This window comes from Hyperolius riggenbachi, chromosome 9 (genome assembly GCF_040937935.1).
Source record: "Hyperolius riggenbachi isolate aHypRig1 chromosome 9, aHypRig1.pri, whole genome shotgun sequence".
Classification (NCBI taxonomy): Eukaryota; Metazoa; Chordata; class Amphibia; order Anura; family Hyperoliidae; genus Hyperolius; species Hyperolius riggenbachi.
Window position 1 is genome coordinate 185,774,164 of NC_090654.1, and position 576,716 is coordinate 186,350,879.

At 45.2% G+C, this 576,716-nt stretch overlaps 2 protein-coding genes across 5 annotated transcripts; both read left to right on the top strand.

The window, feature by feature from the left end:
* Positions 1-116,901: 116,901 nt before the first annotated feature.
* SYNPR (synaptoporin) lies at positions 116,902-473,720 on the top strand. Of its 2 annotated transcripts, XM_068253787.1 has the most exons (6): positions 116,902-117,109; positions 117,221-117,286; positions 382,344-382,468; positions 420,185-420,383; positions 442,011-442,202; positions 470,140-473,720. In XM_068253787.1, exons 1-6 carry the CDS (start codon positions 117,092-117,094, stop codon positions 470,446-470,448), a joined length of 909 nt encoding a protein of 302 aa, XP_068109888.1. In that variant the 5' UTR covers positions 116,902-117,091; the 3' UTR covers positions 470,449-473,720. The 2 variants fall into 2 exon arrangements, with proteins under 2 accessions (XP_068109888.1, XP_068109889.1); XM_068253788.1 differs by lacking the exons at positions 116,902-117,109; positions 117,221-117,286 and adding an exon at positions 340,318-340,698.
* A 13,835-nt stretch (positions 473,721-487,555) lies between these two features.
* Positions 487,556-508,024, top strand: SNTN (sentan, cilia apical structure protein). Of its 3 annotated transcripts, none has more exons than XM_068251753.1 (5): positions 487,556-487,675; positions 488,117-488,167; positions 492,479-492,519; positions 496,416-496,555; positions 507,263-508,024. In XM_068251753.1, exons 2-5 carry the CDS (start codon positions 488,157-488,159, stop codon positions 507,419-507,421), a joined length of 351 nt encoding a protein of 116 aa, XP_068107854.1. In that variant the 5' UTR covers positions 487,556-487,675; positions 488,117-488,156; the 3' UTR covers positions 507,422-508,024. The 3 variants fall into 3 exon arrangements, with proteins under 3 accessions (XP_068107854.1, XP_068107855.1, XP_068107856.1); XM_068251754.1 differs by having other exon boundaries at positions 487,556-487,671; XM_068251755.1 differs by lacking the exon at positions 487,556-487,675 and having other exon boundaries at positions 488,077-488,167; positions 492,482-492,519.
* The last annotated feature ends 68,692 nt before the right edge of the window (positions 508,025-576,716 follow it).

A 576,716-nucleotide genomic window follows, 5' to 3' on the forward strand; every position in this document is an offset into this window, starting at 1 on the left:
ATGATATACTTTTCATATAGGGCACAAATACAGTATCTCTTTAAAATGCAAAAATAATAAAATTCAGTTATGGAATATGTCAGCCTATCTCTCCTCTTTGTCTGCCTCCTGCCGTGCTGTGGGCTTCTCTGGCAACAGCAAGCCAAATGGTCCTTTTCAGGCTAATGTTCACACTCCTGTGTGAGCTACCTGACTGAGGGAATTCTCTTTTGCCCAAGGTAATTAAAAACACGCTGTCGTTTGGCTTTTGCCCCTACACATACATTACTAATTGTAAAGTGAATCACAGTCAGTGCAGAAAACTGATAGTGATTGCGTTTGTTTACGTTTCATCCATGACAAGTACCACCAACTAACTGAGAAGATCTGAGTTCTTATATGGAACTGATATGCACTGTTAATATTAAAGATGGCGATGGATAATATAACCTTGAGTGTACAAAGTTACCTTAGTGAATATACTTTAAACAGCCTTTCTTAACCTTTAAAGAGTCAAGGGACCCCTAAAAAATGTTCATATCTCAGGGAACCCCAACATAAAAATCACAATTTTCGCCTCTTAGTTTTACCAATGGTTGCATTCTACAATCTACACATACAATTGTTGCTATAAATATCTTAATTTTGGACAACATATACGTTTTCATGAGTTTCCTCGCATATTCGACCCCGCATATGAAATGCAGTAATTCACTCACATATGAAATGCAGCAATTTCCATACATATGAAATGTGGCAATAACGCCACATATTAAATGCAGAAATCCCGCCACGTATGAAATGCAGCAATTTCTTCACATATACAATGCAGCAATCACCCCACATATGTGCAGTAATTCCCCCATTTTGAAATGCAGCAATTTCCTCACATATGAGGTGCAGCAATTACTCCACATATGAAATACAGCAATCCCCCCACATATAAAATGCAGCAATTTCCCCATATATAAAATGTACACCCAGTGCTCTCCATACCCCAAATAAAATGCAGAAATTCCCCCACATATGCAATGCTGCAATTTTCTCACATATGATATGCGTCAATCCCCTCTACATATGACATACAGCAATTCCCCCCCATATAATATACAGCAATTCCCCATATGTGAAATGCAGCAATTCTCCCCACACATGAAATGCTGAGGTGCAGCTATAACCCTCCATCGTTGATGCTCAGTGGCCTTTACCAATGTATCCCCCCTCCCCAATGCAGTGCATGTATATGTCCATAATCACTGGTGTCAGTGGGTAAAATGCATAAAAATACACCACCATGCAGCATATCTCCCCAATTCCCTCCCACACTGCGGCATATTTATTGCCCCACTCCCCACCCCAAAGTGCAGCCACCATCAATTTTGTCAGAAGTCACATTTTAGCCTGTAGAGCAGGTGAGCCGTGGCCACATTGGGACTCAGCTGTAGTGACAGGAGCCTGACTTCTCCCTCCCTCTCCTTCCATGCTCCCCCCTCCACTGCTACGTTATAGCCAGCAGGAAATCTCAGAGTCTTAGGAAGAACTTACCTCCTTCTGGGCTCCATGAAACGATCACTTGCCACTGAGCTCCTCTGTCTGCAACTTCGCTTACTCTCACTACTACCAGAAGTAGTGAGAGCAAGCGGCAATGCAGACAGAGGAGATTAGGGCAAGTGTTTGTTGCATGGAGCCTGGAAGGAGGTGAGTTGTCCCTAGTACTTAGAGACTTACAACTGTAATGAGACTTCTATAATGTAGCAGTGGAGGGGGCGTAGGAGAGGCCTCCCTCCCCACAGCTGAGTTCCAGTGTGACTACGGCTCCGCCCTCCATCACTGTGCTCCCCCTCACTCAAGGTGCAGGGCCTGGGGTGATTGCCCTACTCCACCCCCCCACAAGTTTCTCTCTTGGAAATACATTTCCTCCTCTAGTATTGCAGAGGATCTTTTCCGGACGACATACTGTTAAACCCTGTAAAGAAAACTGATGTTCTTCCAGTCTGGCAACTGATGATGTGAGGATATTACTATTGTCCCTGACGGTCACATGAATAGCACATAAATGGTTCTGAATATATGTCTTGATAGATTTGCTAGGTTGCGCCACATAGATTTTCAGACAAAAATATATTAATTCATGTAGTTCTATTTGTCTCACAGTTCATATAAGATCTGATGTGAAATCCATTTGTCAAATTTAATAATAGAATATAGATAACATTCTATTAGCGCTATTTTAGGTCCATTTCTGCTTGTACCTCTTTGCATAGACACCTTCTGCAGATTTGTGATTACACTTTTGATATTCCTTTATTTTAGGAGTTGAGATTTTATTTTGTATAAAAATCAGGTTACAAAGCATCGCAAAGGACAGTCAGTGTCTCGAGTGAAAAAGAATCGGTTTTTTTTTCGATTAAGAAAAATGAACAATTATTACCTTTTTCAATAAAAATCCGAATGGACATGTTGGTAAAATTTTTATATTTGATCTAACGGAATAATCAAACTAAATTATGTAATCAAACTTTTTTTTTAAATTGTACCATGTATGGGCACCATTAGTCTAGAACTGGTATGAAATTAGGGCTGGTGGAATCTAGTATTCTATCTTTCCATATTCCCCAGACCTTTCTGAATTTTTGGTGGGCAGCATTAATTTAAGTAGAGCAAAACTTTAAAGGAAGGAAACATAGGGTGGATAGTACATACCAAAAATACACATACAAGAACTTTGATCAAATATTGTATAAATTTTAATAGTATCAAATAACATACAAAAAGTCTTTAAAATTACCCAGACCTCAATACCTAAACTACCCTATAACTACTAATGGGAACTCACTACATACATCCATTCAGCATATCATACAGAACAACCCCCTGGCGATTGAATGAGGTGCACCTCAAAGTACATCAAAAATAGTTCATGTAGCTGCTTGTAAAAAGTTCCTCCATGATTACAGATTGAAGGCAGTCCTCCTCTAAGCAGTGACTATATAGCAAGCACATGCAGCAACAAAGTGTAACAACAAAGCAGCCTTGGTCACAGCAGGGGTCATGCAGGTTTCATGAATCTCCCCTCAATAGAGGATACAGCAAGCGGTTGAACAATTGCAGATAGCAGAGAAAGCATCACAACATCCGTGTCAGCTGAACATCAAAGCAGCATTGGTCACAGCATGAGTCATGCAAGTTTGGAGCTTGATTAATTGCAGCACATATAGCACATGAATCTCCTCTGGATAGAGGATGCAGCAAGCAGTAGTATAGTGACAGACAGCAAAAGCGTCACGACATCGATGTCAGCTGAGCATCATGGGCGCACTGTCAATGTGCATAGGCTGAGTATGTACCGTACAGGCATACATGCCTTCAGCCAGTAAACAACAGTTTCTCATTCAAAAATACCTTGGAGGTGACGTCCCAGTAATGGCTGCTGTGTGCTTGGTTGATCTCCAGAATCAAAAGTGTCCCCTAGCAATGGAACAATGATGCTGTGTGTGGCCCCTCAAGATCGCATGGGCGGGTGTGCATGGACGGAGTCCCAGTAGTCCGGGCAGCAGGAGAGTCGGGCAAACAAGCGGTGACGCCAACTATAGCCCCGACATGTTTCACGAGCTTCCTGCTCGTTTCCTCAGGGGGCGTGGCTCACCGCTCTATCTGCAGAGCAACATTAAATGGACCTAATAAACCAATCACTGGGCCGAGGGGCGGGGCCGCCCGACCACGCCCCCCATCCAATGGCGGAGGCACACGTCATTCCCCCAACACCATCCACCTCCTGTCGCAGCAAACCGGCGGCCAGAGAGGGAAAGGGGGAACAACGCGCGCCAGCCGCACAGCAGCCGCACGGAGTCCCGCCGCCCAGGCAACCCAGGACAAGGCGGAACTCCGCGCGTGCTTACGAAGGGGGGCTGAGGCCGCGCCGAACCGCCCAGCGACGCACGAAAAACGCACCACAAAGGTACAAAATGACATTCAAAAACTCACATCCTAAATATAAAGCCTGCAGCATAGGTGCAATATACAGATAAGCTATCAAAACTTGCTAGACTGCTAAACAAAATATACATGCTGCAGCTAGGACGGCTAAACTTACGCCTGAGTCTTCAAAAAAGCTAGATAGAGAACAATGTCCATTCATGGTGTCAGGGGAGCAAGTCACAGCCGGGAAAAAAGGCAGCCCAGGCAGAACGGAAGGATAAAGCTCCCAGACAAAGAAGGGCAGGGGGTGCCCACCGGACCCCAAATGAAAGGATCAAATCGGTAAAAAAGATGCAAAGCCCTCCATCTCATTTAAACCAGGGGGAATTTAAGTAGGTTGTTTTATATAGGGGTAGTGTCTTATTTATTGCCTTTGCCCATTTACCTAAAGTTGGAGGAGAGGTCTTTTTCCAAAATGTAAGTATTCTTTTTCTGGCTTGGAAGCATAACTAAGCTTCACAAATGTTTGCTTTTGTTTCCTAAGATTGGTTTCGCCTAACCTTCCCAGCAGTAGCAGACCTGGGACCAGTGGCAAGGAAGTCTGAAGTTGAGTTTTTATTATCTCTGGGATATCTTTCCAAAAGGGCATAATCAGGGGGAATGACCAAAATATGTGTATGAAACTTCCCAGATCCCTGAAGCATCACCAGCATTGCTCCGAATGGGTAACATCAACCCTATGCATGCGCTGGGGCATCAGGTATACTCTGGTCACTTGCCAATACTACCAGGATAGGGAACGCTTCTAGTACCTATACAGTAAGGAGTTCAAGGCAAGACTCCCTAACACTGCAGGGTGGCCTCTTCAGCTCGTCCCAGTGGCTGCAGCTCTTAAGCGCTTTGAGTCCGACAGGAGAAAAGCACTATACAAATGTTCGGATTATTATTATTATTATCTTGCCCCATTCCTCCCTATTCAGTTTGGGACATCCATAGATCATATTCATTTACACTAACTCATTGTATACATTTGACATTGCTTTTGGTAGATCTGTTCCAAGCTCTCCATCTTGCGTGCCAGGGGTTATGTACCGAATTGAGACATGAAGACCCCCCTCCCCTGAAATGCTGTTATTTATATATATATATATATATATATATATATATATATATATATATATATATATATATATATACAGTGCTGCTCATAATTATTCATACCCCTGGCAAATTTTGACTTAAAGTTACTTTTATTCAACCGGCAAGTAATTTTTTGCCGGGAAATGACAGGTGTCTCCCACAAGATAATATGTCGATGTACAAGAGGAATTATTGTGGGGGAAAAAATTCCTAGCTTTTATTTACATTTATTTATATTTGAGCAAAAAGTGTCCAGTCCATAATTATTCATACCCTCCACAAACTGTCACAATCTGTGGGAAAATCCAAGGTTCTATACCATTCCAAATAGTCCAAGCTGTTCAAAAGCATACTGATTACCCTGATTAATTGGGAACAGCTGCTTTTATCAACTCAACAAGGGAAAAAAGCAGCTCTCTGCAGTTGGTTTGTGGACAGTCATAGCTAAGACAAAGGAGCTCAGTGAGGACCTGTCGCTGCCCATTGTGGCTGCTCACAAGTCAGGAAAGGGCTACAAAGCCATTTCTAAATGTTTTCAAGTTCCAGTGGCTACTGTGCAAAGTATTATTAAAAAATACAAGATATTCTGCACTGATGAAAATCTCCTAGGATGTGGTCGGAAACCAAAGGTGACACCTGTGCTGGCCAGGAGGATAGTGAGAGAGGTGAAAAAGTATCCAAGGATCACCACCAATGTCATCCTGGTGAATCTGTGCTCTGCTGGTGGCAATGTCTCAAGGCAGAAAATCTAACAGACACTGCACACTGCTGGGTTCCACAGATGCAGACCAAGTAGGACGCCACTTATCCAGATAAGGCACACAAAATCCCACTTGGCCATTGAAAATGCTCATCTGGACAAAGAAAAAGACTTCTGGTCTTCTGTGTTATGGCCAGATGTAACAAAAATTGAATTGTTAGGTCACAATTAGTGGAAACCTAATGCTTTGGGGGTATTTTTCAGCCAAAGGACCAGGGAACCTAATCCCATTAAATGGCACCATGAAAAAAAGGCAATACCTGAGGATTCTCACAATACAATACAATACAATAACATTTCTATAGCGCTTTTCTCCCATAGGACTCAAAGCGCTTAGGCTCTCTCAGATTCAGTAATTAGTAGGATGAAGTATTCACACAACAAAAGTTATATTTCTGCAAATGCCAAACTGAACAGGTGGGTTTTCAGTCTGGATTTAAACACGTCCAGGGATGGAGCTGTCCTGATCTGTTGAGGTAAGGAGTTACAAAACGTAGGGGCAGCATGACAGAAGGCTCTGGGACCAAAAGTTTCCAAGTGGACTCTGGGTATGACTAGATTATTAGAACCTGTTGATCTGAGAATGCGGGGATTGCTACGCAGCTGCAACATATCTTTCATGTATCCAGGGCCTAAATTATTCAGGGATTTAAATGTCAGTAGGCCGATCTTGAATAGGACCCTCCATTCTATAGGTAGCCAGTGAAGGGAGTGCAGGACTGGCGTTATGTGGCAGTGACGGGGTTGGTTGGTTAGCAGTCTGGCAGCAGTATTCTGTATCAGCTGTAGTCGGTACAAGACCTTTTTTGGAAGGCCAGTGTAGAGAGCATTGCAGTAGTCCAGTCGGGATGTGATGAAGGCGTGGACTAAGGTTGGCAGATCTTCTGGGGGTATGAGGTGCTTGATTTTTGCAATGTTCTTCAGGTGAAAATAGGATGATTTCACCACAGCAGAGATTTGAGTTCTGAACTTTAAATCCCAATCAATTAGAACTCCCAGGCTACGCACATGATCAGAGCTGCGCAGATCCGTGCCTCCTATTCCCAGTGGTGAAGACTGCAAGTTAAGTTGTTTTGTTATCATGCTCTGCCCTCCTATCAGAAGGACTTCAGTTTTGTCTGCATTTAGTTTCAGCCAGTTGTCATTCATCCATTGCTGTAGTTCACGTAAGCAGGCGTTTATAGTTAGAGTTGGGTCTGTCACACCAGGCTTGAAGGAAAGATATAGTTGAGTGTCGTCTGCATAGCAGTGGTATGTCAGGCCATGTTTTTGGATTAGTTTTCCCAGCGGTAACATGTAAATCGTGAAAAGCAGGGGAGAGAGGATTGAGCCCTGGGGCACCCCATACCTAAGTGATACAGGGGTGGACAGGAAGGGCCCCATAGACACTTTTTGGGTTCTCAGCGACAACATCAGGCAGTCTGCAGAGAAACTTAGCCTTGGGCACCAGTGGACATTTCAGCATGACAATGACTCAAAACACACAGCAAAAGTGGTGAAGAAATGGTTAGCAGACAACATTAACGTTTTGGAGTGGCCCAGTCAGAGTCCTGACTTGAATCCAATTGAAAATATGTACAGGGAGCTGAAGATCAGGGTGATGGCAAGAAGACCCTCCAAGCTGAAAGATTTGGTGCTAATTGCTTAACCACTTGAGTACCACAGTCTTTCTACCCCTTAAGGACCAGAGCCTTTTTCTCCATTCTGACCACTGCAGCTTTCACGGTTTATTGCTCAGTCATACAACCTACCAACTTAATGAATTTTACCTCCTTTTCTTGTCACTAATACAGCTTTCTTTTGGTGCTATTTGATTGCTGCTGCGAGTTTTAGTTTTTATTATATTCATCAAAAAAGACATGAATTTTGTCAAAAAAATGACTTTTTTAACTTTCTGTGCTGACATTTTTCAAATAAAGTAAAATTTCCTATACATTTGAGCGCGAAAGTTATTCTGCTACATGTCTTTGATAAAAAAAAAAAACAACATTCAGTGTATATTTATTGGATTGGGTAAACGTTATAGCGTTTACAAACTATGGTGCCAGAAGTGAATTTTCCCATTTTGAAGTATCTTTGACTTTTCTGACCACCTGTCATGTTTCCTGAGGTGCTAAAATTCCAGGATAGTATAAATACTCCCCAAATGACCCCATTTTGGAAAGAAGACATCCCAAAGTATTCACTGAAAGGCATGGTGAGTTCATAGAAGATTTTATTTTTTGTCACAAGTTAGCGTAAAATGACACTTTGTGATAAAAAAAACAAATTTCCATTTCTTCTAACTTGCGACCAAAAAAAAAATGAAATCTGCCACGGACTCAAAAGTGCCACACATGTGGTATTGCCGAGCTCAGGAGAAGTAGTATAATGTGTTTTGGGGTGTATTTTTACACATATCCATGCTGGGTGGGAGAAATATCTCTGTAAATGACAATTTTTTTTTTACACACGATTGTCCATTTACAGAGATATTTCCCCCACTCAGCATGGGAATGTGTAAAAATACACCCCAAAACACATTATACTACTTGTCCTGAGTACGGCGATACCACATGTGTGGCACTTTTTTGCACCCTAACTGCGCTAAGGGGCCCAAAGTCCAATGAGTACCTTTAGGATTTAGGATAAGAAGACACCCCAAGGTATTCCGTTAGGAGTATGGTGAGTTCATAGAAGATTTTATTTTTTGTCACAAGCAAGCGGAAATTGATTTTAATTGTTTTTTTTTTTCACAAAGTGTCATTTACCGCTAACTTGTGACAAAATATAAAATCTTCTATGAACTCACCATACTCCTAACGGAATAACTTGGGGTGTCTTCTTTCTAAAATGGGGTCATTTGTGGGGTTCCTATACTGCCCTGGCTTTTTAGGGGCCCTAAACCGTGAGGAGTAGTCTTGAAACCAAATGTCGCAAAATGACCTGTGAAATCCTAAAGGTACTCATTGGACTTTGGGCCCCTTAGCGCACTTAGGGTGCAAAAAAGTGCCACACATGTGGTACCGCTGTACTCAGGAGAAGTAGTATAATGTGTTTTGTGGTGTATTTTTACACATACCCATGCTGGGTGGGAGAAATATCTCTGTAAATGACAATTTTTTTATTTTTTTTTACACACAATTGTCCATTTACAGAGAGATTTCTCCCACCCAGCATGGGTATGTGTAAAAATACACCCCAAAACACATTATACTACTTCTCCTGAGTACGGCGATACCACATGTGTGACACTTTTTTGCAGCCTAGGTGTGCTAAGGGGCCCAACGTCCTATTCACAGGTCATTTAGAGGCATTTGTTTTCTAGACTACTCCTCACGGTTTAGGGCCCTTAGAATGCCAGGGCAGTATAGGAACCCCACAAGTGACCCCATTTTAGAAAGAAGACACCCCAAGGTATTCCGTTAGGTGTATGGCAAGTTCATAGAAGATTTTATTTTTTGTCACAAGTTAGTGAAAAATGACACTTTGTGAAAAAAAACAAAAATCAATTTCCGCTACCTTTTGACAAAAAATAAAATCTTCTATGAACTCGTCATACACCTAACAGAATACCTTGGGGTGTCTTTTTTCTAAAAAGGGGTCACTTGTGGGGTTCCTATACTGCCCTGGCATTTTACAGGCCCCAAACCGTGAGTAGTCTGGAAACCAAATGTCTCAAAATGACTGTTCAGGGGTATAAGCATCTGCACATTTTGGTGACAGGTGGTCTATGAGGGGACGAATTTTGTGGAACCGGTCATAAGCAGGGTGGCCTTTTAGATGACAGGTTGTATTGGGCCTGATCTGATGGATAGGAGTGCTAGGGGGGTGACAGGAGGTGATTGATGGGTGTCTCAGGGGGTGGTTAGAGGGGAAAATAGATGCAATCAATGCACTGGGGAGGTGATCGGAAGGGGGTCTGAGGGGGATCTGAGGGTTTCGCCAAGTGATCAGGAGCCCACACGGGGCAAATTAGGGCCTGATCTGATGGGTAGGTGTGCTAGGGGGTGACAGGTGGTGACAGGAGGTGATTGATGGGTGTCTCAAGGTGTGATTAGTGGGGGGAATAGATGCAAGCAATGCACTGGCGAGGTGATCAGGGCTGGGGTCTGAGGGTGTGGGCGGTTGATTAGGTGCCCTAGGGGCAGATAGGGGTCTAATCTGATGGGTAGCAGTGACAGGTGGTGACGGGGTGATTGATGGGTAATTAGTGGGTGTTTAGAGGAGAGAACAGATGTAAACAATACACTTGGGAGGTGATCTGACGGCGGGTTTGCGGGCGATCTAATGGTGTGGGTGGGTGATCAGATTGCCTGCAAGGGGCAGGTTAGGGGCTGATTGATGGGTGGCGGTGACAGGGGGTGACACGGGATGATTGATGGGTGATAGGGGATTGGCAGGTGATTGACAGGTGATCAGTGGGTTATTACAGGGAAGAACAGATGTAATTAATGCACTGGTGAATTGATAAGGGAAGGTCTGAGGGCAATCTGAGCGTGTGGGCGGGTGATTGGGAGCCCGCAAGGGGCAGATTAGGGTCTGATCTGATAGGTAACAGTGACAGGTGGTGATTGATGGGTATTTAGTGGGTGTTTAGAGAAGAGAACAGATGTAAACAATACACTTGGGAGGTGATGTGACGGCGGGTTTGCGGGCGATCTAATGGTGTGGGTGGGTGATCAGATTGCCCGCAAGGGGCAGGTTAGGGGCTGATTGATGGGTGGCAGTGACAGGGGGTGATTGATGGGTGATTGACAGGTGATCAGGGGGGATAGATGCATACATTACACAGGGGGGGGGGGGGGGTCTGGGGAGAATCTGAGCTGAGCTGTGGGCGATCAGGGGGTGGGGGGGGGGGGCAGATCAGTGAGTTTGGGTGCAGACTAGGGTGGCTGCAGCCTGCCCTGGTGGTCCCTCGGACACTGGGACCACCAGGGCAGGAGGCATCCTGTATAATACACTTTGTATACATTACAAAGTGTATTATACACTTTGTAGCGGCGGTTAAAGGGACACTTAAGTCAAACAAAAAAAAAATGAGTTTTACTCACCTGGGGGCCCCAAAAGCCCCCTGCAGCTGTCCGGTGCCCTCGCCGTCTCCCTCCGATCCTCCTGGCCCCGCCGGCAGCCACTTCCTGTTTCGGTGACAGGAGCTGACAGGCTGGGGACCCGAGTGATTCTTCGCGTTCCTGGCCACAAAAGCGCCATCTATGCTGCTATAGCATATATCATATACCATATAGCAGCATAGAGGGTGCTAATGTGTCTGGGAACGCGAAGAATCACTCACGTCCCCAGCCTGTCAGTTCCTGTCACCGAAACAGAAAGTGGCTGCCGGCGGGGCCAGGAGGATCGGCGGGAGACGGCGAGGGCACCGGACAGCTGCAGGGGGCTATTGGAAGCCCTAGGTGAGTAAAACTCATTTTTTTTGTTTGACTTAAGTGTCCCTTTAACAACCCGCCGGCGCTTCCGAACGGCCGGCGGGTTGTCGTCGTGGGTGGGCGGAGCCAGTCGCCCAGGGAAGCGCGCGTCATCAATGACGCGATCGCTCCCCCGGCATGCCGAAAGAACGCAATGCCCTTGGGCGTATTGCGGTCCTTTCGGCATCCACTTTGCCGCCGCCCATCGGCTGTGGGCGGTCGGCAAGTGGTTAAGATGAATGGGCAAAAATTCCTGTGGAGACATGCAAAAATGATTGATTGCTGCAATAGCCAATAAAGCTTTTTTTTCTGTCTGCAATTTCTGCTAAGAATGAAAAATGAAAAAATGTATAAGGATCTGTCCTGAATTGAAAGCTTTGTTTCTTCTTTAAAAATTCAATGGTAAAGATGATTAGTTAGACCTGATTGATTTTAGAAGTATTTTAGGAAGTGATAATCCATTATTTTTTCTCAACTTCTGCTATTTTATTATTTTTTACTTGATTATAGGTTGCAGCAATGACACCAAGAAAACATACTGCTTTTGTGCGTGTCTTTATTTCAGGCTGTAAAACAACAAAATGTCAATATTTTCATAGGGTAATTTGTTTATAACTCTGGTCTAGGATTACCTTTAGTAAAAGAGGCCCTAGGAGTGTTTTTTCTTATAACATTTGCTTCCCTAACATTAGACTTTAGTGAATATGCATTTATGTGTTCCAGGCAGAGGCAAGCATGCATAAACATTTGGTGAACTGACTGATGATCTGCATATGCAGCATCAATTGCTCATGAATGCCTGACTGCTCATACTTTCCATCCCAAATGTTAATTTGTCTTCAGACTGCAGTTTCCTGTGTGGTGCTGGAGTAACAGTAACCAATGGAGATGCCGGAATTAACATGTACTTTATACCTTCTTCAGCATAGCTACTGAACATGAATGCATGGAGCAGAGCAGGCTGACACTAATTCAAACTGTAAGAACTTATGAATATGTTAAGTCAGCCTTCTCATCAATAATGCCTTCATATGTGCAGCACAGCCCCATTTCCCATGCAGCCCATCCACTGTATTCTTTCCTTGGTGAGCACTTCCTGTTCCAAAATGGAACTTTAAACCTGCATACATTTAAAAGTGCCGCAAGTTAAATTGGGTGCGAGATGTTGTCTATATGGTGGCAGATACCATTAATATGGTATGTAGAACCGTTATTTGGGTATATATAAAGCAAATGTGTTATGGTACATAGTATATAACCATTGTTATGATATATTTAATATCACAATTGAACTTTCGTGGCAGCGTATATTGCTGATAGATAGATAGATAGATAGATAGATAGATAGATAGATAGATAGATAGATACATAGATACATAGATAGATATACTAGCTGATTGCCTGACTTTGCCTGGGTATTGCTCCGCCCACTTTTTCTAACCCCCAACACACAATTACTCATTTGTAATTACCTAGTTTGTGAGCTTTGCGGACTTTGGCATCAATAATTTGCAATGAAATGAAACAAATCTGATTGGCTGTGGTTCCACCCCCTTTTCTGAATGTGAACCCCAGTTACCCAATGATCAACTGTACCAGGTTTGAGGCTTGTGCCATTAAAGGGAAGGTCCAAGCAAAATAAAAAAATGAGTTTCACTTACCTGGGGCTTCTACCAGCCCCATGCAGCCATCCTGTGCCCTCGTAGTCACTCCAGTCGCTCCAGTCCCCCGCTGGCAGCTTGCTGACTTCGGAGGTCGGCGAGCCGCATTGCGTACATTTTTACGCATTCCCGCTAGTGCAGGAACATTAACACATACATTTTTACGCATTGCTGGTTCAATGCGTACATTTTTACGCATTGAACCAGTAATGCGTAAAAATATATGTGTTAATGTTCCTGCACTAGCGGGAATGTGTAAAAATGTACGCAATGCGGCCCGCCGACCTCCGAGGTCGGCAAGCTGCCAGCGGGGGAATGGAGCAGCAGTGAGTGACTACGAGGGCACAGGATGGCTGCATGGGGCTGGTAGAAGCCCCAGGTAAGTGAAACTCATTTTTTTTATTCTGCTTGAACCTTCCCTTTAACAGTGCAAGAATGGCAGCAATTAAATAATCAATAGGTGAATTTTGATTGGCTTTTGTAGGCTCCACCCACTTTTCTGAATATTAAACCCAGTCACCCAGTGACTAACTGCGCAAAGTTTGAGAACCCTGCTATTAACAGTGTAAGAATGGCTGCAGTTTACATTTTCACAGGGAAATTTGTATTTGTCTCCACCCACTTTTTGGTTATGGTGATAAAAAGTATCCTATATGTTATTTCAGGTAATGTACTATGTGTGTGCCAAATTTCATTCAAATCCGTTCAGCCATTGTTGCATGATTGAGCAACAAACATCCAAACTCTTGCATTTATAATATTAGTGACACTTTCATTTGTTACCAGGAAGGCAAACTGATAAGACTGAAAAAAGACCCATTCAAATTGGTTATCCTGTTGAGTTAATAGGGTTGCAGAAAATGGCATCATCTGCATTTTCTCCATTAAAATCGTGTACGTTGCAAGGAATCTTACTGATTACCCTGGTCATCCTAAACACTGTTTAGTTTTTTTTTTGTTTTTTTTTTGGTATTATATTTTGTGGTTTTCTCTTTCAATCTGCTTTAAGATAATTGGTTAACTAAAAGCCCTTCTAGGCCTCCTATTATTACTTTGAGTATATTTCAAGCCATAGATTATACCAGATGATCAGAATGAATGATCCGAGTCAGCTCACTGATGAATGTTTTTATTCTTGAACAGGAAGGTACCTCTCCAGACTGCTGATTGATGAGCATTATATAATGCATATTAAACCCCATAAATGAATCATCTTATGCAATGCATTATGCACAGTACCCAGGTCTGGAACCATATGCGCTCAGTCTAATGCAGTATAATCAGGCTGTCGAATAGGCAAAGGAGGCAGGCACATGCCATTACCCATAGCAACCGTCACAGAGGCCTGAAGTGAGGATTGACAAGTTTAAAGAGGAACTGTAACCATCCCAATCAGTAGCTGTTCCCTTTTTACCATTAGAAATCTTTTCCTTTTCTCAAACAGATCATCAGGGGGATCTGTATGGCTGATATTGTGGTGAAATTCCTCCCGTAGTATGATGTCAGGACCTAGATCCTGACAGTTTCCTGTCTGTGAACGTTGTTCGTTGGGAAAATAACAGCTGTTTCAAACTGCCAAGCAACCAGTATCTCTCTCTGTGCTTATGTATATCTATAAAAAGCAACCCTTTAGTCTATTGCCATGTTAGTAGCTATGGTAATAAATAATGGCAGTTGGTGCTGTCTAGTTTTTTTCTTGTCTGCCAGTAATAAAGATGATGACATGCAGGCTCATTGTGGATCAAACAACATGAACAATTACATGGCAAATATCAATCATTTCTTGATATGTTTTCTATTTTTTGTATTGATGATAATAATGATGGCTGATACCACACGGAAAAGTAAAACGACTAACTGGTGAGGTAAATTACTGACTTCTGCAGTAAATACCTCAATAAATGCCAATTCACAAAGATTAGAGCAGGTGGTAAATCTAGTTCAGTATTTTACCTCCAGTCTGGAGCTGTTGGTAACTAACAAACAGCCATTTCCTAAAATGGAAAGACAAAGGAGCCAGCCAATAAGAGTAGCCACCCTATATAACTACTCACCCAATTGGTACCAATGTATTGCTGGATGGGGCATCAGAAAATAAACAGAACTCAAGGGCGCATTCATAGGGGTTTCCCCTGAAGCCCTTTAGACCTGATACAGAGAAGGGCTAGAGGAGGCATGCAGATCTAAATGGGCACTGGGGATTCCTTTCAATCTTTTAGGACAGATGCAGAAACTTGCAAAGGAACAGCTCATGTTTTAGATAGACCCATCGTACCAGAAGAATCATCACCATTCTGGACAGAAGTGGGAGAACACCACTGTAGCAGAATCCGCCTGACTGCCGGTCTTAGTGAATTAAAGTCATGTTTTTTGGTAAATTACCAAACGATTACCACATGTGTGAAATCTTAGTGAATTTGGAAAAGAAGTCTAAAATACCAAATGCAATATTTTACCAACCCATTATTTTTTTACCGAACAGGTCTTAGTGAATTGAAGCCTCTATGTTTGCTTCCCAATAAACAATCAAAATCGAACTTGGATCTCCAATCAAGAATGTCCTATTATTTGACTACAGCAGGTTGTTCAATACATTCTGCTATTCTAAGTATTACAGAATATTCTCTGTATGTCTGTATTTTATGAGCCATTTGCCCATTTGTCTATGTCCAATTTTTCACTGTACTGTCTCTTGTTCACCTAGTTCTCCTTACTATAGTTTTCAAATATTGGAAGATATGAGTCCACAATGGAAGCTGTAATAAATAGCAGCCAGTATCTTCTCCTATTTTCCCAAAAAGGCTTGGAGGTTGACAGATGGCTGGACTTCTAATAGCAGGGGATTCATGTCTCATGACTCCCATCAGAGCAGACCCAATCGGGTTCGGCTATTTATGTCTGAGCCCAAAGGGAAGTTTGTACTGCGCCCAGACAGGAGCAAGGATTAGTAAATAATATTGACTCACACTGTTCGGGGGTTGCCAGTGCTGGATCTCTGAGGCCAAAGAGGACTGGGGAAGTCTCATTAGGATCGGGAGGCTTCCCTCTCCCGAGGGATAATTTTTTCCCTTACAGGATTACTATAAAGCCCAACTCAAGGTACAAATGTTTTCCTAGCCCTACATAGGCACTCATGGCAGAGCTTATTTTTTCCTTATATAATTAAATAAATTACTCATAAGCCGGTTTTCAAACACATTTGGTCTGTCAGTGTGAAGCAGGCATAACGCTTACATTACCACTCTGGACATTTAAAAGCAGCCCTTTATTCCTCAAATGTAGAAATGTACTGTGATTTCTGCCCTTTGGGGATTAAAACCTGACTCTACATCAACTCCGTAATTTTTAATGGGACTTTTGGCATGGATCCGCCTCCAGCATGCCCCTATCCAGGTGTTAGACCAGTGGTCCTCATACTAAGGCCCGCGGCCCGAGTGTGGCCTGCCAATGCTTTTTCACCGGCCCCCCAAACACAAAATGTGTAATTTATAGATGCGGCCCACTGTACCTTTAAATATTGGCGGCACGCATATAGGATAGCTGTGCTAGCACCAATCATCCACATACTGTACTGTAGAAGGCAGCGAGCAGTAATTCGCTGGCTTCCAATACAATTCTGCATCAGGTGACACTGCTGTCCACTGCTTCACTGTCAGGTGCACAAAGACGTTCTTCTGCCGCCATATGACTGAATGGCTGCTGCTGGGAGTTCTCCCCGGGCATGATTAGGGAGGAAATCAATACCTAGATTCAATGTAATGTTTTTCAACATCATTTTATGTATGTTGCGGCCCCCCAGCAGTCTGAAGTATGTTGACCCGGCCCTTGACCGAAAAAGTTTGGGGACCTCTGTGTTAGACCCTTTGAACAAGTTTTCCATCACTTTTGGGGCCAGAAACAGTCTTTGTAGGTTTTTAAATTCGCCTGCTCATTGAAGTCTATGGAGATTGCCAGATACGCCTGTTCACCAACATTTGCGGAGGTTTGCTTCGTCGTTCGTGAATGGAAAATTTGATGTTCGCGACATCTCTACTTCATCCCAATCAGTAGCTGATACCCCCTTTCCCATGAGAAATCTATTCCTTTTCTTAAACGGATCATCAGCTCTGTATGGCTGATTTTGTGGTGAAACCCCTCCCACAATGTAATGTCAGCACCTCACAGCACTGGGGTCCTGACATCACACTGGGAGCCTTGTTGCATTGTGGAAATAACAGCTGTTTCCAACTGCCAAAAAGGCAAGCAGCATCTCCTTCTCGTGACATCACCTACCAGCAGTAATGTCACCATGTGATAAATGTCAGAATGTAAATCAGGGAGAAGAAATATTTTACAATGAGCAAACACTGACTAAATCATTTATACATAATTATTGTAAAAATTAAGCACTTTTTTTCACCGGAGTTCCTCTTTAAAGAACAAGCGACACCCATGCTAACCTAGAAATAAAAAACACATATATAAGTAAAAAACAACTAAAGCATATATTAGCGCTCACTATGCGTGGCTACCTTGATGACAGCCTAATAATAATCAACACTGCACGGATAAACCAGATACAGTTATTAAAGTCTAATAGACTATTCAAACACCCAGTTCATTTAGGTGGAGCGCTCCCTGCTCTCTGTGGAAAGCCAAGTATGAAATAGTAGATGGTGTGGGTTCAGCGCTCAAAAAACAGTCTCTGGTGCAAGGTCTTGTGATACAAAACACATATAGGGGGAGTATGCCAAGCAACACTCCCCCTCAAGCTGAATAGACTCACCGGATCCACTGGCCAGATTGGGCCCGCAATCGCTTTAGGGGTATAGGCCACCCCTCAGCCGGTCCTGCCGATCTCAGCTGGGCACTTGTACTCCTAGTCCAGCAGAGGGTCCACCCGATGTGGATAGTAATCCAGTGGTTTAAGCCTCAAGGAAAAAAAACGCTTAACATAGCGTAAAAGTATAAAGGGATTCCCATGTTTATTAAAAGAACATAAAAATGCCGAAAAATCAGCACTGTTTCCATACAAATATGCAATCCAGGTAAAAACGAGTAAGCTAATATATGGGGAGCACGCAGCTTTAGCTAGCGTGATGGCCGGTAACAGTTCCGCCTCAGCCCTTCCCCTACTGCAAGCCGCTCGTTAGTTTGGAAGCGTGTACCCGACGTCCACCGCGTCCGATGACGTCACACGCAGCGCCGCTCCGTAGCTCCGCCCAACGCGTTTCGTTACTATAGTAACTCATCAGGGGCTACGGAGCTTCGGAGGCGACGTATCTTTATACCATAATTAGTGTCATGCGCAGTAAATTTACCATGCGCAACCAAAGCTGCCCGCTCCCCTCACATACACCAAGTGTGTTAGGATAAAACAACATATTAATATACATCAATGAGTGTCAGTCAATTAATCGGCTGATAACTAATGTAGTATATGGACATAAAGTTTAGTTTTAAACATAATGCAACATAATAAAATATTATGGCCACTTGGTGGCAGTATACATTACATAAAACAGTATAAGCACAATACTAGGTAAGTTATGCCTAAGCCATACTCTGTCCTTAAGTTATGGCACAAACCATAAACCAGACAATTGGTATGTTAAAACAATTATCATACTCACAATCTCGGGGTGGTTGCAGCCTAGCTGGTACTGATGTAGCAATTTAGATCAATGTCAATATTCATGCCAGCCGGCTGCAAACACCCCATTCTATGTATCCACTGCGTCTCCAACCTGGACACCTCCCGAGTGTGATTAGAGCCCCTCCAGTTTGTTCTGACCCTCTGTAGCCCACACACCTTAAGACCAGTTAAACAATTACCATGATGGGAGGAAAAGTGTCTAGAGACACTATGTTGCTGGTATCCCTTCCCGATTTTATAAATATGTTCCCCCCACCTCTTATGTAGGGCCCTAGTGGTCCTACCAACATAGTGGAGGCCGCACCCACAGGTTAGGAGATAAACTGCATAAGTAGTTTTACAGGTTAAAAAGTCCTTAATTTTAAATGACCTACCACTAACTCCCGAGGTCACCTCAAAAGTCCTAGTAGTGAGCCCCTCAGAACATGCTCGACAGTCACGACAGGGATAAAATCCTGCGGTCTGCCAAGGGTTATTCAATGATCGGGGTGGATCCACGCAACTAGGTGCGAGAAAATCCTTCAGATTCCTGGCCCTTCTATATATGAAACTTGGTCGGTCAGGGATATGAGGTCCTAATGTGGGGTCTCGTTTTAAGACCCCCCAATGTTTTTTGAATATAGCCTCAATCTCTTTAGACTGTCGACTATATCCTGTCAGAAAGCTAACGTCCATACTGCGTTCCCCCTGTCTCCTAGGTATAAATGTGTCAGCTCTATCTATCCTAGCTACCAGGTCCCGTTGGGTGAACACCTCATCTGGATTATACCCTTTTTCTATGAACCTCCTTGCTATCATAGCTGACTGGGTCTCATAGTCAACAGGTCGGGAACAATTGCGCCTTAAGCGTAAAAATTGGCCTCTGGGTACCCCTTTAAGCCAATTGGGATGATGGCAACTCCCAACCGGAATGTACCCATTGCGGTCAGTACTCCTAAAATGAGTTTTGGTCCACAACACCTGTCCTTCCTTATGGATCTCTAAATCCAGGAAAACTACAGAGTCATAACTGCTCACAGCAGTGAGCTCTATGCCTAGCTCATTAATATTTAGTTGAGTGATAAAATTATCAAAATCAGCATTATTCCCCTCCCATAGTATCAGCAGGTCATCTATAAAACGGCCCATTTCAAGACTGGACTAGCCATAGGCCTACTAAGTACCTCCTCCTCCCACACAGCCATAAATATATTAGCAAAACTCGGGGCGTACCCTGCACCCATGGCACAACCGCGCCTTTGCACATAGTACGCCCCCGCATGCCAAAAGTAGTTGTGTGTCAAGGCGAAACGCAAGAGGGTCAGCACAAAGTCACATTGAGTTAACCTCATATCAGTTTTCTGTAGGTAACATTCCACAGCCCGCAGTCCGTGATCATGAGGGATGACAGTATAAAGGGATGACACATCCGCTGTACCAAGCAGAGTGCCCCCCGTAATATCAACCCCCTGAAGGACCTGCAGCGCATGCTTCGTGTCCCTAAGCAGATTGGGGATCAATGCCACAGCCGGCTGGAGCATATCATCCAGATATTGTCCCAGCCGGTGTGTAATAGACCCCATACCACTAATAATGGGTCTGCCCGGTGGTTGGGTCAGACTATTATGAATCTTGGGTGTCTGATATATGACAGGGATACGTGGTGCGCTAGGCAACAAATAATCATACTCCCTATCATTCAGAAACCCCTCACCCAATCCCACCTTCAGCAATTCCCTCAGTTCCTCCTTATAACGTCCTGTCGGATCTCCGGGTAGTTTTTTATAAGTTAGTTCATCCCCCACCAATCTGTTAAGCTCATCATTGTATTGCTCCTTAGTAAGGACTACAACTCCGCCCCCTTTATCAGCGGGGCGGATAACCAACTGCTTATCCTCTAGTAACTCTTTGGCCATCTCCTGTACATTATTTTTAGCTTTTGGTGCAGGGAGAACATTTAGGTCGTGGAGTACCATTTTTTTAAAAGTCTCAACTGTGCTACCCACCTCATTATCCGGAGGATTGAATAAGGATCGATTTCTTAAGTTAGTGTGTCTAAAGACATCTGGAGGGTTCACTCTGTTTGTAGGTCCTTCTTTCTTAAGGAAATATTTTTTTATATTTACTTTGCGCATATATTTATGAACATCTATATAAGTGTCAAATTTGTTCAAAGCGCATGGTGGCGCATATTTGAGGCCCTGATCAATGATTTTCAACTGTTGCGTGGAGAGGGGGCACCCGCTAATGTTAAATATTCCCTGTCCAACTAAATTCTTGGCTTTTTCCCTTCTCCCCCCTCTGCATCCTCGTCTGCGCTGCGCTTGTTTGAGCCTCTTGGGGAGGCTCCTCTGATAATCTCCTCGTCGTCCCTGAACCTGGGTCTCGGGTAGTTCCATGGAAAAGGGGACTCATCTTCTGGTTGACCTAAAACATCAAACCTATTATTAACTGGGATGGAATAGCTAGGTTTTGGGTGGATGTTAGGAGGGGGTCTCTCATAGGGATAGAAATTGCGAAGCTGAGTATCAGGCACTCTCCTACCATAGGAATGGACTGGTCTTCCTCTTTGGGGAGGTCTAGGATATGATGGTCCCGGCATATCACCGTAGCCAGGAGATCCCTGATGGTAGTATGGCTGAACACTAAGTGGGCCCCTTCCCTTGGGTTTAAGTGGTCTATTTGGAGTATGACGTGGTGGGTTATATTGGGGGTTTGGATGCTTAGGGGCCCTAGGGGTCCTGGGCCTAGGCTGTTTAGGAACAGCACCGCCCCCATTATTTGGGATCACACTCTCTTTTTCCTTTTGTCTCACCTGCCACTTATAAGCAAGATGATTCTTAAACATTTCACAGTCCTTCGCAAACTTTTTTTGTTTATCACTAATGAGAGTTTTTTCACTTTTTATAAGCTGGTCATGTAGATTTTTTGCTTTATTCTTAAATTCATCTGAGTTTTGGTAAGGTTCTAGCTGTTTTTTAAATTCCTCAATTTCACCGCCAAGTCTCTCCAACCTCTTGGCCTTACGTTTAATCATTATTTCTATGGCACCCAGGCCACATTTAGTAAGGTAATTTTCCAATTCCTCATCATTTTGTGAGTTACTCTCACCATCATTGATCTCAAGTTCCCATCTTATGGTTTGTGGGACAATGCCTTTATTATGATACCGTTTAAGGGTGGCAATGTCCCACCATGTGGTAAGCTCTTTCCCCATTGTGCTTTGTAGCTTTTTGAAGTTTTGGTCAAGCATACCTATAGTTTCTGTTTCTCTACCAAAGATGGCATCTAGATCAATATCCCTGTGGGATCTAAAGGCAAAAAGCTCCATAGTGTGCTGCTGGTATATCACAGTGAAATACAAAAAACAACTAAAGCATATATTAGTGCTCACTATGCGTGGCTACCTTGATGACAGCCTAATAATAATCAACACTGCACGGATAAACCAAAACTAAACTTTATGTCCATATACTACACTAGTTATCAGCCGATTAATTGACTGACACTCATTGATGTATATTAATATGTTGTTTAATCCTAACACACTTGGTTTATGTGAGGGGAGCGGGCAGCTTTGGTTGCGCATGGTAAATTTACTGCGCATGACACTAATTATGGTATAAAGATACGTCGCCTCCGAAGCTCCGTAGCCCCTGATGAGTTACTATAGTAACGAAACGCGTTGGGCGGAGCTACGGAGCGGCGCTGCGTGTGACGTCATCGGACGCGGTGGACGTCGGGTACACGCTTCCAAACTAATGAGCGGCTTGCAGTAGGGGAAGGGCTGAGGCAGAACTGTTACCGGCCATCACGCTAGCTAAAGCTGCGTGCTCCCCATATATCAGCTTACTCGTTTTTACCTGGATTGCATATTTGTATGGAAACAGTGCTGATTTTTCAGCATTTTTATGTTCTTTTAATAAACATGGGAATCCCTTTATACTTTTACGCTATGTTAAGCGTTTTTTTCCTTGAGGCTTAAACCACTGGATTACTATCCACATCGGGTGGACCCTCTGCTGGACTAGGAGTACAAGTGCCCAGCTGAGATCGGCAGGACCGGCTGAGGGGTGGCCTATACCCCTAAAGCGATTGCGGGCCCAATCTGGCCAGTGGATCCGGTGGGTCTATTCAGCTTGAGGGGGAGTGTTGCTTGGCATACTCCCCCTATATGTGTTTTGTATCACAAGACCTTGCACCAGAGACTGTTTTTTGAGCGCTGAACCCACACCATCTACTATTACATATATAAGTAGATAAATACTACTTCTACTTACATAACAGATGTATTGTGCTATCCACGTAACAATTCCTGTGAATTTTATAAAGGAAAAGTAGAGAATCCTACTCTAGGCAGTGACCATCTTGCCAAGCTTAATGCTGACATCATATCCTCCCTGACTCTTGTTCTCCCCCTGCCCCTCCCTCCCTTCTCTTGCTCATTGTGTGTTTATTAGCTGCCCTCCTCCCAGAGTCTTTTATTTACACATCCAATCACTGAGTCACCTCAGCCTTGCTTGTAAACACAAGTATAATAAATGGAAGAGGAGCAATATATTGTAGATAAAAAGAACTCCCAGCACTCAAAAGAACTCCCAGCATTCAACTTTTTGGCACTGTTTGGCACTAGGGCCAGTGCTCCTAAAGTATGTGATAACTCCAAACCATAACAGCAGAAAAAGTTTTGAATGCAGGATTATCATCTTTATCACTTAATACACTCAGACCAGTTGCTGTTGAAATTTTATTTTTATGGTGACAATACCGCTTTAAAGAGACACTGAAGCGAAAAAAAAATTATGATATTATGATTTGTATGTGTAGTACAGCTAAGAAATAAAACATTAAGATCAGATACATCAGTCTAATTGTTTCCAGTACAGGAAGAGTTAAGAAACTCCAGTTGTTATCTCTATGCAAACAAGCCATTAAGCTCTACTTTTCAAAGTCCTGGAGATGGCTGTTATCTGACTTTTATTATCTCAACTGTTATTGAACTATTTACTTTTTCTCTGCCAGAGGAGAGGTCATTAGTTCACAGACTGCTCTGAAAGAATCATTTTGAATGCTGAGTGTTGTGTAATCTGCACATATTATAGAATGATGCAATGTTGGAAAAAACACTATATACCTGAAAATAAAAATATGAGAATATTTTCTTTGCTGCTAATCTTCTAGTAATTATTCATAGTACACAACCAATTCACTATATCATATATATTTTTTCGCTTCAGTGTCTCTTTAAAGCTAATGGGAACTCGTTTTTTTTTTTTTTTTAAAGTCAGATACTCACCTAAGGAGAGGGAGGCTCTGGGTCCCATAGAGCATTCCCTCTCCTCTCCCGGTGCCCGCTGCTGTCCTGGCTCCCCCGTAGCGGTATTCGACTGTTTCGGTCAAATACCGCTGTCTCCCGGCCAATGGGAGGCTTCGGAAATGCTTCGGGAGCCCGAGTGCTCCTGAAGACGGGCCGCTCTACACTGCGCACTCGCGAGCGCCCTCTAAGACGCACTCGCGTGTGCGCCGCCTGTCTTCGAGAGGACTCGGCTCCCGAAGACTTCCGAAGTCCCCTCGGCGGGGGATGTGAACGGAGGAGCCAGCGCAACACCGGGGGCACCAGGAGAGGAGAGGGAAGGCTCATTAGGACCGAGCCTTCCCTCTCCTTAGGTGAGTATCTGCCTTTTTTTAATTTAAATAAGGGTTCCCATTAGCTTTAAAGACATCAACTACCAAAATTAAGAAGCATCTAACTACATAACTAAGAGCCTGTAAAGAACCAGGGAAATATCAGTTTCTGGAGGTGTGTTGTCTTGCTATGCTAGAGTCCTTGGTTTAATGCCAGAACACTATCTGCATGGAGTTTGCATGTTCTACCCACGTTGGCATGGGTTAGCTATTCTCTCACATCCTAAAGACAAAATGACAGGTAAAAAGGTTTCTTTTAAGACCATGGTAGGGATATCTAACTTTATCTGTGGTAGGAGCATTAGACTGTAAGCTCCTTTGAAGGACAGTTAGTGACATGAATTACTTAGTGCACACTGTAAAGTACCGTGTACTAACCAATGTAAGTGGTTGTTGTCATTTCTGTCAAAACTGCAAAATTTTGCAGAGGGGAACATCTTGATTGGAGCTGATTTGAACCTTTGTCTGGACCCTGTGCGTGACTCTTCTGCAGGGCACTCCTCACTGGCTTATCACAGACTGAATAGTATCAAACAAAAGCTACAAGAGATGAGATCGATAGATTGTTGGAGAATCTTTAATCCTAAAGAGCTGCTCCAACACTATGGAACTCCCTACCTCCCCCCATTAGGGCAGCCCCCTCCTTCAACATCTTCAAGAAGGCCCTCAAAACTCACCTTTTCACTCTGGCCTACCACCCCTCACTAGTGCTCTAAACCCACAGCTGAACTCTGGTTCCCTACTTTTCGTGTCCCTACCTCACCCTCTAGATTGAAGCCTTTGGGCAGGGTCCTCCTCCTTTTGTGTCCTACCTGATCATGCACCTCCATTACTGTGAACCCATGCTAAGCATTTGAGTGAACCTAACTTGCCTTATCTCCATGCTCCATCCAGTGACTGACTAAAGGTGCGTACACATGCACTACCAAATGTAATGACTGGTCCGCCAGACCCCACAACAGAAAAAGAAGTCCAGTAGCTCTACTGCAGAGTAAGTACCAGGGAGTCCACCAGTCAGCACCTGGATCCAGAAAGGTGCACAGGAAGCTCAGCAAATTGAAAAAGAGACCGGGTCTCTACCTGGATTTGTGCAATTATAGCAAATAATTTATTGTAACATAGCAGCTAGAAACACAACGTTTCGGCCGGAGGCCTTTGTGAGCGGATTGTTCAGAAACAGCCTTATCAGACCGCCCACAGCGTGTACACACGCGCATACTGTCGGCTAAAGACCACCCAGTGGGAGGGTCCGGTGGACCCGTCGTTACATTTAGTAGTGCAAGTGTGTACGCACCTTAACCTTTTAGGGACCAAGTACGTTGAATCAACGTCCAGCAGGTGGTGCTACCATTCTGACTGGATGTTGAGTCAACGTCCACGCTAACGAACCGTCCTGACACAATCGTCCGCACCGAAGAGGGGAGATTAAGCTGTCATATGGTAGCTAACATCTCCCCTCAGTGATCAGCAGCCATCGCGTATGGCTGCTGATTACGTGATCACTACGATCGCCGTGGGATCGTAGTGATCAATTTGACAGCTGCGTCGTTAGGGGGAAAAAAAGAGGATCCACTCACCTCCCTGCCGTTCCTGCGACGATCGTTGCCCCCACTGCTCTTGCCGGCATCTCTGCTCCTTCTGATGTCAGCACCGGGTCCCGGCTTGATGACGTTATCAAGCCGTGACCCGGAACTGAGCGGCAGTAGGAGCAAAGATGCCGGAGCGGAGGGGTCAACTGCGGCTTGTTGCTGGAGCCTGGAAGGTGAGTGATTGCTGCTGACAAGGGGGGGACACCTGGCCACACAGGGGGAAGACAGCCCAGCAAGACCCTGCAGGGATCCAGCTGCCTGACCCCCCCCCCCCAACAGCCCCCCCTCCCTTTCTGCAAAAATGCCTGTTCTTGAAGGGGGGTTAGGCGGCCGGTCCCGAAAGGGTTAAGCATTACCTTGTACTCATACTGTGCTGCGTGATCTGGTTTTTCTTGTATTCCTGTATTGTCGTATTGCTGTATGTAACCTCTAAATATTGTATGTAACCTAAACTAATATCCAGTGCTGCGTAATATGTTGGCACTTTATAAATACAATAAATAAATAAATGTTGATGTAATGTTATTACAGTACTTCTTATATGTCATGCTGGAATCAAACGAAAACTTTGAAGCTGAGTCACAGGATTTCACATTTTAGTAACAGAATGTCACCATCAGAAAAATAAATAATGTCAGCCACATCGAGTACAGCCAACCTGCAGTGTGTCATGTTGAAAGAGATTTACTGCCCTAATGTGGCGAACAAGAAGTATTACAAGTCCATCTTTTAATGCTAGTGAAAATATATTCAAGTTTTTCGTCAGTTTGTTCTTCGTACAAGTAAGAATATTTACAAAAAAAAGAAAAAGATTCATTTTACAAATATATATTTCATATAAGGTGTTGCTAAGTTTTCAAAGCTGGCTGCTTGCTGAGATTTCTAATTTAATAAAAGAAAATGGCATTGCCTTCATGCCTAAAGGTGCCTTCTGTAACACTGAAGGGAAACGTATTCCGAGAAATATGGAGCCTCCCAGCTGAACTTTTAAAAAATGGTTGTTGCTGGCTGCTGTTTAGGCTTCAGAACTATTTAGTCACTGAACTCAAATGACATGCAGCCAGTGGGAAACCTGATCTATGTATTTGTTCTGGGTACCTGACTCAGGAAGCATTAACAACAATATACAACCATCCACTTCAGCAGGAACTCTGGGCAACATGGCGTGTGTGTGCTAAAATGACAATAGCAGTTAGTTACTCTGATCTATTTCCTTATCATAGGACAGCAAGCAGGAAATCAGCTGCTAGGACTTAAAAGGAATCTAAAGCGAGTAAAATTATTTAAAATAAACATGACGTATCTACAAATGAATATTACATACTAACCTCACCGTCAGTTCCTCTCAGAAGCTCACCATTTTCTTCTTACAGTGATCCCTTCCAGTTCTGACAATATTTTGTCAGAACTGAATCATACCAGTTGCTGTCAGTTATATATCAGCAGCTGTCAGTTACAACTGAATGTGCAAGGTGATGTCCATGTTTCCCTATGGCTCAAGTGGGTGATATTACAGTTTAACAGTGTGCTGACCAGGAAGCTGTTATGGAGTAAAGACCATTTTTAAAATGAAGTACGGAGAATTCCATTTATCACAGTGTGAATCGAATGAGACGCAGGAGAGGAGAAAGAGATTGAGGAGCAGACTACACAGGAGGTAAGTATGACCTGTATATGGTTATTTTGACTATTTTCAGTTCAGGTTCTCTTTAAGCTACATACACACATCAGACAAAAATTGGTTGAAATGAATGCTGACTGACAAACACCGAACATTTATATTGCACTTTTCTCCTGGTGAACTCAAAGTGCCAGAGCTGCAGCCACTAGGACATGCTCTATAGGCAGTAGTAGTGTTAAGGAGACTTGCCCAAGGTCTCCTACTGAATAGGTGCTAACTTACTGAACAGACAGATCTGAAATTCGAACCAAGGTCTCCTATGTTACACTATCCAGCCACACTGACACCGACGATCGATCAACAAAGGTTAAAGGGGCACTATGGCGTAAAAAATTGAAAATATGTGAATACAGACAAATAAGAAGTACCTTTTTTCCAGAGTAAAATGCGCCATAAATTACTTTTCTCGTATGTTGCTGTTACTTACAGTAGGTAGTAGAAATCTGACAGAAGCGAGGTTTTGGACTAGTCCATTTCTTCGTAGGGGATTCTCAGCACTGCTTTTATCCTCTATAAAGATATTCCCTAAAAAGGATTTAAACAATAATGCTGACCAGCTTCCCTGCTCGCTACACAGTTTTTTGGCAGTTGGACGGAGCAACTGCCATTCACTAAGTGCTTTAGAAAATAAATAAATCCCTGAGAATCCCCTATCAAGAGATGCACTAGTCCAAAACCTGTCACTTCTGTCAGATTTCTGCTACCTACTGTAAGCGACAGCAACATAGCAGACAATTTATGGCTCATTTTACTCTAGAAAAAACGTAATTCTTATTTGCATATGTTTGCACATATTTTAAACTTTACAATTTTTCGCCATCGTGCCCCTTTAATGATCTCAAACGACCGAACTGTAGAAACACATGAATGATCAAAGAAAGAAGAAATTGACAGAAAATGTTGAAGTGACATCTGGGGTGCAATTAACAAATATAATCGATGATCGATATCTGTACAAACATGAACGATTATGAACGATAAACTACTGTGTGTGTGCAGTACTCAACAAGATCGTTATACATTGTTTAAGTAAGTGTACACACTCTCTTTAATGAATGATCATCGGTTGAGAAAATCCAACAGGATGGATAAGGACCAAATCTCGATATCGATAGTTTTCTGATGTCGTTGGGGATCAGTCGGTCATGTATGTTCTGAGATGATCGATCGAAATATTGTTAATTGGTCGTTTTGCTAGTCTTCCAAGCAATTTTTATCTAATGTGTGTACGCAGCTTTACCATTGTTAGCTGAAAGCTGAGCATTAAGTGTACCTGATGCTGATCTCGGGTTAAAAAATACATACGCTGTACTTTTACGTTGTTGAGCGCAGACCCCCCTGAAGAATGTTGGATGTCGGATTGAAGATCAGTGCCGCACTATTCTTCAGGCACAAAACCGCCTGTACTATGCCTGCTACTGCACAATCGCGGGCATGCTCTTAGGGGTGCTGCACAGTCATGCTTAGTGCCTGAAGAGGAGCGCAGCCTGGATCTTCCAGAGGGCCTTGGTGAGTGGCAGCAGCGGTCAGAGGGACCGCCGTAGACTGCGAGGTCCCCCGGCATCCTCCTGGCTCCCTCTGCCGGCTCCGTTACCGGCAACACTCCCGCTGAGTGTCGGGTCTTGACTTCTCGATCGGTGACGCTCCTGGTCATCACGCCAGCCGCTACGCGTCATCGTAGCAGCCGGCGTGACAATACTGTGCATGCGCGGTTCATAGTTAAAAAAACATGCATGCGCAGTACTGTAACGCTGGCCGCCAGGATGACACGTAGTAGCCGTCGTGATGATGAGGTGTGTCACCGATCAGGAAGTCAAGGCCCGACACTTAGCGGGAGTGACCCAGAATGGAGACAGGAGGATGCCGGGGGACCTCGCAGCCTACAGTGGGCTGGAGGGAGCCCCAGGTGAGTACCAGTTTTAAATTTACCCCACTGCTCAGGGTCCCTTTACACCCAATCTAAACAAAAGGCATGAAATTCCACAGCACGACTAGTCCAGTGAATATAGTGCTGCCCTGCAAAATACTGGTTTTCTCAACATTTGCTGCTTTAGTATTTATAAAGGCAATTTGCATATACTTCAGAATGTTACAAAGAGTCATCAGATGAATTGCAAAGTCCTTCTTTGCCATGCAAATTAACTGAATTCCTAAAAAAAAAAAAATTCCACTGCATTTGAGCCCTGCCACAAAAGGACCTGCTGAGTCTGACTGAGATGATTTGAGTGATCTTCTCATTAACACAGGTGAAAGTGTTGACAAGCACAAGGCTGGAGATGATTCTGTAATGCTGATTGAGTTAGAATAGCAGACTGGATGATTTAAATGGAAGGTGATGCTTGAAATCATTATTCTTCCTCTGTTAACCATGGTTACCTGCAAGGGAACACACGTAGTAATCATTGCGTTGCATAAAAAGGGCTACTCAGGCAACAAAAATTGATGCTACTAATATTGCACCTCAATCAACCATTTATTGGATCATCAAGAACTTGACAGATTCCATTGCTGTGAAGAGTGCTGCAGTCCAGAAAGTGACAGGACCATCTCTTGAAGGTGATTTAGCTTCAGGACTGGGGTGCCACCAGTGCAGAGCTAGCTCAGGAATGGCAGCAGGCAGGTGCGAGTGCATCTGCATGCACAGTGAGACAAATATTTTTGGAGGATGGCCTGGTGTCAAGAAGGGCAGCAAGAAAGCAATGTTTCTCAAAAAAGAACAAAAAAAAAACATAAGGGCAAGCTGATATTCTGCAAACAAGTACAGGGACTGGACTACTGAGGACTGGGGTAAAGTCATTTTCTTTGATGAGAAATGATTCCGAATGTTTGGGGCATCTGGAAAAATGATTGTGTGGAGAAGAACATGTGAGCACTGCCATCAGCCCTGCCTCCTGCCGACAGTAAAGCATCCTGAGACCATTTATGTTTGGAGCTGCTTCTCATTCAAGGGAAATGGGCTTACTCACGATTATGCCTAATAACATAGCTAGGAATAAAGAATGGTACCAAAACATCCTCTGACTACAACTTCTTCTAACCATCAGAGTTTGGTTAAGAACAATGCCGTTTCCAGCATGATGGAGCCCATGCCATAAGGCCAAAGTAGTAAAGAGGCTTGAGGAACAAAACAGTGATATTTCAGTCTATAGCCAATAGTGGTACAGGTGAGGACAGAGTCATATTATTTTTTGTGACCCATAAGGGGGTGAGGTTAGTGTTGGCATTGGATTGAAAATGTTAGTGTTATGGTGGGCATTAACAATACAATTCTCCAGACAGTTGATCATCCAACTCGATCATAATATCAATCAGAAATAGAGATGGCTCGAACCTCTGATTTTAGGTTCGCAAACCTCGAACGCGAACTTCGGCAAAAGTTCGGGTTCACGCGAACTTCGCGAACCGCAATAGACTTCAATGGGGAGGTGAACTTTGAAAACTAGAAACATTTATGCTGGCCACAAAAGTGATGGAAAAGATGTTTCAAGGGGTCTAACACCTGGAGGGGGGCATCGCAGAGTGGGATACATGCCAAAAGTCCCGGGGAAAAATCTGGATTTGACACACAGCAGCGTTTTAAGGGCAGAAATCACATTGCATGCTAAATTGGAGTCCTAAAGTGCTTTAAAACATCTTGCATGTGTATACATCAGTCAGGTAGTGTAATTAGTGTACTGTTTCACACTGACAGACCAAACTCACTGTGTAACGCACTGCAAACAGCTGTTTGTGTAATGACGTCCGTGTTGGACTGGTGCGCACCATGGCAAGAGTGCAGGCGATAGCGGTTTCCAAGCCCATATGGTTGCCGAGCTGAGGTAGCTCAATGACAGAACAACAGTGACTGTCCAGCTGATCGAATTTGGTCTGTCCACAATGAAGCAACAACCTTATTATCTTGGGTGTGCCCCTCCTCCCAGCACACTCATATAGCCGGCGGTCATTGCTTCATTGTGATATGCAAGCCCCTTCACCGCTGCAAGGTAACAATCACAAAAGGGAATTGACACATGTACATGCCTTTTTTTTGTTGCAGCTGCAGTGCAGCCATAAAATGTAGGCAGGCATGTACACACACCAGAAAAAATTGTTATTTGTTTTGTTAGGCCTTAGAAATTCAGGAATCCACCTAGAGTCCTGGACCCTGTTGGTGGTGGCAGAGAAGGCAGTCAAGTGGCCTGCAGGCAGAGATGCTGTGTGGGGACCAACTTAGTCTTGTGGTAAGGCAGTCACACGGCATGCAGGCAGAGATGCTGTGTGTGTGGGGACTGACTTGACTTAGTCTTCAGGCAGGCATCAGCCCTCCGGGATCCATGCCTCATTCATTTTAATATAGGCGAGGTACTGAACGCTTTTTTGACCTAGGCGACTTCTCTTCCCACTGACAATGCCTCCAGCTGTGCTGAAGGTCCTTGCTGACAGGACGCTTGAGGCAGTGCAAGACAGAAGTTGGATGGCAAATTGTGACAGCTCTGGCCACAGGTCAAGCCTGCGCACCCAGTAGTCTAGGGGTTCATCACTGCTCAGACTGTCGATTGTTCTTTCTCTACCATTGTTAAAGAAAGGGTATGGCCGGGGAATCAGGGTTCGATTCCAGTCCAGAGTGGGAGCCTGAGAAACGGCTACCACCACACATCCAAGGAAGGCAGCAGGCACACCACACAAGTCCCGACTCGGGGAGGTAGTGACGAAAAATAACAATACAGGACTCTTTCAAGGCCCTGTATAATGATGATTACACTTTGAAATCCTTCAACGGGAATCTGTTATGGAGGACAAGTCTGCCATTAATTCAACTGTGTGGTCATCTCTCTTTGGTACTTTGGTCACCATGGTGCACATGGTGACCACGGGTAATGGCCGGGGAATCAGGGTTCGATTCCGGTCTGGAGTGGGAGCCTGAGAAATGTACCTGCTCTGACCGTGCTTTGCAGACCAGGCATCTGTGATCAGATAGACCCTTGACCCAACGCTGTGTGCCAGAGATGACACCACTTGCCTTTAACGAGAATATGTTATGGAGGGCAAGTCTGACATTCATTCAAGTGAAAGGTATGCACTGACTCCCAGGTATAATACAATGTGCAGTGACAGATGCAGTGAAAGGTATTCAGTGACTGCTGGTATAACAATGTGCAGTCACACAGGTGCAGTGAACAGGTATGCAGTGACTGGTATCAATACAATGTGCAGCCGTCACACACACAGGTACCGTGAACAGGTATTGAGTGACTGGTATATAATATAACACTGTGTGCTGTCACGTAGTTGCACTGAACAGGTATGCAGTGACTGGTATCAATACAATGTGCAGCTGTCACACACACACAGGTACCATGAACAGGTATGCAGTGACTGGTATTACAAATGTGCAGCTGTCACACACGTGCAGTGAAAAGGTAGTCACTAGTGAGTAGTATTACAAATGTGCAGCTGTCACACACACAGGTACCGTGAACAGGTATGCAGTGACTGCTATATAATATAACACTGCGTGCTGTCACGCAGGTGCACTGAACAGGTATGCAGTGACTGGTATCAATACAATGTGCAGCTGACTGTCACACACACAGGTACCGTGAACAGGTATGAAGTGACTGGTATTATAAATGTGCAGCTGTCACACACGTGCAGTGAAAAGGTAGTCACTGAATGTGCTGGGCCTTGCACAGTATAGGAATTAGCAAGGGTCAGCTGCGACTGATTGACAGGGCTGTATATGCAAGTGTCAGTGGGCCACACAAAAGATCACAAGAACAACATTAGCTCTCAAAAGAGCTGTTGTGGGGTGCTTTTTAGCAATAAGTATCAGCAAGGAGCAAGCTAACAAGAGCCTAAATAAGCTTCCCCTATGTCTCTGCAGCAACCTCTCCCTTCTCTAATTACTGCACCCACACTGAGTGAGATAATGGCCGACACAGCTAAGAGGGGGGGGGGAGGGGCTCCAGGAGGGAGTGTAGCCTGATTGGCTGCCCTGTGTCTGCTGACTGTGATGTAGAGGGTCAAAGTTGAGCCTAATGATGTAGTATAGGGGGTGGGTCGAACTCGCATATAGTTCGCGGTTCACCGCGAACGCGAACCACCGATGTTCACGCGAATACGTTCGCATGTGAACCATTCGGGCCATCTCGGATCAGAAACGATAATTTAGGGTCACTATGCAATTCGATTAGATTAATGGAATTGATCCATTTTTCGATAGATGATTCCATCAATCTGATCAGATTGATTAGCAGCTTTCCTTCTGTAAGAGCCCGAACCAGCTGGAGCAATGAGTGTCAGAGTGCTTTGCTGTGCCAGTACTTTGCATGGAGCCCCAAGGATAGCAGCATTAGCAGGGTGGACACCTGTTAAAAATGGATATGTGGTGTGTGGCAGTAACAGATCCCTCTCTGATCAGATGTCAATCAGAGCAGGATCTATCTGTTGGGCATGTCGGGGGAAAGTTGGGAGAAAGTCTGCTAGTGTATGGCAGTCTTAAGGCAGGGGACAGGGGAAGGTTAGTGAGGCAGAGAGGATGGAAGGGTGATGTGGTGCAGACGTAAGGTAGACGTCTAAAATTCTGCCAACACAATTTTTGGCACCACAGGGACTCCACTTACCTTCAAATCTCTCGCTCACTTCACCTGTTCTCTCTCCTGTGTTGAAGGCAGGCCTAAGGCTGTTGATCCCCTTCCATACCCCCCATAGTGTTGCCAAATATTGCAGTGGGATGGGCAGGAATCAAAATACCACTGCAAAATGCTGCATGGAGATCCAGGTAGTGGGACCAGCTACATGGTAGTTTGTGGATGGAGCCAGCTGCTTTTTTGGCAGCACAACAATCTGAGCATAGCTGGCTGCACAGAGGGCTGGGGGTGAGGCCATTTCAATGGTGGACTTGGTTCAGCCGCCACCCTTTCAGCCCCCTATAATGCCACTGCACACCACATCAGATCAAAAAGCTCATGCAATTCCTATACTCTTTTACCAGGTGTCGGCAGTTTACGCAGGTGGCATGCGCATGATCTCAATCGTTTTCTGTTGACACAAGTGTGGCCCCTCCCTATCATTAGGTTGCACACACCTACCAGAGAGTTACTGAGTGTCACACCAGCCAAGCCCATCTCCTGTGTCCTGATTAGGAGAGGTAGGGAGTGGCAACTTGGCCGTGCCTCCACTCCCAAAAGGCAGGCCAAATCGGCAGCATTTGGAAAGAGACTCTTTACAGAGCTGCTATGGTCAGGGTACTGCCTGTTTTTCTAAAGATTAAAAGGAATCTGAAGTAAAAATAAACTTATGATATAATGACTTGTATGTGCAGTACAGCTAAGTAATAAAACATTAGCAGCAGATATATGAGTCTAATATTGTCTCTAGTACAGGAAAAGTCAAAGGAAACCAGAGCTGAGATAAACTAAAATTTTTATACATACTTTGGGCTTCCTCCAGCCCCTTGCACACGGATCGCTCTCAAGCCGCGGTCCTCATTCTTCTCCCTCTTCGGTACCCAGTCTCGTAACTTCAGCCAGTCACGGCCAGTCTGTGCAAAAGAAGTGCGCCCTCTACGTATCTCTCTGGCAGCTGCCGACTGGCTGAAGTTACGGGTCCCGGTACCGAAGAGGAAGAAGACTGAGGTCGGCGGCTTGGGAGCGATCAGTGCGCATGGGGCTGGAGGAAGCTCCAGGTATGTATAAAACTTTTAGTTTTATACATACCTGGTACACTTTAAGAAACTCCACTTGTTATCTATTCAAAAGAGCTTCACTGATCTCTCCAACTTTTAAAGTCACAGAAAGCTCTGTCTTCTGAACTTATTATTTATCTCAAGTGTCTGTCACTGTATTTTATTTTTTTCTGCAGAGGAAAGTTCAACAGATCACTAGCCTGCTCTGTAAAATCATTTAGAATGCTGAGTAGTGTGTAAACTGCAAATATTAGAGAATGATGCAATGTTATTAAAAAAAAAATGTAACTGAAAATAAAAGTATTAATTGCTTCTAATGTTCTATTAATTATCTGTACTACACAACCAATTCATTATATCATAATTTTTTCTTCACTTTAGTGTCACTTTAAGGGCTCCTTCATACCGGTGCAGTGCGGTATTTCCACCACACCCCACCGCTGGGCAATGAAAGTCTATGGAGACTTTCATACTTCCCCGGTACCATACGGTGCGACACGACAGAATTGACGTTTTCGCCGCACCCCCGACGCAAGTCCAAAACTGTGTTAACGAATCTGATCTGCATCGTCCCGGAAGTCATGTTAGTCTATGGTGACGCGTGGATTTTGAAACAATTTTAACAATACGCTTCCGCATACCCGGAGCAGGAAGTGATGGCAAGCGCGCATCATTTCATGCTTGGCCAGTGGCCAGACAGGGAACACCATGCAATAGCGCAGTGTTCCCTGAAGGCCTGTTTTTGACAGTGCGATGTGGTGCATCGAGTGCGACGCACTGCATCGCCATCTCTGGCTTACAGTGTGAAACCAGCCTAAAGTCTTTCCAAATAATTTGAAACACTTTAAAACATATTTTTACAGCATGAAGAGAAGCAGGACTCATTACTTTAATAAAAAAATGTACCTGGATTGGGAATTAAAGAATTTTAGTTACTTCCTATAAAACTGAATACGCTTCTGCAACATTGTCTTTTTAGATACATCTTTATGTAATGTCATGCTGATGTGGCTGTACTTCATGGATTTAAAGGACAACTGTAACAAGAGGGATATGGAGGCTGCCATATTTATTTCCTTTTAGACAATACCAATTGCCTGGCTATCCTGCTGATCCTCTGTCTCTAATACTTTTAGCCATAGACCCTGAACAAGCATGCAGCAGATCAGGTGTTTCTGACATTATTGTCAGATCTGACAAAAATTAGCTGCATGCTTGTTTCTGGTGTTATTCAGACACTACTGCAGCCAAATAAATCAGCAGTGCAGTCAGGCAACTGGTATTGTTTAAAAGGAAATAAATGTGGCAGCCTCCATATCCCTTTCCTTACAGTTGTCCTTTAACCACTTCATCTACATAAGTTTTTCCCCTTAAAAAAACAGAGCTATTTTGACCTGTCAACCCTCCTTCTATTAATTTGCCTATAACTTTATTACTACTTATCAGAACGAAACAATCCATATTTTGTTTTTTTCACTACCAATTAGGCTTTCTTTGGGGGGTACTTTTTCCTAAGAACTCTTTTATTCTAACTGCATTTTAACAGGGAAATTGGAAAAAAAAGGAAAAAAAACAATTATTTCTCAGTTTTTGGCCATTATAATTTTAAAATAATACATGCTATCGTAGTTAAAACCCACACATGTTATTTGTCCATTTGCCCCAGTTATTGTAACGTTTAAAATGTTTCCCCAGTACAATGTATTGCGTTGATCTCCCGGCTAATGATCAGAGGTGGTAACGAGTGCGGGAGGTGAGCGGGCGTGCGCGGCGGGGAGGATATGGGATTTTGCAGGGACGTAGTTACTCGTCCCAGAGGAGGGGAAGTGGTTAAGGAATGAATATGAAGAAAAAGTGTCATCTAGTGGCCATGTGTGGTAATGCATCTGTATGTTTATGGTTGAATTACAGTAAAAGTTTCCTCTCAGCTCCAATATATTTGCCACACCATTCTAACATCTATAACATTTAAGAGGAGAATCCTGCTTTTAAAAAATACCTTAAAGGACTTACGAGCCCAAAACCGGAAAAAAATGTGTTTACCTGTATGAATTTGTAACGCACGGAGGACGCCATCCGCGGCCTCCGTGCAGCTCCGCCGGGTCCCCGCTGCATTCGCTCCCCCCGGCCGAACCCCGACCCCACAGCCCGGGTCGGGCGCTCCTTCCTCCTCAAGTATGGCCGCCGGAGGAGGCCGCGGCTGCGCAGTCCGCACCGACGCGAGTGCGGCTGCGCAGCTCTGGGGCCTCCCTCCCCGATCCACGCTACGTAGCGTGCGGCGTAGCAGGAAGTGACGTCAGTGGAGCGCAGGCTCGGGCTGGAACGAGGAAGAGGTGAGTCCTCCCCGCCCGTTGCCTCTTACAATATAGCTGCAGCCAGCGACCTCACTTCTAAAGCTGGAGGGGAGCGGAGGACGGGGGACCCAGGCGAGGGAGGGGGGGGGTCCGACCCCCCTCCCCGCCGCTAGGCCCAATACCCCCTTCCTGCCCGCTATCCCCTCCAGCTCGGGCGGCCCCCCACACACACAGACGGGCGGCTGCCGCCCCTCCAGAAGTGCCGCCTGAGGCAAAAGTTTCACCCCGCCTCATGGGCGGGCCGGCCCTGACTACTTCAAAGGGAGCGATAATCTCGGTGCTGACACAGCTTGCTCTAATCTTTATGAATTGATTTATGGTGACATTTGTTAACATAGTCACCCCACCAGGAGGTAATTTATCCCTCTACTCCAGAATGTTAGCTTTTCATGTGGAAACAGCCTTTATGACTAAACACTTTGCTAAGTGCTCGGTAAAATCAGCTGTTTTAAGCATTTCCACATGCGGAAATGCTTTATGAATGATAGCCATTGTATTTATTTTTTCCACATTTTTTTCAGGATCAAAAGATGGAAGCACTCTGCAAAAGCGCTTACAAAATCGCCCACAAAAACGAGCGAACGTGTAGGAAATCGAAGGAAACCACTTAAAAAATGTGGGAAAAAAAAGCCCACCGCGGACGAACACGCGAGCCGAATGCAATGTGAACATGGCCTAAATGTTTGCAGTTACCGTGCTATTCACTGCTGCTATTTGGGAAACAACTCCACTACCACTGTTATTCGGCAATCGCGCTGCTACTGCCACTAACTAGAAATTACAACTGTTACCACTGCTCCCAAATTACCTTGTAGGCACCTCCTAGCCACAATTTACGTTGTAACCTTTGGCAGTACCCAAATTCACAGGTACGCCATGCACCCTATTTAACGGTTCCACTCCAACAAGTATATTTACCTAATTACGCATTAGCAAATATTATATTTATAATGTTATCTATAATAATTTCTAAGCTGGCCTCTGTGTGTCTGTAATTCCTTTCATCCCGCACAAATTTGCAGTTAGTAATATTCATAACAATAATAAAAGTTTAGTAGACTGACTAGGCTTTTCTGATATATATTTCCAGCAAAGCCTGTGATACTGAGCGAGAAGTAGAGCATGAAAATCATCTCCTTCAGATCATTGCTGGGTTCTGGTTTCTCCTTCTGTACTTCTCCTGCAAGGCAAATCTTAGAGGTCTTGATGAATATTTTGCTGTGTTATTAGGTTGAATGTGGAACAGTTAGATACAAAGACTGCTATTAAAGTAAAAATCTAATTTTTCTAGAGAAGCGCAATCCAGGTCAGCTTCGTATTACACACAAACAAGGACTGAGCATGCTATATTCAGGTAGGCCATGCAAGGTTTTGCTAAAACCTTTTTAAAGGAGTGATACATTAATAGTTGTGTCTTCTTGCTACTCTATTTTTCTGACCACGCCCAGTGTTAAAATGAGAACTTTTTCACCTTCAACACTCCACTCCCATAGAAATACAGCACTGTTTATGACACAGGTGCGAGTAAGATAGTCACTTTTGCAATCCATACCATAACTTTTTTTTTATTTCTGAGATAAGTTTTTATTATTATTTAGCACCTTTATGTGGCAGTCATGTGCAGGCTTCAGCTGAAGACGCGATCAGCAGAAGACAGCACTAGGGGAGCCGTGAGGGAGAGGTCTCTGATCGCCGCTGGGGCTGTGGATAAGGTGGGCCGTGATGCTGCTACTTACATTTATGCACAGAGAGAGGAGGAGACATTGGGGGGAGACACAGGGGGACAGAATGGGACACACAAGGGGAGCAAAGGATGACACAGGGGCCAGAAGGGGACACACAGAGGTGCAAAGGAGGACACAGGGGGCCAGAAGGGGACACACAGGGGGAGCAAAGGAGGACCCTGGGGGACAGAAGGGGACAACCAGGGGGAGCAAAGGAGGACACAGGGACAGAAGGGGGCACAAAGAGTGCAAAGTAGGGCATGGTGGACAGAAGGGGACACACGTGGAGCAAAGGAGGACACAGGAGAATGCAAAGGAGGACACAGGGGGGCACATAGGGGAGCAAAGAATTACATGGGGCAGAAGTGGACTCATGAGGGAGCAAAGGAGGACACGGGGACAGAAGGTGACACACAGTGGAGCAAATATAGACAAAATGAGAGCCCAATATAGTGTAGTAATTACTGTGATAGTAGGAGAAATAAAAAGAGTACAGTAGATATACTCACAAACCAGGGTTACCTCCAGGCAACCACTGTATAGGCAGGTGAGGAGATTTTCCCGTCCCCACTCAGGATTAAGAAGTCGCTCTCTGTATACAGGAAAAAAGGGGTAATCCCCCTCCACCAAGGGTGGTAGGATGTGCAATGTAGAAAGAACAGAGGCGCCAAAATAATACAATCACAATAATAAAAAGTTTAAAAAATGCTTGGGAGGCAGTGGTGGGCTTACCTCCTATAAGCAGACACTGGAAAATGTCTATTTCAAAAATAGATTTTTATTGGTACACTCCAAAGGGGCTGCAACACGTTTCGCAGGTGTAAACCCGCTTCCTCAGGCAATACAAATAGGAGTACACAACTGAAGACAAAGGTAGACAATAGTGTATGTAAGTACCTAATATCTCAGTAATATGCAGTGTAACAATATTAGTTAGTATTGTTACACTGCATACTACTGAGATAAGGTCCCCTGGGCCTTTTGCACTTTCCAATTTGTTACCATGATCACAATAACCATTGCTTTTATTCGTAGTTCTGTAGACTTAATATGCAAGACCATAATATTGTAACGAACAATATTCTGCCCAGTAGATGGCAGCCTTTAACTTACTCACTATATACAATGACACACAGACCCCTATGTAAACGTTACCGGCAGGTTATTACTATTCAACTAACCAGGCTCATTCCACAATATGGAAACACAACAGCTTGTAACATTATGTTTACATCACCTTTTAAAAAAAAAAAAATATTTTTCCTTTTAAATCTTTACTTCGTAATATAGATTAATCCCACTAGTGGAGCCGAGAATGTATATTGCCCTCTCACAAAATGGCCACACAGGAACTTCCTGTTCCTGCCCTCACAGCTAGACGGCTTCCCCTCAACTGATTTAGCCCACGTTACCTCCTGTGGCTACGCGTTGGTGGCGGACTACGTCACCACCACGTCCCGCGTAAAGACCTGCCCCTAGTGCGACGTAATGGTCGCACGGCTTCGATTTAGCTACATCATGGATGCAACATTACAGTCGCACCAGACACGGTGCACCTTTATGATGCGACCTAACGGCCGCATCTGCCTGGCGGGATTCCACTGGCCCGCCCTTCCTCCTGTTGGCTGCAGGGCCATACCACGGCACAGAGGTGCCAAGTGTATCCTGAACCTAACACCGGTAAGTCAACACTGCAACACTGCTACTCATTTACCTCAATACTAATATGCTTGATGTTTGTCCTTATACCACTCACCTGTTGCCCTATTGCCACTTTTGCACATACGTTTACCTCACCTATCATGCCATATAACTTTTATTCACCAGTTCTCCCCGCTTACCAACACCCCTCCCCTCCCCCACATAACCCCCCCCCCCCCCCAACAACCCCATAACCCCCCCGGTAATATAATCCACGTTTGTTATTTGCCTCCCCTCCTCTTATCTCCTATTGTTCATTTCACTATGTTATAACATTACGTTCACATAGCAAAGCTTTGAGTCATGCCCTTTCTAAGATCTTACACCTTTTTTCACTATCGTTTTTACAACGCCACCTTGTAATATGCGCAAATATGCCTTTATCATATGTTGGTCTTTTTTTATTGTATTAGGTACTTATTTACACTATTGTCTACCTTTGTCTTCAGTTGTGTACTCCTATTTGTATTGCCTGAGGAAGCGGGTTTACACCTGCAAAACGCGTTGCAGCCCCTTTGGAGTGTACCAATAAAAATCTATTTTTAAAATAGACATTTTCCAGTGTCTGCTTATAAGAGGTAAGCCCACCACTGCCTCCCAAGCATTTTTTAAACTTTTTATATTGTGATTTTATTCTTTTGGCGCCTCTGTTCTTTCTACATTGCACAGTGGAGCAAAGGAGGACACAGAGGGACAGAAGGGGACACACAGGGGGAGCAAAGGAGGACACAGGCTGACAGAAAGGGACACACAGGGGAGCAAAGGAGGACACAGGCAAACATTGGGGGACACATAGGGGAGCAAAAGAGGACACAGCGGTGCAGAAGGGGACACATGGGGAGCAAAGGAGGACACAGGTTGACAGTAGGGGACACATGGGGACAAAAGGGGACACATGGGGGACAGAAAAAGGACACATGGGGACACAGGAGGACGTATGGGAGACACAGGAGGACACAATAATAGGGGAGAACATCTACAAGATGCTCCTGGGCCATTGACGCACCAGGTTGTTATTATTATTATTAGTATTTATATAGCGGCAACATCTTACGCAGCGCTGTACAGAGTATATTGTCTTCTCACATAACTGTCCCTCCGAGGGGCTCACAATCTAATCCCTACCATAGTCTTATGTCTATGTATGAATTGTGTATTGTATGTATCATAGTCTAGGGCCAATTTAGGGGGAAGCCAATTAATCTATCTGTTTAGAGGTTTAGTATATTATTCCCCCTGGTTTTTGCCCTCTAAACCTAGGTGTGTCTTATATGCTGAAAGATACGATAAGTACCTTATAAAAGCTCTCTTCACATTGCATTAAAGCAAACCTATGGGGGGGAAAGAACAAAGTTACATACCATAGTAGAGGGAAGCCTCTGGATGATCCAAAGGCTTCTCTGATCCTCAATAATGCCACCGCTGCTTGCTGATACCCTCTTCTGCTTGGCAACCATGTTTCCTTCTGAGTATGAGTGTGGCTGCACTGCACAAAGACAGCCCACGCCTGTTGAGTAGCAAGGAGCTGCTTGTGCACAGAGGAAAAAGCCGTGCATAAGCGGGTCCATGCTACTGTGCAGGTGCAGGCTGTCCTTGTGCCTGTGCGGTGCAGTTACGTGTATGTGGAGGGTACACAGATCCATGTGAAGATACAGTGGGATGCGAAAGTTTGGCAACCTTGTTAATTGTCATAATTTTCTTGTATAAATCACTAGTTGTTACAATAAAAAATGTCAGTTAAATATATCATATAGGAGACACACACAGTGATATATGAGAAGTGAAATGACGTTTATTGGATTTACAGAAAGTGCACAATAATTGTTTAAATAAAATTAGGCAGGTTCATGTATTTGGGCACTGTTGCCATTTTATTTGTTCTAAAACCTTTAGAACTAATTATTGGAACTCAAATTGGCTTGGTAAGCTCAGTGGCCCCTGACCTACATTCACAGGTGAATCCAATTATGAGAAAGAGTATTTAAAGAGAACCCGAGGTGGGATTTAATTATGTTAGTGGGGCACAGAGGCTGGTTGTGCACACTAACACAAGCCTCTGTTGCCCCATGGTGTGCCTCCAGGACCCCCCTGCGCGCCGCTATACCCCCCGCAGTGCTAGCGACACACAGCGTGTCGCCAGCACAATGTTTACCTATGCCTGTCTGTTAGCGCCGCTCCCCCGCCTCCTCCGTATCGGCGCTGCCCGCCCGTGTCACTTCCCTCCAATCAGCGGGAGGGAAGGGACACTGGCGGGTAGCGCCGATACGGAGGAGGCGGGGGAGCGGCGCTAACAGACAGCGTGTCGCCAGCACAATGTTTACCTATGCCTGTCTGTTAGCGCCGCTCCCTCGCCTCCTCTGTATCGGCGCTACCCGCCCGCGTCCCTTCCCTCCCGCTGATTGGAGGGAAGTGACGCGGGCGCGTAGTGCCGATACGGAGGAGGTGGGGGAGCGGCGCTAACAGACATGCATAGGTAAACATTGTGCTGGCGACACGCTGTGTGTCGCTAGCACTGCGGAGGGTATAGCAGCGCGCAGGGGGGTCCTGGAGGCACACCATGGGGCAACAGAGGCTGGTGTTAGTGTGCACAAACAGCCTCTGTGCCCCACTAACATAATTAAATCCCACCTCGGGTTCTCTTTAAGGGGGTCAATTGTAAGTTTCCCTCTTCTTTTCATTTTCTCTGAAGAGTAGCAACATGGGGGTCTCAAAGCAACTCTCAAATGACCTGAAGACAAAGATTAGTTCATCATCATGGTATAGGGTAAGGATACAGAAAGCTGTCTCAGCGATTTCAGCTGTCTGTTTTCCACAGTTAGGAACATATTGAGGAAATGGAAGACCACTTGCTCAGTTAAAGTCAAGGATTGAACTGGCAGATTAAAAAAAAATCTTGGATAAACAGAAGCGACGAATGGTGAGAACAGTCAGAATCAACCCACAGACCAGCACCAAAGACCTACAACATGATCTTGCTGCAGATGGAGTCACTGTTCAACCAATCTGCGCACTTTACAAAAGGAGATGCTGTAAGATGCGAGAGTGATGCAGAGGAAGCCTTTTCTCTACCCACAGCACAAACAGAGCCGCTTGAGTTATGCTAAAGCACATTTAGACAAGCCAGCTTATTTTGGAATAAGGTGCTGTGGACTGATGAAACTAAAATTGAGTTATTTGGGCATAACAAGGGGAGTTATGCATGGAGTAAAAACAACATAGCATTCCAAGAAAAACACCTGCTACCAACAGTAATATATGATGGTGGTTCCATCATGCTGTGGGGCTGTGTGGCCAGTGCAGGGACTGGCAATCTTGTAAAAGTTGAGGCATGCATGAATTCCACTCAGTATCAGCAGATTTTGGAGACCAATGTTCAGGAATCAGTGACAAAACTGAAGCTGTCCCGGGACTGGATCTTTCAACCAGACAACGACCCTAAACACTGCTCAAAATCCACTAAGGCATTCATGCAGAGGAACAAGTACAAAGTTCTGGAATGGCCATCTCAGTCCCCAGACCAAAATATAACTGAAAATCTGTGGTGTGAGTAAAAAAGTGCTGTCCATGCTCAGAAGCCATCAAACCTGAATGAACTAGAGCTGTTTCATAAAGAGGAATGGTCCAAAATAACTTCAACCAGAATCCAGACTCTCATTGGAACCTACAGGAAGCCTTTAGAGGCTGTAATTTCTGCAAAAGGAGGATCTACTAAATATTGATTTCATTTCTTTTTTGTGGTGCCCAAATTTTTGTTCCTGCCTAATTTTGTTTAAACAATTATTGTACACTTTCTGTAAATCTAATAAACTTCATTTCACTTCTCAAATATCACTGTGTGTGTCTCCTATATTATATATTTAACTGACATTTTTTTATCGTAACAACCAACGATTTATACAGGAAAATCATGTTGATTAACAAGGTTGTCCAAACGTTTGCATCCCACTGTATTTCACAAGCCCTTGTTCAGAGGGTCCCGGCGCTGGATCGGTGCGGGAGAGTAGGACCTTATCTTTACCATACCATGGGCTCGATTCACAAAGCGGTGCAAAGTGTTTGCACGCTAGTGAAAAGCCCCTTATCACGCCTAAACTCACTTTAGGCGTGATAAGAAGAAACTCGCGCGAAGTTACCGCGCGTACGCGCGTAAGAGCGCGCGCAGCACCCGACGCTTCGCGCGAAGCTCCCATTAAACCCTATGGGACTTTGCGCGCGCACTCACGCGCGTACGCGCGAATGCGCGTACGCGCGGTAACTTCGCGCGAAGAGCAGGAAAAAGCGGTGATAACTCAGTGGTGAAAAGCTCATCACACCTAAGTCTTTTAGGCGTGATAACTGGGTTATCACCGCTTTGTGAATCGAGCCCCATATCTATACCATATCTAACTTTGAGATTTATTTTGCCTTCAGGTACCCTTTGAATGAACAAATTTCTGACTTGCTCATTCACCTACATTGTCCACTAAACTGTTAACATCTTCCAATGCTAAATTCATAACGTAAGAACGGAAGCAATGCAGTAGCTCAAACCCAGCTGCTGCTTATTAGGGTGACCTAATTAGAGGAGGTAACAAGATCACCTATTTTGTATCCTGTGGCTACAAGTATTCAGATGTGCTCATCACTGTAGATCAGTGGATGCAAGAGTCCAAAGAGCAAACGATGCACAAGCACCATCTTCAATGTAACAGTATTTTTTTATTTCAATCAAGGAATTGAGATCAGTTACAGTCAGTGACTGTTCATAATCCGTGATGAAAAAAAGAAGCTTCAATGAAAATAGCACCAGGCGTCTTTTGCTCCTTGGACACTTATAGTTTATATTTTGCAGCTACCTGATTAAAATATCTTCTTTCAATCTATAATAAAAAACTTGTTTCTGCAAAGCTAAAGTCAATGATAAAAATGTAGCCCACTGTCTAACATTATGACTTTAATCTGTTTCTTCAGTTTTAATTCTGTTTTAAAGCAGATGATTAGGGATGAACTACCCCATCTTCATGACGTTTCATGACTATAAAACAGGATATGCCCAAGTACGCTATTTTGTCTTTGTAACTTTCAAGTAGTTGAACATTTTGCCAACTGGAATTAATAGTCCCCAGTGAATATGGTACCAGAATGAAAGGATACTTTGTCAAGCTTATGCTGTTTTAGCATTAAATGCTATTACATTTCCTACTTTAGAACTGAAGTGATTAGACATTGTCCACAGCCAGAGCTGGGATAAGGTGCTCCAGCACCCAAAGCTGAGACACCCAAGTGCACCCCTCCATCCCTCCCACCCCAGCCGTCACACACTGATTGCTATTAGACTAAGAAGCCCCCCCCCCCCCCAACACTTTAATCTCTAGGTATCTGGCTTGCAGTTACTACCATGTATCCCCTTTTCTTATTTCTCTCTGCTCCAAACACAATAGGGGAATGATAGTTGAGTGAGTTGTGTGCTCCTTCCTACACTGGAGGCTCTCTCGCCTCTGCCTTGGCCCAGCCCTGTCCACAGCACTTTACAGAGTCAGATGTAAAGTCACTATCTCTTCTTCAGGGGTGCTCACAATCAAATCCCTACCATAATACCAGAAAATATACTGCGCTCCACTGGAAAATCTCACTATCAGGGGATCGCAGCAACGAAAGGTCACTTCCAGGGGCAAACGCAGGATTTTTAAGGGGGGGGTTCCTGAAAGGTCCAGAAGCACGTATGTCCCGAGTGCTTCCGAATACAGGTGGCTCCATACTGCCCATGCACAAAAGTGCGCTGGCGTATTACGGAGCTGCCTATCTTTGGAAGTACTCAAGGACACTAGTGTTTCTGAGGGCTTCTGGTAGCAGCAAATGTGAACGGGGTACAGCGCTGGAACAACTCCCCAAGTGAGGAACAGGAGATAGACTTAGTTTGGACAATTCAGTGGAATATGCTACATAGTGTCACATAGCGCAAGCGATACCCATATGATGCAGGGATATATGCATCTGCGGAAGATGGCGGCGCTACATAAATACTAAATAATAATATTTTGCCTCACCAGGATTGCACTTTTATTTAGCTTTCCTGTAAGACAAGAACACACAGTCAGCTCTAGGGGAAGAGGGAAACAAAGGTGAATGAGGGAGGGCTGGTGCACACCAAGAGTGCTTCTGAGCGTTTTTCAAATCAACAGTGATTTGAAAAGCGCTTGGCTAATGTTACCCTATGTGGGTGTTTCCACAGCAGTGTTGTGATTTTTTCAAAATCGCAGGTATACTGCATGTAGCATGTTTTTGAGCAATTCATTCAAAAATCGCTCTGAAAATCACTTCACAAAATCACACTCACAAATTGCTAGCGATTGCTATTGTCATTTTGGCGTTGCACTAGCCCAGAGAGAGGAGTGGAGAAATTGAGAATAGCCTGAGATGGAGCAGAGAACTTATCTGTATTGAAGTCCCACATCACACAGGCTACTTGTCTGTAATCGGACTCCTGTCCCTGTCAGTCTCTCACACAAGTCAGAAAGAAGCCCTCCTGGAGTCTAGGGACTGTCAAAAACTTTTCAGCTTGTTATCCACACCTTATCCACACATGCAGTCATTATAACAATGAGGAGAGACCAGACAGATGTTTGCCCACAGACCCTGAGTCCAGGCAAGCTCTGCATCATGCTGTGCATATTTACCAGCATGTCTGACACTTCTGTGCTGTGGAGAGTCCAGGACTCCATAATCAACATTCTCTCACTGCAGGCTGCATCTTCTTGTGAGGGAAGCTCGGCTGCCTCTCTCATTCTATTAGCTGGAGGGAGGCACCAGAAGTAAGAAGGGAGGGAGAATGAGGCTGTTTATATTATGCGGGCTTCCCTGGCTGAATACACAGCTCAGTGCAGGGGGGAGGTTCCAGACACCCGGAATAGCCCCCTGAGTTCGCCAGTGACTTCATCCCAATTGCATATGTCCGTCAGATCACTGCACTTGCTCATACCCAGAATCGCGTCTTGAATCACTGCACATCAAGCCTTTTAATGTCAGCCAAGGAGAAGACCCATATGTAAAAGCAGATTCCAGTTTAATACCTCATATACGCAGGATTACAGAGGTTGCACTCGCTCCAGCCGTGGACAAACAGAGCAGTACATTACCATCCACCTTCATTGCTTCCTGGTGTGACGTCAGCGCACACCTCCGACTCTGCCCAACGCTTTTTGTCACACTACGTGACTCATTCACGGGCTCCCTACCATAGTTATCAGGGTGCTGCTAAGGTTTGTCAGGTTCCAAGCAGCACATAATTTGTGTAATGTATGCCCCCTCCCAGACAGAGGCCACTTCTCCCTTAATAATCGGTAGCCAAAGTTGCCCCCTCCCCCCAGGTAGTTATGCAGTATAGGTAGGTAGCCAAAGGTGCATTTCCCCAGTATAGGTAGTTACCCCCAGTATAGGTAGCCAACAGGAAAGCTTCCAGAGTCCACCCTTCCACTGTCTTCCTCAGGGCTGCCATCAGTAATTTCTGCTGCCAAGCAAACCCCCCACCACACACACACTGTGTTTAGGGTTCGTGCTGCCCTAGGCACCTCAGATCTATGACGCCCCCTCCCCCTAAGGAAAGGACATTGCGGCAAATGTGAACGTGGTCACAAAATGCAGTGGGCATGGCCAATGAAAATGTCAAAATACACATGATGCAGCAGTGTTCCCAGAAAATATACATAATAAGGCAGCATTCCCACAACATACACATGATGGGGCAGCGTTTCCACAAAATAAACATGGTGCAGCAGCGTTTCCCCATAAAATACACATAATGTGGCAGTGTATCATCCCAAAAAACACAATGTGGCAGAGTATCTCCCCATATACACACAATGCAACAGCATATTCCCATAAATACAATGCGGCAACGTATCCTGCAAAATACACACAATGTGCCTCGCTTCTTCAGAGACCAGCGACCAAGAAGGTGCAACTTTCCTGGTGCCCGGATACTTTCCTTCTTTTTCCTATCCGGAGACACGGGCAAGCCACCCTACCCCCAGAAGGTATCCAATCTAGCAACTAGTGCCGATCTTGCTTTTTTTTCTTACATTTTGCATAGGTAGCTAGGCATAGGTAGGTGCCCCAGTATGGGTAGCCAGGCATAGGTAGGCGCTCAGTATAGGTAGCTAGGCATAGGTAGGTTCCCCAGTATAGGTAGTGAGGCATAGGTAGGTGTACCAGTATAATTAGCTAGGCATGGGTAGGTGCCCCAGTTAAGGTAGGCAGGCATGGGTAGGTGCCTCAGTATAGATAGCCAGGCATAGGTAGATGCCACAGCATAGGTAGTTAGGCATAGGGAGGTACCCCAGTATAGGTAGTTAGGCATAGGTAGGTGCACAAATATAGATAGCTAGACATAGGTAGGTGCCCCGGCATAGGTAGGTGGCACAGTATAGGTAGTTAGGCAAAGGTACGTGCCCCAGTATAGGTAGCTAGGCATAGGTAGGTGCCGAGTATAGGTAGCTAGGCAGAGGTAGGTTCCCCAGTATAGACAGCCAGGCATAGCTAGGTGCCCCAGTATAGATAGCCAGGCATAGGTAGGTGCCCCAGCATAGATAGTTAGGCATAGGTAGGTGGACTAGTATAGGTTGTTAGGCATAGGTATGTTCCCCAGTATAGGTAGTTAGGCATAGGTAGTAATCCCAGTATAGGTAGTTAGGCATAGGTAGGTGCCACAGTATAGGTAGTTAGGCATAGGTAGGTGCACAAATATAGATAGCTAGGCATAGGTAGGTGCCCCAGCATAGGTGGGTAGGCATAGGTAGGTGCCCCAGCATAGGTAGCTAGGCATAGGTAGGTGGCACAGTATAGGTAGCTAGGCATAGGTAGGTGCCCCAGCATAGGTGGGTAGGCATAGGTAAGTGGCTACATGCCCCAGTATTTATAGCCAGGCATAGGTAGGTGCCCCAGCATAGGTAGCTAGGCATAGGTAGGTGGCACAGTATAGGTAGTTAGGCATAGGTAGGTGCCCCAGTATAGGTAGCTAGGCAGAGGTAGGTTCCCCAGTATAGACAGCCAGGCATAGCTAGGTGCCCCAGTATAGTTGGCTAGGCATAGGTAGGTGCCCCAGTATAGGTAGCTAGGCATAGGTAGGTGCCCCGGTATAGGCAGCTAGGCATACGTTGGTGCCCCAGTATAGATAGCTAGGCATAGGTAGGTGCCCCAGTATAGGTAGCCAGGCGAGCGGGAAGTGGGGGCGCAGCAGCGGGTGGCCAGTAGGCGTATGATTGGGGATTGCCGGGTTCATGTGCCGTGTACTTACTTCTAGTTCCTACGTTCCATTTCATACTAAGAGATGGAACACAGGAACAGGAAGTATGTGGTGCATGGAACCCGGCAGCGTAAGTATCTCTTCATTATCCACGCTCTGCTTATGCCTCTGCATCAGCCCACCACTGCGACGCTGCGGGACGGACCCAGGTCCAGGTGCCCCATGCTAACTTTTTTTCAGGGGGTCACCATCCATTTTCATTACGCCCCTTATTCCTAACTGTTGCTCAGGGATCAAGTCCCAATCTCTGCAGGCAGTGATCCTCCTCGTAGGTTTGTATGAGGCTTAATTGTAAAGCCCTAAACTAGCATCACCCATATACTGTATGTGCCTGTAGATAGCATTTCATTCTCTCAAATTGTATTTTTACACTAAAATGAAGCGCCAAGCTATGTTACTTAGAGAGAATATACTTTCACAGTTTGAGCATGGTGTAAAGGAATGACACACTTTTAGCCTTCACACTGAGGAAAACGGAGACAATGTTACATAATTGCACTTGAATATATAAGATCTGCTATACTTACTGCATGCTGAGAATTTCACAGCTGCTTGACACACAGAAAGCTGTAAATAAAACAATCTGAAGCTCACAAGTGCCACCTAGTGGATAAAGTAAAATAATTAAGGGATGAGGAAAAAAAAAATTAAATTAGCCCTGCTGTGCTGCTGAATAGTAACAGGACACCGGAAGATGCATTGTTTTAAATATTACCACAATGTGGGATGTAAATATTATTTTAAGCAAACCTAGACTAAACATTAATCCACCTGAACTCATCACTTCTATTTCTGCATACCCAAATGACATCATTTTAACAGTGCATACTAATTATGTTATATGGGGTACATGGTAATTATGTTGTTTTGGGACATAAGATGCCACCCATTTATATAATGTGTGGGAAAGAATTCGTTAAAGTGGAACCAAGCTAAAAAACAAACAAAAAACATTTGACCCTATTGCACTCACAGTATTATAAATAAAAAATACAACAATACTACCTAGCCACTCATCCCACATTGTTTACATTTTTTGTTAAGTGGATTGCTGCAGCAAATTAAGGCTACCAACATTTTAAAAAATGGCACCACATGAAAAAAAAACACATCCAAAAGCCAAATGCATGTGATTTTTCTGCAATTTTGTTTGTTTGCGATTCGGGGAGCCTGTGTAGTAGTTGTCCCAGCATGCAACAAAATCCTGCCTTGGTGGTATGCCCTGGGGAGGAGAGGCTTCAGTCCTCAATTAGTTAAATGAAATCAAAGTTTGGGTCTATTTTATTTATGTTATTTGAGGAACATGCAACATAATTATACTACCTGATGCACAAGTTGCCAAAGGCCCAGTACACATGAACCATTATTTTCTTCTAATAAGATTGCCAGTGGATTGGAACTAAATTCTCCCGCAGATTGATTTGTACAACCATTAAACAGTTTCTTTTTTGGTAATTTCATATTGGAAATACTGTCAAATACTCATTGGTCATGTTCATTTTGTGCCATGTGTCAAGAACCAAGAAGTCATTTGGAAAAGGTCAGTTGCCATAATGTTTGCCAATGATTACCCCATGATTACACCTACTTATGTTATTTGGGGTGGACACCTTACCTAATTATGTTACTTGTGATGAGGTTCCCATGCATATGATAATGTAATTAGTGTAGTTAATTGCTGCTGGTTGCTGGTGGATACATGTACACATTTAATTCTCAGCCAACTCAGCCCAAGTTTAGTATAGCATGTCTATACAACATTGAGAATGTTTGGGGATGGAAGATTTGTGGTGCTTAGATCCACTTACCAGCTTGGTTGCTCATTGAATTCTTCAATTGGTTGGGTTTTAAGATCACAACCTTCCCAGGATGGTTGTTTTTCCTCCTATGCAATGTTTATGAAAGTCCCTGCTTGACACTGATGTGGTGCCTGAGCTCAGTGCTGTTGATAAACGTCTACTGGTGTGTAATATCGGGGGTTCCGCACTCGGCAACAAGGGAACGGAGGACAGGTGGGAAGCCTCCATAGGATCCATTGGCTTTCCTCTTCTTAGGTAAGTATGTCTTTTTGTAACCAGGGTTCACCTCGGGTACACTGTAAGCCCAGCAATAATGTTAAACTAATTTTAGGCATAATTAGAAAGTAATACATATGTAGCCAGGTTTTTATTACTGTCTGTTTTTTCTTTTGGAGATATCCCCTTCCTTCCTCTTATCTGGGACCCTTTCACTGGGATAAGAGGTGATGTGAAGCTTACCAATGGGTACACAAAGAGCTATAAAAGCCTGACATGTTTTTACTCCTCTTCATACGAGTATGTTACTGATGTTTGTGTGATTGTTTTAACCTGTTAAAAGTGAAAGATTTGAGTCATTGAACCAGATTTATCAAAGCACTACCGACAGTTTTTGCTTCTTAAACAGTTCTAACAAGCAGAGAGACTGTTCTGCATGATAATAAGAAACTTCTCAAATCTTACGTAATAGCGTCAGTTTAGCGTGGATAGAGATGGCCCGAACGGTTCGCCGGAGAACTTGTTCGCGCAAATTTAGCAGGTTCTAGTTTACTTAGCGAGTTCGACCCGACCCCTATACTACATCATTGGGCTAAACTTTGACCTTGTACATCATAGTCAGCAGACACATGGCAGCCAATCAGGCTGCACTCCCTCCCAGAGCCCTCCCCCCCCCCCCCCCCTTGTAAAAAGGCAGCAGTGTCGGCAATGTTCTCACTCTGTGTGCTGCTGTATTAGTGAGAGAAGGGAGAGACATTGGAGAGATAGGGAAAGGGATAGTTAGGTCTGTTAGCTTGCTCCTTGCTGATATTTGTTGATGAAAAGCACCCCAAAACTGCTCTTTTGAGAGCTAATGTTCTTCTGATGGTTTTTTTTGTGTGTGTGTGTGTGCTTGTGCCACTGACACTGCATATACAGCCCTGTCTGTCACAGCTGGCACATGCTAATTGCTGTATTGAGCCAGGCCCAGCACATTCATTGCATACCTTTCACTGCCTCTGTGTGACTGCACTTTGTATTATACCACCAGCAGTCAGGTCAAAAAAGTGTTCAGTACCTCACCTTTATCAAAATGAATGAGGCATGGATCCCGGAGGGCTACTGCCTGCCCGAAGACTAAGTCAGTCCCCACACACAGCATCTCTGTCTGCACGTCGTGTGACTGCCTGCCCCAAGACTAAGTCAGTCCCCACACAGCATCTCTGCCTGCCGGCCACTGCTGCCTGCCTCAAAACTAAGTCAGTCCCCACACAGCATCTCTGCCTGCCGGCCACTGCTGCCTGCCTCAAGACTAAGTCAATCCCCACACAGCATCTCTGCCTGCAGGCCACTTGACTGCCATCTCCGCCACCACCAACAGGGTCCAGGACTCCAGGTGGATTCCTGAATTTTTATGACCGCTGCTGCTAGCAGCGGCTGCTACCAAACATAATAATAATTTTTCTGATGCGTGTACATGCCTGCGTGTACATGCCTGCCTAATTTTTCTGGCTGCACTGCAGCTGCAACAACTAAACAAAAGGCATGTACATGTGTTTTCATGCAAATTCACATAGGTACCAATGTAACTTCAAACAGGCAGTGACATGGTTAAATTCGCATATACCCTCACCTATGCGAATTCGCATGCGAATTTGCGGCAAAAAAATTTGCATCCGCATGCTATTTCATGCTATTTCATCAGCGGTGGAATCCAGGCGATTCTGCACCGCAATAGTGGAAACGAGCCCTTAAAACCTACTAGTGTTTTGTCTCAGACACTCAGAGCCTGCTGACAGCAGATGTGTTGGTTACCTCAGCAACAGTAATTCCCCGCACATACTGCACTGTCTGAGTCTGAGAAGCCTTCCTAACAGTTTACAGTTTAAAGGAATCTGCACTAGCTTGTGATTTCTTAAGATGCCTGAGACAGTTCTGCACGGATTTCTAAAAACCTACAATATTTTGTCTCAGACACTCTTGATAAATGTCCTCCAGTGACTGCCCGCCTTGCAGTATCTGCCGTGTCTGCCAAGGCAGACTCTGCTGGGTTACCCCAACTAGGCACTGTGTAAACACTACACATCATCATCCTCCATCCATTGCAGCCACACACTGTTGGGATCAGTAGAGAGTTTCCCCAAGAGCAGACATGAAAAAAAAAACAGTGGGGAGCCTCTTGCTTCTGCGTGATCTAGTTAGTAGACGCTGAATGCTGACTGTTGATGGAAACATTTATGAATAGCCAGGCCAGCTGCAATTTACTGTCTTCACAGCTCTTAATACCCTCTTTCCCTGAGCGAGCTGAGCTCGTCCATACCGCCAAGGAGGTTAAAACAGCAAAGCGGCTGCTGATTTATAAAAAGGACTGAATAAATGCAAAGGCTGTGGGTTACTTAGGTAAGTATATTGGTGTAAGTGAGGTATAACCTCACCAACCAATCAGCTATGCACAAAAAAGCATATATTACACACTACCCCCACCAAAAACCCTTTTCAAGGGAAAAAGTGCTGCGTGCAAGAGTGCTAATAACATAGTGATAAGGTGCATAAATATAGCAACAAAACAACAAGTAAAATTCAGTTCACGGTAACAGCGTAATGGCTGTATAGTAGCAGCCATGAAAACACTTCCTCTCTCTAGCCCTTTTATACTGTGATTGCGGGGTATGAGAGGGAGGCTGGGTCCAGATTAGCCCCACCCACCTAATCCATAAAACTGATTGGATCAAGAGGCATTCACTCACTTATTTGTCCAATCAGATAGCTTCCTCAGTGGTTAGATATAAACCCATGAAACAACAAGTCTTTGGCCACCAGTATAGATAAAATAAAAGATCCAAATAATACCTTGCCATGTGTCATCAGAATCCCAAGTCGGCCAACTGAGAAGTATAGAAAGTATTGTGGCAGTAAAGATCGTATTTCCCAGGATCCGATTGGTCCCGGTATGGCCACATTTCCTATACAAGCCGGCAGCCAATCAGGAGGGGTATTAGAATAGAGTATCCCTCCGCTAAGCCATTCATAGGCGCCGTAATGGAAACACATCATGGGCTTGATTCACAAAGCGGTGCTAACTGTTAGCACGCCTGTGAAAACCCCCTTAGCACGTCTAAACGAGCTTTTCGCGCTAATTTGTTATGCGCGCAAAACTTTACGCGCGCACTGCACAGAGCGCAGGGTGCTCCGCGCGAAGTGCCCATTGAAGCCTATGGGACTTAGCGTGCGCATAGGACTTTGCGTGCGGTACTTAGCGCGCGATCTGATTGAGAAAACCGGTGCTAACCTACTTAGCACCCTGGTTAGCGCGCCTAAAGACTTTAGACGTGCGAAGTAGGTTAGCACCGCATAGTGAATCAAGCCCTATGTGTTCCATTCGCTGGTGTTCAGCGCTGGGGGCGGGATCGAATAGTGCAGAGTGACATATGCAGAGAGGGGGACGGAGCACAACAGCCAAGCCGTCCCCGTATAGTTCCGCCCTTCGTTCTAAAGGCGATTATCGTGTGCAGGCGCCCGTCTGGTGTAAACACAGCTAAGTGTTGCCAGGCAACCCATGAATCGTGCTAGCGATTATATACCCCATAGGAATTCTCTGTTGCTGGAGTACTTGGCTTGCTAGTAAAAGGAGAATGAATCTCCACAGGCAATCTTGAACATATAATAATAGTACAAGTATGTATGTATAAATCTCGGTGGTAAAACACTTGTTGTATGATTGTCCTTATTTTGCTAATATGTAACTACCAGGTTAGCTGCTCCCAGCCCATACTCCTGAGTTTCCTGTTTGCATGGTAAGTAATAGCAGTTATGCAAATGTTTTGCATCTGAATTGAATGCAAATTGTGCAGATAGTTTATTAGAGGTGCTGCACATGTGAGCTGTTAGTCATTTCAGATGCAGCCTGTTGTGGTATGTGCTGGCCCTCTCCCCGCTGTCCATTCAAATGTAAGTTACACATTTTTGCTTAGCTGCTCCCAGTGTTATACATATGTTATTTTTAACTTAGGTTAGGCCACTTGCCTGAAGGTCTACCTCACCATGGTGCAAGTGCCCAGTATATTATACTTTGCATGCAAACTATAGTGGAAGCCAAAGTTCCTCCATAGCATAATAAATGTAGCATTTGTTTTGGACGCAGGGCATGCATTTTCAGCCTAATAGAGGTGGTGCATGCCTTAGCAATTAACCAGTCAATTGCAGCATTTTTTTAGGGATGTGCAACCCAGTGGCGTACCTAGGGCATGTGGCACCCGGTGCTGGGTATTAACCACTTGAGGACCCACCCTTTACCCCCCCTTAAGGACCAGCGCTGGTTTGAGTGATCTGTGCTGGGTGGGCTCTGCAGCCCCCAGCACAGATCAGGGTGCAGGCAGGGAGATCAGATTGCCCCCCTTTTTTCCCCCCTATGGGGATGATGTGCTGGGGGGGTCTGATCTCTCCTGCCTGCTGTGGGTGGCGGGGGGGGCACCTCAAAGCCCCCCTCCGCGGCGAAATCCTCCCCCTCCCTCTCCTACCTGGCCCCCTCCTGGAGATCCGGCTGCACAGGACGCTATCCGTCCTGTGCAGCCAGTGACAGGCTGTCTCCTGTCACATGGCGGCGATCCCCGGCCGCTGATTGGCCGGGGATCGCCGATCTGCCTTACGGCGCTGCTGCGCAGCAGCGCCGTACAAATGTAAACAAAGCGGATTATTTCCGCTTGTGTTTACATCTAGCCTGCGAGCCGCCATCGGCGGCCCGCAGGCTATTCACGGAGCCCCCCGCCGTGATTTGACAGGAAGCAGCCGCTCGTACGAGCGGCTGCTTCCTGATTAATTAGGCTGCAGCTGGCGACGCAGTACTGCGTCGCTGGTCCTGCAGCTGCCACTTTGCCGACGCACGTTATGAGTGTGCGGTCGGCAAGTGGTTAAAAGACACCCCCCCCCTTAAAAAAATGGGCGTGGCCACAACCTGTGGCATGCTTCGCGGCAAAAATGGGCGTGGTCATGACCAGATGAGGGCGGAGCTAACTGTAATTTAAAGTATTAGCTAGTATAGTTGCCCCAGTATAGCTAGTATAATTGCCCCCAGTATAGCTAGTAGTTGCCCCCAGTATAGCTGCCCCCAGTTAAGCTAGTATAGTTGCCCCCAGTGAAACTAGTTGCCCCAATGAAGTTAGTATAGTTGCCCCCAGTATAGCTAGCTTAGTTGCCCCCAGTATAGCTAGTATAGTTGCCCCCAGTATAGCTAGTATAGTTACCCCCAGTATAGCTAGTATAGCTGCCCCCAGTATAGCTAGTATAGCTGCCCCCAGTATAGCTAGTTTAGTTGCCCCCCCAGTATAGCTAGTTTAGTTGCCCCAGTATAGCTGGTATAGTTGCCCCCAGTATAGCTGGCCTGGTATAGCTGCCCCCCAGTATAGCTAGTTAGTTTCCCCCAGTATAGCTAGTATAGCTGCCCCAGTATAGCTGGTATAGTTGCCCCCAGTATAGCTGGTATAGTTGCCCCCAGTATAGCTAGTTTAGTTGCCCCCAGTATAGCTAGTTTAGTTGCCCCCAGTATAGCTGCCCCCAGTATAGATGCCCCAGGAGGGGGAAGCAGCGCTAGAAGGAGGGGCAGTTGCGGCAGCGGTGGGGAGGGGGGAAATATCCCCCCCTCCCTCACCTGGGAACTCCTCCTTCTGCCTCTCTACCCCTCCATAGAGTTGCGGTGGCAACTGCGGGCTCGGCGGCGGGGAGACATGCGCAGAATTACTCACTACGCCACGTTCCAAGCGCCGACAGCGTCATGTCGTCACAGATCTCCGCCTTCAATGCCGCCCACTGTGCTTCCGCTAATCAGGATCTGTGACGACATGACGCTGCCGGCGCTTGGAACGCGGAAGTGGTGAATAATTCTGTGCATGTCTCCCCGCCGCCGAGCCCGCACTTGCCACCGCTACTCTATGGAGGGGTAGAGAGGCAGAAGGAGGGGTCCCAGGCGAGGGAGGGGGGGGATATTTCCCCCCTCTCCTCCGCTGCCGCCACTGCCCCTCCTTCTAGCGCTGCTTCCCCCCTCCTGCTCTGCTGCTGTGGGGGGGTCGTGGCCACACACCCCTAGCAGTCTGTCACCCGGTGCGCCACGCCCCCCTGCGCACTACAGTAGGAATGCCACTGGTGCATCCCCCCCTTCCCCTTTTGCCTTATTTTGCTAGTATGTTACTACCAGGTTAGCTGCTCCCAGCCCGTACTCCTGAGTTTCCTGTTTGCATGGTAAGTAATAGTAGTTATGCATATGTTTTGCATTTGAATTGAATGCGAATTGTGCAGATAGAGGTGCGGCACATGTAAGCTGTTGGTCATTTCAGATGCAGCTTGTTGTGGTATGCGCTGGCCTTCTCCTTGCTGTAAATGTATGAACAGCACCGCTGTCCCACCCATGAGGCGGAGTCAGGCAGCTTCCTCAGGCAGTGGAAGTGTGGGGGGCGGCAACCGCCTGGCCATGGGTGGGGCCCGAGCTGGAGGAGGTAGCAGCCAGGCAGCCGGGTAGCAGCGGCACAGCAGTGGGGAGGTGGGTCAGACCCCCCCTCCCTCATCTGGGGCTCCCCTGTCCACAGATGTCAAGGCTTATCCTCTTTATATAGGCCTTGACACCCCAGAGCAGATTGTTAGGCAAATATACAGTTCAGTCTCTAGTCCTGACTACACCTGCATTGTATAAGACCCTGGGAGGCCTATTATGTAAAAGTCACAATACACAGGAATCATTCACTGAAAGCTGGCCCTGAGAATCTGCAGGGGCTGCAATGCACACAGATGATACAACATACCAATAAACTGGATCCAGCACCAGCCGTACTGTAGTAATATAGTGGTTTGCTTACAGTTCCTTCAGATGAGGAAGAATGGAGCAGCCGTGTGAAGTGGTCTGTAACATTCCTCATCAGATAGGATGCAGTCACTGGTCACTGTGGAGAAAAGATTTCACCTCACAAACAGCACCACTCTCTGTATAGCAGAGCTGGGACAAGGTCCTGCAGCACTCAAGGCTGAGACACCAAAGTGCGCCCCCTCAAACCCTCCCACCCCAGCCGTCACACACTGATTGCTATTAGATTAATGCTAGGTACACACCATACAATTTTTTGTTAGATACTTCTGTTAGATTTACCTACAACATGGAAAAAAGCTATCTGGCAGGTAAATCTAAGAGAAAAACAGAAAATTGTATGGTGTGTACCTAGCATTAGAGACGCCCCCAGGGCCCCCAGCACCTTAATCTCTATTCATCTGGCTTGCAGTCACTGCTATGTATCCCCTTTTCATATTTCTCTTTGCTTCAAACACAATAGGGGAATGATAGCTGAGTGAGTTGTACGCCCCCTCCTACGCTGCGCCCTGAGGCTGGAGCCTCTCTCGCCTCTGCCTCGGCCCGGCCCTGCTGTACAGCTCTGTGTAATCCACTCAGTACATCTCCTTCAGGCTCTCTCCAGCCTTTCCCTGCTACAGGCTCACTCTACCCAGTTATCTCCACAGTTCTCTCACACAGAACTTCTAGCACATTCCTTTTTTTCCCTCTGAGCTAAGACTTTTTCTCATTGTTTACAAATCTCCACAGTATAAATGCTGCTCTCCTATTCTCCGATTGGTGACAGGAATTCTCCACCTACATGTAGGAGGGAAACTGAAAGCACAGCAATGTATTGAGCAATTAACTGTTTCAAAGCTGAATTTCATAGAACCACAAGTCCCAGCAATATGATTACACAGAGAATATTCTTTGTACAGGTACTGAATAGCCATGTTGGCAGGATGGCTACACAGGTACAGATTGTGTTTGCACATTTTTATCTATCCCCAGCACAGTACAGATGAAAGCAACAAATCCCCCAGAAGCAACTTTGTTCTGATTTGTGCCTCAGGGGGAAAAAATCCTTCCTGATTCCTGTGCAACATTCAGTGTTCATCACACTGGCTATCACCCCAGATCATGCAGGAATACTTTCTTTTCTGGAAATCTTCATCTTTCCACTTTTCTTATCTTGCTCGCTCAGGCTTCTGGAATTTTCTATCCATCTTGTTCTTTATTTGCTTGCTGGGGCAACGGCCTGGGAAGCTAATATATATTTTTGTTGTCTTGCACCTGCTGACATAGTAAGGAAAGCTGCACTGCTGGGTAGGGGTGATAGTTACCATACTGGGAGCTGTGTTGAGTGAAGTAGAGAGTAGCAATGCTGAGGAGAAGAAGCTATACTGGGAAACCTGAAGGTAATGATGGAAGCAGAGAGAGTTATGTCATGTAATCTCTCTCACTATGGGGTCACTTTGAGCCACCTGCACATCTTAGTTGCTCTACACTGGCTTGATTTTTCAAGCAGTGCTGCCTTCTATATTCTATCTCTAGTCTTTATCTTTGTTCCCAAGCTGGGAGTGCTTTTTTGGAATCTTCTTACTTTTTATGTGTATGCCCTCAGTGGCTGGATACCATAATGGTAAGGCATCTGCCTCTGACACAGGAGTTCAAATTTTGGCTCTTCCTGTTCAGTAAGCCAGCATTTCTCCTAAACATCCTGCAGTTTGGATTAGTATTGCATTGCTGTTCTGGTGGCAATTTGAGGCTGCTTTCATACATTTATGTTCTAAGTTCACTTCTTATTTAACTAAATAATTGTTGCTCTCTGAAATAATGGCAGAGGATCTATATTCTTCCTAGCTGGAGGAAGATTATTCGGACCTGGCTGTGTTGTTGATTCTTGGCACCTAGCGGTAACACTTCATCATCCCTCTAATTTTTACCTCTCTGTAGTGATTAGAGGCAGCCCTTTACTGGGAATAACAGCTTTAGAGCGTTCTGCAAGACGCCAGAATTTTACAGTCACACTGCACGACCTTGCCAGAAGGAAGGACACTCCGTATAATCCCGGCTGACCCATTTTTCACAAGCGCTCTTTTCCTTCCTTTGCTTTTCCTAATGTACGTTTAGCTTTGCGTTAGTCTTCGAGCTCCCATGTTAAAATGTCAGTGATTTGATTAGCGCTCTTTTCGTACGGGGGAGCGGCACGGCCCCGTCTTCAGGATGACTCTTTGCACGTTTAAACAGCTTCCTATCTTTTGCTTTCCTAATTAGAGCATCTTGAATATTCATTAAGTACGGTCTTGATTAAATGCAGATACTGGATGATTAAGCACCAGTGGATAATTTTGGGAAAGAACTACTTGGCATGATTATTTTTTTTCATTCTTTAAGATGTTATGTGTACAATTAAGTGGCAGGAATTAATAAAATAAATACATAGAAGTACGATTAGCAGGCAGGAATTCATGTGATAAATATGGATCAGCGTGCAGACGTGAAGGTGGGATGCTGCTTCCTGCTAAGAAGTGTACATTGGCAGAACAAATCCCAGGTAAGGGCCATTACAGGTAAAACGTGGATCTGCTTGAGGAAGTGCAACGTGAATTCATTGCACATTTCATTTTGCATCGGTATGCATTTTCCTTTTTTTTACACATAGGGGCATAAAAAGACAGATCCTATGCAAACACTGAAATTGTACAACCCCCCCCCCCCCCCAAAAAAAAAGTAAGAGCCTCCTTCCCCTCTAAAAACAGCATCCTTTCTCATGTACATGTCTTGTGATTGCCTGTGTTTATTGGCTCGGGATATCGCTGAAGTTACTTTTTTGGAAATATCTCTTTCTATTTCACCTCTGTTCTATTTTCTAACACTAAGCCAAGTGCACCCTATGCGTACATATGTACGTGTTGTTGGTAAGATGGGCGCCGGGAAAGCCGAAGGACGGCTCTCCCTACTGCTGCAAAACTCCCCGGTGGCGTTAAATACTATTCACCGTATGAGTTGTTACAACTTGGAGAAGGATGTAATTCGGGGTACAACAACAACCGAAAGAGTTCCGAATTACCCTTACGTGCCCCGCAACGCATTATATTTCTGGTATGGGGAGCCCGGTTTTCACCTGCTTCGCTCCCTACATACATAAATTAAGTAGCCATGTTCCCCAGATAACAGAATGAATCTGAGGTCTGAGTGAGGAGAGGCACGGGGTCAGGCATGGTGGCGCAGAACAGAAGCAGACATGGCGCCCATGATGCCTTCAACCCTCTACATACGCAATTTGAGTAAAAAAAAATGCGTGCAGTAGTATGTTTAAATATGGGATGCAAATGTGATATGAGCACACCACAGTGCAAACTCTACAATGCATTTCATTAGTAAATTGCATACATGTGTATTTGCTAGATATGTGTGTGCTTATGGAAATGCATGTAGGGTAAAAATTCCCTGAAGCAAAAAAAAAAAAAAATTGTCGTGTTCAACGTTAACAAAAACTTCCCTTCCATCCCAAAGTGAATTGAACATTTTGCAAATGTTTTTCTTTGCTTCCCTACCAATAGCATAAGGCAGGTACGTTATCTAGTTAGGGTTGGTCCTTACAGTATCTCACACCACTCGGTAAGCAAGAAGGCACTTCACGCATCTAAACTTCAACTCCAGACTGGGTTGAGCTCTTAAAGAAGAACTGTAGTAAAAATAATATAATTCATAAAATTGTTTATTTTTAACAATATTCATTTATAGATGATTTAGTCATTGTTTGCTCATTGTAAAATCTTTCCTCTGCCTGATTTATATTTTGAGATTTATCTCAGGGGATGATATCTTTAGTTCTGCCTGGTGATCCGTGCAGAATGTTTGTTACTGACTGAGAGTTCTGTGCACACAGGGACATATTGCTTGCTTGGCAGTTGGAAAAAGCCATTATTTCACACAATGCAATGAGGTTCACAGACATCAAACTGTCAGGACCATGGGCATGATGTCACACTGTGGGAGGAGTTTCACCACAATATCAGACACACAATTCTCCTGATTATCTATTCATGAAAAAGTAAAGAGAAGAGGGTATCAGCATCTGATTGGGGTGACGTTCAATCCGGGGTTAAAGTATGTAAAACAGGCAAACCGTGAGCCCAATATGGTGAAGTACGTCTTGGAATAGGGAGGAAAAATGGATAGTAAGTAATTTAGCAATTTATACTCACAAACCAGGGTTACTGAAAAGGCAACCACTGTAAATGCAGGTGGGGAGATTAGTCCACTCAGGACTAAGATGTCGCTCTCTGTAGATCGGAAGAAAAGGGTATAAACACCCCTCCACCTTGGGGTGGACACAGATATGGTAAAAGGTGAACAGAGGCCCTGACAGAGACGCCAGGTGCATACTAGACCCCTTGCTGTGTGATACTCCGTCTATTGCCTGAGGAAGCAGGTATGTACCTGTGAAACGCGTTGCCTGTTGTATCGGAGTATGTGAATAAAATTTTTTCTTGCTTGAATATTGACAGCTCTTGTGTCTGTTTGGGGAGGTTGAGTCCACCACCGCCTCCTAAACTTTTTAACAATTTTAGCATATTTTATACTTTTGGCACCTCTGTTCACCTTCTACCAATCCTGGGTTAAAGTTTCCCCTTTAATTTTTAAATAAAGGGAACTCATACATAGGGATGCTCAATGAGGCACAAATATTTCTGTGTTCAAGCTGGATTATGTTCATTTTTATGCAAATATATGCAGCTTGAAAATGGATCAGTCAAGTCCCACCCAGGTTTTGATTGGCCAATTTTTTAAGATGCATTTATTTGCCTAAAAATATACATTAATTTGCACAAACTCGGAAATATTTGCATATCATTGATCATCCCTACTCATACACTGTAACTCTCCTTTTCCCATGCTGCTACAGCCCATTATTTTAAATGGTATAAGTGTGAGAGTGTGCTGCTCCCAGTTGCACCCGTTTCGAGAATTCAAGTTGAGATCCATGAAAGAGAATCTGTACTCTCCGATTTGTACAATAAAAAACATACGAATCGAGTCACTGTGATCTCCTGGATGCCTCTTTGCCGTTTCCGCCATCCCTTGTCGCAATCTTGGATTTTAATCGCCAGTTTTAGGCAGTGTTTACAAACAAAAAACATGGCTGCTAAAGAGGAAGTGATGTTTGTGTATATATATATATATATATATATATATATATATATATATATATATATATATATATGTGTGTGTGTGTGTATATATATATATATATATATATATATATATATATATATATATATACACTGTATATATACACACACGCACACTAATATGTGTGTGTATGTATATATATCTGTATGTATATATATATATATATCTCATGTTACAGTATACTACTAGTTTTTATTACATAGTGAATTATCTGCATACCAGTATGGGATTCTCACAGTTTCTCAACATGTAACAGGCAGCTCCCTTCCCCCTCAGCCTCACAAACTGCATCAGAAACTGAGAGCAGAGACTGAGAAATAAACAAAGCACACAGAGCCTGCAGGGGCGGGACTAACTTGTATTCATTACAACAGAGGCAGCCCATTCCTCCCTGGGTCAAAAAAGCTTGACAAAAGAAAAGAAGATTAGATATATTACAGAGACAGTGAAACTAGAAAAGGCTGCAGTAATTCAGACCAGATTAGAACAGGTATAGGAACTTATAGGATAGAAGAAATAAGGCTGAACATTGTGTTACAGAGTCTCTTTAAGTGTCTGCTTGCTTGCTGAGTGGTGTAAGATGTGCACAGACCAACTGGAATATGGAAACCATGATTATTGGTGAGTTGGCTTAGTTCAAGATCACTGACTGTTTTTTTTGGGAGTGAATTAATATTCCCTTCTTTTTATTCTCATTGTCCAAAGTTATAAAGTAATTACCCTTACTATTAAAGGGTGCTACACTTACTAAAGGGAGCACATTTACTACCAAAAGAGACCACACATACTGTATGTCTATTATTATTATTATTGATTTATAAAACTCTAACATACGGTATTCTGTGGCGCTGTACAAAGATAGAAAAACAAAAATGGCGTACATAAAAAATACAGACAATGGTATACACCAAATACGGACACTGGTACAAAATACAGAATTGGGAACTACCGTGACAAATGTAACATGATGAATAAAATGTATAACAGATTGCAAGTTACAAAATGAATAACAATTTCCAAGACACAAAAGGATGAGAGAGCCCTGCCCTTGTGAGCTTACAACCTAAAGGAATGGGGGAGGGTATGGGTAATATACAGTATACATACAGGCAGTGTGTTTTTAGGTTATCTAGTGAGGAGTACAACTTGATCAGAGTTTAAAAGAGGAATGGCCTAAGTTAGCTCATATGCTTGTTGGAAAAAGTGAGTTTTGAGAGAGCGTTTAAAGATTTCAAAGGTTGGTGAATGATGGATGTGTTGTGGAAAGGCATTCCAGAGGAAGGGTGAAGCACCTGAGAAGTCTTGTATGCGTGAAAGGGAGCAGGTGATTCCTGAATGGGAGGTGGACAAAAGAAGGTTGTGTGCTGGAACCCTTGAATTACCCTTACGTGCTCCATGCAGTATAACATTACTGCTACAGCTGCGCCTAGTTTCAGCGCTCGGCACTAAGCGTCGTGTGCCAAAACCACCTGCTCTGGAATAATTCACAGCCTAACTGATGTCTTACTGGCCTAACATGAGGATACCTGGGTCTTGCCAATTGCCCACTTTGTGTGAGGCTGAGGGGGAGCACAATACTGAAAATATAGCACATAAAGGGATAACTGTGCACCTATCTCTTTAAGAGCTTTTATTCAGTCATTCAGCCATGAATACAACAGTTTTGGCAAGTAGCAAAGGTACATCAAACCTGAGTGAAGAGGATCTGCTTTTGAGCGGGGAAAGGTGACCAGGGGATGAACAGGACAGCACTACAGCCGTTTCATGCCAAACCGGCGCTTGCTCTCGTGCAAATGTCCTTAGAGAGGCAGCGCCGTGCGGCTTCCTTCATAGGACCTTTAAGCCGCGCCCCCGGCGCTGTCTCATTGGCTGGAGTGTGCGCAGGGAAAGGTTGGAGGTGAGGGGGCGGGGACTCGCCATCCAGCGGCGAGAGATTCGCATTGAAATTTGTATAGCAGTGCTAGGATGCGTGCTGTGCGCACAAAAAGTTTTGGGATATGTGCTGAGTGCGTACAGAAATTTGGGATAGATGCGGAAAGCATTTGGAAGTACAATGTAAAACACAAACTGTTATAACTACTTAAAGTGAACACAAACTAAAAATACAAGATTTCAGAAATAAAATCTATTTTCTAAATTATAATAATAAATAGCAGCCTTTTTTCAGCTGCATGATGATAAATATGAAATATTTTACATTTATTGGCGAAACCCCTCCCTTCCTTTCATATTGCCGGCAAATAATCCGGCAAACTGGTGGAGTAGATGGTGTCCAGCAAAGGAGGCATTGCTAATGGCTGCCACCTGTATAACCCTAGTTATGGAAAGAGGAGGGTGAAAAGCATGCACTGAAATGCTCATAGGCTTGAAGGAGTGTTTATTTATATTTGTATGTGTCAGAGTGGTGCAAAAAAATGTTTGGTTTGGGTCTGCTTTAAAGCATGATCCAAAACACAGTAGTTGCATAATATGACATCTTTAAAAACACACACGTGATCTTAGTGTTTACATAACATTGTGCATAAATTAGTGCACCCATAACCGCTAGCATTGTTGCATAGCATAGCTTCTACTGATACCATTTATTATTCAAAGTCATTCTTTTATTATCCTTATGGTTAAAATAATAAGAAAACCCCAAACGACACCTCCAAGTTGACCCATTAAAAAAAGGGGGGAGGCTAGGGGTAACAATGTGAATTAGATAGCCTATTGGGGTGCATTCACCCTATAGGACACCACCATATCTCCCCTCCCCATGCATCTTGCTGAGAAAGGGAAACCCAAAACATTTTAATAAACTCTGGGAAGGCTGATTGGCCCTCCATTTAAATAGATGAGGGGCCTAGGGACAGTTTATGTCCATGCCCGAGGACTACTCAAAGGGCCTATAGCACATTCCTAGACTTGAAGAAAGTTAAAAAGGGAGAAACTGAAGCCAGGAAATATGACAAACGTTCCCTTGAGGAGGCTCAGGACAGGGCCAGAAAAGTGGACAGGTCCTCCCTCCTCTCTAGGAACTCCAGCCACCAAAAGAAAAAGAGAAGTAATAATACTTTTACCTTTACTTTCGATTAAACACCTATGTCCAAAAAATTGACCCAAATCATCAAGAAAAATTGGGGGATAATAGCGAGAGACCCTACCCTTAAGAAGGTCTTCCCTGATCCTCCTAGAGTTGTTTACAGGAGAGCCCCTACGTTAGTAGACACTCTCACCCGAAGTGAATATTGCTCGCCCCCCCGCTACCAATTGGTTGTCGGGCAGACGCCCAAAGGGCAATCACAAATGTGGTAAATGCAGTTTCTGTAGTAATATGTGGGAGGGCATGAATTATCGATTGGGCAGTCTCCAGTGGGAAGTGAGAGCATTCATTACGTGTTAAACTAAGTTTGTTCCCTATGTTCTTTTTTGCCCCTGCCTTTTCTACTATGTAGGCAAAACCACCCACCCCCCTGAAAGAAAGTGTAGGGGAGCACTTTAAGTCCATAAAATCGGGCAGTGGTTGCCCTAGATTGATTGAACATGCAGGAGAGGCCCAAGGCGGCAGGGCAAGATGCTTGAAATTTGCAGGTCTCCTGCATGTTGCCCCGTCCCGGAGGGGGGGGGGGGTGACCGTGATCGGGAATTGACCAGACGGGAATCAAGAGTCATCTTGCGTGCCGAAGCCATGGGGCCTTGGGCCTAAATGATAGGTTAGAGTTGTCCTGCTTCCTTGATCCCTAGTAACCTCTCTTCCTTCTAGGCTTTAACACATCATGTGCACCTTTTCTGGACACTTCTGGCTCGTGACACTCTCCCCAACTTGGGACCTGTTTGTCCTGTCCTGGCCCCTTGGTTTTGGTCTTCCTTCCAGTGGCGTAGCTAAGGTGCTGTGGGCCCTGATGCAAGTTTTACAGTGGGGCCCCCCAAGCACTCTATACATAACAATTGCCACTGCGCACCAAAACCTGCCAATGGCAACTACAGTGTCAGAGGTGCAAGAAGGGAATGGGGAACAGTTTGTTAATGATTACCACTATTCAAAGTATCTATAGAAGTGATAATTATGAGCACAGGACCAATAGAGAGCTAATACTGTAGTTGAGGGAGGGCCCTTCGGGGCCCCTCTGGCCCAAGGGCCCCGATGCGGTCGCTACCTCTGCACCCCCTATTGCTACGCCCCTGCTTCCTTCTATCCATGTATCTGCAGCTGGGCAAGCTGGTTCTCCTTTTTTGCCTTCGAGTAATTGGTGTAATATACACCGCCAGTCCCTATTTGAAGGGACTGTGACCCAGATGCACGGGGGGATTCTGTGGACGGGTTCTGACGTCCACACCCCCTCATCCTATCTGTGACGTCTTGGGCGCTTGGACCTGATGTCGCAGATTAGGGTCAGTAGACACATAATTTTGGTTGTGGATGAAGGGTAGGGCGATTCCCGTTGCCAATGTAGCCCCTTCCTATGACTGGAGTTAAATCTGGCAAACAGCTGTAGATCCTGGTGCTCTTTATCTGGGTAATTTTATAGTTCCAGAGTTGTTCTCCTTTTGGATTCTATCCTCACCGGCTTAATGTTATCCTCTAATTACCCATGTGGCCCCTTGTGATTCGTAGGAGGGGCCTCTCCCTTTGTTCCTTCTTCCATTGCACTACCTCGGTGGGTGCGTTTCAGTTTCTCCCTTTTTAACTTTCTTCAGGTCTAGGAATGTGCTATAGGCTCTTTGAGTATTCCTCGGGCATGGACATAAACTGTCCCTAGGCCCCTCATCTATTTAAATGGAGGGCCAATCAGCCTTCCCGGAGTGTATAAAAATGTTTTGGGTTTCCCTTCCTCAGCAAGATGCATGGGGAGGGGAGATATGGTGGTGTCCTATAGGGTAAATGCACCCCAATAGGCTATCTGATTCACATTGTTACCCCTAGCCTCCCCCCTTTTTTTAATGGGTCAACTTGGAGGTGTCGTTTGGGGTTTTCTTATTATTTTAACCATAAGGATAATAAAGGAATGACTTTGAATAATAAATGGTATCAGCAGAAGCTATGCTATGCAACAATGCTAGCGTTTATGGGTGCACTAATTTATGCACAATGTTATGTAAACACTAAGATCACATGTGTGTTTTTAAAGATGTCATATTATGCAATTACTGTGTTTTGGATCACGCTTTATGTAGTTATAACAGTTTGTGTTTTACATTGTACTTCCAAATGCTTTCCGCATCTATCCCAAATTTCTGTACGCACTCAGCACGTATCCCAAAACTTTTTGTGCGCACAGCACGCATCCTAGCACTGCTATACAAATTTCAATGCAAATCTCTCACCGCTGGAAGGCGAGTCCCCGCCCCCTCACCTCCAACCTTTCCCTGCACACACTCCAGCCAATGAGACAGCGCCGGGGGGCGCTGCTTGAAGGTCCTATGAAGAAAGCCGCACGGCGCTGCCTCTCTAAGGACATTTGCACGTGAGAAAGCGCCGATTTGGCGTGAAATGGCTGTAGTGCTGTCCTGTTCATCCCCTGGTCACCTTTCCCTGCTCACCAGCACATCTTCTTCACTCAGGTTTGATGTACCTTTGCTACTTGCCAAAACTGTTGTATTCATGGCTGAATGACTGAATAAAAGCGACAGGTGCACAGTTATCCCTTTATGTGCTATATGTCCTTTAGTTGTGCCCTGCACTGTTTGTACTTGATGCATGTCTCACAGCTTGATATCTACAGCCAATTTAGAGGAATGTGTAAGGTGAAGATTTTGCCATTACGCTGAGTGCAGGCTTGCCCAATAAGGCCCATCCTCTCAGGAACCAGCTGAGTGCCGGGTGAAATTTTCTACTCCAGTCAGTGTACTAACAATACTGAAAATAGCACTAATGGGAGCCAGTATAGTGAAGAGGAGCACTAAAAGAAGTTGGCACTATTGGGGGACATTATACTAAAATGAGAAGCAAGCTCTAAAACAGTTTTTTCTCATAATAGTGATAAGTAACTAGAAAGCTACAGTGCCACTTGCCATGACTAGAAATGAGAAAAACAGTACAATTAGAGAAAAGGACAAAAAAACAGTTCCATGATTATAAAAATTCCCTCACATATGAGTGATTATTTAGGCTATTCCAGATAAGTTTTGCAGAAGGCAAACAAATATGGGTTGAATGAGGCTAATTTCACACCAGGACGTTGCATTAGAGGTCGCATAACGTCCCCCTAACTCAACGCCTGGTGGTGCTGGATCTGGACGTCAGAGTGAGCCGCGTTGTGCAGCTCACTCTGGCGTCAGTGATGCCGTGATGCGCACTCTTGTGTGCATGCGGCATCACGTGGTCCCGCCGGCCAATCGCCGCACAGAGCGGCTGCTCCAGGAAGTAAACACTGCACGTCATAACGTGCAGTGCATATTAATTAGCCATGTGCCTGGCCGCTCTCCGCTCCTCCCCAACATTACTGAGCATGTGCAAGCAGTCTAACGCGGCTCAGCCGCGTCCAAAGTACTGCATGCAGTACGTTGTCTTGTGACGCAGCGTTGCAATGTAACGCAACGTCCGCACTGTGAACAGCCCCATTGATTTTTCATTACTGTGCGGTGGGCTGCGTTACAGGCTGCTCTAACGTGCGCCTGTAACGTCCCACTGTGAAACCAGCCTAAAAGATTTAAACACTTTAAAATTAGATGGTATAGGTAACATATCTTCAAATAAAAGTCCACATACCATGAGTGAAAACAAAAAATATATGAAAGCACTACAGATGATGCATTTTGCAGGTGTGTCTTCTAACTTCTGCAGGTTCTTTTGCAGGCCAATAAACCTTCTGATTCGATAATTGAATCAGATTGGAAGAGAATTGGTGCAGCAACATAGCCGCGCAATTAATCTTTCTAATCTTTCAGCCCAAATCGGTGGAATTAATCAATCAGGAATGGCATGACATATCGGTTGCAAGGGCTTAATTGGGTGCACAATGGTAATGGCGTTCGATATCGTGATGACCAAAAGACCCCAAGTCGGTATCCCCTCAAGTGTCCTCCTCATGCCCGTGTGCCGTGTCAAAGGCTCACCTCTCAGCCGGCTTGACTCCTGGCCTCCTCCAGTGTCGGGCATTACCACAAATGCCTGTGACCCTGGCGCATGTTGTGAAGTCACTACAGATGCTCATGGTGATACTTAACACCAAAGGAGGCCATGAGTCAGGGGCGTAGTAATAGCCATAGCAGCCATATCAGTTGCTATGGGGCCCTGGAGCACAGGGGGCCCAGGTGGTACTTAATGTATTCACAATTAACCTTACTTTGTTTCTCCAGCTTCTGATTTTGTCATACTTATAGGGTGGGGCAGGTGGCATTGCTCATGAATGGCTACATCTGGGGGCCCCATGAGAGTTTTGCTATGGGGCCCCATGATCTGTAGCTACGCCACTGCCAGGAGTCATGCCCGCAAAGAAGTGAGCCTTTAACACTGAGCACGGGGGGTTGCATACACCCCCGTAAGCATTTCCAATAGATTTCATGCTGAAATCTATTGGAAATCACTGTGTAGAGTGTGTTCAGGCAATAGATTTCTCTCTCTCTCTCTCTCACTATCAGATTCAATCAGAGAGATCCAACGAATGGATGCTCTGGCCTTACATGTACTGTAATGTATGGCCAGCTTAAAGGATACCTTAACCCATAAAATAAATTAAAAACAGAAGAAGCAGGCATATGTGTGGTGGGCTCTCCGTTCCTTTCCTCCGTTCTCTTTGCCCTCCGTTTTTGTGCACCGACCCTCCAAAGCTACGTCCAGGTCAGGAGGGTCAGTGATTACTGTGCAGGCCCTGCCCAGTGATGCGCGCTCTTTTCCCACAGCGGGGAGCGCTCTGCGCATGCGCACTACATCATTGTGATGTAGTGCGCATGAGCAGAGTGCTCCCAGCTGTGGGCACACGATCAAGGACGCCTGCCACCAGGCAGCGCCTGTGTAGTCTTCACCGACCCTCCGGACCAGAAAATAGCTGCAGAGGGTCGGTGCTCAAAAACAGAGGGAGATGGAGGAGAACGGAGGAGTGGTGAGGAAAGCATGAGGAGAGTCCACCACACATGCCTGCTCCCCCCGTTTTTAAATATACCTCAGTTTTTTGTTGTGTTATTTTTGTCTCAGGAGTGCAACTGTCTGAACAAGCAGAGAGACCCAATAACACCTGCGTGAGGACTGGGTTATACTCTATATACTGGCTGTCTGAAGGACAAACTGCGTTTGTGAGTAAAAACTTCTCAAACGTCATCTATCCATCCCACTCATATTTGCTTGTAAATCTTTTGATACAAGACCCCTTGGCCCTTTTTCATATCTCACAGCACATTTGCCATTGGTTCTCTTTAAACCAAAAGCCTTCGTTATCATTTAAAGTTGTTTACAGCAGTAGGATTACTATGAACAGCTGCAAACAGCGCAAAGCACAGAAACATGCATTTCACAGTACAGCAGTGAACTGTATTATGGACAATATTAACCCTTCCGCCATGAGCAATAGCCAGCAACTGAGCTACAGGGACTCCACCTTTCTATAGGAAGTGAACACTTCATTAGCTTTTCCTTCTGCCTGATATCTCCTCACGCTAATTACATTGCCCCAGAGAGGCATGATGATTCTGCTATCTCAAACTCACAGATGGCACATTAGAATGGGCCTTGTCATTTAATTTTGATGGAAATGAATGGACAAAATAAATTGCAGCCTTATGTTCTAAATTACAGTATGGAGTTAGGAAATATAATGTACGGTGAAATGCCCGTTGCTGTGCTTGCCAAAATACTTCTGCAGCCAGAGATGGCAGCCATATTGAGGAATAAACCAATGCCCACAGCAAGGCACTACATCATTTTACTGGACGCTCGTGAAAACAGATATGCAAATATGTCAAGTAGGAACTGATCTCTGCCAAACCCTCCCAACAATGTCATCAACTTAAAAGTTAGGTTAAACTTTTACATTAAACTATAACATTAAACCTAAAAATATCTTACCTCTCACCAACACAAATAGCAGCCTGCGATTGGCAATTGGGCGTCAGCTCCCTTAGTGGGCAAATCGCACTCAACAATTAACCCCCTTGCCGGTCCAATTCCCGCGGCAAGGGGGCAGCAGAGCAGTTCTTTTTATTTATTTATTTATTTATTTTAAATCATGTAGCGAGCTCAGGGCATCTCCGCAGCCACTCTGATCGCCTCCGGCGTTCAGAGTAAGCAGGAAATCCCGTTCAGAACGGGATTTCCTGCTGGGCTTCCCCAGTCGCCATGGTGACGGGGCGGGATGACGTCGGGACGTCAGAGGGAATCCCGATCCACCCCTCACTGATTGGCCAGGCTGCGCAAGGGGTCTGGAGGGGTAGGGGCGGCGCGACGGGTAGCGGCGGATCGGCGGGTAGCGGCGGCGATCGGATGTTACAAGCAGCTAGCAAAGTGCTAGCTGCATGTAACAAAAAAATTATGCAAATCGGCCCAGCGGGGCCTGAGAAATCCTCCTGTGCAGGTTATCCCGAGCTCATCGCAGGTTACCCCGAGCTGAGCTCGGGATAACCGGCAAGGAGGTTAATGTAAGGATCTGTGCAGCCATATTGATTTAAATAGCATTCAATGTGCATTTTTAACAATTATTATGAATATGTCCCCCCATACATAGGCAAACGCAGGGGGGGGATTACAGCTGCCCAGAATCCCTCCTCAGACTGGTGCAGTGTCTGGAGACAGGCACAAGTTGAGACACCAGAATATGTGCAGGCATCCCACAGCTCACTGCTCTGCCCCCTCTCTTTCCCTGCTACAGCTGACTTTAAATGTAGCAGCAGCATGTGTACAGAGCATGGAGCAGCAGCGTGTGTACAGAGTATGGAGCAGCAGCATGTGTGCAGAGCATGGAGCAGCAGTGTGTGTACAGAGCATGGAGCAGTTCTAGGGAACTTAACAGAGTCAGGTATGAGCACAGCCCTGTGCCCTGCTGTGTGAATGCTTCACTTTCCCCTTCATTACCAATGTCAGCTGTCCTCATTATTATCTGTATCCAAACTACTCCTGACTGATCCCATTGTCGGTCGGTCGGACGAGAAGTTGCATTATGTGTACCCAGCATGATGTCCTACCATATTATTATACTATATTGTGCATGGCTGAGGGAGAACGTTCAGGAATCCCCCCCCCCCTTGAAAATCCTGAGTTTGCCCCTGCATATGTGAGAAAGTGACAATAAACCAGATACTATACCAGTATTTTATTATGGTAAGTATAACTGCGCTCCACAATACCAGGAGATTAGGAAAACATTTTGAAAAAATCTCTCACGTTCCCTTTAATTAAAGGGCGGGGTGTGCCTGCTGAGACCACAATCAGTCCAATATCGTACAATTTCCAGAAAAGCAAGCAGCGCTCTTGACATTACAGTCTCTCAGGATAAGCAATCCACTTCATAATAGGCAGATGAATCCTCAAAGTTACTGTAACATCACCCTAGCAAATGAATGCAAATATATGCACACAGTGTCTTATTCCGCAGTATTAAATCACACCACACTAACCACTGCACTAGGAAAGGTGTGCCCACACCCTCAATCGGAAGCGAGACCGAGTCACACTCACCAGATTGATGCTTGTATGACAGCAGATCAACCCTCCAAGATCTGGTCATGCAATACGTATAACATCAGGGATTCTAGAGATAATGCTCCAAATAATATAAAATTTTTAATAAAAAATATCACTAAAAAACCAATGTTATGCTTACGTTCCAGAAGAATACATTAGGCAGGCATATCATATAAGGCGGTCCTCTTCCAGGCTCCACCCTACATGCTTTGCCATGAAATGACTCATCAGGTGCACAGAGACAAACTTTAGGTGGCCACTAATGATCCAATCTTTTTCATCCAATTTTACCAAATCTATGTAGTATAAGGGAAAATTAGTGAATGTATTGAATGAATAATTTGGGCAATTCCCTTATATTACATAGAAATGGTAAAACTGGATGAAAAAGATTGGATCATTAGTGACCACCATTAGGACACATATATATACTCGTGATCTCAATGGATGTCCACCCCCTCCCCTCATTTTCACAGCTTAACATGCAATGATGGTCATCCACTCACTTCAAATTTTCTTTGGTATTGAGGCTTTACAGTTTTCTAGGAGCTGATTGTTTTCTTTTAGGCTACTTACACACTAAGAAGTTGCGTTTTAGGGGACGTTATGGTCGCATAACGTGCCCCTAACGCAACGCATGGTGGTGCGGGAGAGGAAGTTAGAGTGAGCCGCGTTAGGCGACTCTATCTGCATAAGGTCTCCCAGAGTGGCACTGATTGGCCGGCGGGACCACCTGATGCGAAGCGAGACACTCCGCATCACGTGGTCCCGCTGGCCAATCAGCGGCCGCCAGTGCAGTGCATATTAAGTAGCCATGTGCGCGGCTACTGTAGCAGCATCTCCCCGCCTCCTCTCCGCCCCCCACTGAGCATGTGCAAACAGTCTAACGCGGCTAAGCCGCGTAGAACGCACAGCATGCTGCTCTTTCACTACAACGTGCAGTGTTACATGTAACGCAACATGGGCAGTGTGAACAGCCCACTTGTGTTACATTGCTGTGCCGTACGTTGGGGGAGCGTTACAGGTTGCACTAACGTGCACCTGTAACGTCCCACTGTGAAAGCAGCCTTATATTGTAGAAAACACAGACAGATGCAGTAAGGGAAAGAAGTAAAGATTTATTTGATCCCCTGCTGATTATGTTAGTTTGCTCTCTGACCAAGAATTGACAAGTCTATACAGCAATAACAACAAAACAACCCTCAAAAACCCAGTGTTCCAAAGTCAGACCTTGATGTGCATTGCAATGAGTAATATGAGTGATTGATGGGCTATCAAAAGATGACTTAGTGCTTGGTGGCAAAAAAACTTGTTGCCAATCACAGAGGTTAGACATTTCTTGTAGAATAGTTGGTAAACAGAGGCACCAGATGAGGATAAAATAGTTAGACTGTTTAAAAATGAGGTAGTGGTGGACTTACCTCCCACAAACAGACTCAAAAGCCAACTTAAAATGACCAAGAAATGAAGAAAGCTGCAGTTTTTTACTTACCCGGGGCTTCCTCCAGCCCCATAAGCATGGCTGTGTCCCTCGCCGTCCTCCTATGTCCCGTTCAGCTGCGGTAAGCCCCGGTAAGCGGCTCAGTGACGTCAGCGGCGGACCTTCTGTGCATGTGCGGACCATCTGCGCAAGCGCAGAAGGCCCCGGCTAACGTCACTCAGTCAGACTGAGTCTGACTGAGCCGCTTGCCGGGAATTGACTGCGGCTAAACGGAGGATTTCGGGTGGACTGCGGAAGGACTGCGGGAGGATGGCGAGGGACGCATCCATACTTATGGGGCTGGAGGAAGCCCCAGCTAAGTGAAAAACGGCAGGTTTCTTAATCTGTGGGTCACTTTAAACTGAATATTCATTTTATTCAAGAAAACGCTGATATATTGATCCCATTTCGTGGGCAATATCTAACTTCATCAGGCAGTACTGGGAGCTTAACAAAAGTCCAGCCAGGTATGAGCGCCTCCATCATGCTCATATCTGGTTGGACTTTTGTTGAGCCCCCAGTTTTATTTTATCCTCATCTGGTGCCTCTGTTTACCAACTATTCTTCACATGTGTCCACCCTTGGGGGGGTACCTCATTTCTTCATATCTACAGTGGTAACCCACCTTTTGTGAGTATATTACTACACCAAATTCACCACCACTTTTATTGAATCGACATATTGCACTATTGGGGCTCTCGATCTCTTTTGTCTTTCTAGACATTTCTTGTAGTTTGCACACATCTCAGGAGGGATTTTGGACTGCTCCTCTTTGCAGATCCCCTCCATGTCAGTATGGTTTCAAGGCTTATGTTTTGCAACTCGAACCTTCAGCTCCCTCCACAGATGTTCTATTGGATAAAGGTCTAGAGACTGGCTAGGCCACTCCAGGATCTTCATATGCTTCTTCTAGAGTCATCCCTTGGTTGCGTTGGTGGTGTGTTTTGGGTCATTGTTATGCTGGAATATTCATCCATGACCCATTTTCAAAAAACTGGCTGAGGGAAGAAGGTGCTCACCCAAGTGTTCTGTCCCCTTAGCAAAAAACACCCCCAAAGCATAATGTGTCCACCTCCATGTTTGATGATGTGGATGGTGTTCTTGGGGTCATAAGCAGTATTCCTCCAAGTTGAGTTGATGCCACAGAGTTCAATTTTGGTCTCATTTGACCACAGCTGGTCCTGTACATGTGCTGTCCTGAGAAGGAGGACTTTGCGTGCTCTGCGAGATATAAGTCCTTCACAGCGTAGTGTGTTACCAACTTTTTTCTTGATGACCATGGTCCCAGCTGCCCTGAGATCATTGACAAGTCCTTCACATGTAGTTCTGGGCTGCTTCATCACTGTTCTCATGATCATTGCAACTTCATGAGGTGAGATCTTGCATGGAGCCCAGACCATAATAGACTGACAGTTATTTTGTGTTTCTTCCATTTGCTAATTATCAATTCAACTGTTATCACTTCCTCACTAAGCTGCTTGGCAATAGTTTTGTAGCCCAGCCCAGTCCTTGTGCAGGTCTACAATCTTGTCCCTGACATCCTTGGACAGCTCTTTGGTCTTGGTGGTGGCTCATTGTGGCTAGTTTGGAATCTATTTGATTGATTGCTTATGTGGACAGGTGTTTTTCATACAGGTCCTGTAACAAAGTGGGATTAAGAGCACTCCCTTACTGGGGGTGTGGCTTGGCTCTTGAAGGAGATAGCTGTCTGAATCTTGAGCTCCTGACCCAGGCAGAGCTTCATTTCCAGACAAGTTACTCTGTCTCAAAGATGTTTTAGTGGCAGGACAGCATAAAACCAGAAATAGCTAAGGACCCTGACAACTGACAGTTCATTCCCATTTTGGGCATTGTTGCAACTTCAGAGCTTTGTGACTTCTATTGCTTGAGGAGGGCAGATATCCAGGCCACTGACAGCATTTGAGATAAAAGCTACTGGAATAGTCCAACATAGACATGCAGTCTCTTGGACATATGACCACCTGCTTGGCTTTGGCTCCCCGCCCCCGGTTAAACTTCCCTTTCAGGAAAAATGGAATAAAGTTTTAAGTATGTATACCTTTGATGGATGAGCAGCTTGGTGGCAGCTTGTTCCATTATTGGGCACAGAAGATCTTCTCAATGTCACTTTCATTCACTCCGAAATTGTTTGTGCTTCACCTTAGTGCTTTCTCCTCTAGATCTTATAAGAGGTGTATTTTCATTCATCTTGTTAATGCTGTGAAAGCTCTATTCCCTTCACTCTAAAAAACTAACAAGATCCCCACCATGGCTCAGTGGTAGGATAGAATGAATAAAATTGCTGACATGTAGTAGATCATTTTGGCAGAAATGGGCCCTCTGGTATGAGGTCCGAGACTCTGAACAGGGCAGCCATAGGGGAGGGGGGGGGGGGGGGCGGTTCATACTGACACTGCAGTGAGGGGCCCTGGGCTTCTGGACCCCCCCCCAAAGTGCTGGAAGGGCCGCATGTGCTGGCTGTGGGCCTGTGGCTCACTAACCAGCACACTACATTCCAGCAGAGAGAAGAGTGACATCAGTGCTTGAACGTGGGAAACAGATGAGTGAGCCCGCTACAGCCGACTTTCTATATTGCGGCTCCACCTATATCTGGCTACAGGCTACCTATACTGGGGCTGGAACCACCTATACCTGGCTACCTATACTGGGGCTGGAACCACCTATACCTAGCTACCTATACTGGGGCACCACCTATACTTAGCTACCTATACTGAGGGCACCACCTGTACTTGGCTACCTATACTGGGGCACCACCTATACTTGGTATCTTATACTGGCGCGCCTATAGCTTGCTACCTATACTGGGGGCACCTGTACCTGACTAACCTATACCGGGGCACCACCTATATTTGAATACCTATATTGGGGGCACCTGTACCTTGCTGGCCTATACTGGGGCACCAGCTATACCAGGCTACCTATACTGGGGCATCTACACCAGGCTACCTATACTGGGGAACCACCTATAGCTGGCTACTTATACTGGGGGAAACTATACCTGGCTACCTATACTGGGGGCACCTATGCCTGGATACCTGGAAAAGAGGGGGACAAAAGAGAACGGATAAATGATAAGAACGGACCTACAAGTCTCTATCTCATTTGTTAACCGGGGACTACTTGTATTTTTCTAGTATTTGGCTCCACCCACAACATGCCATTGACACTCCCACTTTTTGCTGCATCACGCTGTGCATGCCACTTTCTTCAGTGTCGGAGCCATGCACATTTTTCGCCGCAGTGCACTTCACGCACAGACACGGGGGTGGGGGGGGGCTAGTGGGCGGGCACAGCAACCAGTGGGTGGGCCCAGGGAGGGGGCCCAGGCCTAATGATGTGTGAGGGGGCCCAAAATTTCTGATGGCAGCCCTGACTCTAAAGACGATAAAGAGGTGACGCAATAGAAAGTCCCACTCACATGCGATAGATTGATCACTGAGCATTGCTGAAAAGCAATGTGCCACCCCCAAACACTTCTATGTTTTACGGGTAGAGTGGTGCCAAGCAGTTGCATGGCAGTCAATGGCAGCAGATTGAATATTAAATATATTGCTACCATTAACTCCCATAGTGGGAATTCCTCCTCTGCTCCACCCTCCCACAGCTCCTCAGACGCTCTCCGTGCTTCAGAGGTGTGCAGTTGCTCTCATGCTGCTGGGGGACGCTAGCAACTAAGTGCTTGGCAAGGCAGTTGGGTGTCATCTAAAAGTAATCACTGCATGTGCATCTAAGATCCCTTTTACATGGATTGCTGAACTTCTGTGCACTTGTTGAGAAGTTCAGTCTCCCAGCTTCTGTCCACGAGCGCCTTCCTGCTCCAGCTGAATGACAGCATTTGTAACACCATGTGAGTCTTCATTTGACATGTGGTGGTGTTACCTGGTGGCAAAAAATGTGACTTGTTGCATCTAAGTGGGGCCACCTTTCCACCGTACCAAGAGCCTTGCCAGTGCACCGGAGCACCTAAAATATGGTGATGAATTCACTACCTTAAGCCCCCCCCCCCCTTCCCTGTGGAAAAAGGGACCTAGATGTGTCACAAGGCAGCTTTCTATTGCTGTTTTAATGCAGCGAAATTCAACTGCTGCTACACGTGGTTATAACACGGACAATTGGCTGCATTAAATGAAGTCTGCCACAAAAAAAAGGATTTTTTAAATAGCATAAAAATTTTATAGTGAACTGTGCTATTTAATTAAAAAATTAGCTAACTAGTCGTCATAAAATTGAGTAAGAATGACTTAATGTACTGTAATATTGATGTTTGATGGACTTAGGGAGATACTAAGTAAATAGGGAGAATTTCACACTTATAATATGCCATAACTTTTCAGTTGGTATAGCCCAGCCCAGCCCTGGATTTAGTGACACAGTTGACACAGTCGTTAACAGCAACCACAGCCTATGGATTCAGGAAGTGATCTGCGGGAGATCATAACAAAGAGAGAGAGGACCCCATAGGCTGAATTAGGCAAGCACCAGACAGCCACACAGACTGGGAAGCAATGTGCCTGCTGGATGTTGCCATGGTAACGCGTCCTCAGTTGAGCTACAGGGATTGGGCACAAGAAGATCTGCATTGGAGTACTGTGAGTGATCACATATTGGTGTTCATTTTTAGCACAGTGGACAATTATATCAAATCCAAGATTTCCTCTATTCTCCGCCCCCGACAATATATGTAGTATATCAAAGAGTCCAAACAATGAGGTTTATTGGAGCCGAGGTTTATTGTGATACCTGTTTAAATAGGTATCACATTTATTCTTGCACTAGCAGACCTAAGTCCATTTAAAAATGGGCTCTTGGCCACCTTCACAACCCCCTCCTGCCCCTGTCCGGCGCCACCGGCCACAACTCAACACGTATGCACGGGCCCCCGCGTTTGCTCCCCCCGCTTTGCCCGCACACATCCACGCGCATGCACGGTGCACACACACGCTTGACCCCCTGGCCCCATCCTCCTCTGGCCCCGTCCCAACGGCCGCCCAAACTGCACAACATGCACAGTAGCGCAGAAGCATGGGATTGGAGGGAACGCAGAGACACAGGCAAATTATTATAGAGGATATTTTTTTAATTCATGCTAATTGTAACATAAGGCCCGTTTTACATTTAATCAGTTGCTCTTAATTATAACTGAAAGAAAACTGAATATCAAAGTAATGTCCATGTTTTCCTATGGCACAGTTCCCACTATACGCGTTTTCACGGAAATCTTTTTCACAATGCATTGCTATGGAAAAAACTCATACTAACGCACACTTATGCATACCAACACATTAAGTGTAAAAGGGCCCTAACATTCAGATTTAGTCTCAATAACCACAAATGGCCTCACAGTGAGGCATTGCTTCCTCAGAGGCACGCAAGGTATATATAATCTGTTAAAAAGGACACAAAACAAATAAACCCATTTAAAAAAACATACCTACAAGTGACGGATATATCAGGATTCAAATTGAGAAATTCTTGCCAATTCCATACCTTAAGTCAACTCAATTCCTTACTCAATTCGGCCTGGAACCCACTAGGATAACTTTTCTTAGCGCTTTGTGATTTGCAAAGCTCTTGCTATTGTAATGCTATGGGTGTGATCCCACTAGAGTGATGTGATTTTATGGAAAAAAAAACCATAGCATTGCATTAGCAAGAGCTTTTTCAAATCACTAGTGCTTAGAAAAGGCTTCTAGTGGGTTTGAGCCCTAATACTGCATGTATGTTATATTAGTATTGCGAATGCTGATCTGAGTACCTATTAATAAGAGTATGGATATTAGTATGAACACTGGTGGTGACTAGGTGTTGGTATATGTTTTGACACATTATAGATATTTTTTTTATTATCCTAAGGCTACTATATAGTTTGCTTTAATTGAAGACTATACAAGAATAACCCTATTTAATCAGTAATAACTGTGTTGGCTCCAATAAACTCATCTGTATGGACTGTGATATATTGCACAGGGAACAGCTAGCTGAGAAGATAACCACTTGTTTAGGCTTTTAGCAGTGCACAGTGCAAGTAGAGTTGGGAGGCTTCACAGTCCAAGCTCATGTTTGCTTAGCCCAGACTAGCTTGAAAAATCCCAAACTGGACATGTGTGGATTAATGGCTTGCTTATATTATGACTTTGTATTGCTGGTAGACATTTATGAAGAGTGCAGCAGGAGCCACTTTCAGATCTGATGCGGAGATGAAAATGTTGATCTGAAGCTGCGCTCAGGGATCACCCATTTGCTCGGGGACCACTTCTCTTCCACACAAGACTGCAGCAGCAGACACCGGCGGCCCAGCGGGGAGGATTAGCAGAAGCCAACACATTGCTGTGCATTCTTCGCTCAGCTTTATGTTGATGATGAATGCCAAAAAACACATTCTACTTGATGAAAGAAACAATTTGACCTTTATGCGGTTTTCTAAAGATCATATCTCCCTGACACATTCTGAAGCTTTAATCGTCGTACTCCATGTTCTAGTGGCGGGATAGAAAGCTGCGCTAATCCACATCTCGGAGATGCTCAACCTTTTATCATATTCCTGCAGGCAGCACAAAGTGGATACTTATCACATAAAAAGTTTAATTATAGGCGCGCGCTTCTTCCCTTTGTGCAGCCAAGGTCCTCGTCCCGCTGTTGACAAAGAAGGAAATGCGTTGTCATTTGTAAGCACATCAGCAGCGGCCTATATCCTCTCCTATCGGTCTATCCAATTTTTTTTCCCTCAAGCCCAGGCTAATTGCCTAGAGATTAAGTGGCGTTTATACCATTTAAGTACATCTACAACGGAGGTTTTCAGCTGAACGTTCAAAAGACGAAGCCACATAAAAGAGATCTAACTTTTAGCATATTACAGATTAGCATGGAGGAACAGCACTTGGCTTGCGTTAATTCTAAGCCTATTAAACAGAGGAACAGTTTAATCTGAGAGGGCCAATAAATCTGCAGGTGGCTATAAATCTGAGATGATCTTCTTGGGCACTGATCACTGTTTGGTAGTGGCAAAGTAATGTTAATAATTTCATGTTATGCATCATTTTGGTAACACACATATGGTACTGTAACAATTTTGCATTTGTGACACCTGAGCTGGAGAACTCCACAGGATTTCTATGGCTTGGCAGTTGATTACAAATAAAATTTGTAAGGACCTTTTCCCACTGCTATGCTTTGATCTGCTTTTCAGAGCACATGCAATTTGTTGACTTCAAGGCAGAGCAGGATCATCCACCAGGCAACCTAGACAAGTGCTTGGGGCCTAGTGGATGTCAAGGGGCCCTTCACCACCTTCTTTGACTTCTCTCCACTTTAGCTTGCCAAAAGGACCAAAAGGGGACCCCTAATCTACTATTTTGCTCAGGGCCCTATTACAGTTTAATCCACCTCTGCTGCAAGGGCACTTGCTTTATCAAAAAAATCACAGTGCTCCTTTTCTACTGCAAGGCGATGGGTTTCAAGTCAAATCACAGTACATTGCTAGGAGCTTCTGGTGCGATTGTCAATCAGTGCAATCGAAAGAGAATTTTAATCGCACCATAATCGGATCAAAAATGCAGAACAAGTGCTAGGGGGAAATTATTGCCTCCTACCCTCTGCACTTGCAAATAGCAGTGGAAAAAGGCCCTAACTTAAACACTTCATACATTTTTTAGTTTTCAGTATTAACTCCCCAATCACCAGTCATTCTTTGGATAACTGTTGGTAGGTTAACAACTGCATACCAGAAACATCCCACAAGACCTGTTTTAGAAATGCTACAGATTACCCAGCAAGCTTATGGTGAACCGAAACTCCTAGGAGTACTTTTACTAAAAACACTATGCAAAACAGAAATGTGTGTTCTTGAAGAAAACCTGAACTGAAAATTAAAGTCAAAATAAGCATACACAAGTCATGCGTACCTTCCATGTAGTTTACTCCTCAGTGTCTTTCTCCTGTCCCACGTCCTGTTTGTTCACTGTGATCAAGGGAATTTTCCGTCCTCCATTTTGAAAATGGTCATTACCCCATAACAGCTTTCTGGTCAGCACACAGTTAAACTGTAACATCGCCCACTTGAGCCATAGGGAAACATGGACATTTACCTGGTACATCAGTTTTCCTCTCAGCTATAACTGACAGCAACTGATATTTTATTGACAGCAACTGATATATTTCAGATCTGACAAAATATTGTCCGAACTGGAAGGGATTATTGTCAGAAGAAAATGGTGAGCTTCTGAGAGGAACTGATGGCAAGGTAACTATGCAATGTTCATTTGAAGTTACCTCATGTGTTTATTTTAAATATTTTTACTCAGTACAGGTTCTCTTTAAAGAGGAGCTGTCACCCATACGATCTCAGAAAAAAACACATATATAAGTAAATAAACACTTGCTCTACTTACAAAACATATGTATTGCACTGTCCACGTGTATGTACAGTACCCTACCTACATAGAACTATGGTAAGTTGTGTTATTTTTTTCTTTTTCTCACTGTAAAGCTTCATACACATGTGCGAGTATGCTGTCCGTAGGTATTGAGACTCGACCCCTCAGGTGACAATTCAGGGTCAAGTGCTTTACAGATGCTTCACTAGCCTGGAGAGTAGCAGTCCCTCTTTTTCTGTGGAGGTGGGAGGAGGGACGACCCGTGGCACATGATGGAGTATTTTCCAGCAGGTGGGGTGAGTAGGAGAACCATGTGTTCAGGGAACATAACTAAACATCTGGATCTGTGCAATGTTAAGGGACTCCTGTACACAGGCTAAATTCTCAGCCAATGCGGGTGAGTCACACATTTAATTAGGCACAGCTCAAATTAATTGATGGTTCTGTTTTGAATTGGGAAGGGTGTGGTTCATCAAGTAGAGCAACTTTCTCAGTCCACCCTAAACACTAGCATGGATATGCTTTGCCCTTCTCAAATGTATATAAGTTTAATTCCTGAGACACTTGGTAAAACCTTTACAATTTAAAGTGACAATACAAATTTTTTGACAATTGAAAAAATGAACAGCATGGGGACCTCCCTCCCAACCACTGCTAACCCCTTGTCCCCCATGCAGGTTGGCATTCCCCAGGCAATGTAAAGCCTGCCAGCCAGTGCAGTTTCTAGGCTAAAATGCACCCAGGGCGAGGGTGTAAAAATTGCACCCCCCCCCCCACGAGCAAGGTATGGGTGCCCGCAGTATAGGTTAGCCAGGTCTAGTTGCACTTAGTATAGGTCCCCCCCCCAGTATAGGTAGCCAAGAATAGGTACCCCAGTATAGGTAGCCAGGCATAGGTGAGCCAGTATAGTTGCCCCCGCTATAGGTTAGCCAGGTAGGTGCCTCCAGTATAGGTAGCCAGTATAGTTGCCCCCAGTATAGGTTAGATAGGCAGGCGCCCCCAGTATAAGTTAGATAGGTAGGTGCCCCAGTACAGGTTATTTAGGTAGGTGCCTGCAATATAGGTAGCCAGTATAGTGGCCACCTGTATAGGCTAGCTAGGTAGGTGCCCCCAATACAGGTTAAATAAGTGCCCCCAGTATAGGTTAGATAGGTAGCTGCCCCCCAGTGTAGGTTAGATTAGGTAGCTGCCTCCCAGTGTAGGTTAGATAGGTAGCTGCCCCCCAGCGTAGGTTAGATTAGGTAGGTGCCCCCCCAGCGTAGGTTAGATTAGGTAGGTGCCCCCCCAGTATAGATTAGATAGGTAGTTGCCCCCCAGTGTAGGTTAGATAGGTAGCTGCCCCCCAGTGTAGGTTAGATAGGTAGCTGCCCCCCAGTGTAGGTTAGATAGATAGCTGCCCCCCAGTGTAGGTTAGATAGGTAGCTGCCCCCCAGTGTAGGTTAGATAGGTAGCTGCCCCCCAGTGAAGGTTAGATAGGTAGCTGCCCCCCAGTGAAGGTTAGATAGGTAGCTGCCCCCCAGTGAAGGTTAGATAGGTAGCTGCCCCCCAGTGAAGGTTAGATAGGTAGCTGCCCCCCAGTGAAGGTTAGATAGGTAGCTGCCCCCCAGTGAAGGTTAGATAGGTAGCTGCACCCCAGTGTAGGTTAGATTAGGTAGGTGCCCCCCAGTATAGGTTAGATTAGGTAGGTGCCCCCCAGTGTATGTTAGATTAGGTAGGTGCCCCCCAGCGTAGATTAGATTAGGTAGATGCCCCCCAGTATAGGTTAGATAGGTAGCTGCCCCCTAGTATAGGTTAGATTAGATAGGTGCCCCCCAGCCCCCCAGCGTAGGTTAGATTAGGTAGCTGCCCCCAGCGTAGGTTAGATTAGGTAGGTGCCCCCAGCGTAGGTTAGATTAGGTAGGTGCCCCCAGGATAGGTTAGATAGCTAGCTGTCCCCTATAGTGGAGGGGGGAGCCGGAGCCGCAGGGAGGGCAGCCCTACCTCTCCCTCCCTCTCCCGGGCGCCCTCCGTGCTCCCCCCTCAGATGCAGAGCGAGCAGCCGGGAAGCGCTGTTTGCAACTCACCTGCCTGGCTCCAAGCGCTGCTCTCTCGCCGCTGGTCTGTCTCTTCTCTCTGCATACATGCTGATACACGCGGCTTCCGGCTAAACAGGAAGCCGCGTGTATCCGCAGTATGCAGAGAGAGGAGACAGACCAGCGGCGAGAGAGCAGAGCTTGGAGCCAGGCAGGTGAGTTGCAAACAGCGCTTCCCGGCTGTTCGCTCTGCATCTGAGGGGGGAGCACGGAGGGCGCCCGGGAGAGGGAGGGAGAGGTCGGGCTGCCCTCCCCGCGGCTCCGGCTTCCCCCTCCATTATAGCGACCCCCTCCTAACAGCGCCCCGGGAGGCGGCACGCCCCGCACGGGGGTAGAAACGGCCCTGCTGCCAGCGTTGGTAGTGCTCGGGAGGAGGGGCTCTATCCTGTCCCTTGTTTCAATCTGTAAAGAAAATGTATGCACAGTAACACAGATCATTGTTCTTCCTGCTTTGTAGTGTTTCTGTTCCACAGTGATTGTGTTTTACCAATGCCGTAAGGGCCTGTTCAGACTGTCAGCGTTTGTAGAACGCGTATAAATTCAAAGAAACGCAAGTTGAAAAACGCATGCGTTTTTCTTGCGTTCGAATGCGTTTCCTATTGCGTTTTGCACACACGTGACCCAGGAAAAAAAAAGAATTATGGGAACCGCAGAGGGAAACGTAGGCTAAAAAACGCAATAGTACGCGTTTTTGATATGCGTCCATAGACTTTCATTGCGTCCGTTTCTATGCGTGATGCACAGAACTGCGTGCAGCAATGCGGAAGAGAAATGTATGCATCTCATACGCACACATGTGAACTAGCACATTCAAAAGCATTACGAGCCGTTTCTATGCGTTTTTGGTACCCGTACGTGTTCCCTGAAAACGGCTAGGAACGCGCATAGTCTGAACAGGCCCTTACTGTTATGCCAAAGCTATGGATTACTTATAGTGATTCACCCAACAATTTATTTAATCTCAGAATTAATCCAACATAAATGCTAACTGAAATGCCTAAGATAACCACTAGAATGGGAATTTAGAAACATGTAAAATGCCAAAACAAGCAAATTAAGTATAAAATCTGTATCTAAAGCTACCCTCCCCTCTCACCCCCCCCCCCCCCCTCCCCTCCATCCCAACTAAAATAATTGTTTTTAAAGGAACATAAAGCAGGAATGCAGTGTGCCACTTTGAACAAATTGGTAAGGCCAAACACATTTAGGCATAGTGAACCAAAAAAATAATAATAATAAACATGAAATGCGGCAAACGTTACATCAAATGCAAAAAACATTACATCCAATACATGAAATGCAGAAAACATTACATCCGATACATGAAATGCGGCAAACGTTACATTTAATACATGAAATGAGGCAAATGTTACATCCGATACATGAAATGCGGCAAATATTACATACGATATATGAAATGTGGGTTAACTTTTCATCCAATACATGAAATGCAGCAAGCGTTACATCTGATATATGAAATGCCGCAACTGTTACCCCGAGACATTAAATGCAGCCCAGACATAATACATGCATTATTATTATTATTATTATTATCTATTGTATTTATAAAGCGCCAACATATTACGCAGCACTGCACAATAGATTAATGGGTTAAAATACAAGGTAGCACATACAAGGAACTCACAACAAAACCAGATTATGCAAATGTAATTGCTAACAGTAGTTCAGTGTCTTTGGACAAAATAGAGTCTGTTTTATTCCGCAACAAGGGTGTCTGGCAACAGCTACATCTGACACATGACATTTTCAAATGGTACCTCTGACACATGAAATGTAGACATTCATTACCACCGACATATGAAATATGGCAGATGTTACCTCCACATGAAACGCAACAAATGTTACCCCTGGCAAACATTACCTATGACTCAGGAAATGCAGTAAATGGTACATAAGATACATGAAATGCGGGAAATATTACATCCGATACATGAAAAGCGGCAAACACTACATCCAGTACATGAAATGCGGCAAATGTTATATACCATATATGAAATGCAGCAAGCATTACATCTGATACATGAAATGCAGCAAACGTTACCCTAACACATGCAATGCAGCAAACATTACCTCCTACACTTAAAGAGACTCCGTAACAAAAATTGCATCCTGTTTTTTATCATCCTACAAGTTCCAAAAGCTATTCTAATCTGGTCTGGCTTACTGCAGCACTTTTTACTATCACAGTCTCTGTAATAAATCAATGTATCTTTCCCCTGTCAGACTTGTCGGCCTGTGTCTGGAAGGCTGCCAAGTTCTTCAGTGTTGTGGTTCTGCTATGAACTCCCCCTTCCAGGCCCCTCTATGCACACTGCCTGTGTATTATTTATTTAGGGCAGCTTCTCTCTTCTCTCTTATCTTTTACAAGCTGGATAAATCGTCCTCTGAGCTGGCTGGGCTTTCACATACTGAAGAATTACAGACAAGGGCAAAGCTGTTTGCAGGAAGAAACGAGCAGCCTGAAACTTCAGTGCTTGAGAACAGGGGGAAAGAAACACACAAATGATCTCTTGAGATTCAAAAGGAAGGCTGTATACAGCCTGCTTGTGTATGGATGTATTTTCTATGTGTGGACATACTGTACATCAACCTACTTCCTGTTTTGGTGGCCATTTTGTTTATTTATAAACAAACTTTTTAAAACTGTTTTTAACCACTTTTAATGCGGCGAGGAGCGGCAAAATTGTGTCAGAGGTTAATAGGAGATGTCCCCTAACGCACTGGTATGTTTACTTTTGTGCGATTTTAACAATACAGATTCTCTTTAATATGCGGCAAACCTTACATCCGATATATTAAATGCTGCAAACATTACATCTGAAATGTGGCAAAAGTTATTCCAGACATAATACATGCATTACACTCTCCTCCCACATATGGAATATAACACTGCAGAGACAACACACACATGCACACCAGACACAACACATAGACACACACACACTGCAGACATGACACACACACACACACTGCAGCCGCAACACGCACACACACTCACACACGCACACACGATGCAAAGGGAGATAACACACACACATGACACACACACCACAACACAGCTCTTTTTTTTTAGTTATGTACCATGCAGCTTTGTGGTTTGGCTGGCATGTGTAGCAAGCTGGCATGTGCTGCAGCGGCCAGCGGTGCCCAGAAACCTCATGGCCAGGCAGTGGTTGAAGCTACAAAAACGCACCCCTGTGGCTGCCTTCAAATTTTTGGAAGCTGCACCACTCACCAAATTTCATATTTTTAACAAGACACATGCATTGCACAGTGGAAACATAGCCCAAGAGTTCTACATTATTGAAATTCTTATTCTCCGAGCCTGAGAACTATGTGGACACAAATAACTCTTGTTTTATTAAAATGGATAAAGAAATGTGTTAAATTGAGTTTGTAGATGTAAATGATACTTCTAGGAGTTCTACTTTAAACAAGTCTCCTTGAATATCAAATATAATCAATGTTTATATTGCTTGTACTAATCCTGCTGTCATGTGATAAAGCAGGACTGATCATCCGTCTTTTTAGAACAGCCTCCATTCCACAACAGAAGCTGTCTTTGCCTTTGAACCTCTAAAACCAGTTAGCCTTTCTCAGTTCTTCTTTCTAGGCATTAACTTGTCAATGGAGCCTGGTAGTAAGAAGATCAGCTTGCTTCTACTGGTCTGGGATAAGCTGATTTTGAGGCGCTGACAGAGAAAAAGCAATATCTCAAAATTTGTTTCATTTAAAGAACTAAAGAGGCACATTAAAACTCAACAAAGCCAGTATACCACTGTTAGAAGTGAAGCAGAAATGGAATGTTTCAAAAGGCAGGTAGTTGTAAATTCTGATTTTAAGTCTTGGGTAGGAGTTCCTACTAGGGTAAGAATGGTACTAAGGATGTAACAAAGAATTACAATAATAATACTATATACCAAATATACACCCCAAAAAATAATTTTATATATATATATAATATTCAATGAAGACCTGGTATCTGATTGTTGTTGGGTCTTGCCACTTTTTGTAACCTTGACACACAGTCAGTCAATGACCAAGTTTGTGAGCTTTGGTCCCTTGGCATCAAAAATGTGAGAATGGATATTTACATTTGCCAATTGAAATCAAGCAAACAAATCTGACTGGCTGTGTGTGGCTCCGCCCCTTTTTCTGAATTTGAATCACAGTCACCCAGTGACCGACTGTAGCAGGTCTGAGGCCTCTGCCATTAACCTTCCTGGCGGTAACCCCGAACGTAGTTCAGGGTAAGCTGCGCAGGAGGCTTTCTCAGGCCCTGCTGGGCCGATTTGCATAATTTTTTTTTTTGCTTCACGTAGCTAGCACTTTGCTAGCACACCACACACTGCTACACGCAGCTAGCACTGTGCACACCGATCACCGCCGCTCCACGCCGATTCGCCGCTTCCTGCCGCGCCGACCCCCCCCCCCCCCCCCCGACCCAGGGGCGAGCCTGGGCGGGTGCAAGGCACCCAGGCGCCTGCCTCTGAGAGGCGCTGCCTGGCCGCTGCTCTCCCCCTGACAGTGGCCGCCGCTCTCCCCCTCGCTCGCTTTCTACAGCCGCCGGCGCCGCCGCGTCAGACCTCGATCAGGCGGGCGGGCGCTAGGACCTAGCACGCCGCACTGATATGCAGAAGTGACATCACTTCCGCATATAGAGCGGGTGCGTCCAGCGCCCTCTTACTGGTCGGGTCGCCCGCTGATTGAGGTCTGAAGCTGCGGCAAGGTGAGGGGGGAGCGGCGGCAGCGGCTAGAGGGGAGGGGAGCGCTCCTGTCACTAACTACCTAAACGGGTATACCCCCTGGCTACCTAGACTGGGCACATATATCCCCTGGCTACCTAGACTGGGCACATATACCCCCTGGCTACCTAGACTGGGCACATATACCCCCTGGCTACCTAGACTGGGCACATATACCCCCTGGCTACCTAGACTGGGCACATATACCCCCTGGCTACCTAGACTGGGCACATATGCCCCCTGGCTACCTAGACTGGGCACATATACCCCCTGGCTACCTAGACTGGGCACATATACCCTCTGGCTACCTAGACTGGGCACATATACCCCCTGGCTACCTAGACTGGGCACATATACCCCCTGGCTACCTAGACTGGGCACATATACCCCCTGGCTACATATGCTGGGCACATATACCCCCTGGCTACATATGCTGGGCACATATACCCCCTGGCTACATATGCTGGGCACATATACCCCCTGGCTACATATGCTGGCATATATATACCCCCTGACTACCTAGACTGGGCACATATATCCCCTGGCTACCTAGACTGGGCACATATACCCCCTGGCTACCTAGACTGGGCACATATACCCCATGGCTACCTAGACTGGGCACATATACCTCCTGGCTACCTAGACTGGGCACATATACCCCCTGGCTACCTAGACTGGGCACATATACCCCCTGGCTACCTAGACTGGGCACATATACCCCCTGGCTACCTAGACTGGGCACATATGCCCCCTGGCTACCTAGACTGGGCACATATACCCCCTGGCTACCTAGACTGGGCACATATACCCTCTGGCTACCTAGACTGGGCACATATACCCCCTGGCTACCTAGACTGGGCACATATACCCCCTGGCTACCTAGACTGGGCACATATACCCCCTGGCTACATATGCTGGGCACATATACCCCCTGGCTACATATGCTGGGCACATATACCCCCTGGCTACATATGCTGGGCACATATACCCCCTGGCTACATATGCTGGGCACATATACCCCCTGGCTACATATGCTGGGCACATATACCCCCTGGCTACATATGCTGGGCATATATATACCCCCTGGCTACCTAGACTGGGCACATATACCCCCTGGCTACCTAGACTGGGCACATATACCCCCTGGCTACCTATGCTGGGCACATATACCCCCTGGCTACCTATGCTGGGCACATATACCCCCTGGCTACCTATGCTGGGCACATATACCCCCTGGCTACCTATGCTGGGCACATATACCCCCTGGCTACCTATGCTGGGCACATATACCCCCTGGCTACCTATGCTGGGCACATATACCCCCTGGCTACCTATGCTGGGCACATATACCCCCTGGCTACCTATGCTGGGCACATATACCCCCTGGCTACCTATGCTGGGCACATATACCCCCTGGCTACCTATGCTGGGCACATATACCCCCTGGCTACCTATGCTGGGCACATATACCCCCTGGCTACCTATGCTGGGCACATATACCCCCTGGCTACCTAGGCTGGGCACATATACCCCCTGGCTACCTAGGCTGGGCACATATACCCCCTGGCTACCTAGGCTGGACACATATACCCCCTGGCTACCTAGGCTGGGCACATATACCCCCTGGCTACCTATGCTGGGCACATATACCCCCTGGCTACCTATGCTGGGCACATATACCCCCTGGCTACCTATGCTGGGCACATATACCCCCTGGCTACCTATGCTGGGACATATACCCCTGCCTACCTATGCTGGGGACATATACCCCTGCCTACATATACTGGGCACATATATCCCTGGCTATATATTCTGGGGACACTGGCTGTTTGTCATTATGTGCATTTGCTGGTGAAAAGCTGTCTTATTATGTGCATTTGCTGGTGAAAAGCTGTCTCTTATTATTTGCATTTGCTGGTGAAAAGCTGTCTCTTGTTATGTGCATTTACTGGTGAAAAGCGGTCTCTTGTTATGTGCATTTACTGGTGAAAAGCGGTCTCTTGTTATGTGCATTTACTGGTGAAAAGCGGTCTCTTGTTATGTGCATTTACTGGTGAAAAGCGGTCTCTTTTTATGTGCATTTACTGGTGAAAAGCGGTCTCTTGTTATGTGCATTTAGTGGGAAAATTTTGTCAGTAAAAATCTTTTGTCAGTAAATTTTTAGGTATTTGTCAGTAAAAAATAACGTGAAAGGGTGGTAACACTGGCAGGCTGCGTGGCGCAACGGGAAAGATACAGGCAGCCCACCTTGGGCTTGTCAGGGGGGAGGAGCCGACGTCAGCGAGGGAGAGCAGGCAGCCATAAATACGCAGTGTGTGACTGCGTCGCACTCGCAGAGCCTCTCAGCCTGAGTCAGTCCAGAGACTAGCAGACTCGCAGGCAGCCAAAGCCAGCCAGGAGCAAGCCCATGGAAGAGGGGTAGGAATGGGGTATCACATGCATGCGTAAAGAGGTGGAAGGTGTGGGTGTGATTAGGCAGGACATGGGTGTGGTTATGTGGTTGGGCGCGGTTAATTTAACCACTCCCATAGGTGCCAGAGAAAATCTTGCACCCAGGTGCCAGGCACCCCAGGCTCACCCCTGCCCCGACCCCATGCGCTGCCTGGCCAATCAGTGCCAGGCAGCGCTGAGGGGTGGATCGGGGCTCCCTTTGAAGTCGATGACGTCATCCTCCCCATCGCCATGGCGACGGGGGAAGCCCTAATGGAAATCCCTGCTGATGCCTGCTGATTGTGATGTAGAGGGTCAAAGTTGACCCTAATGGTGCACCACTATGGGGATGAAATGAACTTCCAGTAAAGTTCGCGGTTCTCCGTAATCGCAAACCACCGGAAGTTCACCTGGAACCGTTCGCCGGCGAACTGTTCGGGCCATCTCTATTATCTGGGGGTTTAATTCTTAAAGGGGACTCCCAGATGCCACCATGAACACCCCCCCCCCCCCCCCCCGGGGCACCGGAGGTGGGGAAGAGTCCCTTGTCCATGGATATGACAAAGGCTCTGGGGGAAAGGAGAGGCTTGGCCGCCACTCTCTGCCAGAGCTTCCACATACCATGAACCTGTAAGGAGGCGCGGAGGAGCAGCCGCCTCTGATCAGCGTGAGGCGGCTGCTCCCACTGAAGGCATGGCGGAATGCGGAGAAACCGCCGCGTCTGACGCGGCGGTTAGTACACGTGACCCTATCTTCACTGGATCCCAGCGCGGGGAGGCCGCCGCCCGTACGGCTAGCAGTGCGGCCAACCCCGCGCATGGGGCACCAGAGGGCTTGCCGCACAGTGATGTAGCTGGAACTCGTAGTCCCTCTAGATTTAGAGTGACGCGCGCGCGCGCACTCAGGCAGGATTTATATTACAGGCAGAAGTAAGTCAGCTGACCAGGCTAGTCAGCTGACTCTGGCCCCACTCCTCATTGGTCCAGCACTTAGGGAGGTGCTGGGAAGTTCTTGCATACATATACTGCTGGCTGGTCATTTCTCGGGTGTCTGGCGTTGCGATCACATACGTGGGAGCACCCAGATCCGTAGTCAGATCCGCAAGTGTGCCGGGACCAGCTGGAGCTGTAATCCAACACTTAGCTAGTTTCTGTTGATAGCTAAAGTACTAGTTTGATTGTGATTATCTGTTTTGACCTTTTGCCTGCCTGACTATCCTCCTGAACTCTGATCTTGTACCTCGATATATCTGATACCCTGTTGCCGAACCCTGCCTGCACTTAGACTCTGCCTTTGCCTCCTGATCTTGTACTTTATCTGTCCGTGTGTGTACGACCTGGCTTGTCCGACCTCGAGAACCGACCTTACTGTTAGAGGCGGTTCCCCGTTCTGTTAGTGACCCTTCCTCCTGAGGGTTACTTTCAGACAATCCTTCCTACTGTCAGCCTGACTCCTCCCGTCTTGGACAGTCCAGGTCTGCGGAAGGAATCCGTGCAGTACTCCTGACTGCGCTGAGGCTTTGTCCTCAAAGTGTTACTGTTACACCAATACACTACATTCTACTCAGGTGAACAGAGGTTAGCTGGTATATCGGATTATCGGTGATACTGCAGATCACTTATAATCTGGTATACATCTATATTCCCAGTGATACTGCAGATCACCGGTAATCAGATCCTCTCTGTGCTTCACCGATCGTTACAGAACCATGTGGGCTAGTATAGCTCAGGGTGCCCCACATGACCAGTGCTCTACATTCTGGCTATCCCAGCCTGCATGGAGGACAAGGGGTTAAAGAGGATCAGGAGGGCGAACCTCACCTCATTTTTTTATATTTCCCACACTCTGAACATATATATAAAAAATAAAAAAATATACATTTATATACAGGATCTTCTCAAAAAATTAGCATATTGTGATAAAGTTCATTATTTTCTGTAATGTACTGATAAACATTAGACTTTCATATATTTTAGATTCAAATACACACAACTGAAGTAGTTCAAGCCTTTTATTGTTTTAATATTGATGATTTTGGCATACAGCTCATGAAAACCCAAAATTCCTATCTCAAAAAATTAGCATATTTCATCCGACCAATAAAAGAAAAGTGTTTTTAAAACAAAAAAAGCCAATCTTAAAATAATTATGTTCAGTTAAGCACTCAATACTTGGTCGGAAATCCTTTTGCAGAAATGACTGCTTCAATGCGGCGTGGCATGGAGGCAATCAGCCTGTGGCACTGCTCAGGTGTTATGGAGGCCCAGGATGCTTCAATAGCAGCCTTAAGCTCATCCAGAGTGTAGGGTTTTGCATCTCTCAACTTTCTCTTCACAATATCCCACAGATTCTCTATGGGGTTCAGGTCAGGAGAGTTCGCAGGCCAATTGAGCACAGTAATACCATGGTCAGTAAACCATTTACCAGTGGTTTTGGCACTGTGAGCAGGTGCCAGGTCGTGCTGAAAAATGAAATCTTCATCTCCATAAAGCTGTCTGTGTGTGACAGGTGCACATTGTAATACCCATACTGCATATACCTACCTACCTGTTGTTCACAGTGCACCCACCTACCTACGTGAGTTGAGCGCAGGCAGTGTCACTGTGCCTGTCCGCTACCAGTCTGTGTGTGACAGGTGCACATTGTAATACCCATCACTGCATATACCTACCTGTTGTGTTCAGTGCACCTACCTCATCACTGTATATACCTACCTGTTGTGTTCAGTTCACCCACACACCTACGTGAGTGCACGCAGTGTGATATACCACTCCGTGCATACCTGTTAACTGCACCTTTGTGACTTCACATTGTATTAGTCAAGTCAGTGCATACCTTTCACTTCATCCCCCCCGATATGGACAAAACTGACAAAACAGGCAGAGGTAGAGGCAGACCCAGAGGAAGACCACCTGGCAGGTCTGTGCGAGGTCGTGGTGATATGATTTCGTGCGGCCCTGGACCAAAGTACAGTGCTCAGAAGAAGGCACATCCCATCAACTCCCAAGATTGTCAGGACGTGGTTGACTATTTAACACAGAACACCTCATCTTCCGCAGCCACCAGCGCTACTCCAAGTACGACATCCGCTACATTTGACAGTTCGCAGGAGTTATTTGGTGGGGAAATCACTGATGCACAGCCATTATTGTTACAACAAGATGAAGGCGCTAAGCAAGTTACATTACCTCATATGTCTGAGTTAGGCGACACTATGGACGTAACGTGTGCGAGGGGGATGATGAAGTACCTGCTGTTGGTGCAGTTTTGGAGGTGTCTGAGGCAAAAGAAGCTGGGCAGGATGATTATGATGATGATGATGATACGGATCCCACTTATGTTCCCAATAGGGGAGATGAACAGGGGTACAGTTCAGAGGGGGAGTCAGAGAGAAGTATGAGGAGAGGAGTTCCTGAAAGAAGCAGGGGAAGCTTGTCGTCAGAAACAGCGTGTGGCAGTGTCCGGTGTCATGTATCGCCACCTATGGACAGCCAGCCAACATGCCCTTCAATGTTAGCTGCTGATGCCACCAAAGTGCAATCACCCCAGGGGGGCTCAACTGTTTCGACATTTTTTAGTGTGTCTGCCTCAGATCAGAGTAATGCCATCTGTTCTCTCTGCCTCCAAAAATTGAGCCGTGGAAAGGCCCACACCCATGTAGGGACAAGTGCCTTACGAAGTCACTTGGAGAAAAGGCACAAACTGCAATAGATCAAAGATGATGTAGAGAAGGCAGCGGGTTGGCAATACTGTGCGGGGGCAACAAAGTGGTGGTGATCCTCAAACCCCTGCCCGCCCTTTAGGAGGAGCATACGGAGGGGCAGAGGAAAAAACAAAGCCAAGAAAAAAGAACAAACGTCTATCATGGGAGGACAAGAAGGACCGCAAACGGAGGAGGAATTAAAAATGGAGGCGAGACACCCCAAGCTTTGGAGATACTGAACCTTTCTGACCAAAATTTACCAGAGGGTACAGAAACGTTGCTTCAGAGGGGTTTAAACTTCTCCCTAGCTACAGATTTTGACTTCGCCAAATTTAAAATTGAACTTTATAAAAATGTCAGACGACTAAACATCAAATGGCATTTCGCCAAAAGGGAGGCGGCACCGTTGAGAGACGGTGCCACATGGGGAACCGCTCGAGTAAGCCCGTTAGGTTTTAGCCCAAACATATCATGGGACGGCCAGGATATGGTTAATCTAGAGATCTTAAAAGAACTAGACAATACGTCAAATGATACTCAGGAGGGTGTAGGTATAAGGGAGGGACCCATTTTTGGCGATGCCTCTACTTTTAGACCATGTAAGTCCGTAACTCCGTTCCATGTTCAACCCGGATCTTGCCTGGACGTTTTCCAGAAAATGGTGGAGAGAGACTTAACCATTTACCGCCATCCTAACGTATTAAAACGTCATGCTTACCGCTATTAACAGCAACATGACGTTTTAATACGTCGCGCATTCCCGCCGCTGCTACCGCCGTGTGTCCGCCGCTACCGCCGCCATTACCGTCGGGATCCCGTGCTGGGTGATTGGGGAAGAGGACCGAACAGTCCTCTACCCAATCGCAGTGCCTGGAGTGAATGGACGTGACCGCGAACAGCGGCTACGTCCATTCACATAAACAGGAAATGTAACAGTTTAATAAAGTGTAAAAAAAAAAAAATGAACACGGCCTATGAGTGTTCACTAGCGCCATCTTGTGGCCAAAAAGTATATTACACCTACAAAATACATCCATTTTCAAGTATATACACATCATTAATAAAATTACACTTCCAACCCTCCCACCCAAAAAAAACACTTGTAAAAAAAAAAATCAGCTTAAAAAAAATAAATAAATAGTTGCCTTAGGGACTCAGCTTTTTTTATTCTATATTTTATGGGGGAAAATTAATTTTAATTTATTACATAGGGGCTTGTAATTATGGCCAGAACAAACAGAAAAATAACCACTTATATTTCAAAATAATATACTGTCGCCATACATTGTGGTAGGGACATAATCTAAACGGTTTAATTATCGGGACCACTGGGAAAATAAAACGTGTTTGTTTTATCCACAGGAGAATGTTTAATTTTAAAACTATAAAGGCTGAACACTGAGAAATAATGATTTTTTTTCTTTTTTTTCTGTTTTTCTCATTAAAATGCATTTAGAATAAAAAAATTCTTAGCAAAATGTACTATCCACAGAAAGCCTAATTGGTGGCGAAAAAAACGAGGTATAGATCATTTTCTTGTGATAAGTAGTAATAAAGTTATTAGGGAATAAAAGGGAGGAGCGCTGACAACTGAAAATTGCTCTGGTCCGTTAGGATAAAAACCCTTGGGGGTGAACTGGTTAAAGGCGGAAATCTACCCAAGGGCCATTAAGAATATATCTGAAAAAGAGGCTCAAGCCCTTAAATGGCTGCGCTCAAGACCCGATTTACTAATTAAAAGGGCAGATAAAGGAGGGGCAATTGTAGTGATGACTGCAGAACAATACAAAAGTGAAGCCCTCAGACAGTTGCAAGACAGGAGCGTCTACCAGCCCCTGACCGAGGATCCCACTATCCGCTATCAAAACTCCCTAAGGTCCCTTCTGAAAAAAGGAGTAGAACAGGGAATACTCACCTCCACGCTAGCCAACGGGCTGTTGCCCACTTGTCCAATAAAGCCAGTTTGGTATCATATCCCGAAGGTTCACAAGTCCCGGACTAGTCCTCCGGGTCGGCCCATTGTCTCGGGCATTGGGTCGACAACGGAGAGACTGTCCAGGTACCTGGACCATGTCCTCAGACCACTTATGGAGGAGATCCCCTCCCACCTTTCCGACACGGTCGACGTTTTAAGTGGCCTAGAGCCTAGGTTCTCAACATGTGGTACGGGTACCCCAGGGGGTACTTCTGATGGTTCCAGGGGTACTCGGGCTTGATATACTTAACCAACAATAACACATTTAGAGTTTTAGAAAATGATAAATCTTATTTAAACAACACCAAATTAGTATTTCGCTAATTAAAAGCTATAGTAAATGCTTGGGAATTGTTTAGACCCAATTATCATGTAATACGATTAAATATATATTTGTCAAGGGGTACTTGTGATAATGTTTACTATGCTAGGGGGTACTTGGTGAGTACGGGATTTTAAAAGAGGTACATACCAATAAAATGTTGAGAAACACTGGCCTAGAGGACCTTACTTGGCATAAAGGTGACCTACTGGCGACGATTGACGTTGAAAGTTTGTACAGCCGCATACCCCATGATCTGGGGGTGCAGGCTGTAAGGCTCTTTTTGAACAGAACTGACAGAAATGAGGCATGGAAGACATATATTTGTGAGTGTCTCATGTTTGTTTTGACACATAATGCCTTCCTGTTTGACAGAAAATGGTACCACCAGGTTTCTGGAACCGCCATGGGCACAGCAGTCTCCTGCACCTATGCCAATCTATTTTTGGCATGGTGGGAGGAGCTGCATATCCACTCCATGCGCAATCCGTTCAGGCGGCAACTCAGGATGTGGTCCAGGTACGTGGACGACGTCCTTGTATTCTGGTCCGGGACTTGTGAATCATTCTTTGACTTTCTGGGTTACATCAACCAAAATGAATGTAATATGATCTTTACAGCCACCACCAGCTATGAAAAGGTGGCGTTCTTGGATCTGGAATTGGAAGTGGAAAATCACAGGTTAATACCAAGGGGCTATAGGAAGCCCACCGCATCCGATTCTCTGCTACACAGATCAAGTTTCCATCCTGAACACGTAACCAAGGCGTTACCCTATGGCCAGTTCCTCAGGCTTCGCTGAAACAACGCAAACGACGTGGAGTTCCGTCGTCAATCTGAGGAACTAGGGTCTAGGTTAACTGCCAGAGGTTACGAGAAGGAGTTAATCCAGAGAGCCTTCAAGAAGGCCCTTTCCCAAGACAGATGGACCCTCCTCCAGAGAAGGACGGTCAAAAAGAAATACGAGAAGAAAACAACCCCCTTTACTTTTGAATATACCGCCATGTCGGATGTCATAAGGGATTCCGTAACCAAGCATTGGGACATTCTAACAAAAGATGCTAGTCTCAGACCATTGGTAGAGGAGGGACCTTTGCTTTCATTCAAAAAATCCCCAACCATTGGATCCCTTATCAGTAGAAGCGAGTTCAGCTCCCCTGATGGGAGTGGCTGGTTGCGCAGGGGTCAACCACAGGGCAACCACAGATGTGGTCGATGTAAGTCATGTAAACAAATGGCGACAGGTACAGATATGCAAGTAGGTCCAATTCGACGACGCGTGCGCACATTTGTGACGTGCAAGACCAGGTTTGCGGTTTATGCACTGTGGTGCCCCTGTGGCAGATTCTATATCGGAGAGACCACCAGGACTCTGGGAGAAAGATTCCGGGAGCATTACAATTCTATAGGCTCCGGAAAGGGATCACCCAGAGTGGTGGAACATATGAGAGACAATCACAGGGGTGATCCTAATGCCCTCACTTTTGCAGGCTTAATACAAGTTCCACCGCCCACTAGAGGGGGCGATCGAGAAAAAAGACTGAAACGTGAAGAGGTCCTATTAATTCTTCGGACCAATGCAATGGGCCCTTTAGGCCTAAATGACTACACGGATCTGTCATGTTTTCTAGACCCCTAAACTGAATGACTCTCTCTTGCCTCAAAACGCCAATTAGAGTTTTTGTATTTCCCCAGACCTATTTCACCTGTAATTGAATATATCCATATGCTGATACAGTAACTGTCCATTTTTTTAGCTTCCCACACCTCCCCTTGCCTTTCCTAGGGATTGGATTGACCCCTTGTTTGACCCCCTCGGGGGTCAATTCATCGGGCAACCAATCCTATTATTGATTTTAACCAACTCCGCTCTTTAGTCTAGGTAAATCTAGTGATGCACTATTATTCACCATGACACAGTCGCCCCTTTTGGGCGACAGTCCCGCTGCAGGGACAGGACTTTACAATGTGGAATAAGGGTACTATACACTTTTACCATGCTATTTGGTACTCTCACCTTTCCTTGTCACCTTTTTCATGCCTTTTACCCTCGTTTTTCTCACTATCCTACCCTGAAACCACATGCTTTCTCATTTTGCAACACTAGATGGTGCCAGATCGGCCCAACTAGTGTTAGAGGCGCGTGACTAAGCGTGATGCACGCTACACTGATCAATGGATTCAGTGTATTCACGTTGCCATTACGTCAGACGCTGCTGATGCGCAATGCGCTCCAGCCGTCTGTAGACTTGAGAAGGAAGTTGAGGGGCGGGGCAGAGGAGCGGGACATCACCGCTGTGCGCGCCTGGTTACAAATACCGGCAGTCCGTCTCTCCCCGCTTAGCAGCCTCCGTAGATGCACAGACGTGCGCGAAACGGCCGTCAGGCTTAACCTCACCCGGCACCCACCGCACCATAAGGTATCCCACCTGATACGCAATGTAATTTATATCACAGCTACAGCAACTTGTACTTTTGTATGCTTTTTGTACTGCAACTTTTTATACTCATTAAACACAGCCTATAGCAGTGCCGGTATCTGTTTGCTTTGCCTCCTCTGCCACAAACTGCAATGGGAAGAGCACCTGAGCAAAAGCAGCACACAAAAGAAAAGCCACCCTCCTTCTCCTCTTCCTCCTTCAGGTGCAGCATCTTCAGCCGCTTTTTCCCTTGCACCTTTACAGCTACCCTCCTCCACTCCACCTCTGCCCTTGAGCGGTTCCTGCTCCTCTGCCCACAGCAGCCAGGTGTCCGTGAAGGAAATCTTTGAGCGGAAGAAGCCAATTTCTGCCAGTCACCCCCTTGCCCGGCGTCTGACAGCTGGCTTGGCGGAACTGTTAGTTCGCCAGCTGTTACCATACCAGCTGGTGGACTCTGAGGCCTTCCGTAAATTTGTTGCCATTGGGACACCGCAATGGAAGATACCAGGCCGCAATTATTTCTCTAAAAAGGCGATACCCAAACTGTACCGTGAAGTGGAGAGGCAAGTGGTGTCATCTCTGGCACACAGCGTTGGGTCAAGGGTCCACCTGACCACGGATGCCTGGTCTGCCAAGCACGGTCAGGGCCACTACATTACTTACACAGCCCATTGGGTCAACCTGGTGACCGATGGCAAGCAGGGAGTACATCACTGTGCAGCGGACCAACTTGTGACGGATTGTAGGCAGGCCTCCTGCCACCTCCTCTCCTTCTCCTGCTACATCCTCTTCGCTATCATCCTCCTCCTCCTCCTTGGCTGAATGGCAGTTCAACTCTACTGGTGCTGCGATCTCCTCTCCAGCTACACAGCCCCATCTCCCCAGGGCCTATGCTGCATGCCAGGTACGACGGTGTCACGCCATCTTAGACATGTCTTGCCTCAAAGCAGAGAGTCACACTGGACCAGCTCTCCTGGCTGCTCTTAAAGGACTTCCGAGGCCAAATGTTCCCCCAAAAAATAAAAAAGTTAGATACCTGTATAACTTTGGTGGACACGGAGGACACCGTCCGCGCCCTCCGTGCCACTCAACCGAGTGCCCGCCTCTCAATATCCCCCCGAATGGCTCACAACCCCACGGCCAGGGTCAGGCTCTGCTGTCTGTATAAAGATGGCCGCCAGCGCTGGCCGCGGCTGCGCACTCCGCATGGCCGCTACTGCGGCTTCGCAGCTCTAGGGCCAACCCCCCGATCCACGCAACAGGCTAATTCCTGTAGCATGGATCGGGGGGTTGGCCCTAGAGCTGTGCAGCCGCAGTAGCGGCCATGCGGAGTGCGCAGCCGCGGCCAGAGCCGGTGGCCATCTTTATGCAGGCAGCAGAGCTCGACCCTGGCTGTGGGGTCGTGAGCCATTCGGGGGCATATTGAGAGGCGGGCACCCGGCGGAATGGCACGGAGGCGTGGACGGCATCCTCCGTGTCCACCAAAGTTATACCAGTATCTAATTTTTTTTTATTTTTGGGGGGAACATTTGGCCTCGGAAGTCCTTTAACAAACAGGTGGATCAGTGGCTGACCCCGCACCAGCTGGAGATCTGCAATGTGATGTGTGGCAGCAATCAATTTCCGCATTGAATTTGGGAAAGCTGACACAGAGCCGGGACAAGGTCCTCCAGCACCCAAGGCTGAGACACCAAAGTGCGCCCCTCCATCCCTGCCACCCCAGCCATCACACATTGATTGCTATTAGACTAAGAGGTGCCACAGGGCCCACAATTTACCTAACACCTTAATCTTTAGTTATCTGGCTTGCACTTGTCACTGCCATGTATCCCCTTTTCTTATTTCTTTCTGCTTCAAACACAATTAGGAATGACAGCTCAATGAATTCTGTGCCCCCTCCTACACTGCGCCCTGAGGCTGGAGCCTCTCCAGCCTATGCCTCGGCCCGGCCCTGAGCTGACACATGTACCCTGCATGGCACATGTGCTGAATCTAGTCATTCAAAGATTTATGTCAAAGAACCCAGGCTTAGAGGACGTCCTGAAGCAGGCCAGGAAATTGTGTGGGCATTTCAGGCGGTCTTACACGGCCATGGCATGCTTTGCGGACATTCAGCGGAGAAACAACTTGCCGGTGAGACGCTTGATATGTGATAACCCGACTCGCTGAAATTCGACCCTGGTCATGTTCTCTCGCCTGCTAGAATAGGAGAAAGCTGTCACCCAGTACCTGTACAATTACAGTAAAAGGACACAATCTGGGGAGATGGGGATGTTCTGACCCAACAACTGGACACTGATGCGAAATGCCTGCAAGCTCATGCGGCTGTTTGAGGAGGTGACCAACCTGGTGAGTCGCAGTGAAGGCACCATCAGCGACTTGGTCCCGTGCGCTTACTTCCTGGAGCGTGCTGTGCATAGAGTGGTGGATCAAGCTGTGGAGGAGTGTGAAGAGGAACAGTTACGGGAGGAACAGTTGTGGGAGCAATTTTCAACAGAACCAGATGTTTCCTCAACACCTGCGGCAGCACAGAGGGGGGAGGAGGAGGAAGAGTCGTGTGGGGAAGAGGAGTCAGACTCAGATGATGAGGAAGGTGCTTCTTTGGAGGAGGAGGAGGCGGCGGCAGAAGAACAACCGCAGCAGGCGTCGCAGGGGGCTTGAGCTGCTCGACTGTCCCGTGGTATTGTTCGTGGCTGGGGGGAGGAGGAGGACTTACCTGACGTCACTGAGGAAGAGCAAGAGGAGATGGATAGTACATCTGGATCCAACTTTGTGCAGATGGCATCTTTCATGCTGTCCAGCCTGTTGACGGACCCCCGTATAAAAAACTCAAGGGGAATGAGCTGTACTGGGTGGCCACACTACTAGACCCTCGGTATAGGCACAAACTGACTGACATGTTACCAACTCAGCTGAAGGCAGAAAGGATGCAGCACTTGCAGAACAAGCTGGCAACTATGCTTTACAATGCGTTTAAGGGTGATGACTAGGGCTGCACGGTTTTTCGGTTTAAAACCGAAACCGCGGTTCGTGGCAAGACGATCTGCTGATCGTCAGTACCATCGGTTTTTTCGGTCTGCTGTTTAATACTTTGCTTCTGGCCCCGCTGTGCGCGGATTGGCCAGAAGCAGTGAATATGTATGAGAGTTAATGAGCGGGGGGGCGGATCCACTCCAGCGAGCGGCCGGGCACATACAGCATTACCAATCACTGGCTAGCATGGAATGACGGCAGCGGTAGGCGGAGCTGTATGCTCTGTACAGCTCCGCCTACCACTGCCGTCATTCCATCGCTAGCCAGTGATAGGTAATGCTGTATGATGTGCCTGGCCGCTCGCTCTAGTGGATCCGCCCCCCGCTCATTAACGCTCATACATATTCACTGCTTCTAGCCCGCTGTGCGCGGATTGGCCAGAAGCAGTGAATATGTATGAGTGTTAATGAGCGGGGGGCGGATCCACTTGAGCGAGCGGCCAGGCACATCATACAGCATTACCTATCACTGGCTAGCGATGGAATGACGGCAGTGGTAGGCGGAGCTGTACAGAGCATACAGCTCCACCTACCGCTGCCGTCATTTAATCGCTAGCCAGTGATTGGTAATGCTGCATGTGCCCGGCCGCTTGCTGGAGTGGATCCGCCCCCCCTTCCCCGCTCATTAACTCTCATACATATTCACTGCTTCTGGCCAATCCGCGCACAGCGGGGCCAGAAGCAAAGTATTACGGACAGGACCGGGCAGTGCGGACCAACCTCTCCCTCCCCCCCCCCCCCCCCCAGCATTTGAAAAAAAAATCGGGGAAAAATCGAAATTGCAATTTCTGAGAGAAAAATCGCAATTTCGATTTTTCCCTAAAATCGTGCAGCCCTAGTGATGACCCAGCACAACACAATAAAGGTACCACTGCCAGTAATCTTTCTACCATTTCCATGCAGGCAAGGACAGGACGCTCCAGCGATCTCATGGTGATGTCGGACATGCGGACATTCTTTAGTCCTTCACTTAGCGCTTCCGGATCCACCCTCGACAAACTACCTGGCCTTAAGTGTGGATGTAGACACTGTGAGCAGCGATGAACCCTTTGACTACTGGGTGCGCAGGCTTGACCTATGGCCAGAGCTGCCATCCAACTTCTGTCTTGCCCTGCCTCCAGCGTCCTGTTAGAAAGGACCTTCACCGCAGCTGGAGGCATTGTCACTGAGAAGACAAGTCGCCTAAGTCAAAAAAGTGTTTAGTACCTCACCTTTATCAAAATGAATGAGGCATGGATCCCAGAGGGCTACTGCCCGCCCGAAGACTAAGTCACAGTATCTCTGCCTGCACGCTGTGTGACTGGCTGCCTGCCCCAAGACTAAGTCGCTCCCCACACAGCACCTCTGCCCGCAGGACGCTTGATTGCCTTCTCTGCCACCACCAACAGGGTCCAGGACTCCAGGCGGATTTCTGAATTTTTAAGCAGCGGCCGCTATAATAATTTTTCTGGTGCATGTACATGCCTGCCTAATTTTTCTGGCTGCAGTGCAGCTGCAACAACAAAACAACAAAGCAACAACAAAACAAAAGGCATGTACACGTGCCCGTTCCCCTTCGGTGAAGGGGCTTGCGTATCACAATGAAGCAATGACCGCCGGCTTTACGAGTGTCTCAGGGGGTGGCACACCAAAGATAACAAGGTCGTTGCTTAATTGTGGACAGACCAAATTTGATCAGCTATACTGTCACTGTTCTGTCATTCAGCGACCATATGGGCTGGAAAGCCGCCATCACCTGCACTCTCGTCATGGTGCGCACCAGTCCAGCACGGCCGTCACTACACAAACAGCTGTTTGCAGTCACTGCATACCTTTTACTGCATCTTTGACTGCACATTGTATTACACCTGACAGTCAGTGCATACCTTTCACTTGAATGGATGGCAGACTTGCCCTCCATAACAGATTCTCGTTAAAGGATTTAAAGTTGATTCATCTCATATACAGCAGGGCCTCGAAAGTCCTCCTGTATTGTTATTTTTCGTCACTACCTCGGGACGTGCATGCCATGCCTGATTCCATGCATGCCTTCCTTGGATGTGTGGTAGCTGTTTCTCAGGCTCCAACTCCGGACCGGAATCGAACCCTGATTCCCTGGCCATTACCCGTGGTCACAATCATAGCCGGCCTTCATGATCGCGCGCAACGCGAAAATACGCGCGAAAATGGACGTGCTATCACTTAGCACTCTTTTGTGAATCAAGCCCAATGTGATTTCTGACCTTAAAACGCTGCTTTGCGTCAAATCCAGATTTTTTCCCAGGACTTTTGGCATCTATCCCACTCCACCATGCCCCCCTCCAGGTGTTAGACCCCTTAAAACATCTTTTCCATCACTTTTGTGGCCAGCATAAATGTTTCTAGTTTTCAAAGTTCGACTCCCCATTGAAGTCTATTGCAGTTCACGAAAGTTCACGCTTCTTTGTCAAGCTTTGTCGACCCAGGGAGAAATGGGCTTAGATGTGGCTCTCAGGCCTATACTCATCTGACTGCGAATGTCTTTAGGTCAAGGTTAGTCCGGGTCTGGCTCCGGGTAGTGTCCTGGGCCGACCGCCGCTGTCCTTACTGTTTGGCCGCCGGGTCCCCTTAGCTTCCGGGGGACTGCTACGGCCTTTTTCTGCGCTGGTCTGGGCTCCCACCCTGCTCCGCACCGTTCGCTCCTGCTCAAGTCTTCTCACTCCTTCCACGTTCTCCAACTGACTCCAACTAGTTCCCGCTGGTCACTCCCTTCTAGACTCTGCCCCTGCGTCTACGCTGTATGTCTCTGGTAGGCTGCGCGAGGCTCGGGTAAGTCCCAGAAAATCCCCTAATTTGCATACTGTGGTCACTTGGTAGCAGTCTATGTGGCCTTACCTTCGCTTACTGGCCCTTGCGCCGCTTAGGTTCCAGCAGCATGGAACTTAGTCTTAAAGGTGCCACACACATATGGGAATGCTTAATAATCTGTAACCCTCTTTTTTTTGGGGGGGGGGTTACACAGGTTTTGGATTAGTCCATCTCTTCATAGGGTATTCTCAGCAAGGCTTTTATTCTTTATAAAGATGTTCCCTAAAAAGCATTTAAACAATGATCCTGGCCAGCTTCCCTGCTCATTACACAGTTTTTTGGCAGTTGGACAGAGCACCTGTCATTCACTAAGTGCTTATGAAAATAAAAAAAATCCCTGAAAATCCCCCATAAAGAGATGGACTAGTCCAAAACCTGTCACTTCTGTCAGATTTCTAATACCTGCTGTAAGTGACAGCAACTTCTTATTTGTATATGTTTGCACATATTTTAAATTTTACAACTTTTTGCCATAGAGTCCCTTTAACAATAAAATGTTTAAGAAGTAAGAATCCATGGAATTCCATAGAGTGACTAAAATTAGAAGGGTGTGAAACAAGTAGAGAATGCGGTGTAGAAGTGTCATACGCACAGCCTGCATTCTACCTATCCAAGAGATAGTAGGGGAGCCCCAGGTTTAGTTTATTCAACATAGGCTTATATTTAGGTCTGCGGGGTCAGCAGAAATCTTCAAGCCTAGATATGTAATGAACTTGTTTTGGAGAGTGAGACCAAGTTTGGTGGATAGATTAATTGCTTGTGATTGGGGAAAATTTGCAAATAGGACCTGATTTGTTAATGTTAAGGCATACCGAGGACTACTTTTGATTTTTATTTAACAGCTACTCTACAGTTATAGCCTAAGTTTAAATGCATCTCTTTTGTACATAAAACATACAGAGGTACACTGATGCATAAAGTACATCTGAGATGGGGCCACATAAAAAAAATGTATACATACCTGGGGCTTCCCCCAGCCCCCTCCAGGCTGATCGCTCCCACGTCGTCCTCCTCCGACTCCCCGTTCATCCACAACTGGCCCTGGAAAATTCCCCAGTCAGGGCCAGTCGGCGCAGTTCGGTCAGTCGTGCTCCCTATCTTGCTCCCGTTGCTGGGAGTGTTCTGCACTTGTGCAGTAGTACTGGGCAGTCACAGAACACTCCCAGTGACAGGAACGCAGTGAGAGCGCTTGCGTGGTAAGGCCGTGCATGCGCAGTCAGGCTGCGCATGCGCAGTTGGTCCCAGATCGGACTTTCCACGGCTAATTGCGGACGAGCGGGGAGTCTGTTTAATAAGATTCACTGGGACCCTATATCAGCTGGGTTCCAGTGCATAGCTCTGATTCCTTGCAGAAAATGGCCTTGGCCTTTTCTATATCAGATATAGAAAAGACAGAGGCCCTTTTGTGCAAGGTGACAGGCTACATGCTGGAACCTGGTTGATATACAGACGACATGCTGAGGCATTCATGTTGGCAATGAAAGGCCAAGATGGCCGAAAGAGTAGAGTGTCAGCTTCCTGGCCAGGAACATTTTGTTCCCAAAAGCAGATGCCATCTTAATATACAGGGAGTGCAGAATTATTAGGCAAGTTGTATTTTTGAGGAATAATTTTATTATTGAACAACAACCATGTTCTCAATGAACCCAAAAAACTCAATAATATAAAAGCTGAATATTTTTGAAAGTAGTTTTTAGTTTGTTTTTAGTTTTAGCTATTTTAGGGGGATATCTGTGTTTGCAGGTGACTATTACTGGGCATAATTATTAGGCAACTTAACAAAAAACAAATATATACCCATTTTAATTATTTATTGTTACCAGTGAAACCAATACAACATCTCAACATTCACAAATATACATTTCTGACATTCAAAAACAAAACAAAAACAAATCAGTGACCAATATAGCCACCTTTCTTTGCAAGGACACTCAAAAGCCTGCCATCCATGGATTCTGTCAGTGTTTTGATCTGTTCACCATCAACATTGCGTCCAGCAGCAACCACAGCCTCCCAGACACTGTTCAGAGAGGTGTACTGTTTTCCTTCCTTGTAAATCTAACATTTTATGATGGACCACAGGTTCTCAATGGGGTTCAGATTAGGTGAACAAGGAGGCCATGTCATTAGTTTTTCTTCTTTCATACTCTTTCTTGGCAGCCACGCTGTGGAGTATTTGGACACGTGTGATGGAGCATTGTCCTGCATGAAAATCATGTTTTTCTTAAAGGATGCAGATTTCTTCCTGTACCACTGCTTGAAGAAGGTGTCTTCCAGAAACTGGCAGTAGGACTGGGAGTTGAGCTTGACTCCATCCTCAACCCGAAAAGGCCCCACAAGCTCATCTTTGATGATACCAGCCCAAACCAGTACTCCACCTCCACCTTGCTGGCGTCTGAGTCGGACTGGAGCTCTCTGCCCTTTACTAATCCAGCCACGGGCCCATCCATCTGGCCCATCAAGACTCACTCTCATTTCATCAGTCCATAAAACCTTAGAAAAATCAGTCTTGAGATATTTCTTGGCCCAGTCTTGACGTTTCAGCTTGTGTGTCTTGTTCAGTGGTGGTCGTCTTTCAGCCTTTCTTACCTTGGCCATGTCTCTGAGTATTGCACACCTTGTGCTTTTGGGCACTACAATGATGTTGCAGCTCTGAAATATGGCCAAACATCTTGGCAGCTGCATGCTTGACTTTTCTCAGTTCATGGGCAGTTATTTTGCGCCTTGGTTTTTCCACACGCTTCTTGCGACCCTGTTGACTATTTTGAATGAAACACTTGATTGTTCGATGATCACGCTTCAGAAGCTTTGCAATTTTAAGAGTGCTGCATCCCTCTGCAAGATATCTCACTATTCTTGACGTTTCTGAGCCTGTCAAGTCCTTCTTTTGACCCATTTTGCCAAAGGAAAGGAAGTTGCCTAATAATTATGCACACCTGATATAGGGTGTTGATGTCATTAGACCACACCCCTTCTCATTACAGAGATGCACATCACCTAATATGCTTAATTGGTAGTAGGCTTTCGAGCCTATACAGCTTGGAGTAAGACAACATGCATAAAGAGGATGATGTGGTCAAAATACTCATTTGCCTAATAATTCTGCACTCCCTGTAGCTTTAAAATTCCTAAGCTTTGGTAGTGATGAGATGTATTGTGTGTTACATATTTTCAATCAATAAGATTATGAGCTTGCAACTTGAAGAAGAAGCATGTCGCTTCGAAACAGCGGGCTGTAGTTGCCTTCAACTCTATTTTTGCTACATGATTTTACTGAATAAATAAAAGAGCTATCTTTTTCACTGTAGCGGTGCTGCTGATATCTTCTTTTTGCTACTTTTGAACTTGCTGAGCAACAAGTTCTAATCAGCTAAAGCACGCTTGTCTCCATTCAGAGTGCCGGGTCAAACTACTTGTTTGCAATCAATAAGATCATTATATGCAAATTAGAGGAGTCGAAGAGTGGGAGTCGGTGGAATCTCCACCCAGAGGAAAGCCCAGCAGAGGCTTTACTTCCTCCGCCAACTGAAGAAGTTCGGCATGTCACGGAAACTCCTGGCGAACGTCTATACCGCAACCATCGAATCCGTCCTCTGTTCTTCCATCACTGTCTGGTATGCTGGCTCCACCGAAGACGACAGACGCAAATTACAGAGGGTCATCAGGTCAGCGGAAAGAATCATCGGGGACACACTCCCTGCTCTAGACTCCCTCTATAATGCCAGACTACGCTCCAGAGCTTTGAAGATCGCCAAGGATCCCTCCCACCCTGTCCACCAGTTTTTCAACCAGCACCCCTTGGGTCGGAAGTACCGGTCCATCTCCACAAAGACCACGAGACACAAAACAGCTTCTTCCCCTCAGCTGTAATTTCACTAAACTCTATAAACTCTGCACATGCTCTGCCCCTGTAGGCCCCCCATGTTGACTTCGTGCCTGCAAACCACATGGCAGATGTATTTGGAAAAGTATTATGTATGTTTTTGAGATGAAGTGTTGTCTACTATGTTCTATGCTCTGTTTGTCTCTTATGTTTCTATACATATGCCCTGTATTCATGTGCCAAGCCCAATTCTGGGCACGACCCAGTCGTGCTTGGCGAAATAAATGCGATTCTGATTCTATTTCTGAATCAGAAACTGAGGAGTTTGAGCTGAACTTTAATATTTTTTTCCCAACTCCACAACCCTGGGCCTTACAGCTCTGGGCCACCCTGCGGTTGCAGGGGCTGCTCCCCTCTAGTTACGCCCCTGTATGGACTGCTTGATATGTGTCAAAAACAGGCACGTGAAAACAATCATTAAAAATGTAGTGTAAAAGCCCTTATTGTATCCTGCTTGGCTCTCCTCTGCACATCATTTTCTCCAGTCTCGTATTATTGGTGTGGCTTAACCATCTAAGCCTTCTAGACGTAGAGGCTACGTCTAGAAGGCCATGTGCGCTCCTGCGGCCGATCGCGCACGTGTATGCGTTCTTTAGTCCAGGGATCAATGAATCGGGACAAGGTGCCCGATCATTGACCCCTTTCCCCAGCAGAAAAAGCGACTGCTTCTCTCGGAAGCCTCGATCTTTCTGCCTCGTTCATCCCCCCTACGTCCTTCTAAGCGTACATGATACGCTTAGAGTGACGTCATGTAAACAAACTCATGGTTGCCATCTTGTGGCCAAATAGTAAAACTACATCTACATGTAAAAAAAAAATAAACAAATATTTACATTAAACAAATACTATTTACATCCCACTCTCCCAAAAATATTCAAATAAAATGTTTAATAAAAAAAACAAAAACATTATAATAAAAAAGTAAATATTTACCTAAAAGTCTAAACTTTTTAAATATCTGTGTAAAGATGAAATATTTCTATTTTTTTATTATAAGCTTGTAAATAGTGATGGATGCAAAACAGAAAAAATACACTTTTATTTCCAAATAAAATATGGTGTAATACCTGGGACTATTAGGCAAATACAATACGTGGGTTTTAATTATGGAGGCATGTATTATTTTAAAACTATAATGGCCGAAAACGGAGAAATAATGAATTTTTTCCGTTTTTTTTTCTTATTCTTCCTGTTAAAATGCATTTACAGTAAAGTAGCTCTTAGAAAAATGTACCACCCAAAGAAAGCCTAATTAGTGGCGGACAAAACAAGACATAGATTAATTCATTGTGATAAGTAGTGATAAAGCTATTGGCAAATGAATGGGAGGTGAAAATTGCTCGGATGCATAAAGTGAAACACGACTGAAGGCTGAAGTGGTTAAAGGACTTACGAGGCCAGAAAAAAAATGCAGTTTTACTTACGTGGAGCTTCTTCCGGCCCCTAGAAGTCATTTGGGTGTTTCGGCGCAGCTCCAGTCCTCTCTGGGGTTCTACTGGCAGCCTGTAAGGATTGCCGACTCTCAATGAATAGGCGCCGTCTGTGCATGCATGGGCACGTGCAAGCGCCCGAACCTGTATGCGCCCACGTCATCTACTGTTCAGGTGCAGTACAATCCCGACGCTGTGGGTGCATACACGTGCGGGTGCTCGCACGCACCTGCGCATATGCAGAAGGCACTGACCCATCGGGGATCAGTGATCCTTACAGGCTACCAGGGGGACCCCAGAGAGGACCGGAGCTGCGCCGAGGGACCCAAATGACTTCTAGGGGCTGGAAGAATCTCCACGTATGTAAAACTGCTTTTTTTCATTGCCTTGTGAGTCCTTTTAAGCAATACAGTGTGTGATTTTTCAAGTGTCATTTTATTTTAACTATCTAAAACCATATCAGTTGATCTATCCAATGTATGTTATGTATAGATGTACAGTATATAGCAATACATATGATAAGTTAGCCTGATATCATTAACTCCTGTACAAATCAACAGATGGGAATAAGCCTATTTTCTGGACTAATTAGAGGAAAAAAACATGCAATAAAGAGGTTAGCTGCATCCACAAATACAGTATGTCGCACAACCTTAAAAACACACCTTTTATTGAATGCATAAAATGATAAAATAGTCTGAATAACACCATATATAAATGTGTCAAAAAATATCATGCAGCCATTCAAGGCCTGTATCACATGATAGCTAGGACCATACTGTGGTACATTATTACTCAAGAGTCAGAGGATGTCAGCAAAGTTTAATAAATCAACAGTATGAATGGTTATTATTATGTAGGTGGTATACGTCAGTACAGCTTTCAGTCAGAAATTGAGTGCACTACAGACATCAATCCAAAAACAATAGCTGGTGAATTAGTCCAGGGATAATCAATGAGAAACCACCAAGAGCTGACTCAGCATGTCATGCCCGTCTTGATCATGCAAATATTGGAACGTGTCAAAATCTTTAAACACATACATTTTTTTTCTAAGATTCATGTTTAACCACTAAAGGACCGCTGATGGTATTAAAACTTCCTGTTTGCCCCTGTTAACGACAAATGGACATTTTAATACGTCGCATACTCCTGCCATATGCACCCGCCGAGTCTGACACATCTTTCATATGGTGAGCGAGAACATGTGTTCCTGAGCCAATCAAAGTGGCTGCAAGGAAAAGGTCATGGCTTCAATGAGAAGCCAATGATCTTTTCTATAACAACACACAGAATAGTGTGTGTGGGGACATCTAGTGGCAAAAAATTACACATTTTACACTATATTTTACACTATATAAATTAAATAAAATACGTTAAATTAAACCCTCCTTCACCCTATAGTTATCAAAAGAAAAAAAGAAAAACTGACAGCATTTAAAAAAAACATAACTAGTTACGTTAGGGAGTCAGTTTTTTTTTTTTTTTACTATATATGTCATGAGGCTATATTACTGTTATTTGGGCAAATGAAAGCTTGTAATTATTGATTGGGTACAAAAAAAATTAATTTTAATTTAATAACCAGGACAAATGGGAAAATGTGTGGGTTTTACTTGCAGTAGCATTGTTTATTTTAAAACTATAGAGGATGGAATTGAAGAAATTGTGTATTTTTTCATTCTTACCTTGTTTTCCCTTTAAAATGAATAGAAAGTAAACAAAGAAAAAAAATAGCACTCCCAAAAAGTCTCATTTGTGGTGGAAAAAAACAAGGTATAGATCATTTAGGAGTGCTAAGTAGTGATAAAGTAATTGGTGAATGAAAGGAAGGAGCACTGACAGGTGAAAATTGCTCTAGTCTGTAAGGGTACATAGCTCTCAACTGTCTCTCTTTGGGAACCAACTCCCTCTGTCCCTCTTTGTTCCCATTTTGTCCCTTTGTGTAAATATATGTATTTTTCTCCTGAATTACTCTAAGCTTTATTCCCATGAATTAAATTGAAATATTTCTTATTTTCAAATGTTTAAACTAAAGAGAACTATTGATGATAGAAAGGACCAATGTGGATAAAATTTTGGTTCTGAATACTTTGTGATATGCATGGCGAGGGATGTGGTTCGAGGAGTGTTACGGGCCTGTCTTAAGGGGCCCATACACCTAACGATTTTCCCGCCGATATACAGCCGATCCGATCACAGTGATCAAATCGGCTGTGAAATCGCCGCGCACACCGCTGACAGAACGACCGATTTCTGTCCGAAATTGATCGTTCCCGTCGATTCCCGTTGATCCGTCCGTGCGGAAGATTTTTCTCGATCGCGGGCGGGTCGGGTGTGCGTCGATAGCAGCATTCGAATGCCCGACGACCGACGCAATACAGCGGGTGTACATTACCTGCTCCGCCGGAGCGAGTCCCCTGGTCCGCTGTCAGTAGAGCGCCCTCTACTGTTTAAACTTCCCCTGGACAGGAAGTTCAGTAGCTGCAGGAACGGTCCAGAGCGGAGAAGAAGACAGCGGACCAATGTACTAGCGCCGGCCGGAACAGGTAATGTATGCGGGGGGGGTCGGCAGCAGCGGCAGCTCCACAGATTGTGATTCACAATCTGTTTGCAGTAAGGTGGCCATAATACGATCCCTCTCTGATCAGATTCGATCAGAGAGGGATCTATCTGTTGGTCGAATCTGATGGCAAATCGACCAGTGTATGGCCACCTTTAAAGTATCCCTTTTTCTTATCTCAAAAAGTTGGGAGGTATGAGGGTAAAAACTCCATAGTGGTGACCTGGTTTTAAAGCACATCCCAAAGTTAGTTCAGTATGTTTTGTCAAACTTCACACAAAGTCACTTTGGATGATTTCTTGTATATAGAATATATCTGTCCACGTTTGGGAGCTTACCCAGCGTGGCTTCTATATGGTTGTGTACAGTCCTGCTGCCTTATAAATTCTGCTTGGACAGACAAGATCAGTATACCGTATATTGGGCAGAGCTTCAGATTGTGTGTGTTAGTACAGAGTATGTATACGCTTTTAGAAAGGTAATTTTACTAACAATACATTAAAAAAACGGGTTATCAATGACCTATGCAGTATCCTGTTTTAACATAAGTGGAGTTACACTTTACATCTGTCTCGTGTTACCAATTTTCTATAAGCTGGAGATAAATATTCAACATGGATGCGTCAAAAGTGTATATCACATTTTTATGTTTATCTGAGCACTGACAGGCTCAGTAAAAAGAAACATGTCAGTTTATCTAATGAATACAATGTTGCATGCCCATATGCTCTTTTGATGAGGACAGATTGCTTTTGAGCTTATGAATTATTTGCGGCCCAAATACTAACTGCCCTCGCGATTTTTCCTTTTCCCAAATACTGAGGAGGATGGCTTTCCATTCCTCCAGCTTCCCAGCTGACACAGCTTACTCTAGGACCCAGAGGGATGTCTGAATTTCTCCATTCACTCTCGCTGTCTTGCTGGCTGTGTTGGAATAAAAGTGTGCTATGAGCACTGCCTTTCTGTGCCTGTATTGTTGAAGCCGCTGAGTGGGTGCCATTGTAATAGGAACATTTAAACTTATTTCCCGGGAGTTGAGAGAGAATGGACATATTTGACCAGGTAAGGGTCCATCTTTCACTATCGCTAGCTGTTGGTGCTTCCCTGTGTCTTTAGAATGCAAAGTGTGTTTAAATAGCAACTAATTGTGCATATTTTCCTCCATTTCTAAAGCTTATGGCATCGGGGTCTTTCCGAATAGTAAAGGAGCCTCTGACTTTCCTTCGGATCTTGGAATGGGTGAGTTTATCCGTAAAACATCCCCCCTTTTATGTATATTTAGATCCCTGTAGCCCCCTTGAACCACAGGGGGTTATTTTTGAGCTCTGCTTCTGCTGTCACAATTGCTTAGTGTTTCGTTCTCTTCTGTAAGGTGAAGCACAAAGTGACATCTTCTATAGACACAGGTTGTTTACCATGAGCAGGAGTCTGAGAGCTGTCATCCATTGTAGCTGTATGGATTGTGTACATCTAAGTACGAGCTGTTTTTGTTAGCATGTGTGCCTACTTTACGCTGCTTTGTCGATTGGGAAAATAGCTCCCGTTCTTTTGATGTGTGTTAGGATAGATGACTTAAGCTACTTTTATGTCGAGCAAAACTGACACTTTCTGCTCGGAATAGGCTGTGACAATACAGAAGGAGAAATTGGCTTTGGAGATGCCATGCATTGCAATGTATACATCTATACATGACGTCATCCCAGTTGAGCTTTCTCTGACAGCACAGACAGGTGTCTTTGGGGGGGAACAAATTTTATAGGGTGAGGGGCTGGTGTGGGGGACACCAAAGATGCTGCAGAACCTTTTTTAACCTCTTTGGTTACATGAAATAGACATTGGTCAGACTGTGGGAAATATTCATCAGACCACTAAACAATATTTTTCCCCCCAACATAAAACGTATGCTGTGCTTACAATTAAACATAGGCTACATCATTCACAGGCACATCAGAGGCCTATTTAATTACATTAAAAAAAAAAGTATTAAACCCTTGTTAACAGACCGTTAATGTTTCAGCGGAGCCGCCCAATGCCTACCGCGGTCAGCTTGTTTTCCTGTTCAGCGGTGAAATGCGCGGTTACCATCGTGGCTAATAGCAGGTTGTCTTCCTGTGCAGCACTTAGTAAACGCGTCAAATTATAATTGGTGTATTTGTTAAACACACTCTATCGGGTAGCATAGCACCTGTGCGACTGGACTCTCATAGTAGCTGGCATTCAGTGAATTTAGTCCTCCATTTAGTTCCAGGACAGTCACATGATAGGTTCAGCTTCACTGGTCAGCTTCCAAGAGAGCCTAACTAAACAGGGTTTATACTTTCTGACTAGTGTTAGGAAGAGATGTTAAATGTGATGCAAATAATTCAGGCTTGCATTCAAATTTAATAAAAATTGTATGTAGCCTATTGGGCCAGTCAAGATGGCAGGAAGTGCCTTTGATTGGTCTAATTTCAAGCTGCATACAATGCGAAAATTGAAGGCAGGTGGAATTATAATCCTCTGATTGGCCATTTATACTGATGACTGGATTGTTTTGCCACAATCGTGTTTTGCGGTGGATTAGATTTTCAGTGAAAATCCCATCCCAGTGAATTGACTCATAAATAACACTTTATAAGTTCACAATGTGCTTTGCTCTGGGAGCCTGCACTGTGTCCTATTATGCAGGCTCCTCCCACGGACTTAACTACAAATCATGGGACATGCCAGCAAAACTTTGATGGTGCCCTGCTTCTTCTTGGTGACCCTTACAGCCTGGGAGCCCATCTTGCAAGGGTCATAAAAAAAGTTTGCCCATTATGCTCTTCACACCCATAACAAGTGTAGCCACAAAAACTCCTGTTCTGAAGAATGAAAGCCTTTATTGGAGGAAGGGAAGATTAGTAGTAGTTAGTAGTCCTGGCTCCCTCTCCCCATAAAGGGGCCATTAGTGACAATAGTGACAATTCTCCAGGCAGTGATGTTTTTTATACCCTCAAAGGCATATAATTTACTAGAGTTTTAGCTCTCTTGGAAATGTATGAAAAGTTAGGGGCTGAGGGAATTTTTTTCTGGACCAGTTAGTGCACACTTCTCCTCAATGGCCTCAATTCACTAAGATTTATCAAACACTTTATCAAACGTTTGATAATTTACCTCATGAGTAAAATCTAATTTTGAATTCACTAAGGTGTTATAGATTTATGGAAATTTTTATAGATAAAATGTTCAATAAATCTATAATACCTTAGTGAATTCAAAATTAGATTTTGAATTAGGTAAATTATCAAACGTTTGATAAAGTGTTTGATATAGCTTAGTGAATTGAGGCCAATGTGTCCTAGGAATGCATACTGTTCCTCTATCTTGTCATTGTTCAGCTAAAATGCCTGTCCCTGTCAAGCCTAGCTAAGCTCTTCAGGCTTCATAGTTCACATACAACCCCCCTTGCCAGTACGTGCTGCCCGCGTGAGTTGGACGCTGGGTGGTGCCACTAGTACCAATATTGGTCATTTACATTAACGATATTTTATTATGCACTTACCCACAACCTATTCTTCCAGGAACCATCCTTTCCTAGTGCCTAAAACCAAACGCCCCCCCCCCCCCACACACACACACACACACACCTAATGTCCAACACCAATCCCCCCTTCCAAGTGCTAAACACTAACCAACCCCCCCCCCCCTACACACACACACACACACACACCTCCCCCGGCACCAAACAATTGCTATTTTCAGCCAATCATCTATAAACTAGACAATCAGCTTCTCTTTCACTTGCCTAGGTAGTATTTGGTTTAGTAGTACTGCATTGGGCACCCAACTCACCTTCTGGTCGATGGATTACCGCTACTATGTATTGGCGTTGGTGATTGCTGATCCCCAAATGACCTGATCCACTCTTTGCTGTATGGAATGATGATAAGGGCAACTGCACCTTTCATGTAGTTAATTTGACAGAGCTTCTTTTGAGCAAGTGTGAGGTAGAGGGTGAAATGATGACATCATCATACTCTGTTGTGCTCCACAACAAGTAGCTGTCTGGTGTAACTTTAACAGAGAGGAAAGCAACTTGTGTGTTTGTGGGTAAGTCTTGTCTGAGAGTGTGAGACCAGTCATTACAGACAGCTGGTGAGAGGACAGTAACTGGGATTATCTGAGCAGAATCAGATCAGGGTTGGGAACAGAACTTTTACATTTTTGCATCCGTTTCAATCGGTATTGTACCTTGCTATGGGAATGAAACACTCACTGTGGAATATCTAAGGATTTGGCCAGGGCTTGCTAGGGGTTTATCCATAATCTAATCACACAAGCAGAAAAATAAGCATTTCCAACCAACATGTGTTTCTGTCACGACTACAGGAAAGCATAATTTGAACTATCTAAGAAATTAAAGTTCAATGCTGACTTAGGCGGAAAAGTAATTTTTAATAATACGTTAGAGTTACAGCACCTGGGAACTTGTTCAATGTGGCTGCATTTGATGAGGCCTGAGCCGAAGGTGAGCAACCTGAGAAAACTAGGCCAGACAGCAATCTCAGATGAGAATCTAACATGTGGATGCCAAATCTCTAAGCAACATCAACAAACTTGCAGCTACCCTGCCCACCGTCACTCTATTGTACGCCACTCTTTTATTCCTCCTCCCCTCTCCATTGAACAGTACAGCTGAGAGCTGTGTATTCACAGTGATTGTGTCTCAAACTGTCACCCTAACAATGGATGCACGATCATTGAAGGTGTCAGTCATTATGCTTGGTTACGCACTTTAAGCCTTAAAACTAAAACGGGTGAGAAATGGGGTATTTTTTATTTATTTATTTATTTATTTATTTTCACTTTAAAATTCACAGGAAATAAATTTAATCTTTAAAAATAAAATACCGTCCAGAGACAGTCTAATTTGTTTTGTAAAATGCATACATATATTACTTAGGTGTCATAAGTAGTGATAAAGATATTGCTGAATTAATAAGGACATAGCTGAAATGTCAAAATTGCTCTAGTCAATAAGGTGAAAACCTCTGGCTGTGATGTTTGTTGAGCATTTAGCTTTATTTGTTTTTGAGTCACAGGCCTGCAACAAGCAGGCAGCCAATGGAGTCAAACCAGAGTCAAAGCATCTCATCTGCATGCTCATTCTGGGCCAGTGATCTAAAGCTAAAGAGGCAGAACATCAGCACAGAAGTCAGGCAACTAGCATTGTTTATTAGAAAATGAAGATGGCAGCCTCTGCATTTTTTCATTCCAGATTCCTTTTAAAGCAAACCTGAGGTACAGAACATTTCAGGTTTTATACTTACCTGGGGCTTCCTACAGCCACCTGTAGTCCATCTGGTCCCTCAAATTTCATCCAGTCTCCTCTTGATGCACCGCTTTGAGGCTTGCGATCCAGCTAGGCCTGTCCTGGCCGCATGCGCCCCTTCAACGGGCTCTTGTGGCCAGGATTGTAATGCACAAACGCAGGTACAGTCTTGGTGAGCTGCGCATTCTCAGAATGGTCTACTTCTGGTCAGTCAGGGTATTTATCGTGCTGGAGAGCGGATGGGACCGAACAGAATCCGAGCAACCAGGTGGACTACAGGGTAAGGAGAACATCCCAGGTAAGTATAAAATCTGAGGTGTTCTTCATCTCAGGTACACTTTAAGTAGCACAGTAGTGGCATACACTTGCACAGATAGGGATTTCTCAATGTAGTGCAAATTAGCATGCTGTTTGTCCAAAATCAGAAGGTTTACCGCCTCTATTTAAGCACCTTAGCATACCTTTAGTTATTTGCTTACAACATCATTCAGACCTGGAGAATTCCACCTGACTAGACTAGATTGAGTCATCATCCTGGAAATGAGTGGACATAACAATTCACAATGAGATCAAGCATACAGTACATAAAGTCCATAGATGCACAGGTGTATAGCTATAGTTGCAGAAACAAATATTAATTACAAATGTTTTTTCTGCATTTGGCATCTAAGGCTGCTTTCACAGTGCGACGTTAAAGTCGCATGTTATAGAAAGTAATAACGCAGACTAACGCACAGTAGCACAAAGTATGTGTTACAGTCACAGTGCTCATGTTGCGTTGTGTGTAACATGTAGCAATATTTAGAAAGTGCTGCATGCTGTGCGTTGTCTGCATTATTAGCTACGTTGGACTGTTTGCACATGCTCAGTAATGTTTTAATTTTTTTTAAAAAATGTGACGCATGCGCCGTTTTCGTTCTATCAGTATGCGACGAAAAGTACGCATCAAGAGACGCATAACCCAGTTCAAACTAACGTCCAACTTCAAAACTAACATGCGATGCGTTAGGGGCAAGTTATGCGACCTTAACGTCGCATCAAACGCAACGTCTTAGTGTGAAAGAGCCCTTAATCTGATCAGGGCCAGATATATACTGTTTATCCCTCTAGGCTTGTCCTTTCCCCTCGTACATGTGCCCCTCCCCACCCCCTTAACCATATCTCTATCTACTGAAGCCCCCTACTGTGTTCTACAGTCTGTCTCCCATGTCCAGCTACCATTTGTAACACCTACCCCTCAATTATATGTGTATCCAGGGCCAGTTCTAGCTACATTGGGACCAAAAGTAACTTGGGGGGCCACTGATGCCCCCCCTTCCAACCAAATCATGCCAGGGCCCCTAAAGCAGCTGCTATGCCTGATCCAATACCACCCCCTCAATTCTCACAATATCATTAGGTGTTCATCATATGGCCCCTAAAAACATTTTTGGGGCTCTCATTATTCACCTCCTCCTTTTCCTATACAGAGTAAGCACACAGCATCCCCTCTGTCATGGGGTAACATAGCTGTAGGGGAACCTTGGGGGCCCCCACAGACTCTAGGAACCTGGGGAAATTGCCCCCTTTGCCTCTATGGAAGCCCCAGCCCTGTGTGTATCCTCTCATGCATGTGTAGCAGTCCCCTTCCCATTCCATGTGCATCCCCCTCTTCCAAATGCAGCCTCCATGGGCAGAAATTGCTTCTACCACAGGCAGGAACTCCTTTCTTCTGTTTTCAGGCCCCCATACTTTCTGCGGCCTCACATTTGCAGCCCACCTTTTCCATTTGTATCCTGCAGTAGCTTTCTCTTCTGTATCCAGTATCTCCCCTTGGGCACCAGCTTTTCCTAGATTATGGGCTGTGTGGCCTTTGAAGGAATGTGGCCAAGTCTAATTGCATGGCTTATAGGTTACCATAGCCACTGATTTAGGTAATGTAACATTAAAATAGCTGCAGGTTGTCTGTACTGTCATATTTTGAGGAGTATAAGAGAGAAGTGGAATACACAAATAATGCTATGCCAGGTTATAATGCATGGAGAAGAAAGGGGACAGTAAAAAAAGGAAAGACAGTAAGTCAAGACAGAAAGAAAAAGGTGCAGAGGAATGTGGAGAAAACAAAAAGGCAAGAGGCATACAGATACACCAAGATGGAGCAAGATGCAGAAGAAAGAGAGTCAGTGAGGTGGGCAGGTAGAGGGATCTGGAAGAGCAAGAGAGGTGGGGGAGAGAGGGGTGGCAGAGAGGAACAAGACAGGTGAAATGGAAGAGAGGTAGTGGAGATAACAATAAAGAAGAGTGAGGAAAAAAAAGAGTAGCAGAGATCAAGAGAGACATGGCAGGGCAGAGAAAAAAAGTGGGGGGAAGGGGGTGGTAAAGAGTAAGAGAGAAAGCAAGATAGAGGTAATGGTGGACTCAGGTGGAGAGCATACAATGGGCTTGATTCACAAAGCGGTGATAACTCAGTTATCACGCCTAAAAGACTTTAGGGGCTTGATTCACAAAGCGGTGATAACTCAGTTATCACGCCTAAAAGACTTTAGGCGTGATAACCTTTGCACCACTGAGTTATCACCGATTTGTGCTGCTCTTCGCGCGAAGATACCGCGCGTACGCGCGTACGTGCGCGCGCAAAGTCCCATAGGGCTTAATGGGAGCTTCGCGCGAAGCGCCGGGTGCTGCGCGCGCGCCTGCGCGCTTGCGCGCGGAAAACTTTGCGCGTGGAAAATTCGCGCGAGTTTCTTCTTATCACGCCTAAACTGAGTTTAGGCGTGATAAAGAGCTTTTCACAGGCGTGCAAACACTTTGCACCGCTTTGTGAATCAAGCCCCAGGCGTGATAACCTTTGCACCACTGAGTTATCACCGATTTGTGCTGCTCTTCGCGCGAAGCTACCGCGCGTACGCGCATAAGCGCGCGCGCGCAAAGTCCCATAGGGCTTAATGGGAGCTTCGCGCGAAGCGCCGGAAAATTCGCGCGAGTTTCTTCTTATCACGCCTAAACTGAGTTTAGGCGTGATAAAGGGCTTTTCACAGGCGTGCAAACACTTTGCACCGCTTTGTGAATCAAGCCCAATGAGTGCTGAAGAGAGAGAGAGAGAGGGAATGGTAGAGAGCATGCAATGAGTGCCGGAGAGAGAGAGAGAGAGAGAGAGAGAGAGGGGGGGGGGGATGGTAGAGAGAATGCAAGGAATGCGGGAGAGAGAGAGAGAGAGGGAATGTTGGAGAGCATGCAAGCAGTGACTGAGAAGAAGAGAGGGGGGATGGTGGAGAACATGCAAGGAGTTATGGAGAGGAGGAGAGAGGGAATGGTGGAGAGCATGCAAGGAGTGCTGGAGAGGGAGAGAGAGTGGATGGTGGAGAGCATGCAAGGAGTGCTGGAGAGGGAGAGAGAGAGGGAATGGTGGAGAGCATGCAAGGAGTGCTGGAGAGGAGAGAGAGGGGGTGGTGGAGAGCATGCAAGGAGTGCTGGAGAGGAAGAGAGAGGGGATGGTGGAGAGCATGCAAGGAGTGCTGGAGAGAAAGAGAGAGGGGGATGGTGGAGAGCATGCAAGGAGTGCTGGAGAGGAGAGAGATGGGATGGTGGAGAGCATGCAAGGAGTGCTGGAGAGGAAGAGAGAGGGGATGGTGGAAAGCATGCAAGGAGTGCTGGAGAGGAAGAGAGAGGGGGATGGTGGAGAGCATGCAAGGAGTGCTGGAGAGGGAGAAAGAGGGGATGGTGGAAAGCATGCAAGGAGTTCTGGAGAGGAGGAGAGAGAGGATGGTGGAGAGCATGCAAGGAGTGCTGGAGAGGGAGAGACAGGGGATAGTGGAGAGCATGCAAGGAGTGCTGGAGAGGGAGAGAGATGGGATGGTGGAGAGCATGCAAGGAGTACTGGAGAGGAAGAGAGAGGGAATGGTGGAGAGCATGCAAGGAGAACTGGAGAGGAGGAGAGAGGGAATGGTGGAGAGCATGCAAGGAGTGCTGGAGAGGAAGAGAGAGGGGATGGTGGAGAGCATGCAAGGAGTGCTGGAGAGGGGGAGAGAGGGAATGGTGGAGAGCATGCAAGGAGTGCTAGAGAGGAAGAGAGAGGGGATGGTGGAGAGCATGCAAGGAGTGCTGGAGAGGAAGAGAGAGGGGATGGTGGAGAGCATGCAAGGAGTGCTGAAGAGGAAGAGAGAGGGGGAATGGGGGAGAGTATGCAAGGAGTACTGGAGAGGGGGAGAGAGGAAATAGTGGAGAGCATGCAAGGAGTGCTGGAGAGGAAGAGAGAGGGGATGGTGGAAAGCATGCAAGGAGTGCTGGAGAGGAAGAGAGAGGGGATGGTGGAGAGCATGCAAGGAGTGCTGGAGAGGAAGAGAGAGGGGATGGTGGAGAGCATGCAAGGAGTGCTGGAGAGGAAGAGAGAGGGGATGGTGGAGAGCATGCAAGGAGTGCTGGAGAGGGAGAAAGAGGGGATGGTGGAAAGCATGCAAGGAGTTCTGGAGAGGAGGAGAGAGAGGATGGTGGAGAGCATGCAAGGAGTGCTGGAGAGGGAGAGACAGGGGATAGTGGAGAGCATGCAAGGAGTGCTGGAGAGGGAGAGAGAGGGGATGGTGGAGAGCATGCAAGGAGTGCTGGAGAGGAAGAGAGAGGGGATGGTGGAGAGCATGCAAGGAGTGCTGAAGAGGAAGAGAGAGGGGGAATGGGGGAGAGTATGCAAGGAGTACTGGAGAGGGAGAGAGAGGAAATAGTGGAGAGCATGCAAGGAGTGCTGGAGAGGAAGAGAGAGGGGATGGTGGAAAGCATGCAAGGAGTGCTGGAGAGGAAGAGAGAGGGGATGGTGGAGAGCATGCAAGGAGTGCTGGAGAGGAAGAGAGAGGGGATGGTGGAGAGCATGCAAGGAGTGCTGGAGAGGAAGAGAGAGGGGATGGTGGAGAGCATGCAAGAAGTGCTGGAGAGGAAGAGAGAGAGGGAATGGTGGAGAGCATGCAAGGAGTGCTGGAGAGGAAGAGAGAGGGGATGGTGGAGAGCATGCAAGGAGAGCTGGAGAGGAAGAGAGATAGAATGGTGGAGAACATGCGGCTTCTAGGGTCGCCTAGTTGCCGCGTCTTCATGTTCCCTTGCGGGGACGAGAAATGCCATTCGCAACGGGACCTGATGATCGCCCAAACGAGACGTCACAGGACGAGGTGGCTTCCGGCTGCCAGAAGCCGCCTGCCGTCCATGTGAACCGGCCCTAAATTAGTGCAGGTTTCCATGTCTTACTGCATGGTTACGGTAATTCCTTACTACTACTGTTGGATGGCTAGCTGCGGTGCAGTTTGTTGGGTAAACCTGATGGGTGAACTGCTTGTGTTGTGTTGCAGTTCGCTGGCCCACACTGGCGGATCAGTTAAAAACGGCACCAGCGCCGAAAGTGTGAAAATGGCGCCACATTAATTTGCATTATAAAATGATATTTGTCGTTTTAGGAGTTAGAAAATAGCGCTTCACTAAAAACAATATTTATTGTTTTATGACTTACATTTCAAAACGATATTTATCGTTTTATGGGTTGAATATGGGTTTTGTTCCCAGTGTGTGTGTGTGTACACAGGTGCACTCTAATTAGTCATTAGCACTCATCAGGCAATGTCTATGGGCAACTGACTGCACTCAGACCAAAGAGGGCTAAATAATTACGCACACCCCACTTTGCAATTATTTATTTGTAAAAAAATGTTTGGAATCATGTATGATTTTCGGTCCACTACTCACGTGTACACCACTTTGTATTGGTCTTTCACGTGTAATTCCAATAAAATTGATTCATGTTTGTGGCAGTAATATGACAAAATGTGGAAAACTTCAAGGGGGCCGAATACCTTTGCTTGCCCCTGTATATACATATATATATATATATATATATATATATATATATATATATATATATATATATATATATGTATGTATATATATATATATATATATATGTATATGTATATATATATATATATATATATATATATACAGTGGCTTGCAAAAGTATTCGGCCCCCTTGAAGTTTTCTACATTTTGTCACATTACTGGCACAAACATGAATCAATTTTATTGGAATTTCACGTGAAAGACCAATACGAAGTGGTGTACACGTGAGAAGTGGAACGAAAATCATACATGATTCCAAACATTTTTTTACAAATCAATAACTGCAAAGTGGGGTGTGCGTAATTATTCAGCCCCCTTTGGTCTGAGTGCAGTCAGTTGACCATAGACATTGCCTGATGAGTGCTAATGACTAATAGAGTGCACCTGTGTGTACAAATACAGCTGCTCTGTGACGGCCTCATAGCTTGTCTAAGAGAATTTTGGGAGCAACAACACCATGAAGTCCAGAGAACACACCAGACAGGTCATGGATAAAGCTATTGAGAAATTTAAAGCAGGCTTAGGCTACAAAAAGATTTCCACAGCCTTGAACATCCCACAGAGCACTGTTCAAGCGATCATTCAGAAATGGAAGGAGTATGGCAAAACTGTAAACCTACCAAGACAAGGCCCGTCCACCTAAACTCACAGGCCGAACAAGGAGAGAGCTGATCAGAAATGCAGTCAAGAGGCCCATGGTGACTCTGGACGAGCTGCAGAGATCTACAGCTCAGGTGGAGGAATCTGTTCATTTTACAACTATTAGTCATGCACTGCACAAAGTTGGCTCTTATGGAAGAGTGACAAGAAGAAAGCCATTGTTAACAGAAAAGCATAAGAAGCCCAGTTTGCAGTTTGCCACAAGCCATGTGGGGGACACAGCAAACATGTGGAAGAAGGTGCTCTGGTCGGATGAGACCAAAATGGAAATTTTTGACCAAAATGCAAAATGCTATGTGTGGCAGAAAACTAACACTGCACATCACTCTGAACACACCATCCCCACTGTCAAATATGGTGGTGGCAGCATCATGCTCTGAGGTTGCTTCTCTTCAGCAGGGACAGGGAAGCTGGTCAGAGTTGATAGGAAGATGGATGGAGCCAAATACAGTGCAATCTTGGAAGAAAACCTATAGGAGTCTGCAAAAGACTTGAGACTGGGGTGGAGGTTCACCTTCCAGCAGGACAACGACCCTAAACATAAAGCGTTGTCCAGTCTCAAGTCTTTTGAAGCACTTGGGACTTGGCCATGGAATCATACTGGCTGAGTGCTTATTAGCACTTGGGAATGGCCAAGGACTCAAACCAGCTGAGTGCTTGTAAGTACTTGGGGCTGGCCATGGAATCATATCTGCGCATGGCCGCAGTTGCACACAGATGTGGTTTGACATGCATGGTGTTACAAACACTGCCATTCAGCTGCATTTTTACTTATACACAAATGGTGCTAGTGGACAGCAGCCAGGATGCTGAACTGCCCAGCAAGTGTGCTGTACCCCCTCTCCTCTGAAACAGTCCTTGCTGTTATGCAGATCCAGGTTAGTTGTACAGGACTTATGACAACTGCACCATCAAAATGACTATAGAATCTAGATCATAGTATAGATGATCAAATCAGGTGATAATCATCTGTAAAGGTATTGTGAAATCTGCTCTTACAGACATTAAGGTGCCCATTAATAGTACAATTTTGCTGTTGATTGATCGTTTCTGATCATTACGGTAATCGAACGGAAACTATCTGTTGTGCCCAATAACAGGCGTATTCCCACTGGCCAATTTGATCAGATTAATGGAATTGATTTGTTTTTCCATACAACTATCCCTCTCCTCCTCTGTTCATGTCACATGTGCATACATAATAAAAGGGAGCCTGGAAATTTGGGCACCCAGGAAACCTGATCGTAGAATATCGGTAAAATTTACCAATATTCTACCATTAAAGTGTAAAGGAGCATCGTAAAATATCGATACCAATATTTTATCACAGATAAACCTAACCGTACTCTCATACACAACCCTCCCCGCTGATGCCCAACCCTAACCGCCTGTCTGATGCCTGACCCCCCCACATCCACCCGCACAGACAAACTACCTGACACCTAACCCTAACTGCCCCCACCCCGCACAAAAACCCTTCCTGATGACTAACCTGCTATGGGTGGGCAAGGGGGGACATATGTCCCCGGCCGCTGCACTATGAGGGCGCTCAGCATGACCATTGCACCCCCACGTGCATAAGAGGTGGCTCGCTGGATGCCCGAAGTGCCCCTACTCCTCTCCCTCCCTCTGCAGAAGCGTTAACAGCAGCAGAATAAGGCTATCTAAAGGGGGCACATCTGGCTATCTAAACAGGGTGAAGGTGGGCACATCTGGCTAACGAAAGGGGCACACATTTGGCTATTTAAAGGGGGGCACGTCTGGCTATCTGAATGGGGTGAGGGGGCACATATAGCTATCTAAATAACTTTTGACTCCACCCATGACCACGTTTTGATGTGTGGCCACGCCTATTTTGTCCAGAGGGGGGTGCAAAAACTGTCTTTGTCCCTGGGCGCTGAAAACCTTAGCTACACCTCTGCTCCCACACCTAACTTTAACCCGCCCCCTCCACCCACGCTTATCCTTAACCAACCCCCACCACCAATTGCTGTGACCCCCGCACCACCAGTCGCCGCATAAGATCTGTGTTTGTAAGTTACAAACACAGATCTTATGCTGTAACGTCTCCAGTGTGTTCAGTACATGTACATTCTTAACATGCAAAGAAGTAGTGTACACTCCTAGGATTGTTGTCATCCAAAACAATTATTTGGGATTGTTTTGGGTGAAGGTGTAGGAAGGATTGTTGTACAGACATACTTTGGGCCTGATTCACAAAGCAGTGCAAACTTTTTCGCGGACTTTTGCGCGCGCAATTTGCCGCGATTCGCGCAATCACGGACTTTTGCGCGTGCAATTTGCCGCGATTCGCGCGAATCACGGCAAAAGTCCGCGATCGCACGAATCGCGGCAAATTGCGCGCGCAAAAGTCCGCGAAAAAGTTTGCACCGCTTTGTGAATCAGGCCCTATGAGTCCGCATTGCAGTTATTGAAGGGGAAGCCACGTATGTGTGTGTGTTTCCCTGTGCTCCCACTAGATTTTTACTTAAACGATTGTTAGGCAACCAAAATCCAGTGTGTGTACATAGCTTAACTCAGTGGAAACCTCTTGTTATTGCGTGATGACAGACTCCAGCCATTTCTGCTAGCTATGTGCTGGCTATGTGCAAGGTCTGTACACTATGAGGTAAAAACCACATTGGGCTCAATTCTGGTTGCTGTGCGAGGCGAAGTAATCAGCAGTCGAGAAAATACCTCACACGTTATTTTTTTTTTCTTAGTTTAATTCTGGTACATTTTCCCGCCTGCTGCTTATGGTAGCTAAATTACCGACATGCAGGGGGAAAACAGTGAGGTATTTTACTGACTGCTGGAAGAAGCCCCGGCCAGCCCGCCTCCTGAGGATCCCAGAGCTGAGGAGGGGGGCACAGCGCAGGAAGGGGGGAAATTGTGCAGAGCAGCGGGGAGGGGGGGAAGCCTCCCCCCCTCCCTCACCTTAGGGCCCCCCCCTTCCGCGCTCCCCCCTCCCTCCAAAAGTACAGCCAGCCAGCGGCAGCAGTGACTCAGCGAGGAATCACTTACCGGCAGGATCAGAGCAATAGCGTTGCGTGCCGCTGGGCTGGTCTCCGTCTCCTCCACTGACCTATCATGCTCTCGCAGGAAGTACTGCGACAATTTCCCCCCTTCCTGCGCTGTGCCCCCCCCTCCTCAGCTCTGGGACCCCCACTAACTGGGGATATCTGTAGCCAATCACGTTGCATTTGTGGGGAAATCTGCTGCCAATCTCGTTGTATTTGTGGGGAAATCTGCCAATCTCGTTACATTTGTGGGGAAATCTGCCAATCTCATTACATTTGTGGGGAAATCTGCCAATCTCGTTACATTTGTGGGGAAATCTGCTGCCAATCTTGTCGCATTTGTGGGGGAATCTGCTGCCAATCTCGTTGCATTTGTGGGGAAATCTGCCAATCTCGTTACATTTGTGGGGAAGTCTACCAATCTCGTTACATTTGTGGGGAAATCTGCTGCCAATCTTGTCGCATTTGTGGGGAAATCTGCTGCCAATCTCGTTGCATTTGTGGGGAAATCTGCCAATCTCGTTACATTTGTGGGGAAATCTGCTGCCAATCTTGTCGCTTTTGTGGGAAAATCTGCTGCCAATCTCGTTGGATTTGTGGGGAAATCTGCCAATCTCGTTACATTTGTGGGGAAATCTGCCAATCTCGTTACATTTGTGGGGAAATCTGCTGCCAATCTTGTTGCATCTGTGGGGAAATCTGCTGCCAATCTCATTGCATTTGTGGAGAAATCTGCCAATCTCGTTACATTTGTGGGGAAATCTGCCAATCTCGTTACATTTATGGGGAAATCTGCTGCCAATCTTGTTGCATTTGTGGGGAAATCTGCTGCCAATCTCATTGCATTTGTGAGGAAATCTGCTGCCAATCTCGCTAACATTTGTGGGGAAATCTGCCAATCTCGTTACATTTTAGGGAAATCTGCCAATCTCGTTACATTTGTGGGGAAATCTGCTGCCAATCTCGTTGCATTTTTAGGGGAAATCTGCTGCCAATCTCGTTGCATTTGTGGGGAAATCTGCTGCCAATCTCGTTACATTTGTGGGGAAATCTGCTGCCAATCTTGTCGCATTTGTGGGAAAATCTGCTGCCAATCTCGTTGCATTTGTGGGGAAATCTGCTGCCAATCTTGTCGCATTTGTGGGGAAATCATAAGATTGCATTTGTGGGGAAATCTGATGCCAATCTCGTCGCATTTGTGGGGAAATCTGCTGCCAATAAGATTGTATTTGTGGGGATATCTGCTGCCAATCTGATTGCATTTTTTGGAGAATCTGCTATCACTCTAAATGCATTTTGTGGTGAAACTGCTGCAAATGTTTTTTTTTTTTGTGGGGGTAGGGGGCGGCCGGCCCTCCACCTTGTGGTCTGGAAAAAAAACGGCCCTCCGAGCCCGCAAAAGTTGGACAGCACTGTGTTAGAGGATGGGGGTCAAGGGGGTGGTAGGTCAGAACACTTTTAGAGGCTGGGGTCGGGAGGGGGGGGGGGTGGGGTGGAACAAAAAACAAGCTGAAAAGGCTCCATGTTATGTGACAGATAACACAATTCTGTCACAGCACTGCATTTATCATATGGTAGAGGTAGGTCTAATTATGTGAGGTAAAAGACATGCAAACACGCACCTTATTTCACTTCAGAATTCAAGTGTGAGGTATTTTACTACTAAATACCACACATTTATAGTAGAAAATTACCACATGAATTACCTCATGAAATTACATGAGGTAAAACTTTACTTAAAACTACCAGAATTCAAAAGTTGATTTCCCTCATGAGGTAAACCCAATTTCATGAGGTAACTATTTACTAAACGCTACCAGAATTGAGCCCATTGCCTCTGCAAGGCTGGATTTATACAGTTAGAGCCCTTAGGCCAACTTTCTTGTTGCTTTTCCTCATGTGCAGCAGTGCGCCCCCCCCCCCCCCCCAGCATGTGCAGCCTCACAATTCCATGTGTACGATTCATGTACAAGAGCATTCTTTCATGCACAGCTCTCTTGGGCAACAGTACCCCTTTTCCATATGTTGCTCCACATTTTTAGGCTACATTTTCAATACCCCTCGTTTATGACCAGCCACCCCTTTGGGCTGCAGGTGCCCGAAAGTCCTGGCCTTTGTGGCCTTTCCAGAAATCCAGCACTGTGGCTCTAGCTCATCAATTGTCTGTCACAGAAGGAGTATTGCCATAGTATGAATTAAATAAATCATCTAGAATACCGGTACTTTAAAAAGTCTGCAATAAGGGCTCATTCAATGTGAGGTTCTGTTAGTTCCGACACATTGCACATTGTGCACAATCCACATAATAACAGGAAAATCCCTCAACTTTCATGTTACCATTCACAGTACAGAGAGTGTTCTTGCACATTGCAATGTAATGCATTTTATCAGTGCACACAATTTCCTGTCTGGTGTATAACATTGTGGGTGATGGTGCATTATTACAATATACATTATTGCGCATGCATAGCTCCCAACTGTCCCTCTTTTGGAGGGACAGTCTCACTTTGGGAGCCCTGTCCCTCTGTCCCAATTTCCTCCTCATTTGTCTCTCTTTAAGAACTTTGTCCCTCTTTCTATGTAAATATATGTATTTCTCTACTGAAAATGTGTGTGATTTGCTCCAAATGTTGTTCCCATCTTTTAAATGGATATATTTCTTGTTTTAAAGTGTTAATATGAAGGAAAATTAACCAGAATAGAAAGGACCAGTGTGGTTTGAATAAAAAAACAACATATTTTTATTATGAAATCTTTATGGTATGTGTGACTAGGGGTGTGGTAGGGGTGTGATCAGGGGCGTGGTTTAAGTGTCCCTCTTTCTCATCTCAAAACGTTGGGAGGTACTGTATGCGCATGCTGTACATTGGAAAAAGCTTGTACGAAACTGCAGTCGTGCATGCGTTGTGTAGTGGGAAACTGGGAATTAGCCCTTTGTGCTGTCCTCTGTGGTTAAGAAATAATTTGGAAAAATATCTTTACTTGATTAGGCTCTGATTCATAGATGAAGTCATAGTAAGCATAGAGTGTTTATGTCAATGGGGCAGTGGCGTAGAAATAGGGGGTTCAGAGGTTGAGACCACATTGGGGCCCTTGGGCCATAAGGGGCCCTCAGGGGCCCACCCTCAACAACAGTATTAGCTCTTTATTGGTCCTGTGCTGGTAATAATCACTTCTATAAATGCTTCGAATAGTAGTAATTATTAATAAACTGTTCCCTATCCCCTTTTTCCACCTCTGACACTGTGGATGTCCTTAATTGGTTTTGGTGTGCCGTATCAATTGTTATTTTTAGAGTGCTTGGGGGGCCCCAATGTAAAGCTTGCACTGGGGCCCATATCCTCTTAGCTACGCCACTGGGCCGAGGGCTTATTTCCTGAGGCAGGTTCAAAGAAGCCTGTAGTAAAATTGAAACGGATGTTGTGACCAACCAATCAGAAGTAATTATTTAAATTAAACAATTGACTGCACTGTGCAGCAGCATCACTTTTGCTGCAGATAGATAAATAGGCAAATATTGCACCTAATTATAGATGGGTGTGAGTGGAGCTGAGGATTTGGGATCCTCGTCAGATTTGCCTTGCTTATAATTACGATGCAGCAGCGTGTCTATTACAGCGGAACAATGAAGAAGAGCTGTAATTGGCTGGCTGAACAATGTCACTGTTTATTTTTCTGATCTTTATCTGTGGTGATATCTGCAGGTCACATGACTTCCATTGCCAGTAGGGCTGAAGTCCTGCAGAACGCAGCTGAACGGAAAGTTCAGAGCACGTCATATGGCATTAATCAGACTTTCTTAGCTAGGGACATACTAGATATCTACAGGGTGGTGAGCAGAAATAGAGCAAAGCCTTGTATGCGAAGAAAGATGCATTTTCTCCAAACAAGATATAATAATTATAATAATACATGGTCTCATATTTTATATTTGGTTATATTATTTTAACCTTATCTCAGTGTTGTAGTGTTATGAACTACATTTATGCTAATGTTGTTCCAGAAACAGGATATTGTGCCATGGCAGCCATCAGTGAACACTTTGAAGTAAGGATTAAATGTACACTTACAAAACTCTAAAGAGGAACTGTAGTCAAAAGAACACTAAATAAAGTGCTTATTTTTTTTTTTTTTTCATTATTATATAAATTATTTAGCTTGTTGTAAAATCTTTCCTCTCCCTGATTTACTTTCTGAAAATGATCACAGGTGGCAACATCTTTAGTACTGGTAGGGGATCTCTGTGGAAAGTTAATTTACTGAGAGTTCTGTAGCCAGTAGAAAATATAGCTCCTCTCCCAGAATGCTCAGGGTGGGGGATGAATTCCATATAATAAACAGCCTAACCCTAGACTAAGCCCTAGTAGAAGGGTAGAACTATATAACAATATACATCTATATATCGCTATAGGAAGTGTTTATTATGCTGAAACCAGGATATTTAAAGGGACTCTGAGAAGTGCAGTAACTATGGAAAGATGCATACCATTTTGAAGCTCTCTTTCTCCGCTTTCCAACGCCACACAAACCGCCTTTTAGTTTTCGATATTTTCATGATCGAAATCGCGGCAAAACTAAAAGGCGTAGGGCGGCGGTTTATGTGTGCCGTTGGAAAGAGGAGAAAGAGAGCTACAAAATAGTATGCATCTTTCCATAGTTACTTGTATTACAGAGACCGACTTTTCCAGCTCCATTCAGCTGCCGACTTTGGGGAAAAGTCGTCCTGTGTAACACAAGTAACTATGGAAAGATGCATACTATTTTGAAGCTCTCTTTCTCCTCTTTCCAACGACACATAAACCGCCGCCCTATGCCTTTTAGTTTTCTATATATTATCGCGATTGAAATCGATGTGGCTGCAATTTCGATCACGAAAATAGCGAAAACTAGAAGGCATAGGGCGGCGGTTTATATATCGTTGGAAAGAGGAGAAAGAGGTCTTTAAAATGGCATCTATAGTTTCTGCACTGCTTGGAGTCCCTTTAATGTAAAAGTGGGGTTCTTCGATAATCTATTGCATTTCATTATACATCGTTACAGTTCCCCTTTAACCACTTGAGGAATCAGCCTTTACCCCCCCTTAAGGACCAGCGTGTTATTTTATGATCTGTGCGGGGTGGGCTCTGCAGCCCCCAGCACAGATTAGGTTGCAGGCAGAGCGATCAGATCGCCCCCCTTTTTTCCCCCCTATGGGGATGATGTGCAGGGGGGGTCTGATCTCTCCTGCCTGCCTGGGTGTTGCGGGGGCACCCTTAAAGCCCCCCTCCGTGGCGAAATTCCCCCCCTCCCTCTCCTCCCTCTCACCCCTGGTGATCGGGCTGCACAGGACGCTATCCGTCCTGTGCAGCCTTTGACAGGCTGTCCTCTGTCACATGGCGGCGATACCCTGCTGCTGATTGGCCGGGGATTGCCGATCTGCCTTACGACGCTGCTGTAGCAGCAGCGCCGTTCAATGTAAACAAAGGAAACAAGCGTCTCCTGCGTTTACATTTAGTCTCTTAGATCAGCGGCTCGCAGGCTATTAACGGAGACCCGCTCCGTGATCTAACAGGAAACGGCCGCTCGCTGATTAATTAGGGAGGCACCTGGCGACGCAGATGTTCGTCGCTGGTCCTCCAGCTACCACTTTGCCGCCGCACAGTATGAGTGTGCGGTCGGCAAGTGGTTAATTGCAGTGATTTTGACTCTCCTTAGCCCAGAGGTGCCCAAAACTTTTTAGTCCGATGGCCATATTGGTGTATTTGAGACTGCTAGGGGGCAAGACTAGAAAAAGTAAATAAAATTTTTGCTGATTGCTCTTCTCACCAGATGTCAAAATCTCCATTAAACACTGCTACTTGCACAGTGGTGGCTGATAGCCAGTGGCTGCTGCTGGCATAATGGCGGCTGATAACTAGTGGCTGCTGCTGGCATGGTGGCGGCTGCTGATCAGTTCTTGTTACTGCTGCAGGCACAGTGGTGACTGCTAATCAGTGCCTTTTACTCTTTCTAGCACAGTGGCGGCTGCCAATGGGTGGCTCTTTTTATTGCTCTTATTACTGCTGGCACAATGGCAGCTGCTAATCAGGGCTATTATTGCTGCAGGCACAGTGGTGGCTGTTAATCAGTGGCTGTTACTGCTGCTGTTGGCATAGTGGCGGCTGCTAATAAAAGGTGTTTAGTGCTACTGGCCCAGTGGTGGCTGCTAATCAGTGCCTTTAAAGAGAATCTGTACTCTAATATTTTTACAGCAGAAAGCATACCATTCTATTGATTATGTTCTCCTGGGCCCCTCTATGCTGTTTCTGCCACTCTCTGCTGCAAACCTGGCTTGTAATTGCCAGTTTTAGGCACTGTTTACAAACAAACTAACCAGCTTGTGATAGGCTCACATAAGCAGAGTGTGTGAGTCATACAGAGCCTGCAGGGGGCCTGGTGTATAGCTTCTGCCAATGACAAGCAGTGCAGCACATTCCACACATTCCAGCCTCTGCTGACAGAGCTGACAGAAGAAAACAGATTAGATCATATAACAAGAGATAACACAGCTACTGTGCAATTAGGAAAGGCAGCAGTAAGCCAGAGCACATTAGAACAGGCAAAGGAACTTATAGGATAGAAGAATTAAGGCTGAAAATTTTGTTACAGAGTCTCTTTAAGTGCTGATAGCTCAGTGGCTGCTGAGGATGGCGTAGTGGCAGCTGATGCTGGTGCAGTGACTGTTTTGTTTTTTGTTTTTCACATTATTTTGCTAATCCACAAGGAAGCAAAGACAGGCTAAGGCAAACTTTGTTGAAAGTGTACTGATTCATAACTAGAAATGCAAAACTCCTGCTATTCTTTTTACCACTGATCCTAAATTGCAAGATTGGCCAATAACTGTCCTGGAATAACCTCCTTACATAAACACCTTACATCTCTTGCCTGACCAGGAATCCTTAGGGACAACTCTCTCCGCGTTTAATTTAAAACAAAATGATATTGCCATCCTATCTTCTTCTGAAGTATTAGGCCCACTTGTACTCTACCAGCTCCATCTGTTTCTTCCAAAGCTGTTTATAATCTTTCTATATGGCTTTTACAATGCCTTACACAGTGGAGTAGCAATAGGGGTGCAGAGATAGCGACCGCATCGGGGCCCTTGGGCTAGAGGGGCCCACCCCCACAGTATTAGCTCTTTATTGGTCCTGTGCCGATAATATTCACTTCTATAGTTGATTTGAATAGTAGTGATCATTAACACACAGTTTCCCATAGCTTTCTTGCATCTCTGACGCTGTAGTTGTCCTTGGCAGGTTTTGGTGTGTTGTATTAATTGTTATCTTTAGCATGCTTGGGGGGCCCCAATGCTAAACTTGCACTGGGGCCCACAGCTTCTTAGCTACGCCCCTGGCCCTACAGATGGTTGGGACAGGACCCTTCTCCTTTCTGCTGCTCCTGGTGCCAGCTCCTGGAACCTGTCCCATTCAAAACAATATACTGCATCATTTGTATTGTTCTGGACACCGGGAAGATGCACAGTCTACAGTATTGTGATCTCAATTAATCAAGGTAGTACTAACTTGCACTGCAATGAAATAAGGAACATAGGAGACAACAAAAGCTTACTTAATGTTTCCACTATTCAATTGAAATAGACCCATTCATTTCTGAACACTGGTGTCCAGGACTCATCCACTGCCAGTATGGGAAATAGATCAACTGTTCAAGCAAAACCAAGTTCTTTGTTGTACCTTCTTTCTGCCAAGGGTTTTGCTTGTGCACCATTGTCTCTGACAATTTACTCTTAAATGACAGTTATTACATTTGTATAAAAGTTCACATCTACTGCTTCTGCCATATCTCCTTTAATAAATGAGCAGCCAATGCAGTTGTCAACAAACATCTTCTAAAAACGAATCTCTTGTACTTTATGAGGTCTACAAAGAAGCCTCAGCCTCTTTACAGTCAGTGTCAGGTTAATGTTAAATGCATTTGTCCCCCTGGGCTGAGGTAAGAGCTGAGGTAAGAAACCCAACTGAGGAAAGCCACCGCCTCCTCTTCCCCACAAGTGTGTGCCCTGCCTGACCACTGCTCTTCAGACACTCTATTGTTACACAAATCAAATGTGTCTGTGGTCTTCTGCTTCTTCTTGACTGCTGTGGCATCTTTATGCTTCCCCCAACCTCCTGCATGCGGTCAGAGCTCCAATCTACCTCTGCTCTGTCCACATTTGTAGCTGTTTTTGCTCTGTCTCTGCTCTTTTTTTGTTTTGTTATTATTAATTTCATTTATAAAGTCTTTCTGTGTGCTCTAACATTCAGGCTATATCCTCAGATGCTCTTATGGCCTCCTAGTGGCCATGTTGGTTCACCCAGATGTCATGTGGAACTTCCAGGCATCTGTACAAGGCGGCATCTTGACTCTCCTTCCCAGAACCCTCTGTCCCTTCACTTATGAGATGTGCATGACACTTTAATATTATGGAATGTCAGGCAATGATCAGTTGTCACCTGTGGTGCTTGCAGCATTGCCTGCCACTGGATGCCTATGTGCACTTATCTGATAAGTGGGATGCTACCTCAAAACATTACCGGGGGCTGTTGGAGTTATTTACCAGAAAATAGTTTTATTGATAAGTGGATGCATTAGGATTTGGCAATTGATGGGAATTTTCACCAGAACAAAACAAAAAACTGTGTTAGTCAAAACACACTTGTATCTGGAACCCCATTCTTGATACCTGGTGCTGGCACCAAATCCACTGCCAACCCATACATAGCCATACCTTGGCACCAGAAGCTGACCCCCTCTTTTTAGTTTGTAGGATTGGGTCATCCATTCATTGCACGGTAAAGGATTTGATTTGTTGCTATTGACAGTGTTCTTGTGCAGTATCTTTTCTAAATGTCCTCTATCACAAAAGGCCTTAACTTGGGTAATTATAAGAAATCCTCTTCAAGTTGTGGGAATGGGCTGCCTTGGGAATGTCTACTTGAGTAATATCACAATATATAGGATACAAACATGAAATTGCTGACTCTAGAGTCTTCCTCAGCCTGTCTCTTCAAAAGTAGCCCTTTCAAAATGGCAAGGTAAGCTTAAAGTGAGAAGAATATAACTGCAGCCATCTTTATAGGGTTTTTTTAAGCTAGTTGCCTGGCTGGCACATTGATTTTAGCGGTATGTCTGAGTCACACACCTAGAACAATCATGCAGCTAGTGGAGTCAGAACACCTGATCTGCATACTTGTTCTGTATCTATGACTTGGAAAGCTTTAGAGGGAAAAAATCAGCACTAAAGCTTGACAATAAGTATTTTTAGAATCAAGTGTGAATATTCATTTCACTTTTCTTTAGAACACAAAGGATCTGATTTACTAAGGTTCACTAGAAAACTGTGGGGAACTTAAAAAAAAGGTTCAAAACACAATCTTGCAGTACAAAAAGTATAATTGTAATGGATTGCGGAGACATCGCCACGCGGCCTGACAGCGGGGCGGCTGTCTCCGCGTTCAGGCCGACGGTTTCCGCACAGCAGCGTACGTCTGGTGTGTCTGAGCCTAGTAGTGCACACAGATGGAGAGCTATGCGCGCATGCGCTAGGAGTCAGGACCTTTATGCCAATAGGAGAGGGATCAGCTGATCAGGACGATCAGCTGATCCCAGCGTAGTAGATGATTGGCTAAGTGGGGCTGGGCGGCGCTGAGGAGCGCTGCTCTATATATACTTCTTGCCTGTCAGTTGCTGGTTGTCTGCCGTTGCGAATACTTACGTGTGAGCACTCAGACCAGTCAGATCCCACAGTGTGTTAGAACCAGGAGGATCTGGGAATTTACACTTAGCCAGAATACGTTTGTGTTATATGTTAGACCAGTTCCAGGGTGTTGAGACCACGGACCTCACACCCAAGCTTAGGGATACTGTGTCATTGCTGTGTTATACTTTAGACCAGTTCCAGGGTGTTGAGACCACGGACCTCACACCCAAGCTTAGGGAAACTGTGTCATTGCTGTGTTATATGTTAGACCAGTTCCAGGGTGTTGAGACCACGGACCTCACACCCAAGTTTAGGGATACTGTGTCATTGCTGACTATTTGCTCTGTTGACCTTTCTCTCGCTTTCTGATTCGGTACCTCTGCATATCTGTCTACCTGTTGCCAGACCCTGCCTGTACCGGTTACCGAATCAGTCTTCTGTCTCTGTACCTCATCTGCTCGTGTGTTGCCGACCTGGCCTGCCCGACTATTCTAACTGTCACTCTCCCTGAGTGCTCAGTCTATCAGTATTAGCAGTGACACCATTCCATCAGGTGTCAGCTGCAACCAGGACTCCCGCTCCTCAGAGAGTCCGGCCTGTTAGCAGCCAGTGGTCCCTCCCTCTGGCTGCAGTACAGTTCACCATCTAATACTGTTATCCCTGGTTACCAGGTCCTCACTATCAAGGGATAGTTTCTGCACTGCCCGGGGTCACCTGTCCCTCAGGTGGCTCTTGGCCGAGTCTCTTATATCTCCCGCTCCTCGGGAGATAGCCTCCAGTTCATCCAATACATTTAACTCATTAGGTGTCCAGAGGTTAGTCATACTTGTATTATTGGTGATTCTGCAGATCATCCATAATCGAGTATACATCTGTATTGCTGATAATTCTGCAGATCATCAACAATTAGATTCTCTCTGTGTGCTGACACCGATCGTTACAATAATCAAAAGCTTTATTGACAAAATACTAAATATTACAAATATTTTTCCATTCGTGTAGGTGGTCCTCATGAACATCAAAAATAGTATTGTCATTAAACCAATATGTATGGTCTGGCTTAAAGGGAACCTTAACTGAACGGGGGGTAAAGAGTTTCACTTACCTGGGGCTCCCCCGCTGTCACTTAGTTTCGTTTTTGACGACTCACCAGTCGGTCGGCCGCCATGCGTATTATTGGACACATTCCCTACTGCAATTAGCGCTGTTACAACAATATGCGTTGCAACATTCCGCACGCGTAGATCCGCAACAGCGAAAACGAAACTAAGTGACAGCGGGGGACCGGAGGATTCCAGAGCGGCTCCGAGGGCACAGGACTGCTGCAGGGGGCTCGTAAAAGCCCCAGGTAATTGAAACTCTTTACCCCCCGTTCAGTTAAGGTTCCCTTTAACGTGATTCATTCAGAATTGGCTGAACATTTATTTGTTTTAGGCAATGACACACATTCGTTTCGGGTTTTCATTTCAACCCTTCATCAGGCCACAGTGCACATAAAGAGAATTCCAGGGAGCCCAGTCTACATCAAAAGCCAGTACTACACAATGTTAGAAAGGCATCTGCACCAACCAGACGCACACACAACTATCCCATCGGCAGGTCAATAAGAACATGCAGCTATACAGGGAGTGTATAGCCGCATGTGCTCATTGACCTGCTGATGGGATAGTTGTGTGTGCGTATGGTTGGTGCAGATGCCTTTCTAACATTGTGTAGTACTGGCTTTTGATGTAGACTGGGCTCCCTGGAATTCTCTTTATGTATACTGTGGCCTGATGAAGGGTTGAAATGAAAACCCAAAACGAACGTGTGTCGTTGCCTAAAACAAATAAATGTTCAGCCAAATCTGAATGATCTATATGAATCACGTTAAGCCAGACCATACCTTTATTGGTTTCATGACAGTACTATTTTTGATGCTCATGAGGTCATGAGGACCACCTACATGAATGGAAAAACATTTTTAATATTTTGTATTTTGTCAATAAAGCTTTTGATTATACTTTTTGTACTGCAAGATTGTGTTTTGACCCTTTTTTGAAAGACAATAGTTCTCTCTAAAATAAATGAATATATACAGCGGGTGTGGTGGATCACCCATAGGAGGACTTTCTTTTTTGCCTTTTTTAATTGTGAAAAGGGTTTCCCCAAATATTTATTATCGGGGCTGCCAGACAACCTGGCAGCAGTCCAGCTTGCCCAGCAGAAAGTCAGACCAACCAGCACAGAAGCCAGGTAACGCTGCCTAGTTATGTAAGTGACACTGCCTATTTATGTGATATGCTGTACTTTTTTTTTATTAATGGAGAGGGGGGCTTCATCCAACATGTTGCTGGGCAGGCCTACTTAGACCGCTAAGTTGTAAATGCAGCTCCACACATGAACACACCACATTCTGGTGCATGACCACACCCATTTTTCAGCTGAAGTGCCCCCGGTTCCTTAGGATCCTAGCAACGCCCCTTCCCAAGACTGCTAGCCGAAGTTTATATCTTTTTTTTTTTAAGATAAATTCACCAATACAATTTGCAAAACGTATTAGACCGAGAGCCATATCAGCATTCTTGAGACTGCTAGGGGGCCAAACTAGCAAAATTGAATCGATTTTTTGCTGATTGTTCCTCTCGCCAAATGCCCAAACCTCTGTAAGTTACTGCTGCTTGCACAATGGTGGCTACACGGGGCTGCTGCTAATCAGTGACTGTTACTGCTGATGGAATAGTGGCGGCATCTAATCAGTGGCTGCTGCTGGCACAGTGGCAGCTGATAACCAGTGGCTGCTTCTGGCATAGTAATCAGTGGCTCTTACTGCTGCTGGCATAATGTTGGCTGCTAATTGGTCACTAGCCACGTCATTACAACTGTAGATGCATGCAGCGCCGCAGCAACAGACTGCCTGCAGGCCACATGCAATTGAAAGCTAGGCAGACCTGCAAGGGGCCACTAGAAAATAATCGGCTGGCCTCAGATGGCCTGCAGGCCGGACTTTGGACACCCCTGCATTACATGCAATGCATTATGCTCTACTCATCGTGCATAAGACTACGCACATTGTTCTGCTAAAGGCTGTTTATTGCATACACCCCATTATCTGAGGGCTAGTTTTCTTTAGCAACGCACACCTTCTTCTACGTCTTTTTCCTCACTCTCCCATGTTAGCTCAGTATTCGCGTTTACTAGTTGTAGTGTATTGGAACCTTTCCCTTAGTCATCTCTGCTTAGCCACCATGTCACCCAAAGTAGACATTAAGAATGAGCTGCCATTTCACGAAAAATCTAATTTAGTAGGGAAAATGTCCTTTTTGCTCTCTCAGAATTCCTGTTAAAAATATATCTTGCACTTAACATAGCAAAGTATTTCAAGCAGAATGTGATACATTTTCTAGTAAAGTGAAGCTTGGTTGAAATTGAAACCTTATTCTTGGCTGGAAACAGCAGATGGTGGTAACAGGCATCACCTCAGGCAGGAATATACCACTCTCAGCCTATTCAGCTTGACACCCAACCATCCTCCTACAGCCTAAACCATCCTTTAAGTGACAGGTAAGTTCCCGATGGGGCTGGCTGCAATGTTTTTGCCCTGTTATAAAGGCACACAAGGCATCTCTTCTGGTTATCTGGCTTCACTTACATCTGTTTTCATGTAAATGTTGCAACAACTGACTGACTCCTGAAACAATCTCCTCTCAAAGTCATTCATGTATGAGTGCGTTACTGCGTGCTGATCATCAGCTACGATGAGTCAGTGGGAATTCTGTCTGTTCAAAGCTGCACTGAGGTGTGATATGTGCGAATATCAACAGCTTGGTGATCTGACCGGCTGTAACCTCGGATACTTCCCTTATACTGAATTCACGTGAACTGAGCCAAATGTATATGCATCATTGGCAGCACGTTAAATGTATACTGCCAATTAAAGCCCATGCCAGGCAGAGATCTAAACATACCTCCTCATAATTTAGTAACGAGTGCCTAAATGCAACCTTTTGTGTCAGCTCATGCTTTTCTAAATGTTGTAGCATGAAATGAAAGGAACTGAATGAGCTAACAGCAGGCTCTGTGAGCATAGCTGCTGTTTGGCTTAAAGTGGACCCACATTAAAAATACAAGATTTCAGAAATAAAATCTATTTTCTAAATTATAATAATAAATAGCAGCCTTTTTTCAGCTGCATGATGACAAATATAAAATATTTTACATTTATTGGAGGAACCCCTCCCTTCCTTTCATATTGCCTGGACAGAACCCGGGAGACTGGTGGAGGAGATAAAAAAAACAAAAACAAAACACAGGCTGCTACTGATGATGTCACAGGGGAGGTGATCTCAGCTTGTGTAAGATTTCACATAGACGACGCCCCTGTGAGGGAGGGTAGCTGATGACAAACACACCCATGAGCTAAAACTTCCTACTAAGCACAGAAGTAATGGCTGCCACCTGTATAACCATAGTTGTCAAAAGAGAAGGGTGAAAAGCATGCACTGAAATGCTCATAGGCTTGAAGGAGTGTTTATTTATCTTTGTATGTGTCAGAGTGGTGCAACTAAATATTTTGAATACAAAAATGTTTGGTTTGGGTCCACTTTAAGCTATGTTCACACGTGATAATTGTCGACTGAAACTGCTCTTCTGTTGTGAGCCAATCGTTGTTCCTCCCCCCCACTTAACAACAGAATGCATCACTAGCCTGAAGGCTAACAATGTGTCTGTACAGCATTGGTCCCCAAACTGTGCCCAAGGGATTGTTTCCTGATCCCTGATGAGCAAATTGTTGCATGCGTATAAATAGCTTTAACATGATTTTTTTTTTTTCAAAACACCAAGGGGATGGGGCAAAATCAAATCAAAGGTTAGATTTTGCAGCTCTGGAAGTTCTTGCTGAAGGAAGTGGTGATGTAAGGGAGTCTGACCAGGTATGGTAAAAGTAAAGTTGACATTGCGCTTTGAAGATAATTCTTTAGCAAGTTGAGAAAGGTCATTTTATACAAATATTGTAGACATATCACACAAATACAGCAAAATGCATACACACAAACACACACATTTTACATACATATACTCACTCACTGCAGACTGCCAGAATCTGAATGTCACTATTGCACACAAGAGGGTGCCTCAGACTCTTTGCCTGGGCAGCCTGTGCTCAGAAACTGCCCTGCATAATGCATTAAAGGAATACTGTAGGGGGGTCGGGGGGAAATTAGTAGAACTTACCTAGGGCTTCTAATGGTCCTCTCCAGACATCTTGTGCCCGCACAGCCACTCACCGATGCTCCGGTCCCCGCCTCCGGTTCACTTCTGGAATTTCAGACTGTAAAGTCTGAAAACCACTGCGCCTGCATTGCCGTGTCCTCGCTTCCACTGATGTCACCAGGAGCGCACTGCGCAGGCCCAGTATGGTCTGTACCTGCGCAGTACGCTCCTGGTGACATCAGCGGGAGCGAGGACACACCAACCCAAATCCGATCGGGATTTGATTTGAATCAATTCGATTTGCCATTGTTTTGCAATGGCAAATCGAATTGAATAAAATCGAATCCCGATCGGACATGTCAGATTTAATCGGATCGTAAATAGAATCGTAATCGAATCACGCAAAGAATCATATCATGTAGATTGGGCTTTAGACCCCCCCCCCATTTGGTGCCTAAGACTCCCCAGGTGGTGTCTAAAGCTAAGACTCTCCTGGTGGTGCCTAACCCTAAGACCCTCTCCCCCCCCCCCCCCCCCACTTGTGATGCCTAATCCTAACCTCCCCTGCACCCTCGAATCAAAGATCTCGGCTATAAAAGTGCGCCCTTTTGTAGCAGAATCAAAAACCTTGTAGACTAAAACCTTGTAGCTGAATAAAAAATATGGGCTACAAAGGGGCACCCTACTGTAGCCGAAAACCGTGTAGCTGAATAAAAATATGGGCTACAAAGAGGTTCCCTAATGTAGCATAAAACCTTGTAGCCGAATAAAAATATGGGCTACAAAGGGGTGCTCTTTTTTGTAGCCGAAAACCTTGTAGCCGAATAAAAAATATGGACTACAAAGGGGCGCCCTACTGTAGCCGGAAAAAAATATGGGCTACAAAAGGGCACCCACTTGTAGCCTATATCAAAACTCGGGAGCCCTTTTCACCACCTTGTAGCCCATATTTGCAGAAATAACATTGATTTCTATGGAGTAGCCCTTTTCATACAGGCAGCTCAGGAGCCCTTTCCAACGGATCCCCCACTTTTATCATGTTAAAAAACCATGTGAATTTGTATTGGCCGAGGTGGAGCCCCACACTCACTGGCTCTTACCTCTTAGCAACCAATCTGCAAGGTCGTTTTTTACGGCTTTTATTTCTTTTTACAGTATAAACTGCTTATAGTAAACTCCAAGGTACCACGAAAAGTGGTTTACTATATCAGAAGTTTACTATATCAGAAATCGTCTAAATGAACTTTCTTTGCTGCGTGGGACCAACTCTGTCCTCCCAGTACAAGCACTTGCACATATGGTAAAATACAAGGTTAAAGAGGAACTCCAGCCTAAACAAACATACTGTCATTAAGTTACATTAGTTATGATAATTAAAATAGATAGGTAATATAATCTCTTACCCACACTGTTTTAAAAGAACAGGCAAATGTTTGATTTCATGATGGCAGCCATCTTTTTGGTTGAAAGGAGGTGACGGAGCATGACATACAGTTCCAACTGTCCTGTGTCCTGAGCACCTCTCCCAGTTGATAGGCAATGTGAACAACAACATTGGAAATTCCATCATGCTCTGCACAGCATCAGGGAAAAAAGCCCGGGCTTTTTTTTTTTCTTTGATGGGTGGAGCTTAGCTAAAAATGCAGCTAAAAATGATGTTTTGGTAAGAAAAACAAAGTTCTGATGCTGTGAAACTGTTAAAGAAACACCAAGCCTTTTCAGTTCTGCTGAGTAGATTTTTAGTTTGGAGGTTCACTTTAAGTATACCTTAGGGCTGCATAGCCAGGCTGGACATATTGTTGGTACAGTATGCAGGGCTCTATAAAAATTGCAGCTGTCACTGTCACTTGCTTCCTGTAAGTGGCTCTGATACCTCCACAGGCGGGACTTGCAGCATGTGTCCTACAAAACTTTCTGCCCACACTTGAGCTAATCATGAAGCCTCTCTTCAAAATGCAGCCGATCATGATAAACCACTCGCATCTGTAATGTGAGTGGCTCCGAAACCTCCGTGGGTGGGACTTAGCACTCACCTTTCCACTCACTGCTCTCCTTTGTTTTGCAGCTAGTATGCCCACTCTAAACTGTACTACAAGTGAAAGCCACCTGTACTGCGCTCCACGTGCTACCAAGAGTGTCATCGCTAGCAAGGGGAGTGCATACAATCCCGTGGGAGTACTGTGACGATAATTGTATTTGTTATTGGAAGGTGGAAGTGGTAACGCAGCATTCTTTTGTTTACATTCACGTTAATCCTCATTTTTCCAAGGCTGTTTATTTGTACAGTACTGTATATTCAGTGCTGGTGCCATTCTTCTTGTCTTACAAATGTTATCTGGCATCCACTTAATTGCAACCAGCCTGCAGAGAGCTAGAGACCATCATTTTCACACTGACATATGATGCATGTGCCGCCCACTTTTTACTACAGTATATCCAGAGTAAGCGTCACGTAGGGGCCAAAACGACTTGTTTACTGTAACAGAAATTGTATTATATCCTGGTTTACTATATCAGGAGTTGCTCCCATAGACTTATAATGAAGATTGGCTGGGATCTGGAGAGGTGGTTTACTATACCAGAATGTTTACTATGCTTACCATACCTGAGTTTACTATAACAAGATTATACTGTATTTCCTTTTCTTAACCTTCTGCCGCCCGCGTCACGCCAGTAGGCGTGGCCGCGGCGGCAGCCCCAGGACCGCCTAACGCAATTGGCATAAAGTCCTGGGGCTCTGTTTTGCATGAGATCACGCGCATGGTGCGCGCGCATCTCATGCTCGGAGGGCGGAGCTCCGCCCCACCTTCAGTCTCCGAGCGGCTATTGCCGCTCGGGAGACTGTTAGACGGCGATCACGCCGTCTATTTACTAGGTACAGCGCTGCGATGAGCAGCAGCACTGCACTGGGGACAGTCGTGTGACACGGCTGTCCCCATGGGGGACAAGAGAGCGATCGGCTCTCATAGGCAGAAGCCTATGACAGCCGATCGCCATAATTGGCTGGCTGTGGGGAGGGAGGGAGGGAGGGAGGGAGGGAGGGAAGAAATTTAAAGAAACAGGGGTTTTTCAAGAAAAAAAACAAACAATAATATTTATTTAAAAAAAAAATAAACATGGGGGGAGCGATCAGACCCCACCAACAGAGAGCTCTGTTGGTGGGGAGAAAAGGGGGAGGGGTGGGGATCACTTCTGTGCTGAGTTGTGCGGCCCTGCAGCTTGGCCTTAAAGCTGCAGTGGCACATTTTGCTAAAAATGGCCTGGTCACTAGGGGGGTTTAGCCCTGCAGTCCTCAAGTGGTTAATGAAAATGTATGTTTTTTCTTTGATTGTTTCAACTTCCATATTGGACATTTTCGCTTTTGATTAAAACCAACTCTTCGTTTTCGTTGTAAACTTTTTTTTTTTGCTTTATTGACTTTTCACATAAGGTTATTTTTTAACCACGTCACAACTGAGGGGTTTTACCCCTTGAGCACCAGAGCAATTTTCACCTTTCAGCGCTCCTTCCATTCATTAGTCTATAACTTTATCATTACTTATCACAATGAAATGAACTATATCTGTTTTTTTCCCCACCAATTAGGCTTTCTTTAGGTGGGACATTATGCCAAGAATTATTTTATTCTAAATGTGTTTTAATGGAAAAATAGGAAAAAATGTATTATTTTTCAGTTTTCGGCCTTAATAGTTTTTAAATAATGCATGCTACTGTAATTAAAACCCATGATATTTATTTGTCCAATTGTCCCGGTTATAAAACCGTTTAAATTATGTCCCTATCACAATGTTTGGCGCCAATATTTTATTTGGAAATAAAGGTGCATTTTTTTCAGTTTTGCGTCCATCCCTAATTACAAGCCCATAGTTTACAAAGTAACAGTGTTATACCCTCTTGACATAAATATTTAAAAACTTCGGTCCCTAAGGTAACTATTTATGTATTTTTTTTTTATTGTAATTTTTTTTTTTAATTACAAAAAAAAAAAAAATTGGGGAGTGTGGGAGGTAATGAGTTAATTTTTAATGTATAACTAATGTATTTGTATATGAAACATGCTTTAGGGTGTAGTTTTACTATTTGGCCACAAGATGGCCACAGTAAGTTTTTGTTTATGCAACCTGCAAGCGTACAGGAAGTACGCTTGCAGGAAGTTTAGGGAGGCTGGGCAACTTTTTTTTTCACAATGATCGCGCTGCTTCTCGTAGAAGCAGCTGATCATTGCGGGGGGCTTAGATCAACGAACAGGAAAGGTTTTTCCCGTTCATTGATCTCCGGGCGAGCGGGTGGCAACGTGCATGAGCGCGGGGGCGCGCGTACGAGCGAGCGGGAGCGCGGTCAGCGGCAGGAGCGGCGTCAGGTGCGGATTTCTCCATCCCTTGGTGGTAACGGTGAAAAAAGGGACGCAGAAATCCACACCGCTGGGGGTAAAGTGGTTAAGGAACCAGTTATGAAGATCCTAATTTTAAGTTTGAAAGAAAAGTGACATTTCATCCTCATTAGCCAGTCAATGCCTTGATAAAGCAAACATAAATTATCAACCTTTGTCCCCTTTTCGATACTTTGCATATATGAACTGCGAACACAAGTGTCTGTGCACATTTCATCGCCAAATAGCCTCCTGCAATTTAAAAGCCACCAATGCTACTTCAGTAGGGCAGAGTTCCAACCAGGGTACAACTTGTGAAGTTGCTTTCCTTAATTAAAGGACCGCTGAAGTGAGAGGGATATGGAGGCTGCCATATTTATTTCCTTTTAAACAAAACCAGTTGCCTGGTGACCCGATGATCTATCATGCACCAGTAGTACCTGAATCACACACCAGAAACAAGCTTGTGGCAAATCCAGTCAAACATCTAATCTGCATGCTTGTTCAGGGTCTATGGCTAAACATATTAGAGGCAGAGGATCAGCAGGACAGCCAGGCAATTTGCATTGTTTAAAAGGAAATACATATGGAAGTCTCCATATCCCTCTCACTTTAGGTGTCTTTAATGATGTCTGCAGAGCTTGGGCCTTCATTACTTCTTGCACTCTTTGGCCTGGCATAGGCCTGCTGCATATCATCTCTAGCATTGCTTGAGTAGATATGGGTAGGCAGGACAACACAGGCAACATACTGTAAGTATCCTTCTATTTGTCTTTCCTTCTGTCTAATTTTTCAATCGGTCCTTTTTTCCCAGTACTTCCTCTCAATCTCTTTCTCCCACTCTCTCACTTTGCCTTCAACAACTCTCCACTCTCACTTTCTCATATACTCACTATCTCGCTCCCCTCTCTATGTCTCATGTTTATGTGATTATAGCATCCACAATACCATTCTTCCTTTTGTCTTTCCTTGCTAACTTCCTCCCTTATGTTCCATCTTCCATCAGTCCATCTCTCCCTTCTCCATTCAGATGTACTTCTTTAGACCTTTTTCCTCCCTCACTTTCTGTATCCCCACTGTTTCCCTCCATTATTTCTCTCTTCCTCTGTATTTCTCTTCCTCCCATAGTCCCCTCTTTACTGCCCAAACCATCCACCACCACCCTCCACGTCTTCCTCCTGTTCCCCCACTACGCTCTCTCTTTATCTTTCTCTCTGTCTGTATCTAAATGATGTGATTACAGCATCCACAGATCTGTGCAGCTCCAGCTCTCCTCTGACCAGAGCAGAGCGAACAGCCTGTGAAAATATCAACAGACTAATTATTGCATCTAAATGTTCAAAAATTACTGAAAGACGCCGGTTTCTCCAGGGAGGATTAATCTATGTATGCTCTATTTCAGAAGTCTTCTGCAAAAAAATGAAAAGCTTATCACCTTGGAAACATATGGCTCTGGCACATGCTGGCTTTATTGTAAAGGCAAAAACTTGCTCTGGATCTGTAGACTATTTTCTGTGCCCAGGGACTAAGGGGTTTTTATTATTATTATTAACTGTGTCTTTGGGAATCCATGATGCATAGTTACTGTACATAGTTAGGTTGAGGGAAAAGATGAGGAATGGTCGGAAATGTTGATTTGTGATTCAGCTTAAATTCTGATTTCCACCAATGCCAATTAGCGATTCTGAGGATTTCCGTTTTCCAATTTCTGAGAAGTCTTTTTTTTAATTGATAATTTTTTGCACTCTCGGGCCGAATACTTCCAAGCTGACTCTGTATTCCCTGATTTGTGCAGTGCTTCTGAGTTCTGTGATTGGGCTTAAATTACCGAGTTGCGGTAATGCGGTCTTTCCGCAGCAATGCCATGTCCGATTCTGATTTCCAAGGAGTCTTTTTTTTTTTGGTCACATTTCGCATCCCTGGTCATTTTCACAGTTCAGCTCAGTTCTGATTACTTTGGCAATAACTTTATCAATAACTATCACCACTAAATGATCTACAGTGATGTGAAAAACTATTTGCCCCCTTCCTGATTTCTTATTATTTTGCATGTTTGTCACACTTAAATGTTTCTGCTCATCAAAAACCATTAAATATTAGTCAAAGATAACATAATTGAACACAAAATGCAGTTTTAAATTATGGTTTTTATTATCTAGTGAGAAAAAAAACTCCAAATCTACATGGCCCTGTGTGAAAAAGTGATTTCCCCCCTTGTTAAAAAATAACTGTGGTTTATCACACCTGAGTTCAATTTCTGTAGTCACCCCAGGCCTGATTACTGCCACACCTGTTTCAATCAAGAAATCACTTAAATAGGAGCTATCTGACACAGAGAAGTAGACCAAAAGCACCTCAAAAGCTAGACATCATGCCAAGATCCAAAGAAATTCAGGACAAATGAGAACAAAAGTAATTGAGATCTATCAGTCTGGTAAAGGTTATAAAGCCATTTCTAATGCTTTGGGACTCCAGCGAACCACAGTGAGAGCCATTATCCACAAATGGCAAAAACATGGAACAGTGATGAACCTTCCCAGGAGTGGCCGGCCGACCAAAATTACCCCAAGAGCGCAGAGAAAACTCATCCGAGAGGCCACAAAAGACCACAGGACAACATCTAAAGAACTGCAGGCCTCACTTGCCTCAATTAAGGTCAGTGTTCACGACTCCACCATAAGAAAAAGACTGGGCAAAAATGGCCTGCATGGCAGATATCCAAGGCGCAAACCACTTTTAATCAAAAAGAACATTAAAGCTAGTCTTAATTTTGCTAAAAAAAAAAAAAACATCTCAACGATTGCCAAGACTTTTGGGAAAATACCTTGTGGACCGACGAGACAAAAGTTGAACTTTTTGGAAGGTGCGTGTCCCGTTACATCTGGCGTAGAAGTAACACAGCATTTCAGCAAAAGAACATCATACCAACGGTAAAATATGGTGGTGGTAGTGTGATGGTCTGGGGTTGTTTTGCCGCTTCAGGACCTGGAAGGCTTGCTATGATAGATGGAACCATGAATTCTACTGTCTACCAAAAAATCCTGAAGGAGAATGTCCACCTCTGAATGGCTGAAGAAAAACAAAATCAAGACTTAGGAGTGGCCTACTCAAAGTCCTGACCTGAATCCTATTGATATGTTGTGGCATGACCTTAAAGAGTAACTGTCAGGCAAAAACAAGTAATTTTTATCTATGTTCCCCTGTGTTAAACAGTGTGGAAGGAAGCCAAATATCAATACTGAAGTAAAAAAAAACTCTCTTTCTTTATTGTGGGCTGAATAGCAGCCTTCCTTATCTCCAGGCTGTTTAGGAGGCCGCAGCAGACTGAAAAAGCCACAGTCAGCCTGAAAAGCAGTATGGGAAGGTCTTACTTCCTCTCTACTGCCCTCCCTGCACCACCCCTTCATTTCCCTATCCAGCCCTGCTGCAGCCTCATTAGCTGGTCCCTCTCGACTCCTTCCCTCCCCATCCAGACGCTCTGAGTGACAGCTGCAGGCTGCCCCCCACACCCCCCCCCCCCCCCGCGAGTGACACCCGCGATCGTCGGCACCATTCCCCCAAAAGTGACACCCGCGATCGTCGGCAAACCCGCGAGTGACACTCGCGATCGTTGGCAAAGCCGCGAGTGACACCCGTGATCGTCCGCACCAATTCCCGCCTCCCCCCTCTCCGCGAGTAACACCCGCGAACGACGGCAAGAGTGACACCCGCAAAACGATCGCCCGCAAACCGACCGACATCGCAATCGCCCGCAAACCGACCGACATCGCAATCGCCCGCAAACCGACCGACATCGCAATCACCTGCAGACCGACATCGCAATCGCCCGCAAAACGACCGACATCGCCATCAACTGCAAACCGACCGACATCGCAATCGCCCGCAAAACGACCGACATCACAATCGCCCGCAAAACGACCGACATCGCAAGCAAAACGACAGACATCGCAATCGCTCGCAAAACGACTGACATCGCAATCGCAAGCAAAACGACCAACATCGCAATCGCAAGCAAAACGACTGACATCGCAATCGCAAGCAAAACAACTGACATCGCAATCGCAAGCAAAACGATCGACATCGCAATCGCTCGCAAAACAACTGACTTCGCAATCGGACGCAAAACGACTGACTTTGCAATCGCAAACAAAATGACCAACATTGCAATCGCACAAAGGACCGACATCGCAATCGTCCGCAAAACGACTGACATCGCAATTGCAAGCAAAATGACCGACATCGCAATCACCCGCAAAACGACCGACATCGCAACCGCCCGCAAATTGAATGACATCGCAATCATCCGCAACCCCCCGCGACTGACAACGCAATCGCTCGCACAGCTCCCCCCACCCCAACTGACAGCGAGATTGCACGCAACCGAGACATGATCGCTCCCCGCTGAGTGCCTAATACACACGATGCGTTTTCCCGCTCGATCCGCGGGTCGATTAGATTATTTCCAACATGCTTGAATCGGATTTCGATCATTCCTGCCGTCGATTTGGCATAATTAACATGTTGGAAATAATCGAATCGATCCCGATTGACCCGTGGGAAAACGCATCTTGTGTACCGAGCATAAGACCAGAGACTGGTAGGAGTGTCTGAGGGCTGGGACTTGGGAGGGCTAATGTAGAATTAATCAGCAAGCAGGGTAAGGGAGGATATGACATCACAATTGGCTTCAGACAAGACAGACAAACATGGAACCTGCCATGAGCTGTCAGGAGCATCATTCTCTGCATATACTACATAAAAATTCTGTGAAATCCAAACGTGGACAGTGAAATGCATATGTAATGTAAGTACAGCCATGGCCGGATTTCTGGCAAGGCCACATAGGCCATGGCCTAGGGCACCAGATAAACAAGGGGCGGCCTGCAGACAGTGGGCATTATTTGCAGGGCATTATTTGCAAGTGTCCAAACAAATGAAAGTGGTCAGGATAACTGCACTATTAGTACCAGCTGGCATCTGCCTGTGCTGTGCTACAGGCAGCTGCAGTCCGTTAACCAAACGTTTGTGAACAGTGTGTGACTAGCAAAAAGCCAGACCTTGACCAATGACATAGCAACAGCTGCAGGCAGTTACAGAAGGCCGGGTCTCACGCACCTGGTGTGGGGGATGAAAGGACCAGGGGCAGCACCAGCAAATAGTACAGAATACAGAAGGCAGCCTCTCACAGTACCCATTTCTTAATTATTGATTGGCCAGCACTGTTACCCTGAAAACAGCAGTGGGTACAGGACTCACTTTTACGTGTTGCTGACCCCACCCAATGTCCAATTGTGAGCCACTTTTGACTATGTGTGTGTGGTGGAAGGCTCCCACCACGCCCATCACCTGTAGATCGCTTGATTGACCAGTTCCCCCGTGTGACATGATTGATTCACTTCACGTTGCCATGGAGACCTCGGCACTAGCCCCAATAGTGGACACCATCGGCCCAAAATTTTTTGGATTGGTGTGTGTGGAGAGAGGTGGTAGGATACGGTTTTGGTTGGGGCGGCTGGTAATAGTCAGCCTTGGGCGGTAAGAAGTACAAATCCGGCCCTGAGTACAGCCAGTATTTAGCTACTGATATATGTGTTTTTTGTCTCTGAGACCCTATACCTAACAGCTCCTCTTTAAAAAGGCGGTTCATGCCAGAAAACCCTCAAATAAAGCTGAATTACAACAATTCTGCAAAGATGAGTGGGCCAAAATTCCCCCAGAGCGCTGTAAAAGACTCGTTGCAAGTTATCGCAAACGCTTGATTGCAGTTATTGCTGCTAAGGGTGGCCCAACCAGTTATTAGGTTCAGGGGGCAATTTCTTTTTCACACAGGGCCATGTAGGTTTTGAGTTTTTTGTCTCACTAAATAATAAAAAACATCATTTAAAACTGCATTTTGTGTTCAATTATGTTATCTTTGACTAATAGTTAACGGTTTTTGATGAGCAGAAACATTTAAGTGTGACAAACCTGCAAAAGAATAAGAAATCAGGAAAGGGCAAATAGTTTTTCACATCACTGTATATATTGTTTTTTTCAGGACAAATTGGGCTTTTTGTGGATGATAGTTTTTTTCAGTAATTACCTTATTGTCTATGCATTTTAAAATAAAATTGGGAAAAAAGTGAAAAAATACACAATTTGTACACTTTCATACATAATAGCTTTAATGTAAACAGCCCTATTGTATATTAAACCCACACATTTTAGTTGTCTATCTCTCCTGTTTATTTAAACTGTTCTTTTGTTTTTATAATTTATTAGTAACATATTGTATACACTACCTAATTATTACATGTGTATGACCTAAAATGTTTGTTTTTCATTAGGCTTGGTATTGAATTCCCTAGGGGAAGGAGAGTGCTTTGCTTTCATTCTGTAAGGGCCCTTTTCCACTTGCAATCGCTAGCGTTCACGCTGAACGCTAGCGATTGCTGAATCGCAATTACCGGCAATTCCCCGACGTTCGCCGCCGCGATTTTGCTATGCTATGCACTGCATAGCAAAATCGCGGCAAATATCGCTCCGCCGCGCGTTCGCGTTCCTGACAAAAACGAATCGCGGTAGTGGAAATGACCTACCGCGATTCCTATGTTAAAAAGCAAACCGTAGCGATTATAAAATCGCTAGCGTTTTGCGTTTTTGCGATTCAGCCAGCGCAAACGCGCTGGTGGAAAAGGGCCCTTACAACTGTATAGCATTGTTATCAGCTCAGAGATAACTAAACAGTGTTATCTAGGATTGTGAAGGGAAGAGAGTGCAGAGACTTCAGTAACCCATAGGTAGCCATACACTGGTCAAATTGCCATCAGATTCGACCAACAGATAGATCCCTCTCTGATCGAATCTGATCAGAGAGGGATCGTATGGCTGCCTTTACTGCAAACAGATTGTGAACCGATTTCAGCCTGAAACCGTTCACAATCTGTGGTGGTGGTGGTGCTGCCGCTGCCCCCGCCCGCATACATTACCTGCTCCGCTGGCGCGGCTCCCCAGGTCTCCGCTGTCTTCTCTGCTCTGGTCTGGTCTCCGAGTCCGGTATGCTTCACTTCCTCCTGTCCCGGCAGGAAGTTTAAACAGTAGAGCGCCCTCTACTGTTTAAACTTCCTGTCCCGGCAGGAAGTTCAGTGAAGCATGCCGGACCCGGAGACCAGACCATAGCGGAGAAGACAGCAGAGACCTGGGGAGTCGCGCCAGTGGAGCAGGTAACGTATTGCCGCTCTATTGGGTCGGTCGTCGGGCCACTCGAACGCCGCTAACAACGCGCTCCCTACCCGCGGGCGATCGACTGTAATTTCCCGCACAGAGTGATCGACGGGATCGATCTATTTCGGGACGAAATAGATCGAAATTTAGCGTGTAGCGTGAACGATGTGATCGGCGGGGAATCGGCCTAGTGTATGGCCAGCTTTACACTTAAGGTGCGTACACACGCACTACAAAAGGCAACGACGGGTCTGCCAGACCCTCCCGCTGGGCGGTCTTTTAGCTGACAGTAGCGCGTGTGTACGTGCTGTCGGTGGACTGATAAGGCTGTTTCTGAACAATCATTCAGAAACAGTCTTATCAGTCTGCCAACAGCGTGTACACACGCGCTACTGTCGGCTAAAAGCCTGCCCAGCAGGAGGGTGCGGCAGACCCGTCGTTGCATTTTGTAGTGCGTGTGTACGCACCGTTACACGATTTCCCGCCGATAGACAGCAGATTCGATCACTGTGATCGAATCTGCTGTGAAATTGATGCACAAACGCTGACCGATCGACCGTTTTCCATCCGAAATCGATCCCGTCGATCTGTCCGCACAGAAAACTTCACTCAATCGCCGGTGGGTCAGGAGTGCGTCAATAGCGTTGTTCGAATGTCCGACGCTAGCGCCAATACATTACCTGTTCCACCGGCGCGTGTCCCCGCTGTCCCTTCTCCGCATTGGACTCCGGCTGGCTTCACTTACTTCCTGTTGGGGGGAGTTTAAACAGTAGAGCGCCCTCTACTGTTTAAACTCCCCCCGACAGGAAGTAAAGTGAAGCTGAAGCCCAGAGCAGAGAAGAGACAGCAGAGACCGGGGGACTCGCGCCCACCGGATCAGGTAATGTATGCTGGAGGCGGCGGCAACTCCACAGATTGTGAATCGATTTCATAGTGAAATCGATTCAAAATCTGTTTGCAGTGTAGGCAGCCAATAGATCCCCCTTTGATCAGATTAGATCACAGAGGGATCTATCTGCTGGTCGATCTGGTTGCAATCGACCAGTGTATGGCTGCCTTTATTTTAACGTCATGAAGCTTCAACTGGTTAACATTCTCTAGTTAAATACTTCCTAGTTAATTCTGCATTCTTTAATTGGTCCAATGCTTCTGGGTTCTGTGATTGGGCTAAAATTACCGAGTTGCGGTAAATATCGCACTTCCAATCGGAAATCCAAATGAGCATCCCTAGAAAAGATGCCATTACAGTTCACCAAAAAAGAAAAAAAAACACCCTCAGAAACCCTAGCTGATTTAGAAGAAGGCAAATTATCCTTGAAAATCTTGGAACAATTTAAATCATACCTGTCACTAGAGTTCTTTAGAGGCTGCCATCTTGACTTTCCTTGGTAGCAGTGCTGTTTTTTTAATAATAGTTTGATGCATTATAAAAGGGAAAAAAATCCTTTACATGACAATGCAATAAAAATCCTTGATGTACATTCTGCTGGGGCTGAAGAGCAAGGCGAGTGAAACACCTACCTTAGGCCTTGCTATCTGAGGAGGCCTCACTCTCCTGTGTGGTGATTGGGTAGATATACAGTAGTACCACCTTTGCAGTAACATGGCTGCAACTGTTTTGAGCACACAGCGACCTCCACTCTCCATCTTTTCTGTGTGCCAAATGCTCTCTCTCACCCTCGGTCTCTGAGCGCAGCTTCTCTCGCACATCCAGTCCCCACCAACTTTGTTATTCAAAATTTATGGCATGGACTGTTGTGTTGTAACAGCCGCTTTATAATGCAGTATGCCGCAATGCAATGCACCACGTATGCGACGTTCGAAGTGTGGCAGTAGCATTCCGGTAGGGTAAAGCACTGCATGCAGTGCGGTAGAGTTAAAGGCACGTGTTGACAGATATAGTGAAGCATACAGTAAACACAATGCAATGTCCCACTGTGATCGTGGTCTAAGGGCTAGTTTTGCTGGATATTTCTTCAGGTGGTCTGTGGCATCCTGGTGGCTGACAATTGAATCTTTCCACTAATACACCATGCAGTCCAATGGAATTGTTTAAAAAAATAAAAGCATTACACAGTCATTTGCCTGTTGACTGCAGTTCACTAACACTGCGCATGCTACATGCTACATCTTTTATATGGGTGAGGGGCTGATCCGCAGCAATTTTGCAAACTTATCCCTTTAATTTTTGGCACGCATCAGAACTATATGCTTGTCAATAGTATTTACCAGTCAGTGCTTGGGGTACATGTAATGGGCTGCAAATGTAATGAAGGCTCATGCAAAGGGCAACAAATTGTGTGGGGCGACGACACCACTTTTCAGACAATATTCCTATATGTAGGTATGTTCAAAGGAATTACTGCTACTCTTTGGCTAAGAACTCATTATACACTGTGTACAGTCAGATAAATATTATCCTCTGTTAATTATCTCTTGTTTTATATATCTTGCGGAGATGAGAAGGTTTCAGTCTTTGGCTTATTTCATGTCATTTTTTTCCCCTTTTGGTCTGTGTACGCTGAATTGTGGCTGTCACATTTGTTTAAGGTTAAATGGAAAAGCCTTTGAGAAAAATGTATTAATAGGGCATTGAAACAGAGGGATGTGACAGCCTCCCTACAGATGCTGTGTGTAGCGTAATACAAAACAGAATCACCTCGCTGTTTGAACTCTGACTGATTCTAACACTGTCTGTTAGTTAATTACTTTTGTGAAGGCATGTCAGCTTACATTAGTGATGTTTAGCAAAGAGAATGTTGCGGGACAGCAGCCTTCAATCTGATCTAGGTCTGAACATCAGGTTTATTTTGCTGAATAAAGAGGGCGCACTCAGACCAATTTTTTTACAGTTGTCCTGGATTTATTTAAAACCAAAAGAATCCTGCTTCAGGTGTCTGCACACAACTGCTATTTCACTAATATTTCATCAGTAACGAATCCTCATTCTGAGCTGATATTCTGAGATGACACAGAGGAAGACTGTTACCTAAGAGCCACTGATTTACATGCAATTCAGGCCAGGTATTCAGGAGGCTGAACTAAGGTGCTCATACATAGAGATGGCCCGAACGGTTCGCTCAGTGGATAGTTTGCGCGAATTTTCGCTGTTCGCGTCCGTGGCGAATAGCGAACTTTTATGCGCGTTCGCTCCACCTCCTATACTTGTCATTGGGCTAAACTTTGACCCTCTACATCACAGTCAGCAGACACATGGCAGCCAATCAGGCTGCACTCCATCCCGGTCCCCCGCCCTCCTTATAAAAGGCAGCAGCGTCGGCCATGTTCTCACTCTGTCTGCTGCCTGCTTAGTGAGAGAAGGGAGAGACATTGCTGCAGAGATAGGGAAAGCGTTAGTTAGGCCGTTGTTAGCTTGCTCCTCGCTGAAATTTGTGATGTGTTTTTTTTTGTGTGTGTGACACAGACGCATAGATACAGCCCTGTCACAGCTGGCTCTTGCTTGCTGACACACTGTATTACCACCAATGCATTTCTTCCTACTCTATTTGTGTGATTTAACTTACTAAAGCATAGCTCTCTTTGTGGGTGACACTGCATAGATACAGCCCACAGACAGTTGCTGGCTGCTTGGTATTTGTAGTCCCACTTACTGCCTGCACACTGTATTAGACCAGTGCATAGCTTTTCACTGCATCTGTGTGCCAGCACACTGTATTAGGCCAGTGCATATCTTTCCACTGCATCTGTGTGACAGCACACTGTATTAGACCAGTGGATGTATTTCCACTGCATCTGTGTGACTGCACACTGTATTAGACCAGTGTATATCTTTCCACTGCATCTGTGTGACAGCACACTATTAGACCAGTGCATATATTTCCACTGCATCTGTGTGACAGCACACTGTATTAGACCAGTGCATATATTTCCACTGCATCTGTGTGACTGCACACTGTAGTAGACCAGTGCATATATTTCCGCTGCATCTGTGTGATTGACCTTACTAAAGCGTAGCTCTCTTTGTGGGTGACACACTGCATACAGTCCACAGAGAGACAGGGACAGTTAGCTAGGTTGTTCTTTATTGCTGAATGCACCCCAAAACAAAAGTACTTTTGAGGCCCCATATTGTTCTGTTCCTATTTTTTTGTTTTTGTGTGTGTGAGACCCTGCATACAGGCCAGGCCACAGTCATCGCTGGGCCTTGCAGTTCTACTATCCTCTTCTATCTATTGCCAGCCAGAACACTGTCTATCATCTTAAGCTATGCTTAACTTCCAACTGTATCTGTTATTGATATCTGTGTGGGTTACACACTGCATACAGGCCACAGTCAGTTGCTGGGCCTTGTAGTTCTACTATACTCTTCTAACTATTGCATGCCAGCACACTGTGTATCATAAGCAGTGCTTAGCTTGCAACTGTATTTGTGAAAGTACCATAGGGTATCTTTCTGTGTGTGTTAAAGTACACAGCCCTGTGATACACACACAGCTGCTGTGTATTCGACACTGATAGGGCGCCTCTTTGTGATTACACACACCCCTCCCCCGTCCCGCCAATATGGAAAAAATATCAGGCAGAGGCAGGCCACCCCTCAGGTCTGCTTGAGGTCGTGCTGGCGTGATTTTGTGCGGCCCTCGACCAAAGTACAGTGTTCATAAGGCACTTACCCTCAACCCCCAAGATTGTCAGGAAGGACGTAGTTGACTATATAACACAGAACCCCTCATCTTCCTCAGCTTCTACATTGAACATATCTTCCTCCTCCTGCTCTGATGTGGGCACACCACTTAACACTCAGCCGGCAGCCACCACCGCTACTACTAGCACCACAGCCGCTCCCCTTGAGCTGTCGGAGCAGGTATTCACACATGTTTGTGGGAAATTGACTGTGGGAAATTAACTGATTCACTACCATTATTGTTAGATGAAGGCACTGAGGATGTTACACCACCTCATATGTCTGAGTTAGGCGTCACTATGAACGTAAGGTGTGAGGATGATGAAGTACCTGTTTGTGCAGTTTTGGAGGTGTCTGATACAAGCAAAGCTGTGGAGGAGGAGGATGATGATCCTGCCATGGATGTCACGTGGGTTTCCAATAGACATGATGAACAGGGGGACAGTTCAGAGGGGGAGTCAGAGAGGAGGAGACGAGTTGTTGTAAGAAGCAGGGGAGCTCGTCGGAAACAGCTCGTGGCAGTGGCCAGCAGCATGTATCGCCACCTAGGGACAGCCAGCCAACACGCCCCTCAATGCCAGCTGCTGCCGCCAACACCTAAATGCCGTCACCCCAGAGATCAGCAGTATGGCATTTTTTTTGTGCCTCTGCCGCAGATTACAGCGATGCTATCTGTACTATCTGCCTCCAAAAACTGAGTCATGGGAAACGCAACGCCCACGTAGGGACAAGTGCCTTACGAAGGCACTTAATGTCCTATCACAAACACCAATGGGATGAGCACATGCGGAAAAGCAGCACACAAACGCAAAACCACCCTCCACCTCCTCTTCCTCCTCCAGGTGCAGCATCTTCAGCCGCTTTATCCTCTGTTGCCCTTGCACCTTCACAGACACCCTCCTCCACTCCTTCTCTCACCTTGAGCAGTTCCTGTTCCTCAGCCCTGAGCAGCCAGGTCTCCATTAAGGAAATCTTTGAACCTAGCAAAGCTGTGGAGGAGGATGATGATGATGATGTCTGCCAGTCACCCCTCTTACTCTGCGTTAAATGCATAATTTTCCCAGGGACTTTTGCCATGTATCGCACTCCGCCATGCCCCCTCCAGGTGTTTGACTCCCTGAAACCACGTTTCCATCACTTTTGTGGCCAGAAACAATTTCGTCGTTTTTAAGATACACCTGCCCATTGAAGTCTATTATGGTTCGCCCAATTCGTGTGTTCGCAAACTTTTTTGTGAGTTCGCAAACACACAAACGGAAGTTTGGGCCATCTCTACTCGTACAAAATTTGCAGCACTGATGTAAATATGTATGTCATGAGTGTATATTACTGTTATTTTTAATGTATGGGCTTGTAATTAGTGATGGATGCAAAACTGAAAAAATGCACCTATATTTTCATATAAAATGTTGTCGTCATACATTTTACTAAGGAAATATTTTAAATGATGCAATAACCGAGACAAATGGGCAAATAATATGTGTGGCTTTTATCCACAGTAGAACGTTTTATTTTAAAACTATAATGGCCAAAAACTGAGAAATAATGCATTTTTTCCATTTTTTCCCTTATTAATTGGTGGCGAAAAAAACTAAATAGAGATCGTTTTGTTGTGATTAGTAGTGATAAAGTTATTGGTGAAAGACAGGGAGGAGCACTGACAGGTAAAAATTGCTCTGGTCCTAAAGGGAAAAAAACCCTCAGTGGTCACAAGGTTAAGATTGCCATAGCAACTGTTTATTTAGAAATTGGCCTACTTGGGAAGAAGATATCACCTTACACTATTATATATTTATTAAATATTTAAGTTCTTCTTCTAATGAAACAGCCCATGAGTGCGGTGTTCGCGTTTAGTTAGCGTTTGTTATTTTCTTTATCATTCTCATTGTATTATTTGCTGTGCCTTTGCTCCTCTTGTGTTCTGTTCTAGTCTGTCTTGTGTCATTTCTGGCGATGTCTTTCTCGCAATCGCGTTCCTACTTTTGTTTCTGCTGATGTGTGTTCACCGTCGCAGGGTCGCGACTAGATTGGTGAACACACATTCGTCCTGTCCCTGTGCTCTTTCTCTTTATGGGCTGTTCAGCCCCGCATTGTCTTGATCTGTACAATCCCCATCTGGCATCTGTGGCTGTGCAGCGATTGTACTCGTCTGCACTCCACAGCGCCATCTGCCGGTGGGAATTGCCCTCTGCTGGTGCATTGCACCTAGCCTGGGGTCACCTAATTATACGCTTGTGGAAGGTTTTCGCTGTGTCAGTGCGCATCTCGTGCGCTGACCACGAAAACGATTCTGCAAACGTTACAAGAGGTTTTAGGTACTGGGCTACTGCAGATATTGATGGCTCCTGGGTCCTCTTCAGAGTGGCAGGGTCATGCTGTGAACCAGGGTGCAAAAGATGGGATGCAGGTGCCAGGCTGCTGCATGAGCCAGAGTCATGTGGGCAGCTCCAGCTGATGGCCCACATAACTCAGCTACTATGTTCCTGGGTCCCAACAGCGGCGGTGAAGGCAACATCCAGGCAGCTGTGAGAGAGTCAGGAGGCGGAAACATGTGGGCAGCTCAGCTGTCGATGTTCCTGGGTAGTGGCGGTGAAGGCAACTAACAGGCAGCTGTGAGGAAGTCAGGAGGCGGAAACACGTGGGCAGCTCAGCTGTCGATGTTCCTGGGTAGCGGCGGTGAAGGCAACTAACAGGCAGCTGTGAGGAAGTCAAAAGGCAGAAACACGTGGGCAGCTCAGCTGTCGATGTTCCTGGGTAGCAGCGGTGAAGGCAACTAACAGGCAGCTGTGAAGAAGTCAGGAGGCGGAGACACGTGGGCAGCAGCGGTGAAATCAATATCCGGGTGGCGGTGGTGAAATCAGTATCCGGGCAGCGGCGGTGATGGCAGCATCTGATGAGGCATGAGAGGCAGGAGCCAGAGTCCCATGTGGGCAGCTCAGCTGCCGATGTTCCGGTGTCCGGGCAGCGGCGGTCATGTCAGCATCGGATGTGGCTTGCGAGGCAGAAGGAAGAATCCCACATGGGCAGCTCACAGCGGTGGCGGGCAGCGGCGGTAGTGAAGAATGGGACACAGGACCTGGAGTCACGTAGGCAGCGCAGCTCAGATGTTCCGGGGTCCAGGCAGCGGCAGTAGTGAAGAATGGGACACAGGACCTGGAGTCACGTGGGCAGCTCACCTCAGATGTTCCGGGGTCCGGGCAGCGGCGGTAGTGAAGATGGGACACAGGACCTGGAGTCACGTGGGCAGCCCCAGCTGATGGCCCACGTGACTTACCGGGTCAGCGGCGGTGAAAGCATGGAGCTGAAAAAACAGCGCCAAAGCCCTTGCAGAGTGCACATGGAAGCAAGGTGGAGTATTCGGAGCCCGCAGCTGGATAGGTGAGAGCTGCCGGTACGTTCTGCACTTGCTTGTGGGGGACATCTGACCGTGCATTCGGACTATAAGACGCACTGACTTTTCTACCCCACTTTTGGGGGAGAAAAAGTGCGTCTTATAGTCCGAAAAATACGATAATTAGTGCAGCCCGCTATACCAAGGTTACACACGCGTTGCTAAGGTAGTGCGTGTAATGCAAGCAGCATAATATGCATTACCTTCACAATGAACACATTACCAAGGTAACCCAGGTGGCACAGCACATGCTATGTAATAGTAAAATTGTTGTGTGCACACACCAATTTTATGGATATTTAGTGACTATGACTTAATGTCACTCAACTAAGCCATTGTCATCCTATAAATACATCCACGGGACTGCCTAGTGGAGCAATGTTTTCTATACAAAAATAATGAACTAATGGGTATACTGACCTGTTAGAGTCACTATAAATGTGGTACCCTTAGCAACACAGTGGTATGCCAGTGTGCCCATATACTTGTTTGAACATTGAACTAACCAGTTTAGTTGAAAAAGCCCTTGCAATGAAATTGTAATAAAATGTAACTTTTATTCCAAGACACAAATAGGTTCATGGTCCCGAACAGACGTATATAGGGTTAACTATGAACTGTATCAATTCCTACCTATACCCATACTAGCATAGATTGTGAGCCACAGGCGTAAATTGTGTTGGCACGCGCCTACAAACTGACAGCCACTCCAGTCTGTAGTAGTCAGCAGCACAAATAGACCAGGGGTGAATCAAGTCACAATGCTCATCCACAGTCTCTCATATATCTTAAACTATAAAATCTACATCTGGACCCTGGTGCATAATGCATGAACCAGACATGTTTTAATCTGCAAAATGAAGACTTTGTGAAGAGCGTAAATTGTATGAACAGTGCAGTCAAAACCACACACATATATACTGTATATACATAACTATATGCAGCGCTTATCTGGACTAAGTGAACTCCAGCATGAACTCCTTATAGAATTTTTTTAAATTTAACTATGCATTTTTTTAAGAATCCTGCAGTTTTATTTTTGTATAAACATTTACAAAGTAGATTTAATTTTTTATTGTCTCTGCTCAATTACAGTGTTTTAAGAGTCCCATAGTGAAAATACATGAACTATTGAACTTTTATCTATCCCTTGCAGTCGGAAGCCCAGTTATCTGCTTCGGAAAGTGTTTTATAGCTGGCTAGGTTCCGACTGGGGACAAACTGTCAGTTGCATAGCTAAAATATTAACTCTTTCAGGCAGGGAAAAAAGAAAAGGAGCACAGCATAGATGTCTGTCTTGCCACTGTACAGTATATATACAAGTCTATCTCATTCCGTCACTTGTCCTCTCGGGTACACTTTTAAGGTGGCCACACACCATACAATTTTTTAAATATCTGTTCAATTTAAGAATTGCAATCAATTTTTCTGACTGATTGTAACATTTAAAAAATCTGACCAATGTACCACACACCTATGTTCAATTTTTCCCTAATTATGATAAAAATGATTGGAAACTCTGAGAAAATTGATTGGGTGTGTATATTAATAAATTGACAATCTAACACACACCATACAATCTTTAGAGAAATTTATGGGGGCCAGCAGAGTGCATGGGGGACCTGGGGGGAGACAGTATAGCAACAGAGGTTGGGCATTATATGCAGACCCAGCCTCTGTGTGCTAATAGGATTCTTAGAACCCACCTTGGGTTCTCTTTAAGAAATACAATTAAAAAAGAGCAAACAGAGCACAATCTGCTAAACATAAAATAAATATGTACCATAGCTAAAATTCCATATTACATTAGCCAAGGCATTTGCATATTATTATTAATAGTCTACAGCAGAGTTTCCCAACCCTGTCCTCATGGCCCATCAACAGTACATGTTTTGCAGGAAACCACAAACATTCACAGGTGAGGTAATTAGCATCCCAGCAGAGCTGATTACCTACCTCTGTGGATTTCCACAAAACATGCACTGTTGGTGGGACTTGAGGACAGGGTTGGGGAAGACTGGTCTACAGTATTATATTAATATTATATAGTATTATACTCATTTTACTGCAGATAATATTGGGTTAACATTTTACATTGCCTCAGTAAACGGGTAGAAAGGTGTTTCCTGAGTGGAGTATGAATTATTTCTCGGGGTAAAATGTTGTAGTTCAGCACATTACAATACACCGTATACAAGTCTAGGTGAAAATGATCTCTGCAGAAATACAAAAGGAGGAAATTGAAAGATGTTTGGAAGAATTAGCTAGAGAGTGAAACAAAAGGGAAACTGATAGGGAGAAAAGTAAAGTGAATATATGATGCCGTTTGACCGCTCATGTAGAAAGTGTTCAGGAGTAGACTGGGAGGAAGGCAAGGAAGGTGCTGGCCTGGTAGTACATGCAGAGATAGATGGATATCTTACAGCTTACACATTAGACTTTCTCACCAGAAGCCGTTGTTGCACAGTGAGTTGAGTGTTTAATGTGGCCACGTTGAAACTCTGCTACTTACCGTGTTATGAAATTGTATTCATTGGAAAAGCAGCAAAAGCCGCTTTTCACAGTTATAAGGGGGAAAGGATATCATAAAATTGTGTTAACATTAATAAAAATAGAAAAATGTGAGGTAACTTACCTCAATGAAGACAAATACATGTAATTGATGGATCTTAACCCATTCAGGTTCCGTCGTTTTCACGTGAGAAATGTTCACTTCCCATTCATTAGCCTATAACTTTATCACTACTTATCACAATGCACTGATCTATATCTTGTTTTTTCCGCCACCAATTAGGCTTTCTTTGGGGGGTACATTTTGCTAAGAGCCACTTTACTGTAAATGCATTTTAACAGGAAGAATAAGAAAAAAATGGAAAATTTCATTATTTCTCAGTTTTCAGCCATTATAGTTTCAAAATAATACATGCCTCCATAATTAAAACTCACGTATTGTATTTGCCCATATGTCCCGGTTATTACACCGTTAAAATTATGTCCCTATCACAATGTATGGCGACAATATTTTATTTGGAAATAAAGGTGCATTTTTTCCATTTTGCATCTATCACTATTTACAAGTTTAAAATAAAAAAAATATAGAAATATTTCATCTTTACATTGATATTTAAAAAGTTTAGACCCTTAGGTAAATATTTACATGTTTTTTTTTATTGTAATGTTTTTTTTTTTTTATACTAAAAATTTTATTAGGGTACTTTTGGGAGGGTGGGAGGTAAACAATAGATTTATAATGTAAATGTGTGTTAATTCTGTTTTTTTTTTTTTTTTTCAGATGTAGTATTACTTTTTGGCCACAAGATGGCGGCCATGAGTTTGTTTACATTACGTCACTCTAAGCGTAGCACGCGCTTAGAGTGACACATCGGGAAGGGAACGGCCAGAAAAGGCGCAGCTTCCGAGAGAAGCTGTCGCTTTTTCAGCGGGGGAGAGGAATCAATGATCGGGCTCCGTAGCCCGATACATTGATTCCTTGGCTACCGAATCCGCGGCCGGGAGTGCGCGTGCACGCGCACGATCGGCCGCGGGGGCGCGCGGCAGCGCGCATGGTTCTTGGACGTAGAAACTACGTCCAGGAACCAAAATAGGTTAATATGCACTGGCAACGCGTTTCGGGGGTCTATGCCCACTTCCTTAGGCCAAATACAGCACCATTTGGCACTTTATCCGACCTGAGGAAGTGGGCATAGACCCATGAAACGCATTGCCAGTGAATATAAAATTTAATCAATTACATTAATTTATCTTCATTGAGGTAAGCTACCTCACCTTTTTCTATTTTATTTGTTTTTAACACAATTTTATGATACCTTGGGCTTCTCCTTTTTCCCTTTATACTTTTCACCTTTCTCTGGAGGGTGTTCTATTAGGTCCATCGATGGCTCTGCCGCCTCTGGAACTAGCTAGCTATTTTTCTCAATAGTGCGACCACATCGAGCTGGCCTGGATACCCGAGTGGAGTCGGGTTTGTTCATCTCCACCTGCCTGCAGTGGTTGATTGCCCATCTGCAACCTCCATTTGTGAGTACCAAATGTTACTCTTTTACCAATCACTACTCTCTGTGACATACTGCATCATCGGGCCTCCCGTTGTCTCTGTATTTTTTTCTCCAGGGTGCTCTGATATCATCCTCCATACCTGCTTTTCACAGTTAAGATCCTTACTTCTACTTCCATAACATAAGGTCATAGGAATGCCTGACTAGCTTTATCTCAGCTGACTGTGTGTACATACTGACATTGTAAAGTGAACTGAGTTATGCTGGGTACACATCGACGTGTAATCTGACAGGAAGTTGCATCCTGTGTACATGTCCAACCTGCTCCCGATAACTTAGGGAAATCAATCCCATTATCGAACAGGACCAGATTGAACGTGACGGAAATAATTGTCTGACTGCCTTCTATCAGACGGGATATTGCATTGTATGTTCCCAGCACTAGCTTTCACATTCCAGACTAGCAACACCCACATAGTGAACTGGGGAAGTAGAATGGGAATAGTAGAAATCTGACAGAAGTGACAGGTTTTGGACTAGTCCATCTCTTTATAGGGGATTGTCAGGGATATATTTTCAAAAGCACTTAGTGAATGGCAGTTGCTCTATTCAACTGCCAAAAAACTGTGTAGGGAGCAGGGACGCTGGCCGGCATCATTGTTTACATTTTTTTTAGGGAATATCTTCATAAAGAATTAAAGCCTTGCTAAGAATCCCCTATGAAGAGATGGACTAGTTCAAAACCTGTCAATTCTGTCAGATTTCTACTGCCTACTGTAAGTGACAGCAACATAGGAGAAAAGTAATGTATGGCTCATTTTACTCTGGAAAAAAATGTACTTCTTATTTGTATAGGTTTGCACATATTTAAAATTTTACAGTTTTTCGCTTTAGTGCCCCTTTAAATACTCCCTAAGCTGCTTTTTTTCTTTACTCCTTTATTATGTGACAGGTGAGCTGTGTGCATTATACAGTAGACCTCTATCAGACCATATGCTTCCTGTGAATTAGGCCTAAGCATTTTTCAGTGTGGTGTATCTACTGACAGCAGAGTTTTGCCATGTCACTTAATTACACACTGAAGATGATAATTAATGGAATTAGCATAAGGCATGTAGCTACATAAAAAGCGACTGATAGGCCACATCTGATAGCAAATATTTATTGCCTACTTCAAAGGAATCCTGGAAATCAGATCGGGATTGCAATTAACTTCTCTCGTAGTAATTTTACACTAAAGTCATTTTGAAATGTTAACTGCTTGAGTGCGATGCATGATACAAGCATATTTTTCAGCAGCCTGGCAAAACAATGCATGGTTAATGGAATATAAGGACACGAACGTCCTTCAAGACATACACCAAATAGCAGCACTTCTTGTCATTACAGGAACACAAAAATAAACTTTTGTGAATTGGAAGAGGTACCCAGTGCCACATTAAATAATTCAAATTTTAAGGAGGAGGTAAACATGATGGCAGCTTAGTTCTGTGAATGCAGTCTCAACCATCCAAGTCCCTCTTTGCTTTTAAAATCAACTATTTGAATAGAGAGGTTGAGCACAAGCTTCCCCAGCATCTCTTAAAGCATACCTCCCAACTTTTTGAGATGAGAAAGAGGGGCATTTACGCCACGCCCCTGCCACACCCCTGACCACGCCTCCATCACACCCCTAGTCACGCATAGCATAAAGATTTCATAAGAAAAATATGTTGTTTTGTAATTCAAACCACACTGGTCCTTTTCTATCCTGGTTCATTTGCCTTCATGTTAACATTTTAAAATTAGTAATATATCAATTTAAAGCATGGAATAAAGTTTAGAGTCAATCAAACACATTTTGTAGTAGAGAAATATAGATATTTACATAGAAAGTGGGACAAAGTCCTTACAAAGGGACAAATGAGGAGGAAAGAGGGACAGAGGAACAGGGCTCCCAAAGAGGGACTGTCCCTCCAAAAGAGGGACAGTTGGGAGCTATGCTTAAAGTGTAACTGTCGGGCATAAAATCAAAAATAATTTATTTATTGTTATCTGGAAAACAAGTAATAAGGATGCTAACCAGGCAATCCAAAAGTTAAAATTACTGTTCTTGTTGATAAATGATCATTCCCCAGTTTACCTGACTCTTATTTGGTACACACAAAGGAAGTTGCAGGGCATGCTGGGTTGTCCTTTTTTGCTTCTCTACTTACCCTTAGGGCCCGTTTCCACTTGTGCGAATCTGCATGCGTTTTCTGCATGCAGATTCGCATAACCAATACAAGTGGATGGGCCTGTTTCCACTTGTCAGAAATCCTGTGCGGTTTTGTGTGCAGGAAAAATCTGCACGGCAAAGCCATCAGAATTTGCACACCGCTCTGCGGTGTGCGATTCGCATACAATGTATTTAATAGGAAATTTGCATGTGTTTTCGAATGCGAATTTTACAGCGAATTTTACCGCAAATTCGCAGGCGTTTTTGCATAAGATCAATGCAAGAGCACACAGGCACTGACATGGTTAAATTCGTATACTTACTAATACATGCAAAAACGCAGGCGTATTCGCGGTAAAATTTGAACCCGCGTGCGAATTCATTTTGAGTTTTCCACGACTAATTTGCACCGCACAAGTGGAAACGGACCCTTAGACTTAACTAATGCAGCCTGATTGGATGAAGCCTCTTTCCCTCCTGTTTTCCCCTCCCACACCTCTGTTCCTCTCTGATTGGCCAATATTTCTCATGCTGAGACAATGCACTTTTTATAGTGAAGGGTGGACAATGCATACACAATCAGGCAGAGGAGACTAAGGGAGGAAATTACATCAGGATTGGCTTCAAAATATCCACAGTTTAAATGGGAAATGCTAAGAAGGATTTTATCTTTCTTACTGTAGAAAAAAAACTAAAATCAAAACATGGACAGTGCAATACATCTGTTATGTAAGTAGAGCAAGTATTTATCTACCTATGTATGTGTTTTTTCCCCTGAGATAGTATGGCTGACAGCTCCTCTTTAAAGGGGACATGAACTCTTGCACAGGACAGAAGGAAAACATATAGAAATTCACCCTCTATGTTTAGCCTGTCTAATTCCCCTTCATCTGTGTCTAAGCACAAGTAATTTGATCCCTCACCTGTGTCAAGGCAGAGACCTAATTTGTAAGCAATGTTAACAATATGTCTGCTTCAACGAAAGCAGGAAGTAGACAAACTGCAGATTTATTGCAGGATTTGTATCAGCTGTAACAAAGATTTTTTTTTCTTAGTTATATACTGTAGGTTATTATGTTGTTGCTTATCTTTTGGAGCAGAGAGGAAGTTCTGAGATCAGGTCCACTTTAACCCCAGACCCAGGCTAATCTATGCAGGCACCACACACCCATTCTTGGCATGCAATAATGACAGGGTGCAGCTCTACATGAGGCCCCAGCTTTATAGGACTGACTAGCCACAAATGGCCTACCTCACCCAAGCCTGTCATCATTCCAGGAACACTTGGAAGCATCTAAGGGAAGAAGTTTTCTTCTGCAGCAGAGGCACCTGCTCTCTTGAAATACTGCTAGTAAGTGGCATTCTTAAAGGGAAAGGTCAATTTGCACAGACAACCTTTTATCTCCCAAAACTGCATTTTGAGGGATGAATAGCAGACTTTTAGCAAAGTTCTGTTGGCCACTTCTCCCCAGCACTCCCCAGCGCACTTAAAGGGGAGCTTCAGCCTAAACAAACATACTGTCATTAAGTTACATTAGTTATGTTAATTAAAATAGGTAGGTAATATAATCTCTTACCCACCCTGTTTTAAAAGAACAGGAAAATGTTTGTGATTTCATGGGGGCAGCCATCTTTTTCATGGGTCAGCCATCTTTTTGGTTGAGAGGAGGTGACAGGGAGCGTGATACACAGTTCCAACTGTCCTGTGTCCTGATCACCCCTCCCAGCGGCACGCACTAGGCTTCAAATCTCAAATTAAAAAATAATAATAATAATAATTTGCGCCAAAACAGCAGAGCGAGCACAACTACATCAGAAATACCATCATGCTTTGCACAGCATCAGGGGAAAAATGCCCGGGCAGTTTTCTTCTGTGCAGCTAAAAATGAGGCTTAGGTAAGAAAAACAAAGTTCTGATGGTGTGAAACTGCAACCCTTTTCAGTGCTGCTGAGTAGATTTTTAGTCTGGAGGTTCACTTTAAAGTGTCCCAATACTTTCATTTAAAATTATGTGAATCCAGGGCTACCATCATGCTGTATGGGCCCGAGAAGAGTCTGAGGCCTGAACAGCTGGCAATTATGGTCCCATGACATGGCCCCTTTAAGCTGCAGGAGCTGTGCGGTCTATTGCTGCCGCCTGCTGTCCTCCCATTCTTGCCCTGCCACATGATTGGAAAACACAGGATAATGGCAGACAACAAGCTGCACTGTGGCTCTGTCCCTGTGCACTGTGGCCCCACTCCCCGCATGTGGCGCCTCCTGCAAATCTTTTATGGATTATGGAGGAGGTGATTGTCGGCCTAGCTACTTGAATAGACCCCACCACCCAAAGGTGCATGCAAGGGTTGGGAAGGGAGGACAGAAGGAAAGAAGCCTGCCTGCACCATGCTACCATTCCATTCATCTCCATGAAGTCCATCAGATCTGCCCACTGCTAATCAGGGAAGGTAAGAGCTGTAAACCTCTGCTGTCTTGGCTCCAGGTCACCTTTCCCTGTTGCCACTGCTGCTCAGCCCCTCCCACTGTCATCATTGCTTGTCACTGCCTCCCCTGTCATTGCTGTTCATCACCTCCTTCCACTGTCGTCACTGCTCGTCACCACTTTCCGATGTTTTCACCACTTCCTGTTGTCTTTGCTGCTTGTCACCTCTTCCACTTGTCATTTCTTCTCGTCACCCCTACCACTGTCATCCCTGACTGTTGCCCCTTCCACTGTTATTGCTGCTTTTCACCCCTGTCGTCACTGCTTATCACCCCCTTCCCGTTGTCGCCACTGCTTGTCACCCCTTTTTCCAGCCGTCAGCCTATTTCCATGCTGATGTGAAGCCGCAGCCGAATTGCTATAGCCCTGACATGCATGGCTATACGGATTCAGATGCGTGCTATGAAAAACTTCTGCATGGCGTCCAGAGTTGCACCCAGACTTAGGGGTTAAATAACTGATTTGCAATGTGAAAGAATAACACGCCTTGCATTAAAGCCACTGGAACTAGGGGTTAAAGTTGGCATGTTATGCATAAAACCATGCATTATGGCAAAATATTGGTTTGTGCATCAGTCCAACATATCTGCTTATAGTTTAAAACTCTATTATATATATAGCAGAGCAGAAGTGAAATGATGACAGGAAAGTAGAGTTTGCAGCATTTTGCTTCGTAGATCAGTTGCTTGAAGAGGCAAATGGAGGGTGATATTATAGAAACCCTTAGGTTAGGTATTTCATAGAGAGCCTGTGCAACCTCCGTTTGAAAACCTGTCATGCATAAGAAACATGAATATATTTCCCTGTTAGCAGCTTGCCTACTGTGCTAGAGAATTGCACTTGCAGTGCTAATAATGAAGGATTAATCATCAGAAAGCCGCTTTCCACATGTTTGTTCTATTAGTCTGCATTTTATGCTGCGGAGCGTCTCACGTGAGGCCCGCTGACGGCTCTTTTGCAGCAGTTTCCTGCTTTCTGGCCTGTTTCAGCACCCAGCAGGTGCATTGTTTTAAGCACACAGAGATGTGCAATTATCACTCAATTATCCTGCGATGATGGAGCCACTTGCTTGAGAGCCAAATCAGAGGAAACCATTAGGAAGGCCGATGACTACTAATTACGTCTTCTGCTGTTAAAAATAGCTATCGATCTTCAAATGTTGGCAGGGATTTAAAGAGAAACTACAGCATGTTTTTCATGAGTCACCGTACTTGTCTGGTTCACAACTATTGGTGTATTATTATTATTTTTATGTTATAATTATCATGTATATAGCACTGATACCATCGGCATCACTTTGCAGAGTACTTAGTCAAGTCACTATCTGACCCTCAGAGGAGCTCACGAAAAAATCTCTTCAATAGACATAGAAGAACATAGGGCATAAGGTGATCTAGCATATTCTAAGGTGGCAACTAGGGGTGTAACTAGAGGGGAGCAGTCCTCGCTACTGCAGGGGGCCCAGAGCTGTGGGGACCCCAACTAGGCTCATTCCCTAAGATACACACGTATATTCTCCAGATTAAGTGTTGTTATGGCCGCACTTGTTATGGTGCATGGGAATTCTGATGGCCACACTTGTTTTATGACCCCTAGCAGATGGCCCTTCAGGCTGAAGGTAGTCGGGGAAAGGGGTGAATGCTGGAGCAGCCCATCAATGTTTTGCAGGGGCTTCCATGATTGATAGGCCTGCCTGATGCAATAAAAGTAGTCTGGCAGTAATGGAAGCATAGAATTTGCACAGCGACACTACAAAGATAGGCACAGCATCTTCTGTTGGCATCAGGGATAAATGGTGCATAGGGTCCCATTCAAATCATCAAGCATTTCCCCCAAAATATCTGCTGAGCCATGGCAAAGACTCAGCCAATGCTGATATGAACCCATGAATTCTTCTGGACTCATCGCTGCCTGAGGTGAGTGCACATTATGGGGCTGGTATGAGTGAGCAGGGCCAGACCGGGAGCAGCTGCCTCCTGACAAACAGCAAACCCCCTACCACTTACGCACACTTTTATTGGTCCCAATACTCAAAATATTTAAAGATGCTTATTAATGGCGCAATTTTACTAAACTATCAACCTTTCCGATTAATTGGATTGGATAGTGTTCATAGTGCTAATCAACTACAAACGACCAATTTGTAAATCCTTTTATCAATCTGTTTTGTGGATCGATTCAATCTGAAATGATCAGAAGGGTTATACATTTTTTTCCATTTATGGGCCAAATCTATGCTTTGGATAGGTTGTGTGAGAGAACGGCTGATTCCGCGTCCGGCGCGGCGGTTTGCACGCGGGAGCGTACGTCTGGTAATCTGAAAGAACGCGGAAAGGCCGCTGCATGTATGGACAGCAAGGCGGCTGGTTCCACGTCCAGCGCAGCGGGTTGCACGCAGCAGCATGCATCTGGTGTGGCTGAGTCTGTTAGTGCACATAGGTTCAGGAATACGCGTGCGCGCGCTGAGAGGCAGAACTTTTATGATGGCCAAGGAGGGATCAGCTGACCAGGCTGGTCAGCTGACCTCAGAGCTGGTAACCATTGGTTCATCACTTAGGGGTGGCGCCAGAGAGCGCTGCTCTATATATAGTTGCTGCTGGCCACTCACAAGTTGTCTGCCGTTGCGAACACTACGTGGAAGCACTCAGACCTTAGTCAGATCCAACAGTGTGTTTGAACCAGGAGGACCTGGGAATTCACACTGAGCCAGATTACTTCTATTGTTATCATTCTGTTATACTTCATACTAGTTCCAGGGTGTAGAGACCACGGACCTCACCCCCAAGACTAGGGAACTATTGTTATTAATCTGTTATACTTCAGACTAGTTCCAGGGTGTAGAGACCACGGACCTCACACCCAAGACTAGGGAACTATTGTTATCATTCTGTTATACATCAGACTAGTTCCAGGGTGTAGAGACCACGGACTTCACACCCAAGACTAGGGAACTTGTGTTATCATCCTGTTAAACATCAGACTAGTTCCAGGGTGTAGAGACCACGGACCTCACACCCAAGACTAGGGAACTTGTGTTATCATTCTGTTATACATCAGACTAGTTCCAGGGTGTAGAGACCACGGACCTCACACCCAAGACTAGGCATTGTTTGATATCTGTTATGACCTGTTGCTTTCCTGACTATTCCTCTGCTCTCTGATTCGGTACCACGCATATCTGATATTCCGTTGCCAAACCCTGCCTGCCTTGGATACCGAATCAGTTTTCTGTCTTTGTAGTTTTCTGTCCGTGTGTTGACGACCTGGCTTGCCCGACCTCGAGAGCTCTCTCCCCTTAAGAGATAGTCTCCAGATCCGTCAGTGACACCCACCTGCGGGTGTCACTCATTCTCTGGTCCTTCCTACCTCCAGCCTGACTCCACCCCTTGGAGAGTCTCAGGCTGCTGGAAGGTTTCTGTACTCTCTAAGAGCAGTATTGCCCATACTGCCTAAGATCACCTGCTCATCAGGTGCGTTACTCAAAGTCATACTGTTACACCAAACACTCACGATTATATACAGGTGTCCAGAGGTTAGTACTATATCTGTATTATTGGTGATTCTGCAGATCATCCATAATCAGGTATATATCTGCATTCTTGGTGATACTGCAGATCACCAATAATCAGATTCTCTCTGAGTGCTGACACCGATCGTTACAGAACGGCAGACCAAACCCAAATGGACGCACTCAAAGTCGTCTGAATGCACTCACCACCTCGGTGAAGAATTTCATCCAAGTGCTGGACAATCATCAGACCCAGATCAATGCCTTGTCTGGGTCTGCGCAAGTCCTACAGACGGCTGTGGATACAGTGCGATCTCCTCCAGGGACAGACTTACGTATGCCTGTGCCCGAAAGGTTTTCTGGCCACAGATTTGACTTTCAGAACTTTAGGAATCGAGTGTTATCGTACTTTGAGTTGAGACCTAATTTTTCAGGAACCGTAGCACAAAGAATTACGTTTATTAAGACTCTATTGTCAGGAGATTCCCAGACCTGGGCATATAATCTCCAGCCAGGGAATGAGGCTTTAGCCTCGGTTGAGGCATTTTTTAAAGCTATGGCTATAATTTATGATGATCCGGACATTGCCTCTACCGCTGAGCGGAAGCTCAAGACTTTACGGCAGGGCAGGGATCCGGTTGAAGTTTACGCAGCTGAGTTCAGAAAATGGGCAGTTTCAGCTAGATGGGGCTCATTCGCACTTCTAGACTGTTTTTTGTCAGGGCTGTCAGACGCGGTCTCAGAGCTAATGTTGGGTCATCCTGAGCCGAAGTCTATCGATGAGGCTATTACGTTAGCAGTCAGGGTTGATCGTCGCCTACGTTACCAAATACAGACTCGGGGTAGGAACAACGTGAGATATGTGTCCTACGCTGCGCCTCCATCTGTGTCATCTCCACCCGTTTCCCCTCCACCGGAACCAATGCAGATTGGTCGGTCGAGATTGTCCCGGGTGGAACGGAGGAGCAGGGAGACAGAGCAGCTTTGTCTATACCGTGCAGAGTGGGGTCATAGAGTGCAGAATTGACTAAAAAAGTCGGGAAACGATGCCGCCTAGGTGTAGTTGGAGGTAATACCTTAGGCGCGCAGTCGTTACCTCTAGATGATAAACGTTTGCTTCTTCCTTGTACCGTAGCTTGGAAAGATAGGACTGAGACCACTGAGGCCTTCATTGATTCTGGCTCAGCAGCCAACTTTATGGATTACGAGTTTGCTTAGAAATTGGGGATTCCAATTTCCCCGTTGAAACAACAGATTCTGGTCACGGCAGTGGATGATTCCCCCCTGCAGAGTAACCACCCTCTGTCTCAGACTCCAGAGTTAAGGGTCACGGTGGGGGTGTTACATAAAGAGAATTTACAGTTTCTGGTTTTGCGAATGACAACCTCCACGATCATTCTTGGTATGCCATGGTTACAACTTCACTCGCCTCAGATCAATTGGGCTACAGGTCAGCTAACGAGCTGGTCTACCCATTGCTATCATCATTGTCTAGCGGAGGTAACCTTAGGTAAAACCAAGGTTCGCATGGAGGGATTGCCAAATCAGTATGCAGAATTTGCGGACGTGTTTTGTCCCAAGTCTGCAGATAAACTTCCTCCACACCGTCCTTTTGATTGCCCCATTGATCTCAGGTCTGGTTGTATGCCCCCTAGAGGTCATCTCTATAATTTATCTGGGCCAGAGAAGTTAGCCATGCAAGAATACATCCGAGAAAATTTAGCTAAGGGTTTCATTCGTCCTTCTTGGTCCCCAGCAGGGGCAGGTTTCTTTTTTGTGAAAAAGAAGGATGGAGGCCTCCGCCCATGCATTGATTATCGGGGCTTAAATAAAATTACAGTAAAAAATCGTTATCCTCTGTCCTTAATAGACGATTTGTTTACCCTGGTCACCAATGCTAAGATTTTCTCGAAGCTGGATTTGAGGTGTGCATACAACCTTGTGCGTATCAGGGACGGTGATGAATGGAAGACGGCCTTTAACACACCCGACGGGCATTACGAGTACCTAGTGATGCCCTTCGGGTTGTGTAACGCCCCGGCCGTCTTCCAAGAGTTGATTAACGGGGTCTTCAGAGAGGTATTGGGCAAATTTGTCTTGGTGTACTTAGACGACATACTAATTTTCTCATCCAACCTCTCAGAACACAGGAAACATGTTAAGTTTGTGTTACAGAAGTTAAGACAAAACATGCTGTACGCTAAATTGGAAAAGTGCATTTTCGAAGTGACCTCTGTCGCCTTTCTAGGGTACATAATTTCGACCTCTGGCCTCTCTATGGACCCTGGAAAAGTCTCAGCTGTCTTGGAGTGGCCTCAGCCTGTGGGATTGAAGGCTCTCCAGAGATTCCTGGGGTTCGCCAACTACTACAGGAGGTTCATAAAGGGGTACTCCACGGTGATTTCACCTCTCACCAGTCTCACCAAGAAAGGGGCAGATACTCACCATTGGTCCCCTGAGGCCCATGCTGCTTTCTTCACTCTGAAGAAACTGTTCTGTTCTGCTGCCATACTGAGACATGTTGACGTCACCTTTCCCTTTATCGTGGAGGTAGATGCCTCAGATGTAGGGGTAGGGGCTGTGCTGTCTCAGCGTTCTGGTTTGCAGGGAAAACTGCATCCTTGTGCCTATTTCTCCCGTAGGTTTTCACCCGCAGAGAAAAACTACGATATAGGCAATAGGGAACTTCTAGCCATCAAATTGGCCTTTGAGGAATGGCGACATTGGCTAGAAGGAGCAGAACATACCATTACTGTTTACACTGACCACAAAAATCTGGAGTACATTGAGGGCGCTAAGAGACTTAGCCCCCGACAGGCCCGGTGGTCATTGTTTTTCTCAAGATTCAGATTTGTAATCACGTATACCCCTGGTAGTAAGAACATCAAGGCTGATGCCTTATCCAGGTGTTTTGAACCTGAGACAACAGTCACAACACAGCCCTCAGACCCAGAGACCATTGTCCCTCAGAAAATGGTTCTGGCAGCTACTGAGACCTGGAAAGACTGGACAGTCACGTTGGGTCCGTTCCAACAAGATGTACTAGAGGGGAAGCCTGAGGGGGTCATGTTTGTACCATTGCCTTTTCGCCTACAAATATTGCAGCTGTTCCATTCCCACAAGAATGCTGGGCATCCTGGGGCCACCAGAACCCAGAATCTCATTGCGAGATGTGCTTGGTGGCCGTCATTGGCAACAGACTGCAAGGAGTATGTGAGAGAATGTGCAGTGTGTGCTAGGAGTAAACCTTCCCGTCAGGCACCTGTTGGAACATTACAGCCTTTACCAGTTCCGGGTGAACCATGGACTCATTTGTCCATGGATTTTGTGGGCGAACTCCCCAGGTCTGAGGGCTAGTGATGGGCGAACACCTGGATGTTCGGGTTCGGGAAAGTTCGCCGAACATGGCCGAGATGTTCGGCATGTTCGGGCCGAACCCCGAACTTCCCGAACATCCCTATTTTGGGGGCCCTATGGGGTCGCAGGCATAAGGGGGGAGCATGCCCCGATCGCGGGGGGGGTCGGAAATTCCCCCCACCCCCTCCGCTAGCGCTCCCCCCTCTGCCCGCTTCCCCATTCAAAAGTTTCAAGAAGTACCTGTATAGCGGATGGCCTGGCAGTGGGCGGCACTGTGGAGTGAGGAGGAGGAGGAGTCCGGAGAGTGACGAGTTGAGGGAGGCCGGGCAGCGGGTGTGAGGTCAGAGAAAGGGCGGAACTTCCGCCCTTTCTCTGACCTCACGCCCGCTGCCCGGCCTCCCTCAACTCGTCACTCTCCGGACTCCTCCTCCTCCTCACTCCACAGTGCCGCCCACTGCCAGGCCATCCGCTATACAGGTACTTCTTGAAACTTTTGAATGGGGAAGCGGGCAGAGGGGGGAGCGCTAGCGGAGGGGGTGGGGGGAATTTCCGACCCCCCCCCCGCGATCGGGGCATGCTCCCCCCTTATGCCTGCGACCCCATAGGGGGGACGTATTGCGGCCTGTTCGGCCGAACAGGGCCCTGTTCGCCCGAACAGGGGCCCTGTTCGGCCCTGTTCGGGGGCATACAGAAGTTCGGGGCGAACCCGAACTTAAAAGGCCGAACACCATGAGGTGTTCGGCCGAACTCGAACATCACCCGAACAGGGTGATGTTCTGCAGAACCCGAACAGTGGCGAACACTGTTCGCCCAACACTACTGAGGGCATGACGGTCATTTGGGTGGTAGTCGATCGATTCAGTAAGATGGCCCATTTTGTCCCCCTGAAAGGACTCCCCTCGGCCCAGGAATTGGCCGATCTCTTTATCCAGCATATTTTCCGGATGCATGGCATTCCGGAAAATATAGTGTCAGATCGGGGAGTCCAATTTGTTTCCAAGTTTTGGAGGGCATTCTGCCATCAGTTAGACATGGAGCTTTCTTTTTCATCAGGCTACCACCCACAGACCAATGGCCAGACCAAAAGAACCAATCAGTCCCTAGAACAGTTTCTGAGGTGTTATGTGCCCGATGCACAGGCCGACTGGGTCAAATTTTTGCCGTTTGTAGAATTTGCACACAACAATCTGAAGAGTTTCTCCTCAGGATTTTCCCCATTTCAGGTGGTGACGGGAAGGTTACCTAAGTTCACCCCATTGCCAGTGGCTTCTACTCCGTTTCCAGCCCTGGAGAATTGGCAGAGGTCTTTGAAACAGATTTGGGGAATGGTTAAACAAAATCTGAGGAGGACTTTTCAGAACCAGAAGAAACAGGCTGACAGGAGACGTTCCATAGAATGGGAATTTCTTCCAGGAGACTTGGTCTGGGTGTCCACACGACATTTGGCTTTAAAAAAACTGTCACCCAAGTTAGGTCCCAGATTTGTGGGTCCTTTTCCGGTGACCAGGAAAATCAATAATGTCACTTATGCCATTGATCTCCCTACCAGCATGCGAGGTGTGAGATCATTTCATGTGTCCTTGCTCAAGCCGGCAGTGCACGTGGATTCCGCTACCCCCCCCCCCCTCCCTGTATTGATTGATGACCAACCTGAGTATGAAATTGAGAAGATTCTGGACTCACGGCTTGTGCAGAACTCCGTGCAGTATTTGGTTCACTGGAAGGGGTATGGCATAGAGGAGAGAACTTGGGTGCCAGACTGTCATATGCACGCAGAGGAATTAAAAAAGGAATTACATAACTTGCATCCTGGAAAGCCTGGTGGGAAGTGTCCGGAGTCCACTCCTCAGGGGGGGGGGGTACTGTGAGAGAACGCGGAAAAGCCGCCGCGTGTGCTGACAACAAGGCGGCTGATACCGCGTCCAGCGCGGCGGTTTGCACGCGGAAGCGTGCGTCTGGTAATCTGAAAGAACGCGGAAAGGCCGCCGCATGTATGGACAGCAAGGCGGCTGGTTCCGCGTCCAGCGCGGCGGGTTGCACTCAGCAGCGTGCATCAGGTGTGACTGAGTCTGTTAGTGCACATAGGTTCAGGAATACGTGCGCTCGCTGAGAGGCAGAACTTTTATGATGGCCAAGGAGGGATCAGCTGACCAGGCTGGTCAGCTGACCTCAGAGCTGGTAACCATTGGTTCATCACTTAGGGGTGGCACCAGAGAGCGCTGCTCTATATATAGTTGCTGCTAGCCACTCACAAGTTGTCTGCCGTTGCGAACACTACGTGGAAGCACTCAGACCTTAGTCAGATCCAACAGTGTGTTTGAACCAGGAGGACCTGGGAATTCACACTGAGCCAGATTACTTCTATTGTTATCATTCTGTTATACTTCAGACTAGTTCCAGGGTGTAGAGACCACAGACCTCACACCCAAGACTAGGGAACTATTGTTATCATTCTGTTATATATCAGACTAGTTCCAGGATGTAGAGACCACGGACCTCACACCCAAGACTAGGGAACTTGTGTTATCATTCTGTTATACATCAGACTAGTTCCAGGGTGTAGAGACCACGGACCTCACACCCAAGACTAGGCATTGTTTGATATCTGTTATGACCTGTTGCTTTCCTGACTATTCCTCTGCTCTCTGATTCGGTACCACGCATATCTGATATTCCGTTGCCAAACTCTGCCTGCCTTGGATACCGAATCAGTTTTCTGTCTTTGTACTTTGTCTGTCCGTGTGTTGCCGACCTGGCTTGCCCGACCTCGAGAGCTATCTCTCCCCTTAAGAGATAGTCTCTAGATCTGTCAGTGACACCCACCTGCGAGTGTCACTCATTCTCTGGTCCTTCCTACCTCCAGCCTGACTCCACCCCTTGGAGAGTCTCAGGCTGCTGGAAGGTTTCTGTACTCTCTAAGAGCAGTATTGCCCATACTGCCTAAGATCACCTGCTCATCAGGTGCGTTACTCAAAGTCATACTGTTACACCAAACACTCGCGATTATATACAGTTGACCAGAGGTTAGTACTATATCTGTATTATTGGTGATTCTGCAGATCATCCATAATCAGGTATATATCTGCATTCTTGGTGATACTGCAGATCACCAATAATCAGATTCTTTCTGCGTGCTGACACCAATCGTTACAGGTTGAAGCTGGGTGGAGGGCGGAGTTGGAATTGAAAAGCGGCTGACAGTGATGATGAGTGACAGCTCAGGTCACAGACCATAAGCTGCCTACAACTGCTGCCCTTTCATCCCCTGAGTCCCACACACTTGCCGACTGCTGCAGTTCACATGTTTGGCAGCTTGACTGCATGAGAGTGCCAGCCCACCCCTTGCTCCCTGGTGCCCCAGGCCATGGCCTTTGTGGCCTTACCTATGTGAGTGAGCCTGCAGTGCTACTAATGGGGACTGTCTCTTCTAAGGAGGCAGGAAATTTGAAGTTTGGGTGTTGCCATAGATGCCCATACTCATATCGTCTAAACTGAAAATTGGGCAACTGATATTTCTTGTTTTTTGTGTCGGGTTAGTGGGGACATTTAAGGTTAGGCATCTGTGGGGTTGGTTAAGGTTATGTGTCGGGGGTATTAAGTTTAGGCATCAGTGGGGGAGTGGTTAGGGTTAGGCATTGACAGGGGGAGTGGTTAAGGTTAGGCATCGGGGAGGGGGGGGGGGGGTTAGTTAATGTTTAGGTTCCTTTTACACTATTTCAGGTGCTGTCAGTTGTAACTGAAAGAAAAACTGATGAGGTGCAGCCCAGTGTCCATGTTTTCCCTGAAAAATGGAAGCTTTCTCACAATGCACTGGTATGGAGGGAAAGAAAAGCATTAAAACGTAACACAACACATAGCAATGCATAAGTTTAAAAGGGCCCTTAGGCAGTGCCAGGTGGTGGTTAATGTTAGACAGTGACGGGGGGTGGTTAGGGTTAGGCAGTGAGGGGGGTGGTTAGGGTTAGGCAGTGAGGGGGGGTGGTTAGGGTTAGGCATCGGTAGAATGAGGCTTTTGTGTGAGAACAGGGTTAGGCTTAGCTATAATAAAATGTTGGTCGCCTTTATCAATATTTTATTATCGTAATTTGCACTGCAAAATAGTACGGTATCGGTAAAAGAAATCAGTGAATTTGCCGATATTCTACTAGCGGCTATTTCAGGCACCCAAATTTCTGGATGCCCTTTTTGCATGCAAACCTAAAAAAATAGCCATATTAACTGTTTGAGGTTGATTTACCATATTTATCGTTTTCATTCTTTTAGGAGTTTTTAGTACATAGAGTAGTAGATAGACAGAGGCAAAATATGACTACAGATTATTCAAGCCCTAACATAAATACGGTCTGTCTCCTACTGATGGCTTCCGCGTCCCCGAGTGACAAGCACTGACATCAGTCAGCAGAAGACCTGCAATAATTGCACCATATGAAGTACATGAAGGCTGCAGGCTCCACTCCAGACAACAGATACATAAAACATTCCTCATAGCACTAAATTAACTCTTCCATGGGCTTCCAGCCAGGATAGGCCAGAATAAGAAATGACTTTAGGTAAAATGGGACCCAGGCCAAAAATAAATGCAGGGCCCTCTCTATTTTAAAACCATTCTGATAGTAAAGGACTATTTCATGCAAGCAGACGTTTAGGCTGATAAGCACAAAGAAACCTTATGTTAAAACAGACTAAAAGAGAAACTGTAGTGAAAATAATGAATACAATTGCTTATTGTTTACAATATTAATATGTAGATTTTATTAGTCAGTGTTTACCCATTGTAAAATCTTTCCTCTCCCTGATTCACATTCTGAAATTTATCACTGCTGGTGACATTTTTAGGCCTGGCAGGCGATCTGTATGGAATGTTCGTTACTGAGAGTTGTATGCACAGAGGGAGATGCTGCTTGCTTGGCAGCTGGAAAAATCCATTATTTACCACAATGCAACGAGGGTCACAGACGGCAAACTGTCAGGACCATGGTCATAACATCACACTCTGGGAGGGGTTTTACCACAATATCAGCAATACAGACCCCTCTGATGATCTATTCGAGAAAAGGTAAAAATTTCTCATGGAAAAGGGGGTATCAGCTACTGATTGGGATGAAGTTCAATCCTTGATTACAGTTCCTCTTTAAACAGCCATTACAAAAGGAATCAAAAAGTCATTTTGTGTGCGACACATATAACATATGTAACCATCCCTATAGGACAAATGCAGCTATAATGCCCTCAGTACATCAAGAATAACCATAAGGTGCAGCCAGAATGTATACACTGCAGCCATAATGCCACATTCCAAGGCATGCCATCAGAGAGAAATGGACTCAAGGCAGGAGAGGTTGAGAGGGAACCTGCTAAAGGAGCCCAGCATTTATTCTAGACTTCCCATGCTTTCCTGCTGACCCTGGCATTTGCATGAGGGTTGTAGGAGTGTCCCTGCCAGGTCCTCCTCTGATCCAGGGGCTTGGTCATAGCTGTAGCCTTCACAATCCCTGACCTGGGTTCTTCCAAAGAGTTTAAAGCCCTCAGCCATGCCTGGTTTGCCTCTATAAAAATGTCAGCCCGGCCCCTTGCCAGAAGTACTGCTTTGCATATTGTTGATTAGCAGACCCCCTTCACCCCTGACCGTGTGGTTCACACCTGTCTGCTGCGTGGTCCTGGTCCATGCTTGCCGGCTGTTCCATCTTCTTCACTTATGTGTTTCTGGGTGCCTGTGTGGTAAGACAGTTTTACAGATACCATTTTTTTTTCACCACAGATTTAAAGCGGACCCAAACCAAACACCTACAAAGATACATAAATACTCCTTCAAGCCTATGAGCATTTCAGTGCATGCTTTTCACCCTTCTCTTTTCATAACTAGGGTTATACAGGTGGCAGCCATTAGCAATTCCTCCTTTGCTGGACACCATCTACTCCTACTCCACTGCCGGATTCTGTCCCGGCAATATAAAACGAAGGGAGGGGTTCCTCAAATAAATGTAAAATATTTTATATTTGTCATCATGCAGCTGAAAAAGGCTGCTATTTATTATTATAATTTAGAAAATAGATTTTATTTCTGAAATCTTGTATTTTTACCCACTTCTGTGCCAGGGGGTGGTTTTGCTGATTGGTGCTGCGTGGGCTCTGCAGCCCGCAGCACCGATCAGCTAGCAGCCAGGGCGATCAGACTTCCCCCCTTTTTTCCCCACTAGGGGGATGTCCTGCTGGGGGGGTCTGATCGCCGCCGGCTGCTTGCGCTTGCGGGGGGGGGCTCTTCAAAGCCCCCCTCCGCAGCGCTTCCTGGCCTCCTTCCCCTTCCTTCCCTCTCTCTCCCTCTGAGCGGCGCAGGACGGAGTTCCGTCCTGCGCCGGATAGGATAGGCTTCAGCCTATCAGGTGCCGGCGGTCCCCGGCCAATCAGAGGCCGGGGATCGCCGATCTCCTCTACAGCGCTGCTGCACAGCAGCGCCGTATATATGTAAACACCGGGGAAGATCTTCCCCGTGTGTTTACATTTACCCTGCGAGCCGCGATCGGCGGCTCGCAGGGTGTTCACGGAGACACGCTCCGTGAACTGACATGGAACGTTTCCATGCAATCCACTTCAGGATTCAGGGGCGTAGTTAAGCATACGCCGAATCCTGAAGTGGTTAATTTGGGTCCACTTTAAAGAGGAACTGTAGTGAAAAAAAAAAAAGAAAAAGTTAACCTACCAGGAAACCAATGCAGTGTGAAAGTAGACGAGAAGAGAAGTGCATTCTTCAAAAAGGATCGAGGAGTCAGGCAGGGCTGCAGTCTGTGCCCAGCACTCTTTAACATATACATTGACGAGGGACAGACATTAGGTGTGGTGTGACCACTAGAGTCCCCTCGTAAGCCTCTGCATTACATCACACATGCACCAGGGGACACCGAAGTGAGGAGGACGCCAGGGAGAAACAGAGACCCAGCTGTCTGAAGCGATCGACCCAATCAAGCGATTTTGGCCAGAAATTGCGATTTTCCCAGAGTCCGAATCCTGGCCATTTACCTTTTCAGCATCAACAATAAGAATCCCTAACACTGCAGGGTGGCCTACTGCAAAGCTCTATGCAAATGCTAGCAATATTATTATTTAAAAATAACATTTACCCTCAAAGGGGTTTTAAGGGGGGGAATAACCGAATAAGAGAAAAAAATGTAAATTCAAATATGCCAATATATCAAGAATTACAAAATGTTCATGTTAACTTTAAATATGCCAATATATCAACAAATACAACATGGTAATGTTAACTTTAAATGTGCCAATATATCAAGAAAAACTAAATGTTAATGTTAGTCCCAGTACAGTGAAGGGGGTTAGACAGGTGATGAGGGCAAGGTAAGGTAAGCCTAGGTGTAGCAGTATGAGAAACTAGATGTCATAGGGGCACAAAGGGAGACAATATTGGCTCTGTGCTTGATAACCCTTTCAATAAGGAGGTTTAAAGGGATAAAAGTCTGGCCACACACAAGATATCGTATACCCTAATGTAGATGTAAAGTAGCGGGACCTCCCTCCTCCAACCCCCTATCAGCCACTTGGACTGCTGCTGTGTCTATAGGCAATTAGGCATGTCTATGGTTGTCACTGTATGACAGGTACACTTTGAGGAATGCATTTTCTGACAACTTCCTATTCTCTAGACAGAGCCACAGCCCCTCACCAGGCTTTTTTCCCTCCAGATCTGCTTGTGTATTCCGTAACAGGCTGATCGGCGCCTGCTGCAGATCAAACCGTCTCCCAGCATCATGCGCCTGCCTCCAGCACTTCTGCAAAACAATTCCTCTAATTGCATTTAGTGTATTTTTTGTTACAGTTGCAGATGTTCATTTTGAAAGAAGTATCAAACTATCAATTTATGCCAGATTGGAGCAAGATGCCGGCAGAGGCGGCTTTTCTTTTTTTTTCGGGATGTAATGTGATGTTAAAGGAACAGAATATCTTTTCTCTGGCAATTGTTAGATTTTCAGCATATCTGTTTGTAACTTATATGGTGTTTTGTATTAAAAATGTATTATTTTTTTATTATGTTTACATATAATATAAAAATGTCAATGCAGCCTCTCACCGCATTACTATTTATGATTAATAGACCATTACCGATTTTGTTCTGCTGAAGACAAATGAGAATCTCCTGACTATGTATTGTCACCTTTGACACACATCTGTATAAGGATGCTCCTTTGGCTCCTTTGGCAATAAGAAATCCGTGGAAATACCACATTACCCTAACTCAGTCGTTTTAGCCTAATCACAAAACTCTAAAGCATTGGTCCAATCACAGAGTGTAGAATTTTTCTGCAAACATCGGATTACTGCAGTCATTTTGGACCAATCACAAAACTCAGATGCTACCGAGTATTCCCAAGTCTTGTGTTTGGCCTAAAATTTCCGTGGTATTCCATTTACCGCAGTAAAATTCTGCATTCTCTGATTGGCCCAATGCTTCCGAGTCAATTTGTAAGTATTTGGCCAATCAGAGAATGCAAAAAAGACTCATCGGTAATCAGAAATCCAAGTAATCGGCATTGGTGGAAATTAGTTTTTTTGATCACCGACTATCCCTACGATTGGTACAGCCGGACTAACACAAGTGTGGGTCTACCTTTCTCTCTGTGCAAATGGCTGTGTCACCCCAGTGTTTGATCTGACTGTAATATGCCCATCGGGTCTGATGATCTGTGTTTTGGGTACATTCAGGAGAGAAACAGATGCAACTAGCACCCACCCAGGCCTGATGTGCACCAAACAGATCACAGATATATGAATAACTGGGTTTGCAGGAAGTAGGGAAAGGCAGATGTCAGATAAGCAGACGGACTCTAAGCAGTGCTTGTGTTCAGTATACAGGCTGTTGTTCGTAATAATTTTGTCTAAAAAAGCAGAGGATTCTTAAATTAATCTCACTGGGTAACAAAATAAGTAATGTGCTATATTTGCAATAATGAATAGAAGTCATTTTGAGTTGATATTGGTATATTTACGGGACACATGTCCTTTAAAGCAGAACCCATGGCATTATGCCAAGTAACTTGTTGTGTAAAATTTGTTTGATTTACAGGATCTCTAGCCTTTTTTTTTCTCCCATAGTTCAAATTACCCCACTGCTGCAATGGGGATGATCATCAAAGGGACACCATATAGCTTAGTTGTTTGTGTCACATTCACTTTGAAACTGCAAGGTAAGCTGAATGCTCACCTGAAGATGGATTGGGGAACATCACAGCGACGCCTCCCAATCGATGAGTGTTCCCTGATCCATCTTCCTTCCTGCGGGAACACGCAACGTCACGTGACTGCACACGACGGGCACAAACGGGAGGTCAAATGATCATGGCACTTTAGAGTGGGTGTGGTCAAGGATCTTAAAATCATTCAGTTAATTGCATAAATGTACCCATTGCACACAAAAAAAAATCACCAATCGGCAAACAAATCGTGCAAAAAGACACAATGTTGGTACAAACTTGTAGAGTTGCTGAAGCGTTGGGAAGCTTATGATCAGGTTACCAGTTTATATTTTACGGCTCTGATGCCCTGGTCACAAATGTGTCACTTCTCTTTCCAATGTAACCTTAAAGGAGTTATCAGGCAAATTGTGTAAAATTAGCTTTACTCACCTGGGGCTTTCTCCAGCCCCTTGCTGCCGACTTTCCCACGCCTATCCCTCTGCTCCCCGCCGTTTTCCCGGTCTCCGTGGTCGGTATTCAGGCCGACCGCGGGGTCGGTATTTAGGCCGACCGCAGGTTCGGCCTTACTGCGGCTACGCTAAGCGCCGCGGCCCACGTGGCCATGATTGACAGCGGCGCTTCGTGTAGCCGCAGTAAGGCAGAACCTGCGGTCGGCCTGAATACCGACCACGGAGACCGGGACAGCGGCGGGGAACAGAGCGGTCGGCGTGGGACAGTCGGCAGCAAGGGGCTGGAGAAAGCCCCATGTGAGTAAAGCTAATTTTACACGATTTGCCTGATAACTCCTTTAAAGGGATACTGTAGGGGGGTCGGGGGAAAATGAGTTGAAGTTACCTGGGGCTTCTAATGGTCCCCCGCAGGCATCCTGTGCCCATGCAGCCACTCACCGATGCTCCGGCCCCGCCTCCTGTTCACTTCTGGAATTTCAGACTTTAAAGTCTGAAAACCACTGCGCCTGCGTTGCCGTGTTCTCGAGCCCGCTGATGTCACCAGGAGCATACTGTGCAGGCCCAGTGTGGTCTGTGTCTGCGCAGTACGCTCCTGGTGACATCAGCGGGATTAAGGACATGGCAACGCAGGCGCAGTGGTTTTCAGACTTTAAAGTCTGAAATTCCAGAAGTGAACCGGAGGCGGGGCCGAAGCATCGGTGAGTGATTGCGTGGGCACAGGACGTCTGCGGGGGACCGTTAGAAGCCCTGGGTAAGTTCAACTCATTTTCCCCCGACCCCCCTACAGTATCCGTTATGGATTACCACAAATCACATCCTTACACATCCATCACTGATTAACTGATCACCTGCTGCTCCATGACTTCTGTTACATAGGAACAACCCTGCCTGGATGAGAAGATAGCATTGCATGGGCGTAACAATAGACCCTGCAAGGGATGCATCTGCAGGGGTGCCCAGAAGCCTCAGGGGGCCCTGTGGGGGGGGGGGGAGAAGTTTTTCCTTGGTTTGAGTGACTGACAACTAAGGGCACAGAGAGAAAAAGCTTTCTGCTCTCTGCACAATTGTTCTAATGACTGCGTCTGCTGGAATCATACAAAGTTTTGCAGACAAAGATTTGTAGACAGTTCCTATTCAGTGTGCATTGTGATCCTTTTGTGTACAGCGCTGTTCTACTCCCGCCTTTCTACCCACTCCCAAAGTGCTGCATACTGTAGTGATGCTTGAGGAGTCTGGGTCCAGAGAGAAAAAGCTTTCTATTCTCTGCACAATTTTTCTAATGACTGCATCTGCTTAGCCACTGATAAGGAATCATACAAAGTTTTGCGGATTAAGATTTGTAGACAGTCCCTATTCAGTGTGCAGCAGGCTCTTGTTTACAGCACCCAGCCCCAACCTCACCACCCCTCCCTAAGTGCTCTGTACTGTAGTGATGCTGAAGAAGTCTGCAGAGCCAGTTCTGCTCCATCAGAGATGGACAGAGTAGGTGTAACAAGTTGAGGCTGGGAGCACAGTCTGTCGATTTTCTGTTCTGTTCTCTGTTCAGTTTATCTGTTCAGAAAGCATGGGGGGGGGGGGGGGTAGAAAGGGGCCCCATCAAAAGTTTAGCAGTGATTTCTAGTTACGCCCCTGTAGCATTGGATTTGAGTAGGACACAAAACATAGTTACATGGTTTGGTTGGAGGAAGAAACCCTTTCATTCGACCAGAAAAAAAATTGTACCCACACATATCCCAGTTGATCCAGAAGCAGGGAAAAAGAAACTTTTCCATTGGGGGTTTTACCAGTGAGATAGAGATGACTTTTGTGTTTTCTCTCTTCAAGTTTCTTTGCTTTTACCCTGGCATTGCTTTCACTAGCAACAAATGCAAAACAACAAAATTACAGTGTTGTAAACAGAAATGTCTCTTGCTTTACTACTATAGTAGATACATCTGTAGTGTTAGGCGCTAGGCCCACTGCCAGCGGTTTATCAATTTCGGAAACCACTCATGATTTCCTTATAACCGAAGTCCCAGGATTTCAGACACTGTTCCAGCAGGGATCACGATTTGTCCCTGCGGCCATTGAATGCGATCACTCACTCCAGGATTGCTCAAAAAATGTTGTAGCAACAACACTGCAAATGGAACCACCCCCATAGGGTACGACTGTTGCAGCGCTTTGCTGATTGCTGGCGGTCTGAAAGCACTGCAGGAAATGCTGTAGTGGCTCCCAGCCCTTAAAAAAGACAAACTTCCTATTCAGGAATTAATCATTCATGTATCAATAATGAATCCCCTCGCATCACTTTGGGTGTATTCTATTATCACTATAAAGCATAGTTAAATAACAACAATAACAACAACAATAACAATAATATTTATATAGCGCTTTTCTCCCTGGGGACTCAAAGCGCTGCGACCCTGCATTATGCAGTCTCAAAGGCTCGGGAAAAGAGGTGAGTTTTTAGCCTTTTTTTAAAGCTGTCCAGAGAAGTAGCCTCTCGTACTGATTGTGGAAGTGAGTTCCATAGAGTAGGGGCTGCGTAGGAAAAGGCCCGAGCACCAAATGTTAAGTGTATCCTGGGAATAACCAGCTTCATCTTGTTGGCAGAGCGGAGGGTGCGTGAAGGGGCATAAAGTTCCAATAGATCCGCTATGTATTTGGGTCCCATGTGGTGTAGAGCCTTGAATGTCAGCAGGCAGATCTTAAAATTGATTCTCCATTTTACTGGCAACCAGTGAAGAGTTTGCAGTACTGGGGTGATGTGTGAGCTGCGGGGGGCATTGGCTAGGAGTCTGGCTGCAGCATTCTGTACTAGCTGTAAGGGGCGCAGAGCCTTATCTGTAGATCCGATGAACAGGGCGTTGCAGTAGTCTAGGCGGGAGGATACAAATGCATGAACCAGGGCAGGTAGGTCTTCAGCTGGGATAAGGTGTTTGATTTTCGCTATATTTCTTAGATGGAAGAAGGAAGACTTGACGACAGCTGATACCTGCTGTCTGAGTTTTAGATTTCCATCCAGGATCACCCCAAGGTTTCGCACAGAGTCTTTATACTGTACAGTATCTCCCCCAATTGCTAGTTTGAGGTGGTGAGCGTTTTGAACTTTATCCATCATGTGTGGACCACCTACCACCAACACCTCTGTTTTGTCAGAGTTCAGCCTCAGCCAGCTGGTGTTCATCCAATTTTGTAAATCCACTAGACACGCATTTATGGATGCTGATGGGTCTTGGGTGCCAGGCTTGAAGGACAGATACAGTTGTGTGTCATCTGCATAACAATGGTATCCTAGGCCATAGTTCTGGATTATTTTGCCCAGTGGGAGCATGTAGGCTGCAAAGAGTAATGGTGATAGTACAGAACCCTGTGGAACTCCATAGGCAAGTGGCACTGGATTAGAGTAGTGTGTGCCCAGACATACTTGCTGTGTCCTGCCAGATAGGAAGGTCTGAAACCATCTAAGAACAGTACCCCTTAGGCCACAGTAATTCTTCAGTCGCTGGATAAGAATTTCATGATCCACAGTATCAAATGCTGCTGACAAGTCAAGAAGAATCAGAACTGAGCAATCACCCTTGTCCCTTGCAGTAAGTAGATCATTCATTACTCGGACTAATGCTGTTTCAGTGCTGTGCCTTTTCCTGAATCCTGACTGAAAAGTATCAAAGATGTTGTTATCTGTAAGCCTGGCTTCTAGCTGGTTGGCGACTGCTTTCTCGATAACTTTTGATAGGAATGGTAAGTTTGCCACAGGTCTGTAGTTGGTTACAGAATCAGGATCTAGTGATGGTTTCTTCAGGAGGGGTTTTATGATTGCTTTCTTTAGTTCTTCTGGGAAAAGACCACTTTGCAAGGAGCACTGAGTGATTTTGTGAAGTGCTGGCCTGATCAGCTCTGGGCACTGCATTAAGGATCCAGTTGGGCCAGGATCCAGGTCGCAGGTAGTGGGGCGGAGACTTTGAATGAGAATTCCAAAATCTTCTACACTCAGAGTGTCAAAGACTTGCCATGGTGGTACGGTAGTAGGCATATGCAACGTCCAGTGGTCAATTGATGTAGTTGGTGTAATGCTGGCACGGATGGTAGACACCTTGTTTGTGAAGAAGGCAGAGAATTCTTCACACTTTTCCCTGGAGTATGTGGTTGGGGCTTTTAGGCAGGAAGGATTGCAGAGTGATTCCACTGTGTGGAAGAGTTGAGCAGCTCTGTTGTTGGCTGTAGATATTTTGTGCGAGATAAAGTCTGATTTTTTCTTGGTTATTGCTTGTTGGTATTGTCTGAGGTGTTGAACTAGGCTAGATTTGTGCTCCTCAGACCCTGATTTACGCCACTGTCTTTCTAGTCTGCGCCCTTTCTTTTTTAGATCCATGATGGTTTTGTCAAACCAATTAGCTTTCTGCTTTTTGGTTGCTGATTTGGTGCGCCATGGGGCAATACTGTCAAGTGTTTCATATATCGTGGTGTTGTACTGGGTTACTAGAGTGTTTGGGTCCATTTGACTGTGGAGCAGATTTGTAAAATCCAGGTTGGCAGTTATCCTCTCCGGTGTTAATTTACTCAGGGGACGGGTTTTGATTGTTTCTTTAGGGAGCTGCTTGATAGGGTGATGTTCAATAGTAAACTGTATTATGTGATGGTCTGACCACACCACTGGGGTTACTGTTATGTTACTAATGTCCATTCCAAGGTGGAACAGTAAGTCTAGCGTATGCCCTCCTCTGTGGGTAGCTGATTTTACAACTTGTTTGAAGCCTAGTCCACCCATGAGATTTATTAGTTCATTTGCATCTTGTGATTGAGTGTTATCAGCCCGGACGTTGAAGTCACCAAGGATGATCCATCTCGGATAAGACAGAGTCAGCATGGCCAGAAGTTCTGGGAATTCCTGTAGGAAAGGGTCAGCATCTCCGTAGTTATTCTGAAAAAAGACATCTGTCCATCAAGTTGAACCAGAAAAATAAAGCTGCAGTCAAAACAAGAATTCTTCATAAATGGAAAACTTGCCGGTCAAGCCTGTGGGTACAGCTAGAACATGAAACCTAACTTAATATTTCCATACTGTAGGCCCTGGATCAGGCATAGTAAATTAGCAAAAATGAGTAATGCATAATGTGTTGTATATTGCATGTCTGTACTTTTTACAATAAATACATTGCTGTGGAGAGAGTTTCCAGCTTCAAATTTTTGGGAGTCACCATCGCAGAGAACCTGTCCTGGGCTGACAATGCTTTAGCTCTAACTGGCAAAGCACAACAACGCCTCTACTTTCTGAGAAAACTAAGGAGCGCTAACCTCCCACAGAAGCTGCTGGTTAATTTCTACAATGCACTATAGAAAGCGTTCTGACCAATTGCATGACGGCCTGGTACAACAGCTGCACGAAGGCTACTAGAGAAGCCCTGCAGCGAGTTGTTAAAACAGCAGAAGCCATTATTGGCACTGAACTACCATCACTGGAACTTTTGTATAATACTCGCAGCTTGAGAAGGGCCAAAAACATTATCAAAGACAACACTCACCCTGGAAATGCCTTGTTTGAGCTCCTTCCATCAGGTAAACGTTTTAGATCAACCCGCACACACACAAACAGACTGAAAGACAGCTTTTTCCCATCCACTATAAACTTGATAAACTCTGAATCCTCTCTGAAATAATTAACACTGTGTACAAATTGTTTAAACATCTGTAATACCTGGCATACTTGTATAATTTCTTCTCTTCCTTGTTACTATCACTATGTTCCCTATATGCACCGTGGGGTTGTCATGAAAAGTAATTTCGTTGTGTTACACAATGACAATAAAGTGAATTGAATTGATTTGAATTAAAAATTACCTGGTTGACTCTCATTATTCCATTTCCTTCTGAGACCACAGAGGCCATGATGTCATTACATGATGTAGTCAGGGAAGGAGGCACAAGCTAATCTCCCCTTGTGAGCACAGAACATCTGTCTCTTCCCACCTCCTCCCACTGCTGGTAAGAGCCAGTGCTGCAGATACAGCTTTATCCTGTCAAATATCTTATCGATATCTGCCATAACTGATTATCAACTACTTAAAGGACCAGCCTAAAAGTCATCATTATCAAGATTTGCCAGCAGTGGGCGTGTAGCTCACTATAAACAGAATATTTATAGGTTAACAGGTTTACCTCTGGAAGAAATACGCAACCCTCATCAGTTGAAGTTTATAAAATTATATTGATATATAAAAAAATAGATAAAGCATATATACAGGAATATATATCTCTCCAGTTGTTGTCCAACATAAAATATACATTTTCAAAGTTCCTTTAGTGAAACAATTCCATATCAATATAGCAACTCTTCTTCTGTAGATTTTATCCTCCATCGATAATTGTTATCTCGAGATTGTACAGTGTATGGTACACACAAATATAGCTTTATCCTTAAAAAATGGTATATAGAGTTCTATTCTTGTATAAAGAACTTTAAGTGGATATACCGGTATCTTCATCAAGTAAAGGTAGGTAGTTGCCCCTAAGCTTGCAATTGCATTTAAAAGAAAACATCCAAGCTGCCAAAAAAAAAATCCACTTACCTGGGGCTTCCTCCAGCCTGTGGTAGCTGTGCCCTCGCCGCAGCTCCGGTGGCTCCCGGTCTTTTCCTCGCCAGGTCAGGTTCCGGGTCGGCTTCTTCTGCTCTTCACCGCGTGGGTCCCGTGCCCTCTCCAACGTCATCAGGACCGTACTGTGCAGGCTTAGTAGTTCTGTGCCTGCGTAGTACCGTCTTGGTGACGTCGGAGAGACCTCGTGATCCGTGCGGTGGAGTGCAGAAGAAGCTGACCCGGAACCCGACCTGGAGAGGAAAAGACCGGGAGCCACAGGAGCTGCGGCGAGGGTACAGGACGGCTGCCACGGGCTGGAGGAAGCCCCAGGTAAGTGGATCTTTTTTTTTTTTTTTGGGCAGCTGGGACCATTACTTAAAATAGTAATGCTTACCGAAGCACTCACATCTCAGAGTTCTTCTGAAGATGAAGGTATCCGTACTAGGCATGCACTAGCCCATTATAAATCCGTCTATACTCGGACGTTTTTAAGGCCAAGAGTACTTCTGAAGGCAGCCCGAGGAAGGCTGAAACAGGTTGAATCACTTCACCGCGACAGAGAAAGGATCGGGAAGGCTCTATGGGATCCAAAGCCTTACCTCTACATAGGTAAGTAACAATATTTTTGCATCACTTCAGGTGTATTTTAACACCAAGGCGTTTATTATTGCCATATTTTCCCATCAAGTTTCTACAATAGCTGCAGGTGCAAATTCACGTTAAAAAATATCACGGTATTTTGTTAAAGGTGTAGCGTTGTGACAACCATTTCACCCCTCAAAATCCAAAGTAATTTTCAGCAGTGCGTCCATACATACATTTGCAGTAGAAAAACACATACCGGTAAATTTACATAGATCTGTACATCAGTCCTAAAAGAGGGACAAATGAAGAAAAGAGAGGGACAGTGGGATTTGTTTACCAAAGAGGGACTGTCCTTTTAAAAATGGGACAGTTGGGAGCTATGTATTATAATGTTGTTAAAATTTACCTCACCATTTCAATCCGCAGCTGAGCGAGGATTTTTGGAACTGACAGGAGCCCAAGTTGCATTGCTTTACTAATATGAAATTTGTACCCAGTGTTGCACAAATTCTCAGTACAGCTTCTCATTTCTACATACGGTAAGTATTTAGCATCACAGAGCAGGGACAATTGTTGCTGGTTTTACACACCTGACTGACTGAGCTACTGACAGGAAGTGCTGACACTCCCAGTCTTGAGTTTGCTTGAAAAAGTGTAGGATATATAAGCATCTAAAGTCAAATATACATGGTAAGCAATGGCAAATATGTGCCATTAAACTTAAAAATATGTAAAGCTCAACTGATGGGGTTGCTTATTTCTAGACAACATTGGAATTTCACTTCCATACAACTCATCCCTCCAACAGACGGCTGCCATTTTGCCTTCTGACATGAAATGTGAAAGGTGCTCATTAGCCAGGGAAAGCGTTCTCAGGGAATGCATTAGGCATTTCTGTTATTGTCTGACATGGTTTTCCTAGGCACTCTGCCTTCCATTAGGAGCTGGCACTGTGACACCATTGATTAAGTCGCTTGTGTCACCTCTGTTAAAAGCTTTCCATTAGTAGCTCAATAAGAGTGGCTTCATTTCTCGCTGCCATTCCTGATACATTCGGATGCAGTTTGGAAGCAGGATAGACTAGCTTTACCATGTGTTTATACTGAAGAGAGTCTGATCTGTTGTAGGCATGTAGCCAGTAAGGGCTCAGGAAAGCAAGCCTGTGTGCTAGACTCAGATCAGGAGCTTGCTAAGAAATAAAGCAAGGATAAGGAAGATGGTCTCCAAGAAGGTCCTTCACCATGCAAGACTTATTTCAGCTTGCATATGAACATGTAAAACATGCACAGGGCCGGTGCTGCTATTAAGGCAAAAGGGGCACTAGATTGCTGCAGCCCCCCCACTGATGGAGCCCCTCAGGTGTTCTCCCCCTGACTGCTCTAAAGTCCCCGGGGGCCCTTGCAGAATTTGTGGCTGCATTGTAATAATTCCTTATTTACAAAAGTTTGGAAAAGTTATTAAGTGCAGGTTGTGCCAACTGCACAATGTGCTTAGCTGTCAGTGTAAGTAACAGTATAATTGCCATACACTCCCTGCGCACTGAACATTTACCAAAGTTTTGTGAATATAGCCAGTGATGCTCATCTGAGCTAGGATATCCGAGTTACTCGGATATCCTAGCTCTTTTTTCACTATTCGAGCTCGAATACCGAGCTCGAATAGTATTAACTATCCGGGCTGTGCTATCAGATCGCACTCGGATAGCAAGCAGCTATCCGGAGATATCCTAGGCTATCCGAGCTCGGATAGCGTCACGACAGACGTCACCTCGAGTCCTCACAAGCGAATCAGAGGGCTCCAAGCCCTCTGACTGTAGCCAATCACAGAGGGGGAGCCTGGCCAAGCCCCCCTCTATAAATAGCGGACGCCATCTTGCCTCACTCGTCCTGCTTGCGACTTACTGACTGATTGTACTGAGACACTGCTCCAGTGCTTTTTGTCTGTGTGCAAGTGCATTGCTATTGTTCTAAACATAGCGTTTTTACACTCCAACACTTGATCTTCAACTGTATTGCTTTGTATTGTAGATAGATTGTATTTTAGGCAGTTTAGGTTGTGTGATTAGGGACTAGGGAGGGAGAGTCTGTCACTGGTGCAGCTGCTGCAGGCCTGCAGCCAGCAGCTAGGCCCTGTGCCTGCCCTGCTCTGTGCTCTTGCTCTAGTCTCTAGTTACCTCACCTCACCTGTGCTCTCACCTGTCCTTACTGTACTACTTCTGTGTTAGATAGATATTGTACTATTTTATAGTTAGCAAGGCCCAGCTTTACTGCTATACCTGTCCTGCTGTATCTGCTCTCTGTAATATAGTCACACCTGTTGTATTATTTAGCTAGATTCTTCTATTGTTTAGTTAGTAGTACTGTAGTGTACTGTACTCTAGTCTGTGTATAGGTACCGTCCGTCACCGTGTTACCTAGGGTCTTTGTGTGCGCAGTGCATGTCTGTGCTGTCCGCACCCTCTTGTTAGTGCTACACCCGTCCTATTGTTTATATATTACTTCTATTGTGTATTTGCTGACTTGTACTGTAGTCTGTGTATAGGGACACCGTCAGTCAGCGTCAGCTAGGGTCTTTGTGTGCGCAGTGCACACTCTCTCGTTAGTGCTACACCGATCTCTGCTGTAGAGAACACCTGTCCGTCACCTCACACACCCACCACCACCAGTCCCACCCCATTAAAGTACCCCACTTGTCCCACCCGCCTTTACATACATACGTTTTTTTTTCATTTGTATAATATTAAAAATATACAATGTCTGGCACTGGCAGCCGCGGTCTGGGCAGGGGCAGCAAGGGCATCGCCAAGAGAGGAGGTCGTGGGCGTGGCAGCCGCGCCACCACCACCATGTGCAGTTCTGCGTCTGCACCAGTGGCTATTCCGCCATTAGCCACTGGCCGTGGACGCCTTGGCCGCCCAACAGCTGGGAGTCACACTGCAGAGACACAGCAGCAGCAGCAGCGTGTGGCCCAGATGTTCCTCCACCGCCAGGTCGTAGCCGTCCTATTGAGGAGAAGGACGCAGACGCTGTGGTGGAACTGATGGTGGATGAGCAGGCCACCATTAGCTCTGGAACCGAGTCCTCCTCCCCCGCCACCACTCCTGTTCGCAAGAGCAGCAGCAGCCGCCCAGCACTGCCTGGGAAGCAGGAGGAGGAGTGCAGTTCTCCAGCCCCAGCGGGCGACACCAGCACCCTTTCACTCAGCACCTTCTTATCCCCAAGCACAGCGGGGCTATGGAGTGCTGTTGCGGCAGAATTGGCAATGGAGGAGGAAGAAATGCTGATGGGCACTTTGGGGGATGATGCTTTGGACAGTCAGACAGTGGTGACTGTTCATCCGCCCATGCATGCAGAAGGGAAGTTTGGGGGATCCCAGCAGGACATGTTTGTGGAGGGGGAGGATGATGATGACATTGTGAAGGACAAAGACTGGTTGCCAGGTCCTAGGAGTGGGGATGTCATCAGCTCTGAGGAGGAGGAGGAGGATACGTCTGCGGGGCTTGCTAGAAGGATCAGCATCGCAGGCATGGGCAGGATCACAAGTGGGCGTGGTATGCAGGCCACACAGCGTGCTGATCAGGAGACGAGTTCTGCCAGTGCCACCACCAGCCACACCAAGAACCCCCCCCCAACCACCACAGGGAGACCAGCGGCAGCAGCACCTTCCAGCCGAAGGGGCAACTTCGCCTCCCCAATATGGAATTTTTTCACCCTTCCATATTTGGAGTGCAAGTATGCCACCTGCAACCAGTGCCGCAAGCAGCTCAGCAGAGGGAAGGAGCCCTCTGCGTTTGGCACCACCTCTCTGGTCAACCACCTTGCAGGGAAACACTTTCACGAGCATGAGGAGTTCGTGAAGTTGAAGGAAGCTGGCAGTGGCAGACCCGCCACCACTGCGAAGCCGTCGGCAGCAGGAGTGTGTCAGCAACGCACTGCTCCTCCTCCTCTCTGCAACTCCTGTCGCCGACACTGAGGCCTGTTCTGGCAGACAGTCCTCAGTGGCCTCCTCTGCTCCCTCCACTGCTTCCCGTGCCAGCAAAAGACCTCGCCAGACCCTGCTCAGCGACACCTTCCAGGGGGTGGTCAGGGTTCTGCCTCCCAGCAGCCGTCGCGTGCGCCAACTCCTGCCTTATTCCCTTGTGCAGGAGGGGAGCGACATGCGTGCGCTCCTGATGTGTGCAGCCCCCGATTGGCCAATCCCCAGCCGACATTATTTCGCACGCACGGCCATCCCTGCACTTCACCACTCTGTGATGGCCAATGTCGGGAGAGGGCTGGAGCACGCGGTGGGTCAACGGGTCCACGTCACCATGGACTCGTGGAGCAGCCGGTTTGGGACAGGCCGCTATCTGTCCTTCACCGCGCATTGGGTCAGCTTGGTGGAAGGGGGTGAGGAGGGGGGAGCAGCATCAGGCACTGTCAGAGCAGCAGCAGCACCAACAACGCAGTGGGTTGTGCCACCATGCAAGGTCAGCGGAACAGCAGCAGGTTCCTCTGATCCGCTTCCATCCTCTGCCACACCAGCCCAAACCCCCTGCCTCAGCAGCAGCGTGAAGCCCCGCCACTGCCAAGTGCTGCTGGAATTGGTCAGCCTGGGGAAGACCAAACTGACGGCGAACCACGTCCTGGCCAAACTCCGAGAGCAGGAGAGGAATTGGCTGACCCCCAGAGGCCTCAGAGTCGGAGAGGTGGTGTCAGACAATGGGGCAAACCTGGTTGCTGCCATCAGCAGGGGAGACCTGACCCACATCCCCTGCCTGGCGCACGTCCTGAACCTGGTAGTCCAAAAGTTCCTGCGGACCTACCAGGGGATGGACCGACTCCTTGAGGTGGCAAGGAAGGTTGTGCGTCACTCCCGGCACTCGCCTGCAGCCGTGGCGAGCCTGGAAGAGGTGCAGAAGGAGCTGCACCTGCCACAGCACCGGCTCATGCTCGATGTTCCAACTCGCTGGAACTCCACTCTGGCGATGTTGGAGCGTCTGGTTGAACAGAGGCAGGCTGTCAGCCAGTACGTTGCACGACCAACAGTTGCCTCCCTCACTGCAACTGGGCGTGCCGCCACCAACCTCCCATCCATCATCTCCACGGAGGACTGGGGGCACATGCAGCAGGTGTGCTCAGTCCTGGCACCCTTCCTGCAGGCCACCAACATGGTGAGCAGGGACCATGCAATGGTGTGCGAGTGGGTCCCCTTGGTGTGTGTGCTGGACAGGGCCCTGTATGCACTGGTGGAAGAGGGAGCGGCAGCCTTGGACCAGCAGGAGCTGCAGGCAGCTTCACAGGCCACCTCTGAGGAGGAGGGCTCGGAGTTGGTGGAGGTCCCTGACCTTGCTGCTGATGAGGAGGAGCAGCAGAGCGCAGCTGGACTGGTGCGGGGGTGGAGAGAGGATGAGGTGGAGGAAGCAGAGGAGGACAGCAATGTCGGCTCTGGGGCTGCCGATGATGTGCCAACAGACGTGGCCAGACTGTTCCCAATAGCAGCGCACATGCTGAGGTGCCTGCGCAAGGACCCAAGGGTGATCCAGATGAAGCAGAGGGAGGACATCTGGATCTGCATGATGCTGGACCCACGTCTGAAGGGGAAGCTCAGCCAGTTCCTGCCTGCAGGAGGAGACCGTACGCAACAAATGAGGGATTTGCAGCTGTCCCTTGTTGAGCGCTTGCAGGAAGCCTTCCCTGAGCCATCCACCCCCACTGTCCAGCCAGCACAGAGGCAGCAGCAGGTGCCTGCATCCACCAGCAGCAAGCGCTCGCGCACCACAGACCTGCTGTCTCTGACCCAAGAGCTCTACATGAGTGTAGAGCTGCCAAGGACTAGAGAGGAGGTGCCTGCAGCAGCATCCTTCTCCAGTCACAGGCAGCGCTTGACCCGCATGGTGGCTGACTACATGGGGTCCTTCAGCGGGCTTGACAGCGTGGCCCCTGTTGATCCCATGGAGTATTGGGTCAAGCACCTGCCGATCTGGAGCGAGCTTGCGCAGTATGCCCTGGAAGTGCTCTCCTGCCCCCCTTCCAGCGTACTGTCAGAGCGTTGCTTCAGTGCAGCCGGTGGAGTCGTCACTGAGAAGCGATCTCGTCTGTCTCACAAGTCTGTGGACAGACTGACGTTTCTCAAAATAAACCAGGCTTGGGTGGAAGGCGAATTCATGGCCCCTGTTGTCGGCGAGAGGGGTACATGAAGTGACGAATGGCACACACACATACACCTGCTGCTGCTGCTATATTTCCTCCTGCTGTCTGTGTCTCCACTGCCAGGGAACACATTACAAGGTGCTGCTGCCCAAGCGCCACCAGCTATTATGCTCAACAATAGCTGCAATAATTTAAAAAAAAAAATTGTAATTATTTTAGAGGTGTCCGGGTTGAAAACTGTGCTGTCCCAATTGTGTATTGGACACAATGTGGGCTTCACGAATGCTGTCTGGAACCTCATGCTGTGTATTTACGGCCCTGGAACCACCGCTAGGACCCAGGGCCTACTATGTCTCGCTGCCTGCCCTCCTGCCTGCTGCCAAATGCCAGTCTGCCACACACACTTATCCTCCTCAAGCTGCCTGCTGTTATATTTCCTCCTGCTGTCTGTGTCTCTTCTCCACTGCCAGGGAACACATTACAAGGAGCTGCTGCCCAAGCGCCACCAGCTATTACGCTCAACAATAGCTGCAATAATTAAAAAAAAACAAAAACATTTTTTAATTATTTTAGAGGTGTCCGGGTTGAAAACTGTGCTGTCCCAATTGTGTATTGGACACAATGTGGGCTTCACGACCGCTGTCTGGAACCTCATGCTGTGTATTTAAGGCCCTGGAACCATCGCTAGGAACCAGGGCCTACTATGTCTCGCTGCCTGCCCTCCTGCCTGCTGCCAAATGCCAGTCTGCCACACACACTTATCCTCCTCAAGCTGCCTGCTGTTATATTTCCTCCTGCTGTCTGTGTCTCCTTTCCACTGCCAGGGAACACATTACAAGGTGCTGCTGCCCAAGCGCCACCAGCTATTACGCTCAACAATAGCTGCAATAATTAAAAAAAAAATTGTAATTATTTTAGAGGTGTCCGGGTTGAAAACTGTGCTGTCCCAATTGTGTATTGGACACAATGTGGGCTTCACGACCGCTGTCTGGAACCTCATGCTGTGTATTTACGGCCCTGGAACCACCGCTAGGACCCAGGGCCTACTATGTCTCGCTGCCTGCCCTCCTGCCTGCTGCCAAATGCCAGTCTGCCACACACACTTATCCTCCTCAAGCTGCCTGCTGTTATATTTCCTCCTGCTGTCTGTGTCTCTTCTCCACTGCCAGGGAACACATTACAAGGTGCTGCTGCCCAAGCGCCACCAGCTATTACGCTCAACAATAGCTGCAATAATTTAAAAAAAAAATGTTTTAAATTATTTTAGAGGTGTCCGGGTTGAAAACTGTGCTGTCCCAATTGTGTATTGGACACAATGTGGGCTTCACGACCGCTGTCTGGAACCTCATGCTGTGTATTTAAGGCCCTGGAACCACCGCTAGGAACCAGGGCCTACTATGTCTCGTTGCCTGCCCTCCTGCCTGCTGCCAAATGCCAGTCTGCCACACACACTTATCCTCCTCAAGCTGCCTGCTGTTATATTTCCTCCTGCTGTCTGTGTCTCCTCTCCACTGCCAGGGAACACATTACAAAGTGCTGCTGCCCAAGCGCCACCAGCTATTACGCTCAACAATAGCTGCAATAATTTAAAAAAAAAAAAAAAATTGTAATTATTTTAGAGGTGTCCGAGTTGAACACTGTGCTGTCTCAATTGTGTATTGGACACAATGTGGGCGTCTATCCCACTCATCCATGCAAAAACTCAGATGTTAGACCCCTTGAAACATATTTTCCATGACTTTTGTGGCCAGCAGAAGTGCTTCTAGTTTTCAAAGTTCGCCTCCCCATTGAAGTCTATTGCGGTTCGTGAAAGTTCGCGCAAACCGAACTTTTGTGGACAAGAGGTCACTCAAAGTGCTTGAAGACACCATTGCCGAATTAGCCAGCATACAAAATGGAAAAAGTAGAAGTGAAAAGGTGAAATATAAAGTGGTAGTTATCAAAGGTGCAATTATCCTATTGATTGAAGGGTAAGAGCAGTAGTAGTACCTGGTGGATAAGCATGTGAACCCCTGTGGTGTGTGATGAGTAAAGATAGCAATGTGGGTAGATTGACACTACCTGCAGCGCAGTACACAACAGGAAGCAGAACTACTTACTGTTGCAGAAAACAGGAGTCAAAAGAACATGCATTGACCCTTTAACACGCCCTATAATAGAGTGACCAGACGTCACGGATTGCCCGGGACACGTCCCGGATTCGGGGTCCGCTGTCCCAGGCTTAATGAGGTCCCGGGAAACGTCCCGCTTTCAGCAGCGGGACGTCCCGGCCTCGGGACTCTGGCCACTCTCTCCTCAATGAACTGGCAGCGGCGTCTATAGACGCCATGCCAGTTCATTGCCCGCAGCCCCGCTCCAGCCTCCTCTTCCGGTGTCTGTTTCCGACACCAGCAGGCGAGCAGGGCTACGGCAAGATGGCTGCCGGAGCCCTGTACTGGAGACCTATTTGTGTCACTAGTACAGGGCTTCGGGCGCCATCTTGCCGTAGCCCTGTCAGCGCGGGAGACCAGAGCAGGAGGAACAAGACGGTCCCGGGACGGAGCAGCGCGCCAGAGGCCGGACACTTCTGCCAGGTGAGTAAATGCTTTCTTTTCCAGGTGAAATGTTTGCCCGCATTGTTTCTTTTCCAGGTGAAATGTTTGCCCGCATTGTTTCTTTTCCAGGTGAAATGTTTGCCCGCATTGTTTCTTTTCCAGGTGAAATGTTTGTCCGCATTGTTTCTTTTCCAGGTGAAATGTTTGCCCGCATTGTTTCTTTTCCAGGTGAAATGTTTGCCCGCATTGTTTCTTTTCTGGTGAAATGTTTGCCCGCATTGTTTCTTTTCTGGTGAAATGTTTGCCCGCATTGTTTCTTTTCTAGTGAAATGTTATTGTTTGCCCGCATTGTTTCTTTTCTGGCGAAATGTTTGCCTGCAGTGCGTTTCTTTTCTGGCGAAATGTTTGCCCGCAGTGCGTTTCTTTTCTGGCGAAATGTTTGCCGCATTGCGTTTCTTTTCTGGTGAAATGTTTGGCCGCAGTGCGTTTCTTTTCTGGTGAAATGTTTGCCCGCAGTGCGTTTCTTTTCTGGCGAAATGTTTGCCCGCATTGCGTTTCTTTTCTGGCGAAATGTTTGCCCGCAGTGCGTTTCTTTTCTGGCGAAATGTTTGCCCGCATTGCGTTTCTTTTCTGGTGAAATGTTTGGCCGCAGTGCGTTTCTTTTCTGGTGAAATGTTTGCCCGCAGTGCGTTTCTTTTCTGGTGAAATGTTTGGCCGCAGTGCGTTTCTTTTCTGGTGAAATGTTTGCCCGCAGTGCGTTTCTTTTCTGGTGAAATGTTTGCCCGCAGTGCGTTTATTTTGTACTGACATGTTGCCCGCATTGCGTTTATTTTGTACTGACATGTTTGCCCGCATTGCGTTTATTGTCTGGTGAAATGTTTGCCCGCATTGCGTTTATTTTGTACTAACATGTTGCCCGCATTGCGTTTATTTTGTACTGACATGTTTGCCCGCATTGCATTTATTTTATACTGACATGTTGCCTATTGCGTTTATTTTCTGGTGTCCGGGGTAACTGTTACTGCATTTATTATTTAATGGTTATAGATGGCTATGTTTGCTGCTTTGTGGTTACGGTATACTATTAGCATCACACAGTTTCTGCACACCCATGATACAAAGTCTCGTTTGTCCACATCATGGCGTAAACACTGCTTTCTTATGCCTCGCTGTTACATCATTACGTTAGCTCCGCCCATACAATGTCATGGCCACGCCCATTTTTTTGGCAGCCCCCCTCCCCCAGTCTTCGCCGCTGCGTGCTCCTCACTCCTTCCCACTTTTCGCCGCGGCGCGCTACACGCGCCGCCCCCCCCCCCCCCCCACGCCCTCCCCCCCGTCCCAGGTTGGACCCACAAAAATATGGTCACTCTACCTATAAGGGAAAGTCTCTCCTGCTGGAACTGGGTGGTGAGCCTGTTGCAGGGTAACCAACAAATATGAACTTGTTCAACCCAGCTCTGGTACTCAGAATTCGAGGCCGTATTTCCTTGGTTCTTTACAGAGAATATTAAACTGTTCCCATTACTGACTGTTCCTCAGCAGGGCTCATGATCAGATGTATGCTACTCAGACATTTCTAGATGTACAGCATGGTGTCCTGCAGATGTCTGACACTGTGCGATAAAGCAGCAGCTAATTATGATCATAATTCACAGACAGGAAGGACATGGGTATGAAGACACTGAAAGGAATAATCTGGGTATTTGTTCTATGGAAAATGCATGTGCTTCAACAGTAAAACAGCACACAGGACAGCGGCAAAGTGCACAGTTAAAAACATAAAGAATTTTACAGAAGTTAGTGTAATTAAGACACGATTGCTGGTTGGTTACTGTGAGACAGCCATGCTGAGTTTTTGAAAATGTATAGTCTATTCTAAGAGAATTGGCCAAGAGATGACAAGGTAAAAATCTTCTTTTGGGACACCACCTAGCTTATAAAAGATAATATGCCTCAAATCTTCCACAAAGCAGGTAATTTGGGCACCCCACAGAGCCTGGTGAGCTGGACGCCGTCAGAGATGGAGAATGTTAATTATGACTAGAGATGTAGTGAACGGTTCGCCGGCGAACGGTTCCAGGCAAACTCTGGGGGTTCACGTTAGCCTGGACCAAGCGAACTTTTGCGGAAGTTCAATTTGCCCCATAATGCACTATGAGGGTCAACTTTGACCCTCTGCATGACAGTCAGCAGGCACATTGTAGCCATTCAGGCTACACTAAGCCCTGGAGCCCCCCCCCCTTATATAAGGCAGGTTTGCCGGCCATTACACCCACTCGTGTGCCTGCTAGAGACAGACTAGGGACAGCTGCTGCAGACTTGTTCTCCTAGGGAAAGATTAGTTAGGCTCTTGGCTTGCTCCTGGCTGATTGTTATTGCTAAAATAGCACCCCTCAACAGCTCTTTTGAGAGCTCTAATGTTTTCCTGATGTGTTTTTTTTGTGTGTGTGTGTTGCTCACTGAATTATACAGCCCTATCTGTTGCAGCTGGACCTTGGTAATTGTTATTACTGTGCCAGCCAGGTCCTTCCTAACTATCTATACTGGGACACCTATCTATGCCTACCTAACTACTGGGGCACCTACTTACCTATACGGGGACACCTACCTACCTACCTATACTAGGGGACCTACCTATGCCTACCTACCTATACTGGGTCTCCTACCTATGCCTAGCTAACTACTGGGTCTCCTACTTATGTCTAGCTAACTACTGAGGCACCTACCTATGCCTACCTACCTATATTGGGACTTCTACCTATGCCTACCTACCTATACTGGGACTCCTACCTATGCCTAGCTAACTACTGGGACACCTACCTATGCCTAGCTAACTACTGGGACACCTACCTATGCCTAGCTAACTACTGGGACACCTACCTATGCCTACCTACCTATACTGGGTCTCCTACCTATGCCTAGCTAGCTACTGGGACACCTACCTATGCCTACCTACCTATACTGGGTCTCCTACCTATGCCTAGCTAACTACTGGGACACCTACCTATGCCTACCTACCTATACTGGGACTCCTACCTATGCCTACCTACCTATACTGGGACTCCTACCTATGCCTAGCTAACTACTGGGACACCTACCTATGCCTAGCTAACTACTGGGACACCTACCTATGCCTACCTACCTATACTGGGTCTCCTACCTATGCCTAGCTAACTACTGGGACACCTACCTATGCCTACCTACCTATACTGGGACTCCTACTTATGCCTACCTACCTATACTGGGACTCCTACCTATGCCTAGCTAACTACTGGGACACCTACCTATGCCTACCTACATACAAGAAGATAATAAGGTCGTTGCTTCATTGTGGACAGACCAAATTTGATCAGCTGGACAGTCACTGTTGTTCTATCATTGAGCTACCACAGCCCGGCGACCATATGGGCTTGAAAACCGGCACGGCCTACACTCTCTCGCCATGGTGCGCACCAGTCCAGCATGGCTGTCACTACGCAAACAGCTGTTTGCGGTGCGTTACACAGTGAGTTTGGTGCGTCACTCAGTGTGAAGCAGAACTCTAATTACACTCCCTGATTGATGTATACACATGCAAGATGTTTTTAAGCACTTTAGGCCTGCAATTTAGCATTCAATGTCATTTCTGCTCTTAAAACGCTGCTTTGCGTCACATCCAGATTTTTCCCCGGGACTTTGGGCATGTATCCCACTCCGCCATGCCCCCCTCCAGGTGTTAGACCCCTTGAAACATCTTTTCCATCACTTTTGTGGCCAGCATAATTTTTTCTATTTTTCAAACTTCGCATCCCCATTGAAGTCTATTGCGGTTCGCGAACTTTTCGGCGAACCGAACCTTCCGCGAAGGTTCGCGAACCGAAAATCGGAGGTTCGCGACATCTCTAATTATGACTACAGCAGTGTCCGGTGTGGGATTTGGGCACTGGCAATAGCCAAAGCACAACTTTACATTAAGAAGGGACTGTAGTGTTATGCGTAGGGTTTACAGTAGGGGCTAGATTTACGAGTAGCTAGGAGTAGAATTAGTGATGAAGCAGATAAAAGCCTTAGTAGAATGTCAGCAGTATTGCCTATTTCTATGAGCAGCTTCACCATGCCATCCAGCCATAGCTTTGACCTGAGCGACCCGAGTGGTCAGTCAGGGAGCTGGCTTTCAAGGGGGCACCTAGAGCACCTAGAGCTGGCTATCTAACAGAGGGAGGGCACCTACTCCTGGCTACCTATACTGAGGGCACCAACACCTGGCTACCTATACTGAAGGCAGTGACGCCTGGCTACCTATGGGGGGAGACCTACATCTGACTTCCTATACTGGGGGCACCTATGCTTGGCTACCTATATTGAGGGCACCTACACATGAGATCCTATACTGGGGGCATTTATACCTGGCTACCTACCTATACTGAGTCTGAGGGCGTTTTTTTTGGGGGGGGAGGGGGGGGGCGCACTGCAGCTATAACCTGTAGTGAAAATTTGTCGGTGCTCTGCTATCATTCCAAATTTGGCACCTAACTGTCCCATTAATTGTTATTCCTGAAAGTTTCTAGCCTTCATTTTTACAGTGGGATGCGAAAGTTTGGGCACCCTTGTTAATCGTCATGATTTTCCTGTATAAATTGTTGGTTGTTACGATAAAAAATGTCAGTTAAATATATCATATAGGAGACACACACAGTGATATTTGAGAAGTGAAATGAAGTTTATTGGATTTACAGAAAGTGCGCAATAATTGTTTAAACAAAATTAGGCAGGTTCATAAATTTAAGCACCACAAAAAATAAATAAAATCAATATTTTGTACATCCTCCTTTTGCAGAAATTACAGACTCTGAACGCTTCCTGTAGGTTCCAATGAGGGTCTGGATTCTGGTTGAAGGTATTTTGGACCATTCCTCTATACAAAACATCTCTAGTTCATTCAGGTTTGATGGCTTCCGAGCATGAACAGCTCTCTTTAACCACCCTGGCGTTCTGATTAAATCGCCAGGGTGGCTGCGGGAGGGTTTTTTTTAAATAAAAAAAAAACTATTTCATGCAGCCAACTGAAAGTTGGCTGCATGAAAGCCCACTAGAGGGCGCTCCGGAGGCGATCTTCCGATCGCCTCCGGCGCCCAGAATAAACAAGGAAGGCCGCAATGAGCGGCCTTCCTTGTTTTGCTTATATCGTCGCCATAGCGACGAGCGGAGTGACGTCATCGACGTCAGCCGACGTCCTGACGTCAGCCGCCTCCGATCCAGCCCTTAGCGCTGGCCGGAACTTTTTGTTCCGGCTACGCTGGGCTCAGGCGGCTGGGGGGACCCTCTTTCGCCGCTGCTCGCGGCGAATCGCCGCAGAGCGGCGGCGATCAGGCAGCACACGCGGCTGGCAAAGTGCCGGCTGCGTGTGCTGCTTTTTATTTCATTCAAATCGGCCCAGCAGGGCCTGAGCGGCAGCCGCTGGCGGTGTTGGACGAGCTGAGCTCGTCCAGACCGCTCAGGTTAACTCACACCACAAATTTTCAGTTATATTCAGGTCTGGGGACTGAGGTGGCCATTCCAGGACGTTGTACTTGTTCCTCTGCATGAATGCCTTAGTGGATTTTGAGCAGTGTTTAGAGTTGTTGTCTTGTTGAAAGATCCAGCCTTGGCGCAGCTTCAGCTTTTTCACTGATTCCTGGACATTGGTCTCCAGAATCTGCTGATACTGAGTGGAATCCATGCATCCCTCAACTTTGACAAGATTCCCAGTCCCTGCACTGGCTACATAGCTCCAAAGCATGATGGAACCACCCCCATATTTTACTGTAGGTAGCAAGTGTTTTTCTTGGAAAGCTGTGTTCTTTTTCCTCCATGCATAACCCCCCTTGTTTGCTTAAATAACTCATCAGTCCACAGCACCTTATTCCAAAATGAAGCTGGCTTGTCCAAATGTGCTTTAGCACACCTCAAGCATCTCTGTTTGTGCTGTGGGTTTCCTCTGCATCACTCTCGCATACAGCATCTCCTTGTGTAAAGTGTGCCGAATGGTTGAACGATGCACAGTGACTCCATCTGCAGCAAGATGATGTTGTAGGTCTTTGGTGCTGGTCTGTGGGTTGGCTCTGACTATTCTCACCATTCATCGCTTCTGTCTATCTGAGATTTTTCTTGGTCTGCGACTTTGAGCCTTAACTTGAACTGAGCCTGTGATCTTCTATTTCCTCAATATGTTCCTAACTGTGGAAACAGACAGCTGAAATCTCTGAGACAACTTTCTGTATCCTTCTTCTAAACCATGATGGTGAACAATCTTTGTCTTCAGGTCATTTATTATTTATTATTATTATTATTATTATTATTATTAAGTATTTATATAGCGCTGACATATTACGCAGCGCTGTACAGTGTATATATATATATATATATATATATATATATATATATATATATATATATATATAGTCTTGTCACTAACTGTCCCTCAAAGGATGTTATGAACCTCACAGACAGCAGAGCTGGTGACCACTCTGTGCAGCACATACAGGAGATGAGACAGCAAGTATCAGACAATGGTGTTTATTCAGCAAGTGCAAAAATATATACAACAGTGAATAATAATGCCACATACACACCACACAGGCTAATACTATCAGTGACAGGATTATATACGCTATATACAGATCCGAGAATGCAGTACCAAATCGTAATCGAGGGAAAGCCAAGACAAGCGCAAAATCACAAACCAGGAGAGCAATACAGTACAAAATCAGAATCCAGAGACACGGTAAATAACAGGCAAGAGGTCAGACCGGGAAATCAGGAACAAGCAATGGGACCAGGAGTTCAGGCAGCTAGCAGCAAGCAGAGGCCTATAGAAACTGAAGCTCTGGCAAAGTCTGTAGCAGGGTGGAGTCTTTAAATAGGCTTACTGCAGCCGACTGCATAACTGCAGAGAAAGTGCTGCTGAGGACATCTAGTGGTAAGTGTTGGATATGCCAGACAGTCCAAGATGCCATCCACAGGTAGGAGATGGAATTGCAGGTTTCCTAACATTACCCCCCCCCCCCCTTAAGGAGTGGCCTCAGGACGCTCCACACTGCAGTCAACTCTCCATGAATTAAACCATCCAGGAGTTCCAACAGGGACAATTTAACACCAGGGCAACTCAAGTTCAAACATGAAATCCCACCTCCAGGGTCCTCTGAGCCTTCCTGCAGTTCGCACCTAACAGCAGCCAAACAGGAAACCAGGACACCAGAAATAGTGGTTGCATAGAGGAGCAAATGACCATAAACTTTAATAAGGAGCGTAGTCCCTTGACCTGAACGACAGTGAACTGCATACTCAACCTTTTGAGTGCAAAAAGCATCAGCAACCCCATAGGAGTCTTTACCGATGCCTAAGGGCAAAGTAACTCTTCCCAGAAGAGAGAAAAACCCGAAACAGGTTCCCCTCACCCTCAGGGGGTCACAAACTCTGAGGTTACCATAGCAGCACAAGCTACAGGTCTCTGGGACATTTCTTAAGACATTAGCTCTCAGGCAAACCAAGAGGATCTGGGTCAGAACTGAGAATTCACCTGGCAGAGCTGATAGAGCAGGTAGCAGGAATGGCCTTTCTCCCATAAAGGGAACAGAAACCCCAGAGGACATGAACTCCAGAAGAACCAGAGAGACCCCAGTTACCTTAATCACAGGAGACTCCATGTGGTGGGAAGGCAGATGCTGAGCCTGAATTGGAGAGTCGGGAAATCTCAGGAGCTTGACAGGAGTCTGTGGAGGCCCGACAAAGGCAACGAGAGTCTGTGGAGGCCCGGCAGAGGCAACACGAGTCTGTGGAGGCCCGGCAGAGGCAACACGAGTCTGTGGAGGCCCGGCAGAGGCAACAAGAGTCTGTGGAGGCCCAGTAGAGGCAACAAGAGTCTGTGGAGGCCCGGCAGAGGCAACAAGAGTCTGTGGAGGCCCGGCAGAGGCAACAAGAGTTTGTGGAGGCCCGGCAGAGGCAACAAGAGTTTGTGGAGGCCCGGCAGAGGCAACAAGAGTCTGTGGAGACACAGCAAAGATGGCAGATTAAAATGTCTTTGAAGACTGTAGAGGTATGGCAGCTGAAGCCTGTGGAAGCTGAGCAGGAATGGCAGACGAAGGGTGTACAGGTATTACAAATGATGAAGACTGTGGAGGCTGTAGAGGTAAGGCAAATGACAAAGTCTTTGGAGGCTGTGGAGATATGGCAGATGACAAAGTCTTTGGAGGCTGTGGAGATATGGCAGATGACAAAGTCTTTGGAGGCTGTATGAGTATGTCAGATGATAAAGGCTGTGGAGACTGTACAGGTATGTCAGATACAGGTATGGCAGATGAAGGCTGTGGAGACTGTACAGGTATGGCAGATGATGAAGGCTGTGGAGACTGTACAGGTATGGCAGATGAAGGCTGTGGAGACTGTACAGGTATGGCAAATGATGAAGGCTGTGGAGACTGTACAGGTATGGCAAATGATGAAGGCTGTGGAGACTGTACAGGTATGGCAGATACAGGTATGGCAGATGATGAAGGCTGTGGAGACGGTACACGTATGATAAATGACAAAGTCTTTGGAGGCTGAAGAGATATGGCAGATGACAAAGTCTTTGGAGGCTGCAAGGCTGCAAACTGTATTGGAGGCTGGAAATCTGCATACTGTGTAAATAGTTGAAAATCTGAATGTTCTGCAGATGGCTGGAGGCCTGCAGGTGGCGAACATGGTTGTAAGTCTGCAGGTTCTGACACTGGCTGGGAGTCTGCAGCTTTTGACACTGGCTGGGAGTCTGCAACTTCTGACACTGGCTGGGAGTCTGCAGCTTCTGACACTGGCTGGGAGTCTGCAGCTTCTGACACTGGCTGGGAGTCTGCAACTTCAGACACTGGCTGGGAGTCTGCAGCTTCTGACACTGGCTGGGAGTCTGCAGCTTCTGACACTGGCTGGGAGTCTGCAGCTTCTGATACTGGCTGGAGATCTGCAGGTTCTGACACTGGCTGGAGATCTGCAGGTTCTGACACTGGCTGGAGATCTGCAGGTTCTGACACTGGCTGGAGATCTGCAGGTTCTGACACTGGCTGGAGATCTGCAGGTTCTGACACTGGCTGGAGATCTGCAGGTTCTGCAAGAAGCCAAGAGTTCATATGCTTTGCAAACATATTACAGTCTGCAGGCATAGCATGATAATTGCAGTCCATACGCTTTGCAGGATGATTACAGTTCATAAGATTTGCAAAAGTATCACAGTGTCCAGGCTTTGCAGGAAAATGACAGTCCATAAACTTCACAAAATTATAACAGTTTACAGGCATTGCAGGTCTGCAGGGGGATTGTACTCTGTAGGTATTGCAGGGATATTACAGTCCATAAACTTTGCAGGTAGATTGCAATCTGTAGGTTTAGCAGGAGGAGGATTGCAATCTGTAGGTTTAGCAGGAGGAGGATTGCAATCTGTAGGTTTAGCAGGAGGAGGATTGCAATCTGTAGGTTTAGCAGGAGGAGGATTGCAATCTGTAGGTTTTGCAGGAGGAGGATTGCAATCTGTAAGTTTTGCAGGAGGAGGATTGCAATCTGTAAGTTTTGCAGGAGGAGGATTGCAATCTGTAAGTTTTGCAGGAGGAGGATTGCAATCTGTAAGTTTTGCAGGAGGAGGATTGCAATCTGTAAGTTTTGCAGGAGGAGGATTGCAATCTGTAAGTTTTGCAGGAGGAGGATTGCAATCTGTAAGTTTTGCAGCAGGAGGATTGCAGGCTGTGCAGGAGGATTGCAGGCTGCAGGCTGTGCAGGAGGATTGCAGGCTGCAGGCTGTGCAGGACAGATGGAGGCAGTGGAATAGAATTTACGTTTGGATTTGGATTTATTGGTAGTTTTGGAAGGTGGTGCAGCAGAATGTTTCTTATTAGATGCAATAGATCTACATGATTTACTAACTGGTAAGCACTCTGCTGCTGAATGCCATGAACTCTTCATAGGAGCAGGAGAAGGTAGAGCAGTAAGAGAAGGTGAGTGGAAACAGGTAGAAGCAATTTTATGCCAGGTAGTAATTAAATCAGAGACATCCCTTTTCAGACACACTCCCTGGTTCACAAGAGACAAGGCTGAATCCACACACTCCAGAACTAGCTCTCTAGTTTGTTTGGCATAATGATCCCAAAAATATTCATAATCATCTATAAGCAAACAATTCAAACATTCAATTTGATCAGCTTGGAAGGGTGGTGCGTAATCATCCCTGACTGGCAGATTTGCTAGATATAACTCACTCAGGATGTTTAACAGAGGCTGGACTTCCTTCATAAATAACTTTTTACGCTGCAGAAGGTCATGTACTGAGCTAATGAGTTCTGACAAACATTCACTTGAGAAATTGGATAGGTAACCACGACAGTATACCTCATCCTTTTCAGCTAGAGACATAAAGTTATATATCTCAAAAACATCCATCCTTCTGAACTTTCTGTGAATCCACTCAATCCAGCAAACAAATGCTCAATCTAAAGTATGGCTGCAGTGGTCAGTAGGGCCAGAGCTTACTGTTAAGAACCTCACAGACAGCAGAGCTGGTGACCACTCTGTGCAGCACATACAGGAGATGAGACAGCAAGTATCAGACAATGGTGTTTATTCAGCAAGTGCAAAAATATATACAACAGTGAATAATAATGCCACATACACACCACACAGGCTAATACTATCAGTGACAGGACTATATACACTATATACAGATCCGAGAATGCAGTAACAAATCGTAATCGAGGGACAGTCAAGACAAGCACAAAATCACAAACCAGGAGAGCAATACAGTACAAAATCAGAATCCAGAGACACGGTAAATAACAGGCAAGAGGTCAGACCGGGAAATCAGGAACAAGCAAAGGGACCAGGAGTTCAGGCAGCTAGCAGCAAGCAGAGGCCTATAGAAACTGAGGCTCTGGCAAAGTCTGTAGCAGGGTGGAGTCTTTAAATAGGCTTACTGCAGCCGACTGCATAACTGCAGAGAAAGTGCTGCTGAGGACATCTAGTGGTAAGTGTTGGATATGCCAGACAGTCCAAGATGCCATCCACAGGTAGGAGATGGAATTGCAGGTTTCCTAACAAAGGAGCTCACAATCTAATCCCTACCATTGCCATATGTCTATATTATGTAGTGTAAGTACTGTAGTCTAGAGCCAATTTTTTCTAGAGCCAATTAACTTATCAGAATCAGAATCAGAATCAACTTTATTCGCCAAGTGCGACAGACGTCGCACCCGGAATTATTTGTGGACACATGGCCATTGGCAAAGTACAGGTAGTGCATTGATCAATAGATCGCATCAATATGGTACAGAATAAAAACTAAAGAACAACAATACAATTTACAATTTCAATTGACTAACAACAACCACAATAGCTCATAGTGTAGATAGGCAAGACAATTGTGCAAAGCAACATGATATGGTGGCATATAGTGCATTGGGGATATCTTACATGCAACACTCATCCGCTGGGCCAGCTAAGGAGGATTAGGGAATGTCATGGGATAGTGCACGAGTTGAGTAGGAGGACCGCTTGGGGGAAGAAGGTGTTTCTATGCCTGGTGGTTTTGGTGCGGATGGTCCTATAACGGCGGCCTAAGGGAAGGAGAACGAAGAAGCGGCTGCCCGGGTGTGAAGGGTCTTGGGTAATCCTGTTGGCCCTGGACATCAATCGAGATGTATAAAGGAGATCCAGAGGAGGCAGGGGTGACCCGATGATCTTCTCAGCCGCACTGATTACCCTCTGTAGTTTGTGCCTGTCCTTTGCATTTGCCCCAGAGTACCATACAATGATGGAGGAGCAGAGGACAGACTCAATGGTGGCAGTGTAGAAACTAGTCATTAGCTCCCGCGGCATTCCAAACTTTCTCAGCTGCCTGAGAAAGAATAGCCTCTGCTGGGCTTTCTTTTGAGTTACGGTGGAATTTACATCCCACTTCAAGTTGTTAGTGATGGTAGTTCCTAGGAACCGAGCGCTGTGTACCCTGGAGACCTCAGTACCATTGATGGAGATCGGACTGGGAGACGGAGCATTCCTTCTAAAGTCAACAATCAGTTCCACAGTTTTCGCCGTATTTAGTACGAGTTTGTTATCCTTGCACCACCCGAGGATCCGCTCGATCTCCTTGCGGTATTCATGCTCCCCGTTCTCGCCAATGAGCCCCAGGATGGTGGTGTCATCTGCAAACTTGATGACTTTGACAGATTCGGCGGATGAGGAACAGCCGTTTGTGTACAGGGAAAAGAGTATCGGCGACAGCACACACCCTTGAGGGGCACCTGTGTTGGTGATTCTTACACTGGAGGAGCAGCCGCCAATTCTCACTAGCTGTGACCTATTGGTAAGGAAATCCTTGATCCAGGTACACAGATTGAGGTCAACACCGAGTCGTGCTAAATTATCATACAGGATGATCGGACATATGGTGTTGAAAGCGGAGCTGAAGTCCAGGAGCAGGATTCTGGCGTAGGTGTTGGGATTATCTAGGTGTTCTGTGATGTGTGCTAGGCTGATGTTAATGGCATCCTCCACAGACCGGTTTGCCCTGTACGCAAACTGCAGGGGGTCCATTTTGGTGGTGGAGTGATCCTTCAGATAAGAGAGGACGAGTCTTTCGAAGGTCTTCATGATGATTGGAGTTAGGGCAACAGGTCTGTAGTTGTTAAGATCTGTGACTCCTGGCTTCTTGGGGACTGGTATGATGACGGCTTTTTTGAAGCAGGAGGGGACCCTGCCCAGCGACAGGGATTTACTGAAGATGGAGGTGAGGATCGGGGCTAGCTGAATTGCACAGGTTTTCAGGCAGGTGGGGGATATGCCGTCCGGGCCTGAAGCCTTCCTGGAGTTGAGCTTCTGGAGGTGCCGTAAGACTTCAGCCTCGGGGACTATTTCCAGTTCCAGGGGGGCAGCGACAGCTAGGCGGGATGAGGTGGGGAGAAGCTCCCTTGGTGAGGAATTGAGTGCTAGGTTCACGAGGTGGGTGGATTGGTGCTCGAACCTGCAATAGAATTTGTTGAGCTCCTCAGCTAGCGTAATGCTAGGAGGTGTATGTTGAGGAGGGGGCTTGAAGTTGGTGGCAGCCCTGAGGCCTTTCCAGACATCCCGTAAGTTGTTGGACTGCAGGTTCAGACTCAGTTTATCTGAATAGTCTCTCTTTGCCGCCTTTAGCTCTCAGTTCAAGATATTCCTGGCCTCCCTGAACTCCTCTAGGGTGCCAGATTTGTGTGCTTCCTCTTTGATCCTACGGAGTCGGCGTAGCCTGCCATTGAACCAGGGTTTGCTATTTGGGAAGACTTTGATGGTTGACGTTGGGATGCATGACTCCTCACAGAAACTGATATAGGAGGTGACGTTCTCTGTCCATTCATCCAGGCAGGGAGCCTCCAAGGCTGACCAGTCGGTGCTGTCGAAGCAGGCTTGTAGTTGACTCTTAGCCTCTTCCGTCCACTTTTTCACTGTCCTGACAGTCGGCTTGGAGGTCTCAAGGTGCCTTCTGTAGGTGGGGATCAGGTGGATTAGGCAGTGGTCAGAGTTACCTAGGGCAGCCCTGCGGGTAGCCTTGTACGCATCTTTGAGGACCGTGTAGCAATGGTCCAGGGTGTTCTGATTTCTGGTGGGGCAGGTGACGTGTTGCTTGTATCGGGGCAGCTCCTGGCGAAGGTTTGCACTATTAAAGTCCCCTAAGATGATGAAAAGGGAGTCCGGGAGGGACGTCTCCCACCGCGATATGATGTCGCTGAGTATACGCAGGGCATTCTTTGTGTCCGCATCCGGGGGAATGTATGGGTTTTTTTGGAATGTGGGAGGAAACCGGAGTGCCCGTGTAACGTACCTTAGGAGCTGGAGACCGATGTGCCGAGGGCAGCAACTCTTGCAACTTACTAGCCTAGTACCCTGGATTGGGAACATTGTTCCACAGCTAGTACGGGGCAGGAGCGCTAGCAGATCCAATGGTGTAACCAGGCAGGAACCGAAGCGCTCCCGCGTGCTGAGTCTGGAGGTGCAAGGACTCAGCTTCCAGGTGGGTTTCAAGACTTGATTCCAAGCAGGAGCAGATACTGAGGCGGATCCGTGAACAGGCAGAAGGTCGGCAACAAGACGGGTAATCAGACTGGCAAAGGTCGGCAACAGAGCGAGCAGTCGTACGAGTCGGTAGCAAGTCGGGAAGTCAGCCAGGCCAGGGTCAGCAACATGAGATCAGGAACAGGCAGATACAAAGATCACGCACGGGAACACACACCAAACTAGCTGCAATACTACAGCACTGAATGATGGCATTCTCCAGACTTAAATAGGCCGTTTGGCGGGAAAACGCGTACGTCCGCACGCAATGATGCATCAGGTGCACGCGACGGACGCACGCTATGACGCGTACGTCTGTACGCGATGACGCGGACAACCAGATGCAATCACGCCGAACAAACGCACGCATAAGCCCATAAATGATGCATGAACAGGCGGCCCTTCGGGCGCGCATGCGCACAGTATCACACCAGCGTCGCCGAGCGCCGATGTCTCAACTGCCACACACGGAGCCCAGTGTGCACCCTGCCCGGACCCGTGAGGGACCCACCAGCATGCACCAGGACGCCTGCAGCATCCGTAAGTGCCAGCCGCCTCGTCCAGACAGGTAAGTGACCGTGACAATACCCCCCCTCTAAGGAGCAGCCTCCGGATGCCCCCTTGGAGCTGGTTTACCAGGACATCTTTGATGAAATTCCTTAATCAGGCGATCAGCATGTAGGTTTGAGGCTGGCTCCCATGTGTTATTCTCTGGCCCATAGTCCTTCCACTTCAATAGGTATTGAATGCCTCTCCCTCTTCTTCTGGAGTCCATAATAGTTTCCACCTCAAACTCCTCTTCTCCATTAACTATGATAGGTGGAGGAGGGGCCATGATTCGGCCAGGAAAAGGATCCTTGAGAACAGGTTTCAATAGGGATACATGGAATACCGGGTGTACCTTCAAATGACTGGGTAATTCTAACTCATAGGCCACCTGGCCAATCTTCCTTTTGATGGGGAATGGACCGATGAATTTTGGTCCCAACTTCTTTGACGGGCAAGACAGTTTGAGATTAACTGATGATAACCAGACCAAGTCCCCTGGATCCATATCAGAGTCACCTCTCCTTTGATCGTCTGCCTTCTTCTTAAATGTTGCTTGGGCTAATGCCATAGATTTCTGTAAAACCGCATGATTCTGAAGTAATAATTTGATGAATTCTCCAGCAGCAGGAACAGGAGTCTCCGCAACCAAGTTTGGTAGGAATGATGGGTGAAAACCATAATTGGCAAAAAATGGAGACTGTTGTGTAGAGGAATGAACGGAGTTGTTGTAGGCAAATTCTGCTACTGGAAGAAGCTGAACCCAATTATCTTGAGAACATGAGGAAAAACATCTTAAATACTGTTCCAGCGTCTGGTTAGTCCGTTCTGTTTGGCCGTTGTTTTGTGGATGATAGGCTGAAGAAAGGCAAAGTTTAATGTTAAGCATCTTGCAGAGGGCCGCCCAAAACCTAGAAGTAAACTGTGCACCTCTATCCGAAGTGATGTCTGCTGGTATACCGTGAAGACGGACTATTTCCTTAATAAAAGCTGAAGCGGTTATTTGTGCTGTTGGAATCTCTTGCATTGGGACAAAGTGTGCCATCTTTGATAGTCTGTCAACCACCACAAAGATTGTGTTACAATTGCTTGATTTAGGTAACTCGGTGATAAAGTCCATGGATATGGAGTGCCACGGCCTTGGAGGAATGGGTAAAGGTTCCAGCAAACCCCAAGACTTGAGATGAGTTCCTTTTGAGTGGTTACAAACAGTACAGGTTGAGACATACATCCTACAATCCTTCCTAAGTCCTGGCCACCAAAAGTATCTCCGGAGTAAATCCAAGGTTTTAGAAAATCCGAAGTGTCCTGCTAATTGGTGGTCATGACAGAGTTGAAATACTTTTACTCGGGTTTCTTCAGGTACAAAGATTCTATCATTGTGGTACCAAAGACCCTGTTTCTGGACGAGATTAGATTTGACATCCTCTGAGATATCTGTTGGTGTTAGTTGTAACTGTTTTACAATGTCTGGTTGCATGATCAAAACATTTTTGTTGGACAATATTGTATCTGGACTGACCTGAGGCTGATCATCCGGGAACATACGAGAAAGGGCATCGGGTTTAGTATTCTTCGACCCAGGTCTATAGGTAATATGGAATGAAAATCTCGAGAAAAACAAAGCCCATCTGGCCTGTCTAGGATTCAGCCTTCTAGCTGAAGAGATTTAAGATATTCCAGGTTTCTGTGATCTGTAAATATGAGTATAGTATGCAAAGCACCTTCCAACAAATAACGCCATTCTTCTAATGCATCTTTGATGGCTAACAACTCCCTTTCACCGATATCATAGTTCCTTTCTGATTCAGACAGTTTCCTGGAAAAAAAAGACACAGGGTGAAGGAGAGCCTTGATTCCATGTCTCTGAGAAAGTATTGCACCAACTGCAGATTCAGAAGTGTCCACTTCCAAGATGAAGGGCAAGGCAGGATCAGGATGCTTTAGTACAGGTGCTGTGGTGAAATGTCTTTTTAATTCATCAAAGGCCACTTGGGCTTCTTGAGTCCAGGAGAAGCGATGATTTTGACGAGTAAGTCGTGTGATTGGAAGAATAGTAGTAGAAAAATTCTTAATAAATCTTCGATAAAAATTGGCAAAACCAATAAATCTTTGTACTGCTTTTTTATTGTCTGGAGCTGGCCAATCAACAACGGCTTGAATCTTCTGAGGGTCCATAACTAGTCCATTGGCGGAAATGATAAATCCCAGAAACTGAATCGACTTTCAAATTCACATTTTTCCACTTTCACATATAACTTATGTAGATGTAGACGTACGAGCACCTGACCAACCTGATGATGATGAATCTCCAGAGATGTAGAAAAAATAAGAATATCATCCAAGTAGACAATGATGAATTGATCGAGGAAATCCCTGAGTATATCGTTAATGAAATGTTGAAAAGTGGCTGGAGCGTTGCACAGACCAAACGGCATCACTAAATATTCAAAATGTCCGTAACGTGATCTGAAAGCCGTTTTCCACTCATCTCCTTCTCTCATCCTGACTAAATTATAGGCACCTCGAAGATCCAACTTTGTAAATATTGTGGCTTCCCATAATTTTTGGAATAGTTCTGGTACAAGTGGAAGGGGGTAGCGATTCTTAATCGTAACTTTATTCAAGGCCCGATAGTCAATACATGGTCTTAGTGTGCCATCTTTCTTTTGGACAAAAAATATCCAGCAGGAGAGACTGAAGGCCTAATAAATCCTTTCTTCAAGTTTTCCTGAATATATTGCTTCAGTACCTCCTGTTCGGGATCGGAGAGTGGAAACATCCTTCCAAAAGGTATGGTAGCTCCTTCTATTAGATCAATTGGGCAATCGTATGGTCGGTGTGGAGGAAGTTGATCAGCCCCTTTTTTGTCAAATACATCAAGATAGTCGTGATATTGTACTGGGACTTCATCTGCCAAGGTAGAGGTACAAAGTAACGGGCCAGATGCTTCTGAGGCTTGCTGAAAACAACAACTATTACAGTAGGTGGAGGTGAACTTGATTTCTTCTGTGGCCCAGTTGATAGCTGGATTGTGAGCCCGGAGCCAAGGTAGGCCCAGAATAATAGGATATACTGGGGAAGACACTAGATCAAATTTAAGCCATTCTTAATGATCTTCAGAGGTGGAGGTGAGTAATGGCAGAGTCTCAGTGTTTACAGGTCCAGAGCTGATGGAGGACCCATCTGCTAGGTGTATGTGTAATAACTCTTTTCGGGATTGCACTGGAATTTGATGAGTTGTGGCAAATGCTTTATCCATGAAGCAGCTGCAGGCTCCAGAGTCTGTTATGGCAGAAGTCTTAAGGGTTCTTCCGGGAAACTGAAAGAGAATAGAGATATTAAAATGAGTGTGAACCGTGGATGGGGTGTACTTGGGTGGAGTTTGAGCTTTCTGAAGATACTCCTTACCCGCTGGACGAACTGGACAATTTCTCAGAAAATGTCCCGGATTTCCGCAGTAAAAGCATAGATTTCCCTGACGTCTGCGGGTTCTCTCTTCATTGGTTAATGGGGCACGCATGACTCCGAGTTGCATGGGCTCAGGTTGATCATCAGTGGAAGCAGAGGTCGGAGAGGGTGACTGATTTACAGGAAGCCAAGAAGTACGGGCAGAGCAGGGCATTGATTTTTCCAGTTGACGTTCCCGAAAGCGTCGGTCTATCTGAATGGCAGTTGTAATCAACTCGTCCAAGGTAATGGGTACTCCCACTCGAGCCAGTTCATCTTTCAGATACTCTGATGATCCCAGGCGATATTGATGTTTCAGGGCTGACTCATTCCAGTCAGTATCTGATGCCCAACGTTTGAATTCAGTAGTGTACTCCTCCACTGGTTTACGGCCTTGTCTTAGGTTGCGGATGGCAATTTCAGCTGTAACACTACGCTGGGGGTCGTCGTACAAAACTGCCATAGAAGTAAAGAATTGCTCCATAGAACTTAAACACTGGTGTTTTTGCTCCATCAACCTGTGGGCCCATGACTGTGGCTCTTCCTGTAGTAAGGAGATGATGAATCCTACTTTTGTTTCTTCGTTAGAAAAGGTGCGAGGTTGTAGTGCAAAGTAGAGCTGACATGCATGGCGGAAGGAGCGGAATTTGGAACTGTCCCCTGTGAAGCGTTCTGGCGTAGGTACTCGAGGTTCCGGGTTTACTGCAGGGATCACGGGGACTGGCTCCACAGGAGCAGGTGCTGGAACTGCTGGAGGTGCAGGAGCAGGAAGTGACGGAGATTCCCCCGCACGCATTGTATTAATCTGGCCTTCAAGTTGAACATGACCAGCTTGTAGTTCCTTAATGGCCTCCGTTAGTGCGGTAATTTGTTTGCATAAGGTACTTAGTATGTTTGCTGCCTCAGCGGTCTCCATCTTTGGCTGTAGTATTTTTGTAACGTACCTTAGGAGCTGGAGACCGATGTGCCGAGGGCAGCAACTCTTGCAACTTACTAGCCTAGTACCCTAGATTGGGAACAGGGTTCCACAGCTAGTACTGGGCAGGAGCGCTGGCAGATCCAATGGTGTAACCAGGCAGGAACCGAAGCGCTCCCACGTGCTGAGTCTGGAGGTGCAAGGACTCAGCTTCCAGGCGGGTTTCAAGACTTGATTCAAAGCAGGAGCAGATACTGAGGCAGATCCGTGAACAGGCAGAAGGTCGGCAACAAGACGGGTAATCAGACGGGCAGAGGTCGGCAACAGAGCGGGCAGTCGTACGTAGCAGGAGTCGGTAGCAAGTCGGGAAGTCAGCCAGGCCAGGGTCAGCAACATGAGATCAGGAACAGGCAGATACAAAGATCACGCACGGGAACACACACCAAACTAGCTGCAATACTACAGCACTGAATGATGGCATTCTCCAGACTTAAATAGGCCGTTTGGCGGGAAAACGCGTACGTCCGCACGCAATGACGCATCAGGTGCACGCGATGACGCGACGGACGCATGCTATGACGCGTACATTCGTACGCGGTGACGCGGACAACCAGACGCAATCACGCCGAACAAACGCACGCATAAGCCCATAAATGATGCATGAACAGGCGGCCCTTCGGGCGCGCATGCGCACAGTATCACACCAGCGTCGCCGAGCGCCGATGTCTCAACTGCCACACACGGAGCCCAGTGTGCACCCTGCCAGGACCCGTGAGGGACCCACCAGCATGCACCAGGACACCTGCAGCATCCGTAAGTGCCAGCCACCTCGTCCAGACAGGTAAGTGACCGTGACAGCCCGGAGGAAACCCGCGCAGACACGGAGAGAACATACAAACTGTTTGCAGATAGTGCCCTGGCTGGGATTCGAACCAGGGACCCAGCGCTGCAAGGCGAGAGAGCTAACCACTACGCCACCGTGCTGTCCATTTAAGAGTTGTTTTGAGACCCCCATGTTGGTACTCCTCATAGAAAATTAAAAGAGGAGGGAAACTTACAATTGACCTCCTTAGAGTGAACCTCTGGACTAAAAATCTACTCAGCAGAACTGAAAAGGCTTGGTGTTTCTTTAACAGTTTCACAGCATCAGAACGTTGTTTTTCTTACCAAAGCATCATTTTTAGCTGAATTTTTAGCTAAGTTCCGCCCATCAAAGAAAACTGCCTGGGCTTTTTTCCCTGATGCTGTGCAAAGCATGATGGGATTTCCTATGTTATTCAGCACCAGGGAGGGGTGATCAGCACACAGGACAGTTGGAACTGTGTCTCATGCTCCTTGTCACCTCCTTTCAACCAAAAAGATGGCTACCCTCATGAAATCAAACATTTGCCTGTTCTTTAAAAACAGAGTGGGTAAGAGATTATATTACCTATCTATTTTATTTAACATAACTAATGTAACTTAATGACAGTATGTTTGTTTAGGCTGAAGTTCCTCTTTAAATAATCTTTCTCATAATTGGATTCACCTGTGTATGTAGGTCAGGGGCCACTGAGCTTACCAAGCCAATTTGAGTTCCAATAATTAGTTCTAAAGGTTTTGGAATCAATAAAATGACAACAGTGCCCAAATTTATGCACCTGCCTAATTTTAGTTAAACAATTATTGTGCACTTTCTGTAAATCCAATAAACTTCATTTCACTTCTCAAATATCACTGTGTGTGTCTCCTATATGATATATTTAACTGACATTTTTTACTGTAACAACCAAAGATTTATACAGGAAAATCACAATGATTAACAAGGTTGCCCAAACTTTTGCATCCCACTGTAAGTGTATTCAGGATAATGCACTCTTTCCATCCATTTTGTGGTTATTAGTATTTTTCTATTATACATATGTGATGTGTCACGGAGAGCCGAGCGTTTGGTGAGATGTATCATGACTTCAAAAAGGTTGGGAACCACTGTCCTAGGAGGTAACTCAGGAGAAAAGGTGATTTGCATATGGGCCTGTGTGTGTGTGTGTGTGCTTGCGTGCGTGCACATGCGAAGGGGGTGGGGCACCAAAATCAGGTTTTGCTCAGGGCGCTGTGAAACCTAGGACCAGACCTGCATCCAGCAATCAATACTATCTGTCCGGTCACTGGACTGCAGCGCGGCGGCAGCGTGCAGGAGCTGTGTGTGGCCTGTTAGTACAGGCACACGCTACACAAGGACTCTGAGTAGATTGCAGAAGCAGACCTTAAAGGGAAGGTTCAGGGAGGGGATTGAAAAAATAAAAAATACATTTCCACTTACCTGGGGCTTCCTCCAGCCCGTGGCAGGCAGGAGGTGCCCTCGCCGCCGCTCCGCAGGCTCCCGGTGGTCTCCGGTGCCCGACCCGACCTGGCCAGGCCGGCTGCCAGGTCGGGCTCTTCTGCGCTCCATTTCCTGGCACTTCTGCGTCCCAAGCCGGCGCGCTGACGTCATCGGACGTCCGCCGGGCTGTACTGCGCAGGCGCAGTAGTTCCCGGCGGACGTCCGATGATGGACAATCGTGATTGTTCAAATTGCAAATAACAATTTATTTTGGCACTCCGCAACGCGTTTCGCAGGTATAACCCGCCTCATCAGAGGTGCATTGCCACTATTGGACCTTTTTGAGCTTGCACTCCTTGCCTGATGAGGCGGGTTATACCTGCGAAATGCGTTGCGGAGTGCCAAAATAAATTGTTATTTGCGATTTGAACAATCTCGATTGTCCATCATTTCAGGAGGTAAGTCCACCTGTACTCCTCCTTTTTAGTTGTTTTTAGATCATTTTAACCTGCCTGGCGCCTCTGTCCAAATTTGCACTTTACAATAATTATGTATAAATGATTTAGTCCGTTTTTCCCATTGTACAATCTGTCTTCTCCCGGTTTTACATTCTGACATTTACCACATGGTGACATTTTTACTGCTGGCAGGTGATGTCAGTGGAAGGAGATGCCTGCTTTTTTGCCACAATGCAACAAGGCTCCCACAGTGTGATGCCAGAACCCTGGTCCTGACATCACACTGTGGGAAGGGTTCGCCACAATAACAGCCATACTGAGCCCCCTGATGATCCATGTGTGAAAAGGAAATGATTTCTCATGGGAAAGGGGGTATCAGCGACTGATAGGGATGAAGTTCAATTCTTGGTTACGGTTTCTCTTCAAAGTTGCATGCATCATCCCGGGCGAGAGGGACAAAGCTCTACTGCTGGGATACAGGCATATCAGCCATCACTTTAGGTGAGATAATCCTCAGTCGACCACGACCTTACTCCACTGAGTGCGCTCTTTTTCTCTTGTCTTTTTTACTGCCATTCTTAGTCAACTAACTTTACTTGCCAGCTAGGGCTCATTTGGACCTATGGCCATACCACAACATAAAACAAGTTCCAACAAGAATACAGCAAGTATTTTGCATATCTGACTCACACCCCCCCCCCCCCCCCCCCCACCCCTCACTAATTGTTCTGTTTGCAGCTGTCACCTAGAACAGCAAATTTCCCCAATGGGAGTGCCAAAAGCAATGTAAAAAAATAGAGCGAATTAGGATGACTACCTTGTTTCATTGTCATTTATGCCCCCAGTGAGACAATTTTACTTCAAAGATAGCAATAAAACCTAGTCTTTGGCTGCTTTAAAATAAACATATAATGTGTTTTAATCCATCTGGATTTTTTTTTTAAGTACTAAGAAATAAAATTTTCTTTCAATTAGCCTTTAAATAGTTTTTTCCCCCTATTGTGTAGCTTTTCCTGTTGGTTTGACTGCTCTAGTAAACATGTCTCTAACATTACAGAAACCAGAAACCAGCTCTGCTTAGTTACAGACAATTAAGACTCATTGCTCACTATAGACTTGTTTTTATCATGTAGCGGTAAAACAAGAAAGCTTTTTAGATACAAAACTTGCCAAATCAGTAGGCTGAATGCCAACAATGATGTATTCAATTTACTATACATTTTATAGTACCAACATGTTTTCCTCAGAGCTTTATAAAGTACCTTTAACAATTCTCAACATAACTTTCCTCCAGTAGAAATTGCAGTTTATTATCCCACTTGGGTTTTAGGAGGAATCCCATGTAATTTCAGGGATAACAAGTAATTCTCATACAGCTAGTGTCTCCGGCTGGGATTTGAACTTGGGATTCTAGAGTAACGCTATAAGGTAAGAGTGCTACCCACTTACTGTAGCTACCAGCCCACTTGTAGGGCTGCTCATTTGGAATTTCATGGAATTTAAATTCCCGCATTTCCGATCAGAAATCAACTCGGAAAACGGAAATTGGAAATAATATTTCCGAGGAAATACCGCATTACCACAGCTGGGTACTTTTAGCCCAATCACAGAATTCGGAAGCATTGGACCAATCAGAGAATGCAGATTCAACTCTGAAGAATTTGGCCAATCAGAGAATGCAAAAAATTACCAAAAAAGACTGCTCAGAAATCGGAATTTAGAAATTGGAACTCGGAAATCTGCAGAAACGGTAATCCGCATTGGTGAAAATTGGCATTTCTACGGAATCGGAAATCAGCATTTCCGACCATCCCTACCCACTTGTAATATTTCATATATATGTAATTAACCACCCTGGCGTTCATTGATTGCGCCAGGGTGGCGGCGCAGCAGTATTTTTTGCTTTTTTTTTTTTAAATCATGTAGCTAGCCTAGCGCTAGCTACATGATTCCCCACTCCCTGCGGCATCCCTCCCACCCCTCCGATCGCCGCCGGCGATCAAGCCCATCCGGAAATCCCGTTCTGAACGGGATTTCCTTTAGGGCTTCCCTGTCACCATGGCGACGAACGGAATGAAGTAATCGACGTTGTGACGTCACAGGGAGTCCCGATCCACCCCTCAGCGCTGCCTGGCACTGATTGGCCAGGCTGCGCACGGGGTCTCGGGGGGGGGGGGCCTGTTACGCGCTGGGTAGCGGCGCATCGGCGGTGAGCGGCGGTGATCGCGTACAACACGCAGCTAGCAAAGTGCTAGCTGCGTGTTTTAAAAAAAATTGTGCAAATCGGCCCAGTAGGGCCGGAGCGGTGCACAGCGGCAGTCATGGACGAACTGAGCTCGTCCATACCGCTAGAAGGTTAATGCACAACTCCAGGAAAAGAAAATTATTTAAATGTTGCATAGTTAGGAAAGGGCTAGTTTTTTTGGAGGATTTATTGCAATTTGAGTTATACTAGAGAGAATTTTACTCACTTCCTGTACCTGGGATCTCCATAGATTTACCACTTTACACACCCAGGGTTATGTAAAGAAATGGACCCTAAAGGCCTACTTGGAGCTCAGGTTTTACATGAACAGAACCACCCTAGCTGTCTGTTTAAGGCAACTCTTAATGAACCAGCATGAATCTGCTCAATGGTTTTCTTCCCCCTTCTTTTAGGGTAAAAAATGCTACCACTTTTGACCCTAAAATCCAGAAACAATCATACTGTAGGAGGGTTAAAGAGAGTCTGAAGCGAGAATAAATCTCGCTTCAGTAGGGGTGCTCGGAAAATTCAGCGGAATTATTAATTCCGTGATTCCGGACGGAATTAGATTAATTCCGATTCCAGTAGTCAAAACGGAATTCCTTTACCTCTCAAACGGAATTCCGCGGAAATTTTATAATTCCGGCGGAATTTTCCGCAATAACACCAAAACTCCTCCTCTGCCCCCCCCCCCCCCCCCCCCGAAAAAAAAATCTAGCAGCAGTTTCCCCACAAAATGCACTCAGATTGGCTGCAGATGTACCCACAATATGCTGTCAGATTGGCTGCAGATGGACCCACAATATGCTGTCAGATTGGCTGCAGATGGACCCACAAAATGCTGTCAGATTGGCTGCAGTTGGACCCACAAAATGCTGTCAGATTGGCTGCAGATGGACCCACAAAATGCTGTCAGATTGGCTGCAGATGGACCCACAAAATGCTGTCAGATTGGCTGCAGATGGACCCACAAAATGCACTTACATTGGCTGCAGATGTACCCACAAAATGTTGTCAGATTGGCTGCAGATGTACCCACAATATGCTGTCAGATTGGCTGCAGATGGACCCACAGAATGCTGTCAGATTGGCTGCAGTTGTACCCACAATATGCTGTCAGATTGGCTGCAGATGGACCCACAAAATGCTGTCAGATTGGCTGCAGATGGACCCACAGAATGCTGTCAGATTGGCTGCAGTTGTACCCACAATATGCTGTCAGATTGGCTGCAGATGTACCCACAAAATGCTGTCAGATTGGCTGCAGATGTACCCACAATATGCTGTCAGATTGGCTGCAGATGGACCCACAGAATGCTGTCAGATTGGCTGCAGTTGTACCCACAATATGCTGTCAGATTGGCTGCAGATGTACCCACTATATGCTGTCAGATTGGCTGCAGATGGACCCACAAAATGCACTCAGATTGGCTGCAGATGTACCCACAAAATGCTGTCAGATTGGCTGCAGATGTCCCCACAAAATGCACTTACATTGGCTGCAGATGTCCCCACAAAATGCACTTACATTGGCTGCAGATGTCTCCACAAAATGCACTTACATTGGCTGCAGATGTCCCCACAAAATGCACTTACATTGGCTGCAGATGTCCCCACAAAATGCACTTACATTGGCTGCAGATGTCCCCACAAAATGCACTTACATTGGCTGCAGATGTCCCCACAAAATGCACTTACATTGGCTGCAGATGTCCCCACAAATCGCTGTCAGATTGCCTGCTGTAATGTAATATTTCCAGCCCCGCTCCGCTCGTCTCGTCTCGTTCCCCCGTGCTGCCGCCGCCACACCTCAGATCAGCTGCGGGTAGGAGATAGCAACCAGCCACACCAGCGCTCGGCAGCCGCGCGGTGAATTTAAATGCAGGAAGTGACATCATCGGTCACGTCCCGCATTTAAAGTGGTTCCTATCTCCTGCTCGCCGCCGGTCTGAGAGTTGAGGCGGCGGCTGCACGGGGGAACTAGGGGAGATTAGCGGAGGGGGGCTGTAATTTATTACATTATATCAAAGGAATGGGGGAAAAGGTTTAAAAAAAAAAAAAAAAAGCTCTGGGGACACGGAGGCTAACACTGCCACAGCAGGGGGGCCGCAGCAGAAGGCCTGGCGGGCCGGATGCGGCCCGCGGGCCGCCAGTTGGACAGCACTGCTCTAGACCATGAACCACACTACATACTAAAGCTGGCCTAGCATAAAGCATACTACCATTATGATCAATTCGATAGTAAAAGTAGCATGATTAAGGATTTGTACTTTTTGAAAAGCATGCTTATATACCATAGGTGGGATTTAAGCTGTTTTGAAAATCTGCAATTCCGTACTGGATGATATAAGGGATGGATGGATGGAGGAGGAGGAGGAGAGAGAGAGAGAGAGAGAGATTTTAAAAATTTTCCGACGGAATTCCGTATACTGCGGAATTCCGCGGAACAGGTCTGGAATACCGCCGGAATTAAAAGGAAGCGGAATTTGGGATCGGCGGTATGCGGAATTACCACGGAACGGAAAAATTGCAATTCCGAGCATCCCTACGCTTCAGACCTCATAGATAGCAGGGGCACATGTGCCCCTGCTAAACCGCCGCTATCCCGCGGCTTAACGGGGGTCCCTTCACCCACAAATTCCCTTGTTTCAGCGGGTAAGCGCTTCCTGGTTGGGGCAGGGCTAACCGCTGCAGCCCTGCCCCACGCGCGTCTGTCAGCGTGTATCTCCGCCTCTCCCCCGCCCCTCTCAGTCTTCCTTCACTGAGAGGGGTGGGGGAGAGGCGGCGATGCGCCGCTGATAGACGCGACTGGAGGCAGGGCTGCAGCCGTTAGCCCTGCCTCCAGGAGCGACCAAGTCTGCGACCAAGTGTCGCAGTGGGGGGTTTGGGGGTGAAGGGACCCTTGTTTAGCGGCGCTATAGCGGCGGTTTAGCAGGGGTACATGTGCCCCTGCTAACTATGAGCTCTGAAGCGAGATTTATTCTCGCTTCAGAGTCTCTTTAAGTGACAAGACTACTCTGTACAGTGCTGTGGAAGACGGTGATATATAAGTACTAAATAATAGAAAGACAAAGATGCAGAACGCTACAAATGCCCTGACCTTACCGGTGGCTCCAGGGAAGCCCTCAACATGGCAACACACATAGATTCAGCAAAGAAGCCCAGAGCACACATAGTTACATAGTCACATAGTTATTTTGGTTGAAAAAAGACATACGTCCATCGAGTTCAACCAGTATAAAGTACAACACCAGCCTGCTCCCTCACATATCCCTGTTGATCCAGAGGAAGATGAAAAAACCCTTACAAGGCATGGTCCAATTAGCCCCTAAAGGGAAAAATTCCTTCCCGACTCCAGATGGCAATCAGATAAAATCCCTGGATCAACATCATTAGGCATTACCTAGTAATTGTAGCCATGGATGTCTTTTAACGCAAGGAAAGCATCTAAGCCCCCTTTAAATGCAGGTATAGAGTTTGCCATAACGACTTCCTGTGGCAATGCATTCCACATCTTAATCACTCTTACTGTAAAGAACCCTTTCCTAAATAAATGGCTAAAACGTTTTTCCTCCATGCGCAGATCATGTCCTCTAGTCCTTTGAGAAGGCCTAGGGACAAAAAGCTCATCCGCCAAGCTATTATATTGCCCTCTGATGTATTTATACATGTTAATTAGATCCCCTCTAAGGCGTCTTTTCTCTAGACTAAATAAACCCAGTTTATCTAACCTTTCTTGATAAGTGAGACCTTCCATCCCCCGTATCAATTTTGTTGCTCGTCTCTGCACCTGCTCTAAAACTGCAATATCTTTTTTGTAATGTGGTGCCCAGAACTGAATTCCATATTCCAGATGTGGCCTTACTAGAGAGTTAAACGGGCAATATTATGCTAGCATCTCGAGTTTTTATTTCCCTTTTAATGCATCCCAAAATTTTGTTAGCTTTAGCTACAGCGGCTTGGCATTTAGTACGATTATTTAACTTGTTGTCAATGAGTACTCCTAAGTCCTTCTCCAAGTTTGATGTCCCCAACTGTATCCCATTTATTTTGTATGGTGCTAGACCATTAGTACGTCCAAAATGCATGACTTTACATTTGTCAACATTGAATTTCATCTGCCATGTATGTGCCCATATAGCCATCCTATCCAGATCCTGTTGCAATATGACACTATCTTCCTGAGAGTTGATGATTCTGCACAATTTTGTATCATCTGCAAAAATAGCAACATTGCTCACTACTGCATCTACTAGGTCATTAATAAATAAGTTGAAGAGCACTGGACCCAGAACAGACCCCTGTGGGACCCCACTGCTAACAGTCTCCCATTTTGAGTACGATCCATTGACCACAACTCTTTGTTTTCTGTCCATTAGCCAGTTCCCTATCCATGAACACAGACTCTTCCCCAGTCCTTGCATCCTCAACTTTTGCACCAGACTTTTGTGGGGAACAGTGTCGAAGGCCTTTGCAAAGTCCAAGTATATCACATCTACAGCATTCCCAATATCCATATTAGCATTCACTACCTCATAAAAGCTGAGCATGTTAGTCAAACAGGACCTGTCTTTAGTAAACCCATGTTGATGCTGAGAAATAAGATTATTTTCTACTATGAAGTCATGTATAGTATCTCTTAGTAACCCCTCAAATAGTTTGCATACAACTGATGTTAAGCTTACAGGTCTATAATTTCCTGGATCTGATTTTTTTCCCTTCTTAAATAATGGGAAAACGTGGGCTGTACGCCAATCCACTGGGACTCCGCCAGTTGCAAGAGAGTCACAAAAGATAAGATAAAGTTATCTATAACTGAACTTAATTCCCTTAGGACCCGAGGATGCATGCCATCCGGGCCAGGTGCCTTGTCTATTTTTAATTTATTTAGTCTTGCCTTCACTTCTTCCTGCGTTAAGTATTTAATATTACAGTTAGAAGAGTGAGACTCTTCCGCCTCTGTAGTTTGCAACAGTGCTGTTTCTTTTGTGAAGACAGAAGCAAAGAAAGCATTTAATAACTCTGCCTTACCTTGGTCATCCACCATTGAGTTCCCACCCTCATCCTTTAGGAGTCCTATACAGTCAACCTTTCTTTTTTTAGAGTTAATGTACTTGTAAAACTTTTTTGGGTTTGATTTGATATCCTTAGCGATTTGTTTTTCAGCTTCAATCTTTGCCTGCCTAATTTCTTTTTTACAATTTTTATTGCACTCCTTATAATTGCTTAGTGCAGCCTCGGCCCCCTCCTGTTTTAAGACCTTATAGGCATTATTTTTCCTCTTCATTTTATCTTTAACCTTTCTACTCATCCATAGAGGCCGTTTTTATTCCTAGATATTTTGTTTCCATATGGGATATACATACTACAATATTGATTGAGTATAAGTTTAAAAGCTTGCCATTTCCCTTTAGTGTCTTCCCCTTGTAGTACATTATCCCAGTTCACCAAACTTAGTGCCTGCCTAATTTGATTGAACTTTGCTTTTCTAAAATTCATAGTTTTAGTAGTCCCGCTGCCCCGTGGCCTATCAGTCACCAGATCAAACGTTATCATGTTGTGATCACTATTTCCCAACTGTTCTTGAACCTGCACATTTGATACATTATCTGGTCTATTAGAAATGATCAGATCCAGTAACGCATTCCCCCTAGTTGGTTCAGTTACCATTTGAGTCAAGTAATTGTCCTGTAGTGCTGACAGAAATCTGCTTTTACCAGAATGGGTAGCCTCAATACTCCAGTCAATGTCTGGAAAGTTGAAGTCGCCCATAATTATGACCTAATTTTTACTTGCAGCTTTTTCAATCTGCTGTAGTAATCGCAGTTCTGCAGCTTCATTAATAAGAGGTGGCCTGTAGCATACCCCAATAAGCAATTGGCAACTTTTATTTCCACCATGAATATTTACCCACACCATGGGGAAGTAATAAAATCCAGGAACTTTTATCTAGCGCATCCAACATGCTAAATAAAAGTTCCTGGATTTTATTTTGCCATGGTGTGCTGTGGGCTTCTTTGCTGAATCTACTAAATAATACTAGAAAATCTTACATTGGGACTTTAGGGGCCTTAATTCATAAGTTATGCAGACACTCCTGTTCAAAGTGTCAAATGTTTGGTTGTGTTGTTCAGTGTAAGCTCTTGCTGCTTGCATGTTGCACCTAGCTAGTGCAGCAGAATACAGCTTCTTTGGATCTGATTCTGTTGCCTCTTTTAGATAGCCTATTCAGGTATTTGATTTGGTGTGCAGAATATGTGGTCTAATCTTATTTTACAACCCCTGCTCTAAGTGGCTCTGCTTACCATTGTACCCTGTTTTAGGGTTTAGTGTGTATTCCCAGGTAGAGATAACCTAATCCTTTGTGTGGTTAGCCCTATTTTTCAGTGCATGTGATGGGGTGTTACTCTGAGCATATCATTGTATAGTCGGTGTGTGTCTATCATAGTACCTCTGTCTAGTTGTCAGACAGACAGTACTAGCCAGTCAGGGTATTTCAATCTGGGGTATGAGTTATTAGTGTATATGTAATGTGGAGGATGGTCACAAATTATTTTAGTGTCCACCTACTCCATGGGTGTCCACAGACACATACACACATCACATCTGTTATCATTAAAACCTTTGAAAGCATGGTTTTGCCCCTCCTAAAACTCTCCATTGAGGCCCTGCTGGACACGTTCCAGTTTGCGTAAAGAGCGAACAGGTCCCCCGACGATGCCATAAACATCTGCCTGGAGCTTGCCAATGAACACCTAGATAGACCAAACTCCTACGCCAGGATCCTTGACTTTAGCTTGGCGTTTAGCACCATCAGCCCCCAAATACTACAAGATAACTTTACTGCCCTCAGGGTCCACCTCACCCTATGCCAGTGGATCACTGACTTTCTAAGTAACAGATGCCAGGCCATCAAGCTGGACACTATTATCTTGCAACCAAGGACTACCAACACAGGGGCCTCTTAAGGTTGTGTTCTGTCGCCGTTCTTATTCTCCCTATATACTAACAATTGCAGGTCCACGGTGAACTCTGTCAAAGTCATCAAGTTTGCTGATGACACCACCATAGTTGGCCTCATCTCCAGGAATGACGAGCAGGAATACCGAGACCAGGTTGACAGAATTTGCTGCTGGTGTAGGAAGAACTGCCTGGTCCTCAACACTGCAAAAACAGTAGAGATGATTGTTGACTTTAGAAGGCACGCTCTCACCCCACCTACAATCTGCATTGATGGTACGGTAGTGGAAAGCATTCCCTGTGCACACCTCCTTGGCACTTCAATCTCTAAGGACCTAACTTAAAAAAACAACATGACCTCCAACCAGAGGAAAGCCCAGCAAAGGCTATTTTTCCTACACCAACTAAAGAAGTTCGGTATGGCCCAGGAACTTCTGACTAGCTTCTACTTTGCCACAATTGAATCTGTCCTCTGCTCATCCATCCTGGTCTGGTATGCTGGCTCCTCCGCCAGCGTCAGACACAAGCTGCAGAGAGACATCAGATCAGCGGAGAGAACCATCGGGAATCCACTTCCCTCACAGGATCAACTCTACAACTCCAGACTGTGCTACAGAGCTCTGAGGATCGTTAATGATCTGTCTCACCCAGACTATCGCTTTTTCAGTCGGCTTCCCTTGGGCCGGAGATTTTGTTCCATCTACACTAGGACCCAGTCGTGCTTGGCAAAATAAAAGTCTCTGATTCTGATATCCCAACTAGTTTTAAAGTAATCCAGAAGGAAAAAATGTGCCACAAATGTGTACTTACCTCAGTAGAGGGAAGCCTCTGGATATTCCAAAGGCTTCCCCCACCCCCCTCACCTCCACCAATGCTAGGAGCCCCCAAACCTCCTCGACAAGGGCCTTGTCGAATAGTGCATGTGGCCACATTCCCAAAACAAGTGCGACCACACTGCACAGGCCATTGTCTCTGTTCCCCCCTTCATCCCAACAGAATGCACCACGACTTGGTTGTACAGGACTTTGTTCTGAATTTTAATCCAAAGGATCAAGTCCTAATCCCTGCAGGTGACATTTTGTGTTCATGTTTACCAACAGCAACAGCTATTCTATGCTCTTTAGAGATAATTGTATTATTCTGTACAACATTACATCAATTGCTACATGATCCCAACATTCAGTCTTTCTGCAGTAATAGTGCTATTGAATGTGGGAATCTCAGACATTCCAATGCAGTTTAGATTGATAATTTTCCACGTATTAGCTTTAGCCAGGTGTTTAATCACTTCATTATGGAAATCAGTTGATAGTCCCACTTTATCCTCCTACGGCATAAAGTTGAACAGAATCTGACCATAGAAAGGAAGACAATAACCCTATGTACTGGATTAAGCCCACTTGGCCCACATCATTGTTGTCATAGATCTATTATAGGAGAATATAATAAGCATTTCCCTTCACTACTATATCTGAACCTATATGTATACATAGTGCAAACTCTTGTAAAACTTAAGTCTTTTAAACTCTTAGAGGAACCTGATATTATTTCCCGTTTTAGTATTCTAGTAGCAGGTGAAAGATAATGTCCAACTAATCTACCTAATCATTTAAGATATCTAGACCAAACTGTACGCATATGTAGAATTCTATTATTCTTAGAGCTGTTAATCAAGCCATTGGTTTGTTATCCTCTAAAGGTGGTCACGCACCATACAATTAAAAAGATCCAATTTTACACCTATTCGATAAATATGATCGGTTGTCCCAAAAAATTGAAAGCTTTTCTTTGTTTTCGATCGAGAAATCCAATCGAAATTTCACATTTTTTTCCCTCATTTTTTGAGATTGGAAAATTCAGACCAATTTTATTAAGAATTGTATGGTGTGTCGATGGATTGTGAAATTGTATTCAACCAGAAAAAATGATATGTAACTATTCAGTACATACCAAACTTTATTTTGGCCTACATTTATATTGGTTATTACAAGATATTCACTGCATATGCAGCATTTCTCCCTTTTATCCTCCTGTACCTCAGTGCTTGCTCCACTAACCATCTCCTCAGTCTGTGCTATGATTCTCCTCTGCCAAAGTGAATTTAAATATTGTTAGGTTGTCTTTCTTACAAGAAATGACTTCTCCTGCTATAATTAGTAAGATTCGTCAGTGGGGTGATAAATCCATGCAATTAATCGCATTGGCACTGCTGAGGTCAAGAGAGAAGTTTTATCTTCCTTTGTGAGGATGAATTGGCAGCTGTCTTTCTGGGAATTTTGTTTTGCTTTCTTCTGGATCAGCAATATAAAAAGACTGTTACATTTACAACCTGGTCTGTTTAGTGTGTTTTCTGATATCGCGTGTGAATATTACACAGACCCTGAGCAATGGTGGACACTGCCCACAAATATCGCCCATAGAATAAATTACATTGTACACTTTTTTCACGTTCATTGTTGTTGCTTCATGCATAGGCTTTCCATCTAGTCATCGTGCCATACTGGTGCCAGATAGTGTCAAGATACAAGCAAACTTGCCTACATTTTAACACCTGTTTTTAACAGTGGAAAAGATCCCCAGGAACAGTCTACATTATGCAAGTCTGCCCTACCTCCTAACCAAGCAACAAGGCAACCTCCCAAATCAGATTTTTCATAAAGGATTGTTGCTGACCACTATTGTAATCTCCCAATTTCCACTATACCGACAACTTCTAAAAGGAGTCCCGTGGGGATAGCTGCTAAGCTGGGGCTCCTACCTACACGTGGACTTTCAGTTAAAGGGAACCAGAGACGAAGCATAGGTGAAAAATGGAAAAATATTTCATACATACCTGGGGCTTCCTCCAGCCCCATAAGCCTGGATCGCTCCCACGCCGCCATCCTCCCCTGCCTACTGGGTCCCGTCACTTCCGCCGGACGTGACCAGTTGTACGCATGCGCAGGTGCTCCCTCCGGCTTTGTACGCATGCGCCTGCGCAGTATGGAGGGAGCGCGCTGCGCTTGCGTCAACTGGCAGAAATTACGGGACCCGGTACCGGCGGACAGAGGCAGCGGAGGACGGCGGCGTGGGAGCGATCCAGGCTTATGGAGCTGGAGGAAGCCCCAGGTATGTATAAATCTATTTACTTTTCGTCTCTGGTTCTCTTTAAGGACCTAGTATTTCCACAAACTGGACTTCTTCCAAAACCTAAGTATGTATTTCTTCATGTTACCCTTTTTATTTTAATACTGTTGCTACAATTTTTATAATTGTTATTCATAATAATTTTTCTGTAGTATTCATAATTTGTAAAATAAACATTTTCGGGTATATACCGTATTTGAGTACCGCAGAACAAACCTTGCTTGTCTGAAGAGATGATACCAAAGAAAACCGTATTGCTTGATAAGATTAGGTTGTGTTAACCCTTTCTTTCTTAGCTCAGATTACCGTATTTGCTGCCGTATAAGGCGCACTTTTTCTCCCCAAAAAATGGGGAGAAAAAGTCCCCACGTCATATACGGCAAAGGCAGGGAATTCCCGACTTAATAACGCCCGCCGGTACCGAAACGCTGACCCGCCGCCGTCTGTGATTCCCTGCCTTTCTGTACCTGCTTTCCCCGTGCCTTCCTGAGTCTCCTGGCCCCCCTTGTGGAGTGTCAATAGTGGCGGCAACTTACCTTTGGCAGGCTCCCTCGCTGATCCTAGATCATTGTGCTACCCCCCGCTAGTCTCCTCTGCCTCCCCCCTGCTTATCTGGCCCCCCCGGGTGTAGGAATAAGTAGCGGTAGCTTACCTCCGCAGTGCGCCCGCGATGACTGCAGACATCCGTCTCCTCGGCACTTCTCGCTCTAGTGACTGGCTTGAACTGCGCGTCATCAGTTGAAGCCGGTCACTAGAGCGAGAAGTGCCGGGAAGACGGATGTCTTGGAAAAATGCATTCAATGGAAATTACTCCAGGCATTGAATTGCATTGGTTTCAGTGTCAATGTGAAAATTCGCATTGCAATTTTGCACTCAGTGGAAATGGGCCCATAGGAAAGAGCTCATATCCCTTTTTGGATATAGCTCTCTGTTTCATCAGCTTATAAGCAAACAGGAATGAGTCTGAAGAAGGCTGCACAGCTGAAAGCTTGCTTACTCTTATTCTTTTAAAGAAAACCTGCAACTAAAAAAAGTTCTCCTGTGGGTACTCACCTCGGGTGGGGGAAGCCTCCGGATCCTATCGAGGCTTCCCACGTCCTCCTGTGTCTCACAGCGGTCTCGCTGTGCCCCTCTGAACAGCGGGGATGTAAATATTTACCTTCCCGACTCCAGTGCAGTATCGGCTCTCAGCACGGAGATAGGCAGAAATAGCCGATCGCTGTCAGGCCGCTCTACTGCGCAGGCGCGGACCTGACAGACATATATCAGCTATTTCTGCCTATCTCCGTGCTGAGAGCTATCAACAGCGAAACAGCGCCACCCGCTGGAGCCAGGGAAGGTAAATACAGTGGCTTGCAAAAGTATTCAGCCCCCTTGAAATTTTCCACATTTTGTCACATTACTGCCAAAAACATGAATCAATTTTAATGGAATTTCACGTGAAAGACCAATACAAAGTGGTGTACACGTGAGAAGTGGAACAAAAATCATACATGATTCCAAACATTTTTTACAAATCTAGCAGTAGGAGAACAGAGGCGCCAGCAGGATAAAAGTGGATAAAAACTTTAAAATTTGCTGGGAGGAAGTGGTGGACTTACCTCCATAAAGCAGACACGAAAGACTGTCTGAATAGTAGTCACATTTATTAATTAGTACCCCAAAACAGTGCAACGCGTTTCGCAGGCCCAGCCCGCTTCATCAGGCAATAAAAATGGGGACAAGACAGAATTTCAGCAATAGCAGGTGTAGCGCCTCAGTCTTCACTGAGGCGCTACACCTGCTATTGCTGAAATTCTGTCTTGTCCCCATTTTTATTGCCTGATGAAGCGGGCTGGGCCTGCGAAACGCGTTGCACTGTTTTGGGGTACTAATTAATAAATGTGACTACTATTCAGACAGTCTTTCGTGTCTGCTTTATGGAGGTAAGTCCACCACTTCCTCCCAGCAAATTTTAAAGTTTTTATCCACTTTTATCCTGCTGGCGCCTCTGTTCTCCTACTGCTATACCGTGTCCATCCCTGGTGGAGGGGTGATCTACCCCCTTTCGCATCTACAGAGAGCGACTTCTTATCCCTGAGTGAGGACAGGTCTAATCTCCTCACCTGCCTATACAGTGGTTGCCTGTGTGGTAACCCATGTTTGTGAGTATAATTTTCTCACGATAACCTTTACTTTATTTATGCTTAACATACTACACTATATTGGGCTCTCGGTTTCTCTACTCTTTATTTTTTACAAATCAATAACTGCAAAGTGGGGTGTGCGTAATTATTCAGCCCCCTTTGGTCTGAGTGCAGTCAGTTGACCATAGACATTGCCTGATGAGTGCTAATGACTAAATAGAGTGCACCTGTGTGAAATCTAATGTCAGTACAAATACAGCTGCTCTGTGACGGCCTCAGAGGTTGTCTAAGAGAAGCTTGGGAGCAACAACACCATGAAGTCCAGAGAACACACCAGACAGGTCAGGAATAAAGTTATTGAGAAATTTAAAGCAGGCTTAGGCTACAAAAAGATTTCCAAAGCCTTGAACATCCCACGGAGCACTGTTCAAGCGATCATTCAGAAATGGAAGGAGTATGGCACAACTGTAAACCTACCAAGACATGGCCGTCCACCTAAATTCACAGGCCAAACAAGGAGAGTGCTAATCAGAAATGCAGTCAAGAGGCCCGTCTGGACAAGCTGCAGAGATCTACAGGTCAGGTGGGGGAATCTGTCCATAGGACAATGCACTGAACAAAGTTGGCTCTTATGGAAGAGTGGCAAGACGAAAGCCATTGTTAACAGAATAGCATAAGAAGTCCCGTTTGCAGTTTGCCACAAGCCATGTGGGGGACACAGCAAACGTGGAAGAAGGTGCTCTGGTCGGATGAGACCAAAATGGAACTTTTTGGCAAAAATGAAAAACGCTATGTGTGGCAGAATAGTAACACTGCACATCACTCTGAACACACCATCCCCACTGTCAAATATGGTGGTGGCAGCATCATGCTCTGGGGGTGCTTCTCTTCAGCAGGGACAAGGAAGCTGGTCAGAGTTGATGGGAAGATGGATGGAGCCAAATACAGGGCAATCTTGGAAGAAAACTTCTTGGAGTCTGCAAAAGACTTGAGACTGGGGCGGAGGTTCACCTTCCAGCAGGACAACGACCCTAAACATAAAGCCAGGGCAACAATGGAATGGTTTAAAGCAAAACATATCCATGTGTTAGAATGGCCCAGTCAAAGTCCAGATCTAAATCCAATCAAGAATCTGTGGCAAGATCTGAAAAACGCTGTTCACAAACGCTGTCCATCTAATCTGACTGAGCTGGAGCTGTTTTACAAAGAAGAATGGGCAAGGATTTCAGTCTCTAGTTGTGCAAAGCTGGTAGAGACATACCCTAAAAGACTGGCAGCTGTAATTGTACCAAAAGGTGGTTCTACAAAGTATTGACTCAGGGGGCTGAATAATTACGCACACCCCACTTTGCAGTTATTGATTTGTAAAAAATGTTTGGAATCATGTACGGTTTTCGTTCCACTTCTCACGTGTACACCACTTTGTATTGGTCTTTCAAGTGAAATTCCAATAAAATTGATTCATGTTTGTGCCAGAAATGTGACAAAATGTGGAAAACTTCAAGGGGGCCGAATACTTTTGCAAGCCACTGTATATCAAGCCTTTTCAGGCTTGTCGAGCCAGAATTGCGGGACGCTTAGGGGGAGCCAGTGCTGGACTGCCTGCAGCTACAGGGGAGGGGGAAGCCTCATTGGAACCCTGAGGCTTCCCCCTCCCGAGGTAAGTACCCTCCAGGGGATTATTTTTTTATTACAGAGTCTCAGTCTCTTTAAGTTAGCCAATAAATGATATCATCCTGATTCAAAAAGGCAATGCAAAAATTCCTGTGAAAATGCACATAATGCTTCCCAATGCACAATCGCAGTACACTGGGATCATTGTGCGGTTTTCCACAGTAAGGGAAAGAGAGCAGACACGGTTTCTTTTTATGGCACAACACGTGCAGTTCCCCTTTGCCGGCAGTCAGCTGTTCTCAACTGGCTGCTGGCCAAAAATGCTTTTTGTGCCGCGGGAAAACACTGCCATTTTCCTGCGGCCCAGTGGTGTAGCAATAGGGGTGTTAGAGGTCTCAACGACCACACTGAGGCCATGGGCCAGAGGGGCCCTATAGGACCCTGCCTCAACCACAGTATTAGTTTTTTATTTTCCTGTGCTTGTAATAATAACTTCTATAGATGCTTTGAATAGTAGTAATCATTAACAAGCAGTTCTTTATCCCCTTCTTGCACCTCTGACACTGTAGTTGCCATTGGCAGGTTTTGGTGCACCGTATAATTTGTTATGTATAGAGTGCTTGGGGGGCCCAATGTAAAACTTGCACCAGGACCCAGAGATCCTTAGCTACACCACTGCTGCAACCTCAAGTGTGATCCTAGCCTTAAAGGACATCTGAAGTGACAGTTGAGAGGGATATGGAGGCTGTCATATTTATTGCCTTTTAAGATATACCAGTAGCTTGGTAGTTCCGCTGATCCTCTGCCTCCAATACTTTTAGCCATGGACCCTGAACAAACATGCAGCAGATCAGGTGTTTCCAGGGGCGTAGCAATAGGGGGTGCAGAGGTAGCGACCGCATCGGGGCCCTTGGGCCAGAGGGGCCCCGAAGGGTCCACCATCTATCACAGTATTAGCTCTCTGTTGGTCCTGTGCTCATAATAATCACTTCTATAGATACTATGAATAGTGGTAATCAGTAACAAGCTGCTCCCCATCCCCTTCCTGCACCTCTGACACTGGGGTTGTCCTTGGCAAGTTTTGGTGCGCCGTATCAATTGTTATGTATAGAGTGCTTGGGGGGGCCCCATTGTAAAACTTGCATCGGGGCCCACAGCTCCTTAGCTACGCCACTGGGTGTTTCTGACATTATTGTCAGATCGGACAAATGTTTCTAGTGTGATTCAGACACTACTTATGCCAAATAGACCAGCAGGCCTGCCAAGCAACTGGTATAGCTTAAAAGGAAATACATATAGCAGCCTCCATATACCTCCCACTACAGTTGTCCTTTAACTAGGAATTCACAGAGGCTGTGCATGAACTACAGTATTAGTGCAGGACTTTGCTGCACAGTAGGAGAGAATTACTGACCTCAGGACATGACTGGGCATGCTTCATTAATCTTCTTAGTCTTCACATTAGTTTTGTTCAGTTACAGTGTAAATACATGCTTTAGTAAGCATAATACATACCTGACTCAAAACACTGAGCCTTTCAAGTTTCCAGCACAACCCCAGAAAGAACTTTTTTTCTTGTTTTTTTTTTGTTTGTGTTGTATAGAACTATTTTGTTAATTCTAGTTTGATATATTCCCCCTCTCTTCTTGTCTCAGGAATTTATAGGGCCTGAGCACTCGCTTCTGTCTGCTTTTCAGCATCTGTAACAGGAAATGATGAAGGGCTCCTGTGCTGCAGTGGGGGATATGGCTAGGAGCGAATACTCTTTTCTTTAGTAGCACAGGAAAGAAAGCCTTTGATGCCTGCTTGCTGTCTATGTCTCCATTGAGGAACATTTCACATCATCGCTACGAGTTAATAGTTGTGATGCACAAGAAACAACAAACCCCTAGAGCAGGGGCGTAACTAGAGGGGAGCAATCCTTGCGATTGCAGGGGGCCCAGAGGTGTGAGAGGGCCCAAACTACTAACCTTCCCTTACTCTGATAGTTCAGATCAGGACTTTTGTGGATACACATGTTATGGGTGTGAAGATCCTGATGGCCACATTTGTTTATGACCCTTGTATGATAATCCCCCATGTTGTTAGGATAACCAAGGGAGGCAAGGGATGGGTTGTAAAAATTAAGAGGGCTCCATCAACGTTTTGCTGGGGGGGAGCATGATTTGTAGTTATTTATTCCCCTGTCCTGGAGTAGTTGGATAGTGCACTGGTTATGGGTGCCATCTTTAACATAGGAAACCAGCATTCAAATCCTGGCTGGGGCCAATCCATGACCAGGAAGGAGTCCTTGGGTAAGACTCCAGAGTGGCCTTCTGAGAGTGCCCACGTCATTACTGCTCTCAAGAGAAAAGTTGCAAATGATTCTTGCTTGCATGCAAATGTATTTTAAAATGTATTTAGCGTGGAATTGAGCTAATCAGATATACTGTAAGCCAACTGTAATTGGCCCAGTTCAAAGTTGCATACAATTTGCATTAAATTGACATTATTTGTATCTCTCTGACAATCTCTACTCTAGATCAAGATTGATATTCCCAGCTCATAAACTGATTGGAATGGGATGAACTAGTCCATGTACTACAATACTCAAAAGATGTATTACTTTTTACTTGTGATGATTTGCTCAGCTGCCTGTGCAGGCAGGCAGCTTTTTGACCATTGTTTTGATTTGCATGCTGCAGGACTCTGGAAAGGAGAGCTTCTGTCAGTTTTGCAGCTTGTGCTTGCAGAGGAATTTGCATACGTTGTCATGCAAATTGCCTGGCCACATTCATTGGAGGCGTCTACTATAAGTACTATGTCTTTCCCACAATGCTTCGCTGTTCATAAGGTTTTAGTCCTGTGTAACACTCCTGCCGGGAGTGTCAGCAATGCTGTTTGTTTGAAAATCAGCTTAGAGTAATTCCTGAATCTGCGCTAGGCAGGTTTTCCCTAGTGCAGTTAGGATTGTTTATCTGTTTGATTGTTCCTTTGCCATTGTCCGGTCCCAGCGGTGGTCGACAGGAAATGGTTCTGATCTCTGTTCTTGGAGTATAGCTGGTGCAGCGGTTGCTACCAGCTATCTCTTCTGTTCTGTCTCCTGGGATCGCGCTAGCCACTTTTCGCTAGCGCTGTGGATCCTTCTGTTCTGTCTCATTGGATCGCGCTAGCCACTTTTCGCTAGCGCTGTGGATCCTTCTGTTCTGTTTCATTGGATCGCGCTAGCCACTTTTCGCTAGCGCTGTGGATCCTTCTGTTCTGTCTGTCTGAATCGCACTTGCCCTAGCGTTAGTGGTAGTGGATTCCTCTGGTCTGGATCTTGGACCTAACCTCGGCTGCGGTCGCTGCTGGTTACTCCTTCTGTTTGTCGTGTGCTTGGATCACACTGCTCTGACAGCAAGAGCAGTGGATCTTTCTGATACCTGGTTCGCACTGGCTCTGACGGTAAGAGCAGTGGTTCCTGTTTGATCGATTCTCGTTGTCTGTCTGTTTGCGTGCGCTTGCTGGTGCCTGCGGTGAGGCAACCGTGTAGCAAGCGCATTTGTGTGGTGTCTGTCTTGTGTCGGTTAGTTAGGCGTGCTTGTCTCTATTGTGCTTATCACGTGGAGACCGCGCATAACCGCGTGCACTGTTGCGAATGAGTGCGGTGTTCGCGGTTAGCTAGCGTTTGTTATTTTTCGTATCTCCTCATTGTATTATTTGCTGTGCCTTTGCTAACCTCGTATTCTATTCTGATCTGCCTTGTGTCACGTCTGGCGATCGCACCTCTCGCGATCGCGTTCCTACTTCATATCTGCTGTTGTGTGTGCGCGGTCGCGGGGTGGCGACTGGATTGGCGCACACACATACAATCTGTCCCTTTGCTCGTTCTCATTCGCAATCGCCTCTCTTGCAATTGCGTTCTGCGCTTCGTACAATTCCTGTCTGGCATTTGTGGAGGTACAGAGGATTGGTTCCTCTGCACTCCCCAGCGCCATCTGCCGACAGGAATTTTCCCTCTACGGGTGCGTAGCACCTTTTGCTGGGTGCCTGCAAATATACGCTTGTGGAGGATTTCCGCCGTGTCAGCGCACGCGTTGTGCGCTGATCACGGAGAAAGTTCCACAATCGTTACAGTATGAACAGCCCAACCCAAACCCCCAGTGTAGACGGAATTTCCGATTTGTACGATTTTGTCGAATATGGCTCTTGTACCTTTAAGAGATTTAAAAAACTTGAACCTGAATCAGCAGACGAATTTTTGTCTGAGTGTGCGAAACTGTTAGCGAACCCTGAATTCCAATGCACCCCAGTGTCTACCTGGGCCCCCCAAATGGTCTACATTCTGTTGGGGGGCGAAATGTCAATGTGGGGGTATGATGTGTTAGATCATACCACCCTGAGTCAAAGACCCCTGGAATTCTTGGCCTTTTTAATTCACAATTGGCTGAGATTACCTCAATTACCATACCCCCTTAATGAGTTGTTGTCATCAGCTCAATCAGCTGTTCCATCTACTCTTTCATCCAAAAAGCAGCCATCCAGAGCTACTAAGTCTAAACGTAAAAGATCTAGGAGAACTTCCCAGCGGAAAAATCCGTTGCCCATAGCAACTACAAATAAAGTGGTTATTTCTGTCAAGTCTGAAGTGTGCAAAACCATTCAGTATAACAATGATGTTGATCTGTTTCCTGTTTTTTTGCCTCAATCCAGAGCTTATGTGGATCCTGCTATAGGTAGGATCGCACACTATATTAAAGCAGTTAAAAAATCTGTTCTTGGTTCCTGAACTCCACCCCTATGGAGATTATTTGGATACTGGCCTGTTTGAACCCCATTTGCTTCCTGGGATATTGGGGCCTTGCTGGAAGAATTCGATTTTGATTGGAAAGCCTTTTGCGATTTTTACATCGTAAAAAGCGAAAATGTCTTGAATGCTTGTCTCGATTCTATGTACTTTCTGATTGATTCCGATGAATGTGACAAGGATGATGTGGATCTGGTGATCTATGTATGGCAAACGATTTTGGATGAGTTGCACACACACCAACCAATTGATTCCAATAAAGAGACATCGTTGTCGGATGATTGTTCCTGCCTTTCTGGGGTAAAGCATGAGAGTCTTGAGTTTGGGCTATCTGAAATGAATGAGTGTGCCGCTGTGGTTGATTCCTGTGCGAATCTTGAAGGATTCTCTCCTGACAGTGTGCAGTTTGAATCTGTGCGATCTGATGCCTGTTTCTCGGATGTTCCTGCAGATTGTGATCGGCAAGAGTCTGCCGGTTTCCTCAAGGATGTGTGGGATCCTTTGTCATTTAGAAACAGATCTTTGAGATCTTCCGTCTGTGACCCTGCTATGGGGAAAATTTCTCGACTATGCAGCGTCAAAAGTAAAATTTTTATGCCTAATAAAGTTTATCCTGTTGATGTCGCCATTTCTTCTGCAAATGAGTCTCTGTCTCACCCTGTTCACACCTGTAAGGGCCCGTTGCCTGGGGACAGTTGCTCCAGCGTTTCGGTCCTAGATGCCTTGCAGTCTGCTCCGCAGATTGCGGAGGTTTGCGCTATAGAAGCGTCAGTTTCACAACCTAAAGTGAATTTTGATTCGCAGGTTTTTCGTTCTGATTCCTCGGATTCGACATTGTTAGCCGAATCTAAGAGTGAGACAGCGCTTCGGTTTTGCGAATCTGATGCTGAACCTTCTTTGCCTTGTTCAGAGATGCTTTCTCTGAATCTGCCCTGTACCATGAATAAAAACATGATCTCCACTTGCACTGACATTTGTGAGTCCCTTTCTTGTTTTGAGGAAAATGCTGGTTCTGCACCCTGTACTCTGGATGAGTTAATATTGCCTTGTACAATGTCTCCTGCAGTGCCCCTAGAGGCTCGTCTAGGTATTGCTGCTATACTCACCTGTTTTTCTGCAGTTTTGGAGTTGCAAGCTAGTTTGACTGCTACGCAGAATTCGGGGTGCAGTGAGATTAAAGTTGGGGAGTCAGTGTGTGTTCTAGTAGATATCCCTGTACATTCCGCTCATGATGATGAGATCTAGTCTCAGTTTATAGTGGAACCTTCCCTGGGACATTTGCCCTGTCCACAAAATAAAGTTCCAGTTTTGCCCTGTAACATGGATAGTTCAGAATCCTTCTCAGAAAACTTGAAAAATTATGTTCCTGAAGTTTTGTCTGATGTTCTGGAGGTCTCCGAGTTCCTCCCAAAGGGAGCAGAACTTGTAGGAGATGTCTCCTGCCCCCCACGTCCTTCTGAGGTGTTGCCCACTTCAGTAGGCATTGCTGTTGTGCTGACTACCTTTGCAGCTCTGGTGGAGCTTCACTCATATGTAGTCAATGATGATATTGCAGTCACAGAAATTTCTGAATTTGAGTCCGAGTCTTCTTTTGAAAGTCCAGTGCTTGAGACCATTGCTCGTGATGATTCTCTGCCCGGTCCTGGTTTTGGTTTCCTCGTGTCGGACTCTGAGGTTGGCAGTTCCCCGACATGTCCTGAGGTTTCTCCTGTGCTGGTGTACCCCAGTGTGCTCTGTGACCCAGAAAGCCCAAGTGTGCCTCGGTTAAAAGCGTACTCAGATGCTTCCTCGGTGGAGACATGCTCTGATATGGCCTGCCTGCTTGCATGCCCAGAAGTGGTTCCCTGAAAGTCTTGATCTTGATGGGGGTCCTCGTAATTCTGAATCCGGAATTGTCATGGTGGTTCTTGGTAATTCTCCATGTGAGCCTGGTGATTGTTCTGCCCTCTTGGGATCTCTGTGGAGCTTCAAAAGGTTCTGGGAGATTCCGGGAGAAATTTTGCTTGGTACCCTGGATAAGATCAACGGTGGCTTTTGTGTTGTAAGGGACACTTCGAACAGGTATTGTGGCAGGTTTGGTATTTTTGGACGCTCCTGGGAAGGTGGTGGGTATTGTCTGGAGGGTGTCGATGGCTTCTTCTCTGGCGTTCACAGCCCTGATGGGTGTTATACTGAGACTGGTAGTACTGATGGGCATGTTTCGGTGGCTTCCGTTTCTGATGAGGTCGGTTTCGGGTGGACTGACTCTGGAATTGGACCTTGTCGGGCTGTCCTGACCTTCATGAGTCTTCAGTTTGAGTCTGTTGCTAATAGCAGTTTTGAGGGTCGTCTGGAATTCGACCGTGGAGGGGGGGGGGGGGTACTGTGATGATTTGCTCAGCTGCCTGTGCAGGCAGGCAGCTTTTTGACCATTGTTTTGATTTGCATGCTGCAGGACTCTGGAAAGAAGAACTTCTGTCAGTTTTGCAGCTTGTGCTTGCAGAGGAATTTGCATACGTTGTCATGCAAATTGCCTGGCCACATTCATTGGAGGCGTGTACTATAAGTACTATGTCTTTCCCACAATGCTTCGCTGTTCATAAGGATTTAGTCCTGTGTAACACTCCTGCCGGGAGTGTCAGCCATGCTCTTTGTTTGAAGATCAGCTTAGAGTAATTCCTGAATCTGCGCTAGGCAGGTTTTCCCTAGTGCAGTTAGGATTGTTTATCTGTTTGTTTGTTCCTTTGCCATTGTCCGGTCCCAGCGGTGGTCGACAGGAAATGGTTCTGATCTCTGTTCTTGGAGTATAGCTGGTGCAGCAGTTGCTACCAGCTATCTCTTCTGTTCTGTCTCCTGGGATCGCGCTAGCCACTTTTCGCTAGCGCTGTGGATCCTTCTGTTCTGTCTCATTGGATCGCGCTAGCCACTTTTCGCTAGCGCTGTGGATCCTTCTGTTCTGTTTCATTGGATCGCGCTAGCCACTTTTCGCTAGCGCTGTGGATCCTTCTGTTCTGTCTGTCTGAATCGCACTTGCCCTAGCGTTAGTGGTAGTGGATTCCTCTGGTCTGGATCTTGGACCTAACCTCGGCTGCGGTCGCTGCTGGTTACTCCTTCTGTTTGTCGTGTGCTTGGATCACACTGCTCTGACAGCAAGAGCAGTGGATCTTTCTGATACCTGGTTCGCACTGGCTCTGACGGTAAGAGCAGTGGTTCCTGTTTGATCGATTCTCGTTGTCTGTCTGTTTGCGTGCGCTTGCTGGTGCCTGCGGTGAGGCAACCGTGTAGCAAGCACGTTTGTGTGGTGTCTGTCTTGTGTCGGTTAGTTAGGCGTGCTTGTCTCTATTGTGCTTATCACGTGGAGACCGCGCATAACCGCGTGCACTGTTGCGAATGAGTGCGGTGTTCGCGGTTAGCTAGCGTTTGTTATTTTTCGTATCTCCTCATTGTATTATTTGCTGTGCCTTTGCTAACCTCGTATTCTATTCTGATCTGCCTTGTGTCACGTCTGGCGATCGCAACTCTCGCGATCGCGTTCCTACTTCATATCTGCTGTTGTGTGTGCGTGGTCGCGGGGTGGTGACTGGATTGGCGCACACACATACAATCTGTCCCTTTGCTCGTTCTGATTCGCAATCGCCTCTCTTGCGATTGCGTTCTGCGCTTCGTACAATTCCTGTCTGGCATTTGTGGAGGTACAGAGGATTGGTTCCTCTGCACTCCCCAGCGCCATCTGCCGACAGGAATTTTCCCTCTACGGGTGCGTAGCACCTTTTGCTGGGTGCCTGCAAATATACGCTTGTGGAGGATTTCCGCCGTGTCAGCGCACGCATTGTGCGATGATGACGGAGAAAGTTCCACAATCGTTACATTACTACTACATATAGATAACCTTTTATTTCAAGAACTAATATAAACAATTCAGGCAATACATAATAACATTTTGTACTGGTTTTGCATTGCTCAGTACAGTACAAAATCACCACTCAACAGCTCACTTAAAGCAGAGTTACAGTCTGGCATAATATGTGATAAAATATCGCAACCATATAGTTATCCTACCTGTCTTTGTCCTAAAGTAATGTCATTTGCATAAAAAACATGATTCCTCTCAAGTTACAGTACAGATATTATAGGAAGCCACCAAATTTCAAACAGTGTTGTAACAATAGATGAGAAGATGGGCTAGTCCAAAACCTGTCAGTTTTGTCAGATTTCTACTACTACTCTTAGAGAAATGCTCTTCTTATCTGTATATGTTTACGTATATTTTAAATTTTAAGATTTCCGCGACAGTTATCCTTTAAGTTTGAAGATGTCAGTCCTTTTTGTGGAAATGCAAAGTCCTGAGCAAAAATCCATATATTTGGAAGTCCAAGCTAAAACAGCTAACTCCATGACACTACAAAAGTTGTATGTTCAATGGAAAATGTGAGATTAAAGATGGCAACCAGGCCTGTCTCTTTGAAGACTCTGTCTGGGGGAGGGGGGGGGGGGAGCAATAGGAGTCCTGCCTCCCTGCTCCGGGCTGACCCTCCCCTACATTTCAAGGGGAAGAGTTGGTCATGAATGTATTATTCATCCATATTTAGAACATTGATTAATGCCCGCATACAATAATAGCATATTCATAACCCATGAAAAAATCTGCAACATAGTAACCTAATATTTTATAACCAGGGGCTTGTCTGTGTTCTGCCCAGTCGTGAAAGATGTCCACATGACGGGCATAGTACGGAGATCTACTTTCTATAGGGATAAGCGTTATGGTTTAGCTGGAATGAGAGCAAATATGAAATTGCTTCATATTATGTCCCGTGAAGCTAGCTATTTCCTATGGCTTTTTAGACAAGAAGTTGGTCCTCTGGGGCGGCAGGCTTCCACCTTTCTGTTTTGCCTTTTTGTTCTACACTTAGGTGCTAAGGCCAGGTGTGAACTATCCCAGAGACTTCTATCATCTGCCCATTGATATGTAAAGTGACGAGAAAGAAAAAACAACTGTCAACTGAAGCTTTCTCCCAGGCATAAAACCTCCAAGTGGCCTACACACTCAATCTCATAATTGGCAATCGGTGTAAAAACATGATTCTGCCGTGACAGGGCCCATTGTAAAACGTGCACTGTCCGGGTCTACTGCACATGCACAGAAGGTCTTTGCATGCGCAGAAGACCAAGACTGGACACGACTGAGCCAGTTACCGGGGCTGATCGTGGCTGAACCGCAGACCACGGGAGGACGGCAAGGGACTTACACGTGTTTATGGGGCAGGAGGAAGCTCCGGGTAAGTATCGATTCTTTACTTTTCAAGTTCTCTGGTACACTTTAAACACCTTCAAAAAAGCACTCAAAACTCCCCCCTTTTCAAGGAAGCCTATCCTGCCTCAACGAGCCTTAAATCTCTCTGCCAAGAATCTCTCCACACAGCCCCCCTCCTTTTGTGTCACCACCCCATCCCTCTAGTTTGTAAGCTTTTGGCCCTCTCTCCTTGTGTATCATACTTGATTGTGCTTGTGCACTCTACCCAGAGTAACATGAGCTTGTATTACTGGGACGCCCACTCCAGTGTATGATCTGGCATTGTGTTACTACCTGTAGTGTATACCTTATTGCTTATTACCTGTATTGTGTTGTCAGTCACCCCTGTTATCATTGCCTGTAATCTTATGTATTTTTACAGCACTGCGTAATATGTTGGCACTATATAAATCCGATAAATAATAATAATAATAATCCTTACATGCAACAAATATTTTATAGTGATTTAAGCATAAGTAAAGAGTTTAGATACATGAAAATATAAACATATTAAATGATGACACAATGATCATTTGGCATACTAAACTGACAATGCCAAACCTTAAACAGGCTTTCAGGAAATATATAGTTTAGGGAATCTTTAACTAAAATTCAGTCAGCAAGGGGTGTTTTATTGACACGTTAAAAAAAAAGGTAAAACTGAGATGGCCACCAGAGATGCAATATGGCAGAAGCAGTGAAAGAGTTAAAGATACTTTTTACAAGTCATAATGAAATTTGAAATGTATGCTGTAAAATTACTTAATTCCTACACAAACTGCAGTTATGATTATGTCCACTAGATGGTGGTCATGCATTATGCATGCTTCGATAACTACCGGCATATAGTCTGAAAAGACAAGGAGAATGATCCTGGATTATATTACAGTAATGTAAAGCAAGACTATTTCAAGCCACTATGGTACCCTGGTTCAGATAACAGTCATCTTGTCTCAAAAATTGAAAATTCAACAAAATAATTAAAATACCTAGAAATCAAAAATGAACTATCACTTAAAACTGTGTAAAACCACATATGCTGTATGTTAACAGGGTAGCGTGTGCTTTTACAGTGGCAGTGAGGCATACTTTCATTGTACTGTATGCCTCACTGTATGGTCGTACCACAAAACTAACAAGCAGTGCCAGATTTTGGCTACGTTTCACTGCGATCTGATCGCAATGCAACGGACTCGGTGTGAAAAAGTGTTTGAATTACCGTTGGAGGGTTTGGTTAACTTTGACACTTGTTGAGGTTCTCAAGTGCTGCATATGGCACCTGTCACAAAGTCCAACTTCTGAGCCACTGTAATAGAATGACATTTGCTCACCAAGAGAATGCCTATGAATACATTTGCACAAATGGTTGCAGCATGGCCAAGGCCAATGCTTCAGTTCTATGGTGATGTCTTATAACCACATCTTCCAAACTAGAGGTCTGCGCGGGTCTAATTTTTCAGACCCGCAGCCCCGCTACCCGCACCCAGCCCGCAACCCACTTTCTGGTGAATCTGGTACCCGCACCCGACCCACAACCCGATTAAATCAAAACTGGTACCCGAACCCAACCCCCATTTCGGGTAACCTGCGGGTACCCAACCTGATGCCCTGTGTGGTTCTAAATTTTCAGAGCCGCACCCGACCTGCAGCCCCACTACCTGCAGCTGACCCGTAACCCACTTTCTGGTAAATCTGGTACCCGCACCCGCAGACCAACTGCCCACACCCGACCAAATCAAAATGGGTACCTTAACTCGACCTGCATTTGGGGTAAAGAACGGGTAACTGACGTGATGCAGGCCTACACCCCAAACCTCCAGTAATATAAAACATATAGGGTGACAAGTAAAGGCGCCCTTTCTCAGGAACTTATGGGCCAGTTGCAGACAGAAAAGACTCTATCCTCAGTCTCCAACGATCCAACATGCAAAAATGCAGGGGACTCCCTCAGTTCCAAAAAAATAGATCCACTTTTATGATAAACGAAGTGCAAATGTACAGGTATAAACACTCACATTTGTGGGTCCTATTTCCCATATAAGCATAATATTCGCTTCCCACTTTAATGATACTAGGCACCTCACCAAATGGCACTCTCTACTATGTATGCCCGCTCTCAACCCCATCGGTTTTGGCCTTCTTCCGTCCTCAGGGGTATACCTTTGGAACTGAGGGAGCCCCCTGTATTTTTGGTTTATATCTCCCTGGTGTGAGTGTCTGCAGAGTACCACTAAGAGGAGAGGAGGGACGGCCCTATATCAATTGGGACCACTGGAAATTCAGCGCAGCAGTTTATTGCATGTTAAACCTCCAGTAATGTCAAAAAAGATAAGACCTGGCAAAAGGCTCACAAATGCCAAAGGAGAATACATATACATACTGTACATATATCGTATTTTTCAGACTATAGGGGCACAAACCCACAAGAAGCCTTTTCTAAGCGCTAGTGATTTGAAAAGCTCTTGCTAGTGCAATGCTATGGGGGGATATTTATAAAACCACATCACTCTTGTGGGATCACACCCATAGCATTACATTAGCAAGAGCTTTTCAAATCACAAAGCGCTCCTAGTGGGTTCCAGGCCTAAGACGCTCCAGACTATAAGACGCACCTAGGTTTAGAGGGAAAAAATCGGGGAAGAAAAAAGGCTACTAAACTTGGTGTGTCTATAGTGCAGGTACGTCTTATGGACCTTTTTACTACTACAGCACAGGCAAAGGGGATGCAGAGGAACCCGATTGACAAAAATATCGGAGGCTACCACAGGACAATGAAAGGGCCGGGGTGGATGGAGAGGGAACCCTCGGACCACATGGGGCTGGATGAAGCCCCAGGTAAGTATAAATAAGTATGAAATGTCTCAGGTTTCCTTTAAAGTTTCCAGCATGCAAAAAAATCACAAATTTAGTTTGATATAACTTTTTTACCTACTTTTTAGTACTTTTTTTAATTGCTAGTTTCTGAAAACTCAGGAGTACAGTCAAGTAGATAAGGGCCATAGAGACTACCACCCAAATCACAGTAAATAATATTGGTAAAAATGTGTCTGATCATGGCAATAGGCTCTACATGATTCCTCAGCACCTTGTCCTGGGACTGGGCATGTTTCCAGTGAGCTGTACTTTTGTCTGGTTGAGGAAAACCTGCTATTGACTCCTGCTGTCCTTATGATATCTGAAAGTGAGGCAAAGGGATAGTGATTGCATTTTAACCACTTCGCATCCAGACCTTGTTTTCCCCTTATTGACCAGAGCAGTTTTGACACTTTAGCGGTGTCCCTTTTTAATCAGCCATAACTTTATCCTTACTCATGACACCTAAATGATCTTGGTATCGGTTTTTTCAGGACAAACTAGACTTTCATTGGCGGGTATTTTATCCCTAGACCAAAAAAGTTTTCTATGCATTTTAATGGGAAAAAGAGGGGGAAAATGAAAAAAAATGCATTTTTTTCTCAGTTTTTATCAATTTCAGTTTAAAAATAAAAAGTACCACAGGAGATAAAAACATGTCACCAGTATTATGTCCCCCAGTATAGATAGCAAAATGTGTCCCAAGTATCAGACCCCCCCTTATAGCCAGATGTGTCCCCAATATCAGTCACCCCCAGTATAGCCCGATGTGTCCTCTGTGTTTGGCACCTCCCAGCATAGATAGATAGATGTTTCCCCAGGATTGCTGCCCCTCATGTGTCAATATGTGTCCCCAGGAATAGTGGTCCCCCATTATAGCCAGATGCGCCCTCAGGATTAGCGGGTGCACCCTGGATTAGGGCCCCCCACCATTATAGCCAGATCTGCCCCAGTATAAAATTATATACATAAAATAAAATTGTACCCCCTCTTACTTTATTGTCCCCCTCCCCAGCTGCACATTTTACCCCCCACCAGGGGTCCACGCACCGCCATAGGAGCCAGCCACATGCCCCACCCCCCACCCAGGCAGCCCCCTCGGTGGCCAGATCTGTTAAAAAAAAGGATTAGAAAGCAGCCTGACTCACCTTATCTCGTTCCAGCGATCAGCCTGCAGCCCAAGCCTCCGATCGCCGCTCTGCACGCAGCCCTGTGATGCCGGTTACCGGGTCCCGGCTTGATGACGTCATCAAGCCGGGACTCGGCTATTCAGCATCACAGGGCTGCGTGCAGAGCGGCGATCGGAGGCTCGGGCTGCAGGCTGATCGCTGGAACAGGAAAAGGTGAGTCAGGCTGCTTTCTAATCCTTTTGTTTTACAGATCTGGCTACCGAGGGGAGAGATGAAGGATCACCGCTGTTTGCTACAGCGGTGATCGTTCATCCGCGGGGGGGGTCACTAATTGGCTACAAGGGAACATTTTCCCTTTCACCAATTAGTATTGCAGCTGTTAGTGCCAGGAGGTGCGCTCTGAAGCGCACCTGTTCCTGCACAACAGGGCTGCAAGCAGGTCAGTATATCTACGTCGCTGTGGCTTGGAGAGAGCCACAGCTGACGTAGATATACTGTATCAAAGAAGAAAGTGGTTAAATTCACACATGACGCTAGCTTTGTAAACCTAGCAAGTAAGGACTGGTGCACACCTAGAGCGCTTCTTTGTGTTTTTTAAAACGCTAGCGCTTTGGAAAGTGCTTAGCTAATGTATTTGAATGGGATGGATCACACCAGAGCGCTGTGATTTTGTCCCAAACATAAATTAGGGTCCTGCAGCATTTCTGAGGCAATTCAGCCTCAATGTTAAGTATAGGACAGTGAAAAATTGCTCTAAAAAACGCGAAAATAGAGCGATTTTCCAAGCTTTTTTTTTTCTTTTTAAAGCTGTACGCTCTCAGCTCTACTGCACACCAAAAAAACCCAAACAAACAACTCTCCACCAAAACGCTACAAAATTCACTGGGAATACCTAGAAAATCGCTAGGCACATGCCTGAAATCGCTTTGAAAAATAGCTACAAAAAAGCTTGGTGTTTGCGATTACGCTACCATTTTTTGTGTACACCAGTCCTCCTCAAGTAGTTAAAAAAAGAAGAATAATGCCGAAAGTTTTTTGTACAATAGACTAAACAATGTGCATTGCAAAGATATGTTTACACAATGGGGTCGATTCATAAAAAAAAATCTGGTGGGGAAAATACAGCATTTGTTATTTTAGATTTTTGTGTGCTAATTCATAAACATTTTCACAGGTGCAGTAAAAGTTCAGTGAATTACCGAAACCCATTGACAAAAACCTGTTAGCAAGAGCAGGAGAGAGTTACAAGCTGTTCCCTGCAGTGAGGGCATTACAATAGAAGAGGCATCCCAGACATTCCTTTAGATGTACATGTTTTTTATACTGCCTCTGCTTGCTCTGAATATGTCTATTCATCTTTATTAACATTATATTTAACTGCCACAGCTTAGAAGAACTTCAAGAAACTTTACACATGCCATGCTTCAGTTATTTTCCCAACTAGCTCCAACACATCTTCAAAACAGGAGCCCAAGAGGTTAAACAGCCACACAGCCTAAGGTATTTAGGGGAAGCCTGTTTTGTTCCTTCCTCACTCTGCTTCTTCCTGAGGGGTTTAAAATCCTGTCCTGCTGGGGAAGGCTGCAGGTCCTATCAGATTCCATCATTCAGACTTGCAGGAGAACAAGGGCTGTTCTATTGGCTCCCTGCTCCTGTCAGTCACAGCTGCCTCTGCTTCTGCTTGTGAGTCTTGGCTCCCAGCATAGTCTCCACACTCTTTTCACCACTTCACAGCAGACAGTATCGCTTCGTGGATTTACCGCTTGTTGGTGGCTTTATGAATTGCCATTTACTGACATGTGTTGAGATGTTTACCGCACAAGTGGGTAATTTACCTCACTGCTATTTCAGCTTTTCATGCGGTAACAGCTTTTATGAATTGACATTTTCCTAAGTGCTCGGTAAAGTCAGCTGTTTTCTGCATTACCAAATGTGGTAATGCTTTGTGAATCGACCCCATTATGCATTAAAAAAAACTCAGTAATGAACTAGGCATTTAACATGTTGTCCTTGTCAGACCTTTATTATGCCCTTATACTAACTGCCTCATTTCATGAATATACATTTTTCCTCTTTGTAAATGCATTAGGTCCATTCAGTCCTGTCGATATGAGCGCAATTTACCAATCCACCACAAGAGGGCAGTGAACAACTATGCAGTATTAGTGCTTTCACTAAATGCATAGTGTGGGTATAGTCTGGCATAACTCAACTTTCAGAACTGCATCAAATACATCAGTATGTAACACAATATTCCATTTACACTAAGGGCAGGTTAGAAAATTAATCCTCAACAATCCTTGTTCTCAAAACCCATTAATTTACCATTATCCTTAACCTTTTCAGGATTGTTTTTTTAAATTATCATAGTCATGTGACTATGTCCTACCATATTACTATTACTATTTTTTTATTTATATAGTGCCAACATTTTCCATAGCACTGTACAAAGTACGAAACAAATAATGGTGAGCGTAGATACATGAGACGTTCAAAATGCTGTACAATCAGGACATCCAGCAATACAAGTACAGACACATAAATAGTTGATGTGATGTGTGGTTTGAGACATCGCCAATTCTGGCACATGCTTATATGGATAAGAAACACTTAATAGATATCTGCCCTTGCGAGCTTACATTCTAGAGCAGTGTTTCCCAACCCTGTCCTCAAGGCCCACCAACAGTGCATGTTTTGTGGAAATCCATAGAGGCGGATAATCAGCTCTGCTAAGACACTATTAACCCCACCGGTGCATGTTTGTGGTTTCCTGCAAAACATGTACTGTTGGTGGGCCTTGAGGACAGGGTTGGGGAACTATGTTCTAGAGGGTAGTGGTTTGGAGACATTAGGAAACGAGAAAAAGAGGTTAACAGATGAGGCAGTGAACCTCCAATGCTACTTGTAGCAAAGTATAGGCTTGTCTTATTTTGGAAGTATGTTTGAAGATTTCCAGGCTTGGAGCATGACAGACTTGCTGTGGGGGACAGGGTCGGGCCGAGGCAGAGGCGAGAGCGGCTCCAGCCTCAGGGTGCAGTCTAGGAGGGGGAATACAACTCACTCACTATCATTCCTCTATTGTGTTTGAAGCGGCTGCGCAGCCTGCATGGGCCTCCCTTGCTGCTATCCGATTTCCTGATAACAGAGTGCTCAGAAAAAATCCCTGTCCTTACTAATGCATATCCTTTTTGATATTTCATACCCCTTAAAGGAAACTTGAGACGGTTCATACTCCTGTATTTATAGTTACCTGGGGCTTCTTCTAGCCCCATGTGGTCCGTGGGCTCCCTCCCGGCCCCTCTGTTGTCTCTTCAGTTTGGTCCTCTTGCGCATGCACTGCCCTGTCACGCCCGCCTCCATCATGCTCCTGCAGCCAGGCACTACTGCACAGGTGCAGAATGCTCCCGGCCACAGGAGTACAACGGGGGTGCCGTGCTGCCCATGCACAGAACACAACTGACCAGACTGAAGAAAATACTGGAGGCTACCACTGGACAACGGAGCAATTGGGGAGGATGGCAAGGAGCCCACAGACCACATGGGGCTGGAGGAATCCCAGGTAAGTAAATACAGCAGTATGTACTATCTCAGGTACTCTTAAACCATTTAGAAATTACATGAAATAATGTCAGTAAATCACACAAGTGTTGAGATCTGCTATGTTGATAAAAATCTGCCTGGTTCTTCTCCAAAACCTCCCAGGCACTCCACTTTTTCTTTTGTTAAATAATTTGCCCCTTCCGATATGATGACCACATCGCTTGGAAGGGTCTAGTACAAAATCCTTTGAATGAAAATTATTTTGGAAGTGAACATCCTCCATTAGTGAAGGTGTGTATCACCTGTCTCAGATTTAACAAGCACAGTTGTGTCTTTAAAATACCTTGCAGCTCTATGCAGATAGTGTCAGTCAGGTGGAGCTTGGTTTAGATGTGCTACCATTCCTCTCTACTATGTACAAAGCTGTAAGCTCTACCTTTTATTGTTAAAGAAAGTTTCATGTTACCTGTTTAACTTTTCACTTCAAATATTCAGTCACACTTCTTGAACCTGATTGGATATCTGAAGTGGAAATAGGCAAAGGCTATAGGGTGGTTTCTCAGTCAGTTGCTTCTCAACAACAGTAGAAAACATACAATGCAGCTGCAGATGTCGCTACTGTGTTACTTTGCCTTTAGGTAATCTGACAAGGAGAGGGCCTGGCAAAAACCTGCTGAAAATGTATTCATGATTTGACATTTGAAAACCTTATTTCTCAAAGTCTCTGAAGGGCAGGATGCTCTTGCTGTCAGTTGTATTTTCCCTTGTATTCTTCTGAAATGCTGTAGGGCAGTATAACATGGTATAAAGAGATGTCTATTGCTCCAGAGGTTGCAAACTTTCCTGAAAGGAAAGCTTGAAATTAAAGCAATACATAGAGCCTGATCTCCTTACTTATCAAATCACTGGCAGTCATCAGCAGTTATTAGCCAACATACTGGACTTTGCTATATTAATAGAAATATGTTCTCATGGTGAGGATGAGCACATAACAGCAGACACATAACTGTTTATTCATGAATGGACCATTCCAGAAAAAAGTAAGGAGTTACAATTTGACAGAACCGAGAAGTTTTGGACTTTATCAGTGATCTGCAAACTTGGCTCTCCAGCTGTTAAGGAACTACCCACAAAGCATTGCAGGAGTTTGAAAGCCCCAGTCCTGATTCATAAAGGCAAATGCATTGTGTGACTTGTAGTTCCTTAACAGCTGGAGAGCCAAGTTTGCAGATCACTGGACTAGTCCAACTCCTTATGGGGGATTCTCAAGGTTTTTGTTGTTTTCAAAAGTAGTTTAACCGTAATATAGTAAGATACCAACCAGCCTCCCTACTCTAGACTGAGCAACTGCAGTCCAGGAAATGATTTTTAAAACAAGGAAAACCCTGAGAATCACCCATGAGGAGATGCACTAGTCCAAATCCTGTTGGTTCTGTCAAATTTTAGCTGCTTACTTTTTTGCCTGAGTGGTCCTTTAACTATTTACCAGCCTTTCCTAAAATCCAGGACTGTGGTGTCGGTACAAAAAAATCATCCGGCACTGACTCCACAGCTTATGAAACCACCGATTCTGATTCTAGGTACCCAAAATGTATCTGACTTCTTAGTCTAACACTTACCATAGCTGTGGAGTTGGAACAAAAATCATCTGACTCTGACTCTTTAGTTTATGAAACCTCCTACTCCAGGTACCCAAAATTCCTCTAACTCCTTCACTCTGACTCCACGCCCTGCTAAGATCCCAAACAACTGATGTAAGAGTTGCAGACCCCATCCTCATTAACTAAAAGTAATGATACATATAGTTTTGCCCTCTTAAAATCAAATGTTTTTGCAATATATATACGTCCAGTGTAGATGTGGTGGGTGCACCACCAGTTTGTTACTAAATGAGGCATATTTTAACCGTGACAAGTTGTAGAATTCATTTTGGTATGTTTTAAAGCTTGGACCCACGTCACATAAAAAATAAGTAGGGACAAACTCAATCCAACATAAGTCATTTTCAAAATTATGATCAAACCATGATTTATGATTTACCCATGAAAAGTAGTAGAATAGATTTTAGGGGTTTAGGGTCTTGTGTACTCTTTTTAGTGACTAACTGAAGCAAAAGCAATAACATTTTCGTATATTCTGTACCAAAATAAAAGACTTGTAACAAGGGCAAACGGATCACTTTAGCAACCATAGCGGTTGCTATGGGGCCTGTAACCGCCCATAACCAAGGGGTGACCTGGGGCCCTCTCCTTTCTTTTTTTTCTGTCAAACCTCCGGGCCCCATTAAGATCCCCCCAAGGCTCCAACATGCCGCACGGAGGGAGCATCCCGCCCACACACACTGCTGCCGCTAACCCCAGGAGTTTCGGACACTGCAGAGCGGCAGTGTTGCCACGGCAACAGTATACAGAAACTGGGCCATTGGGCTAAATGAAACGGCCAGCCGACTTCCGTGTTCTGTTAGGCAACGCTGATACTTAGTGGCTCTAGGAACTGCAGGGGAGAGGTGCAACATGTTATCTTGATGCTAGCTCCGGGCAGCACTGTGAGTGCAGCATGCCATTGGGAGAGTGGCAGCCAGTAGTTGAGAGCAGCTGCAGAGAGTGTGTGTGTGTGTGTGTGTGTGTGTGTATGTGTGTGTTTTAACTTACTGTGTGTGATTTTTAACTTACTGTGTGTGTGTGTGTGTGGGGGGGGGGGGGGGGTAGGGAAAGGTGTGTGGGAAAGTATGTATGGAGGAGGGGTGTAAGTGTCTGTTGTGTGTCTGTGAATTTTAAGATTAAGAAAAATGGATACTTACCTAAGGAGAGGGAAGGCTCTGGGACCTATAGAGCCTTCCCATTTCTCTCATAGTCCCCATGTTCCATCGCTGTCAACCCCGTTACAATCTGCCGACATAGGAAGCTTTGGGAGCCTGAGTGCTCCTGAAGATGGCCGGCTCCAAATTGCACGAGTGCGCAGGAGAGCGTGCTCACACATGCCCAGTACAGAGCCATCTGTCTTCAGCAGCGCTCAGGCTCCCGAAGCCTTTTGTGGCCTCTAACAGGAGTGACTGCGTTGCAACAAGGGGACCGTGAGTGGAATGAAAAGGCTCTGTAAGTCCCAGAGCTTTCCCTCTCCATAGGTATCTGTTTTTTTTATTTGAAATTCCCTTCAGGATTGCTTTAATAGAATCATCAGCCAAATAATGCAGCCCCATTATATACTTACCAGGGACTTCCTACAGCCCCTTGCAGCCGACATGTCCAACGTAGCAGCTCCGCTCGCAGCTGACGGCCCGGGGTCCCTGCCGGTGCAGAGGCCGACCTCGAGGTCATTCTCGACTGTGCCTGCGTGAACGCTGCTGTCAATCAAGTCCACGTTGTCTGCAGTGTACTGCACAGGCGCAGAACTACTGCTCCTGCACAGTACACTATGGACACCATTTGGACTTGTTTGACAGCGGCGCTCGTGCAGGCGCAGTAGAGGAGGTTGGCCTCGACACCAGCAGGGACCCCTGGCTGGCGGCTGCGAGCGGGGCTGCGACATGGGACAAGTCGGCTGCAAGGGGCTGGAGGAAGCCCCGGGTAAGTATATAATGGGGCAGCATTATTTGAGGGATGGATTCCTTTAAGTGAACATTAATGTGGCTAGTTACTTACCTGATGCTTCTTTGAGCCCCTGAAGTCCTCCTGTTTCCTCACCATTATTTCATGCTGCTCCATTCCTCTATTGTCCCCCTCTGAAAGCTGGGTGACTCAGCATGATAGAGGAGGCTCACGGCACGTGGCCACCCATGCAGCAGATGGAGGGGGACAGCGGGGGAACAAAGTAGCGCAGAATGACAGCGAGGGACCAGGAGGACTTCAGGGGGCAGGAAGAAGCCCCAGGTAAGTAACTGGCCACAATAATATTTATGTAATATTTATTTTAATGTGTGTGTGTGAGGGAGGTGTAATTTACTGTTTGTGTGTGGTGGGGGGTGCCAAAAAAAAATTGCTATGAGGCCCAGTCATTTCTAGCTATGCCCCTGACTTGTAAAATAAAAACAAAGTGACAGAATACAGCAGAAAATACATCTAGTGTTACTTTAGGAACTAGGCTTTTCAAATATGTATGCCATGAGGGTATATTACTGTTATTATTTATTTATTTTTCAAATAAGGTCTTGTAATCATCAGTAGTATACAATGAGAAAACAAAAGATACAAAACAGAAGACACATTTATTTCCAATTACAATATTGTCACCATAAATTGTACTAGGAACATAATCTAAACATTGTAATAATCAGGATGGATAAGTAAATACAATTTGTAAGTTTAACATATAGTTAGCACTGTTTATTGTAAAGCTTTAATGGATGTAAATGGAAATAGTGTTTCTCTTATTTTCCCTTTAAAATTCATAAAAAAATAGGCAATTAGTAAACAAAAATATCACCCGCTAAAAGCCTAATTTGTACTAAAAAAATATACTGTATAGATCATTTATGTGTGATAAGTAGTAATAAAGTGAATAGGAGCAGCAGTGGTATGTGAAAATTGCTCAGCAGCTGAAGTGGTTACGTGAACAGGTGTGGTTTCCCATGATGTGTCACTTCCAAATATGCAAATCATCTATTTATGCCCCTAAAGCAAGACACACATCCACAACCACTGTTGTATAGTGAGCCTTTAGCTTATAAATTTTACATAGCACACCAATGCAACAAGCATACAGCTATTTCAGACTTTCTAGCCCTCAAGACAACAGGAGAATGAAACCAAGTGCCCAGCAGAATGAAGCCAATTCTGCACAAATGTTTGCCTCCTTGCACAAAACTCTTCATTCTACTGGCCATATGTGGACCTTACTCGTGTATGCCCCAGTATGGATGCACTCGTCCATGGTCGGAAGCACGAGAAAGAGGGTGCTCGCGCAGGCACAGTAAGGAGCTGCCCGTCTTTGGTAGCACTCGGGCTTCCGAAAACTTCTGAAGCCTCCTTCAGTGGCAGAAAGCAGTATTTGACCAATCACCAGGGGAGCCAGCATCGAAACGAGGGATCCATGAGTGGAGTGGGAAGGCTCTAGAGCAGTGATGGCTAACCTTGGCACTCCAGCTGTGACAAAACTGCAAATCCCATCATGCCTCTGCCTGAGTTATGCTTATCGCTGTCAGAGTATTGCAATGCCTCATGAGACTTGTAGTTCCACCACAGCTGGAGTGCCAAGGTTAGCCATCAGTGCTCTAGAGCCTGGTTTCTCAACATGCGGTACGCGTACCCCAGGGGGTACTTCTGATGGTTCCAGGGGGTACTCAGGCTTGATATACTTGACCAAGAGTAACAAATTTAGAGTTTTAGAAAATTATAAATCCTATTTAAACACCAAATTAGTATTTTTTTTCTGATTAAAAGCAACAGTAAATGCTTGGAAATTGTTTAGAACCAATTATCATGTACTACGATTAAATATATATTTGTCAAGGAGTACTTGTGATAATATTTACTATGCCAGGGGGTACTTGGTGAGTATAGGGTTTTATAAGGGGTACATACCAATAAAATGTTGAGAAACACTGCTCTAGAGGACCCAGTGCCTCCCCTCCCCTTAGGTAAGTATCTGGTTCATTTTTATTTTTTTTGCGGTTCCCATTCACTTTAATGGTACACACAACTATCAGCCTTATAACCTGAACAATTCACATGTGCATAATGTGCCTCAATGTGCTAAGGAGATGAAATTATCCTTATTGAGTATGGACATAGTTTTTCATAAAGATGGTCCATCTAATCCAGTTTAAGAGGGGATTACATGGTGAAAGCCAAAGCACAGAGTGCCTTTTCAATAGTGTGAACAGTTCCCAGAAACATTACATTATTTGGTGTAGGTTAGGTGAACCCTAATTAGGGGTTAGAGACTGTTGAGTGTTGCGGTTGGTATTACTTTTGATTATTGTACTTCCACCAGCCTTATATAAGCACAGTGAGAAAACTTGTATTGACTTCTAAGGTAGTGCACTGACAATCTGGTATCCAGTATAAATGCGTACAATCAAAAATGGCGTGGGGAAAAAATGGCGCAGTGATAAATCTTTTAAAACGGTATTTATAGTTTTAAGGATATGCAGTAACTTTATTTAAAACGCTATTTATCGTTGGTCTGACCCCCGCCCCTCATGTCCTGCGGTGTCCCCCGGTTCCTGTCTTCTGCCTCCCCCGCCCCCCCTCGCACGTCCAATTTTGTCTCCCAGTGATTTCATCTCTGCCCCGGACTGGAGTGTAATGCTACAACAGTCCTACCTAAGCAGATCTTACGAACAGCTGGTGGATGTATCTGCTCGCTGCCGCTGATGACTTTCTGATGCACCAATCACGCTGGGGGCGCTGCTCCAGAACTGCCAATCACCGCTGCTCATGTCTCTGCTCCGTCTGCTAATTGGACGCGATGGTCTCGGAGGCGGGAGCATTGGGTCCAATTAGCAGACGGAGCAGAGAAATGAGCAGCGGTGATTGGCAATTCTGGAGCAGCGCCCCCAGCGTGATTGGTGCATCAGAAAGTCTTCAGCGGCAGCGAGCAGATACATCCACCAGCTGTTCGTAAGATCTGCTTAGTAGCATTACACTCCAGTCCGGGGCAGAGATGAAATCACTGGGAGACAAAATTGGACGTGCGAGGGGGGGCGGGGGAGGCAGAAGACAGGAACCGGGGGACACCGCAGGACATGAGGGGCGGGGGTCAGACCAACGATAAATAGCGTTTTAAATAAAGTTACTGCATATCCTTAAAACTATAAATACCGTTTTAAAAGATTTATCACTGTGCGCCATTTTTTCCCCACGCCATATTTTCCTGACCCGAGTATAAATAATGACCTTTCCAAGCATATTTCAAAGTTAACTTTTTCATTTGCTGAGCATGATCACAAGTGTGCCTGTTCACACAATGCTGAGATTAGCTTGTTCATCATGGAAGTAGGCATTGTTTTTATAGCGAATGTGAAAATGAAAATCTAACAGGAGAATGGCAATGCATAATCATGCACAATCCATATTGTGTTGTGCCTTCTGGCGAAAATAGGCAAATATTCGTTTCATTTCAAGCTATGCTTAAATAATTGTTTAAAGTTAAAAATGCTTCAAGTGTACCAAAACTCTTTCACAGCACATAATTAAAAGTATTTATTCCACATGTAATTGCTGAAGAAATCCCCTGCTCTGTGTTCTGTGTTTGTCACACCCTAGTGGCTGTCACTCTGGCGCTTTGAGTCAGCTAGGAGTAAAGCGCAGTATAAATGTTCTTTGTCTTGTCTTGTTCTGCCAAATCAAAATGTCTAATTAGTTCTTATCAGCACCTGTGAATAGACTGCAGGAGCTCTGCTGAGGCAGCTCTCACCATACAGTAAACACTGAGGCTTAACCTTTTCAGTGCTTTCTGCAAAGTGAAACCAAGTTAAGACTTCAGGTTTTTCTTAGGTTTCCATAAATTGTAATTACGATTTTTTTTCCATAAAGGTTTTCTTGCTGTGGCTAATTTTTTAGAGTAGAGAGGAAGTTCTGAGTTTAGTTCCACTTTAACTGAATGTTCTGAATAGTTTAAGAAGTAAACTGTATAAGTTAAGGCTGGTAAGTATACACTTAGTGGCATATGTTTGACCAGTGTGTGTGTGACGTCTCATGGCAAAAAAAAGAAAAAAGAATCCAGATTGTACGTACTGTAGAAACATAATTGGCAGCACACCAAGGGTCTGTGCTGGCAATTGGCAACCATGCTCAGAGCTGGGCAGAATGTTGGCAAGCAAGACATAGTTACATTCAGGCTGAAGGTTGGATGAAGTCAGTAACATAAGGTCATTTCATACCCATAAAACAATAGACTGGGAAGAGGAGACTGAGCAAAACATCTTACGATCTCAGGAAAGCATCATTGTCCTGAGCTTTCATACGTAGTCTATTTCCATAAATGTCCTCACATTGCATTTTCTAAAGCAATGGCCATGGGTCAGGTGCAGAAGGACAAGAAAGACTTCTTCAAAGCCAGCATAGTCAGAGGTTCAGGAGGCAGCAGTGGAGGTGAGATAAGAAGACTGATGAAAGTGCAGGGACAACTGCTGGAGCTTCAACAGAGGAGCCTGTGATCACGTGTCCCAACGCCAATCTGTGACAATCAGGGCTGGTTTAAGAGGCTTGAGGGCCCTGGGGCAAAGGTAAATTGGGTAAACACTCACCCAGAAAAGTCAGCCCTCTGGGCCCCCAAGCTAGCTGCTGTACTACCCCTTGTAAGGCTTGGCAAGATATCAGTCCACAGCTCAGCTCCTATGCCCCAATCTAACACCACCTTCTTCACCTTGTGTGGCACACCTCTGCCTGAATGGGAAGTGAGGCACAACACCTGCCTGACTTTGGTTACACCAAGGATTTGTATGTGCAAGGTATAGGAGCTGGACGTAGAGTGAACCAATAACTCAACAGAGACCATCAGGAGACAAACGGCAGGTCCAGTAACAATACGAGTTCATACACGTTAAATCAGAGTTAGGCAAGGTACACATGGAGCAGGCTAAATCAGAGTCAGGCAATCCAAGGTCAGTCCAGGCAGAGTTTAAAGAAGAAAATGGTTCCAGGCAAGGGTCGGTACAAGGGCAATCAAAGAGTAAGGGTTTCCAGGCAAGGGTCAATACAGGCAGCGATCAGAGAGAATAGTTGGTTTCCAGGCAAGGTTGGTACACAAATAATCCAATATACAGTAACAATAGAGCACCCAGCAATAAGCACACAGCCAAAGCTATCACGGGCAACATCAAAGTGTCACAGCAGGCTTTATATACAGGCATACAACCAATCAGTAGCAGGCCACACATCACAGCAACCACTCACACACAGAGTAACCTGCCTGAGTGTCAGCTGACAACTGATCAGCTGACACAAGTAAAGAAAGCAGTCTGAGTGTCAGCCGACGACTGATCAGCTGACACAAGCTTACAACCCTGCCTAAGTGTCAGCTGACTGTCCACGTCAGCTGACACTAACTCTCCGGCGTCTGAGGGCATAGGGCGGACGCTTGCCATAATGCGCTCGCCCTGCAACATTGCTGGAAGCTGCGTGCGCGTCCTGGTTGCTAGGGAAGTGCACACGCGAAGCCACCATTGAAGCGGAAGAGGAAGGAGCCAGTCGGGTCTCCGTGGCAATAGATGCATCGCGGGATTCCAGAGGTAAGTTACTGACACCCCTTCAGTTCCCCTTCCCGAGGCAGCCAGCGGCATCTTTTTTTCTCCAGCCACATTCATTGTGTAGTGCGATAGTGGTGGAGGTGGCAGGTAAACAGGCAGGAGGCAGGGATTTATACTGTACCTGCTTCCGCCAGTGTAGTGACAGAATGGGCAGCCCCGCAGATTGTGCAGCCCCGCATGCGCAGTAGGAGCCTGCCTCCCATTCAAATGTGCAGCCACCTAAAACATCCTAAATATCTCCGCTTCCGCACCACATACACACCCGAAATTTTCAGGGTAGGGAGCGGAGCCCCCGATTTAGCTCTGTGCTGAATTGCAGCCCCGAGCCCCGCTGGTTCCCCTAGACTGATTACAGCAAACCTATCTCGGGAACTAGCGGGGCTTGGGGCTGCAATTCAGCACAGAGGTAAATCGGGGGCTCCGCTCCCTACCCTGAAAATTTCGGGTGTGTATGTAGTGCGGAAGCGGAGATATTTCAGGAAAATACCATCTAACTTCCCACTGAGCATGCGTGATACTCAGTGAGGAAGGGAGCTTCCGGGCTGCACATTCTGATATTACACCGGCATTACCAGGGTTCCCTTCCTGTCTGCTGGACTGCAGAGGCGCTCTCCCCGACGTGACGCAGGGATGTGATGTAATGTCCTGGAGAGCGCCACTGCGGTCCGGCAGACAGGAAGGGAACCATGGTAACTGTGATGCTGACGAAAGCAGGTAGAGTGTGTATCTCTGCCTCCTGCCCCTGCCTGCTGAGCTGCCATCTCATGGTCCTCACCTCCACCACACAGATATGGCGTGGCTGCAGTGCCCAGCGGAAGCGAAATTAGATTTTGAGGCAAAATATGAGTCCCCTTAGAAGCCCCTACAGACTCTGGGGCCCTGGGCAATTGCCCCCCCCCCCCCCCCCTTGCATTAATGATGGTGCCTGCGAAAGTGAAACATATTACAACTTTTTGGGGGGATTTCCATAAATTGTAATGACTTTTTTTTTTTTACCATGAGGGTTATCATGCTGTGGGTAATCTTTAAGAGCAGAGAGGAAGTTCCGAGTTAAGCTCCATTTTAAGGTTAGGTTTTGGATCATAACATGGAAAAACAACCCTTAGGTCACATAAGGCAGCTTGGGAGTAATAGCCTTTTAATGCATGGCAAGAAAAGTGCAATTCTAATTTGCTAATGTCACTAATGCACACATGGGGCTTGATTCACAAAGCAGTGCTAATGCATAACACGACCGTGCTATGCATTAAGCACGCAATGTAACGCGCATGATTTACGTGCATGCGCAGCCGAAGGTTGTCACGCGGTAATGCGCGCACTTTGCTGAGTTATCGAGCACACGTAACTGCCCGCTAACCTTTGCGCGCGCAAACCTTCGCGCACGTCACATTGCGTGCTAAATGCATAGTGTTTAAGAGTATATCCCCTTTCATTTGTAGTTAGCAACATAACAGGAAAGTCAGCCCTCCTTATATTATTTATGTGTAGGGGCTGTGGTGTTTTCTTCCTGGGGTCTGAAGAAGCAACTGCTGTAGAATGACAGCGATCAGGCTCTGTTAACAAGAAGTCTATTGCTGAGCCTCAGGCAAATACTGTTTTGCTGAAAAATAGTGGAAAATCCCAGCAACCCACCAGGGTCTTATAAAAGCAGCTTTTTTATTTAATCCGCTGTAACCCATCAGGATACAGCAGCGCTAAAATACACTTTTGTCCCTTCATTAACAACTCTGCCTGGACCCCATGACAACTCCCCAAAAGAGATAAAATGAGTGGTTGGTGTTAATCATCAAGAGTGATTCTCTTTACAGACATTTGATAAATAAAGACCATGTTACTATTTCAATGCAGAAACATAGGAGCGGTGCTTAGAACTATTAATTTCCTTGCAGCATCTAATTCACTACAAAGACCTTTCTCTTGCTGCATTGTATGAGAGCTTGATCATACCTCATTACCACTGCCAGGCTAATACACCATGATTCAAAGTGAAATCCAGTGCTGGGCTGAAATTACGCATGAGCGTAATTACGCATCGTAATTCAATGTAAATTTACGCGTAAGCGATACGCGTAAATTACGGTCTTACGCGTAATTATTTACGCGTAAGCAGTAGAGTGGTATCGTAATTACACTGTCTACCGTAATTGCTAGGTATGCGTAATTTTACGAACACTTACGCGTAATTTTACGCGTAATTACTAACGTAAAAACTCCCCTTTTCTAAGAGTAGCCAATCAGTCAACATCCTAAGCAACCAATAGTATCTTCTCCCGCCCTTCAGTATAAGCGTACGTTTTGACGCATACGAATGATATGTACGCAATAACTGTCACATTGACGGCTATTGCGTACATATCGTCCGTATGCGTAAAAAAATACGCATTAATGGGTATTACAGCACTACGCGTAACATCGTAGTGTAAGCGCCTACATTACAGTATCCTTACGCGTAACTGCGTAAGTTTACGCGTAATTACAGTGATGTACCGTAGATAATTTCCTACACCGTAACCGTAATTGCGTAATGCGTAATAGCGTAAAATTACGCGTAATGATCCGTAAGCGTAGATTTTTCCATTACGACCAGCACTGGTGAAATCCTTTCCTATGCTATAGATCACTTAGCTATAAGGAAAGTAGACTTGTAACTGCAATTATCAGTATTAAGTGGAGCCGACAGCCTGGAAGGAATCATGTGCATTAAAATATCTCAGAGCGCCATCAGACCCTTTAGATAATCAGATACATCACTTCACCCGCCTGATGTGCAGCCACTTTTTGATCCCTTTAACCCAAGCGATGGTAGAAATTAGACCTAGGGCTCGATTCACAAAGCGGTGCTAACCCAGTTAGAGACTTTAGGCATGATAACCATTGCACCACACTGGTAAAAAGCCAGTTTAGGTGTGATAAGTTTAGGCATGATAAGTTTAGGTGTGATAAGTTTAGGCATGATAAGTTTAGATAAGTGTAGATAGCGTGCAAAGTCCCGCATGCAAAGCAGTGCCATTAAACTTTATACGAAGTGCACCAGACTATGCTAGCATAAAACTTTTGATCAGCTGTGCACTGCGGTGCTAACCCAGTTGGCGCTTAAACTTATCATGCCTAAACTTATCACACCTAAATTTATCATGCCTAAACTTATCACACCTAAACTTATCATGCCTAAACTGAGTTTAGGCATGATAAAGGGCTTTTCACCAGCGTGCTAACTGTTAGCACCGCTTTGTGAATCAGGCCCCTAGTACGGTATTTAAATACAGTAGAAAATAGAGCTTATATGTACATATTTCCCAAATAAAAGGACAAGTGTCATCCCATATTTACTTAAAGTGTACCAGAGCTGACGTAATATGAGAAAAATCGATTCTTACCCTGGCTTCCTCCAGCCCCATAAGCACGTGTGAGTCCCTCCAGCGGTCTGCCGATCAGCGGCAATCAGCCCCAGTAACAGGCTCAGTCTAGGTCTTCTGCACATGCCCGGACCTCACGCGCATTTGCAGTAGACCTGGACTGACGTGACTTAGCCAGTTACCGGGGCTGATCACGGCTGAACGGCAGACCGTGGGAGGACAGCAAGGGACACACAGGTGCTCATGGGGCTGGAGGAAGCCACGGATAAGTATCGATTACGTCAGCTCTGGTTTACTTTAAATGCTGGTTATCATTTCAGTGACTGGCAGTAATAAATATATGTGTTCTTGACAGGAAGTACATTTTAAACTGCAGAAGCTTCCTGGCCCATATGCAAATCACTTTTTCTCCTGAGTTTTCTCCTAGGTGATATTTTCTCATCTTATCAATAATATACCTTCTAAATCACCAGCAAGCAAAAAAATACTCAGAATAATTTTGACATTACTTTTTCACCTACCTTTTGGTACTTATTCAATTGCAAAATGCTGAAAAAGTTTTAAACCTTGATGGTTACGCATAACCTTCAAGTCTCTGAAAATGAGAGAGACCAGAAGCCCAACGGTGCATTATCATTAGACAAAGGGATGCAAGCACACGTGTATAAGTATTATCTCACAACGGTGAGTTGCAAAACTTGCAGCCACTGTCTGAGCCTGTGGTAATAACCGTCCCCGCTCGGTGTCCCAGGTTTGTTGATGCAGATGCTGGTCAGTCGCAGTCCTGGATTAGCTGTGAGGACTAAAGGTCCTCGTGTAAGGAATAGCGGAGATGCCGCCGCATGAGCAAGCGGCATGGCGGCTATCTCCGCGTTCCAGCTGGCGGCTTCTGCCGCGCAGCAACATGCTGCTGGTTCGTCTGGTCCTTCTGGTGCACACAGGTTGAGAGCTACGTGCGTGCGCGCCAGGCGACAGGACCTTTATGCAAGTAGAAGGGGAGTCAGCTGATCATGCTGATCAGCTGACTCCAGCTATGCTCCGGATTGGCTGAGTGACTGGGGCGGCGCTGTTCAGCGCTCTGGGTATATATAGGACTTGCCTGTCAGTTGCAAGCTGTCTGCTGTTGCGAAAACTTACGTGTGAGCACTCAGACCCTAGTCAGATCTTACAGTGTGTTAGAACCAGCCGGAGCTGGGAATTCACACTTAGTCAGATTCCGTTGATAGCTTATTGCACTATTGTATTGTGAGACTTGTATACCATTCATTAGACTAGTTCCCAGGTGTTGAAACCAAGGACTTCACACCTAAGACTAGGAGATTGCTACATTGCACTGTTTATGTGTTAGACTAGTTCCCAGGTTTTGAAACCAAGGACTTCACACCTAGAGTAGGATTGATACATTACTGTTACCTGTTATGATCTCTGGCTTTCCTGACTATCCTCCTGCTTACTGATTCGGTACCTCTGCCTATCTGATATCCTGTTGCCGACATTGCCTGTACCCAGATACCGAATCAGTCTTCCGTCTTTGTACCTTATCTGTCCGTATGTTGCCGACCTGGCTTGTCTGACCTTTCTGGCTGTCACCTAACCCTTAGGTGATCAGCTTCGCTGTACTATCCGTGACACTTGCTCTTCAGGTGTTCACTAGCTGCAAGCACTGGTTTATGGTCACCTGCTCCTTAGGAGGCCATCCTGCAGCACAGTCAGTGGTCTCTACCTCTTAGAGGTCCACTGGCTGCAGGACAGTCTGATTCCCTGCACCTCAGGGAATCCTTGGCTGCAGTACAGTCTGATTCCCTGCTTCTCAGGGAATCCTTGGCTGCAGTCGAATCATAATCTCTCAATACTCCAGTCATCACTCTTGCAGCCCAGTCAGTGGTCCCTGCTCCTCAGGTGTCCACTGGCTGCAGTACAATGCAGTACAATCATAAACACTCATTCCACCAGTTATCACTCAGGCAGCTCAGTCAGTGGTCCCTGCTCCTCAGGTGTCCACTGGCTGCAGTACTATCTGATTCCCTGCTCCTCAGGGAATCTTCGGCTGCAGTACAATCATAAACATTCATTCCACCAGTTATCACTCTTGCAGCTCAGTCAGTGGTTCCTGCTCCTCAGGTATCCACTGGCTGCAGTACTATCTGAATTCCCTGCTCCTCAGGGAATTCCTGGCTGCAGTACAATCTGATTCTCTGCTCCTCAGAGAATCATTGGCTGCAGTAGTGTCTGTATCTCCCACTTCTCGGGAGATAACTTTTCTGATTACTGTTGCACCAAACACAATATCACATTGGGTGTCTCGTGTCTGGCTATACTAGTATTATTGGTGATTCTGCAGATCCCCACATAATCAGGTATAGCATCTGTATTATTGGTGATACTGCAGATCACCAATAATCAGAAAAATCTGTGTTGCTGACACCAATCGTTACACCTCGTGACTAGAAAAACCCCTATGGACTATACTAAAAGCACTGGTGGAGGCGCCCTTGATGATAGGATACTACTAGGTGTTGTATTGATGACATGCAGAATTTCTTACCTTCTCAGAAGGAAAAACCTTTATTTAATGGAAAAAGTAATGTTATTCATGCAGGGTAGGCAACGCGTTTCATGGGTCTTGGCCTGCTTCCTCAGGTCAATACAAGTGCCTGTGGAACTTTTGGCCACGAACATGAGCGCCTAAAAATAGCTATTTTTAGGCACTTACATTCGTGTCCAAAATTTCTACAGGCACTTGATCGCCATGACTGGCCAATAGAGGTGATCAAAGAGAAATCTTGTTTACAAAGCAAACCTTTCTGACTGACTTTTCTGCAGTAATTCAGCAAGTGAGCAACTGTAAAAATCATATTCGGGAATTATGCATCATGGACATGGACTGATCTATGCCCCTTAAAACTCCTGCCAAGCTCCCTTTGGCCCTTTTTTTTCAAAAAAGTTTTATTTCAATTTTCATATTTTCAATATCAGTATATACACTAGAGGTTCCCACATATTTAAGTAATCGCAGGGAACTAAGAAAACACATTGCAAATAATCAGAAACTAACTTTGGACTTGATAAAATACAGCAGACTAACACCAGTAGATGACATTGCTCCATAAATCAGCACTGTCTGTGAAAACTGGACCTAAAATAACTCGAATTATGTGCCTCTCTAATCCTCCTCCAGACTCTGAGACATTGATTTCCAAATAAAATGCAACATTTGCTTTCATTTGAAAAGAGGGCTTTGGACCATTGAACAACAGTCCAGTCCGTTTGTCCTTAAGCCCAATCTACACGATACGATTCTTTGTACGATTCGATTACGATTCTATGTACGATCCGATTAAATCCGGCATGTCCGATCAGGATTCGATTCGATTCGCCATTGTTTTGCAATGGCAAATCGATTTGAATTGAATCGAATCCTGATCGGACATGCCAGATTTAATCGGATCGTAAATAGAATCGTAATCGAATCGTACAAAGAATCGTATCGTGTAGATGGGGCTTTAGAAAAGTAAAGGCACGTCTAAGTTGAAGGTCAAGGAAAGGTGAAGGTAAGGCATGTCTGATGCTTTACCTTCAGAATTAGCTTGACACAAGGAATGCAACAGCTGTAGCCCATGTCCTGCATACATCTCTTTGTGGTTACTCTTGAACCAGTGAGTGACTCCAGCTGTTGTCCACCCCCTGTGAATCTCCCCCCAATTCTTGAATGGGCTGTTCTTCATAGTCCCCTAAAGGCTGCAGTTATCTCTGTTGCTTGTGCACCTTTTTCTGGTGCAGTGGGCTCCTCTGCTGTTGCTCTGTTTTATCAGGGTGGGGATACTGCTTCATGGGGTGGGTAGGGGTATGATCACCCTGGCGACCTAATGCTGAGATGGGGGGGGGGCAGCAGGGTCTGGCTAGGGGGCAAGGGGGGGGGGCAAATACTGCTCCATGGGTGGGTAGGGGTATGATCACCCTTGCTACCTAATGCTGAGATGGGGGGCAGCAGGGTCTGGCTGGGGGGGAGGGGGCAAATACTGCTGCATGGGTGTGTAGGGGTATGATCACCCTGGCTACCTAATGCTGAGATGGGGGGGGGGGGGGGGGCAGCATGGTATGGGTAGGGGGAGGGGGCAAATACTGCTTCTTGGGTGGGTAGGGGTATGATCACCCTGGCTACCTAATGCTGTGATGGGGGCAGCATGGTCTGGCTAGGGGGGTAGGGGCATATACTGCTTCATGGGTGGGTAGGGGTATGATGGGTGGGTAGGGGTATGATCACCCTGGCTACCTACTGCTGAGATGGGGGGCAGCATGGTCTGGATAGGGGGAGGGGCAAATACTGCTTCATGGGTGGGTAGGGGTATGATCACTCTGGCTACCTAATGCTGAGATGGGGGGGGGCAGCAAGGTCTGGCAGGGGGGGGGGCAAATACTGCTTAATGGGTGGGTAGGGGTATGATCACCCTGGCTACCTAATGCTGAGATGAGGGACAACATGGTCTGGCTAGGGGGAGGGGCAAATACTGCTTCATGGGTGGGTAGGGGTATGATCACTCTGGCTACCTAATGCTGAGATGGGGGGGGCAGCAGGGTCTGGCTAGGGGGGGAGGGGGCAAATACTGCTGTAGGGGTATGATCACCCTGGCTACCTAATGCTGAGATGGGGGGCAGCAGGGTCTGGCTGGGGGGGAGGGGGCAAATACTGCTGCATGGGTGTGTAGGGGTATGATCACCCTGGCTACCTAATGCTGAGATGGGGGGGGGGGGCAGCATGGTATGGGTAGGGGGAGGGGGCAAATACTGCTTCTTGGGTGGGTAGGGGTATGATCACCCTGGCTACCTAATGCTGTGATGGGGGCAGCATGGTCTGGCTAGGGGGGTAGGGGCAAATACTGCTGCATGGGTGAGTAGGGGTATGATCACCCTGGCTACCTAATGCTGAGATGGGGGGCAGCAGGGTCTGGCTGGGGGGGAGGGGGCAAATACTGCTGCATGGGTGTGTAGGGGTATGATCACCCTGGCTACCTAATGCTGAGATGGGGGGGGGGGGCAGCATGGTATGGGTAGGGGTAGGGGGCAAATACTGCTTCTTGGGTGGGTAGGGGTATGATCACCCTGGCTACCTAATGCTGTGATGGGGGCAGCATGGTCTGGCTAGGGGGGTAGGGGCATATACTGCTTCATGGGTGGGTAGGGGTATGATGGGTGGGTAGGGGTATGATCACCCTGGCTACCTACTGCTGAGATGGGGGGCAGCATGGTCTGGATAGGGGGAGGGGCAAATACTACTTCATGGGTGGGTAGGGGTATGATCACTCTGGCTACCTAATGCTGAGATGGGGGGGGGGCAGCAAGGTCTGGCAGGGGGGGGGGCAAATACTGCTTAATGGGTGGGTAGGGGTATGATCACCCTGGCTACCTAATGCTGAGATGAGGGACAACATGGTCTGGCTAGGGGGAGGGGCAAATACTGCTTCATGGGTGGGTAGGGGTATGATCACTCTGGCTACCTAATGCTGAGATGGGGGGGCAGCAGGGTCTGGCTAGGGGGGGAGGGGGCAAATACTGCTGCATGGGTGAGTAGGGGTATGATCACCCTGGCTACCTAATGCTGAGATGGGGGGGGGGGGGCAGCATGGTCTGGCTAGGGGGACAGGCAATTTCTAATTACACCTTTGCCCAAACCCCACCCTTCTATAGGAATGAACCTTCAACCACAAACAATTGCAGCAAAGGATAACAAAAGCTGTTGGAATTGCAATGTGCGATAGTTTGTTTTCTAAATGACATACAGTTAGATTTTGCAAGTTGAGAATTCTAACGGTTTTTAGCTCAATGCAGCAAGTAATACTTCTGAGTCTAAATCCACTGTCTAAAACCTACATCTGTGCTGGGGAATTCATCACCCCATGCATCATTCATGGCATATTTAATACAGAAAACCGAAGGCTACAAAAAGAAACCCCCTATGTGAGTTTGATATATAAATTCTCTGCTGATGTTATTAGAGAATGTGTTTAATGAGACGCCTTAGGAATAGCTTCAAAATCTGGCTTATTTATTATCAATAACCAGGGAGTTAAACGAGAGTCTCCAATACGTATTTTATACATGTGGATATGATCATCATTAACCTTGTGCACATATATGGTCAATAATAAGAGCACAAAAAGTTAACTTTGGAATATGGGAGTCTTTCTGTTTCCAAACTGCTGTAGCGTGAACAATGGAAACAGAGGTGCCACTAGAGTGTAAAATATATGAAAGAGTTTAAAATGGGGAGGGGGGTAGTGGTGGACTTATCTCCCCACAGAAGACTCGGCAGATTCAAATCAATTTAAGAACAATAGTTTATTTCTTACTCCAAAAACTGTTGCAACACGTTTCAAGGGTCTGTAGCCCGCTTCCTCAGGCAAAATACAAAAGGAGCAACTTTAAATCTGCTGGCCTGGGATGAATATAACCCCTCTGTATTATACACTATTCACACTGTATCTAACATACACTATATATACTGTATCTAACATACTACACTATAGTGGGCTTCGGATCGTCTCAAACCTCTGAAAGAACCCCTGAGCATTTTTTTGTAGTGATTGCATTTGCGTTTTCCCAACAGTTTAAAGAGCATATCCCAAACTCAAAGTAGGGAAAATGCATCATGCACTGCATTTGAACTTGGGGAGAAATCAAATGCCATTAGTGTAACAGGGGTACCACGATTACCATTATAATCACAGTGCCATGCAATCAGAGAATCATTGCCAAACTAATGTATTCAGAAAACAGGATTGGAACACATGCAGTGGAGAAGGGCACTAACACTAATTTTAACAATACATGCAAATCGGCTTAATGTTCACAACCCTTCCTTTGCCTCTTCTTGGTGATCTTCACAGCCTGTGGGCCCATCTCCCAAGAGTCATAAAACAGAGGGTGAGTTCCACTATCAGCACCATATTGTGTGAGGGAGGGAAACAGAGCACCTGAGATCTGAATTGGAAGCAAAGCAGCGGTGACTTATTTGACACTACCACTGACTGCACCATACTGTGCATGGGAGGGAGGGGAGAATATGAGCCATAATTGTATTCACTGTTTGTCTATAAGAGAACTGCATGTCCCTCACAACTACCTCTTTATCGGGTGTCATTGAGGGATAAGCAATGGATGGCGTACTGGAAGGTAAGAGGCACCACCAAAGGGAAGATGGCCTAAGTGGATGGTAAATACTTGGAAAAAATAGTAATAAAAATGGTGTACCCGAGTCAGTAAACTACTAATAGTGTAAATACCAATAACTTTTAATATTAATATTGCAACCCGATTTATCCGTTAGCACGGGGCTCCGGCTGAGAAGAATCCACTGACTCAGATGAAATTATCAAAGATTTATTTGTGACCTAACGGTGGTCACTGTAGCTTCGATCAACCCGTAACACTTCAACCACACAATACCCCTCCCTTGCACATCACAGGTCAAAATACACAATTTCCTAGTCTTCACAGCCGGTGCACCGGTAAATGCTGCGGAATGAAAAGGTTACGTTACATACAAATTATATATAATATTTGAGCTACAAAGGTCTTCTTGTACAACAATTCAATCACTTTACAGCATGTTTACATCACAGTATCACTGTTGGGGCATGGGCTGGGAAAGGGGATGGTCTACTGAGCAATTTCAGTTCCTAAACAGTTCTCAGTCCCTTCTAACCAAGTCCAAGCTATATTGCTCGGCAAAACCTTGGGGGAACTCGTGACAGTTCTTAAGATGGTACTGTGTAGTTGCACAGTTCGTTGGTTGAACACAAAAAGGATATTCACCTTGCTCACAGATCTCTCAGACTCTTTACCCTTGATAATTTACCACAAACCCACTTTACACTTAACACACCTTTCTAGTCGGGGCCTCCCAAAATAAGAAACAAAACAAAATAGAAATCAAATAATCAAAAAGGATTAGGAAAACAAAAGTAAACAAAATAAAATATAAAGTGACCAATGCACCCAGCTATGCCACCCAAATTACTCTCCCACAATATAACTCTCTTTTAGTGCACTTTGACTTTTAGGCTGAATAAGCTCTAGTTTAGAGTTGTTGCAAAACTGGTACTCCAAGTAAGCGGACTCTGTATCTTGATTGAAGGTCAGCTCACTCCTTACTGTAGCACACTTTTAATGTCACAAGACACAATGCAACTCCTTCTATTTCACTTATCTTCTTTAATACTGACAAGTTCTCTTTACTCTCATGGCTTTTAGTAACTTCCGGTTTCTTTAGGACCGTGTACTTAGGTATTATGCTTAAATTACACTTTGGTTCACTTCTTGTATCAAATTCTCAGTAACACTTCAGAACATATCACAGAGGAACACATAAACTTTAACTCTTGACTTGAAAGGACTTGACAGGAACAATGTCTCTATAACAGGACTTAATGCAAGCGGGGGGCTGTATCAGCTCTGCGGGGTACTTATTATCCACTGCTCTCTTTGCTTTGGTCGCTAAGCAACAGTCTATGCGACCATTACAGCGCCTCCATTTCTCTCCCATGCGCCGTTTTTGTTCCACAAGCAAGCATCTAAGGCGAAAGTTAGCCTTAGATGCCAAAGTTATCTTACACATAGAAATACATTAGCAAAATTTTTGGGACCCTCTTTTAGAGGGTTACAACTTTACTGAGAACAACGGGTTTCACGGGCCACAGGTGCTCCTACGGGTTGATCATATTTCCCTGATCGGCCATTCTATTAACCCCACTATAGGGACCCTGAGCAGTAGCCCTGGGTATGCATTTAAGCATACCCACAAATAATTAGTTATGCCCATACACTCACCCTGCCCCGTTTTAAGCTCTCTGCCTCCCTGTTCTTTAGTTTCTTTTACTGCTCAGGATCCCTTTAAGCGTCAATCAACCCATGTAATGTGTTGTTCTCAGTGATATCAATATTAAAAGTTATTGGTATTTATACTATTAGCGGTTTACTGACTCAGGTACACCGTTTTTTATTACTATTATTCCAAGTATTTACCATCCACTCAGGCCATCTTCCCTTTGCAGTGCCTCTTACCTCCCAATACGTTATCCCCACTTCTCAAGATATCCTTGGGGGGGCATTGAGTATAAAGTCCCTTTGGACATCTTGATCGATTTATTTTAAGGGAGAGATCCTTGGAATAGGACGGGCTCACCTGTTTGATACTGTGGTTGCTGGTTGTGCAACCCACCTTTGTGAGTAGTTTCTTCTTCATTTGAACTATGCACACCCAGTGCTTTTACTTCACATAATGTGAGCTAAACTGTCCAGATTGACCAAGCCTCAGGGTTTGTTCCCACTATGTGCTGCACAGGACCGGATTTAGGCCAAGGTCACCTAGGCCATGGCCTAGGGGACCACAGGAGCAAGGGCACTAAAGCAGCAGGCTAAACTGGTGCAGTGTTTGCAAGCTTGCAAATGCTGCAATGCAGGGAGATCAGGTGAGTGCCTGACTGTGGTACTTTGCTGCTAGCCTCCTGTGCAGCAGCCATCTTGCTCTCTGTGCACGTTTCCATTGTGGATGGCTGCTATGGACTTGGGCAATATTGGAGACGGAAAGGCAGAGGAAGCGTCTGCACTGGAGACGAGCGGAGAAATTAATGACACTGGTGGCTGCTGCGGTGTGCAGGTGAGCTGGCTACCTATACTGAAGGGGGATGGGAAAAGGAGGGATTAAGGGAGTCATCTGGCTACCTATACTTGAGGGAAAGGGGGAGGGGACATCTGGCTACCCATACTGGGGGGGGGGGGGAGGTCATAAGGCTACCTATACTATAAGGAAGGGGGAGGGGTCTTCTCGCTACCTACACCGAAGGGGGCGGCTGGTGACAGTGGCCTTGGGCGATAAAGAGTACAAATCCGGCCTTAGTGCTGCACTGTCGGCCTTGACACCCAGTGTGCAATCTACATGGTAACATGAAAGACCATAGACTTTTATGTCGCTGTCTATGATACAGGTGTTTGTTCCCACACATTACAGTACAGGTGTGGTCTGTGTTAAAGGGCAGAGTTTAGGGTGCCAGAATTCCTGTGCCTACAGGCTCCTGAGTTTTAAATCTGGCTCTGCTTTCAACGTTATTAGGAAGGGGGTAAGATTTGCAATTAGAGGTGGCAGATTCAGCCTCACTAAGCAATAAAGTGTATCTGGTGGAAGAAATTCAAGTGACGTTGTCAGGGACTGGGATAGAAAAATGCATACAAAGAGAGAACATCAGGAGCACCAAATAGTGTAATATTTGCAAGCAATGGGATAACAAATACTACTTACAAAACTGGTTTGCCAATAGGCAACCACAATACCAGGCAAGTATACTGTCTCCACACACTGTCTCCCCCCCCCCCCCCCCCCCCCACACACACACACACACACACAACTCACAGGAAACCACTAATTTAAATGGAAAGGCTGTTAGATTTTAAAAACAGTATAAAGACAAGACAAGCACATGATAAAAATCAAAGTCAAATATCCCTGCGGATCCCTGATGCATGTTATATAACATTTAAGGACTTGTCACTCCGCTGGAAGCCGGCAATGTATGAAGTTTTGCTGCAGCATTGTGCTATATTGGAGCTGGGCGTGGAAGGGGTGAAGGAAGGGGCTTTGTCACAGGACCTCATAGTGGGCCCAACCAGAGTTGGTTGGGGGGAGGGAGAAGAGTTTTTCAGTGTGCCAGCTGGCTCAGTTTGCTGGAGGACCCACAGAGTTTTAGGTACGCCCCTGTGACCCAGACTTTACATTGGCTCCACTCTCCAGATAACCCATTAGAGCCCCAGCATTACATATCAATACCACAGAGTGTTATGGAGCAACCTACAGATGCAAAGACAGCACAGGTCAGTTCCTCTTTAACAATGGCAAAAGGGAAGTATGAAACATTCATGCGTTACACAGGGCCGCTGTGAAAATGAGCAGCATGGTGCATTAGTTTTATCGCTAAATACTGGAGTTTTCTTCAGCTGGAGTTGCTGCAGGAAGGAAGCTGAATGTTAATTAGATGTCAACAGTAATTATAGTGATTATGTCGTTGGGAATAGCTGGTGAATGACATGGTAATGGTGTTAAAAAGCAGAAGAATGGTCTGTCTGAGGAAATTATAGTGAGGATAGAGAACAATGTGAGGGTTTTCATGACAAAAGGAGAGACAAAATCACTAGGTTACAAGAAGTCCACTCTTCTGTGTGATAAAGAAGCAGCTTAAGCAGATGAGCTCACCCTGCTGTCTCCATGTTGTTATTATGTCACAGAGTCAGGATGACTGCTGCTAATTTTTGGGATTCACTGTGTAGCTAGTCTGTGATTGGCAGGATGCAACTTTCCTGAATTCCCACGCATTCAGGGAGTACCCAGCTGCATGGGGCACCTGGGGACAACCCATGAAAATCTTAAAGTGGCTGGGTAGTGTACTGGTTAAGGGCTCTGACTTTGACATGGGAGACCAGGGTTTAAATCCTGGCAAGGGTCAGTACCTGTTCAGTAAGAAGTCCTTGAGCAAGACTTCCTAACACTGATGGGTGGCCCCTTGAGCGCCCCCTAGTGGCTGCAGCTCTTGAGCGCTTTGAGTCCAACAGGAGAAAAGCACTATACAAATGTTTGTATTAATATTATTAAAGCACACCTGACCTGAGAGGGATATGGAGGCTGCCATATTTATTTCCTTTTAAACAATACAAATTGCCTGGCTGTCCTGCTGCTCCTCTGCCTCTAAAGCCTGGTACACACCTTCAATTATAATTGGCAAATAACTGAAAAAATTTACCAAAATTGTGCTACCTCCATGTAGTATAAAGCCATGTACACACATCCAATTGATGAAGGATTGACCAATTTTACGACGCCCATGAAGTATGGCAGCTTGCCTACACAATTGGTTCATAGTATTCAAAGTCTGTTAGCCTTCGTATTACAGGGAGGTGGTAAAATTGGTCAGTGGTTGGCTGTTTCGAATCCTGAATCTTCCTGTTCTACCTGCTGGTGGCAGTGTGTGCCGGGACTAGGAAACCCTCCATGATTCACCAGCAGGTGGCCTTTCACTGACTGTGTTAAAATGATATAAAACCTAGCATTTCTTCTATGCTCTAAAAGATTATTTACAGCATATAATATACTACCACCATTTGTTTAGCAGAATAGCATTCAAAGGGTTAAAACACTTTTTCAATAGAAAGCTTAGTGCAGGGAGAGCTGCATCCGAACTGGTGATAACATTATCTTGTGTTTACTTAATTGTAGCAGAGAGATATGCTTATCGCTATTTATCGTTAGTACTGCATAATAATGGCGCACAGAGAAAAACGAAGAAAACAGGCAGACAGTAACATTATTTTTCAATAGCGCCGTTCAAATGCCAAACAGCAGACATTATTGCACACAGTAACAATATTTATCAATAGCGCCCTACATAAGCCAAACTGTAGAAGTTATTTAACTGCAAAACGGTGAATGGATTTAATGTAACATTGTCAAGGTTAGGGTTAGGCACCACCAGGGAAGAGTTAGGGTTAGGCACCACCAGGGGGTGCTTAGGGTTAGGCACCACCAGGAGGGTGTTAGGGTTTGGCACCACCAGGGGGGTGCTTAGGGTTAGGCACCACCAGGGGGGTGTTAGGGTTTGGCACCACCAGGGGGTGCTTAGGGTTAGGCACCCCCAGGGGGTGGTTAGGGTTAGGCACCACTAAGGGGGTGGTTAGGGTTAGGCACCACCAAGCTGGTCTTAGGGTTAGGCACCACCAGGGGTGTTTAGGGGTTAGGGATAGGTACAGAGAGGGTTCTGTGTGTTAACGCTAAATAACGATAAGGCTTTAACGCTAAATAACGATAAGGCTTTAATGTTAAATAGCGATAAGCAACAAATGGATTAGTGGCAACACCGTGTGCCATTATTCGCAGACGCCATTTTCAGATGGATCCATCAGGATATCTGTGCCTATAGACTCAGGTGTCAGGATATCTGTGCCTATAGGCTCCTGTGATGTAAATCCGAGCCTGGCTACAGCGCACAGCTCTTCCTCTCAGGCAGCAAAATCTGCGACCTACAAAGTCGTGGAACTTTGCAGGGCTATTTCTGGAAAATAAATCACTTGTTCTGCTATGGGAATGTGGCGAATCCACTTACAATTTAATGCTGAAGAGGACTTAATAAGAAAATAAGGTAAAAAAAAAAGACTCCAGTGTCTCATTAAAGAGGAACTGTAACGACAAAACGGCCCCTGGGGGGTACTCACCTCGGGTGGGGGAAGCCTCAGGATCCTAATGAGGCTTCCCACGCCATCCTGCGTCCCTCGGGGGTCTCGCTGTAGCCCTCCGTACAGCCGTGACGCAATATTTACCTTCCTGGCTCCTGCGCAGGCGCTCTGATGCCTCTCGGCGCCGAAGTAGGCGGAAATACCCGATCACCGTCGGGTCTGCTCTACTGCGCAGGCGCAAGTTTCCGGCGCCTGCGCAGTAGAGCGGACCCGACGGAGATCGGGTATTTCCGTCTATTTCCGTGCAGAAAGTCGCCACAGCGCCCCCGCTGGAGCCAGCAAAGGTAAATATTGAACTGACAGTCGGCACAGTCGCCGGCTGTTCGGAGGGCTGCGGCGAGACCCCCGTGGGACAGAGGACGGCGTGGGAAGCCTCATTAGGATCCGGAGGCTTCCCCCACCCGAGGTGAGTACCCCCCAGGGGATCTTTTTAATGTTACAGAGTCTCTTTAAGGGCTCTGCCTCTGATACAGTAAGCCAGAACCTATTCAGTAACCATAACACTGCAGCAGGGGTGTATCTGGGTAATATAGAGCCTATGGCAAACACTGAAATTGCGCCCCCGCCACCCTCCCCCAGTAAGAGCCCCCTCTACTTAACCTCCTTGGCGGTAACCCCGAGCTAGGGTTGGGGTGGAAAACCACAACTCAGAGCGGTAATCCCGAAGTCTGCTCGGGGTAGCCGCCGTAGACTCTATGCAGAGTATAGCGTGCAGCGGGAGCGTTTCTACATACCGCCCAGGGATCCCGACATCGGATGCCATTCTTCTTCCGTCCTCCGGGGTTCTGCTTCCTCCTGGTGAGATCGCCAGCTGTCATCATGACGAGAGCCGGCAAACTCACTTTAGAGTTGCAGCGCCACCCGGAGGATGGAGGCATAACTGCAGTGCGGGAGCCCAGGGAGGTGAGTGATTACTGGGGCTGTGCGGATCTCCCTGGCAGCATGATTTTATACAATGTTATAGGGTCTGAAAGGGTGCAAAAAAATTGTACCACTTTTAGACCCTAAAATCCGGAAAGAACCATACCGCCAAGGGGGTTAAAAAACACTCTTTTTTTGCATACATGTGTTATGGTTGCCTGCATCTTTGGGCTTGGGGTTATGCTGAAGTTTTTTTGGAAACATCTCTTCTTATTCTCTCTTTGTCCTCTTTTCTAACACTAAGCCAAGTGCGTCCTACAATCATAAGTTAACTAGCCATAAGTCCGCAAATACCGGAAATAACTTGATGTGAGGTTTGAGAGGCGGGGAGGCACCGGACAGGCAAGGGGGTGCAGCAAAGGGGCAGGCATGGCACTCATGGTGCTGTGGCGCCCGTGGCATGAGCCATGCCTGCACCCCTCTAGATACGCCTCTGCACTGCAGTGTGGCCCACTGAGCGTGCCCTTAGTGGCTGCAGCTCTCAAGCCCTTTGAATCTGGCAGGAGAATAGCGCTATATAAATGTTAGGATTATTTTTTAGTAAGATTGACTGGATTATCCACGTGCATGTTTCAGGTTTGTGATTCATACACTACTGATGCATGAAAGATCAGCAGGACAGCCTGGCAACTGGTATTGATTAACCACTTCAGCCTGCTGGTTGTTTTCACCTTATGTATGGATGAGAGGAATTTTCACATTTCAACGCTTCTGCCTTTCGTTCCCCAATCACTTCACCACTACTTTTCACAGCCAGGGCCGGATTTACCATAAGGCACTGTAGGCGCGAGCCTACAGGGGCCTAATGTGGGAGAGGTGGACCCGCTCCTCAGATCACTGATCTCAGGAGCTTACAGTCTAATCCCTGCCTCATATCACTAACCACAGGCACTTACACCCTAATCCTTGTCTCATCTCACTATGGATGATATGAGACAGTGATTGGAGTGTAAGAATTCTGAGGACCGTTAGTGACATAAGGAAGGGATTAGAGTTCAGAATATGTTTACTTAGGGGTGTGGCTTGTGTTCAGGGGCAGAGCTTAGGGCACCAGAAAACCTGTGCCTACAGGCTCCTGAGTTATAAATCCGGCCCTGATCACAACAAATTGATCTATACCTTGTTTTTTTCAACACCGATTTCTTTGGGTGGTACTTTTTGCTAAAATTACAGTTTTACAATAAAACACTCTACTGTGGATAAAAGCCACACATTTTATTTGCCTATATGTCTCGGGCAATGTTTAAATTACATCCCTAGAACAATATATGGTGACAATATTTTATTTGGATATAAAGGTGCATTTTTTTCAGTTTTACATCCATCATTAATTGCAAACACATAAATTAACAGTAATATACCCTCTTGACATACATATTAAAAACATTTCAGTCCCTAATGTATATAGGTGTAATTTTACGACCAAAGTTCCCATTCATTAACCTCTTGAGGACTGCAGTGCTTTAGGGGGTAAAGACCAGGCCTTTTATTGTTAAAATGGCCACTGCAGCTTTAAGGCCAAGCTGCAGGGCCGCACAAGACAGTACACGAGTGATCCCCCCTTTCCCACCAGGCAGGAGATGCACGCGAATCGCAATCTCCTGCAAACTGCTGCCCCAGGACTTTATGCCAATCGGCGTTAGCTGGTCCTGGGGCTGCCGCCGCGGCCACGCCCATCGGCATGACGCGGTCGGGAAGAAGTTAATCTAACAATCAGCGGCGGGATTGAGTGAGCGGGAGGGAGCGCAGCGGCACAATCGCTCCTACATCTGAGAATGATTGCTGTTTTTGAACAAACTGTGCCTGCCTGGGTTTCCTCTCACATCCCCAAAACATACAGGTAAGTTAATAATTGGCTTTCCACTAAATTGGCCCTAGACTACGAAACATGCACTACATGATACATACATAGACATATGACTATGGTAGGGATTAGATTGTGAACACCTTTGATGAAGTAACAAGACAATGTACTCTGTACAGTGCTGTGGAAGATGTTGGTGCTATATAAATACAGTGGGATGCGAAAGTTTCGGCAACCTTGTTAATTGCCATGATTTTCCTGTATAAATCGTTGATTGTTTTGATAAAAAATGTAATTTAAATATATCATATAGAGGACACACACAGTGATATTTGAGAAGTGAAATTAAGTTTATTGGATTTACAGAACGTGCACAATAATTGTTTAAATAAAATTATGCAGGTATGTAGGCACTGTTGTCATTTTATTGATTCCAAAACCTTTAGAACTAATTATTGGAACTCAAATTGTCTTGGTAAGGTCAGTGACCCCTGACCTACATTCACAGGTGAATACAATTAGGAGAAAGAGTATTTAAGGGAGTGAATTGTAAGTTTCCCTCCTCTTTTAATTTACTTTGAAGTGTAGCAACAAGGGGGTCTCAAAACAACTCTCAAATGACCTGAAGATAAAGATTTTTCACCATCATGGTTTAGGGGAGGATACAGAAAGCTGTCTTAGAGATTTCAGTTGTCTGTTTCCACAGTTAGGAACATATTGAGGAAGTGGAAGACCACAGGCTCAGTTCAAGTTAAGGCTCGAAATGGCAGACTAAGAAAAATCTCAGATAAACAGAAGTGACAAATGGTGAGAACAGTCAGAGTCAACCCACAGACCAGCATCAAAGACCTACAACATCATCTTTCTGCATATGGAGTCACTGTGCATTGTTTAACCATTTGGTGCACTTTACACAAGGAGATGCTGTATGCAAAAGTGATGCAGAGGAAGCCTTTTCTCCGCCCACCGCACAAACAGAGGTATGCTAAAGCACATTTGGACAAGCCAGTGAGAGCACAGGTAACTAGAGACTAGAGCACAGAGCAGGGCAGGCTGCCTTGCCTAGGCACAGGGCCTAGCTGCTGCAGCTGCAGCAGCACCAGTGACAGTCTCCCTCTCTAGTCCCTAATCGCACAAACTAAACTGCCTAAAATACAATCTATCTACAATACAAAGCAATACAGGTGAATATCAAGTGTTGGAGTGTAAAAACGCTTGGTGTATTGAACAATAAATGCACTACTTGCACAGACAAAAAGCACTGGAGCAGTCTCTCAGTACAGTCAGTCAGTAAGTCACAAGCAGGACGAGTGAGGCAACATGGCGACCGCAATTTATAGAGGGGAGCTTGGCCAGGCTCCCCCTCTGTGATTGGCTGCAGTCAGAGGGCTGGGAGCCCTCTGATTCGCTTGTGAGGACTCGAAGTGACGTCACCCGCTGATGACGCTATCCGAGCTCCGTATTCGAGCTCGGATAGCTCGGATATCTCCGGATAGCTGATTGCTATCCGAATGCGCTCGGATAGCACAGCCCGGATAGCTAATACTATTCGAGCTCGGTATTCGAGCTCGAATAGTGAAAAAAGAGCTAGGATATCCGAGTATCTCGGATATCCTAGCTCGGATGAGCATGTTGCTAACTACGTGGACAGTTTGAAGTGTGATTAACTTGGAGTTACATTGCCTTGTTTAAGTGTTCCCTTTATTTTTTTGAGCAGAGTATATACTGCAACCATAGCGCCACATCCCAGGGCATGCCATGCAAGAAAAATAGACACAGGGAAGGAGGGGTTGAGAGGAAGCCTGCTAATGGATCACAGCATTATTCCAGCTGTGACAACAGGGGGAAGGGCGGATCGCTGCGGCAACCGGGGGAAGGGCGCCGGGACGGACAGCTGCGATGACAGGAGGAAGGGCGGTCAGCTGCGACGACAGGGGGAAGGGCGGATAGCTGCAACGACAGGGGGGAGGGCGGATAGCTGCAACGACAGGGGGAAGGGCGGATAGCTGCGATGACAGGGGAAGGGCAGCCAGCTGCGACGACAGGGGGAAGGGCAGCCAGCTGCGACGACAGGGGGAAAGGCAGCCAGCTGCGATGACAGGGGGAAAGGCGGCCAGCAGCTATGACAGGGGGAAGGGCAGCCAGCAGCAATTACAGGGGGGAGGGCAGCCAGCTGCAATGACGGGGAAGGGCGGCCAGCAGCGATGACAGGGGGGAGCGCGGCAAGCAGGGATGACGGGGGGAGGGCGGCGAGCAGCGATGACAGGGGGGAGGGCAGCCAGCTGCAATGACAGAGGGAAGGGCGGCCAGCAGTGATGACAAGGGGGAGCGCGGCCAGCAGCGATGACAGGGGGGAGAGCGGCGAGCTGTGATGACAGGGGGAAGAGCGGTAAGCTGCAATGACAGCGAAGGGGGTGAAAAGTAGCAACTACAGCAGCAGCAAGGACAGCTTGAAGGGGCAGCGACAGGTAACAAGTAGAAAAGAAAGCAGAAAGAGTGAAAACTGCAGGGCTACTTCTTACTTTTAAAAGATCTTCAGGACTCCCTAGTGGTCGGGACTCAGTAGGCAGAATCCGTGGGGGTGAGTGTGATGAAGAATCTTTTCCTCCTCATTCCCGCACTCTTCAGCATCCCACTCTCCCACAAATGCAGGGGGCTGGAGCCTCGGTGCAGCTGGGCACCATCTGCCACATCCTCAACCGTGCATTGCCGCGCATTGTTTAATCACGCGGCAGGGGGGAGATGACTTGCCAGGCTGCATGGATGCGCCCATTTTCTTGTAGCCGCTGCTACCCGCCGGCAAATCCTACATCTCTAGCACTGCATCATGTACGGCGCCGCCTGCAGTCTAGAGTAAAGCGGCAACCAAGGACACTGGCTTAGTGGCTTCTGTGACTCCATCGTGCTGAGAGCGGCTGGGGGGGGGGGGGGGGTGAGTCAATTCACTCTCTGCCGACTGCCGCTTTGGCTCTGAGGGGGCAATTCGCAGTGGGAGGGCAACCTCTGTCCCATAAGGCGCCTGTAGGCATGTGCCTATAGTGCCTTACGGTAAATCCGGCCCTGGTTTTTAGGAACTCAAGATGCTGAAGAATGTATTGGGGTCTTTGTTGACGTCATCTGTAAGCCTAGTGGAAATATAGGCAAACTGCAGTGTGCACAACAGAATGTCTATGGTGGACATGAGGTAGGCAGGCAATGGCATGATTCTTTCAAGAGTTTTTATGACCAATGATATCAGAACAGCTTGTCTGTAGTCATTCAGGCTTTTTTAGGATCAGGCACAATAGTAGCCCTTTTGAAAAAGTTAGGAACCACAAAGAGTGCCAAAGACTATTTTAAATGTCTGATGGAAAATGGACATGGACCTTGGGAATGTTGGGGTGCGTGGCTTTTTCGCGTTCCCTAATTTTTCAACTAATGTTTGCTTTCAAAGAAAATCTGAGACAAAGAAAAGGAATTAATACTTACCTGGGACTTCCTCCACTCCCATGTACACCATTGCTTCCCTCGCCATCCTTCCCAGCCACTCCTTTCGTCTGCAATCTCGCCTGGTATTAGGGCCACAGTCACGCCAGTTGGTGTGCACTGCACGTACCCATCGCACTCCTATTGCCAGGCGCATTCTGCGCCTGTGTAGGTGGGTAATGCTCAGGGTCATGGTAGCGAGATGGGGGAGAGGTTCCAGAGTTATGCAGTGTCCGGGGAGGATGGCAAGGGAGGCAAAGGTGTACATGGGGAAGGAGGAAGGCCCAGGTAACTATCAATTATTTTTCATTCTTTAATTGAGAATAGAGGAAATCTCTTCCTGCTTTGGATTTCCTTAGAATATTTAAGATTGCCTGCATAGCCGGCCTTTGACCTGAGCGACTGGAGCGGTTGCTCAGTGCGCCAGCTTCCAAGGGGGCGCCTATAGCTGGCTACATATACTGTGGGCACCTACACCTGACTACCTATACTGGGGCACCTATGTTTAGCTACCTATATTGAGGGCACCTGCACATGAGATCCTATACTTGGGGCACCTATACCTGGCCACCTACCTATACTTATGGTAGCCTGAAGGCATTTTATTGGGGGGTCCAGGGGATGACACGATGCAGCTATAATGCGTGGTGCAAATTAGCGGCGCTATGCTAGTATTCCAATTTGGGGGGGGGGGGGGTAACATAACTTTCCCACTGAATGTTTTTATTAATATTTAAATGTGTTAAGGATAATGCACTTTTTCCATCCATTCTGTGATGTGTCACAGAGATCTGAGCATTTGGCGTGATGTGTCACAACTTCAAAAAGGTTGGGAACCACTGTGCTAGGATGTAAATCAGGAGAAAAGGTGAATTGCATATGGGCCTGTGTGTGTGTGCCTGTGTGTGCAGATGTGAAGAGGATGAAGGGGGGCCCCAAAATCAGGTTTCGCTCAGGGCCCTGTGAAACCTAAGGCTGGCCGTGATTACCTGTTGCTGTTGCAATTTTCCTGAATCAGAACGTACTGCAGGATATTGACCATAACTGAAGAACATACATATTCCTAAATGCTCTGAAGAGATAGAAGACTACTTTGTTTTCTCTTCAAACTCTCAAACTCAGATTCAAGAATAGAGATGTCGCGAACCTCCGATTTTTGGTTCGCGAAGCGGGTTCGCGAACTTCCGCGGAAGGTTCGGTTCGCGGAAAAGTTCGCGAACCGCAATAGACTTCAATGGGGAGGCGAGCTTTGAAAAATAGAAAAAATTATGCTGGCCACAAAAGTGATGGAAAAGATGTTTCAAGGGGTCTAACACCTGGATGGGGGCATGGCGGAGTGGGATACATGCCAAAAGTCCCGGGGAAAAATCTGGATGTGACGCAAAGCAGCGTTTTAAGGGCAGAAATCACATTGAATGCTAAATTGCAGGCCTAACGTGCTTTCAAACATCTTGCATGTGTATACATCAATCAGGGAGTGTAATTAGAGTACTGCTTCACACTGACACACCAAACTCACTATGTAACGCACCGCAAACAGCTGTTTGTGTAGTGACGGCCATGCTGGACTACTGCGCAACATGGCGAGATTGCTCTTCCTCACTCAGTGATGTCAGGTAATGTGTGACTTCCTTCTCAACTTTCCATGGCATTGTTAAAAAGCTTACGTTTTGTTTTTAAATTACATTTTCTACTTGCTGTGTACTTGTTCAGTACCGCTACAATGAGAATCCTGTGGAGGCGGGCAAGTCTGCCATTGTGACCCTGGGTAATGGCCTGGGAATGAGGGGTTTGAATCTGGTGTGGAGCCTGAGCAACGGCTACCACTACACATCCAAGGAGGGCAGCAGGCAGGCATGCACGCCCGCCCCGAGGTAGTGACCAAAAATAACAATACAGGAGGCGGACTTTCGAGGCCCTGCTGTGTATTTGAAATGAATTAACTTTAAATCCTTTAACGGGAATCCGTTATGGAGGGCAAGTCTGCCATTGTCACCGCGGGGAATGAAGGTTGGATTGCGGCCCGAAGTGGGAGCCTGCTGAGACCCATGCTGTAGCTGCCCTGACCGTGCTTTGCAGACCAGGCATCTGTGGTCAGATGGACCCTTGAGCCAGCGGAAGACAAACCAAGTCGAAAGCATTTGCCAAGAATGTATTACGGAGGGGAGGGTTTTTTGCCCTTTTTTTAAATTGTTTGAAAATGATAGATGGTTGTATTTTTAAATTGTTTGAAAGTTTAGATGGTTGTATTTTTAAATTGTTTAAAAGTGTATCCATGCAAGTGCAAGTTATGCACTGACTGCCAGGTATAATGTGCAGTCACAGATGCAGTGAAAGGTATGCAGTGACTGCAAACAGCCGTTTGTGTAGTGACGGCCGTGCTGGACTGGTGCGCACCATGACGAGAGTGCAGGTGATGGTGGCTTTTCAGCCCATATGCTCGCCCGGTTGATGTAGCTGAATGACAGAACAGTGACTGTCCAGCTGATCAAATTTGGTCTGACCACAATGAAGCAACGACCTTATTATCTTTTGTGTGCCACCCCCACCCGAGACACTCAAATAGCCGGCGGTCATTGCTTCATTGTGATGCGCAAGCCCCTTCACCGCGGCAAGGTAATGATCACGAAGGGGGATGGGCACATGTACACGCACCAGAAAAATTAGTGTAGCGGCCGCTGCTAGCAGCGGCCTTAAAAATTCAGGAATCCGCCTAGAGTCCTGGACCCCGTTGGTGGTGGCGGAGAAGGCAGTCAAGCGGCCTGCAGGCAGAGATGCTGTGTGTGTGGACTGACTTAGTCTTCGGTCGTGCAGTAGCCCTCCGTGATCCATTCCTCATTAATTTTGATAAAGGTCAGGTACTGAACACTGTCGTGACTTAGGCAACTTCTCTTCTCAGTAACTATGCCTCCAGCTGCACTGAAGGTCCTTTCTGACAGGACGCTTGCGGCAGGGCAAGAGAGAAGTTGTATGGCAAATTGGGACAGCTCTGGCCACAGGTCAAGCCTGCGCAACCAGTAGTCCAAGGGTTCATCATCGCTTTTCGCAGAGTCTACATCCACACTCAAGGCCAGGTACTCGGCTACCTGCCGGTCCAGGCGTTGGTGGAGGGTGGATCCGGAAGGACTATGGCGAGGAGTTGGACTAAAGAACGTCCGCATGTCCGACATCACCCTGAGATCACTGGAGCGTCCTGTTCTTGCCTGCGTGGACTTGGGAGGAGAAGGGTTACTGCCAGTGGTACCTTGATTGCGTTGTGCAGCCACATCACCCTTAAATGAATTGTAAAGCATCATCGACAGCTTGTTCTGAAAGTGCTGCATCCTTTCCACCTTTTGTTGAGTTGGTAACAGGTCGGCCACTTTGTGCCTGTACCGAGGGTCTAGTAGCGTGGCCACCCAGTACAGGTCATTCGTCTTGAGTTTTTTGATACAGGGATCCCTCAAAAGGCTGGACAACATGAAAGAGGACATCTGCACAAAGCTGGATGCAGACGTACTCTCCATCTCCTCTTGCTCTTCCTCAGTGACGGGACGCAACTCCTCTTCCTCCCCCCAGCCACGAACAATACCACGGGAACGTGGAGCAGCAGAAGCCCCCTGTGATGGCTGCCGCGGGTGTTCTCCTTCCGCCGCTTCTTCCTCCTCCACAGAAACACCTTCCTCATCATCACCATCATCAGAGTCTGACTCCTCTTCTTCCCCACACGACTCCTCTTCTTCCTCCTCCTCCCCCCTCTGTGCTGCCGCCGGTGTTGTGGAAACATCGGGTTCGTGTGTCAATGGTTCCCACGACTCCTGCTGCCCTAAGTCTTCTTGTTCACGCTCCTCCACAGCTGTATCCACCACTCTATGCACGGCACGCTCCAGGAAGTAGGAGTAGGGGATCAAGTCGCTGATGGTGCCCTCATCGCGACTCACCAGTTTGGTCACCTCCTCAAAAGGCTCCATGACCCTGCATGCATTTCGCATCAGTGTCCAGTTGTTGGGCCACAACATCCCCATCCTCCCAGATTGTGTCCTTGTACTGTAATGATACAGGTACTTGGTGACGGCTTTCTTCTGGTCTAGCAGGCGAGAGAACATCAGCAGGGTGTAATTCCAGTGAGTCGGGCTATCGAAAATCAGGCGTCTCACCGGCAAGTTCATTCTACGCTGAATCTCCGCAAAGCGTGCCATGGCCTTGTAAGAGCGCCTGAAATGCCCACACAACTTCCTGGCCTGCTTCAGGACGTCCTCTAAGCCTGGGTACTTGGACACAAATCTTTGCACGACCAGATTAAGCACATGTGCCATGCAGGGTATGTGTGTCAGCTTTCCCAAATTCAACGCAGCAATGAGATTGCTGCCGTTGTCACACACCACGTTGCCGATATCAAGCTTGTGCGGGGTCAGCCATTGCTCCACCTGTTTGTTAAGAGCAGCCAGGAGAGCTGCTCCAGTGTGACTCTCCACTTTCAGGCAAGACATGTCTAACACTGCATGACACCGTCGCACCTGGCATGCAGCATAGGCCCTGGGGTGCTGGGGCTGTGTAGCTGGAGAGGAGATGGCGGCACCAGCCAAGGAGGAGGAGGAGGAGGATGACGACAGCAAAGCGGTGATAGCAGGTGGAGAGGAGGTGGCTGGAGGCCTGCCTGCAAGCCGTGGAGGTGTGACAAGTCGGTCCTCTGTGCAGCCACGTACTCCCTGCTTGCTGCCATCGGTCACCACATTGACCAAATGGGCTGTGTTTGTAATGTAGTTGCCCTGCCCGTGCTTGGCAGACCAGGCATCCGTGGTCAGGTGGACCCTTGACCCAACGCTGTGTGCTAGAGATGACACCACTTGCCTCTCAACTGCACGGAAGAGTTTGGGTATGGCCTTTTGTGAAAAATAATTGCGGCCTGGTATCTTCCACTGCGGTGTACCAATGGCCACAAACTTATGGAAAGCCTCCGAATCCACCAGCTTGTATGGTAATAGCTGGCGAGCTAATAGTTCCGCCATGCCAGCTGTCAGGCGCCGGGCAAGAGGGTGACTGGCAGACATTTGCTTCTTCCGCTCAAATACTTCCTTCACGGACAGCTGGGTACTGCTGTGGGCAGAGGATAAGGAACCGCTGAAGGGAAGAGGCGGTGTGGAGGAGGGTGGCTGTGAAGGTGCAAGGGAGAAAGTGGATGAAGACGATGCACCTGAAGGAGGAAGAGGAGAAGGAGGGTGGCTTGTCTTTTGAGGGGTGCTGCTTTTCCTCAGGTGTTCTTGCCATAGCTGTTTGTGCCTTTTCTCCAGGTGCCTTCGTAAGGCACTTGTCCCTACGTGAGAGTTGGCCTTTCCACGGCTCAATTTTTGCTGGCAGAGACAACAGATGGCTTTGCTCCGATCTGAGACACACACGTTAAAAAATTTCCAAACCGCTGAGCCCCCCTGGGGTGATGGCGCTACGGTGGCATCAGCAGCTGACGTTGAAGGGCATGTTGGCTGTCTGGCCATAGCTGGCGATACATGGCGCCGGACACTGCCCCCAGCTGTTTCTGAGGACGAGCTCCCTCTGCTTCTATCATGGAGTCGTCTCCTCCTAGTCCTCTCTGACTCCTCCTCTGAACTGTCCCCCTGGTCATCTCCTCTACCGGGAACATATGTGGTATCCGTATAATCGTCATCATAATCCTCCTGGCCAGCTGCACTTTCCTCAGACACCTCCTCAACTGCACCAACTTCAGGTGTTCCATCAGCCCCCTCCACACACGTTACGTCCATACTATCGCCACCTAACTCAGACGTAGGAGGTGGTGTACCGCCGCCTTCTTCTTGTTGTTGCAGTAGTGGCTGTGAATCGGTGATTTCCCCACCACCACCACCACCAAATAACTCCTGCGAAGTGTCAAATGCAGCGGATGTGGTGCTTGTTGTAGCGCTGGTGGCTGCGGGAGATGAGGTGTTCTGTGTTAAATACTCAATCACCTCCTCACGATTTTGGGAAGTGATGGCACGTGCCTTCTTCTGAGCACTGTATTTTGGGGCAGGTCCGCACGAAATCACAGCAACACCACCTCGCACAGACCTGCCGGTGCCTGGTGGCCTTCCTCTGGGTCTGCCTCTACCTCTTCCTCTACCTGGTTTGTTCATTTTGTCCATCTCGGGGGATGCTAGGTATATGCAGTGAGCTGGGTTCACTGAACAGTAAAGGTACTAGGATGCAGTGAGGTGGGTTCACTCAACACAACAGGTAGTAGGATGCAGTGAGCTGGGTTCACTGAACAGTAAAGGTACTAGGATGCGGTGAGGTGGGTTCACTCAACACAACAGGTAATAGGTATATGCAGTGAGCTGGGTTCACTCAACACTACAGGTAGTAGTAGGTATATGCAGTGAGCTGGGTTCACTCAACACTACAGGTAGTTATGTGCAGTGATGAGGTGGGTTAACTAAACACAACAGGTAGTAGTAGGATGCAGTGAGCTGGGTTCACTCAACACAACAGGTAGTAGTAGGTATATGCAGTGAGCTGGGTTCACTCAACACTACAAGTAGTTATGTGCAGTGATGAGGTGGGTTAAGTAAACACAACAGGTAGTAGTAGGATGCAGTGAGCTGGGTTCACTCAACACAACAGTTAGTACTAGTAGGTATATGCAGTGAGCTGGGTTCACTCAACACTACAGGTAGTTATGTGCAGTGATGAGGTGGGTTAAGTAAACACAACAGGTATTAGGTGTATGCAGTGAGCTGGGTTCACTCAACACTACAGGTAGTTATGTGCAGTGATGAGGTGGGTTAAGTAAACACAACAGGTAGTAGTAGGATACAGTGAGCTGGGTTCACTCAACACTACAGGTAGTTATGTGCAGTGATGAGGTGGGTTAAGTAAACACAACAGGTACTGGGGGTATATGCAGTACTGGGTAGTACAATGTGCAGCTCCCTGTCACACACACAGGCAGTCAGTCACTGAATGTGCTGGGCTGCTGGCAGTGGCACACACACAATATCAATTAGCAAGGCTGTGCATGCAACAAAAGTGTCAGTTTGACACACAGTAAAAAAAAAAAAAAAAAAAAGTACAGGATGAGCTCTGACAAAAGCTAGGGTGCTATAAAGCAATAACAATCAGCCAAGGAGCAAACTAAGCAGCCTAACTAATCTGTCCCTAGAAGAACAAGTCTGCAGCAGCTGTCCCTTTCCTCTCACTAGCAGGCACACGAGTGAGTGTAATGGCTGCCGGAGCCTGCCTTATATAAGGGGGGGGGGGGGGGGCTCCAGGGCTTACTGTAGCCTGAATGGCTACAATGCGCCTGCTGACTGTGATGCAGAGGGTCAAAGTTGACCCTCATAGTGCATTATGGGGCGAATCGAACTTCCGTAAAAGTTCGCCTTGCGCAGGCGAACGCGAACCACCAATGTTCGCCTGGAACCGTTCGTCGGCGAACCGTTCGCTACACCTCTATTCAAGAACAGTGAAATGAATTTTCATGAACCTGGTTATTTGAAGTTAAAACAGGCAAAAGGAATATTTCTCTCCATATACCATTATTCCGCTAGTCTCATGTATGAAAAATATCCAAAAGAAATGTTTTTGTTGTTGCCCATTTCAATATAACTGCTTACAATTGCTTGTTGAAAAATTAAGGGAGGGAGAGTATATTTCCTTAGAAATCTTTTCATGTGGCTATTATCATTAATATTTATATAGCGGCAACATCTAGCATACCGCTGTACATAGTACAAAACAAATAGTGGGGAGCATAGATACATGAGACATTCACAACTCTGTACCCACTTGAGCCCCAGAGGTTTATACCCCTCTAGTGACTAGGCCACTTTTTACAATTTTGCACTTCACAATTTTAACGGTTTATTGCTTGGTCATACAACGTAGCACCCAAATTAATTTTACCCCCCTTTCTTCTCACAAATAGAGATTTCTTTTCGTGGTATTTGATTGCTGCTGCAATTTTTTTTTTATTAATGAAAAAAAAAACATATTTAAAAAAAAAACATTTTTTTTTACCCTTCCCCTCCCCCCCCAATTGGCCCTAGACTACATTACATACACTACTCAATATATACATAGATGTATGCCTATGATAGGGAATAAATTGTGACCCCCTCTGAGGGACAGTTAAGTGACACGGCAATACTCTGTGCAGAGCTGCGTTAGATGTCAATGCTCTATAAATACATTTTGGCATATAAGTAAAAAACCAGCCTGCCAGCGCTGATCAGCCGCTGGCAGGCTGATTGCTGTGCCCGGCTGATCACTATGCGAACGCAAACTCCCGTCAAATCTCGCAAGATGAGGCCATAGGACGGTGCAGAGGAACAACAGACCCACTCTGCTGCCACCATATGGCGTTAGGCGGTCAAAGAGAGGGTACAATCAGGACATCCAACAATGCAAATACAAATAGATACATAGTTGATTGTGGTTTTAGACCAGGCATGGGCAAACTCGGCTTGCCAGCTGTTACGGAACTACAAGTCCCACAATGCATTTGCCTTTATGAGTCATGACTGTGGCTGTCAGACTCCTGCAATGCATTGTGGGACTTGTAGTTCCTTAACTGCTGGAGGGCCAAGTTTGCCCATGCCTGTTTTAGACAATACTGGTACATGTTCATATGAAAAAATTACAGCAGCATAAGGAACACTAGGAGGAGGTCCCAATCTAGAGGGGTTTCTTAAGTTGTTCAACTAATGTTCGACATATCTAGCTTTTAATTGAGGCTAGAGAGATATGTGCTCAACAGGAAGTAACAGACACATTGTAGGCATTGACAGCTTATCCAAACCATACTGTAACCCTTTCACACAAAAGATCATTGAGGCGTTCCCTTCATGCCCCAGGCCAGTTAGCAGTTCACCTACTTAGGCTTAGGGTTCATACACAGGAATGCCAGATGTTCTGTACACCTGCTGTTCATATTTTGAATCTGCTGCTACCCTCATCATCATTGCTCAGGGGAGCCACTAACATGACTTTTGCTACAGACATCAACGTCTGCCAGATGCTACAGACACCATTCATTTTAGCACGCAGAGCAGAGAGCACTTTATGAAGTGCGCTTTGCATTTTGGACCATTCAGCTCAGTAGACCCATCCAATCCTGTTCATCATAGAGTATTTGTCAGGCCTGGGGAATACATTTTAGGTGCCCCCAATTGATGTCATTGTGTGTCTTCAAATGCTTAGAACAACTAGATGTATAGCTATACTTGCCATTTAAAGGATAAGTACAGCTTTAGTATAAAAACAGAAATATTAACATGCATCTGATTTATTCACAACCTTCACTGTCCGTAACTATGAAGTGATTACTTCAAGCTTAGCATGGGTTGCTGAAAGCTATACAATTAAATGTATGGCCCTTACCAGGCATGTTTATAGTTACGCTGCCAATGAACTGGGCGCAGGGTGAGCCGAATGACTGCTCACCCTGCTGTCACTCAATTTCCCGGCGGTATTAAATACTATCCCCCCTCCAAGTCGTAGCAACTCGGAGAAAAGTAATTCAGGATCCAGCAATCACCGAAACCCTGAATTACCCTTACATACCCCGCGTCACTATAGCATTACTGCTATAGCGGTGCCTAGTTTCAGCTGAGTGCCGTGCGCCGAAACCACCTGCTTTCCTTCCCAGACACCTCTGCAGCTCCAGTCACTCTCGTAGCCCCTGTGAGGAAACCTTTTCCTTTATTCTTTTTGTATGTGTGTCTATTATTTGATACATGTGCAAGTCTTCTATTTGTGTAAAGTCCAGGCAAGTGTTTTTGTAATTATGTTTTAATTATAAGGCCCAAAACCAAAAAATCCTATTTCAGTGTTGCAAAATTTGAAAGATTTTTTAATTAAGTGTATTCTGACTAATATGAGCAGTTTTACGCATCTCTTTTTCCTATACAGAGTATTCTGGAAAGAGAGCATTCCATTTTTTTTTTGAGGTGTGCTTAGAAAAGATGAGGTCACGTCACATAGTTTCTATAAACCCTTCTGTGAAGCCAGTTTGTGGTAAAAGAAACACAGACTACTTGGGAAGTTGTTTCTGTGTTTTCCGGATGGTGCTGTCAGGCTCAGGTCCGGCTCCGGTCCGGGTGCGTGGGCCGGAGATCCGGACCCAAAAAATAGCGCATGTTGGAAAAGAGTCCGGAGTCCAGATCCGATCCGGCTCCGGTACGTACGGAACGGACGCGTGTGAACGTCCGCATAGACTTTACATTGCTATGCGGAACGTACGTTCCGTTTGTACAGTATGCGGTCCGGATCAGATCCGGAAAATCCGGATAGCGAACGCTAATGTGAATCGGGCCTTAGAGTTACCAATCATGGGAGTGAGGTACAAAATAGAGGAGATGAGATGACTAAGGATGATGATGTTGTAATACCAATGACACAAGTCATGAAGTTCTGCACGTAAATCTATTCAGGAACATCTACAGTATATAAGTGTTCTGCATAGACCAGAAATGGTTAACCTATGCACACTCAAACCACGACTGAGAAACAAGTCCCATGATGTGCTTTGAAGTCCACCAGGCTGAGATGAATGGTAGCACCATCTCACATTGCTTTTGATGTAAACATATTCTGTCTCTGTCTCCATCCCCCTCTTTTTTCTGTCTGTGGGCTTTCAGTTCCCCTATTGATAAAATACTACTTTAAAGCCTAACTGGACTCTTGCACAGCACACAATAAAAAGGCTTTATTCTACATATAGTTGCTGAAGAAATCCACTGTTCTGTGTTCTGTTGTTGTCTAGCCAGATCAAGGTGTCTAATTAGTTCTTATCAACAGCTTTGAATAGACTGTGGGAGCACTGCAGAGGCAGCTCTTCCTATACAGTAAAAAACTGAGGCTTAACCCGTTCTGTGCTCCCTGCAAAGTAAAAACAAATTGTAAAGTTTTTTAGGATCTCCATAAATTTTAATATATTTTTGTCCACAAAGGTTATCATGCTGTGGCTAATATTTTACAGCAGAGAGGAGGCTTTGGGTTTAGTTCCGCTTTAACTGCAACGGTCACACTCACACTGATTATCCAATAGAAGAGAAGAAAGCTTAAACAGTTTTAAAGTGGACCTGAACTGAGTAAAATTATTTAAAATAAACACATGATGTACCTGCAAATGAATATTGCATACTTACCTCGCTGTCAGTTCCTCTCAGAAGCTCGCTATTTTCTTCTAACAATGATTTCTTCCAGGTCTGACTAGATCTAGATCTCCAGAAGCTGAAAGCCTTAGTGCCTTTTTTCACTATATCAGTTGCTGTCAGTTATAACTGAAAGGACAACTGATGTGAAAGGTAATGTCCATGTGTCCCTATGATCAAGCAATATTACAGTAAGCTGTTCCAGGGTCATTGACATTTTTAAAATGGATTATGGAGAATTCCATCAATCACATTGGACAAACAGGATGCAGGAGAGGAGAAAGAGATTGATGGGCAGACTACACTGGAGGTAAGTATGATGTGTGTATGGTTTTTTTTTTTCTCTTATTTTTCAGTTCAGGTTTGCTTTAAGATTCACCTGTTAAGAAGTGAAGAGAATCTGTAGGAAGAAAGCATTGTAGCAACACTTCATCTGATCTGATCCCATCTCATGTAACCTCTGTCACCATATGTATGCAAGATGTGAAAGCATGTGCATTAAAAGCAGGGTCATATTTATAACTCAGGAGCCTGTAGGCACAGGTTTTCTGGTGCCTTAAACCCTGCCCCTGTACACAGGCCACACCCCCAAGTAAAAATATTCTGAACTCTGAACCCTTCCTTATGTCACTAACTGTCCTTAGAATTCTTATACTCTAGTCACTGTCTCATATCATGCATAGTGACATGAGACAAGGATTAGGGTGTAAGTGCCTGTGGTTAGTGATATGAGGCAGGGATTAGACTGTAAGCTCCTGAGGTCACTGATCTGAGAAGGGGGTCCGCCTCTTCCACATAAGGCGCCTGTAGGCTCGCACCTACAGTGCCCTATGGAAAATCCGGCCGTGATTAAAAGGCATACAAAGAGGCAGTTAGAATGTTGACAGTGCGTTTGAACTTTGCAGCTAGTGTCCTCTGCGTGTTAAATGAAGATTTCTGTATGTTGATTGAAAGGCATCCTTCCTCTTTGAGCTCCCGAGCTTACCTGAGTAATCCTTCCAGTGTGCCTTGATATTTATAGCCATGGCTGAATGATGCAGCAGGGTGATGCAGCTGGGTTATGTCATTGGTGGTAGGAAATGACTTATTTGAATTTCTCAGCTGACTGCTGACATACCCAGCCACACCACCAAGTCTATAAATACATCAGTTGAACAGAAGAACTTGAAAAGGACAGATGCTGGATGCTGCGACTCTTCAGTCAAAAGACAGAAGACTGCCATCCACACAGAGTGAATGTAGCTGCAAGCTAATTGACAAGATTCTACAGGCAAGATAGAAGAGGACTTCTAACTAACAACACAAAAGATATAGAAGATAAACATAGGTTGCTGAGAAATACCCTGAAAATGTCTGTCATCAAGGAAAAGGAAACATTGTCTTATAACATGTAGCTTATTCTCTCAACTTTTATGCCACTGGTAAAAGTGCAAGAGTCTTAGTGTACACATTAGTTGATTGAAATGGGGGTACCTGTCTGATCACGCCACTATCTGAGCAGTTGGATTGTGGCAGAAATCCTCATCTTTCATTACAGGTCAAGGAGGCAACTAAAGAGTTCCCATGCCCACCAGCATTAGTGCTTTGTGAGCAGGTTATGTTTTCTGCAAACTCTTTACAAATCATCTGAATCAAACTCCAACTCCTTAGTTTATGATTCCACCAACTCAGACTTCTCTAATTTGCATATAACAATCTTGTTGATTGAATGTATGTAACATAAAAGGCATTCATTGCTGCCATAGCTTGGGAATTGTAAAGGTATATTAAGATGGCATCTGCTTTTGGGAGCAAAAAGCTCCTGGCCAGGAAGCTGACACTTTTTCCTGTTAGTCATCCTGGAATGTCATTGCCAATGTGAATACATCAGCAAGTCATCTGTATAAGATTCAGTGGAACCCCATATTGGCCAGCGTGTAGCCCTGCCACCTTGCAGAAAAAGTCCTCTCCATTTTCTATATCTGATAGAGAAAAGGCCAGGACCATTTTCTGCAAGGAACCTAGCTGATACAGGGTTCCAGTCAATCTTGTTAAACAGACTTTGGGCTCTATTCACAAAACTTCTCATAAATGACTCATCACCTAATTGATAAAAATAACCCTTCAGCACACTTACAAGCAAAATAATCACTCAAAGTAAGTTGTTCCTGATTAACGTCCTTTCAATATTACTTTTCTTACCTTAATTATATTATATTTTTGCTCTTTGAAAGCCTAAAAATGTAACCTAGATAAGGTGAAAACAAAAGAAAAAAGGTGAAAAAGCTCTGTGAATCATGCCCAATGTGTTTGGACATTCTACTGTTAACCTCTGTGTTTTTTTTTATGTACACCAGAGCAGGGGCGGGTCTAGCTTCCGAACAATAGTAATATATATTTCTGTTCCTGGCACACACGTCTCCTCCACTTCCTGGTTTGTTTTCAAGTGCTGTGCAGTCAGCCAATAATCATATGGCTTCAGTCCTCGTATGGTGATTGGCTGGCTCCACGGTACTTGCAAATTAACCAGGAAAAGGAGAAGACACATCCATCAGGAGCAGGTAATATATAACAACGCTTCCACTGTGCTCTGCATAATAATGTACAGGACCGGCCCCCTCCTGGCCCACCTCCTATGATGGAGGTTGGAAAGGGGGGCTGCCAACAGATCTCTGTAAGGGAATCCGGTGTAATTATGCTAATGGGGGACTGTTAGCAGTGGGGTCCCACAGGGGTCTGTACTGGGGCCAGTGCTCTTCAATTTATTTATTAATGACCTAGTAGATGCAGTAGTGAGCAATGTTGCTATTTTTGCAGATGATACAAAATTGTGCAGAATCATCAACTCTCAGGAAGATAGTGTCATATTGCAACAGGATCTGGATAGGATGGCTATATGGGCACATACATGGCAGATGAAGTTCAATGTTGACAAATGTAAAGTCATGCATTTTGGTCGTACCAATGGTCTAGCACCATACAAAATAAATGGGATACAGTTGGGGACATCAAACCTGGAGAAGGACTTAGGAGTACTCATCGACAACAAGTTAAATAATCGTACTCAATGCCAAGCCGCTGCAGCTAAAGCGAACAAAATTTTGGGATGCATTAAAAGGGAAATAAAAACTCGAGATGCTAGCATAATATTGTCCCTGTTTAACTCTCTAGTAAGGCCACATCTGGAATATGGAATTCAGTTCTGGGCACCACATTACAAAAAAGATATTGCAGTTTTAGAGCAGGTGCAGAGACGAGCTACAAAATTGTTACGTGGGATGGAAAGTCTCGCTTACCAAAAAAGGTTAGATAAACTGGGTTTATTTAGTCTAGAGAAAAGACACCTTAGAGGAGATCTAATTAACATGTATAAATACATCAGAGGGCAATATAATAGCTTGGCGGATGAGCTTTTTGTCCCTAGGCCTTCTCAAAGGACTAGAGGACATGATCTGCGCATGGAGGAAAAACGTTTTAGCCATTTATTTAGGAAAGGGTTCTTTACAGTAAGAGTGATTAAGATGTGGAATGCATTGCCACAGGAAGTCGTTATGGCAAACTCCATACCTGCATTTAAAGGGGGCTTAGATGCTTTCCTTGCGTTGAAAGACATCCATGGCTACAATTACTAAGTTATGCCTAATGATGTTGATCCAGGGATTTTATCTGATTGCCATCTGGAGTCAGGAAGGAATTTTTCCCTTTTGGGACTAATTGGACCATGCCATGTGGGTTTTTTTTCGCCTTCCTCTGGATCAACAGGGGTATGTGGGGGACGGGCTGGAGTTGTACTTTATACTGGTTGAACTCGATGGACGTATGTCTTTTTTCAACCAAAATAACTATGTAACTATGCTCCTACACTGTACCCTTATTTTTAGCATTCTTATCATTGTTTGCCTTTTATAATAATTTGGATTGTACAGCTGGGTACACACGATGCAATTTCCCATCCAAACAACTTGGGCGGTGTATTAAGTTGAAGTGAACGTCTGTAATCTCGATAACAAGATTAGCTATGCTTATCTGCCAGAGAAAGGCACCCAGTTTGTAGGATAATAACTGCTATGGCTATGTTTACGTATAATAAAATATAAAATCCTATAACATTGATATCATACACAGTGTTTTATCTGCCATGTGTAGGTGATTTTTATGTGCCAGATGAAGCTTGTGTCATGCTAAAACCCACAGGGAAAACTAGACAAGTACCGTAAATGGCATTACCCAGAAGCCTCTTCTCTGTACCATGGGTTAATCACAACAGATATTCATACTACACAGAAGACTGGGGAAGACAATGACATGTTTTGATTAAGGTTGACAGGCGGCAGTTGTTACTGGTCCTAGAGGCTTATCGGATATTTTCAGTACAAGTTGGATTGGGAATCATTAACATGATGGTTCCTGACTTTTTGAGGACTGAAAATGTAATACCTAATCAAGGGCAATACACATGTTGCAAATGCAGGCTGTATGTGGTTATATTGTACTGCTTCTGCACTTAAAGATAACTCATTCCAAATGCACATTTCTAATGGCCTGATTTTCAATTCCAAACTTGATCTTTACACTGCAAATTGAAAAACAAACACAGTCTGTCAAAAATGCAATGTGATTTTACAATGCAATTACAATAAATTTGGTGCAATTGCATTTTGTGATTTTTACTGGCAGCAAGAGAGGCAAGGATAAATGCAGAAGAATTGTAGCATGCAGGACATTTGCATTGAGGCAAAAACAGATCACACCAATATAAAACATGCCTTGCATTTTCTGTCTTGTTTTGTTTCCCTTGCATGATGCATTTTTTTACAAAATTCTAAAGGTTTGCAAAATGCAGCATGTCCCCCCCAGCATAAAACAGCCTTTACAGAGAGATGTACAAGCCTGCTTTTTGGCCTATTTGCAGTATTTGTAGGCTGAAAGGCTGAAGTGTTTCCTGGAATGCTGTCTTTTGTATTGCCTGATTTCAGTGCTTCCAACATCAGGGTAGGATGTGAAGAAGATGCTCCCACAGTTGGATATAGAGAGCGACAACAAAGATATTACAAAATAGGCTGTAACCCCTCTAACCCACACCATTTATTAGAGCCACTCTCTGACATGGCCTCACACCTGCCCCAGGGGTCCTCCCATCTTGTGCTCCCCAGGGCCCCTGCACCACCTGTGCTGTAAGACTTCATCCCTGCTGGCTGTCTCTTCTCATTATGTAATAACATGTGCCGGGTAATGCAGAAGAGACACTCCCTGTAAGAATGTTTTCACCTTATGGATGAGAGGAATGTTTGAATTTCAGCGCTCCTCCCTTTCATTCCCAATAACTTTATCACTACTTATCACAACAAAATGATCTATACCTTGTTTTTTTAACCACCAATTACGCTTTCTTTGGGTGGTACATTATGCTATGGAATATTTTATTCTAAATGCATTTTAATGAAAATAATAAGGAAAAAATGGAAAGATTTTTTTGGCCATTATAGTTTTAAAATAAAACATAAAACTGTAGATGAAAGCCATACATTGTTTTTGCCTATTTGTCCCGGTTATTGCAACGTTTAAATTATATCCCTAGTACAATGTATGGTGTCATTATTTTATTTGGAAATAAAGGTGCATTTTTTCATCTTACATCCATCACTAATCACAAGTCCATAATTTAATAATAATATACCCTCTAGACATACATATTAAAAAATGTATTCTGTATTGTATGTAGGTGTAATTTTACTATTTGGCCACAAGATGTCTTCGCGCATTACTTCCTATAAGTGTACAATAAGTAAGAAATAGAATAGGAAGAAACAGGAAATAATATGTTACAGTGTTACTTCAGAAGTGACACATGCGACTCGTTGTTGCCTGCGATCACAGGGGCCTAGAAGGGAGATGAATGAATTGGAACAAAGCTTCTGCCCACATGATCGTGTGCACAACCCCCCAAATTGCAGGGACATGAGCCTCACGTGCCTGCCACTGTAGCAGCACCTGCCGTGGAGGGAAAGTGGTTAATAAACCTTTAATCTTAAGCCCCAAACTACAATCTTGGTTATTACACCCACTGATGACATTGAGAGGTCTAATCGTGGACCTACTGGACCAACAGTCAGATATCCATCTAGCACTGTGCGCTAAAAAGCTTTTATTGCTGACGTTTGTCGTATGACAGTTATCAGCCAACACCCAGGTGAGCACGGTGTATTATTTGTGTAACCAATTAGGACAACCGTCACACACAGGGAGTGCTTTTGTTTTCCCCATCCTCTTTTTTCTTTCTTGTTTCTGAAACCAGCACAAAATATACTTGGTTTCCCAGAATACTCTGTGGGGAGAATTCCGCATAGCTAATCAGCCTAGGCTAAACAATACTGGAAGGGCTGGGCTACATTCCAATATACATCAATACAATATATAGTTATAGGCAGGGACGGATCTGGGGGGGGGGGGGGGCAAGCGGGTCTCTTGCCCCAGGCGCAGTTTGTGTAATTCTTAAAAAGGCGGCAAAATTTGGATGGGGATTGGCAGTTTAGGCGCCAAAACCTGACCTTGCCCCAGGCGCAACTTGGGGCAACTTGGTCTAGATCCGTCCCTGGTTATAGGAAGTGTTTCTGGTACTGAAACAGGAAGATTATGGTAAAAGTGATGTATCCTGAATAATTTACTGCATTCCACTATATGTTACTGAAGTTCCTCTTTAAGAGTGTGTTCAGATTATTGGATGGAAATTCAAATGTCTATTTTGACGGTGTTTCTATATAGAATAACCTGCTGGAGAACTATGAAACCATCCGCAAGGTTAAGAAAGGTTTTAAGAAATAACTTATTTCATACTCCTTCCTGAAATAAACAATATTAAGCTGAATCTCAGTGTTCCTCGTGCGCTGTCAGCTAGCTATGTGTGGAGAACAAGGCTTTGCTTGTGATTGACAGGCTTTCTTTAGAAGCCAATAGCGTGTGTGTAAAATTATGATTTTCAGGTGGGAGGCAAACCGGAGAATACATTATTCACTTACTCCGAACAACTTTCTGAAGGCCGGTTATCTTCACAATTTTAAATAGTGGTGACAGTAATTAGGCTTTCCGATAGTTTACAGCGCCGGGAAAGGTTGCAGACAAATGCATATAATTAATTTCCTACCTACTGAGTGTTTACCCACACATTGTGCACTGCAGACCTGTGTTGGGCCTTACTTTAATACCTTTGAGGCTAGATAATAGCTAAATATGATAAAGTAGAACCATCATTTCAAATGTACATTGATATAGGATTGCACTTTTTCATTCTAGAAGTAAAGCCAATATGCATCCTGCAAGATATTTTCACAATGTCAATCTAAAGTGACACCCAGCATTTAGAATTTATTTTTAAAAAATCTTTATTTCCCTCCCGTCCTCAGGCTCCCTGCACACTGCAAATCCGTTTTCCGATTCCGATTTTCAATTCCGATTTTCCGATTATACATTCAACAGAAAAAACGGATCAAAAAACGCAGCATGCAGTAAAGATTAAAAACTGGAATCGGATGTAAAAAACAATTAAAAAGCGGAATTGGAATCGCATGCAGTGTGCAGGGAGCCTCACAGATAAATGATGGCACTAAAATAAAGAAAAACTAAATAGATGGTAACTTAAATCCAGGCTAGAATTTCAGCAGTGATGTGAGAGTAGGAGGCCCCCAACACACCCTGGAAAACTTATTATCAGAATATCATCCTATGCCAGGGACAACGACCCCCTTCCTCAAGCCAACAGTAGAGGGAAAAAGACAATCTGACCACTCCCTCTTATAATCCCATTCAGGATCTACTGTAGGAGGAGACATGAATGACAGCCTGTGACACGCCCCCTCCTATGCAAAACAGCATGATAAAGAGTGAATGTCAGTCTGTGCAATAGCCCCATTTTTATAGAGTACAGCAGGGGAGAGAGGGTAAGTGACAAAATATGACACACTACCTCTCCGATGGCACTGTGGGAGTTCTGGCTGATGATGCAGCAGAGGTGTTTTTTTCCCCCAGAGATCTGCTTCAAAGCAACATGAATGGAATAAAAATATACTGTATACATATATGCACATGTTAATTATTTTAAAAGCCCTTCCTCACCTATAAAGTTATTTGTATTGCATTACTGATTTCTGTACAGCAGCAGCCACTTACCGTATTTTCGCAATATAAGGCGCACTTATGATCGCCTGCCGATCCGAACCGGTGACCCACCACGATGTTGGGTATCGTCCCTCTATATGGTCCTGCGCGCCCCGTGTGTAAAAACAGTTAGTGGCAGTGCAGCTTACCTAATCCAGTAATTCCATCGGCGATCGCAAACCTCTTCTCTCTTGCATTGCTGACCCTAGTGATGACTTTTACTGATGACGCGATCATCAGAAGCCAGCGCTAGAGGAGCAGCGCTGAAGGTGAGAGGTCTACGCTCACCGCAGGAGCGATTAGCTGGATTAGGTGAGTCACACTGCCCCTAATTGTTTTTACACACAGGGAGTGGAGGAAACCGGGGGGAGGGGGGGGGGGTTTACCGCATGAATGCACGGAGGGACAGGAGGGAATACAGGAGGACAAGACAGGGACAGAAGGGGACTTAGGGGGACTGGAGGACAACAGAAGGGGACACAGGGGAACCAGAGGACCACACAAGTGAACAGGACGGGACACAGTGGGACCAGATGATGACACAGGAATAAAAGGCGACGCCCGGGCAAGGAAGGACACAGGGGGACACACAGGGGGACCAGAGGAGGACACAGGGGGACAGAAGGGGACACGCAGGGGGCAAAAGAGGACACACTGGGACACGCAGGAGGAGCAGGGAAGGACTTGGGGACAGAAGGGGACACACAGGGGGAGAAAAGGAGGACATGGGGACAGAAAGGGACACACAAGAAGAAAAGGAGGACACGGGGACAGAAGGGGACAAATGGGGGACAGAAGGAGACATAGGAGGACACAGGAGGACAATGATTGGGGGAAAACATCTACAAGATGCTCCTGAATCATGGACGCACCAGATATATACAGTATATACAGTAATTATATATAATACGGAGCGTCTTATATTCCAAACAATACGTGCACCTGTTTTGCTACTATTGTCTTATTCAGTTCTGCTGTTTCCTCAGCTCTGAACTAGTTAGAGCCTGAGGGCCAGTTTACATCATCTTCCTCCCAGCACTGTGTTTTGCATTTAAACAGGATACCCAGCAGATTGTTTTAAATGGGACCATGAACACTTCTGCTATTGTAGAGCATAATACACTGCTGCATGCATGTTAGCAGTGGATGCTTTGCTCAAATTGGCATCATTATACAGTATATAACATCATTTTTATTAAACTTTATTTATTTAGTGCTAACATACTGTATTACACAGTACTGTACATACAACAACAGTACACAAAATAGTAATGTAAAAGTGTGGGGATAAATATAGCATATGAGTTACTGAGTCCATATGATGGTGCAGAAGAGCATACAAGGAGGAGGACCCTCCAGAATAAGCTTACAATGTAAGCGGTGGGCAAGAGGGACACATAAGGGGGGTTGGGTGTAAGTCCAAGGGAAGAGGATGAGGCTATGAAGATGGAGGGTAAGCAATGGTGAACAGATTGTTAAGGCATGATTGAATGTGAATGAGTTGAAGGTGAATGCGAGCCTGGGGGGGGAGGATGTTCCAAAAAGTAGAGGCTACTCTGGAGGAGTGGAGAGAGTGGGTTGGGGAGTATCCCTGGACGAGAAACCTGAGATCTATGAAGGGTAAGTATGGTGGATGGATTTGTATGCCAGGCAGAGCAGTTTCAATTTAGTGCTGAAGTGGACAGGGAGCCAGTGAAGAGACTTGCGAAGTGAGACAGCTGAAGAGGAGCAGTAGTAGGAAGAGTGAATAAACCTGGCCGCTGCATTTATAATGGATTGCAGTGGTTGGAGGTTGGTCTCGGGTATCCAGAAACATTTAATGCAAAACGTGGGTATAGTGGAAACAAACACAAATAGTGCCTGGGAGATAAATATCTTATTGGTCTAACTGTACTTAAAGAGACACTGAAGCGGAAAAAAATATATGATATAATGAATTGGTTCTGTAGTACAGCTAAGAAATAAAGCATTAGGAGCAGAGACATAAGTCTAATATTTGTTTCCAGTACAGGAAGAGTTAAGACACTCCAGTTGTTATCTATGCAAATAGCTATTGAGCTCTGTGACTCTGACTTCTGATTAGGTTATCTCAGCTGTATTGTGTATTTATTTGGTAGAAAACAGTTCAGGACAGGTCAAAAGTTCACTACCTGTTCTGCAAAAACTTTTAGAATGCTGAGTAATGTGTAAACTGCAAGTATTAGAGAATGATGCAATGTTATAAAAAAAAAAAGCTGTATAACTGAAAATAAAAATATGAGAATATTTTTTTTTGCTACCGATGTTCTAGTAATTACCCCTACTACATAACCAATTCATGATATCATAATTTTTTTTACGCTTCAGTGTCTCTTTAAAAAGCTTTCAGCATATGGATTCCACACTACCCCTTTATTTTTGGATTGAATTGCAGGAGTAGAGAGGAGCAGTAAGAAAGGGATTAGGGTAAAATTGGGCCCTAGGTAATTAACAATTTTGGGGCCATCTTGCATGGCCATCTGGCTTTTTGGTAAAATTTGGTCGGAGCTAGCATCAACTGCCTAAGTTGCATTGTGGATAATCTGCCTCTGGAGCTGCTCATCAAGATCTCTGTGCCAACCTTTGAAAGCCACCTCTCAGCCCACCGGTACCTCTAGGCTTGTGCCTATTGTGCCCAGTGATAAGTCAGGCCTTGCCTGTAGTCATCTGCAGGCCTTGCCTGTAGCATTACAGTACGATCGTAGGTCTATTTTATAAGATTAAAAATATGTACAGAAAATAGAATTAAACTTTTTTTAAGACATAGATCTCAATTGATTTTGTAAAAATATTTGTTTAACACTTGACATGGTGGAATATTCAGTCAATTGAAACTCCTTCAAAAATGTTTGATTTAAGGCCTCTTTCACAGTGGGACGTTGCGTTTGATGCAACGTTAAAGTCACACAACATGCCCCTAACGCAGTGCATGTAGGTTATGAAATTGGACGTTATTTTGCACTGCGTTATGTGTCTCTTGGTGCGCCATTTTCGTCGCATAGTGATGGAACAAAAACGGCACATGCGTTATATTTAAAAAAAAAACCTTACTGAGCATGTGCAACACACATAATGCAGCAAATGTATTGCTGAACGCACAGCATGCAGCACTTTCTAAATATTGCTTCACGTTGCACACAACGCAACGTGTGCACTGTGAATGTCGCACAGACTTTGTATTGCTGTGCGCTAGTCTGCGTTATAATTTTTTATAACATGCGACTTTAACGTCCCACTGTGAAAAAGGCCTTAAGAGAAGTAAAGAAAATGAATTTAAAGGGGGTGTACCAAATTAACAATCAGTCAAGTCAACTTAATATTATTGTTAGTTTGTAACATAACAGGACAGTGTGAATGTTTATGTCTGGTTGTAAGCTGGCACCTAAAAGGAACACAAGGTGAGAGACATATGGAGGCTGCCATTTTAATTCCTTTTAAACAATACCAGTTGCCTGGCACAGGGCCAGCGCTTCAATAAAGGCAATGGTGGAAATTGCCCCCAGGCCCCAGAGTCCAGATGGACCCCCAAGCATCTCCCATGTCTGCAGTGGCTGCCAGGTACCGTGGCATGGTGGCGCGGGGTGTTATAATGTGGTGCGGTCGGTGGGTGCTGGTGAGCAGAGCGGCAGGCAGAGAGGGCTGCGGGCATATACATAACCTGATTCCACCGCGTCAGCCCGGTTTCCATGGTTTCGTTCCACCTTTCTTCCCGTCTTGTGGTGGGACACACCGCGGCCAGCGTCAGTACGTCTATGCCTGCGAGGAGGAGGGAAGAGGCACCTTGCTGTCACCGCGGGCCCATGAGTGGGCTGTACACTCAGGCTGGGCCAGGGGATCATGACTGCATGCACCTTGGCAAGACAGATGTCATGCCATGCCAGACCTGAAGGTCAGATAAAGGAAATGCTGAGGGGGAGGGCACATCTAACTATCTATACTGGGAGGGGAGGCTGCCTAATCCTGGAGACACTTCTATCTACACTTTGGGGGAGTCTACCTAAGGCTGGGGAATATGGCTAGCCATTTATACTTGGGGGTTGGGTGGCTCGAGTAGCACAAGGCATAGGGAAACTGGGGGGAGTATGTCAAGGGGCCCCCAAGTTACTGAAGTTAGAACTGGCCCTCTTGTCAAATTTTTTGTCAGAAACATCTGATCTGCTTGCTTGCTCGGGTTCTATGGCTAAAAGTATTGGAGACAAAGGATCAGCAGGGCAGCCAGGCCATGTGCGCTGTTTAAAAGGAAATAAATATGGCAGCCTCGATATGTCTCTTACCCAGGTTCCCTTTCACAGTCTTTTGCCAAATATAATTAGTAGTTGGAAACAGTCATGCATAAATCCAGCTGTCAGGCGTAATGGACAATCGTATTGCCCATTGAGGAGTGACCACAGAAGGTCAGTGATGCCGTTATTAGTAATCAACCATGTAAAAGATATCTGGACATGAATAAGAGCTAATATACTTTATGGTCCCTACACTGAGTGCCATTGATCCAGTTTATAGACCTGTTTATTATTGTGATCCCATTAAGCTACACAAAGGAAACCATTAAGTGTCATTTCACTTTCAAATAATACTTTAGACAACTTAGCACTACCGAAGTCCATTTGCAAAGCCACTATATGCTATTTTACCATTTCAGCTTGCTGCCAGCTGTGAAATATTTAAAAATGTCAGAAAATTCAAATTCATTTCTGTGTCTCATTTACAACATTATTCAGCTTGGTCTACCCCCTACTGTAACTCCCAATAACTAGCTAAAAACACAGGAAGCCTTGAGCTGCTCCCTGAAAATACAAGGGTAATCAGACGGTTACAGTAGGCTGACACTCCCATCTACGACCATTGTTAGAATATATATGTGCATAGATATATGTTAGAAATAATGTGTCATAATATCCTTCTTCCTGTATAATGATTACCTGGATCTATTTGTTTTGTCTTCTTTTCAGAGAAAAAATGTTGTTTCACTATATGTACAGTATGTGCTGCTTAGTCTAGGTTCACAGTGGGACGTTGCGGTGCGACTTTATGGGGGCATGTTAGCACGGAATGTCACATTGCAATAGTAAGTCTATGGAATGTTCACAGTGCATGTGGTGCGTTGGGATTCATTCAGCACACTACAGTATCGCTGAATAATGCGTGCCTTAAAGGGGAACTTCAGCCTAAACAAACATACTGTCATTAAGTTACATTAGTTATGTTAATTAGAATAGATAGGTAATATATTCTCTTACCCACCCCGTTTAAAAAGAACAGGCAAATGTTTGTGACTCATGGGGGCTGCTGTGATGATTTGCTCAGCTGCCTGTGTAGTAAAGCAAGTGAAGTGAGGAGCACCTTAGCAAAAACAGGTGTGCCTCGACCCCGTCCCAGTGCCTCTTGGGACAAATGTAGTAGAAAAAATGGATGGGTCGGCACCACCAAATGGTATATAGCTCTTTTATTGGGTCACATAATAGCAGTGACAGACGCTGTTTCGGGCTAACTAGCCCTTTATCAAACTGCTCACAACGTGAAACACACACCAAACACCATATTTATACACCCACATAGTGGGAGGGAACACCAGCGGACCTGATGGGGGACTCAAAGTAAAAATAGCACAGGCATAACTCACCCACAGCGAGAAAACCGCATATCGCCAAGCCTCTGCCTCCCACAGCGCTGTCGCACAGTGTCAAGCCAATCAGAGCGGTACACAGCCGCCGGCCAATGCACTGTGAGACCAGTCGCCGCCCCTCCTGACGTCACGGCTGTACGCCGTGTTTACCAATAGAGGGCCGTCATCGGCTAAGCGTGGCAACAGGGGGAGTGTGCGGCGTCATAGTAACGCCGCTCCGCCATATAAAAGCATCAAAACGGCATGTGCAGCGTCACAACAACGCCGCACCAGCCTCACGGATAAACATGTGATTTAAGAGCAAAACTATAAATGCAATAAAGATTGTTAAAAGGACACATGCTAAGAAAAATGTAAAAAAGACTTACGAATACCCCATCAGATCAGTCCAGTGCACCATATAAAAACATGATAAGAGCATCTAGAAAAAACACAAGATAAGTAAGATATATGAAACCATCAGCAACGAACACTTCCCACCACTACAGACAAAACCTGAGATCATACTCCTTGTTTAATCCACCTGATCCCATAGTGCCAAGTCTCCTTATCCAGTATGCCTCTTTGCGAAGCAAAGCCTTATCTCGAATCCCTCCCCTATGATCAACAGCAATCCCATCGATTACAGTCACCCTCAACTGAGAGACTGTATGGCGACAATTATGGAAATGTTCAGCCACAGTCAAATTACATTGGGGGTTACGTATATTCGACTTATGCGATGCTATGCGATCCTTGAGTCGTTGAGTCGTCTTACCGACATAAGATAGACCACAAGGACATTTAAGCATATACACCACATAAGTGGAATCACAATTATACAGGTCATTAATATGCATAGGAGCACAGAGGGAGGGATGCGAGAAAGTCCTGCCTCTAATCACGTTGTTGCACATGTGGCAACATAAACAGGGATACATACCACGACGACCCTCACTAGGACACGTCGTAGTAACCGCCGTGATCTTATCGCGTACTGTCGGGGCACGTTTGAACGACATGAGAGGAGGGTACCTGAATTCAGGGATAGCAGGCAACCCATCTCTCCAAATGTGCCAATGTCTGCGAATACTGCGAGTAACAGCCTCACTGCACACATTGAACGTAGAGACAAAAGGCAATCTGGCACCAGCACGCTCTGTGCGCCTCCTTGCTCTGGATTTAAAACATCGGTCCGGATAGCCACGAGATCTAAACTTATCCAACATCTCCTGTCCTCGTGCACCACGTGTGGGTCCATCACTGACAATCCTGGCCACCCTTGAGAGCTGGCTCTGAGGAATGCTCACCTTGGTGCTCATGGGGTGAAAGCTATTAAAATGCAGAACCGAATTACGGTCCGTACTCTTAACATACAAATCCGTCGTCACCCCAGTGTCACCAAGGGAGACCAACACATCCAAGAACGGGACGCTGGTGATGTCAGCATGGACCGTAAGTCGCACAAAAGGACAGGAACTGTGGAGCTGTGATACGAAGTCACGCAAGCTGCTCTGTGGCCCCCTCCAAATGCAAAAGATGTCGTCAATAAAGCGCCACCAGCACAAAGCGTGCTGGTGGAACAAAGAGTTAGTGTACACAAAGGCCTCCTCGTAGAGCCCCATGTACAAATTTGCATAGGAGGGGGCCACATTCGAGCCCATAGCAGTGCCCCGTTTCTGAATATAAAACGCCCCTGCAAAAGAGAAATAATTAAATTTCAAAACGATCTCTAACAACTTAATAGCAAACTTTCGCTGTTCTAGAGTAAGATCAGTACAAGTCATGAGATACCAATCTACAGCCTCCACACCTCCATCATGTGGGATGGAGGTGTAGAGGCTTTCAACATCCATGGTTACCAGGAATGCATCTCCATCAATGTGCAATCCCTTAAGTTTATCTAAAAACATGGATGTGTCCCGCAGATATGAAGGCAAAGCCTGCACCAGCGGTTGGAGAAGACCATCGAGGAATTTGGCCAAGGGGACAAAAATAGAGTCAACCCCCGCCACAATAGGCCTCCCCGGTGGTCTCTCCAACCGCTTATGAATCTTAGGCAACACGTATAAATGAGGAGTCCTAGGGGACTCTGCTCTAAGGTACTTAAATAAGCCTGTATCGATAACACCAGATTGTAATGCCGAGTTTAATAACTCATCAATTTTAGAACGTATAGTGAGCACAGGATCAAAACTAATTGGTTCATAAACCTCGGTGTCTGCCAATTGGCGTAACACTTCGGCCTCATACATACTGGTGTCCATCACCACCACGGCCCCGCCCTTGTCCGCTGGGCAGACCGTAATGGCAGTGTTCCCCTGCAATGTCCCCAATGCTTTGCGTTGAGCTGGGGTTAAATTGCATTGGACCTTAAAGGAACCATGTTGGAAGTCCGTCTCAAGCTTACGAAGATCCTCCTGTACCCTATTAATGTAAGTATCGATAATTGGATGGCTAGGTGGTACAAAGTCACTTCGATTCCTCAAACCTGTAGCCCTCAATTCAAATCGACCATCAACTGGCGCAGCTCTATCAACAAACTGCGGTATTGAAGAAAAAAATTGTTTGAGTTTCAAAGACCTGAAAAATCGATATAGTTCCTGATCGAGATCAAAAAAATTTGGAAAATGCGTGGGGCAATATGACAGACCCAGTTCCAGAACCTCAGTTTCTTCCACAGAAAGGGGGTAAGAGGAAATGTTCACAACCAGGGATGTCCCTATTTCCTGGGCCTCAGTACTCGAGGGCTCAATGGATGTTTCCCTCTCCCGGCGCCTCCTGCGTCTCCGTCCGCCCCTCCTGACCCTCCCCCGGCTCCCACGTTTGGGGATGGGTCCCTTGAGCCGGCGCTAGAGGCCTCAGATACAGGCTCTGCACCCGATCCTGAGCCAGGAATCCTGGGTTTGCGTCCTCGTGGAGGCTTACCTCCCTTAGGCCCTGGGCGCCTCGGTGCCGGTTGTTTCTGCCAGGCATAAACATAACCAGAGGTATAGTCAGCCGAGTCACGTGCAAATTTACCTCTCTTTTCATTTTGCACTGCTTTGATGAATTCCTCCATTTTTTTATTCAACAGTTCCTCATATTGTACATATTCACCAGACGTCATGTTGTTCTTCACCTGAGTTGTCAACAGGTCAATCTTCACATCCAACAGAGGGAGTTCTTGATGTATACGTACTATAGTATGCAACATTGCGTCAAACGACGCTTTGTTCCAGATACATTCCCATACTTTAGTAAAAGCCACATCCTGTGGGAACATTATAGGGGCTATCTGGGATCTAATAGCACGTGGAATTCTCCTAACTCTGCAATATTCCCCCAGAGTTTTTGCATGAAGGTGCAGATTAGCTCTCCGTTTTTTTATATTCTCCAACTCCCTCTGGAGTGATTTGACGTCTGGTGTCTGCAATAAATCCACTCCACCATCATCGAGGGCCAAGATCTCAGAAGCTTGTGCCTCATTGTAGTAAAAGGTGTCCGCCGCTGTAGTCTCAGCCATCTTCAAACTAAGTGCTACTGCTCACAGAGACACTCCAAGTAGTAAAGCAAGTGAAGTGAGGAGCACCTTAGCAAAAACAGGTGTGCCTCGACCCCGTCCCAGTGCCTCTTGGGACAAATGTAGTAGAAAAAATGGATGGGTCGGCACCACCAAATGGTATATAGCTCTTTTATTGGGTCACATAATAGCAGTGACAGACGCTGTTTCGGGCTAACTAGCCCTTTATCAAACTGCTCACAATGTGAAACACACACCAAACACCATATTTATACACCCACATAGTGGGAGGGAACACCAGCGGACCTGATGGGGGACTCAAAGTAAAAATAGCACAGGCATAACTCACCCACAGCGAGAAAACCGCATATCGCCAAGCCTCTGCCTCCCACAGCGCTGTCGCACAGTGTCAAGCCAATCAGAGCGGTACACAGCCGCCGGCCAATGCACTGTGAGACCAGTCGCCGCCCCTCCTGACGTCACGGCTGTACGCCGTGTTTACCAATAGAGGGCCGTCATCGGCTAAGCGTGGCAACAGGGGGAGTGTGCGGCGTCATAGTAACGCCGCTCCGCCATATAAAAGCATCAAAACGGCATGTGCAGCGTCACAACAACGCCGCACCAGCCTCATGGATAAACATGTGATTTAAGAGCAAAACTGTAAATGCAATAAAGATTGTTAAAAGGACACATGCTAAGAAAAATGTAAAAAAGACTTACGAATACCCCATCAGATCAGTCCAGTGCACCATATAAAAACATGATAAGAGCATCTAGAAAAAACACAAGATAAGTAAGATATATGAAACCATCAGCAACGAACACTTCCCACCACTACAGACAAAACCTGAGATCATACTCCTTGTTTAATCCACCTGATCCCATAGTGCCAAGTCTCCTTATCCAGTATGCCTCTTTGCGAAGCAAAGCCTTATCTCGATTCCCTCCCCTATGGTCTGCTTAGTCTAGGTTCACAGTGGGACGTTGCGGTGCGACTTTATGGGGGCATGTTAGCACGGAATGTCACATTGCAATAGTAAGTCTATGGAATGTTCACAGTGCATGTGGTGCGTTGGGATTCATTCAGCACACTACAGTATCGCTGAATAATGCGTGCCTTAAAGGGGAACTTCAGCCTAAACAAACATACTGTCATTAAGTTACATTAGTTATGTTAATTAGAATAGATAGGTAATATAATCTCTTACCCACCCCGTTTAAAAAGAACAGGCAAATGTTTGTGACTCATGGGGGCTGCTGTGATGATTTGCTCAGTTGCCTGTGTAGGCAGGCAGCTTTTTGACCATTGTGTAGGTTTGCATGCTGCAGGACTCTGGAAAGGAGAGCTTCTGTCAGTTTTGCAGCTTGTGCTTGCTGAGGAATTTGCATACGTTGTCATGCAAATTGCCTGGCCACATTCATTGGAGGCGTGTACTATAAGTACTATGTCTTTCCCACAATGCTTAGCTGGTCATAAGGAGTCTTCCTGTGAAACACTCTGGAGAGTGTCAGCCATGCTCTTTGTTTGAAGATCAGCTTAGAGTAATTCCTGGAAACTGTGCTAGGCAGATTTCCCTAGTGCAGTTAGGATTGTTTATCTGTTTTGTTTGTCTGTTGCGATTGTCCTGTCCCAGCGGTGGTCGATAGGAAGTCGTTCTGATCTCTGTTCTTGGAGCATAGCTGGTGCAGCGGTTGCTACCAGCTATCTCTTCTGTTCTGTCTCCTTATCCTTCTGTTCTGTCTCCTGGGATCGCGCTAGCCACTTTTCGCTAGCGCTGTGGATCCTTCTGTTCTGTGTTCTGGGATCGCGCTAGCCACTTTTCGCTAGCGCTGTGGATCCTTCTGTTCTGTCTCCTGGGATCACGCTAGCCACTTTTCGCTAGCGCTGTGGATCCTTCTGTTCTGTCTCCTGGGATCGCGCTAGCCACTTTTCGCTAGTGCTGTGGATCCTTCTGCTCTGCTACTCTGTACCTGGATCGCACTCGCTTCTCGCTAGTGCTGTGGATCCTATCTCTCGCTTGTCCCTGTTTTCGTGTGTCTGTCTTGTCTGCTACGACCGCTTGCTGGAGGCTCGGTGAGGTAATCGTTAAGCAAGCGTTCGCGTCCTCTGTTTCATGTTTGTCTGTCGATGGTTAGTTAGGCGTGCTTGTCTCTATTGTGCTTATCACGTGGAGACCGCGCATAACCGCGTGCACTGTTGCGAATGAGTGCGGTGTTCGCGGTTAGCTAGCGTTTGTTATTTTCCGCATCTTCTCATTGTATTATTTGCTGTGCCTTTGCTACCCTCGTATTCTGTTCTGATCTGCCTTGTGTCATGTCTGGCGATCGCACCTCTCGCGATCGCGTTCCTATTTCATATCTGCTATTGTGTGTGCGCGGTCGCGGGGTGGCGACTGGATTGGCGCACACACATACAACCTGTCCCTTTGCTCGTTCTCATTCGCAATCGCCTCTCTTGCGATTGCGTTCTGCGCTTCGTACAATTCCTGTCTGGCATTTGTGGAGGTACAGAGGATTGGTTCCTCTGCACTCCCCAGCGCCATCTGCCGACAGGAATTTCCCTCTACAGGTGCGTAGCACCTTTTGCTGGGTGCCTGCAATTACACGCTTGTGGAGGATTTCCGCCGTGTCAGCGCACGCGTTGTGCGCTGATCACGGAGAAAGTTCCACAATCGTTACAGCTGCCATCTTTGTCATGGGGGCAGCCATCTTTTTGGTTGAAAGGAGGTGACAGGGAGCAGGAGACACAGTTCCAACTGCCCTGTGTCCTGAATACCCCTCCCAGCTGCATGTGCTAGGCTTCAAATGTCAAATTCAAAATGTAAAAAAAATAATTGCACCAAAACAGCAGAATGATAACAACAACATCAGAAATCCCATCATGCTTTGCACAGCATTAGGGGAAAATTGCCCGGGCAGTTTTTCTCTGTGCAGCTAAAAATGAGGCTTGTATAAGAGAAAAAAAGTTCTGATGCTGTGAAACAGTTAAAGAAACACCAGGCCTTTCCAGTGCTGCTGAGTCAATTTTTAGTGTGGACTATGGAGGTTCACTTTAACAGAGGCAGTGAAGCATAATTTTCATTGACTGTATGCCACCAAAAGGTCGCATACATGCGGTGCAGATTTTTTTCATTCCATTGCGTTGCATTCTAATTATCCAGTGAATACAACATTGCATGCTACTGTGAACTTACAGTAGCCTCAAACTCAGCCTTGTATGCACCCAACTGCACAAGAAGGAAGAGGACTTCATCACAATGCTCCTTTGTTGGGTTTCTATTTAGCCTAATTTGTTATTTTCTGAAAAAGTCATGACATCCTTCTTTATTAAATGACATTATGGAGAAGACTCACAAAACAAATAAAACAGAAAAGAAAAACACACAAAAAAAAACCAAAATGCATTTGCAAACCATTTTACCCAATCCTTACACATATCAACCAACCAGTTACCATACATCCAATCATAAAACGTATTCATCCAGTGTTTCACAAACAGGCCATTCACATCCAATACCCAGTCACACCAGTTGTTGATATATGGTGTGCTTTATTTCCCTTATCAATCCTAATTCTAATACCTTCTTCCTACCTACTACATCACTAATATTCTTGATTTTTAGTGGATGACCTGATCATCCATATGTGTTGCTGTTACATTTTGCATAATAAACATAAAATATCTTAGCTATCTTTGTTAAGCCAAAATAAAATATAAATAGTCATGCCTGCTATCCACTCCATGTTGTATTTACCTAAGTGTCATTAAAGTCCTTAGTAGGTTATCCACCATGGCTCACTCCTTCAATGTGAATTGCATTCACACTTATTGTTACAAACAAACACAGAACATTTATATTGCGCTTTTCTCCTGGCAGACTCAAAGCGCCAGAGCTGCAGCCACTAGGATGTGCTCTATAGGCAGTAGCAGTGTTAGGGAAACTTGCCTAAGGTCTCCTACTGAATTGGTGCTGGCTTACTGAACAGGCAGAGCTGAGATTCGAACCCAGATCTCCTGGGTCAGAGGCAGAGCCCTTAACCATTACACTATCCAGCCATCGTTAGACTCCTTAGACTCCTCCCAGGTTTTGGGACCTAACACTCTGGTTCACAACTCCATCCTAAATGTACACGTTAGGAGCTACATCATTGGCTTCAAAGGGAACCTGAAGCAAGAGGTATTTGGAGGCTGCCATATTTATTTCTCTTGAAACTATAACAGTTGCCTGGCATTCCTCCTGACTATTCTTGCGTACCTAGGTTTAGAGGGCAAAATCCAGGGAAAAAAATATATACTAAACTTGGTACATCCATAGTCCAGGAGCGTCTTCTAGATGTTCTTCCCTAATTATTGTCCACCTGTGTCTCCATGTGTCCCCATGTGCCCTCCTGTGTATTCTTCTGTCATTAGTGTGTCCTCTTCTTTCCACATCTGTCCCCTATGTTTTCCCCTTCTGTCTCCAGTATGTCCCCTTCTGCTGCCCACTGTCCTTGTGTTTCCCCTTCTGTCTCCAGTATGTCCCCTTCTGCTGCCCACTGTCCTTGTGTTTCCCCTTCTGTCCCCAGTGTGTGTCCCTGGCTCCCCCTGTGCTGTCCACTCCCTGTATGCAACCCCTATATATGCCCACAACTCCAACTTGTGACTCCGCTCCCCCCCTCCCCCAGTGTAATTAGCTGTGATGGTTTGTGCTGATGGCGCGATCAGCACAATCCGTTCACTAGAGGGAGCCATTAAGCTAAGTACTCACGGGGGGCAATTGTAGCTGTCGCTAGCACACGGGAGCGTGTGCGACAGTTCGGCGACAGCTCGTCGCCAAGTCCCTCTGCATCCACATACGGGACTAGCGACAGTTCCGGCGAGGTTGCGGCGACGGCTGTAGCCGGCGATTGAACATGTCAATCGCCTGGCGACAGCTCCGACGGGCGACGGTTCGGGGCGCGCGCGTCATACACACGGGCGAACTGTCGCCGCAACATGCGCGTGCCACGCGGTTGCGGCGACGGCCGTCCCCCGTGAGTATGGACCTTAAGAGAGGAGAGAGATCTCTGATCCCAACGAGAGCCATGAATTAGGTAAGACATGCTGCTACACAGCTAATTACACCAGGGCTGTATTTAGGGTTTGGGCTCCCCTAGGCACCCCAAACCTACGACGCCCCCCCCCCCCCCCCGCGCCCAGGAGGATGTTGGCGGCCGCGGCAAAGAATGGGCGTGGCCACAGAATGCAGTGGGTGTGTCCATAACACAGTGGGTGTGGTCAATTAAAATTTCCTAGTAAGAGTGCAGCGCAAAGCCGTTTTCTCCCCAGGTATGAGTAAAGTGACCCTAAAAAAGCAAGTAGGAAAAGTCCCCCCCCCCCCCCCCAAAAAAAAAACCCCACACATTAGCCAGTGTTCTCTGCAGGGGCGGACTGGCCCGGGAGGACGGGAGGCAATTGCCCCCCGGGCCGCCTCCTGTACTTTGCATCAGGGCCGATACTTGCAGTGTTGGCAAGTTCGCTGTCTGGTGAATTGGTCCCGCAGCTACAGCAGCACTTTACAGATGCTGCTAGGCAACAGAGGTCCTGCCCCCTGCCAGCAGAAACAGCCAGCCAGTGAGCAGAGAGCGGCTCAAGCGCGTCATTTGAAGTGGCCGAGGCTGCCGGAGGATTCCAGTCCTTGTGAAAGATGAAAACTTTCTTTCTCATTCCCAGCCTACTGCTTGAAGCTGGAAAGGACTCTGACCACGGCAGACATCAGGTGCAGACCAGACACTGTCCTTTGTAAGCGGACACCTCCTCTGTCTCCTCTCCATTTGTTTATTGTTCTTTGCACAGGCCAGCTCTGCTCACACTAGCCCCACATCTTCCTGTCTCCTATATACCTGTAACCCTTTCACTGCTGCGTGCTGGTGATATAGCTTTTTGCAGCACTGGTAATTTGTATCATGCATATTTATGTATTGTTGTACTTTGGCTGCACACTAAATAAAGTGCTTAGCGCTATTGAGGATGTACAATACATCAAAGGACTTCCAAGGCAAAATATATAATCTATTTTTTACTCACCTGGGGCTTCTTCCAGCCCTGAGCAGCCATCTCAGTCCCTTACCACAGCCCTGGTCCTTTGCGTTGTCCCTGCTGGCCTTCCACTGGCGTGGTCAGTTCTTCTGCACCTGCCTGTGCATCCACGTCATCTGGCGCATACTGCGCTTGCACATTAGTTGTGCACAAGTGCAGTATATGCCAGATGATGTTGACGCACAAGAGCAGCAGACCCGACCCCGCTGGTGGAAGGCCAGCAGGGACAACGCAAAGGACCAGGGCTGTGGGGAGGGACTGAGACAGCTGCTAAGGGCTGGAAGAAGCCCCAGGTGAGTAAAAAATAGTCTTTTTTACTTTACGTCAGAAGTTCTTTAAAGGAGACCTTAGAGTGTACCTGTGTTGTTAACTGGCGTATTTATGCTTACCTGGGCCAGCCCCATGACGTGCTCCCTTGCTGTCCTCTCCAGTTGCTTTTTTGTTATCTAATATTACATAACCCCTTCCTCCCCCAGTACTTTGGCCAGTCATGTGCTTCTGCACATGCCCTGTCACGCATGCACCAACGCTGTGCCCCCATGCCCGGGAGTGCTCTGTGCCTGCACAGTATTACTCCCAGCTGCGAACAGAAGGGGGGGCGCTTTTACACTTAATGCATTGGTATGCGTTGGTACACAGTTTTTCCACAGCAGTGCATTGTGAAAAAGGTTTCAGTTAAAACGCGTTAAGTGGTAACTGTGCCATAGGAAAATATTGGCATTACTTTGAAAATCCGTTTTCTTTCAGTTATAATTGAGAGCAACTGATTAGGTTGAAAAGGAGACTTAAAGAGACGAAAAATTTAACTTCATTGCAATCAGTAGCTGATACCCCCTTTCCCATGAGAAATCTATTCCTTTTCACAAACGGGGCTCTGTATGGCTGATACTGTGGAGATACCCTTCCCACAGAAAACTGTGAGGACCATAGTCCTGGCAGTTCTGTGAACATTGTTGCGTTGTGGGAAACAGCTGTTTGCAACTGCCAAAAAAAAGCAAGCAGCAGCTATTTCCACTGACATCACCTGCCAGCAGTAAAAATGTCATCAGGTAATAAATGTCAGAATGTAAATCAGGGAGAGGAAAGATTTTACAATGGGCAAACACTGACTAAATCATTTATACACAATTATTGTAAAAACAAAGCACTTTTATTACATTAGTTTCACTGGAGTTATTCTTTCAGAGATCCAGCGGCAAATGTCTCTGCTCTCCTCACGCTCGGAGTAACCATGGAGACTTTCCTGCGACTTAGCGTTCAGGTACCATGGTTACTCCCAGTGCGGCTGACTCCATGATCCACCCGCTCATCTCTCTCTTACTGCTACCTCCTACTGTCGGCTTTTATTGATCACATCATTACGTAACACTGGGATTAGGAGGAAGCAGGGAGAGAGAGAGATAAGAACGCTTATCATGGAGGGGCCCTGGAGTAGGTGAGTTGACTGCTGCTGCTCCCGCTGCAGGTAGTGGGTGATCTAAGGAGCCATAGTGGGGGAACACAGGAGCCACGGGAGGGTGGGGCACAGGGGGGAACAAAAGTGATACAAGGACAAAAGAGATACAGGGAGAACAGGTGACACAGCAGGACATAGATGCAGAAGGGGAACAGGTGACACAGGGGCATGAGGTGACACAGAGGGGCACAAAAGAGACACAGAGGTAACACGGGGACAAAAAAGTCACAGGGGTAATAGGTGACTTAGAGGGGGACAGAAATGACTGTGTTCTGACTTAAGAAAGGATTCAGTTTAAGAACGAACCTACATTCCATATCTCCTTCATTAACCGGGGACTACCTGTATTTCACTAGCTTCTTTATTAGGCATGTCTTGCTAGTATATGAATATGATCTGTTTCTGCCATCAGAACTGCCTGAATATTTTATGGCATTCCTCAGAGATTTTTGGTCCATACTGACATGAAAATGCCATGCAGTTGGCCCCACCCACATCACGCCATGGTCATGCCCATTTTGTCATTTGCCTCACTGCCGTAGTAGCCCCCCCCCCCCCCTCGGGCCCCTGGGTTGTGTTTTCCCCCCAGGCCAAAAGGTCCCAGTCCTCCCCTGGTTCTCTCCCACAAAATAGTGGTAGGTATTAGATTGTGAGCTCCCCTGAGAAAAGTCAGGAACATGGCTGTTCTCTGCAAAGTGCTGCAGAAGATGCCAGTGCTATATAAATACAAATATGGTAGGACATTAGACTATGGCAGAATTAGATTGTAAGCTCCTCAGAGGATAGTCAGTGACATGACTACATACTCTGTGAAGTACTGCTGAAGATGGCAGTACAATACAGTATAGTAGTATGGCAGCATGGTGGCGTAGTGGTTAGCGCTCTCGCCTTGCAGCGCTGGGTTCCAGGTTCAAATCCCATCCAGGTCAACATCTGCAAGGAGTTTGTATGTTCTCCCTGTGTCTGTGTGGGTTTCCTTAGGACACTCTGGTTTCCTCCCACATCCCAACAACATACAATACAGATAAGTTAATTGGCTTCCCCTAAAAATTGGCCCTAGACTACGATACTTACATGCACATGACTATGGTAGGGATTAGATTGTGAGCCCCACTGTGACAAGACAATACATACTCTGTACAGCACTGCGTAATATGTTGGCGCTATATAAATAATTAGTATAAGTACAGTCAGTGGTGGCTCCAGGGTTTTTTTTGGGGGGGGGGGGGGGTGCTATGCAGGTGCTGGACCAATTTTTGTGGCTATAACCGCACTGCGGCAAAAATGGGCGTGGCCATGCCCGGATGAGGGTAAAGCTAACTAATTTAAAGTGAACCCGAGGTGAGAGTGATATGGAGGCTGCCATATTTATTTCCTTTTAAAAGGGACACTTAAGCCAAATAAAAAATAGTTTTACTCACCTGGGGCCTCTACCAGCCCCCTGAAGCTGTCCGGTGCCCACGTAGACTCGCTCCGATGCTCCTGGCCCTGCTTCCGGTTCTGGCGACAGGAGCCGACAGGCCGGGAACGCGAGTGATTCTTCGCGTTCCTGGCCGTAATAGCGCCCTCTATGCTGATATAGCATATATCATATAACAGCATAGAAGGCGCTATTACGTCCAGGAATGCGAAGAATCATTCGCGTTCCCGGCCTGTCTGCTCCTGTCGCCGAAACCTTAAGTGGCTGCTGGCAGGGCCAGGAGCATCAGAGCGAGTCTACATGGGCATCGGACAGCTTCATGGGGCTGGTAGAAGCTCCAGGTGAGTAAAACTCATTTTTTTTATTTGGCTTAAGTGACCCTTTAAACAATACTAGTTGCCTGGCAGCCCTGCTGATCTATTTGGCTGCAGTAGTGAACTGAATTACGCCAGAAACAAGCATGGAGCTAATCTGGTCAGTTCGGACAATATTGTCAGAAACCCCTGACCTGCTGCATGCTTGTTCAGGGTCTGTGGTTGAAAGAATTAGAGGCAGAGGATCAGCACGGCAGCCAGGCAACTAATATTGCTTAAAATATTACTCTCACCTCGGGTTCCCTTTAAAAGTGCAACGCAAAGACAGTGGGCCCAAGTGTTGGTGACCCTTTCCCCAGAAAATTCACATAATTGTGCAGGTTTTCTCAAGAAAATACACGTAATGTGAGCAGATTTGCCCAGAAAATATATTCAATCATGTCGGCATATCTGCCCAATTATGTCAGCAGATTTGATCAGAAATACGTGCAATAACGTCAGCAGATTTGATCAGAAATACGAGCAATAACGTCAGCAGATTTGATCAGAAATACGAGCAATAACGTCAGCAGATTTGATCAGAAATACGAGCAATAACGTCAGCAGATTTGATCAGAAATACGTGCAATAACGTCAGCAGATTTGATCAGAAATACGTGCAGTAACGTCAGCAGATTTGATCAGAAATACGAGCAATAACGTCAGCAGATTTGATCAGAAATACGAGCAATAACGTCAGCAGATTTGATCAGAAATACGAGCAGTAACGTCAGCAGATTTGATGAGAAATACGTGCAATAACGACAACAGATTTGATGAGAAATACGAGCAATAACGACAGCAGATTTGATCAGAAATACGAGCAATAACGACAGCAGATTTGATGAGAAATACGTGCAATAACGACAGCAGATTTGATGAGAAATACGTGCAATAACGACAGCAGATTTGATGAGAAATACGTGCAATAACGACAGCAGATTTGATGAGAAATACGTGCAATAACGACAGCAGATTTGATGAGAAATACGTGCAATAACGACAGCAGATTTGATGAGAAATACGAGCAATAACGACAGCAGATTTGATGAGAAATACGAGCAATAACGACAGCAGATTTGATGAGAAATACGAGCAATAATGACAGCAGATTTGATCAGAAATACGTGCAATAACGACAGCAGATTTGATGAGAAATACGAGCAATAACGACAGCAGATTTGATGAGAAATACGAGCAATAACGACAGCAGATTTGATGAGAAATACGAGCAATAATGACAGCAGATTTGATGAGAAATACGAGCAATAACGACAGCAGATTTGATGAGAAATACGAGCAATAATGACAGCAGATTTGATGAGAAATACGAGCAATAACGACAGCAGATTTGATGAGAAATACGAGCAATAATGACAGCAAATTCAGAAATACGTGCAATAATGTCAGCAGATTTGTCCAGGAACTTGACTACAACAAATATCTTACCTAGTCCGGTGCGCGAGGGAAACTCTGCATGCCACCGCCTGGTCTGGTGGTGGCCTGCTGTGCTGCCTGGGCAGCTGGGGCCTGCGAGTGACCCTGGGCTGGGGTAGCTGGTGGTGGCCTGCTGTGCTGCCTGGGCGGCTGGGGCCTGCTGCCTGTGACCCTGGGCTGGGCGAGGGTGACCTGTCTGCCTAGCTGGCTGGCTGGGTAGCTGGGGGCTGGGCTGCAGCAGCTGCTTCACATGGCTCCCGATCGAGTGACTCCCGACCCGACCATCTCATGTGTTGCTGTCCTCCTCCTGCGTGATGTAAAATGGAGCTGAGGAGGAGTCACTTTACCCGGGCTCGGCTAGTCGGCTGGGGGGGGGCGGAGCATCGGAAGCCAATGTATTTCATAGCCTGCCCTGCTGTCTCAGCCTCAATGTCAAGCCACGCCCCCTCCCTGTACATGCAAGTGGCTCCACCTGCTCTGGCTGGCTCATTACTGTGCGATGAGAGTCAGTCAGAGCGCACAGAGAACGTGACCAGAGGAAACCATTGTGGATGGTGGCGGCAGGGGGGGAGCGCTTGCAAACAGTAAGAACTGTAACTTCTGGCTGCTGCAGCGGCGCTCCCCCCCCCCCCCCCCCAAAAAAATGTTAATGATAGAAAAAAAAATGTCATAAGGGGAAAAAAAAATAAAAAAAAGTATTATTATTTGAACCAGTGGCCACCCGCCCCCCCCGAGGACCCGCCCATGGCACCGGCCCACGGGTGCCTCTTAATAGATACGGCCCTGAATTACACCGGGGGTGGGTGGCGGGGAGCGGAGACATACGAGGGGGTTGTGGACATACACGGGGGAGCAGACCACACGGGGAAGCCAGGGACACACATGGGGGGCAGAGCAGCACACAAGGGACAGTGCAGGGAATGCCCGACGTGGGGATTGGTTGGCGGTTTGTGTCGGCAGGCACTTTGTAAGTTGGAGATTCCCTGCATTCGCCGTATAAGACGCAGGGACTGTTTCTCCCATTTTTTTTTCAGGAGAAAAAATGTGTCTTATATGGTGGGAAATACCTGAAACAAGCATGCAGCAAATATTGTCAGATTTTTGAGAGTAACACCTGATCTGCTGCATGCTTTTTCAGGGTCTATGGCTAAAAGTATTAGAGGCAGAGTACCAGCAGGACTGTCAGGCAACTGGTATTGTTTAAAATTAAATAAAATATCAGCCTCCATATCCCTCTCACTTCAGTTTCCCTTTAGAGGATGCTTCCTCCACACATGCACAGCTCATTGGTGGGTGTGTGACCATGATCTACAAATACTTAGAAAGGAATTTACTTAACTACTTGCTGCATTTGGTGCAGTATACCTACATCCCGCAGGTCTGCTTCTGAAGTCCCAGGGACATATATATTAGTCTATTGCAGCCGATGGCCGCCGCTTGCTCCCGTGCGTGCTGCCGAACAGGTACTCGTCGCCGCACGTTAGATGAATAAATGGGAACGCATCTGTGCAGTACACTGCGGACAAGGTGGACTTGATTGACGCTCGCACTGGCGCAGTAGACGATGACCTGGATGTTGGCTTCTGCACCAGCGGGGACTGCGGACCAACGGCTGAGTGCAGAGCTGCGGCATGGGACATGTCAACTGCAAGGGGCTGGAGGAAGCCCTGGGTAAGTAGAGTTGGGGGGGGGGAGGGTTTTTGCCCAACATTTCCTGTATAGGACAACTGAAGTGAGAAGAATATGAAGGCTACAATATGTATTTCCTTTTAAACAATACCAGTTGCCTGGCAGCCCTGCTGGTCTATATGTCTGCAGTAGTGCCTGAATAACACAAGAAACAAACATGCAGCTAATCTTGGCAGATCTGACAATAATGTCAGAAATACCTGATCTGCATATATGCTTGTTCAGGGTCTATGGCTTAAAGTATTAAAGGCAGATGATCAGCAGGATATCCATGCAACTGGTATTGTTTAAAAGGTAATAAATATGGCAGCCTCAATAACCCTCTCGCTTCAGTTGTCCTTCAAGGACATGAGAGACAGTCACTGATTCAATCCTTTTTTGGCTTGATCAGGTGCCAACCTCATATCTATGGGTGCTTTTCAGGCACCGCCACTGCTGTAGGGAAAGAACAAAATGATCACTTTGGAAACTTTGCTGGCATGGTGAAAGCAGTCAGATGATACTGCCGTGATTAATCACCATAATTAAAGAGGAACTCCAGTGAAAATAATGTAGTAAAAAAAGTGCTTCATTTTTTACCATAATTATGTATAAATGATTAAGTCAGTGTTTGCTCATTGTAAAATCTTTTCTCTCCCAGATTCACATTCTGACATGTATTACATGGTGACATTGTTACTGTGGGCAGGTTATGTAGCTGCTCCTAGCTGTTTTGGCTGTTAGAGACAGCTGTAAACAGCTAATTCCTGTCTGTGAACATTGTTACATTGTGGCAGTTTGCCCAGAGTACCGCGGTACTCAGAGCTTCTTGTGGGAGGGGTTTCAGCACAAAATCAGTCATACAGCGTCCCCTGATGGTTTGTTTGTGAAAATCATTATATTTCTCATGTAAAAGGGGGTATCAGCTACTGATTGGGATAAAGTTAAATTCTAGGTTGGAGTTTCTCTTTAAAGGCTTGCCTATAATATGCTGGAAAGGGAGATTTTGGTCCTTTTATTGCACATGAAACTATAGAAATTGATACTTTCATGAAAAGTGCTGTAGACCATGCCATTCCAAATGCTTGGTAACCAAGTGTAAAAGAGAAAATCATTTTGATAGTGCCGTCTCTTTAACAGTGCAGATCACTCTTTTCATTGCTAACTAGATTTGTCAGGGTGGCATGCAAATTACAAGTGCGTTCAAAGGCTTTGATAGGCGGCTCTGAAGTCTCTTGGATCCCAGATGTGCATAAAGGTCTAGCTTGGGAAATAATCCAGCAAATTCAATCATACAGATCTGAAACACATGCAAGGGAAATATGACATTGTACCACAATATGGAACGGGGGTCATTCCTCTAATCACTGTACAGCCCTAGTACTAATGAGATGCTGTTTTTCATGCAATCAGTTTTGCAGTTAAACAGTCAATTTGATTGAAATTAAAATACAATGAACTTTGCTTTAATTTCTTTTCCAAAACCTCACTAATTATGGAGTCTTCAGATATTCCTTTAGCATAGTGATCAGTGACATTGCCTGGAGCATCAACGTCATGTAAAAACACTGAAAGCTGGTGTAAGCATCTTTTTTAGCTTCCAAATGTAGCTGTATAGGGGTCTTGAGCAGCTGGACAAATGTGTTTATCATGCATTATAGATGTCCATAACCAGTGGCGTATCTGGGTAATATAGCGCCTATGGTAAACACTGAAATTGCACCCCCCTTCGATCAGTCAGCGCCTCTTTCCCCTTTAAAAACAGCATATTTTCTCGCTTTCTACATGTGTTATGGTTGCCTGTGGTTTTTTTGGCTCGGAGATTGCTTAGGTTACATTTTTGGAAATGGCTCTTCTTATTCACTCTCTGTCCTCTCTTCTAACACTAAGTCAAGTGCGCCCTACATACATAAGTTAAGGTCTAAATGAAAGGGAGGCATGGAGGCAGGCATGGGGGTGCAGCACAGTAGCAAGCATGGTGCTGTGGTGCCCATGGCACAAGCCATGCCTGCACTCCTCTAGATACCTCAACAGAGGAGGATACCCTTCAGCAGAGGAGGTTGCACTCAAAGAAGGCAAAGCTTTCTCCTCCAGTGGCGTAGCTAAGGAGCTATGGACCCCAGTGCAAGTTTTACATTGGGCTTCCCCAAGCTCCCTATTCATAACAATTAATATGGTGCACCAAAACCTGCCAAGGACAGCCTGTGTTAGAGGTGCAAGAAAATGATGGGGAACAGTTTTTTTATGATTACTATTATTCAAAACATCTATAGAAGTGATTATTACCAACACAAGACCAATAGAGAGCTAATACTGTAGTTGAGGGAGGGAACCCCAGGGCCCCCCTAGCCCAAGAGCCCCAGTGAGGTTGAACCTCTGCACCCCATATAGCTATGCCACTGTTCTCCTCCATAAAAAGATCTCCCTACATGTCCTCCTATCACTGACAGCATTTGTAATGAGCCGGCCGGGTAGCGTGGTGACTAAGTGGTTAGCATTCTTGCCTTGCAGCTGTAGGATGCAAGATATGGTACTATATAACATACTATTTGTTTGTAATTAGCATGCCTTCGATATGTTGGCATGGATCTGCATGGGTCCTAGGTTTCCGTCTGCAATCGAAACACATACTGGCTTCTCCACAAATAGGCCATAGTGTGTGTGACCACATATAAGCCTGATTTATCCACTTGAAATCAGAAATGTATATACACTTAAATGACTTAATTCTTAAAAACTATCTTTATAACTGGTCCATAGATTTTACACTATCGAACTATACATTTGAGATATAATTTAAAGACCATATTCAGTCAAAATTACACATTCCATAGATTCTCTTGTAAAATAAAATTATACTTACCTCCCTGGTTGGTTTTTCCAACTAACTCCCTGAGACCCGTGTCCAGCGCCTTCCGGCGTGTAGCTCCACCCCTTTGCAGGAAAGGGCTGTGACATTTCTAAGGAACTCCTCTATCACAGATTGAGGAGTGCAAACTCTTCTGCAAGGGGGAAAGGCTATGCACCAGAATCCGGCGGACACAGGGCTCGGGGAGTGAGTTGGAAGAAACAGACCCGGAAGACAATTATAACTTTATTTTACAAGAGGATCTACAGAATTTGTAATTTTGACTGAATAGACTCCTTAACCACTTAAGTACCAGCTGTCTCTGCCCCCTTAAGGACTAGAGACCGCTGGTACAGAACCGGCGGAAACCCAACGAATTGCCGCACATACCTGCCGCAACCGCCATCACTGCCACACGTCGGGAACCTGGGCCACCCACTCTGCCATCTCTATGACGGCAGAGTTCCTGTGAGCCAGTCAGCAGCTGCTTTCATTGGCTCCTGACCCTGACTTTCAATGTAAGCCAATGGGAGTTGCTTACATTGAAAGACAGGGCCGGGAGCCAATGAAATCGGCTCCTGACCCGCTCACAGGGCTCTGCCGTCATAAAGACAGGCAGAGTGAGTGAGCTGCGGTGGGAGACGGCGAATATTCAGAGGCGAGATCGGCGGGAGCAACGAAAACAGTGGATGTGCGCAGCGGCGGTGAGTTGAAATCTACACCCTGGCAGCCAGATAGCCATCAAAACAGGGCGTAGATTTCAAATATCAAGGTCCTTAAGTAGTTAAGAAATTGACTTTGTACAGAGCAAAGGTACTTTCTTCCAACAATGTTCACAGACAGATTATTTTATTGAATTAGCTTCTGCTGTGAACATGTGAATGTATGCTAAGTTGTAATCATTAAATTAAATTCATTGTCACTTAAAGGGGAACTGAAGAGAGAGGTTTATGGAGGCTGTCATGTTTATTTCCTTTTAGACAATACCAGTTGCCTGGCAGCCCTGCTGATCCTCTGCCTCTAATACTATTAGCCATAGCCCCTGAACAAGCATGCAGCAGATCAGGTGTTTCAGTGGTTCAGACTTACAAGTCTGATCTGACAAGACTAGCTGCATGCTTGTTTCTGGTTTTAATCAGATACTACTGCAGAGAAATAGACCAGCAGGGCTGCCAGGCAACTGGTATTGATTAAAAGGAAATAAACATGACAGCCTCCATATACCTCTCTCTTCAGTTCCCCTTTAATATAATGAAGGGGGAGGAGCCAAGACCTCAGAAAATATAGTTGACACCTCAGTTCAGTTGTCAGAATCAGGCTGTATACCATCTGATTTACAGACTACACATAAAAAATTGCCATTATTTCCCTACCCTCCATATTCCCTAAAACAAATAAAGGAAGGCTCAGGTCTGTGGCCCAAGATGGGGTTGGTGTGAGCCACTGCCTCTTTACATAGTGAAGAGAATTATGAGTCAGGACTGCCATGGTTTTCATAACTTTAAAAACTTCTACTCTCTATTACTTTCCTACTAATAAATCCCTTGAATTGTATGTACTACGACACTCCCTGGAGGGGGAGGGGATTTGCAGCCCATGACAAGAACTGCATTACATATTTGACAGAATATCCCATCATTTAGAAAGAGACAATATTGACTTGTTGAAAAGAGACCCCTATGTGTCTGGCTGGACAGCGACCTCCAAAATCTCAGACGCTAATGTGAAGTTGTCTCTTCAGAATCCATAATGCCTCCTGCAGTGGGTTTGATCAGTAGGGACGTTACATCCTCTAAAAAAATCAGTACTACTCAATCCCCATTTTTTGCGTTTACCTGGGGTTCTATACCAGTCATAAAATATTTCATAGCTTCTCTCTCTTATAGAACAGTTGATGGAAGCACAAGCGAAGTTGAAAAAGAAACGCTGCCACTCTTCAAGGTCCCAGGTCTAGGAAAGCGCATTTGGATTTCACGTTTTAAAATTTCCGCATTACAAGCGGTAATTGGGATTCTCGTTCGGAAATCGGAAAGCGGATTTCCGTGTAAATACCGCATTGACACAATTCGGTAATTTTAGCCCAATCACAGAACTTGGAAGCATTGGACCCATCAGAGAATGCAGAGTCAACTCAGAAGTATTTTGCCAATCAGAGAAAGCAAAAAATTACCAAAAAAAGACTCACTGGAAAACAGAAATCCACAGAATAGGTAATCGACATTTCAGAATTTCTGCAGAATCGGAAATCGTCATATCCGACCAACCCTGCCCAAGTTTTATTCAGCCTGTCCTACCAATAAATCATAGCAGGGGTTACTATAGGCAGTTTGTGATACCTACCTTGTGAAATCTAAAACGTTCTTATGTGGCCAAATTATCTTTATTTGATATTTTGGGCCAAGTCATCATCCTTCCCTCGCTCACCATGTCTGCAACGAACTTAACCCCGATTTTAATGTGGTGCTAAGCAGGAGGCACTGTACTGCACTGGGGTCTGCTTTCTGGCACCTGGGAGGCTTACACTTTGCTACAGAGTTTATTAGCACCCTTGAGAAGGTTTTGCCAACTGAAACAAAATTGCAAAACTTCATTTTTATTTTTTCTATCTTCCCTTTTAAATAAAAGGGATTTGTGACCCACTGTAATGCTGTGCAATATCAAGTTAATCAAAATGTCTAGCATAACAATTATTTTTATTTTGTTAAGTCACAGGGTTTATAGAGCCATAGCTGAAAGCCATCATTTTAATTATTTCAGGAGTCAAAAAACATCTAAATCATTATACTGGGAGAAAATAATAATAATAAAAAGTTATTTACAGCCTAATGTAGAAGCCACCCAGAAAGTGTCTCCTCCTCCTCTTCAATGTATTTGTGAATCTATACATAGGGAATGAAATTCAGCTCATGCCTTGTGCTATCAACCTGGAGTACAGCTAAGCTTCCAGAGGCACAAGAGGTTCTGTGTCTGAAGCAAGTTGAAGTATTGTGCTGATCTCCCAACCTCACAATGGGCTTTACTAGTCATCTCTAATGTTATGACAATTCCTGCCAAGAGGAAACTGGGGATTTTTTCTTTCTTTCTTCTTGGTCGATCTAACATCTTACTTTCACTGCCTCCGTTTCCCTGCACATTCCTGTGATTTATTGTACTTTATGCAAAGCACAGGCTTCTACAGCTTCCTACAAGCAGGATTTTGGAGACCGTCCTTTCTAGCATGCAACAGCCTCTGCCTCATTTCCAGAGCCAAGAGTCGGATTATAAATTCCTTTGTAAATGTGTATGGTGATATTTGCTCCGGTAAGTTACATGACAACAATAGCAAATGGTAATGCACTTTTATATGAGACCCTGTTTTTCATTATCATGCTTTTAAAACCTTCACTTTTACATAGATACTGGATAGTAGATCCTACATCTATTTGTAAAAGTAGTTTTTTGTTTTGTTCTATGTAAGTATCAGTAAAATGTATATTTTGTACTATATAAACTAACCACACTTTTTCAAGTGAATGAACATTAAGGTGGCATGAAAAACTATAGCAAAATAAAACTACTATAACATAATTATACAACAAAAAATGTGTAATGATAGCATATGTTTAAGTGTTTGTATGTAACCCATTTAAATATATACAGGCTTAAGTTTATCACCTAGCTGGACCTCACTGGTTGTCAGTTTGCAGAAGTAATAAATATAAATGGGGTTAGCTGAACAGTTGCTACCAGTTACAGCAGAATCACATTGCTTGCTGCATTACCTTAATAAATAAGATTTTTTTTTTAGAAATGTATTTAATTTATGACCAGGACGTACCATGAATCAAAAATACGATAGTCCCTTTATATATTTACAGTTAGGTTTTTTCTATTTTTAGTAAGGCAAAACAGTAATGAATGAACTAATTAAAGGCAACCAAATAGATTTCAACTTTCATCAACTCAGAGCAATCAGAAAAATGATAGATGACTGCTGGTTGGTTGCGGTAAATAACTACACTATCTGGTGAAATACGACTGAGAATGGATATGCAGCAGTGATGGATTAATTATGACATGAAGGATGGCATCAGAAGGTGTATCTTCTTCCTGCTATTGTTCTGTAGTAGTTAGATCAGGCTCATACGTTTCATATTTTTTTATTAGTATCTTGCTTGTTATTGTTCTTTGTTTTCTGTTTTTATAACTAGAGCATGTCAGGATGAATTTCTTTAGACTGTGGGGATTCCTTCTGAGATTGGTTTGAAGCTTTTTCTAAAAATAATCTAATTCTTCTTTAATCCTTTGTGACAAATGGAAAGTAAAACCCTTGCACTTCATTGATGATTCTTAGACATTACTATTCAGAAAAAAAGGGGGGGGGGGGGATTGATCATTTTATAGATTTGTTAATGTTTAATATTTATGATTATGAATCAATCGTATTGATTGTTTTAGTATATTTATGAATTCTGTTGTTATTCTTCCGGGCTTTGTTCAATCTGATTCCCTCACTTGTGAATGAAGATTATTGTCACTTTTCGAAATTAGACTCTAGAAATTATGATGTTTAACTCTTGCTTGACCACTGGCATAATTGGTCAGCAGTGAACAGTGAACATCAGCTTAGTTAGGGGGTGACTTCTGAAGAGGATATGCCACACCTTATGGTACTAGATAATAACTCCAGTGGCCACCTTATTTCTTTCCCATCATTTTAAGTGTACTCTAAAACATCCAATTAACTGCTTAGAAATGTACAAACATGAGAACGTCTCCACACAGGATTGACTGTTTGAAGAGCACAGAGATAAAGTTCACAATGTTCATCAAGTTGCAAGTTTCCTTTAATAAACCATCCAGTTTTTGACTTTTGATAAAAGCCAACCTGTTGTATGTGTGTTGTACTCTGATGGAGGAGTGGTGAGATCATTGCATTTAATGAAGTTCTTCATGGCTGTGGTATTACTTACTTTGAGCCTGTTACTCTTGGCTAAGGACTTAGAACTTTGCCTACATCGTTTCTTCCAATTCTGGTGATCACAGTGGCAGCGTGGTTTATGAGCAGTTGAACGTGTTTGTGTGGGAACGGTTCCATGTGCTTACTGTGACAGGGCTAGTGATAGGTTTGCCGAGTAAGTATTACTACGTTGCCCGGTCAGTTGGGCACAGGGCAAGCTGAATGATGGCTCACTCTGCAGCCCCCCTCTGAGTCGTAGTAACTCGGAGGGGGAAGTAATTCGGGGTCCAGCTTACTTTGGCCACGGACTAAAGCATTGCAGCTATAGCCGCGCTGTTATCTGGCGCTATGCACCTCCATGCGTGCAGCCAGATGACCTGCTTCAGATTTGCCCCCATCCCCTCCACTGCATCATGCCTGTGTGCCTTTGTTTTTAGGAGGTTGTGATTGGGAAGCTGAGGTGTGTTTAGGGAAGTTTGCCTTTTTGTATAGTTGTATGTTGGAAGGCCGAAACCTGGTAGGAAAGGAGAACGGGCATTCTCTGAACTACAGTCTGGTAACTTTCTTAGCACTTGGGACTTCACTGGTTATTTTGCAATAGTGTATGCATTTGCGTCCAGTGTGCATGGACCTAGGATGTGAGTTTGTGTTTTCTTTTAATGACTTTGACTTTTGAGTTGTTGCAATAAAGTGTACCCCCTACATTCCACAATGCCATACTGTTGGCTATGTTCTTTCCACACTGTAGATTCAAATGTATAGCAAGGAAGCAACACTCTGCCGATATGTAAGGCAGTAGGTCCCTGAAATTATGGTAATTCACAACCCTACAGGTACATCCAAAGCAAAAAGACACGGGAGCTCAACTGACATGCTAGGATCATGACACCAGGGGCACTTGAAATAGGGCTGATGCTTGAAATATTTTCTGTTTCAATGGTTGTGGTTGTTCTCAAAGTAAATGGGATCTCCCCCCACTGTTGCCATGCCCCTCCCAAGAGGATGTAGCAGCCATGATCCCCAATATGACACCAAGGACAAAGTGTTTCTTCTTCCACAGAGCAGAGCCGGAGCTAACATAGGATAAAATGGGCATTTGCCCCAGGGCCACAGAGCCTGTAGGGGCCCCCAAGGTGTCCCTCCCCCATCTTAATTGTTGCTCCCCAGGGACTCTGCAGAGTCTCTTAAGTTGGGAGGGGATTGGGGGAGGGTCAGCAGCCAGCTCAGGGGTTCAGGAGGGAAATTTGGCTGCAACAAAGGGCCTCTAATGACGCTTTTTGGTTTGGGGTGTCTGTTGGGGGGCCCCCAGGCTAATTTTGCCCTAGGGCTCAATTGTTACTTGAACCGGCCCTGCCACCGAGGGCAGTATAGAAGACACTGCAGTAATATGGAGGTCCGTTTAAAGGAGAACTGTAGTGAGAGGTATATGGAGGCTGCCATATTTATTTCCTTTTAAGCAATACCAGTTGCCTGGCTATTCAGCTAATCCTCTGCCTCTAATACTTTCAGCCATAGGCCCTGAACAAGCATGCAGCAGATCAGGTGTTTCTGACAAATTTAGACAGATATGACAAGATTAGCTGCATGCTGGTTTCTGGTGTGATTCAGACACTTCTTTAGGCAAATAGACCATCAGGGCTGCCAGGCAACTGGTAAGGAAATAAATATGGCAGCCTCCATATCCCTCTCACTACAGTTCTCCTTTAAAGAAGGCACAGGGGACCCAGCCTGAAGCTTCTATGTGATGTCCCTTGCTGGGGATTTTAGAAAGTCTATGAGTTTTTTTAGAGGGAGGAATTTATTTATTTGAGTAATGAGGTACCCATAGTTGATGACCAGAAATGTAACATTTGGGCACTTTTCTATCAGCTGACATATTTAGATCTGTGCCTGGAAAAGCATTCTAAAGCCAATCTGTTGTTTAAGATGCAGGTTATCATTTCCTAAACTTGTAGAAACTTTTATGAATTGAGCATTATTAATAATTTGAATCTTACTTTTATAAGTGTGAACTCTGTTAGCATTTATTTTCCATATGAATAGAATTTGAATTGTGTTCGTACAGAGTCTGGTCTCAATTACCCACTGAGTTCAAAACAATCAGGTAAAGACTTCAAATGCACGAGAAAAGGACAGGCTTCAATTGGAATGGAAAGCAAAGTAAATGCAAATGGAATTCAGACACAGGTTAACACTGTCTGAGAAGATCTCATTAGAAAATGCAAACTCTCAGGTTATCATACATCCAAACTGCTTCAGAAATTCAGAAACATAAAATGTGTGAAATAAATTATTGATTATGATAATAAATGTTTTTTTTTAAGTAGAGCAGAGCTGTTATCTTAAAAATGCAAATACCCTTCTCTCTTGATAGATACTTAAAGGGCATCTGAACTGAGAATAAACATGTGAACTACCCATGTCAGCGTGTGTGGGCACAGCCAGGCCAAGAGTGCTGACTAGTCCCAGTCAAGCCCTTGGCCCAAATGTTATAACAGAATCTTTGTTTGTCTAATTGGAGCCTCTCAGCGCAAACATGGATTTCATTTATATGCTCCAAACACACAGTACCCAGGAAAAACACTGCTACTGAGGTATTTTTCTCTAAGAGACCTCAGCCCAACAAAACCCTTCATTATCCCATCCTATTAGTCACTGGAGATATTTATCTAATTCGACTGACAAGAGAAACATGTACGGTTCAGTGGTCTTTTTATTCGGCAAAAGGGCAAATCTTAAACAATGCTTTCTTGCTTAAATGCACCCAGGCTCTTCTCTTCCTTCTTCTGCTGGACAAAAAAGGCCCTAACATCTGTCTGTAAATGTGTTCATTGTGCAAGAAAGGAAAAGGGCGAATTCTGCTCACTTTGGCATGTAATAATGTAATTTAGCCAGTTATGAACTTTGAGCTTAAAGGGAATTTGAAGTAAAAATAAACCTATGATATAATGAATTGTATGTGTAGTACAGCTAAGAAATATAACATTAGTAGTAAAAATAAGATTTTACAGATGTACATTGGCCTTCTTTCTCTCTGAGGTAAACCTAAGGCAAAGGATACTGGAAACCTGTGAGGGGATAATTGATGTTGTTGCATCCATGCGAGAGCTTGCTGGTCTGTGACGGGGCAGCATAGAGATCTGGTGAGCAGGAATTTCTCCCATATTATCCGGTGACGGGAATAGTACGGGCACACGGAGTGGGGAACACATGTGGTGCAAAGGTGCACTTACGACCACATGTTTAGAGCACCTTGAAACTACAGTTTTACACTATGTCTAAACTTTCTTTCTGAGGAACAAGTGGAACCAAAGTTGAGGAGCCAGTGTGAGGAAAGCAGACTTGAAGTTCATCTGAAATACGTATTTAGCTGATCTGTGGCAAATCAGCCTCTACACATCGGTGAGAGTATTCATTTCTGGAAGAGATCTGAAAAAGGGGCAAAGTGTGGAACTTTGTGTGATCAACTTGTGGATATATGACTGTGGGGAGTGAGCGCTGTACAGACATCACGTGTAATATTGTTTACATATGCTTTGCCTTAGAGAGGAACTGTAGTAAAAATGACATTATGGATAAAATTAATTATTTTGCAAAGTATTTCCTCTCCATGATTTGCATTCTGAAATGTATCACAGGTGGTGACATCTTTAGCCTGCCAGGTGATCTGTACGGAATGTTTGTTATTGAGACTACTATACACAGAGGGAGATGCTGCTTGCTTGGCAGTTGGAAACAGTCATTAGTTCCCACAATGCAACAATAGTGATGGCTCAAACTGTTTGCTGGAAGACAGTTCCTGGCGATCATCAGCCTTCCCCGCCACCCTCCGGCGAACAGATGGTGAGATCGATCTGCCCCCCTTACATATGCATGGAGCCAAAAATTGACCCCTCACCCCAGAGTCAGCAGACACATGGCAGCCAGTCAGGTATCCTCCCTCCTGGACCCTCCCCCCCCCCCCCCCCCCCATAAAAACATGAGCACAGCAGCCATTTTCCATTCTGCATTTGGTTGCTGTGCTAGGCAGAGTAGGGAGAGCTGTGCTGCTGAGAGGGAAAGCTTGCTGTTCTACGTGCTCTTATTGCTGCTTCACTACTAGTTCATATTCTAGATAACCAAATAGCCTTTGTAAGGGCTATTTTTTTCGGGGGGGGGGGGGGGGGTTGTTAGTGTAGATTGCTGTTCTTGGTGTCCACTGTCCAGTGCACTTTTGCTGTTGGAGACAGGTGTGCAATGCTGCTACAGTAGTTCACCATCTAGATAACCCAGTAGCCCCAGTAAGGGCTGTTTTTTCCTTGCTGTTGATATTACAGTTCTGTGTGTCCATTGCACACATTAGCTGTTGGAGACAGGTGTGCTGCTACAGTAGTTCACCCACTAGATAACCCAATAGCCCTTGTAAGGGCTGATTTTTTTCCTTTTCTATTGTTATATTGTGATTCTGTGTGTCCAGTGCACACTTTAGCTTTTAGAGATAGGTGTGCTGGTCCTAGCAGTGCACCGACCATAACCCAATAATCCTTTACCACCACTACTGTCATCTAGTATCCACTACTGTCCTGTATAAGGCCTCACTTGCAGGCCTGATATTTTGTGGTGATTGCCTTTTCAGCTTGATCTGCAACTGATTTGAAAATGTTTGTGTGGTTTGTTGTAAAATCTCAAACATTTTCAATATGAAATTTTGAAACAGGAAGCAATTATTAGCTAACCTGATGTTATCACTAAATCTCTTTGCAGTTGTTTGCGATGCGGTAAACGCTGCATTTCCTCTTTCAGTGTGAACCGGGCCTAACCCTTACACTACCTGATCGACATGTGGATATGCCAGACGTTTTAAAGAACGTTATTCCAAAAATTTAGGACTGCAATGTAATTTCTGCCAAAGAGATTAAAACACAGCTCTGTGTAAACTACGTAATTTTTCATGGAATTTTTGCCATGGATCCCACTCCGGCATGCCACTGTCCAGATGTTACGGCCCTTTAAACAACTTTTACATCCATTTTGTGGCCAGAAGCAGTCCCTATAGGTGCTACACTTTGCCTGGTCATTGAAGTCTATAGCAGTTTGCGGAAAATTTGTTTTTGAGAACCGAAAATTTGATGTTCGCACCATCACTATGCAACAAGGTTCACTAACAGAAAACTGTCAAGCCCATGGCCCAAACATCACACTGTGGGAGGGGTTTCGCCACAATATCAGCAATACAGATGTCCCTGATGATCTATTCAAGAAAAATATTTTTTCGTGGGAAAAGGGGTATCCGCTACTGATTGGGATAAAGTTTAATCTTGGGTTAATGCTCTTCTTTCACTTAAGGCTATTTTTGGGCACAGGCTATGCAGGTAAAGGCCATAGGCACTCCCTGCCTTTCTGTTTCAGGCAGTCTGCATTGCACAGCACAGTGAATTATGGCTTTCCATCCAGTGTCCCCTGTGATGTATTCCAGCTCTCCAGAGCCATCTGTAATGTATTCCAGCATTCCAGTCTCTACTGTTGAGTAATTCTTGGCTGATGTGATTTTAGTTCCCTCATTGGGGCACATCTTGTTCAGCCTCATTGACAACCTCTCTGCCCCCCCCCCCCCCCATAGAGTGTCTGCATGTGTGGGGTTGATGAGATAAAGCCCAGCCTTTACCAGGGCCAGATTTGTACTTTCCAGTGCCCTAGGCCTGCTGTCACCAACCGCCAAAGTCTGAAGAAGGCTTATTAGCAGAAAGCTTACTCTTTTTCTTTGAAGCCAATAAATGGCATCATCCTGATTCAAAACTCTCTACTTTCGCTGATGGCTAAGATGGTACAATGTTCTACTGCTACAGGAAAGCAGAAGGATGCCAAACCATACACACTAGCATAGAGGTAGTAACAGCTCAGATGTCCTTTAAAGTGATAGTTTAGCAATGAAAGGGAAGCAAACAGCATTTTTATTCCTGCAGTTCTCATAGATGGTAGGAGCTGAAGGACAGAAAATGAGTCAGGAAACAGTTAACCGAGACCACTGCTGGCTAGGAAGAGAGGGTTAGATAAGAAAGTAATTAATAGCTGCTGGGGTCAGTGTGACAGCTGTAAAAGAGAAAGTGAAGAAACTAGCAGAGCTCACTGATGTTTGTGAATCCCTGCATTAAAACTCAGCGGAACTTAGTTCTATCTGCTTTGTAATATAAATTCCTGGCATTTCTCACATCAACTTGTATGTCCATCGTACAGAAGAATGATTGTCATAACACACCAGGAAATGTGAGAGAGAGAAGCAGGGATTGGGGAACTCTGGAATTCAGCTATTAGTGCAGAGCAGGGAGCTGGCTGGCTGCACTGCGGGACAAGACAAGATGATTTACTTTGACATATGACTTCTTCTCTCTCCAAGTCCTGCCGCCCTTCTGATCTTATCTGATTTTAACGCCCTAGGCCATGGCCTTTGTGGCCTTCCTAGAAATCCGGCCCTGGCCTTTACTCTGCAGTCTGTAGCTGAGGAACGAGAACTTCTGGGCTGCTACTTACTTGCTTGGCTGCTTCTCTTAGCTACGCATCTTGGTGTGACAGCATTATCTATACATTAGGTTTGGTAGGAGTGGGATAAGACAGAAAAGGTGCATACACACGTCTAATTTACATGTCATTTAACCAACTTGATAATGAACTGGATAGAACAATGGACTAGATTAAACGACTGATCAAACTACTATATGTTTGAACGTCTATTAGTTAAACAAACAACTAGATGTCATTTGTACACACATACGGACCTGACAGTTGTTTGAACAAAAGTTGGTCCAACCTATCCGCCAAGTGGATAGGCAAACCTGCTTTTATCAGTCGCTCGACAACGCATACACACGTCCAACTTGTCGTTCAAACGACAAGTCGGATGACAAGTTGGACAAAAAAGTTGGACGTGTGTAAGTACCTAAAGAAATAGATGATGTGAAAAAGGTGTAACCAGAGGAGATGTGCAAACAACAGATCATAGATACTGTATGTCATTTAGATCTCAGGTCTGCTACTAATGATACAATAGACAAATATATGAGCGCTGTGTGTTACAACCAGGACTAAAGGATATTATGTCCAAAGTAAATCAGTTCTCCAATGCCAGTGTCCGACAATGAAAGGAGGAATGGTAGCATCCAGTGCAGCTCGATCAGCGGTGGGATTTGACAAGTGTCTGTATCAGAAAAAAGGAGATAGATGAGAGCGCCTTTCAACACGCCAGTGTGTCTTTGTCAAGTCAGACAAAGACACACTGGCGTGTCGAAACGCGTCGTCATTATAACCCGGCTTGCCTGGACTCCAGACCTACCATGGACCCTTGTTGATGGCCCCCGCTGACCACAGTCGACGTCCGAGGAGTGGAACATTGAGCATGTGAGATATGCTTGCAAATTTATGCGATCTTGTACGTGCATTTCTTTTGCAATTTGCAAACTGAATTAAAGGTATTGCACCATAGAGGCACTCTCTTTTCTCTCCTTTTTCTGATACTGCTACTAATGCGGGGAGAGGGGGGGGATTGCAGGGAGCAGACAGCACAGGAGCAGTACTAAGTGTGCATGGACAGATAAGGAAGCACTTGCAAACAACGGGTCACTGGGTTTTCTCAGGTCAGGGGCTAAAATCAGTAATGCGTTATAATTACAAGGTTTTAAGGGGCAATATGGTATTGATTAGTAGGTTTAAAATTATGCTTATCCAATAATCATTGCTGTTAATTATTCCTTTGTGATTAGATTAGGACTATACAGTATGGTGCTTATTCAGTAAATGCTGTATTACAGGAGTAGAGATGGCCCGAACGGTTCGACCGCAAACTTATTCATGCGAACTTCAGTGGTTCGTGTTTGCGGTGAACCGCAAACTATTTGCGAGTTCGATCCACCCCCTATACTACATCATTAGGGTCAACTTTGACCCTCTACATCACAGTCAGCAGACACAGGGTAGCCAATCAGGCTACACTCCCTCCTGGAGCCCCCCCCCCCCCCCCCCCTTATAAAACACAGGCAGCGTCAGCCTTTTCGCTCACTCATGTGGCTGCAGTAATTAGAGAAGGGAGAGAACTTGCTGACATAGCGAAAGCTTAGTTAGGCTCTTGTGTTAGGCTTGTTAGCTTGCTCCTTGCTGATACTTATTGCTAAAAAGCACTCCTCATCCTTAACAGCTCTTTTGAGAGCTAATGTTGTTCTTGTGATCTATTTTTTTTGTGTGTGGGAGTCCCACAGACACTTGTGTTGCATGTACATCCCTGTCAGTCATTCGCAGCTGCTGGACCTTGGCCCCTTGGTAATTCCTACTGTGCCACTGCCAGGCCCAGCACATTCAGTGACTACCTGTGTGTGTGTGACAGCTGCACATTTGTAATACCAATCCCTGCATACCTGTTCAGTAGTGCACCTACCTACGTGACCGCAAGCAGTGTTATATTGTATACTACCAGTCACTGCACCTGTTCATGGTACCTGTGTGTGTGACAGCTGCACATTTGTAATACCAATCACTGCATACCTGTTCACTGCACCTGTGTGACTTCACATTGTATTAGTCAAGTCAGTGCATACCTTTCACTTCATCCCACCTAATATGGGCAAAACAGGCACAGGCAGGCCACCCGGCAGGTCTGTTTGAGGTCGTGCTGTCATGATTTCGTGCGGCCCTGGATCAAAGTACAGTGTTCAGAAGGCTCGTGCCATCAACCCCCAAGATTGTCAGGACGTAGTTGACTATTTAACACAGAACACCTCAGCTTCCGCATGGAAGCGTGACATATCTTCCTCCTTGGGCTCTGATTCTGGCACCCCACTTAACACTCAGTCGGCCGCCACCACCAAAGTGCCATCACTCCAGGGCTCAGCGGCGTGGAAATTTTTTTGTGTGTCTGCCTCAGATGAGAGCAATACCATCTGTACTCTCTGCCACCAAAAATTGAGCCGTGGAAAGACCAAGACCCGGGACCAAGGAACAACTTCCTTACGAAGGCACAAGATGACAAAGCACAAACTGCAATGGGATGACCACCTGAGGAAAAGAAACACACAACAGCAAAGCCACACACCCCAGTGGAAGATACCAGGCCGCAATTATTTCTCAAAAAAGGTGATACCCAAACTGTACCGTGATGTTGAAAGGCAAGTGGTGTCATCTCTGGCACACAGCGTTGGGTCAAGGGTCCATCTGACCACGTGGTCTGCAAAGCACGGTCAGGCCTGCCCCAAGACTAAGTCAGTCCTCAAACACAGCATCTCTGCCTGCAGGCTGCTTGACTGCCTTCTCCGCCACCACCAACAGTGTCCAGGACTCCAGGCGGATTCCTGAATTTTTAAGGCCGCTGCTAGCAAAGGCCGCTATAATAATTTTTCTGGTGCGTGTACATGCCTGCCTAATTTCTCTGGCTGCACGGCAGCTGCAACAACAAAACAAAAGGCATGTACATGTGTAGATTCCCCTTCGTGATCGTTACCTTGCCGCGGTGAAGGGTCTTGCGTATCACAATGAAGCAATGACCACCGGCTATATGAGTGTCTCGGGAAAGGGGGGGGGTGTTGCACACCCAAGATAATAAGGTCGTTGCTCCATTGTGGACACACCAAATTCAATCAGCTGGACAGTCACTGTTCTTCTGTCCCGGCGACCATATGGGTTTGAAAACCGATATCGCCTGCACTCTGGCCATGTTGCGCACCAGTACTGCACGGCCATCACTACACAAACAGCTGTTTGCGGTGCGTTACACAGTGAGTTTGGTCTGTCAGTGTGAAGCAGTACACTAATTATACTACCTAAGTGATGTATACACATGCAAGATGTTTTAAAGCACTTTAGGCTTTCAATTTAGCAATGCAATGTGATTTCTGCCCTTAAAACGCTGCTGTGCTTCAAATCCGGATTTTCCCCCGGGACTTTTGGTGTGTATTCCACTCCACCATGCAAAAACTCAGGTGTTAGAACCCTTGAAACATCTTTTCCATCACTTTTATGGCCAGCATAAATGTTTCTAGTTTTCAAAATTGAAGTCTATTGCGGTTTGAAAAGTTCACGCGAACCGAACTTTTTGCAGAAGTTCGCGTTCGAGGTTCGTGAATTTAAAGTCGGAGGTTCGAGCCATCTCTATACAGGACCAGCAGATGGACCAGCGTTATCCACTCTCGTTTCTCACTGCATGCCAGTCTTTCACCTCCTCACTTCCTGTAGTTGAGGATCCCTTAGGGAAGAGAACAAGTTTTATTTTTATTTTTTTATGTGCTTCATTTGCCAATATCTTTTTTATTATGTATGAGACCAATGTAATACCTGTTTGGGTTTTATTGAGGCGCAAACATGACATTATTTTGGTGGTATTGTCGCCCCAAAACGATTTTAATATTTTACTTTCTTGTCACTTTGATATTTTAACAACTTACGTCACCGAAGATGTTATAGTCAAGTTTGATGCAATTTTACACTTCTCACAGTTAAAAATTATACCTCATATATTATATTCATTTGAATTTAAACTGGGATTTAAGGGCAATGCAGAGTGTAGCGGAGCGGTTTCCCTCCTCCTTTTATCCCTTCCTGTTTGTGACCACTGGAAAGGGTAGCAGCTTGATGAAGGTAGTTAGACTGTAACATGTAGTGTGGTCTGTCAATACAAAGCATTCAAGGCTTCAGTGTGCAGCCTCGGTATTCTGAGATTCAGGTTGGAAATGCAGGAATGCCTAGTTTTCCCTCTTCCCGTCACTCTGCTATGCTGTCTGCAAAGGACAAAGGAGGCTAGTTGCGGAATACTTCACTGGGATTTTTCACCAGTGCCAGCAGAGAGGGAGTGACTGTGGGAGGAACATTTTGCAGAGTAGACAAGGCTGCATTTATACTTTTTTTTGCCCCTAGGCCAAGTATGTTGTGTCTCCGCTTTCTTGTGCAGCAGTTTCTTCATTGTGTATCATCCATATACAGCAAGCCTTTTCTTGCATGAACAGTTTCCTTGAGTATCAGTTTCCCTTTTTTATGTATTGCTCTCCATGTTCAGCCCAATCTGTCATATGCAGCCACCCAAGGCCCTGGCCTTTGTGGGCTTTCCAGAAATCTGGCCCTGAGTGTGGGGAGATTAGTGGCAGTGGACTGGTGATGGGGGACTGGTGATGAGGTGAACTCTAGAGGGAAAGAGTGTGTCAGAGAGAGCAATTGACAGGGGTAGGCATTTTGACTTTATCCTCAGGTAAACATGGAAACTTTCTTTATAGTCATATCAGTTTATAGAGCGCGTCCCAGTGGCTGCAGCTCTGGCGCTTTGAGTCTGCCAGGAGAAAAGCGCTATATAAATGTTTTTGTTTTATTAAAGTTGTCAGATACCCCAACAGCCCAGTGTAGGTAGTCAGATGTCCTCCCCCCTGGTTCAGATATAGGTAGATAGCTGTCCTCCCTTGCCCTCCTGAGCCCAGTATAGGTAGACAGATGTCCTCCCCTGTATTCCCCCCCTCCTCCCTCATCCCAGCTCAGTATAGGTAGACTCAGGGCCGGCCCGCCCATGAGGCGGGGTGAAACTTTTGCCTCAGGCGGCACTTCTGGAGGGGCGGCACCCGCCCGTCTGTGTGTGTGGGGGGCCGCCCGAGCTGGAGGGGATAGCGGGCAGGAAGGGGGTATTGGGCCTAGCGGCGGGGAGGGGGGTCGGACCCCCCCCTCCCTCGCCTGGGTCCCCCGTCCTCCGCTCCCCTCCAGCTTTAAAAGTGAGGTCGCTGGCTGCAGCTATATTGTAAGAGGCAATGGGCGGGGATCACTCACCTCTTCCTCGTTCCAGCCCGAACCTGCGCTCCACTGACGTCACTTCCTGCTGCGCCGCAGGAAGTGACGTCAGTGGAGCGCAGGCTCGGTCTGGAACGAGGAAGAGGTGAGTGATCCCCGCCCATTGCCTCTTACAATATAGCTGCAGCCAGCGACCTCACTTTTAAAGCTGGAGGGGAGCGGAGGACGGGGGACCCAGGCGAGGGAGGGGGGGGTCCGACCCCCCTCCCCGCCGCTAGGCCCAATACCCCCTTCCTGCCCGCTATCCCCTCCAGCTCGGGCGGCCCCCCACACACGGCTTGGGGGGGGGGGGGGAGGGGCGGCGATTTTTTTGAATTTTGCCTCAGGCGGCAAAAAGTCTAGGGCCGGGCCTGGGTAGACTGATGTCCTCCCTCCACCCTTCAGCCCAGTGAAGGTAGTCAGATGTCATCATTCAAGGTGCCAGCTGTAACCATCGTAACCAGACGCTAAGCAGTAGAGGAGAGCAGTGAAATTCATCGATACTGTAGATTGTGGACATGTGAATGTTTATTTGCAGCAACTCTACAGGACAGGAAAGGGGCCGCGGAGCACCACAGGGCAACCCAGCTTGGGAGGCCCAATGCCCCTGCAGAGGGTGAGGCCCCAAGCCATTGCGTGGGTCACTTGTACCCTGGCGGCTGCCCTGATGTCATAGACCATAAGTTGGCCATACGGGGGGAGGGGAGATATTTCCAGCAGATACAATCATTTTGATCAGACCTGCCAGTTATCTATTGATCTCAGCATATACAATCTGTAAACTCCCAAATAATCTGAGCTAGTTTATTGATAGAATGGGCGATTAGCCAAAGTGGTACCTTTTAATTAAGTGACAAGAATAAATACTCTGTACAGTGCTCCGGAAGATGTTGGCGCTATATAAACACTTAATAATAATAATAACATATAATATATTAATAATAATTTCACAAAATATTATTGCGTGTGAAAATGTGTTTTCTTGCGCCCATTTACACGTATTTGGTGAAAATGTCTTTTTCATGCATGCCCATACATTTTCGCATATACAGTATACTTATTTTATACACGAGAAGTCAGGTTATCTCGGTGGAACTTTCAGGGAAACTTTTAAAGCCTTTGCTGAGAAAACCAGGATCAAGATCTAATCTTATCTATTATTTATGACATCTTGAAACCAAGTTGTTTCTTTGGCTTTTTACTGTTTTTAACATGTTTAAGTGCTTGATGTAACACTGAATATTTATACTGAGTGAATGGTATTCTTCATCCATAATTGATATTGGTGAAGAAGTGTTGTTAAATCACTCAGAGATTAATGGCTGGGCCATTACTAGCTATAGCTCAGCATCTGCTATGTGTTTGAGGCATACTTACTGGCACACAGAGACAGCCGAATATATAATTGCCCAGAAACTATAACCTGGGCTAATTAACTATGAGAATGTTTGTTTTTATTGTGCACATAGGAAAATGTTAATTGTCCTCCAAAGAAATCTGACAGTGCTATGAGCTTCTTAAGGCGAGTGCACAAATTGGGGCACATTCACAAACCGTGATTGCTGTGTGCAGGTAGTAAACAGCATTACCATTACTTGTGCTGACAAGGTAGCACATATTGTGCAATTAGTGTGACCTGTGTTGAGCATTGCTAGGCAGAGCCTGGACAAGGTCCTCCAGCACCCAAGGCTGAGACAACAAAGTGCGCCCCTCCATCCTCCCACCCCAGCCATCACACACTGATTGCTATTAGACTAAGGCACCCCAGGGCCCGCCAACACCTTAATCTCTAGTTATCTGGCTTGAAGTCCCTGCCATGTATCCCCTTTTTTTATTTCTCTCTGCATCAAACACAATAGAGGAATGATAGCTGAGTGTGTTGTGCGCCCCCTCCTACACTGCGCCCTGAGGCTGGAGCCTCTCTCTCCTCTGCCTCGGCCCAGCCCTGTTGCTAGGGCATACTGAGTATTTGCGTAACATGCGCCAGCTTTTCAGCACAAGTAACGGTACTTCCACATTCTTATGAGTCTACAATGCCTTATATTGCTTGGATTTATATTTTTCAGAATTATATATTTGCTGATGATCAGGAGATGCTGAATATTGTTACAAAGTGTGCTTTTCTCATTCACTGCCTAGGAGTTGAAGCACAGATGTTTTGTGTTTGTTTGTTTGTTTTTACCACTATCAACACTAGAAAATATTGACTACACAGCTCCTACTGCATAAAATAACTTTAGTGACAAAATAATGTAGTAGCAATACAAATGTTGACAGCATTAACAATGCAAAAGCAAATGTGCTATAGTTTTTAGACTGTGGCAATAAATGGCCAGAGAGTGTAATAGGGACCGATTCACAAAAAGGTTATCTTATGAATTATATCCCCTTATCTGTTGATCTCATGATTTATTTCTCCTTATCTGTTTTAAAGGACAACTGTAGTGAGAAGAATATGGAAACTGACGTATTTATTTCCTTTTTCAAAAATACCATTAACCTGGCCACATCCTGCAGATCTATTTGTCTGCAGTAATGTCTGAATCACACCAGAAACAAGCAGGCAGCTAATCTTTTCAGATCTGACAAAAATGTCAGAAACACCTGATATGCTGCATGCTTGTTCAGGGGCTATAGCTAAAAGTATCAGAGGCAGAGGATCAGCAGGAAAACCAAACAACTAGTATTGCTCAAAAGGAATATCCCATCCCTCTCACTTCAGTTGTCCTTTAACTCATGATTCATCTTTCTCGAGTCCCTGTTCAACTAACTTTTCTTCTGAGTTATCTCCCGGGTGATAATGCTTCATCTTATATACAAAATGACTTTTACCTAGCAACTGGAAAGGTAAAAGTAGCTACAAAAGTAAAATAAAACCCATTCTCAGTATTTTCTTGCTTGCTGGGGGTTATACTTACAATACTGATAATGTGTGAAAACATCCCTCAGGAGAAGCATTAAGCTACACATACATGCTCAATGAAACTTGGCCTAGGTGGCTGATAATGATCGCCTTTGATGAAATTGCACGTGTAAATAAGGCACCCGGTAAAAAGGGAGCCCGAGGTAGCCACTAGTAGAATATCTGTAAAATTACTGATACTCTACCACTTAATTCTGATAGTAAACTATTGGTAATCTTTACCAATATTTAACTTTGAAGTAACCTAACACTACTCTCACAAAGAACCCTCCCTCTACCAATGCCTAACCCTAAGACCTCCTGGTGATCACTAACCTTAACTCCTAAGGACCGGAACCAGTTGAAAAGGGCTCCTGAGTCATCTGTATTAAAAGGGCGCCTCCATAGACTTCAATGTTATTTCTGCAAATACGGGCTACAAGGTGGTGAAAAGGACTCCCGAGTTTTCTTTCGGCTACAAGGTTTTCGATTCGGCTACAAAGGGGCGCCCCTTTGTAGCCCATATTTTTGATTCGGCTACAAGGTTTTCGGCTACAAGGTATTTGATTCTGCAACAAAAGGGTGCCCTTTTAGAGCCGAGATTCTTGATTCGGGGGTCCAGAGGGGGTTAGAATTAGGCATCCTAACACCCAACCCCTCCCCCCCCCCCCCCCCGCACTATGCAATTTGCAGCTATAAATAATGGGCCCGGTGCCTGCTATTTTATTGGGTGTTGTGAGGAGTGTAATGACCTAATTACAATTATGCGAAATATCACGTAATTCGCAAAATTATGATTGTGGCTGTAATCGAAAATTCGTAATTTTGCGAAATTACACAAAATGTTGTGTTTGGCAGAATTTTGTAATTACGATCGTTTTTCAAAATTACAATCGTTTTCGTAATGGAAACAAATCTGAATTTTGTGTTTAATGTGGAAATTCAGCCGTTCTCGAAATTGTGTTCCAATCCAGAGCCTCCTGATACATTTATAGTGACAACACATGCAGGGACCTTTACGTGGTCCCAAAAGCACTACAATACTTTTTCGGTTGGGGACCTTTACACGAGCAGATATTGCAAGGCCCAAAACCAAATGTCTCAGCATGCATGACCGCTAAGTGCACCTTGGCAAAGAGCACCTGTCTTAGAAGTGGCTGCAGATAGAGCCTCCTGATACATTTAAAGCGACAGCACGTGCAGGAACCTTTGCATTATCAGATATTGCAAGGCCCGAAACCAAGGGCATGGGCAGGAGTCCCCGGGTCCATGCTGTCACTTCTTCTGGCTGGCCTTCTTCTCCATGTCCTCTTCACTTCCTGTGCTGTCCTGTAACAAGGCAAAGTTTAAACAGTAGAGTGCCCTCTACTGTTTGAACTTTTGCTTGCCACAGGACGGGACAGGGAGTGAAGAGGATGTCGGAAGAAGTGACAGCAGTACCCATGGACTCATGCCGGTGGACAGGTGATGTTATCGCTGCTGGCCAGGGGAGCCCGAATAGGGGGGGGGGGGGGGGGGCCTGAGGGTGGCAAGGCAAGCGGCGGCTTCTGGTTTTGAATTGAGAGAGGGATCTATCTGTTGGTCGAACTGGTGGCTATTGACCAGTGTATAGCTACCTTAAGAGAACCCGAGGTGGGTTTTACAAATTCATATGAAGTGGCCTTGAGCCAAGAAACATGTGTCAAGCAATTGTTATTGTTCATCCGCCCTTAGCAGTCAAATTGTAATTAGTTGATTTTATATATATTATTTGCATCCCAGTTCTTATGTGATACCTTTGCAGGATACATCTTTGCAGTTTTACTAATGTTTTTTTTTCTTCTACTGTTTCCAATAAACCCCACTGCTACTTTAAACTCTTTTGTATACTTTGTTGGAGGTGGAGCTAGTATTGTTCCCACACTGTATCCTGGTGGTACGATTTCATCAAATGGCATGAAGACGCCAGAAACAAGGTGCGAGAGTACAAACATACCTCCCAACTTCTGGAGCCAGGAAAAATGGACAATAAAATGTGTCCCTGCCACACCTTTAGCCCCGCCCCAATTTGAAATGCGCCCCCCCCCGCCCATACAGTTTCCTGTTGTTGAACAGAGGCATCCCTTACACAGGCTGACATTTTCTTTTGCACTGTATTTGGCCTGAGGAAGTGGGCAAGGACCCACGAAACGCGTTGCCTAGTGCTTAATAAAATTTGTGACTTTTATAAACAAATTTGTCATCATTTGAGGTAAGCCACATCGACCTTTTCTTTTTTTCGTTGTTTTAACACAGTTTTATCACCATTTGGGCGCATCTTTCCCCCTTGCATGTGTAGATAGGTCTCCTCTCCAAATTCATCTGTGGGCTGTGACAACATGGCTCCTAACTTACTGTTTTCACAGCACAAGTACAGGTATGTGTGCATCCAACTTATTATGAAGTGAGGAAAGACTGTGCAGCTGCAGCGCTGACACATGGCCCCCCAGCTATCTCTTCCTCAGCAGTCACTGTTGGCTGCCTTTACTCCATTCAAGCTGTGCGCTGGGCTGGTCAGAACAAATGGTGAAGGGGGTGGGAGCCAGGCGGAGTCTCTGTGTTCTACATTTGGGGTCAGCCAAGTTAATAGTACTGCACTCCAGAGGGGAGATAAGCCAGAATTCTGCCAGCAGGGGGCGGGATGCCAGGACAGGACACTGAAATCAGCAACAGTCCTGATTAATTTGGCATGGTTGGGGTGTATGGTACAAAGTAGAACTGTAGCTTGCTGACGTTCTGACAAAGGAATAAATAAAATCTACTACTGCACTAGATGCCTATACACTAGCAGATGGCCACCAGATTCATCCATCAAATAGATCCTTCTCGGATAGAATTTGATTGATTGTTGCAATTTGAGTGCCATTACTGCCACGCACCTAACCAAGCCCTTTTGAGCAAGATATTTCCAGCATGTCAGACCGATAATGCCCATACATTACTCAATTTGCCGTATCAGTATCCAGCAGATTTTATCATGGTGATCTAATCTGTCAGAGACTGATGCTGCATCAAGGCTGCTCGACTGTAATGTCGATTGATTTCTGTTTGAATTCAATTGACATTACGATTGGGCAGCCACATTGTAGGCGTAGGTGCCACGGTCGCAGCAGTCGCCTGTGTGACCCGGGCCCAGGTTCCTGAGGGGCCCACTCGTGTGTCCCCCGCTCCACGTGCTACCGATGAGGGATTCATCAAATACTCACTTCGCCCACGATCCACGCGCTGCATCTACAAGCTTCTTCCTGTCCTACGTTCCAGCTCTCAGTAAGAGCGCCCTCTAGGAAGATGGAAAGCAAGAACAGGAAGAAGTTTGTAGTGAGTATCTGATGGCTGCTGGTCTGTGCTGCTGTGTCCCCCCTCCGCCTGGCTACCTATACTGAGGCATCTAATCCTGGCTATCTATACTGAGGTACCTATTCCTGACTATCTATACTGAGGCATCTAATCCTGGCTATCTTACTGAGGTACCTATTCCTGACTATCTATACTTAGGCTATCTATACTGAGGTACCTATTCCTGAATATCTATACGGAGGCATCTATTCCTAGCTATCTATACTGAGGCATCTAATCCTGGCTATCTATACTGAGGTACCTATTCCTGACTATCTATACTCAGGCATCTAATCCTGGCTTTTTACACTGAGGTACCTATTCCTGACTATACTGAGGCATCTATCCCTGGCTAGCTATACTGAGGCATCTAATCCTGGCTATCTGTACTGAGGTACCTATTCTTGACTATCTATACTGAGGCATCTAATCCTGGCTATCTATACTGAGGCATCTAATCCTGGCTATCTGTACTGAGGTACCTATTCCTGACTATCTATACTCAGCCATCTAATCCTGGCTTTTACACTGAGGTAGGTACCTCAGTGTAAAAAGCCAGGATTAGATGCCTGAGTATAGATAGTCAGGAATAGGTCCTGACTATACTGAGGCATCTATCCCTGGCTAGCTATACTGAGCCATCTAATCCTGGCTATCTGTACTGAGGTACCTATTCTTGACTATCTATACTGAGGCATCTAATCCTGGCTATCTCTACTGAGGTACCTATTCCTGACTATCTATACTGAGGCATCTATCCCTGGCTAGCTATACTGAGGTACCTATTCCTGACTATCTATACGTAGGCATCTAATCCTGGCTATCTATACTGAGGTACCCACTGGCGTAACAATAGGGGACGCGACCCCTGCCCACAGTCGGTGGGGAGGGGGGACGGTCCCCCCCCCTCACCTCGGGGCTCTCCCCTCCAGCTTAATGAGTGTCCAGGCAGCGGCAGGCAATGGCTGATACATACCTTCCGTCTTCTGTGCGCTCCAGCGTGCGTTCCTCACTCTAGTCTCTGACGCGACTTCCTGTTTATACAGGAAGTCGCGTCAGAGACTAGAGTGAGGAACCCACGCTGGAGCGCATGGAAGACGGAAGGTATGTATCAGCCGTTGCCTGCCGCTGCACGCCGCTGCCTGGACCCTCATTAAGCTGGAGGGGAGAGCCCCGAGGTGAGGGAGGGGGGGACCGTCCCTCCTCCCCGCCGACTGTGGGCATGGCATTCCCCTCATGCTGCGACCCCTCCAGCCCACCAAAACGGCCCCGAGCGGGCCCCGGGGGGGGGGGGCGGGGCCCTCTCAGAATTTCTGCAGGGGGGCCCGGTGGGGCCTAGTTACGCTTCTGGAGGTACCTATTCCTGACTATCTATACTGAGGCATCTATCCCTAGCTAGCTATACTGAGGTACCTATTCCTGACTTTCTATACCGAGGCATCTAATCCTGGCTCTCTATACTGAGGTACCTATTCCTGACTATCTATACTTAGGTACCTATTCCTGACTATCTATACTGAGGCATCTAATCCTGGCTATCTATACTGAGGTACCTATTCCTGATTATCTATACTGAGGCATCAAATCCTGGCTATCTATAATGAGGTACCTATTCCTGACTACCTATACTGAGGCATCTAATCCTGACTATCTATACGGAGGTACCTATTTCTGACTATCTATACTGAGGCATCTAATCCTGACTATCTATACGGAGGTACCTATTTCTGACTATCTATACTGAGGCATCAAATCCTGGCTATCTATACTGAGGTACCTATTTCTGACTATCTATACTGAGGCATCTAATCCTGACTATCTATACTGAGGTACCTATTCCTGGCTACCTATACTGGAAGCACTTACTCCTGGCTATTTCATGTTGGGTGGGTGGGGGGGGGGAGCCAAATTCCACATCGGAGCCCGGAGATTTGTAGCTACGCCACTGGGTAAAAATAATTATTACCCAACAAACTCTCATTGTGCTTGATTCACTAAGCCATGATAACTCATATCACGGCCGCACTAGCATTTTTGCATGCTTCTTTGCATTTTCGCATGCAATCGCAAATTTCCACACGCAATCGCGAATATTTGCATGCGAAAATTCGCGATTGCACGCAAAAACACTAGCGCGGCCGTGATATGAGTTATCACGGTTTAGTGAATCAAGCTCCATGTGCTTTCAAGATTTCCAACCGTTACCTGTAACACACTTGCCTTATACACTTTTAGCTTCCGACTCCGTTCCAGAGTATTACCATCAAAGCCCATCAGACATGTCATTATATCAGGTTCCCTCTTATATAAATCATTTCTTGTAATACCAATGCATCCTTTGTGTGCAACCCCCAATTTCTAATAATCTTCTTGGTTTGTCCCTTAGCTTTGACATATGCGTGTCTCACACAACTTGCGTTATTCACACAATGCCTGCTAGTATAACATGTGTTACACTATTTGCTTACTGAGCTTTCAGGTGGTAAATGTAGAAATATGCCTGGAATCGGACTTCAAAGTGCCTGTACGCTTCACTGATCCATTCCATATGTTTGTCACTCATTGTGTTTATGTAAGGTGTACTATTCTGCTGGAAAGGCTACCCTGCAAAATTCTGCATTCATGTTTCCCTTACTGTATCCAACTTCTGGAGTAACATATTTTGCAGTAAGATAGAACAGACCAGATAAAACACACATAACAGCCAAGAGCAAAGAGGACTATGTAGATAAATGGAGGCATGAAATAAAACAGTCACAAAAGCTAACCATATACCAGTCCCAACACAGAGAATATAAAATAACCCCATACCTGGGGCTATTGTGGAGTGCTCACAACCTCGAAATAGAGTCTGGGAGACACAGACAGACATACAAACCCAGGGAGGAGAGACTGTGCCAACACTGTGAGCAGAAGACCCTTGAGGACGGAAATCACTTACTGCTGCACTGCCCCAAATATACCGCTACCAGGGAAACCTTCTTTAAGAAACTGATGGAACTATTTCCAGACTTTCACACATTAGAGGATGAGAGAAAACACTGCATTCTACTAGGAGAAGAAAAATCCACAGTGACAATCGCTGCACACTATGTCACAGCATGCCACAGACTGAGAGGAGCATAAATGAACTGTAAACTCCCCCCCCCCCCCCAAATGTCCATGAACTGCTAACTCATTGCACCCCCACCTCATCCCATCCCATGTCCCTCATCCCCCCTGCTTTGGCAATGTCTGTATTGAAGCTTGGTCATGCCAATAAAGCTATATTTGATCTTTGATCTTGATAGATCACACTGGTTCCCAGTAGACACATATTACAATTTAGCTGTGAGTGCTTTCAGGATGGTTAGACTGCCTAGTATACAACCTTACCTGTTTTTTCTTTTTATAAATATGTCAGGTACACTTTGAATGCTGAATGCTAAATTATTTTTAAATAGTTTGTACATCATGGAAATGAATGCCATGCACTATTACAACAAAGAGCACGCTATATGTCTTAATTTAAACGTTTTTAAGTATCATAACATTTATCAAAATAAATGCAGCTGTTGAAATACATCAATAGTCCATTAGCCTTAATGCAGTGTGCCGTCAGTGCTCGCTTCTGGGGAGACACTTAAGAATGCTCACAATTGTTTCATGTATTTTTAATAAGTAATCTGAAATGTTTTTATTGAGCTACAGGCAGGATGAAGATGATAGAGTACTGTCTGCCCAGGTAACATATTCACAGCAGAAAAAGGTAAACAGACTTGGACAAAACACTGTGGACCTGCCCTGCATTTCAAATTATTATGCAAATTGTATTTAAGTAAAGATTAAATATTTTTGTTTTTCAATTAAACTCATGGATGGTATTGTGTTAGGGCTCTTGATCAATAAAATCAGTCTCAGACACCTCTAATAACTAGTTTTGCCAGGTGAGCCTGATTAAAGGAAAAACTACTAAAAAATGGTGTTCCACATTATTAAGCAGACCACCGTATAGATTGCTTGAAGATTTAAGCAATATGAGAAAGAAAAATGATCTCTCTGCTGCTGAAAAGTGTGATATAGTTGAATACATTGGATAAGGTATGGAAACCTTTATATTTCACGAAAACAGGCATGATCATCGTACTGTTTTTTTACACACTGCTATCAGCATTAAAGAAAAGAAGCTCATTGTGTGGCCCTCCTAGTCCCCTGACCTCCATCATAGTGAGAACCTTTGGAGGATCCTGAAGCAAAAGATATATGAGGGTATGAGGCAGTTTACATCCAAACAGCAGCTCTGAGAGGCTATGTGACATCCTGCAAAGAAATGTAAGCAGAAAGTTCCAAGGATGCAAGAATTCTGAAGCTGCTATTAAATAAGGGATCCTATGTTAATACATAACTTGACCTTTTAAGATGTTTTCGATTGAAATAGCTTTTGATTATAGTAAATATGACCTCCTAATGCTGCAAACCCAAAGAATTACCATTTTCAGATCTTTACAGTCTGTAAAATGTTTTAAAACTCTGTTGTGCGTAATAATTTGCAACAGTGCGCCCTCTGGATTCCTTCTGCGGTCCCGCTGGCGGCTCCAGCAATTCGACGACTGCAGCTGAAGTTGCACGTGCAACTGTGCATCATCACGCCAGTCACCTCTAAAGACTGAACCACGCATGCGCAGGACTCTTATGGCGACCAGCGTGATGGGGCACGCACATGTGACTTCAGCCGAAGTCGCCGACTTACCGGAGACACCAGTGGGACTGCGGAATGAATCCAGAGGACGCCGGGGGACCTCGCGGGCCACAGGGGACTGGATTAAACCCCAGGTAAGTCCAGATTTCCTATTTTGCTCAGTACTCAGGGTCCCTTTGAGTACTCAGGGTCCCTTTGAGTTCTTTTATTTTTAAAAAAACATCCAGTTATCATGAGGAGGTTTGCTCTGTAACATTTGAATTATGCTCTAATGGTTGATGACTAAAAGATGATGCTAACTGCCACTTGCCTGAGTTGCCTCCGCTATTTAGGGAAATTAGGGAAACAATATAATTTGCATAATAATTTGAAACGTGTTTTATATATATATATATATATATATATATATATATATATATATATATACATACAGTACATGTCCATCAGGTAGACGTTTGAGGTCAATCCACATACACACAAACAGACTGAGAAACGTCCTTTTTGCCATCTGGCATAAACTTGTTAAACTCTGAATCTTCTCTAAAATAATGAACACTGTGGGCATATTGTTTCAATATTTGAAATACCTGGTATAATTCCTCTATTTCTACCCTGTACCTATCACTATGTTCCTTATATGCACTGTGGGGCTGTCATGAAAATTTCACTGTGTAAAACAATCACAATAACATGCTTGAATCATAATATATATATATATATATATATATATATATATATATATATATATATATATATATATATATATATACTGTACATACTTGCTTACAAACCCACATACAGTATATTTGAGGGAATTAAGTGAACTGTTGTGAGCGTTTTAACTCAGTTATTGCTGGTGTAAACGGAGCCAGATCTGGTGCATGTGTGTGTGTGTGTGTGTGTAGGGGGGGGGGGGGGGGGTTCACAATGCACTGCCCCTTACCATTGTGCCAAATAACTCTGACCCCCTTACCCTGACTAAAATAACACTAACCATGACTCTTTGCTTTTACTGTACACTAACTCACCCCTCCCCTTTTCAGCCTAGAGCCTCGTATACACAGTAGATGGAACTCAGCCGAGGTGGTGATAACGACCGCCTCTTCCTCTGCCTTTAGTGTATGTGTGTATACAGCGACCCCAACACACTGGGCAGAGATCAGCCTGGCAGAGTGACATGGCTGAATGCTGGCTGAAAGCATTTCTCTTCTCACTAACCCCTACCGTGACGTGATGGGGATCCTGCTCATGAGGCCCCCTGCATAGCCTGGAGGCTAACAACATACAGCGTTGGCCCTACATGAGAGAAAGAGCCCAGTTCTCTGCCGGGGGACTTGCCTCATACGAGTATACGAGACTTAACACTAACTTCAGACTTCACTAGTTATGATTGGATGACACTGTGATAAAATACACACATTAAGATTCACTCCTTGCTAATAGTAATTGACTGTGATATTACCAAGGGGAGAGTAGCTGAGGATTGGAAAAGCTACCGTCCTTCACTTTTCCAGTAATGGAGTTTTAATTGAGTTCTGGAAGTGGCTTATTTAAAGCTGAAGTTTCATTTAACATTAAGCTATTACTGTAAAGTACAGCATATGAATACAGCATACAGAATATGCAGATATATGAGGGGAATTAAATTAAACAGCTGTTTTTTATGTTGTCTAAAATCTTCTCTAAAACATAGCTGAAAAATAGCCAGTTCTCCGCCTATAGAGTTGACTGTGGCCTGGAGGCATCTCAAGTGATCCACAAGGATTCCCAGTGCCACTGGGGACATCATAAGTGATCCAACAAACGTGCAATGAATATGAATGAAAATGACTATTATATAAAAAGGGCACTCTTTGGAACTTAGTGGATTACTGAAAAGATACTAGTTTAGCAGCAAAGTTCCCCTCTGATTCAGGGACCCGGTGCGGTTGCATCCTCTGCATCTGCTATTGCTACACCACTGATTATATATTTTTCCAACATTTTCATCTGTATACTTCTTTCTGTTTGTTTGATCTTCATTTTTTCCATTTATCTTTTCTTATTTTGTTGTGTTATTTCAGATGGGGTCAGATGGATAGCAAAGTTCAAGTAAGCCCCTTGTGTGGGAAATTCAATATTTGAATTTGCCACCAAGCATTCCTATCGGTGAACGTTAGAGAAAAGGCATGCAAGGAAAAATTTATAAATTACATACACACTGTAAATACCCTCACCTGCTATTGTCCTAGATTGCTATTTCTGCATAGTGAGTTCCTATACAACCATCACCAGCCACACTTGCACCAACATGGCCAGTTTTTTCTTGGTGAATACAGTATGTGTATGCCAGTTTTTGCAAATGCAGATTTACAGTGCTATAGTGAATCCTGGTCTAGCATCCTTGTACTAGCCACTTCCTGTAGAACAAGTTTCCTCAGCTGCAGTCTTTTCAGAAAGTTCTTGCTGTGCCCCTTATCATTCTGAACAGTATTATTGTGATTCAAGCATACAGTCCACAGACCTCCTGCTGATCAGTGCTGCTCATCAGGCTTCCGGATATCCGGGTAACCTGGATATCCAAATTTTTTAGGCCTATCCGACTGGATCTGGATTCCGGATAGCTGGGCCCAAATCCGGATAGCTATCTGCGGATAGTTGGGCGCATACCGCAGATATCCGGGGATATCCGGATCCAAAATACTGTAACTAAGGTGATGAAGTCCTGGAGCCAATCAAAGGGCTCCCAGCAGAAGCCCTAGAAACCAATCACAGAGGGGAACCCTAGCCGGCACCACCTGACCTCATTGAGCCAATCAGAGGTCTCCCAGCCTAAGCCCTGGCACCCTGGATCCAAAATACTGTAACTAAGGTGCTGAAGTCCTGGAGCCAATCAAAGGGCTCCCAGCAGAAGCCCTAGCAACCAATCGCAGAAAGGAACACTGGCCAGCCCCCCTGTATAATAGGGAGGGCTACCATGATGAGATAGATCGTCCTGGCTTGCTGAATGCACACTGAGAGACATGCTCCAGTGCTGGTGCCCTACAAAGGGCTGTACACAGTTATAAATCTAAATCTGTTCATTGATTAACCCCTTCACTACTCTATAGTTAAATCGTTAATTAGCTTGATTGATGTCTCATGGTGTGACAGTTACAGTGGGTGCTGCTGGGCCAAGGGCTGTACACAGTGATTAACCCCTTCACTATCACTACACTATAGTTAAATCGTTCATTAGCTTGATTGATGTCATAATGTGACATTTAGAGTGTGTGCTGTAGTGCTGCTGCAGCTGCTATGTGTCTGTGTGTGTGCTGTGCACACACCAGGCCAGCTGCTGCCTGCCACATGCAAACACGTGCAAAGTGCCACATGCAAACACAAGCAAAGTGCCACGTGCAAAGTGCAAACACATACAAAGTGCCACGTGCAAACACATGCAAATTGCAAAGGGCAAACACGTGCAAAGTGCCACGTGCAAAGTGCCACGTGCAAAGTGCCAAGTGCAATGTGCAAACACGTGCAAAGTGCAAACACGTGCAAAGTGCAAACACATGCAAAGTGCAAACACGTGCAAAGGGCAAACACATGCAAAGTGCCACGTGCAAAGTGCAAACACGTGCAAAGTGCAAACACATACAAACACTTGCAAACATGTGCAAACACGTGCAAAGTGACACAATCAAAGTGCCACGTGCAAACACGTGCAAAGTGCAAACACGTGCAAAGTGCCACGCCACTTTGCACGTAGCACTTTGCATGTGGCATGTTGCAAGTGTTTGCATGTGGCACTTTTCACGTGGCACTTTTCACGTGGCACGTGGCACTTGGCACTTTGCACGTGACACTATGCATGTGTTTGCACTTCGCACTTTGCACTTGGCACGTGGCACTTTGCACATGTCACTTTGCACTTGGCACTTTACACGTGGCACTTTGCACGTGTTTGCACGTGTTTACACGTGGCACTTTGCACTTGGCACTTTGCACATTATTATTATTATTTATTGTATTTATAAAGCGCCAACATATTACGCAGCGCTGGACAATAAATATATACAATGATACAAGGATGACAGACATAACAAGGTTATACAACATAGAGCAAAGTTAACATGCAAATTGTACAAAATACATGATCATGCGATATGGGCTGGTTAGGTAGGCCCAGTAATACAAGTACAGGCTGTCATAGGACAGGAGCACATGATCCTGTAGATTACACAAGGGAAAGGAGGACCCTGCCAGAGGCTTACAATCTAAAGGGTGCACATGGCACTTTGCATGTGGCACTTTGCATGTGGCACTTGGCACTTTGCAGTGGCACTATGCACTTTGCACTTTGCATGTTGCACGTTGGACTTTGGACACAATGTGGGCTGCACGACCGCTGTCTGGAACCAAGGCCTGATGTTAATTGACAGCCATTTTTTTTTTGGGGGGGGGGGATTTTAAGTCCCCACATTATCAATTAGTGTTCCCCTTTGCAAAATAATGATAATACATGCCTCATTGACCATAGAAACCCTTTTTAAAGCAATTTAAAGGGCACTTCCGATTTTTCTATCCAGATATCCGAATCCGACCGGATACCCCGGATACTGGGGTCGGATATCCGACCCGGATTCGGATTGAAAAAATTTTGATCCAGATATCCGACCCAGATCGGATATCTGGGTATCCAAATCCGAATTAGTTCCAGATAGTGAAAAATGGTATCCGAGCAGCACTGCTGCTGATTTTTTCAGTTGACTAGCTTCAGATCACATGATCAGATTTGTGAAACTTTTTAGCTGCAGAATCTTCATGTGACTCTCAGTAGGCAACATCTTCTGTTCATCTGGTTGTTGCATGGCAAATTTTGACAAGATACTAAAGGATAGGGATGTCACTTTACCAAAGAAAGATCAGGATAATTAAAGCTATGGTCTTCCCAAAATAAACAAATGGTGGTACTTACATATTATCCCGTCCCCCAGGAAGATCTAACCATTTTTGGAAAGCTTTGAAGGCCCGGCTTTCTGTTGCACCGGGTCCTCAGTTGGTATGATGCTCAGTTCCCATGTTATGGGGTTTTGAAGGAGGGGTGTCCCCTAAACTTGGCTGCAGAAAGTGTAATTACGGGATGAACCCGACATGATGATAAGCACCCCCCCCAGTAGGTCTTCTTCTTCCTTCGCTACTTAAATCTGTGTCTTCAAAACTTATGTCGAATGCTCTGGGTCTCTTATTACAGATGAAGGAGCAGCGCAGCTATGTACCCCTGTCTCCCCACTCTGTCTTACTGGTATGGGCAGGAGACTCAATTCAATTGTGCTCTCTGCAGCAAAGAGCAGGGGACACCCGTCCCTCAAACCCCACTAACTTGGGAATGAGGCATCACATTGACTCGGGACCCAGTGCAAAGGAAAGCAGGGACTTTCAGTTTTCCAAAAATGGTTACATCTGGCTAGGGAATTAAACAGAATTTTAACAAAAAACTGCCAAAATTTCCAGACGGGATAATATGTAAGTACCCAAATGGCTTAAAGAGGAACTCCAGTGAAAATAATGTAGTAAAAAAAGTGCTTCATTTTTTACCATAATTATGTATAAATGATTTAGTCAGTGTTTTCTCATTGTAAAATCTTTCCTCTCCCAGATTTACATTCTGACATTTATTACATGGTGACATTTTTACTGTGGGCAGGTTATGTAGCTGCTCCTAGCTGTTTTGGCTGTTAAGAGACAGCTGTAAACAGCTAATTCCTGTCTGTGAACATTGTTACATTGTGGCAGTTTGCCCAGAGTACCGCGGTACTCACAGCTTCTTGTGGGAGGGGTTTCAGCACAAAATCAGTCATACAGCGCCCCCTGATGGTCTGTTTGTGAAAATAATTATATTTCTCATGTAAAAGGGGGTATCAGCTACTGATTGGGATAAAGTTTAATTCTAGGTTGGAGTTTCTCTTTAATACTTTGGTCACATACTGAGAAGACAATATTGTTTGGAGAAATACTTGATGCTTAGAAAAATTAAGGAGAAAAGAAAAAGAGGATGGCAGAGGCTAAGATGGATAGATAGTATGTGTTGTGCAAAAGTACAAATGGTTACGAAGAGTCAGAGTCCACTAAACAAATGAGGAGGAGGATGCGACATCTGCATAACCTACAAAAAAGTACATTCAGATCTGTGCTTGGAATTAGGGTTTTAGAGAGTAATTAGGTTAGCACCTCAGGATCTTAGAATCCATTTGAGATTTGGGTCATATGAACATTTCTGTCAGATTCCTAGAAAGAGAGATTAATAATCTCTGTGGGTGGGGATGAAAACAGAAGAATTCATTCAGTATGCTTGAGTGAGGGGACGGTTAGAAACTAATTGGCTGTAGTAAAACTGTGAATTACAGAAAAGAATGTATCGTATATTGCACAAAGCATATTTAATCCAGTTACTCCCAATTCTACATTACATGAGGTCTGAGCTGAGTGAAGTCCTGTTGTTAACCATTTAAACGTGCTACTTGTTTTGTTGTTGCGTTGATCTTCTGCCTTGACCTCCCTTTAAAAAAGCACACTTTTAATGTTACTTTATTTTCTGTGCTGTGACATAAATTGCAGCACTTTCCTCCCTCTTCAGCGATCCCCCCTCCCACCCCACGTTCTGCTGAGGCGAAATCTTCGACTTGAGCAGAACATCGAGGATGGGCGGGGAGGAAGTGTCATTACTTCCTCCAGGGCCAGATTTCTGGGAAGGCCACAAAGGCCATGGCGATAAAAATCAGCAGGGCGCAGGACTTTGAGAGATAAGAGGTCACATGTCAAAGTAAATCATCTCTCCTGCTTTGCTCTGGTCTGCCTGAATTCCAGAGATCCCTGCATCTCTCTCACTTGTGTAGAGTGTGTTTGAGGACAGTTAGTATGTGTTGTCACCTGATGATTATGTCCTCTGTATGATGGTGGGGACATACAAGCTGCTGTGAGAAGTGCCAGCCTGGGTTTAATAGCAGAACTCTTAAGTTCCGTAAGTTTTTTTTCATGCACACATTCAGAATCACAAACAGGAATCTTCTCCCTCTGCGCTGTCAGATTTATTACTGGTCTGGTCAGCTCTTAGGGCCCTTTTCCACTCTAAACACTAGCGATTGCGCTTCAGCAAAAGTAAAAAATTTAGCGGCGATTTTCCGACATTTGCTATGCTATGCACTGCATAGCAAAATCGCGACAAAAATTGTTCAGCGGCGCGATCGCGATTTAGTAAAAAATGAATCATGGTAGTGGAAATTACCTACCGCAATTCCTATGTTATTTAGCAAACCGTAGCGATTTTAAAATCACTAGCGGTTTGCGATTTTGTAATTCAGCAATCGCAAAGCCCATCTATGTCAGTGTGTGTAGTTTTAGATCTTCTACTTACATGTTCTCTGTTTAGGATGAGCTTCGTTTAATAACGCTACCCTGTCACCTGTTTGTGGCTCTGACTGTAGCCAGTCACACAGAGGACAAAGAAGCAGCACATGCTCTGTCTACTCACGCTCCTTGCATTTTAGCACTCCTGCCCTGATGTGCACAGCAGCCAAGGCCAGGAATGTTTTGGACATGAGTACATAAGTGCTGCCTATACATGAGCGTGTTTCAGGTGTTCATCCAGGCAGGAGTGCAAAATTACAGGGAATGGACAGAGCATGCACTGTTTCTTTGTCGAATGAGGGGCAGAGCAGCAAAATGAAGGGGAGCCCATTCAAACCAGTGATTGCCACTCAGAGGGTTGGACAGGTTGGGGGGGAGGGGGCGGGGGCGGTTGGCGACAACCGGCCTAGGGCACTTGGAAGTACAAATCCGGCCCTGACTTCCTCCCCTCTGCCCATCATCAGTAACGCCCCCTCCACTTGCTGCTATTAGTTCCCATAGGCACAGTGCGCTGCAGAGCTGCGCTGTATGCGGTCCTGAGGTAATTTAGCTCAGAACGATAGTGTACTAATAATAGCTATTACTAATAGTATTAGTACGCTATCGCTCTGAGCCAAATTACCTTAGTACCGCACACCGTGCAGCACCGCAGCACACTGTGCATATAGGAACTAATAGCGGCAGTGCAGGGGGCATTACTGATGACGGGCAGAGAGGAGGAAGTACTGACGCTTCATCCCTGCCCATCCTCTAGCTCTGCATTTCAGCAAAGCAGAAGACACTGCAAAGATAAAAAAAGGCCTTAAAAACATTTTATCTAAAAACGAGGTCAAGGTTACTTTAAAGGGGAACTGAAGAGAGAGGCATATGGAGGCTGTCATGTTTATTTCCTTTTAGACAATACCAGTTGCCTGGCAGCCCTGCTGATCCTCTTCCTCTATTACTATTAGCCATAGCCCCTGAACAAGCATGCAGCAGATCAGGTGTTTCAGTGGTTCAGACTTATAAGTCTAATCTGACAAGACTAGCTGCATGCTTGTTTCTGGTTTTAATCAGATACTACTGCAGAGAAATAGACCAGCAGGGCTGCCAGGCAACTGGTATTGATTAAAAGGAAATAAACATGACAGCCTCCATATACCTCTCTCTTCAGTTCCCCTTTAAGGTTTCATTCACATGTTGCTTGTTATTGTGGACTTTGTGTTGCTGGATGTGAACGCACTGCCCATACAGTTGAATGGCCATGTTCACATCACTGCATTGTAAGGGACCAAATTATCCAAAGCACATTTTATAGCGCATTTCTGGATAATGTGTGCGTTAAAGGACAACTATCGAAAAAAAAGTATTATTTAAAATAAAGCATGCAAAATGTAGATTTTTCTCCAGAGTAAAATGCACTATAAATTATTTTTTTTCTAGATTGCTGTCACTCACAATAGGTAGGGAAAATCGGACTGATTTTGGACCTATCCATCTCCTAATGGGGATTCTTAGGTATTTATTTACAAAGAGACTTATTTAATCGCAGTTGCTCAGTCCAACTGCCAAAAGAGAGTGCAAATGAGTTAGGAGGCTGGCTGGCATCTTTGGATAGATCCTTTTTTCTAGGAAGGGCTTTTGTAAAGAAAAAAGGAAATACTGTGATCCCACATGAGGAAATGGACTAGTCCAAAACCTGTCAGATCTGTCAACTTTTTACTGCCTAATGTAAGCAACAGCTTCACAGGAAAAAAATAATTTATAGGGCATTTAACTCTGGGAGAAATGTTAATTTTATCTGTATGTATTTTAAATGTTACAATTGTCCGTGATAGTTGTCCTTTAACAAGCATTTTACCATATAGCAATCTTAATGTTATGAAAAGTAATGTGCATCTTATAACAGATAGATATAGTGGGTGCATTTCACAATGCCCATAGTGATAACTTAGCCTAATAGTTGGAGTTACTGGCCCATGATGAGTATGCAGACTCATAGAACAGTTACTTTAGCACGTTGTTATAGAAAGTAGGTATGAGGTGAGCATGAAATTCAGTCTCTCCACCCAAGTGTTGGTAGCCATGGACCGCAGCAGAGTGTGCTAACTCATGTCGCCGCCCCTTTCACATGCATTGCTCACTGCTTTCCATCTTCCCTACACTTCTTCCTTCACAACCAGAAGTTCTGTTGTGAAGGAGGAAGTATTGGGAACTAGAGAGCAGCATGCAGTATATCGGTGGAAGCCAGAGTCATGGGTAAGTTAAAGGAGAACTGTAGAGAGAGGTGCATGGAGGCTGCCATATTTATTTCAATTTAAGCTATATCAGTTACCTGGCTATCCTGCTGATCCTCTGCCTCTAATACTTTCAGCCATAGACACTGAACAAGCATGCAGCAGATCAGGTTTTTCTGACAATTTTGACAGATATGACAAGATTAGTTGCATGCTTGTTTCTGGTGTGATTCAGCCACTACTTCAGCCAAATAGATCAGCAGGGCTGCCAGGCAACTGGTATTGCTTAAAAGAATATAAATATGGCAGATTCCATATAGCTCTCACTACAGTTCTCCATTAACACACTCTGCAGTGTCCCATGCTCACCAGCACATAGGTGCAGATTATTACATGGTCCGTGGTATATATCAGAATATGATTTGCTGCATAATAAGTCATGAATGTAGTTTTATTCTGCAGTTAATGAGAGAATATTATCTTTACTGTCTGATATTGTTGAGAGATTTTGTCCATGACAATAAGATGACAGAGGTGACATCTTCACTTTGATTACACGTTCGGGGTATTGACATTTCCACTGATGTTTTGTCACTAGGTTATGAAATAGAAGAATGGAAGCAGATTATGTGTGACCGGCTGAGATAGGTTTTTGAATTTGTTATGTGGTTACCAGAGTGATCAGAAGATGACGGGACGGAATTATACCTGCGATTAGGCAGAATCATTAGTGCTGAGGCTGGCTGATATGTGAACTTCTGAGTATAAGCTACCTAAACGGTCCATTTCTTCAAGAATTAGGAGATTTCCATTATGAGATTTTATATGGTTAAATAAGAGCTCCATGATGCTTGTAATAAAATTACAATCCAAGTTATAGCCGTTATTACAATTTATTCTTATGGGAAATATCCACCAAAGTTTCCAATTATTCACCTGCCAATGTTCTTTCCATTATAAGATGTATTAATACTTTTCCTTTCAAGTGTTATTATCTGTACTTGCTTTTGTAGAACAATAGAGGGCATAATAAGTCAGGCATCCCCGTTTGGTATATTATCCTTGATAACCAGATATTGTATTAGCAAAAATAAGACTCATACTCTAGTATAATAGTAGCAGAAGAGTATTGTACTGTATTAGTCATCAGATGTTGCATGCACTCTATATAGCTGTCTGCTCCAACAGCTTTTAAAGGAGTTCTGTTGGCTGTTTCAATAAACAAAAACCGCCACTTACCTGGGGCTTCTATTGGTCCCCTGCAGCTGAAATGTCCCGCGCCTTCCTCCTTGGATCCTCCGTTCCCTGCCGCCAGTCCCGGTCTAATCAGCCGTCGGCAAGCTCGTCATTGGGAGCTTACCGTCGCAGGCGCAGTACAAGAAAACGTCGTACTGCGCCTGCGTAGTAAGCTCTCGATGACGTGCGCGGGAGCGAGCATTATTCGCCTTGTTAGACGAATACTACAACGGGACCGGCTGCAGGGGGGTGATAAAAGCCCCAGGTAAGTGGTGGTTTTTGTTTATTGAAACAGTCCACAGAACCCCTTTAAGCAAACAGGATTAAAGTCTGATGAAGGCTGCACAGCCAAAATCTTACACTTATTCTTTTAAGTTAGCCAATAAATGGTATCATCTTGATTCAAAACTCTAGCATAAATGAGGCATAAGGCACAAAAATAAGACTTGTACTCTAGCATAAATAAGTTGAAAGGCACCAAAACAAGACAGATACTCTAGAATAAAAAGGCAAAAGGCTCAACAATAAGATTCATACTCTAGTTAATATAAAGAAGGCATAAGGCTAGCATTGCACTACACCAGATGAAGCCATAGAAGTGGTGAAATGCGTCTTGTGTTTGTTTTACTAAAACAAGCCTGTTGTCATAACCTGTGGTTTGTGATCTTCATCAGAGACAAACACTCTCCTTTTAACATTTTAAACATATTATTTTTCTATTTCTGGTACTGTAATGTATTTTACTTAATTCAGTTAATGCTTTCTCCTTTATTTGTGTGCTTTTGGGTGAATAATACTTTGTGGATCTATTTGTATTGCTCCTCACATTGAGGGTGTGACTTGGTTCCAGTCAATAAAGTCATTAGTGGGTGTGGCAACACGTGTACTGGTGCCCAAACCATGATAATTATTTCATTAGTATGTGGGTCTTTGTACCCTATGAATTTTGGTGCAAATGTGGAATATGTAGTTCAGTACGCTAGTTTGTGAGCCCCCTTTGTGGGTCTGTAAGCAATGTAAATAATTCAATGCTTTCTATTAAGTACAGAAGAAAAACAATAAAGGAAACACCTTAACCACTTGCTGACCGCACGCTTATACCGTGCGTCGGCAAAGTGGCAGCTGCAGGACCAGCGACGCAGTTCTGCGTCGCCAGCTGCAGGCTGATTAATCAGGAAGCAGCCGCTCGCGCGAGCGGCTGCTTCCTGTCAATTCACGGCGGGGGGCTCCGTGTATAGCCTGCGGGCCGCCGATGGCGGCTCGCAGGCTAAATGTAAACACAAGCGGAAATAATCCGCTTTGTTTACATTGTACGGCGCTGCTGCGCAGCAGCGCCGTAAGGCAGATCGGCGATCCCTGGCCAATCAGCGGCCGGGGATCGCCGCCATGTGACAGGGGACGTCCTGTCACTGGCTGCACAGGACGGATAGCGTCCTGTGCAGCCCGGATCACCAGGGGGGAAAGGTAGGAGAGGGAGGGGGAGAATTTCGCCGCGGAGGGGGGCTTTGAGGTGCCCCCCCCCCGCAACATGCCTGCAGGCAGGAGCGATCAGACCCCCCCTGCACATCATCCCCATAGGGGGGAGAAAAGGGGGGCGATCTGATCGCTCTGCGTGCCCTCTGATCTGTGCTGGGGGCTGCAGAGCTCACCCAGCACAGATCCCAACAAACAGCGCTGGTCCTTAAGGGGGGGTAAAGGGTGGGTCCTCTAGTGGTTAACAATATAAATTGATATACAAACTACAAAAGTGCAATTATTGGATGATTACTAAAAATTTGATTCTTGATCCAGTTTTCTAATGTTATAAAATGATCTACCATAATTTGATTAAATGAATTCATTATTCATAAGCGGATGGTTTGATTTTGCTGAGATCTACATCCTAGTGAAACTCTGTAGGCACCACATCTCAATGAATGTTGTAGGCATCCCAATTGCTTGTAGGTACCACATCTCTGTAAAATCTTGTAGGTGCCACCCCTCAGTGAATCTCTGGTAGGGTACCACATGTTGTTTAATCCCTGTAGGTGCCATCTTTCAGTGAATCCCTAGTAGTGTACCACATGTCAGTGAAACCCTAGTACTGTACCACATGTCAGTGAATCCCTAGTAGTGTACCACATGTCAGTGAAACCCTAGTAGTGTACCACATGTCAGTGAATCCCTGTAGGTGCCACCTCTCAGTGAATCTCTAGTAAGGATACCAGTATGGTATTATGCAAAGTGGTACATTTTTTTGTAAAGTAAGATGTGCTCATTGGTCACTGCTTGACATCTCAATCCTACTAATATAATAAATGGGAAAGTTCGGATGTTTGTTACTCGATCACGCAAAAACGGCTGAACGGATTTGAATGAAATTTGGCACACACATAGTACATTACCTGGAATAAAGTATAGGATACTTTTTATTCTCATAACCAAAAAGAGACAAATACAAATTTCACTAGAAAATGTAAACTGCAGCCACTCTTACACTGTTACACTGGAGGTGTGTTTAGCTTCTAAGGGTAGAATGGTTAATTTGCATATATTCAGCAGTGATGCACTGGGAGACATCTCAAACTCACTCCAACCTGAATTATCGCAAATTCTTTCTGTTTTAGGAAAGTATACTTTTGTTTTTCTTAACATCTTAGTAAGGGGGCTTTTAGGACCATTGTAGTCCCTTACACACTCCAATGAGTTCTGGGTCACCATGAGCTTGCTGGTTAGTCTGTACCTCTCGGTGTTACAAGCCCTACTGCATAGAGCCAAATTAATCCATGCCATGCACTGATAAGGATCAAAGAATCTAAAACAGTCTGTATGCATGTTGGATTATTATGGTTCTGTACAAATTAACAAGCTAACACATCATTGCATTCCAGCAGTTCTGGAGGTGTGTTTAGCTTTTAAGGGTAACAATGGTTAATTTGCATATATTCAACAGTGATGCACTGGGAGACATTTTAAGCTCACTCCAACCTGAATTATTGCAAATTCTTTCTGTTTTAAGAAAGCAAACTTTTGTTTTTCTTACACTGTTAATGGTAGGGTTCTCAAAACTTTGCACAGTTGGTTGATTTTCAAGGGGAATATTTCTGCCATTCTTGCACTGTTAATGGCACAAGCCTCAAACCTGCCATTCTTGCACTGTTAATGGCACAAGCCTCAAACCTGGTATAGTTGATCATTGGGTGACTGGGGTTCAATTTCAGAAAGGGGGTGGAGCCACAAATAGCCAATCAGATTTGTTTCATTCCAATGCAAATTATTGTTGCCAAACACCGCAAAACTCACAAACTTGGTAATTGAGTAATTGATTAATTGTGTGTTAGGGTTAGGAAAGTGGGCACAGCCAACACCAGCCAAATAGATAAGCGGGCAACGCAGGGTCATAAGTGGGCGGAGACAAATACAAATTTTACTGGGAAAATGTAAACAGCAGCCATTCTTACACTGTTAATGGTAGGGTTCTCAAACTTTGCACAGTTGGTTACTGGGTGACTGGGATTAATATTCAGAAAAGTGGGTGGAGCCTACAAAAAACAATCAAAAGTTACCTATTGATTTTTCAGGGGAATATTTCATTGCTGCCATTCTTGCACTGTTAATGGCACAAGCCTCAAGCCTGGCACAGTTGATCATTGCGTGACTGGGGTTTACATTTATATAAGGGGGTGGAGCCCCAAACAGCCAATCTGATTTGTTTCATTTTAATGCAGGCTATTGATGCCAAAGACCGCAAAGCTCACAAACTTGGTCATTGAGTAATTGTGTGTTAGGGTTAGGGTTAGGAAAAGTGGGCGCAGCCAACACCAGCCAAATACATAATCGGGCAATGCCGGGACATCAGTAGGCGGAGACAAATACAAATTTCACTGAGAAAATGTAAACTGCAGCAATTCTTACACTATTAATGGTAGGGTTCTCAAACTTTGCACAGTTGGTCACTGGGTGACTGAGATTAATATTCAGAAAAGTGGGTGGAGCCTACAAAAGCCAATCAAAATCCACCTATTAATCTTTAAGGGGAATATTTAATTGATGCCATTCTTGCACTGTTAATGGCACAAGCCTCTTGCACTGTTAATCACCTGTACCTGGTACAGTTGGCCATTGGGTGATTGGGGTTCAAATTCAGAAAAGGGGTGGAGCCACAGCCAATCAGATTTATTTTATTTCAATGCAAATTATTGATGCCAAAGACCGCAAAGCTCACAAACTTGGTCATTAAGTAATTGTGTGTTAGGGTTAGAAAAAGTGGGCGGAGCCAACACCAGCCAAATACATACCAGGGCAATGCCAAGTCATCAGTGGGTAGAGACAAACTCAAATTTCACTGGGAAAATGTAAACTGCAGCCATTCTTACACTATTCATTGTAGGGTTCTAAAACTTTGCACAGTTGGTCACTGGGTGACTGGGATTAATATTCAGAAAAGTGGGTGGAGCCTACAAAAACCCATCACAATTCACCTATTGATTTTCAAGGCAAATATTTAATTGCTGCCATTTTTGCACTGTTAATGGCACAAGCCTCAAACCTGGTACAGTTGATCATTGGGTGACTGGGGTTAAATATTTAGAAAAGGGGTGGGGCCATAAACAGCGAATCAGATGTGTTTTATTTCAATGAAAATTAATCATGCTAAAGACCACAAATCTCACAAACTTGGTCATTGACTATTGACAATTGTGTGTTAGGGTTAGAAAAAGTGGCCACAGCCAACAGCAGCCAAATACATACCCGGGAAATATTAGGACTACAGTGGGTGGAGAAAAATACAAATTTCACTGCTAGAATGTAAACTGAAATTTGGCACACACATAGTACATTACCTGGAACAAAGTATAGGATACTTTTTATTCCCATAACCAAAAAGGGGGTGGAGACAAATACAAATTTCACTGGAAAATATAAACTGCAGCCATTCTTACACTGTTACACTGGAGGTGTGTTTAGCTTCTAAGTGCACAATGGTTAATTTGCATATATTCAGCAGTGATGCACTGGGAGACATCTCAAGCTCACTCCAACCTGAATTATCGCAAATTCTTTCTGTTTTAAGAAAGCAAACTTTTGTTTTTCTTAACATCTTAGTAAGGGGGCTTTTAGGACTATTGTAGTTCCTTACCCACTCCAATGAGTTCTGGGTCACCATGAACTTGCTGGTTAGTCTGTACCTCTCGGTGTTACAAGCCCTACTGCATAGAGCCAAATTAATCCATGCCATGCACTGATGAGGATCAAACAATCCAAAACAGTTCTGGAGGTGTGTTTAGCTTTTAAGGGTAACAATGGTTAATTTGCATATATTCAACAGTGATGCACTGGGAGATAGTTTAGGCTCACGCCAACCTGAATTATCGCAAATTCTTTCTGTTTTAAGAAAGCAAACTTTTGTTTTTCTTACTCTGTCAATGGCAGGTTTCTTAAACTTTGCACAGTTGGTCACCGGGTGACTGTGATTAATATTCAGAAAAGTGGGTGGTGCCTACAAAAGCGAATCAAAATTCACCTATTGATTTTCAAAGGAGTGGAGCCACAGCCAATTAGATTTATTTCAATTCAATGCCAATTATTGATGCCAAAGACCGCAAAGCTCACAAACTAGGTCATCCTTGAGTAATTGTGTGTTAGGATTAGAAAAAGTGGCCAGAGGTAACACTAGCCAATTACATACCCGGGCAACGCCGGGCGACCAGCTAGTAATATTATAAGTGTGAAAGTTTAGGTGTTTGTTACTCAATCACGCAACAATGGCTGAACGGATGTGAATGAAATTTGGTACACACATAGTACATTACCTTGAATAACATATAGGATATGTTTTATCCCAATAACGAAAAAGTGGGCTGAGACAAATACAAATTTCACTGGGAAAATGTAAACTGCAGCCATTCTTAAACTGTTAATGGTAAGGTTCTCAAACTTTGCACAGTTGGTCACTGGGTGACTCGGATAAATATTCAGAAAATTGGGTGGAGCCTACTAAAGCCAATAAAAATTCACCTATTGATTTTCAAGGGGAATATTTAATTGTTGCCATTCTTGCACTGTTGATGGCACAAGCCTCAAAACTGCTACAGTTGGTCATTGGGTGACTGGGGTTCAAATTCAGAAAAGGGGTGGAGCCACAAACAGCCAATCAGATTTGTTTCATTTCAATGCAAATTATTGATGCGAAAGATCGCAAAGCTTGCAAAATTGGTCATTGAGTAATTGAGTAATTGTGTGTTAGGGTTACAAAAAGTGAGCGCATCCAACACCAGCCAAATACATACATGGGCAACGTCGAGCAATAAGCTAGTGTGTAAATAATTGTTAGCCTACTAGTCTATCCTTTTGCTCGTTCACCATTCTGTTAGAACTAGGCATCTTAGGGTCAGTGTTCTCAAGCTATTGGATGAAGTTTTTTGTTTGTTGGAGTTACACCCAAAACAACAGTCATATCTTATTTATTTAAACAAGTGCAATTGATGACCAGTATTCTTTTTTCCTTCTCAGCTTTTTGCGATCTTTGCATTCGCAACATGTGGTGGTTACTCCGGAGAACTGAGAGTCAGCGTGGACTGCGCCAACAGAACTCTGAGCGACCGCCGCATTGACATCCAGATCGCTTACCCTTTCAGGTAACACAACTTCATTAAAGTGGACCTACGGTGTAAAAAGTAAACCTACAAAATCAACACAAGCAGAAGGTTAGCTGCACCCCCTTTTTGAAAAAACTGTCATGGCAGTTTTCTGCCAGACTGCCAGATTATGTCATCTGTGGGTGGGAGGAGCATCATAGTGTGGCCTGATGGTTACTCTGCTTCTATCTGTGCCACTGAGCCACTCAATCACAGTGAGGAAAGGTGAAGAGAGAAGCAGTGCAGTGCCAGCCAAAGTATGTTTTATTCTACAGCTGCCATGGTGCTTCCCTACTGCAGTGCTTAAAGAAAACCTGAACTGAAAATTAAAAGTAAAAATAAACATACACACATCATACTTGCCTTCCGTGTAGTCTACTCATCAATCTCCTCCTCCTCTCCTGTGTCCTGTTTGTCCACTGTGATCAATGAAATTCTCTGTCCTCCATTTTGAAAATGGCCATTACTCCATAACAGCTTTCTGGTCAGCACACAGTTAAACTGTAACATCACCCACTTGAGCCATGGGGAAACATGGACACATCAGTTCTCCTCTCAGCTATAACTGACAGCAACTGATATATAACTGACAGAAACTGATATATTTCAGTTCTGACAAAATGTTGTCAGAACTGGAAGGGATCATTGTCAGAAGAAAATGGTCAGCTTCTGAGAGGAACTGATGGCAAGGTAACTATGTAATGTTCATTTGAAGTTACCTCATGTGTTTATTTTAAATAATTTTACTCAGTACAGGTTCCCTTTAAAGAGAATCTCCGACCAAGAATTAAACTTTATCCCAATCAGTAGCTGATACCCCCTTTTACATGAGAAATCTATTCCTTTTCACAAACAGACCATCAGGGGGCACTGTATGGCTGATATTGTGGTGAAACCCCAGAAATTCTGAGTACGTACGTTTGACAGTTTCCTGTCTGTGAACCCTGTTGCATTGTGGGAAATAGCTGTTTACTGCTGTTTCCAACTGCCAAAACAGCAAGCAGCAGCTACATCACTTGCCAGCAGTAAAAATATCACCATGTGATAAATGTCAGAATATAAATCAGGGCTTTAAATTATTTTACAATGGGCAAACACTGACTAAATCATTTATACATAATTATTGTAAAAATGAGGCACTTTTTTTGATTACATTATTTTCACTGGAGTTCCTCTTTAATGAAGCCATCAACTATTGCTGCTTCAGGTGAAAAAAAAAACGGGGAACAGTCATAGTAAGTGTAATTCTAGCTCTGTTTCACATTGGAATTTACAGCGTAGGTCCACTTATATGTATTATTTCTTGGGGATCTGCATGCTCACCACTAAAAATGAAGTCACTGGTAACCCCCAAAATAACAAAGTTTTAAGGTAACAATAAAAAAAAATTACAGATTAAGTTCCCTGATTTACATCACTAGCACTTATTTAATGGTAGTATTTTGTGACAGGGATGTATATCTAGCAAGTGTACATTTGCATATTTTTGCCTCTTGCCACACATTTTTATTTAGAGGTGATGACAGTGCCAGAAAGAAGACACCCAGTCAACTTCATTTGACCCAATCCTCTTGATATAGGCCGGGGCCCCAGTGCAAGTTTTACATTGGGCCCCCGCAACACTCTAAACATAATACAGTAATTGATATGGAAATCTTCCAAGAACAGCCACAGTATCAGAGGTGCAAGAAGGGGATGGGGAAATGATTACTATTATTCAAAGCATCTATAGGAGCGATTATTACTAGCCAGGGGCGGATTTACCATAAGGCACTGTAGGCACGTGCCTACAGGCGCCTGATGATGGAAAGTCTTCTCACTCCCCTCCCAGAGTGCCTCCCTCCCTCCTACCCTATGCAAAGTCCCAGGTGGAGTGTAAATGAGAGGTTACTCACCCTGCTCTCGGCTTTCCACTGACAAGATGTCCCTTCAGCTATTTAATACTGAGGTTTCCCTAGCTAGCTAATACTTGGGGGCACGTCTAGCTACTTAATACTGAGGGAACCTCTGGCTACCTAATACTAAGGGACACCTGTAGCATCCTATGACGAGCAAGGGAAGTAATGGAGCAGCGACAGCTGGGACAGCCAGCACACTTGTAGTGTGGTGTGGTTTGGTGGGGTTTGTAGGTTAATAGAGGGTGGAGTCTAGGGTGCCAGGACATCTGTGCCTATAGGCTCCTGTGAGGTAAATCCGGGGCTTGTTACCAGCACATAACCTGTAAAGAGCTACAACTGCGGTTGAGAGACGGCCCTAAGGACCCCGGAACAGTCGTAGCCTTTGCATTCCCTATTGCTACGCCACTGAATATACCCTGTGGGGTATATTCTAACAATGGATCTCCCAGATATGTTTCTGGAAAAAAAAAGTAGACAATTATGTTTTCAAAATTTTATTGAGTGCAATTGTTTACAGTATAAGCATTGTTGTATCACGAAATACATATCAGGCCCAGTGCACACCGAGCGGTTTTAGCAGCGATTCGCCAACCGCATCCACCTGTGAAAACGCTTGGCTAATGTATTTCAACGGGATGGTGCACACCAGCGATTTGAGGTTTTTAGCAAGCTGCAAATGTGCCCCGTGCTGCACATTTGCGGTTTGCAGAAGCGTTTCGACCTCAATGTAAAGTATAGATAAAACGCAAACCGCTCTGGAAAACGCTACATCAGAGCGGTTTTCCAGGCGTTTTTGTTACAGAAGCTGTTCGGTAACAGCTTTTACTGTAACAAAATTTGTAATCTGGTACACAAAAACACTCTCAAAAACGCTAGGCATGTTTAGAAAATGTCTCTAAACATGCCTAGAATCGCTCTGAAATCTGTTCCAAAAACCGCTAGCGTTTTGAGGATCTGCTAGCGGTTTTGGTGTGCACTGGGCCTCACTCAGTTTTTTAGAACTTTATTTCATACAATGTACACTAGGGCTAGGCCTGGTCAGGCAAGGTAAAAAATTTCTAAAGCCCAAATAAGCACAGCAAGAACCTTATGGTTCCCCATTAGCAGTAACAGCAAACATAGAGGAACTCACCCTTGAAGGTCTAGAAAAACAGCAGATGCGGAGACAAAGGTAAGATAGGTTGGATGAATAGTCAACAAATTCAGCCAATGTTTAGAAACCAGAGAGCAGTAATCAGTGAAACCAGATTTAGAAGCCAGAGGATCAAGAACAAGGAGGACATTGATTAAAAAAGGCCCTGCACTGATGTAGTCAAGCAGTGTGGGGATGGAGCAGTTATATCAACCTCCCAGCCAGCTGCACTGTCACTTACTGTCTGTCACTGGTGTCTGCTTGTCTTTATAAGAAATGGGGTTCCCAACAAGGAATGTGGAGATGCATGCCTTAGGTCGGGGCTACCTTACTCTAAAGGGGGATCTTGGCTATTTATGTCTCTTTCAGGGGAAATTATTTTTTTTATATTGCTTGGGAGGGGACAAAGGGGGGTTATGATATGAGGCCTGTTAATGCCAAGGGGGCTCTCTTAAAGAGAATCTGTACTCTACAATTCTTACAATAAAAAAGCATACCATTCTATTCATTATGTTTTCCTGGGCCCCTCTTTGCTGTTTCTGCCACTCCCTGCTGCAATCCTGGCTTGTAATTGACAGTTTTAGGCAGTGTTTACAAACAAAAAAACATGGCTGCTTACCAGTATGTGATAGGCTGAGAGAAGCTCAGTCTGTGACTCATACAGAGCCTGGAGGGGACGTGGAGAGGGTGTGTATAACTTCTACCTATCACAGCAGAGCAGCACATTTCTGCCTGAGCCAACAAAGCTGACAAAGGAAAGAAGATTACATAATATAACAGAGATAATACAGCAACTGTGCAACTAGTAAAGGCTGCAGTAAGACAGACCACATTAGAACAGGCATAGGAACTTAGAGGATAGAAGAAATAAGGCAGAACATTTTGTTACAGAGTCTCTTTAATGGTTGGGGGATAAACTAACTTTTTAATTTGTTTTTTAAGGGTCACTGGGCTTGATTCACAAAGCGGTGCTAATTGTTTAGCACGGGTGTGCTAAACAGTTAGCACGTGAAGTGCCATTCGCGGACTTTTGCGCGCGCAAAGTGCCGCGATTCGCTCGATCGCGGACTTTTCCGCGCATCGCGGCACTTTGCGCGTGCAAAAGTCCGCGAACGGCACTTCACATGCTAACTGTTTAGCACACCCGTGCTAAACAGTTAGCACCATTTTGTGAATCAAGCCCACTCTGTGTAATTATTTGGGGGATATCATTTACGTTTTATAACTCTACCTATTTATGTTTTTTGTGGGGTATGCTGCCTTTTCATGTTTTTTTTAGGGCACACTGATAATTTATGTTAGGTGGATATACTACTTTTTATTACTGTATTATTCCTGTTTGGCCACTCCTACTTTTTACCGCAACACCTTCCCTGGTGCCCACCTGTGCTCTGGATCATTTCCAATCCTAGCAATGCCCCTGACTAAACAATATATGAGAGGTGATTTATAGAAGCAAGCTCTGATTGGTTACTCTTGAAAAATTATAGAGAACTGAGCGCTGATAATAGTTTACAAAAGCAAGGTATTGCATCATTGGATTATTTGCTCCATCGATATCAAGAGTGCAACTTCATGGTTGGATATTGTCACATGATGGAGTTGTTATTATCATGCTGCACTTGTGATGTCTCCAGAGGCCTCTATACATTCTGAGCTTCCCAAAAGTGAAAGAATATGAAGGCTCAATTTAAATGACAACTGAAGTGAGAAGAGTATAGAGGCTGCCACATTTATTTTCTTTTAAACAATACCAGTTGCCTGGCAGTCCTGCTGATCTATTTGGCTGCAGTAGTGTATGAATAAGACCTGAATCAAGCATGCAGATCTGACAATAATTACCTGATCTGCATATGCTTGTTGAGGGTCTATGGCCAAAAGCATTAGAGGCAGAGGATCAGCAGGACTGCCAGACAACTGGTATTTCTTAAAAGTGAATAAATAGGGCAGCCTCCATATCACTCTCGCTTCAGTTGTCCTGATGTGAACTGCTGTGTTCACATGGGGTGGCTTCGATTGAAAGGGGAGTAGGCCAACGGTGCAGCCACTTGAGTTTTGAATTACCATAACCATCATGTTTTTATGCGGTAGACCAAGATGCTAAAAACAAATATTTCTGGATATAAGATTACAAGGGCATAAAGCAGAGATTTGCATGGCTTCATCTTGTGTTCTGAAGTGATGCACAGAAGAAGACTATATAAACCAGGGCTGCATTTACCATAAGGCATTGTAGGCATGTACCTACAGGCGCCTGATGATGGAAAGGCGGCTCACTCCCCTCCCCAAGCGCCTCCCTCCCTCCTTCCCTATGCAGAGTCCTGATGAGAGTGTAAATGAGAGGAAACTCACCCAGCTCTCGTCATTCCACTGACCAGATCTCCCTTCAGTCAGGAGCACCTCTGGCTACTTAAAGAAAACCTGTAACATCAAAAAGTTCCCCTGGGGGTACCCACCTCGGGAGGGGGAAGCCTCAGGGTCCCAATGAGGCTTTCCACGCCATCCTCCGTCCCTCGGGGGTCTCGCTACAGCCCTCCGGCAATGTAAATATTTACCTTCCCGGCTCCTGTGCAGGCACTGTGGCGGCTCTCGGCTCCGAAATAGGCGGAAATACCCGATCGCCGTCGGGTCTGCTCTACTGCGCAGGCGCAAGTCTCAGCCGCCTGTGCAGTAGAGCGGACCCGACTGAGATCGGGTATTTCCATCTACTTTGGAGCCAAAAGCTGCAACAGCACCCCCGCTGGAGCCTGGAAAGGTAAGTATTGAACAAGCTGTCCGATCTGTCGGGCCGCTGTTCGGAGGGCTGCAGCGAGACCCCCGTGGGACAAAGAACGGCGTGGGAAGCCTCATTGGGACCCTGAGGCTTCCCCCTCCCGAGGTGAGTACCCCCCAGGGGAACTTTTTGATGTTACAGTGTCTCTTTAATACTGAGCTTCCTCCAGTTACCTTATACTTGGGGGCACCTTCAGCTACTTAATATTGAGGGTATTTCTGGCTAAGGGGCACCTATGATGGGCAAGAGAAATAAGGGAGAGGTGACAGCTGTAACAACAAGCACACTTGTGATGCAGTTCGGTGGGGGTTTGTAGGTTCGTGGAAGGAGAAGTCTAGAGTGCCAGGACATCTGTGCCTATAGGCTCCTGTGATATAAATCCGGGCCTAATGTAAACTCGCCACTACTCTTTATGGCCCATACTCACGAGGGACTTTTGTCGCCTCAACACGCGGCGCGCGCGTGTTGCGGCGACAGGTCGCCCGTGAGTATGGGCCGTCGCACGCCCGCGCGCCCCCGAACTGTCGCCCGTCGCTATGTCGCCATGCGATTGAAACTTTCAATCGCATGGCGACAGTCGCCGCTGCCCCCCCGCCGCAACTGTCGCTAGTCCGCGTGAGTACGCGGACTAGCGACAGCAACCTCCATTGAGGTTCACAGACCTTCCGGCGGGGGGAGGAGGAACGTCAGCGACAGCTTCCGCCTTGCCGCTGGTCCCTCTTCCGCATGTGTACGCGGAGGGACCTGGCGAGAAGCTGTCGCCGGCCTGTCGCCCACACGCTCACGTGTGCTGGCGACAGGCGAGTTTTGCAGCCCGTGAGTACGGGCCTTTACAATAAATATTGCTGGGTCACTCATACAGTATCTAAATGTTTTTTTTCTTAAACTTGTATATCAGAAAACATATATAACCCTACCCCATACAAATAACTATCCAAGGGCTTGAGCTGTCCTACATACACACACTGCACATTCAGCCAACCCTATGGTCCCATCAGGGCCAGATTCATGGTACATCACAGGAGCCTATTGTCACAGATGTCCTGGCACCCTAGACTTCACCCTCAATGAACCTACAAACCCCCGCTGAACCGCACCGCAATTGTGCTGGCTGTCCCAGCTTTTACGTTCAATATTAACGAGAAGAAGAAGTGTCTCATTATCTGGGGCTTCCTTAAGCTCCCTTGAGACCGCTCATCCCTCACCATCTCCCAGGGTGGCTCCTGTCACCCGCAATAGTGCCCGAAAGCCTGGCCAAGTCCCAGCCACAGAAGCGTGACGGAGGAGCGTGCTTGGCCAGGCCACGCATGTATAATGAAGCGCCACTCGACCAGACTTTCGAGCACTATTGTGGGTAACAGGAGCAACCCGGGGAGACAGCGAGGGACAAGCGGCCTGAAGGGAGCTTAAGAAAGCCCAAGGTAAGTATGGTAACTGAGACGCTTTTCGCCTCAGGTACACTTTAAGTAGCTATCTGTGCCCCCAATTATTGATATTATTTGTCGAATATCACATTTTGGGTTCGCGAATTTAGAATCCGAATCTCTGCAAAAATGAGTGAATCTGCCGAATCTGAGGATCTCCATTGACTTCAATGGCAGGCGAATGGCCGCCGACTTAAGAGGTTAATAGCAAAGCCCCCTTACGTGCTAGAAAGACCACATTTTCAGGTTATGTGAAGGAGGCAGTGGCTATAAGAGGGAAAAAAATTCAAAAAAGACCTTGTAGTTTTTGAGAAAATTAATTTTAAAGTTTCATAGAAAAAAAGTATACATTTAAATGTGGTAAGTGACAGATAATGTAGCAAACCTAACAGTAGTGTAAATTACATATACAGTATCAAAAGAAAGAGCAATGAATTTCATGACGGGGTTTCCTGGGGGTCCATACGTGCGTACCCCCTGGAAACCCCTCCGGATTCACAAAGCTTTGGCCAGGAACCGCTAATCGCTATACAGCCGTAATATGGCTGTATATAGATCCCTGGCTATTTTACCTATTTTTTGAAACCTTTTTTTTTTTTTATCTCAGAGTGTTTTTAAAAAATGACGTGGGGTCTCTCCTCCCAAGCCTCTTTAACCCCTTGTCCCCCATGCAGGCTGGGATAGCCAAAATGTGGAGCCCCAACCGAGTGGGGCTTCACACCCTGAGCTATACCAGCCCACATGGTCCTTGACATGGGGGAACCCCAGGGGGAGGGACAGCCAAGCCTCCCCCTCCCCCCCAGAGCCCTTGTCCAATCCATGGACAAGGGGCTCTCCCCCCCCCCCTCCGGTGACCCAGGAGGGAATATGCCCCTGGGGGAATTCATGGTGGCATCTGGGAGTCCCCTTTAACCACTTCAGGACCCCAGTGCTAAACCCCCCCTAAGGACCAGGCTATTTTTAGTGAAATGGGTCACTGCAGTAGTGATCCCCCCCCCCCCTTTTCTCCCCACCAACAGAAGAAAATGTTCCCACACCAATCTCATCGGAAACGTCCCACGCCAATATCCTTTCATCTTGCAAGCTTGATTTTAGCAAAAGATCAAAGAGGCACACACCACTACACAACGCTACTTCCCGCCACACAGCACAGTTCTAGCTATACTTTGTATAGCACAAAAGCATCTTTGAATTTTGGCTCCAAGTTTTTTTTCTACAAGCCTGTGCGGATAAAATTGCGGAGAAAGCCTGGCCGGGATAATTGCAGAGAAAGCCTGGTGCAGATAACATTGGTCTATTAACAGACCAATGGGGATCCTCCTGACTCCAGTCAGGGTCAGGAGGATCCCCATTGGTCTGTTAATAGACCAATGTTCTCAGCACCAGGCTTTCTCCGCAATTATCCCGGCCAGGCTTTCTCCGCAATTTTATCCGCACAGGCTTGTAGAAAAAAAAATGGCTTGCAGATAACTATACTGTGGCTTTGCAGAAGGGGGGGTTAGGTTAATTGGGGAGGGTTTAGTGTTAGGTTGTGGCACTATGGGGGGGGGGTCTCTGGGTTAGGCATCACCAGGGTGGTCCTAAGTTTTAGGCACCACCAAGGTAGGCCCTAAAGGTTAGGCATCACTCGGGGGGGTCCTAAGAGTTTGGCACCACCAGGGGGGTTAGGGTTAAGCATCAGTAGCAGAAGGGTTCTGTGTGAGAGTAGGGAAGATAGGTTCAGCAATAGTAAAACATTTAAATTCAGTAGTAAAATATAGTTAATTTTAGCGATATTCTACTACTGGTAAACCCGGCACCCTGTTTTCCGCTTGCCCTTTTTTCATGTATGCAGCAGCGAGGGAAAAGGGCACTCCTCCGCATTGGCTGGTGGCTGCAATACCAGACATCAATCATTTGTGAGCAGGTAGCATTCAGTGCTCTTTCCCTTCCTGAAGGTGCTCAGTGAATGATTTTGATTGCCATCATTGCTATAGCTATGATGGTTATAATAGCCGTAACTGTCGGAAAATAAATAGAAACAGAGACTTTTAAATGATGATTAAAAAAAATGAATAACAGTTAGGCCCCGTTCACACTTGCGGTTTTGCAAAAACCGCACCGGATGTCCGGACCGCACCGGAGCCGGATCGGACCTGAACCGTACGGTTCCTGTCCGGATCCGGTCCGGATCCGGTCCGGTTGCATACGGTTTCCGTGCGGTATGAACACGGTTGCGGTCCGGATCCGGATTCTTAAAGAGATAACAACCTGTATAAATACCTGGGGTTCTGGGAGGTCAGCAGAAGCTCTGGGGTCATTGTTGGAGACAGCTGGACGTGTGGAGACCATCCTTGGATACAGAGACAGCAGTTGGGACCATGGATCCAGTCATTTTTTACGCTTATTACCTGGGAATTCTCTCCTTCCTGTTGTTTACCTACTACTATGTGGGGAGAAGGCGTGCTCCTCGCAGGAGATGGTGGGTGCACCCTCTACTAGCCAGGAGGCAGAGGAAGGGAGAGTTCCAGGCCCTCTACCGGGACCTCAGACGACACCCACAGAAGTTCTACAGCTACACTCGGATGTCTATTCCCCTGTAAGTATATAGGCCTAAATACACCAACCCCCACCATTCCTAAACACCCCACCCTCACCCCCACAACACCTCATCCCTGTATACCTAGCTAAACACACCACCCTGACCCCCACACCCCTGTATACCTAGCTATACATTACACCCCCACCCTCCACAACACTCCCAAACCTCTGTAAACACACCTCCCCCATCCTCCACCCAACACCTTGTCCCACAACATACTTTACAGCTTCTTCCTTTACATCTCCTGACAGGTTTGATACCCTTTTGGAGATGGTGAAGGATGACCTTAGGAAGAAGGATACCACGTTCAGGAGAGCAGTCACACCACAAGAACAACTACTCATCACACTGAGGTATGTAAAAACAATTTTTTTTATTGCAAAAACAACCACTTTCCAACATGGAAACATTCTTCCAACATGGAAGACAAAAAAATAACATATCTATGGTATAGCCCGGTCAGTTTTAAGGAACACCAACCACCAACTTTGTGCTGGAAGAGTTGTAGGGCATAGCTGCCCAAGTGTCTTTCGGGGACACCAGGCCCTAAAATTGAAGTGCTTCAAAAACCTAACCACTGGCACATGACCCTCTGAGCCATGGATGAAGGACACAGGTCAGTGAAAAGGCTAGGCCTCTCACCGACCAGTCAAGGTGTCCTTCATCCATGGCTCCAAGGGTCTTGTGCAAGTGGTTAGGAACAAGAACAAAGTGAGGAGCAAGAGGAACCGATGGCAGAGGTGCATGACTACAGGTGCAGTGCAACAGGCACAAGGTTGTGACCCAGGTAGTGTCTTTCGGGGACACCAGGCCCTAAAATTGAAGTGCTTCAAAAACCTAACCACTGGCACATGACCCTCTGAGCCATGGATGAAGGACACAGGGCAGTGAAAAGGCTAGGCCTCTCACCGACCAGTCAAGGTGTCCTTCATCCATGGCTCCAAGGGTCTTGTGCAAGTGGTTAGGAACAAGAACAAAGTGAGGAGCAAGAGGAACCGATGGCAGAGGTGCATGACTACAGGTGCAGTGCAACAGGCACAAGGTTGTGACCCAGGTAGTGTCTTTCGGGGACACCAGGCCCTAAAATTGAAGTGCTTCAAAAACCTAACCACTGGCACATGACCCTCTGAGCCATGGATGAAGGACACAGGGCAGTGAAAAGGCTAGGCCTCTCACCGACCAGTCAAGGTGTCCTTCATCCATGGCTCCAAGGGTCTTGTGCAAGTGGTTAGGAACAAGAACAAAGTGAGGAGCAAGAGGAACCGATGGCAGAGGTGCATGACTACAGGTGCAGTGCAACAGGCACAAGGTTGTGACCCAGGTAGTGTCTTTCGGGGACACCAGGCCCTAAAGTTGAAGTGCTTCAAAAACCTAACCACTGGCACATGACCCTCTGAGCCATGGATGAAGGACACAGGTCAGTGAAAAGGCTATCGACCAGTCAAGGTGTCCTTCATCCATGGCTCCAAGGGTCTTGTGCAAGTGATTAGGATCAACAAAGTAAGGAACAAGAGGAATCAAAGGCACAGGTGCAGGACTACAGGTGCTGTGCAACAGGCACAAGGTTGTGACCCAGGTAGTGTCTTTCGGGGACACCAGGCCCTAAATTATTAGTGCTTCTAAAACCTAACGACTGGCACAGGACCCTCTGAGCCATGGATGAAGGACACAGGTCAGTGAAAAGGCTAGGCCTCTCACCGACCAGTGAAGGTGTCCTTCACCCATGGCTCCAAGGGTCTTGTGCAAGTGATTAGGATCAACAAAGTAAGGAACAAGAGGAATCAAAGGCACAGGTGCAGGACTACAGGTGCAGTGCAACAGGCACAAGGTTGTGACCCAGGTAGTGTCTTTCGGGGACACCAGGCCCTAAAATTGAAGTGCTTCAAAAACCTAACCACTGGCACATGACCCTCTGAGCCATGGATGAAGGACACAGGTCAGTGAAAAGGCTAGGCCTCTCACCGACCAGTCAAGGTGTCCTTCACCCATGGCTCCAAGGGTCTTGTGCAAGTGATTAGGATCAACAAAGTAAGGAACAAGAGGAATCAAAGGCACAGGTGCAGGACTACAGGTGCTGTGCAACAGGCACAAGGTTGTGACCCAGGTAGTGTCTTTCGGGGACACCAGGCCCTAAATTATTAGTGCTTCTAAAACCTAACGACTGGCACAGGACCCTCTGAGCCATGGATGAAGGACACAGGTCAGTGAAAAGGCTAGGCCTCTCACCGACCAGTGAAGGTGTCCTTCACCCATGGCTCCAAGGGTCTTGTGCAAGTGATTAGGATCAACAAAGTAAGGAACAAGAGGAATCAAAGGCACAGGTGCAGGACTACAGGTGCAGTGCAACAGGCACAAGGTTGTGACCCAGGTAGTGTCTTTCAGGGACACCAGGCCCTAAAGTTCAAGTCGAGCAAAACCAAAAGTTAAAAAGCCCTGTGATGGTATCCTTCCTCCGAGGATCGGAGGTATTCAGAGGAGCATGTCCAGGAACAATTTGACTTTTTTTTTCAAATTGTATCGGCACCACTACTAGAAAAGGTGGGAGTTGCTGCCTGGAAATCTGGACTCTCTTGGGTGCTGGTCGTGGATGAGCTGGACCCTGACAGCGGTGGCCCATATTGACTGCCTCTGTAGCCGGTGTACATCTGTGATGATTGCCAGGTGGGCACCGCTGTTGGTTGTGGGGGTCTAAAAATTGGTGGTTGCAATAATGGCGTGTCCATGTGCTGTTTAATCACCTCCAGCAAATTGGAATGGCACGCCATCAGGTTTTGTGAAGGCACCTTTTCAAGATATGGTATTAGAGACATCACAGTGTGAAAACACGGGTGTGCCTGCAATTTCAGTAGTTCCTTGCTTTGTTGATGCATTTGCTGCAACATGTTCTGCAGCTGGCCCACCGACTGATGATGCTGCGCACGCAGTTGGTCGATTTCTCCTCTGTGCATCTCATGCATCATTTTAAGCTCGTCCCTGTAGTGCCCATGTACAGCGTCGAGCTCACATTGCAGTGTAGTGATGTGGGACTTGTACTGCTCCATGATATGGCCCCTGTCCTCATCTTGCAACTGCCGGGTTATGAGAGTTTGGTGGCTCTGAAGAATCCCGAGAAGTCCGGAGACAGCCCCGGACATCTCGGACTCTGTCTCTCTCCTTGTTGGGGGGAGGGTACCTCGACGCCTCACTGGTGTGGTGGTCCTCACTGGTGGTGTGGCAGCATCTTCCCGTCCTCTGGCCTGTGTCGGGGTTGCCCTGCGCGCTGGTTGTGCTGCAGTCTCTCGGTGCTCCTCACTTTGTTCTTGTTCCCCTGGAGCTTCCATAGCGGTCGATTGTGGAGGTTCAGCTTCTTCCACACTCGGTCCTGCAACCTCAACATCCAAGCTCTCTTCTGCCAAGTCATCATCAAAGGACGGAGTTGTGATTAAGGACTCCCTCCTCCTACTCCTCGCCTCGGGGCAATAGGTTACATCGGCGACGTCATCATCCACCAAGCTCTCCTCACTGCTGAACCGTGCCTCCTGGGTCGGTTCCTCTTGCTCCAAATTGTCTTCAGTCCTGTAGATAAAAAAAATATTTATTGGTGTGCCAAACAGCATGTGGCGTCAATTCACAGAGCTAGCAAACACTAGCAATCACTTTATCACCCGTTTCTACCCAACATTTGATAAAGCTTGTGAGAAAAGTTCGCTAGCCATGGGAATTGAGGCCATAGCAATACATGGCCGAAGTCATGGTAAATGAGCTCTCAGTTCCTGCCCACAGTAGTGGTACTTACAGTCTAGGTTCCAGGCTTGCATTGATGAAAGACAATTGCTTGGCAAATTGGTAGTCTTTTTGTCGCCTTCCCCCGCCACTGCCACTTCGTTCGGCAAGTTTTTTCTTCCGTAGCCATTTCACATATGCATCCCGTATATTGCGCCACCTTGTCTTGTACCTTTCTCCTGTAACGACATGAAAAATTGATTTCGATTATTTCTCTTGTAGGTACATCGCAACTGGACAAACATATACATCGCTACATGTCACATTTCGTATTGGGAAGAGCACGGTGGCAGGCATCGTCGTGAGGACTTCGAGGATCCTTTGGACGTGACTGAGGGCCAGATACATGCCTGTGCCGGACACCACGAAATGGGAGGAGATCGCCCAGGGCTTCTGGACCGAGTGCAAGTTTCCTAATTGTGTTGGCGCACTGGATGGGAAACACATCCGGATTCAGAAACCCGTGGGGAGTGGCAGCCATTATTTCAACTATAAAAAATACTTCAGCATTGTTCTAATGGCAGTGGCAGATGCGGACTACAAGTTTGTGTACGTGGATGTGGGGTCGTACGGTAGTTCCAATGACTCTGGAATTTTCCAGCGTACGACCCTTTGCCGGCTGATGGAGGAAGGCAGACTGCGTCTCCCCCGTGACAGACCCTGGCCTGGGACAAGGGCACCGGCCTACCCCTATGTGTTTGTGGGGGACGAGGCCTTCGCCCTGTCCGACCATGTAATGCGTCCGTACCCAGACAGGGGACTTGATGCCAGCCAGCTACACTTCAATGCTCGGTTGAGCCGTGCAAGGAGAATGGTGGAGTGCACATTTGGGATCCTGGTGTCAAAGTGGAGGGTGTTCCACACGCCCATGCTGCTGAAACCGGGCAACGCAGTTGTCGTGGTGAAGGCAGCATGCATCCTCCACAACTTTGTGCGGCAGGAGGAAAGAGAGACTCCGGAACCCCCGAATGTGCTTCCACTAATGCCCCTGCGGAGGTATGCAACCAGGCCAAGGGTAGTGTCACTGCGGAACAGGGACCAACTGAGACTTTATTTTACCACACCACCTGGACGAGGGTGAATGTTTGGTTTTTAATATGTTTTGTTGAAATGTGTTTATTTTGGAGTTTCAAGTTTGAGTGATTTTAAATGTATTAATTTTTTACAATAAATTGATGTATAATAATTGGTCATTGTGTATGTTTTATGTGCACAGGTGGGGTACATCGCAGGTGGGTGGGATACATCACAGGTGGGTGGGATACAGCACAGGTGGGTGGGATACAGCACAGGTGGGGTACAGGTGGGTGGGATACATCACAGGTGGGATACATCACAGGTGGGGTAGAGGTGGGTGGGATACATCACAGGTGGGGTAGAGGTGGGTGGGATACATCACAGGTGGGGTAGAGGTGGGTGGGATACATCACAGGTGGGGTAGAGGTGGGTGGGATACATCACAGGTGGGGTACAGGTGGGTGGGATACATCACAGGTGGGATACATCACAGGTGGGGTAGAGGTGGGTGGGATACATCACAGGTGGGGTAGAGGTGGGTGGGATACATCACAGGTGGGGTAGAGGTGGGTGGGATACATCACAGGTGGGGTAGAGGTGGGTGGGATACATCACAGGTGGGGTACAGGTGGGTGGGATACATCACAGGTGGGGTACAGGTGGGTGGGATACATCACAGGTGGGGTACAGGTGGGTGGGATACATCACAGGTGGGTGGGATACATCACAGGTGGGATACACCACAGGTGGGATACATCACAGGTGGGATACATCACAGGTGGGGTACAGGTGGGTGTGATACATCACAGGTGGGTGGGATACAGCACAGGTGGGGTACAGGTGGGTGGGATACATCACAGGTGGGATACATCACAGGTGGGGTAGAGGTGGGTGGGATACATCACAGGTGGGGTACAGGTGGGTGGGATACATCACAGGTGGGGTACAGGTGGGTGGGATACATCACAGGTGGGTGGGATACATCACAGGTGGGATACACCACAGGTGGGATACATCACAGGTGGGATACATCACAGGTGGGGTACAGGTGGGTGTGATACATCACAGGTGGGTGGGATACAGCACAGGTGGGGTACAGGTGGGTGGGATACATCACAGGTGGGATACATCACAGGTGGGGTACAGGTGGGTGGGATACATCACAGGTGGGGTAGAGGTGGGTGGGATACATCACAGGTGGGGTACTGGTGGGTGGGATACATCACAGGTGGGATACATCACAGGTGGGGTACAGGTGGGTGGGATACATCACAGGTGGGGTAGAGGTGGGTGGGATACATCACAGGTGGGGTACTGGTGGGTGGGATACATCACAGGTGGGATACATCACAGGTGGGGTACATCACAGGTGGGGTACAGGTGGGTGTGATACATCACAGGTGGGTGGGATACAGCACAGGTGGGATACACCACAGGTGGGATACATCACAGGTGGGATACATCACAGGTGGGGTACAGGTGGGTGTGATACATCACAGGTGGGTGGGATACAGCACAGGTGGGGTACAGGTGGGTGGGATACATCACAGGTGGGATACATCACAGGTGGGGTACAGGTGGGTGGGATACATCACAGGTGGGGTAGAGGTGGGTGGGATACATCACAGGTGGGGTACTGGTGGGTGGGATACATCACAGGTGGGATACATCACAGGTGGGGTACAGGTGGGTGGGATACATCACAGGTGGGGTAGAGGTGGGTGGGATACATCACAGGTGGGGTACTGGTGGGTGGGATACATCACAGGTGGGATACATCACAGGTGGGGTACAGGTGGGTGTGATACATCACAGGTGGGTGGGATACAGCACAGGTGGGGTACAGGTGGGTGGGATACATCACAGGTGGGATACATCACAGGTGGGGTACAGGTGGGTGGGATACATCACAGGTGGGGTACAGGTGGGTGGGGAACAGGTGGGTGGGCCACGGGTGGGTGGGCAACACGTGGGTGACACAAATCCATAGCAAAAGTTGAATACATCACAAGCTTAAACCACAAGCCCCCCCAAAAAAACTTCTAGTCAACATACCCTCTGTGCCTTGCTGTCTCTTGCTCAAGTTCTCAAAGTCCTCCACATACAGCTTGGCAATTTTTTTCCACAGGCCTCTGCATTTTTTGATGTTGCTGTGGTCCGCATCCCCCTTGTCCCACAGGGCTGGTACCTGCTGCACCTGTAGGATGAGGTCTTCTGATGTGTAGGGCCTCACCCCCTCGCTATCAGACAGATCCTGCTCCATATTGCTGCCAAAGAGCTCCAGCATGAAGTCACTGCTGCTCCACTCTGTGAACGCTGGTGCCATGTGGTCCCCATCCAAAATGGCCACCATACCATAGAGTCAGCATAGGAAGTGTGGTACAACATCCGGTTTTTATAGCCAGTGTGTTGTGCGCTCTCCGGTTCTCATTGGTTTCCATTGGCCGGATGCAACATTCCGGCTCCGGTCCGGATACGTCAGCCGGACCAGCCGGACCAAAAAATAGCGCATGTTGGAACGGACGCCGGAGTCCGGATCCGGTCCGGCTCCGGTCCGGACGAAACGGACGCATGTGAACGGTCGCATAGACTTTCATTGCTATGCCGTGCGTCCGTTTCGTCCGGTCCGCATGCGGTCCGGCTCCGGCACGGCTCCGGCACGGCGATTCCGGATAGCAGCCGCTAATGTGAACCGGGCCTAATAGTACTATACTTATTCTCTGTATGTTTTTTGTTTTTTTTTTGTTATGTGGGTTTGAAGGCTTTAAGTGCTTTTTGGACACATGGGGCCATATTTACTAAATGCAGGTAAAGTTACTATGCGCAGACAGTGCACATCAATTTTACTTATATTTACGCACCTGACATAGTGCGCCGCGCACATGGCCCAACTCATGTTACCTAAAAAATGCACTGGTAACAAGTATTTAGTTTAGCAGTGGATAGCACTCTCCCTTTACAGGGTTGGTTCCCCCGGTTTGAATCCCAGCCAGGGCACCATCTGCAAGGAGTTTGTATGCTCTTCAATTGCCTGTGTGGGTTTTCTCCAGGCACTCCGATTTCCTCCCACAAACAAAAAACATACAGTTAAGTTAATTGACTTTCCCCTAAAAAAAATAAAAAAAAATTGGCCCTTGACTACAATAGACATATGACTATGGTAGGGATTCAGTTGTGAGCTCCTCTGAAGAACAGTTAATAACAAGTCAATAACTTGAATATACTCTGTAAAGAATGAGCTGTGGAAGATGTTGGTGATATATAAATACTAAATAATAATAATACTTATTTTGTGCTTCTAGAGTTGTACTGGGGTTGTCTGAGAATTTGGCGATGCATTTGTGTTAATGTAGCTCATAGAAACCTTTGTTATCCGAGGGGTTGAGCCAGCATCCTCACTCCTGCACTTTCTCGCTTTGATGAATGGATTACATTAGAGTCCTGCAGTGATTAAGCTCAGGCAATAATTAATATCTCCCCAACAGGTTGGAAATTACTTGCAGGACACCCATCAGCTTCTATAATTTCTGAGGGATCTCAGTGAGTACTGCAAGATTAAGTTTATCTTCAAGCCTCAGTTAATTGTGAGGCTTACTGGTGATGGATGATGAAAGAGATCACAGCCATCTGCAGCGTAACCAGTGCTAAAGTCTCAGCAACAGCTTATGAGTATACAATGATGCAAAATTAATGGAAAATACACAACACATGAAGACTGAAGTGCATATCATTGACTATCTAGCTGTAAAGATAGTTGTCAAAGGGTGTAAAATATGAGGTAGCAAGTCATCATTTCTTGAAGATATTTTGTAAGCAGTAAAAATGAGTGCGAGTAAAAGATCTGAGTGGTGTTGGAAATGGCAAAATTGTGATAACCAGACAACTGGATCAGAGTATCTCCAACATGGTTAGTCTTGTCATTGTTCCTGGCATGTAGTACTTAGTACCTATTGGTGCAAAACTGGTGCCAAAAGCTCATTAAAGTGAACCCTAGATAACAGTGGCATGGAGGAGGCCACCACCATATTTATTTTATCTTAAACAATACCAGCTGCCTGGCAGTTTTGTTTATTTTCTGGCATCAGTAGTGTCTGAGTCATCCAGTAAGGATGGAGTCAAAGCACCTGATCTGCATTCTTGTTCAGGGCCTATGGCTAAAAGTAATACAAACAAAGGATCAGAGGGGCAGACAGGCAACTTGCAATGTTTAAAAATAAATAAATATGGCAGCCTCTATATCACACAGTCTCACCTCAGGTTCCCTTGAGAGTGGGAAGCAAGACTACTACCCACTTAATCCAATTCTACAGAAGAGGTACTCTATGCACACATTGCTGAAACACTTAACGTGACCTTGAGGTGACTGACAGAGTAATGGAGGATGGCACTATTATTTATTTATAAAAATGGAAGATGCTTGATGAAGTGCTGATCATTGAGGTTGGATAGCACCTAAGACAATCATGTAGCTGAGGTAGTCAGTGTTTAGTCAGAGCACCTGGTCTGCATACTTGTGCTAGATCAGTAACTCAGGAATTGTTAAAAGCAGAGGAACAGCACAAATGCCAATCAAGCTGAATGTTTTTAAACATGACTTAAAATGGCAGCCTCCATACACTTATACTCGTCTCAGTATAGGGTCACTATAGCTCAAAAACAAAACTGTGTTGTACACCTAAACTAATTGTTCTAAAGTTGCTGCCTAATCCTTGTTTTCCTCCATCTGGAGGCACACAGTGCCCTTGGGACTAAGCCCTGCAAGTACTGTACATTGTTAATTTGTATACGTGTGACGCATGTTGACAGTAGATATAGTGTGGTTAAGGTCAGAATCATTTATTTCGCCAAGTAGAAACAGGGTTTGTAACCGGAATTGGTTTTGGCTTATACAGGTTCTGAAAGGATGGGGGAGATAATGTCTGAAAGTCAAGAGCTGAGGCTGACATACTACGGCGTCACCAGTCGCACTTGCCAATCATCTGTCATCCCTATGGACACATGGGGGGGGGGGGGGGACAGAGGGAGTTGAAGGTTCAGCAGTGATGGCCCAGTTTTTCACGAAGGAAACCTGTGGTGATGGGTGACACTGCTGAGGATCCCAGTTGCTGACATCTGGCATCTGGCAGTGCTGGCCAAGGTGTTCCAGTTCAGAAGGTGCAGTAGTGTTAATTTCTGTGGTGGGTCCCAACTCCTGGGCAGCATTCAGCACGGCTTGTCCTCAGCCTTGTTGAGAGCAAAGTAAAACTTTAAAAACATACAGTGTGCTTATAGTATAAATGCCTAAATGTGTGTTCATACCAGCTTCATGGAACCCCCTGTACAATCTGAATTACCGGTACATTTGGGAAAAAAAACTGTCATTTTCAAAATTCAGACTGTTCCCAGTGGAGGCAGTTTGTCCAAGACTCTATAACTACTGATATCTTAGCGAGCTCCACACCTAAACTAAGACCTAAAATCCACTGTGGGTATGCTGCAAAATTCAAATGTTTTTACACCAACATAAAACATATACAGAATAAAAGATTTTGCGCTGCCTCACAGTTCACTAAGAACAAGGAGTAAAAAGGTCTTTGGCCTCGTAGTCACCAGGTAAGGTTCTGCTGTGGCTGAGCGGGCAGGAGGTGGCAGTGCACGGAGGAGACGTCCTCGGATTTGTTACTTGATATGCCTGAACTTTTTTTACGTTTGTGAGTAGTACTCTCTACTGTTCTTAATAAACGGTTATACACTATATCAGGTCTGTTTAGTTGCAGTGGGCTGCGTCTGTTGGTTATGGAGGGAGTATTCACTAAGTAATAGACTGTGCTGAGGATCGCTCACCAATACGCTGGGAAGCTGTCTGTGAGTGGGGCAGCCTGGACTGAAGGCGAGCACGGTCCTGCTGGGTGTTGGATCACTTTGAGTGGAGCGGTGGTCCCCATAGACTCATAAGCACGGTGTTAACCAGTGAGGTAGTGGTCTCCCTCCAATACTGTATAGCAGCCTACGCAATGATTGCATCTGGGATCGTTGTGAGTACCGTGATTGGTCTGGAGGAAGTTGGAATCTGGATCCGGTGATTACCTACAGTATATGCGTTGTTAGCTGTCTGTAGGGTCTCGGCAGCCAAAGATAAAAGTGAGGGTAATCCCTGCGGGTGGTGGAGCACAAGGAGAAGGTGTTACCCTCTAAATACCACACGGGTCCTAGTTGGTGGAGGATCAAAGGTGGACTGATGGTCTATGCAATTAGCTTTTTTCTGTCTTCTCTGTTTTGTGAGGTTCATTGGATGTGGAGACAAGCAGAACCTTACCTGGTGACTACGAGGCCAAGGACTTTTTTACTCTTTGTTCTTAGTGGACTGTGAGGCAGCGCAAAATCTTTTATTCTGTCCAAGACTCTAGCCTGTGTATGGCAGCCCTGATACGTTGGGGAGAGATACCATCTGCAGCAGCGCCGGTTTAAGGGGCCCTGTGGCCCTGGGGCCGCCCCTGCTAATTTCATTGTCTGTCTTTTTTTTACTTAAAGGGACACTTAAGCCATGAATAAAAAATCAGTTTTACTTGCCTGGGGCGTCTACTAGCCCCCTGCAGCCGTCCCGTGTCCTCGCAGTCACTCACAGATCATACGGTCCCCCGCCGCCAGCTAGTTTTTCGCTGACAGGCCCCGACAGGGAGTTGGTGGGCTTTCTGCACCTGCGTAGTCCTGGCCACATGTATCATTCATGTTCAGGTCCTCAGTAGCGTCCTGCACAGGCGCAGGACGCTATTGCGGACGGAAACGCAAAGAAAAATACGTGTGGCCAGGCCTGTCTGGCCTGTCAGCGAAAACAAAACTAGATGGCTGCGGGGGACTGGAGGCTCCGTGAGCGACTGCGAGGACACGAGGTGGCTGGAGGGGGTTGGTAGAAGCCCCAGGAAAGTAAAACTGATTTTTTTATTCCCGGCTTCAGTATCACAATAAATCCATGTTCTCTTTAAGCTATGTATTGAACTGTCTGCCTAGATTTCAGCTTTTAATTTGTTTCTATTCTCACTCTTTAATATTTACGTAGTTACATAGTTATTTGGGTTGAAAAAAGACATCCATCCATCGAGTTGAACCAGTACAACACCAGCCTGCTCCCTCACATATCCCTGTTGATCTTACCAAATAACAGCAAAGCACACAAAATTATTTCAGAGCTACTGTAAAGAGGCTGTGATTGCAGTGCGTTCCCTGTGATGGTTTGCTGCAGTAGGTCATGATTTAATTTTACAAGCGCATATTGTAAAAGAAAGCCAGCTGCCTTTCCTAGCATTCACCGTTCTCCCCACAATAAAAGTAATTTACCTGAAAGCGATACACGGCTGTACAGTGCATTGTTTCCCCCACCAGCCCTCCCAGCACAGCAGGATTTATGGTGATGAGATGACATATTACAAGGCTTTTATTTTCTGAATGCTAAACAGGCCCATACATCTTAAATCACGATAACGAGAGAGAAACTGTTCCCTCTCCTCCCACGGCAAATGAGTCCCGGAATAGGTGTGTGGAATTCATGAGCGCAGTGCAATGTTTTCTGTTGTTTGGCAAATGAGTTCAGGTTGCCAGAGTTCTGTCACAAACAAGAGAATTATTCATCATACTTTTCCAGCAATAACGCAAGGCCATAACCTTAGTAAAAAATAGCACTAGATTGATGAGACGCAATTATTCCTTGAGATGGAGTTTTTATTCCATTTGCTGGAGATTTCTTTCCTATCGGCTTTGAGAATTGGCAGTGTAAGCGTAGAACTTTAAAGGGCACCTAGCACTAAAAACTATTCTTCACATAAATCAAGAGGGTGCATGTCGTGTCAGGATTATCAGAACACATTCAAACTCCTCTCCAGTTAAAAAAAATATTATTAGCTCCTCAAGTGCTTTTCCCCAAGAACTTAAAGAGGCACCATAATATACATATAGTGGTATGTATCACATTATTAATGAATGTTGTAAATTGTTATAGTTAGGTTACATGCAGTAAAGTCTCTCTTTAACCACTAATTGGCGTGAACACAGCGGCAGCCCCAGGATCGCTCCACAGCGATTTGCCTGAACGGCTTTCTATGGGGCTAGCAGGAGATTGCGCGTGCCGATGCATGCGCATCTCTGCTTGGAAGGCGGAGTGGAGCTCCGCCTTCAGTCTCCCAGTGGTAATTGCCGCTCGGAAACTGTTAGAGGGCAAAACCGCCATCTAATTAAGCTGTACAGAGCTGCGATCTAAGGCAGCGCTGTACTGGGGACAGCTGTGTGACACGGCTGTCCCCCTGGGGGACACAGGAGCAATCCGCTGTAATAGGCTGACTCTGGGATAGAGGGAGGGGAGAAAACAAAAAAATTTAAAAAATAAGAACATTTAATAAAAAATAATAAAATAAATATTTATAAAAAATAAAGAAACAACCCTGGGGGCGATCTGACGCCACCAACAGAAAGCTCTGTTGGTGGGGAGAAAAGGGAGGGGGGGGGGGGGGTCACTTGTGTGCTGAGTTGTGCAGCCCTGCAGCGAGCCCTTAAAGCTGCAGTGGCCAAATTAGGGAAAAATGGCCTGGTCTTTAGCGGGGTTTACCACCGCGGTCCTCAAGTGGTTAAGTGTCAAGTTTTTGGAAATAGAATATAAGTAAACAAATGTCCAGATTAAAAAGCATCATTTCATGACCCCCACTGTCAGAGCTGGATCATCCATAAGGCAACCCTAGGTAGTTGCCTAGGGCCTGGAGAAAGTCTAGGGGCCTAGTGGATCCTTCTCCCCCACCAAATCTTACTAACAAAGCCAGGTGACCATTAGCGGTGTGCAAAAACTGCTGTCTTGCCTAGGGCCCCATTTCACCTTAATCCTTTTCTGCCCACTGTGTCCAGGCAAGCTGGTTTTAGCACCCTCTAGGAGCTTACCATGGGAGCCTTCATTATTTTTCTTATTATTATTATCAATATCAATTAGTATTTATATAGCACCAACCTCTTCTGCAATGCTGTACAGAGTATATTGTCTTGTAATGTAACTGTCCCTCAGAGGGGCTCACTAGCTAATCCTTACCACAGTCATATGTCTGTGTATGTATTAGTTTATGAATTGTAGTCTAGGGCCTATGTAGGGGAAAGCCAATTAACTTATCTATATATCTTTGGGATATGTGAGGAAACGGGAATGCCCGGAGGAACCCCACACAGACACGGGGAGACCATATAAACTCCATGTAGATAGCGTCCTGGCTGGGATACGAACCAGGGACCCAGTGCTGCAAGGTGAGAGTGCTGACTTCTACCATGTTTCCCTGAAAACAATGTATTATACTTATTTTTGCTTCAAAAGATGCTAGGGCTTATTTTCAGAGGATGTCTTATTTTGGGGGGAAACACTGGTAGTTTTCCTATACAAAATGTATATACTGCATGCCATGCTAAAACACAAGCGGCATGCACAGAGCTTGTGGTTTGCAGATATTGGCTCTCACTTACAATAAACTGACTCTGCTGATCATGTGGGTAAGAGTCTATTTCTGTCAGGCTCCCCAGAGCTATGATAGGATAAGCTGTGTGTCCTGGGAAAAGGTGAAGAGGTGAAGTGTTGCTGATGCTTATCACGACAGATCAGGAGGGCTGGCTCCAACAATAACACAAAGTTGCCTGACACATATATAGGACTGTAGAACTCACATTATACTGTTGCTCTCCTGTATCCAACGTGACTTGCTGGCAGGGCCGGGCCGAGGCATAGGATGGTGAGGCTCCAGCCTCAGGGTGCAGTGTAGGAGGGGGCGCACAATTCATTCAGCTGTCATTCCTAATTGTGTATGAAGCAGAAAGAAATAAGAAAAGGGGATACATAGCAGTGACTGCAAGCCAGATAACTAGATATTAAGGTGTTGGGGAGGTTGTGGGCCCTGTGGCCCTCTTAGTCTAATAGCAATCAGTGTGTGACAGCTGGGGTGGGAGGGATGGAGGGGCGCACTTTGCTGTCTCAGCCTTGGGTGCTGGAGGACCTTGTCCCTGCTCTGCTTGCTGGTGTCATGTGGGCTGCTGCTAGGGCTTACATTTGGGGGATGTCTTATATTTAAAGCATGCTAGAAATTCCTGCTAGGGCTTATTCTCAGGGGATGTCTTACTTTAGGGGAAACACAGTATGCTACCGTGCTGCCCTGGGAGCCCCTATATCCATGCCTCAGTCCAATTTGTTTTGTGCCACCGTGCTGCCCTGGGAGCCCCTTTATCCATGCCTCAGTCCAATTTGTTCCTCTCTGATTGTCACCACAGGTTATGTGATCATATTGTTCAACCTGGGGATTTAAGTATTTACATCAATTAGTGCTTGTAATATACAGTAGCAACATTGTTGTCATGGGAAGACTGTTATCCTGAACCCCAAGAAATAGCTTGAAAATTGATGGGGGTGAAATTTGAAACATCCCTGCACTACATTGTGAGCCTTATTAACTAAGCTGAAGATCTGTAAGTTTGATGCTTCAGTTTATTCCACCATAGCGATGGACCACCAGATGAGATGCAGCCAGGTGAGATGCCATCACATCCAACCCAAGTGGTAATGTGGGAGGAAAGTGCAATTTACCCCAATAATTTACCCCACAGGCCAAGCCGATTATTAAAACCAAACAAAGCCCCCCACCCCCTCTTCTCCCCCAACACAATAATTACCATTTCCAGACAATTCCAGGCACCCATATTACCTGTACGCTCCAAGGCCATCCCTGTAATGGAGGCAGTATTCCGCTACAACTCCTCCACTGTTATTTTGCTGGTAATTCGCTAGTTTATCATGGGGGCATATGGCGGCACAAAAATTCCTGGGCAGCAACTGCTATTCACTATGTAGTGAACAGGGAGGCTGGCCAGTATCATTGTTTAAATCCTTTTTAGGGAATATCTTTATAAAGAATAAAAGCCTTGCTGAGAATCCCCTATGAAGAGATGGACTAGTCCAAAACCTGTCATTTCTGTCAGATTCCTACTACCTACTGTAAGTGACAGCAACATAGGCAGTGGCGTAGCTAAGGAGCTGTGGGCCCCGATGCAAGTTTTACAATGGGGCCCCCCCAAGCACTCTATACATAACAATTGATACAGCGCACCAAAACCTGCCATTGGCAACTACAGTGTCAGAGGTGCAAGAAGGGGATGGGGAACAGTTTGTTAATGATTACCACTATTCAAAGTATCTATAGAAGTGATAATTATGAGCACAGGACCAATAGATAGCTAATACTGAAGTTGAGGAAGGGCACTTCGGGGCCCCTCTGGCCCAAGGGCCCCGATGCGGTCGCTACCTCTGCAACTCCTATTGCTACGCCTCTGAACATAGGAGAAAAGTAATTGATGGCTCATTTTACTCTGGAAGAAACATACTTATTTGTCTATGTTTGCACATATTTTAAATTGTACTATTCTTCGCCATAGTGCCCCTTTAATTGTCTTTTTATCACCATTTTTATTGCAACACACTGTTTTATGCAGTATAATATTGTTCAACTAATGCTCAAGAAGGGTTGCAAGTAATCAGGAAGCGTTGGGAAGCCTGTAGAAATTAGTAGCAACAATGTTCAAGGTTTGAGCGGATCGCTCAGGAACAGCCGTATCAGTCTGACGACAGAGCGTACACACGCCGGACTGTCGCTGGCACGCCCACCCAGCGGGAGGCAACGACGGACCCGTCGTTGCCTAAAGTCCGGCGTGTGTACGGACCTTTAACAGGTGGTGTGCTATCAGTTTGGATTTAAACACCTCCAGGGAAGGAGCTGTCCTGGAAAAGTATATTACATAGTCCAACAGGGTGGTTGCTGCATAACAATAAACTCTGGTTCCTTAGGTTTTGAGGTCAGAGCGAGGCTAACCATCAATTCTCCTAGATAAAGAGTTCAGAATGAGTTAGGTATATGGACCAATGATAAAAAAAAACTACCTGTGTACAGTATATATATATTGCATCCGGTATGCAGAGCCTCATATTTTAAGAATCTTGAGTTTGTATTTTTACTTTGCAGCTGTGCTTTGAGTTAGTTAAAGGGAACCTGAAGGTAGAGAGGAGTGTGGAAATGTAAGCTCATTTGTGATGTACTTGACTTCGAAAAGAAACTCACTTTTAGACTTTTTAATGTTGATGCTATACCTGTTCCTTTCCTGGACTAAGGGCTATGCAGTGCTGAAGTTTTCTACTGCAGCAGAGGAGGACAAATAGGGAACAGAGGACAAACTGGGTGCAGAGAAGGACACATGGGGGACAGAAAAGGACACATGGGGGACACAGGAAGACACATGGGGGACACAATAATGGGAAAGAACATCTACAAGATGCTCCTGGACCATGGACGCACCAGGTTTAGTATATTTTTTCTCCTAGTTTTTGCTCTCTAAACGCTTACAGTCCGGAGCATCTTATATGCCAAAAATACGGTAAATGGGAATAACGTGTAATTCGTATCTTTAAAGGGACTCCGAGCAGTGCAGAAACTATGGAAAGATGCACATCATTTTAAAGCTCTCATTCTACTCTTTCCAATTATATATAAACCGCCACCCTACGCCTTTTAGTTTTCGCTATTTTCGCGATTGAAATTGCCGCGGCCGCGATTTCGATCGCGAAAATAGAGAAAACTAAAAGGCGTAGGGCAACGATTTAGGTGTCGTCAGAAAGAGGAGAAAGAGAGCTTTAAAATGATATCCATCAAGCCATAGTTGTATTGTATTACACAGGGCGACTTTTTGTCAAAGTCAGCAGCTGCATTCAGCAGAATGGAGCTGCTGACACTGGGGAAAGTGTCGTCCTGTGTAATACAATATAACTATGGCTTGATGGATATCATTTTAAAGCTCTCTTTCTCCTCTTTCTGACGACTTATAAATCGTTGCCCTACACCTTTTAGTTTTCTCTATTTTCGCGATCGAAATCGCGGCCGCGGCAATTTCAATCGTGAAAATAGCGAAAACTAAAAGACGTAGGGTGGTGGTTTATATATCATTGGAAAGAGGAGAAAGAGAGCTTTAAAATGATATGCATCTTTCCATAGTTTCTGCACTGCTCGGAGTCCCTTTAAAGAAACTTCATTTTCCCCAGTCAGCTGTTTATTTGCGTTAATCTGTTAGATAAGGAGAGAGAGAGAGAGAGAAGCAGTTATCTCAAAAAACAATGCTTTAAGTGTACCCAAAGCAACACAATGAGATAAACAGGTGTATGTAGGGGGCAAAACATATTAATAACCAGGCTGTTTAACTTGTTTTAGGTTGCTGCCTGAGACCTCATTCACACCTAAAATCGAAAAAGCAAGTGTTTTGTGTTTTTTTGTGCGCTTTTTTCCCCCTCTCAGCACTCCACTGCGCGCTGCGTTTTAGGTAAAAGCACTTTTCTAAGTGCTTTTCCAGAGCGGTTTTGTAATTCACTTGATGCAAGTCAGGAAGTGAACTCTTTGACCAGGAAAAGATTAAATACAATGTATTTATGCTTAAAAACGCTCACGCAATCGCTGCACAAAGCGATTTTGTGAGCGTTTTGTGTTTTTCCTATACCTTCCATTATAGCAAAAACGCCCCAAAAATGGTGCAGGCACCCCTTGCCGACCGCAAATCGGGCGCAACACGCTGATATAAACCTTCAAATAGAGATTCATTGCACAAGCATTTTATGGGCGATATTGAAAATCACCTGCGCTTGAAAAAAGGGCAAAAACGCCCTTAGTTTGAACAAGCCCTGAAAGAGCCCTGAAAGAGTTAATTTTCGGGCATGAAAGTGACAGCTTCTGTCTTGTCGGTACCTTGTCAGGAATATAGTAAAAGTTTTTGTGGCAGAATTCAACTTCTGAGTGCAGGGAGGGATAGGAAAAGGTCAATAGTTCATGTGTTTTCACTCAGGGACACTTAATAGGCTGCCTCTGAGCAGAGAAAATAAAACATTAAATCTACTTTGTAAATGTTTGAATAGAAAATAAAACCATGGCATATCAAAAAAGGCATCTTTAGGAGTAGGAGGATAAATACAATTCTTTATCTCATCAGTTTATTATCACCTGTGGTTCACTTTATTATTGTTAACTCAGCAGAAGGTATTACCGTAAGCTGGCCATACACTATTCAGTTATCACTCAATTTTGTTTTTGATCGTAATTTGACTAAGATCACTATAACAATGAATTATTTCATGATTGAAAGACCTGATTCATCTATTGAAATATCATCGTGAATGTTTGAATCCACTTCAGTGTACCATCAATTAGATGTTCTAAACAAAAATTTTATGGCTACCTTAACCACTTAATGACATGCTGACTTATAAAAACGTCCTGCTAGAGCCTCTTAATGGCTCCAGGACGTTTTTATAAGTCAGACAATGCTGCTGCCGCTGTACGCGTGCACGTGCATTCCCGCAGGTGCTAGTGCGCGCTCCAACGGGTGCATGTGTATTCCCGTGCACGTGAAAATAGTGGAAAAAAAAACACCAAAGAGAAAATACACCTTTATTTCCAAATAATATATTGTCACCATAGTTTGTACTAGGGACATAATTCAAATCTTGTGATAACCAGGACAAATAGGCAGATAAAATGTGTGGGTTTTATGCACAGTAGCAGTGTTTATATTAAAACCATAGGGGATGAAATTGGAGAAAAGGTGTAATTTTTCATTTTTTCCTTGTATTTCCATTTAAAATGCATAGAAAATAAGGTAATTACTAAAAACAGATATCAACCCCATAAAGTCCAATTGGTGGAGAAAAAAACAAAATATATGTCATTTCATTGTGATTAGTATTGATTAAGCTATTGGCAAATGAAAGGGATGAGCACGGAAAGGTGAAAATCGCTCTTGTCCGTTACGGGTAAAAAACGTCTTTGGGTGAAGTGGTTAACACACTTTTCAAAGTTCAAATAAAAACTTGTGCCCTCAGACACAGGAGCTAAAAATCCTGTCTTGTCACTCCGTAAAGGTGCCCATTAACCACGGGCGTTGCTAGGATCCTAAGGCCCGGTTCACATTAGCGGTTGTTTGCCAAACGGACCGGATGACCTGACCGGATCCGGACCGGATCCGGATCGGAACCGTACGGTTCTGATCCGGATCCGATCCGGATCCGGTCAGGTTGCATCAGGTGGCAATCAGGATGCGATCCGGATCCGTTTGGCAAAATATACGTAAAAAAAAAAAAAAATGTTGGGGTCTGGGAGGTCAGCAGAAGGGGGACCTGTGGAATCAGGCCCTCTGCTGTTTAGCACTCACCTCCACCTCCGACATGCTGCCAACATCCTGCCAACACCTCCAGCTCGTGCTGCTCCACTCCAAAATGCTTGCCCATGTGTCCCCAGCCAATATCGCCGCAAAAATCCGCATAGGAAGTGGGGTAGAAGATCCGGATTTCTCAGCCAGTGTGTTGTGCGGCCTCCGGTTCCCATTTGTTTGTATTGGCCGGATGGTGCAGTCCGGCTCCGCCCCGGATACGGCTGCCGGAGGGGCCGGATGAAAAAATAGCGCATGTTGGAACGGAGGCCGGAGTCCGGATCCGGCCCGGATCCGGTCCGGCTCCGGTTCTGCAGAACGGACCCATGTGAACGGATGCATAGGCTTTAATTGCTATGCCGTGCGTCCGTTCCGTCCGTTCTGCAGGCGGTGCGGCTCCGGCACGGCGATTCCGGAGGGCCACCGCAAGTGTGAACCGGGCCTAAGAGATCCGGGACACATTTGGGCAATCCAGCCAAAAATGGGTGGGGCCATGCACCAGAATGTGGGTGTGTTCATAGGAGGAGCCAAATTTGCATGAACATAACAGCTGTCTAAGTAGGCCTGTCCAGCAAAATATTGGATGAAGCCCCACTCCATTAATACAATAAATAAATAAATAAATGCAGCATATCACATAAATACCGTATTTTTTGGACTATAAGACGCTCCTGACCATAAATATATATACTAAACCTGGTGCATCGATGGTGAAGGGGCATCTTGAGAATTATGTCCCCTTTGTACCTCATGCCCCCTTGTACCTCTTGTGCCTACCTGTGTCCTCCTCTGTCCCCCTTGTGTCCTCATATGTCCCCCATGTGTCTGCCTCTGTCTTCCTTGTGTCCTCCTCTATGTCCCTTTGTGTCCCCGTGTCCTCTGTTTGTCCCCATGTGTTCTCCTCTGCATGGGCACAGTACAGGGAGTCCCTGACATTGCAGCGGGTTGGAGGTTCATATTGGCAGACGTTCACAAGTCAGGAACTCACTGCATTTGGAATATAAGACGCAGTGACTTTTCCCTCCACTTTTGAGGGAGAAAAAGTGAGTCTTATAGTCCAAAAAATACAGTAAGCAGTGTCACTTAAACATAACTAGGCAGAGTTACTTGGCTTCTGTGGTGGCTGGTCTGGCTTTCTGCTGGGTGGGCTGGCCTACTGCCAGGTTGTCTGTCGGGCGCCCCCCCCCCCCCCCAGCAATCCATGACCTTCTAGTCGATCCCCTCCCATTGAGGCACCACATCTCCCAGCATGCCCCCATAAAATAACCACAGCTCCCTGCATGCGTCCATAAAGGCACCATAGCACCCAGTATGCCCACATAGAGGCACCACAGCATCCAGCATACCCTTGATTGATGGACCACATCTTCCAGCAAACCCGCCATTGAGGCACCACACGTCCCAGCATGCCCCCATAGAGGCTCTACATCTCTGCCTGGGGGACATCCAGGGCACCCCAGAATAGATCCGTGGCACGTGCTACTGATCTTTGGGGCTAGCGACGCCCCTGCTATTGACTATATTGAATCCTAAAAGAACATTCAGGGCCAATGGATTGGAGAATGATAACCAATCTGATCAGACTGAAAATTCCCGCTAATCTCCAAATTGCCGGCAGGGCTAGCGCAGTACTAACTAAATGGCAGTGATCTCACTGCCGCGATTGCCACCGATCGTGGGCAATTCACGATTAGCGTCAATTGCAAATTGCGCTACATGTAGCTATTTACGACGATTCTAGTGTGATCACGATTAGAATGCTAAAAAGTGTTAATCGCGATCGCACAAAAATCGCAAGAACATTCAGTGATTTTACCACGTTAAAACGCAAGGAGCTAGTGTTTTGCGACTACCAGTGTGAATGGGCCCTAAAACTTCTTCTGCCTAGCTCATATAGCCCCGCAGTTTTTGTTATGTGTTTTTGTTCTTGGAACTTGGACAATTTTTTCCCTGGAGTGCGACCCGCACAATTGAAGATCAGAAAATGGGGATGGGACTTTCTCACCTACCGTTATACTGTGGTTGCTGGTTTTGCAAACTACCTTTCTGAGACCTTTTATTACTCTCTACTATTTCAAGGCATCATCCTGATATACTACACCATAAGGGTTTCTCTGTGTTTTTTCTTTTGTATTCACTAGAAGGGCTTTGGACTTCTTTGGTCACCATACACTACTAGACTGAGCATTCGTAGACGATCAGCACCATTAACAGCACAAGATCTGATTGATCACATGGTCAATCGTGTGGGAGATTGTTATTGGGCATCTTTATTCAGATTAGAAACAAAAGAGAGATATTTAGTACTGAATCAGGACAACCAATATAATTATGGGTATAAGTTTATGTTTAATGTATCCTGGATTTCTGTTCTGAAAGTTAAAACCAGGAAATAAAAGCTTTGAATGAAATTGTTTACGTTTGAAAGCTGCTGTGCAATGTAAACCTCTGTCGGCATATCTCGTTTGACTAAGCTAGGCAGGGAGCAGTTAAAGTAACCTGTTCCAGGCAGCTTCTTCTCTTCCTCCACTGGCGGCTCTGAACTTCCGGCAGCTTGTCTGGGTGCTGATCACAATTGATCACATGATATGACGTAATCGGGATCCAGTAGACTGTGTAAGCATTGCAGCGACACCCAGTGGTGGAAGAAGGGTGATGGAAGAAATGATAGAGACTCTTCCATCACCCCTCTTCCACCACTAGGTGGCGATTTAATGCTGACACCTGGATCCCGATCACCTGTCATGTCATATCATGTGATCAGAATCCGGGAAGAACATGTCAGGGGTTACTTCGATACCGCGGTGGAGGAAGAAGAAGCCGATCCAGCCGTGCGGACAGGTAACTATAAAAGCTCCCTGCCGCCGAATGTGAAAACCTTGCCGAGCCTGCCAGAATGGGGAAGGCATGCTTGCTCGGTGGCAGGTAAAATTCGACCCTGCAGCCTAATAAAGTTTTACTTTATTTGGCTGCTAAAGGGTTAATAAATCGGGAGTATTGTATACTAGGCTGCCTGGTCATCATAATTTGTTTATCCAAAATAGACTCTACCCTAGCCATGGTGTGCAAATACACAGATTGGTACTACCACATTAGGTATGTATCTCCTATGTCTTTATGAGGATGAAAGGCGTACATGCAAAAAGGACATCGGGAAAAAAGGGCGCCTGGTGTAAACTTTAATCTGAAATATTGTATATAAAAAAATGATCCTCTATAATAAAACCCCTTTGTCTCTGCGTCCCTTCCCTGCACTTCCTGTGTGTGTGTGTCCCGTGTTTTGCGCTACTGCGCATGTGCAGGGAGGGACGCAGGGACTGAGGAGAGCTGAGTGAGGACTGGGCCAGAAGGTGCAGCGGGCACGCGCGTGCATGTGCGGTGACTGTGCGGCGGTGACTGTGCGGCGGTGGCTGCGGTCACGGGAGGATGAGAGGGAAGAAAGGGAAGGGGAGGAGAGGGAGGCGGGGTTTAAACACAGATCTAGAGCCCATTTTTAAACGGGCTTAGGTCTACTAGTATATTAATATTTTGTTTACAATAATGTTTTACTAATTCAAATAATTAAATAATGTATATGAAATTTTGTATTGGTAAAACGCTATTCTCTGTAATTATAGACGGAAACTTACAATAACGTTTGTATATTAACAATGATGATTATAGTTATTATGATTTAAAACTGATTTTACATAAACGATGCTTAACCCTTTCAGGTCCGGCCGCCTAACCCCCTTAACCTCCCTGGCGGTGCATTTCTGTCAGGAATTATGAGTCAAAAGCGGTACATTTTTTCTAGAATTTTCAGCCTCCAATTCTTAAGTCATAATTTACCAAAATATGACAGAATAAAAGCCTGGTAGACATTCTGCATATAAATAAAAGACTAGAACACACATTTTGTGAATTAATAAAATTTATTAAGACACTTAAAAACTTTGAAACTGTACAAATAAGAGAGTAGTCAAAATCAGGGCAGAGGTCGGTGCAGGTGGCAGGCAGAAAGTAGTCAGGGCAAAAATCCGTAACAGTATGGCAGGAGCTCTTAGGTCAGAAGCAGTTGGGAACCAAATGGCTATATTGTTACTAACCTGTGCTTTCAAATAAGCTTTTCTGCCATCTCTGCCATGGCAGTCAGGTGACACAGGGGAGAGATCAAATTACAACTTGTGATTAGAGACAAATGAGGCTAAACTCTCTCTATATACACATGTACATACATGTACATACATGTACATACATGTACGTACGTACGTACATACATACATACATGTACATACATACACGTATATGCACGTATGTACATGTATGAACATACATGTATGTGTATGCATGTATGACCAAGCATATGCATACATGTACCTATATGTGTGTGTGTATATATATATATATATATATATACATATATATATATATATATATATATATATATATATATATATACACACATATACATACATATATATATATATATATATATATATATATATATATATATATATATATATATATATATATATATATATATATACAGTATGCAGACACACAGGGACACAGGGCGCTCTTTTCTTTACAATAGTTTTGGACCTGAACATCGTCAGGTCCATTGTACAACTTAGGCCCGCCCTGCCGCGTGACATCACCACGCCCTCGCCGCAGCGGCGCACTGATTGGCCGCCGGGTCCCCGGAAGAATAGAGGGGACTTGGGGATCCCGGCGGCCGAAACAATTGAAAAGGAGGTGAGAGGGGAGAAACCTCAGGTAAACACATCAGGAGCCAGATTCTCGACAGCCCGACCTGAGCACGGGCTTACCGCTACGCACATACAAATCACAGCCCGTGCTCAGGTCCGGCTTCCCGCCAGGGAGGCTACGGACTGGGCACTTTTTTCATGAGGGGGGCGCGTTTGGGGGATCAGGCAGCCGGATCCTGTTGCTGGGCTTGCTGAGCTGTGTCCCCCTGTGTGGCCAGGTGTCCCCCCTTTCACTCACCTTCAAGGCTCCAACGTTGAGCCACTGCGGACACCACCGCTCTCTTCGACATCCCTGCTCGTACTGACGCTAAGTCCCAGGTCGCGGCTTGATGACATCATCAAGCCGTGGCCCTGGACTTACATCACAACGAGCAGAGATGCCGGCAAGAGCAGTGGGGAGCGCCGATCGTCGTGAGAACGGCAGGGAGGTGAGTGGATCCTCTTCTTTCCCCCTACCGCCACAGCTGTCAAATTGATCACTATGATACGCCGGTGCTCGTAGTGATCACGTGATCAGCAGCCATACGCGGTGGCTGTTGATCACTGAGGGGAGATGTCAGCTGTCATATGACAGCTTAATCTCCCCTCCCGGGTGCGCACGATCGGGTCGGGAGCGGAAATGGCGGCCGACGTAGATCCTACGCCACATCAAGCTACAAGAGCCACAAGTGTGGAGTAGGATCTCATAACGGCGGTCCCGAAATGGTTAAAGGGACACTTAAGTCAGAAAAAAAAATGAGTTTTACTCACCTGGGGCTTCCAATAGCCCCCTGCAGCTGTCCGGTGCCCTCGCCGTCTCCCTCCGATCCTCGTGGCCCCGCCGGCAGCCACTTCCTGTTTCGGTGACAGGAGCTGACAGGATGGGGACACGAGTGATTCTTCGCGTTCCTGGCCACGATAGCGCCATCTATGCTGCTATAGCATATATCATATACCATATAGCAGCATAGAGGGTGCTAATGTGTCTAGGAACGTGAAGGAACTCGCGTCCCCAGCCTGTCAACTCCTGTCACCGAAACAGGAAGTGGCTGCCGGCGGGGCCAGGAGGATCGGAGGGAGACGGCGAGGGCACCGGACAGCTGCAGGGGGCTATTGGAAGCCCTAGGTGAGTTTTTGTTTGACTTAAGTGTCCCTTTAAGTACTGTTTGTAAACATTATTCATCAGATTTAGCTATTGCTCGGTTTATCAGATGAATAATAGTGTTTTATACTGTAAGTATTAAAGGGATACTGTAGGGGGTTGGGGGAAAATGAGTTGAAGTTACCCAGGGCTTCTAATGGTCCCCCGCAGGCATCCTGTGCCCACGCAGCCACTCACCGAAGCTCCGGCCCCGCCTCCGGTTCACTTCTGGAATTTCAGACTTTAAAGTCTGAAAACCACTGTGCCTGCATTGCCGTGTCCTCGCTTCCCCTGATGTCACCAGGAGCGCACGGCGCAGGCACAGACCATACTAGGCCTGCACAGTACGCTCCTGGTGCCTTCAGCGGGACCGAGGACAAGGCAACGCAGGCGCAGTGTTTTTCAGACTCTAAAGTCTCAAATTCCAGAAGTGAACCAGAGGCGGAGCTGGAGCATTGGGGAGTGGCTGTGCGGGCACAGGATGTCTGTGGGAGACCATTAGAAGCCCCGAGTAACTTCAACTCATTTTCCCCTGACCACCCTACAGTATCCCTTTAAGTGTGAAAAACAATATATTATGATTTTGTTGTTGCGCAGTTTATTTGGTGGATAATAATGTTTTACAAAGTGTTAATTTAAAAAAAGTATATTACGATTTATGTGTTGTCGGCTTTTTATGTTGAAAATAATGATTTATGAAAAGTCATTATTTCAAAATTACATTACGAATTAGCTAAAAACTATAAATGATATTATTTTCTGTGTAAGTGTTACTGGTCGTCAGCGAAGTTGGGAAACATAAATTATGACGGATGAATTTTGAAAACGTAAATTATCACGGGCGCCCTTTTTTCCTGTTCGGCGCCCATCAAACGATATTTAATATGGGAGTCAAAGGCGGCGCCCTTTTTGTCCACCTGTCTCATACGCCCAAATTTCCTGTCACCGATGAAAGTTCTCTGGAACTCAGCAATTACAGTTTTTTTCCTTTTTGAACTGAATTATTATATCTTATTCCACCTTTATTCCTAAAATAAGTAGAACACTAAGGAGAAGTTAAAGATGTAAGGCATAATCTGTCCGTAGCTGGAAAAGAGGATTTTACTATGAATTATATATTTCTATCTACATTAGCATTTCCGGGCTGATATTTCCTCACTTAATCTGCATTTCTGGCATTAAGAAGATCGTGCCAACTTCTCAAATCCTATTTATTATTTAAACGCTGTGCTCAAGCGTGTTCCTTACCCAATTTACATAACATTTAGAAAAACCAATCGAGTTTTTTCCAGAGGATTGGTATTTTTCATTAAATAAACATGACAGCGATATTTAAATAAACATACAAATAAAAACCTGTCATCTCTATGAAGAGTTCTGCCTCAGGCCTTGAAGCAGCAGGGACAGCCATACTATCCCAGGAAACAAAAACATATTTAAGTAGATAAATACTTGTTCTACTTACACAGCATATGTATTGTACTGTCCACATTTTGATTTAAGTTTTTATATAGCAAAAAAAGAGAAAACTGTTTCAGGCATTTTCCATCTTTACTACCTCTAACGGAAGCCAATCCTGATGTAATTTTCTCCCTTACTCTTTTTTTTTGTCCTAGAAACTGCACATATCTAGCTTGCTTTGTAAACACATATGAGCACAGTATAGATCATATTTCAGCAGATTTTCCCTTCTCAGCCTCTTGTCACACTGAACTGCCCTCAGCCAATCAGTGAAGAGCAGAAATGTAGGAGGGGAGACAACAAGCTTCCTTCTCCTCAGCAATGTACCATATAGAGCCAGGCTGACTGAGAAGATTTATTACAGCAGAAGCAGTTATGATTATATTGGAATACTTGCAATGCAGGGTCAGCTTGTAGACTGCATAATAAACACAGCGCAGTGGGTAAATGGAATGGACTATAGTTCTGATTTAACTAATACACAGGTTGGAGTTTCATCTGTAATATGTAAAGTTTCGTGTTCCATGAGGATAATTTGTGAGCTCTCATCTTCATACTCTGTGTATTTATCGCAGGCTGTATCAGGTGAATTTTGATGCACCTACATGTGATGGGAGGCGGAGGGAAACTCTCTCGCTGAACGGAGACCTTTCATCCCCTGCAGAGTTCTTTGTCACCATCGCTGTCTTCGCTTTCCTCTACTCTCTGGCTGCCACAGTGGTCTACATCTTCTTCCAGAACAAGTACCGGGAAAACAACAGGGGGCCCCTAATTGTAAGTCTTCCAGTTACTGGATAAATTGTGTGTAATGCCACTGTAAAGTACTAAATTCATTGCATAAACTGGATACAGCTGTGTTCTTCTGCAACCTTACAGGAAAATGCCACTTTTGTTAAAACGATTGCTGTGAATACAGAGCGGTGCTGTTCATGCTGTACTGCAGTGAGTAGAACTAAGCTTGGGGCAGGAGATGGGATATACTGTAAGATGAGCTCTGTGCTCAGATATGATCTAATCTGTAGTGGGGCACAGTAGTGGCAAGGTGGCAAATGATTAATATTGGGTAGCTATCAATTGTTTACCACATCTGACAAGTTATAGTGTACCTGAGATTTTTATTTATATATATATATATATATATATATATATATATATATATATATATATATATATATATATATATATATACACAGTATATTTTTTTTTACGTGATCTCAGGTTTCCTTTAATAAGAGTAAGGGTGGCCACTAATGATCCAACCTTTTTCATCCAATTTTACCAAATCTATGTAGTATAAGGGTAAAATGAGTGAATCTATTGAATAGATAATTTAGGCAGTCCCTTATATTACATAGAAATGGTAAGATTGGATGAACAAAGACTGGATCATTAGTGGCCACCATAAGCTTCACTTTAAGTAATCAAGCTGATTCTCTGTTTATTGCTGACTCAAACTTAGCAAGTCAAATAAATGACTAGTGAGGTATGTGCAATCTTTTGTACTCTGTAAACATCTTAAAGAAAAAAATATTAACATTGTAACAGATTTTAATTCTGTTTCGTGCCCAATTCCATAACACTTGAATTTCTAATTTGATTTTATATAAAAAAAATTATTTGAACTTGCAGCTACAGCTAGCTATGATTTTCCAAAATTAACACTACACTTCTTTGCAACCAACTTACAGTGCTCTTACACCATTAGTTCCCCCTTTTTGCTTTTCCAACAGTGCCCCCCTTGTTGTACACTCCCATTTGAACCCCTCTAATAAGCGCAGCACTGTTGCCAGCCCTGTAAAGGGGCCTCCCCCCCTATTTTGATCTTCTGCCACTATTACTTTTACCCACAGACCCTGAACAAGCATGCAGCAGATCAGATGTTTCTGACATTATTGTCAGATCTCACAAGATTAGCTGCATGCTTTTTCTGGAGTTGTTTAGACACTACTGCAGCCAAATAGATCAGCAGTCTAGCCAGGCAACCAGTTTTGTTTAAAAGGAAACAAATATGGCAGCCTCCTTAGTCTTTTCACTTTAGTTGGCTTTTAACAGTCTAAGTATCCTTGGCAATCATTTGGGAAACTCGGTCTTGGAAAAGGGTCCGATTGTTTGGAGAGCTGCTGAATTTAACACACCAACACCTGGCTCAACATGCATGTTTGATGAATGAAAGCTGATTGGACTATCTGACCAGATACAGCCAACATCAACACCAGAGAGAAGTTAAATTGGTACTGTAACATGGTTACAGGTTACCCCCCTTCCCCCCACCCCCATACAGCACAAAGCCTGCCTATAGACAGGGCGGATTTACCATATAGCACTGTAGGCACGTGCCTACAGGCGTCTGATGATGGAAAGGCAGCACACTCCCCTCCCCTAGTGCCCCCCTTTCTCCTTCCCTATGCAGAGCGTAAATGAGAGGTTACTCACCCAGCTCGCGGCATTCCACTGACAAGATCTTCCCTTAGGTCGGGGGCAACACTAGCTGCTTAATACTGAGGGTACCTCTGGCTACCTAATGCTAAAAGACACCTGTAGCTACCTATTACAGGAAAGGGAAGTAAGGGGGATGTGACAGCTGGGCCAGCCACCACACTTGCGGTGCGGTTCGGTGGGGGTTTTTAGGTTCATGGAGGGTGAAGTCTGGGGTGCCAGGGCATCTGCGCCTATAGGCTTCTGCGATGTAAATTCAGGCCTGCCTATAGAGTACTATGGCACTCATTTTATAGTTGTTAAGCAACGGTGTATCAATGGGAAATTGCAGAAGGCACCACCGTACCGTCATAATACAGTGATCTGATCTCCCGTGTTGCATTGAGGCAGCAACCTGTGAGTCACCGGCAGAGACAAAAAATGTCAAACGTTTCAAGTTTTCCTCTGCTACAATCATTTAATATTTAATGTCCCATCAAGTTCAATGCGCAGGGCACTTCTCAGAATATTCAGTGACAAGGATTATAGATAGGAGGGGAAGGTTTGGACAGGAGGAGCCTTTAGGCCTCATAGAAAGTATTTCCAAGGGAACAGCTGACTGATGAAGGATTTTGGAAAACATCCTCATCAAGTGTAACCTTTTCAGACTTGCCTTTGCCTGTGTTCCATGTTTAAAATTAACTGTGTGTTACTGATTTGCTAATTTACATGCAATTCTTTACTCTGGGATTAATTAAGATAAATCTAATTTCATGTTTAGCCTGGGCATGTTTTTTCAAAGTAAAACTTACCTCTACTACCTCAGAAATTATATAGAGAAATTACAATATTTTCTTCAGTATAAGATGCACTTTTTCTCCCCCAAAATGGGAAGAAAAAGTCCCTGTATCTTATACGGGGAATACAGGGAATCCCCAATTTACGAACGCCCCGATAGAACCGACGACCCGCTGTCACGTCAGGGATTCCCTGCATGTGTCCCCCCAGTGTGCCGCTCTCCATCCCCGCATGCCTCCGCTCCCTCATCTGTGTCTCTGGTCCTGCCCCTTTGTGCCTCTGCCCCCCCCCCCGCATAATTAATAGTGTAGCGGCAGCTGGCTTACCTAATCCATGACACCTGCGGGGATTGCACACCTCCCTTTCCTCCTCACAGCCCATTCTAGTAATGTCTCACCTAGCCCTGTACTTGCCAAACTCAATTCCGGGCACGGCCCAGTCGTGCTTGGCGAAATAAAAAGATTCTGATTCTGATAGTGTCTGTCTCAGCCTAGCGCAGGCATGGGCAAACTTGGCCCTCCAGCTGTTAAGGAACTACAAGTCCCACAATGCATTTGCCTTTATAAGTCATTACTATGGCTGTAAGACTCCTGCAATGCATTATGGGACTTGTAATTCCTTAACAGCTGGAGAGCCAAGTTTGCCCATGCCTGGCCTAGCGCCTCTGTGTAGCACAGAGATGCCAGGCCGAGACATAGACACTTGTTGCTGTATACTCCACCCCCTATTGACTGATGAAGGGGCCACACCTGCAAAACGCATGGCCCTTTGGAGTGTATATATAAATAAATTTGCTTGTTGATATAACATCAACCTGTTTTTGCGTCTGCTTGGAGGGGGTAGGTCCACCACTTATCCTTTTGACACCTTTGTTCATTTCCATATTGTTCGAGTCCACCAATGGTGGAAGGGTGTTAACCCCTTGTTTCCAGATCTACAGAGAGCGACTTCTTATTCCTGAGTGGGGACAGGTCTAATCTCCCCACCTGCATTTACAGTGGTTGCCTTAGTGGTAACCCATGTTTGTGAGTATAACTTTACATACTTGCCTCTCATTAACCCACATCAACCCAGTACATACTGCACTATATTGGGCTCTCGGTGTTCTCTCTCTTTTTCTTGTTGCAACATAAGCTAACGTTGCTCCAGTCCTCCTATGTGCATTATGAGCCAGAGTTTCATTGTGTCTCTCAGACTCCCTCCCCCAGAACTACTGTGATCCTTCTCACATAGACAATGAGAAATGCTCTCACAACTGCTATTGTGCTATTAAACTGTGAGTAAGAATGATGTTTTTATACCAAATGGAGAGGTTTCTATTGCAGTGGAACTTTGTTGTGAAAACCTTCTTCTGAAAAACTGCTCCGAACACTTAAAGGGATACTGTAGGGGGGTCGGGGGAAAATGAGTTGAACTTACCCGGGGCTTCTAACGGTCCCCCGCAGACATCCTGTGTTGGCGCAGTCACTCACCGATGCTCCGGCCCCGGCTCCGGTTCACTTCTGGAATTTCTGACTTTAAAGTCAGAAAACCACTGCGCCTGGGTTGCCGTGTCCTCGATCCCGCTGATGTCACCAGGAGTGTATTGCTCAGGCCCAGTATGATCTGTGTCTGCGCGGTACACTCCTGGTGACATCAGCGGGAGCGAGGACACGGCAACGCAGGCGCAGTGGTTTTCTGACTTTAAAGTCAGAAATTCCAGAAGTGAACTGGAGGCGGGGCCGGAGCATCGGTGAGTGACTGCGCCAACACAGGATGTCTGCGGGGGACCATTAGAAGCCCCGGGTAAGTTCAGCTCATTTTCCCCTGACCCCCTACAGTATCCCTTTAAGATGGCCAATAATGATATTGATTGTTTGGGTGCACTAACAGAAGTAAACTCCCATTCAAATCAATCAGATTAATGGAGACGATCTGAAAACTGAATCAATTTAATTGATATTTGATTGATATTACGATTGAAATTGGAGAATCGATCGTCCGAAGAATCGTATCTTTAATGGCCACCTTTAGGGCCTGGACCCCTTGTATTTATGAGAGCTCTTCAAAGCTCCAGTGATGATATCGCTTCAAAATATTCTGCTTGGCATCCCAATGGCTAGAGAAGAGTAGTTCTGGAGTATAGTAGTTGTCTCATAACGGTGGCTTAGCCTTCCGCATTGTAGCTAGCCATGAGAATGGAGAAAGGTTGCAGTGTGGACCGTGCACACCCTTCCAGGTTTCTTACACAATAGAAAGATAGAACTTAAAATGTTGTACACAGTAGAGGTGGAATGGCAGCACATCTAAAACCAAGCTGACTGACACTATCTGCATAAAGCTGCAGGGCCTCTTAAAGACACAACTGCACTCGTTACAGCTGAGACAGGTGCAAAACACCTAATGGCTAGCTGCTCCCAGGTTAACACTTATGTTTGCATGTCCGTTTTTTAGGTCATTTCGGACAAAAGTTAGGGTGTGTGCGGCCCAAGCTGCACCCCTTCTTCCATTTCAATGGCCAGCTGAATCCGGCGACAGGATGACCTCATTGCGGTGGAAGGGTCTAGTACGAAATCCTTTGCATGCTAATTATTTTGGAAGCAAACATCCGCCACAAGGTATTTAGCACCTGTCTCAGCTGTAAATAGTGCAGTTATGTCTTTAAAGGACCACTCCAGCGAAAAAAGTAAGCAGTTACAATCTGGCAGAACCGACAGGTTTTGGACTAGTTCATCTCCTCATGTGGGATTTATTTGTTATCAAAAGCACAAGTGCCGTCCATCCATCTCCTGGTTAGTTACCCTCCCCGCACCCACTCCAACACCGCAACTGATGTAAGGTTTGCTTCATGTATATACACTGTGCATGTGTTTGTACTTTCTCTAGCAAAAAACGGATTAAACAGCAAGTTAGAGACAGTGCCTGGTCTACCTCTATTGTACTTTTCCTGGTGATTATATACTTCAAGTAACGGACCGGCAGCACGTCCCTCTTGCAGCAATTCCGCCATTGATGTAAGTGCTTGGACTGGGATTATAAGAATATAGTAGACACTGGTGTTGGCCTAGCCTCCTTTATCCACTTTGCCGTAGTGCCGAGTAACGTTTTGCTTTCACCTCATTTGTACTTATAGTAAGATATCAGCCAGCCTCCGTACTCACTTGCACTCTATTTTGGCAGTTAGACTATGCAACTGCCATTTAGGAAATGCTTTTTAAAACAAAAAAAAGCCCTAAGAATCCCCCATGAGAAGAAAGACTAGTCCAAAACCTGGCTATTCTGTCAGATTTTAACTGCTTACTTTTTTCGCTGAAGTGGTCTTTTAAGAGAAAAGATTAATGGAGAGAAACCGAGAGCCCAATATGGTGTAGTATGTATTGGATCAAAAGGAGGAATTGTGACAAGTAAGTAATATACTCACAAACATGGGTTACCGCTTAGGTTACCACTGTGTAGGCAGGTGGGGAAATTAGACCTGTCCCCACTCAGGATTAAGATGTCGCTCTCTGAAGGAAGAAAATAGGGTTTATCACCCTTCCACCCAGGGTGGGAATCTTGACTGAAAGATGTACAGAGGCGCCAATAGGATAAAAGGTACTTAAAATGTTTAAAATATTCGGGTGGCGGCGGTGGACCAGCCACTCAAAAATGGACTTGATGCGTCAGTTAAGGAAAAACAATTTATTCACATACTTCAATGAACAAACGCGTTTCACGGGCCTCCTACTGTTTGAATGCCTGATAAAGCGGGATTGTGCCCGTGAAACGCGTTTGTTCATTGGAGTATGTGAATAAATTGTTTGTTCCTTAACTGACGCATCAAGTCCATTTTTGAGTGGCTGGTCCACCACCGCCACCCGAATATTTTAAACATTTTAAGTACCTTTTACTGAGTTTACTGGGTTTACTGAGCGCGCCCAGCCGGGCTGTAGCTCTCTTAAGCTGCTCCAGACCTTGTCTCAGATTTCTACACCTTTAAACCTATTTGTGCTGAAACTGGACTCAAAATACAGAGGAATTCCACCCACCACGACCAAGACTACAACTACAACCAACCAGAACAATCGGATTACTTTGGATGGCAGAGATTTAAACTGGATTGAAATCCTCCATGAAGCTTACCTCTGCTGAACACACCAAGCCTTCTAACAGCTGACCTGAAACAAGACCCTCAACCTCTCTGAAGACTTGATTGCCTGTGATTGCCCTCACTCCACCCTGTGAGTAATCCTTTATTCATTATCCAAGGCATATGCACCAAGTGACTATTTTCCACATTTATGTTATCATTTATCATCTAACTCTAAAACAAGGAACTTTACTTAAAATAAATCTATGATCCAACTCTGTGTAGGAATGAAAGGAGTTTGCACAGATCCCCTTTGATCTCAGCAGGACTCCAGAAGTACTAGCTATCTGAACAAGTCTATTGTCTCTAATGTCAACATACAAATACTCATCAAAGGACCTTCTCTCTGCCTGCCCTCCCAAGGAACAATTACAAATTAACACCTCACTAGCTCTCCGCTTAAAATCCTTTGGGATACTCAGGAAATGCAGAAGGGGGCGGAGAGGTAGTGGATCCAAGTATAAAAAACATATTTGCCCTCAGAAAAGCTTAATCACAGCTACACTCTGCAATGCCAGATCGATAAATAATAAGACTGCAACTATACATGACCTAATAGAGCTCTCTGATTTGACCTTTTTGACAGAGACCTGGCTTGGGAAGCATGCAGGCCCAACTCTTGAAGCAACCGTGCCGGCCAATTATTCAATCTTGCACTGTGAGAGACAAGTCGGCAAGGGTGGGGGGGGTTGCCATATGCTTCAGATCCTCTTTGAACATAAGGCCCCTGCCCATAGGCCCCACTGAAACCTTTGAATGTCTTGCAGCTCAACTGTCAACAGAAGTAAACATCAACATATTGCTCATTTACCGCCCCCCAAAAAATGGTCCAGCCTTTCTTAAGGAAATATCTGAACTCTTATCCTGCGTAACAGTGGAACACCCTAGATGGATCATCCTGGGAGACTTCAATGCATGGGTGGATGATCACGACTCCCAGCTAGGAAGTGAACTACTTCTCATAATGAGTGAACTGGGTCTCTCTCAGGCTGTCAACCTCCCCACCCACACGAAAGGGCACACCCTGGATCTTATATTTCACTCCGGACTTTTAATATCACACATGGATATAAACCCAGTGGTATGGTCAGACCACCACACCATCCACTTCTCTCTGACAGCACCAGCGATAAAACACAGAGGGAAAGAACTCATAAAATACCGTTCACTGAAAGATGTCTCACCCCAGCACGTTCAGAATATCCTCAACTTCGACGCATTAACCAATCATTGCGCAGACCCAGAATCCATGGTCCTGATATACAACCATGCAGTGTCATCTGCCTATGACGCCCTCGCTCCAGTTCGCATCAAACGATCTACACCACTTCACCATGCACGGTGGTTTGACAGCTCACTAAAGGACATAAAGAAAGAAGTGCGCAGACTAGAAAGGAAGTGGCGAAAATCTCAGAATTCAAAAGATAAACACACCCTTGTCTCTCACCTGGAAAGCTACCAAAATGCGATCACCAAGAAAAAATCCTCCTACCTATCACAGGAGATCGCAAAGGCCGCCAACAGACCAGCCCAACTATTCCGCACAGTTGATAGACTATGTAATCCATCCTGTCTAAAACCCACTATAACTCCCTCAAAGGAGCTATGTGAGAAATTTGCTTGCTACTTTGCTGACAAAGTATCTTCTATTCGGTCTCTCATTCAGTCCACAGCACCCAAGACTCATGCAACTAATGGAAATAGCTGCAAAAACAACCTAACACCCTGGACTGACTTCAAAAGTATTAGTGAGGAAGAGATCTCAGACATCCTCTGTCGTCTCCGCCAGACAACCTGCGACCTGGACCCTGGACCAACTAAACATATGCTGAAATGCCCTGACCTGCTTGGTCCAGCATTTCACAAAATAGTAAATTGCTCTCTGCAAGCAGGGAGGTTTCCTACCTCTCTAAAAGAAGGAATCATCAAGCCCCTTCTTAAAAAACCTTCCATGGATCCAGATGCTATGAGCAGCTACAGACCTGTCTCCAACCTCCCCTTCTTAGGTAAAGTTATTGAAAAGGCTGTCTATCTGCAACTTGAAACCAGGCTGTCAGTAAACAACATCCTGGACCCTCTACAATCTGGCTTTAAGAAACACCACAGCTGTGAAACAGCCCTCATCCAAGTCTGCAACGATCTGCTCATGGCAAGGGACAGAGGGGAATGCTCCATCCTAATCCTGTTGGATCTCTCAGCTGCTTTTGATACAGTTGACCATAAAATCCTGCTTAACAGACTGCAGGAGTACTGTGGCATCAGTGGATCAGTCCTCCAGTGGTTCAGATCATTCCTGACTGACAGAACACAGAGAGTATCCCTAGGACCTATAATGTCCAAACCTGCACCTCTACAATTCGGAGTGCCACAAGGATCAATCCTATCCCCTCTGCTGTTTGCAATCTACATGTTGCCAATCGGTACACTTATCCAACGACATGGCCTGACGTACCACTGCTACGCCGATGACACACAGCTATACCTGTCCTTCAAACCTGGTGGAACAGACCCTACCCCAAAAATAAACTCTTGCTTAGCTGAGCTTCAGGCATGGATGAATGATAACTGGTTGAAACTGAATGCTGACAAAACTGAGGTCCTGTTTGTCCAAAGCCAGTGCTCGCCATCAAAACAGCTCTATCCTAAAGCAACACCAATCAGGATTGGGAATTCAGACATAAACAGCTCCAACCTTGTGCGCAGCCTTGGCGTACTAATCGATGGGGAATTGAGTTTCAGAAACCAAATTTCATCTGTAGTTAAATCTTCCTTCTTTCATCTGAAGAACATTGCAAAGATTAAACATCTGATTCCCCCAGAGGATCTTCAAACCCTAGTCCACGCCTTCATCACATCACGGCTGGACTACTGCAATGCCCTTTATGCTGGCCTCCCCAAAAAGGACCTGCGTCGCCTGCAAGTAGTGCAGAATGCTGCTGCCAGATTGCTAACAAACCAGCCTCGCCACTGTCACATTACACCGATCCTTCGCTCACTGCACTGGCTACCAGTAGAATGGAGAATACTCTTCAAGATTGGACTGCTGACATTCAAATCCCTGCACAATCTGGGCCCTGGATACATGAAGGACTTGCTGAAGCTGCACCACACCTCTCACAACCTCAGATCAGCAAGTTCTATAAACTTGGTCACTCCCAGAGTGCACCTCAAAAAATCTGGAGACAGAGCCTTCTGTCATGCTGCCCCTACTCTTTGGAACTCCCTACCACACCCAGTAAAGACAGCACCATCCCTGGAGCTATTAAAATCCAGACTGAAAAGCCACCTGTTTAGCCTGGCATTTCCAGATTTATAAAATTCTTCCTCTGTACCACGATGGTCGGAGCCATGCTTATGCGCTTTGAGTCCCACGGGAGAAAAGCGCTTTACAAATGTTATTTGTTGTTGTTGTTGTTGTTGTTACCTTTTATCCTATTGGCGTCTCTGTACATCTTTTGGTCTTTTAAGAGGCCCTGCAGGTTTATGCAGATAGTGTCAGTCAGATGCAGCTTGGTTTGAGATGTGCTGCCATTCCTCTCTACAGAGTTTGTGGAAGGGTTCACCGCCATTCTGGAGGTGTGCCATGCATCATATTCAAAAGTGAGTGCGATCCGATTTTACCACCACAGACTTAAATAATATGGGTTAATGTGACCAAACCCATAGGAAATTATTGCAGTCCTTGACTTGTTTATTTTGAGTCTGCAGCCTGTCAAAATGCAAGACTCAGGGGCAAACCCAGGATTTTCAAGGGGGGATTCCTGAAAGGTCTCCCTCAGCCATGCACAATACAGTATAATAATATGGTAGGACATCATGCTGGGTACACATAATGCAATTTCCCATCCGAGTTACAGGTTCTTCCGATTATTTCCGACATGTCCGATCTGCTCCCAATCGACAACGGGCTGATCGGGAGCAGTTTGGATACAGATAATGAGGATAGCCGCCGGGGCCGTAACTAGAAATCGCTGGGCCCCCCTGCAAAACTTTGGATGGGGCCCCCTCCCCCTGCACACTGAATATGGACGCTCGTGTGCGCTCCATTACACAGAGCGTCACATGCTAATCATGTGACGCTCGGTGTAATGGAGCGCACACGCAGCACAGAGGGGACAGCGTGCTTCTGAGCCTCGCACTATGCGTTGGCCAGAAGTGAAGGGGGAAGGACATACTGCGCACACAGGGCGAAGTATGTCTGGGGAAAAGTTCAGGAAAGTCGCCGCACACCGAGAGGTATACAATGAGAACGGCGGCAGATGGAGGGGGTGAAAGAACAGTTGGTATGTGCTCATGACTACCTACACAGTGCTGCAATTATTATTACCACAACCCTTCGGTTGTGGTATCCTTTAGTTTTCAGTCTCTCAGGACGGCCCCCTGTGACTTTGGGGCTCCCCTGCAGCTGCATCCCTTGCAGGGTCTATTGTTACGCCCCTGATAGCCACAAGTTGAAAGTGAAGCATTCACACAGCAGGGCACAGAGCTGTGCTCCTACCTTACGTTAAGTTCCCCAGAGCTGCTCCATGCTCTGTACACACACTGCTGCTCCATGCTTTGTACACAAGCTGCTGCTACATCCAAAGTCGACTGTAGCAGGGAAAGATATATCAAGATAAAAAGTTTTTCCTTGACTTTAACCACTTTAAGTTTCTAATTTCTGTACTGTATAAAGGACTTTCTGCACTGTGACGTTCATGGATGTGCTTCTGTGTTGTGTAAATTGTAATTATTCCAGCCTATTATCTACTTAACATGCAAGTACAATGTCCCTGTTTAAACACTGTGCTAAGGATATATTAAATGTTCAAAGGCATGTTCTATTTTAGTAGTCTGAAACAAAGCCTTTAATTAACTGTGAGCATGCCTGAAATGAGTGTTAATCTACTGAGCGATTTGGCTTCAGAGTTGTTCTCTTTTGTCTGTTATTTGCAGAAGTCGATGCTAAATGCAGTAATATTTCTTTTGCTGCAGATGTTACAGTGTTATATGAATGACCTATCATGTTATCATTGCAGGATACTGCTTTATAGTTCTCATACATCATTAGTGTATTTACCACTGAATTACACACCATTTTTTAAGTATCTAAGCTAGTAATGAGCTTAATTTAATAAATAAAATGCAGTTTAATACAACCAAGAAAATAACCTGATTCAATTTTATGGAATCCCTAAACAGCTGCATGCACAGAATGGAAGGGAAGCCGTGGCTGTGTGCGTCTGATTTAGGAGCCAATCAGGCAGTACTGTGTTAAATGGTAAATAAGGCTTGGTTCACACATAAATCTGTACATTTCCGGTCCAGTGCAGTCCTGCCAGTTTTGCATCAGTTGTCTATTAGTGTTACCTGACTGGACCAGAAATGTACACCTTTTATGTGTGAACACAGCCATAGAAACACATACAAAACTGACAGGACTGGACCAGAAATGTACACCTTTTATGTGTGAACACAGCCATAGAAACACATACAAAACTGACAGGACTGGACTGGAAATGTACACCTTTTATGTGTGAACAACGCCATAGAAACACGTACAAAGCATAGTTGCCATGGAGATACCTTACATCTGCAGCAATTGTGTTCTTGCAATTTGGCAAACAATATGCGATTTTTAAAAAGTGCGAACCTTTCCTCAAGAAGATTGTATCCTGCAGCTCTGGAAGTCTGCGCTGCAGGAAATGATGCAGGGACTCCTAGTCAGCCACTTTAAAAGTAATTTATATAAAGTGAACCTTAAAGAGAAAATACTCCCAAAAATTACTTTAAGAAATCCCACAGTTTTAGGTTATGTTTAAAAATGTAAAAAAAAAAAGTATTTACTTTTTGTCCCTGCTCAATGACACAGTCTGTCCTGGGTCTCAGAGAGCTAAGATCTATAAACTATTTACTTGTTTATCTATTCCCTGCTATCAGAAAGCCAGCTTTCTGCCAGGAAAATGGTTTATGGATATAATTCCTTATCAGTGAGGGTGATATAGTTCAATTAAGTTTCAACTGGAGTCAAATGATCAGTTGCATGGCTAAATATGAACTCTTTCAGACAGAGAATGAAGAAAAGGAACACAACATAGGTGTCACTGTACATAAAGATGTCTATCTCATCATGTCACATGTGACATGATGAGATATACTTCTGTATGTACAGTGGCACCGTGTTTCTTTTCTTCATTCTCTGCCTGAAGGAGTTAACATTAAGTAAATGTGTTTCCTCAATGTTTTTATCAATGTTAAAGGGAACCTAAAGGTTCCCTTTAACATCCACTAATGAAGATGTGTTTACACATGTAAAAACAATTTCTGCTATGGACAGTTTACAGTATACAGGGCTAGATGAGAATTCGTTGGCATTTAAACGATTTATATAGGGATTAACAGATGTCTTTGGGTCGTTGCCTAGAGGTCTGCTTTAACACGAACAAAAATAAGTGTCATATTTTGCTATGATAAAAGACTCTATTCTAATATAAATAAAAAAGTAACAAGGTAAACAAGAAATATGCAACTTCATTTATTTCAAATGTTATCATTCTGCACCACAACTCCTGCTTTGTAAGGTTATGCTGATACGGTCAAGTGTGCAGCATCTCTCTAGGCAGTGATGCTTATGAGATATTTAATATCAGTCTTAACGCAGCAGCGGAGCAGAATGCATTAATTCATTAATGTTATCCTCACACCGTACGCCAAAGAGTCTGATTTCACTCTGATGTCAGAGAATTGTAAGAACCCAGCACCGTAATTAAACTAATCTGTCGGCGGTGTGAACAACAACGAATTCCCGCTCACGTGAATAAATATTTAATTTGTTTTATCAGGTTAAAGGACTGATAGGGATGCAGAGGGATGCAGAAGCCAAGCTCATGATTGGACAGCAAGAAAGCCAGAGCTGAACTGATACCTTTTATTGGATAATTGAACAAGCTCATGTCGCACGCTCTCAAGCAGTGTAGCAGCGCGGGGCTTTGCATGCTGCTCCCACCAGTGGCTTCCATTATAAAATTCCCTTTCAAATCAAAGTCAAAACGGATTAACCATTTCATGAAAAGAAGTTGCTTTTGCACTTCACAACATTCTGTAAAAAGGAAAGGAAAAGTTTGCTTGTACATAGTATTGTATGCAGGGGCTTAACTAGAGGGGAGCAGCACCTGCGATCGCAGAGGGGCCCAGAGCTGTGTGTGTGTGTGGGGGGGGGGGGGGGGAGGGCATCTACTAACCTTTCCTTCCTCCGATACACAGGACTATACTTCAGGTGTTTTTGTGGCTATGCTTGTTATGGGTGACATGATGGCCACACTTGTTTTATGACCCTTGTGAGATGGGCCCCAAGTCCGTAAGGGGCACCAAGAATCAGAATCCTTTCATCTCATCAAGCATGATTTGGGTCACGCCCAGAATTGGTTTTACCAGCACAGGGCACCTTGAGTGCTTGTTTTCACAGATACACTGACAATAGAAAAGAGCAGCAAATTACAGCAGCAGCAAAAAACATACACAGTGCAAGAAACGGTAACAACTCATCCACAGATACAGTGACATTGCAAAAGGAAGCAAAAACAGAAGAGAAGTAAGAATAGTAATTTTCATAGCATGGGGTGCGGAACACTAAGGAGGTTCTTCCGTGAGTGGGGGGAGGGGGGGCCCTGAGGGGCTTGTAAAAAGTTCAAGAGTCTCACCGGGGGGGAGGGTGAAAGTATCTTTGTGCGTTGTTGTCTTGGTGGGGATGGCCCGGAACCTCCAACCCAATGGGAGTCGTTGGAAAAAACAATGGCCTGTGCGTGACGGATTGTTGGCAATCCTTGTTGCTCTGGAACTCATCCCGGCATCGTGAATGAGCTCCAGAGGGGGAAGGGGCTTCCCAATTATTTTCTCCGCTGTTGTGATGACCCTCTAAATTTTGTATCTGTCACTGGTAGTGGCGCCAGCGTACCAGACAAGGATGGAATATTAGAGGAGAGACCAAGGGGAGGCAATGGAACATTGGAAGGCTACATCAAATTTTCAATTTGGGGCACCATGAAGTGTAATTATGCCACTGACTGTAAGGCAACATTCACTAAAGGTCAGTTCGCCATGAAATGGCCAATTTTGCCATTTGGGAAAATTTCAATAAGTATCAGAAAAAATAATATAAAAGCAAAATTCCACAATCCAAAAACATTTATAGAAAAATACAGTATTTAATACAAAGGACTATATTGTACAAAGTAAAAATGTTTTGCATAATCCTTAGCCTTTTGCTTTTCAATTAAGACATTTTTGAAATCTAAGGTAAAAATGTACACCGTAAAGCAAATTAACCTGCACTTTACTTTTGAAAAGAATTGTGGCTGGTAGAAAAGAGAGAATGAGAGTTAAGGTAGCCATACACTGGTTGATTTGCCATTAGATCGACCAGCTGACAGATCCCTATCTGATCGAATCTGATCAGAGAGGGATCGTATGGTTGCCTTTACTGCAAACAAATTGTGAATCGGTTTCAGCCTGAAACCGATCACAATCTGTTGAGCTGCTCCTGTCTCTCCCCCCCCCCCCCCCGTATACATTACCTAAAGCTGGCTCCGGGTCCTCTTCTCCGCGCTGCACCCCGCACCGCATCCCAGCGTACACTGTGTCACTCCGTGACCAGGAAGTTCAAAGCCCTCTATTTGAACTTCCTGGTCACTGCAGTGACACAGGAAGTTAATGTATGCTGGGATGGAAGCAGGAACAGAGCCGTGCAGCGCAGAGAAAATGCCCGGGAGCCAGCGTCAGGTAATGTATACCTGATCGGCCGCCGCTAGCGACGCGCTCCCTACCCGCGGGCGATCGGTATTTTTCCGCATGGCGCGATTGACGGACCAGTCCGATTTCGGGAGGAAATCGGATCGGCGGGTGCATTTAGCGCGAACGATTGGCAGCAGATTCGATCCCAGTGATCGAATCTGCTGTCGAAACGGCCGCAAATCGGGCCAGTGTATGGCCAGCTTTATTGTGTAGGAAGACTTTTGCTGTAATTTACAGAATTTACTGTAACTAACAGAATCATTGCTATCTGTCGGCTCAGCCTGCATATATCAGTAGTTGTTGGGAACAAAAGGCAATCATTGGGTAACTGTGACTCATTTCCCTCATTATAACCAGCGGATGAGCTAGTAAATGGGGATTTAGTGCTTATCCAGCTATAAAAAAGTGACCCCTTACATCTAGAGGTGATGTTACTTATCTAGTGATTTAACAGGTGCATGTTTTTCTCATTTGTAAGACACACTGGAAATCTTTGGTTGACTGTTAGTCCAGTGAGATGAAAGTAACGACTGGGCCTCCACCTGGATTTTGGCCTGTTTAGGCCAGTTTATTAGAGAAGTGTCACAGTTTGAAAGCACAACTGTGAGAAAACGCGGAAAAGACGCCGCATGTGCTCAGAACAAGGCGGCTGATTCCGCATCCAACGCGGCGGTTTGCATGCGTAGGCCTACATCTGCCATTATTCTAAACGCGGAGAAACCGCCGCATGCCCTGATAGCGGTGCGGCTGGTTCCGCGTCCAGCGCGGCGGGTGGTACACAACACATGTCTGGTGTGGCTGGGACTGATAGTCCACACAGGTTCAGAAGGACGCGCGCGCGCTGAGAGGCAGAACTTTTATGACAGCCAGAAGGGAGTCAGCTGACCAAGCCGGTCAGCTGACGATTCAACCAGTTCCCATTGGTCCAGCACTTAGGGGAGGCGCTGGAGAGCGCTGTACTATATATACCGGGTGCTGGTCATTCACTGGTTGTCTGCCATTGCGATCACTACGTGGAAGCACTCAGACCTTATTGTCAGAATCTGTGTTACCATTCTGTTATACTTCAGACTAGTTCCAGGGTGTTGATGATCACGGACCTCACACCCAAGATTAGGGACTTGTGTTACCATTCTGTTATACTGCAGACTAGTTCCAGGGTGTTGATGATCACGGACCTCACACCCAAGACTAGGGACTTGTGTTACCATTCTGTTATACTGCAGACTAGTTCCAGGGTGTTGATGATCACGGACCTCACACCCAAGACAAGGGACTTGTGTTATCATTCTGTTATATGTCAGACTAGTTCCAGGGTGTTGATGATCACGGAGCTCACACCCAAGACTAGGCATTGTTTATTATCTGTTATGACTTACTGCTTTCCTGACCACTCTTCTGTTCACTGATTCGGAACTTCGCTATATCTGATACTCTGTTGCCAAACTCTGCGTGTCTTAGGATTACCGAATCAGCCTCCTGTCTTTGTACTTTGTATGTCCGTGTGTTGCCGACCTGGCTTGCCCGACCTTGAGAACTATCTCCTCAGTTAAGAGATAGTTCACAGATCAGTCAGTGACATCCTCCTATTGGTGTCACTCACGCTCTGGTCCTTCCTTCTCCCAGCCTGACTCCTCCCTGCGGGAGATTCTCAGGCTGCTGAAAGGTACTCATTCTCTAGTGCAGTATTCCTTACTGCCTTTGTACCTGTCCTCCAGATATTGTTCTCAAAGTAGTACTGTTGCATCAAACACTCATATTACTCAGGTGTCCAGAGGTTAGTAATATATCTGATTATCGGTGATACTGCAGATCATCAATAATCAGGTATATATCTGTATTTTTAGTGATACTGCAGATCACCAATAATCAGACCCTCTCTGTGTTACACCGATCGTTACAACAACGTTGCAGTCTAGCTGACCTTCCTCAAGTGCTGACGGGTAAACACTTGAGGAAGGTCAGATGGTCCAAGAGATTGTGCTTTCACACTGAGACACTTGTCTAATAAATTGGCCTTAACAGGCCCAAATCTAGGTGGAAACCCAGTTGTTACTTTCGCTTGGCTTGTACTTGCACTTTTGGTGGATCCGGGTGTTGGCTAGTTTGATACCCTGGTACTGCTTAATTTGGGTTGCAGCACTGAGGAATTTTTGGGTGGCGTTTACTGTAGATCAGTAAGCACAGAAGGAAAGTGTTAGTGCCCTTTTCTAAGTCAGTCTTAGTAATCTATGGATAATGCTAGCCTCCATACCATAAAAGGAATCTTTGGTTGACTCTTATTCACTCTTAATGAGCATAGGAAGAATCTTTTGATACTGCTTAACCCAATGAGTACAGGAGGGGTCTTTGGGTGACACTTAGCTCCATTCGTTCCGTAGGAATCTTTGGGAGACATTAAGTCCAATGAGTGCAGGAGGAATATTTGTGTGATATATAGCCCAGTAAGAGCAGGCAGGGTTTCTCAGTGGTACTCAGCCCAGTGAATGCAGGAGGGATTTCTGATTGACTTCGTTAGTAGATGTAGAATAGCAGCACTTATTGACTCCTATTGCTTTCTAGTAAAAGTTTTCAAGATAAGAGATGCTTCACCTACATTTCTACAGTAACAGCTGCTCTTGTGCTTCTAAAAATAGCACCATCTCTAACTCTTTACTGTTGCCCAGCTGCTCCAGAAGGTATCCGGGAACCCCCTGAGCACTGATAACAATTTCTATCTGAACGCAAAGCACCACAGGAAGACAGTGCAAGACATTTATCACTGAAGCTTACAAAGTGCTAGAGGCTTCACATAACATCATTATGCCAAGCGGCTTTGCATGTGTTCAGCTGGCTTTCTGCACAGGGAAGACATCAAGCACACATGACTTGCTACTGGTGGAAATGGCAGATAGTAAATGCAACTGGGATAATGTTCAGAAACTGGATGCAAAACGAGTGTATGTTTTGTCAGCTAGACTCCAGATTATTCATCTTTTAACACTTGAAAATAAACTCATTGGCTATAATATCTCTTCCTTTCTATATTCTCTCGTTTCTCTTTTTTATCACTGTAACTACTGAAGCTAATTGTATGAGTCAATTTTTTTTTTTTACCAAGGGTTCTCATTTTAAACGGTTTACGAATACACAAATTCATATGGTGTATTGAAGATGCTGGGACGCGAAGAGAAGCAATAGGGCTTGGATGACTTGTAGTATGTGTCTGGGTGAAGCAGGTCATCTCGGCGCACGGCGGTCAGCACCGAGCACCAAAGCTGGGTGCCGCTATACCATTAATGCTATAGTGCGTGCTCCGCACAAGAATAGTTTAGGGTTCCGGCACGATCGCTGGAGCCACAATTACTTCTCTCTCTAAGACTTAGAGGGGGAATCGTATTTTACACCGCCGGGAATTTGAGCGGTAGCACGGTAGGTCGTCATTCGGCTCACCCAGCTCAATGGCCACATCATAATATGTACGCTGCTTGGGATCTCCAAGTGTGAATCTGCATCATACCAGTTGCACTGCTCAAGTAAAATGAGACAGATGCAAAGATAAACAGCGCCTGATAATTACCATCACCTAAAGCCGCTGTGCCTAGACTTTACTGACATCTGTGTTACATTGGCTCTGATCATTTTGGAGCTACTTTGTCTTCATCTCAAAATTCTATTGGCCACTGCGTTTGATATCTGTGTTACGTGTATATTGAGGCGATTCCAGAACATTTGTTTTACTATTATTGGGTTCCTATAGATAGGAATTTGGAAGATGGTTAAGCTTAGACATAATGCAACCTTGCAATTTCCCATCAGATTGACTGGTCAAACCGATAACTTACGTCACGTCTAATCTTCTCCAGATCGATAATGGGATCAATTTTCAGATTGCTGCTACAAAAATTTGATCCCATTAACCCATTCGCGTTCCGTCGTTTTCACGTGAGAAATGTTCACCTCCCATTCATTAGCCTATAACTTTATCACTACTTATCACAATGAACTGATCTATATCTTGTTTTTTCCGCCACTAATTAGGCTTTCTTTGGGGGGTACATTTTGCTAAGAGCCACTTTACTGTAAATGCATTTTAACAGAAAGAATAAGAAAAAAATGGAAAAATTCATTATTTCTCAGTTTTCAGCCATTATAGTTTTAAAATAATACATGCCTCCATAATTAATAATAACTCACGTATTGTATTTGCCCATATGTCCCGGTTATTACACCATTAAAATTATGTCCCTATCACAATGTATGGCGACAATATTTTATTTGGAAATAAAGGTGCATTTTTTCCATTTTGCATTTATCACTATTAACAAGTTTAAAATAAAAAAATATAGAAATATTTCATCTTTACATTGATATTTAAAAAGTTTAGACCCTTAGGTAAATATTTACATGGTTTTTTTTTTTATTGTAATGGTTTTTTTTTTTTTTCATAGTAAACATTTTATTTGGGTAGTTTTGGGAGGGTGGGAGGTAAACAATAGATATATAATGTAAATGTGTGTTAATTTTTTTTTCTTTTACTTTCAGTTGTAGTATTACTTTTTGGCCACAAGATGGCGGCCATGAGTTTGTTTACATGACGTCACTCTAAGCGTAACACACGCTTAGAGTGACGCATCGGGGAGGGAACGGCCAGAAAAAGCGAAGCTTCCGAGAGAAGCTGTCGCTTTTTCAGCGGGGAAGAGGAATCAGTGATCGGGCACCATAGCCCGATACATTGATTCCGTGGCTACCGAATCCGTGGCCGGGAGTGCGCATGCACGCGCGCGATCGGCCTCGGGAGCGTGCGGTAGCGCGCATGGTTCCTGGACGTAGTTTCTACGTCCAGGAACCAAAATAGGTTAATCAGGAACAGATCAGACATGGCACAAATTATCAGTTCAACTAAATTGCATGATGTGTACCTATTATTACAGTGGCTAGTTAGGCACCAGAGATGTATGAGAACATATGGAAGATACTGGTCCACAGCCTTCTCCTCGATACCAACGGTTCGAAACATCACTACAAATTGAGTGGCGGTTTCTTGTTTCAAGACTGTGTTATTTCCCAGCCCTCATAGTGCTTTAATTATTTGACTATTTTCTAAATACCCATAGTGCAAAGCTGCCCAGGGAAGCTTAAGAAGCCTATCACTGATTGGCATCTAACCGGACACTAAATGTAAAGACACTTTCCAATGAAATCAAATTAAGAAATTATCTGATGCTTGTAGGACTACTGATACCTGACCTCTTGTTGGTGACTGTGCATGCTATGGCTAGGGTTAATTCATACAGGTGGAGGATGCAGCTGAAAAATCACCACCTATAGAGTTCCTCTGGTGTTCACAACAGTCCTGCCATAGGCCTGAAAGGCCAGTGCAGTCTGGGAGTTCATAGCAATGGCATGCAAACCCCTGCCTGAACTTGAATAGATGCATTCAGGGAATGATGTCCCCAGTTGGCTCAGTTCATTTTTCAGCACTGGCCAGTTTAGGGGTGTTCTGTCTCATGGATGGAATGATGACTGAATACTCCATTCAACTTTGTGTAAAGTGGTCTTTAGCCAATTTTTCTCCAAGCTAGTTACTATTATACTATTGACTTCCGGTTCTTCTCCCACCTTCATAGGACTAAACGCGCAGTTAGCTAGGAGGATCTGACAGTTGAGAGTCTTGACAGTCTTGCGGTTAGTTCTCTTTGCAATGATCTCTGGTAGCTGAGTCTTTCTTAGTACTTTTGACTACTCTGAAATATGTGTAGTTAACTTCTGTTATGCAAGGGTTTCTTTTGCTTATCGCAGACATGAACTGAAAATAAACTTATGAAAGAATGCATTGTATGTGTGGTACCAATGGTAATTAGTACATTTCATAACATGAGTCTCATATTTTTATTTTCACTTTAAGATCTGAATTTGTAAGACTGAATTATAAAACAGCAGCCATGACAACCTAATGTAATATTTGCTTCATTCTGCTGCAAAAAAACCCCAGAACTTTTCAGCACTAAAATTGTATTAGCATTGTTTCTTCAGTCAGATAAAAATGTTATGCCTTCTATTTACTTTTCAGGACATCTGCTAAATTTGACTTTCTATTAGCATCACTTGCATAGATAATAGAACAATTTTTTTTAAAACTTGCTGTGCAGGAAAACAGAGAGAAGTTGGGTAATATCATAAAATTAATAGTATTATATTTACCTACGTTTATCTCATCATGTTACATGTCAAGTCAGTTACCCTTTAATTGCTGTAAGCTCTTATATGAACATTTACATGTACAGTACTGGCAAGAAAACAATTATAACCTCTTTTTGTTTTTGTTCTAGGACTTTATTGTAACTGTGGTCTTCTCTTTCATGTGGCTGGTGGGCTCATCAGCCTGGGCTAAAGGACTCTCTGATGTTAAAGTGGCCACAGATCCGGATGAAGTTCTGTTATTGATATCGGCTTGTAAACTGCCGACCAACAAGTGTACGTCAGTGCGAAGTCCCGTCATGTCAAGCCTGAATACTTCAGTGGTAAGTTGGCTTCTTTTGACAGGAGGATAAGGAAAACCTGAAGGGATTTTATTACCATCCTGTCTTTTCAGATACCGCCTCAACAATGCCATGGCTTTTGGGTATAGCTTTTTGATTAAAGGTCAACTCAGTTAATTAATCGCACGCACAACCAAAGGTTTACGCTGGCAAGAAGCACTGGAAATAAGTATGAATACAATGTATTTAATGTTTTTTCTCACAGTAGAAAGAGAAAACCAGAGGCACTCTCAGTTCTTTATTTGAGCCAGATGAGACCAACAACAGATTGTTTTAAGGGTCAGATTCACATAACTGGAATCTAGAAGGTAGATTTTTCTTCATCCCTTAAAGCGTATCTGCAAGGTCATACATGACATTAGAGGTTAAGTACCCACTATTATTAATAAATATTAATATAAAAAAAGATTGGGGTATTTCACTGTGTGCAACAATAACACTAAACAGAACCTAATACAATGGAGATGGTGGATCATGGTATTCTAGTATGTTTACTAAGCAGTGCAGCGTTGTTCAGGGGCGTAGAGTGATGTGTGCAGCGTTGTTCTTTTGGGGATCTTCAATCGAGCAATCCAAAGGATATTGACATGGGGCCGTTCAAGAGGATATTAGCATGGAATCATTCATTAAAGTATGTAGGATTTATTAAGGGACTGTTTTCATTGTTGTGATTTTAAATAACTTTGAACTCTTTTTTTGGAAATGGGTAAGTGTTACATTAGTACCCCTATACCCCTCTTACCTGGGTTGAGTGGGAATCTAGAGGTCCCCTAGTTAAAGGAGACCCCCAGATGCCACCATGAACCCCCCCCCCCGGCCTATACCTGCAGGACCTGGGGTAGTAACCCCCACTCTCCTACTGGAGATGTGGATGAGGGAGGGAGGCTTTTCTGCCCTCTTTTACAGAGCCTTCCCCTCCAATATCATGGACTATGTGGGTTGGAATAGCTCAGGGTGCGAAGCCCCCCAAGGTCTGGAATCCTTATTCTGGCTATACCAGCCTGTATGAGTAACAAGGGATTAGAGAGGATTGGAATGGGGGACCCCACCTAATTTTTTATGTATTTTGTTTAATGCATAAACTGACTGACGGCAGTGACGGGACCCAGTTCCCAAAGCTGCAGACAGTGGAGGACAGCGGCGTGGGAGCGATCCGAGCGCATGGGGCTGGAGGAAGCCCCAGGTATGTATAAATATTTTTTTATATTTCAGCTCTGGTACACTTTAACTACTAAAATTGGCACCATTGACAAATGTGAAGTACCACCTGAGTTTCAAGGAAATTCTCGCAAGACTGCTAGAGGCATTCTCGCTCATCCCTAGTCATGGGTTTTTATCTGAGTATAGGTATAATAAGGTATATAAACACTACAACAACTGTTTTACCCAGAGAAGGAAATATCTCCACTGCAAGAGAGGCTGGATTGGGTTAGGCACAATAAATCACGCATTGTCAAGGTTGACTAATTATAATCCCTCCAGAACACATACAGTCTAGAAATTTAATCTGTAAAGCATTTAAGATTACATTTTCCTGTGACACTCAATAATTTGAATATAAATGCCAGGCGTGTGACAGATGTACCAGGGAGATGAATAATAGATGAGGGAGTCACTCACATCTTCATTCATCACCAAATTCAATTTGAACTTGAAAGGTGACACCGCACACCATCTCTGCAGGACACCACAAAGCCAATAAATGCTTTATTTTATTAGGGTGTTCTCTGGCAGAGATGAAACATCCTCTGGCCATAGGAGCATTGCTCATAATACCTGGCTACCGTACTCATATACACTTATGTCATCACCTAATAAAGGGTTATTTGGGGACATCTGTTCTGAGTATGTGCTCAGTTATAAATACTGGAAACAATCACATTTCATTTTTTTCATCTGACCTTTAAAAATAAGGGATAAATTCTGTTTGTTCAAACTTAGAACACTTTCTTGCCCATGGTTGCTAAAGTGGGTAGGTGGCTAAAAAACCTTTCATTCACATCCCTTAAATTAATGTAATATGTTTTACAAATGAAAAAGCGAAGATTTTGGATTCCTCAAAGAGAACCGGAGGTGGTTCTGGGGGGGGTGACAGATGGGACACAGAGGCATGTTCTCTGCCTCATGACATTCCTCCAACTGCCGATCTCTGCCCCCCCCCCCCCCCCCCCCGCCGCGCTATAGACCCCCCCCATTTGACGCTAATTCGGAGGTAAACACAGGGGAGAGGAATTACCTGTTCCAAACGCCCACTGGGGGCATTCCTGCAAGGTTTCCTGAGCTGCCATTGGGCAGCTCTCTCTCCTTGGCCATGCCTCCTGCCGCTCCCCCGCCTCCCTGCATGCTATGAGAGACACACAGTCTCTCAGTGCAGTGTCGTGACTAGGGATGGGACGAATCCACAATTTCTTCGAATCCGAATCTAAAAAGGTTCTCGAATATCTCGAACCTTTTCAAATCTCGAGTCTAACGAATCCTGCACATAAGAATTGTGCAATCTGTAGTATAATTGCCCGCAGTATAGGTACCCAGGCATAGGTACCCACAGTATAGGTAGCGAGGTAAAGGTGCCTTCAGTATAGCTAGCTAGGTATGGGTGCCTTCAATATTGGTAGCTTTCAGTATAGGTAGCAAGGTATATGGGCCTTCAGTATAGGTAGCAAGGTATATGTGCTTTCAGTATAGGTAGCAGGGTATATGTGCCTTCAGTATAGATAGCAAGGTACATGTGCCTTCAGTATAGGTAGCAGGGTATAGGGGCCATCAGTATAGGTAGCAAGGTACATGTGCCTTCAGTATAGCTAGGTAGCTAGATATAGGGGCCTTCAGTATAGGTAGCAAGGTATATGTGCCTTCAGTATAGGTAGGTAGGTATAGGGGCCTTCAGTATAGGTAGCAAGGTACATGTGCCTTCAGTATAGGTAGGTAAAGGGGCCTTCAGTATAGGTAGCAGGGTATAGGGTCCTTCAGTATAGGTAGCAAGGTACATGTGCCTTCAGTATAGGTAGGTAGCTAGGTATAGGGGCCTTCAGTATAGCAGAAAGACAAACAGGGGGTACCGCTCCACAGTACCATGCGAGACAGTGCAGGAACACAGGCAGCCAGTGGACTATGATTAAGGAACAAGTGTCCGAAACATGTTAGTCAAGTGCTTTTCTCTTTGTATCTGGATATGTCCTGAATAAATATATCGATGTATCGACTGTGGAGACATTGGTGCGGACCTTCCTTTCCTGCCTTCAGTATAGGTAGCAAGGTATCTGTGCCTTCAGTAGAGGTAACAATGTATGTGTGCCTTCAGTATAGGTAGGTAGGTATAGGAGCCTTCAGTATAGGTAACAAGGTACATGTGTATTCATCAGAAGAGGAAACCAAGAAGAGTCCCCCTTAGGGGCTGCACTCACCCAAGACGTGTGACCACTATGAGACTGGTCAAGAAACGCCCCTATCTCCTCCTATGGCCGACTGCCCGATCTCAGCTTCTGGCGGCGCTCCTTAGTGTAGACTCCAGACGATACTCCTTAGTGTAGGCTCCCCGCTGGTTCCTCCTTATAGTTTGTTCCTGGTATAAGGCCCACCTCAAACAGAATGAGCCTCATATAGCGTAATTCCGTTATATAAAAAGATGCTTTATTCCATAAAATTTATACTCACAAACATGAGATATACACAGCGCGTAGAGTGTTTATACGGGCTCTCCCCCGTGCCTCTCCGGATAGGCTCGCTGGGTTTCCTCCGCAAAACGCCGCTGTGATACGACCAGATCGTCCTGCGGGCGCTAGCTCCTCCCTACGCGTTTCGTCACCGGCGCGTGACTCATCAGGGGCGTGGCTAGCCCCAGGACGTCTGGCAATTTAAAAGAACGGCGGCATTGCTCCACCCATTCCCCGCTCTAGCAGGGAAATTTCTGCGCATGTGTGAGCAATGCCTCCTTTCGCCGTCACTCCGAGGCCTGAATATGCAAATGATAGAAGGGGTGGTTACGTGTTTGTCGCGCCGCTATGACCATACGCATGTGATACATAACTGAGGCAGAAATTCAATTTGACTGAGACCAAACTGAGACCAAATTCAATTTGAACTTGAAAGGTGACACCGCACACCATCTCTGCAGGACACCACAAAGCCAATAAATGCTTTATTTTATTAGGGTGTTCTCTGGCAGAGATGAAACATCCTCTGGCCATAGGAGCATTGCTCATAATACCTGGCTACCGTACTCATATACACTTATGTCATCACCTAATAAAGGGTTATTTGGGGACATCTGTTCTGAGTATGTGCTCAGTTATAAATACTGGAAACAATCACATTTCATTTTTTTCATCTGACCTTTAAAAATAAGGGATAAATTCTGTTTGTTCAAACTTAGAACACTTTCTTGCCCATGGTTGCTAAAGTGGGTAGGTGGCTAAAAAACCTTTCATTCACATCCCTTAAATTAATGTAATATGTTTTACAAATGAAAAAGCGAAGATTTTGGATTCCTCAAAGAGAACCGGAGGTGGTTCTGGGGGGGGTGACAGATGGGACACAGAGGCATGTTCTCTGCCTCATGACATTCCTCCAACTGCCGATCTCTGCCCCCCCCCCCCCCCCCCCGCCGCGCTATAGACCCCCCCCCATTTGACGCTAATTCGGAGGTAAACACAGGGGAGAGGAATTACCTGTTCCAAACGCCCACTGGGGGCATTCCTGCAAGGTTTCCTGAGCTGCCATTGGGCAGCTCTCTCTCCTTGGCCATGCCTCCTGCCGCTCCCCCGCCTCCCTGCATGCTATGAGAGACACACAGTCTCTCAGTGCAGTGTCGTGACTAGGGATGGGACGAATCCACAATTTCTTCGAATCCGAATCTAAAAAGGTTCTCGAATATCTCGAACCTTTTCAAATCTCGAGTCTAACGAATCCTGCACATAAGAATTGTGCAATCTGTAGTATAATTGCCCGCAGTATAGGTACCCAGGCATAGGTACCCACAGTATAGGTAGCGAGGTAAAGGTGCCTTCAGTATAGCTAGCTAGGTATGGGTGCCTTCAATATTGGTAGCTTTCAGTATAGGTAGCAAGGTATATGGGCCTTCAGTATAGGTAGCAAGGTATATGTGCTTTCAGTATAGGTAGCAGGGTATATGTGCCTTCAGTATAGATAGCAAGGTACATGTGCCTTCAGTATAGGTAGCAGGGTATAGGGGCCATCAGTATAGGTAGCAAGGTACATGTGCCTTTAGTATAGCTAGGTAGCTAGATATAGGGGCCTTCAGTATAGGTAGCAAGGTATATGTGCCTTCAGTATAGGTAGGTAGGTATAGGGGCCTTCAGTATAGGTAGCAAGGTACATGTGCCTTCAGTATAGGTAGGTAAAGGGGCCTTCAGTATAGGTAGCAGGGTATAGGGTCCTTCAGTATAGGTAGCAAGGTACATGTGCCTTCAGTATAGGTAGGTAGCTAGGTATAGGGGCCTTCAGTATAGCAGAAAGACAAACAGGGGGTACCGCTCCACAGTACCATGCGAGACAGTGCAGGAACACAGGCAGCCAGTGGACTATGATTAAGGAACAAGTGTCCGAAACATGTTAGTCAAGTGCTTTTCTCTTTGTATCTGGATATGTCCTGAATAAATATATCGATGTATCGACTGTGGAGACATTGGTGCGGACCTTCCTTTCCTGCCTTCAGTATAGGTAGCAAGGTATCTGTGCCTTCAGTAGAGGTAACAATGTATGTGTGCCTTCAGTATAGGTAGGTAGGTATAGGAGCCTTCAGTATAGGTAACAAGGTACATGTGTATTCATCAGAAGAGGAAACCAAGAAGAGTCCCCCTTAGGGGCTGCACTCACCCAAGACGTGTGACCACTATGAGACTGGTCAAGAAACGCCCCTATCTCCTCCTATGGCCGACTGCCCGATCTCAGCTTCTGGCGGCGCTCCTTAGTGTAGACTCCAGACGATACTCCTTAGTGTAGGCTCCCCGCTGGTTCCTCCTTATAGTTTGTTCCTGGTATAAGGCCCACCTCAAACAGAATGAGCCTCATATAGCGTAATTCCGTTATATAAAAAGATGCTTTATTCCATAAAATTTATACTCACAAACATGAGATATACACAGCGCGTAGAGTGTTTATACGGGCTCTCCCCCGTGCCTCTCCGGATAGGCTCGCTGGGTTTCCTCCGCAAAACGCCGCTGTGATACGACCAGATCGTCCTGCGGGCGCTAGCTCCTCCCTACGCGTTTCGTCACCGGCGCGTGACTCATCAGTAGGGATGGTCGGAAATGCCAATTTCCGATTCCGCGGTAAATCCGCATTCCGACATTGCCAAATACCGATTCCGCTTTCCGCTACCAATTTCCGCATTCCAATGCGGAATTTCCGCCGGAAATCGCGGAAATTCCGCCCGACTTTAACATCGATTTTCTCAAAAACTATAAGGTCTTTTTGAAAACTTTTTTTTGCATCTTGTTCAGGAGATCCTGCTTAATAAACCCTGAAAATTTGGTGTTTCTAGGACTTACGGGGGCTTTGCTATTAACCGCTAAAGTCGGCGGATTTTTACTGTAATGTAAATGCAGAAAATAGGCAGATGCGGATTTTCTGCATTTTACATTACAGTAAAAATCCGCCGACTTTAGCAGTTAATAGCAAATCCCCCTTAAGTCCTAGAAACACCAAATTTTCAGGGTTTATTAAGCAGAATCTCCTGAACAAGATGCAAAAAAAAGTTTTCAAAAAGACCTTATAGTTTTTGAGAAAATTGATGTTAAAGTCGGGCAGAATTTCCGCGATTTCCGGCGGAAATTTCCGCGATTTCCGGCGGAAATCCGCCTAACACACTTGCATTACCGATTTCCGCATTCCGATGCGGAAATGCAATTTCCGTTCGGAATTTCGGAAATTGCATTTCCGTGGAATCCGAATGAGCATCCCTACTCATCAGGGGCGTGGCTAGCCCCAGGACGTCTGGCAATTTAAAAGAACGGCGGCATTGCTCCACCCATTCCCCGCTCTAGCAGGGAAATTTCTGCGCATGTGTGAGCAATGCCTCCTTTCGCCGTCACTCCGAGGCCTGAATATGCAAATGATAGAAGGGGTGGTTACGTGTTTGTCGCGCCGCTATGACCATACGCATGTGATACATAACTGAGGCAGAAGGGAGGCCCATATGTACAATAGTACAAGTGTCCAAATGCACAGCATTTTTTATCTGAATTTAAAACTCAAATCATTAAAACTGGATTTCAAACAATATAGCACACTGCGCATGTTATAAATGCACAATATGCTCACAATACAGATTCTTACACACAGTTGCCATCTTGTGGTCACTTAGTAAACAGCCCAACAATATTTCCATATTACCAGTGTCCACATACATGTAAATGGGTTATATTTGCTCAAAGACCACCTATCACACCATCAAAATAAAGGTTGGATAAAAATTAAATAAGAATATATACATGCGCAGTGTGCTATATTGTTTGAAATCCAGTTTTAATGATTTGAGTTTTAAATTCAGATAAAAAATGCTGTGCATTTGGACACTTGTACTATTGTACATATGGGCCTCCCTTCTGCCTCAGTTATGTATCACATGCGTATGGTCATAGCGGCGCGACAAACACGTAACCACCCCTTCTATCATTTGCATATTCAGGCCTCGGAGTGACGGCGAAAGGAGGCATTGCTCACACATGCGCAGAAAGTTTTGCGGAGGAAACCCAGCGAGCCTATCCGGAGAGGCACGGGGGAGAGCCCGTATAAACACTCTACGCGCTGTGTATATCTCATGTTTGTGAGTATAAATTTTATGGAATAAAGCATCTTTTTATATAACGGAATTACGCTATATGAGGCTCATTCTGTTTGAGGTGGGCCTTATACCAGGAACAAACTATAAGGAGGAACCAGCGGGGAGCCTACACTAAGGAGTATCGTCTGGAGTCTACACTAAGGAGCGCCGCCAGAAGCTGAGATCGGGCAGTCGGCCATAGGAGGAGATAGGGGCGTTTCTTGACCAGTCTCATAGTGGTCACACGTCTTGGGTGAGTGCAGCCCCTAAGGGGGGACTCTTCTTGGTTTCCTCTTCTGATGAATACTGATGAACTTTTGATAAAACACAAGTAGAGTGGAGCGCTATCTACCTATAAACCAAAGACTGTATAGGTAGAGTGACCATATTTTTGTGGGTCCAACCTGGGACGGGGGGGGGGCGTGGGGGGGGGGGGGCGGCGCGCGCCGCGGCGAAAAGTGGGAAGGAGTGAGGAGCACGCAGCGGCGAAGACTGGGGGAGGGGGGCTGCCGCGCCGAAAAAATGGGCGTGGCCATGACATTGTATGGGCGGAGCTAACGTAATGATGTAACAGCGAGGCATAAGAAAGCAGTGTTTACGCCATGATGTGGACAAACGAGACTTTGTATCATGGGTGTGCAGAAACTGTGTGATGCTAATAGTATACCGTAACCACAAAGCAGCAAACATAGCCATCTATGACCATTAAATAATAAATGCAGTAACAGTTACCCCGGACACCAGAAAATAAACGCAATAGGCAACATGTCAGTATAAAATAAATGCAATGCGGGCAAACATGTCAGTACAAAATAAACGCAATGCGGGCAACATGTCAGTACAAAATAAACGCACTGCGGGCAAACATTTCACCAGAAAAGAAACGCACTGCGGCCAAACATTTCACCAGAAAAGAAACGCACTGCGGGCAAACATTTCACCAGAAAAGAAACGCACTGCGGCCAAACATTTCACCAGAAAAGAAACGCACTGCGGCCAAACATTTCACCAGAAAAGAAACGCAATGCGGCAAACATTTCGCCAGAAAAGAAACGCACTGCGGGCAAACATTTCGCCAGAAAAGAAACGCACTGCAGGCAAACATTTCGCCAGAAAAGAAACAATGCGGGCACACAATAACATTTCACTAGAAAAGAAACAATGCGGGCAAACATTTCACCTGGAAAAGAAACAATGCGGGCAAACATTTCACCAAAAAAGAAACAATGCGGGCAAACATTTCACCTGGAAAAGAAACAATGCGGGCAAACATTTCACCTGGAAAAGAAACAATGCGGGCAAACATTTCACCTGGAAAAGAAACAATGCGGGCAAACATTTCACCTGGAAAAGAAAGCATTTACTCACCTGGCAGAAGTGTCCGGCCTCTGGCGCGCTGCTCCGTCCCGGGACCGTCTTCCTCCTCCTGCTCTTCTCTCCCGCGCTGACAGGGCTACGGCAAGATGGCGCCCGAAGCCCTGTACTAGTGACACAAATAGGTCTCCAGTACAGGGCTTCGGCAGCCATCTTGCCGTAGCCCTGCTCGCCTGCCGGTGTCGGAAACAGACACCGGAAGAGGAGGCTGGAGCGGGGCTGCGGGCAATGAACTGGCACGGCGTCTATAGACGCCGCTGCCAGTTCATTGAGGAGAGAGTGGCCAGAGTCCCGAGGCCGGGACGTCCCGCTGCTGAAAGCGGGACGTTTCCCGGGACCTCATTAAGCCTGGGACAGCGGACCCCGAATCCGGGACGTGTCCCGGGCAATCCGGGACGTCTGGTCACTCTAGTATAGGGGACACTTGCTGAACCTCAGTAGAGCGCATACACACGGGAGGAGTTAGGTTATAAGTGAAGAAAGGACTAAACTTTTTATTTATTGTTTGAACTTTACCTGTGTACCTGTGGGGCAAAATTGCAGCGCTGTAAATTATACACACAGAGAACAAGGTACATGTGCCTTCAGTATAGGTAGGTAGGTAAAGGAGCCTTCAGCATAGGTAGCAGGGTATAGGGCCTTAAGTATAGGTAGGTATGTAGGTAGGTATGTAGGTAGGTATAGGGGCCTTCACGTAAGTTGGTAGGTATTTGGAACCTTCACATAGAAAGGTAGGTATAAGGGCCTTCACGTAGGTAGGTAGGTAGGTAAGTATAGGGGCCTTCACATAGGTAGGGAGGTATAGGGGCCTTCACGTAGGTAGGTAGGTAGGTATATGGGGCCTTCACATAGGTAGGTAGGTATAGGGGCCTTCACATAGGTAGGTATAGAGGCCTTCACATAGGTAGGGAGGTATAGGGGCCTTTAGGTAGGTAGGTAGGTATGGGGGCCTTCAGTTAGGTAGCCCTGTGCTCCCCCAACCCCCCCTGGCCTCCTCCATCCCCCCTGTGCCTCCTCCGCTGGCCTCCTCTGCATAAATAAGTACTTACCTTCCCATGGAGTGCAGAGCGGCAGACCTCTTCTTTGCTTCCCTGTTCCCTATAGTGGCCGGACTGGTTTTTACTGATGACGTAATAGTCAAAGCCGGTCACTAGGGGGAACAAGGAAGTTGGCGAGAGGTCTACCGCTCTGCACTCTCCTCTGGATAGGTGAGCGGATACTTGTTAACTATGCGGGGGGCGAGCGAAGGAGGCACGGGGGGGGGGGAGGACGACGGGGGGAGCGGCGGAAGTGCAGGGACGCAGCATCGGGATTTGGCGGATTCGACGAACGGTTAATGACATTGGGATTTGAATCCACGAATCCCAAATATTTCCCAATATTCGAGGGATTCGTGGATACGCCGGATTCGTTGTCCCATCCCTAGTCGTGACCCAGAGGTCACGAAAGTGAAAGTGGGCCATTGCGGCCCACAGAAGCGGTGGGGAGTGGCGGGTTTTGAGACTACCTGATCCACTCAGCTCCACGGATCAGGTAACCTACTTTTTTTTTCCATTTTTGAGCCCACCTCGGGCTCTCTTTGAGTTAGGATTAAACTCCCGATAGTAAAATGTAACTACTTAATGGCAAGTATACGAAATAAAACATCCTGTTTGACTTTGTTAATGGCAACAGGATGTTTTATTGTGCTGCTGTTGCCATCGTGCACATGCGTGTATCCTCTAGGCAGGGCCGGGCCGAGGCTGGGTGGGCTCCAGCTTATGAGCACAGGGCTGCAGGGGCGGGGAGAGGGGAGCCGACATCTATATCTAATTTCTCCCTCTCGGCCTCTCTTCTGCAAGCTGTGTGTGTGTTGCACTCATCGCCTCCTACCCGCTCCATAACGCTGTCCTGTGTCAGCCCTATCAGCTCTCACTGTAGCAGCAGAGCCGACAGGACCTTGACGCTGAAAATTCCGCCCCCGTCACTAGCTGGCTGGACAGAGCTGTGGGTGGGCGGAGCTCCATGCCGGCAGTCTGACTGCATAGGCTGGAGCTGGTGTCAGTCAGGGGAGATGGTGGTTATTGGATGGCAGAGTTTAGCAATGTGTGCCTGTGGCTGCAGGAAGCAGCTAGTCACTCACCATGTACTTGTAGCTCTGCTGTTTGGCACAAAAGCTTCCTAGAACCATTTGTATAGCACTACAATACCTCTATTTCCCTACTATCCTGAGCTGAGCTATACAGCATCAGGCAAATGCTGTCTGTGGGCACTGCTGTCACCGGACCCTGCTCAGCTAGAAAGGAATGTAAGTGAGAGAGCTGTGAGTGCATTTGAGGGAACCCCAGCATCCCTACAGATGAACATACTCCCCTGGGCACAGGCTGTTTGCTCTACTCCTGCTATATACTCCAGCATTATTGTTTACCAGGGGCGTTCCTAGGGTCCTTGGAGATCAGTGGCACCTGGGGGCATTAGGTGGGGGCTATGTGCGGCGCGCGCAGCTTGCCGCGGCAAAAATGGGTGTGGTCATGCAGTGAGTAGGCGTGGCCATGGGTGGGGCCAATCGTACATTAGATTAGGACAGTGGTGGCAAACTTTTTGGAGGCCCAAACTGCAACCCACAAGTCACTTATCTATCGCAAAGTGGCAACAGCAATTTAAACTAAATACTATACAAACGTTTTAGCACATACATGAACATTATGGAAAATCCAAGTTGAAAAACTGAAAAGATAAACAATTTCATCCATCCTACTCCTGAAAAAATATATTCATTTTTTTAGAACCTCCCAGTTTTATTTTCTGTTTTAAAAAGCTAAAAAAGTAGGTTTAATGCTATTGTCTCATATGATGATGATTCATTTTTTTTCCATAGTCTCGCAGTTAGCAATCATGTGACCCTCAACAAGACAAATTCAGCAATCATGAGGCCCCTATCAAGACAAATTCAGAAATCATGAGGCCCCCAACAAGACAAATTCAGCAACCATGAGGCCCCCAACAAGACAAAGTCAGCAACCATGAGACCCCCAACAAGACAAATTCAGCAATCATGAGGCCCCCAACAAATCATGAGGCACCCAACAAGACAAATTCAGCAATCTTGAGGCCCCCAACAAGACAAATTCAGCAGTCATGAGGCACATAAATAGACAGCATTTCACATAAATAGGCAGAATGCCCCCTTAATATGGTAGACACCTCTCACCTGGCTTCTGAATTCTCCTCTACTGGCTGCTGTACCTGGCAATACTGTTTTTGGCTGGATTGGGGATGATGTGTGAGCTGAAAGGCCAGTGATGCTGTGGCCTGGCTGGCGGTGATGCTGTGGCCGATGTTGTGGCTGGGTTGGCTGGCAGTGATGCTGGGCTGTGCTTGGCTGGTTGAAGTAAATGCTGGCCTGACTGGTGGTGATGCTGTGGCCTTTTTGATAGTGATTCTGGGCTGGTTGGCTGGTGGTGATGCTGGGCTAGCTGGCCTGGATAGTTTAGGTAGCGACAGGTGCCCCCTAGTTAAGGTAGCGCCAGGGGTACCCCAGTTTAGGTAGTGACAGGAGCCCTCCAGTTCAGTTAGTGACAGGAGCCCCCCAGTGTAGGCAGTGACAGGCACCCCCAGTTAGGTAGTGACAGGGACCCCCCAGTTAGGTAGTGAGTGACAGGGACCCCCCGTTAGGTAGTGAGTGACAGCAGGGACCCCGAGTTAAATAGTGAGTGACAGCAGGGACCCCCAGTTAAATAGTGAGTGACAGCAGGGACCCCCGTTTAGATAGTGAGTGACAGCAGGGACCCCCGTTAGGTAGTGAGTGACAGCAGGGACCCCCGTAAGGTAGTGAGTAACAGCAGGGACCCCCGTTAGGTAGTGAGTGACAGCAGGGACCTCCGTTAGGTAGTGAGTGACAGCAGGGACCCCCAGTTAAATAGTGAGTGACAGCAGGGACCCCCGTTTAGATAGTGAGTGACAGCAGGGACCCCCGTTAGGTATTGAGTGACAGCAGGGACCCCCGCTAGGTAGAGAGTGACAGCAGGGACCCCCGTTTAGATAGTGAGTGACAGCAGGGACCCCCGTTAGGTATTGAGTGACAGCGGGGACCCCCGTTAGGTATTGAGTGATAGCAGGGACCCCCGTTAGGTAGTGAGTGACAGCAGGGACCCCCGTTAGGTAGTGAGTGACAGCAGGGACCCCCGTTAGGTATTGAGTGACAGCAGGGACCCCCGTTAGGTAGTGAGTGAGTAACAGGGACCCCCGTTAGGTAGTGAGTGGCAGGCGCGCTCCCCACCCCACCTACCTTGCCGCTTCAGACCTCAGGATCAGCGGGCGACCCAACCAGATACAGCGGGCGCCGGGCACAAATATGCGGAAGTGATGTCACTTCCGCATATCAGCGGTGTCCGCTAGGTCCTAGCGCCCGCTCTATCTGGTCGCCCGGCGCTGATCGAGGTCTGAATGGCAGCGCAGCGGGGACAGCAGGGCAGAGCGGGGCAGCGGTGGCTGGGAGATCCGTGGCACCCCAGGAAAGATTGGGGGTACGGGCCCCCCAAAATAGGGCTAGCGACGCTCCTGTTGTTTACAACTTCTCCAAGGTTAGCAATTCGGACACTGCTCATTATGGCCTGTTGGACTTTGTTATTCTCTGGGTTATCTGTGCCTGATAGCTCCTATTCATACAGCTCTAGTGTGTTAAAGCCCCAGTACCCCATCAATGCATCTTGCATACCTCCCTGATTAGAGAGATTGCACCCCTCACCCTGTGCTCCTGACGGCCACAGTATTTTCTGCAGAGTATGGGCACAGCGGTAGCCGTTCTTATCTCACTTCCTCCGGGGTTCAGTAACAACCGCCCTTTTACAGCTCACCGCTCACTCCAGTGCCTGATTCTCCTGCATAGCAAGTAGTGCTTTGTAGTAGAAGGATGGACATCAGTTGAGTGCCTGAAGGAGGTGAGATAAGCATGGCTAATGCTGCGCTGACACTTTGCTGCAAATACTGGGGCTAATAGAGCACAGGACAGGGAAACATTAGGCACCAGGGAAGCTATATGAGGGAGTGGGGAGCCACTAGACATCAGGGAAGCTAGATGATGGAGGGAGGACCACCAGACACCAGGGAACTTTATAGGGGAGGAGTGTGGTATATGTAAAATTGGAGTGTAGCTAGGGCAGGGTCCCTTTTTCCTGGTTTCAAAAGTTAGGAGGTAGGTATGGCCAATGTGGAAGGGGGAGGGGGCGCATTTTGGAATCTCAGCTTCTAGTGCTGGAGAACCTTGTCCCGGCCCTGCCTCTGGGACTGACACATCTGCGATTGGCGAACGGGAACATGTGTTCCCTGATCCAGTCAATGTACCTGTAAGGCAATGAGCATGGCTTCAATGAAAAGCCAATTATTATTCCTGTAAAAAACACTGCCTGTGCGCTCTGAACTCTTTTCAGGACACACAGAATAAAATGTGTGGGAACACCTAGCGGTAACAAAATACACATTTTACACTACATTTTACAATACATAAATTAAATAAAAATAAATTAACCCCTACTCCCCCACCCACCATAGTTACCTAAAAAAAACTTGTAAAAAAATAGTGACAGCATTAAAAAAAATACATAATACATCTAAATTATGAAGCATTGGAAGTGGAAAGAATCCGAGCACCAGACCAAAGGTTCCAAAACCTGCTTCGTAAGAGGCAAAACACGCATCATTTTTTATTATTTATTTATTTTTTGCCTTTGACGAAGCTGGTATAACCCATGAAACGGCTGTTACGCCACACTCCCTATACTGTTAGTTGGTTATCTGAGGATGTAATAAAGGTGACGATTGTTTTGGAACCTTTGGTCTGGTGCCCAGATCCTTTCCACTTCCAGTGCTTCATAATTTAGTTACAAGTACAATACTTACTGTGTATATACAGTACAGACCAAAAGTTTGGACACAACCTCTCATTCAAAGAGTTTTCTTTATTTTCGTGACTATGAACATTGTAGATTCACACTGAAGGCATCCAAACTATGAATTAACACATGTGGAAGTATAGTACATAACCAAAAAGTGTGAAAAAATGAAAATATGTCATATTCTAGGTTCTTCAAAGTAGCCACCTTTTGCTTTGATTACTGCTTTGCACACTCTTGGCATTCTCTTGATGAGCTGCAAGAGGTAGTCACCTGAAATGGTCTTCCAACAGTCTTGAAGGAGTTCCCAGAGTTGCTTAGCACTTGTTGGCCCTTTTGCCTTCACTCTGCGGTCCAGCTCACCCCAAACCATCTCGATTGGGTTCAGGTCTGGTGACTGTGGAGGCCAGGTCATCTGGCGCAGCACTTCATCACTCTCCTTCCTGGTGAAATAGCCCTTACACAGCCTGGAGATGTGTTTGGGATCATTGTCCTGTTGAAAAATAAATGATGGTCAAACTAAACGCAAACTGGATGGAATAGAATGCCGCGGCAAGATGCTGTGGTAGCCATGCTGGTTCAATATGCCTTCAATTTTGAATCAATCCCCAACAGTGTCACCAGCAAAGCACCCCCACACCATCACACCTCCTCCTCCATGCTTCACGGTGGGAACCAGGCATGTAGAGACCATCCGTTCATCTTTTCTGCGTTGCACAAAGACACAGTGGTTGGAACCAAAAATCTAAAATTTGGACTCATCAGACCAAAGCACAGATTTCCACCGGTCTAATGTCCATTTCTTGTGTTCTTTAGCCCAAACAAGTCTCTTCTGCTTGTTGCCTGTCCTTAGTAGTGGTTTCATAGCAGATATTCTATTATGAAGGCCTGATTCACAGTCTCCTCTTAAAGGACTTACGAGGCCAGGAATTCAGAAAAAAAAAAAAAAGTTAGCTACCTGCTTCAGCTTGTCAGGCACAGAGGACGCCGTCCGCACCCTCCGTGCCGTTCCGCCGGGTCCCCGCCGCTCACTAGCCCCCCTAACGGTCCCCGACCGCGCGGCCCGGTTCGGGCTCTCCAGCCTGTACAAACATGGCGGCCGGTGCTGGCCGCGGCTGCGCAGTACGCATAGCCGCGAGTGCGGCTGCGCAGCTCTAAGGCCAAACCCCCCGATCCACGTAACAGTAGCGTGGATCGGGGGTTGGCCTTAGAGCTGCGCAGCCGCTCTCGCGGCTATGCGTACTGCGCAGCCGCGGCCAGCTCCGGCCGCCATGTTTGTACAGGCTGGAGAGCCCGACCCGGGCCGCGCGGTCGGGGACCGTTAGGGGGGCTAGTGAGCGGCGGGGACCCGGCGGAACAGCACGGAGGGCGCGGACGGCGTCCTCCGTGCCTGACAAGCTGAAGCAGGTAGCTAACTTTTTTTTTTTTTTTTCTGATTTACTGGCCTCGTAAGTCCTTTAACAGTTGTTGTAGAGAGAGATGTGTCTGCTGCTAGAACTCTGTGTGGCATTGACCTGGTCTCTAATCTGAGCTGCTGTTAACCTGCGATTTCTGAGGCTGGTGACTCGGATGAACTTATCTTCCGCAGCAGAGGTGACTCTTGGTCTTTCTTTCCTGGGGCGGTCCGCATGTGAGCCAGTTTCTTTGTAGCGTTTGATGGTTTTTGAGACTGCACTTGGGGACACTTGCAAAGTTTTCCCAATTCTTCGGACTGACTGAACTTCATTTCTTTAAAGTAATGAAGGCCACTCATTTTTCATTACTTAGCTGCTTTTTTCTTGCCATAATACACATTCTAACACTCTATTCAGTAGGACTATCAGCTGTGTATCCACCTGACTTCTCCACAATGCAACTGATGGTCCCAACCCCATTTATAAGGCAAGAAATCCCACTTATTAAACCTGACAGGGCACACCTGTGAAGTGAAAACCATTTCAGGTGAATACCTCTTGAAGCTCATCAAGAGAATGCCAAGAGTGTGCAAAGCAGTATTTAAAGTGAACCTAAAGTCAGGATGAAAAAATGAGTTTAACTCACCTGGGGCTTCCCTCAGCCCCCTGAAGCTGATTGGTGCCCACGCTGACTCCATCAGATGTCCCTGGACCGGCCGGCGGCGACTTCCGGTATCGCCGTCACCGGCCGACAGCCAGAATAGCGCCCCCTATGCTGCTATTGCAGCCTCCCTATGCTGCAATAGCAGCATAGGGGACGATATTCTGGCTGGGAACGCGTAGAATCACTCGCGTTCCCAGCCTGTCGGCTGGTGACGGCGAAACCGGAAGTTGCCGCCGGCCGGTCCAGGGACATCTGATGGATTCAGCGTGGGCACCGATCAGCTTCAGGGGGCTGAGGGAAGCCCCAGGTGAGTTAAACTCATTTTTTCATCCTGACTTTAGGTTCACTTTAAAGCAAAAGGTGGCTACTTTGAAGAACCTAGAATATGACATATTTTCAGTTGTTTCACACTTTTTGGTTATGTACTATACTTCCACATGTGTTAATTCATAGTTTGGAGGCCTTCAGTGTGAATCTACAATGTTCATAGTCATGAAAATAAAGAAAACTCTTTGAATGAGAAGGTGTGTCCAAACTTTTGGTCTGTACTGTATATATATATACTGTATATATATATATATATATATATATATATATATATATATATATATATATATATAGTGGGATGCGAAAGTTTGGGCAACCTTGTTAATCGTCATGATTTTCTTGTATAAATCGTTGGTTGTTATGATAAAAAATGTCAGTTAAATATTTCATATAGGAGACACACACAGTGATATTTGAGAAGGGAAATTAAGTTTATTCGATTTACAGAAAGTGTGCAATAATTGTTTAAACAAAATTAGGCAAGTGCATAAAAAGAAATGAGATCAATATTTAGTAGAGCCTCCTTTTGCAGAATTTACAGCCTCTAAACACTTCCTGTAGGTTCCAATGAGAGTCTGGATTCTGGTTGACGGTATTTTGGACCATTCCTCCTCTTTACAAAACATCTCTAGTTCATTTAGGTTTGATGACTTCTGAGCATGGACAGCTCTCTTTAACTCACACAACAGATTTTCAATTATATTCAGGTCTGGGGACTGAGATGACCATTCCAGAACATTGTACTTGTTCCTCTGCATGAATGCCTTTGTGGATTTTGAGCAGTGTTTAGGGTCGTTGTCTTGTTGAAAGATCCAGTCCCGGTGGAGCTTCAGCTTTGTCACTCATTCCTGGACATTGGTCTGCAGAATCTGCTGATACTGAGTGGAATCCATGCGTCCCTCAACTTTAACAAGATTCCCAGTCTCTGCACTGACCACACAGTCCGCCAGCACGATGGAACCACCACCATATTTTACTGTAGGTAGCTGGTGTTTTTCTTGGAATGCTGTGTTCTTTTTCCTCCATGTATAACGTCCCTTGTTATGCCCAAATAACTAAATTTTTGTTTCATCAGTTCACAGCACCTTATTCCAAAATGAAGCTGGCTTGTCCAAATGTGCTTTAGCATACCGCAATGGCTTTGTTTGTGCTGTGCGGGAGAAAAGCCTTCCTTTGCATCACTCTAGCATACAGCATCTCCTTGTGTAAAGTGTGCCGAATGGTTGACCAATGCACAGTGACTCCATCTGCAGCAAGATGATGTTGTAGGTCTTTGGTGCTGGTCTCACCATTCGTCACTTCCGTCTATCCAAGATTTTTCTTCGTCTGCCACTTCCAGCCTTAACTTGAACTGAGCTTGTGGTCTTCGATTTCCTCAATATGTTCCTAACTGTGGAAACAGACAGCTGAAATCTCTGGGGCAGCTTTCTGTATCCTTCCCCTAAACCATGATGGTGAACAATCATGTCTTCAGGTCATTTGAGAGTTGTTTTGAGACCCCCACGTTGCTACTCATTAGAGAAAATTAAAAGAGGAGTGAAACCTACAATCGACCCCCTTAAATACTCTTTCTCACAATTGGATTCACCTGTGTATGTAAGTCAGGGGTCACTGAACTTACCAGGCCAATTTGAGTTCCAGTAATTAGTTCTAAAGGTTTTGGAATCAATAAAATGACAACAGTGCCTAAATTTATGCACCTGCCTAATTTTATTTAAACAATTATTGTGCACTTTCTGTAAATCCAATAAACTTAATTTCACTTCTCAAATATCACTGTGTGTGCCTCCTATATGATATATATATATATATATATATATATATATATATATATATATATATATATATATATATATATATATATATATATATATATAATTATTTTTTTTAACAGATATAATATATTCTATAAATAAATTTCAATTGAATAAGCCTGTATTTTATAGAAATAAGATAAGATCCTGTATCCTCCAGCATGTCCCTCCACTCCATCTCTTCTAGATCAGGGACATCTGTCTGCCACTCTTGGAATGCTTTAGTTACTCTAGGGGTTGAAGTATCAATTAGAGTGGTATATATTGCAGAGAGTGGTGACTCCAACTGTTTCTGTAGCAACAGTGCTTCTAGCGGATCTGATTTTAGTGTAATGATATTAGGGAACTGAGAACTAGCTGCATGCCTGATTTGGATGTATCTGAAGAACATCTTGTTGGTTAGGGAGAATTCTTGTTTTAGGATATCAAAGGGGGACAGTTTTCCCTCTGTGACTATGTGTTTGAGCCACTTAATACCAAATCTCGACCATTGAATGGGAACAGGAATGTACTGAAAATGGGGCAGATGAGGATTACACCAAAGGGGGGTAAAGGGCGAGTAGATATCAGGTTGCATGTATTTTTTCCTGGCAGTGTCCCAAACTTTGTTTGTGAAGATCATAGGTATAGGCAACTCATCTATGGCTTTTGCACCCCTGAAAGGAAGAAGGGAGAGTCCCTCAAGTGAACCCACTATCGCAGCCTCTAACATAGAGGCTGTATTTCTATTATCCTGGGCAAACCACCATCGCACCATTACGAGTGCCGACGCCCAGAAGTACAATTTGAAATTTGGGAGAGCCATGCCTCCAAGGGAAGTGGGAAGTTGAAGGGTAGTAAGAGAAATTCGAGGCATTCCTCCAGCCCATAGAAAGTTCACTAGAAGTTTTTCAATTCGTTTAAAGTAGGAGTTAGAGATCCAAATAGGGGTTTGCCTAAATATATACGTAAAGCGTGATAGATACAACATTTTAACAAGATTAGATCTTCCCATGACTGTCAATGGTAGGCTAGCCCAGGTGTGGCAGTGTCTATCTAGTGCTTCAATGATTGGGTTGAGATTAACTTTAGGTAGTCTTTTAAAGGATATGTATACCAAGGTATTTAAATGTGGAGGCCCATTGCAGGGAGTGATTGCAGCAGTTTTTTGTGCGTTTGGATCTATCGGGAATAATGAGGATTTTCCCTAATTTATTTTTAGTCCAGAGTATTTGCCAAATGTATCTATGACTGCTAGAAGAGTCACTAATGAGCTATTAGTGTCTCCCAAGAAGAGGAGGAGGTCATCCTCGTATAGTGCTATTTTCTCAGTCAAATTACTAATTTGTAGCCCTTGAATATCACTTTCTGCCCGTATTATTATTGCCAGTGGCACGATGGCCAGTGCAAATAAAAAGGGGGAGAGTGGGCACCCTTGTCTAGTACCCCTCTGCAAATTAAATGTGTCTGACATCATCCCATTGGTAAGAATTCTCGCTCTGGGAGTGGCATATAGCAGCTGAACCCAGCGTAAAAAAACTTAGGTCCTATCCCAAAATGTTGTAGTAGCAACCACAGATAAGGCCACTCCACAGAGTCGAAAGCCTTTTCTGACTCCAATGAATCTATTACCCTATGACCAGAATTTTCATGTTTGACAGAGAGATTAACGTGTAAATGTCTAATATTAATGTCTGTTCCTCTTTCTGGCATAAAACCCATTTGGTCAGGGTGTATTAAGGTTTTTAGTAATGGTTCGAGTCGGTTGGCCAGAATTTTAGCCAATATCTTTGCATCCATATTAATTAACTCTCCTGGTGGTCTATTAAAAACCGCCAGGGGGCAGCGCAGACGTTTTTGTAATTTTTTTTTAAATCAAGGAGCGAGCCTAGGGCTCGCTACATGATAGCCGCTGTGCAGCGGCATCCCCCTACCCTCTTCGATCGCCTCCGGCGATCAGGAAATCCCGTTCAAAGAACGGGATTTCCTGGAGGGCTTCCCCTGTCGCCATGGCGACGGGGCGGGATGACGTCACAGCAAAAAAAAATTGTGCAAATCGGCCCAGCAAGGCCTGAGAAAACCTCCTGCGTGGCTTGCCCCAAACTACGTTCGGGGTTACCGCCAGGAAGGTTAAAGAAATAGGCCTTTAAGACGAGCACAGTAACGGATCTCTTCCTCCCTTGGGTATGACCACTATCAGTGCCTCTTGCATAGAATCAGGCAAGGATTGTATATTATCTTGAAAAAGTTCAAGCAAGTATGGGGTAAGTGTCTCAGAATATTGTTTATAGAATGCCGATGGTATTCCATCGAGACCTGGAGTTTTATTGGGTTTTAACGTGTCTATGGTGTTAGCTATCTCGTCCGCTGTAATTGGGAGTTCAAGAGATTTCTTTTGTTCTATAGAAAGTTTTGGCAGTGGAATAGCAGAAAGATAGTCTTCTAAGTCACTTAAAGGGGAATTGTACTTAGTGGAGTACAAAGATTTATAGTATTTAGCAAATTCCAAATGTATCTCTTCAGCAGTGAACACAGTGTTACCTGCCTCACAGACAATCGCAGGAATAGTCACCGTAGGGTTCTGTTCTCTAGTCAACCATGCCAGCATTTTCCCACACTTATCCCCATCCTCAAACACCCTCTGTTTCTGGTATAAATATATAGCCAGCTGCCATGCCGAGTATGAGGCTTGGTCTGGTTTTGTGAGGTATAAAATTTCAGTATCTTTAACCTTATGTTCTGCTTTTTGATACTCAAGGAGTCTAGCTTTCTTACATTGTTTAATTTGTACCATGTATTCCCCTCTCATAAAGGCTTTAAAGGTATCCCAGACCACTGATTGGTCTGCTGAATCTTTATTATTGGTCCAGAACTGGGCTATATTTGGGGGATTTTTTTCCTCTACTATTTGGTCATGTATCCAGTAACCAGACAGTCTCCACGGTCTAGGTGAGAAGTGATGCCTAAGATTTAAGGTAGTTAGAAGAGATGCGTGGTCAGAAAGTGCCCATGGTAGCCTTTGAATAGATTGTATGCATGGGAGAGTAGCGCTAGAAGCAAGGACCAAATCTATTCTCGACAAAGTTTTGTGTGAAGCCGAGTGGCACGTGTATCCAGGAAGATCTGAATGTTTCCATCTCCAAACATTAGTATACCCCATATTCTCTACCCATGTTTTAAATTCCCTAGGTTCTTTAGGATTAGGTTTTTGTCTGTCTTGCAGTTGTAAAGCCATATTGAAATCTCCTACTATGATAATTTTTGCAGGAGCCCATTCGGCTATAATAGGGGCTAGATTATCCAATATGGTTGTTGTTGCAGGAGCTGGTAAGTAAATGCCCACGATTAGAATATCCTGCATATAAATGAATGCATGCATGGCTACATATCTTCCCTGTGAGTCAAGCTTTAGATGCAGAAGCTGGAATGGGAGCGTTCTGCGTATCAGGATACTTACTCCTGTTGAGTATGAGGAATAAGTGGCATGATAACCACTTCCTATCCAAGGTTTTTTAATAGCAAGTACTCGACTGCCAGTGAGATGCGTCTCCTGCAACACACAAACATCAGGCTGGTGTTGTTTGAGATAATTAAAAACCAGGAATTGTTTAAATTTGCCGTTCAGCCCTCGCACATTCCATGAAAGAACTTTAGTCATCATTCATTGTCATTTCTATTGTAAGTTATATGATATATTTAACTGACATTTTTTTATCGTAACAACCAACGATTTATACAGGAAAATCATAACGATTAACAAGGTTGCCCAAACTTTCGCATCCCACTGTGTGTGTGTGTGTGTGTGTGTGTGTGTGTGTATATTTATATATATATATATATATATATATATATATATATATATACATACATACATATATATATATATACAGTGCTGCCCATAATTATTCTTACACCTGGCAAATTTTTAAGTTACTTTTATTCAACCAACAAGTTATTTTTTGATGTGAAATGACATAGGTGTGTTTCCCAAAAGATAATAAGATGATGAACAAGAGACATTGTTATGGGGAAAAAACATTTCTCAGCTATTATTTACATTTAAGCAAAAGTGTCCAGTCCAAAATTATTCATACCCTTCACAAACTGTCACAGTCTGTGGGAAAATCCAAAGTTCTATATCATTCCAAATAGTCCAAGCTGTTCTAAAGCATCCTAATTACCCTGGTTAATTGGGATCAGCTGTTTTAATCAACTCAACAGGTAAAAAACAGCAGCTCTCTGCAGTTTGTTTGTGGACAGTGATGGCTAAGACAAAGCTCAGTGAAGACCTGCGACTGGACGTTGTGGCTGCTCACAAGTCAGAAAATGGCTACAAGGCCAGTGGCGTAGCTAAGGAGCTGTGGGCCCCGATGCAAGTTTTACAATGGGGGCCCCCCCAAGCACTCTATACATAACAATTAATATGGCGCACCAAAACCTACCAATGGCAACTACAGTGTCAGAAGTGCAAGAAGGGGATGGGGAATAGTTTGTTAATGATTACCACTATTCAAAGTATCTATAGAAGTGATTATTATGAGTACAGGAGCAATAGAGAGCTAATACTGCAGTTAAGGGAGAGCCCTTTCGGGGCCCCTCTGGCCCAAGGGCCCTGATGCGGTCGCTACCTCTGCACCCCCTATTGCTACGCCCCTGTACAAGGCCATTTCTAAAGGTTTTCAAGTTCCAGTGGAAAATCTCAGAGGATGTGGTCGGAAGCCAAAAGTGACACCTGTACTGGCCAAAAGGATAGTGAGAAAGGCCATCCTGGTGGATCTGGGCTCTGCTGGTGACAATGTCTCAAGGCAGACAATCCTACGGACAGTGCACACTGCTGGGCTCCACAAATGCAGAACAGGGAGGACGCCACTTCTCCAGATAAGACACACAAAAGTTTGCTTGGCCTTTGCAAATGCTCATCTGGACAAAGAAGAAGACTTCTGGTCTTCTGTGTTATGGTCAGATAAAAAAAATTGAATTGTTTGTTGACAATGATGTTTTTCCTTCATTTGGCATAAAAAGGAGAAGCCTTCAACCAAAAGAACACCATCCCCACTGTCAAACATGGTGGTGGGAACCTAATGCTTTGGGGGTGTCTTTAAGCCATTGGACCAGGGAACCTAATCACAGTAAACGGCACCATAAAAAAAGAGCAGTACATGAGGATTCTCAACGACAACATCAGACAGTCTGCAGAGAAACTTGGCCTTGAGCACCAGTGGAAATTTCAGCATGACAATGTCCCAAACACACACACAGCAAAAGTGGTGAAGAAATGGTTAGCAGACAACAACATTAACCTTTTAGAGTGGCCCAGCCATAGTCCTGACTTGAATCCAATTGAGAATCCATGGAGGGAGCTAAAGATCAGGGTGATGGCAAGAAGACCCTCTAAGCTGAAAGATTTGGAGTTCATTTCTAAGGATGAATAGGCAAAAATACCTGTGGAGACATGCAAAAAGCTAGTCTGTAATTATAGGAAGCGCTTGACTGCTTTAGTAGCCAAAAAAGGCTTTTCTGTTGATTGTTGATAAGGGTATGAATAATTTTGGACTAGACACGTTTTGCTCAAATCACGGGCGTAACAATAGACCCTGCAAGGGATGCCTCCGCAGGGGGGCCCAGACGCCACAGGGGGCCCGTGGGGGGAAAAGTTTGAGAGACTGACAGCTAAGGGCATAGAGAAAAAAACGTATTCTGCTCTCACAGCATTGTTATATTGACTGCATGTGTCCACCACACAGATAAGGACTCATACACACTTTGGAATTTGTACACTGTCCCTGCTCCCTAGGGTTCGTAAAAAACATCTGTCTCTCAGTTCTTTCAAAATGTGACTCCTTTGTTTGTAGACTTTCCCTTTCAGCAGAAAGATTCCTAGATCCTTATCACAGGGGCTAATGACTTTATGGCCTCTGAATACTTTTACAACACAATGGAGTGGAGATTGATGTCTGACTGTCACCGCCTCATTGAGAGCTTGTTGTCTCATAAGATCCCGTAATAACAGTATCAATCAGTGACATTCTGAATGTTTTGCCAAAGTTACATTGATACTATATCTTATGTTCAGCATGTCATTGTTGTTCCTCCATATAGCATGTGCTCTCATGTAGTCAAATAATAAGGCTGTGTGTGTATGTACAGTGGTGTGAAAAACTATTTGCCCCCTTCCTGATTTCTTATTCTTTTGCATGTTTGTCACACTTAAATGTTTCTGCTCATCAAAAACCATTAACTATTAGTCAAAGATAACATAATTGAACACAAAATGCAGTTTTAAATGATGGTTTTTATTATTAAGTGAGAAAAAAAACTCCAAATCTACATGGCCCTGTGTGAAAAAGTGATTGCCCCCCTTGTTAACAAAAATCACTTAACTGTGGTTTATCACACCTGAGTTCAATTTCTGTAGTCACCCCCAGGCCTGATTACTGCCACACCGGTTTCAATCAAGAAATCACTTAAATAGGAGCTATCTGACACAGAGAAGTAGACCAAAAGCACCTCAAAAGCTAGACATCATGCCAAGATCCCAAGAAATTCAGGAACAAATGAGAACAAAAGTACTGTAATTGAGATCTATCAGTCTGATAAAGGTTATAAAGCCATTTCTAAAGCTTTGGGACTCCAGCAAACCACAGTTAGAGCCATTATCCACAAATGGCAAAAACATGGAACAGTGATGAACCTTCCCAGGAGTGGCCGGACGACCAATATTACCCCAAGAGCGCAGAGAAAACTCATCCGAGAGGCCACAAAAGACTCCAGGACAACATCTAAAGAACTGCAGGCCTCACTTGCCTCAATTAAGGTCAGTGTTCACGACTCCACCGCAAGAAAGAGACTGGGCAAAAACGGCCTGCATTGTAGATATCCAAGGCGCAAACCACTTTTAAACAAAAAGAACATTAAGGCTCGTCTCAATTTTGCTAAAAAACATCTCATTGATTGCCAAGACTTTTAGGGAAATACCTTGTGGACCACGAGACAAAAGTTTAACTTTTTGGAAGGTGCGTGTCCCGTTACATCTAGCGTAGCAGTAACACAGCATTTCAGCAAAAGAACATCATACCAACAGTAAAATATGGTGGTGGTAGTGTGATGGTCTGGGGTTGTTTTGCTGCTTCAGGACCTGGAAGGCTTGTTGTGATAGATGGAACTATGAATTCTACTGTCTACCAAAAAATCCTGAAGCAGAATGTCCGGCCATCTGTTCGTCAACTCAAGCTGAAGCGATCTTGGTTGCTGCAGCAGGACAATGACCCAAAACACACCAGCAAATCCACCTCTGAATGGCTGAAGAAAAACAAAATGAAGACTTTGGAGTGGCCTAGTCAAAATCCTGACCTGAATCCTATTGAGATGTTGTGGCATGACCGTAAAAAGGTGGTTCATGCTAGAAAACCCTCAAATAAAGCTGAATTACAACAATTCTGCAAAGATGAGTGGGCCAAAATTCATCCAGAACGCTGTAAAAGACTCGTTGCAAGTTATCGCAAACGCTTGATTGCAGTTATTGCTGCTAAGGGTGGCCCAACCAGTTATTAGGTTCAGGGGGCAATTTCTTTTTCACACAGGGCCATGTAGGTTTTGAGCTTTTTTCTCACAAAATAATAAAAACCATCATTTAAAACTGCATTTTATGTTCAATTATGTTATCTGTGACTAATAGTTAATGGTTTTTGATGAGCAAAAACATTTAAGTGTGACAAACATGCAAAAGAATAAGAAATCAGGAAGGGGGCAAATAGTTTTTCACACCACTGTATGTACTGGGAACAGGGAGGGACTTGTCGGCTGCAAGGGGCTGGAGGAAGCCCTGGGTAAGTAGATCTAGGGGTAGCATAGATTGCCTGACGTTTCCTTTAAAGGAGAACTGAAGAGAGAGGTATATGGAGACTGTCATGTTTATTTCATTTTAAGCAATACCAGTTGCCTGGCTGCCGTGCTGGTCTATTTCTCTGCAGTAGTATCTGAATAACACCAGAAACAATCATGCAGCTAGTCTTGTCAGATCTGACTTTAAAGTCTGAAACACCTGATCTGCTGTATGCTTGTTCAGGGGCTATGGCTAATAGTATTAGAGGCAGAGGATCAGCAGGGCTGCCAGGCAACTGGTATTGCTTAAAAGAAAATAAACATGGCAGCCTCCATATGCCTCTCTCTTCAGTTCTAAGGTGGGGGGGTCATCCAGGGTTTCGCGGGGGGGGGGGGGGGGGGCATCCAATGTTTCGCAGGGGGGCCCAGTGATGTCTAGTTACGCCCCTGGCTCAAATGTAAATAAAAGTTGGGAATTTTTTTTCTCACAATAATGCCTCTTGTACATCGTCTTCTTTTGGGAGACACCTATGTAATTTACAGTCAAAAAATTACTTGCTGATTGAATAATAAGTAATTTTAAATCAAAATTTGCCAGAGGTGTGAATAATTATGGACAGCACTCTGTATTTATATGCAAAAACTCACATTTTAACTCTCTACTGTAGGTGTGATGACTTTTTGCCACTTTGCAAGAAAACCATACATGTCATATCTCATGGCAGGGGGCACCAGACTTATGTCTGGACTTGGCTTGATATCACCTGCTGTAAGAAAATTCTAACACAATTTCATAAAATGTGGGATGTTTGTAGAGAGACCAACAAAGTATAATGTGTTCTAAAAAAATGATATACTGAATTAAATAAATGTTTGTTTGTTTTTTATTTTAGGTGTTTGGCTTCCTGAATTTTATTCTATGGGCTGGAAATATTTGGTTTGTGTTCAAGGAGACAGGCTGGCATGCTTCTGGGAGCAGATATCCTCAGGAACCAGTTGAAAAACAGACTGGTAGCCAATCTTTGAACCAAGGTGGATACAATCAAGATCCATATGGACCAACTCCACCATATAACCAACCACAAGGAGGTTTCGGACAGCAGCCTAGCTTCGGACAACCCGGAGCACTGGGACAACAAAACTATAACCAGGCTCGGTATAATCAAACTGGTCCTCCTACATCTTTTGCCAATCAGATATAACATGTTCTTGAGCACAGACATCTTGGCATTGGCAAAGTCTACTTTAAGAAAGAGAGAGAGATAAAGGGTTTATGAAATTCAGTTCAGTTTCTTCGAAACCTGACACAATGCAGATGCTGGATCATGGTATTCTAGTATGTTTAATAAGCAGTGGAGATCTGCAATGTATAAATTACCAGTACTTTGTGTGTTACCTAGACACTTGAACATGTGACAAAAATGCTAATTTTACTGTGCTAATAATAGTATTGTTTCCCTTGAGTCCCGCATGCTTCATTAATCTCAGTTGTGTGTCTGATGTCCCAATTTCGTTTTTTGGCATGATCCCTTATGGTAATGGTATGGTTGGACACTATTCCTGTTGCTTCACATGATAACTTTTTTGCAGTTACATGAAGTAGATACTGTACTGTAACTCTATATACTGTAGCATTGTGCAGCGTTGAACTGTTCGTTGTAGTTTTGGGCATTTTGATAGGCAAAACTCAAATGTTCTTCTCCCAGCATATACGGGAAATGGTGTTTATGAAATTTCTTACCTTGGGATATTTGAATGGATTTCCAGACTCCAATGCTTGTCAGCCATCATCAGCCTTGTGCATGTGAACCCAATATCACATCTTAGCACAGTAGTCAGGTGTTTTTTTTACTTTCTTGATAGTATGTTAGGACTACCTGTGAAGTTTTTGTACTTTTCTGATACTTTCAGAAGTGTCTGCATCAACCAACATATTGTATGATAAACTGTGACTTCCATTGTATGTGTGAATTGAGGACCAAGTTACTGTGGTATATGTTTACAGTCTATGGTATAGCTACTCTCCAGGGAATATAAATAGATATAAATATATGTATAGTTTGATAGTATTATGATAGCTATGTATTAAACTGAGGCACAATTAAAAGTGCATAAGCCACCTACAGAGAAGAGGAAGCAGATGAAATTGAGAACCAATGCTCATGACTTACTGTGAAGCCTGTTAAGTAGGCCTAGGAGGCTAGAGCCATATCATTATATCATTAGGCTTTAGGAGTCAGTGACTGGCTTCAGATACCGTCAATGTTATCATTGACTCCTGTACCCCTTATGTGTTAGACCACAATTTTAGACTGATGCAGTTAAACCATGCAACTTTACTGAAATCAAGACTTCCCCTCAACTTTCTAGCATTCTATTTATTAAGTAATTAACTGTTAGAATTGTCAAACTCCACAGGAATGTTTCGCTGGTTTATAGCCTATAGTCGCACGTTCCCTTTTCTGAGGACTACAAAGGGTGACCTTTAGAACTAGGCAGCACACCGGCATTTGCTTCTGGAACTACTGAAGGTGGTATTTGGAAGAAGACAGCAAGCTGGCATTTGCTTCTGACAGACACATTATTGGAGTAGTTCAAAAAATAAGGGTTCTAGTAGCCATAGGTATTTTTTTAAATCGGATAGCAAGCTGTAGATGAAGAATGGCAGAATTTAAATTGGAATCATAGGCCCACCAGGATGTGTCCTTGGGTTAGTTTAAATATTGAATTTCCGTGTAAGTACTAAAATGGGCCATGCAGGGCCTACATTTGGCTTGAGACAATCACGCTGTGTAGGGTTTATCTCCTGAGCAGTAACAAGTATAAAGAAACCTGGTGAGATCTTTTTATCATGTGTTCCATTGCATTGAAAACCCATGCTGCATCATTTGTTGCCTTTTCTCCAAAGAGAGAAATTTAGTATGCTGGGACATGGAAAAAAATAGTTGGAGCAGATCCAGCCTTCTCTATGAGTAGATGTATCCACTCTCAGCTCTTCTGCCATAGTACAGAACACATCCCTTTATCAGATTCATCCATCCAGAATCCAAGCCAAGGCTGTGTCAATGAAAGCAGAGTTTTAGTTTAATGTTCCAGTAGATTATATTTATTATGAAAATTCTAAGTGTTCCTCCACCTTCCAATCCATTAGAGAGTGAGAAGATCATGTCTGTATGATAACCACACTTCAAAGCCTGATACTTATGGCCAGCCAATGCTTGAGTATACAAAGAGCCCTGCATTGAGGGCTACCTTGCCTAGGGAACAATGTCCCTTCTATTCCATCATTGAGATGGATTAGAAGGGAAATTGTGCCCTAGGCAATCAGCAGCTTTGCCTTATCCTGGTGGTCCTTTTGGCAATTGAGGAGGGAGACAGAACAGAGGAAGTGACAGTTGGGCCTCCTGACAACCACTAGGCCCCAGGCACCTGCCTAGGTTGCCTCGTGGATGGTCCGGTTCCTGATTTTCAGGGATTCGGCTGACTGTTTTTAATAAAAGGAGGTGAACGTTTTTATTTTTTAAAACCCAGCGTTTTGTAAAGTTTGAATGGACCATGTACAATAATCCTCTGCCTAGCTCAGCCATCACTGATGTCAGTGTCCCTACCATCTCACTTCCTGCCTCATCAGTTAAGCTGTAAAGTAGCCTGACAGAAAACATGAGGCTCCACTATGAATTAAAAACAGAACAAGAAAAGAGAACAACATTTTGATTTATGTTGTGCAAAATGTAATGCTTGAGAAAACCAAAAGAGAATTAAAGGCATGGCAGCCTTTCTTCCCATTTCCCCATTCCTCATAAGTAGTAAAAAGCCCCTTGTTGACTCCTTAGTTGGTAGTGAATAAAAAGGCCACATTCTCACCTTATGACTGATCAAATAGCTGCCTCCATCGTAAAGAGCCAGTAAAATCTGATTCCTACTTTATCTCCAAACCGTGCTCTTTATAATCAGCACTTGTATTTTTTACTGTAAGCAAAAACAGTATACAATATTGGTTCTTCTGACTCTAAGAACTGCATATTTTTGTGTCTAAATGAAAAAAATAAATATATATATATATTGTTGTGCTCATAAATTATGTGGGACATTTTTGAAGGTTTAAACAGGGACTGGCAACTATCGCAAGCAATACGGTTTTTGATCTGGTCTAATAGCAATGGACTGCCATTTACTGGCGATTTCTTGGGATTTTAACTTTTTAGATAATCATAATAATATTCATCATGGGTTTATAAGAGGGAAATGAAACTTCGAGTTCTTACTACTAACCAAGGGCATCTTAGTTAATGTGATTGACTACGTAGTCCGTTGATCTCTTATACATTTGCTGTACTCTTGGTTGAATACAAGCACAAATGATGTAGTTACTATGAAATACATATTATGTAAACAATGTATTGATCTAAGTGAACAATCTATATTGTATTTGCATTTTGATCCAAATAAAGGTGTTGCCTACAATGCACATAAATGATTTATTTGCTGGGTTTATTAAAATCAAGTATTATTTATTTTTCTCTCTGTCCTTTTAATTGTACACTAATTTTACACTATGTGCAATTTTGTTTAATTTATAAAATTATTTTGTCATGTATATCTGTAAATACTTTATGCACTGCTTTGAGCAGAGCTTATGGTTTAGTTCTCAGAGACTTGGAATGTTCACATGAAGCAACAGTTTCTGCAGTCCTTGGAGAGTGTAGGCCCTTACTTTGTGCAGCGCCACAGAATATGTTGGTGCTTTATAGATCAATAATACAAGTTTTGTTGATCTGAAGGTAAAATCTTGGGAAAGCTGAAATAGCTAGTGAAAGTGGCATAAATCTCAGCACTTTTACTTTCCTCTAAAAGATTATTTACTAGCACAATCCATTTTATCCTGTGAGAAAACGCGGAAAAGCCGCCGCGAGTACTCAGAGTAAGGCGGCTAATTCCGCGTCCAACATGGTATCCACTAGCCTGACGGAGCGCGGAGAAACCGCCGCATGCCCAGTGAACAAGGCGGCGGATTCTGCACCCGACGTGGCGGTTTGCACGCATGGGCCTACCACTAGCAGTATGGCTGAACGCGGGGAAACCGCCGCTTGCTCTGACAGCAGTGCGGCTGGCCCCGTGTTCAAACCAGCAGATACATTACAACACATGTCTGGTGTGGCTGGGACTGATAGTCCACCCAGGTTCAGAAGGAAGCGCGCGCGGGCGCGTTGAGAGGCAGAGCCTTTATGACAGTCAGAAGGGTGTCAGTTGATCCAGCCGATCAGCTGACAATTCTTTCAGGTTTCATTGGTCCAGCACTTAGGGGAGGCGCCGGAGAGCGCTTGTGTATATATACTGGGTGCTGGTCATTTCTCTGGTGTCTGGCGTTGCGATCACTACGTGGTAGCACTCAGACCTTGTCAGTATTTGTGATATTTTCTGTGTTATTACTTCAGGCTAGTTCCAGGGTGTTGATGATCACGGAACTCACACCCAAGACTAGGGAACTGTATTACCATTCTGTTATACTTCAGACTAGTTCCAGGGTGTTGATGATCAAGGAACTCACACCCAAGACTAGGGAACTGTATTATCACTCTGTTATATATCAGACTAGTTCGAGGGTGTTGATAATCACGAGCTCACATCTAAGACTAGGCATTGTTATTATCTGTTATGACTTTCTGCTTTCCTGTCCACTCCCTTGATCTCTAAATTGGTACTTCGCTATATCTGATACTCTGTTGCTGAACCCTGCTTGTCTTTAGATTCCGTATCTGTCTCCTGTCTCTGTATCTGATCTGTCTGTCTGTTGCCGACCTGGCCTGTCCGACCTCAAGAACTATCTTCCCTGTTTGGAGATAGTTCACAGACCTGTCAGTGACACTTCACCATTGGTGTCACTCACTCTCTGGTCCTTCCCACTCTCAGCCTGATCAGACCATTGGAAGGAACCTGTTCTCTGAGCAGTATCTCTTACTGCCTGGCACCCTCTATACGGGTGCTCTCCTCAAAGTATTACTGTTGCACAAACACTCATATTACTCAGGTGTCCAGAGGTTAGAAATATATCTGATTATCGGTGATACTGCAGATCATCAATAATCGGGTATATATCTGTATTTTCGGTGATACTGCAGATCACCGATGATCAGATCCTCTCTGTGTTACACCGATCGTTACATATCCATTCTAAGATCTGCCTGCTGACATTCAAGGCTCTAAACCACATGGGACCCAAATACATAGCGGATCTATTGGAACTTTATGCTCCTCCACTCACCCTTCGCTCTGCCAACAAGATGAATCTGGTTAATCCCAGGATACACTTAAAGTGGATCCGAGATGAATTTTATACATTGCATAATTGTGCTCCTTACATGTAGGTTATAGGGCATTCCTCAAGCCAAATACTTTTTTGTTTTTGTTTTAATACTCTAATTCCCTATAAACTAAACAAGCCTCGCCCACAGCCTTTCAGAGAGCCTTGGCACTGTAGCAAGGGCTCATGGGAGCTCAGTCTGGGCAGGAGGAGGAGGAGGTTAGTAGCCAGAGATTTCAGAGGCAGAGGGAAGGAGGGAGGAGCAGAGGGGAGTGAGCTGAGGGGTGGAGATGCATTTGCAGATTACCTGTGTAATGATGACAAACAGAACATGGCCGCTCTCATTGTATCACAGGGATGAATCATCTTAAACTGTTGAAGCTGTATGCAGCCAGATTTGCTGTGTAAACTATCGAAACTTTAGATAAGATATATAGACAACTTACTTGTTATAGATAGTTTTTCATCTCGGATCCACTTTAACATTTGGTGCACCACAGTTGCTAAGGTTACACTGAAGCAAAATAAACTTATGATATAATGAATTGTATGTGTAGGACAGATAATTAATAGACCATTAGTAGCAAAGAAGAGAGTCTTGTATTTCCATTTTCAGTTACATAGCTTTTTTTTTTTTTTATAACATTGCATCATTATGTTATATTTTCAATTACAAACAATATTCTGCATTTAAACTATGAAACAGAGCAGAGCTAATGACTCTTTGAACTCCCCTGCAGTAAAACCTAATCAAAGCGGTTTTTACTGTTTCTTCTTCACACCCCTTGCTACGCCTATCACAAGGAATTCAAAAGCAAATTATATTATTTTATCATTCAAACCACACTGTCCTATCTGTCATCATTAGTTTTATCTCATAATATCATTTAAAGGTAATAAATATATTACCAGTAATTTAAAGGATGAGAATGAAGTTTAGAGTCAATTTAAAACATTTTTTCAGGAGAAAAATACATATATTTATATAGGACTGTACATTAGGCCTGAAAAGGGACAAATGAGAAAGAGGGACAGTTGGATTTGATTCCCAAAGAGGGACTGTCCCTTTAAAAAAGAGACAGTTGGGAGCTTTTGTTTACATTCCTTTCTCAGCTACAATAAGTATACATTCCTGATGGTGCTGAAGCTGACTGCACACCTAGTAGAAGCAGAGAGAGTTGAGAAGTGATCACTGGATACATTATAATTTATAAATATAACAGCCATGCAGTAAAATGCAATGACAGCTTTCAGAGCAGATAAACAGCACTTTGGGAACTTGTAATTTGTAAATGGACAATAACAAAAGCAAAATATGATAACTGTATGCGTAGTAAAAATACAAAAAACATATTTTTATTGAATATTATGCCAGCGTTTAATCCCACTAAACGGGATGTTGAGGAAGAATGAATGTACATCAATCTGTAAGTCTTCTGCTCCTCGTGAGAAGAGGGTCCATCCATCTCTGTCAAACGTAATTCAAGAGAGAATTTGACAGTGGTTGAACTTCCCTTTATTTGTTGCAGAAGAATAGGCTGCATCAGAAGAAAATGTTATGCTGCCAAAATAGTGCCAGAAGAAAAAGAACCTTCAGAAGAGTAAGGGTACATTGTAGAAAGAGTGCTGGCTTTACAATACTTAGAAACAGAATGATAGGTGACATGAAAATCAAACCATGTTAAGAAGAGACATCAAGCTGGTCTGGGGTTTTAATTTTTGGCTGCCCACAAGTACACCAAGTTTTACCCTCTACTAATACAGGGTGAGTGGCTCCTTCCAAGAGGTAGCACCATTCTTCCAGAGATGTTCTGGCAGCTAACAGTTGTCTATTGCAGATGTCATAGTTGTTTTCAGAAAGTTTAGTTTGTGCAAGTAGAGTGCAATTGAGTGTAGCAGAGCTTTTCGGACAGAATGCTGGGATATAATTGCTCCTAAAAAAAAGGAGATATTCACTTCCAATGCAAAAATAGAAAAGGGAGAGAAGGATATGGGTGCTTGTGGATGGGTTCTGAGAGGAACAGGACTTTAAGATTTCAAAGGCTGTTTGAGTTTCTTCAGTCCAGTGAGAAGGCATGCTGCTTCATGAAAATAGTAACAGAAGCGACTATAGCCAGGGGCATGGTAATAGGGGGTGCAGAGGTTGCGACCGTATCGGGGTCCTTGGGCCAGAGGGGTCCCATGGGCCTTCCCTCAACAGCAGTATTAGCTTTCTATTGGTCCTGTGCTCATAATAATTTCTATAAATACTTTGAATAGTGGTAACCATTAATAAATTACTCCCCATCCCCTTCTTGCACTTCTGACACTGTAGTTTCCATTGGCAGATTTTAGTGTGCCATATCAATTGTTATGTATAGAGTGCATGGGGGGGGGGGGGCGTTGCTAGAATCCTAGGAGATCCAGGGCACCCATGGGCACCAGAGAGGTATAACCTGTGGCGCACAAAGCGCGGCGCAGCAAAAAATGGGCGTGACCCTGCAAGTAGTGAGCATGGTAGTGTGTGGGACCAAATTACATCAAATCAACAGCTGTGTAACATAAGAGAGGGGGGAGAGGGAAAGAGGGGAAACAGAGAGAGAGGAAGTGAGAGGACACAGAGAGGGGAGGGACGGAGAGAGAGACAGAGGCACAAAACACACACACACAATCGGGCACAGAGTAGGGCACTGCGAGAGGAACTGAGAAAGGAGATGGTAGAGAGAGGGGGAAGAGAGAGAGGAGGGGGGGGGGGGGGGAGAGGAGACAGAGAGACAGGGAATGGAGAGAGAGAGGGGGGGCAGAGAGTGGGGAGAGAGAGAGAACAGAGAGAGGAGGGCAGGGGAGGAGAAAGTAGAGAGACAGGAAACAGAGAGAAAGAGAGAGAGAAGAGAAGGGATCTCCCCAGAGACAGAGAGAAAGAGGGGGCAGATAGGAGAGAGAGGGGGCAGAGAGAGGGGAAGAAGAGAGAGACACAGAGAGAGAGGGAGGAGAGAGAATGGACAGAGAGAGAAGTCTAGTGTTCTTTGAGTTCACCACAGGTTGCCCTACACTCTCTGCAACTTCAAATAAAGATAAACACTAGACTGTCAGCAGGGAAATGCTAGAGTTATGCTGTGCTGGGAGCTCATTCACATGCTAATCATTCCTCTGCAGCAATGCCCAGGAGCTGTGAATATTCTGACAGGCAGGTTCACCTTCAGAGCTGCATTCTGATATCACCCGCACTTTCACAATCAGTACTTCAGGCATGATTGTGAAAGTGCAGTGATGCCAGTATGCAGCTGTGAATGTGTGCCTGCCTGTCAGAAAGAACACAGCACCCGGCCATTGCTGCAGAGAGAGCATTAGAAATAACAAGAAGGAATATACGAATGTAGAGAGGTCCCCTTACATTTCTCGTGGGAGGCTGAGAGGTCCAGCAGCAGCAGCGTGGTAGGCTGGAACAGAGCCGGTGGGCGGGAGCTCACTAACAGGCAGAAGTCATGGGCCTGCATCATGTGAGCTCCTCATATGACTGTAGCAGAGACAGGAGATAGGAGGAAATGCTGCACAAAAATGGCAGCGGTAGATACGCTGTAGTGCTGCCGGTGTTCAGGCACTTCGGGGAGTGGAGATTCGGGGCACCACAGCAATAGGTCCCGGTGAGTGCCCCGGTTCTACCCCTAGCGACGCCGCTGGGGGGGCCCAATATAAAACTTGCATCAGGGCCCACAGCTACTTAGCTACGTCACTGACTATAGCAGAAAACATACGTTTCTTGTAAAAATTGCTGAAGCCGATCATCCTCTGGAATCCTTTCTTATCAGTGGGAATGGGATAGTCAAGGATCACCATATGTAGAATTGATAAGACCAATAAATAAAATGCTGGTCTTTTTCAATTCACATTTCTCAAGGTTTTGAATACCATTTTTAACCAGTTAAACACATTCCTAATATATTCTTTATGCCTTGCCAGAGAATTGTACAAAAATCAAAAATGTAATGCAGGCATACAGATAAAAGAAGTCCAATAGGTCTCAAAAATATAATTGTACAAAATGATGCAATTTAGCAGGAGCATGGCGGAGTTAAAATGGCATGACAGTATATTCATAGTGTCTGAACCTAATGCAGAAACCTTCTCTTCCGCTCATGTCCTTCAATCATACAGATAAAAGTGTAAGCCTCTCAGGCTTAGGTTAGAAGAAAAATCATGGACTCCACTCTCTGGAAACATGAATTAATAAAAAGCAGGGTACGTTCATCTTTGACAGTGATGAAGTTAATTTTCCTGGAATCGGTAGAAGACTTCAAAGTTTGGTAATTTTTCAATGAAGAAGGTTGCTGCTCCAGTCGAGGAGGCAAGGGTCTGAAATATTCTTTCGTAACTTCCCCTTCATTATAGTCCTCAAAGATCTTAAAAACTCATCTAATATAGGACAAATTATGTGCAGGGGGAACAATAGTGTTAAATTGGTAAAACAAACTTTAGAAATATCTTTATTTTTTCCATAAAGTCCACAGTCACATTACCATGGGATGAGTTGTCCTGTACAGCGGACTACCAGAATTCCTTCTCCAAACTCAAAAAGTGTTGCTGGCTAGAACAGTGAATAAAAATGGAGAGTAATGCACAAAGCGAGACTAAACCAAAGCTAGAAAAGCATGAAATTGGCAAAAAAAATCTTCACTTTATTATATCAAAAATATGATAAAATTGATAACTGGATATCAGGAAAACATCAAAACCCACCCATCCACCAATAAAACCCACAAGACCAAGGAGCGAGGACCCAAATATTTAGTGGTGATACTGTTTGAATGGATGTGGCTATAGGGCCAACACAGGATGTCACTAATGTCGGCTAGAACATGCCACCTTCCCAAGCATACCGTACTTCCTGTTATTATGTAGCAAAATTATTCACCTCTGTTTACAGTTAGGGGATGGTTAATGAGATGCAAATAATTCCATGTTGATGTAGGATTACGCAAATTTTGTATGCATATTTATGCAGCTTTAAAGTTAACCATAAAATCCTGTCATTGTGGATATCAATTGGTCAATTTTCAAGGTACATATATTTGCATAAAAAAATTTGCACAATCCTATACGAACTTGGAATTATTAATTGGCCATCCCTGTTCACTAACATAGCTCAGCTGTCAGCAGTCAACTTTTGAAATGACCCAGAAGCGGTTGGATCCAGTAACATGTGCCCAGGAGGAATTTTGCATAGAACTAACCCTGATCCTTCAATTCATTTGTATATGCCTATGTAAAAATAGAACACAAATATACAGTAGAATTGCCAAATAGTAAACTCTGATATAATAAACACCTGGCTATAGTAAGCTCAGTCCTCAATTCCTGACCATGCGCCTGCATGAATAAACAATGTATGACCAATTCTGATGTAATAAACTAAAACTATTTGGCCGGGTCCTTTGAAGATCACTATAAAGAGATTTTACTGTATATGCAAGGTGGTTATTTCCAGAGGAACACCAGGCCAGAGGCCAGACTATGGCTGAAGGAGGACTTGAACTGTTTGGAGGAGAGGCCTAACTTTGTTTTCAAGTTCTGTACCCTGATTCCCCAGTGCCTATTTTCTTGATGCCCATGTGTCCATCTGCCTTCACCTATCCCTGTACACAGCTTTTAGCCCTTTATTGGGTTGTACTATCCATTTTCCTCCACTGTCCTCCACAACATTGTAAAATTGCATCTTGGACAGTCCATGCTCTGTATGAGAAACAGGTGCTGGATATATTTTTAGCCAGGCAATCTGTTTATCCCTTTGGATGAGCATTTAAGAAAATAACAATCTTTTGTTCTATGCGTAATTAATGTCTTCCTAATGATGGACACCAGTAATATGTATGTGTTTGGTTCGTCTCTAAAATAGCATGTAATTTAGCATTCTTCTGGAGCAAGAGCAGGAAATATACAGTTTAACCATCAAGTAATGCTTTTCAATTATCTGAGTACTGATGCTGTCAGATGACAATTGAAGGAAAAGATGTGAGAAGGTAATCCTCCCTGTTCATTAATACCCGCCTGTGCTAGCAAGCTATACTACAGAATTATTTAGGTATGTCAGACGTGTGTGTGCCACATAACTAAGATCGCTGTGGCATATTGGAAGAATAAAAGGTCAGAAAGACAGAAAGAGAAGGAGCTGTTCGTCACCAATCAAAACCCATGCCTGAGTGAACTTTCTTTAAAATGACAGCTGACCTGAGAGGGATATGGAGGCTACCATGGTTAATACCTTTCAAACAATATTAGTTTCTTGGCATCCTGCTGATCGTTCATGCATCAGTAGTGCCTGAATGACACCCCTGAAACAAGCATGTGGCAAATGCAGTCAAACTTAAAGCACACCTGAAGTGTTAAAAAACAACAACAGATACTTACCTAATGAGAGGGAAGGCTCTGGGTCCTATTGAGGCTTCATGTTTCTCTCACGGTCTCCTCATTCCAGAGCTGTCTCCCCATTCAAACCTCCTACCACGGGAGGCTTCGGAAGTCTTTGATAGCCCGAGTGCTCCCAAAGACAGGCTGCTCCATGCTGTGCATGCACAAGTGAGTGCAATCACACATGCACACTACGGAGCCGCCTTCTGAAGCCTCCCTCTGCAAAAGAGAGCAGTCTCTGGCCCATCGGTCGGGGAGACAGAACTGGAACAAGGGGACCAGGAGAGGAGTGGGAAGGCTCTATAGGACCCAGAGCCTTCCCCCTCCTTAGCTAAGTATCTGTTTCTTTTTATTTTAAAAATGCCTCAGGTTTACTTTAACGTCAAACATCTGATATGTATGCTTGTTCAGGGTCTATGGCTAAAAGTATTAGAGACACAGGATCAGCAGTACACCCAGTCAATGTGTATTGTTTAAAAGGAAATACATATGGCAGCTTCTATAGCCTTTTCAGGTCAGTTGTTCTTTAACTGTGAGCTGATTGTTTGGAAAGCATAACAGTACACTACATGATGAGAACACCTTGACTTGGAAACCTTAACAGCTTGTGTCCTGGACTGTCTCAATGCTATCGCCTAATTCATGTCCTCCCGTTTTCTAAAACTCAATATGGACAAGACTGAAATACAGGGCGGGATTCACAGCTCAGGAGCCTATAGGCACAAAAGTTCTGGCGCCCTAAACCCCGCCCTCCAGCACAGGCCACACCCCAAATCACGCCCACTTCCCTGCCTTTATAAAGTACGAATTGGCACAAAAAAGACCAACCCAGCTGCCTGTCATGAGGGTGAGTATACAGTGAAAAATTGCCGGTCTGTCCTTGTGTGCCTGTAGCTGTATGCCTGCTGTGCCTGTGTCTGACGTCTCTTGCTTTATTGAAGTCTGCATCCCTATGAGAGCGTTACTCATAGAGCTGCGAATGCAGGTGATTCAGCCTTTAATAAAGCCGGACAGGGCACACACAGCAGGGATTGAGCAAGAGGCGCACGGGGACAAGCTGGTGTCTACATGTAAACTCGTGATCATGGCAGGTAGTAGGGCCGGTCCTTTGTGCGCCAACTTGTATAAAGTCTGCTTGCAGCCTAGACCCTCCCCCATACAGCTCACTTACTGTGGACTCCCTCCCCCTCTTCACTAAGGCACTTCTAGTGCAGGGAAGCCCCTGGCCTAGGCAATATCCTCCCCCCAGGCAGACTGCGACCTGCACAATAATCATTCCAAACTCCCCTCCCCCCATAAATCATGACTTTTTAAAGGAAAACTGAGACTTTATACCTCCCTTGGACTTCCTCCAACCCTCTGTAGGTTGTGAGTCCCCTTGCATCCCATCCTTTTCCTTCACTGTCCAGCTTGGTAGTTTGAGAATATTGCATATGCAGGCAGGGGCATAACTAGAAATCACTGGCCCCCCCTGTGAAAATTTGGATGCTACCCCCCCAAAGGTGCCAAAGAATCGTAATGGGGCAGCGTTTCACTATAAAATAATTGTAATGGGGCAGCGATTCACCATAAAATAATCGTAATGCAGCAACGTTTCACCATAAAATAATCATAATGTGTGCAGCATTTCACCAGAAAGTAATCGTAAAGTGAGCAACATTTCACCAGAAATTAATCATAAAGTGGGCAGCATTTCACCAGAAATTAATCGTAAAGGGAGCAGAATTTCACCAGAAATTAATTGTAAAGTGAGTAGCATTTCACCAGAAAATAACAGTAAAGTGAGCAGCATTTCACCAGGAATTTATCCGACATTGGGCAGCATTTCACCAGAAAATAACAGTAAAGTGAGCAGCATTTCACCAGAAATTAATCGTAAAGTGGGCAGTATTTCACCAGAAATGAATCGTAAAGTGAGCAGCATTTCACCAGAAAATAACAGTAAAGTGAGCAGCATTTCACCAGTAATTAATCGTACATTGGGCAGCATTTCACCAGAAAATAACAGTAAAGTGAGCAGTATTTTACCAGAAATGAATCGTACATTGGGCAGCATAAGCATTTCACCAGAAAATAATCATAAAGTGAGCAGAATTTCACCAGAAATTAACTGTAAAGTGAGCAGCATTTCACCAGAAAATAACAGTAAAGTGAGCAGCATTTCACCAGAAATTAATCATAAAGTGGGCAGCATTTCACCAGAAAAAAAATCATAAAGTGGGCAGCATTTCACCAGAAAAAAATTGTAAAGTGGGCTGCATTTCACCAGAAAATTTTTTTAAATGGGCAGCATTTTACCAGAAAAAAATTGTAAAGTGGGCAGCATTTCACCAGAAAAAAAATCGTGAAGTGGGCAGCATTTCACCGCCAAAAAATTGTAAAGTGCGCACCATTTCACCAGAAAAAAATCGTAATGTGGGCAGCATTTCACCAGAAAACAATCATAATGTGGGTAGCATTTCAGCAGGAAATAATGCATCTGCAAGAAAAATAATTTACTCGCCTGGCAGAAGTCTCCTCTCCCGGCCTACCCCTGGCGCGCAGCTCCCCGACGATCCTCCTGCAGCAAATCTCTCGCGCTGACAGGCAGAGAACAGGGCTATGGGAAGATGGCACCCGAAGCCCTGTACTGGAGACACAAATAGTCTCCATGGCAGGGCTTCGGACACCATCTTCCCATAGCCCTGCTCTGCCTCCCGGAAGACTCCCGCCGGCTGAGGGGAGCTGCGGGTTGCTGGAAAAGAACTAGCGCAGCATCTATTAGATGCCGTGGCCAGTTCAACACCCGAGGGGTCCACAATCGGGCGGCAGTGCTCCTCCCGCACACAGCGCTTCTGCTCCTTCCCTCCCAAAATGGGCCTGGTTGGGCCCCAGAGGAGCCCTGGGCCCCCCTGTGGCTGAAGGGGTTGCAGCCCCTATAGTTACGCCCCTGTATGCAGAGCTGTGGCTGCACACGTCTGGACATGCGCAGTGGAGAGCGACTAAACCCAATAACGGCTTTAACCGTGCCAGAAAGGAAGCCACAGGTAAGTATACGCTTGTGCCTAGTTACACTAAAAACCACACCACCAACACACACAGACACTCCTCCGCCCCCAATAAACCCACACCACAAACACACAGACCCTTCCTCCACCCCAATTAAACCCACACCACAGACCCCTCCTTTTTCCTCAATAAACACACACCATCAGCACACAGACACCCCCCACCCAACAAGCCCCAAACTCTAAAACATAGTCACAGAATCCCCACTTTCCCCCAATAAACCCTCATCACCAACACACAACCACAACCCCCTCCCCCCCCCCCCCCCAATGAACCCCAAACTTTAACACGCAGCCACGGACCCCTCCCCCCTTCCTTTTACCCCAATAAAGCCACAACGAACACATAGCCAGAAACACCCTTCTTCACCCTTCCCCCCACTACAAATATACAGCAGGACCCTTTCCCCCAAACATTCAAGCAGATAGCATAAGAAAAAAATACTTTACCACATTATCTGCAGCCGTGGCAGTCTGCTCTGTCCATGCCTGATCTGTAACCTCCCGGCCACCGTACCATGTGTGCCTCTCAGCCTCCTTCGGCCATCACAAGACAGGAGCTGTATGGGGCTGCGGGGTTTTCACTGCAGAGCAGTGAGTGCCGCTGCGAGTTTAAACTCACGCTTCGGGGATGGAAACACACACTGTAAACAGCAGAAGTGCCGTGCTGTGCGTGTGTGTATAAAGCGGCTGCCGGGGGAACGCGCTGTATGGCTGCCAATGCAGGGGAGAACCAACTGCGCTGAGGGAGATGGGGGATTGAAGTTGCGCTCCCCGCTTTGGGGATATACAGGGGGACATCGGAGACCCGCCTCTGCCCCATAAGGCGCCTGTAGGCACGTGCCTAGTGTGCCTTATGGTTAATCCGGCCCTACTGAAATAGTAGTCTTCCCATCTCACAACCTTAATGCCCCTGCCAGACATCACTATTTCTGTTGATGGCACTTCCGTAACACCTGTCCCCCAGGCTCACTGTATAGGTGTAATTTTGGACTCAAGTCTCTCATTCAACCCACACATTGACCAACTATCCTCCTCTTGTTGCCTCCACCTAAAAATCATCTCCTGCATCCGCCCTTTTCTAACACAGAACACTACCAAACTTCTGGTGCATGTCCTGATTATTTCCTGACTTGACTATTGCAACTCTCTGCTCTGCGGTCACCCTGCCAACCGTTTAGCCCTGTTACAGTCTATCATGAACTCTGCTGCACGACTCATCCACCTCTCCTCCCGCTTCTCCAGCCCAATGCCCCTCTGTTAGTCCCTTCACTGGCTGCCAGTTACACAAAGGATACAATTTAAAATCCTTACTCTCACCTACAAAGCTCTCCACAACATATTTCCACATACCATCCTACATGCAATCTCCGCTCTGCTAACGATATCCTTCTGTCTTCTTCCCTGATCATCTCCTCCCACTCCCTGCTTACAAGACTTCTCTTGAGCCTCTCCCCTCCTCTGGAACACTCTCCCTCAACATATCTGCCACTCATCCACACTTACTATTTTTAGGCACAATCTGAAAACTCACCTCTTCAGGAAAGCATACTCTCCTACCTAGGACACCTTGCCCACTAACCACCATTTCTACCACGCCACACACAGTTTCCCTTACCCACTGTCCTATACCTTAAACGTTTAGACTGTAAGGCCTTTTGGCCAGGGCTCTCTTCCCTTTTGTCTCACAATGCTGTGTAATGGATGTACGTACCTCCTATCCCTTGTAAAATTTGTAGTTAATTTGTTCACTGCATTAGCCGTTACAACCTCTTGTCTTCTATCAACTGTTGTATTGTATACTTTGTATTGTTATACCTTGTATGCTATTGTACAGCACCACGGAAGATGCTGGCGCTATATAAATCAATAATAATAATAAGAATGAGAATATTTGCAAAATATATGGGCATGAAAAAATACATTTTCACACATATGAGTATATGCAAAAAAGCACATAAGCACATGGGTATGACAAAACACATTTTCAAGAAAGTTATAATTTTCACAAAAATGTTTATCTTGTGAAAACCCATTATATTATTCATGACATTGTTTGCCATTGTAAAATTATACACCGTAATTCCAATTATGTACAAAATTTATTTAGTAGTTTGACATTTTGCACTACCATTTTGCTTCGTACTTGCAAATTTTACTGCAAAATTACTACTTTTTGATATTTGAGCTTGTCGGAAAGTTCCACACACTAAAAAAATTACATTTGTGACTGGTTCTCTTTCAGTTGATTCTTTTGTTCTTGTTGGCCTTGGCACAGTAGTGGGATTTCAGGTGTCATAGTTTAAGCCTAACGTGAAAACTTCTTAAAGGGAACCTGAACTGAGCAAAATAATTTAAAATAAACGCATGATGTGCAAATTAATATTACATACTTACCTCTCCGCCAGTTCTTCTTGGAAGCTTACCATTTTCTTCCAACAATGATTTCTTCCACTTCTGACAAAATTTTGTCAGAATTGAAATATATCAGTTGCTCTCAGTTATATATCAGTTGCTGTCAGTTATAACTGAAAGGACAGCCGATCTGCAAATGTAATGTCCACGTTTCCCTATGGCTCAAGTGGGCTATATTATATTTTTACAGTGTCAAAACAGTTTTAAAATGGAGGACTGATAATTCCATCAATCACAGTGGACAATCAGGACGCTGGAGAGTAGAAAGAGATTGATGAGTAAGTAAGTGATGCCGGAGGTAAGTATGACATGTGTATGTTTAGGTTGGCTTTTAATTTTCAGTTCAGGTTTGCAGAATTAACATGATTCCTAAAGTTATTATACCTCACCTCATCTAAACTCTTTTGAATGAATTTATCCCTGCTTATTAATAACAATGCATTCATCAGACATCCTCCAACCCTGGGTGAAATTACTGTTATGCAACATCCTTTCACTGGCTTTGAGCATGTACATTGTGCACCATTGCAAGCTTTTCATAGGAGACTAGCTGAATAAACACAATGCACTCTCAGTAAATAGAATTAATGTACTATGTACACTTTGCTTAGTCCGTGTTGTGTGAAGCTGCAGTTGCTTAGCAAAATTACCAAGTCAACAGAATTCTACAGAGAAAAAACACACACACAGGACGAGAGTGAATTATGAATTATTTCTTTGCAGAATTTCTCAGAGATTCCAAGGCACATTCCAGCTGTGAGAGATGCCAAAAAGGTAATATTGGAATTAATAGATTTCTACTGAGAGAGAATCTTGTATGCTTCTGTTCAGAGTGTTTTATGATCATTGTATTCATCTGAATTACACAAAAGATCATTTAATTTTGTAGTCCCAAAAGGGACACCACTGGGCCACTATTGTCCATGAAATTTTTCAATTATTTTACACTACTGCTGCTAAGAATATACTTTATGGTGAAATTCATTTTTGCATATTGAGTAGCCACCTAAACGAAAGCTTGAGGAAGTTTTATTGGGTAACTGCACATTTATTTCAAAAATGATGTAACATATTTCAGTACTAAAGGATTCATAAGATAACTGAGTGTTATAAAGAAAAATGCCACCCCATCTCAGTCTGCATCTACTCTTTACTGGTACAAAATTTCAAACTAAGGCTATAACATTTACTAAGCAGACCTTCCCTGAATTCTCAACTCTGTGTTTGTGCACAAAGCAGGAAGAAACATTGGGCACCCTCCATCACTACAGTGGCTTGCAAAAGTATTCCGCCCCCTTGAGGTTTTCCACATTTTGCCCCATTACTGTCACAAACATGAATCAATTTTATTGGAATTCCACGTGAAAGACCAATACAAAGTGGTGTACATGTGAGAAGTGGAACAAAAAACATACATGATTCCAAACATTTTTTACAAATGATTAACTGCAAAGATGGGTGTGCATAATTATTCAGCCCCCTGAGTCAATACTTTGTAGAAACACAAGCAATTACAGCTGCCAGTCTTTTAGGGTATGTCTCTACCAGCTTTGCACTTCTAGAGACTAAAAGATGGAAGGTGAACCACCGCCCCAGTCTCAAGTCTTTTGCAGACTCCAAGAGGTTTTTTTCCAAGATTGCCCTGTATTTGGCTCCATCCATCTTCCCATGAACTCTGACCAGCTTCCCTGTCCCTGCTGAAGAGAAGCACCCCCAGAGCACGATACTGCCACCACCATATTTGACAGTGGGGATGGTGTGTTCACAGTAATGTGCAGTGTTAGTTTTCCGCCACACATAGCCTTTTGCATTTTGGCCTAAAAGTTCCGTTTTGGTCTCATCTGACCAGAGCATCTTCTTCCACATAATGTAAGAGTGAACAGAGGCGCCAGCAGGATAAAAAGTTCTAAAAGGCTTAAAATCCCTCAGGAGGTGGTGGTGGACTCGCCTCCCCGAAGCAGACAAGATACCGTCAGTTTTATGACAACAGGTTTATTGATATACTCCAAAACAAACAGTGCAACGCGTTTCACTGGTATGTTCCCGCTTCCTCATGCAATAAACAGATCGGAGTACACAGTATAGTCTCAAGGTCACGAATAGCGCCTCTGCCACAGGATTTCTCGCCTGGAGTGACAAAATGGCTAGAGACGCCCCTGCATACCATCCTCCGATCTCGGATCTGCTATCAACATTATCCTCCTTAGTCACTTTTTTTTCATTCTAACATAAAAGACTTCTCTTGAATTTCACAATTTCTCTGAAACTCCCTTCCTCATTCTGTTTGTCACTCATCTGCACTTGATCTCTTCAGAAAAGTATACAATCTGACCTAAGACCCTTAACTAGTCACCGAACAACTCCTTGTACACAACTACCCCTACCTGTCGTTCTACCCCTTATGCCCTTAGACTGTAAGCTCATTTGGGATGGTCTCTTTTCCCTTATGTGTTATTTCTGCTGTGTAAAGCTTTATATATTATCTACCTTCATGTCTGATCCTTTTCTGACCTGTTCAATTGTTGTTTATCTATAACCCATTGCCCTGCATCTGTCTGTACAGTGTATTCTCTATTGTAAAGCGTCACCAAAGATGCTGGCTCACCTAAAGGTGCATACACATGCACTACCGCCGGCAACAACGGGTCTGTCAGACCCTCCCACTGGGCGGGCGTTCCAGCAACAGTAGTGCGTGTGTACAGTCTGTCAGGCAGACTGATAAGGCTGAGCGGATCGTTCAGAAACAGCCTTATCAGTCCGCCGACAAGGCGTACACACTTGCTACTGTTGGCTGGAGGTCCGCCCAGCGGGACGTTCTGGCGGACCCGTTGTTGCCGGCGGTAGTGCATGTGTACGCTCCTTTAGACAATTAACTATTCAACATATTGCCCTCTAATGTATTTATACATGTTAATTAAATCTGCTTGAGAGTGCCTTTTCTCCAGACTAAATAAGCCCAGTTTATCTAACCTTTCTGAGAAGTGAGACCTTCCATCCCTCGTACCAATGTTGTTGCTCGTCTCTGCACCTGCTCTAAAACTGCAATATCTTTCCTGTAATGTGGTGCCCAGAACTGAATTCCATAATCCAGATGTGGCCTTACTAGAGAGTACTAGAGAGTTAAACAGGGACAATATTATGCTAGCATCCCACTAGCTAGCACACTACTACTATGTACACAGCTAGTCCATGCTTTTTTATCTACCCCTTAAAGAGACTCTGTAACAAATTTTTCAGCCTTAGTTCTTCTATCCTATAAGTTCCTATGCCTGTTCTAATGTGCTCTGGCTTACTGCAGCCTTTCCTAATTGCACTGTCTCTGTAATAAATCTTATCTCCTTTCCTCTGTCGTGTCTGTCGGGCTAAGGCTTGAATGTGTGGAATGTGCAGGGCTGCTTGTGATTGGATAGAAGCGATACACACCCTCTGCAGGCCCCCTGCACACTCTGTATGACTTACACACTCTGTTTATGTGAGCCTATCACAAGCTGGTTAGTTTGTTTGTAAACACTGCCTATAACTGTTAATTACAAGCCAGGATTGCAGCAGAGAGTGGCAGAAACAGCACAGAGGGGCACAGGAGAAAATAAGGAATAGAATGGTATGCTTTTTAGTGTAAGAATATTAGAGTACAGATTCTCTTTAACCACTTGCCGACCGCGCACTCATAACACGCATCGGCAAAGTGGTAGCTGCAGGACCAGAGACGCACATCTGCGTCACCGGCTGCAGGCTAATTAATCAGGAAACAGCCACTCGCGCGAGCTTCTGCTTCCTGTCAATTCACGGCGGGGGGCTCCGTGAATAGCCTGCGGGCTGCCGATCGCAGCTCGCAGGCTTAATGTAAACACAAGCGGAAATAATCCACTTTGTTTACATTTTTACAACGCTGCTAACAGTAGCAGCGTTGTACTAGATCAGCGATCCCCGGCCGGGGATCGCTCTCACATGACAGGCAGGAGCTTGTTAGAGGCTGCACAGGTCAGATCCATTCCTGTGCAGCCTCCGATCTCCGGGGCAGGGAGGGAGAAGAGGGAGAGAGGGAATCCTGCTGTGGAGGGGGCTTTGAGGTGTCCCCCGCCACCCACCTGCATGCAGGAGCGATCAGACCTACCCAGCACATCATCCCCCTAGTGGGGAAAAAAGGGGGCGATCTAGTCGCTCTGCCTATTATTTGATCTGTGCTGGGGGCTGTCTTTGAAATCAGCGCTGGTCCTTAAGGGGGGGTAAAGGCTGAGTCCTGAAGTGGTTAAGGTGTCCATACATCATACATTACCTGTCCAATGCTGCCGCTTGCCTCCGCTTGCTCCAGGCGCACTCCTTGATTCATACACGCGCCCCACGTGGTTGCCGCAGTAACGGGGCGCTCATGTGATGTCATCACCTCCACATCAGGAAGGGGGGTCTTAGGATAGTCATGAAAAACATTAAAGAAATAGTTATATAGGGTATTTAGAAATTTCGGCTTCACACCACGCCCTTTAAATACTTTTATTTTAACATGTTTATTATTGAATGTAGATAAAAATGGAGAAACGATAACAAACATTGTTTGTTTGTTTGTAAATTAATAATAAATAATATTTTGAGATTTTGGCTTCACCCCACACCCTTTTTTCCTCATGCCCTATTTCAGCAAATGCATGGCATTTTTTTGCACCACATTATCTGCTTCCCTTGACTGTGGTCTACCATTGGAAAGAAGTTTAAAAAGTCATTATTTTCTACTTACCAAAAATATTTGATGTTTCCTTTAAGAAAAAGAGAGGGTTGTAAAATATCTGTTCAGGGAGTTACAGTCTCAGACAAAAGAAAATGAATAGTAATGTTTAATTCCCATGCAGTGATTCAGGAGCAAAAAAATTGTGTGACAAGATGTAATATCATCTAAAAATATACAAGTCTCAGTCTAATGATATGTTCTTCAGAAAGGGAAGATCTGATAGCTGTCATGTCTCAGTTCCCTCCCGCACACAGGCAGAAAAGAAAAAGATTCATGAATTTAGATTATGGCAGATATTCATTTTTTCACATTTTAGTTCAACGTCTCCTTCATCTTTTTTTTTTTTTTTCATTTCAATACAGCAGTGCTATCCCCATCTCCAAACAGCTGGCCTCCATTAAAGGTAAGTCAGGTGCTGGTATTAGCTGCACTCCAAACTATTTGGTAATAACAGCAATGGGTAGATTTTGCTTCTTCATCACAATACTCAAGTTTGTCCAGTGGTTTTACAATCATCAATAATATCTTACTGCATAAAGCCCAATGCAAACTTTTGTTCCTCCATAATGAGGCTGTTTTCTTATTTGAGGCCCATATGCTGAAATAGTGCTGTTTAGGCACTAGGCACAAACCTAGAAGTGGGTTAGCAATCATGGGTTCATGAATTTGCACTTGAAGCGTAGAGTTGTGGATGGATGGGACTACTCATTCAGTCCATCTATCCAGCTCTCTTTGCTCCAGAGGGAGTAATGTCAGCATGGCTCCAGGATGGTGAGTGTGGGTATGCCAGGCAGGTGAAAGGGGGGAGAAGTAATGGCTAGATTGGCCAGTAACAGGGTAGCCAGCACACTTGTTCTTGGTGTTGCTTTTGAGAATGAATCTGCAATTATGCCAGGATTTGTAGGTTTGCAGGTTCTTCATTTTAGGGCCGGCAGACATTGAAAGGGAGAGAGCCTGGTGCTCTGTCCATGTGAATATCCTCCTGTAAGTGTGTTTTAAATAATTTAAAAGTAAAGCCTGAGACCTTTTTACACTATTAACAGCTGCTCTGGCAGTGGTGGAATTGCTGGTGAGATTAGACTTGAAACTGAGGAGATCTTATTGTGGCAAGGGAGGTTCAGTAATGTCCCAAAGTGCTTAATGACTCATTCAAGAGTCTTTGCATGCGATGAGTATCCCACTAATGGTTTGGATGAGAGTACTCAGCCTAGGTGTTGTAGTGCTGCCCAAAAATGGTTTGGAGGAGAGTACTTAGCATAGGTGTTGTAGTGCTGCCCAAAAATGGTTTGGAGGAGAGTACTCAGCTTAGGTGTTGCAGTGTTGCCCACAAATAGTTTGGAGGAGAGTACTCAGCATAGGTGTTGCAGTGTTGCCCACAAATGGTTTGGAGGAAAGTTCTCAGCATAGGTGTTGCAGTGCTGCCCACAAATGGTTTGGAGGAGAGTACTCAGCATAATTGTTGCAGTGCTGCCCACAAATGATTTGGAGGAGAGTACTCAGCATAGGTGTTGCAGTGCTGCCCACAAATGGTTTCAAGAAGAGTACTCAGCATAGGTGTTGCAGTGTTGCACACAAATTATTTGGAGGAGAGTACTCAGCATAGGTGTTGCAGTGTTGACCACAAATGGCTTGGAGGAGAGTACTCAGCATAGGTGTTGCAGTGTTGCCCACTAATGGTTTGGAGGAGAGTACTCAGCATAGGTGTTGCAGTGCTGCCCACAAATGGTTTGGAGGAGAGTACTCAGCATAATTGTTGCAGTGCTGCCCACAAATTATTTGGAGGAGAGTACTCAGCATAGGTGTTGTAGTGCTGCTCACAAATGGTTTGGACGAGAGTTCTCAGCATAGGTGTTGTAGTGTTGCCCACAAATGGTTTGGAGGAGAGTTCTCAGCATAGGTGTTGTAGTGCTGCTCACAAATGGTTTGGAGGAGAGTTCTCAGCATATATGTTGTAGTGCTGCTCACAAATGGTTTGGAGGAGAGTTCTCAGCATAGGTGTTGCAGTGCTGCCCACAAATGGTTTGGAGGAGAGTTCTCAGCATAGGTGTTGCAGTGCTGCCCACACATGGTTTGGAGGAGAGTTCTCAGCATAGGTGTTGCAGTGCTGACGCATGATTGCTAGGTGGTGCTGCTAGTAAAAATATTTGTGATTTACATTAGCGATATTTTACTATGAATTTACCAGGCACAGATTCTCATTTAAGCCCTCCTCTGTTGCAGCCAAATTTCACCCCAGGGCCCCGGAGCCAGCTATCGTCCCTCTCCCCCAGATCACTCCCCAACTTAAAATGTACCAGAGCTGAAACCAGTAAAAAGAATTATACATACCTAAGACTTCCTCCAGCCCCATCCGCTCCATTCGCTTCCACGCCGCCGTCTTTTGCTGCCCGCAGCTTCAGAACCCGGGTCCCGTCACTTACGTCAGTCGGCTCCAGTATACGCAGGAGGAGTGCGCCCTCTAGGTATCTCTCCAGCGGCTGCTGTTTTCAGCTCTGAGTCACTTCAACTATACTCCTCGGGGGCCCTTGCAACGTATTTGGTAGTGTAACATCTCACCTGTCCCATTGGAGGTTGCCCCTCTATCAGTCCTTTGGCTCCACTGCAGTGTCCCATGGGAGCACAGTTAACTTGGGGGGAGACACCTTGGGGGCCCTACAGGCTCTGGGGCCCTGGGGTAATTGCCCCCTTTATCTCTATTAAAACGCTGCTAATTCCTAACACTAACCCCATAGTGATCAAATGATCGCGAGTTAGGCAACAAACATTATTTTCAATGTAGTAGCCAACTAAGGCTACCATCCACATCAGGCGCCCAACTCACTACTTGGGCGCCGGATTCACTGTATTTACTGAGCTATTTGCACAACTCCTTACATAAGTGTTGTATACAGCAGTATAATTGCCATGTGCTGCATGCACACACAATTTTACCACAACTTGGTGAATATGCCCAAAGGAAAGATAATTCATAGCGTTAGTATACAAATTAAAGATGTCAGGGCTGACCTCTCGAGTAATAAAACTTGTTATGAAGGTACCCAAGACGGTAATCAGTAATGCATCATTAGATAGGATGCAAGCCTAGCACCTACCTTACACATTGTCCGACTTGATTGGTTATTTAAGTGAGATTTTATTGACACATGGATTTCTAAGTATGATAGGCCTCTTTTACAAGGGTGGTGGAACTGCACACTTGTCAGGCATCTCATCCACCCAGCTGCCGACCCCAAGCACCTTCTTGCTGCAACAGATGTGTAACTACAAATAATGGAGCCCCGAGCAAATGTTTGATGTGGCTCCCTCATTGTCCATGCCCATTGTAACCTCCCCATGTGGTGTCTGTCACAGCCTGCAGACTCTTCTGCCGAGTGACATTTAATGTATGGCCATCATGATTCCCTACCTAGAACACGGAAAGCCACAACAAACCCTCATCTGGAGAATGGAGTGTACTGCATTGGAGAGAGCATATGTAATTGGGGTACCCGGCATCCCCAGACTTCCCTGCAGCCATAGGGAGGGACTATTTCCCTATACTTACACCTCTTGGCTGCAATTTCATGCAGCCTAAAGGCAGTGTTTGTAGCCCCATGATTGTGGTGCTGCCTGGCATAACATATTGTGCTTGATTCATTTAGCTGCACTGCTAAAGCAGCGCACATTAATGTGAAGGAGCGGCCACTATGCATGCCTTACATAGCAGCGCTAGCTTTTATGTAAGGAGCGTGCCTTCCTTAGATAGGAGCGTGCCTTCCTGTACATAGTAACTATAGGAAGGCACGCTCCTATCTAAGGAAGGCACGCTCCTTACATAGCAGCGAGCACTGTTATGCAAGGCATGCATAGTGGCTGCTCCTTCACATTAAGGTGCACTGCTTTAGCATTGCAGCTTAATGAATCAAGCCCATTGTGTGTGAGTATGGACTCAGTTGCACTCAGATGTGACTATGAATGTGGCGGCCGCTTCTCCACCACCCGTGACAAGAGCAAGCACACAAGCAACTGACAGGCATTGAATTCACCACCTTCAGCCTCCCTTTTGAAAGAGGCCATATTGGCTGTGTACTAGTTCAGAGAGCAGAAGAGCGTTGCTTGTTTACTTGAACAGTGTGTAGGTCTGCAAATTTAAAAGATAAATGAACTTAACACAAGAACATTCAGTACTATGCCTGCTAGCTAATTCTTTTTGTTGTAGACAAGTGATAGACAGATTTTAAGGAATAATTATGTACTGCAAAAGCCAAAGAACAGTTTTTAAAGTGTTACTGTTCCACTCATTCTTTCATGTCTTTTCAGCGCTGGGGAAAGGGTCGGACTTAGAGAAGGGTTTTGCCACCATCATGCTGGTTTATAATTCATATGCAGACAGCAATGGGAAGATAAGCAAGGCTGACGCTAAGCGTTTGCTGCAATCTCAGTTCCAGAACTTCATACAGGTAATAGGGGAGACTGTTACTGCTAAACACAAACTCTTTGTTAAAGCGGTTTAAAACCCTGACATAATATTCAATAAAGACATGTTTTCCTACTTTTTATATGCCATAAGGTTATCATATTTGCATTTGTGCATAAGTATTATTCTTCATTTAGATATTATAGGTTCACAAAAGTACAGATTTTTTTCTTTGTGAGCTGACTTTACATTTTATTAATAACTGGTTTTATTCATTATGTATTGAAGGTAGACATGATTTGACTCTCTGTCTGTGTCGAGCTGCTTCTCCACAGTCAGAGAATGTGTCGCATTCCTCACTTGATTCATTTAAGTAAACACAAGATAACGTAATCTACAACTTAAAGAGACACTGAAGCGAAAAAAAAATGATGATATTATGATTTGTATGTGTAGCACAGCTAAGAAATAAAACATTAAGATCAGATACATCAGTGTAATTGTTTCCAGTACAGGAAGAGTTGAGAAACTCCAGTTGTTATCTCTATGCAAACAAGCCATTAAAGAGACTCCGTAACAAAAATTGCATCCTGTTTTTTATCATCCTACAAGTTCCAAAAGCTATTCTAATGTGTTCTGGCTTACTGCAGCACTTTCTGCTATCACAGTCTCTGTAATAAATCAATGTATCTTTCCCTTGTCAGACTTGTCAGCCTGTGCCTGGAAGGCTGCCAAGTTCTTCAGTGTTGAGGTTCTGCTATGAATTCCCCCTTCCAGGCCCCTCTATGCACACTGCCTGTGTATTATTTAGATTAGAGCAGCTTCTCTCTTCTCTCTTATCTTTTACAAGCTGGATAAATCGTCCTCTGAGCTGGCTGGGCTTTCACATACTGAAGAATTGCAGACAAGGGCAAAGCTGTTTGCAGGAGAAAAAAGAGCAGCCTGAAACTTCAGTGCATGAGAACTGCAGGGAGAAAGAAACACACAAATGACCTCTTGAGATTCAAAAGGAAGGCTGTATACAGCCTGCTTGTGTATGGATGTATTTTCTATGTGTGGACATACAGTATATCAACCTACTTCCTGTTTTGGTGGCCTTTTTGTTTGTTTATAAACCAACTTTTTAAAACTGTTTTTAACCACTTTTAATGCGGCGAGGAGCGGCGAAATTGTGACAGAGGGTAATTGGAGATGTCCCCTAACGCACTGGTATGTTTACTTTTGTGCGATTTCAACAATACAGATTCTCTTTAAGCTCTCCGACTAAGTTAGTCGTGGAGAGGGCTGTTATCTGACTTTTATTATCTCAACTGTTCCTGGACTATTTACTTTTCCTCTGCTAGAGGAGAGGTCATTACTTCACAGACTGTTTTGAAAGACTCATTTTGAATGCTAAGTGTTGTGTAGTGTGCACATATTATAGAATGATGCAATGTTAGAAAAAACACTATATACCTGAAAATAAAAGTATGCGAATATTTTCTTTGCTGCTAATCTTCTAGTAATTATTCATAGTACACAACCAATTCACTATATCATATTTTTTTTTCACTTCAGTGTCTCTTTAACCACTTAAGGACCAAGGTGATAGAGATCTACGCCCTGTTTTGATGGGCTCCTAGTTGGCAGGGCGTAGATCTCTATCACCGGCGCCGCCGCTCCCTGCCGCGATCGTCTGCACGGAATCCGGAGCTCTTAGCTGTCTTATGACAGCTAAGGCTTCCGGGTATCGGCAGGAGCCGTCACTGATTGGCTCCCTGCCGTGTGATCGCTGTGAGCCAATCACAGCGATCACCCTCCGAAAGGCAACATAGTTGCCGTTCCGCCTCCCTCTCCCTGTCACTGTGAGGATCTTTTGTGACAGGGAGAGACGCACAGCCTGCAGCCGTGACAGGCTGTGCGATTTTACCAAAAATAACACTTTAAGATACATTTATTTATCCCGATCTCCCCCCAATTCATCCCTTGATCCCCTCCCAACCACCCATATATATATATATATAGAATATATAGCTATATATATATATAGTATATAGCTATATATATATATATATATATATATATATATATATATATATAGCATATAGCTATATATATAGTATATAACTATATATATATATATATATATAGTATATATATATATATATATATATATATATATATATATATATATATATATATATATATATATATATATATATATATATATATATATATAATATTTACTGGATTGTGATTTTATTTACTGTGCTTTACTGCAGTTAGATAGGGGTTAGTATAATAGGCAGGGTATATAGTGTTTAGGGTATAGTGTAGGGTATTTAGGGTTTAGTATATAGTTTAGTATATAGAGTAGGGTATATAGGGCTTAGTTTATAGTGTAGGGTATAAAGGGATTAGTATATAGTGTAAGGTGTATAGGGTTTAGTATATAGGGGTTAGTATATAGTGTAGGGTGTATATATAGGCTTTAGTATATAGCGTAGGATATAAAGGGTTTAGTATATAGTGTCGGGTATATCGTGTAGGGTAAATCGGGTTTAGTGTACAGTGTAGGGTATATAGGGCTGTATATCAGTAGTGTAAAGGGTGGCATATAGGTTCAGGGTTTATACGCTTACGTATATAGTGTCAGTGTGGGGTCTGATATTGTCTGTGCATATACAGGCTTGTTAGGGTATATTGTGTCCTTTATATTGTGTCCTGCACTATATACGTGATGGCGAAGAGATCTTTTACTGCTCAGCAGATTGTAGATCTGATCTGCCAGTCTGGGGAATCCAGTGAGGAATTAGACTCTGAAGAATCAGAGCCTGAAGATTCAGACTCAGAGTTTGAGCCAATCCCTGACAGTGACACCCTACCAAGTGAATCGGACGTGGAGGAGACTGAGAGTTCTGAGACAGCCATGCCAGAGCAGCCAAGCACTAGTCAGGAGCAGGAAGAGAGTGTCGCAACACCCAGACAGAGACGCTGCAGGCAACAGAGCGCTTCTACTAAACGTCGCCGCACTGACGTACCGGAGGAATTGCTTCACCCCGTGTGGTCGCCTGCCAACCTAGAAGCACCCTCAATTCCTCCTTTCACAGGCCAGGCTGGAATTAAAGTGCAAACGGCTAACCTCTCCCCAATTCAATTTATGGAACTCATAATCACTGATGAGCTCCTCGGCTCTATTGCTGAGCAAACAAACTTATACGCTCAGCAACACATTGCTGAGAAACCGCAATCCAGCTATGCGAGGCCTAAGAACTGGTGGCCCACTACAGTGGAGGAAATAAAAACATTTTTAGGCCTCACAATAAACATGGGCATTACCAAAAAACCAGACCTAAAACGGTATTGGTCGAAAAGACCAATTCAACATATGGGGATTTTTTCGCAAACAATGTCGAGGACACGTTATTTGACCATCTTGCGCTTCCTCCATTTCAGTGACAATTCCCAGTACCAAACCGGAGAAGATCCAAATATTGATCCCCTATACAAAATTCGGCCCCTAATTGACTACCTATCGCAAAAATTTTCAGAGGTATACGTGCCAGAAAAAAATATAAGTATTGACGAGTCCCTGGTACACTTCACTGGTCGACTTAGGATCAAGCAATACATCCCTTCCAAGCGTGCCAGATATGGCATAAAAATTTATAAGCTTTGTGAAAGCAGCACTGGCTTTACATGCGCTTTCCGAGTGTACGAGGGAAAAGACAGCCAGCTGGATCCACCTGGGTGCCCACCTTATATGGGCACAAATGGTAAAGTTGTCTGGGATCTGATTCACCCTCTCCTGAACAAAGGATACAACCTGTACCTAGACAACTATTACACCAGCATCCCACTATTCAAACATTTAGCGAGAGAGAACACGCCAGCTTGCGGTACCATCAGATCCAACCGCAAAGGCTTCCCTCAGAGCCTTGTCAACAAGCGCCTCAAACCTGATGAATCTGAGGGTCTCCGCAGTGAAGAGATGCTGGCTCTGAAGTACAGGGGAAAAAAAACGTATATATGCTTTCACCCATACATACTCCTGAAAGCATAACACCCAGGACTGGAGCACAAGAGAAACCTAAATGTGTTCATGAGTACAGCCAATATATGGGTGGTGTAGACCGCAATGACGCGGCAATGAAGCCGTACCTGGCCGCACGCAAAACCAGATATTGGTATAAAAAATTAGGCTTATACTTGCTGCAGTTGGGAATTTACAACAGCTTTATACTATACAAAATGTCAAAAAACCCTCTCAGCAATTTAGAATTCCAGGAGGAAATAGCTGAATCTCTCATTTCCAAAGCTGCAACTCACCCTGGCAGAAGATTTGATTCAGTCGAGAGACTTTCTGGATATCATGTTCCAGAAATTATACCACAGACGGGGAAAAAGCAATACCCCCAGAAAAAGTGTAGGGTCTGCACTAAACAAAAAATAAGGACGGATACACGATACCATTGCCCCGAATGTCCCGAAAAACCAGGACTTTGTTTGAAAGACTGTTTCAAAGTGTACCACACCTGCCTAAATTTTTAACTTGGATTGTCCTTCAAATTTATGGTACACAAAGCGCCAGTAGCCACACATAGGCGATATAATTTTATTCAGAAGGAGCAACTGAAACCCCCCGCCCAAAAAAAATTGCTACATTTTTTCTTCCCAAACATTCCATTCAAATTGAAGTATTGTAGGCATTCACCCCACAAATGATTCAGTAATTCCTTCTGAATAAAACGATACCACATATGCGTGGCTAGACTATTGCTTTAGTTCAAAGCTGTGCTGAGAAGAAGTTGTCAATTATTGAACCTTCAAAGACCATAAATCACACGTTTGCAATTTCCAGCACAGCCCGCTTTCAATTAAGTCTGAGGTAAAAAGTCCCTCAATTTCCCACCAAAATGAACCCATTTTGTAAACTAGACCCCCTGAAGTATCCATCCGTGGGGGCATTGATGATTTTGACAGCACATATTATTGGTGGAAATTGATGGAATGTATAAGGACAAAAAGAAAAATTCATTTATTTTATTCAATTTCCACCAATAATCTGTGCAGTCAAAATCATCAATGCCCCCATCGATGAATACCTCAGGGGGTCTATTTTACAGAATTTGACAGACTCTTTACCTCAGACTTCATCAAAAGCGGGCTGTATTGGAAAATGCAAGCGTGTGATTTATGATCTTTGAAGGTTCAATAATTGACAACTTCTTCTAAGCACTGTATTGGACTAAAGCAATAGTCTAGCCACACATGTGGTATCGTTTTATTCAGAAGGAATTACTGAATCATTTGTGGGGTGAATTTCTACAATACTTCAAAGCGTGTCTGTCACAAAACAGAAAAACTGACATGTCTGAATAAAAAAATGATTTTTTCTTTTTGTCGTTATACATTCCATCAATTTCCACCAATAATCTGTGCAGTCAAAATCACCAATGCCCCCATCAATGGATACCTCAGGAGGTCTAGTTTACAGAATGGGGTCATTTTGGCCGGAATTTGACAGACTTTTTACCTCAGACTTCATCAAAAGCGGGCTGTGCTGGGAAAAGCAAGCGTGTGATTTATGGTCTTTGAAGGTTCAATTATTGACAACTTCTTCTAAGCTCTGTATTGGACTAAAGCAATAGTCTAGCCACACATATTTGGTATCGTTTTATTCAGAAGGAATTACTGAATCATTTGTGGGGTGAATTTCTACAATACTTCAAAGCATGTCTGTCACAAAACAGAAAAACTGACATGTCTGAATAAAAAAATGATTTTTTCTTTTTGTCGTTATACATTCCATCAATTTCCACCAATAATCTGTGCAGTCAAAATCACCAATACCCCATCGATGGATACCTCAGGAGGTCTAGTTTACAGAATGGGGTCATTTTGGCGGGAATTTGACAGACTTTTTACCTCAGACTTCATCAAAAGTGGGCTGTGCTGGGAAATGCAAGCGTGTGATTTATGGTCTTTGAAGGTTCAATAATTGACAACTTCTTCTAAGCTCTGTATTGGACTAATGCAATAGTCTAGCCACACATATTTGGTATCGTTTTATTCAGAAGGAATTACTGAATCATTTGTAAGGTGAATTTCTACAATACTTCAAAGCGTGTCTGTCAAAAAACAGAAAAAACTGACATGTCTGAATAAAAAAATTATTATTTTTTTTTGTCGTTATACATTCCATCAATTTCCACCAATAATCTGTGCAGTCAAAATCACCACTGCCCCCATCGATGGATACCTCAGGAGGTCTAGTTTACAGAATGGGGTCATTTTGGCGGGAATTTGACAGACTTTTTACCTCAGACTTCATCAAAAGCGGGCTGTGCTGGGAAAAGCAAGCGTGTGATTTATGGTCTTTGAAGGTTCAATTATTGACAACTTCTTCTAAGCTCTGTATTGGACTAAAGCAATAGTCTAGCCACACATATTTGGTATCGTTTTATTCAGAAGGAATTACTGAATCATTTGTGGGGTGAATTTCTACAATACTTCAAAGCATGTCTGTCACAAAACAGAAAAACTGACATGTCTGAATAAAAAAATGATTTTTTCTTTTTGTCGTTATACATTCCATCAATTTCCACCAATAATCTGTGCAGTCAAAATCACCAATGCCCCCATCGATGGATACCTCAGGAGGTCTAGTTTACAGAATGGGGTCATTTTGGCGGGAATTTGACAGACTTTTTACCTCAGACTTCATCAAAAGCGGGCTGTGCTGGGAAATGCAAGCGTGTGATTTATGGTCTTTGAAGGTTCAATAATTGACAACTTCTTCTAAGCTCTGTATTGGACTAAAGCAATAGTCTAGCCACACATATTTGGTATCGTTTTATTCAGAAGGAATTACTGAATCATTTGTGAGGTGAATTTCTACAATACTTCAAAGCGTGTCTGTCAAAAAACAGAAAAAACTGACATGTCTGAATAAAATTTTTTTTTTTTTTTTTTTGTCGTTATACATTCCATCAATTTCCACCAATAATCTGTGCAGTCAAAATCACCAATGCCCCCATCGATGGATACCTCAGGAGGTCTAGTTTACAGAATGGGGTCATTTTGGTGGGAATGTTACTATTTCAGTGACTTAGTGCTTCAGAGAAGTGATGTACAACGCAGAAAACAAGCATTGTAGATTTTGTTCACTGAAAAGCAAAATTACACTTTTTTTCACAGTCTCTACAATGTACCAAAGATGTAAATAGTTTTCATTTTTTTTGCACATATATATTAGAAACATATGGCAGAATACATTTTGAAAAGAATTTATGTTTTAATTCAAGATATATACATATTTTTGGTTGAAAATTTCAGACAATATACATTTTTTTACTTTTTTTTTAGCATAAATTCTCTTAAAAAACATATAAAATTCCATTATCAATATAATTAAGTGGTATAGATAAAAAGCCCTATTTGTTCTGAAAAAAACAATATCACATTTGTTTGGATAGACCAAAAATTTACTGAAATATCTAAACTCAAACAAAGCATGTCAAAACCAAAAAAAACGCTCTGGTCCTTAAGGCCATTTTATATGTTGGTCCTTAAGTGGTTAAGGTGGCCATACACTGGTCGATTTGCCATCAGATTCGACCAACAGACAGATCCCTCTCTGATCGAATCTGATCAGAGAGGGATCGTATGGCCACCTTTACTGCAAACAGATTGTGAATCGATTTCAGCCTGAAACCGATCACAATCTGTGGAGCTGCCGCTGCTGCTGCCCCCCCCCCCCCCCTTCCTCTGCATATATTACCTGCTCCGGCCGGCGCGAGTCCGCGCTGTCTTCTTCTCCGCTCCGGCCCGCCACGCTCCGGCTACTGAACTTCCTGTCCAGGGGAAGTTTAAACAGTAGAGGGCGCTCTACTGTTCAAACTTCCTGCCGGGACAGGAAGTTCTGTGTAGCTCTGGAGCCCAAAGCCCGAAGCGGAGAAGAAGACCAGGGGACTCACACCGGCTGGAGCAGGTAATGTATTACCGCTGTATTGCGTTGGTCGTCGGGCATTCGAACGCCGCTATCGACGCACTCTCAACCCGCCGGCGACCGAGAAAAATCTTCCGCACGGATGGGTCGACGGGAATCGAGGGGAACTATCGATTTTGGGCAGAAATCGATCGTTCTGTCAGCGGTGTGCGTGGCGATTTCACAGCCGTTTCGATCACTGTGATCGAAACAGCTGTATATCGGCGGGAAAATCGTTAGGTGTATGGGCCCCTTAAGGATGGGTCCACATTTTACTGCACTGAACTTTCAAGCTCTGTGTGTAACCCTTCACATGCTGGTCTAGTAAAAAAAATGCTGGTTGCATATAATATACTGTAAATCATGTTATCATGTTTTAGAGCAAAGATGAAATGCTGGGTTATATTCCCCTTTAAGACTTACCTATTTTTTTTTCTACAAAACTCGAGAGACTTACTGGTACTACTGTAACATTTTTAATATACTGGAGCAGGTTTGATTTTTAAGCTTTTAATACAGACTGTTTCAAAACAGTTATTGGTACAGAGAACCGTTTTGTACTGCACTTTGTGATTTTGTAATGCTGCTTCATTTTGAAGTTGCCACCATTTAAAGCGTACCTGTATTGCAACAGAAAATGTAGTTTTTTTTTTACTTACCTGGGGCTTCTTCCAGAACCTTGTAGTCTATCAGGTCCCTCTGTGTCCTCCAGGTCCCCTCCATTGTGCCGATGCCCCCTACAAAAGATCTATGACTATAACCCCAGTGAAGGCTACAGTGAATGCATGGTCCCGTCTGCTCAATCATGCTCCCTTGGCCGAAAGTGTTAGTTTATATGAATTGTGCATGCGCAGAACACTTCCAGCCATGTAAATACAATTAAGGAGGCATGCGGAGGGCACGGCATTAGCCGTGACTGGAGTTCCACTCACAGATTGTTCAGAGGGGGCAGTGACACAACACAGGGGACCAGGAGGACACCAAGGGAACTGAAAGACTATGGGGGACAGGAAGAAGTTCCACATAAGTCAAAAAGTATAAATCTACTTTTTTGTTGCAATTTAGGTGTGCTTCAAAGTGGGATTATACTCACAAAACTAAAATTTCAGTAACTAGTTACATAAAAGAACATGGCTGGAGGTCTCAGGTATGTCTTTCACACCGCCCTCCTCTTTTTCTGCTGAAGTGTTGTGGATGAGACAGAGATAAGCTATCTTGAACTGCTCTCTGCAGTGGAACTACACAGAGAAGAACAGACTTTGTACAATGCACAAAGCAGTGTTTGTTACAACACAAGACAGGAGAGTGTAAGTATCCTAAAGCCCAGCTATGAGGACTTTCAACTGGAGCCAGAATTTTTAACATAAGCATTCAAAACCTGTTCTGACCAATCATCAAAGAGGGCTAAATCCCTCATTAATTATTCTGCTCAAGTTGCCTGAGACCATAAGTGCCAGACATTTTTTTTATGTCAAATTTATGATTTGATAGATTATCATCCTCCAAATGAATGAATATCACTAGTAAGTTTATAGACCATTAGGAAACCCAGTAAGCAGATGCTTCTGTCAAGGTTCCCTGTTAGTATTGCACCTTAGTGAGTTGGTGGTGTGGCAGTAGTGTGTTTGGGATAGATGTGGGGCAGGCAGCTCTGTAATCTAAATTTAGCAGAAAATCTGAAGAAGAGAATAACAGAATACTAGGAGAAAATAAGTTTAAAGGAGAAGATTTTAGAGATGAAAATGTCAGAATAAAACAAAAATATACGGAAGAATATGTCATCGCAATACCTTAGTATGCACAAGACGAAAGAATGCTACAATAGAAAAAGATGAAAAAAGAAGGCGACAGATACGTTTTTTATTATAATTTTTAATAAATATTTCACGTAGAGTGGACTAGGTAAATATAACAGCGCTCCCTGCTCTTACTCTTCACAAGTGGGGGGAGAGGAGCGGAACAACTGGCCACCATGGGGGTTATGAGCTAGAATAGCCATGATGGGGGGGCCATGTTGGTAGGAGCAGGGAACCCCACCAAGATAGTTTTACTTGGAGATCCAGGCCACTGAAGGCCATCTGACAGGATATCCCTACTATACTGATAGGCTGCCGCTCCAACAAGTGTGAGCTGACACCGTCAGTGTCACAGACTTCCCTGCAAAAAGCAGAGTTCCGACTTTTACAGCAATTTCCAGCCTTCCAGGTTCTGGATCAGAATTGCAGAATTTGGCCTAATAATTTCAATATCGAAATTACTTATGAAAAAGGAACCAAATCACTTCTGAAGGGCTGTGATATTAGCTGTCTTTGACCTGCTACGCTCCTGCTTAGCTTAGCTTACAGCTGGCAAGGCCGGTAACCTTGTGAAAGGCTTGTTATGAGCAACGTAGATTCACACTCAGGGACTGGAATGCCTGGAGATTTTCATGGTGTCCCTACCTTGGTTTTAAAGGTAATAACGTAATGCAGATGTGTAAAGGTAATAACATAATGCAGGTGTCATATAGACACTCAGAGAGAACCTGGACCTGGGGAAGTAAAACTCAACTGGACACAGTATATGCACAAGCGGGTCACAGACAGCAGGAATGAGGGACAGCTGGGAAAAGCTCTATTTTAACAACACTTGTTTGTAATGTTAATTATTATTTTTTTCTTCTTAATTGACAGATGACCAAACTATGTAATTATGATGACAGATGACCAAATAAACCAAACTATGTAACTATGTAAGGTAGAAGTGCTTATTTTGAAACTTCCTGTTCTTTTTTTATTGAAGGGCCAAGATACAAAGCCAAAATACAAAGAACTAATGATGGATTTGGAAGAAGACAGCGAGGGTCTTTTGAACTTTGAAGACCTGATGGTGTTGCTTCTGAGCATCTCTTTGATGTCTAACTTGTACACGGAAATCAGACAAACTAAGAACACCAAATAAAAGTGACTAATTCATTGGCTCAGAGATTGCTGCATAAATGATTGTGAATCATAGCCGAGATAAAGCACTCACAGGGTAAGCCCCTCCGAAGCTGCGTTGAGTTCCATGAATTGTGGGTCTGAGCTGATTAGTATTCATTTAATGACATTAGTTATAAAGTCATGACCCTGCTGCTAACAAATCTTCCTAATAAGAGAATTTTCCATGAGCCCGCATTACCAAAGTGTGTAACGTCATTCACATGAGGACCAGTGTAATTGTAGTAGGAGTTAAAGCTGAATGATGTGTAGCCTTACCAATAGTGCTACCTGCTGTCAATAACAGAACTCTCTTGAGCCCCAGTAATGCCTGAGGGCCCCTAACACTTAGTGATGTGCCCTGTTTAGTAATGCTGTCCTTGACAAGCAAATGTGCTAACATCGAATGCTACCTATTAAATGTGCTTTGCGTGGTTCACTACAATGGTCAAAAATGGTCCTTGTTAGTTACATTCAAAGCTGCTATGCAAAGTTAACAAGCTTGAATTATTGTATGTTTTGTTTTGTGTACAGTATATTTAACTGTAACATTATCTTGAGCTGAGAACAAAGCTCTGTTGGCATTTTATCTGAAATTAAAAGAGAAAGTAATCATTAATAAAAGTAAGTAATTTTGTAGCTTCTATTGTTCTGTCATTGTTTTCTTACAGTAGTTATAGTTTTAATTTAAGTTTAAAGCAGATATATGCCCTGCATTAACCACTTAACGACCGACTTACGCCGACAGGCGTTGGCAGGTCACAAGTGGTTTCCCATGGATCCATGTCAGTTCACGGAGGGTGTCTCCGTGAACAGCCTGTGAGCCTCCGATCGCGGCTCGCAGGCTAATTGTAAACACGCGGGGAAGAAATCCCCGCTGTTTACATCATACGGTGCTGCTGTGCAGCAGCGCCATAAAGGAGATTGGCGATCCCCGGCCTCTATCCTAGGCGGCGCAGGACAGATCGCCGTCCTGTGCCGCCCACAACAAGAAGGGGAAGGAGAGGGAGGGAGGAAATTGCTGCGGAGGGGGGCTTTGAGGAGCCCCCCGCAAAACACAGATAGCCGGCGGCGATCAGACCCCCCCAGCAGGACATCCCCCTAGTGGAGAAAAAAGGGGGGAAGTCTGGTCGCCCTGGCTGAAACCTAATCTGTGCTGTGGGCTGGAGAGCCCAAGCAGCACAGATCAGTGCAGAATAGCCTGGTCCTCAAGTGGTTAAATCATTGACCAATGATGGGCATCAAAAATGAATTAAAACCAGCTCCCAGCAATCAATAACTTACCTTTGATGAGAAAAAGAACGGTCCTTCTTGTTCTAATGTGAATTAAATAATTGTTTACTCCACTGGCTAATGGTAAATTATCTGTAACCAAGCTTTCTCTGCTCACTAAATCTCGCTGCTTTTGCACACATATCAGCCTCCGTCAGAGTTCACACAGGGAAGTGGAGACAGGGCTCTGCAACTTGGACTGGAAAAGTCTGTTCATCTCTGTGTTCTTTGAACAGTGAAAACAACTCTTACCTGCCCCCTTCATCCCCCGTGTAGACTGGTATTGGACAAGAAGACAAAGGCTGCTAGAAAGAGGCTCCATCCAAATCCAATGACAATCCACATGGCTGTTAACATTAGAATGGTAACTTGCGAACTCCCCATTCTTCCACCATGTGCAAAGTACTCTTGTCCTAGTGCTAATAACAAGGGGCTCTTCCCCACCTCCAGTGTCCTGGTGTAGGAGTGGGGGAAGGAGGAATTTCACAGCTCTATGCAAGGTATCACATCTTAACCTTAAATGCAATGTACAGTAAGTTGCTGTTGGTCAGGAGGTGGAGCCCCATTCTTGCAGGCCCCACCTTCATGGTCAATACCAACCTGCAGGGTGGATCAAATTGTGTATAAAATTTGGGAAGGGGGACACTACTACTGTTTTGTTCCAAAACTTTTTTTATCTTCTGCTCTAGCGACTTTACTGGAAGACTTTGCTGCATCAGATACTAAAGCATCTTTAATATACCTCTCACACCGTGAAAATAATTCAAGCATCCAGGAAGGTACAGTGCCTAGTTCTAATGAAGATGCAAAGTACCACAGTTTATGGAAAAGTTTTTTTAATCAAGCCTGGGCCTCAAGCAAGTAGATGTCTATGCACATGAGCCCAAGCTATTGTAACAGAAACAGGGCATCTATAAAATACCTTTAGATGCATGTCCACCTTCCCTGTATACATGAAACCTTCACTTCAGAAAAGCAAAGGATTCTGGGTAAGGATGACTACAGATTGCTTCCTGAGTCAGTTACATTGGCAGAGGAATGGGCATTTGGGAGCAGTTTCTGTCTTTCTCCACGTGGTTTGAAAATACAGTTTCAATGATTTTACATACAGTACCTACATATGATAAGTGACAGAATGGTTTGTTAATTTTATAGGGTGGTCATTTTTCTACAAATGTTGAGTGATGATTTTGCTTCAAACCTCAGCTTTAAAACTAGTTAATAAAGATGAATTTATAAATAAACCTTTTGTTCCACTTGGTTAAGACAAGTCACATGGAACATATCAAAATCACACATTGTACCATACCTACCATCAACTTTTTGAGATAAAAGATGGACACTTTAAGACACGCCCCGCCACACCGCCAGCCACACCCCTCACCATGCATGTCACAAAGAATTCAGAATCAAAAGATGCAGTTTTATCATTCAAACCACACGGTCATTTTTATCATTGTTAGTTTTTCTTCATTTTAACACTTGAAAATGAGAAATATATAAATGTAATTGATGGGAATATTTTAGATTCAGTTAAACATATTTTCAGTAGAAAAATACATACATTAATAAAGATCTATATATCAGTCTTGAAAGAGGGACAAATAAGGAAGAAAAAGGGACAGTTGGGAGCAGTGGCGTAACTACAATTCATGGGACCCCCTAGCGCAAATTTGTTTGCCCCCACCCCCCAATGTTCACGCCCCTTCCTTCCAGAAAAGGATTACGATGAAATGGGGGCCTAGGCCAGCTGCCTAGCATCAACCAGGCCTCTAGACTCTCTGCAGGTCCTAGACAGCTGCCTAGGATTGCCTTGTGGATGATCCAGCTCTGCTTCCCTTGTGTCCACTTAGTGCACTTTACGGCCTTGGGGCCCATCTCACAAGGGTTATAAGGGTTATAAAACAATTGTGGCCATCATGATCATCACACCCATAACAAGTGTAGCCACAAAAACACCTAAACTGAAGTACAGTGCCTTGTATTAACCAAGGGAAGGCTAGTCGTTGGGGTACCAAAACAGCTCTTGGCCCTCCTGCGATCGCAGGTGCTGCTCCCCTCTAGTTACGCCACTGGTTGGGAGCTATGTTGTACTGCCATAGATATGCTGTGAATCTCATTGCGGGCTTCTGCATCTGCAGTACTAGTCAGCATCCTTCAGAGCTGAAAGCTTTGTAACACTGACCTTGTTTCTTCTGACTTAGAATGAACTAGCGTTATTTAATGGCACTGTGGAACTTGAGCCCTGCAGTCAAGGCCTTTGTAGGAAACCCGGCTATCTTGTCATTAGGGAGTGTCACATACACATTAATTAACAAAAAAGGTAAATGTGTAGCTTCATTGTCTGCTTGCTGCAAAGAAACAATAGCCAGGTCCAGTGTCTGCTGGGATATAAGCTACAAGTGAACACCACAGCCATTATAAGGTACGAATGCCGTTTGAATTATGGCAGCTGTGGAATCTGCAGTCTACAATCTTTTAGGAGTTTTTCACAAATATTCAGCTAAAGAAGGAGACAACTTAAAACTAAACCGGCCAGAACTTTCTACGTTACTTGCCAATGAACTACCCTGCTGCTATCGGGTGAGTAATATTGTCTGCATTGGTTCTTTCAAGACGCTCAATTATTAGCCCGCCAGGAGAAAAGTAGAATATAAATGTTATTTGTCTTGTCTATTTTTTTCTTAGACTGGAATTTAAGGACCCCAAAAGTCACACTGGTATTTCACCCAAAGCCTGCCAGTGGCGTAGCTAGAGCTTATGAGTCCCCATAGCAAAACGTTCATGGAGCCATCAGAAGTAGGCACTCTTGAACAATGCCACCTACCCCTGGCCTATGGATAAGTTAATAGAGCAATTTACATTCTCATGCAATGCACACTGAATATAGTCTATGGGCGCTGAGACAAAGCCAGAAGGTAGAGGAACACAAGAAAGGTAATAGTGAATACATCAATTACCACCTGGGCCCTCTTTGCCCCAGGGCTCTATAGCAGCAACCATGGCTGCTATGGTTATTGCTAAGCCCTTGCCTGGCGCTGTTCAGTAGCTGAGGTAGCAGGGGAAAGGTGGTTCTAAATAATGCACAATTTTGGGGCCAAGCACAACACAGTCCATTTATTATGTTTAGTTTACCCAGAACTATCTGTACAGACATGTATGGGCTGCTTAAAGGGAATCTGAAGTGAAAATAAACTTATAATATAATGATTTGTATGTGTAGTACAGCTAAGAAATAAAACATTAGGAGCAGAAACATGAGTCTAATATTGTTTCCAGTACAGGAAGAGTTAAGAAACTCCAGTTGTTATCTATGCAAAAGAGCCACTGATGTCTGCCACTTTCAAAATCTCAGAGAGCTCTGTCTTCTGAAGCTTGTTATCTCAAGTGTCTGTGTATTTTGTTTTTTTTTTCTGCAGAGGAAAGTTCAAACGTTTACTAGCCTGCTCTGTAAAATCATTTAGAATGCTGAGTGTAATGTGTAAACTGCAAATATTAGAGAATGATGCAATGTTATAAAAAAAAACTTATATAACTGAAAATAAAAATATGAGAATATTTTCATTGCTACTAATGTTGTAGTAATTATCCGTACTACACAACCAATTCATTATATCATAATTTTTTTGCTCCAGTGTCACTTTAACAGAGTGTCTTGTGGTATGACGAGGTGAGAGAGGAGAAGAGCAGTTGGCCTACCACTGCTGGGGAGTCATGTGGCCTAATTACATAGAGGCATACAGCCTTTTCAGTGGAAGAAGTGCTGTTATGTTGTCCAACTGACAGCACTTTTCATGCCAGCGGTAGCTTTTCAGCCTGATTTTCACTTACTTTATGATCAAGACCTTTAGGTAAAATCTGCCCCTTTTCACAATTGCCGTATTTAAAAAGTAGAGAGTAGACTGATTGCCGCTTTGACACCTTCAAACACTGTAAGTAACAATATAAAACAGTGCTGTTCATATCAAGTGGCTAATTTCACAGTTTGCCACAAATTGCCACTATGAGAAGTACAGTAGTACTAGGTGGTCACAATGAAGATCAATACTGCTACCTTTTCTGCAGTGAACTAACACTGGTGGTGATCCATTTCTCAATTCAAGTGAACGGAACACGAGATCAGCACTGATAAGCAGGGGACAAAATCTGATTATCCTTTCATAAATTTCTTATTAGCTCAAGTTGTTTGTAAAAGCATCAATGTAGTAATACTGAATAAGCATTCTTTCACATTGACCTGATATTTCTTCAGGATATTAGCATTAACAGCTGTGATTGGTTTCAGCAAGTTTTTATGTGCTTGTTGAGATCCTTTCAACCTCTATTCACTGAGTGGCAATGTCTTTTCTCTGAAATGTGATGATATCAACAGGAAATGTAATTGTAACCATTTCATACCTTTGTTTTCAGGATGATGCCATGGCAATGTTGGATTTGGACGGAGATGGAGAAGTTGACTTCACAGAGTTCATGGAATTCGTCACAGACATCACCACTGAGCTGCAGGACATGTATTTAGAGAATGTTCGCAGATACAGAAGGTAAACACAAGCTAAAAAACACTGGCTGAGAGGTAATTAATTAGGTTGGCCAATAAAGCTATCCAAGGCAAGCTTGTACTGGCTATAAGTGACAATTATTATTAATTATTACTGTTTTAGAAGATAATAATAATCGAATCCATAATTAGGACCAGGGATAAAGGGAGCTTAACCAGGACATATCTGTCCACTTGGGACTCCTTAATGCAATAAGCATATTACTAGACATAATAATAATAATAATAGGGCCTGATCCAATTCACTTTTTCTCCTCAGTTTTCTTCTAGGAGATATTTTCACATCTTTGCAATAAAATGCCTTTTAAGCCACCAGTAAACAAGAAAATACTCAGAATAATTTTGACAGTGCTTTTTGGAACATTTTCAATTAAAGAGTGCTCAAAAGTTCTTTTAAACAGAAGATGAAAAAATATATCATAGGAGAAAACTCAGGGGAACATGTTAATTGCATATTGGCCAATGGGTCTGATGCACAAAGGTTCTCCAGGACCAGAGGACAGGGAAAAATGTAACCCTGCACCATGAATAATATTATAAGCAGTGCTTCATATTTAACTGGAAGCATGCATCATGGCTGCTGACCCTTTGCTGAGGGAGCTAACAGCAGGTATCTAAAATATTTTTTAAGGAACCTTCACGAATAAAACTTAAAGCATTTACTGGGTAATAAATGGTAAGGAAAAATAATCTATAGTCAGGCCACATGGCATCAACAGAGTTCAACATACAGTATCTCACAAAAGGGAGTGCACTTCTCCAATTTTTGTATTGTTATATATTACGTATTGTGTTTTATCATATCTTATCATGGAACAACGGTGAAGATATAACACTTTTGCCCTTATTCAATTCACTTTTTCTCCAGATTCCTGTACCAAAGGAGACATGTCTCTGTCTATGACAATTATGACAATGTTATGCACTGCTGTGAGCTGCAAGCACAAAGGCTGGCATTCACATATCTTGGATCAGCTGTGAGCTTTAGGCAAAAACTGCGGGAACACCACACACTCAATGCAATCTCACACAGGTAGCAATGAACAATCCGAGCATACAATCAGGCACTGAACTGTAACACAATACACTGCAGTCTCACTCTAGGAGATGTGAATCTCTGAGTAGTACACAGAAGGTAACTTATTAAATAAAGATTTAATATTCCAAAAGGTGGAACAAATGCAGAAAGAATATATACAACATATTTTGCAAAAACAAATGTAAACATGACAAAGACATGTAAGACATTTCTTTATCAAAATAAAAGGGAATAAAGCAGAAATAAATGGTACCCTGCGTAAGGTCTAATTTCTGGCCGGGGAAGGAAACAAGTTGTCGCTGATCAGATCAGGGCCTCCTTCTGGCTCAGAAAGCCACTTTCGGAAAAAGCCACTTTCTGGCTCTAAGAGCTGTTTTTTATACAATACAACCTGGGGCTGCCCAATATTCTGTGAACAGATCACCTAGGAGAAATCTTAGGAGAAAAAGTGAATTAAATAAGAGCCTTTGATGCAATGTAAAGAAGTCAGTGTGTGCCATCTCTATGGCACAAGAAATACAATCAGAATCAGATTTATTCACCGAGCATGACGGGGTCATGCTCGGAATTGGGTTTGGCCCAAATGCAGCTCAGAATGGACATTAAAAAATATATAAATAGTAGACCAGAAAAACAATTATAATAGCAGCTTTAACAAGAAATAATAACTCAGAAGCACAATAGCAGCAGCTTTAACAAGATATGTTCCGTGACAAGATACTGTGGGACCAATTTATCAAAGCACTACCAACAGTTTTTTCTTCTTAAAGAGGAACTCCAGTGAAAATAATGTAGTAAAAAAGTGCTTCATTTTTTACCATAATTATGTATAAATGATTTAGTCAGTGTTTTCCCATTGTAAAATCTTTCCTCTCCCCAATTTACATTCTGACATTTATTACATGGTGACAATTTTACTGTGGGCAGGTTATGTAGCTGCTCCTAGCTGTTTTGGTTGTTAGAGAAAGCTGTAAACAGCTAATTCCTGTCTGCGAACTTTGTTACATTGTAACAAACTGCCCAAAGTACCGCGGTACTCAGAGCTTCTTGGGGGAGGGGTTTCAGCACAAAATCAGTCAAACAGCGCCCCCTGATGGTCTGTTTGTGAAAAGCATTAGATTTCTCATGTAAAAGGGGGTATCAGCTACTGATTGGGATAAAGTTCAATTCTAGGTTGGAGTTTCTCTTTAAAGTGTTCCAACCAGCAGAGGAACTGTTCTGCATGACAATAAGAAACCTCTCAAATTCTACCCAATAGCAGCGGCTTAGCATGGATTTCTAGAGCTGCACTACAGTTAAGAAAAGTGCAAATCCATCCCTAAACTGTTGTAGATTAAGAAGTGCTTAATAGCAGTTAGTTACAGATAGTGCAGCAGTGCAGGCTAGGCATGATTTCTGAAGGGCTCCTCCCCCTCACTCGGAGCCTGCTGACACCAGATGTGTTGGTTATCTCAGCAACAGCAATTTCCCGCAGACACTGCACTGTCTGAGACACCTTCCTAAACTCCTCCTAGTCCTAAAAGTTTAAGAAGGAATCTGCACTGCATCTAGTGATTTCTTAAAGAGGAACTCCAGTGAACATTTTACTGTTGGCAGATGATGTAGCTGCTGCATGGTTTTTGGCAGTTGGAAACAGCTGTAAACAGCTATTTTCCACAATGCAACAAGGTTCACAGACCGGAAACTGCCAAAACATCAAACTTTTCTTGTGGGAGGGGTTTCACAATATCAGTCATACAGTGCCCCCTGATGGTCTGTTTGTGAAAAGGAATAGATTTATCATGTAAAAGGGGGTATCAGCTACTGATAGGGATGAAGTTACATTTTTGGTCGGAGTTTCTCTTTAAGGTTTTTGAGACAGTTCTGCACAGATTTCTAAAAACTTACCAATGATTTGACACTCTTGATAAATGTACCCCAGTGTTTCAATAGTCAGTCTATCAGGATGATCTGCCTATGAAGGGGGGTGGGGGGGTGGGGGCTGGCTAGAATTCAAGAGGTTGACAGCGGAGGGGAAGAAAGAGTTCCTGTACCTAGCGTGTCACGGACTGTTGCGGGGCCGCAGACGCGTCCTAGAACCGCCCGTGAAGAAAAAGCGATCGCAATCGATTCTCTGCATCGATTGCGATTCAGATCAATAGAATCTGGATTGGTTGTGTAGGGGCTACCTGTAGCAACCTGGAGTTTCTCTTTCTCCCAGCTGTCACGGAACAGCCGGAAGGAACGTAGGAGAATCTGGCAGCGATCAGAAAATGACTTCTTTGTGGGTTTTATAAACCAGAGATCTGTCCCCCTGTGAGGCAAGCATTCCCCTCCCCCCTCAGGAATGTCACACGTGGCCAGATTCCCTGCAGGGACCAGCTCATTCCCCCCCACAGGCAGATGGCTCCATGAAAAGGGCTAGGAAGCTGGCTCCCCAGGGGGGCCCTGAGAAAGCCAGACTGTCCGGCACCGACCAGGGCAGATCTGAAGGCATGTGATGTATGGTTTCTTGTCGATTATATGGCGACTTTACATCACACAGCTATAAAATTCATATAGTCTTATTCTGTAAAATCTGGCCATCATGCTGATATGAAATTCATCGCGGGAACCCCTGCGTGGGCTGGCTGTTGACCTACCCAACCTACTGCCTGTTGTCATCCGAACGCAGTGGCGCAAACGCCCTGTACAGAACGATCCATGTCGGGTCAAGCCTGAGGGTAGCGGACCGCGGCCGGTCCAGGGGAACCGAGCCGCAGGCTCCAATGGGTTTTCCCGCCGTACTGGCAACTCGAGACCCATCAGCCAGGTTAGCGGCGACGCCACACATCTTGCGGGTGTGTGTCTAAGCCGCCGACAAGAGGGGGGGGGACTGTCACGGACGGTTGCAGGGCCGCAGATGCATCCAAGAACCGCCCGTGACGAAAAAGCGATCACAATCGATTCTCTGCGTCGATTGCGATTCAGATCAATAGAATCTGGATTGGTTGTGTAGGGGCTACCTGTAGCAACCTGGAGTTTCTCTTTCTCCCAGCTGTCACGGAATACCTGAAAGGAACGTAGGCGAATATGGCAGATTCGCCGTCGACTTTCCGATGTCTTGGTCAGATTTGCCAGTCATTGCAGCGATCAGAAAATGACTTCTTTGTGGGGTTTTTAAACCAGAGATCTGTCCCCCGGTGAGCCAAGCATTCCCCTCCCCCCTCAGGAATCTCACACTTGGCCAGATTCCCTGCAGGGACCAGCTCATTCCCCCCACAGCCAGATGGCTCCATGAAAAGGGCTAGGAAGCTGGCTCCCCAGGGGGGCCCTGAGGAAGCCAGACTGTCCGGCACCGACCAGGGCAGATCTGAAGGCATGTGATGCATGGTTTCTTGTCGATTATATGGCCACTGTACATCGCACAGCTATAAAAATTATATAGTCTTATTCAGTAAAATCTGGCCATCGTGCTGATATGAAAATTCATCGCGATAGCCCGTCCGGTTATTGAGGTATGACCGTTCTCAAGAACTGGGTCCGCTGCACTAGCCATGTCTGATGTCATATTAATCTGTATTTTCCGACAAGTATTAATCTGTTATCCACCTAAATATGACTTGTATCGTTTGTGAGTTACAGAATTTTATAAGTTTAAACCTAAAATCTCTCAGAGGGAATGAACTGTCATTGGTGGGTAATTCAGAGGGGGCCGGCATTGCCACACCCCCAAACCAGCTTCATCAAAAGCACATGGCCGGCAGGCGGACCTCAGTCCTCCAAATTCCATCTGTATGAGAGCTGTCTGCTGCTAGCCAGAGGACACATGGTTAGCGGCCATCTTGTTCGGCCATCTTGCTCTGACTGAAACAAAGAACTTTACTGAAACCGAACTTTATGATTTTCCCAGAACGGACATATTTCCACAAACCCTAAGTATTTTCTCCTTTTTTATTTCATACTGGCTATTAATGTCTCAATAATTGTTGATTTTAATTATTGTCTGTATATATTAATTATTTATCTTGCATTAATAAACGACGTTCAAACGTCCTTTGTTTATTCAGCTACTCTGCTATTCAGCCATACACAGAAACTGATCCCAGGTCTCTGGAGAGTCGCTACTTTTGTTGCTAGCTAGACAGAATAGAGTGTGTTTAACCATTTTATTTGTAGATCTAGGCTCAGCCAGTCAGTGAGTTCCACGGTCTCCGAAAACCGCGGTGGTGGCAGTTCTACCCTGAAATAGTGTGTAATTTGTAATTACCATACCTCACAGGCAGAGGCGGGACAAGGTCCACCAGCACCCAAGGCTGAGACATCAAAGTGCGCCCCTCCATCCCTGCCACCCCAGCCATCACACACTGATTGCTATTAGACTAAGAGGCGCCACAGGGCCCACAACCTCCCCAACACCTTAATATCTAGTTATCTGGCTTGCAGTCACTGCCATGTATCCCCTTTTCTTATTTCTTTCTGCTTCAAACACAATTAGGAATGACAGCTGAATGAATTCTGTGCCCCCTCCTACACTGCGCCCTGAGGCTGGAGCCTCTCCAGCCTATGCCTCGGCCCTGCTCACAGGCTCCCTTCTGGTTTGTCTGCGGCCAATTCCCAACGGTTTCTTCGCATTGACTGCGACCACAGTTTGCACGATCCGTGCGCTGAAACCGTTTGGAAGGCATTTCGCGTTCCAGCAACCAGGGGGTCCTGGTGGAGTTGACCGGAAACATCCATCCAGACAGGAGCTGACTGAAGAAGCAGTAGCCTGGGCGTAAGGGGTATTTAATGATCTTGAACACTCTGGAGCACAGTTTGGAGTTGTAGAGAAAATCGAGTGGGGAGAGGGTTTCCCAATGATCCTCCCTGCTGATCTGTTGACCCTCTGTAGATTGTATCTGTCGCAAGTCGAGGAGCCAGCATGCCAAACATCCTCAGTTGGCAAAGGTGCTGTGTTCTGAGACTAGTCTGCCTTTTAGTCACACAAAAAAAAAAACACTACAGGTAGTCCCTGGTTAACGAACAAGATAGGGACTGTAGGTCCGTTCTTAACCTGAATCTGTTCTTAAGTTGGAACACTGTGCCATCCCTGTCCCCTGTACATTCTCTATGCCCCCCTGTGCCTCCAGTGTCCCCCTCTGTGTCACATCTGTCCTCTGTGCCTGCTTATACAAGTTTAAAAGCCTTTTTTTCTTTGATTTTTTAAAAAATCGATTTTCTCAAAAACTACAATCTCAATTTTACTTTTTTTTAACTTGTTCCCATGGAAATACAGAATCCATATAGCTTGTATGGGTGGGTTGTTTGTAAGTCAGGGACTACCTGTATACCTTTCCCATTAAACAGTATGCCTGCTGTTTCATTAAATGTGGCCGATGAATTTATGGCTATCCTCAGCCTGGAACAAGTATGCAGATCAGAAAAGTCAGAACTTACAATTCTGTATGCTTGATCCAGATGAGCGATTTAGATTGCTAGATAATCAACATTACAGACACATTTTTAAAAGTAGGTCAGTGATGGCTGCAGTCTTGTAACATTTGTTCTCTAAGTAACCCCGGGAGTGTTGTGTGTTGATATCTTCAGCTTGGATATGGAATACAAAAGAAGTGACATTGGAGGACAGGTTCCAGTCACACCTTGGCTATGGTGCTAAAACATTTTGCGTGTAAACCTTTGAGGCTTGCTTAAGTTTCCCATATGACAATAAATGATTCAGAGGAACATGAACTGGAAACCGGCAAGACACTTGTTACAGCAGTACTTGGTGGAAATACCTTCATGATCACATTGCAACAGCCCTGTGAAAATGTTTGCAGCAGGACCAATCACAAAGAGAACTGCCAAAAAATCAATAGCCTATGCTAGAGTACAGTATATGCAGAAATTATTCAGGTATGCCATATATTTCTGAGAGCAAATTCACATTAGAAGTGCTGAAAAAAAATGTAGCAGTGACTGGAACTTTTACAGGTGCTGCCAGTCTGGTGTGGACTGGTGCCTTTAGCAGTTATTCACTGTAGCTTTAAAGGTGTTACCTTGCATTGATAGTTGCTTTTAACAGGTACCAAGTTGTTTCTTATGTGCCATAGATGTCTCTGGCGTACAGTACATTCTTCACTGACTTCTGTAGATGTGAAATGTGAACTAGGTCCCCTATAGTAGCTGAAGCAGAATTCTTACAAATGTACAAAGTCTGGGCCACATCTCTTTTCCGTAGGAAAGAATGGAAGAGAGGCTTAGTGGGCTACACTGTAACAATGCCCCCACAGAAAGATAGAGAGGGGGAAGTTGGTCTCTTGCTTCTCTTAGAATACATGGTGAGAAGACAACTGTGGAAGGCTGGACTGGTTGAACTCGATGGACGTATGCCTTTTTTCAACCTAAATAACTATGTAACTATGGACTGCTTATGATGTGGGGCTCTCCTCCAGAAGACAACAACCGACTCCCAACCTAAAAATCCCATGAATTCATAAAGTGGGAGATTCCCCATCTCCCACTCTATGAATTCATGGGGTTTTTAGGTTGGGAGTCGGTTGTCTTCTGCCTTCCTCAGTGCTTGCCTTCCTCAGTGTTAAATGAGGGGGTATATGGTTGCTGCTGCTATGTGGCTATCTGATAGATCTTCTATAACTGTAAATCTAATTATCCAATATTCAGTCTTATAGCCTCAAAAATGTTTTACTTAATTTCGATTGAGATTTTTAAACCGTTTTTCCTAAGAAAAAGAATAACAAAAAAAAGAATCTGAACAGATCAGCAAACATGCAAAGAAAGTTACACTCTCATTACACTGATATCAGAAATGATCAGTAACACTGGGTAAACCAATCATCAACAAACTATCATTAAACTGATGGGATACGTGATGGGTGACCTAATGGAAAGCAGGCTATCCAAGGGAGCCATATGTGATGGAAATATGCATTGTAGACTAACTTTAGGGTATTTTTTTTCATTTGGTATATCCACCAGATCTTATGAAGAAGCCATGAAGAGGGTGCGAGAGGCCCCATCCAAAATTTGCCAATAAGACACCTGTTAGCTGCACAAACTAGAGCTGCAAATGTATCCTGATACTTTTGGAACTTGAACATCAGCTGGAATAAAGTGTCCAATAGGTGCTTATATGTGTTACATGGATATAACTTGGAATGGTCAGGAGCATATGATTACGTGTACATTTAAAAAGGGCTATTGAAAAAAAGGGCACCTGATATAGACGAAAAAAAGCCAAATTCGGCTACAAGGGACACCTGGTGTAGCCCATATGCCAAATTCAGCTACAAAGGGTGCCTGGTGTAGGCAAAATGTCAAATTTGGCTACAAAGGGCGCCCGGTGTATAGTGATGGCTCGAACCTCCGCCTTTAGGTTCGCGAACCTCGAACGCGAGCCGCAATAGACTTCAATGGGCGAACTTTCAAAACTTCACACATTAATTCTGGCCACAAAAGTGATGGAAAAGATGTTTCAAGGGGCCTAACATCCTGGAGGGGGCATGGCGGAGTGGGATACACGCCAAAAGTCCCAGGGAAAAATCAGGATTTGATGCTTTAAAACATCTTGCATGTGTATCAATCAGGTAGTGTAATTAGTGTACTGCTTCACAATGACACACCAAACTCACTGTGTAACGCACCGCACACAGCTGTTTGTTTATGACGGCCGTGCTGGACTGGTACGCACCATGGCAAGAGTGCAGGCGATAGCGGTTTTCAAGCCTATATGGTCGCCGGGCTAAAGTGGCTCAATGACAGAACAACAGTGACTGTCCAGCTGATCGAATTGGGTGTGTCCACAATGAAGCAACGACCTTATTATTATCTTATATAGCAGGCGGTCATTGCTTCATTGTGATACTCAAGCCCCTTCACCGCGGCAAGATAACGATCATGAAGGGTCCTTTGCAGCCAAATTTGACATTTCACCTACACCAGTCACCCTTTGTAGCAGAATTTGGCATATGGGCTACACCAGGTGCCCCTTGTAGCCGAATTTCTTTTTTTTTTTGTCTATATCAGGTACCCTTTTTTGTTGTTGCAGCCGCAGTGCAGCCAGAAAAATTAGGCAGGCATGTACACGCACCAGAAAAAAAATATTATTGTTTTTGTTAGCGGCCGCTGCTAGCAGCGGGCTTAAAAATTCAGGAATCCACCTGGAGTCCTGGACCCTGTTGGTGGTGGGGAGAAGGCAGTCAAGCGGCCTGCAGGCAGAGATGCTGTGTGGGGACCGACTTAGTCTTGGGGCAGGCAGTCACACGACGTGCAGGCAGAGATGCTGTGTGTGGGTACTGACTTAGTCTTCGGGCAGGCCTGACCGCGCTTTGCAGATCACGTGGTCAGATGGACCCTTGACCCAACGCTGTGTGCCAGAAATGACACCACTTGCCTTTCAACATAACAGTACAGTTTGGGTATCGCCTTATTTGAGAAATAATTGCGGCCTGGTATCTTCCACTGCGATGTGTGGCTTTGCTTTTTTGTGCTGCTTTTCCTCAGGTGGTCATTCCATTGCAGTTTGTGCTTTGTCATCATGTGCCTTCATAAGGAAGTTGTCCCTACGCGGGTCTTGGTCTTTCCACGGCTCAATTTTTGGTGACAGAGAGTATAGATGGCATTGCTCTCATCTGAGGCAGGCACACAAATAAATTTCCACACCACTGAGCCCTGGGATGATGGCACTTTGGTGGTGGCCGACTGAGTGTTAAGTGGGGTGCCAGAATCAGGTTTCTGTATAGGAGGATTGGTTTGAATATAGTAAAGCCACAAACCAGTGATCTGTTTCCAAAGTTTTAGTTATATAGTTAAAAATATTTTTTCGTCAAAAAGGTAAAAAGTTTTTTGTAAACAGCAAAAAAATTATTTGTGGTACAGACATAAAAAATTGATGTATTAAGCAGATCATAGACACTGTGTGCTTTGTTTGATGTAAATAGTATTTATAGTTCAGGCGACGACACTAGTCCGTTTCGGGCTATTAACCCTTCGTCAGGCCTTTACAAAGCATAGCGAATATCTTGACCAGAGAAAATGTATAGTCGTAAAAGACCAAAAATGAATTTGATTAATAAAGGGGTATCTGTTCCAACCAGACACAACCTGGCACCTGACTGATGGCTGGTATGGGAAGAATCAGCTGCAAGCACAGTGTGCAATGACAGAATAAGAGCAGGAAGAGGAAGATATGTCACGTTTCCATGCGGAAGCTGAGGAAGATGAGGTGTTCTGTGTTAAATAGTCAACTACGTACTGACAATCTTGGGGGTTGATGGCATGGCACGTGCCTTCTGAACACTGTACTTTGGTCCAGGGACGCACAAAAGCACGACAGCATGACCTCGAACAGACCTGCCGGGTGGCCTGCCTCTGCCTGTTTTGTCCATATTGGGTGGGATGAAGTGAAAGGTATGCACTGACTTGACTAATACAATGTGCAGTCACACAGATACCGTGAACAGGTATGCATTGACTGGTATATAAACCTGCGTGCTGTCACACAGGTGCAGTGAACCACGGACTGGTATCAATACAATGTGCAGCTATCACACACAAAGGTACTGTGAACAGGTATTCAGTGACTGGTATATAAAACTGTGTGCTGTCACACAGGTGCAGTGAACATGAACAGGTATGCACGGACTGGTATTACAAATGTGCAGTTGTCACACACACAGGTACACTGAATAGATATGCAGTGACTGGTATATAAAACTGCGTGCTGTCACGCAGGTGCAGTGAACATGAACAGGTATGCACGACGGTCTGGTATTACAAATGTGCAGCTGTCACACACACAGGTACACTGAACAGGTATGCAGTGACTGGTATATAACACAGCTAGCTGTCACACAGGTGCAGTGAACATGAATAGGTATGCATGGACTAGTATTACAAATGTGCAGCTGTCACACACACTGGTACACTGAACAGGTATGCAGTGACTGGTATATAACACTGCGTGCTGTCACACAGGTGCAGTGAACATGAACAGGTATGCACGGACTGGTATTACAAATGTGCAGCTGTCACACACAGGCGTAGTGAAAAGGTAGGCACTGTTAAGCTTGGAGGTGTAATCTCCACAGTCAGCATGCAACACATAAGCTGACGTGAAGGAGGTACACACACCAGCACAAGGAATCAGGATATCCCCAGTTTAGTGAAGGAGAGGACTGACTCCAATAGGAGATTGTGGTGCACAGAGCCGGTGCAGATCCGAACAGCCACAAACAACACTTTCGTAATAACGTCTCAGCGCAAAGTAGCGCTGAGCGCATAAACCAGGACTGAGGAGATCAGGACAGGTAGACAGAATGAATGCTTGCTTAACTAGCCACTACTTAGTGACAGCAAGCGTCCACAATAAAACAGACTGGAATGAGGTAGCCAATGCGTTTGCAGCGATGGCGTGCCTCACCAAGACAGGACAGGATAGTCAGGAAATAGCAGGATCAAGATAGATTAACGTAACACAGATAAATATACAATAAGTATGATTTCCTAGCGTATTACAATTACAGCTATCAATGAAACTATTTGTAACGTCTGACTAACATATGTATATATCGGCAATGAACCGATATATGACATAAGCAGGAACTCTGACTAAGACTGGAGTAATACAGGGAACAGGACTCAGAAGGATTCGCTATCTCTTCGCAGAGATGAACGCAATCCACAAACAGGACCAGGAACAGGATAACTAGCTCAGCGTGCTGGAACGCTGACTAACGGAACACAGGATATAAACAGTTCGTGTACGTATATATCAGCAACACTGATGTATCAACGTAACACGAATACAAGGAAAATAATAAACGTGCAAGTATGCGTATATATTGGCGATGAACCAATATATGACACAAGACAAGCAAAGTAACAACTTCTAGAAACAAGAGCAGAACTAGGAGGACTCGCTGACCCCTTCGCAGGAGTCAGCGCAGTCCACACGGTCCAGGAACGAGGTGGGGCACGAGCAGAGTAACAGATAGAATCTGAGACTATGGTAGCCCATGAGGCATTGCAGGAAGCAGTTCTTTATACTGAGGTCATCCAATGGGAGCAGACCTGCAGATTCCCACACAAGTGAATGGTAATTAATCACAGGCTGATAGCAGGAAAAGGCAGACAATGATATGCAGCCTGCAGGAAAGGGATTGCCCCTCCATTGCAGCAGACAATGTTTGTTTACACAAAAGCATATTAAACTGTCATTAACTTCAGAGCGACTGCAGATGGAATCAGCAACTAGTTTAAGTGCAAACCAAACTATGCAAGCAAATGCATGTAATGACATTAGAACTGCTTGGTTTGCAATACCACTGCAGTCAGCAGTAAACGCTGCAGAAGCGATCATAACAGGCACTGAATGTGCTGGGCCTGGCACAGTATAGCAATTAGCAAGGGTCAGCTGCGACAAACAGCGCTGTATATGCGAGAGTCAGTGGGCCATAAAAAAAAAAAACAGATCACAAGAACATAAGCTCTCAAAAGAGCTGTTTTGGGGTGCTTTTTTTAGCAATAAGTTTCAGCAAGGAGCAAGCTACCAAGCCTAACAACAGCCTAACTAAGCTTTCCCTAATCTCTGCAGCAACTCTCTCCCTTCTCTCACTAACTACGCAGCACACAGAGTGAGAGCATGGCCGACGCAGCTGCCTTTTATAAAGGGGGGGGGGGGGGCTCCAGGAGGGAGTGTAGCCTGATTGAGTGTAACCTGATCGAACCACCGATGTTTGCATGAATAAGTTCGCATGCAGACCGTTTGGGCCATATCTACTGGTGTAGCCCATATGCCAAATTTGGCTACAGAGGGTGCCTGGTGTAGCTGAAAAGGTAGATTTAGTTTATAAAAAGGATGCTGTTTTAGGCAAAATGTGTTGGGCTATAAAAGGGCTCTGGATATAAAAAGTGATTACTATGACCTAACTTCTCCCTACTCTCACACAGAACCCTCCCCTGGTGGTGCCTTACCCTAAGACCACCCCTAGTGGTGCCTAACCCTAAGACCCCCCCCCTTCACGGTTGTGATGCCTAACCCTAACCCCGCCCCCTGCACCCCCGAATCAAAAATCTCCATAAAAGTGCGCCCTTTTGGAGCAGAATCAAAAACCTTGTAGCCGAATCAAAAATATGGGCTACAAAGGGGCAACCTTTTGTAGCAGAATCAAAAACCTTGTAGCGGAAATCGTTGTACGTTGCTCGATTTAAATGAATGGACTTTGACCTCTTTGCCAGAAATGACGCATACACTGAACTGAGCAGAGCTGGAGCACACGTCATCCAGCTGCCCCTGTAATGCCAGATTGTGCTGCACAAATGCTGACCAACGTCTCTGGCACGTGGCTGTGTGCTTTTCTTCCCCTTTTATTAATGTGCATGACCAGAACCCCGGGGAGCTCAAATAAAGCTGCACGGAGTTATGTGCTGGTGGCATTATATACCTGGATTGTCATGTGCTTGCAAAGGCCACGAGCAGGTGACATTCTTCAGTTTTCAAATTTTAATTGCCTTATTTAAAGACTCTATACATCTCTGATTTTTCCCCATAATTTCTGCTTAGGTTGTTTGCTTAGTGCTGTGTTCCTGGTCCTAATTGCAGATTGCTGCCTTTTGTGTTTTTTTTTTTCTCTGGCTCTGACCAAATCCCAAACCCTTGCTGACTTGCTTTTGCCCTGTATTGTATATATATCATTACTATACATAGCTAGGTGTTATTTGATTCTGATTGCTGTGTTTCGGGCTGGTAGTAAACCTGAAGTAAAATTAAATCTTCTGTAATAATTCAACATGTAGTACCAATAGCAAATAAAGCATTAGTAAAATAGAAGTTAATCTAAACTTAATGGCTTAATTTTTAAGATGGCATCAGATTGTCACAGTTGCTGTTTATAATCCACCCTCCAGATGAATGAGAAAGAGAATTGATGACCCTTTGAACGTTCCTCCAGTAAAACCTTATTAGAAGCCTTTTATCTCACTGTTTCTCAGCTGTTTTAGCTTATGGTTACTTTTCTAGAAACCAGACTGAATAGACAAGCTGTTCAACAAGCACCTTTGAATAGATAACAACTCAAGTTACTTTTTAACTTTTGCTGTGCTGAAAAACAGAAAGGGACTTTGGATAGTTTCTTACTATGGCTAGTATTGTATGTACCTATGTTTATCTCATAATGTCACTTCAGGTACACTTAAACTGTGACCTAGTTGTTTTTTGTCTCTTTCACTTGTTGCACACAGTTGCACTTTTCTTTTAATCAATAAAGAGTGCATTATACTTGTGCCTCATTTTCCAGTACATGCTGCAGCTGTGGCCGCAGCTTTCACTGCCTCTAAAGCTGAGAACACATTTTCTATAGAATTCTGTTCTCCTGGCCCACACCTCATTACAGACTGGGGTAATTTCCCCGGAAGCAGCAGATTTGGGCGCATGAGACAAGTGGACAAAAAGGGTGCCCCATTCACTCCCATTATAAATATCGTTTAATGGGCGCCGAACAGGGAAAAAAGGGCGCCGGAGATTATTAACGTTTTACAAACGGCGCCCGGAGATATTTAATGTTTTATAACTGTGCTTGTGAGGATTTACGTGTAGAAAATGAGCCTGTGACAAATAACGTTTATAAAAATACTAAACATATTTATCCAATTTAATTAAAACATTATTTAACATTTTAACCCTTACTGTTTGTAAAACATTATTATTCACAAAATAAAGTACGTAACGTAAATTGCAATATATTTTTTACAATCACTATTTGTAAAACATTTCTAAAACCTTATTATCCACCCAAAAAAAATATTTAAATTTTTTTATTTACATTTTTCATTTATTATTAAGTTTGTAAAACATTATTATCCATAGGGGGTCTTAGGTTTAGGCACCACCAGGGGGGTCTTAGGTTTAGGCACCACCAGGGGGGTCTTAGGATTAGGCACCACCAGGGAAGTCTTAGGTTTAGGCACCCCCAGGGGGTCTTAGGTTTAGGCACCACCAGGGGGGGGTCTTAGGTTTAGGCACCACCAGGGGGGACTTAGGTTTAGGCACCATCAGGGGGGTCTTAGGGTTAGGCACCACCAGGAGGGGTTAGGGTTAGGCACCACCAGGGGGGGTTAGGGTCAGGCAGCACCAGGGGGGTGCTTAGGGTTAGGCACCACCAGGGGGGTCTTAGGATTAGGCACCACCAGGGGGGTCTTAGGTTTAGGCACCACCAGGGGGTCTTAGGTTTAGGCACCACCAGGGGGGTCTTAGGTTTAGGCACCACCAGGGGGTCTAGGGGTTAGGGATAGGTACAGGGAGGGTTATATGTGAGAGTAGAGTTAGGTATAGTTTTAGTACAATTTTAATAATACTAATCAACAGTTATTATGAATGTACTTATATTAATATCATTGTTATAAACAATATTTTCACATTTTATTATAATAATAAACGATAAATCAAGATTATTCATAACAATATATAATTATAATGTTTAAACAAATAATACTGTTTTTTTAACAAACATAATTATAAGTTTCAGTTTAGAAACAGGGAAGATTAACGTTTTAAGAATTGCCGATTTCATACACATTATTTAATGATTTATAAATTCTTAAAACACTATTTGTAAACGAAATTCTACACAATATTTTTATAAACGATAATACTGCTTATCGTTTACACCACGCACCCTCAGATGTACGCATTTTCCCCATCCTACTTTCTGAGTAACACATATTTTGGCTATTCGTGTTTGAGGCGCTGCTATACGTGGGTGACAGATCTGCTTATTGCTGGCCGACCCTATTTTTCACAGCAAGCTAATTATCCGCTGAGCAGGCATTTTATTGAAATGAGTCCAGGGACTGCGAGTGAGTTTTCAGATTAATAGGGAGCAGCACTCCATCTAATACGATTAGAATAGAAAGGCTGAGTCACTGGGTTTAAATGTCACCAGGGCCCTTGTGATTGTGATGAGAACTTTAACAGATGCCAAGAGTAAGACGTGTGTTTCTGTAACCCGTACTTTGAATCTTGTTCTATTTGTTATATATTATTTATTCATTTGGCTTTGTTCATTTATGTAGGGCTGGCATGCACCATAGCGTTTGTCCGATTCCATACAACTCTTCTAATCAGTTTCTGCCCTTAAGTAGGCTTGCCAGCTAATGCCACACAGTCATGCTGGCATACACAATAGGGTCACATTTTGGAAGTGGTCATTTAAGAGAGATAAATATACCTCCTAATAGCTTAGTAAACAAAGTGCAGAAATGTTCCCTTACTTTGTCAGACAAGGCTTTTGCAACTAAAAATCCTGTATTTAAAAAAGGCATGCTTCTCAGCTGTACTCGAGAAACATGCACTGCTCAATCCAGAAGGGAGGACAGACAATAGGTGGCACATGAGCGTAAAACAAAATACATTGCATTTATTTGTCACTCATTCGCCAGTGTTATTTAAAAAAACAGCATGCGAGATCATCAGGGGCATAACACCAGCTGTTGCCAGGGGCCTGGGGGCTAGGGGAGCTGGCTCCTGTACGTAATGCAAAACAGCAGCGAAGCATTAGGCCCGGTTAACATTAGCGTTCGCTGTCCGGATTCGCCTGATCGGATCTGGACCGTATACTGTACAAACGGAAACGGATGTTCCGCATAGCAATGAAAAGTCTATGCGGCCGTTAACACGCGTCCGTTCCGTACTGACCGGAGCCGGATCGGATCCGGACTCCGGACACTTTTCCAACATGCGCTATTTTTTGGGTCCGGATCATCCGGCCGACGCACCTGGACCGGAGTCTGACTGCACCATCCGTGCATAGAAACGAATGGGAAACGGAAAGCACAGAACACACTGGCTATAAAAACCTGACGTTCTACCCCACTTCCTATGCGTTTTCTAGCGGCCATTTTGGATGGGGACACATGGGCCCAGCATTTCTGGAGTGGAGCAGCAGTGACTTTGTGCTGGAGTTGTTTGGCAGTATATGTCGGACATGGAGGTGAGGCCCTACACAGCAGAGGACCTGATTCTACATGTGCACCTTCTGCTGACCTCCCAGACCCCAACAATATTTCTATAGTTTGTATCTCTTTTACCAAATGGATCCGGATCGCAGCCGTATCAATACGTATGCAAATGGACCAGATCGGATCTGGATCCTGTCCCGTCATCCGGTCCGTTCTTTACAGAAACGCAAGTGTGAACGGGGCCTTACACATTACTTTTTTTCCGGTAGTGGGAATGGTCCTCTTCACTCCTGTTCAGTGTACAAAGCTGATCATGGGACCATATAGAAGCTCATAAGGTGTTGCTGTAGAATTAAGAAGGCTCTTACCCAGTGTGCCAGACCAGGAAAACGGGCACTTGTTTTAGCAATTTCCTAAGTATTTGATGTTGAACTTCTAGCAGTCATAGTGGGCATTCCTCTGACAGTGTTTCCCAGACTTGTAGACCCATGTCCAGTTATTTTTCCTGCATTTAAAGGGAATCTTAACCTCCTGAGCGGTCTGGACGAGCTCAGCTCGTCCATCACCGCCGGAGGCTGCCGCTCAGGCCCTGCTGGGCCGATTTTTATCAAATAAAGTGCAGCACACGCAGCCGGCACTTTGCCAGCCGCGTGTGCTGCCTGATCGCCGCCGCTCTGCGGCGATTCGCCGCGAGCAGTGGCGAAAGAGGGCCCCCCTAGCCGCCTGAGCCCTGCGCAGCCGGAACAAAAAGTTCCGGCCAGCGCTAAGGGCTGGATCGGAGGCGGCTGACGTCAGGACGTCGGCTGACGTCGATGACGTCACTCCGCTCGTCGCTATGGCGACGATATAAGCAAAACAAGGAAGGCCGCTCATTGCGGCCTTCCTTGTTTATTCTGGGCGCCGGAGGCGATCGGAAGATCGCCTCCGGAGCGCCCTCTAGTGGGCTTTCATGCAGCCAACTTTCAGTTGGCTGCATGAAATAGTTTTTTTTTTATTTAAAAAAACCCCTCCCGCAGCCACCCTGGCGATTTAATCAGAACGCCAGGGTGGTTAAAGGGAAGGTCCAAGCAAAATAAAAAAATGACTTTCACTTACCTGGGGCTTCTACCAGCCCCATGCAGCCATCCTGTGCCCTCGTAGTCACTCACTGCTGCTCCAGTCCCCCGCTGGCAGCTTGCCGACCTCGGAGGTCGGCGGGCCACATTGCGTACATTTTTACGCATTTCCGCTAGTGCAGGATCATTAACACATTGTATGTATTACAATGTGATCATAACACATGTATGTATTAACGATCCTTCACTAGTGGGAATGCGTAAAAATGTACGCAATGCGGTCCGCTGACCTCCAAGGTCGGCAAGCTTCCAGCGGGGGACTGGAGCAGCAGTAAGTGACTACGAGGGCACAGGATGGCTGCATGGGGCTGGGAGAAGCCCCAGGTAAGTGAAACTCATTTTTTATTTTGCTTGAACCTTCCCTTTAAGTCAAATTAAAAAAAAAATGTTTAACTTACCTTGGGCTTCTTCCAGTCCCCTGGACTTCTATTGTATCTGGGTACCGGCGGCGACCCCTGCAAAGCTGGGCTGTCATTGCCAGTTGGCAGCTACTGTGCACGCTCAGCCCAGAGCAGTGCGCACCTCTGTGCATGCGCAATAGCGAATTATGCATACTGCGCAAACACAAAACACTCCTGACCCGGGGAGCATGACCAGGGTGCGCGCATGCACAGTACCTGCCAGCTGGCATCGACAGCCCAGTTTTGCAGGGGTCGCTGACGCTGCCCGTAGAGTATCAGGAGGACAAAGTTAAAATCTTTTTTTATTTGACATAACATTCCCTTCAATGGTTTCTAACCCTTTCTTTATGCCCTAACTGTACTGCTACATGTGAAATGTAATTATTCTTTGGTGGTGTCCAAGATTTTATCTCATATCTAACCTTTTGAATCTCTTTAGTTCCCAACTACAATCCCTGGATCTGTAAAGGAGCGCTGTAAAAACAGCACTGGAGATTTGGACGTAGCAGCCGCCGCCACCATAGGCCATAATATGAATTACGATTAGAGTGGCGGTCAGACAGTAATTTGAGCACCTTAAAAAGCCGGAGCCCAATTTATTTTAAAAACAGCTTAATTCAGCCACCAACAATAGCTTGCAGTTGAATTACATCTTTCCCCACTATCCACAGCTACCTGGAGTGGCAATAGTAATTAACACTGGACTTTTTGCAGGAGTAGGGTGAGCCGTTTTTCGACTTTACCCAATATATGCATATATATATGATATATCTGCATATATCCCACAGCTCTCTCTCTAAATACAAGCCCCCGTTTACAAATGACTTGAGTTACAATGTTTCAGAGATACAAATGAAGTTGTCGTCATGTACAAAATATATGATATTTTTTTTTTATTACATATTTTTGTTGTTAAATGTTACAGGGTTGTATAAAGGGTTATACTGTGAGTAGTTTAAAACACGTTGAAAGCACATTGAAAACAACCACAAAACATGGTTTATTCTCTATGTCCACATCCAGCATTTTCCAAAAGTAATCATTTATCCAAGTTTCACTATGTATAACGCAGGACTTAACTCACAAACAAATTCAAATTACAAACAACCTGTTTTTAAGGAGGGGACCACTTGTATTTTCATTAGTATGGAAATGAACGGCATTTTTTAAACAAAGGGAGCGCAACCAATTTGATATTACACTTAGGTAAGGTGAGGGAGATGCAAATAATTCAGTTCATGCAGTTCATGCAGGATTATGCAAGTTATGTATGCAAATTTATAGGGCTTGAAAATGGATCAATAAAATTAAACCTTGGTTGGAGATGATTGGTCCATTTTCAAGATGCATACCTTATTACTAGAGATGGCCCGGACCTCTGATTTTCAGTTCGCATACCGCGAACGTGAACTTCCGCAAACGTTTGCGAACATGCGAACTTCCGCGAACCGCAATAGACTTCAATGGGGAGGCGAACTTTGAAAACTAGAAACATTTATGCTGACCACAAAAGAGATGGAAAAGATGTTTCAAGGGGTCTAACATCTGGAGGGGGGCATGGCAGAGTGGGATACACGCCAAAACTCCCAGAGAAAAATCAGGATTTGACGCACAGCAGCGTTTTAAGGGCAGAAATCACATTTTATTGCTAAGGCCTAAAGTGCTTTAAAACATCTTGCATGTGTATACATCAATCAGGGAGTGTAATTAGTGTACTGCTTCACACTGACAGACCAAACTCACTGTGTAACGCATCGCAAACAGCTTATATAGGAGAGAACAGAGGCGCCAAAAGGATAAAAGGGGTTTTAAATGAGCTTAAAAGCCAAAAATTTGGTAATTAGAGGAGGCAGTGGTGGACTTACCTCCTCCAAGCAGACACAACACGACTGTACATTCAGTCTATTTATTAACGAACTCCAGATAAAACAAAGCAACACGTTTCACAGGTCAGTGCCCGCTTCCTCAGGCAATAGAAAAAGGAGTTACAGCATCTAGCAAAACAAACAACACTCGGCACCTTGCCTGCGTGGACATGGGAGAAGGTTTACTGGCAGTGGTACCTTTATTCCGTTGTGCTGTGACATCACCCTTAAATGCACTGTAAAGCATAGTTGCCAGCTTGTTCTGCATGTGCAGCATCCTTTCAGCCTTCAGGTGAGTTGGTAACATGTCCACCACTTTGTGCCTATACCGAGGGTCTAGTAGCGTGGCCACCCAGTACAGCTCATTCCCCTTGAGTTTTTTTATACGGGGGTCCCTCAACAGGCTGGACAGCATGAAAGACGCCATCTGCAAAAAGTTGGATCCAGGCGTACTATCCAACTCCTCTTACTCTACCTCAGTGATGTCAAGTAAGTTCTCCTCCTCCCCCCAGTCACAAACAATGCCACAGGAGCGTTAAGCAGCACAAGCCCCCTGCGACGCCTGCTGCGGTTGTTCTTTTGCTGCTTCCTCCTCCTCAAAAAAAACAAAAACACATTCCTCATCATCTGACTCCTCTTCCCCAAACGACTCTTCCTCCTCCTCCTCCTTTGTGCTGCCGCAGGTGTTGAGGAAACATCTGGTTCTGATGAGAATTGATCCCACAACACTTCCTCTTGTAACTGTTCCTGTTCGCACTCATCCACAGCTTGATCCACCACTCTACGCATGCAGGGACGGATTTCTGGCAAGGCCACATAGGCCATGGCCTAGGGCACCAGAAATTTAGGGGCGCTCAGTGAGGGGCAGTAAAGCTGTCTTATGCAGCCATCCCTATATACAAGGAAAGTTTTACCCTTTGAACTCTTTGTCCTGTACTTGTGTCATCCCTGCGAGTCCTGTAAGCGCTATCCTGCAGGTACACATCACCCTAACTCACATGGAGACATAATGGGTCCATCATTAATGAGATGGCAAACATAACATAAAAGTTGTTAAGGAAAACATAACTTATAATCTATACGCATATTACTGAAATAGCTATTGTCTGTGACATCCAATGATAGAAAGTAAGTAGATTTCTCATTGGGGTACACAGAGACAACAACCATACAGATGGTATACTGTAGTTGGCCTTGGGCGGTAAAAAGTACAAATCCGGCCCTGTACGCATGGCACGCTCCATGAAGAAGACATACGGGATCAAGTCGCTGATGGCGCCTTCAATGTGACTCAACATGTTTGTCACCTCCTCAAACGGCCACATGAGCCTGCAGGCATTTTGCATGAGTGTCCAGTACTTCGGCCAGAACACCCCCCCCCCCCCCCCCAGCCTGTGTCCTTTGACTGTAGTTGTAGAGATACTGTTTGATGGCTTTCTCCTGTTGTAGCAGGCGTTCGAACATCAGAAGTGTCGAATTCCAGAGAGTCGAGCTATCGCAAATCAAGCACCTCACCGGCAAGTTGTTTCTCCACTGAATATCGGCCAAGCTTGCCATGGCCGTGTAAGACTGCCTGAAATGCCCACACAACTTCCTGGCCTGCTTTAGGACATCCTGTAAGCCTGGGTACTTAGACACAAATCTCTGGATTATGAGTTTGAGCACATGTGCCATGCAGGGTACATGTGTCAACTTTTCCAAATTCAAAGCAGAAATGAGATTTCTGCCATTGTCACACACCACGTTGCCGATCTCAAGTTGGTGCGGGGTCAGCCACCTGTTTGTTCAGAGCAGCCAGGAGAGCTGCTCCAGTGTGACTCTCCACTTTGAGGCAAGACATGTCTAAGATGGCGTGATACCGTCATACCTGGCATGCAGCATAGACCCTGGGGAGCTGAGGCAGTGTAGCTGGAGAGGAGATCGCAGCAGAGTTGCGCTGCCATTCAGCCAAGGAGGAGGACGACGACAGTGAAGAGGATGTAGCAGGAGGAGTAGGAGGAGAAGAAGAGGAGGTGGCAGCAGGCCTGCCTGCAAGCCGTGGAGGTGTCACAAGTTGGTCCGCTGCACAGCCACGTACTCCCTGCTCGCCATCGGTCACCAGGCTGACCCAATGGGCTGTGTAAGTAATGTACCTGCCCTGACCGTGCTTGGCAGACCAGGCATCCATGGTCAGATGGACCCTTGACGCAACGCTGTGTGCCAGAGATGACACAACTTGCCTTTCTACTTCCCGGTACAGTTTGAGTATCGCCTTTTTAGCGAAATAATTGCGGCCTGGTATCTTCCACTGCGTTGTCCCAATGGCCACAAATTTTTGGAAGGCCTCAGAGTCCACCAGCTGGTATGGTAACAGCTGGCGGGATAACAGTTCCGCCAAGCCAGCTGTCAGACGCCAGGCAAGGGGGTGACTGGCAGACATTGGCTTCTTCCACTCAAAGATTTCCCTCATGGACACCTGGCTGCTGCTGTGGGCAGACTAGCATAGTTACATAGTTACATAGTTATTTTGGTTGAAAAAAGACATACGTCCATCGAGTTCAACCTGTACAAAAGTACAACTCCAGCCTGCTCCCTCACATATCCCTGTTGATTCAGAGGAAGGCAAAAAAAACCTTACAAGGCATGGTCCAATTAGCCCCAAAAGGGAAAAATTCCTTCCCGACTCCAGATGGCAATCAGATAAAATCCCTGGATCAACATCATTAGGCATTACCTAGTAATTGTAGCCATGGATGTTTTTCAATGCAAGGAAAGCATCTAAGCCCCCTTTAAATGCAGGTATAGAGTTTGCCATAACGACTTCCTGTGGCAATGCATTCCACATCTTAATCACTCTTACTGTAAAGAACCCTTTCCTAAATAAATGGCTAAAACGTTTTTCCTCCATGCGCAGATCATGTCCTCTAGTCCTTTGAGAAGGCCTAGGGACAAAAAGCTCATCCGCCAAGCTATTATATTGCCCTCTGATGTATTTATACATGTTAATTAGATCTCCTCTAAGGCGTCTTTTCTCTAGACTAAATAAACCCAGTTTATCTAACCTTTCTTGGTAAGCGAGACCTTCCATCCCACGTATCAATTTTGTTGCTCGTCTCTGCACCTGCTCTAAAACTGCAATATCTTTTTTGTAATGTGGTGCCCAGAACTGAATTCCATATTCCAGATGTGGCCTTACTAGAGAGTTAAACAGTGGCAATATTATGCTAGCATCTCGAGTTTTTATTTCACTTTTAATGCATCCCAAAATTTTGTTAGCTTTAGCTGCAGCGGCTTGGTATTGAGTACGATTATTTAACTTGTTGTCGATGAGTACTCCTAAGTCCTTCTCCAAGTTTGATGTCCCCAACTATATCCCATTTATTTTGTATGGTGCTAGACCATTGGTACGACCAATATGCATGACTTTACATTTTTCAACATTGAATTTCATCTGCCATGTATGTGCCCATATAGCCATCCTATCCAGATCCTGTTGCAATATGACACTATCTTTCTGAGCGTTGATGATTCTGCACAATTTTGTATCATCTGCAAAAATAGCAGCATTGCTCACTACTGCATCTACTAGGTCATTAATAAATAAATTGAAGAGCACTGGACCCAGTACAGACCCCTGTGGGACCCCACTGCTAACAGTCTCCCATTTTGAGTACGACCCATTGACCACAACTCTTTGTTTTCTGTCCATTAGCCAGTTCCCTATCCATGCACACACACTCTTCCCCAGTCCTTGCATCCTCAATTTTTGCACCAGACTTTTGTGGGGAACAGTGTCGAAGGTCTTTGCAATGTCCAAGTATATCACATCTACAGCATTCCCAATATCCATATTAGCATTCACTACCTCATAAAAGCTGAGCATGTTAGTCAAACAGGATCTGTCTTTAGTAAACCCATGTTGATGCTGAGAAATAACATTATTTTCTACTATGAAGTCATGTATAGTATCTCTTAGTAACCCCTCAAATAGTTTGCATACAACTGATGTTAAGCTTACAGGTCTATAATTTCCTGGATCTGATTTTTTGCCCTTCTTAAAGAGACTCTGTAACGTCAAAAAGATCCCCTGGGGGGTACTCACCTCGGGTGGGGGAAGCCTCCGGATGCTAACGAGGCTTCCCACGGCGTCCTCTGTCCCACGGGGGTCTCGCTGCAGCCCTCAGCGACAGAGCCGACTGTCAGTTCAATATTTACCTTTGCAGGCTCCAGCGGGGGCGCTGTGGCTGCTCTCGGCTCCGAACTACACGGAAATACCCGATCTCAGTCGGGTCCGCTCTACTGCGCAGGCGCCGGAAACTTGCGTCTGCGCAGTACAGCAGACCCGACGGCGATCGGGTATTTCCGTGTAGTTCGGAGCCGACAGCCGTCAGAGCGCCTGCGCAGGAGCCAGGAAGGTAAATATTGACATCATTATTCTCAGAGGGCTGCAGCGAGACCCCTGAGGGACGGAGGACGGCGTGGGAAGCCTCATTAGGATCCGGAGGCTTCCCCCACCCGAGGGGGGTTCCCCCCCCAGGGGATCTTTTGAGGTTACAGATCCTCTTTAAATAATGGGAAAACGTGGGCTGTACGCCAATCCACTGGGACTCTGCCAGGGGTTTATCTATAACTGAACTTAATTCCCTTAGGACCCGAGGATGCATGCCATCCGGGTCAGGTGCCTTGTCTATTTTTAATTTATTTAGTCTTGCCTTCACTTCTTCCTGCGTTAAGTATTTAATATTACAGTTAGAAGATTGAGACTCTTCTGCCTCTGTAATTTGCAACAGTGCTGTTTCCTTTGTGAAGACAGAAGCAAAGAAAGCATTTAATAACTCTGCCTTACCTCGGTCATCTACCATTGAGTTCCCACCCTCATCCTTTAGGAGGCCTATACAGTCAACCTTTCTTTTTTTAGAGTTGATGTATTTGTAAAACTTTTTTGGGTTGGATTTGATATCCCTAGCGATTTGATTTTCAGCTTCGATCTTTGCCAGCCTAATTTCTTTTTTACAATTTTTGTTGCACTCCTTATAATTGCTTAGTGCAGCCTCGGTCCCCTCCTGTTTTAGGACCTAACCTTTCTATTCATCCATAGAGGCCTTTTTTTATTCCTAGACATTTTGTTTCCATATGGGATAAACATACTACAATATTGATTGAGAATAAGTTTAAAAGCTTGCAGGAGCCGCTCAAGGTGAGAGGCGGAGTGGAGGAGGTTGGCTGCGATAGTGAAGGTGCAAAGGAGAAAGCGGCTGAAGAAAATGATGCACCTGAAAGAGGAAGAGGAGAAAGAGGGTGTGTCACGGACGGTTGCGGGGCCGCAGGCGCGTCCTGGAACCGCCCGTGAAGAAAAAGCAATCGCACTCGATTCCCTGCATCGATTGCGCTTCAAAACGGTACAATCTGGGTTGAGTGTGTAGGGACAGCTGAAGTCCTTTTCTTAGCAAAGAGAGCACCATCCTAAAGGCTGGGTGGCTCTTTTGATATGCTAATGAGCCTGAGCCTAATCTGCCCCAGAGAGTCCCTGGCTTCAAGCTGTGCTGATGGCCCATCCATCAGGTATAAGGTGACAAGCATCATGGCAGAAGCAATCTAGTTGGGCTAAAAGCCAGACCCACTGGCTCATTCCCAGCAGGGGAGGCGACACCTCGCTGGCTGCTCCAAACTTCAAAGAGCCTTTGCCTGGGAATAACCTGAGTCTCATAGCAAATCCATAACTTCCCAGATCTGTCATATTTCTGGGGTTCCTGAGATGGCAGCTTCGCCAAACGTGGGGGAAGTGTAGCATGAGCCCCGGTGCTGGTTCTGAGGAAGTTTCAGAACATTCTGAGGTAAGGACTGCCAGTTAGGCAGTTTGAAAGTGCCTGATGATACCACAGGGGTCCCACCCCTCATGTCTGGTATCAGGGCGCTGGGTAAATCGAGACAGACCTGAAAATGTTAATAAATCTGCCCTGACCTGTACGGTTCTGTGAGATAGAGCCCATATATGGGTAGATATGATTTCTAGCCCCAGTACAAGGGGAGGGCTCATCTCATCTTTGAAGGGGGTGTATGGCTCCCCGCCCTCACTCCCTCCTACTGAAGCAGGGGCATAAGAATGGCTGAGGACCCAAACTCAGTGTCCTCCACACTGAACCATCTTGCACTCATCAGATGCCAGCTTGAGGATATGCTGGCATCCACCTGGTCTGAACTCTGAACTCTGGACTTTGAAACCAAGAACTTTATGATTCTTCCCACAATAAGGACATCTTTCCAGGAACTAAGTATTTTTCTCCCTTCTTTTATTTTTCATACTGGCTATTACTGTTTTAATAGTTGTTGATTTTCATAATTGTCTGTATATATTAATTATTTATATTGCGTGAATAAACGACTTTCCCCAAGTCATTCACTGTTTCGCTACCCTGCTTATCAGCACACACAGAAATGATCCCGGGTCTCTGAAGATACACTACTGTTTGTCTGTTGTTGGCTAGACAGAATATCGTGTGTTTAACCGTTTTATTCGCAGGATTAGTCAGTCAGTTAGTGGGCCCCACGGTCCCATAGTAACCGCGGTGGTGGCAGTTTACTCTGAACCAGTAGGTGACGTTGTAATTACCCGTGTCTCACAGGCTCCCTTCTGAGTTGTCTGCGGCTAATTCTTAACGGTTCCTGCGCATTGACTGCGACCAGAGTTTGCACGATCTGTGCGCTGGCACCGTTTAGAAGGCTAAATGCGGTCAGCCACTGAGGGCTCTTGTGACAGTGTTAGGCAGCGGTTGGGACCTGTGTTGTGCTGAAAGTATCTACGATAGCGCTAGCGCTATCGAGAAACGAACTAATTCGTTGGTGTAGCTGGAAGGCAATATATTTTTTATATATACAGAGAGACTGTGTAGCCAGTACCCCTCCCCAAAAGTTTTATTTTATTTGGCATGGAAATGTCCGGGAACTACAAGAAAATGGGCCTGGCGGACCTGCAAAATCTTTGCCAAGAGAGAGGCATTGATGTCGGCCGCAAGAAACAACAGGACCTGGTAACGGAATTGTTTCAATGGGATACCCAGCAACTGCGGGAGCCGGGAGTGTCCGCTGAAGTGGATACCAGCCCATCTGACAATCGAGGGGAACCAGAGACTGAGACTCCTGACCGTACAGAGGTTGTGCATCCTGAGGGCCCTGCATCAACAGTTACGCCGGAGAATGTCAGTGTGGACCCCAATCCCAGAGTTTCTGACAGTACTCGCCCGGAACCGGCCAGTACTGGACTGTCCGTTTGTACTGATCCGCTAATGCAGCAGGCATTACAAAAGCTGATGGACACTGACCTGGACAAGTACCTGCAGTACATGCGTGAGGAGCGCCAAATGCGGGAGGAATGGGAGCGGCAAGCCGCTGCTGCTGCAGCCGCTGAGCGAGTACGGGAGCGCCAACGACAGCATGAGCTAAACATGGCAAAAGTGCAACAGGCCAGCCGGAGTTCACCGCCCTGCTGAAGGAGCTGCACCACCCGTAAGTGCAAAATTTAAATTTGCTAATATTGAAAAAGACACAGACATTGACTTGTTTTTGCGGTCTTTTGAAAAAGCATGCCGTCAGTATCGTCTGTCCCAAGACCAGTGGGCCAGACATCTGACACCTTTGCTGCGCTACAAAGCGCTTGATGCCTTCGCAGAATTGCCTGCGGAGAAGGATAATGATTATGCTGCTATAAAAGACGCTATCATTACTAAGTACCAGCTGACGCCAGAAGCCTATCGGAAAAAGTTCAGGGCCTGGCAGAAAAAGTCTTCTGATTCGTACCGAGATGTGGTCAGCAGCTTGCTCACCACACTCCGCCAGTGGACGCTAGGCCTCACCAAAGGGTCTTATGGCGTCCTGGAGGACTTGATAGTCCTGGAACAATTTCTGAACATTTGCCCTGCTGATGTACGCCAGTTTGTGCTAGAACGCAGGCCGGCTTCAGCAACTGTCGCTGCAGACCTTGCTGAGACTTTTGCAACTACCCGGGTGGTTGATACCCGCAGAACTGTCCCATCCAGCTGGAGAGGAGGTCAGCCCAATACCTCAGCAGACCCTCCTGCCCCTGTGAGCCGTCCGCCCCAGAGGCCACCCAGCGCAGCTGCTGCACCCAGGCCTGCAGCGCCTGGAGAGGTCACCTGTCACTACTGCCGCCAGCCCGGACACATGAAATTCGACTGTCCGGAGCGGAGACAGACACCACCAGCACCTGGATCATCTGCATCACCTGTACCTCACCCACAGCAGAGGCAACCCGCCAGCGAACCACAGCCTGGATCATCAGATTTTGTCCTGTTTGCCCGCGGAAAGGAAATCCGCGACCGAACCGACCAGCAGCAACTTGTTAGAGTGAACGGCAAAGTTGTCACCGGATTTCGAGACACCGGAGCTGACATCACGTTAGTTCACTCACATCTTGTGCCAAAGGAGAGCATCAGCTCCAGCCGATCCCTTGCCCTTACTGGAGTAGAGGGCACCCTTTTTCACATAGCCCACGCGACAGTGAAGCTGGATTGGGGAGTGGGAGGAATCCAAGAAAGGGTTGTTGGGGTTATGAAGGATCTCCCAGTCCCTGTGTTGCTGGGGACTGATTTGGGCAAGCTTGTGTCCTACTATGAACCTGCCACGACCGCCTTGTCGCTCACGGGAGGAGACGGACTCTCCGCCCACCACCAGGTACTTTATACACTTGGGGGAGCACCAGGGGGAGGCGGGTTGAATGTGCCCAGTTCAAGGGTACCAGGTTCAATAGTGCCTGCTTCAAAGGCACCTGAGTTTGATGTACAGACTGTTTGTTGTGATGATGCTTTAACTGTACCTGAGTTTACTGTACAACCTGTCTGTAATGAAAAAATGTCTATACCTGTCAATGTCATTACTGCATGCAATGATGATTTGAGTAATGTCCGTCTGTGCCATTCTGACAGTGTACCTGTGCTAGCAGTACCGCGCAGCTGCACTGCTCAGAACCCGAGCTCAGAACAGGTGGAGGGGGTTCCGGCCTCCTCCCCCTCCTCTGACCACAGGGATGAGACCTTTCAGCCGCTGGCCTCGTGTGACATGAGCCAGTTGGCTGAAACTGACAGCGCCGTATTCTCAGCCGCACTACAAAGTGACCCAAGCCTGAAGGTGCTCAGGCAGCAAGCCGCTGAGCCCCTCGCAGACGGGGCCGCTTTCAAGGTGTACTGGGAAGGTGGGAGACTGTACAGTGAGTCTGTACAGCCCCCTACAGGTAGATCCCACGCGAAGACCAAATGGCTTGTGGTCCCGAGTGCGTTCAGGGGACATGTGCTGAAATCCGCACATGGTAATCCTCTGACAGGGCACTCAGGGGTCCGCAAGACACTTGCCGGTATTCGGAAACAGTTTTATTGGCCCCGGATGAACAGGGATGTAGCAAACTACTGCAGAGCATGTGCCGTCTGTCAGGAGCTGGGAAGGTCCAGGGATCCCCGCGGGGTTCCCTTAGGTCCACAGCCACTTAGCAGGGGAACCCCGCGTGGGCTGGCTGTTGACCTAACCAACCCACTGCCCGTTGTCAGCAGTCCCGGCAGACACCACGTCCGACTGCAGTGGCGCAAACGCCCTGTCCAGAACGGTCCATGTCGGGTCAACCCTGAGGGTAGCAGACCGCGCCCGGTCCAGGGGAACCGAGCCACAGGCTCCAATAGGTTTTCCCGCCGCACCGGCAGCCCGAGACCCGTCAGCCAGGTTGGCCGACACGCAGCGGGCAGCCGACCCCAGAACGCCAACGGGGAACTAGATCAGATCTCGCAGATTAGCGGCAACAACACACATCTTGCTGATGAATGTCTATCTGCCTTCTCCCCAGGGAGGGCTGTCACGGACGGTTGCGGGGCCGCAGGCGCGTCCTGGAACCGCCCGTGAAGAAAAAGCAATCGCACTCGATTCCCTGCATCGATTGCGCTTCAAAACGGTACAATCTGGGTTGAGTGTGTAGGGACAGCTGAAGTCCTTTTCTTAGCAAAGAGAGCACCATCCTAAAGGCTGGGTGGCTCTTTTGATATGCTAATGAGCCTGAGCCTAATCTGCCCCAGAGAGTCCCTGGCTTCAAGCTGTGCTGATGGCCCATCCATCAGGTATAAGGTGACAAGCATCATGGCAGAAGCAATCTAGTTGGGCTAAAAGCCAGACCCACTGGCTCATTCCCAGCAGGGGAGGCGACACCTCGCTGGCTGCTCCAAACTTCAAAGAGCCTTTGCCTGGGAATAACCTGAGTCTCATAGCAAATCCATAACTTCCCAGATCTGTCATATTTCTGGGGTTCCTGAGATGGCAGCTTCGCCAAACGTGGGGGAAGTGTAGCATGAGCCCCGATGCTGGTTCTGAGGAAGTTTCAGAACATTCTGAGGTAAGGACTGCCAGTTAGGCAGTTTGAAAGTGCCTGATGATACCACAGGGGTCCCACCCCTCATGTCTGGTATCAGGGCGCTGGGTAAATCGAGACAGACCTGAAAATGTTAATAAATCTGCCCTGACCTGTACGGTTCTGTGAGATAGAGCCCATATATGGGTAGATATGATTTCTAGCCCCAGTACAAGGGGAGGGCTCATCTCATCTTTGAAGGGGGTGTATGGCTCCCCGCCCTCACTCCCTCCTACTGAAGCAGGGGCATAAGAATGGCTGAGGACCCAAACTCAGTGTCCTCCACACTGAACCATCTTGCACTCATCAGATGCCAGCTTGAGGATATGCTGGCATCCACCTGGTCTGAACTCTGAACTCTGGACTTTGAAACCAAGAACTTTATGATTCTTCCCACAATAAGGACATCTTTCCAGGAACTAAGTATTTTTCTCCCTTCTTTTATTTTTCATACTGGCTATTACTGTTTTAATAGTTGTTGATTTTCATAATTGTCTGTATATATTAATTATTTATATTGCGTGAATAAACGACTTTCCCCAAGTCATTCACTGTTTCGCTACCCTGCTTATCAGCACACACAGAAATGATCCCGGGTCTCTGAAGATACGCTACTGTTTGTCTGTTGTTGGCTAGACAGAATATCGTGTGTTTAACTGTTTTATTCGCAGGATTAGTCAGTCAGTTAGTGGGCCCCACGGTCCCATAGTAACCGCGGTGGTGGCAGTTTACTCTGAACCAGTAGGTGACGTTGTAATTACCCGTGTCTCACAGGCTCCCTTCTGAGTTGTCTGCGGCTAATTCTTAACGGTTCCTGCGCATTGACTGCGACCAGAGTTCGCACGATCTGTGCGCTGGCACCGTTTAGAAGGCTAAGTGCGGTCAGCCACTGAGGGCTCTTGTGACAGGGTGACTTTGCTTTTGTGTGCTGCTTTTGCTCAGGTGGTCTTCCCATTGCAGTTTGTGCCTTTTCTGCATGTGCCTTTGTAAGGCAGTTGTCCCTACGTGGGTGTTGGCCTTTCTACGGCTCAATTTTTGGTGGCAGAGAGTACAGATGGCATTGCTCTGATCTTTGGCATATACACTAAAAAATGTCCACACCACTGAGCCACCCTGGGGTGTGGGCACTATGGTGGCGTCAGCAGCTGACGTTGAAGGGCATGTTGGCTGGCTGTCCATAGGTGGCGATACATGGCACTGGACACTGCCACCAGCTGTTTCTGATGATGAGCTCCCTCTGCTTCTTTCAGCAACTAGTCTCCTACTCCTCTCTGATTCCCCCTCTAAACTGTCCCCCTGTTCATCTCCTCTAATGGGAACCCAGGTGGCGTCCATATCATCATAATTATCATAATCATCCTCCCCAGCTTCGCTTGTATCAAACACCTCCAAAACTGCACCAACAGCAGGTACTTCATCCTCCTCCTCCTCACACATTACGTCCATAGTTTCGCCTAACTCAGACATATGAGGTGGTGTAACTTGCTTAGAGCGTTCATCTTGTTGTAACAATAATGGCTGTGAATCAGTGATTTCCCCACCAAATAACTCCTGCGAAGTGTCAAATGTAGCGGATGTGGTACTTGGAGTAGCGCTGGTGGCTGCGGAAGATGAGGTGTTCTGTGTTAAATAGTCAACCACGTCCTGACAATCTTGGGAGTTGATGGGACGTGCCTTCTTCTGAGCACTGCACTTTGGTCTAGGGCCGCACGAAATCACGTCAGCACGATCTCGAACAGACCTGCCGGGTGGCCTGCCTCTGTGTCTGCCCCTGCCTCTGCCTGTTGTTTTGTCCATATCGTGGGGATGAAGTGAAAGGTATGCACACTGACTTGACTAATACAACGTGCAGTCACACAGGTGCAGTGAAAGGTATGCAGTGACTGGTATTCCAATATAATGTGCAGCTGTCACACAGGTGCAGTTAACAGGTATGCTTGGACTGGTATACTAAACAGCGTGCGGTCACACAGATACTGTGAACAGGTATGCAGGGATTGGTATTACAAATGTGCAGCTGTCACACACAGGTACTGTGAACAGGTGCAGTGACTGGTGGTATATTACACTGCTTGCGCTCACGTAGGTGCACTGAACAGGTTACAGGTATGCAATACAGGGATTGGGATTACAAATGTGCAGCTGTCTCACACACACACACACACACACACACACACACAGGTACCGTGAACAGGTGCAATGACTGGTGGTATTAATGCGTGCGCTCACGTAGGTAGGTAGGTAGGTGCACTGAACAGTGAACAGGTGCAGTGATTGGGATTACAAATGTGCAGCTGTCGCACACACACCCACACAGGTACCGTGAACAGGTGCAATGACTGGTGGTATTAACAATGCATGCGTTCACGTAGGTAGGTAGGTAGATAGGTAGGTGCACTGAACAGTGAACAGGTGCAGTGATTGGGATTACAAATGTGCAGCTGCCTGTCACACACACAGGTACAGTGAGCAGGTGCAATGACTGGTAGTATTAACAATGCATGCACTCATGTAGGTAGGTAGGTAGGTGCACTGAACAGTGAACAGGTGCAGTGATTGGGATTACAAATGTGCAGCTGCCTGTCACACACACAGGTAGTCACTGAATGTGCTGGGCCTGGCAGTGGCACAGTAGGAATTACCACCAAGGGGCCAAAGGCCAGTTGCGACTGACTGACAGGGCTGTATATAATGCAAGTGGGCCACACAAAAAAAAAAAAAATAGATCACAAGAACAAGATTAACTCTCAAAAGAGCTGTTGAGAGGTGCTTTTTTAGCAATAAGAATCAGCAAGGAGCAAGCTAACAAGCCTACAAGAGCCTAACTGAGCTTTCCCTATAGCTCTCTCTGCAGCAGCTCTCCCTTCTCTAATTACTGCAGGCACACGAGTGAGTCCAATGCCTGACAGTGCCTGCCTTTTATAAGGGGGGGTGGGGATCCAGGAGGGAGTGTAGCCTGATTGGCTACAATGTAATGCCTGCTGACTGTGATGTAGAGGGTCAAAGTTGACCCTAATGATGTAGTATAGGGGCAGACCGATCTTACGAAATAGTTCACGGTTCTCCGCGATCGCGAACCATCGAAATTCGCTGGGGAACCAATTGGGCCATCTCTCATAAATCTGCATCAACTCAGAATTATTTGAATCTCATTGATCATTTGTAATTACACTATTATACCTCCTAGACCCCCACTGCCATTACTGGCCATTACTAAGCCCCTGATACCATGATCAGACCATGATCTACAAATCAGTGACATCACAGTGAATTTTTGCACGCAGATGAGCAATGCAGAGAAAGTTTTTAGGGAACACAGAGAAACATGAGAGCAAAACACGATATAAGTAGTCAGGTGTGTACAGACATCATCATGGGGCAAAATCAGTAAAGCGTTATGGGCCTGATCCAATTCACTTTTTCTCCAAAGTTTTCTCCTTGGAGATCATTTTTCTTCTTTTGTTTAAAAGCACTTTTCAGCACTCTGCAATTGAAAAAGTACCAAAAAGTAGGTGAAAAAGTACTGTCAAAATTATTCTGAGTATTTTCTTAGTTTCTGGTGGCTTAAAAGGCATTTTATTGATATAATGTGAAAATATCACCTAGGAGAAAACTTGGAGAAAACTTGAATTTGATTGGGCACTATAGCCGACTATTGATATAAAACACTGATATAAAAATGATTTATCATATAAAAGCATTTGTGTTTTTAATTCCACTTTTCAGTATTCCAGTTGTTGTTATTTGACATGATGATGAGTTCAGTGGGGGGAGAGGCTTCTAGTTTCTTCTCTAATTACTGGTCACAGGGTTAATTTGCATCATAATGATCTGTCCTTAAAACTTCAAACAAACCATTCTGAGCTGATCAGAGGTTTTTTTTATAGGTATACTCCAGATGTGAGCCTAAAATTCTGCAAGAGTCTTGTACTTGCTAATTACCGATCTATACATTTTGCCATTCCCCAGAGCTTAACATGCAGTCTCAAGGTCAGCCCTGGAAGATTGTCAACCAAGTCAAAAATTATTTCACAAGTTACGCACTGCAATATTGCTAAGTGCTGTAAAGGCCTATACCAACTAAGTGATTTTTATGATTTTTCTGACGACCAGCAATTTTTTCGTGATCATTTCCACAATCTCGCAATGTGGGTGCAGGTACTTGATTACACGAATGACATTTGCCGATGCTCGGCGATATTGACCATCATGGCGGATCAGCTCTTTGAGATTCCCGACGACTCACGCGCAAAGTGCCATGATTGATTGAACTCATTGCGTGTTCCCGCCGGCAGGAAGATGGATCAGGGATCGCTCGTCCTCAGGGGACGTCGCTGTGATGCTTCTTTCTGTGTCATTAGGAGAATATTCAGCTTCACCTGGGAGAAAACTCAGGAGAAAAAGTGAATTGAATAAAGGCCAGTATGTGTACAAGGTCCTCACGTGTGAACACGCAACGTCATGCAGTGGCACACGACAGGCACAAAATGAGAATTCAATCGATCGCGGCACTTTGCGCCGCAGTCATCAGGGATTTTAAAGGTGCGCTGTGCAGCCATAATCTCCGCACATTGCAAAGCGACATTCACCTAATCGCGCACACATGTTACCGCATCAGGAGATCATGAAAATGATCGCTCTTCTTGCAAAAAGTCACCAGTCACTGGAAAAATCATTCAAAGCTTTCACACTGCAAACTGGCGGCCCTGTCAGGCCACCATCCAAGCAGGAAGTGATGCGTTTGGGGTCACTTCCTACTTTGGGGTATGCTAAAGTGCGCAGAAGTGTATTGTAAAAATACGCTTCCCACGACATCAACTTTTTAAAAAACCCTGCGTCACCATAGACTAACATGACTTTGGAGCCGGCACAGATCGCCGCAGGTCCCTGTGGATCCTGCATTGTAATGTAGTTCTGCGCTAGCATTAGATTACGGACTGGCGCAGCGTACCACAACGTGGGAAGTGTGAACTTTCCCATAGGGCTGCATTAGGCTGTGGTAGCAGTGTGTCAATTTGATGCACCGCCAGGTGTGAAAGGGCCCTGAGTAACATATCCTTGTTGTCATTGAGTGTGTATAGCATGGCCCTGTTGTCTCATTAGTCTGTCTACCTAATATATCCTTGCTCTAATTTACTCTCTTTAGCATAGACTGGTGTTGTTCCGCTTTGTGTAACTTAGCCCTGTTAGTACTTACTTTGCATGACATAGTTCTGTTGTCTTTCTGTCTGTTTGCCATGAACTGGTGCTCAGTTAGTCTGGATGAGGGTGGCTCACACTTTGCTGGAGTTTTACTACTGTTTATCCATTTAACATAAGTATGCTATAATGGGGCCCCCTTTGAGAAGACTTAAATGCTTTCAATATACACAATGTTGTTGTCTGACCGGTTCCCCCTGCCCACCTTTTTTTCTCCCTTCCCTCCTCCATACCCCCCCTTTTTTCCGCACTGTGCCACCTTTCTTATCCCCCTCTTCTTACACTCCCTCACCTCCCCCTCCCTCCTCATATTGCTATTAACTCGCAGTTCATGATGATAGTTTTTTATTGACAATGCACGCTAATCACCTTATCGGCCAATTTTGGTACTGTTATTAGAAGCAGGAAAAAAGGGTGCCAACGGCTAGTGGACGAAAAGTGTGCCGCCATAGACTCTAATGCAATTATTGTTAATATGGCAAAAAAAGCTGAAAAAAAGATCATTAGAACATTACATTTTATGTTATTGTTTTAGAAGCTTGCAACATTATAGTTTTTGTCATATTATTTTGTTTGTATGTATGGATTTTACATTATCAAAGATATTATCATTTCTACGTGTAAAAGGGTGTTACTGCAGGGGGTGTGGTTAGGGTTAGGCACCACCAGGGGGGGGGGGGTTAGAGTTAGGCACCACCAGGGGGGTTGTTAGGGTTAGGCACCAACAGAGGAGTGGTTAGTTTTAGGCACAACCAGGGGAAGGTTCTGTGTAAGAGTAGAGTTGGGTTAAGCTGTATTGTTGAATTACGTTACGATTTTTAACGTTAATATATTTTCATTATCAACTCCGGTCTGTTTTAAAGCCATATTTATCGTTAACCAATTTCGTTAGCGATGTTTATCGATATTGAGATTTCGTTATCCACCAGTGCCATTTCGTTATCTAACCGGGCCTTTTATTCCTGGTGCCCTTTTTTTATGCACGCCTTTTATTTTGTGCCAATACGTACTGTAGGTCTCTTGTTATTTGCCCTTTAACAGAGACATTTGGCTATTTTCTTATTTGTTGTAGATGGTGTTTTTGTACATTTTGGGTCTTTTTTTAGTTGTATTGACATGAATGTCTTGTTCTGAATCGTTAATAAAAATAAATGTAACGAGTTTCCGTTTTTATCCCTTCAGAGCTCCCAAATTTGGGGCCCAAACCCGAGCAGAAAAATCGATTGTTGCCCTGATCAAGATATTCTACAAATATGCAGGAAAAGGGGGTAATCCATTCTGCCTGGAAACTAAGGAGCTCCGACAGCTATTAAGGAAAGAGATGCCAACGCTACATCCAGTAAGATTTCTTATTAGTGTTATTATTAGTAAGTTAAGTTATGGAGAGTAAGAAGCATGAGAATATTAGTGGGGAAAAAGGAACCTGAATACTATGGGCTAGAAACAATGTAATAATAGTACCCATACAATCAAAAAACCGTTTGATTTTACCATTTATTCCACCAAAACGCTCAAATCGAATAAAAGTTGAAAATAATCTTTTTTTTTCAATCAAGAAAAATGAACGATTTCCATTTTTCCGATTACAATCTGATCAGACATGTTAGAAAAATCTTTACATTCGATCTCTATATTCGATCTAACAGAATAATCAAACAAAATGATCTAATCGGAAAATGCACCATGTATGGGCACCTTTAAGCACAATACTGTTTTCTTAAAACCAAAGGTGATAGAATATGATCACTTCCTCCGTCAGAATGCAACAGCCATAATGTTTCACTTTGGGGCGGTGGGTGGAGACATGCTAATTAACTATTTCTGCCTTTGAAGGGGAACTGAAGTAAGAGGTATACGGAGGCTGCCATATTTATTTCCTTTTAATCAATATCAGTTGCCTGGCAGCCCTGCTGGTCTATTTCTCTGCAGTAGTTTCTGAATAACACCAGACATAAGCATGCAGCTAATCTTGTCAGATCTGACTTTAAAGTCAGAAACACCTGATCTGCTGCATACTTGTTCAGGGGCTATGGCTAATAGTATTAGAGGCAGAGGATCAGCAGAGCTGCCAGGCAACTGGTATTGCTTAAAAGGAAATAAACATGGCAGCCTCCATATACCTTTCTCTTCAGTTGTCCTTTAAGAACCAGGCAAACTCTTAGTTTGCTAGTATATAGTCGATGTCTGGCTGGTGAAGGCAAATAGGAACAATTTGAATGACTATACCTAAGCTCCAGAAGTATCATAGGAGATGCATTTTGGACAGGGGGTAGTGACTACATGAATTTACCTTCTGTTTTAAAAAGGAACATTACACTGTAGTTTTTTGTATGGAATATTTTCCATTTTGGACAAGGAACAGATCTTAACTTTCATTCTTCTTGCCAAACATCAGACATTCAGACATCAGATTTTACCAGCTGAAATCCATGTCAAGTCTTTATGCCTCATTGTAAAGCTTCACTTAGCACTCTACGCCATCCCAGGGTAGAAGGAAGCCACCTAGGTTCACCTCTGTTAGGTTCAAATACATTTCATCTGAATTGATCCCAAGTTTAAAGTTCATTTGGGAGGCTAATTCAAATCCCTTTGAAGTGAATGGGGGGAAATTGTGTTTTTGTTGGGATCCTTGGAAAGCTTGTACAGCAGCCAAATGCACCTAAAGAGGCATGAGAAGACTTGTACAAGTCTATAACTAAATGAGAAATTAGCCTGGTCTTGGAGCAGAGGTAAAAGGTACTTCATTGCTCTTGATGGTGATATTGACTCTACTTCAAGCCTTTCCCACCTCTGACACCGATTTGCCAGCTCAGACCCTTATCACTGAGGTAGATAGAAAATGGTAAAAATCTGCTACATCTCCTAGTCTATCTGGAGTCCCTCTTATTATAGGCAGCAGCAGAGGCAACTTCCAGGGCATGAACAGGGAGGGAGGGAGCAAAAGATGCAGCGCCAGTGCAGAGTGGCTAGAGGAAGGTGGCAGAGGCAATTGAGGTATTTTCTGTGTCTGGCTGAAGTAGTCCTTCCATCAAAGTAGGTGGTGGATTTCCATGATTATTTATAGAGATTGTGAAGTACTAAGACAAGGCAGGCAGGCAGGCATAAGATAGATAAATGACAGCTCTTTATTTGTGAACTTTCAAAAAGACACTATTAAATATACTGTAACAACAGAGACTCGGAAACGTCTTTGGCCAGAAAGCTCAAGCATTAAATAAACACATTCAGGTACAGTACATAGCAAAGCTTGGTGACATGGAGTGGAGCTGTGCAATGCAGGCATCCACTATGCTTGTGTGTCAGAGATGTGGATTGAGATGGCAGTGTGTCCACTTAGTCTGCACCAGGTTCCACAGCTGCCTGACAGCCATTTCACCTGAGGGAATGGGTCCTCATCAGAGGTGTTTGCTGTGTCCCCATACCGCATTGTTGGCTTCCAGTGTGAGAAATTCATGAGTCCAATGAGATTGTGCCTACTGCGGAGTAAGACATAAAACACCCAGACCCATATGCAATTGACTTTTTAACCTGAGTTTTCTCCTTGGTGATATTTTCACAACTTAAAATAAAATGCCTTTTAAACCACCAACTAGCAAACAAATACTCCAAATAATTTTTGCAGTAATTTTTCACCTACTTTTTGGTACTTTTTTAATTGCAAAGTGCTAAAAAGTTATTTTAAATTGAAGATGAAAAATTATCTCCTAGGAGAAAACTCAGGAGAAAACGTGAATTGCATATGGGCCCCAGAGTTACAGACTACCCAGCAAGCTCATGGTGAACCAGAACTCCATAGAGCACAATTGATCCATGCCATGCACTGATGAGGATCAACCAATCCGAAACAATCTGTATGCATGTTGGATTATTGTGGCTCTGTACAATTAACAAGCTGACACATCATTGCATTCCAGCGGTTCTGGAGGTGTGGCTATTTCATAGGGACAACAAGGGATCATTTGCATATTCAGCAGTGATGCATCGTGGGAGACATCATATGCTCACTCCAACCTGAATTATCGCAAATTCCTTCTGTTTTAAGAAAGCAAACTTTTGTGTTGCTTAACATTGTAGTGAGAGGGCTTCTTGGTCCTTTGAAGCCCCTTATGCTGGGAATACACGGTTCAATTTTGAGCCATTAAGATGGCTCGATAGATGATTTCCGACATGTCCGATCTCCGGCCTGATCGTTTCGCCGCTCGATTCTGGATTGAAGTGAATGGAAAAAGATAAGAAAAACGAGTGGAAGATAATAGAATTGACTGCAGAATCGAGCGGCGAAACGATTGAGCGGCAAAATCGAGCTGTGTATGCCCAGCATTACACACGCCAGTGAGTTCTGGTTCACCATGAGCTTGCTGGGTAGTCTGATATATAAAAGAGGGTGACGCTAAATTGCAATGTTTTCAAAATACTTTCACAAAACAATAACCATTTTTGTTCATTTAACATTATACATTGGGGGGGAGGGGGGGGGGTGTCATCTGTAGATCCCCTGTGGTATTTATGTAAGAAATTTAAGGCCCAAGTAATTAATCTGCCAAGGAATAAAATTAATTTAGTCTCATATAAAGCAAATGACCAGCAGCTTTGCCATAGATGAAATTAAATTAATGACAAATTCTATGAGGCTGTTAATGATTTTACCACGTCTCCCAAACTGATTTTCAATTTTACAGATATTAGATTAAATTAATGAAAATGACTAGTAGCTCACTAAGTGCAAATACAGAGAGGACCTAATTTACTGCTTTCTTAAACTCTTTGCGAACAAAATGGAAATTGTCATTTTTCTGCCTTCTGAATGCGCTTCCCTGCTTGCCAAAACAATTAACATTGATAACGCACTAATAATTCCAGTCCTCAAGCTTGTTGCTTGGGGGTAACAACACTTTCCTTCAAACATCAGATGAACAAACTAAGTATCCCTGTCATCCTCAACTTATAACATCCTCATCTGCTCCCTCCTGATGCTGTAAGCAATTATAATGTTAGTGTGTGGCCTAATTGTACTATAAATGGACATTTATAATATCCTCTTCTATAGCCTATCTACAGTGATGAGCGAAAATGCAGATATATATTTTTTTTGCATTAATTTTCATGAAAATAATGTAAAATGCGATTTGAGGTAAAATGCCTTTGAAAATAATTTTTGTGATTTATTTTTTTTTCACGTTTTTTTGAAAATTTTCATGGTAATAAAAGGATGATTTCCACATTTTCATACATTTTTGCTTTAAAACACCAGAATTTTCGTACCATGAAAGATACTTGTTTCCTTTGACCATACTGCGAAAATGACTTTGGTGAAAACACGCAAGCAACACTGTCTACTTATGCATGTTGGTACCACTCCATTCTTTTAGGGACTCTACTAGTAGGCTAACCCACATCTCTCCTCGCATCTCAGATATTGTTCCACAATCCACACTTAATAATTGTCCAACAAACAAGGCACGGGTCAAATTTTTAATCCTGTCTTCATAGTTCTCTCCAGTCTAGCTCGTCCATACATTGCTACCCAGTGTAACTAAGGAGCTTGGGGGAGTTTTACATGGGCCCCTCTGCATCTCCTATTGCTATGTCACTGTAGCTAACTACACTTAATTCTAAACACTTTCCTTATATGCAAATGATCTTCTACCACCTCAGTGGCAAAGGCCCTTCTCCTGGCTACTGTCTGTTTTCTGAAGTGGTTCTTGGAATGAAAGACCAACTTTTTAAGGGGAATTTCTCTGAAATGGCTGCAGCAAATATTAAAATTGTATGACCTAATCCTCTAGTCACCTTTTACTAAAAATGAAAGCACCCCTCCTCTTGGGATACTAGATATGGAATAGGCCAGGGATGTGATGAAAATTCATGACTCCCCCTAACCCTGTGGTGACACCTATCCGCCATCATAACCTCCCCTCCCCCTATAACTCAATGAAGACACCTCAATCCTTTGCCCCTACATAATCCCCACAGCAAATATGGCAACCTTTCAATGTCCCTCCCTACCTCCAGTGAGCGTGACCGCCTATTTCCATCAATCTAATAAGTGGGCCATTTCTATATTGTTTAAAATAGTTTTTCAGCACTTTGCAATTGAAAAGTAACCAAAATTAGCGGAGGTATTATCAAAATGATTTATCAAAAGTATTTTCTTGCTTGCTGGTGTAGCTGTGTTTAATGGGTCTTGTACTTGTCCAACTCCGGTGACAGCCACAACCTCCAGTGATACACATGAACCAGCAGTATAATGCTAAGCAATTATATTGGATCCGGAGACCCAGTAATAAAATTAACAATTTACCTTCTAGCAATATGTTCTAACAGATAGCTCATAGCACCTGAACTCACAGTTATGGCAAAGGAATGCAATAGAGAATGATACCTCCAAAGGCTCTGGAAAGAGTTTGGCCCAAAGAAGCACCAGAAAATCTAGAGATGTCAAATCCCAAAATCACAGTAGATTATTACGTGCACTCTAAATGACACATGTATAAACATTCTGCTATAATCACTCAGATAAACAGTTAAGCTAATTTACTCAATGTTAGTGTAATCAGCAAGTCGGCAGTTGGAACTCATATTTAAAACAGTATTTACAATCCACAAGGAGCTACACTCAGGAGAGCAGCAGTAGGAAGATGACACAATATACAGGATCTTCTCAAAAAATTCGCATATTGTGATAAAGTTCATTATTTTTTGTAATGTACTGATAAACATTAGACTTTCATATATTTTAGATTCAAATACACACAACTGAAGTAGTTCAAGCCTTTTATTGTTTTAATATTGGTGATTTTGGCATACAGCTCATGAAAACCCCAAATTCCTATCTCAAAAAATTAGCATATTTCATCTGACCAATAAAAGAAAAGTGTTTTTCAAACAAAAAAAGTCAACCTTCAAATAATTATGCTCAGTTATGCACTCAATACTTTGTCGGGAATCCTTTTGCATAAATGACTGCTTCAATGCGGCGTGGCATGGAGGCAATCAGCCTGAGGCACTGCTCGGGTGTTATGGAGGCCCAGGATGCTTCGATAGCGGCCTTAAGCTCATCCAGAGTGTTGGGTCTTGCGTCTCTCAACTTTCTCTTCACAATATACCACAGATACTCTATGGGGTTCAGGTCTGGAGAGTTGGCAGGCCAATTGAGCACAGTAATACCATGGTCAGTAAACCATTTACCAGTGGTTTTGGCACTGTGAGCAGGTGCCAGGTCGTGCTGAAAAATGAAATCTTCATCTCCATAAAGCTTTTCAGCAGATGGAGGCATGAAGTGCTCCAAAATCTCCTGATAGCTAGCTGCATTGACCCTGCCCTTGATAAAACACAATGGACCAACACCAGCAGCTAACATGGCACCTCAGACCATCACTGACTGTGGGTACTTGACACTGGACTTCAGACATTTTGGCATTTCCCTCTCTCCAGTCTTCCTCCAGACTCTGGCACCTTGATTTCTGAATGACATATAAAAGTTGCTTTCATCCGAAAGTACTTTGGACCACCTGAGCAACAGTCCAGTGCTGCTTCTCTGTAGCCCAGGTCAGGCGCTTCTGCCGCTGTTTATGGTTCAAAAGTGGGTTCATGCTTCCATCTGCTGAAAAGCTTTATGGAGATGAAGAATTTATTTTTCAACACAACCTGGCATCTGCTCACAGTGCCAAAACCACTGGTAAATGGTTTACTGACCATGGTATTACTGTGTTTAATTGGCCTGCCAACTCTCCTGACCTGAACCCCATAGAGAATCTGTGGGACATTGTGAAGAGAAAGTTGAGAGACACAAGACCCAACACTCTGGATGAGCTTAAGGCTGCTATCGAAGCATCCTGGGCCTCCATAACACCTGAGCAGTGCCACAGGCTGATTGCCTCCATGCCACGCCGCATTGAAGCAGTCATTTATGCAAAAGGATTCCCGACCACGTATTGAGTGCATAACTGAACATAATTATTTGAAGGTTGACTTTTTTTGTTTTAAAAACACTTTTCTTTTATCGGTCGGATGAAATATGCTAATTTTTTGAGATAGGAATTTGGGGTTTTCATGAGCTGTATGCCAAAATCATCAATATTAAAACAATAAAAGGCTTGAACTACTTCAGTTGTGTGTATTTGAATCTAAAATATATGAAAGTCTAATGTTTATCAGTACATTACAGAAGATAATGAACTTTATCACAATATGCTAATTTTTTGAGAAGATCCTGTATATGAATGATCCTCTTCAGATAGGCCTAGACACCTCAGAGCAGATTGTTAGGCCAATATGACAGTTTTTGTGTCTAGTCCTAACTGGAAATACATTGTATAAGACCCTGGGAGGCCTGACCATGTGAAAGTCACAATCAGGAACCGTTCGCCGGCGAACCGTTCGGGCCATCTCTACCTACACTTTCTCCAGATGAGGCAGAATGAAGCAGCCATGTGAAGTAATCTGTCACAGTCTGTCACATTCCTCTTCAGAAAGGATGCAGTCACCAGTGAAGAAAGGATTTTTAGCAGCTCTGAGTAAAGCTATCCTCTTCAGATCTCTAGCAGTTCTTTTTTTTCTGCTATCAGCTCAATCAACCCAGTTTCTAGTAAATTCTGTTCTCTGAGCTAAAACTTTCTCTCATTGGCTACAAAATTTCCACAGTATAAAATCCGCTCTCCTATTGGTGAGAGGAATTCTCCACCTAGATGTTGAGGGAAAACTGCAAACAGCAAACTATGCAAACTATTTAGCAATTAACTGCTTAAGAGCTGATATCATAGAACCATAAATGCAGCAATATGATTATACAAAGAATATACTTTGTACAGGTACTGAATAGCCATGTTGGCAGGATGGCTACATGTGAAAATATCACGCAGGAGAAAAAGTTAGTTGCATATGCATTCATCCCTCCCCACCATGTCAAGTGTGCATCTTTCCCCTCTCCCTTTAGGAAGTGCAAACACATTCCCCCTCTTGACCACTCCTCCCCTTCAAAAAAAAATCAAAAACTGCAGGCACCATCCCCACACCGCATAACAGGTGCCACCATTCCACACCCTCCATAACTTTTTTGGCCAGCATGAGTACACTATCACAACCCTGTTTCTTTTCCTTAAACAACAAGTGTGACCAGTATGGCTTCCTTCTCCTATCCTAATATGTACCCTCCTCTTCACACTCTCCACCCTACATGCAAAAGGCATGAGGCCATCAATCTTCCCCTTATATAGTTTCAAAAACAGCCAGCAATAGCAGCTTTCATATGTCTCTACTGCCAAGTTTACTTAGCTACCAGCTTCAGGCACAGATGTTTTCCTAGTCCAGCTGTAATGAAATTAATTTTAATCACTCAGGCAGATCTTGTCAGAGAACTCTATCCATCCACTCTGCTATGAAGTCTGAAGAACACAGCCCCACCCATGGCTCCTGCTAGTATTTCCCCCAGCTGGATTGCTTCAGGTTACTAACATTTCCAGAAGCCTCATTTGACAAAAAAGGCATTATGTGGGCACCACTCTTGCATGCTTGCTATTTGATAGTATGTTTACAATTTATGTAGTGCCCACTGCCCACTATAGTATACTGCTATGATCCACCTAAATGGCTCTTTCTACACTTTGGAGGCATTGTATGTGTGGTGACAGATGTTCTAAAAGTGTATAAAATCGTGTTTCCGTTTAAAGTATCACTTTTATCCTTTTACTTCTGCAGTGTTTAGAAACCAACAGTCAATTCAAAGAGATCCTTCAGAACCTGGACAGCAATAATAAGGGTCGAGTAGACTTCAAAGAGTTCATGTCTCTCGTGGCAAACTTTGCCGTGGCCGTGGAATTCTCCTTTCTTAATCAAGAATCCGACCCAGAAGATGACTACTAAAGTTTTTTTTCCTGCTTGAGAACTGTTGGCCTGTGTGTGAATTGAGGAAACCATGAAACTTGTGTGACTTTACAACCCAACTCCAGAGAGAAATATTTTAATGGCTACAGACCACCTACCTATGTCACCTACTGGAAAGACCAATTTAAATCACAAGACCACTTGGCCCCACCCCTCCTCTGATCCAGAAATTGGCTTCTCTGCCTGTGTCAGTGATTCATTCATCTCAGTGGAGGAGGCAGCACATAGACTAACAGTGCTCCATAGTGTGCTCTGCATGAATTAGTCTGAGGAGAGGAGGGGAAGGGTCAAGAAGTCACATGATTACTACTGCTGGTCAGGGAACCTAAAAGGCTGTGACTTATAAATTTTAAACTAAACTTCTCATTTGGTTGAGAAAAGCTCAGAGCTTTCATTTGTACTCTCAGTATCGCAAGGATTACTGGCAAGCATTATTTTAGCTTTATTACTTTTTACATGCATGTTAAAGCAGCATTGTCAGACACAAAATCAAATTCCATTTACTCACTGCTCTGTGTTTATTATGTAGTCTACATGCATTCTGCATTGCAAACATTCCAATATAATCATAAATGTTGCTGCTGTAATGAATCTTATCTCAGTCAGCCTGGATCTATTCTGATACATTGCCAAGGAGAGGGAAGCTTGCTATCTTCCTTCCCACATTCCTGCTCCTCACTGATTGGCTGAGGGTAGTTCACCATGACACAAGGCTGGAAAGGGAAATACACCTCAACCCTCTACAGAAGCTGCTGCAAATACAATCTATGCCAGGCATGGGCAAACTTGGACCTCCAGCTATTGAGGAACTACAATTCCCACAATGCATTGCAGGAGTCTGACAGCCACAGTCATGACTCATAAAGGCAAATACATTGTGGGATTTGCAGTTCCTTAACAGCTGGAGGCTCAAGTTTGCCCATGCCTGATTTATGCTGTGCTCACATGTGTTTACAAAGCAAGCTGGATATGATAGTGCAGTTTCTTGGAGAAAAAAAAAAGTGTAAGGGATGAAATTACATTAGGGTTGGCTTCAGTCAGAGGCGGTAGAGATGTAAAATGCTTGGGACAGTTTTCTCTTTAATTACTATATAAAATTCACTGAAATCAAAACGTGGGCCGTACAATACATGTGTTATGTAAGTAGAACAAGTATTTATTTACTTATATATGTGTTTTTTTCCTGGGATAGTATGGCTGTCAAGGTACATTGGTTAAAAAGTTTTATAAGAAACTTTCCCTGGTTGTAGGACATACAAGATTCTTGTCTTACTTATAGGGGTTTGCTAAACTTGTAACAGAAATTTGTTTATTTGGTGTACAATGCACATTTTTAGGGATGGACAGGTGACTAAACACACATGTAGGGGTCTTTGCTGATCTCCCCCCCCCCCCAACAGGATTTGTGCTCTGATGGGGTGTAGCTATCCTACTGGTGGTCAACCTGTGATTTTAGTCCTTCTAATGTGCTATTGTCGCATTCAAACTGACTTGCTGCTAGTGTACGCTCTACAGTCGGTTTGGTATGTCACATAAACACAATGTAAAATCATCCCCATAGGGGATATAAACACCTTCATGGAAAGTAGCTGGGAAGGAATAATTTCACCATCTTTGTGAGAGGAAGTATAGTGGTAAATAGGTAGATAGATAGGTGCCACTCAACAATTGTTTCGCCTCAATCAAAGAGGCGTCGTCAGGAGTATGTGATGCACATTCAATTTACAATATATACAATATATACACAGTAGTCCCCCCACCAACCAACAGAGATTCCCCCAGCAACCCGCTCAAGTCAGAGCTGAGTGTATGGTGTTGGGGATGGTTTAAATAGGTAGAGGTCTCCTCCCCTTCATAATCCCACCCTCCTTAGGATATATGTCCATGCTCGGTGCGTGTCTCACCTTAAAATCAATGGGTGCCCCATACGCTGATTTGACAAATATAGTACGTGTCCGGCTGGTTCAGCCATGGGATCCTTCCTGGATCGTGACGTCACATCTTTTGACATCACATCCGGATTCCGTATCAGCCTGCCGATAGGCGCTCCGGCCATTGCGTGTGTCAACCACGCCTCCTCGTAGTCATGCCAACCGCCAAACATAAACACAGAGGCCGGCTGCGATCGGGAAACAGAAGCGTATAGCCCCACGATCGCACCTCCTCTGTAGGTGATACACGGACTGGCAACCTACTCAAACTGTGGACCCCCCATCATCTCCTGTCATCCTAATTATAGTGCACTGCTTTGCTGATCAGTCAACTCTCTATATGTGCATCTCTATATTCATAGCACTATTAAAGGAGACATTCAACTAATCCCAATATCGTGCATGGGAGTGTATATTAAACTCAATGTTTGGAGAGGGGACAAAATAGGGAGGGGCAGCATAGAGGGGGGAAGAGGGGGGGGAGAAAACCTCTGAGATATGATAGCGATGCCATAAGAGGATGTCCATCTCTAAGAGAGTAGGATGTATGTATATGTACATAAGCCCAAGTAGGACATGCTTGTTAAATGAATCCTTTTATGGAAAATTCCTCATTAAGACCCCACGGGGCTATGGTATCCAATCTAAAGATCTATTTCAATTCTTCTTGGATTGAGTTTAATATACACTCCCATGCACGATATTGGGATTAGTTGAATGCCTCCTTTAATAGTGCTATGAATATAGAGATGCACATATAGAGAGTTGACTGATCAGCAAAGCAGTGCACTATAATGAGGATGACAGGAGATGATGGGGGTCCACAGTTTGAGTAGGTTGCCAGTCCGTGTATCACCTACAGAGGAGGCGCGATCGTGGGGCTATACGCTTCTGTTTCCCGATCGCAGCCGGCCTCTGTGTTTATGTTTGGCGGTTGCCATGACTACGAGGAGGCGTGGTTGACACACGCAATGGCCGGAGAGCCTATCGGCAGGCTGATACGGAATCCGGATGTGATGTCAAAAGATGTGACGTCACGATCCAGGAAGGATCCCGCGGCTGAACCAGCCGGACACGTACTATATTTGTCAAATCAGCGTATGGGGCACCCATTGATTTTAAGGTGAGACACGCACCGAGCATGGACATATATCCTAAGGAGGGTGGGATTATGAAGGGGAGGAGACCTCTACCTATTTAAACCATCCCCAACACCATACACTCAGCTCTGACTTGAGCGGGTTGCTGGGGGAATCTCTGTTGGTTGGTGGGGGGACTACTGTGTATATATTGTATATATTGTAAATTGAATGTGCATCACATACTCCTGACGACTCCTCTTTGATTGAGGCGAAACAATTGTTGAGTGGCACCTATCTATCTACCTATTTACCACTATACTTCCTCTCACAATGATGGTGAAATTATTCCTTCCCAGCTACCTTCCATGAAGGTGTTTATATCCCCTATGGGGATGATTTTACATTGTGTTTATGTGACATACCAAACCGACTGTAGAGCGTACACTAGCAGCAAGTCAGTTTGAATGCGACAATAGCACATTAGAAGGACTAAAATCACAGGTTGACCACCAGTAGGATAGCTACACCCCATCAGAGCACAAATCCTGTTGGGGGGGATCAGCAAAGACCCCTACATGTGTGTATAGTCACCTGTCCATCCCTAAAAATGTGCATTGTACACCAAATAAACACATTTCTGTTACAAGTTTAGCAAACTCCTATAAGTAAGACAAGAATCTTGTATGTCCTACAACCAGGAAAAGTTTTTTTATAAAACTTTTTAACCTTGAGGGTCAAGCCTAGTTGGCAAAGTGTGACATAAACATTTACCTGTACAAATTTCGGTCAGTGTGATTGTATAGTATGGCTGTACCTGCTGCTTTAAACACATCCACATGCAAACAGGTGCTTGACAAAAGGACTATCTAACTTTGCTGCCAGTTTACTGGATTAGGCCAGGTGTTAAGAAACGAGTAGCAACATTTACCTGCCCCATGCAGCTATCAGTTGATGCTAAATGTGTCTATAATTGCAGGGACGGATCTAGGGGGGGGGGGGGGCAGACGGGTCTCTTGCCCCAGGCGCAGTTTGTTGAATTCTTAAAAAGGCGGCAAAATTTGGATGGGGAATGGCAGTTTAGGCGCCAAAACCAGATCTTTAGGCACCAAAACCTGACCTTTAGGCGCCAAAACTGGATGGGGAATGGCAGTTTAGGTGCCAAAACCTGACCTTTAGGCGCCAAAACTGGATGGGGAATGGCAGTTTAGGTGCCAGAACCTGACCTTGCCCCAGGCGCAACTTGGTCTAGATCCCTCCCTGTATAATTGTATTGAGCTTGAAATTGGATCAGTCAAATGCGTTTGCTGCTAATATGAATTGACCAAATTCCAAGCTGCATAAAAAGAATGCAATTCGATTGTGTCAATCGATTTTTACCACTCGCTACAATGTATTTACGAATGAGTATTTACCAGAATTTCTAATTAATCCACAATCAATCAAATTTTCAGCTGCCAACTCTTTCTAGGCAGTCTGTAACAGAATTTAGCATGTCGAATCCTGGACGATGCAGTCATTTTATCAGATTGTTGATCTCATGAAAGCAGTTAAAGGCCTAACCCTAACATGTCTCTCAAACAATTATTACAATTTACAACCTTCATGTAAAACATATAAGAGCATAATGAGGTTTCTTGAAGGTTAGCAATTGAGTATCTGTGTGCGTTCTCTTGTGTACAGCACTATAGAAGTTTTTTCCTTTTATTAAATGCAGGCTGTACTGTATTAAGTAAAGGTAAGTTCTTGCTATGCTGCCTGCATGAAACTGCAACAGCACAATCTCTAATTCACTATTAATACTTGCCATAGTCTGATATGACCCAGACAAGGGTTGCAAAATTGTTCCATCTAATTGCAGACACCTTCTTAACCTCCATGGCAGTTATCCCGAGCTAGGGTCGGGGCGGAAAACCGCAGCTAAGAGCGGTGATCCCAACCTCTGCTCGGGGTGGCCGCCAGAGGCTGAATGCAGAGCAATGCGCACAGCGGGAGCGTTTCTACATACCTCCCGGGGATCCCGACGTTGGCATTCTTCTTCCTCTCCTCCGGGCTCTGCTTCTTGATGGTGAGATCGCCGACTGTCGTCATGACGACAGCCGGCAATTTCACTTTAGAGTTGCAGCGCCACCGGGAGGATGGAGGCTTAACTGCAGTGCTGGAGCCAGGGAGGTAAGTGATTGCTGGGATGCTGCAGATCTCCCTGGCAGCATGATTTTTTCCAGGTTTTAGGGTCTGAAAGGGTGCAAAAAAATTGACCCTAAAATCCGGAAAGAATCAGAACGCCAAGGGGGTTAAAATCCAATCAAGGCTTGCAGGAAAACGTTATGATAACTTTTTGTTTTCCAACTTTAGTAAATCAGACCCTAGAATAATCTGCTCATTGTAAAATATATGTATCATTGCTATTTATATATGAACACACATATGTATCATAAGAAAGTCTGTACTGAAATATTTTTGCATGTGATGTTTTTATGTTAGAGAACTTATACTAGTTTTTTTTATGATATATTTCTTGATGTTATGATGAAAATAAATGGATTATTACTGTTGCATGAGTATTGAACCATTGTGTTTTGTTGGCTGTTCATCTGTAAATGTTCATACACAGCAAGTTTTATTATGTTTGTAATTAGTTTAAGATTGGCCATAGACATTTTTCCATCTAATTCAATCAATTTTATTAAACCTGCTAGACTAGAGGTGTCAAACTCAATCGTGTAAGGGGCCAAAATCTAAAACATAAGCCACAATTCACTAAAATCATGCTGGTGATAATAAGGCAAGTGAAAACATCATCACACAATGGGCTTGATTCACTAAGACAAAGAGCATGCCTTATCCGAGTTAACACGCCTTATCATAGATAACACGCCTTATCAAAGTTAACACGCTTTATCAGAGTAGCATAGCGAGCGCTACGAACCCGCAGGGGCTCAGGGCAGGAAGTGAAGCTCTCGTCACTGCCGATTAGCAGGCATAAGTTCGTAGCACTCGCTATGCTAATCTGATAAGGCGTGTTAACTTTGATAAGGCGTGTTATCTCTGATAAGGCGTGTTAACTCAGATAAGGCATGGTATTACTAGTCTTAGTGAATCAAGCCCATTGATTGATATTTTTAGTGTCAATTCACTAAAGAAGCTTGCCTTATTAACATGTAGTGATACATTTTCATAGTGAGAGTGTTATCACTGCAGTCCTTAAGCTATCACTGCTGTAGTCACTGGCGTAGGGCCCGCGGTCGCAGGGGTCGCCGTGGCGACCGAGCCCGCCTCCTGAAGAGGCAGGGGAGGGGCCCGGGGGCTGTGTGTTGGTGGAGGACCCGCCCCCCCCCCCCGCTCTAGTCGCCGCTTGCTCCCTCCCTCCGTCAGACCTCGATCAGGCAGCGCCACGGCGACCAATAGTGCGGGCGCTAGGACCCAGCGCCTGCACTGATATGCGGAAGTGACATCACTTCCGCATATAGAGCGGGTGCGTCCGGCGCCCGCTGTTACTGGTCGGGTCGCCCGCTGATCCTGAGGTCTGACGTGACGCTGCTGGCTGCAAGGTAAGGGGGAAGCGGCAACGGCTGGGGGGGAAGCGGTGGCGGCTGGGGGGTCGGCTCCCTGTCACTCATTAGCTAAAGGGGCTCCCTGTCACTCACTAGCTAACAGGGCTCCCTGTCACTCACTGGCTAAAGGGGCTCCCTGTCACTCACTGCCTAAAGGGGCTCCCTGTCACTCACTGCCTAAAGGGGCTCCCTGTCACTCACTGCCTAAAGGGGCTGCCTGTCACTCACTAGCTAACGGGGCTCCCTGTCACTCACTGGCTAATGGGGCTCCCTGTCACTCACTGCCTAAAGGGGCTCCCTGTCACTCACTAGCTAACGGGGCTCCCTGTCACTCACTGGCTAATGGGGCTCCCTGTCACTCACTGCCTAAAGGGGCTCCCTGTCACTCACTGGCCAAGGGGCTCCCTGTCACTCACTGGCTAACGGAGCTCCCTGTCACTCACTGGCTAACGGGGCTCCCTGTCACTCACTGGCTAACGGGGCTCCCTGTCACTCACTGGCTAATGGGGCTCCCTGTCACTCACTGGCTAACGGGGCTCCCTGTCACTCACTGGCTAAAGGGGCTCCCTGTCACTCATTGCCTAAAGGGGCTTCCTGTCACTCACTAGCTAAAGGGGCTCCCTGTCACTCACTAGCTAAAGGGGCTCCCTGTCACTCACTGGCTAACGGGGCTCCCTGTCACTCACTGGCTAACGGGGCTCCCTGTCACTCACTGGCTAAAGGGGCTCCCTGTCACTCACTAGCTAAAGGGGCTCCCTGTCATTCACTAGCTAACGGGCTCCCTGTCACTCACTGGCTAAAGGGGCTCCCTGTCACTTACTGGCTAAATGGGCTCCCTGTCACTCACTAGCTAAAGGGGCTCCCTGTCACTCACTAGCTAAAGGGGCTCCCTGTCACTCACTGGCTAAAGGGGCTCCCTGTCACTCACTGGCTAAAGGGGCTCCCTGTCACTCACTGGCTAAAAGGGCTCCCTGTCACTCACTGGCTAAAGGAGCTCCCTGTCACTCACTGGCTAAAGGGGCTCCCTGTCACTCACTGGCTAAAGGGGCTCCCTGTCACTCACTGGCTAAAGGGGCTCCCTGTCACTCACTGGCTAAAGGGGCTCCCTGTCACTCACTGGCTAAAGGGGCTCCCTGTCACTCACTGCCTAAAGGGCTTATTATGTGCATTTACTGGTGAAAAGCTCTCTTATTATGTGCATTTACTGGTGAAAAGCTGTCTCTTATTATGTGCATTTACTGGTTCAAAAGCTGTCTCTTATTATGTGCATTTACTGGTGAAAAGCTGTCTCTTATTATGTGCATTTACTGGTTCAAAAGCTGTCTCTCATTATGTGCATTTACTGGGGAAAAGCTGTCTCTTATTATGTACATTTGCTGGTGAAAAGCGGTTTCTTATTATGTGCATTTACTGGGGAAAAGCGATCTCTTATTATGTGCATTTACTGGGGAAAAGCGGTCTCTTATTATGTGCATTTACTGGGGAAAAGCGGTCTCTCATTATGTGCATTTACTGATGAAAGGCTGTCTGTCATTACGTGCATTTACTGGTGAAACGGTGTCTCTTATGTGCAGTTAGTGGGGAAATTTTGTCAGTAAAAATAATCTTTTTCAGTAAATTTTTAGGTATTTGTCAGTAAAAAATAACATAACAGGTTGGCAACACTGGCAGGCTGCGCAGCGCAACGGGAAAGATACAGGCAGCCCACCTCATGCTTGGGCTTGGCGGGGGGAGGAGCCGACGACAGCGAGCGAGAGTAGGGTGGCCGCAGGCAGCCATAAATACGCAGTGTGTGACTGTGTCGCACTCGCAGAAGCTCTCAGCCTGCGTCAGAGACTAGCAGACTCGCAGGCAGCCAAAGCCAGCCAGGAGCAAGCCAATGGAAGAGGGGTAGGAATGGGGTATAACATGCATGCGTAAAGAGGTGGAAGGTGTGGGTGTGGTTATGTGGTTAGGTGCGGTTAATTTAACCACTCCCATAGGCGCCAGAGAAAATCTTGCACCCAGGTGTCAGGCACCCCAGGCTCACCCCTGATTGCCCGGGTATGTTTGTTGTGTTGGTCCTATAATCTGTCCAGGGAATTTATGCTTTATAATGTAGCATTTTATTGCAGTGTTTTTAGTATTCTGGAGTGGTTAAGCACTTGTATTATTATCCTATTTAAGTGTGAAGTTTAATTAAGCATGTTTGTATAATACAAATTGGTATTACCAGTCAGCTTTGTGACCCAGTGCTAAGGTGTGTGCGTTAGTGTTGGGCGAACAGTGTTCGCCACTGTTCGGGTTCTGCAGAACATCACCCTGTTCGGGTGATGTTCGAGTTCGGCCGAACACCTGATGGTGTTCGACCTTTTAAGTTCGGGTTCGCCCCGAACTACTAATTGGCCGCCGAACAGGGCCGAACAGGGCCCCTGTTCGGCCGAATACTGCCCCCCTATGGGGTCGCAGGCATAAGGGGGGAGCATGCCCCGATCGTGGGGGGGTCGGAAATTCCCCCCACCCCCTCCGCTAGGTCCCCCCCCTCTGCCCGCTTCCCCATACAAAAGTTTCAGGAAGTACCGGTCCGGTGGTAGTGGGTGGCTGGCAGTGGGCGGCACTGTGAAGTGAGTGACTGAGGAGGAGGAGTCCGGAGAGTGACGCGTTGAGGGAGGCCGGGCAGCGGGCGGTTCAGCAGTAGTACCGTACTACTGCTGAACCGCCAGCACACGCCAGCACACGTGAGCGTGTGGGCGACAGGCCGGCGACAGCTCCTCGCCAGGTCCCTCCGCGTACACACGCGGAAGAGGGACCAGTGGCGAGACGGAAGCTGTCGCCGACGTTCCTCCTCCCCCCGCCGGAAGCTCCATTTACCACAATGGAGGTTGCTGTCGCTAGTCCGCGTACTCACGCGGACTAGCGACAGTTGCGGGGGAGGTGCGGCGGCGACTGTCGCCATGCGATTGAAACTTTCTCATACTCACGGGCGACCTGTCGCCGCAACACGCGCGCGCCGCGTGTTGAGGCGACAAAAGTCCCTCGTGAGTATGGGCCATTATACTAACTTCACTAGGGGGGCTGTCCCTTGGGTTGTTGCTGCTGCACCCTGGCTCAACTTGAAAAACTGCCACTGGCGTTCTCCTGTGGATAGGAAGGCAGTGTGATGTTTTTCTTTTATTGCTTACATTTGAAGCTCTCAGGGGGCCACATAAAATGGAAAAGGAAGCCACATTCGTCCGTGGGCCTTGATTTTGACACCTGTTCTATAGAGGCTTTCCGTGTCCTCCTCGCTGCTGCTCACCAGGACCATCCAGAACATTGTGGTCGCATTCCTCTTTTGGCAGGAGCGGCTCTGTGCTACTGCATAATTTGTGCTCCAGCTATAGAAGGCAATGACTGCAGTAAAACATACTCATCGTTTTTAAAGAGAACCTGTAACAAAAAAAACCCTCTGGAGGATACTTACCTCGGGAGGGGGAAGCCTCAGGGTCCTAATGAGTCGTCCCTGACCTCTGAAGCTTAGAGGAATCCAGCGCTGGCTCCCCTGAAACCTCCCCCAACAATCTTGACAAGCAGTGATATATTTACCTACAGTGATCCTGCGCAGGAGCACTAGCAGCTCTTTGTTTGGGCTAGGCGGAAGCCGAGCTCGATCGTATCTGCTCACAGGACTCGTGCCTGTGCAGTAGAGCGGATACGATTGGGTTAGGCTATTTCTGCCTTACCCAAATGAAAAGCCGCTAGTGTGCCAGCGTAGGATCGTGAAGGGTAAAGATTTAGGCCCGGTTCACATTAGCGGCTGCTATCCGGAATCGCCGTGCCGGAGCCGTGCCGGAGCCGGACCGCATGCGGACCGGACGAAACGGACGCACGGCATAGCAATGAAAGTCTATGCGACCGTTCACATGCGTCCGTTTCGTCCGGACCGGAGCCGGACCGGATCCGGACTCCGGCGTCCGTTCCAACATGCGCTATTTTTTGGTCCGGCTGGTCCGGCTGACGTATCCGGACCGGAGCCGGAATGTTGCATCCGGCCAATGGAAACCAATGAGAACCGGAGAGCGCACAACACACTGGCTATAAAAACCGGATGTTGTACCACACTTCCTATGCAGACTCTATGGTATGGTGGCCATTTTGGATGGGGACCACATGGCACCAGCGTTCACAGAGTGGAGCAGCAGTGACTTCATGCTGGAGCTCTTTGGCAGCAATATGGAGCAGGATCTGTCTGATAGCGAGGGGGTGAGGCCCTACACATCAGAAGACCTCATCCTACAGGTGCAGCAGGTACCAGCCCTGTGGGACAAGGGGGATGCGGACCACAGCAACATCAAAAAATGCAGAGGCCTGTGGAAAAAAATTGCCAAGCTGTATGTGGAGGACTTTGAGAACTTGAGCAAGAGACAGCAAGGCACAGAGGGTATGTTGACTAGAAGTTTTTTTGGGGGGGCTTGTGGTTTAAGCTTGTGATGTATTCAACTTTTGCTATGGATTTGTGTCACCCACGTGTTGCCCACCCACCTGTTCCCCACCCACCTGTACCCCACCTGTGCTGTATCCCACCCACCTGTGATGTATCCCACCCACCTGTACCCCACCTGTGCTGTATCCCACCCACCTGTGCTGTATCCCACCCACCTGTGCTGTATCCCACCCACCTGTGATGTATCCCACCCACCTGTGCTGTATCCCACCCACCTGTGCTGTATCCCACCCACCTCTACCCCACCTGTGATGTATCCCACCTGTGATGTATCCCACCCACCTGTACCCCACCTGTGATGTATCCCACCCACCTGTGATGTATCCCACCCACCAGTACCCCACCTGTGATGTATCCCACCCACCTGTACCCCACCTGTGCTGTATCCCACCCACCTGTGATGTATCACACCCACCTGTACCCCACCTGTGATGTATCCCACCTGTGATGTATCCCACCCACCAGTACCCCACCTGTGATGTATCCCACCCACCAGTACCCCACCTGTGATGTATCCCACCCACCAGTACCCCACCTGTGATGTATCCCACCCACCAGTACCCCACCTGTGATGTATCCCACCCACCAGTACCCCACCTGTGATGTATCCCACCCACCAGTACCCCACCTGTGATGTATCCCACCCACCAGTACCCCACCTGTGATGTATCCCACCCACCAGTACCCCACCTGTGATGTATCCCACCCACCTCTACCCCACCTGTGATGTATCCCACCCACCTCTACCCCACCTGTGATGTATCCCACCCACCTCTACCCCACCTGTGATGTATCCCACCCACCAGTACCCCACCTGTGATGTATCCCACCCACCTCTACCCCACCTGTGCTGTATCACACCCACCTGTACCCCACCTGTGATGTATCCCACCCACCTCTACCCCAGCTGTGATGTATCCCACCCACCTCTACCCCACCTGTGATGTATCCCACCCACCTGTACCCCACCTGTGCTGTATCCCACCCACCTGTGCTGTATCCCACCCACCTGTGATGTATCCCACCCACCTGCGATGTACCCCACCTGTGCACATATAACATACACAATGACCAATTATTATACATCAATTTATTGTAAAAAATTAATACATTTAAATTCACTCAAACTTGAAACTCCAAAATAAACACATTTCAACAAAACATATTAAAAACCAAACATTCACCCTCGTCCAGGTGGTGTGGTAAAATAAAGTCTCAGTTGGTCCCTGTTCCGCAGTGACACTACCCTTGGCCTGGTTGCATACCTCCGCAGGGGCATTAGTGGAAGCACATTCGGGGGTTCCGGAGTCTCTCTTTCCTCCTGCCGCACAAAGTTGTGGAGGATGCATGCTGCCTTCACCACGACAACTGCGTTGCCCGGTTTCAGCAGCATGGGCGTGTGGAACACCCTCCACTTTGACACCAGGATCCCAAATGTGCACTCCACCATTCTCCTTGCACGGCTCAACCGAGCATTGAAGTGTAGCTGGCTGGCATCAAGTCCCCTGTCTGGGTACGGACGCATTACATGGTCGGACAGGGCGAAGGCCTCGTCCCCCACAAACACATAGGGGTAGGCCGGTGCCCTTGTCCCAGGCCAGGGTCTGTCACGGGGGAGACGCAGTCTGCCTTCCTCCATCAGCCGGCAAAGGGTCGTACGCTGGAAAATTCCAGAGTCATTGGAACTACCGTACGACCCCACGTCCACGTACACAAACTTGTAGTCCGCATCTGCCACTGCCATTAGAACAATGCTGAAGTATTTTTTATAGTTGAAATAATGGCTGCCACTCCCCACGGGTTTCTGAAGCCGGATGTGTTTCCCATCCAGTGCGCCAACACAATTAGGAAACTTGCACTCGGTCCAGAAGCCCTGGGCGATCTCCTCCCATTTCGTGGTGTCCGGCACAGGCATGTATCTGGCCCTCAGTCGCGTCCAAAGGATCCTCGAAGTCCTCACGACGATGCCTGCCACCGTGCTCTTCCCAATACGAAATGTGACATGTAGCGATGTATATGTTTGTCCAGTTGCGATGTACCTACAAGAGAAATAATCGAAATCAATTTTTCATGTCGTTACAGGAGAAAGGTACAAGACAAGGTGGCGCAATATACGGGATGCATATGTGAAATGGCTACGGAAGAAAAAACTTGCCGAACGAAGTGGCAATGGCGGGGGAAGGCGCCAAAAAGACTACCAATTTGCCAAGCAATTGTCTTTCATCAATGCAAGCCTGGAACCTAGACTGTAAGTACCACTACTGTGGGCAGGAACTGAGAGCTCATTTACCATGACTTCGGCCATGTATTGCTATGGCCTCAATTCCCATGGCTAGCGAACTTTTCTCACAAGCTTTATCAAATGTTGGGTAGAAACGGGTGATAAAGTGATTGCTAGTGTTTGCTAGCTCTGTGAATTGACGCCACATGCTGTTTGGCACACCAATAAATATTTTTTTTATCTACAGGACTGAAGACAATTTGGAGCAAGAGGAACCGACCCAGGAGGCACGGTTCAGCAGTGAGGAGAGCTTGGTGGATGATGACGTCGCCGATGTAACCTATTGCCCCGAGGCGAGGAGTAGGAGGAGGGAGTCCTTAATCACAACTCCGTCCTTTGATGATGACTTGGCAGAAGAGAGCTTGGATGTTGAGGTTGCAGGACCGAGTGTGGAAGAAGCTGAACCTCCACAATCGACCGCTATGGAAGCTCCAGGGGAACAAGAACAAAGTGAGGAGCACCGAGAGACTGCAGCACAACCAGCGCGCAGGGCAACCCCGACACAGGCCAGAGGACGGGAAGATGCTGCCACACCACCAGTGAGGACCACCACACCAGTGAGGCGTCGAGGTACCCTCCCCCCAACAAGGAGAGAGACAGAGTCCGAGATGTCCGGGGCTGTCTCCGGACTTCTCGGGATTCTTCAGAGCCACCAAACTCTCATAACCCGGCAGTTGCAAGATGAGGACAGGGGCCATATCATGGAGCAGTACAAGTCCCACATCACTACACTGCAATGTGAGCTCGACGCTGTACATGGGCACTACAGGGACGAGCTTAAAATGATGCATGAGATGCACAGAGGAGAAATCGACCAACTGCGTGCGCAGCATCATCAGTCGGTGGGCCAGCTGCAGAACATGATGCAGCAAATGCATCAACAAAGCAAGGAACTACTGAAATTGCAGGCACACCCGTGTTTTCACACTGTGATGTCTCTAATACCATATCTAGAAAAGGTGCCTTCACAAAACCTGATGGCGTGCCATTCCAATTTGCTGGAGGTGATTAAACAGCACATGGACACGCCATTATTGCAACCACCAATTTTTAGACCCCCACAACCAACAGCGGTGCCCACCTGGCAATCATCACAGATGTACACCGGCTACAGAGGCAGTCAATATGGGCCACCGCTGTCAGGGTCCAGCTCATCCACGACCAGCACCCAAGAGAGTCCAGATTTCCAGGCAGCAACTCCCACCTTTTCTAGTAGTGGTGCCGATACAATTTGAGAAAAAAAGTCAAATTGTTCCTGGACATGCTCCTCTGAATACCTCCGATCCTCGGAGGAAGGATACCATCACAGGGCTTTTTAACTTTTGGTTTTGCTGGACTTGAACTTTAGGGCCTGGTGTCCCCGAAAGACACTACCTGGGTCACAACCTTGTGCCTGTTGCACAGCACCTGTAGTCCTGCACCTGTGCCTTTGATTCCTCTTGTTCCTTACTTTGTTGATCCTAATCACTTGCACAAGACCCTTGGAGCCATGGGTGAAGGACACCTTCACTGGTCGGTGAGAGGCCTAGCCTTTTCACTGACCTGTGTCCTTCATCCATGGCTCAGAGGGTCCTGTGCCAGTCGTTAGGTTTTAGAAGCACTAATAATTTAGGGCCTGGTGTCCCCGAAAGACACTACCTGGGTCACAACCTTGTGCCTGTTGCACAGCACCTGTAGTCCTGCACCTGTGCCTTTGATTCCTCTTGTTCCTTACTTTGTTGATCCTAATCACTTGCACAAGACCCTTGGAGCCATGGGTGAAGGACACCTTCACTGGTCGGTGAGAGGCCTAGCCTTTTCACTGACCTGTGTCCTTCATCCATGGCTCAGAGGGTCCTGTGCCAGTCGTTAGGTTTTAGAAGCACTAATAATTTAGGGCCTGGTGTCCCCGAAAGACACTACCTGGGTCACAACCTTGTGCCTGTTGCACAGCACCTGTAGTCCTGCACCTGTGCCTTTGATTCCTCTTGTTCCTTACTTTGTTGATCCTAATCACTTGCACAAGACCCTTGGAGCCATGGGTGAAGGACACCTTGACTGGTCGGTGAGAGGCCTAGCCTTTTCACTGCCCTGTGTCCTTCATTCATGGCTCAGAGGGTCATGTGCCAGTGGTTAGGTTTTTGAAGCACTTCAATTTTAGGGCCTGGTGTCCCCGAAAGACACTACCTGGGTCACAACCTTGTGCCTGTTGCACTGCACCTGTAGTCATGCACCTCTGCCATCGGTTCCTCTTGCTCCTCACTTTGTTCTTGTTCCTAACCACTTGCACAAGACCCTTGGAGCCATGGATGAAGGACACCTTGACTGGTCGGTGAGAGGCCTAGCCTTTTCACTGCCCTGTGTCCTTCATCCATGGCTCAGAGGGTCATGTGCCAGTGGTTAGGTTTTTGAAGCACTTCAATTTTAGGGCCTGGTGTCCCCGAAAGACACTACCTGGGTCACAACCTTGTGCCTGTTGCACTGCACCTGTAGTCATGCACCTCTGCCATCGGTTCCTCTTGCTCCTCACTTTGTTCTTGTTCCTAACCACTTGCACAAGACCCTTGGAGCCATGGATGAAGGACACCTTGACTGGTCGGTGAGAGGCCTAGCCTTTTCACTGCCCTGTGTCCTTCATCCATGGCTCAGAGGGTCATGTGCCAGTGGTTAGGTTTTTGAAGCACTTCAATTTTAGGGCCTGGTGTCCCCGAAAGACACTACCTGGGTCACAACCTTGTGCCTGTTGCACTGCACCTGTAGTCATGCACCTCTGCCATCGGTTCCTCTTGCTCCTCACTTTGTTCTTGTTCCTAACCACTTGCACAAGACCCTTGGAGCCATGGATGAAGGACACCTTGACTGGTCGGTGAGAGGCCTAGCCTTTTCACTGCCCTGTGTCCTTCATCCATGGCTCAGAGGGTCATGTGCCAGTGGTTAGGTTTTTGAAGCACTTCAATTTTAGGGCCTGGTGTCCCCGAAAGACACTTGGGCAGCTATGCCCTACAACTCTTCCAGCACAAAGTTGGTGGTTGGTGTTCCTTAAAACTGACCGGGCTATACCATAGATATGTTAATTTTTTGTCTTCCATGTTGGAAGAATGTTTCCATGTTGGAAAGTGGTTGTTTTTGCAATAAAAAAATTTGTTTTTACATACCTCAGTGTGATGAGTAGTTGTTCTTGTGGTGTGACTGCTCTCCTGAACGTGGTATCCTTCTTCCTAAGGTCATCCTTCACCATCTCCAAAAGGGTATCAAACCTGTCAGGAGATGTAAAGGAAGAAGCTGTAAAGTATGTTGTGGGACAAGGTGTTGGGTGGAGGATGGGGGAGGTGTGTTTACAGAGGTTTGGGAGTGTTGTGGAGGGTGGGGGTGTAGTGTATAGCTAGGTATACAGGGGTGTGGGGGTCAGGGTGGTGTGTTTAGCTAGGTATACAGGGATGAGGTGTTGTGGGGGTGAGGGTGGGGTGTTTAGGAATGGTGGGGGTTGGTGTATTTAGGCCTATACACTTACAGGGGAATAGACATCCGAGTGTAGCTGTAGAACTTCTGTGGGTGTCGTCTGAGGTCCCGGTAGAGGGCCTGGAACTCTCCCTTCCTCTGCCTCCTGGCTAGTAGAGGGTGCACCCACCATCTCCTGCGAGGAGCACGCCTTCTCCCCACATAGTAGTAGGTAAACAACAGGAAGGAGAGAATTCCCAGGTAATAAGCGTAAAAAATGACTGGATCCATGGTCCCAACTGCTGTCTCTGTATCCAAGGATGGTCTCCACACGTCCAGCTGTCTCCAACAATGACCCCAGAGCTTCTGCTGACCTCCCAGAACCCCAGGTATTTATACCGGTTGTTATCTCTTTAAGAATCCGGATCCGGACCGCAACCGTGTTCATACCGCACGGAAACCGTATGCAACCGGACCGGATCCGGACCGGATCCGGACAGGAACCGTACGGTTCAGGTCCGATCCGGATCCGGTGCGGTCCGGACATCCGGTGCGGTTTTTGCAAAACCGCAAGTGTGAACGGGGCCTTACCTTGCCGTTATTTGGGGCGTCCTGGCACTTGAACGGAGGGATGGAGGACAGGGAAGTTTCGTTAGGATCCATAGGCTTCCCCCTCCCGAGGTAAGTATCTCCCAGAGGGGTGTTTTTCAGTTACAGATTCTCTTTAAGAACAATATTTTAGTTATTCTGTCATTTTTAAATTTTAAGCCTGGTCACAAATTCAAATTTGATTGGCCAATTTTACCAATTTAAAGTGAATCCGAGGTGAAATTAACTGATGAGATAAACAATTGTTTTTATGCTCATACTCCTAAAAATGACCTTTTTAGATATCCTATGGTTATATTGTACTGTATATTTAAACATTTA

Excerpts from the sequence above, each read along its gene's own strand:
- SYNPR (XM_068253787.1), top strand. Across the intron at positions 117,287-382,343 it reads TCCTTCGGATCTTGGAATGG|CTTTTTGCGATCTTTGCATT; the intron begins GTGAGTTTATCC and ends TTTCCTTCTCAG. Across the intron at positions 382,469-420,184 it reads CAGATCGCTTACCCTTTCAG|GCTGTATCAGGTGAATTTTG; the intron begins GTAACACAACTT and ends TATTTATCGCAG.
- SNTN (XM_068251753.1), top strand. Across the intron at positions 492,520-496,415 it reads ACAGCTGGCCTCCATTAAAG|CGCTGGGGAAAGGGTCGGAC; the intron begins GTAAGTCAGGTG and ends ATGTCTTTTCAG. Across the intron at positions 496,556-507,262 it reads AGTTCCAGAACTTCATACAG|GGCCAAGATACAAAGCCAAA; the intron begins GTAATAGGGGAG and ends TTTTTATTGAAG.